This window comes from Mesoplodon mirus (assembly GCF_964341445.2).
Source record: "Mesoplodon mirus genome assembly, chromosome: 15".
Lineage (NCBI taxonomy): Eukaryota > Metazoa > Chordata > Mammalia > Artiodactyla > Ziphiidae > Mesoplodon > Mesoplodon mirus.
Window position 1 is genome coordinate 41,080,178 of NC_138991.1, and position 461,984 is coordinate 41,542,161.

The 461,984-nt window shown below is 42.3% G+C and overlaps 1 protein-coding gene across 1 annotated transcript; it reads right to left on the reverse strand.

Annotated features, from left to right (window-relative positions):
* Positions 1 to 6,433: 6,433 nt before the first annotated feature.
* On the reverse strand, positions 6,434 to 447,435 carry CALN1 (calneuron 1; the record flags this gene model as incomplete). Its single annotated transcript, XM_082645148.1, has 6 exons — positions 6,434 to 6,561; positions 19,493 to 19,649; positions 168,346 to 168,458; positions 233,002 to 233,145; positions 345,875 to 345,995; positions 447,313 to 447,435. 6 exons carry the CDS (start codon positions 447,433 to 447,435, stop codon positions 6,434 to 6,436), a joined length of 786 nt encoding a protein of 261 aa, XP_082501274.1.
* Between the last annotated feature and the right edge of the window lie 14,549 nt (positions 447,436 to 461,984).

The window sequence follows — 461,984 nt, forward strand, 5'->3', positions numbered from 1 at the left end:
GGATCCTGCAGCTGACCTCTCTCTGCCCTTTATCCCTCATGGTGGTTGCATCGCATCTAAAGCAGGTGCCTGTGCTCAGCATCACTCATCAGCCATCTAAGGACCACTGCAGGCGTCTGGTCTCCACAGACTCTTCATCAAATCCCTAACAATCCCCAGAGATTGTGACTGCCTTCTGCAGTGTTACGAATAATTACAAGCCACTCTCCTATATATGGGAACTGCTGTTCCATGGGTCAGAAAAAAAAAAAGAAAGAAATGATCAGAAGTTGTGCTGTTTATTCAGTAACTTCCAGTTAGGCTTTTTCAGATGGGGAAGCAGCATCTTCTCCTGGAATCTGGCTTTGTTTCATCCTACTCAGGCAGGAATTCTGATTCACGGGACCTGTGGTAAGGTGATCCCATGTCCTTCACTGTGACACTGGCTCAGGCAGGACACAAAGCCCATCTTGGATGCTCCCATGAATCAGCAAGTCCGTAGGGAGTAAATAAAACCTCTTGCCTACAAGACACACTCGACAGAAACCGATTTGCATCTTTCATCTATAGACAACGGACACCTAAAGAGATAGCTTATTACAACTGCCTCTTGGGATTTGTGTTTAAAAAAAAAGAAACTGCCAGTCCCTAATGCAATTCACAGGGGACATAGGGACCCTCTCGAAGTGTGGGCATTCACTTTGATTTGTTTCAGACAGAGTCACAAGAGGAGGGCTCTTTTGAGTCATCTGGTTGACCTTTCCCTTTGCTTTAGAGATGAGAAACCTGAGGCTGGGAAGGGGGGTCGCTCAGCATTATCTGGCTGGTGGGTGGCAAAAGCACCTGGGGTCCTGCCTCCTGTGCCCTTCCTGGCCGACAGTGTTGCTTACACGTCCAGGGCTAAGGTCTTCTCCCTTAGCCTCAGTTCAACCGGTCTGAGCCCAGACAGTGCACCCTGGGAAAGGCATTTTGGCCTTGGCAAATGTCAGCAGCCCCAAGGAAAGGCAAGCTACCAGCCACCTCCTGAAGTTCCCAGCACATGTCATTGGGGTCAGGCTGTTGGGCAGCAGCCCCATGGCACTCAAACCCCTGTATGCTCCCAGAGTAGACCAGACGTACAGGGAAAATGTTCAGAGATCAGCCTCAGCGGCCCTTTAAAAACTTTCTTTTTCACTCCCAGGTCCAGGGATGGAGCAACATCACACTTGAATTTTGCAGTCCCTGGAATATTCCTTCCTAATTAAAGACCCCGGGAAAATTCCAGCCTCTGCATCTGTTTCACTTGGACAATAAAGTCTAACAGTGTGAGAAGCACAGGTTTGAAAGCCAACCCATCAGGCTCAAGGAAAAGAGGTGGATGAGGGCTATGCCCAGCATGGTGGGCCCACTCAACGGATTAGCTACCCAAGGCGGAGGCAGGGGTCAGGATGCTTGGCAAGTCTTTCCCAGTTTCAGAGGACTGTCTATGGGGGACTGGCAGAACCTGATTCTTTGTGACTATATTTCAAGCCAACTGAATCAAATTAATTTTGCCTCCAAGACTTTTTGAGCATTGTTATCATGTCTCTTGAGATCTTATAAAGAGGGTCCCAAATCAGTATTCAATAGAAACGATGGCTGTTTCAATGACCATGGACTTGGCAAGGAGCGTAGGATACTAAGAGAAATGCTTGGCTGGTTTGAGTGCCTGACCTTTTCCTTCCAAACCAAGTGTCTATGACAAGGCCACATAATGGAGGACAGTCCCCTGAGTGACTTAGTCAAAGGAAGTAAGAAGTGAAGCTGAACGGTTCTGACATTTAAATTGTCATGGAGACAGAGTGCTTAAAGGCAGCCTGAACCTCCCTCCATTTTGCCATTGCTTTAAATAATTCAAATTGAAAACCCTAGCTGCGGAATAATGTTTCTTTTCTGTTTCTGATGGATTTTTTTTTTCCCCTTCTGGGGGGAGTTGAGGCGGTCTGGGACGACAGCTATGGCAACACCTTTAGGTTATGGAGGCTTAGCCCTGGGAGGATCACAGAAGAGGCCAATCAGAAATCTCTGATCTGAGGTCATTTCAGATAGATGTTCTCCAGGGAAGACGGCTCCGCAGTCCGCCTTGTGACACAACCAGTATATGCCAAAGTCTAGAAGCTTAAGTCTATCTGTATCGTCATGGCATTATAGAAAAGGGGGCCCCTCCTTTTTGCAGTGGGGTTCCAGACCTTTTGTATATCTTAGTGGAATAGAATGAATAACATGATCACTACGGGCTTTTGGAGAAATAGTGCAGTAAAATGACCCAATATGCTTTGAGACCTCCAGCTGGAAGGAGCAGAACTCGGCAGCTTCAGCAGGCATGGAGAGCAAGAGCACAGCAGAACGGGGCTTTACAGTGTGCGACCACACAAGGCCACGCCCGCCCAGCTGAGGAGCCTGGCGGTCACACCTTACTTTTCTGGTCCTGCCCTCATACGGTCCCAGGGAGGCTGCTAGCTATGGGTTAAGAGCAAAACTCTCTTTGATTTATGACCTGAGTCTGGACTGAACCTAGAGAAGGCATTTGGCATAAAAGATACATTTCTCTCCCAGGCGTCCGATATATTGTTTTGTGATTCTGTGGATGGGAGGCTGGGATGGGGGCATGATCATCAAAATGAGCTTGCCATCTTTCATTAGGTTCTTTCGGCTAACTGCAGAGAGGAGACCATTTGTCAGGTGAAAATTGAGACAGGAAGCAGGTATCAAGAAAGAAGACGCGTCGTGCACATCTTGCTCTCTGCAAATAAAACACCTAGAAATGCTGGAAACCACTGGCTTGCTGGAGACCACATGTAAACCTCAGTTCACTTTAGTTCACATTTCTGGCTTGTGGGAGAGCTTCTCAACAGGCAAACAGATGCTTTTAAAGACTGGGACTTAAAATATTTTTTGTCTTCCAGATGGCATTTCTGCCTTTTTGCCCAGATTAAGGGGTCTTTGCTCTGGGCTCTGGGAAGTGGGGAGGGTACCACCCGGCTCACAGGTAGCTCCTGTTCTCCTGAGCAAATGGAAGGACAGGTCCAAACAGAAGAGGCAAAGGCAGAGAAATGACCAGATCCTTTGAGGCTAATTTCTCCCACCAACGGGCTACAGATTCAGGGAGTCAGGCTGCAAGCAGGCAGAACCCAAGTGTTTGTTCTTTAAGGAAATGTTCCCTATTTTTGTGTGCCTTGGCAAACTCTGGGTGGAATGCAAGGGTTGCCATGGCAACATCCTTTTTTTTTTTTTTTAAACACAGATAGGTCATGTGGGACCCACGCACATTCTGGAAGCCACGGTTAATAGTTCCCCTGCTAGGTCTTGTTTGGGGGCTCTGGGAGTGATGAGAGACCGCTTCTTTGGGGGTCAAAGGGTCAGGGTCTGCACCCCTAATTCCCCAAGCAAAGTGCCTCCCTGATCGTCACTCATGTGGTCAGGGGTGGAGGCAAACTCGGTTTGCCAGTCTCTCAGCCACCCCATAATAGACTCTTAAGTCTATTTGCTGGGAGGACAGCATGAGCGTTGGGTTCCTCCTGCTCAGTTCCTGCAAAGGTCACTTCCAGCCAGGGCCACATGGCACACCGTGGACATGGGGGACCAGGACTTCTAGAGTCTTCATCCGTGAGCACAGTAACTCCCGTGGGGAAGGCACTGGCTGGCCTGGGGCCCTGGAGCAGCACTGGTGCGGACAGAGCTTGGGGGTGGGGGGTGGGAAGTCAGCGTTTTCAGCCCAACACCGTTGACAGACCGTCCAGGCCAAGCTGCCAAGCTACAGGATCTCAGTGCCCAGAGTGTCCGGGGTGCCGTTCGCTCGGGGACGTTCCCACACACTCAGCTCCTGGTGCCGTGTGTGAGGCTACCACGGCAGGAGGTTCACTTCTAGCCCATCAAAGAGAATTCTATGGCTTCTTTCTCACCCTCTCTCCCTAGCAACACCCACAAGGGATGCCTTCTCCTGGGTAGGATGGACTCGGTTCCACGGACTCACTGGGAGAGAGGAAAAGGGTCCTCTTTAGGGAGAGGATGCTGAGGACTTGGTGGGGAACAGGCTGCTGGTGTCTCTTCAGGTTGCCGTTTAATGCACACCCTTGCACAGCGGCTAATTTCTCTACCAATGAAGTCTAACCCTCACATCCTTCAAGGTCCCTGTTCCCCAGTAGGAGGCAGGAGAACTTGTAGCCTTTAAAGAAGTACTCATTTTTTTTTGCCCTGAAGTCCAGCATCGCCTGCAGCACTGCCCTCTCACAGGGCGGGTCCTTTAAGAATCATGCCTGGGGTCTCTAACCAATCTACTTGGGGTCTCTCACACCCCTCCCCAGGAGGACATGGCCAAGTCATTCACGGGGTCCCTCCTACCTAAAGAGAGAGAGCAAACTGCTTTGGGCAGAAACTAATGATAAACTTGTCCTGTGTATCCGTATTCTGCATTTGGACCCGTTCTTGTTCTGAAGCCTGGTCCTGAGGGACCGAGGTGAGTCAGGTGAGAGGGGAGAGAGGAGAGATAGACAGATGTGAAGTGTCTAGCGGGGCAGGGCAGGCTAGAGGGACAGGCAGGCCATTGCCTTACTTGGCCTGGATGTGTGGGACCCCAGGCATTTTCACAGAGGGACTTGTAACCCCCCAGGTTCCCGGGAGCTTACACCTGCTCCCTCCTCCATACTACAGCTCAAACCCTAGTTTTACTTGTGCTCATCATGGATATTTGCAGTGGGGAAGTTTCTAGAGTTGCTCCCAGGCTGTTGCCCAAAGTGCTTGCAGAGGTGATTTGGAAGAAGACCCCAAACTGAGACCTTGGATGCTCCAAGTCTGAGAAGATCAGAGGGAGAGAGCAGAGAGAGAGGGGAGGCTTGAGGAGGGATTCATAAACACACACCGCACCCCAAAACCACCCGGCTGCAGCAAGAGAGGAAAGATTCTGGCACCTCCATACTGAACGAAAAGGGAAAAGGGAGAGGGGAATAGCTTGTAGCTTTAAGATGCAATGGAAAGAAAGAAGAGTAAGACAAGTCCCATCACAGAAATAAAGACCTGAGCTTGGAAACGTACAGAGGGAAGAATTACAGCGAAAGGTTACTGGCTAATCAGACTACGCAAGCTTGAATGAATAGCGGCGGTGGATATGGCATCTAGGAAAAGTCAGGAAATCGCAAACTTGAAATGGGGTTGGCTTCAGTTCCCTTCCCCAACAGAAGTATTTTACCTGTCGAGTTGGCTAAGCTTATTAACATCTTTTTGTTTTCTTGTGAAAATGAGTCAGTTGCAGAATCTGACTGCCTGAAGATGTTACATAAGATACAGTGGTTTGATCTTTCCAGCTTTCCGTTTGGGATGGTGTTTCTCTTTCTATCTGGGAAGACAGACTAAGAAAGCAAATTGGAAGATGAGAGAAAGGTGAGATGCACAAGGACCTTAACTTACAGAGGTCTCCCAGCATGGAGATGTGTTTGGACTCTGTTACTCTGGACCACTGGGGCGTGGCTTGCAATACCTCCTCACCACCAGCCTATGTCCCTCCCCATCCCCAAACTACCCACCCCAAAGAGGCAGGGATGTGTGTCGGAGCACAAGCTTCTATCAGCAGTAAAGCAATTAGGGACGATGGATGTCACACATGAAGAAACCCAATATATACGTCTGTCTGTGTGTCTATATGATAGAGATGCCCACGGTTATGCTTCTTTTTTTTGTCTAAATGGCAGCACAGGCGGCAAAGCTGGGAGAAAGGCTCTCTGCAGATTCCAAAATGCTGGTGCGCGATGGGCTCTAGGAACAGAAAGCCAAGTGCCGACGGAACCCGAGAGCTCCCCAACTCTGCCAACAAGAGTCCTGTAGAAAAGGCAGTAGAACAGAAGCGAAGGGGGTGCAACTTGCAGACCGCTGGGCGCTGCACCCCATTCGATGGCTTTCCCCTCATGCCTTGCCGGGGGGCCTCCACTAGGTTGGGGAAGGAAGCCAGGGTAGGACGGGAAGCCCCCACTTCTGCAGCAACTCAGAAGTCAGCTTCTTGGCACTGAGGGTTGCCCTGGGGTGGGGGAGGGAGGGAGTCTCCAGTTGACCCCTGGGTTGAAAGAACAGGGCGCGGAGGTGATTGCGTGTTCTGTCTCTCTCTTGCTGCCTTACACCGCCAACCTGGATGGCCATGGGAATTCCGAGATGAAAATGAAGTTTCTCTTTAGAGTTCCTACAGGCGGTCGAAGCGATCATCCGGAACTCCTGGCTATTTATTGCATTAGGAAACAAGACCATTAAAGCATTGAAGACAGCCCTTTTGTGTACCTGCCAAGGGGATGAAGTGGGTTTGCAACAACACGGGTTGCACTGCAACCTTGGGTTCTTTGCTGGACTGTGCTGCGTCTGCACCGTCCGTATCTGCTTTTTTTTGTGGAGGAAGAGTCTGCCCGCGGGGCAAGCACATGCGCGTGAGCCAGGAACGCAGCTGCTGGGGAGGCCGCTACTCCATGCCACTCCGGAGGATCTGGTTGGCCGCGATCAGCATGACGCTTATGATGAAGGCCATGGCAAAGGCGCAGATGAGGCTCTTCCGGACGCAGGTCTGTCTGTTCTGCTTCTGGGAATGCACTGGAGTGGGGTGTAGGGCAGAGGGTCAGGAGGCAGGGAGGGAAGGCAGGGAGGGAAGAGAGAAATGACACAGTGAGACAGATTGCACTTCTTCCTCAACAAGCCCAGGGACCGGTCCACAGGAAGAAGACTGGTCACATCAAGTGAAGCATGTCTAGGTCAGCTCTCGGAAGAGACTGGGCATCCCTGCTCCTGGCAAAGGGTATGAAGTGGCCAGACTTCAAAAATCATGGCAGATGTGATGTTCAGAGTGAGATCTAGGCTTCCAGATGCAATAGCGCTACAGCGATTTCGGAGCGAGGAAATACATCACATTTTCAGCGTGAGTCTCACCAAAGGCATCATCCAGGCCTGGCCATGTCGTTTCTGCAGAAAGCCAGCCTCCCATGTTTGAGGCAGCTGTTACAGACAGAGCGAGGTTCGGATGCATCCCTACAGGACGGGCTGGAAGCAACTTACCTTTCCCAGGACTGTTCTTGGGTAGCTGCCAGTTGAAATGACTCTAAGGGACTTCTGGCATTATGGCAGATACGCACAGCAGTGGTTCGAGCGCGGGGTCCCTGGGTAAGCTACATCGCAGCACCAAGAACTTATTAAAAAGGCAGATTCTCAGGCCAGCCCCTGCTCCCCGCCGATCTGTTGAATGGGGGACTCTGGCCAGTGATCTCCCGAGTTTAACTAGGTGATCGTGGTGCCTGCTGAAATCTGGGTTGTGGAGACCACGTGAGCTGTGGATAGGACCCACGTGAAGCAAGGGGGTGCAGAATCCTCTCAGGCTTTTCTGAGGCAGGGTGTCCCTGCCCCCAGATCCTGAGGCCCCAAGGGTCTGACCTTGGGTCCTGGGGTGGCGCTGTCTTAATCCTTTTGTTGGGCCAGGTCTTGAGTCACCATTTTTATAAGGCCCACGAGAAACCATTAGTTGGTCTCGATCAGAAGGCGTTAACTAGTGGGTTAGGAATATGGGCCAGAAATAGGGAAATGGAAATAACAAGAAAGGAAAAGCTTTGATGAAAGAACAGACTCTCTCCTCCAGGCATTGCTTCCCATGCCAGAATTTCTTTTCCTTCTCTTTCCTCTTTTTGTCTACACCTCCTTCCCTGTCCGTCCTGGTCCCGCAGTAAGCTTTACACACAGTTTACCACTTAGCTTGTGGAAGAAATCCCTTCCTGGGAGGCTGGCGGGAGGTGACCTACACCAGGGCTACTCGCTGGACCAGCTGCCTCGGCACCATCTGGGAGTCTGATGTCAATGCGAATTCTCCCACCCCATCACAGAATGACTGAATCCAAATCTATGGGGGTGGAGGCCAAGAATGTGTATTTTTAATAAGCTCTGCAGGTGATTAGGGGATCTCTGGGCCCCAGCCCCAGGCTTTTTGGTTCAGTACATCTGGGTGGGGCCCAAGAATCTGATAGAGCTTGAGTTGCTGGGGGCAGGAGGGCTGTGTGCGTGTGTAGGTGTGTGTTAGGGACATCGGGGTGTGGGTACTGCAGAAACCCAAGACCAGGACTGAAGAACATTTTCAGATTACCTTCCATTTTGCAAAGGGGTCCTTCTGCTAGACATTCTACTGTACCTTTGCAAACAACCACCAGCTGAGGGAAAGTGGTTTTTCTTTAGGCCAAATTGAGTGAAAAAAGAAAGAAAAGAAGCGTAATTTCCCTTAAAATTACTCTCGGCTGGAAAGAAGACTGGCAAAAGAAAAAGGTCAAGGTAGGGTCCACATGCCTTTAAAAAAAACTAAAAAAAATGTTCAAGTTCACGTCCCTCTCCCCCTTGACACTGAGTGGCTCCTCTAATGCCCTAGAAATAGCAGGGAAGAAGCAGGAAGTGGGTGATGTTTCCAAAGGCAAAGGAGCTTCCCCTGAGACAAGGCTCAGTGGGGCCTCTACAAATTACATCCACCGGAAAGCTTCTCCAGCAAGCCACACTTCACAGATGCCCAATGCCCCCGGCACAGCTCCTGGCTCCCTCCCCAATACCTGTCGGTTATTTCTGCCTTAGTCTCTTAGGCCTTGTCTTGGTATCTTTAATCCTTCTGGGTCCACTGGGTGGACCCAGTTTTTGGCTCAGTTCTCTACTACTTGCTCATCCTGTCTGGGTCTTAGAATCTTATAAGTTCTTACCTGGAGGAAGAAAATCTCCTTGGTGCGGAGATGTGCCTGCCCCCAGAAGTGGGCAAATGTAAAAAGTTATATCAGCCCTCAGGAAGGAAAAGGGAGGTGGTGTTTGGGAAGGAAAGGACCCAAAGCAGAAAATAAGATGAGGATGTGGAAGCGCGTATCTAACACTTTCCGAGGACTAGCTAATTTATTCCGGGCAGCTCCTCAGTATAAAAATGCTTCTGAAGGCAGACATCTACCTTCCTATCTTGAGGGCTGGCGAAGGCTTAAGGAAAAGAAAAATTGTGTGATTGGGCTGAGGGAGAAATTTTTTGCTGAAGCCCTTCTTTGTGAAGGACACTCAGAAAACAAGGTTACAGGCAACAGGATTATCCCCCAGGAGAGTGGCTGCACCTTTGATCTAAAAATCCTTCAAAGCAGTAGGAGGGGAGAGATAAGGAAGGAGGAAAGGCCTGGGGACCTAATAGTTTGTACGTGAGGTCATGCCAGTCTGGATCCAGACATGAGTACTGTAAGCAGAGTGAAGCTTCCAGCTCTCTCCTGGGTAGTTCTGAAACCCACCATCATTGGAGATTGGAGTCTTTAATTCAGATTCTGTGCAAGGATGAGAATTCTTTTTTATTTTTTTAACTAATTAATTAATTTATTTATGTTTGGCTGCGTTGGGTCTTCATTTCTGCACACAGGCTTTCTTTAGTTGCGATGAGCGGGGGGCTACTCTTCATTGTGGTGTGTGGGCTTCTCATTGAGGTGGCTTCTCTTGTTGCAGAGCACGGGCTCTAGGCACGTGGGCTCAGTAGTTGTGGCGCACGGGCTTAGATGCTCCACGGCATGTGGGATCTTCCTGGACCAGGGCTTGAACCTGTGTCCCCTGCATTGGCTGGCGGATTCTTAACCACTATGCCACCAAGGAAGTCCAGGATGAGAATTCTTTCACATCCAGTTCTGATGTAAGTTGTGTGGCAGAGTGAAGAAGCCAGACACCAATCTGAATCACAATCATCTTATCCCACATTGTAGCTGTGTGAGCTTGGGCAAGCCAAGCTCCCTGGGCCTCAATTTCCCCATCTATAAAATGTGGGTAAATAAGACCTACTTTGTGGTGAGGATTATGAACATAGGAAGGTACTTGAATGTTGTCTGTGCCCCGTGAATGCTAATTCCTATGTGGAAACCTTGAAAAAATTCCCCTTTACTTACTGAGCACCCACCTCAGTGGGCAAGGTACACATATGTGCTTTATAGACGTCCTTGCAGAATTAATAGCGATAGTCCTTTGTGAATTGGGTGTGTGACCCTCATTTGGTAGGTGAGGGCTCTGAAGCTCCGAGAAGTAGAGTCCAAGGTCCTTTGGCAAATGGTGAAGGTGGGATTTGAACCCCTGTCTGAGTCTAATATCCAGGTTCAAAAGTTCTACACAAACTCTCTCCTGATCTTTTGTTTAGCAATAGAAAGTACAGCCAGAGGAAGATCCAAAAGAAATTGTACTTCAAACACTTGGTGTGGTCGACAGTATAACCCAGCACTAATTAATGTGTTTGTTGATAATAATTTAATGCCTGTCTTTGGCTATCATATATTTGCATTGCACTATATTTTTGTGTATTTATTCATTCTCAGTGTCTACACTTGGTTTCCCCAACAAGATGACAGGTCAGCCCAGGATGAACTGTGAGTTGGAGATATGGCTTCTTCTCTTCACTGCCACTTAGGAAGAGCCCTGGGCAAGAGGCTGAATTTCTCTGAGCCTCAGTTTCTCTCTCTGTAAAAGGAGCTAATGATAATTGTTCTGTTAATTTCAAAAATTATTTCAGAGCTTAACGGGCTCATAAAAAATCAAAAACTATTGTGCAACTGTGACTTGCTAGAGAAATGCAAGGGATCCTTCCTGTATCCCCTGAGGGCTGGAGAAAAGATCTGCTGGGTTTTCTCCTGTTTCCTGCAGCCTCTAGCCCCAGGCTGAGACTACAGCAGATGCTCCCAAAACTTTGCTTTGGTCCCTTCCCTCAATTATTCATCCTGAACTGCAGCCAGACTCGCCTTCCTGGAGTAGTGCTTGGTATGCGTCATCACGCCCTGCAATCTCCCTGAAGGCCCCCCCTTGCTGGGGGAAGCAGTTCTATCCAGCTCCTAAGCTCAGCAGGTAGGCAGGACCACAGATCACCTCCTATCCCCTTTGCCCCTCTGTCCCTAGACCACCCGTCCTCCCCTCCCCCAGCAACCTTTGTCTCAGCCAGGCAGCTCTGCTCTCTACCTAAGACTCTGCTGCACGGTTCATACCTTTCCCTCTGTTAAGGGTGTCCACTTACCTTCCCTCTCATTTCTTCCAGGCCTAACCTAAACTTGACTTTCCTATGAGGCTTCTCCTGAACATCTATCGTGCTCTCAAAGCGCCTGATATTTTAATTAAAAAAAAATCTAGCTCTTAATATTTATTTACTTTCAATTGAGAAAGAATCCACATACCATAAAATTCACCTTTTTAGGGTGTACAATTCAGTGGTATTCAGTACATTCCCAAGGGTTGTGAAACCATCACCACCACCTAATTCTAGAAAGTTCTCATCACCCTAAAAAGAAACCCCATACACATTAGAAGTCAATCCTCATCCCCCTCTCTCCCCAGCCCCTGGTAATCATTAATCTACTTTCTGTCTCTATGGATTTGCCTATTCTGGGCATTTCATATACATGGCATCATACACTATGTGACCTTTTGTGTCTGGCTTCTTTCACTTAACATAATCTTTCCCAGGTTCATCCATGCTGTAGCATGTGTGGGCACTTCATTCCTTTTTGTGGCTGAATAATATTCCATTGAATGGATGTACCACCTTCTGTTTATCCATTCACCAACTGATGGACATTTGGGTTGTTTCTACTTTTTTGGCTATTATAAATAATGCTGCTATGAACGTTCATGTACAAGTGTTTGTGTGGACATGTTTTCAGTTCCCTTGGGTACAAATCTAGGAGCCACATTGCTGGGTCATATGGTAACTCTATGTTTAACTTGTCAAGGAACCTATTCCTTTTTGGATCTTATTGAACACTGAAAATGGCAAGAATACATCATGCTATTGGTGATCTTTTCTATGTCTTTATTCCCAGTAGATGTTGATATCTTTCTACATAGTACTTGTCACAGTAGGAGTCCAGAAAGTACATGAGGATGAAATGTGAGTTAGGGGAGGCTGACACAGGAGGATACAGAAGTGAGGTTTCCTGTTTTCTTAAAAGCTCATTAGCGAGTCCGTGCACCAGCAGACTCCTGGCTGCTGTGACAGGACCTGGGTTTGTAAGCTCTAGTGACAGCCTGCTCCTTCCCCTTCTTATTTTGACAGAGATTCACATGGCTCTGCTCGGCAAATGCCAGGCAGTGGCTCTCGAATTTTTTCCCGGAGACAGGAGTCTACACGGATTTTGCCATTGACCAGCTGGGTGAGCCTATGTAGAATGGGTTCATAATCCTTCTGGCTTCAATCTTCAGGGGCACTGGCTCCCAAATAAGGCAAATCAGAATCATAACAATTCTGACTAATTGCCCTAACACAGATGTACGTAAGTGATGTTCCTGGCAGGGAGTTTGGGGCTCAGGAAATGGTAAAACAATATAAAACCCAGCTCAGGTGATTCTAACAATTAGCCAGATCTACTAGGTCTGGGAGCTAGAGTTCTGTGATCCTTCCCGGTCTGACACTTTATGATTATATGAAATTGGATAGTTCCATCACCTAAGGTGGAGTTAATTAAGAGTTTGTGAAAGAGATTTTTCATCAGTGATAACAGAGCGTCCAGGCACCCACGTAAGACCTGAAGTTAGAAGTGGAGGATGTGGTCTCTAAGGGAACAGGTGATGCTTTTGTAGGAGGAAGACAGGCCACCTGTACTTGTGTGGGTATGAGCTGGCCCTTCGTCACCACAAAATCATCTTGGGTTTCCGGATGTCAGACAGCTGTGTCTGGCTTTGAGGGTCCTGCAAGGCTCCCTGGCATGGTGTGGCCAGGTGTTATTTTGGTCTTTCCAGCCATCCTTCCCCTTCGTGTAACAAAATTCATCTTTTGGTTTGGGGATCTGTGCCTCTCCACCTGGTGGAACTCTCAATCCAGGGCCTCACCTTTCCCCTTGTAACAAACCACATTGGCCAGTAGAGTACCCTAAGCTCTTGGCTTGTCCAGAGGTAGGCACACCGGCCAAGCACATTTGGAGCCCCTTCTTGGAATGGAGCTGAATCTCGAGAGAGAGAATCCTGTTGACCTTGGGGAGAGAGGGCCTGCCCAAGAATGATGCCAACAGAGAGGAAAGGACGGAGAGAATGAGAGCAAGGCGGGGCAGGGAGAGAATGTTGCTTGAGCTCTTTGGGTTCAAGTCAACCAAAGCTCATCCCTTTGGCTTCCCCTATTATTTGAGCCAGTGCTTTTTAGTTTAATGGGGTGTGGATTGAGTTTCTCTTACTTGAAGCCAAAAGAGTCTTGACCAATACTCTTGGGAACTCCAACGTTGGCAAGGACTTAACTTTAGGGATGAAATGTGTCAAGAGGATGGTTCAAGCCCTGTAAATTTGGCCCCTGCACCATCTTTCAAAGATGTGGTGTTCCAGCAGTACATACTCTGCAATGTCTCCAGGTAAAAAGTAACAATAAGAAGAGAACTGGGACCAGGGACCAGCTAGTTTTGTTTTTTTGTTTGTTATGATTGCTTACTAATGTGTTAAGCATTGTACTAAATCTTCTCACGTGTTATCCCATTTAATCCTCATAACAACCATATGAGGTAGGTCATGATAAGATTCCCATTTCACAGATGAAAAAATCTTAGGCTCTTAATATTCATTTAAGTGCCTTACTCAAGTGACCTATAGGTGGTGAGGCAGGATTTTAAGCCAGCCCTGTCCAGAGTGCAGAGCTGGAGTTCTTAGCTATCATGTCTATAGCTCTCCAGGTCTCTATCTTATATTTCAGAATTTCTTCACTCCTCACTCATGGCTCCAGAAAACTTTCCTACAGGTTTGCTTTGATAGGTCCCCAACTAGAAGAAGAAAAATCCTTTTTTGTCCGAAGCCCCAACTTTCTTTCAAACTGTCTCCTGTCTCACCACCTGCCATGGACTTCACCTAGGCCTTAACCTCCTACATCTGCCCCAGGAGAACAGGTTTTATTTCAGGAAAGTCACGGCATCAGGTGAGCTGGGAGCAGATGGTGTGGATGACACATCATGCCCTTTTCAGTTGAATGGGCATGAAATGCCCAAGGTGTACGGCCAGGTGGTGAGCCAGGTCTCCCAATCCAGGTGTGCATTTGACATTCCGACAGAAACACTGCAACTTCAGCAGGGATGGCTTGAGTTGGAGCTCTGGGACATGGCTACAAAATTCTTTCTCATCTTCCAAGGAGCCCAGAAATGTTTGAATCTAGATACGACCACTGTTGTCCAATCTTTGCATCATCAGACAAATGAAAAAAATAAGGCTCAGAGAGTTTTAAAATAAGTTCCCATGGTCACACAGCTAGTCTACACAGGGCAGGGAACAGAACCCACATGACTGCACAGGGATGCTTTGGGGGCTACCTGGCCTGGGTCACCCCTCTGACATTTGTTTCTCTTGTCCATCATACTGAATGGTACAGAGTAGCTATGCTGTGTCTTTCACAGAAACTATTTATTCCCCGGTTGATGATTTTTGCTTGATTTCCCTCTCCCGTGCATGTTGTCAGAATGCCTACAAAACCCTGACAGCTGGTATTCCATTTAGGGACAAGACTTGGGGGACGCATCTTGAAAGGGCTCACACACAGATCTTGCCGCATGTCTACTTGACTTCCAAATATAATGTGATTTCACTGGCGACGAAATGGAAAAGGAGTGAGGATGATGAAGAGTCATTCTGTAAAGAGTCTTTGAAACGCCTAAGCTCGGGGAAATGACCCAGGGCCACTAAAGGGGAGCCAGGGCGGGGTTTGGTCAGGTGGACCTAGATTTGAAGCCTTACTCGCAGTTTGACTTTGGACAAATGACTCCATCTTGCTGAGCCTCAGTTTCCTCATCTGTCCCATAGGAACCACAGAACTGATCCCTCAGGCCGTGCCGACAGGTCGGTCTAACGTGTTAACAAATGACCAGCACTTGGCAAGCGTGCCAGACAGCTTTCCCTCATCCCTTTCCTCCTGGACTTAGTATATAACATAATTTATCATAAGAACACTTAATAAGGATCTGGTGACAGGCAAATAGATGATTCAATCCCAAGACCACTAAATTTCATAGATGTCAGTGACTGGAACCAAATAATAAAATGTGAAATTCGTCTCTCAGTGTCACTGAGCTTATGTTCTCCAAAATCAAAACAGCTGGTGAGTACAAGTGGTCCAACCGAAGCAAACCAGCTTAAACCTCTCTTATTTAGCATGGATGGTGATTGGGCATTGTGGGTAGTCACGTAATCTTGTATCTGACCCATTTGATAAGACATTAGTACATCAGGCATAATCTATCTTAGTAAAGGACTTAAAAAAATGTCTGAGGGATTGGAAGGGTCTGGAAGTCCAACTTTTAGTGAAATATTCTCATTGGATTGGGGACACATAGGCTGCCCACCAGTGGGTAATACCAGAGAGCCCCTGAATTGAGTGGGGTTAAGTGACCTCTTGACCAAAGCACCCAGCACATGGGTGACACCTGGTCAAGTGTCTGACTCAAGTTGATGATTTTCCACTTGGAAACCAGGTGTGAATGAAGGAAAAGTCCACTTCAGAATCCTTGCATTAGATTTTTCTAGAGTCTAGTCTCTTCTCTGCCTTCCCAGGGGCTTCTGTAGGTGACTTCTTTTGGTGCTCTAGGAAAGTGGGTTCTATCCATGGTGTGACACCCCAATTCAGGACTTCCTGAAGAAGTCAGGAAAACTTTCCTTACATGTAACTTGGAATTTCATCCTGTTTCATCTTGTCCTTTCCTTGGGAGAAGATGGAAAATGTAATGCTTACCTATGATCACGGAGCCCTACGTACCATAAAGGTTAGGCAGATCAGACTGTGTGAGAGGCTCTGTGTATGTGTGTGTGTTGTCTGTATTGACCTAAAAATCCAATAAATAAAACAAAATCAAGGCAAAATGAAAACTAAAAAGAGGACAAAAAACCCCTCAAACCTCTCCCATCAGGGGTACCACACCCTTTGGACCCCTGGCCTATTTCTCCGTTCTTTATTCTTCCATTCATGTGGAAGGAATAATCAATACTTCCTGACTTAACGGACAGAATCCCAACACCTTTGTGAAAGTATCAGACCCAAGATTTATAAAAGTGAAAAATATACTCATTGACATAAAATGATGCTGATGGCCTTTGGAAGCCCTCCTGTTAATTTCTAACGGACACACACTGCAGCATTTTCAAACCTTTGCCTCACTCCAGAAGCTCCAGCTTTGCTGAACTCAAAGACATCTGACGTGGGCTTCTTCAAATTCTGACTCTGCTACAAAATGCCTGTTTCACTATCTCCTCCTTCTTTGCTCAGAAACCGATGTGCCCTTTCACTTTTTTAAGGCAAAGACTTCTTTGCCTTAAAAATCTTTAGGTGTAATAGGTCCTTACACCTTGATTCCTTCCTCTGACACCAAATAGAGCAGAATTTCCAAGCGCCATGGATCACCCAGCTTTATAGGCGACCTAATCAGCATGGGAACATATTTGCTGCAGCAAAGCTCTCAGAAGAGCAGGAGAGAGCTTCCTGAGTGGGGAGCAGAAAGAGTGGAGGTGGCCTGATGGGGGCTCTGGGGCCTGGGGGAAATGTCCCAGCTCCCGTCCCCGCATCGGTCATTTGGGGTTGCAGAGAAGGTAAAATTTGGAGAGATAAGAGTTCCATTGCTGGGACTTCCTGGGTGGTCCAATGGTGAAGACTCTGCACTTCCACTGCGGGGGTGGGGGGTTTGATCCCTGGTCGGAGAACTAAGGTCCCGCATGCCTCGTGGTGCGTAGCCAAAAAAAAGAAAAAAAAGTTCCATCATTGAAAGAAAGAAAGGCAATCACCTTGTCCCTACAGAGTTAGATGCTGAATTTACCAAGATGTGGGGTGGTGCCAGCTGACAGGTGGGAGGGGGATTCTGAAATGTCAGCAAGACCTTGGCTGAAGTGGCTGGACAGGCGAGGGGGCAGCCTGGGTCAAGGGCGAGAGCAGACAGGAAGGAGTTGATCACTGGGGCGATGGGGCAGCCAAACAGCTGGAGGCCGAGAAGATTTAGGAAGCACAAGCCATGCACCTACGCCATCAGACTTCGGTAGATGCAGGGAGAGGCTCAAACTGCCAGCAGGTCCCTGGACCTAGAGTCTTGAGGCAGGGGGGGAAAGATGGAAGGGAGAAGGCCAAGGTCACCACAAGGTCTCAAATGGACTCTCTCAGTCCTAGGGCACCAGGGTGAATTCTGTGTCTGTGTGTCCATCTCTTCCCAGACTCCTTTGCCCTGAGTAAAATCAAGGAGCCCCTTTCCTGAATCTGGAGAGAGCTGTGAGCATTAAAATACATGCACTGGTGACTTTGGTCATATCCGAGATGGGAAAAATCTTACACCTAAATGCAAACACAATGACGTTGTGTTTGGGGCCAAAAAGAGCTGACGTATTTTAAAAACCCTCTCTGACATGAAAATATGTAAAAGGGATTATGTAATCAAGCTCACGAGGTCATTCAAGAAATCAAGGTGTGAATTACAGATAATATTCCTTTTATTAAATAAGATCATGAATTTTAAAGCACAGCGCCTGGCCCTTATCAATCACCCCCAAACGGTAAGTGTTGCTAATGCTATATGTACTAATCATTAAAGCAGACCCAGGAAGACTTCTATTTGGAAACCCCTAAGTCAGCTATTTATTTTATTAATAGATGAGCTTTTGAGTAATAAAAAGACAGTGCTTAGAGTTCAGACTGTTTCCCAGGGCAGTCTGACCTTTCTGAAAGTACTAAGACTTGTGACATTTCTCTGAATAAAGTATCAATCCATGAACATAGGTTCTTGTGGAAAATGCAGTGCTCAGAAATACTCTTCCTACTCATTTCAAGAGTGTGTCTGACGGCAGGGTGACTAGAGCCCCCAAATACTTCTACTGTTTGAGCACTGAGTCTGTCAGCTAAAATAAAGATGGAACGGAGAAGCCAGTTGCCCAAATTTTAATCCAATCCCTGCCCTCTTCACCTGTCTTCGTCCTCCCAATTCCCCTGCCTGCCCGGCTGCAGATGGAATTGGCTATGACCTTCTCGCCCTTGTGTGGTCCGTGTGGCTCCAACTCCAAACGCAGACATTGATGCTATGGTCCAAGTCCCAAGCAGGGCAGCCAAGGCACCTTCTGGACCACAGCTGGGTTTTGTTTGCTGTACACAGCACTTTTGAAAATTTTCACTGTGAACACCTTTACAAGGAGGCATTGCTGTCAAGTTTACCCCAGTCCCACCATTCCTTATTTCCCTGACTTGAGTTAATTTTGTCACCTCGGGGTATAAGCCACCTCCCGTTTCCTGTAGCAGTTCAGCCCTCACAGGGCCCACGGGCGCCCAGGTCTGGATGTACCACTGTGTCCACCTAGACAAGCTCAGCCCCATGGTGTCTGCCTGTTGTGGGCCTCGGCTGGTTCTAACACAGCAGCTCCAAAACCAAAGAACCAAATTCCATTCTGGTGTCTATGTGACAGCTTACCATCTGTACACATTGGCTTGTTGTAATGTTCAGAAAAAAAGAACCGAAAAAAATAGTAGACCTTTTAAAAAAGTCTCAACCTTAAATAAGTTAAAAATTGCCCGTAGCCTGCTATGCTGTTTTAAGGTAATTAACAAAAAACTTCTGTACATCAGAGCTGTTAAAGCAGCTCTGATTTTCAAAGTTGGAAAGAGGGATTCAATGATTTAACTTCCCTGGAACTCTCTACTGATTAAGGAATAAGGTAGCCTTTTTATTTTTATTTTTTTAGCTTTCCTTCGTGAGTCCAAGAAAAATGACCTCTCACGGGTCTCTTTTTTGGCCCCAGGAGAACCTTATTTTCTTGGTGAAGTTCATGAGAGTTTTTTCATGAGCAGGGCTTTTGTTGGCCAGTGTATTCAGAGAGCACAGAATAGAGGTAATTCATTCATTCCTAAGGATCCTGTGAGAAGTAGGTGTAATTATCCTGATGTTTATAGGTGAGGAAACTCATTCAGAGAAGATACACCCCTTGCCCAAGGTCACACAATTAGCCACTGGACTTGACCCAGGTTTGCAGACAGCTCAAACAGGCTCCTTACATCATCCCACGCAGCCCCCACTAAATAAAGGCCAACACCACAAAGCCACTCATCAAGTCACAGACCTCAGGGTCACTGGAGGAAGGAAGGGTCAATACAGGTCTTGCAAAAAGGCAGAGTTGGGGGAAAAAAATAGAAAAAAAAAAGAAACCTGGGCTTCCCTGGTGGCGCAGTGGTTGAGAGTCCGCCTGCCGATGCAGGGAACACGGGTTCGTGCCCCGGTCCGGGAAGATCCCACATGCCGCGGAGTGGCTGGGCCCGTGAGCCATGGCCGCTGAGCCTGCGCGTCCGGAGCCTGTGCTCCGCAACGGGAGAGGCCACAACAGTGAGAGGCCCGCGTACCGCAAAAAAAAAAAAAAAAAAAAAAAAAAAAGAAACCTACTACTTCTTGGCAAAAATGATCTTTTAACCTCGGCCCTGGATTTGTGGCTTCCGTCCAAGGCCACTTCGGCCCAAGAGACTGTAAACACATTTTTCATACAGAGGATGTGGAAGGGCTGGCCTATCCCAGACGGGGCAGAGAGCAGAAGCAGAGGTACCTACCGCCCTCAAACTCTGTCTGGCAGTTCCCCGAGGTCTCATTCAGGCTCTCTTCCTCGTTGATGATGATGTTCTCAATGTCCTTCATCGTTAAGTGGTCCCGGAAGGCGTGATAGAGGATGTGCTTCAGCTCTTCCAGAGTTATCCTCTGCATGTCGAACTGTGGAGATAAAGAGGAGTGAGAGGGGGACTTCCCTGGTGGCGCAGTGGTTAAGAATCCGCCTGCCAATGCGGGGGACACGGGTTTGAGCCCTGGTCTGGGAAGATCCCACATGCCGTGGAGCAACTAAGCCCGTGAGCCCCCCAACTACTGAGCCTGTGCTCTAGAGCCCACGACCCACAACTACTGAGCCTGCGTGCCACAACTACTGAAGCCCACACGCCTAGAGCCCGTGCTCCGCAACGAGAAGCCACCGCAATGAGAAGCCCGTGCACTGCAACGAAGAGTAGACCCCACTCGCTGCAACTAGAGAAAAGCCAGCGCGCAGCAACGAAGACCCAACGCAGCCAAAAATCAATCAATCAATCAATTTACAAAAAAAAGAGAGGAGTGAGAGGGTCTGGGGCACTTGTGGGTGAGAACTCGGCTTGGGGCATGACTAGCAAGCCCTAAGCCTTCCTACAGAGATTTGTCCCAGCTTTTCAAGACATCAGATGAGCAGTTTTCTGCCACGCTCAGCTCCAAGCACATTTGTGAACTTGCAGGAACTTCTTGGGAATTCAAGGAATGAGATTACCCCCCCAGGAGAGAATCTTGGAGAAAAAGATGCCACCTGCTAGTTTGGTTTCCTACTCATCCAGCCATCTGCTGTCACCCCTCCACACCTCATGTACTTTGGAGTGTGTCACACTTCAGACAATGCATATGTCTCTAGAAAGTTTTATATCTTCCAAGAAGCCAGCATGTATCTTGCTCTAACAAGATAAAATGCACGTTCCAAGCCATGTTTATGAGGAAGAACAGCTGAAAAAAGGTGTAGCGTTTCCACTTATGTTCTTCCGCTGTAAGGGGGAAGATTTACTTTTCCACTCCATTTCTATCAGATTTGGTCATGTCACTTTCTTGGCCAATGAAATGTGAGTAGAACTAACATAGGTCACATCGATTAAAATCTTTAAGAGCCACTGTGTGGTTCTAGCCTGTGTCCTTCTCCTTCTGTCTTACAAAGAGGCTGTTCCTTCTGTTGGGGTCCCAGAATGAGGATAAAGTGGAGAAGATACCCCAAAAAGGAAAAGTAATGGGAGTAACAAATGCCCTTCGTTGTAGCCATAGAGATTTGGTATAACTTGGTTTAAGTCAACAATATAGAAATTAGTACATGAAATGAAAAGCTACCATAACAAAAATTCTAAAAGATGATGTATGGATTGCAGGGCCAGGAAAATAAGAAAACTGTTATTGGAGGCTGGAAAGATAACAACCCATGTTATGCAGTAGCAAAATATTTGGTAAAGTTGTTGCCTGTGATAACTCAGAGGGCAGATACACATTGAATGGATTTGTGGCTTTAGGTAAAAAGTTTGGGACACAGCAGGCTCTGGTTGCAATTGGTTGCTCATCTACAAGAAAGAGATGAGCTCAGAGTGAACTAAATCAGACAGAGAAAGACAAATACCGTATGATCTCACTTACGTGTGTAATCCACAAACCAACGAACCAACTCGTATTCATGGATCCAGAGAACAGATGGGTAGTTCCAGAGGCAGGGGGGTGGGGAGCGGGTGAAATGGGTGAAGGGGGTCAAAAGTTACAAACTTCCAGTTATAAAATAAGTCCTGCAGATGTAATATCCAGCATGGTGACTATAGTTAATAACATTGTCTTGTGTATTTGAAAGTTGCTAAGAGAATAGATCTTAAAAGTTCTCACCCAGAAAAATGTGTAACTATGTGTGGTGATGGATGTTAACTAGACCTCCTGTGGCAGGCATTTCACAGTATACACAAATTTCAAATCATTATCTTATACATAGGAAACTGATATAATGTTATATGTTAATTATACTCAGTTTGAAAAATAAGGTGATGAACTCAGGAAAGAATTGATTGTTTTACAAGCCAGGAATAGAGACAACCCCAAAATTTCTGGTCTTGCAGTGTTGAAAGAAGCAATTGTCTCTCATCTCCTACTAGGAGGAGATAAAATTGAGAAATGCTATAAATCACAATCCAAGCCTGTTAAAACAAATCAAAATGTCCCTTGTTAAAATCTCTGAATATGTTAGGTGGCTCTCCCAGAAAGCTAGTCATTAAGTTTAGAGAGAGGTATGTCTCAAAAATAATTGTGGATATTAGCAGAAACCAACTGGAGTTAAATAGATTTTTAAAAATGACTAACTTTTGGAGAGAGCCAAGAGCAAACAGCCTGGGACTAAAAGACTATGACTGTTCAAAACTTAAAATCATCTTTGGGCTCCCAAGCTCCTATGGGCACAAGCCACTTTGAGGATAAGTTACAGAGGCCCCAAGAAGGGTACATTTTCCAATACCCTTGATAGGGATAGAGTAAGATAATTAAATAGTCAGTTTAGAAATCTCACTAGGGGATTAAGACAGAAAAGGAATTTTAAGGGAGTTTGAGAGACTGTTGTAAGCTAATAACCGCTCAAGAAAAGAATCCAGTAACCTAGCAACAATCTACTCTACCTTGAAAGAAAACCAGGTGCATCCAAGTGCCAGACACACTCAAGCCACAAACCCTGATATTTAAAACACAAGACAATAGATAAGGGATGTGAATCCTGTTACATGAACTCAGAGAGTTAAGAGTCCTTGAAGAGTAGCATTTCTGCATGTGGCCAAGACAGAAATATAGGTGAAAGGGGAAAGAAACTAGGTGAAAGGGGACATTATACCAAAACCTGAGATAAATTACCGTACTGTAGTATATGTTACCATCCTTTTGCTAATATATATATGATCTAAATAGCACCATGACATCTGCCCAAGAATGAGGAAGAGGTGGTCTTCTCTCCTCCCCACTTTTATTATTATTATTATTATTTTTGTGGTATGCGGGCCTCTCACTGTTGTGGCCTCTCCCGTTGCGGAGCACAGGCTCCGTACGCGCAGGCTCAGCGGCCATGGCTCACGGGCCCAGCCGCTCCGCGGCATGTGGGATCTTCCCGGACCGGGGCACGAACCCGCGTCCCCTGCATCGGCAGGCGGACTCTCAACCACTGCGCCACCAGGGAAGCCCTCCCCACTTTTTATTTGATTATAAAAATGTAGCCCTCTTTGTTCTCAGGGCTGTGTTCCCTTGCCAGCCCACTTGTATCTCGCACAAGCATCCTATGCTAATAAACTCACTCTTGGCCTGCTGCTTTGCCTCACTCTGAGTTCTTTCTGTGATGAGACAAAAGAACCTGAGCTTCAGTAAGTCCTGACACCAGGTGAGTGGTTTTAATCAAAAGACAGCCATCATCAAAAAAGCTACAAACAATAAATGCTGGAGAGGGTGTGGAGAAAAGGGAACCCTCTTGCACTGTTGGTGGGAATGTAAATTGATACAGTCACTATGGAGAACAGTATGGAGGTTCCTTAAAAAACTACAAATAGAACTACCATAGGACCCAGCAATCCCACTACTGGGCATATACCCTGAGAAAACCATAATTCAAAAAGAGTCATGTACCCCAATGTTCATTGCAGCACTATTTACAATAGCCAGGACATGGAAGCAACCTAAGTGTCCATCGATAGATGAATGGATAAAGAAGATGTGGCACATATATACAATGGAATATTACCCAGCCATAAAAAGAAACGAAATTGAGTTATTTGTAGTGAGGTGGATGGACCTAGAGTCTGTCCTACAGAATGAAGTAAGTCAGAAAGAGAAAAACAAATACTGTATGCTAACACATATATATGATCTAAAAAAAAAAAAAAAAAAAGGTCATGAAGAACCTAGGGGCAAGACGGGAATAAAGACACAGACTTACTAGAGAATAGACTTAAGGACATGGGGAGGGGGAGGGTAAGCTGGGACAAAGTGAGAGAGTGGTAGTGTATATATGGAAATATATACACTACCAAATGTAAAATAGATGGCTAGTGGGAAGCAGTCGCATAGCACAGGGAGATCAGCTGGGTGCTTTGTGATCAGCTAGAAAGGTGGGATAGGGAGGGTGGGAGGGAGATGCAAGAGGGAGGAGATATGGGGACATATGTATATGTATAACTGATTCACTTTGTTATAAAGCAGAAACTAACACACCATTGTAAAGCAATTATACTCCAATAAAAATGTTAAAAAAAAAAAAAGACAGTGGGTTTGAGACCCCTTCTAGTCAGGGATCGTGGATTCAAGTCCCAGCCTGTGGGTTCGAGTCCCAGTCTGAGCTTTGGCTAGGTTCGAGTCCCATCTGAGAAGGAGTGCAGTTTCACCCTCATCACGTGAGTACAAAGAGAACAAGTGGAAAAGGATGGATCTTCCAGATGGTGATGAAATCATGCAACGACATCAAGCACCATTTCCAGGAAACACAACTAGGGTCTAATCAAGGAACATACCTCACCTCAAGGTCTGTTCAACAGGATTTCAGAATTGCTCTGAGACTTGGACTGCTATGCGTGTTCCATTGCTTGCTTTCTGGATGGGAATATTTTTGGTGGTTAACCTGACCCCGTTCCACTACTAAAAATTGAGTGTGTGTTGGGGGATGGGGTGGATTCAGGGGGGTAATTTGACTTTGCAGTTCATATGTCTCCAGATCAAGAGAAGTCACACCCAGATTTGATGTACATCTTGAGATTCTGGATCTTGTCTTCTGTTGTCATTGGATGGGACTTTTGAGTGCCTCCCTTGGGGAGGGGATGAGTATATTTTGTGGCTAAAGGGAGGGAAATAAATATTTATGAGCAAGAGTGTGGGCTGTAATTGGTTATATTATTTCCAATGATTTCTTTCCCCTTCCTGTGAGAGGATTATATCTCTCTGCCCATTAGCACCAGGCTTTGGCCAGTTGAACGAGGGTGAAAGTGATCTATATGAAAGTGATGGAATTCCAAGGAGAAGTCTCAATGTTATCCATGTGTTCTGCCATTTCTCTTTTACTTCTGCCACAAAAACACACTAAATATGGGCCGTTCCTTCATCCTGGGTCCCAGAGTGAATGCAACATGGAGCTAATCCATGAAAGGCATGTAATTTGAGTGAGAAACAAACCCTGATTATTAGCCACTAAGACTTCGGGATTTCTGCAGTATAACTCACCCAAGACTGAATGCAGAAATCAGTGTTTTAAGTTAGTCTGGATCATGGTGAAAGGAAGTTTGAGACATTTTTCCCCCTGCGTCCTTTGTAAAGCAATTCCTACCTGGCTTTCAATATGCCCCTTGTTCTGACAAATTAAATTGGGTTACTGGAACTTGCTGGAAACCTAAATGACTCAAGTTCAAAGCCATTTATATGAGTAAGAATAATTGAAGGGGGAGTGTGTGTGTATAAAGTGGACTTGTTTTCTGCATCACAGTTTAATTGACTATGAAAGTGAATTCCGAGACACTTAGGGTTGACCCATGACATAATCTCCCTTTAGATTTGATAGGAGATCATGTGGTTATTAGCCTGGATATCGACAGAAGCCTGGCAAAATGCATGGTGAGGGTGATGGACCTCACAGATGGGAAATCTGGGGCCCCTCTGCCATGGTTAGAGACAAAGAATGACAAAATCAAAGAGACTCTGAGAAAATGAGTAACCATTTCCTAAAAGACCAATTTGAAGGACCAGAGTACCTGGAAAAACTCTCACCAGCTGAGAATTTGCTGAAATTCAGATATTAGGTGAAAAGAACTAGTCAGGGGCTGTAAAAAGAGAGGGAAAAATGGAGATTCCAGAAATCTATAGTTTTCCTTTTATTTGGTTCTCTGGGTCATGTTTTAATGTGAGGATATTAATACTTAAGCAAAATCAGTTGAGTAGAATTCCATGTTTTCTGCATTGTCAGAATAGAGTTGTCTTTTACAAGTTTGAAAGAAATCACTATAAAACAATATGGGCACAATGCCAACAAGTATTTCTTCCATGGTGATCAATCCACTGAGCTTTAAAATTTTTCTTGAGTCAATTTTGAAATCACGTCCTTTTTCAGAAAACCAGCCAAAATTTTTCATCACTGTTAGCATGTAACTATGCACAACAGTTCCACAATTTTAAATTTCTCTCAATGCTTCTTCTATCCCATTTGGTATTTTTAACCCTATTTGTTTTTCTTTCTTCTAGGTTTGATTTTTGTTGTTTTATTCTGTTTTTAGTGAATCTTGGTTAAAGATCCACTTTAGCCTGTACAGCTGCTATTTTTAGGAACCTAAGGAGTCTTCCATTATGGTAAAATCTCTGTAGAGTCAATTACACAAATATAGTTATCCTTATTAATTATATTATGTAGTCTTATAATTATCATCTGTATCTTGTATAACCTTATTTTCTGGGGATGACTTGATGTGTCAAAGACCATGAGTAAACACACTGCAGTCTGTGGAAAAGAATTGCATCTCCACAAATTGTTCTTTTAGTCCTAATATTTTTTAAACGAGGCTATCCTTTATAGCAAAAAGATTGATTTCCTAATTCAACAAATGGTTATCGAGGCTGACTCCACACCAGACACTGTGATGGAGACACAAAGGTGAGCGAGATGTTGATTGCTTTCAAAAGACAAGGAAATGAGTGATTTTAATTCAGTGGGATAACTCGCTGTGGTAAGGGCCACGCAGGATGGCTTGGAAACCCCTGGGGAATGTAAAAGCTCACAGGTCCATCAAGCGGCCATATGTTGAGTTCTGCTGAGGACTTGGAGCAGGAGAAGGTGGTCAGGGATGAGATAAGAGCTGTGGGCGGGGTGCTAGTCAATAAAGGCCATGGAGAGGAGCTTGGTTGTTTTTATTGGAGTAGAGTTGCTTTACAATGTCGTGATAGTTTCAGGTGTGCAGCAAAGTGATTCAGTTATATATATCTATATATTCTTTTTCAGGTTCTTTTTCATTATAGGTTATTACAAGATATTGAATATAGTTCCCTGTGCTATGCAGTAGGTCCTTGTTATTTTACATTTAGTAGTGTGCCTCTGTGAATTCCAGACTCCTAATATACCCCTCCCCCTCCTCTTTCCCCTATGGTAACCATAAGTTTGTTTTCTATGTCTGTGAGTCTCTTTCTGTTTTGTAAATAAGTTCATTTGTGTCATTTTCTTTTTTTAAAGATTCCACATATACGTGATATCATACTTGTCTTTCTCTGTCTGACTTGCTTCACTTACTAGGATAATCTCAAGGTCCATCCACAGCTTGGTTGTTTTTTGCTTGTTTGCTTTTACTTTTTTATTGTGGTAGAATATACATAACATATATTTACCATTTTATCCATTTTTAAGGGTCCAGTTCAGTGGTATTAAGTACATTCACATTGTTGTGCAACCATCACCACCAGAGTCTCCAGACCGTTTTTTATTTTCCCCAGCTGAAACTCCTTACCCATTAAACACTCTCTCCCCATCCCCCCCACCCCCACCCCGCCCCCAGGCTCTGGCAGTCACCATTCTACTTTCTGTAAATAGCCAAGTGTGAATCTGACTGCTCTAGGTCCCTCGTGGAGGTGGAACTGTACAGTATTTGTCCTTTTGTGACTGGTTAATTTTGCTTGGGTCATGTCTGCAAGGATCATCAATGTCGGAGTGTTTATTCCTCTTTGAGGCTGAACAATATTCCATCATATGTATACTTTGTTTTTCTATTTATCCATCCCCGAATACTGGTATTGCTTCTGCCTTGTGGCTGTTACTGCTATGAATGTAAGTGTACAAGCATCTGCTCATGTCCCTGTTTTCAGTTTTTTTGGATATATACCTAGAATTGGAATTGCCAAATCAATGGTAATTCTATGCTGAATTTTTTGAGGAATGGAGCTTAGTTTTACCTTTTGGGTAGGATGGGGTGCCATGAAAGGATTTTCAACAAGAACTTACTTCATCGTGATTGAGCCTGAGAAAAATTACCCTTTGCTGGCACAAGCTGCAAGATGACTGGAGGGAAGGCTATTGAAATAACAGGTTTAGAAACTATGGTGGTGTTGAAATAGCCTGCCAGGCCCAAGATGAAGACAATTCTGCCCCAGGGTGTCACGCCAGCAAACCAAAATCTAGATAACTTTCATGTCCCTGTAAACACTCCTCTTGACCAGAAACACCGTATGTCCAGTCGCCCAACTCCCAAATGCCAACCCAACTCCGGGCTTCCTCATGCCAAACGAGGGTGACCTTGTGACCCCAGCCAATCAAATATTTTCTGTTTTTTCTCTTCTTTGTTCTTTATTCTTTATCCTATAAAAGCTTCCTGCCTTCTACCCCATTTTGCAGGTCTCAGAATGGAGCCTGTCCACTTCATGAAACGTTAAATAAAGTTTGCTGATATGACCGCAATTGTCTTTAATCATTTTTTAATTGTGGACTGTGGCGACAGAGAGCATTCACGAGCCATGTAAGAGACAGTTTGACAAGATGACTCGTGTGTGGAGGGTGAAGCTCAGTGAACCAATCAGGATCACACCTGGGTTTTACGCGCAGCCGGATGGGAACAGAGGAAGAAAAGGCTTGGAGAGAAATGTGATGTGAAATTGTGGATGTGTGCATTGGCGGTTCCGGAGGGACAGCCCAACAGAACAGCCCAGGAGGCAGTAGGATGTACAAATATGGGCTAATGACCTGGAAGTCATTTGCATACAGATGATAATAAAAGTCATCAGAAAAGATGGTAACACCTGGGAAGAGTGTATTGAGTATGAAAAAGCCCAGGAAAGGCACTGGGAGGCTATCAAGATAAACGGATGGGCAGCCTCCCTTACAGAATGGGTAAGGTATGTGTGATATTAGGAGTTATAGTAAGTATATATTTTGGTCTTCCGTCCACTGTTCCTGGCTCACATCTCCCCAAACCCTTGGAATTTCTTTAGTGATAAAAGCCATAGAGCATCTTTGTCATATTTGGTTTCTTGTCCTCAGTTCCTGAGATCAGAGCCATAAATGGGTGTCTCATTATTCATAACAAGCCCCTTTCATCCACAACGGAGTTTATGCTAATGAGGTAACTTTGTAAATCCTCTAAAGATGGAGGAGATGGTCACCGGAGGAATCAGTCATGAACAGAGGGTTGGAACTTTCAGTCTCATCCCCTGCTAACCAGGGAGGAGGGAGGGGCTGGAGGTTGAATCCATCACTCATGGCCAATAATTTAATCAACCATGGCTCTGTCGTGAAGCCTCCATAAAAATCCAGAAGGAGGGGGTTTAGAGAGCTTCTAGGTGAGTGAACCAGAATGCATCCATGTGCTGCCATGCCAGGCCCCCACCTCCATGAGGACAGATGCCTCTTTGTTTGGGATCTCACCCTATGTATCTAGCCATTGATTTGTATCCTTTAATAGCCTTGTAATAAATGGGTAATCTAGTAAGTAAACGGATTTCCTGAGCTCTGTGAGCTGCTTTAGCAAATTAATAGAACCCAAGGGGTGGGTGTGGGAACCTCCGATTTACAGGTCAATCAGAAGCACAGGTGAGAAGCTGGACTTGTGATTGTCATCTGAGATGGTGGCGTCGGGGGCAGTCTTGTGAGCTCAAGCCCTTAACTTCTGGGACCTGATATTGTCTCTGGGTAGAGAGTGTCAAAATTGAGTTGAACTGTGGAACACCCAGCTGGTGATGGAGAATTGCTTGGTGGTGTGGGGAAAAAACCCACACATTGGAAATAGGTACAGAATTGTACTGTGCATTGTTATCAATACACACAATCTGTCATTAAAAAATATTTAAGTGCCTTCTATTGGAAAAAACATCTGTTTATACATCAGTATGGCTATGCTTGCTTTCTTTCTGTGTGCATTTTCCATTAAACATCTCTCCTTTGGTTTTTAAACTTTCTGTGTTATATTATACACATGTCTTTTTAAAAAGGTATGTCTCTTGGGAGGGATAAATTAGGATTTGGGGATTAAAATATACACGCTACTATATATAAAATAAATAACCAACAAGGACCTACTGTATAGCACAGAGAACTATACTCAATATCTTGTAATAACCTATAATGGAAAATAATCTAAAAAAGAATATATATATATGATATACACACATTTTATATATATGTATATATACATATATATACTCACACATAACTGAATCACTTTGCTGTACATCTGAAACTAACACAACACTGTAAATCAACTATATTTCAATAAAAGTTTTTTAAAAACTTCAGAAAAAGGTATGCCTCATAAAGAGAATGTACATTTCTTACAAAGAGAATAGAGTTGGATTTTTAAAAAATCTAACGTGAGATTCTTTGCCTTCCAATGGTGGAGTCTAGTTACATTTTCATATATTGTTATAAACATGTTTGGCTGTACTTTTGTTAGTTCATCTCCTGCTTTCTAGCCTTCAGACTTTCCTTATGTTTTCCTTGCCTTTTATCTTTTGAAAAAAGAAAACCCCATAGTTGTCCTAGTTTTGATTATAGTGGTGGATATCTTTCCATTTATCAACTGCATTACTTAAGCCATAATTTCTTATATTATCAAATTCAAGAAATTAAACTGCATTTTCTCATCTTTCCTTACATATGATAAGAAAATTTATAAACCTTCATGTTCTTATCTCTTACCTGACACTTTATAGTCTTTGTAAGTTTAATTTGAGATTTATCATGACACGTTTTCTACTATTTGCATCTTGTTCTAGAACAGTATTTGGCTTCTGCATTTAATTCTGTAACATTTATAACAGCTACTGCTATTTCATTGTATTTAATTGACTTCAATGCTCAGTTCCATTTTTCTATGACTCTCCCAACCCTGAGTACCTGACTTCCATCCAATTATCTGCTACAAAACTTAAAAAAATAGTTTGACAATGAAACATTTGTGAACGTTACATTTTCTGAGTTCTTCTAATCTGATAATACTTCCCCATTCCCCACATCCCATGACAGACAACTTAGTTTGGTAGAAAATTCTAGAATCGCACAAAATTTCCCCTCCAAGCTCCATTGGAACTTCTCCAGTTCCAGTGTTGTTTATTGCGGGGAAGGAGCAAAGAGATTGGATGGTGGCCTAAGTTTTCACTTTGACGATCATTTTTTTTCCTTCCTGGACACTAGTAGGAATATTTCATTATCTGTGAAACTAAAAAAAATGTTTTCCATGCTCTGCTAAACAACATGTTTTCGCATTAATCTTGGCTGGAATTTTGTGAGGGGGCTTTTAGAAAAAATTAATTAATTTATTTATTTTTGGCTGTGTTGGGTCTTCGTTTCTGTGCAAGTGCTTTCTCTAGTTGCGGCAAGCGGGGGCCACTCTTCATCTCGGTGCGCGGGCCTCTCACTGTTGCGGCCTCTCTTGTTGTGAAGCACAGGCTCCAGACGCGCAGGCTCAGTAGTTGTGGCTCACAGGCCTAGTTGCTCTGCGGCATGTGGGATCTTCCCAGACCAGGGCTTGAACCCATGTCCCCTGCATTAGCAGGCAGATTCTCAACCACTGCGCCACCAGGGAAGCCCTGTGAGGGGGCTTTTAATTTTTACACCAATGTCATTTTCTGCCTCCTGTTTCCTGATAATCACTTTGGTTCTTGTCTTTCTCCTGTTCTATCTAATACGTTCCTTTCTCCAGAACACGAATGCTTCTTAGATTTCTATTCTTTGTTTCCAAAGTTTTCATTTTTTCTCTAATAATTTTCATCACTTTGTTTTGTATTTCACATTACTCTTTTTTTTTTTTTTTGGCACTGTTAATTCTGTTCCTACTATCTCTGAGAAGATTTTAATTCTGCAGTGTAATTTTGTTTCCTTCCATAATCTTATTATTTTATATTATTTATTGTATTATGTATTATATGATTATTTTATTTACCCATTCCTTTTGTGTCCCAGTTGGTTATGGTTGCTGCTTATAAAAAAAAAAGATCTAAAAATCTCTTGCATCACTTTTAAAGATTAAAATATTAAAGAACATGAGATAGGCCTCTCCTACAATTCTCACATGATTAACTCCTCCTCTGCATTCTTTTTCTTAGGCTTGTTAAATTGTAATTAATCCAATGTTATAGTTGTTATCGTTTCTGTTTCCGAATACATAAATGAGAAACACGCGACCCAAATGCGCGACTTGCCAAAGGAGAGAGTGGCTAGGATGTTCTTGGGTCCTATTGCCCAGTTGGTTGTGGGGATTTTCGCTGAGCATCAGGCACTGTGCATGTCCATGAGCCGCTTTGTGGATACAGATTATCTCTTGCTCAGGAAGCCTGGTTCTCTTAAAGTGGGAAGATGGCTGTTCATCCTCAATTCATCTAGCCCAGTGATACTAAAGTGTGTTCCCTGGACCAGCAGCACCAGTATCACCCAGAAACTAGCTGGAAATGCAAAATTCCAGCCCCATCCCAGACTTGATGAATCACAGGCTTTGGGGGTGGGTCCTAGGAACCCGTATTTAACAAGCCCTCCAGAGGATTCTGATGTTCAGTCAGGTTTGAACTAAGGCATAGAAAGTTCTAGTCCAGAAAGAAGATCCTTCTCCCAGCACATGGCTGCCCACCATGGTGGCAAAACATCCAGGCCTTCTTGCTGTGCTTTCCAGGAATTATAGTCTCTAAATAGGTGCATACGACCCTTCTGTGATGGGTCATAGAAGTCAGGCAGCTCTGTGGCGCTGACAGAAAATGAAGATCATTTTCTCAAGATCCCCTCTGCTTTTCTCTTCTGGGGAATTGATGTAAACAATGGGGTGGTCAAAGGATTCCCCTGGCCTTTCGGGGGTCCTCTCTCCTAGTTGGACTCAGAGGGAGGAGCATGCAGGATTGGCTGCAAGCTGGACCCCCTAGACCCCCCCTCCCTCCACCAACTCAGGGGGTTCAAATGGGGGCAGCACTGGAGCCTCGGGCTTTCCAGATCTCTTTACCACTGCTCTTCCACTGGGAGTTACTTTTGTCTGTTTATCGGCCTCTGCCAGCAGCTGATGAGGCCTCTGAGGAAATGCACTGCACCTTACACAGTGTTTATACCCAGTCCCTTTACAGAGCCTGGTCCCGGCTGGATGCAGGACATACGTTTGCTGAATGAATAAATGTGACTTCTCCATTTGTTCCAAAGCAAAGACTTTCCTATGCCTTCTCTCCCCACTCAGTGTTCCCCCACCAAATCCATGAGAAGGCCAGGAAGAGCTCCCAGTGCAATGAAACTTCCCATGATCAGATTCCCTATCTTTTCAGTGTGAAAGAGCAGGGAAATTGAATGCATTTCCCTTCTGCGAGAGGAACCTCAGGGGTGCCTGTGTCTCCAGGCAAGTCCTGAATCCTTGATGCGATGAAATGCCCGGCCGCTGTTAGTACGGAGCTCTCTGCTCTCTGAGGCCTTGGCCCCCAGGCCCCGCCCCTGCCTCCTGCCGAGACCTACCCAGCTGGAGGCCGCATCTTCCCCGACCAGCTTTTAGGTGAAACTCATTTCAACTTTCACAGAAGGGATTAGTATGTGGGTATCTTTGGGGCCATTATTTGAAATGACATTGATGACACAGTTGCTTCCTCTTCTGAGAGAAGGATGAGCTGAATAAGCAGTGGGACAAGGCCATGTTTATTCTTTTCTCTGCCCATCATCAAAAGGCATCATGCCACAGAGAAAGAGGGCTTCAGGGAAGGTCAGTGGGTCAGAGCTTCCCAACCAGGGGGTGGAATTGGTTACAGTTTGCCACGGTGGTAACCCCTATACTCTGGGGCATTTGGACAGGATCTTGGGCAGAGTCCCATCCACATGGCTCATCCATTTATCTATCTGGGTGCAGCGTAAAAATATAGCCATCTTCTAAGTGTGCCCTGAGCATCAATGCGGCAAGGTCACGCAAGGTCATTAGAGCTACAGAGCTTCCTGCCTGCGCCTCCCGTTTCATGGTTGGCTCCACACCACGGGCAACACAGCTTCCCCTGTCTAAGAAGGAGACCCTCCCAAAGGGTGTGTCTTGCCATCAGCCTGCCAGTGGTGCCCAGTTATGAAGTGCGGACAACACCAGTGTAACCAGAGAGACTTCTGCAGTCATTCCAGGCTCCAAGATTTTCCCCACACGAAGAATTAAACAGTGAGATTGAAATGCAAGGTGTTAGGAGTCCCCCTCCTCTCCATGAGCAAAGAGGCAGACACACCTGGAGCCTTGGACAAGATGCACAGGTTGGGCAAAGAAATGGGAGGCTGGTAAAGGCACTGAAAAAACAACAGTCGGTGCCAGGCTGGGGTGGCTCCATCTGGACTCGCACAGGTGTCCCTGTCCTTGGGACGGGGGACATGACGACACAGAGGGAGGGAAAGCACCGTGCTCTTCAGTTTCCCAAGGAATCAGTTCAAGTCAGGGACTGGGTCGTAATACGTGGTTCAGCCTCTGCAAATGCCCCCTGGAATGCAGTGGCGACTCAGAAGAAAGATGAAAACCCACAATCACGCCAAAACTGAGATTGAGCACCTATTTACTGCCACAGTCTGGAAGGAATTTTCCACTCCCTGCAAGCCCTATGGAGCAGACATGTGACTCAGAGTCTGTGGCTGACATTGACAAGCTTTGCCCTCTGGAAAAGAGTCTCCACTCTGAATGAAGTCAGGAAGGGGCTAACACCCTCGGCAGGTTCCCCTCCCCAGTCTCTGCTTCTGAAGCAGCTCAGACCCCAGCCCTTCCGGCCAGTGATTCTCCCTCTGTTCCTCTCAAAGGTGCTCGACCACAGGGCAGGTTGGAGGGGACGCTGAAGTGGCCCATTTCCCCCCACTTCTGGCCAGTACCCGATAGACAAGGTGGGCTTTTGCTGCTCCCACCTCTGCTCTCATTTCCATGTGTTTCTGCTCAGCCCACAGGAGGTCGCAGTAGTACTTCCAGCTCCGTATTTCTTATAGGGCGTGCCTCTGAACCTGAGACGACCACATCAGTGATGCTCAGTTGAAGAACTGGTCTCCAAGCCCTGGAGGAAACTACGTACATACTGATACGTTGTAGCCAGAGTCCAGGGTCACGTTGACTATGTGGCTGTTGCCTCATCACAGAGCCCCGCCTCCACGGAAGATGTGTTTGACTACAGCGTGGGTAAGGAGGGGCTGCATTTCAATTGGCAGTGCCTTTCTAGATGAAGATCTGTAATATAGAGAACTTGTCTGGGAGCTGTACCCACTGATGGGTCCTCTGGCTGCAGATCTGAGAAAGGACATCCCCCAGGAATGGACTATTTGGATACCAAGTGCTAAGCATCCAGCTGGCCTGTCTGGTAGCAGGTAGGAGGAAAGGCTAGATGCAGGGCAAGCTTCTTCTGTGCCAGGTCCATCACAGATGTGACCTCATTTAAGCCTCACAGGGGTTAACGCACTGAGGAGGTGGAGTCTACACTACGCCCATGTTACAGATAAAGATGTCAGAGTTCAGAGAGGTTGAATAATGTAGCAGAAGACAAGGAGATATATGATTTTACATGTGGTATGAACTGTCTGTGTGCACAAGTGTGAACCTGTGGGAGCTCCAGCGTTATTTCTACTGCCCTAGAAGTGGGTTTTGTAGTAGGTTGAATAATGGCCCCAAAGATACCCACATACGAATCCCAGGAATTTATAAACCTGTTCCTTTACATGATAAAAGGGACTTTGCAGGTGTGACTAAGTGAAGGGCCTTGAGATGCAGGATTGGGGGGGGTGGGGTGGAGATTACCCTGGATTATCTGGGTGGGCCCTAAATGTCATCACTAGGGTCCTTCTGAGAGGGAGGCAGAGGGAGATTTGGTTAAAGAGGAGAGGCAACATAACGAAGGAAGCAGAGACTGGAGTGATGTTCTTGAAGAAGGAGGAAGGGGCCATGAGCCACGGAATGCAGGCGGTCATCAGAAGCTGGAAATGATGGGAAAACAGAGTCTCCCCGCAGAGGCTCCAGAAAGAACACAGCTGTGCTGACACCTTGATTTCAGCCCAGTGAAACTGATTTCCGACTTCTGATCTCCAGAACTCTAGGAGAATAAATCTATTTTTTGTTTGTTTGTTTGTTTGTTTTTTTGCGGTAGGCAGGCCTCTCATTGTTGTGGCCTCTCCTGTTGCGGAGCACAGGCTCCGGACGCGCAGGCTTAGCGGCCATGGCTCACGGGCCCAGCCTCTCCGCGGCATGTGGGATCCTCCCAGACCGGGGCACAAACCCGTGTCCCCTGCATCGGCAGTTGGACTCTCAACCACTGCGCCACCAGGGAAGCCCAATCTGTATTGTTTTAAACCACAAAGCACATGGTCATTTGTTACAGCAGCAACAAGAATCTAATACAGGTTTACGTTTGGTTTTTGTTTATAAAGTAAAGGCATTTTTGCCAAGAGCTCACTTAGGTCTGGGAAGAAGTCATCTCGTTTTCGCGAGTTTGGACACAGGGTACGTTGTGCTTTGTTGGGCGAGGGTGTCACAGCTACTGGACCACGCAATCTGGGGGCACAGTGTAAACTGTGAACACTTTCTCAAAGAGCTGGTTCCCATGAGATACAGGCAGAGGGTCCCGACAGGGAGCCCACTCTAGCCAACCCCTGGTAGATGTTTGCAGAGTCTGTGGTGCCTCAGGATGATGCAGTGGAAAGATGGGAAACACGCAGGAGAGCATAGGAATCGTATTCATGTCCTCACAGCAACTCTCGAGACTAAAAAGCATACGAAATTCCCCTTTGCACATCTAAAAGGATGTGCTGATGGGCCCATGTGGCTCATTTTATTAATGTGAGAGAGGGTTAAGGTAAGTATGCAAGACAGATCTGACTGAAGGGGAAGGCATAATGAAGAGGCCTCTGTGTGTGTGTGTGTGTGTGTGTGTGTGTCTGTCTGTGTGTGTCATGCACGCATGCATGCGTCCTTAGTAGGAATAAATTGAGAAAAGGTCCATAACCTTGGTTTCTGTGTAGGCACTGTCATGTACAGGCTGCGTGACCCAGTGAAAGCTACTAAACTTCTCTGTTCCTCAGTTTTCCCTATGAAAAATAAAGATAATGTTATTTATGTCACAGGGCTGCAATGTGGATACAGGTCTTTTTATTCTAAAAGGCACAGTTCCTTTCTCTTCATACATTTTCATTCTCCAACCCTTTGTTTTGCTGTGGCTCATACGTGGAAAGTTAAGTGGAACTCGAGTCACCGGGTTAGTTATCACAGACGTAAGGCTCAACTGATGCCCAGATGCCACGTCCAGAGTCGTTTCCTCACACCCTGGTTGGCAACGGTGGCAGTTTCAGAAAATGAGGCTAATCAGCTGAGTTATCTGCACCATCATGAAAATAAATGCAGAAAGGGGTTCAGAATATATGGCCGAGGGGGTTGATGGAAATGTCTTATGTGCAAGGACTCACAATCTAAAACAGGCTCTGCCGCTAACTAAGTGTCCTTAGTCAGGTCACTTAATAGCTTGGACTCTGTTTCCTCATCCATTGAATAGATAATATTAATCATAAAAAGAATAATAAGACTAGTAATAATGAGAGAATAACAATAATAATGGCAAGAAGAATACCTGCCTTATCCACCTCAGAGAGATTTTGTGAGTATCAAATCAAATAAGAAATGTTAAATCTTTTTAATGAAAAAAGCAAGGTAATAGGAATAGAAGGCATAATTTTGATAGCTGTTAATGATGGGATATCCAATCTCATCTCTGTCTTTAGGTTCACAGTATCCACGCCTGCTCCAGGCTGGAGGTTGAAGTTGGCCAACACATAATTCTGTCTGAGAAGAGACTTCAGCTCCTTGGGGCCAGAACACACCCGCTTTTCTTTCTCATTTAAAGAATGTCATTTAGGCTTTTAGGATTCTCCTGACAGCCTCCATCTGGCTTTCAGCAAAGCAATAGGATGAGACATCATTGCATCACTTGTCACACCCAGGAACATTCCTTTCACTACACCCATGACTCTAGACAAGTCATTCTTGGTGAATGTCTTCAGAGAGAGGAAAGCCATTTCTGATGGGATGGGGGTGAGAGGGAGAGCCAAACAGCAACCAGTGCATTGAGGAAAACCCCTATGCATGAAGAGAAACACTTGGCAAATGGAAATACTCAACAAAAGGGGCCTTGAATACATTGCACTGCTAAAGCAAGAAGAGGAATTGAATAAAATCTAGTGACAATTAAGAGACATAAAGAATGGAAAATATGGGATGTAAAGTGGATGAAGAAAAGAAAAGGTGACCAAATAGAGGCTAAAGAACCAGAAGACCCAAATCAAATGGGTCTAGGCTAAATGGAGAGTAGGAACAAAAGGAGTATGTAGAAGTGAGAGAAAAGAATGGCAGTGTAAGGCTGTGTGTCCCTTCCATGTTATAGAAATATGAGCATCATTTGTTAAAAATTAAGAGAACTAAGATACTTTGTTCTGAGATTGAGATGTGTAACCTAGATGGTTTTTTTCTTAGAACCCAAATTAGTTAGAATATACTTGACCCAATTTTGTTTCCCAGAGGAAACCCCACACAGTTCAGAGACCTCCTTTTTCCTCTAGGAAACAACCAGACAGGAGTCCAAGGTTAGGCCCATGGTCCTCTGTTCATCAACCAGATCACAAAGGCAGACTGTGTTAAGCCATTTACCTCTTTGTTTTAGTAATTGGAATACAAATATGGTGTGTGGGAATGTAGGATGGCACTCTGTTTTGTTAACCAGACCACAGACATAACTCTTGGTTAAGCCCCTGGCCTTCTGTTTTAGGAACAGATCACAAATGTAGCAATGTGGTCAAGCTGTACAGTCATGTGGTCAGTAACCAGATTGCCAATATGGCACTTGGGTAAGTCATGCTTCCTTCTGTTTGTTTCACCAGATCACAAATAAGGCATGTGCTTAGGAATTACAACTCTCTGTTTTAGTAACCAGATCATGAGCATGGCACGTGGGTAAGTGGTAGAACTTTCCAACTTGGGAAGCAGACTACAACCTCAGCTTGTGGTTAAGCTGTGGCTTCTCCCTTTTAATAAACAGATCACACTGATGTCAGGTGGCATTGCCTCTCAGACACAAAGTGAGTGCATGGCTAAGCTGTACAGTGCTGCATTTATTGGATTCAGTTATACATCCCAGCCTCATTTTTAAAAATTTTATTTGTTGCCTATGAAAATTTAATTAGTTTAAAAAACCAAACATTTTATAGTAATGAGAAAACTGAGGCCATAAAAGCACTTAAAAAGGCAGATCAAGATCGTGCCCAGGAAGTTAAGGAGTTGAGGCTAAGGATTCTGGCAGAAACACACCAACTGCACCAGATTGGGTGATGTGAGGGCATCAGAGCAGCAATGGGATAGACCAAGGACATTCCATTTGAAGTTCTTTTGCAATTGTGGATCATCACATTGGAGAAGAGATGGGTGTTATAATTTGAATTATTGCAAAGCAAATATTTACCCCTCCCCCCATTTCTACCATTGACTGGAAAATATTCCTGTCCCATTGGTGTTAGTCTTGGTCACATGACTTGCTTTGCCCAATAAGATGGTAGTGGGTGTGGCATGAGCAGAGGTGCTTGGGTATGCCCTCTCATACAATGATTTGTCAATGAGAAAACTCTCCCCAAGTTTCTGCTGCCTGGGCCCAGAATGAACACACATGGGGCAGACCTGAACTCAACTTGCACTAGAAGCAGAGCCTCCCAGCTGAGCCTCAGCTGCCTTGCAGACCCACAAACATCTGTATCAGTGCTTCTTGCTAAGTCATTGCGTTTTGGGGTGACTTGTTGCACAGCATCATTGTGAAACATTAACTGACATGCTTGGAATTTCCAAGGGCAAGAGACACCACATGATAGGAGTAGGAAGCAGCACAAAGGAGAAGGTCATGCAGCTGGACGTGGCTCTGGAATGGAGGTCAAGTCCAACGGAGACAGAGATGGAAAGTTGACCCAGGTTCACTGGCTTTACCCTTCTGGAGAAGCAGCCCCACAGAGATGAACTTCCATTAATGGACTTGCCCATGCTCATGGGTCTCTCAAGAAATGTTGCTGCCTTGCTATTCACAATAGCCAAGACATGGAAACAACCAGGAGATGTGGCACATATATACAACAGAATACTACTCAGCCATAAAAAAGAATGAAATAATACCATTTGCAGCAACATGGATGGAACTAGAGATTATCATACTAAGTGAAGTAAGTCAGAAAGAGAAAGACAAATACCATATGATATCACTTAGATGTGGAATCTAAAATATGACACAAATGAACTTATCTATGAAACAGAAACTGACTCACAGACAGAGAACAAACTTGTGGTTGCCATGGGGGAGAGCGTGGGGGAGGGATGGGTTGGGAGTTTGGGATTAGCACATGCAAAATATGATGTAGGGAATGGATAAATAACAAGGTCCTACTGTATAGTACAGGGAACTATATTCAATATCCTGTGATAAACCCTAATGGAAAAGAATATGAAAAAGAATGTATATATATGTATAACTGAATTACTTTGCTGTACAGCAGAAAGTAACACAACAGTGTAAACCAACTATATACATCAGTAAAATAAAAAAAAGAAATGTTGCTGCCTTACTGAGACTTGTACTATTTTATGGCAAATTCTCTTCCATTATCCATCTTTCTTTATGCAAAGGATGGGAGTATGGGAGGAAATGAACACAGACAAAGTTTGCAACCTGTGAAAAAGACTCAAGACATAAAAACTGCAGGAGAACCAAGCACTTTGGAGACTGAGGAAAACATACTTTTGAAAAATATTTACAGGAAATAAAAGTAAACTTTACCTAGCAATTGCTTTGTGGTTCCCTATAGTATTCATATATACACATACTCATTGATTAGAAGAAAACTGATTAATATAGAAGAAGTAATATTTTAAGAATCTAACAATGCCATAGCAGAAAGGACAAGAGAACCAGTAAAGAGCAAGATTTACAGAAGAGAAAATGGACTCAGTGACTCAGATGGCAAAATAAATATCATTAGCTCTGACTTGCAGAAAGAAGGATTCAGGGATGAAAAACATATAAGAAGAGATGATAAACATGAAGAACGTAAAGTAGAGATATACAGAGAATCATTATTTCTAAAGAAGAGCCAAGAGGAAGCAGAACAGAAGCAAGAACCCAAAAGATAGAATACCAAAAAAAAAAAAAAAAACCCACTTCCTAAACATTTAGTTCTCTGGAACTTTAGGGCTTATTGTTAAGCAGTAATATTTAAAACTGTCAACACTTAGGTATATCTTGATGATGTGTTTGAAATGCAAGAATAAAGAAAAAATTCTGCAAACGTCTTGGCATAAAAAGTGGGTAACGGTAAGAGAACCATGTCCTGTGCAACTCCCAACTCCAGGAGACGGTGGGGAGACGCCACTGAGATTTTAGAGGAAAGGGCTTTTACTTAAGAATTTGACACCTGGTGGGTTTATGCTTCATCTACAAAGACACAAGAACATAAATCAGCTATGCAAGAGCTTAGAAAGCACAAAATCCAACACCAACCTTCCTAAATAATTTATTTAAAATGCACATCAGCCCACTGAGAGATGAATCAAAATAAAGGAGTTCAAGAAGGTAGAATTCATGGTATAAAGGAAGCTTTTCTGAGAACTGAAACCATCCAAATCTAAAATTTAACAAAAGAGATGTATAAACATGATGACAGAATCAAATGCAAATGAGGTGGCTACTTTTTTTTTTTTTTAAGCTTTAAGTATATAGCTTTTTGTACTGTAATTTTTTTTTTTTTTTTTTTGCGGTATGCGGGCCTCTCACTGTTGTGGCCTCTCCCGTTGGCGGAGCACAGGCTCCGGACGCGCAGGCTCAGTGGCCATGGCTCACGGGCCCAGCCGCTCCGCAGCATGTGGGATCTTCCCGGATCGGGGCACGAACCCGTGTCCCCTGCATCAGCAGGCGAACTCTCAACCACTGCACCGCCAGGGAAGCCCTGTACTGTATTTTATACAACAAATTGTTGCACCGTTTCATAAATTTTACCCTGACAAGACCCCATGGGAATCTCACTAAACCATTTGACTAATTTACATTCATATCTTAAATATCATAATAACAGTATTACTAAATGGTTGCCAGTTACAAGTTTCTCTAAAACTTTCACACAGTAATTTTAAATATCACTTTTGTAAAGGACCCAGATTAAGATATTTTTAAAAATACTGAACTCTATTTATTCTCCTAATATCAAATATGAAATCTGTTCTCAGAAAACAATCCAAAATACTAATGAAATATGAAATCACATGATCAATGCACCCTTATTTACAAATATGAAAAGAATTAGAACCTAACAAAATGTCCAAAAGTAAGGAAATGCTGAACTAAATGTTTTATCCATGCAACAGAATATTCCACAGCCATTAAAATTCACTCTTATGACAGTAATCTGGTAACTTGTAAAATATTATGATATAATATTAAGTAAGAAAAGTCAAATTAAAATTAAAACCATGTAAAAATGATGTTTACTATGTAAATTATATAAATGATTAATGGGAATGACTTGGAAGGAATATAACATAATAGGTAAACTATAAACATTGCTGGCAAGATTTTTGATGACAAATTTTCTTTTCCTTAGTTTCCAAATTCTCTGGAAAGTATTTCCATTACTTTCATATTCTGAAAGACTATAATGTTGAAAACAAGGTAGGCCACTACTTTCAGCATACTCAGTGGACAGTGGTGGTTAAGCACAGGGGCTCTGGAGCCAGAAGTTCCTGAGCTGGAGTCCTCATGTGATCTCAGCTTCTACAACAGTAAATTGCGATGATATAAACAAATGCACAGGGTATTTTAGGAATTAAATGAGATACTAACATGCTTAGAACTATGCCTGGGGCACAGTGAGCAGTCAATAAACGTTAGATTTATTGTCATTTTCAATTCCAAAACTTTTGTTTTTTTTTAACACCTGTGATCTAGACCCTGGCAGTATCAAGATAAATTAGACATCCTCAGGGAACTCAGAGCCTATCTATCTACTACCTGGATAAATATAAAAACAAATACTTTTAAAACATGGTAAGTAATAGAGGTGTGTGGTAGGCATTAAGCAAGCATCTAGGAAAGGTACCTCACAGAGAATCAAGAAATTGGTAAGAGTTAAGCAGAGTTATTAGTATTGTTTTAAGTTTTTGTTGAGGTACAATTAACATAAAACTGCACATATATAAAGGACATAATTTGATAAGTTTTGGTATGTTTGCTCCTATGAAAACATTGCCACAATCAAGATAACACATCTGTCACCCCTCCCGTCTTTTGGTAACCCCTTTCTTCTGCCTCTGCCTGCCTCTCTTACCATCCACCATTACCATTCCCTCGCTTTACCACGAACAAGTTGCTCCTGTAGCCATTTATCTGCTTTCTATCATTATACATTAATTTTCAACAATTTTTCATAGACAGACAAAAGAAGCACGTACTATATGATTCTAACTTCTTTCACTGAGTAAAATTATTTTGAGATTCATCTACTGTACATCAATACTTCATTCCTTTTTATTGCCAAATAGTACTCCATGTGTTGATATTATGGTTTCTTTAACCATTCACCTGTTAGAAACTTAGGTTATTTCTAGTTTTTGGAGATCACAAATAAAGCTGTTTTGAACAAAGTTGTTGTGTACAAGTCTTTGTATTGGCATTTGCTTTCATTTCTCTTGGGAAAATACTTAGGAGCGGAATGGCTGGTACATAGAGTAGGTACATGTTTAACATCTTAGGAAACTGCTAAACTGTTTTCCAAAGAGTTTGTACCATTTTAAATATACGTTCAAATCGTTTGTCCACTTTTTAATTGGATGCTTGTTTTCTTAATAAGAGTGAAATTAGCAAAAGAAAGAAATAGATCAATAGAGCATAAGAACTTAGAAATACACTTACACATATATAATCAATAAATTTTTAACAAAGGTGCAAAGGCAATTAAGTGGAGAAAGGATAGTGTTTTCAACAAATGGTGTGGAACAATCAGATATCTAATTTTGATCATACCGAGGTGGCTACTTCTTAAAAGGGAAGACGTAATATGAAAAACCAATAATTTAACTGTAATCAGTTGGATCTAAATCACATACTGCATAAGCAAAGATTTTAAAAAAAGTAGAGGGCTTCCCTGGTGGCAGTGGTTGAGAGTCCGCCTGCCGATGCAGGGGACACGGGTTCGTGCCCCGGTCCGGGAAGATCCCACATGCCGTGGAGCGGCTGGGCCCGTGAGCCATGGCCGCTGAGCCTGCGCTTCCGGAGCCTGTGCTCTGCAACGGGGGAGGCCACAACAGTGAGAGGCCCGCGTACCACAAAAAAAAAAAAAAAAAAAAAAAAAAAGTAGAAACAGGAAGAATAAGGAGGAGGAAAAGAAGTACTATGTACTTTTTAATTTAAATACAGGGCAGAGTTATTTAATTACACTGGTTACTAGATGAATATTAAATGATAGTTTTGGTAATGGGCATATTTGTCATGTTTCTGATTTTAACAAATAACTTTAGAGGCTGTATATAATTGTACTGTTTTTTCCAATTTTGTTCTATAGAAAATAGTTCCAGGAAATGAAGTGTTCTTCAACCGTCCCCCACCCCCCAAAAAATTAAAAAAACTTTCATGGTCAATATGAATGACAAATGTGGCATACGATTTCCCCTACTGGAAATGAAAACTATAATTAGTGTAAATGTTTCTGAGCTGTCTTGTAGTTAAAGAGATCAGTTTAACTTTTTTTAGTGCAGTGTTTGCCAATAATTAACCAGGGAAACCTTTCTGTGGGTAATAACTGTAGCTTACATTGAGGTTGTCCACTAACATCCATCCTGTCCCAGGTGGGCATGTGACCCATTTTTTGACCAAAGACACATGCTATGATGCCTGCTGAGGGTCTTTGGGAAGTATTTTGTCCTTGTTGAGGGACTGAGAGCCACAAAAAGAGATGGCCCTTCTTTAAGCTCTGAGTAGTCGTGTCTAAGTGTGATGTTATCTTGTTACCAGTATGAAAATGACCTTGTTCTGGTACCACAGTTTGTCTATGTTCTCTAATGTCTGGGGCCTCATCTGGAAAGACTCAAAAGCTGGGGTGACTCGACGGTTGGGGTGGAATCATCTGAAGTCTCGTTCACTCACAAGTCTGGCGCCAGGGCTAAGAGGATTCCAGACTAGGATCACCAGTGATAGAGCCTACCCACGACTTCCTCAGGTGGCTTAGCTTCCTCACATCATGGCGGCTGAAAGGTGGTTGGACCTCTTACATGGCAACTCAGGGTTCCAAGTGCATGTTCCAGTACACAAGGCAGCTGTTGGAGGCCTTTGTGGACCTAGTATCAGCAGGCATGGCTGTGTCACTTCCATGGCATTCTACTGGTTAAAACAAGTCACAAGCCCACCCAGATTCAAAAGGCGGGAAGGTGGACCTCTCTATTTATGGCAGGTCTGCCAAGGTCACATCACAGAAGAACATGGAGTACCATGGCCAGATTTGGAGAATACAGTCTGCACAGGTGTCATCATGAATGAGGAGGAAGAGAAGCAAAGCCAGTGACTCAACCAACCCTGAAGCTTGTTCAACTCTGGACTTCTGTTTTCTGTGATAATTCCTAACCCTTTAAGCCAATTTGAATTGCTGTTTTTGCTACTTGCAGGAAAAGCATTCTAACAGAAACAAACAGCTATTAATACCCCACAGAGCCAAGTGTGTGGAGCAAATTATCCAGACAGTGCTTGTGGGCTGGTAAAGAATGCAGGCATTTGAGTAAGACAGACCTGGGATTTAATTGCTGGGTCTTCTTGGGCATTTGCTGAACCTCTCAGGGCCAAGCCTCAGGGTCCTTATCTGTAAAATGGGAATAATAATACTAATAGTGTTGTTGCAAGGATGAAATGAACCAGCATTTGTAAAATGTTTATTGCTGTGCCTGACACAGAGAAAACAACAAATGATAGCCTTCACTGTCACTGTTTTACCATGAAATATATGCCATTTGGGGGAAAAAAACAGGTTTAGGATGTATCCTTTCTATATTTTACTTGGGTATGTGTGTGTGTTTTAGGTATTTATTAATCTTCCTTCTTCTCTGAAAGAGTGCACTTTTGAATGTAAAAAATCATGGACACATCTGTCACAAAATAATAGCCAAGGGATCTTCAATGTCTTAGTGGAGATATTTGGCAAAAACCCAGAAATCCATCCAAACTGAGTTAAGTAATAAACAAGGGCTATTTAGGAAGGATAAGCGGGTGAGGGAGATAAAGAATTATAAGAGAGTACGTGAAGGATACAATTCTCAGGACCCAAAGACAACAATGGCATCCGTGCTCCATAGGATGACTGAAAGCAGGGCATGGGGGCCCCCGGGGAAGGGGCTGCTGTGCCCTGCCCCCAACCTGGGACTCTTAAGACCCTCAACTCTTTCTGCTTCTTTGTGTCCATGGCAGGAATGGGCCTTGCACGACCCTTCAGTGCATGCCAACAAAGACTGAATAAAATCACTGAGGGTCAACTCCAAGAAGACAAACATCCCCCAGCCCATGCTGGTCAAAGGTCCACCCAGGTTCTGGCTGTGACAGGCAGGAGAGATGCATGGCTTAGACCTCACTTGGCGAGACAGGGGTAGGCGGGTACATGGAGTCGCAAGACTGCCTCAGAAGGACAGGATTCACTGGGTGTGACATTTGGAAAATCACAGCTTGAGCACGGGAACTGGGATGATTCAAGAAAGAAATGCCATGTTGCCTTGCTGGGGTTACTTGTGGCTCCTCTGGGGAGTACACACTAGGGACTCGGCACTGTTCTCCAGCTGACTCCGATTCACCCAGGGTCCTTTCCAAATTTCTCCTCTGATGTTGACAGCTGCCATTTTGTGTGGGTTCTAGAGACTCAGATTCCATCTTCAGGGGACTCAATGCTTGTTTCAGAAAATCTGGGGATGAGTCAGAGCTCTCGGTATTTTGCCCCTGTGGCTCAGCTGATTCCTTCCTGGGATGCTGGCAGCATGGTTGGTGGCACAAGAGCAAGACATCCAAGTGTACAGTCAATGCTAAATTAAGCAAACCTCCGTGTAGCCTGGAATCCATCCAGAGAAATGCACTGGTACATTAGCTTCTCTGTTTCCATTTGCAGCCTTTACAGATGCCTGCAAGCTGTGCTTGTTATGGAGTGTTTTGATAACACACTAATACACTTAGCGAGGTAAAAAGAAATAATAGGCCTCTTGGAGCTTTCCTGGGTATGAACCCCATAACTATGAGCACTTCTGTAAGTAATTATCCCAAAGAGCCTACAGGTCTTTCCCTGAGCCCTAGCATTGCCTAACTTCAGAGTTATACCTCCTTGGAATTACAGAGTCCAGCCTTGATTGCCATTTACTTGTGCAGGATTGAGTGGGCTTTCTGGTGTCATAGCCATGGTGTTGGGGAGTAAAAGAATCACACTCCAAATCCTTATCTGTTTTTTGTTTGCTTGTTTGTTTTTGCTTGTGTCAGTGAGTGGTGATGAGAATTCTAGCTCCAAAAAAACTTGGGAGGGAAAGGAAAAAACCCTCAAATTGATTTTGATAAGCCTCTTTTGGGTAGGCTAAGAATGACCTCACTTTTGGAATCATGAGGGAATGTGGCTTCTCTAAATCCAAAGAGTCTTTTACTAACTGACTCCTGTAAAGATTCAGAGAGAACTGGGGAGGGTGATAATCTAAAATCTGAGGACAGGTCTGGTAATGGGAAGAGCCGAACCCTGTTGCCCATCTACATAAAGCCCACAACTTGAGTGACAAGGCCATCCTAGATTTTCACTTTTCCCAGTTCTTAATTACTTGATGTAATTGTAAGGTTTAAATGAGATAACCTTCTGGCTCTATCACTTATATTTTGTGAACATTCATTCCAGTTAACAGTTTTGTAACTAGAAGTACTATGGTATTAAGTGGTTAAGAGTGCATGGCTTCCCTGGTGGCGTAGTGGTTGAGAGTCCGCCTGCCAATGCAGGGGACATGGGTTCGTGCCCCGGTCCGGGAGGATCCCACATGCCGCAGAGTGGCTGGGCCCATGAGCCATGGCCACTGAGCCTGCACATCCGGAGCCTGTGCTCTGCAACGGGAGAGGCCACAGCAGTGAGAGGCCCGCGTACCACAAAAAAAAAAAAAAAAAAAGAGTGCAGACTCCTTGCCATATGATCCAGCAATCTCACTTCTGGGCATATATATCCAGATGAAACTATAATCCAAAAAGATACATGCACCACAATGTTCATAGCAGCACTATTCACAATAGCCAAGACATGGAAGCAACCTAAATGTCCATCAACAGATGAATGGATAAAGAAGATGTGTGTGTGTGTGTGTGTGTACACACACATATATGAAATACATATATATGAAATATATATATTCCACATGATGGATATACATACATATATATATGAAATATACATATTCTACACAATGGAATATTACTCAGCCATAAAAAAGAATGAAATAATCCCATTTGCAGCAACATGGATGGACCTAGAGATTATCATACTAAGTGAAGTAAGTCAGAAAGAGAAAGACAAATACCATATGATATCACTTATATGTGGAATCTAAAATACGACACAAATGAACTTATCTATGAAATAGAAATAGACTCACAGACATAGAGTTGCCAAGGTTGGGGGAGTTGTGTGGGGGAAGGCTGGATTGGGAGTTTGGAATTGGCAGATGCAAACTATTATATAGAAAATGGATAAACAACAAGGTCCTGCTGTAGAGCACAGGGAACTACAATCAATATCCTGTGATAAACCATGATGGAAAAGAATATGAAAAAGAATATATATATATCTGAACCATTTTACTATACAGCAGAAATTAATACAACACTGTAAATCAACTATACTTCAATAAAATAAAATTTTAAAAAAGAGTGCAGACTCTTCAGCCAAAATACCTGGATTCAAATCTCACCTCTATTCTGACTAACCCTGTGACTTAGGGCAAGTTACTTAAGCACCCTGTTCCTTAGCGGTCTCAGGTATAAAATGGGCATAACAATAATAATGCTGTACGATTGTTGTGAGGATTAAGTAAAGTCCCTGACAAGAGTATATAATAAGTAATACAAGTTCTATATTATTTTTATTTATAACAGAGAGCTAAGCTAAGTTCTTCATGGTGAAGCTAAGCCCCCGTGTCCTCATTTGTCAAATGGGGCTAAGATGGAACTGATCCATTACACACACCTCACGGGTTGCTGTGACATGAGGTATGTTGAATGCCTAGCTTTGTAGCAGCAGGCCCTCGATAAATGTTAATTTCTTCCCCCGTGTGTTCCCTTTTCTTCTTGTGCAGTGACTGAAGCCCACATAGCAGGTGGTCTGAGTAGTTCTGCACGGTGTGCTTTATTTTCTAGATTTGTGTATAAGGGAGAAGAAGTGGAGTAAGGGAAGCAGACCAGCCACTAAAATGCAGGTGACTCAGGAACTGATCTCAGCAGCTTTGTAGTCAATGGGATGTCCTGGGCCTTCCGGACTTTGTAGAGATGGACCCTGAAGGTGGGAGAGTAATGTCACGTTTGTACAAGGAGCACAATGTGATACGTCTTTTCTTTCTTCAGAGGGCAGGCTACTACAAGAGGAGGCCTGATTTTCCAGGGGGTGGAAGAGATGTATTTCGGAAGCCTCACACTTGGGATGGAATCCTTTTAGGATGGGATCAACTTCCTGCCCTGTCAGATGTCACTGCCATCACCACACCAGAGATTTGTTCTTCCCAGGGAAATATTGGCAGGCAAGGCCTGTTTCCTTCTTATTTCCTACCTGATTCAAAAACGTGTTGTGGCAGGGTACAACTCAGGTTCTCAGTTTGTGCTTCACTCACCCTGGAAAAAGCTGACTTATAGAGAGCCAGCTTCTCAAGTATAAATCTGGTATCGAGCCTTCAAATATCCATAAGCAGATAGATAACAAATGGGGAAATAATTTAGTCATTTAAACTGGAACAAATTCCCCAAATATCTTCTTGTTATCACTTTGATGAATCAGACTCCAGAGTTATTAGGGGATACATCAAAGTAGCTAATTAAAAGTTTTTAAGATGATGGAAAGGGATTAATATTGAATAGGCTGGAGTGACAGAGGGAACTAAGGCCCTTGATGGGAAGAGCAGGAGAGAAAAACCTGGGTAAACTAAGAGATGATTGTGAATTGGACTCATTGCCCATAAAGATGTCGGAGGAAGGGAAGAAATAGCACCGTATAGTAAATTCTGCCTTAACCGAAGGATCTACAACTTATTGGAAACATTATATGTTACAAACAGGAGAGAACATACTCCCCCATCTGTGCTCTGTAATTGTGTCTTATTAGTTTAGCTTCACACAGCTCCCATCTCCTGATCAAACAAGCTAAGTTTGAAAATCAATGTCAATTGAGCATTTTATACTGGGCATCTATATTGACAGAATGCATTGCTCTTTCCAATCTGGCACACATGCTACCTGCCAGAAAGAAGGGACTGAGGCGGGAAGGCCTGAGTGGGTTCACACTTGTGTTTCTGTTTAGGTGTGGCCTGGTCCTGTGTATTTCAATAACCCACCCCATCTCCACTTTTAGAGGCCGGCATCCAATGTAAAAAAGCTCTTGGAACTTGGTGTTGTCCATGGTCCAAATCCTGGTCTTCCTATACCTTGCCCCCTGCTGCCTGACTTTTGTGTAAGGCTCCTGACTTCCTGCCCTTTCCCCCAGCCCTGAGCCCTAACACAGAGGTTCATCAGTATTGCCGGGAACTTGTTAGAAATGAACATTCTCAGGGCCCAGAGACTCTAGGAAGTGGGGTCCAGCACGAAGAATCTGGGTGATTCTGACACATCACTTCTGGTGCTGACCTGGGTTTCCCTGCTGGGTTGACTGGCACTCTCCTCCTGGGTGTCCCCGGCTTCTGACTACACGTGAGGAGGGCTGGATCTCTAGCACTGAGTGGGGCATTTCGGATATGCCAATAAAAAATCTCCCTGTGAGGTTAGATACACTTCACACTGGTTATATATTTAGGTCAAGGGCTGTGGAGGTTGAAACTCCCCTCACATGGTGTAATGTTTGCAATTCTGATTCTCTTATTTTACAGAGATTAGAGGACCTTTGGGAGATGCCAGGCTGAAGTTAAGGCCAGAACAAGGCCCTGTCCATGGTTATGAAAGTTACAACACTGATCCTTCATGATGAAAGAAGGGCTTTTAGTTGTCTGCTGAACAGGAAAGGCACCAAGCAGTGCTCCTTGGGAAGCTGCATTAATGAGGGTTCTCCAGAGAAACAGAACAGTAGGAGACAGATATTGTATGCATTTGCCACAATTGTGTTTATCCATTCCCTTGATGGACATTTGGTTGTTTCTAGTTTGCAGCTATGATGATTACGGGCGTTATGAACAATCTTGTGTATATCATTTCACGGACTTGGATTTTCACACCTCTTGGGAAAATTCTGGGAGAAGAATGCTTGGGACATAGGGTAAGTGTATGTTTAACTTTATAAGAAATGGCCAAACTGTCTTCCAAAGTGATGGTACCATTTTGCATTGCTACCGATAATGTATGAAAATCCCATCTACTCCACCTCCTTACCAACATTTGGTACCGTCAGTCTTTTAACCTTCGGCCTTTTTTGTGGGCAAGAAGTGGGTAACTCATGGCTGTTTTTTGTTTTTGTTTTTTTTTGCGGTACACGGGCCTCTCACTGTTGTGGCCTCTCCTGTTGCGGAGCACAGGCTCCGGACGCACAGGTTCAGCGGCCATGGCTCACGGGCCCAGCCACTCCGCGGCATGTGGGATCCTCCCGGACCGGGGCACGAACCTGTGTCCCCTGCATCAGCAGGCGGACTCTCAACAACTATGCCACCAGGGAAGCCCTCTCATGGCTGTTTTAAAATTTCTCTGAGATAGACGATGTTGTAATCTTATTTATTGTGCTTGTTGGCCATTTGTATATTTTCTTTTGTGAAGTGATCAAATATTGTGCAGATTCTTTATTGGGTTGTCTGTCTTTGTACTATTGAGCTGTAAGAGTCTATATATACATATATCTGCATATGTATCTTCTCAGATATATGTTTTTTCATATATATATATTATATATATATAATATATGTATATATATTAGGAAAATATTTTTTCCTAATCTGTGACTTACCTTTTCATACCCTTAGTGGTTCTTGTTAAGGAACATAAGTTTTACATTTTGATGAAGTTGAATGATTCAGGTTTCTCATGGTTAGTGATTTTTGTGTTCTGTCCAGAAAACTTCTGCCTATCTCCAGGTTGCAAAGATATTCTCCTATTTCCTCCTTGTCTCTTTAAAGTTCTGGTCTTTTGGGTCTATGAATCACCCTAAATTGATATATGTGTATGTGTGTAGGGTATGAGGTAGAGATCAAGCAGATGGTAGAATTTTAACTTAAATCTGGATCCTAGATTTTTGCTTAAAAAATATCTCCACAAAACGTAGGCTAGAAGAAAACACCCCAAACTCATAACAGTGGTTTCCTCTGAAAAGGCGTGGAGAGGGGAGAGATTGAACGAGCATATAAAAGGGATATCAACTAGATCAGTAATGTGCTATATTTTTAAGAGGAAAGAAAAGGTCAGAAGCAATTATAGCAAGTTGGTGATGTTTTGCACAGTGAGTACATTGGTGTTTGTTGGAAAGGCATGCTCTTTTCCCCATCTAAAATTTTTTCGTATTAAAAAAGTACATTATAATATAGCAGTAAAGAAGTTACTTTGAATGATGAAGATTGGCAGTTTCATGTTAGACAATACAATTAAATGCAGTAGATATTGCCAAATCTCTCACTAAAGATCACAGAAAATTTCAAACTTGGAGAGGCTATGTGGTTGCTTCATTCTTTGTGAATGTCTGTCACACAGGAGGTGCTATCTGTCAAGATACCAAGAGAAACCATTTAATGTGAAGCTAAACATAATTCAATTAAGCAAAGAATCTATGGCTTCTTATAAATATGAATAGTGTGAAACCTCAGAATTCTTTGATACATCTCAACATTATACTGAAATTCAAAACAATGTTGAATTTGTCATGACAAGGGGTATATATATAAAAAGCTGGGTGGTGTTCTGAGGTTCTGTCTAAAGAAATGCTGATGGCCAAAAGTGATTTAGGGTTTAGGACAGAAAGTGATTCTCCATACCAAATGTGGATACAGTTTAAACTCAAACTTTGTGCTAATGAAGAAGAAAGGAGCATATAATTGCATGCATCAGTGGTGTGCCGTGGTCAGTTAAAAATTAGTATGTGCTCCAGTGCAGTGTTTAAAGTGAGGTGTTTGGAATGGCAGAATCAGCATCATCTGAGAGCTCACTACAGATGCAGATCCACAGGTTTCACACCAGAACCACACAATCTCAACAGGTGTAGCCCAGGAATCCATGCTTTATGAAGCTCTCCTGGGAATTCTTTTTTGATCTTGGGAAATTACTGCTCTAGTAGAAATTTGACAATTTATTTTTAGACATACAACACCTGTGATGATTCATTTTCTGTATCAATTTGACTGGGCTAAGGGGTGCCCAGATAGCTGGTCAAAGCTTATTTCTGGGTGTGTCTGTGATGGTGTTTCTGGAAGAGATGAGCATTTGAATTGGTACACTGAGTAAAGAAGCTCACCCTCACCAATGTGGGCATGATCCAACTCGCTACATGCCTTAATAGAACATCATCCATTCTGGCTGAGAGATGCTACCTGGGGCATCTCAAACAATTGATCCCCCTGGAAATCATCAGAGGAGGTCTGCACCCATCCATCCCTTCATTCAAATCTCCAGCCAATTGGATGTCTCACTGACTCGTTTCCCCTCCCCTGTCCTGCTCTCTTTGCTGCGGAGTTGCCCACACTCACTTCATCACACCAGCAGCCCAGGCCTCTGAGGTGTCAGTGGCTGGTCGCCCCAGGTGAGGGCTCTGCAATCCCTCCTGAATTCTAATATAAAGTAAATTGTTTCATTTACTCCTTCCACTAGAGAAGGGTCCAAGGACCGAGCTATCTTTAACCAAGATGTTTGATGAAAATATAAAACAATAATTAGAAAAGGAAAGGGCATACTGAGTAATAGCTGAGTTTCTCATGGTTCAGAAACTCCAAAGACCACAAGGGGTTTACAGGAACATTGCTCATTCTGTATTTCAATTGTCAAGGAAGGAAAGCTAAAGAGTTCCAGGACCCTGGCACATAGAAATCAGGCAGTGATAAAAAGGTTACAGAAGATTTAAACTGAACAAGCTTCCCTGAGCTCAGAGTGCCAGGGTTCCTCTCCTCGGGAACAGTTGCTTCCTTTCTCTATTTACCCCACGACACCCAATCAGCCTACAATCTGTGTGGCCGTGTTTCTATTACTCAATGTTGTCTTTGCAAGCAAGGTCTGTAGGGTGTTCCAATCAGAGGCTCTTATGAATTTTGATTTCTCCTTCAACTTCTAACTCCCAATTTACATCATGACCCTTGGCTATATGAATTTAAGACTAAGTGTTCATTCTATGAATTTAAGACCAAGCGGTGACCCCTGTGTCAAGTGCACTCCAAATTCTTCTGATCTGACTCCTCCTCCCATTCCAATCTTGAAAGTTTCCACGTCAGTGAAGGATACCAAACTAGAAACCAAATAAAAAATTGTCCGTCTTGGTCACGTGGCACTGCCCCGTCAGTGCATTTGGATGGGCACAGGATGATATAACCATTGTTGCTAACTCACCCTCATTGAGCCCATGCTGACACAGACCCGTAGTTATGATGTAACTTGTAAAAAATGGTATGATATTGATCACCAGGTCAACGTTACGTTGCAAGCTTTTAAGGCCACCAACCACTGCTGGGAGAGGCAGTCCAAAGTGAAAAGACAGAGAAGAGGCAGTGGGTGTGTGCCACAGGAAACTTCCAGGGAGTCTTCCATCCATGGCACTTAATCCCTGAGCCATCTTCAGTGCCCCTCTCACTGAAGCCACAGGGAGCATTTGCTAAAGGACATTTACAGGCAGAGGAAGATCCCCCAGAGAACACCATGCGATTGGTATCCCAACAGTATCAAAGGAAAACATCTAGTTCAAGGTAGCCTACATTATTAGATTAACAAGCAATCACAGGTGGATCTTCCAAGGGGACCTTTGGGTCACATATACAGACAGAACAAAGAAAGAAGGGCAGTTAGACAGAATGGACACCCCCTACCCATATCTCCAAGAGGGCTTCTCTTGTTCTTAATGCATGGAGATGCATGGTTAACACTGGATCTGGAACACGACTTTGTATGTAGGAAGCAATTTGGGGTGTGCGTGTGTGTGTGTGTGTGTGTGCGCCTGCTCACGCAAGTACAAGTCAGTCAATAAACATCACTTGTGCTTCTACTTGTGGAAGGCACTAAACTCAGTATATAAAGAAGAGGAACACCTTCCTTTGCCTTCAAGGTGCCCATAATTGCTCTGCCCATTAATTGGAATCAGCGTTCTTCATTTACTTATCTTGTCTTTATAAAATCGCTTTTCTTTTTTTTTTTAACATCTTTATTGGAGTATAATTGCTTTACAATGTTGTGTCAGTTTCTGCTGTACAACAAAGTGAATCAGCTTAAAATTGCTTTTTGAATCCCTTCAGGTATTATTTAACAGTGTCAGATGAAATTCAGATATAGGCCCCATTCTCAGAAGGATTCTGTAGGCTACCAAATCTGTATTCAAGAGTAATGGCCAAGAATGTTGATTGGGTTTTGGGCCTCAAGGACTTCACTGATATGGACCTTTTCAGGTCCCTAATGGCACCAAGGGCAGTTTCCTTAGTAGCTGTCAGGGCTGCTGGTCTATTAGGTGGAAATCCTTGACCATCCAAGAGATCCTAACAGGTAGAAGCAGGGAATGGGGGAGTTTCACCTTGAAGGTGCTGGCATGTGAGATGTGCCTGGTTCCTCAAAGGTTAGCACTTTCTCTATGATGTGGTCATCTGATCTTTCCCCTGACCTTGTAGGGCTAGACAGAGCTCCTGAGCCTAATTCTCAGGATTAACTAGCCTCTCATAATCAGCAAAGGAACCTGCTGTGAGCAGCTTGGGATCTAAGGATTACTCCCCCTTGAACAATCAAGGGTGGGAGGGTGGGACTGGAATAAGATTAGCACATGCTGGAGACTCTACTATATACTGTTAAAGCCCAAGCATCTTGAGCTAGAATTGACAGATAAACCTATTCCAGATTCTAGATCTGTAATTGCCAGATAGGTTCCAGCAATCTCGACAAGCTCACATCTTTGGATACATTATCTTGACTAGTGTCCAAACTCCCAGATTTTGCTCAGTGTTTCTTCTAAGTAAGGAATGATGGTTACCTACAATGGCACTAATCGCTGAGCCATCTATTGGTTCAGTCTATCAAAGAATCTGGCTGTGGTGAGTGCATCAGAGCTGCCCAAGATGAGAACCTACCAGAGCGCAGAAATTCAGGAAGGAGGTTAGGGTGCCCTCCAATCTGATCAAATGAACAGAGAAGAACAAGTCCCCTCCGATGACAAGAATTCAATGTGGATAGAACTTGCCTCAATAGAGCATCTATAAAGAAAGAAGAAAAACTAACTTGATGCCATAGAAAATATACTGTAAAACAAAGGGGTCACTTCTGGGAAGACTCCAGGCAAGAATCTGTCTGTGCAACTAATTGTAAGACTAAGAATTATAATTTAAGAAATCATAGAATCTGCAGCAATCTGCATCTAGATCTCCCCCCTAGTGTTTCATCAAGTCTCTGGAGTTCACATTCCACCCCAGATAATGATTTCTCAATCTACATTTCCAGCTCTCATCTCTCCCTTGGGCTCCATGTACATATATCTAACTGTGAACTCTGTTGGATGTCTAAATAGAACAGGAATCTAAAATTTAGCATGTCCCAAGTCGAGCTCTTCATTTCCACTTCCATGCTCTTTTTGGTCTCAGAAAATGTTACCATCCTCCTCCTAATGACACCCAAATCATATCCCATTGTTCACATAGCACCCAGTTAGCTTTGTTCTTTAGATTCTCTATCGATGTTAGTTTTATTTAAATTTAAATCAGATCTCCCACCCCATGATTATGCTCCTCCAAATAGCTTCTCATTGCAAGCAGAAGAAAATACACTTCTCTCCGTTTGTGGCAAGTAGAATTCTAAGATAACTCCCAATGACCTGCGCCCTTCTATTATTCCCTCCCCTTTAGTGCAGGATATCACTCTTGTGACTAGGTTACTAACCAGTAGACTTTGAGTTAATCAAAGTCAATTAGACTGGGAGGGCCTGACCAAATCAGAGGATCCTTTAAAAGAAGGTGAAGTCAGTGAGACATGCTCCTGCTGGCCTGGCAGAAAGCAAGTGCCCATGCTGTGAAATGACTATGTGGTCCACACGGCAAGGAACTGTGGGCAGCCTCCAGGAGCTGAGAGTGGTCCCTGGCCCACAACTAGTGACAAAACAGGGACATCAATTCTGGAGCCACAAGGAACTGAATTCTGACAACAAAACAGAATGAGCCTGGCTGAGTTGAATTCCATATGAGCACTACAGTGCAGCTGACACCTTGTAAAGCCCTGAGCAGAGGATCCAGCTGAGCCTTGCCCAGACTCCTGAGCAATGGGAACTGGGAGACAATAAATTTGTACTGTTTTAAGACCTTAGTTTGGAGCAATCTATTATGTAGCAATAGAAAATAAATATAGTGTGGTTCTCAAAGCCTTAATCTATCTGGTTCTTCCTTGCCTCTCTGGCTTTGTCTGCTATTATTCTTCCTCCTCAGTCATCATGCAGTTATTAAAACATAATTTCATCACATGGTTAACCTTGGAGGGACAGTTAGAGGGCTTCTGGAGTGTTGAAATATTCCATTTCCTGATCTGGATACTGTTTGGTCAGGTGTTTAATTTATGAAAGTTCATTCAGCTATACATTCAGACTTGTGCTCTTTTATTTATGTCTGAGAGATTCAATATAAAGCTTACTTAAAATTACTTTTTTTAGGACTTCCCTGGTGGCACAGTGGTTAAGAATCCACCTGCCAGTGCAGGGGACATGGGTTTGATCCCTGGTCCGGGAAGACCCCACATGCCGTGGAGCAACTAAGCCCGTGTGCCACAACTACTGAAGACCGCACGCCTACAGCCTGTGCTCTGCAACAAGAGAAGCCACTGCAATGAGAAGATAACGCACTGCAATGAAGAGTATCCCCTGCTCGCCACAACTAGAGAATGCCCGCAGGCAGCAACAAAGACCCGATGCAGCCAAAAATAATAAATAAATAAATAAATAAACACTTCTTTAGATTAATATTTAATGACATGACAAAATGCTCATTTGTAATATTTAAGTGAAAAAAGTCCAAATAAAATCACCAGTTTTGGAAAGAATAGCAAATAAAACTTAAAAGTATATTAATAGTTTTATGAGGAATGCAAAAATTGTTTAATATTAGGAAATTTAAAATTATTTATTACATATATTATATATGTACACGCAATACACATATTATACATGTATTATATATAATATGTGTAACACATGAAATAACACATATTACAGACATTTCTCCCCACGTTTGCTATTTATTTTATGTTAATTAACATAAACATGCTATAGGTTAAAAAATGTGGATAGCTGATAGATTCTGGAAAGAGATTTGATAAAATGCAACATTCAATTCTGATTTTTAAACTTCTTAGCAAGCTAATAATGGAATGAATAGAATCCTTAAAATGACTGGGATTATCTAACTGAAACAACTAGCTAACATCCTATTGAATGTAGGAGCCTAGACATGATTCAGTTAAAATCAGGGATAATACAGGATACATTTTAGCTTCAAAGTAACTTAACATTACTCTAGAATTTCAAGCCAATATAGTGTAGGCATACTATCTACTTCCTCCCTCCCTCCTTTCCTTCCTCCCTTCCTATCCCTCCCTCCTTCCCTCCCTTCCTTCCTTCCTTCCTTCCTGTCCTTCAGCCATCAAAGATCTACAGTATTTAGAGAGCTATGTCTGAGCTGTGAGAGCAAACATAGCCAATGCCAAAGGCAGGCTTACAGGTAACTGAACTATTCTCTGACTCAGCTCTTATTGATTCATGAGGACTATTTATATATTAAAAACAATAAACTTCTGCTTTTATAGGATAGACATTTCCCCCTTTTTGCCATTTACCTTAATTTATGGTATTTTTATATAGAAAAGTTTTAATTTGGTTTCAAAATCTATTACCAATTTTTTGTTTATTTATGCTTTCAAAATATTTATGCTGGGAGGACTCTGGGAAGATGGCAGAGTAGTAAGCACCAGGAATCTGTCTCCCCACCTAGAAAACATTTGCACTGGCAGAATTTGTCTGATGTGGGAACTCTTGATTTGAATGACAAATTATAGTTAATTTCAATTAATTTCAGCTCTTAGTACAGTAGCAGCTACCCATGATCTACCCCAGCCCCAGGGCAGGCAGCTATGCACATGTTCCTGGAGAAGCTGCACATAACTTGCTGGAGCCAGGGTGGGCAGAAAGGGTCTTGTCCTCCAAATATTGGGGATCTGTGCCCTGATCATGGATTTTTGCTTCTCTTCACAGAGGAGCAGACAAAGAGGCAGGCAGCCATTGTTTTTGCACTTAACCCTGTTGTCACAAGGTCCTCTTCCTCTGACTGAAGTAACTTCCAGGGGATTCAAAGGGCCACTGCTCTTCCCTCCCCCCACCTTCATTTTTCTCTTTTCCTCCTTTGGGAGCCAGATATTAAAGAACAGGACATTAAAACTAAACTGCATATACAGGGAAAATTAGAAAGTGACCATACATGCCCAGAGAAAGGTGCAGGCTCAGAAGAGACCTGAGAAAACCCAAGTTTACGCTTCAGGCTAACCCTTGGCACAGAGAGACCCTACAACAATAAAAAAATAAAAAACAATAAGAAAATCAGCAAACTCTGGGGAAGGAGGAGAATGGATTTCTAGAGTTACCACATTATTAGATTCAAATGTTCCAGTTTCAACAAAAAAATCAAAAGGCATGAAAGAAACAGGAAAGTATGGGCCATTCAAAGAAAAAAAGTCAACAGAAATTGCCCCTGGAAATGACCTGATGGCAGATACAGTAGACAAATACTTTAAAGCAACCATCTTAAATGTGCTCAAAGAGCTAAAAAAAGATGTGAAGAAAGTCAAGAAAATGATGCATGAACAAAGTGAGAATATCAATAAAGAGATAGAAAACCTGAAAGGAAACCCCAAAGAAATTCTAAAGATGAAATGTACTATAACTGAAATGAAACATCCACTAGAGGGAGTCAAAGGCAGACTAGAGCAGACAGAAGAAAGATAGTGACCCTGAAGATAGGACAAAGGAAATTATCAAGTCTGAGGAACAGAAAAAAAACATTGAAGAAAAATGAACAGAGCCTAAGGGGCCTGAGGGACATCATCAAATGGACCAACATACACATTGTGGGAGTTCCAGAAGGAGAAGAGAGAGAAAAGGGAACAAAAAATATTTAAAGAAATAATGGCTGAACACTCTCCAAATTTGAAGAAATATATACATATCAAAGAAGCTTAATGAATTCCAGGTAAGATAAACTCCAAGAGACTCATACCAAGACACATTATAATCAAATTCTGAAAGGCAAAGATAAAGAGAGCATCTTGAAAGCAGCAAAAGAGAAGCAAATTATCAAATACAAACGTTCCTCAATAAGATTATCATCAGATTTCTCATCAGAAATTTTGGAGGCCAGAAAGTAGTGGGCTGATATAATTAAAGCACTAAAAGAAAAAAGAACCTGTTGACCAAGAATCCTATATCCTCAGAATACACAACAGCTGAGAGTGTTTGTTACCACTAGACCTGTCCTGCAAGAAATGCTCAAGGGAGTCCTACACAGTAAAATGAAAGGATACTAGACAGTAACTTAAAACTGTATGGAGAAATAAAGATTGCAATAAAAGTAACTGCATGGGTAATTATAAAAGCTGGTATTATTGTAACAGTGGTTGGTAACTGTAGTTTTTAAATTTCTACATGATTTAAGAGATAAATACATTTAAAGACAAAACCTCAATTATTAGTCTAAAAACTAATAGTGTTATTGTAATGTTAGTTTGTAACTCCAAATCCTGCTTTCCACATAATTTAAGATACTAATAAATTTGAAAGAATTATTAGTTTATGTTTTTTGTATACTCAATGTATAGAGATGTAATTCTGTGACATCAACACCTGAAAGGGATGGAGACAGAGCTGTAAAGGAGCAGAGTTTTGCACGTAATTGAAGATACGTTGGCATAAATTCAAATTAGAGTGTTATAAGTTCAGAATAGTAAATGTAATCCTTATGGTAACCACAAAGAAAATAGCTATAGCTATAGAATATGCACAAAAGGAAATGAGAAAGGAATTTAAACATTTTACTATTAAAAATCAATGAAACACAAAAGAAGGGATGGTAAAAGAAGGAAAGGTAATCAGAAAATGACGGAGAAAAGAAGCTACAAGGTATATGGAAAACCAATAGCAGAATGACAGAAGGAAGTCCCTCCTTGTCAGTAATTACTTTAAATGTAAGTGAATTAAGCTGTCCAATAAAAAGACAGAGATAGACAGGATGGATAAAAACACATGATTCACCTTTGTGCTCTCTACAAGAGTCTCACTTAGATCCTATGACACAAATAGATTGAAAGTTAAAGGATGGTAATATTGATAGTAACCAAACAAGAGCAGAACTGGCTATACTAATATCATAAAAATAGAGTTTAAATTTTTAAAGTTTACAAGAGACTTAGAAGGAAATTATATATTAATAAAAGGTTCACTACAGTAAGAAGGGATAAAAATTATTAACATTTATGCAACTAATGATAGACCATCAAAATATATGAAGCAAAAATGGACAGAAAGGGAGAAAGAGACAGTTCTACAATAATAGGTGAAGACTTGAATACCCCACTCACAATTATGGATAAAAGAATCATACAGAAGATAAGTAAGGAAACAGAGGACTCAAACAATACAATAAACCAACTAAATCCAACAGACATATACAGAACATTCCACCCCCAAACAGCAGTATACACATTCTTCTCAAGTGTACATGGAATTTTTCCAGAATAAACCATATATTAAGCCACAAATTAAGTATCGATAGATTTAAAAAGATAGATATCATACAAAGTGTCTTCTCTGGCCACAACAGGATGAAGTTAGAAAACAATAACAACAACAAAAAACTGGGAAATTAAAAAAAGGGCAGAAATTAAGCAACACACACACAAAAAACAATGGGTAACAGAAGAAATCACAAGGGAAATTAGAAAATACTTCAGCAATAAAAGAAAACAAAACCACAACATACCAAAACCTATGGAATAGAGTGAAAGTGGTGCTAAGTGGGTTATTTATAGTTATAAATGTTTACATTGAAAAATAAGGAAGGTCTCAAATCAACAACCTAAGTTTACAACTCAAAGAACTAGAAAAAGAAGAACAAATTAAATCCAAAGCTACCAGAAGGAAGGAAATAATAAAGATTAGAGCAGAGATAAATGAAATAGAGAATAGAAAAACAATAGAGAATATCAATGACACCAAAAGTTGGTTCTTTGAAAAGATCAACAAAATGGACAAATCTTTAGCTAGATGGACTAAGAAAAAAGGGAGAAGACTCAAATTACTAAACTCAGAAGTGAAATTCGGGACATTACTACCAATTCTACAGAAATAAAAAGCATTATAAAGGAGTGCTATGAACAATTGTTCACCCAAAATTTGGATAACCTAGATGGAATGCACAAATTCCTAGAAACCTAACAATTAGAATTAGTCTTAATTTGAGGAATATATACATATATGCATAGAAATAAAACTTTAAATTGGTAGAGTAAAACTGGATTTTTTTCCCTGGAGATTCCTCACCACTTGCACGTTTTTTTTCAGAGTCCACTTCCTCTTGCTCTGCCAGTGGCGAGGGGATGGTGGTGGTACAATCTCCTTTTCCTTTGGAGGGATTACAGCCCCACCTATAGAGCTTCTAGTGCTTACTCCTTAAATACTGGTCAACCTCTGGCCTTGGGTTCTAATACTGTTGTATTTGTCCTTCGGTGTTTCTTCATATAAAACATAAGAGGCATTCAGTAGTTTTTGAATGTGAATTTGAAGTCAAGAGAGAGCAATTCGAGCTACTTTGCCACCATTTTAACCTCGGAATAATTTCACTCTTGTAACATACTGCATATATTTTAATATTTGTATGAGTAGTCCAATTGGTACCCCACTCTTTGAGTTATTACGAGTTATTTGAAGGAGAAAATGTAATCTTGTAATACAGTTGGAAAATGTCATAGAAAAGTAAGTGAGTGAGTCTGATGGCTGCTCTCATAGTGTCTTGGGGATGGGGAGGGACTCAGTTTTGCTGACCAGACCCCTGAGGTTCCCTCATATTGCCAAAACCAGGTCTCCAAACCCAGATGGCCATTGATTAATGAACTGCAGGCAATAGCCAAGGGCAGTAGTTACCTCTGGCGAGGGAAGGTGGGGCAAGGAATGGGCATAGGCTTTACCTGGATCTATAATATTTTATTTCTTAAAAAAATAAAGAGTGCTCTAAAGCAAATATAGCAAAATGTTAACATCCGTTAATCTGAGTTGTTTGCTAATTATTTTTTCATACTTGTCCGTATATTTGAAATGATTCATAATTAAAGATTAATTTTTAAGAAAAAAGGCTAAAAAGAAAGACTATTATTGGCTGCCTTTGAAAAGAAGGATTTTTTCCCCCTCTTTCCTAATTTTCTACATTTTCCAAAAATTTTATATTGAGTCCTTGTTATTTTTATAATTAGGAAAACATAAATTCCAAAAAAATTACTTTTATAATTAAGAAAAACTTAAGTCATGTAACTAATCAACTGAGATAAACAGGAATGTAGTGAGAAGGAACATGGATCAAGAATGATGCTGATAAAATAGCAAATGAAAAAGGAAATGACAAAGCATAAAATGTGGCTAAATCCCATGAAACTGTATTTTACTTATTCTGAATTAATTAGTGGACAATGGGGTTGGACCCTGCACAACCTGTGAGGAAAGACTTTGCTTATTAGTACCAGGTGGCATTCTATTCTTGATTCTTACTATATCCTATAGTCCAACCACACATTTCCTTGAGGCAGGGGATGTGTTTCCTACAAGTTTGGTTTCTCTATCCATTCCAGGGATTTCTGGGCCCTAGACTGGCTGAAAACCCACACCTGTAAAAGAATGATTCAGCACAAAAGGTGAGCAAAATTGCAGGGAGATTCTCAATCTACTTAAGAGAACAAACTCTTTTAATAGCTGTTAGCTCATTAAGTGTTGAAATGTAAATATTGTAGCTAATTAAATACAGCTTTATTTATTCATTTTAGCAAGATCCAGTGGAACTTCAGTTACAGAATAAATTTTTAATGACTAAAAGAGCTTTTCAAAAAACTATGTATTTGCTAACACTGACTGACCTCTTTTTTTAAATCACTGTGAATTATCATAAAGCCTCATTTCCCTGGTATGTATGGCCTGTAGGACTCTCTTCTTATATATATATATATATATATTTTTTTTTTTTTTTTTTTTTTTTTGGCTGTGTTGGGTCTTTGTTGCTACGCGGGCTTTCTCTAGTGGGCTTTCTCTAGTTGCTGCGAGTGCGGGCTACTCTTTGTTGCAGTGCACAGGCTTCTCATTGCAGTGGCTTCTCTTGTTTTGGAGCACAGGCTCTAGGGTGCACCGGCTTCAATAGTTGTGGCTCGTGAGCTCCAGAGCACAGGCTCAGTAGTTGTGGCGCACGGGCTTAGGTGCTCCACGGCATGTGGGATCTTCCTGGACCAAGGATCGAACCCATGTCCCCTGCATTGGCAGGTGGATTCTTAACCACTGTGCCACCAGGGAAGTCCCCTGTAGGACTCTCTTAAACAAAAATGGGGCACTTCCAGTTTGCCCCTTACTCCAGGTCTGCAGTTACATAGCTGAATGTGGCTGGAGAAAAACACCCACCAGGTTGCCTGGACTCACTGGAAATTCACCAGCCCCATCCTCAAGAAAGTCCTTGTTGGAGAGCAATAATATTTCCCTGTCCACGCTCTCCTACTTCCCTAACAACGGATCACACCTTCTCCTCCCCTGCCCTCACTCCCCTTCCTCACACCCATTCCTCCCTCCTTCTCTACTGATGACTTGCACCTTCTACTTTACTAAAAAGCATTAAAGTGCTAGCAGACTAGCACTTTCCCCAGATCCCACCACCCCCTCCCATTCCCTTGTGCCTGCACCAGTACACCTGGCCCTCCCTTCTGTGCCCCTGCCAGGGTACCTTTACTTGTGCGTTGCAGCTCAGCCCCGCTCATTTCTCCACAAGTCTCCCCTCTGTCCCACATCATCAATAATCCTCTCCACTGGATCTTTCCCATCAGCATACAAATGAGCTATTATTTTTCTTATATTACAAGAACAAAAACTAAAACCAAAACCTGTCTTGACCCCATTTCCCTTCCAGCTACCACTCTATTTCTTGTCTTAGCAAAACTCCTCCAAGGAGATGATGATGCTGACGACCTCTCAAGTCTCATCCCCCATTTGCTCAAGGACCCATCCCACCATGCCACCCCAATCTCCTTGTCAAGGTCACTGATGACCTCCACGTTGCTAAATCCAATGGTTCATTTTTTACTTTATCTATCAGTAAGGTGACAATATATTATAATGTCTTGTGATGTGAATATTGAGAATGAAGAGGGACACTATTAATAATTGTGACAGGATAACAGGTGGACTCCGGACTGTGTCCAGCAAATCAGGAAGGAGGTATGATTATCTTTGTCACCTTGAAATCCTTTCTTCTTTTGTTTTCCAGGACACCACATTCCTGGACCCCCTCCTTCTCTACCTCCTTTGCTGGTCCCTCCCTATTGTTCAGACCTCATCATGTTCAAGTGCCCAGGTGGGTTCTTGGAACTCACCTACCCTTGCTTGCTGGGTGACCTCATCCACTCTCATGGCCAAGACACAGGTGATTATCAGAGATGTACCTTCCCTCTGCACTCTGGATTCATGAATCCCATCATCTCCTCCTCTTCTCCACTTTGATGTCTAACAGGCATTCCCATCTTAATAAGCCCTACATTGGACTTGTGATTGTTCTCACCAAGTCTGCTGGTTTCAGTCTTGCACATCTCAGTAAAGGGCAAGTCCATCCTGCCAGTTGCTCAGACCCCAGTCTTTAACTCCGGGTGGCTCAGCCCTGATTCTGCTCCCTTACATCCAGAAAATCCTCTTGTCTCTACTTTCAAAGCACATCCAGAATCTAACCATCTTCCCCCTTCACTGCTTTCATGCTGGTCCAAGTCACCATCATCCTTTATTTAGACCACTGTTAAATCTCCTAACTGGTCCCTGCTTCAGACCTTGTTCTCTTTCAGTCTGTGTGCTGTGCACCGCACAACAGCACGATGGCTCTCCATCCCTCCCCGTGGCAGTAAGGTGGCACTCCTCACCTTAAGTCTCTGACTTCATCCCGCCACCTCCTCCACTCACATGGGACTCCCTCTTGTTCTTGGACCACCCAGGCTTAGCTCCTCCTCAGGGCATTTGTGCTTTCTGTCCCCTCTCCCAGAATGCTCTTCCCTCTGATTTCCCATGATTTGCTCTCCTTTTATGTCCTTCCTCCAATGGCACCATCTTAGAGACATTCTCAGGTCTATTTAAATGACAACTGCCCTGGTTCCCTGCGTGGCCTGTCATCCTGTCCTGCGTTACTGTCCACCAGAATATATTTCATCATATACCATAGTCTAGATCAGCACTGTCCAATAGAACTTCCTGCAATTGGACAATTTTCATTAATTCTATAATTTACTTATACTTTACTGTAGTTTACTTATCTCCCCACTAGTTTGTTCAAAGTTTGACTGCCTATAAATATGATCTTCATGACAATAATATCCATAACTTTCTTGCCCCCTCCACTAGAATGTAAGCTTCATGAGGGCACATCTCTTCTGTGCCCTACACAGAATGGGTATTCAATAAATATTTGCTGAATGAATGATCTTTACCTCAAGTTTATCATTTTAAGTGCCAAAGTTTGTTTTTATTTTAAACATTTTTAGAAATTGTTCTAAGATCTGCTGAGTATGTCCTTTTCTTAATTTAACCAGAATATATGGTTTCCCTGCAATTTCTATGTCACTTTTCTGTACAGAAATCGTGATGCTGCAATAAATTGTGTCCTCAGAGACCATTAATGTCATCCTTTCATTAACTGCACCAGATTGCTGAGTTTTTATAGTCTTTCTACTAAATGACTGTTTATCAGTAAGTTTTTCCTGCTGCTGTCTCTAATATGTGCCTTATTTCTTTTTCAACAGAAATAACTGGAGAAAAAAAGGCTTGAGGGTGCTTCTCTTCTTCCACAGGGTTAAATGCATAAGATTTGTGACTTTTGCTGTGGCTACATTCACAGGCCGTTCCGAGAGGTTGGTTGCCTGCAAAAACAGCTCTCATGAAAATAATATCTATAATAACAAAGAAGTTCATTTCTGGTTCCCTTTGATAGATTGGAAAACAAAAATCAAAGGATTGAAACCTAAGGCCATTGAGTGAGAATTAAGACCCAAGTGTTTTCCTCTAAGTTCAAAGTTCTCTTATTGAATCCAGTTCTTCTCAAAAGTGCAGTTCAATCTGCTAAAAATCACTTGCACCGGCCTCCCCACTAAACCTGCTGGATCTGATCTTGGGGGTGGGACCCAGAAATCTATAGATTTGATGCCTCGCAGACTTTGAAGTCCTCTGTGTTAAGTTTACTTTCTGATTAGAAGCATAAGCTACACTGAGTTTTTATTCTATAGGGGAAAGAACGATACTCTTTTTATGAGCTTGCTACTGATAAACTTGTAACAACTACTCTATAGCAAACCAAATGAGGATTTTAAGTGCTGATATACACGTTCAACTGATCTGCCTGTACTGTACAGTAAATAGAGAGGTGATCAATAGAAAATGTGTTTCAATGACAGATTACAGGTCAGGAAATATTTCTAGATTCTCTCAGCGCCTCCTGGGGAATACAGAGATCCATTTATCAAGAATGAAGACCTAAGAGGATATCGTTGCCGTCAAGACTAATAACAGGGATCTGAAAGGTGATTCTTCCTTGAGATAAACAAGGTCATGTACGGCAGAAGCAAGTGCTTGTGCACTGCAGGTAAGTTCACATTCTCTGACTTGGTTTCCAGAGCAGGTGATGACTTTGTGACTAAAAGCCTCGGTGGATACGTGAACTGGGACTGCCTTGAGTCTGGGTGTTATTTGTGTATAGTCGCCAGTCACTGCAGCCACCAGGTCTGGAGGACGAGAGAACAACTCTCTTTTTCTCTGATTCCTAACAAGAAGAGTTCCTGGCAATGCTTTTGGTTTTTACCATGATTTCTGAGATTGAGTGGTGAAAGGTAAGTCTAGAGGAGATCAGGGTTCATTGGGGAGTCCAAGTAGATAAAGGCTCAGAGTGGGGACCCAAGAGTCAAGTCAAGCAAGGCAGAGCACACATTCAGGAGAGCTGTATGTGTTTGGGGTGGAGTGGAGGGATTGGTAATATGAGGAGGTGGAGGGGATGAAATCAGAGATGTAAGGTGGGGAGTACCATCTTACTGCCACAGGGAGGACATCCCTTTTTGTTTGGAGAGGGATGGAGAGCCATCCTGCCATCGTGCGGTGCACAGACTGAGAGAGGGCAAGGACTGAAGCAGGGACCAGTTAGGAGATTTAACGGTAGTCTAAATAAGGGATGATGGTGACTTGGACCAGCATGGTAGCAATGAGGTGGGAAGATGGTTAGATTCTGGATGTGCTTTGAAAGTAGAGACAGGAGGATTTTCTGGATGTAAGGTGTAAGGGAGTGGGATCAGGGCTAAGCCAACTGGAATTAAGGCTTGGGTCTGAGCAACTAGCAAGGATGGACTTGCCATTTACTGAGGGCACCAGCTGCGTTAGCAGACGTGCAAATGCAAGGAGCAATGCAGGAGTCTGGAGTTCCACCAGAACTGGGACAAACCAACCCAAAGGGTGGGCCATGTCAAAGCCGGCCACCGCGTCTCCGTTTACAGGGAAACCTGGATTCCCAGGCAGGAACTGCAGGCAACAAAGGCTCCGGGTGCAGAGTGGTAAATCATTTGGCGGACTGAGGAAACGTGGTAGAAAGTCAACTGAGGGAGTGCTGGATTGTGGTATAATGAAGCCAGTTACGGAGGGTCAGGGTCACAGGGTACAGTCCCCAAGTACAAGCCAATGGTGGGAGGTCACAGCAGGAAACCAAGCACTGGGACACTGACACTGCGAAGAGAGGAGGAAGAGCATGCCCCACTCCTCTGCTCAGCCACTGAGTGAGTAACTGCCGCCAGGGGCACTTGGAGGATGATCTGGACAATGGGTCAGTAAGGAGCTCCCGTCTTGCTTTGGAAGAAGAGAAAGGGGTGGGCTAAGGGAGCCCACATAGGTTCTCAATACACAGGACAGGCTCAACTTCCAGGAACGCCATAGGTTTCTGTCCCTGGGAGGCTCTGCAGGGAGAATGTGGTCTGTTGGCACTTTCGTCATTCCCTCCTCAGTCCACTGTGGTGAGGACAATGTCATGCCCATGGACCATGGTCAGTAGGAAACGTGCGCCTGACCGTGAGCACAGGCTCAAGGCCAACAGTCAAAAGGAAACCTCCACCCCCATCCCCACAGGAACCTATTTATCAGATGAGAAGTTGGGGCTGTTTGGCCAAGAAACCATACAAATGACTCCCTCTGCTTCATGGTATGTTAATTCTTGGCAGTTATCAAGGAAAAAGAAAAGTCTTTTAATGAAAGAATCCACAACTGAGAGTATGGAGCTAACTTTTCAGAATTCCTTGCAATTCGTATACCAATAACTCTGTGAATAGATATACTGCTCTCTGTTTAGTAAGGGGAAGCATGTGACCTAGAGAGAGGAAACAAGTAACCAAAATGAATCCATATAAAATGTTTAGAAAAACATAGTAAGAATTCCATAAAGTCTAGCCATTTTTACTACCCAAAGCTGCCCAGTTTGCAAGTAGCAGAAGCAAGATCTGGCCCTCTACGCGATTACTGTCCCCAATTATTCTTTTTTATTTGTAGTTTTGCTTAGTTGGGCTGGCCAAAAAGGAAACAGCTCCAAGAGTCAGGTGTCCTTGCCTTTGTGTTTCAGCTTATCAGACTCATGTTGTTTTCCTGCCAGCCTCTTAGCTTCAGATAATTTACCCAAGTAAGCAATTAGAATTCTTTTTTTTTAAAGTAAAATTAATTAGACAGGAAAATTGATTGAGACAGTAATTGTGTTTCATTCTTGCTACAGAAGGACACTCAAAAGAATGAGAACAACACACTAAACAGAAAAAAACCATCGGAACATATCAATAGATGCTGAAAAGACATTTGATAAAAATCAACAGCCATTTCTAATAAAAATCCTGATTAAAATCAGACTATAAGGAAACCACTTCAATGTATTAACCACTTAAATGTATTAATGACCTGCAGAGTCCAATAGTAAATATTATTCTAAGTGTTGAAACTGTAAAGCCATTTCGAATTAAATCAGAAACTAGAGAGGTACATTTGCTTTTACTATTATTTTTCAACACTGCTTTGGAGGTCCTAGTAAATGCAGCACAACAAAATCAAGAAAATATATACACAGGAAAAAAAGAAACATAATCGTCTTTTAGTTGACAATGGCATTGCTGGAAATTACAAACTACTGGAATTAACAAGAGATTTTAATAGAGTGACTATGTATAAGATAAATATTTAGTTATCCTATAGTTTTCTTTCTAGTTTAGAAATGGACACGGGAACAGTAGTTAGCCCAATATAGTTATCTCAAACTGTAATTATTTATGAATAAATTTGACAAGAAAGTCAGGGGACCGTTATGAATAAAAACAATAAAATTTAATTGCTGACAAGTGAAAAGACATTTTATTTTCTCAAATATAAACACTCAGTGTCACAAAAATGCCAATTATCCCAACATTAATATACAATTGACTGTAATTTCCTACTGGAACCACAGGTTAAGAATTTGCCTGCCAATGCAGGGGACATGGGTTCGATCCTTGGTCCATGAAGATCCCACATGCTGCGGAGTAACTAAGCCACTGTGCCACAACTACTGAGCCCACGTGCCACAACTACTGAAGCCTGCGTGCCTAGAGCCCGTGCTCCGCAACAAGAGAAGCCACCGCAATAAGAAGCCCACGCACCGCAATAAAGAGTAGCCCCCTGCTTGCTGCAACTAGAGAAAACCTGCAAGCAGCAACAAAAACCCAATGCAGCCAAAGATAAATAAATAAATACGTTTATAAAAAAAAAAAAACCAGATGGCTGGGCCCCCCCTCAGAGTTTTTGATCCAGTAGGTCTGAGTGGGGCCCAATAATTTGTATTTGTAGCAAGTTCCCAGATGCTGCTGCTGTTGCTGGGTTAGGGAATATTCTTTGAGAACCATTACTGCAACAAGTCAAAGTAATATTAGGAAACTTTGAAATAAAATAAACAAACCAGTAGAATAGACTAGAGAAGCCAGAAACTAGCCTAATACATATGAGTATTTAATAAATGACAAAGGATATCCATGAAGCGTGACTGAGTAAAAGTATCGCTATTATGTATGAAAGTTTGTATAGTGTGGTCTCAAAGAAAATACAATACTGTGTGTGTGTGTATAAATGTATATATTATGTATATACACAGTTAACACGGGTTGAAGGAAATGAAGATGGGAAAGAAGAGGAGGAGTAGGGGGTGCCCAGCCAAAAGGAAAAGAAAAAAAAGGAGCATTAAAAAATTACCACCATATAGGATATTATCACATTAATGCATTTACGTATAGTTACACATGGACACGATTAATGGTGTGTTTATGACTATGGAGTTTGAGCTGTGATCCAAAGACAATAGAAACTACATTCCAAAGTGAGATTCCAGGCACTCCCATTTACCATTCACTCCACAAATAAATACTAAATGGCTATGATGTATGAGGCTCTGATCTAGACAGCAAACAAAATAAAGCCCTCTCTCATGGAGCTCACTTTCTAGTGAATCTGTGCCTTGAAGGATTTATCAAAAAGAAGGTGAAGGAAGCTTGTTACTGGGCCCACATCACAGGGATTGGCACTATTGGGGAGAGGATGTTCAGGGAGAATCGTCCCCCCCTGGAAAGTGGGGGGGACACCTGTCCTTCCTCTCAAGTCTTGAGATGGGTCTCCAGGGGGATTCCTGCAGCTCAGGGGCAGAGTGGACTGAGGTCTGACTTCTGTCCGGGAAATCTAGAAGGCTTGCTAGGTGGCAGAGGACAGTCAAGGGAAGGAAAGGGGGCTGTGTTGGGTATTCTCCACTCCCAGAAGTTTGGAAACATGTAGAGTGATCACATAATTTTTTCATCCAAAATGGGACATTTTCAAGCATGAAAATATTATGTTCAGAAAACAGGCATAAACAGGATGGTCCTGGGCAAACTGAATGTACGGTCCCTGTAGGCACAGGATGAGTTTCTCATGGACCAGATGGGCCATATAAGACAGAGTTGGTATGGGGCTGTCCAGAGGGCCACTGTAAAATAATAGAATACATATACATATACAGATAGATAGATGATAGATAGATAGATAGATAGATAAATATTTGACCTTGGGTCCTGGCACTGAACTCCTGGAACTCGTGTAATTTCCAAAGTGATAAGAACACTAAAAGCATATCTTATTCTAATATTTGGTCTTTGATCCTGGTTCTTGACACAGAGCTCCGAAATCCCTTGGAATGTCCTGTGTGATAGGACTGTCTTTTGTTCTATGAGGTGACTCTTGGTGGGCTCCTGGTTAGCTTCGGAATGGGGGCTGGTCACCAGAAAGACCAAGACATCAAAACTCAATGACATATCAACTCAGAGCTGTTAGGATGACTATTATCAAAAATATAAGAGGGGCTTCCCTGGTGGCGCAGTGGTTGAGAGTCCGCCTGCCATTGCAGGGGACACGGGTTCGTGCCCCGGTCCGGGAAGATCCCACATGCCATGGAGTGGCTAGGCCCGTGAGTCATGGCCACTGAGCCTGCGCTCCGGAGCCTGCATGTCCAGAGCCTGTGCTCTGCAACGGGAGAGGCCACAACAGTGAGAGGCCTGTGTACTGCAAAAAAAAAAAAAAAAAAAAAAAAAAAAAGAGATAACAAGTGTTGGTGAGGATGTGGAGAAAAGAACACTCCCTTGTGCACTACTGGTGGGAATGTTAATTGGTGCACCTACTATAGAAAACAGTATAGAGGTTCCACAAGAAATTAAAAACAGAACTACCACATGATTCATCAATCCCACTTTTGGGTACATATCAGAAGAAAATAAAATCACTATCTTGTAGAGATATCTGTACTTACAAGTTCATTGTGGCATTATTCTCAGTAACCAAGATATGGAAACAACCTAAGTGTCCATCAACTGATGAATGGATAAAGAATATGTGGTATATGTATATAATGGAATATTATTAAGCCCTTAAAAAGAAGGGAATTCTGCCATTTGTGACATCATGGATGAAACTGGAGAGCATTATGCTAAGTGAAATAAGCCAGATAGAGAAAAACAAATACCGTATGGTATCCTTTATATGTGGAATCCAAAAAAAAAAAAGTTGACCTCATAGAAACAGAGAGTAAAATGGTGGTGGCTGAGGGGTGAGGGAGATGGGGAGAGACTGGTAAAAGGGTAAAAACTTTCAGGTACAAGATGAATAAGGCCTGAGAATCTAATGTGTAACATGGTGACTACAGTTGGTAACACTATTATATAATTGAAATTTGCTAAGAGAGTAGAACTTAAGTGTTCTCATACACACACACACACAAAGGTAAATAAGTGAGGTGATGGACGTATTAACACATGGTGAGAATTCTTTCACCATGGGTATATATATCAAATCATGTTTAACTATATTACAATTTTATCAAATATACCCCAATAAAGCTGAACAAATGAAAGTGATGAAGAAAATACTATTAATGAAAAATTTTTAAAAAGACCAAGCCATAATTAGAAGCTTAGAATTTTCAGCCCTTACCCCCATCCTCCAGGAAAGGGAGAGAGGTTGGAAACTGAGTTAATGATCAGTCATGCCTATGTGATGAAACCTCTGTAAAAGCCCCAAAAGTATGGGGTGTAGAGAGCTTCCAGGTCAGTGAACACATCTATGTACTGGGAGGCTGGCAAAACTCCATGGGGACAGAAGCTCCTGTGCACAGGACCCTTCCAAACCTACCCTATGCATATCTTCATCTGGCTGTTCATTTGTATCCCTTAAAATATCCTTTGTAATAAATTGGCAATTTGTAAACTGTTTCCTGACCTATGAGCCACTTTAGCAAATTATTGAACCTGAGGAAGGGGTTGCAGAAACCCTGATTTATAGCTGGTTGATCAGAAGTACAGGTGACAAGCTGAGTCTTGCGATTGGCTTCTAAAATGGGGGCAGTCATGTGGGATGGAGCCCTTAACCTGTGGGATCTAATGCTGTCCCCAGGCAGTTCATGTCAGAATTGCTTGGTGTGGAAAACCTACAATTCTGGTGTCTGAAGTGTGAGTATGAGGGTGAAGGAGAAAATGAAGGTGAGTGAAGGAGAAAGAGGGACAGCCATTGAGAGGGGACAAATGACCTCAGTGCAGAGAAGCTAAAAGTACCACGAATCCCTAGGGGCTGGGAAAGAGGAAAGTGACCAGCTGGGATGTAGATGGGTTTGACCTGACATGGAACCTCCAGGGGAGAGGTCCTAAGCCATGGAGGACAGGGTGCGGAGGAATGGAAGGGATTGTGGCCAGCGCTTTCCTTGTCCACTAAGCACTGGGGAGCCTGTTGGGCTCCCAGGCCTAATTCTCTGCCCTTAGAGCCTCCCTCCTGCCATGCAAAGCCCAAACCCCTCCCCTATACACCCACCAAGGGCCCTACATCTACACTTGGAGACCCCCTCTGAGAGCTCCTCCAACCGCACTGGGCCTAAACCCCACCCACACCCCCTCACCCAGGGCCTTACCTCCAAACTCCGTAACTCCACACTTTGGAGGCCCCCCTTTGGACGTGCTGCCTCTGTGCTGGTCCTAAGCAGAGGCTCCGCCCCATGCATGAAAGTCGCCCCACCCCCAAGGCCTTTTCTGCCTACGTGGGTCCTGAGCCTAGGCCCCGCCCCACACGCAAACATCACTTCCCCAGCCTAGGTCCCACCCCACCCTAAACCCCACCCCTGCCTAAGTTCCACCCTCTCCTAAACTCCACCCCCCATAGTCAAGGCTTTTTTTTTCTTTTCTTTTTCCTCTTTTAGATTGGAATTCTGTTTTACCTTGCTGTTGGTTCATTGTTGTTGATTCATTTATATTTTTATTTTTCTAATCTTTTAGTTTTCTAATTTTATTTTATTCTTTATACTTTTTTATATTTCTGCTCCTTTTGGTTTGTTCTCCCCCACCCTTTTCTTTTCTTTCTTTCTTTTTTCTGTTGTGGTTTTGTTTTACCTTGTTGCAGTTGTTTCAATTATATATTTATTTTTCCTAATATACTTTTTATCTTTCTAATTTTATTTTGTTTTTTATTCTTTGTTATTGTACTGCTCCTTTCTTTCTTTTTCTTTTTTCTTTTCTTTTTTTTTTTTGGCCACACCACGCGGCTTGCAGGATCTTCGTTCCCATGCCAGAGGCAGAGACGGAGCTCCAAGTCCCAACCACTGGACTAACAGAGAACCTCAGACCCCAGGGAATATTAATCAGAGTGAGGCCTCTCAGAGGCCCTCATCTCACTACCAAGACCTGGATCGAACAAACTGCCTGCAAACTCCAGTGCTGGACACCTCAGGCCAAACAACCAGTAAGACAGGAATACAGCCCCACCCATAAAAGAAAAAAAATGTTACAAATGAAGGAGCAAGGTAAAAACCTACAAGACCAAATAAATGAAGATGAAATAGTCAACCTACCTGAAAAAGAATTCAGAGTAATGATAATAAAGATGATCTAAAATCTCAGAAACAGAATGGAGAAACTACAAGAAACATTTAACAAGGATCTACAAGAACTAAAGAGCAAACAAACAGCGATGAACAAGACAATAACTGAAATTAAAAATACTCTAGAAGGAATCAATAGCAGAATAACTGAGGCAGAAGAACGGACAAGTGACCTGGAAGATAAAAATGGTGGAAATAACTGCCAGGGAGAAGAATAAAGAAAAAAGAATGAAAGGGATTGAGAATAGTCTCAGAGACCTCTGGGACAACATTAAACACACAAGAAGAAGAGAAAAAGAAAGTGACTGAGAAAATATTTGAAGAGATTATAGTTGAAAATTTCCCTAACATGGGAAAGGAAATAGTCAATCAAGTCCAGGGAGCACAGAGTCCCATACAGGATAAACCCAAAGAGAAACATGCCGAGACTCAGTAATCAAACTATCAAAACGTAAATACAAAGAAAAAATATTAAAAGCAGCAAGGGAAAAGCAACAAATAACATACAAGGGAATCCCCATAAGGTTAACAGTTGATCTTTCAACAGAAACTCTGCAAGCCAGAAGGGAGTGGCAGGACATATTTAAAGTGATGAAAAGGAAAAAACTACAACAAATATTACTCTATCCAGCAAGGATCTCATTCACATTCGATAGAGAAATCAAAAGCTTACAGACAAGCAAAAGCTACCAGAATTTGGCACCACCAAACCAGCTTTACAACAAATGCTAAAGGAACTTCTCTAAGTGGGAAACACAAGAGAAGAAAAAGACCCACAAAAACAAACCCAAATCAATTAAGAAATTGGTAATAGGAACATACATATCGACAATTGTCTTGAATGTAAATGAATTAAATGCTGCAACCAAAAGACACAGACTGGCTGAATGGATACAAAAACAAGACCTTTATATATGCTGTCTACAAGAAACCCACTTCAGACCTAGGGACACATACAGACTGAAAGTGAGGGGATGGGAAAAGATATTCCATGCAAATAGGAATCACAAGAAAGCTGGGGTAGCAATACTCATATCAGATAAAATAGACTTTAAAATAAAGACTGTTACAAGAGATAAGGAAGGACACTAGATAATGATCAAGGGATCAATCCAAGAAGAAAACATAACAATTACAAATATTTATGCACCCAACATAGGAGCACCTGAATACATAAGGCAAATTCTAACAGCCATAAAAGGAGAAATTGACAGTAACACAATAATAGTAGGGGACTTTAACACCGCACTTACACCAATAGACAGACCATCCAGACAGAAAATAAATAAGGAAACACAAGCTTTAAATGACACAATTGACTAGACAGACTTAACTGATATTTTTAGGACATTCCACCTGAAAGCAGAAGAATACACTTTCTTCTCAAGTGCACATGGAACGTTCTCCAGAATAGATCACATCTTGGGTCACAAATCAAGCTATGGAAAATTTAAGAAAATTGAAATTGTATCAAGCATCTTTTCCGAGCTCAACGCTATGAGATTAGAAATCAATACAGGAAAAAAACAGTGAAAAAACACAAAAACATGGAGGCTAAACAGTGCACCGCTAAATTACCAAGAGATCACTGAAGACATCAAAGAGGAAATCAAAAAATACCTAGAAACAAATGACAACAAAAACACAATGATCCAGAACATATGGGATGCAGCAAAAGCAGTTCTAAGAGGGAAGTTCATAGCAATTCAGGCTCACCTCAAGAAACAAGAAAAATCTCAAATAAACAATCTAACCTTACACCTAAAGGAACTAGAAAAAGATGAACAAAGAAAACCCAAAATTAGTGGAAGGAAAGAAATCATAAAGATCAGAGCAGAAATAAATGAAATTGAAACAAAGAAAACAATAGCAAAGATCAATAAAACTAAAACCTGGTTCTTTGAGACGATAAATAAAACTGATAAACCTTTAGCCAGACTTATCAAGAAAAAAAGGGAGAGGTCTCAAATCAATAAAACTAAAAATGAAAAAGGACAGATTAGAACTGACACTGCAGAAATACAAAGGATCATAAGAGACTACTACAAGCAACTCTATGCCAATAAAATGGTCAGCCTGGAAGAAATGGACAAATTCTAGGAAAAGTACAACCTTCCAAGATTGAACCAGGAAGATTTAGAAAATATAAACAGACCAATCACAGGTAATTAAATTGAAACTGTAATTAAAAATCTTCCAACAAACAAAAGCCCAGGACCAAATGGCTTCACAGGCGAATTCTATCAAACATTTAGAGAATAGTTAACACCTATCTTTCTCAAACTCTTCCAGAAAACTGGCGAGGGAGGAAAACTCCCAAACTCATTCTACGAGAACACCATCACCCTGATACCAAAACCAGACAAAGATATTACAAAAAGAGAAAACTATAGACCAAGATCACTGATGAATATAGATGCAAAAATCCTCAACAAAATACTAGCAAACAGAATCCAATAGCACATTAAAAGGATCATAAACCATGATCAAGTGGGATTTATCCTAGGAATGCAAGGATTCTTCAATATACACAAATCAATCAATGTTATACACGATATTAACAAATTGGAGGATAAAAACCATACGATCATCTCAATAGATGCAGAAAAAGCTTTTGACAAAATTCAACACCAATTTATGATAAAAATCCTCCAGAAAGTAGGCATAGAGGGAACTTACCTCAACAGAGTAAAGGCCATATATGACAAACCCACAGCCAACATCATTCTCAATGGTGAAATACTGAAACCATTTCCTCTAAGATCAGCAGCAAGACAAGGCTGTCCACTCTCACCACTATTATTCAACATAGTTTTGGAAGTTTTAGCCACAGCAATCAGAGAAGAAAGAAATAAAAGGAATCCAAATCAAAAAAGAAGAAGTAAATTGGTCACTGTTTGCAGATGACATGATACTATACATAGAGAATTCTAAAGATGTTACCAGAAAACTACTAGAGCTAATCAACGAAGTTGGTAAAGTAGCAGGATACAAAATCAATGCACAGAAATCTCTTGCATTACTGTACACTAATGATGAACAATCTGAAAGAGAAATCAAGAAACACTCCCATTTACCATTGCAACAAAAAGAATAAAATACCTAGGAATAAACTTACCTAAGGAGACAAAAGACCTGTATGCAGAAAACTATAAGACACTGATGAAAAAAATTAAAGATGATAGAAACAGATGGAGAGATATACCATGTTCTTGGATGGGAAGAATCAACATTGTGAAAATGACTATACTACCCAAAGCAATCTACAGATTCAATGCAATCCCTATCAAACTACCAATGGCATTTTTCATAGAACTAGAACAAAAAATTTCACAATTTGTATGGAAACACAAAAGACCCCGAATAGCCAAAGCAATCTTGAGAAAGAAAAAGGGAGCTGGAGGAATCAGGCTCCCAGAATTCAGACTATAATACAGAGCTACAGTACTCAAGACAGTACGGTACTGGCACACACACAAAAATAAAGATCAATGGAACAGGATAGAAAACCCAGAGATAAACCCATGCACATATGGTCACCTAAATTTTGATAAAGGAGGCAAGAATAATCAATGGAGAATAGACAGCCTCTTCAATGAGTGGTGTGGGGAAAACTGGACAGCTACATGTAAAAGAATGAAATTAGAACACTCCCTAACTCCATACACAAAAATAAGCTCAAAATGGATTAAAGACCTAAATGTAAGGCCAGACACTATCAAACTCTTAGAGGAAAACATAGGCAGAACACTCTATGACATACATCACAGCACAATCCTTTTTGACCCACCTCCTAGAGAAATGGAAATAAAAACAAAAATAAACAAATGGGACCAAATGATATTTAGAACCTTTTGCACAGCAAAGGAAACCATAAACAAGATGAAAAGACAACCCTCAGAACGGGAGAAAATATTTGCAGATGAAGCAACTGACAAAGGATTAATCTTCAAACTATACAAGCAGCTCATGCAGCTCAATATCAAAAAAACCAAACAGCCCAATCCAAAAATGGGCAGAAGATCTAAATAGATATTTCTCCAAAGATATACGGATTGCCAACAAACACATGAAAAGATGCTCAACATCACTAATCATTAGAGAAATGCAAATCAAAACTACAATGAGGTATCACCTCACACCAGTCAGAATGGGCATCATCAAAAAATCTGCAAACAATAAATGCTGGAGAGGGTGTGGAGAAAAGGGAAACCTCTTGCACTGTTGGTGGGAATGTAAATTGATATAGCCACTATGGAGAACAGTATGGAGGTTCCTTAAAAAACTAAAAATAGAACTACCATATGACCCAGCAATCCCACTACTGGGCATATACCCTGAGAAAACCATAATTCAAAAAGAGTCATGTACCACAATGTTCACTTCAGCTCTATTTACAATAGCCAGAACATGGAAGCAACCTAAGTGTCCATCAACAGATGAATGTATAAAGAAGATGTGGCACATATATACAATGGAATATTACCCAGCCATAAAAAGAGATGAAATTGAGTTATTTGTAGTGAGGTGGATGGACCTGGAATCTGTCATACAGAGTGAAGTAAGTCAGAAAGAGAAATAAACACCATATGCTAACATATATGGAATCTAAAAAATAAAAAAAGGTTCTGAAGAACCTAGGGGCAGGACAGGAATAAAGATGCAGACATAGAGAATGGACTTGAGGACACGGGGAGGGGGAAGGGTAAGCTGGGACGAAGTGAGAGAGTGGCATGGACTTATATATACTACTAAATGTAAAATAGATAGCTAGTGGGAAGCAGCCGCATAGCACAGGGAGATCAGCTCGGTGCTTTGTGACCACCTAGAGGGGTGGGATAGGGAGGGTGGGAGGCAGATGCACGAGGGAGGAGATATGAGGATATATGTATATGTTTGGCTGATTCACTTTGTTATAAAGCAGAAACTAATAACACATCACTGTAAAGCAATTATACTCCAATAAAGATGTTTAAAAATAAAAAAAAATAAAAAAAATTTAAAAAAAGAAAAAAGTGAGTTCTGTCTGGGCTGAGTGAGCAAACTCAGGGAATTTCTGAGTTTAACACATAAACTATAAACAAAACAAATAAACAGGGGTGAGATGCGCTGACCTGAAGCAAATAAATTTGCCAAATGTACTATTACAGATCCCTGGCTCTCCATGTCTGTGATTCTATTTTCATCTTTCCCCCTGTTTAGGGAGAAATTCACAGGAGCATTGCAAATGTTGCCATACAGTCTGAAAATCAGGAAGGAACAACAGAAGTAACAAATTCATTTCCATAGTAACAGGCTCTGAACCATCCCAGCTTCCAGAAGAATGAGCCGATTTGATACATTCCAGCAAACCTATCCACAGGAATGGCACAAAGAAGTCAATCTTAGGGTCCAGAGAAATAGCCTGCTCAGAAATTCAGGGTAGATTCCAAGTCCTAACAAACAACCCGACACAATTTTAACACAAATCTAAAAGGAAGTAGCAAGTTTCCTCCCATTTGAAGGGAGTGATTCATCATGTCACTGTGACCCACAAAGCCCTCAGCCCCTGAGGCAAATGTCCCCTTTGAAACTTCATTATTAAATCCAGCTGGGTCCACATGACAACTCAAAGTCATGGCAGCCCAAGTGGCCCGAACTGCCCCGGGAGAGATTTCAGAGCCAGCTCTTCCTTTCAATGTCCAACATTTTCACTACTTCTCCTTCCCCTTAGCAGTCAAGCTCTGTGCTGAAAGGGATCAAGACATAGGTTCATCTGCTCATTCACTCATTCAATAGTTCTTACATGTCTTCTATTTCGAGGGTATGGTATTAAGCACTGAGGATCCAAAAGGACTGAGAACGGGTACTTGTTCTTAAAGAACTCATATGTGGTTTGGTGACATGTCCCTGGGGCAAAGCCACAACAATGTGGAAATGTCAAAACAGGATCAGGGACCTAGGGGAGAGTGTCTACCTCAATCTGAAGTGATGGAGTTGCATCTTACAGGATGCATGAGATTCTGCAAAGGGGAAATTCTTAACAGAGGAAATTCCAAACAGTTTCAAATATGAAGAAGTAACAAGGATGGTGCATATAGGGAACATTGGGGGTTCTGTGTGGTGGGGTGGTTGTATTGAAGGAGAGCTGTGTGAGGTTGGCAAGGCAAATAAGGCTCTGCTCAGGCAGGACCTTGCAACTCTACTCAAATGTGCAGGCTTGCTCCATTAGGGCAAGTGCACTGGGCACACACCACTGATGGCTCTTTGGCCAGCAAGTCCGTGATTATGTCTGTAGTTTAGGAAGTGAGCCCTGGTAGCAAACGTGGAGGCAGGGAGATCAGATTAGGGGGTCTCTAATCTGCAAGAGTCAAAGCAAGAAGTAATGAATGTGTGAACTAGGACAGCAGCAGTCCAGGTAGAGAGGTGGGATGCAGATAAGATATGCTTAGGAATTTAGAAACATCAGAACTGGGTGACAGGCTGGAGATGGAGGATGAGGGAGAAGGAGTACAGAATGACATGGCTTACCTTGAGTGACAGAGTGAATGATGTTACTGATAATCTGTGTGTGAAATGGGTTACATCGGAGGAAGAGTACCTCTGATGGTGGAAGAGGTGAGTGGGCTTGAAGGTCAAACATCCTTCACCACAGAGCAGCCCCCCACTACAAAGAATTATCTGGCCTCCAAATGTCAATAACCTTGAAGTTGAACAACCTTGTTTTAACCTGACGACTACAATCTAGTTACGTTTCTGGGATGTCTGAGGCTATTCTTGGAATTTCAAAAAGGTAATACTGTGAGATGGAACCTTAGGGTTCCCTCTGAGCCTCCTTCATTCTTCTCTTTTTGAGACTCGAGTCCTTGTGGAAATGGAAGGACACACTTGAGGAGAGGCTAAGGAAATAATATCGGGCCAAAGGTCATCTTGGAGGGATTTGTGGATGTTTCCTCTGCCAGTCAGGCTCAGGCTGCCGCCCTTGATACTGCCCAGCTAGATATTATGAAGTCGATAAAACCTCCCAAGATTTATCAGGCTTGGAAAGTTTGGTCTCTTCTATTTTGTCAAGTTGCCCAGGATTCAAAATCCCATAGCTACTGAAACTGGGTCCTGGCACCTAATATCCTATCCAGATTCCCAAGTCCTAATCCTTAGTCATAACCTCTGGTCTTATTGATATAGGGGTTTATTTCTGGACCCCTATCAATAAATCCTCATTTTGCTGATTTCACTGAGTTAAATACTGTAGCTTTATAAAATGTTTTAATATCCTGTTGAAAACATTAATTATTCTTTCCAGCGTCACTCAACCCAAAATTTCTTTTCTTCTTCATATTCTCAAGTTTTTATCCTTCCAGATAGAATTAGAATACATCTGTCATTTCACTAAAAGTTCCATTGGTATTTTGATTCAGACTGCATTAACCTATGCATTAACTTGAGAAAAAACCTCATATCTTTACTATATTTATTTCGCTTTCTGAGAGCTGGATATGCTTCTTTATTTAATCAACTCATTTTAATTCTCAGTAGTTTAATTTATATCATTGCTGTATATTTCTTATTAAGGTTATTCCTCTGTGCTTTAGCTTTTCATTGTTCTTAGGAATGAAATCCTTTTCCATATTTCTGACTCGTTTTTGCTATATAAGAAAAACTGACTTTGTAATATTTATGTTGTATTGGGCTACCTTGATAAATACTAATTTTAATTCTACTATTATTTGTAGTGATTCTCTTGACAATCGGATCACATTTTAATTGTTCCTCTTGTTTTTATTTCACTGAATTGCCTAGAACTTCTAGATGAATGTCAAGTAATTACGACAACCTGATTTTTCATTCAGTCGACTAATGACTTGTTTTCTTTCTGGTTTTGGTGGGAATGCTTCCCGTGCATCATTTTTGGCTGGGTTGATTTCCCCCCTTCCCTGGTGGGTGAAATTTCTGATTTGGTCTCATGGAGACTGAATGCTGATATAAATATTGCACTCATGCCACAAGGGCACCGGAGCTGTCTCTAAGAGCTATGATAGAATAACAAACTAATATGAAGGAGAACAAAATTACCTTGAAAAGAAAGAACCTTAGAGGAAGAATTAGGCCTTTCAGAAGTGCACCCACTGGTTACATCCAGCCAGACAGAGTTCCTGCTTGACTCCAGCTGAGTACAAAGTAACACATAAATAGTTCCACAACATCCTTATCTTAGGTGCTGAACTTGTTGCAGAGATGCTACAAATTTCAATTGTTAATATGCTTGGAACCATGCTGGCCATAAAAATATCTTGATATGCTTATTTCCTCAAAATAATCATCTCAGTAAGCTATCTAAAATAGAAGTAGAATGCCTATATAATGCCTGCTGTGTCTCAGAAGTCAACTGAGTTCTACAAAGGGCACCAATTATTATGAAAATGAAATGACACATACAATGTCTTTCAGTTTCAATAATATATGCTTAATATTTTTTAAACAGTCTGTTCATTTGGAGTCATTGCCCAGACATGAGACAGGATGTGACTTGATTGGTAACGTCACATATCTTTGCAGGACACCGAGCCTCATAGACAGCATGAATACTTAAAAGTCTGGGACTATATAAACTCAACAGTTGAGGGCTGATTTGTCATGAACTATCATCTCTCTTTATTAAGTCAGCATGTCCTGAGAGAATTTGGGTCTCTCTTGCAAGCTCAGCGCTTCCTAATGTTTAATAAAAGATTAGGTTTCCAAGAAATAGCTGAGCTGGTTAAAATGGGATCCGCTTACCAGTTCTGATGCAACAGTTCCCAAACTCTCACTAAAATACTTGTGAAAGAACAAAAAACAATAAACGCTGAAATTAGACCAGAACCTTGAAGGAATTCACAGCTGAAGGCCTGTGGTGATGGATTAACAGCATAAAAGGAGGCCTTGTGTAGGTCCATGAAGCTTCTTTCTCTAGAGTATGAATGGAAGGAGGAAAAGGCTTTGGAAAACCGTCAGCATCTCCCTCAGGCCCTGAGAGCCATAGGCTGCATCAACAACAAAGCTGTTGAGGGTGGGAGGGATATGCGGGTGCTGTTAGCACCTCCCTATCTTCCCTTCTACCTTAATCTTGTTCTCTGTCCATACAGAATCTGCAACTCCCAGATAACACTCTGCTCTAAGTACAGGATTAGTGAGCTTCCTGGAAGGAGGGTTCTCACTTGAAAAGCCCTACATGTGGGCCAAAGTGAAGACTGGAATGTGCTGGAGTAGAGGTTTTCCTGTACTTTACCTTTTCTCTGTTTCAGGGAACCAGGAAATAAGGTCATGAGAAGACCTTATCTCAGTCCAGCAGAACCTTATTGGATGAACACTGGCTAAAAACAGACAAAACACAAATCCCTGGAAATTTGCAAGCAGCTCTGGAATTTAATGCATCCTCCAGACATGGATATATCAGGGTTTTTCTATCAGCACCCAAAGGGTCAGTGAGCAGAACCAAGGATTTGCCACGTGGGCTGTGTGTTGGTAAACACTAGTTCTGCATACATTTCTTCCTGTTCAAGATCCAGAAAAAAATTTAAAACCTTACATCAAACCTATGGAAAGTTACTCTAACCCCAAGTAAAGGGGAGGACTTCCCTGGTGGTGCAGTGGTTAAGAATCCGCCTGCCAGTGCAGGGGACACAGGTTCGAGCCCTGGTCCAGGAAGATCCCACATGCTGCAGAGCAACTAAGCCTGTGTGCCACAACTACTGAGCCCACAAACCACAACTACTCAGCCCATGTGTCACAACTACTGAGGCCCGCATGCCTAAAGCCTGTGCTCCATGACAAGAGAAGCCACCGTGATGAGAAGCCCATGCACTGCAACGAAGAGTAGCCCCTGCTTGCCACAACTAGAGAGAGCCTGCACGTAGCAATGAAGACCCAATGCAGCTAAAAATTTTTTAAAAATTAAAAAAGAAAGTAAAGGGGATATAACTGTGAATACTCAAGGTAAGTATTATATATCTTTGAAATTTATTTCCTAAGGATAGAGAAGGCAGGAAATTCAGCATGTGCTCAATATCAACAGGATACAAGGAGACCCTGCTCTGGGAAATGAAAAGAGAAGCTGGAGAAAGATAACATCATTCCAGGCCTCAAAATATTTCAATACATAGTATTCAAATCCAATGTCCAGCAAACAATCAAAAATAGTGTGGCAAATGAAGACAACATACCATGAGCCAGGGCCAACAGAAACAACAGAGAATAGAAATAGACCTGCTGGGACTTCAATATTGAGATTATAGATACAGATTGTAAAACAATGAGGCTTACATTGTGCATGACGAAATAAACCAAGTTTGACAATTTTGGCAATGAATTGGAAACTATCAAGAAGAACACAGACATTGCAAATTTAATAAAGAAATAAAGGATAGAACTAAAAAATATAATAACCAAACATTTAAAAGTCAAAGGATGGGTTTAAAGAGAAGATTCAACACAGCCAATGAAAGGATTTATGCATTGAAATATAGGTCAGAAGAAATACTCCAGAACGAAGCAGGTAGAGGTAGGAGAGTATAAGAGACATAAAGGATACAGGGAGAAGATCTGGCATAAGACACTTTCAGAGCTGCAGAAGGAGAGGAGGGAATTTGGCAGAGGCAATATGTGAGGACTTAAAGGCTGAGCTATGCAATCCATGGTTTGAAGAAACCCAGCAAAGTCCAAGGAAGACATGTAAAAAAGAAATCCACAACTAGACATGTCATAGCAAAATTTCAAAATGCAAAGACAGAGCAGAACCCCCAAAAGCAGCTAGAGAAAATAATGAGAGACGATCCTCAAAGAAGCGGTAGATAGACTGACAGCTGACAGATTACCCTCACAGAAATAATATTCATTGTCTTCTCAGCAACAACAGAAGCAAGAAGAAGATGGAACAGTACAGTCACATTGAGGAAAGGGAAGGAGCTCTTTGCCTAGAAATTTATTCCAGAAATAAGGGGCATAACTATCAGAAATTAGAAGGCCAAATTATAATTGTTGAACTCTATGGAATCATATATCTATAAAACCTAAAAGACTCAGATTCAATAAGATTAATGAAATTCAGTAAAACCCAGTAGCTTCTCTACAGCCAATATGACAAAGAAAAAAATTCCACTCACCACACACACACACACACACACACACACACACACACACACAAAACTTCCCTCTTCTATTTTCACTCCCAGACCTATGCCCACACAAATACCCTTTATAAAATGTCAAGAAATAATGCTAACAAGAAATATATGGGACTTCTATGGAAAATAGTGAAAATCTCTACTGAAATTTATAAAGGAAAAAGTAAATATTTAGAGAGCCATTTTGTGTTCTTGAATGGCAAGAGCCTATATCTTAAAGGTGCCAGTTCTTAAAGTAATCTAATAAACATGCCAATGATATTTATTTTTGGATTAGAAAAAACATTCTAAACTTGATATGAAAAATAAACATGGAAGAATAATGTGAAAGGACTGAATCTCCAGATATTAAAGCATATAACATAGTTCAGAATAATTGACATGATGTGGTAATGGTGAAATAATCAACATATGTGTCCATGGCCTAGAATATGCCTAGGCATATATAAGGCACATTAGGATATTTGGTTCTCTGGGGAAAAAACTCAAGTGAAATCCTCATTGTGTAAATGAAAGTAAATTCTAGAAGGATTTAAGAATTTAATGTTACCAAATCAAGCTATAAACCATGAAAATTAGGATAGGCAACTAACTCATCACTAAATGGGCAAAGAAGTTTTAATTGCAAAAACGATGGAGTAAATAACAAAATTAAAAAATTCTGGACTGTCAACTTTCAATTTTTAAAACTTTACCATGTCAAAAACTTGAGAAACAACACAAAGGGAAACTTGTAAAATATTCTCCACAGTTGTGACAGACAATTGCTTAACATCCTGAGTCTTGGAGCTTTATTGATTAATAAGTAAAACAGTTGCTCTTATAGATTAATAAGGAAAACAGTTTGGGTCACAGAAAAGAAAATGCAAACAGCTCTGGTTATCTTTTAAAATGGCATATTTAAATGAGAAGCTTTAAAATTGATCAAATTGGCAAAACTTAAAATACATATATATATATACATATGTAGTATTAATATATATTAATGCTGATAGTGTTTAATGCTGTGAAATGGACTCTCAATGGCTATTCTGGGGGCAGTGTACTTGGTGCAACTTCTCCAGCACGTTCCATCAATCATTACTATAAATACTTTATGCTACGGAGTTTAGCAGCAGTTAAGCATAACTTTCCATTTCCCAGGCTTTGGAAAGTGCAGTTCAGATGTAGACAATGTATTTCCAGGAGCAGGAGCCAGCAGGCGGTGAGGGGAAGCTAAGACACTGACCTAAAGGCTTGGAATGTGTGGGGAGCTGTTTATGGGGTTCAGAATTCAGGAAGGAATACAGGAGGTCATGGGAGTTCCAAAGCCCAGGACAGCAGGCACAGGTCACGGTCAGGTTAAGATCAATGGGCATCAAGTTTCAGTTAAGCAAGATGAATAAGCTCTAAAAATCTTATAAGAGTAAGCTGTACAACAATGATCCTGGAGTCAACAATCATGTATTGTACACTTGAAATTTGTTTAAGAGGGTAGGTCTCATGCTAAGTCTTCTTACCACAATAAAATTAAAAACAAAAAACAAAAAATAACCTTGGCCAGGAGCCAGGAAGACCGCACATAATAATGGTGGTTAAAGCTGGATGGAAGAGCTTTGACTCAGCAAATAATACAGTTCAAGAGCTTTAGACCAGGCCCCGTGTCAGTGCTGGGAATCCAATGGTGACAAGATTGATGCAATCTAGCATCAAGGAGCGGACAGTGTAGCCTGGGAGACTGGAAACAAGATAAAAATACCCACCCCCCAAAAAAGTAGGCAAACAGACAAAACAATGCAAGTTTCCATGAGTGTGACGAAGGAAATAAACATGACATTGAGACAGAGTTAGGGTGTGGGCCCTAATTTACAGAGTAAAACAGAAAGGAAGGAAGGGAGACTGGCAGCAGCCCAGGTGACATTTGGGTTGTTCAGGTGGCAAACGGGTGCACAGTGTCTCTTTCTGGGGAAAGAAATGGCTGCATGTACCTCTTTCTTTTTTTTTTTTTTTTTGGAGTATAGTTGATTTACAATGTTGTGTTAGTTTCAGGTGTACAGCAAAGTGATTCAGTTATACATATACATATATTCATTCTTTTTTAGATTCTTTTCTCATATAGGTTATCACAGAATATTGAATAGAGTTCCTTGTGCTATACAGTAGGTCGTTGTTGGTTATCTATCTTATATTTAGTAGTGTATGTGAGTTCATTGCTCCCCCAGCCATGTTTGTTTCCCCTTTGGTAACTAGAAGATTGTTTTCGATATCTGTAAGTCTGTTTCTGTTTTGTACGTAAGTTCGTTTCTTTTCGTTCTTTTTTTTTAAAAATTAGATTCCATGTATGAGTGACCTCATATGATATTTGTCTGACTTACTTCACTTAGTATGATCATCTTTAGGTCCATCCATGTTGCTGCAAATGGTATTATTTCATTCTTTTTTATGGCTGAGTAATATTCCGTTGTATACATGTACCACATTTCCTTTATCCATTCCTCTGTCAATGGACATTTAGGTTGCTTTCATGTCTTGGCTATTGTAAATAGTGTTGCAATCAACATTGGGGTGCATGTATCCTTTCAAATGATGGCTTCCCCCAGAATATGCTGCACGTAATTTTGAGGCCCATGGCTCTGCTCCACTTACTGCCTTCGTGCATCTGGATGGGGAGGTGTCAAGCCTGGTTCGGGTAGTGGAACTGGAGGGCAGGGCCTGGTGTTTCCACCCTGGGCCAGGCCCCGCCGGCTGTGGAGGGGAAGCCGTACTCCGGGTGTGGTTTGTGTGTGTTTCCTCTGGCCTTTGCTGCTTAGGATAAATGAACATTTAAGTGATTGTTCCACTTCATAAAGTATGGTCCAGGGAGGGCACTGTGCAAATTGCTAAATCAATTTATTTATTTCTAAACAGAAATGAGGTTTAAAAAAAACCAGCTAAATTAAGTCTTGATGTGTTTCAGCACAAGGGTCCCCAGAACTATGTATCTTCCTCTCTGTAAAGCCATGCTTACACATTTGTGTGTGACAACCAAAATGACAAATGCAGTGGCGGGGGCGGGTGGATTTGAATGGCAATGTTCTTTTTCTCGCTTGCAAAGGTCAGTGATTCTCCATGCATAAGCTGTGAAGAACACCACACAAGGCATCAACATCAGCAGAATAATGTGGTGGGTAAGAACCTGGTTTGGAGCCAGAAAAAAAGACCTGAACTCTAATTTCAGTTCATCCACTGTGTGGTCTTGGGGCAAAATGCTTAACTTCTGGGCCTCAGTTTCCTCATGTCTAAAGAGCAATTACACTTACTTTACCAGGTCTTGCTGAGAATCAGATGACTTCATAATAACAATAGTAGCTAACCTGTATTAAGCCCTTATTATGTGCCAGGTACAAAGTTTAGCACTCTGTGGATTCTCAGATGCAAATATCCCTGAAAGATGAAAACAATTCAGTTCCTATTTTAGAGCTGGTATATGTAACGTGTAGAGCGCACACAGCTAGCTCTCCCACCAGTCTGTAAGATGACTTGTTGTGCTCATACGTTGTATTCAAAAGCGTTATATCTGATGATATCTTGTCCCCAGAGATAAAAGACTAACAGGAAGTGTATGTGCGTGAGTGCATGTGTGCGTGTAGACAGTGTGAAAAATTACTCTTTTGAATGAGAAATGTTTCCCATAGCAGATTATAGTGGATTTTAGATATAGGCTTTGAACTATTGTCCTAATCATTTTTACTTGGTTCTGTTACCCTTTGGACACATGATTCTTCTTGACTTCTCTGAAGGAAAAGAATCTGCCATTAATTCACACCTGCAATTAATTCAGATTGAATACTGTTTTCTCTCCCTCACTCACTGACTTCCATTGCTCTCAGCCTCCACCCCAAATTATCCCACTTTTGGCCCCTGTCTCCCACAAATTTAAGCTTCCAATGTTGCAAACAGGGACTCTTCTTCTATACTTACACCCTATAATTTTTTTTTAATCACATGGTTTTATTTTGGAATTATCTTTCTTCCAATTTAGACTCAATCACAGAGCATAGGGTTTGGTCAAGGATAACTATTTTCAATGCCAAAGGGAGACAGAACATAAATCAAAAAGTTAACATTGAAAGGTTACTGAGGTCCCTGGAGAAAGACCAAACCTAAAGGTGATCTGGGAAGTTTGGCCGGGGATGGAAGACAAAAATTACCTTGCTTTCATTTTCAAAGTTCTCAGATTTAGGAGAAGAGCAGACATAGTAAAGGACACCATGAAATGCACTGAACAACACATAACTAGCCTGCCTTGACTCAAAACTCTCTCCTGTGTCTGTCTTGGTATCTTGACCACATACTTAAGGAGGTAAGGCAAGCATAGACATGCCTTCCTCATTCAGCACTGTGAAAGGAAATCGAGCCAGTGTCTCCCACAAGTGGTCAACCCAGGCTGCTTGAGCTGACAGTGCCAAGTCACAGGTGTCTATCACCCGTCCCCGTACCCATGAATTTACCGAGTCTTTTGATTCATGATAAATCATGGTAAATCCATACCTATATCAATATATCTCTAGGGATGTCCATTAGGGGATCCAACAACTTCTAGTTGGGTACTTTTATTCTTCTTGTTTCATTTCTGGACATACAACCTTAAGATTATATCATCATAATCTTTTATTTATTTATTTATTTATTGCGGTACGCGGGCCTCTCACTGTTGTGGCCTCTCTCGTTGCGGAGCACAGGCTCCGGACACGCATGCCCAGCAGCTATGGCTCACGGGCCCAGCCGCTCTGTGGCATGTGGGATCTTCCCGGACCGGGGCACGAACCTGTGTCCCCTGCATCGGCAGGCAGACTCTCAACCACTGCGCCACCAGGGAAGCCCCATAATCTTATTTTCTATATGATATTTAGTTTTGAGTTTCCCATTGTGTTAAACCAGCTTTACCTGTCCGACCTAACTGCCTCGAGATGAAATTATGTCTGTAAGGATAGGCATATGTTTCTTAAACAAACACACAATTGACTCCTCCTTTATACTAACACTCGCTGGTTAAAAACACAGACATGCTGGCTGTTCATGGAGGCATTTTTGTGCCTGACATCTTAGGCACATTAGCTTCCTATCCAACAATAATCCTCTAAATCTCGGTATCTCAGATTGATAGGATGAAGTGAGGCAGACACGCATAGGAACAGGATTGGGATGAAATACAGGCTACCCCATCTTTACGTCATGCTGATGGTGCTTCATGTTGCAAGCCAGATTTCTCCTCAAGTTACATGGTGGACTTTTGATATCACTGGGTTCCCTTTATATGAACACTCTGTAGGACACTGTAAGTGGATGCATTGTTTAGGAGAGTCTGGATTATGCTATTGTAACAATGCCAAAGACTGTCAATGACCGTCCCTCAGAGACCTGGGTGACAGAGGTTCCATTAGCTTATGAAGCCTCTGTGTGAACATAAGTTCTGAGGGTTTGCTTTTGTTGGGGAACATGTGCAGAGTCACCCACCAGCTCTTAAATGCTTCCATCCCAGAAGCAAAGCACACTGCTTCTGCTTAAATTTCATTAGCTACATCAAGCCACGTGGCCATGCCTAACTTCCAGGGGACGGGAAATGTATTCCTCCTATGTGCTGAAATTCAAGATCAGGAAATACTGGTGAACACTAGTAATGTCTACACGCAGGACATTTGCTGGTTTTGGCTGTTCAGCATCTACACCTAATGGGCAGGTAATCCACGCTGGACCAACGGTACCCTCCCTCCACAGTATGCAATCCACCAAATGCTTCAGTTGGACAATCCCAAATAATGTTTATTTAGCCTGAAATACCAAAGAATGAGCTGGGTCTGGAGATCAAAGTCTCTCCAGGGAACTTTGAGTGGAGTTCCAAAACAACAGGAAAAAAATGGGCTCATTCATTCTAGCTGCCTTCTTCTGCTAATACTGTCAATTACATTCTGTAATCTACTCCCCTGAAGCTACCCTTGCTTTCTGCCCCTTTCTGCTCAGCCTGTTTCTTTAGCTTTCCTATGAATGTTGAGGGCTACCAATACTTCCCCAATATAAACCTTTTCTGCTTAGTAAGACTAGATTTTTGTTACCTGCACCCAAATTTTCCCAAACAGAAAACAAAAGATGAAGACAAAATGCCCAGCTGATGTGATTTGGGTGCAATACGATACAAAGATGGGTATGTACTGGCTGGGGGATGTGGGGAAGAACATCAAACTTGAAGCCAGGAAAATCGGGTCCCAGTCTCAGCTTTGTCATTCATCTTGCTGTATGAACTCGAGCAAACCCCAAAACTCATCTGTAAAATGAGGGTCTGGGACAAGCTGATCTTCCAAATCCTTCCTGGCTCCAGTGAACCGTGACTGTGTCATTTGGGGATTGCTGAAACAAGCACAAACCCTGTATTCTGGTCCCTGATTGAAACCAAATCCAAGCCCCACACTTCGAAAAATAACTTGTCAACGCCACGCATTTGCTTGGAATCACATTAGCCTAGGAAATCATGGATTGCTTATATTTTACATTTCAAATGCACAGAGATCCTGACATCTGTCTGAGGACACGCCATCCACCCTGGCAATTCACCTCAGCATCAGGGGTGACATTCAACACCAAGTGATCGTGCCCATCGCTCATCTGATTCCTACATATCATGAGCCACGTCCTTTAGTTGTTTGTGGTTTTTAAAAATTTATTTATTTATTTATTTATTTATTTTTGGCTGCGTTGGGTCTTCGTTGCTGCGCAAGGGCTTTCTCTAGTTGCGGTGAGCGGGGGCTGCTCTTTGTTGCGGTACACAGGCTTCTCATTGCGGTGGCTTCTCTTGTTGTGGAGCACGGGCTCTAGGCATGCGGGCTTCAGTAGTTGTGGCACGTGGGCTCAGTAGTTGTGGCTCACGGGCTCTAGAGCACAGGCTCAGTAGTTGTGGCACACGGGCTTAGTTGCTCCGCGGCATGTGGGATCTTCCCTGGCCAGGGCTCGAACCCGTGTCTCCTGCATTGGCAGGCAGATTCTTATCCAGTGCGCCACCAGGGAAGCCCTCCTTTAGTTTTTTGAGATGAGCTGATGGTCCTTCATTTCTACATCAGCTTGGTACCCATCCCCAAGAGGCAGAAGAACCTGGCATTTCCAGAACACTGTGATACATTAATATCAATAAAAGTAATGACTACAAAACCCTCAGTTCTCTGGCTCTAATTAGAAGAACCCCAGGCACTGGGCAGAGAGAAAATCCTAAGTATTTCTCAGCAGGTGGGTGCACAGATGAAAAATGAGATGACTTTTCCTGTGGATAAGTTTCACCTCTGATTAAAATTCTGCCTAGAAGAAAAGGATGATGTACCGAGATATGAGTGACTCACTAAATCAGAGGGGCCTCTCTGTACACATTATTCTTCCTGCTTTTAGCCAAAGTTGATTCTCTCGCCCTCTCAGATTTATAAAAAAAGGATTTTTCAAGATATTCAGCCCTGGTGAAGTAAGAATGAAGTCCAGGCACTACTGGGCAATTGTGATGTCCTGTCTTGCACACACATGGAGGAGGTTCACCAAATCACAGAATACCGTGGTGAGGGGAACCTCGGGGCCATTGGTTCCACAGGTTATGGTCAGAGGCAACCTCTGGTTATGAGCTTCCTTTTTTCCTTTCTGCAAAGCTAAGCTACCTGACTTGAAAGGGCTCAATCTAAAGGCTTGAGCAGTTGAGCAGAAGAGACATTGGTAGCCCAGAGATTCCAGAAGGTCCTCACAAGCCAGGGCCCCTCCTATGAAATCTGAGGCTTTCCGCTGGGCACAAAATCCTGATGGATTTGCCCAGCAAACACTCTCAGTTAACAATCTGAGGGGCTTGTTGCTCTAGGAGTCCAGGTTCTCAAGCGTTTCCAAAAAGCCGGTTTTTAAAATAATTAATTAATTAATTAATTAATTTTTGGCTGCGTTGGATCTTCGTTGCTGTGTGCGGGCTTTCTCTAGTTGTGGCGAGAGGGGACTACTCTTCTTTGCGGTGCGTGGGCTTCTCATTGTGGTGGCTTCTCTTGTTGCAGAGCACAGGCTCTAGGCATGAGGGCTTCAGTAGTTGTGGCACGTGGGCTCAGTAGTTGTGGCTCATGGGCTTAGTTGCTCCGCAGCGGACCAGGGCTCAAACCCGTGTCCCCTGCATTGGCAGGCGGATTCTTAACCACTGCGCCACCAGGGAAGTCCAAAGCCATTTCTCTTTTTTAACACAGTTGCAACTGTTACACCTGTGGTGACTTAAACATAGAGAAACCACCCACGCAAAAGAGGTGCCTGTTTGTGTTTGATGTCAGAAATGTGGCTTGCAACGTTTCCGTCTGTAATGCATGGTAGGGGATTTTGTTAAATGACGTGCTCCCCTCAAGTTCTGGCGATTTCCCAGCTAGAACTCACTCACCAGCAGATGAACTGAGTTACCACTGACCTTGGCAGGAGAGAGCGAGCCCAAGAATTTGGCAGAACGGAAGCCTTGTCTGTGCAACCCGAGAAGCAAGGAGTCTGACTCTGGAAGTAGTAGGTTGGGGGTGGGGATTATCTTCTGGATCCAGGAATCCGGTGTCCAGTGATTCTGTTATGGCCTTCACTCTGGATCTGGCAGCTCTGAGTTGTGTTTTGCAGTGCTCGATTCCAGGACATCACCTTGTAAAAACAATCCGCACATGGGATTCTCGCAAACTCAGCAGTTTCAGCTCAGACGGGCTTGTGGGGCTCAGCCAAGGGTACAATGGAGCCAGAAGCCCTTGGAGTGAGGGCTTGGGGTGCTGAGCTGGTGGCGAGCCAGCACCTATAAAGTGGAGGCTGGGAGCAGCGTCCAGCACAAACATTTGCAGACGATGTATAAAAGAGTGTTTCCCATTACAGGCTGATGCTCAGACCAGCTGTACACCGTGCCCCAGGGCTACCTGTTCACCCGGGTGGTTGCTGCTTCTCACCAGGAGGAAGGAGAGGTGAAGGGATTAAGAAAAAAGAGCAATGGAGGGCTTGTCAGGCGGGGCGTGGAGGCTGGCTTCCATCAGTTCTGAATTCCAGCAATAAGTCACTTAGGGGCACTCTTGTGCCTTGCTAGGCTAAGCCCTAGAGTGACGCTTAGGATTCTGCCATCTAGCTTCTGAAGCTCCTCTAGCGAGAAATTACTCAGAAGATCAGAGGGCCAGGAACGCCCTGGGGCCAATATTTCAGCTGAGGAGATAAACTGCCCATTGCATAGGTCCTAGTTACAGAACTCAGGGCCTGGCTTCTCCTTTTCACGAGAGAGGAGGATAGTGGTACAGAGCCTACAAAAGGTTTTCGGTGCTGGCTGTCGGTTAGATCCTCATCACAGGACTCGGAAGGGGTGAGTCGGGAATCACGTCTGTGGTTTACAGATGGCAGACCAGAAGTGCTGAGCGCACATGCCTGCCCAGATAACAAGCTAGGAAGGAGCAGAATTGGAATTCTTTAATTTGCCACAATATCTACAAAAATAAAGTTTATAAAATGCCTCCAACTCTTACCAAAGCATAATTTTCTCCACATGTACAGTGTGGTAGCCACAGGACATTGGTACAAGACCACTTCTGTGTATTGTTTGAGGCATGATCAGAAAGGGATTAGAGTCTCTGCCACCCTGGGTCTCTGCAGGACAGCTTTCAAAAAGGCCTGGGTTTTCTCCTCTTCGCAACCTTAGCTCTATTGTAGGACCAAATCTCACCCTCTTAGAGGTTCAAGCTCCTCAGAGCAAGGAGAGACCAAGCAAGGATGAACTCTAAGCAACACTTGTACTTCCTCCCTTGGAAATCAGAAAATAAATGAGGCCATCTCAGTGGCACTTCCTGTGGAAGAGAGGTGAACCAATTAGGTTTTTGACAGTTTCTCCCTTTTCATGTCTTCCTCTCAAAATCAACACATCAGACTCTGAAACCAAATGTCAAGGAAGAGGGACACAGTCTGATGGATGTCAAGAAGCTATGAAAAAAGTATAGATAAGAAACACCAATCTAACCAAGAGGTGGAGAAGGGCCCTAAGGCCAAGATACTTCCTCGAGGAGACCATGCTTAGGAATCTCAGGGACATAGCCCTTTGTAGACTCAGCCTTCCAACCCCCAGAAATAGGGGGCACCATTGTCACTGCACATCTGCAGCAACATGTGTCTAGTAGGTAAAAGACACCACCCAAGTTCCACCAATTCTGGAGATGAATTAAAGCCATAGTGAGATAGCGTTTTTCCTCCTCATCCTGCCCTTCCACCCCTACCCCCACCCCCAGCCCGGCAGATCTCAAGATTGGATCCACAGTGAGTTTTTCTGGAAATCAATGCCAAGAGAGGGTTATTTTTATAACATGGGATGTGACATCCATGTGAGTCAAGAGTGGAGGTGGGTTTCAGCCCAAAGGGTTGTGCTCCTTAAGGCTGCCTAGGACAGCAGCATAAGAAAGAGAATCTTGGGTATATACTAGAGGTACAAACATATCTGGCAGCCAATCCAGCATTCTCAGTGCAGGAAAAGAGAGGTAAAATGTAGACTCCTCCGGAGGAGATGGTGAGTCAACTGCAGCCAAGTGGAGGATAGGGTTGAAGCAAATGGGAATTTTTAAGAATCAAGGGAGATGTTAAACACACAGCAGACACAGGGAAGAAAGGCTCAGGGAAACTGAAGTTCTTTCCCTGGGCCATGAGCAGCCTCCTGAAGTGGGAGCACCCTGTTGTCTGAGGACAGCTGGGGTCCTTATCAGACTGTGAGGCCCTCACCTAGGAAGTCAGGGACACCATTTGCCACCTTAGACCCATCAGAGATGGCAAAAATCAACATGTTTCCTCTAGAGATAGTGGACATCACAGCTTAAGGGCGAGAACTGAGCTTGCCTAGAAGGTGCCCCCCTGAGATTTGGAAACCTTGAACCCAGAGCATTAGAAGCACAGCGTTTCACCTTTTCAGGCGCTTTCCCTGGAATCATCTCATGACCCACAGCATGGCTGCAACTATGACGGAGAGCTGGGGACCTTTACAAAACCCCAGGATCTGAAAAATCCAGACTTAGGAGCAAACGTATTTTGGGTTAATTGTACATCTTACAAAAGGATTCTCTTTGATTCCTCATCTAGCTTCAGATTCCTCACCTATAAAATGTGGAAAATAATCTCTGACTTATCTAGAAAATGGGGCTAGCGTAAGAATCAAATTGAATAACACATAGATGAGCGCTTTGCAATGTATGCAGACGTATGTTCCTACCACTATTCTTACCAAGAGTAAAACACCAGAGACGCCTGTGTGTGCTGCCTGGGTGAACTGTTTTCATGAAGACCTGAGAAAGAAATGTCTCTTGCCATCTTTGTCCAACTGAAGACTCCCAAAGTGTGCCAGCCTGCTCCTTATGAAATGGTGTATCTGTGTGAATCAGGGGTGTGAATTAGGGCTTCTCAATATTAAGCTGATCCAAGACTGAAATTGAACAAAGACATTAACATCTCTGAACCTCAAGTTGCTTCATCTGTAAAACGGGAACAGTAACTCAGCCCTTTAGGATTTCTAATGATTAAAGCAGGTGGTGTGTGTAGGCTACTTTCTCACCAGGAGAACTGAGACATGTCAAGGTTTTTGTTCCTTTGTTTGCTTTTGCATACAGGCACCAGAATGGGAAAACCTGGAAGGATAGATGGCCCTAGGCCTGAAATTCTTGAAGAAGGTATTGGGGACAAATACACCCCTTACCTTCCCAAGCAGAAGATGCATGTCCCCAGAAGGGTGAGGGCCAACCTGAACCAGCCTAGACCAAGGACATTGGCTGAGGGTCACCAGGGAGAGCCCCTTCTTGGAGTCCACCAAATGCTCAAATCAGCCCCAACCCCTTGGAATTCCATCCACCTCTTAAGGCCATTCTCAAGTCCTCCCTCCTTTGTTAGCTGTTCCCAGACTTCCTCATTTGGAATTTCCATGGTTTCTCTAATTCTCTCACCTTTTTTGGTCCCACTATATCAATAGCATCCTTATAGCCTGCATAGTTTATTACTTTGTGTGCATCTTGGATCGATCTTCCCTATGAGATTTTGGAGAGCAAGGAGTATGTATTTTTCATCTCTGTGTCCCTTATATTGCTCCATAATGATATCCGCTTTTTGAATGAAATATATTTCAAACTCTCACCTCATCATCCATCTAAAGCCAATCCTATAAATAAGCAATGAGGGCTATCTTTCCCATCATCACATAATGCCTGGATGCTGCAACACTTCGTAACAGACCTCTTGTCTTCAGACTGGCCTTCCCGATTCATCTTCTTTGAATGCCATTTTAATATCTTATTCAAATTTCCTACTCAAAATCTTTTAAAGGCCTCGCACTGCCTACATGAAAAAGTAAAAACTTCAAAGCCTTGAAGGTAAGACTCTCCACCAGCTGGCTCCAGTCCAGCTAGTTAAACTTATTTAACCCATACATTCCCAAACCACTGAGACTGATTGACCCATTCACTTGTTCATTCCCTCATCCATCCATCCAACATGGGTTAAGTGTCTGCTCTGTGCCATCACTGCGTTAGGTGGCAGGGATCTATACATAAAAAGGCATAGTCCTTGATATCAATGCAATTACCATCCAGCGGACTGGCAGAAAGTAACAAGAATATTACAATTCTAAGGATAAGAGATCCTGGCAGTGCAGAAAAGCCAGTGCCCAGGTTGGCCTAAGGGACTCAGGGGAAAGTTAGCAGAAAAGGGACCAAGTCAGAGTGGTTTTCCAAGAAGACCCAGTAAGGTGGGGTAAAGAGAGGGCATCTGATACAGAGAGAAACGAATATGCAAGAAAACCAAGGACATTATGAGAACATGGTATACATTTATAGGTGGGGTTCAGGAAGACCTATTTGGAGCTGAACTCAAACTAAAGGGAATCCTTGAGATGTGTGAAGTGGTATTGATTATCTATGTCAGTATTTCTCAACGTGTGTTCCTGAACCCACTTCTGAGAGGCATCAAGAAGACTGCCATGAGGACAAAAAAAATTTTAAGTATTCTGTGGTCAAAAAATTTTGCAAAGTAAATATATGTTCTCTTCCACTTTGGAAAGTTACAATGTTCATAAGCATAGCAAAGGTTCTGCTAAGCCTTGCAATAAAACAAGCTGTTTATAGTGTCTCAAATTTATTTATCCAAAGAAAAGAACACCACTGTGTATTTGCTGCAGAATGAGATCCAAGGACGGCTAACAGTGTGGAAACACTGGTCTACATGTTTACCCTCATCATGGGTTTCAGGGACAAACACACTTGGTTTTGAATCTTTTCTACATCACTTCCTTACTGTTTGATCTTGGACAAATTACTTAGCATCTTTGATGGACAGTTTCCTCATCTGTAAAGTGGGCCTAAAATATACTTTCTCGGGCTTCCCTGGTGGCACAGTGGTTGAGAGTCTGCCTGCTGATGCAGGGGACACGGGTTCGTGCCCCGGTCCGGGAAGATCCCATATGCCGCAGAGCGGCTAGGCCCGTGAGCCATGGCCACTGAGCCTGCGCGTCTGGAGCCTGTGCTCCGCAATGGGAGAGGCCACAACAGTGAGAGGCCCCTGTACCGCAAAAAAAAAAAAAAAAAAAAAAAAAAAATATATATATATATATATATACACTTTCTCTTTAGGGTGGTTTCATTGAGCACATCTGCCTGACACATAATATGTACTTAAAGACATTCCTTTCATTATCATTGGCTAAAAGTTATGAATCAACTATATTAGCTGAAATAGTTGTAAGAAACCTATGAATTATATAGCTTAATTCTTCCCTCGGAATTCTAGAGACATTTCTTTACAGTGGTTCTCAAATTGTTCTTCTTTACCGATATTCAAACTTAAGTCTAAAAGAATTCCACGAAAGACTGCAATTATAAAAATTGCAATAGAAAGAAGAAAAAATAACCTTAATACACACATTATCAGGAACAGACTGATTTTCTTATGTAAGGTACTGTAATGTTCAGAGTAACCCGATGCTCTATAGTGTTTGAAAAATAAGCTATATAAAATGTAGTCTTGGAAACAGAAATATTTACCATGTTAAGATTAAGATTTCCGTATGTTAGAGTTGGAATCTTAACCAGCAGGTTTTTGGAAGCAGGTGAGGCAGCGCTCTTTCCCATATATGGCCTGGAACACATGCTCTATCCTTGACCTTGAAAACTCTTTCACACTTTGCCTCCCCAGGAAACTCCCACACATCCTTGAAGACTCAGCCCAAGCATCATTTCCTTTGAAAGGAAGTTTCCTTGACTCCCCAGGTTGAAGTAGGCAATATCCCCTTGGCTCCCAGAGCGAGCGTCCTGAGCACTTCCGTTAAACAACGTTTAGTGCTTTCTTACCAAGCGGCTACTATGATTGGGGATCTGAAGATGCAATTGATGGCCAAACAGAGGTGGTTCTGCCCTCCTGGAGCTTACAGCCCGATGGGACAGCAGCCACCCAACGGGTAAACAGATGGGTAAAGTGCTACACATTGACAAAGTGCTATGAAGGAATAAAAAAGATGTAAGAGTCAAGAGGTTCTGTTTTCATGGTTTACCTTGATGCCTCCTCTGCTGGCTGTGAAGTATTTGAGTGTAATATCTGGTTCACATTTGTGTAACTTGGCCCAGTACTGTGCTCACATCTATTGAGCGTGTATTACCTCCTGAATGAATGAGTGACTGCTGAATTCAATGAATCCAGGGTTTGCCTGAGGTGACAACTAATTAGTGACAATTTAGGGTAGTTTAAAGTGGGAGAACACTTGTAAGCCTACAGCCAACCTCAGAACAATTACTTCTGTGTTGTGTTGATACTTGGTTTTATTTGACTCCTTCTCTCAGGCCCTGTAAAAACGCAAACATAATCAATGGCTTCAAATGAGAATGGGCTCAAAGGAAGAATGCATTTTATTTGGGACATGGTGGCTCCCTCCCCACCCCCGCACTTGTGATTAAGACAGGAAGCAAATATATATGATTCATCCAATTAACCTCAAAAGTGTGCCAAGGGAGGTCCAGACAATAGACGCACTCCATTATTCCAAAATCCTTGATTAAACCAATCTCATCTGTAGCCCACACCTTCCTGCCTCCTTGTGATTCTGAGAGGCAGACACTGTGATTACCTAATTTAAATAAAGAGCTCACTCCTTTTTTTTTTTTTTTTCCTGGGTGCCAAGAAGATTTAAAGCAACTACATGGCTCAGGGATAATATCCACATATAATTTTCAGATTCTGTGAAAAATTAGAAAGTGCACATAAGGACATCCTCATCCTTCCTGGAGAGAGGTAGAGAGACACACAAACATTTTTTAAAGCATCACAAAAGACAACACCATCCCCTCCCCCAGGGCTACTTGGTTTGTTTGTGTTTTTTTAACATCTTTATTGGAGTATAATTGCTTTACAATGGTGTGTTCGTTTCTGCTTTATAACAAAGTGAATCAGTTATACATATACATATGTTCCCATATATCTTCCCTCTTGCGTCTCCCTCCTTCCCACCCTCCCTACCCACCCCTCTAGGTGGTCACAAAGCACCGAGCTGATTTCCCTGTGCTATGCGGCTGCTTCCCACTAGCTATCTATTTTACGTTTGGTAGTGTATATATGTCCATGCCACTCTCTCACTTTGTCCCAGCTTACCCTTCCCCCTCCCCATATCCTCAGGTCCATTCTCTAGTAGGTCTGTGTCTTTATTCCCGTCTTGCCCCTAGGTTCTTCATGACATTTTTTTTTTTTTTTTAGATTCCATATATATGTGTTAGCATACGGTATTTCTTTTTCTCTTTCTGACTAACTTCACTCTGTATGACAGACTCTAGGTCCATTCACCTCACTACAAATAACTCAATTTTGTTTCTTTTTATGGCTGAGTAATATTCCATTAGCCACCAATGTCAGCACTATATTTGATGAGTCTGTAACCAGATGCTCTCAGCCTAAGACTGGGATTTCAGGTTTTTTGTTTTTTGTTTTTGCAGTGGCTGGTAGAACTAACCCAACCCTCCTCAGAACCTGCTTTCAGATACAGATTATATTTTCTTGGTAGGAGATATAAAATTAAATAATTTCCAAAATTTTACTATAATATTTAATACATATAAAAGAATGCATGTATATTACTTGTGAAGCTATGAAGCATAACAGACCAAACGCCTGTGAGGCCATTGTCCATCTTAAGAACCACAACATAACCAATACTCTTGACTTTATCTATACGGTCTTCCCAGTCCCATCCTTTTGCATACTAGCTCAGATAAAACAATATTTGAATGCTGGAAATGGTGTGGAGAAAAGGGAACCCTCCTACACTGATGGTGGAAATGTAAACTGGTGCAGCCACTACAGGGAACAGTATGGAGGTTTCCTTAAAAAACTAAAAATAGAACTACCATATGATCCAGCAATCCCACTCCTGGCATATATTCGGAGAAAAATTTAATTTGAAAAGATACATGCACCCCAGTGTTCATAGCAGCACTATGTACAATAGCCAAGACATGGAAACAACCTAAATGTCCATGAACAGATGAATGGATAAATAAGATGTGGTATATATACACAATGGAATATTTCTAGGCCATAAAAAAGAATGAAATATTGCCATTTGTAGCAACATAGATGGACCTAGAGATTATCATACTAAGTGAAGTAAGTCAGAAAGAGAAAGACAAATATATGATATCGCTTATATGTGGAATCTTAAAAAATGATACAAATGAACTTATTTACAAAACAGAAACAGACTCGCAGATATAGAAAAAAAAATAACATGGTTACCAAAGGGGAAGTGGGAGGAGGGATAAATTAGGAGTTTGGCATGAGCAGATATGAACTACTATATATAAAATAGATAAACAACAAGGTCCTACTATATAGCACAGGGAACTATATTAGATATCTCATAATAACCTATAATGGAAAAGAATCTGAAAAAGAATATATATTCTGAATCACTTTGCTGTACACCAGAAATTAACACAACATTGTAAATCAACTATACTTCAATTAAAAATTAAAAAATCACCTGGCAGGGGGAAACAACAATGTTTGAAGGCTGTGTTTCGAATTCCTTGCTTTTAAATGGCTCTGCCTTATTTTGCTTTGTTTCTGTATAAGGTTTCCTTTTTTCTGGCTGCCCTCATGATTTCTCTTTTCCTTGGAATTTCAGCAGTTTGACTGTGATGTACCTAATTTCAAATAATTCAGTGCTACCTCACACAGAGTATAAACCTGAAAACTGCACTCTCCCAATTCTTCCCTCCCATCTTTTATCCTACTGCTGTCATACATCTAACTTTACAAGTGCCACAAACAGGCAAAACCTTACAATTATGTTTGCTTTAAAAGGTTAATAATTTTTAGAGTGATTAAAAAGTAAATTTATATTGCCCGGCACAACTCTTCCTAGAAATCTTCATTTTTATGTGTAGATCCAAATTTCTCTCCTTATCTTACTTGTTCTGCTTTAAGAATGTCCTTTCCATTTCCTATAGTACAGTTTTGCTGGTAATGAATATAAATTCCTTTATGCTGAGAGACATTTTTTTTTTACAACTTTATTGGAGTATAATTGCTTCACAATGGTGTATTAGTTTCTGCTTTATAACAAAGTGAGACAGTTATACATATACATATGTTCCCATATCCCTTCCCTCTTGCATCTCCCTCCTTCCCACCCTCCCTATCCCACCCCTCCAGGAGGTCACAAAGCACCGAGCTGATCTCCCTGTGCTATGCAGCTGCTTCCAGAGTGAAGTAAGTCAGAAAGAGAAAGACAAATACCATATGCGAACACATATATATGGAATTTAAGAAAAAGAAACAATGTCATGAAGAACCTAGGGGTAAAACAGGAATAAAGACACAGACCTACTTGAGAATGGACTTGAGGATATGGGGAGGGGGAAGGGTAAGCTGTGACAAAGCGAGAGAGAGGCATGGACATATATACACTACCGAGAGACGTTTTAAAGTAAATATTCTAAGTCACGGTGCTAGGCTCACAGAGGTATTGATAACTGTGGGCCTTGGAGGAGTCGACGGGTGTCACCTCCAGGGCCAGACAGGTAACATAAGTGGGTGAAATGCGGTGGGTGCAGACCAGTCTGGGCAACAAAGATGGAGGAAGCTAGAAATGCATCTCAGTCCAAAAGTAGCAGCTATGCTCAGCTTCACTGAGGTTGCCATGTGGGAATGTGGGAATGCCAGCCTGCTCTTTCCAGAACAGTTCACTTGAGCTGTTGATATGAAATCGCCCTATTTTATAAAGCAAACGAATAAAATAACAAAACAGAAGTAGACTCTTGGATCTAGAGAACAAAGTAGTGGTTACCAGTGGGCAGAGGGATGGGGGACGGGCAGGAGAGGGGTAGAGGGTTAAGAGATACAAACTACTGTGTATAAACTAAATAGGATACAACGCTATCTTGTACAGCACAGGGAGTATAGCCAATATTTTACAATAACTTTAAGTGGAGTATAATCTATAAAAATATTGAATCCCTATGCTATATACCTACAACTAATATAATATTATACATCAAAGATACTTTGATTAAAAACATGAAAAAGAGATCGCCCTATTTTAAAATGTTGGCAATGAATTAAAAAATTTTACCTTGTATTTGCCAGACAAAACAGGGCTGCAGGTTAGACTTGGCTCATGGACCAGCAGTTTGCAAGCTCTGTCTTAAACACTTTTCATGACAACCCAAAAGAACTTGAATTACCAAAGAAAGATCATATTTGATGAGACTTGTTTTTTCTTCTATCTAATATCTGAAAACATTCTACTGAGAGCACTGAATCCTAACCACTAGACCACCAGGGATGGTAAAAATGTGCTGTGACTGGAATTGACGGACACCCTGGGGAAGGTTGTTAGTACTCATGGGATACATGAAGCTGAGGTCACCGGTGTAGATTTTGTCATCTCTGGGTCTGGGCTTGATGCAAACGCTTGGGAGGTCCAAGACAAAGCAGTGGCAGGGCTTTACTGGAGAATAACTAGACAGAGGCCTGCTAGCATTTGTAACCATCTGGTAAAGAAGTTGTTCCAGTTATTCACAGACCAGAGAGGGTTGCGATGAAGAAAAGAGAGCAGGGGCAGAACAGAAATGATCTATAAGAATGAAAGAGGGCTTCCCTGGTGGCACAGCGGTTGGGAGTCCGCCTGCCGATGCAGGGGACATGGGTTTGTGCCCCGGTCCGGGAAGATCCTACATGCCGTGGAGTGGCTGGGCCCGTGAGCCATGGCTGCTGAGCCTGCGCATCCGGAGCCTGTGCTCCGCAGCGGGAGAGGCCACAACAGTGAGAGGCCTGCGTACCGCAAAAAAAATGAATGAAAGAAAGACAAGGCAGTCATGGCCCCAGTGACAAATGGAGAGGCCTGTCTGCTAGAAGCAAGGCTGTCTGGTCACTGCATCAGCAGGTGGAGAGGAGTGAATGAAGATGTACCCCTCCTGTCACCGCACAGGGCACTGCTTTCCCTTCTCCCTCCTTTAACTGTGAAGATATTCATCTGCCCAGTGGTAAAATGGGACACAAGGCCACAAAATGCAATCTACAGGTGAAAGGTGCATCGGAGGGTTCTGCTCTCCTCTGAAGCCTTTCCTATAACCTCATTTTGACAAGGCAGGCAAGCAGGGGAGTGTTGACTTAACACAGTACAGACTCCCAGGTGTGCTGGGTGAAGTTGTACAAAGAATTGGGAGGTTCTTAAAATAATACCCTGGAAGTTCCTCTCTGCACGACTCAAAACCATGTCAGGCCTCTAATGGCATAGCCTGCTGAGTTAGAAAAAGGCTTCCAGAAACCACAGTTTTAATTTAACAATAAACAGTCTCCCAGGGCCTCTTAGGCATGGCTGCATAAATCTGACTGCTTAAAATTAGAGGGGCACAGAGCTTTGTTTCACTCCACTGGCATTGAACACTGAGCCAGAAGGGTAACTGATACTACCTGAGCACCCCCTGGGTCTTTGGGAACTTCTGGTGGGAGGTCAACATTTACTCAGGGCTCTGGGACACAGAACCCTCCATGTCAGAGGCCAGGGCTGCAAAAAGGTTCCAAGTGGATGTTTGGGTCTTGTCTGCTGAGCTGCTCTTGTTTCCAACATATTCTACCCCATCATCAACCTTCCTGAATACTTTTCTCAACTTTGCTCCCCAATCCCCAGCTCCATTAGGCAGCTCTTTAAATATTTAAATTTTAAATATTTGAAGGTTGTGTTATGTCTTCTTCCTACATGCTATTCTTTGAGAAAAAAAATCCAGGTCCCATTAACCACTACTCAATGCTTCCACCAATCTGGTTTCCCTTTTTTAGAACCACATTTATTTTTATCCATGTCCATATTTATCCGATACAGGTCGATGTAGCACTCAGTGGTCCCTTGGGGGAGTCAGGAAAGGTGCGACATTTTAGGCAACATCTCAGTTGAGGCTTGTAGAATGAGAAAGAGTACAGCAGACAAAGAGTGAGTAATGTTCCCAAGAGATAAAATCAGGGAGTATCATAGGGATGGGGGTTGCATATTTTCCTGGTGCCAAAGGGTTCCCTGTTACCCTCCACCAAGAATGCTGGACCTTCATGCTATATGGATAATTTCCAGACAGATATAAGTAGCTGTCCCTACCCTGCCCAGAAAAAGAGTGTTTGTTGCTTGTTCAGTGCTATATCCTCAGGGCCTGGAAGACAGAAGATTCTCAATAAACATTTGGTAAATAAATGAACAAATGGAGTGAGGTCAGAGATAAGAAGGGCAGGAATCAGGGCAGGGTCATTTATTGGGCTTCCAAGAACTTCTTATCAGGGGGCATGATAACCATAACTTGTGCATCAGGGGGAGGTGGATGGATGAGTATGTGAAGGATGTGAGAGTGAAACCGAGCAGGACCCTGTGGGGCTCCTGGGCATGGAAGCCTTTCTGTGTCCCCCATTCCTTGTTTGCAGGGAACAGACTCCAGCCTCCAAGACCTTCCCTGAGGCCCAGTGGGCAGATTCAAACAGTTGCCAAGCAGGGAAGGGAGGGGATGCAGAGACAAGGGAGGAGCAGCCAAGAAACAACAGTGCAGCCTTGGGGCAGGGTCCTGGTTCCCCCTCAAGGGATGCACATGACAATATCTTTGAGCTGTTTATAGAACTAAAACCTCCAACAAATGGAAGATATCAGCATTCTTCATTCTAGAGAAGACCATCTGAGGCCAGATTAAAGGAACCAGAGAAACTCATCAAGAGATTACCTGAGACCAGATTAAAAGAGTGCAGGTCCTGCACACATCCTAAACCCCACCCTTGAACTACTGCTATAAAACTCCCCACCAGGGACTTCACTGGTGGTGCAGTGGTTAAGAATCTGCCTGCCAATACAGGGGACACAGGTTCGAGCCCTGGTCCGGGAAGATCCCACATGCCACGGATCAATTAAGCCCATGCACCACAACTACTGAGCCTGTGTGTCACAACTACTGAAGCCCGCACACCTAGAGCCCGTGCTCTGCAACAAGAGAAGCCACTGCAATGAGAAGCTTGCGCACTGCAACGAAGACTAGCCGCCACTCGCCGCAACTAGAGAAAGCTCGCGTGTAGCAATGAAGATGCAACACAGCCAAAAAAACAAAACAAAAAAAAACAACTCCTCACCAAATCCTCCCATGTTGGGACACATGGTTTTAGAGGACAGGAGCCCTCTGTGTCCCCCTTTGCCTGGCAAAGCAATAAAGCTATTCTTTTCTACTTCACCCAAAACTCTGTCTCTGAGATTCTCCACCAGTGCACCGAGGCCAAGTTTTCAGCATCAAGAGGAACATGATAAGGATGGAGCTGGCACGCAGATCCATCTACAGTCGAGGGAGACATGGTGCGATGGCGGCGGGGACACAAGGCTTTTAGGAGCAAGAGACAGCCCAACACTTGCACTTGATGCTTTCAGGACGAGTGAATAAATGAATGACTGAATCTTAAGTGGAATGTTGGAAGGAAGCAAAATGATACCAAAAAAAAAGACTTTCAGCAAAGTTCTAATAAAAGAATAAGAGGACAGAGTAAAGGCAGGTATAAATATTAAGCTTCTTGCTACACAGATGATACGCAAAGGCAAGTCAGTCAGGAAGTAACAATATTGTGTAATAGATAGGATTTATTCTGCGCTTACCATGTGCCAGAAGTGGTGCCAGGCCTCTAGCAGTGACCACAGTATTAATACACTTAGTATTTCTAGATGGCAGTTACAGTCGTTATGATAATTCCTCCTATTTTATAGGTTAGGATTGGGGCAGGAGAAGGCAGTAAGTTGCCCAAGTCACATTGCTTGGAAGTAATGGAGCTGGGACTGGGACTCATAGCCAGTGGTCTGGGTCCTCAGTCTGCCATCTCACTCAGTGGGCTGCACACGTCTAGAAAAGAACATGCTGAAATCCAAGGGTGGGGTTCTGGCTGCTGCTAAGGTGGAAATCCAAAACAGGTTGCTGGCTTCCTTCTAGAAACTATCCTGGAGATTTCCCAGGAGCAAGGATTGTATTGGCATCATACCTCCTAAGAGCAGCACTGAATTTAAATTATAGACATATCCTTTGACCCAGCAAATCCACCTCTACAAATGTATCCCTCTGTTATGCTTATACATATATAAATAATAAAAGTACAAGGTTATTGTTTTAAAGGACTTGTAATAACAAAATCCTGGAAATTTTCTCCATCAATAGAAGCTCGATAATGAGATAAAAGGATTGTTGTCTCTAGAGAAAAAATATTGAATCCACATCTCACACTATATGTTAGCATAAATTCCAAATGAATATATATTTAAATGTAAAACATGGAGGGGTGATGGATTTTCTAACTATGACACAAAATCCAGAAGCCATGAAAAAAAGATTTATAAATTTGATTACATAAAACTTTTTAATAAAATCTTTGCTCTGTCTTTAAAAACTTAAAAGCCAACTGACATACCAGAAAAAAAATTGTAGCTCAAATTACATAAAAAGCACTAATTTACTTATTATATTAAAAGTTCCTGTAAATTCATAAGACCATATTTTCACATAGAAGACAGTTTTATATATTTTCAGTAGAAAGATCCAAACTAACAGTTCACAGAAAAGGAAATAACTGGCATTTAAATATATGGATTCCACATATTTTGGTATGCCATATTTTCATTTTCATTCAGTTCAAAATAATTTAAAATTCTATTGTGGTTTCTTTCTGACCCATGGCTTATTTAGGAGAGGATTTTAATTTTCTCTTTTATATATTGCTTTCTAGATTAATTCCATTATGATACGAGAACATACTTTATTATTTCACTTTTGAAATTTGTTGAAACTTGCTTTAAATTCCACCATCTGGTCTTTATTGGTAAATGTTCCTTCCATATGCACTTGAAAACAATGTATAATCTGCAGTTGCTGGATAAAATATTTTTATACTTCAATTAAGTCATTAATTTGTTATTCATGATTCTCAAAGTTCCTATGTCCTCATTGATTAATTGCTTGCTTATTCTACCAGTTACTGAAGAGTATGTTAAAGTTTAGAAATATAACTGTGGATTTGTTTATTGTTCTTTTAGTTGAGTCAGTTTTTATTTTCTGAATTTTGAAACTATGCTATTAGGATGCATATAAATTTAGAACCGCTACATCCTCTTGTTGAATTGGCCCTTTTATCTCTGGTAATGAGTGTCTTAAAAGTCTACTTTGATACTGATATAACTACACCGCTTTTCTTTTGGCTCATGTTTGCTGAGCACATATGTCTATGCCTTTATATTTACAATATTTCTGCATCTTTATATTTAATGTGTGTCAAGCTGCATACTATTGGATTTTGATTATTTTTAATTCTGGAAATCTTTATCATTCATTAGAATATTTAGTCCATTTAATATTAATGTAATTATGAATATATTTGGGCTTAAATATACCTTGTTAATTGCATCCTTGAGTTATAAAAGATGATTTCGAATTAGTATACTCAGCACTTCTGAGAAAATGCAAGGACCTTACAACACGTTAGCCCAATCCATTTCCTTTCTTTTTTGTACTGTATTGCCATGTTTTTAATTATGCATATTTAAAACCCTACAACACATTATTGTTTAAATCACTCAATATTCATTAGTTTTACCCACATACCTATCGCATTTTATTCTTTTGAGTTCCCTTCATTCCTTCCTGAATCATCATATTTCCATCTGGGATCATTTCTTTTTTCCGCCCTGAAGAACTCTCTTTGGTATTTCTTTTAGTTCATATCTGCTAGCCACAAAATATCTCAGTTTTTGTGTGTCTGAAAATGTCTTTATTTCACCTTCATTTCTGAAGGATATTTTTTATGGGTATAGATTTTCACAATAGCATTTTTTTTCTTTCAGCATTTTAAAGTTTCTATTCATTGTCTTCTTACTCTTATCATTTCTATTGAAAAGTCAGCTGTGAGTCATAGTTACTTCTTAATAATATATCTTTTTCTCCCTGGCTGCTTTTAAGATTTTTCTTTGTCTTTAGTTTTCATCAGTTTTACTATACAGACCATCCCTGACTTATGATGGTTCAACTTTGATTTTTTTGACATTATGATGCATTCAGTAGAAACTACTTCAAATTTTGAATTCTGATTCTTTCCCAGGCTAGCAATATGTGGTCAGATACTCTTCATGATGCTAGGCAACAGCAGTGAGCTGCAGCTCCCAGGCAGCCACACGATCATGGGGGTAAAAAACCGGTACACTTACAACCATTCTGTACCCACACAACCATTTTGTTTTTCACTTTCAGTGCAGTATTCAATAAATTACATAAGATATTCAATACTTTATTATAAAATAGGCTTTGTGTTAGATGATTTTGCCCAACTGTAGGCTAATGTAATTGTTTTGAGAACATTTAATGCAGACTAGGCTAAGCTATGATGTTTGGTAGGTTAGGCATATTAAATGCCTTTCCAATTTATGATATTTCAACTTACAATGGGTTTATTGGGATATAACCGCATCATAAGTCAAGTAAGATCTGTAATATACTTAGGTGTGATTTTCTTTGTATTTATCCTGATTAAGGTTCATAGAGTTTCAGAAATCTGTAGCTTGATGTTTTTCATTAATTTTGGAAATTTAGAGTCAGTGGCTCTTCAGATATTCCTTCTGCCTATTCGTTTTCAACTCCCCTTCAGATACTCCAGTATCACATATGTAATAGAATTTTTCATTATGTCTTTCTATATTTTCCATCATTTTTCTCTTGCTTCAGTAAGGAAATTTTCTCTCATTTGTCTTCCAATTCATTTAGCCTATTCTCTGTTGTGTCTGATTTGCTGTTAAACCTACCGAGTTATCAATTTCAGTTACAGTGTTTTGTTGTTTCCAGAATTTCAATTTGAATCTTTCTTTAAAAAAAGACCCCAGCCTCTAGTAAATTTTTCTATCTTCTTATCTACTTCCTTGAACATATTAATCATAGTTATTTAAAAACCATGTCTCATAATTCAGATCTAGCTTACTTTGGGGTCTGTTTCCATGATCTATTTTTTCTACTGATGTTGGTCATTTGACACATTTCTTGCCATGTCCATTTATTTTTGATTCACAGAGGACTTAATTTTATTCTGTCCAGTAGAAAGAGCATGGGCTGATGTCCATCCAGTCAAGGATGAGTTACATGTCTATCTCCAGTCAGTGTTCCCTTACTTCTAGGCCATATCCCTTTCAAGGTCTCATCTGGAAGCCTTAGATGTTCACCAGTGCTCCTCTTTCTTTGCAAGCCCAGAAATCCTATTTGTATCTCCCCAGTTCTGTGAGACTGACACAATCTCTGATTTTAATCTCTGAATGAATAACCTATCCTCTTAAACCCTAAAAACAAAGATACCTTGAACTTGTGTATTTACAGCTTAGAAGTTGGCAAATGCCTTGAGGTGAAATTTCATGCAGTCCTTATTCCTGAGATAATGGCCCTTCAAGTTCATGCTGAATTAGTAGCTCTCAACTCCAATTTTGTATCCTCATCCCAGTGGGAATAATATAAGCTCAAAGCCATTGCTTTCTGTTCCACCTTTATACTTGTTATAGGAAATTCCCTAGAGTTAAAATGCTGCGACAAATATCAGGCTTATGTCTCTGAGTTTTTGGATCCTCAAGTCTTAGTTGCCTTGGTTACTTTCCAATGCCTTCAAACATCTGATTTTTCAGGTTTTTTTTTTTAAATCCAGCTATTATAGTTCTTTGTGATAGAAGTTTAGTCTTATACAAAGTTTCTCCATTATATTCAGAAGCAGATGTCTAGAGGAATTATTTTAAAAACAAGACTCCAAAGTTCAAATAATAAAAGCAAAAGAATCAGTGGATATACAGTAAGTCTCCTACATATGAACCTTCAGTTGTGAACTTTCAAAGATCTGAATGTGTGTTCGCATGTCCAATCACATAAGTTAGTTCACGTGTCTGGCGTACATTGTCACATGTCTGCATCCTCTACAAGTGGTTGTGCTTTTGTGTACTTTACTGTACAGTAATGTATAGAGTACAGTAATATAGTTTCTTTATTTCAAGCCCAGGATGTCCGGAAGCAAGCGTAAAAGCAGCAGTGAGGTAGCTGGTACTACTAAGAAGTGCCAAGAGAGATAAGAGAAAGAAGAAGTAACTGAAGAATCAAAGAGATTCACAACGCAGGAAATGGCAAGGGGATTTTCTTTATTTGAGGAGGCACTGTTAGTTTTTGAGGCACAGACACTGAACGTAGAACGGTACACGAAGGTTGCAGCAGCCGTTCATAATGCAATCCAGTGTTACTGTGTCATCTATAATGAGAAAGAAAGAGCTACTACCCAGATATCACTGGATCATTTTTCAAGATTGTAGATAGAATTGAATCCAGCAAGGAACCAGAACCTGTGTCATTAGCATCAGGTGTGAGAGAAATTGCAGCTTGCCCTCTGTCTACTATTGCTGATGATCCTTCATCTCTACCATCTCCCACCTCCTCTCCCTCCTCCAGTCAGTAACTCTTCTTGCCTGTTAACTTGATACCAGCCCCTGTATGCCAGCTGTTGTACTGTACTACTGTACCTTTCAAGGTACTTTTCTGTAAGATTAAAAATGTTTTCTATTTTTTGTGTTTGTTTGGTTTTTATGTATTATTTGTATGAAAATTATTATAAACCTATTACAGTACAGTACTATATAGCCGACTGTGTTAGTTGGGTACCTAGGTTAACTTTGTTGTACTTACAAACAAACTGGACTTACATGCTCTCGGAATGGAAGTCATTTGTATGTAGGGGACTTACTGTACTTATATCAATACTGGGAACTTATTCAACAAAGAACACCACAAAGTTAACTGGTGGGGGGAAGACTGAGAGGCCACACTTACAATCTCTAAAAGTAACCAACAGTTAGTACCTAGAGCACAGCAAGATAGGAGACCCAGCATTAAAAATGGGCAAAAGTTATGAATAAGCAATTCACATAAAGGTAAAACAAATCGCAAGTTTATGAAGAGACGTTCAATTTCATGAGTGATTAAAGAGAAATGCAAACAAACAACAGTGGTATACCACTTTACAATCATCAAGTTGGTAGAAATCAAAAAGTCAGACAAATGTTATGAGAATTTAGGGAAGAGAGGACCTTCTGTACTGCCGGTGGGAAGGTTGGTACCACCATTCCAGAACTCAATCTGACAGGCAGTATGTACTTTATAACCCAGCATTCCATGTTCCAAATGATATTCCAGGTCTATAAGGGGACATGCATGAGGATATTTATCTCAACAATGTTTGGCAATTAGGGATCAGGAGACATTCTAAGTGTCCACTGCTAAGGAAATTAAAGAGTAAACCAGGACGGATGTGTATGAGGGGATGCTCTGTGACAACCAATGAACCAGAGGTACATTTAGCAATTGTTTAGATCTTTAAAAAATAATGTAGAATGAAAAAAGTAAGATATAGAAGGTGATCTATAGCAGCATAATATTCAAATACACTTTTAAAACATAAATACACAAAACAACACACTGTATTTTAAAATATATAGTAGATACAGTCCTGCAGCATGCTAAGAATCAGGCTCCCTGCATAAGTTGCCTGGGTGAATCCTCCCTCTGCCATGCACTAAATGGGAAAGTTACTTAATACATCTGTGCCTCAGTTTCCTTATCTGTTAAGGGGAAACGACAAAAGAATTTATCTCATAGTGTTGTTGGGAGGATTAAAAAAGATAGAGTATGTAAAAGGTGCTTAGAACAGGGCCCTGGTAAATTCACTTAGAGTTATCAATAATTATTATTAACAAAGATATTGATCAATACTTTTAGGGTGGGTATGTATAGGTAGGATGAAAATGGGGGCGTAAAGATGAAGAAGAAAAAATAATGAAATCAGTCAATGGAGGGGAGGGTCAGAGTCTTTCATGGGCTGTTGGTAATAGTGCGTCCCGAACTGAATAATAATAGTTAACTCAGCTTTCTGAGCCTGAGATCCCCCAAACCTGAAAGAGTCAAATTCAGATCCCGTTCCTGAGTATTAGAGTGTTAGCACCTTCTTCTGTGGAGAAGCTCAGTGGTCTAAACTAAAATCTTACTTATGTGGCATGTCTGTGGATTTGAGCAAAACTTTTGAGTAAATTCATGAATAAGTTTTCTATTGTGGCTGATTGAGTTACTTAAAAAACTAATTTCTGTTTAATTAGTTAACAACTAATTATGAATTAGTCAATTACTTAATAAGTCCCATGATGAGGATCTGCTTGCTACCCTCCCTGTGATCTCTGAACTGTGTTCATGAAGAAACTGGGTAGCAATTTGGTACCTGCTGCTCAGCACCTCTGGAAAAGAGTGGAGAGAAAACACACTAATGGTGTCCCTTAGAGGTGACCACACTGAAATCCAGCAAAGTGAACCAGACACACAAATGGCACAGTTCAGCCCTGAGACAAGGGAGAACACAGTGAGTATGAATGCCAGTGGTACAGACCAGAAGTGCTCCAAGAGTTCAGAGAGGGTAGTAGAGTGATACCCTGGACAGGTTTCTAAAGGATGTATCCACAAAAGGGACTTCTGCTGAGGACAGGCACAGGGTAAAGGCCACTCTGGGGACGGCTCCTGGCAGAAGCCTGAATGCCTTCTTTGTAAGATCCATCAGGCAGCTCAGATACCAAAAGCATTTCTGGAAATAGTAGTCTCCAGGGACATGGTAGACTCTGGGTTCATTTTCTTTTAATTAGATGAATCACATAATAAGAAAAAAGTGCCTCCAAAGGAGGGAAATCAGGGTATCTTCATACATTTCTATTTTTGTCTGTTTCCAAAAACCTTGAGTAACAAAATCCAATTCACATAAAAATAGCGATGATATAAAGGTAGCCTGAATTTATATATTATTTTACATCCCGAGGGCTCCAAGAACTTTTTATACAAACACTTAATTTTCCACACCTGTCTTACTGAGACAAGCGCTGCAAGGCCTTTTCTTCCTGAGATGGAAAATAGGCTTTGAGGCCTGGCGGGTGATACCTGACACACTAAAACCAGGCCTCCTGATTTTGAATCCCATGTGGTGTGTGATGGCAAGGAAACTTCTAGTTTGCAGTAATCTGAAACCTGAGGGAAGTGGCTGCAGTTACAATAAATAATTCCCACTTACTGAGTGTCTATCATGCACTAGCTCTTTGCTGGGAGTTCATTATCTCCGTTCAGGTGATCACACCATGAACAAAAACAATTTTACTGAGAAATCAGAAAGGTGAAACAACTTGTTTAAGTTACAATTTACAATACAGTTACAGTACTTAAAATAAGAACTAGACCAGGAATTTAATCTCAAAGACTCTTACCACACAATTTCCCTGTGTCTGTTTTGGAATTTCTAAAAATATTATTGGACTTAAAAAAATTTTTTTAATTGTACTGGAGCTATTTTTTTTCCTAAAAATCTCCACATAAATTGTGCTACCTTAGAATAGGTATGCAGCTATGATCAGAAAAATCACCAGGTGTCAATAGCCCTTACCCATTCAAATTTACCTCTTTTGGTGACTTTTGGTATTACCAACCTCTTGCTGTTGAAATACTGCTTGTTCTAAGGACCAATATTTAGAGAGACTAAAGCTAGTGCTTCTCAATGATTCTTGGCTGTTTCTAGAACCCACTGCTTCAGCCATATTAATCTAGTCCCCTCTCCATTCCCTCAATACCTCTGCCCATCTTCAGGTTTGGGTGCAAATAACCCCTCTTCCAAGGAAACTTCCAGGCGACCCATGAGAGTTTTGCTTCCTTTCTATTTAAGACTGGTTTAGAAGGAAAACAGAAAGGGGTAGATGTGTGGATGAGTTTAAGACATCTAGTGCCAGGAATTCCCTGGTGGTCCAGTGGTTAGGACTCTGCACTTGCACTGCCAAGGGCAGGGGTTCAATTCCTGGTTGGGGAAATAAGGTCCTGTGAGGCGCGGCTGAAAAAAAAAAAAAAAGAAGACATCTAGTCACAAAGAAAGACACCTGATCTGATGAGAGGAAGGCCAGTGGCATCATGAAAATAGAGATGAAAAAGCTTCATAAGATAGCTGCCTCTCAGAGAAGCTGTGGATGTGCTTTCCTTTTCTCCTTTCCAGGGAGGAAGGCATGAGGGTACCAGACCTTGTTCAGGTGGTAACACGTCTGCCAGACTTGGAGATGATGTGGTGGTGGAGCGTGATGGGAAGGGGCACATTGAGCGAGCACTTAGGGGAGACGGTAGGCATTAGGGTGACTCAGCGATGGGTCTGGGCGAGTTGTGAGTGTCTGCAGAGAAGGGGTTGTTCTGCATGGACTCTGCTCTGGGTGGGGGAAAGGGTGCCTGGTAACCTCCTCTCCCGGCCAGGTAGCAAATGTTCCTCCACGGGGCACATGGCAAATGAAAGGTGACTTGATGGGGCTTCAAAGTGCTCAAGCTCTATGTCACTCGTTATGATACAAAGGAGCCATGACTATCTGGGCAGGAGTAGCAAACACATGCTACTCTGGACTCCATTAGAATTTGTTTCCTCTGCTGCCAGTTTGTCATTATTACAGCGTGACCTGCACTGAAGGACTGGTCATTAATATGATGGACATTCAGAGGAAGTGCACTGTTCCCGCACTGCCTGGGAAGGAAGTTCCTTAGGGATAACTGTTCACACTTGTTTTATCCTGCAGCTTAGACCTGGATGAGTGGCAAGGGATCCCAGATGTTATCTGCTCCATCATTTTACAGACGAGGAAACCAAGGTGGGGCTGGGTGGTGGGTCTAGTCCAAGGTCACACACGGATATGTAGAAGGGTTGAGAATAGGATCTGGCCCCCACTAGCATACTTTTTGATATGCCAGGCTATTTCTTGCTCAAAGAATCTACTCCCTGTGTCCCTCACACCCTGATCCCACAGCCACCAGAGTCAGCCTTTGAAACCATGGATCCAATCAGGACACACTTCTGTTTAAAGTCACAATGGCTTCCCACCAGAGGAAGAATAAAATCCAAATTCCACGTGGTGGCCTGTACATTCCCTCCGATCTGCCCTGCCCACCTGCCCCCGTCACTGTGCTCTAGCCAGACCGGGTGTCTTGCTGTTCTGGGCACATGCCCAGTTGTTCCCACCTTAGGACTTCCTACTTGCTGTGCCTTCTGCACAGAATGCCATTCTCGCTGTTCTTCAGAAAGCTGGCTCCATCCTCACGTTCCTTTCCCAGCCATTCCACCTCCTTGGAGAAGGCTGCCCTGACCAGCCAATCCCAAGTAGCCTCAGTCTCTATCACCCTGCTTTATTTTCACTATAGCACTTATCAGTAAATGATATTTCCTTCTTTATTAACTGTCTCTCCCTCTGTTTCATTCATTGCTGGTGCCTGAAGCCTGCCTGGCACACAGTAGGCTCTTAATAGCTATGGGTTTAAGGACTTTGTTAAAGGATGACTACCGTGGCCTCCCCTAGGACACAGCACACTTTTTTGGACGGCATCCTGGAATTCGATCAAAGAGCTCTAACATCAGGTAGTTTCAGGAAAACACTTGAGGGATGAGGTAAATAACAGAAACAAGCATCCCAGAGAACTCAGAGAGGATTTTGGCTTATTAGAGTGTCTCAAAATATACTCTTTGGACTTGAAGGTATCACATTCCATACTAAGACCACACAGATAATAACCCGAAAAGCCAGCAGCTTTGGCTCTCTTGGCCAAGCTTGTTCTGCTTGGTTCACCCAGCATTTTAAATCAAAGCACTTGACTTTGAATCGCAGTCAAGTGACCTGAACAGTTGTGGATCTTCTTCCTTCTCGGGTTTTTTTCTGTGCTCTAGTTTGTCAAACTGCTTCAGCCTTCTCCTCCCCATCCCTGCCCCAGGAGGCAGACTCAGCCATCAATCACTTGCCCAAACTAACAGATGCAGCTGCTGATTGCAAAGTGAGAACCAGGGCAGGACCACCCCAGAATGGAGTCTGCTTTCTAGGGCATCTTGAAGGGAAACAATTGCTTGCTGAAGCATGAAAAATGAACAGCCTCTCCTTTCCAACAGCTTCCGTCTTGTGTCTCCATCAAGTCACTGATCTGTTGAGTTAGATATGCTGAGTGTAACTGCTAAACTGAAGAAATCGGAGACAACTTGTCAGCACTTTCCTGAACCGTGAAATCCTCATACTCATGCCCTCACATTCCTGGCTCCACCCCTGATGCCTCAACTTCCTCCCAGTGGCCTCCTACGTATAACTGAAATCATTTCTTCCTCTACAACATCTGTACTTGTCATCCCCTGCCCTCCATATACATGAGACCCTCTCAGTCCTTACCTGGACTATTACAGGAGCATGCTTACTGATGCCCCAAGCTCTGGACTGGTCCTCCTTGCACGATCTGCTAGGATTATTCTTTCTGAAACTAAGTTCTCAACATACTCTTGTCAGATCAGCACTGTGGGGTCCCTGCATCCTTCTCACCTTCACATTCAAAATCCATCAGGACGACCTGTCCAGCTTCTATTCATCCCCCAGGTCCTCTCCATAAAGTCTGCTTTGATTCCTCTAGTGGTAGGAAGTGCTTCCCCCTCTAAACTCTCGTAAATGCCTCTGCACTTCTTTTGTGTCTCAGTCCTCCACACTTTCTACCTTGACTTGTTGGTGTCCACGGATTATCTCCACCACTTTGTTCTTCTTTGCGTTCTCCACACAACCGTGTGCCTTGCACTGTTTAAGTAGGTGCTATCAGTACACACATGAGAATGGGTTTATTACTTAAAGGGGTTAAATGATCACTTTAGGCCAATAAAATGGCTGTATCATTGACAGGGGAAAGATGCAATTACTACTTTTTCTCCTTTACACATTATCAAGGTTTTTCTGAAAGGTCTATTTCATTTTTAATATATATTCTTTTCATAGTGCTTTTATCTTTCTAAGGCGTTTTCACATCTGTTATGACATTTCATCTGCATAACAATTCTTCCAAGATGAGTGTAAAAGTGTTTTGAATAATTGTAAATACAGTTTCCTAAGAAGTTAACTATATACTGAGTGTTGTTTATGTGCTAGGCATTGTGCTAGGTATTGGGGATCCAACGGTCAGCAGGGCCTGCAGGCTAATGACAGAGACTGACAAATACAGGAACAATTTCCATATCACATAGTCAGTGCTCTGATGGCGGGGGCATATGTTTCTATAGGGGCACATAGGAGGGACCCCTCTCCCAGACGAATACAACTAGGGACAATCTTGAAAGAGAGGGAGAAGATAGGCTGGCAAGATGGGGTTGGGGTCGGCCGTGCGCAAAAAAAGGGCACAATCCAGACCCAGAGCTAAGAGAGGACCTGGATTTTTCGAACAACTGCAATTAATTCATGATTACTAGAAAAGCGAAGGTGGGATGGGGATAGAGGGTGACTGCTATTATTTTTAGGGCAGTTATTATTACTCACAAATTTACAATGTGGAAACTAAGACTCAAAAAAAAGGTAGTAACTTATAGGATGTAACTTACTGTCTATAAAGAGCTAATGCACACCCCAAATACCTTTGGGAAAGACCCCCATGAAATGCACAGTTCTAATCACAAATTCTGGGTGCAAACCAAGCTTATGCTCACATACCCTTCCTATTATCTCTCGCTTTATACCAGAGTGTTCTTGGATCTTCTGATTTCTGGCACTTATTCTTTCCTAAGAGAGTTATCAAAGGAAATCAGAAGAATTCTAAAAGACTGAGAGTGAAGTCTTTTATATATAAATTTGACTTTGGTCATTAAACTTCTCTTTAAAATGCTTTTAGTGGGTAGTTAGGTTTCAAAAAATGTGTGTAAATGAAGTTTCCTTAATCTTTTTCAATGGCCCCAGAGAAAAAGAATATACAATAATATAAAAACAATATTTTTGGCCTGGTGCTCCATACTTTACAAATAATAATAATAATAAGATAATTATAAAGATAGGTAACATTATTTGGTGCAGCCAGATACGGCTCTAAGTGCTGGGCAGTTAACCACACTACAACCCCAAGAGATGGGTTCTGTTAGCATCGTGCTTTACACTTGAAGAAACAGAGGCACAGAGGAGTAAAATAACTTGCCCGAGGTCATAGGTTATACAACCAGAACGTGTTGGCATCAGTGTTCTGCACCTAGCCACTTTGCTAGGTCTTTTGTGTAGAACAAATAATTGCATAGCTATTATTTTCTGATCTCATCAACTCTGAGAGTTGAGGCAGAGGAGATCTAATAAATACCTCATTTGGGGCATAGTTTGGAAATTAAGGTTCTGAAACTCTGTGGCTTACCCATGGCCACTCATCCCATTCCTTGACCTAGATGACCCCCTCATCAGATAGCTGTCCTGTCTGTTGTAGGTAAGGAGAGATTTGGGCTTCCTCTCCATTTGTAAGAAGAAGGAAATTCTTCCCACAAGGCAGATAACCCAAAGAAGGTGGAAGCAGGAACACCCTGGAATCTTCTTCATTATGATAATGGAATTAATGCCTTACATCTGGGTAGCAATTTTAATGAATTTTCAATGCAATTTTTTATGATGATGTCACCTTCTCACAATGTCCTTGGGAGGTGGCTATGAAAAATGGGCTTTTTCACCTGTTTGGTTAGCCGAGGAAACTGAGACATAGGTTTCATAACCTGATGAATAAGCTTATCTTTCAGCGAGGTAAGACAGACAGACAATAAATTAACAAAAAGCTATTACATTTTATGAAAGAACATGAGACGTGCTGTGGAGAAAACTAAGGCAGGGCAAGGGGGATAAGGAAGGCCAGGGGAGGGGCAGGAGGGAAGGAGGTGCTACTTTAGACAGTGTGGTCAATAAAGACCTCTCGGCTTCTGAAGACAACAAGGGTGCTTAGGTGTTTGCGGGAAGGGTTTTCCAACCAGAGGAAATGGCAAGTGCAAAGGCCCTGAGGCAGGTGCCTGCTTGGTGTGTTTGAAGAGTAGCAAGGAAGCGAGGGTGGCCGCAGCAGATGAGGGTGAGAATAGAAGGAAAGGCAGCAGAGGCACCCCAGGGAGGATTTGGGCTTCTAAACAGACCTTAGAGGGAGCAAAAGAGTGACCTGGTCTGTCTCTCATCGTAACATGATAACTCTGGTTATGCTGGTGAAGTGGGGCAGGCAGGGCCAGAAGTACAAAGATCAGTGAGGAAGCTGTTTGCACTAATCCAGGCAAGAGATGATGGTGATCTGAACCAGGAGGAGAGGGGAGAAGGGGCCAGATTCTGTATTTGTTTTGATAGGACTCGCTGACGGATTGGATGTGGGGTGTGATGACAGAGTGGCAATCACCAAGTGTGGATATCATAGGAGTCTGGAGTTCAGGGGAAACATCTGGATGTATACATTTGGGAGCCTTTAGCATAGACAGGTATCTAAATCCATGGGCATGGGTGGGGTCTACAATGAGATGAGTCCAGGGGCAAGAAGAGTCAGGGCCCTCCAGGGTTTAGCAGCCAGAGGTGAGGAGGACTCAGCAGAGGAGATGAAGAAGGAGCTGACAGAGAGAACGGGAGCATGTGCCATCCTGGAAGCCAAGTGAAGGGGGTGTTGCAAGGAGGAGAGAGATGGGTTTTATTAGCATTTTGCTTTACACTTGAAGAAACAGAAGCACAGAGGAGTAAAATAATTCCCTCAAGGTCACAGGTTATACAACCAGAACGTGTCGGCATTAGCATTCGGCACCTCATCACTTTGCTAGATCGCGCTGGAGCTGCTGGAAGGTCAAAAATATATGGATCAGAATTGACAGCTGGATGGAGGTCATCCGTGACCTTGACTAGAGCTGTTAAGGGAGTGGTAGGAATGGGAATCTGGCTGATGAGAGTGGATTCAGGAGTCAACTCGAGGAGGGAGTTGGTGGCTGTGAGTACAGACTACTGTTCGGAGGGTTCTCCAAGGGGAGAAGAGAAATGAGTTTTAAGTCAGAGGAGGCGGGGGTGTGAACAGAGTTTTTTTGTTTTTGTTTTTGTTTTTGCGGTACGCGTGCATCTCACTGCTGTGGCCTCTCCCGTGGCGGAGCACAGGCTCTGGATGCGCAGGCTCAGCGGCCGTGGCTCACGGGCCCAGCTGCTCCGCGGCATGTGGGATCTTCCTGGACCGGGGCACGAACCCGTGTCCCCTGCATCGGCACGCGGACTCTCAACCACTGCGCCACCAGGAAAGCCCTGTTGTTTTTCAGGATGAGAGTTGTCTTAGGCTGTTTGTATCCTAATGGAATGAACAGTGGAGAGGGAGAAGCTGCTTAACATTATATATACGTTTGTTCTTTTCCTTAATCCTCAAAATGCTCAAGGAGGTAGCCGTGCTTCTTGCTTTATAAGTGAGGACTGTAAATTAGTGAATTCAGAGATGACATAGTAAATGGCACAGCTGGAGTTCAAACGCAGGTCTGTTAGGCTCCAACATGAGTGCTTTTCCTACTGTTCCGTGTGGGACATGGAACAGGCCACATCAGTTTCAGTTTCCTGTGATTCAAAAACGAACTAATTGGGCTTCCCTGGTGGCTCAGTAGTTAAGAATCCACCTGCCACTGCAGGGGAAACGGGTTCGATCCCTGGTCCAGGAAGATCCCAAATGCCGCAGAGCAACTAAGCCTGTGTGCCACAACCACTGAGCCTGCGCTCTAGAGCCTGCAAGCCACAACTAGTGAGCCTGTGTGCCACAACTACTGAGCCCACACGCTCTAGACCCCTTGCTCTGCAACAAGAGAAGCCACTTCAATGAGAGGCCTGTGCACCGCAACGAAGAGTAGCCCCTGCTCATCGCAACTAGAGAAAACCCGTGTGTGGCAATAAAGACCCAACGCAGCCAAAAATAAATACAATAAAATAAATAAATTTATTTAAAAAAAAACACCAGCTAATCAATATCAAGTCAGTATATGGGATGGACCTAAGGGTTTGGGGGATCCAGGCTCAGTGGGCCTGTGATGCCCTGGAACCTGGGGGAGCCACGCAGGCAGGAGACAGATTCTAGCATGACCTGACTAGGATGTACTTAATGCCAAGTGGGAGGATGACCGCCCCCGCGAGGAAGGTCAGAAATATAACATAGTTCAGGATGGCCTGGAGGCTTGAGACTGAAGTCAAGTGTGCAATCTGACAGCTGGGTGGTCCCTGGTGATCCTAGAGCCGGCGGTTTTGCTGAAACCCCCAACCTGGAAAGTGCAGACCGAGCAGTCTGCATCTCTGGCATCTTAGTAGCAGAAAAGAACCCCTTTGGTGATGGCTGGGGGACTGGAGCATGTGTGTGCTGTAGGGGAAGAGTGGCAAGCAAGGCAAAGACTGCAGACATGGGTGTCTGGAAATTTTATGATTCTGTGTTATTTCAATTCAAAGTCTTGATTGAACTTAGCAATGCAGACACAGTGAGCCAGGAGCATTTATATTTTATTTTTTGATAGTCGGGACCTTCATCTCCCTTCACAGGAGCTTTATGAATTGGTGGAGAGTGGGGAAAGTTAAATGAGACACGGAGAGAGACTCTGAAATTAATCATCTTGTTTTTATCTCAGCAGAAGTCATGGTTTGGACGTCTGAGCAATCTAACAGCCACTCAGCTTAGACTGACAATTCTCTTCCATCTTCTGTTAAAGAATTCTGGTTTACTCTTTTGGGGAAGGTTGATAGGAGGTGGGTGGGGCGTGACTCTTTGATTCATGGTTAAACCTAATACTTTTCTTGACCGCAAGACATTTATCATTATTGATTCTGGAAAGATGAAAACATAAAGAAACCTGATATAAAGGCATGAAAAGTAAAACAAAAAGGTTTGAAAAATAAAGACAGTCTTTTGTTGTAGGAAACTCAGGAATGAAATAGCTCACCCTTCAAAAACTCAAACCCCAAAAGACACTGCTCCCCAAACCTGACATTCTCCCCCCACCCCGCTCCCTCCCTGGGCAAAGCCCTCAACCTACTGTCACCCGTACTGATCACAGTCAACCTAGGATGCCTGGCTCAGCTTTACAAATCACAAGTGTCTGATTAAGTAACTTCAGTTCTCAGACACACGAAGGCAATTTCCAGGAGGTGAGTTAGACAGAAATGAGCTGGTTGATACTCTGGATTTTGTTGGTGGTGGTTTTTTGAACAAGGGGGAAAAATGGAGTGTTTTCATTTTAAGACTGGGAAACTTTTCTTTGAATCTAATATGGTAGATTTGATGTGTGGGAAGTTTGCTGAGGTTACGCTGACTGCTGTCTGTATCACTGTCCCCTTGTACAGCCTGCAGAAGTCTGTCTTCTTTCACTGCTATAAAATATTCCAGGGAATGAGTACAGTGTTTTTCTTCACTCTTTTTGATGCATACCTGGCTTGTTTTCAGGTTACAGTTGGGCTAGCACTGCTCTGATTACTGGCATTAATGGGTCTTGGCGCTCTGTGTGTTCTTGGTAAGGTGCCCAATGAGAAATATTCTCAAGTACAGGTACGCATAGCATATGGAGTCAGTGCCAAAGAGTTTTCCACAAACTGTATTCCCCTAGTTGTAGGAAATGTGAGTTTTCACTGCTCTGTGTCCTTGCCAGCGTTTGGTATTGCCATCGTTTTCATTTTAACCATGCAGAAAAGTGTGTAATGGTATCTCATTATGATTTGCTTGATTCATCAATATTTTAATTCAACTTTATTGAGGTATAGTTTACATGTAACAAAAATTACTGATTTTTAACATTCAATGAGTTTTGAGGAATGTGTATACCCATGTGACCACCACCATATCAAAATACACACACACACACACGCACACATATATATGGTTCTAGTTTCTTTTTTTTTTTCTTGGTGTTATGTACAATTCTATAGAACTGATAGAATCATGTTCTAATTTTAAGACAGGATAGATTCATATAACCATCACCAAAATCATTCAGTTCCCTCATGCCCCAAAATAGTTTTGTGTATCCCTTTCAGGTCAAATCTTCTTTTACCCCCAAACCTTGAGAACTCTTCTTTTCAGTCCCTATAATCCTATCTTCTCCAGAGTGTCATATAAATGGAATCATACAGTGTATTTCTTTTGGATACAGGCTTCTTTCACTCAGCATAATCCTTTGAGATCCATTCAAGTTCTTATGTGTATCAATAATTCATTCATTGTTTTATTGTGGAGTTGTAGTCCACGGTATGGAAGTACCACACTTTATCTGTTTACCAGTTGATAGATATGAGGTCATTTCCAGTTTTCAGCAATTATAATAAGAGCTGCTATAAACATTTATGTACAAGTCACACCTATGTGCACATAGGTTTTTAATTCAACTAGGATAAATACTTAGTGGAATTGTTGGGTCATCTGATAACTGTATGTTCAACTTGGCAAGAAAGCGACAAACTATTTTCTAGAGTAGATATACCATTTTTCATACCCATCAGCAATGTATAAGAGTTCCAGTTGCTCGGTATCCTCACCAACACTTTGTATTATTAGGTTTTTTATTGTTTTGTTTGTTTAGTTTAGTTTAGTCAGTCTAATAGGTGTATCTCCTGTGGTTTTACATTTGTATTTCCCTAAAGACTAATGATGCTAAATATCTTTGCCATCCAAATATTTTCTTTGGTGAAGGGTCCGTTCACATCTTTTGCCCATTTTTGCATTGGGCTGTTTGCTTACTTACTGTTGACTTACGAAAGTTCTTCATATATTCAGAATACAAGTCTTTTGGGTGTGTGATACAGATATTTTCTCTTATTCTGTGGTTTGTCCTTTCATCCTTTTAACAGAGCAAGTCTTTTACTTTTGATGAGGTCCAATTGATCTTTTTTTTTCTTTCCTTTATGTGTTGTCCTTTTATTGTCATATCTTTGAACTCTTTGCCTATCCCAAGGTCATGAAGGTCTCTGCCTAACACCAAGGCCACAAGTTCGGACCCACCCCCTGCGGTTCCAACATCTGTTCAGTTGACAAAGTCTCTACAGTGCTATTTAGATCTGTCCTGTGTATATGCCATCTGCCAGCCAGTCTGGAACCCGGGTGATGGTCTACACTATGAATCAGTTCTCAAAGACTTTGGTTCAGGGTCAGATCCATGACTGTGTAACTTGGGGGTGAGCCCAGAAGTTCATACAAGTTCATCAAGTTACTTTTCCAAGGTCCCTCCTCTGTGTGTGCTCAGGGTCTCCTTTCCTGCCCTTCTGGCTAAAAGGTGGAAATTTAGCTTCCACACTCAGTGTTCTATACTTTCCACAACTGGTTCTGGGAGTCATTGGCCAGCAGAGGATAGTGGGGGTAAGGACAGTCCACTGAGAGGACATTAGTGGGCTGGGAGTTGGGCTTCTTGTACTGCTCTCATCCTGGCCCATCTGAATTGAGCTTATTGTTGGTTTGATCTGCTCTTCTCTCAGGAGGACCTTGGCTCTTGGCTTCCTCTAATTCCCTTCCTCATTATAGAGATACAACAAACAACTCAATGATGTCCTTGAGGATAGCTCTCCCATTTGTCAGGGCCTCATTGGTTGGCCTAGAGGAATGTCCAGCTCTGGGGAGAAGGGAAGACCCTTTTGCTTCTTCTCAGAGGGACCTTACTTTCCCATCCATCATAGGAAAGTTCTCTGAATTACATGATAACAACAGAGCCTGGATTCTCCAATCCTATGTCTGTGGTACCCAAGAAAGGACAGAAGACACTGGACAACTTGCTCACACTTTAGAACTGATCACAGTGGCAGTAGTTGCATTATGTAGTTCCTTCCATTAGGCATTGTGTTGGCTTGTCTGTAAGACCCCACAGAAGGGCGGCTCCTTTCCCACCATGGCACCTGACCTATCACTGCCCACCTTGACAGGCTGCATCTCCCACCCAACCTCACAACAAAACTGCCCATAGTGTTTTCCTGATTGAGAGATCAGACCCTCAGGTCACTTTCCTACACATTGCCTGACGTCTCAGATTGGCTTCCCCATGATGGGTGACCTGGAGTGTCCAGCCCACAGATGCCTCTACTTTGGGGTATCTGTTAGTCATAAGAGCTGAGCATAGACTGTTTGATCTACAGCAAGCCACTCTACTGGAAGCTGTGGCATTATCAGACGTTAGGACAAAGAGGGACCTCAATGGTTTGCCCCCGTCCTTTTTAATTATGTCTAGTTGCATCCTCAGAATGTCCACCAAAATGACTAAGGATCTTTTCCCAGAACAAACATGGAGAACTGAGGCATACAAATTTTCCCAATGAGAAGAGACTTGGAGTTTAGGACATCTCTATATACACCAGGTTTTTTACTTTTTACCTTTCCAACTTTGTGGGGAGGGGATAGTTATGTGTAGTGAATACTTGCAGCAAAGGTAAGAGATGACTGCTCCCCCACCCCTATCTCTATCAGCACAGAGGACCATGGTCAAACTCCATGGCTTGTAAGACCAGCATCTATTTCCACTCCTTATTTATTTCCACTCCTTGGCAAACTGAATGTGATGTGTCTTCACAGTTATGTCCCTCTATTTTACCATCAGGGTGCAAACACCTACATCACTATCTGGTCATGATATTAAGATCATTTAGTTTAATCAAATTTTACATAATCGGCAAAGTTACTGTCATTATCTCTGTATTGGATGTGGGTCCAATGAGTCCATACCTAGAACATTTAAGGTACACAAAGATCACTTCCCATTAATTCATTCACAATGTCAGGCACTGTGCTGGATGCTGGGTATACAATGGCAAAGAAGACAGGCAGAGAATCAGAAATGGAGCCTACATTCCCTGGGGACCTCTCCTCTAAACACAGATATTTAAATCTTAATAGGAATTTGCCTTCCAAATATATATATAGATAGAGCACATAGCTGTGCTCAATGATAGCATATGAGATTTATCTGAGGAAAATGTTACCTATATTTCTACCTTGGGAGTCAGCCTCATGGACCAATAATTCCCAGTCTCTTTTCTGCCATACAACGATTAGTAGATTATGTTCACATTTGTACCACATTCCCATGGGTACTGTTAAATGAAATTCTCAAAACTTCTTTCTCTCCTTGTTTTAAAAAAAAGGAATATGAAAATGTATGATGGACATTCTCCATCTGCCATCCCCCCAATCCATTTTCTGCACCTCCCTGTCCTAGGCCCTGGGAAGCTAATCCCTATGGGTTGCATCTCCTACACAACCTTGCTATTTGGCTTCTCATTGGGTTAGGCCAATGGTAGACAATGGAAGGAAATCTGAGGGAGAGGTTGGGGTATTTCTCTTCTATTCACTTTCTAGTAAGACTGTGCTACTCTGGCAGTGGCTACGTCCCTTGGTGACCCCAGTTTCCACTGGGTGGCCCTCTTCCAGTAACCCTTTCCCTTCAGCCCTTGGTGGGATGTGAACATCTTCCAGCTATATTAATCTCACAATATCTTGTTTCTTCCATTTACCTCCCTACACTATGTAAACAGTCTCTTCATTAATGCCTCCTCATTTGTATCTGGGTGCATTCTGTTTCCTCACGAAATTCTGATACAAAATTCAAATGACGGAGAGGGAAATTATTATAGGAATAGCCTGAATCCACTCACGTATGCACAAAAAACTGATATAGTAGGAGCAAATTACTTGTAACAAACCTCACTACCAATACTGGCTCCATGTTGGGGAATGGCTGACCAAGACCCAGTTGTATTTGGTCCCTGTGTGCTTGCTACCAACATTTGGATGGACACTCTGCACTATATAAAGAGTGACTATTTCCCCTCATTTTAACCCTTTACATGGGTGAGATCAGGGACTCAAAAGAGTGAGATTGACGAGGAAGATTTTAAATCCCACTAGAAACTTTTTGTTATCCAATGACCTTTTAAAATTCCATCTTGGCTGCCTTGAGGAAAAGACTTTTCTTCTACATCTTATCTACAAATGGCTGAAAATTTAAAACCAGTTTTATCTATATTATGTCACAGCAATTGTGGGTCTCTTCCTTCCAATGCCTGATCTGTCAGGGATTGCCAGCGGTAGGGGGAAAAAGAAAAAAAAAAAAGACAAACCCTGATGAGGTTAACAAAGTGACAAGGAAAAGTGAAATCAGAAGCAATCAGCAGAGATCTCATCAGTTCAACACTTACTCAAATGTCTAGTAACCTTTAAAGATTCCGGTACAATAAATTTTTCCATGAGGATCTAAGTTTGGCTTTCAAATACTACAATGAGGACAGATCTAGACATAGGTATCCAAGATTTGAACCTGGTATTGAAGTTTGAGAGTATCTTATACCAGGGGAACCTGGAAAGTTGACTCTTCCCAGTGTCGCAAATTGAGGTCGCCTGACCCAAACAGTAAGCTCTACGTAACTTTCTTTTCCCCTTTCTTATTTTCCCTCCTCCCCTCTTCAACTCCAAATCCCACTCCCTTTCTCTCACCCCTTGATCACACACTCTAATGTGTCTAATATGTCTTTATTCATATTCCTTTGTAACAAAAGTTATAATAGATAACACCTGTGGGATACTTATGATGTGTTCTAAATGCTTCACATATATTAACTCATCTAATCTGGATAACAAAACAGTTAGGTACCACCATTTAGCAAATGAGGAAACCAAGGCACAAAGAAATTAAGTAACTCACTTAAGATAAGCCATAAGCAACAGAGCTGGGATTTGGACCCCTGAAGTGTCGCTCCAGAATCCATGATCTTATATCCCCTCTGATACACCGCCTCAAAATACATGTTGTTTTAAGTGCCTCTGTGCTTAACACTATATGAATGTATCATGCTATGAATCTCACTGTGTTTTGTACATGTTGACTAAGACTCCAGTTTTGCGATTCATCCACATGGCTATATAAGTACATCTGGATTGTTGCAAAGTGTTTCATGTTATATGCATGGACTTAACCATTCTGCTAGGGATGGACACCCAGCCTACCTTCAACTCAGTATCTCAAACAGACCATGATCAGCATCCTTCGATATGCTCTGTGTGAGAATGTCTCTAGGAAGAATACCTAGCCTGGGATTTCTGGGCATATGCATACTTAAGTACTTACAGATTGCCCAGGCGATTTTTTAACTGGGTCTGGGAAACATAATTTGATCATCCGTCTATTCATTCATTCATTCATTCATTCATTCATTGTCTACTGTGTGACAGGCATTGAGCAAGGAATGGAGGATAAAAACAAGAAAGATGTGGATTCTAAGCACACTGAGCTTAGCATCTAGTCCTTAAGAACTTAAAAGTGTTTCCATCAAAGAAAGGAAGACAAACACTGTGTGATCTCACAGATACACTGAATCTAAAAAAGAAAACCAAAACTCACAGATATAAAGAACAGATTGGTGGTTGCCAGAGGCAAGGGGTAAGGAGTGGGTGAAATGGGTGAAGATAGTCAAAAGGTACCCCAGAAAAGTGTTCCATCAACTTTGGGGGTGGCCCTATCTAGTTTTACCCGGTCATCATTAATATCATTTTCAAAAGGACAGTTCTTCATTCTGTCGCAAAGTACAGATGTACTCAACTGACTGAACATTTCATTAATGCATGTTTTCCTCTATATAAATCACAAGTCTAGTCTCCTCAGACAATATTCTAAATGAGGTGGACTTCAGGTATGGCTCCTCCAATATTGAGTGATGCAATATTCTATCACCCTAAGGAGAAACCTATAAGGAATAACATGGTTTTATGGACTTGGGTTGACCTCTGAATCAGCACCCTAAAAATGCTACTAGAGTCTAAGTTGGTAGAAATAGTTTCTAAGCATTCAGGGAAAAAGAGAAATGTCCTCTGGCTCATATTTTTCTAAAAGTGTGCTCTTAATTGCTTAGATACTACTTTTGGAAAAATCTCGATCCTTTGTGTGTGCCCTTTCCTCCCGCCTTCTGGAAAGGAAAACTGAAAACCTCTTCCTGTTTGCAGAGAGCATGATTTTTACCATCATGAGTCAGGAGTAGTTTTAACAGACATTGAATTCATTTTAGAAAGAAGGGCTTCCGACCTGCTATTAAAAAATGATAACAACAAACAAACATTAAATGCACTTAAATGGCTTATAGCTAACTTCCTATGAAGCAAATCATCTCGCTCATTTCCTAGAGACACATTTCCAACCACAACCACAGCCAAAAGCCATGCTGCTCAAAGTTCAAAGCTGGGTGTACGGTAATGACCATTTGTGGTATTTCCCAATTGAAAATTATTGCGCCACATTCTGAGACATAAAATGGAACACCAGGATTGCTCCATTGATCTCTACATAATTCTGCAAAGATAACTTGATATTGACAAGCCTAGAAGATCTTTGCTCTTCTGGGGAAAGGAAGGTAGCTTTCTAGTCAAGGTGGTGGGCTTCTTAGAGCTTTCAATTGTTAAGATACGGAGTTCTGCATATAGCCAGCAACAACATACATCTGCTCATACACCAGGGAGTGTAACCTTGAATTCAATATATACAATGGTCAATAGAAACCGAGTTGAGACAATTTCTATTTTTTCGGGTTATCCTGAAGGATATGCAATCCATCCCTTCCCCTGTAAAGGGTCAGATGATAAATATTTTAGGTTTTGTGGGCCATATAGGGTCTGTCCTAACTACTTAACTCTACCGTTATAATGAGAAAGCATCCACAGACAATACAAACTAGTGTGGCTATGTTGTCCTAAAACTTTATTAACAAAACAGGGGGCAGGCTGGACTTGGCCGGTGGGCTATAGTGTGTGGACTTCTGCTTTAGGTCAATGGTTCCTAACAAGTGGGCAGGGGGGCAGGGTAAGTGGTGGTCACTGTCTCCTTTGAAAGTCAGATGAAAATTATACTTCTTCTCAAACCAATGCAAGTGGATTAATTTTATGTGCAACTTTATAAGTTTTAAAATTCCCAAGTCAAGAACCTTTCTCTAGAAACTATAATCTTTCACTGAATTATGTCAGAACAACAGAACAGCAGAGAGCTATGTCCTTGGTTCATCTTCCCCAATAGAAGTTGTTTCTCAGTTATTCTTTGACACAATGTCATTGGCTTTCACTAAGAACTGTTTAGGGAAAAATATCTTTGAAACTCATCCACATGCTTATTCCAATAATGTAATGAGCAAACTATTAAAAAGTAACACAACCCAAATATTAAACCTAAAAGAATAAAATGTATAGAAGAAAACATAGGATGTCTTGAGTTAGGCATAGATTTCTTAGATAGAACACAAACAACACGAATCATAAAAGAAAATAAATGGCAAATTGGACTTCACAAAAATTGGAGACTTCTTCATTTAGAAAGTTAAGTTGTAGGGACTTCCCTGGTGGCAAAGTGGTTAAGAATCTGCCTGCCAATGCAGGGGACACGGGTTTTAGCTCTGGTCTGGGAAGATCTCACATGCCTCGGAGCAACTAAGCCTGTGCACCACAACTACTGAGCCTGTGCTCTAGAGCCCGTGAGCCACAACTACTGAGCCCGTGCACCACAACTACTGAAGCCTGCATGCCTAGAGCCCGTGCTCTGCAACAAGAGAAGCCACCACAATGAGAAACCCACACATCGCAATGAAGGGTAGACCCTGCTCGCCACAACTCAAGAAAGCCCACATGCAGCAACAAAGACCCAACGCAGCCAAAAAATAAATTAATTAATTTTAAAAAATAGAAAGTTAAGTTGTAAAAAATGTCTTTCTTTCTCTTATATTTGTAGTTAAAGAGGGAAAACAAAATTAAATATGCACAGGGAGCTGCAAAAAAAATTGGGGACTTTTTTTTAAAAAGACACTGTTAAGGCAATGAAAACACAAGCCACAATTAGGCATAAAATATGTGCAAAATAAATACTTGTTAAATAAAACCTCTGTGCAGAATATATAAAGAACTTCCCAAATTCAATCATAAGAAAATAATCAATGCAGTAAAAAATGGGTGAAAGATTTGAAGATAAATATCACTAAGAAGATTAAGCAAGTGAAAATCACAATGAGATAACACTATATACCTATATACTATTTACCTAAAATGTAAAAGAAAAATAAGAGCTGAGATATAAAGTGCTGGCAAGGATGTAAGGCAACCGAAACATTCAGACATTTCTGATGGGGATTTAAGATGGTACAGCCACTTTTGAAAATATTTTGGTATTTTTTATAGAGTTAAATATACACTTGATATATGATCCAGCATTCTCACACCAAGGTATTTACTCAACAGAAATGAAAACATATATCCACATAAAGACTTGAACATGAAAATTTATAGAAACTTTATTCATAATCACTCTGCCATGGAATCAGTGTTTGTGTCCCCCCCCAACAAAATCCATATGTTGAAGCCTAACCCCCAAGATGATGGTCTTAGGAGGTGAGGGCTTTGAGAGGTGATTAGGTCATGAGGATGGAGCCCTCACAAATGAGATTAGTGTCCTTATAAAAGAGACCCCAGAGAGCTCCCTGTCTCCTCTGCCATGTGAGGATATACTGAAAAGATGACCATCTATGAGCCAGGTGTCTCATAGGTGTCCTCACCAGACCAAATCTGTTGGTGCCTTGATCTTTTCAGCCTCCAGAGTTGTGAGCAATATGTTCCTATTGTTTATAACCACTTGGTCTATGGTATTTTTGTTACAGCAGCCTGAATGGACTAGACACACTCCAAACTGGAAACAACCCAAACGTCCACTAATTGGTGAAGGGATACACAAACTGGGTGCAAGTTACAATAGGACACTGGGGTCCTGCTAAGCAATCATGGAATACACCACCGATACACACAACAACATGGATGAATCTCGAAAGCATTACACTGAATGAACGAAGCCAGATGAAAAGGTTACATATAGTATGATCCTATTTATATGACATTATAGAAAAGGCAAAACTATAGAAGTGAGATCAGATCAGTAGTTGCAAGGGACCTGGGGGAACTGACAGCAAAGGGGCATGAGGAATTTTGGGGGTGATGGGAGTATTTCATATCTTTATTATGGTGGTTGTAACACGAGTGTATAAGTTCATCAAAACTCATAGAACTGTACATCTTAAATGACATTTTGGAAATTATATCTCAAAATACTCCATCCAGTATCCTTTTCATATAGAGTCATGGAAGAAATGTCTTGATATCAGAAGTGGTTACACCTCTCTTGAGTACTGAGGTTGTTTTTATTTTCTGAAGACTGTGACTCATATACCTGATTAGAATTACCTCTTTGCTTGTGCTTTGAAAGCAGAGAGTCAGGTGTCTGACATGGACTTTAGGTGTTAATCTTACCCTGGCCATCATCTTATTTTTCCTATTTTCATTTGCCTTTTGACCTGAGTTCTCCCTGATAAAGGGTTTTATCTTAATGTGGTCTATGTACTTTTCAGAGACTAAGTATTTTTTAATTAAGGTAGAGTACACATAACAAAATAAATACATGCATACTGGAATATGCAATAAATCATAGCAGTATCTCCTCCTGGCACACATTAATAAAAGTGCATGCCAAAAAATCTTAATTCCATACCATCATGCAGGACCTAACATGTTTTATTCATTTCTGGATGCTCCTCTTTACAAGGACTGAGAATCAAAGATAGCATTATTGCGAAAAAGTAAACAGAGTGGTACGTAGGAAACAGAGGACCAAGAAAGTTTATCTTGGAGAAGAGAAAAGACAGGGCAAATACAAAAGCTGTCTCCAAGTATTTTACAGGTTGTCAGGTAGAAGAGAGGTGAATTAATTCTGACATGTCCTATTGGATTACAAATGAAACCAATGGGTATACACTATACCAGGACCAATTGGGGCTTAATGTAAGAAATATATTTCTTCTTCTCCAATTTTGGAGTATAGTTGATTTACAATGTTGTGTTAGTTTCAGGTGTACAGTAAAGTGATTCAGTCATACATATACATATATCCACTCTTTAAAATTCTTTTCCCATATAGGTCATTATAGAATATTGAGAAGAGTTCCCTATGCTATACAGCAGGTCCTTATTAGTTATCTATTTTATATATAGTAGTGTGTATATGTCAATCCCAATCTCACAATTTATCCCTCTTCCCTCTTTCCCCCCAGTAACCATAAGATTGTTTTCTACATCTGTGACTCTATTTCTGTTTTGTAAATAAGTTCATTTGTACCATTTTTTTAGATTCCATATATAAGCGATATACGATATTTGTTTTTCTCTGTCTTAACCTCACTCAGTATGGCAATCTCTAGGTCCATCCATGTTAAGAAATATATTTCTAATGTAGCACAGCACAGATGCAAGGTATTGTCTGAGGAAAGAGTTTCTGGCAGTGGATATAGCCAAACACAGGTTGGAAAATCACTTGGCTAGGATCTCGTAGAAAGATTCATTTAGACACATGGTTGCTCCCTTGTAATCCCAAGATTCAATAGTTACTTAATCTTATGAGAAAACAGTACCCTTCCAATGTGAAACAAACTTACTTTGACTAAGCAAACACCATTATATTCTTCCTCATCAATTTGTTTTGTTATATTAAGTTGTATCATAATCTCAATATGTCAGGACAAGTAAAAAGGTTGTAGCAAGCAGACGTTCATACAGGCCCTTAAAAAATAAAATACAAAATTATATTTAGAGTTTTACTACTCATATTTGCAAAATACACCCTTTTCTTGGTCAGTCAGCTGCCCTTTTTTGCCCTCTGGAAACAGGCAGGCAATACAGCACTCTCTGAATGACATTTTCAATAAAAAGCTGAGAAAGAGAAGTGCTACTTATTCATGAAAGAGCCCAAGCCAGCATCATCCTGGCATTTTCCCATTTGAGAAAGCCCAGTCTTTGCTAAGCAGTCAGACCTACGATTTAAAACTCACGTCCATCAGTACAAGGGACCGAGGGTTATTGGTTCTGCAAAATTAAGAGCTAATTTCAGGTTGGCCTGAATGCCTAGGTTCCAAGGCAGCGTGGGTTTCCCTAGCATCCCCAAAAGACACAAGTAACTGGTGAGAAACATCCTGAAGGCATTTTAGGTCTAACAACCAAACTAGGAACTGAGCAAAGGAAAGAGTAAAAGCAACTCTGTAGTATGAGTGGGAATTACAGGCACAGCTACAAAAGAAGACCCGTTAAGTGAGTGTGCTTACTGGAAGGCACAGTATAAAAGAGGCCAAAAACAAAGAACCTGGATAGACATGTTTCCAAAGAAGATGTACAAATGACCAAGGGGTATATGAAAAGGTGCTCAACATCACTAATCATCAGGGAAATGCAAATCAAAACCACAATGAGATACCACCTCACACCTGTTAGTGTGGCCATTATCAACAAGAGATAACAAGTGTTGGCGAGGGTGTGGAGAAAAGGGAACCCTTTTCTGTTGGTGGGATTGTAAATTGGTGTAGCCACTATGGAAGACATTAGGGAGGTTCCTCCAAAAATTAAAAATAGAACTTTCTCTAAAAATTAAAAATAGAACTACCATTAAAAAAATCAGTCCCACTTGGGGGCACATATTTCATACACACACAAAATGGAATATTATTCAGCCATAAAAGAAGGAAATCCTGCCATTTGTGACAATATGAATGGACCTTGAGGGTAAGTCAGATAGAAATAAGTCAGATTGAGAAAGACAAAGATGGCATGATCACTAACACAATATTATAAATCAATAATACTCCAATAAAATTCTTTTTAAAAAGATGGTATGGTCTCACTTATATGTGGAATCTAAAAAAGCTGAACTCATAGAAATAGAGAGTAGATTGGTAGTTGCCAGGGGCAGGGGGAAATGGGAAGATGTTGGTCAAAGGGTATAAGCTTCCGCTTATAGGATGAATAAGTTCTGGAGTTCTAATGTATAGTATGACTAAGGTTAACAATACTGTATTATACACTTGAAAATTGCTAAGAGAGTAGATCCTACATGTTATCACAACAACAACAATGTAAGAAAAGGTAACTATGTGAGGTGAAGGAGGTCTTAACTAATCTTAGTGTGGAATCATTTCCCAATATATACGTGTATCGAATTATCACATTTTACACCTTAAATTTACATAGTGTGATATGTCAATTCCATCTCAATAAAGCTGGGGGCAAACAAAGAAGTGGGAAGGGCTCAAAACAATAAACAAATATTTATTGAGTACCTACTATATGCTAAGTATCAAACTAGGTATTTTAGGTACCTTATTCACTTGATCCTCACAACGACTGTAAGAAACAGTATTATACTATTCTCCCCATTGTCCAAGTGAAGAAACAGAGGGTCGGAGTATTTCATCTAACTGTCCAAGTTCAGCCCAACTAAAAAGAGCTGAATACAGGTCTAATACCCACAAATGAATCCAGCAAATGGACACACAATGGCCTCCATATATCTAGACCCTAATATACTGGAATTTTCGTATCCCTTTGAAACCTTCAGCCTTCCAGGGCTACACAGGCCCAAAGCTCAACGATGACATGCAGCTAATTCTGAACTCCCCACAGATGTTTCAATAGCAACCATTTGCATTTTGTTGCATGTTTGGGGAAAAGAAACTTAGTGTGCATCTGATGTCAAAGTTGCTTTGCCTAAAAGATATCAAGTTACGGGGGCCTTTCTGGGGAATCATGATACGGAAGTCTAACCCATTTTTTAAGAATTGTTTTAGTTTATATCTGAAAGGAGAACTTTTTTTATCTCCTCTTATATTTTTGTCTGCTAGGAGAGAGTTCAGTCACCTCCACATAACACAGAAAAAAACACAACCAAAGTGTGATAATTTGGCCAAAGGCGTGTCCACTTCTTCGTTCATATTTTGTCATGAGTGATAAATGGTATCAGACAAAGCTGTCAGATGAGATTTAGAAGGTGTGCCGGGTGGGAGCAATCAATTTTCAATTTAGGGAAGTTAGTGGGTTTTAATGAGCTATTCACCGTTGATTACCATACAGCTTTTGACATCAAGCTTCACTGGCACGTGTGCTTGGCAGTGATTGATAGGCGTTTTAATGCCTCTAATTTGATTCCTGTAAAGCAGTCAAGCATGTGCTGTCTTAGCTGCAATCAGGAGAGGATGGTTTGGAGACCTGCAGCATACGTGGCCAGAGTGTGATCTCCTGTGATCTCCCGTTTGTTCCCCAGATTTTGCAGCTCACAAAAAGGCCAGGTGCCCAGCGCTGAGGACCAGGAGGTGCCCGGCAGGTCACAAACATGCTTACTCTTTGAACCCCTCCCATCATCCCCAAACTGGGTGGTGAGTTCCTTGAGGGTAGACACTGATATGGTTGGTGGTCTCATAGCACCCAGAACAGGTAGGTACTCAACACGTTTCTGAAAAAATAATCCTGTGCTACTTAACAGACACATTTCCTGAGAACTGAATTCTGCTCCAAGGGTTCTCTGTTTCTGATGTTCACACCACAAAAAAAAAAAAAAAGAATAAGCTGGCAGATATGAGTCTGTGAGCCAACAGATAGCAGACTCACTGTGTCATTAGAACAGAAATGTGTCTTCTCTTTGCTCAAGATGTAGGTTTTTTAAGCCAACGATGCACTTATAACTGTAAACCTCCATTAAGAATTTTTAACTGGGCAAATTTAGTACTTATGATAATCTGATGCAAGTAGGGCTTAAGTCTTCCTCTTCATTATCACTGATAAAAAGGCTGCCTGGGCAAACAAATTGGGTAAACAAAATTACACAGCTATGTTTAAGTAACTTGAGAAAAAAGAAAATTGCTAGGGACTTTGGTAGTTTAATTTAGGGTATATGATGTTAATTATCAATGTGTCTCAGAGCTTCCATTTAAAAACACTTTTTAAAGGTAGCAGTTAATTCTAATTACCTTCGACATACAAAAATGTGGGGAAATGCTGTGATAAAACCCCATTTCTTGAAAATGGCTAAGTAATGAGATATCTCTAACGAATTCAGGCTGGCCTTCCCTATGTGGTCTGAAATGATGCAGTGCAAGCAAATATGTAGTCAACAAAATGATCATCTCTATTAATTTGGATCGTCCTTGCAGTTAGGGCTAGGGTTAGGGTTAATGCAGAGCTACCACGCTGCTTGCTTGTCTCCCGGGAAGGAATGAATGGCCAGGTTCTCCCTGGCTTTCGGGCCCTTGCCCCACTGATCTCTTGGGTGTTTTTGTCTGCTACTATACTGACTGATCATTCCACCCCTAGAGGCTCTAGGACAGAATCTGTGGACAACAGTGACAGCTGTGAAACTCGGTGACCTGGATGAGCTAGCAAGAATAAGTTCTAAGGAATGAGCCGTCAGCAGAGATAGCTGTGACTCGGAAAATGTAGGAGCAGATGTTCTTTCCCTGACCCCACTGTTGGTTGGAAGGAACTTTCCCAGCACCAGAGGAGAAGAGCTGGTCACAACCTGGTCCCGGCTCTGCTCACAGCCCTGCAGCCCCCACCTGGACCCGGCAGTGATGCTCAGATTAGCAACTAGGTTGGAAGCCAGCACAGGCTCCAACTGGGCAGCAGCTCTGGCAGCTGGGACAAAGGCTCCTGAGATATTTTGCTCTGTGTTTTCATTAACCTCCTGTCTCAGGGAAGAAGGTCCTGTCCTCCATCCAGGAGCCCATAGCAGGGCTTCACATCTGCTGGGCCTTCCACCGAATCCAATTAGTCCGTGGCTCAACGACCTCTCATCAGAAAGGAGGGTGATGTACGTTCATAAATCTGCTTCTCTGGGCAGACCTACCCAAGACAAGCAGGCCCAGGGAGAGATGCTGCATCTGGGGTACACATTCAGGAGGGAATCTGAGCATGTTCTAGCCTCTTTCCTGCTTTGCTCCCCATCTGACATTTGTGCCTCCGGTCGGCCACACCTCTGTTCTCAGTCATTTGAAAGAATGAAGTGTAAGTGCTAACTCAAAAAGACATTTGCATTCCCACATTCCCTGCAGCAGTAATTACAGTAGCCAAGGCATGGAAGCAACCTAAGTGTCCATCGATGGATGAATGGATAAAGAAGATGTGGCACATATATACACATGTATATACAGACAGCACAGCGAAATACTATTCGGCCATAAAAAAAGACATCTTGCCATTTGCAACAATGTGGATGGATCTTGAGATCATTATGCTAAGTGAAATAAGTCAGACGGAGAAAGACAAATACTGTATGATCTGGCTTATACGTGGGATCTAAAAACAAACAAACAAACAAACAAAAAACCCCAAACTCATAGATACAGAGAACAGATTGGCGATTGCTAGAGGCAGGGGGTGGGGGTGGGTGAAATGGGTGAAGCAGGCCAAAAGGTACAAACTTCCAGTTATAAAATAAATAAGTCCTGGGGATGCAATGTACAGTAGGGTGACTATATTAATAATACTCTATTATGTATTTGAAAGTTGCTAAGAGAGAAGATCTTAAAAATTTTCATCACAAGAAAAAAAAATTGCAACTATGTGTGGTGATGGAAGTTAACTAGACTTACTGTGGTGATTGTTTCACCATATATACTACTATCAAGTCATTATGTTGTTCACCTGAAAGTAATATAATGTTATAATCTGTTACACCTCAATTTTAGAAATACAAAAAAAAAGAATGAAGTTTAAGTCCAATGTCAAAATCAGTACTTATATTCCCTCTCCCATTCATCGCCCCTTGTTGATTTTCCTGACATGATCCACACCCAACATCTACCAGGTGCTTCATGGGAAACTCCTCTGCTCTTGAAAGCTCTGTGCCCTGTGGTCCCTCTTCTATGCCTTGACTTCCACACCCTCTTTCTCCTTCATCTTCTCTTCATATCAGTTCCAGTATGAAACACAGTATTATCAGCTATATTAAGGTGTTTCTATTTGAGATCTCAAGTACACTCTATGCCAGACTTAGGGCTCCATGAGAGATAATTTCCAACGATGCACAACTGATTTAGAGGGTTCTTGAGATAAACCCTTTTTTTTTCTTTTTGGTACTTGGGCCTGGGTCAACCCTTGACTTTGGACAATGATTGCAGTCAAGAACAAAAAAGTGTCATAGGATAGAGGGATGTGAAACATCTGAGGGTAAAGAAAAAGCTGCTCAAGCAGGTCATGCCAATGACTAAAGGGTCATGGACACTGTAGTGTCCCCGAGCAGGGTTGACTGAGAAACCAGAGGAAAAGGCAAATCTGGCAGCTGGATCCTAGACGGCCCTTCCTTCAGAGAGGTAAGTGATGGGGATGGTCTGGGGCCACACACTGCCAGTGCTGAGCTCTGCTCTTTCTCCCAGAGCTGTCCCCTCCCCGAACACAGAAATATCAGGGGATGTTGTCCTCAAGCAACAGTAGCCTCTGCAGATTCCTACATGGAATCTTGCCCAGGTTCACATCAGCTGGGAAAAGAGGGCCAGGTGAGGAACGGCTGAGATGTCCCCAGAGGTGGGAGGGGAACTAGGTCCTGCCTTGGACACTTATCGTATTTGAAAACACGTGTGCTTGTTGAGGTTAGGTTACCTGCTTCCTCCCACCAGATTTTACAGTCAGAGGGGCTGGTGTATGATACTCAGCCTGACAGGCCTGTCCCATGGGAGATGGATACCTGCAGGGGCTTACCTGATACATATATGTGCCATGGTGCTTACAAAAAGCAATGCAAAGAAAAACAAAATCACCCGTCTTCACGTCTACCAGCTCCTGAATCAAAGCCAAGCTGCTACTAAAGATGTGTGCTAAAGCAAAGAACAGGCTCAGGACTGAATTCCCTTCTTAAGTCTGGAAACTTCCCTACCATAAGTGTCTTGGTGGGAATCTGAGCCCACTTCTCAGAATAAATCCTCAAAAAGTCAGCTTCTATACCTAAGGCTTGTTCAACCAGATGCATTCATGCAGGATCTTGAATCCTGAGCCCATGTTGCACAAAATCAGGGACCCTTGAGAGTTCTTTATGGAGCTGGCAGAGGAGAAGCAGTGACCAACACTGAGGGTGGAGATAGCACGAGCTGTGGCTCCTGGGCTGAGCAGCAGGGGGTGTGGAGTCCTCACGGGACCCATTCTTGATGGGCCTTTGCCTCGTCCTACTGCCTATCTTGTTATTGCACATAAAAAGAAACCAGATTCTCCCTGCATTCACTGCCACAGAGCATGGGCAACACTGCAGACCCGCCCTCCATTTCTATGCCTATTGTGCTTTTCCTATACAGCTATTACTATAATGCATTATGCACACAATGGAACCGCAGAGAAGACTTTAGCAAACAGCTACAATTCTGCCTGTGTCTCTCACATTTCTGTACATCTTATGGCACAGGCACTGCTCACCGCTGCTCAGGACTATCTTCCCAAGGATGTTTGTAGAGAACAGCCTTTGAAGATATAATGCCTCCCTCCAAAAGGCAAGTTTAATTATGGTCCAGTATGTTAAGACGGTGTGTCTCTCTAGGACAAAGGCAGGTCGGCTTACTGCCTGTTATAAAAGATTCAGTTTCCTTAAGCTCAGGGGTCCTCACCTATAATTTGATGCAAGTGACGCTAGGCCCTCCTAGTGGGAATTGGGGTTCAGAGAACCAGCTAAAAATGATGGTAACCTGCTATTGCTATTGCTGTCAGCAATGGTCCCTGTCTCTGACCAAGTCTCGTGTCTCCTGCCGGCATTCAGGAAACCATGGCAGGCTCACTTGATAGCTTGCAAGTAGTATCAAATCTCAGATCCATCAGAGTTCTTGACACGACTTTATAAACCTGGCACAGTGCTCTTCCTAATAGGAACACACAAATGAAAAAAGTGCTTCTTACCCTCAGGAAACTCAAAATCCAACAAGAAGGCACCAGTCAAGTTGGCACTAGAAGGACATGCTTTGAGCCCCAGTCCCCACCCCACTCCAATATGAGCAAGGAGAAGGAAAGACATAGTCCTACTGGAGAACAAAGCCATCATTTCCATGGGCCAAACATGGAAAACAAATGTAATGTAGAAAATGGCAGTGATCCTGAGGGCTGCTGGCTTCAGGGGTAGAAACAGACAGAGGTGGGGAGCACCTGTCCTGCTGGGTAAAGAGGTAAAATTGCCCTACGTGAATCGAGGAACCTGAACTTGTCTCACTGCTGAGACCAGACACTGAGACAGGGCTCCCTACACAGGAGAGGAGACCACAAGATTCCAACCACTCCTGGGGCTGAAGCAGTACCAATTCTAGGGAGGCCAGACAAACCTCACACCAGGGCATGAGCCAAGCTGCCCTTGGTGATAATCAGCGCCACCCAAATTCTAGACAACAATTGTCAAGAATAGGAAAGAGGTGGTCATGGTCTAACGTAGGATCCTACAGATGCTAAATAACTCTGAACTTTGTTTGAAATTCTTAAGCATATATTTTGTATGTAAAATAACACAAATACAATTTATACAAGTATACAATGTATAGCTTCCAAGCAGGAAAGAAAAAAGGGGGGAGTAATCTATTCAATAGGTAACAATATCATCTATCCAACGGTAAAGAGAAAACACAAAATAAGGATGGTACAAATGAGTCCAAAAGTGTCTACAGGTCTACAGTCTCAAACACACACACACACACACACACACACAGAGAGAGAGAGAGAGAGAGAGAGAGAGAGAGAGAGGGAGAGAGGGAGAGAGAGAGGAAGTGGGCTAAACTTATGTATTTCACAAAGACTAACTTGTTGGATTTTTAAAAATCCAGCTGTATGCTACTTACAAAAACGAACCTGAGAAAAATTACACAGCAATGGTGAAAATACATAGACTGGAACTACATTAAAAGAGCAGACATTAATACATTAGAATCTAAAAAGTATGGGAGACAGTAAACTGAATCAAAAAAGTAGTAGCTAATCTTCTCAAAAATGTCTATAAATTATTAAGTATGTATGAAAAATTAATCAAAGGAACGATCTCTTGCAGTGAGGTCAAGAAAAACATTACGGCCACCCAGCCAGTGAAGTTATTAGATTCAGGTAAAACAGAACAGGTCCCCCAGGCCTTGTAGAAAGGTCAGAGCTCATTCGGGGGGGGGGGTGCAGGAAAGAGCAAGAACTAACAGGCAGAAGTGTGAAATGGTTGGGATTCTTTCGACCATACAAATAAGGAGGCTGAGAAAATAGTAGGAATACAACCAAGCAGGGTTAAATGTTCTATCAAAGCTGCAAGGTGTGTCATCCATGCTGGGCTACCATGGCGTCGGGAACACTCATCCCATGAAATAAACAGTTATCTGAAGAGATTTAGTGAGTCCCCTTTGAGAATCACAATAGCAAAAGTAGCAAAAAATGGTGTTATAAAGGGGAACACCTTGAGTTATATATAGAAGGGTTAACTGGCCCCCAAGAACTCAGAAGAGCACACAGGTAAGGCAGACCAGTTCCAACATACAGTGATGCTGGCTACACCAGTGTTAAGAAATAAACCTTGGAGTTACCAATCCAGCAGTTACCGAGCCACGCTATCTTGACTGTTTTATTCATTTCATCTAGATTCTTCTACTGGAGAAAAAATGGAAGTTCTCTCTGTCCTGGGGGAAGTGGTGATTTGGCTTGAATTTGTAACAATCCAGGCTTAAATTATTCTCTCTACCTTTGCTAGTACTCAGGAGAACTGAGTCACCTAGAAGTAGGAGTAGAACAATGAGTCAAACAAATAAATCAGAAAAAAGACACACCACAAAATTGAAAATCTGGCAAAGAATATACCTGGGCAAATCACAAAAGAGAAAACCAAAATGGCCAATACGCATAGGGGGAAAATGGTCACCCTCTCCAGTGTTACAGGCAGAACAAACTAAAACAACCAAGAAATACCATTTCACATTCTGCATCTTGGCAAAGATTAAGTTGCCAAGGATGCGGGTAAGTGGGGCCATATGAAGTATGGGTGGAGTTGTAAACTGAAACGAGCTCTTGGAAAACAAGTGGACAATTCTTAACAGAGCTGAAGACGTGTATCCCCAGAACACAGCGATTCTAATTCCAGGTATATGTCCTAGAGAAACTCATGCACAGGTACTTAAGGAGATTTTAATAGCAGCACTACTTTATAATAACAAAAACCTGGAAACAGTCTAAATGACCCAGGGTATGCGATTGACGACCTCACTGATGGTACAATGGACTGCTTTGCAGCATTTAAAATAATCTAGATCTACACACATCAACATGGATAAATCTTAAAAAGCATCTTGCATAAAAACAAAAACCCAGCGAGTTACAATATTATACAACTTAGATGAAACGTTAGGATGAGACCTTGTCCTAGACACACAGAGTGCACGGGAATCTGGCTGAGTAGAGATGAAAGTCTTGATCTTTCTAGGCACCCCCTCCAGTTGATACCTTTCATGTAAAGCAGTAAAAGAAATGATTGTTCACAGACCGTACGTACAAAGTAAAAGTCTAAAAGTATGAATAGAAAAGATAAAAACCAACTTCAGCTTAATGGGCGAAAGGAAGGAACATGAGCCCGTGTCTATAGTATTTAATTTCTTAAGAAATTCTGAAGCAAATATTGCATCACGTTACCATTTGTTCAATATGGGTGATGGGTTATGTAACACCGTGTTTGTTCTATTTGCTCTGTGCTTTTCTGTATCAGCTAAATATCTCATTCTTAAGGGTCTTGTGAACAACAAGTCACAGGCTGCCAGGGTTTTCATCCAGGGGCAGAGTGACTGGGACCAGATGCGTTGTAAAAGGGCAACAGAGGACAGAAAGTTGTGCTTTGGTGATGTCACAAATGGTGCTTACTCAGCATCCTGTTACCATAAGAAATCACTGGTTCAGGCCGATGGTCCACGTGCTGTTACATAAGCAGAGGCTGTGGGGACTGGGGAGCAGGGCCCCAGGGATGGGCAGGCCAACTGTTTCCCCAGTGGGGGCTGAAGGACACAAAGGCTGTATCTCCTGGTGGGGATGCCTAGGGTTTCCCCAGGTTTAGGGATGCAGGCAGGAAGGGAGGGGCTGTCTGGGCAAAGGTGAGCACCAGTGGGAAGGCACATGGAGGCACGAGGACGTGGGGTGTGGCCGGGACTCTGAGTAGTTTTGGAGTCTCCCTGGGGAGGCTTTTGAGGGCATTGCCTGGGGCCCTGGGCTCAAGAGGTGAGCAGGGCAGATGGGCAGGAGTTTGGGAACCCGGACTCTGTCCTGAGGGAGAAGTGGAGGCTTTGGAAGATTTTGAGCAGAGGCATGACCTTGAAGGAGCATCTGTTCAGTCTCTTGCCTGAATTTAGGCAGATAAATGTCTAAATCTTTCCGGACGGCAGGCTTGTCTCTTTTGCAGCATCTCCAAGGACAGAGATTCTGCAGTCTCCATCCTTCACCTTTCACAGTGTTGGTGCAAATATAGCTGGGAGTGGACAAGGTGACCGCTGTAGGACAAGGCAGACCAGGAAGGGAATCAAGTGCAACTCGGGGGGCCAACAGGCACAGGGGTAGTGGGGCAAGGAGGGGTGATGCAGCGATGATGATTGCATCAGGCTCACAGAAAGGGGTGTGTCCAGACGTGGCGGTCTGTAGCAGGAAGGTCTAACGACAATGATGCTGGCGGCCGCCATCAACATCAACATCATCATCATCATCATCACGGCAGCAAACACTGATATCATACTTGCCATGTGTCAGGAAGTGATCTAAGGGCTTCACATGGTTCAGTTAACCCATGTATATCACTATCGCCATTTTCAAGATGAGGAAAATGAAGCAGAGAGGAGGACACGGAGTCTGACTGTGGTCCCACAGCCCATCAGAGGCAGATCCAGAACTCACAAGCAACCTGTGATCCTAACCATTACATTACCCTGACTCTCAAAAAGGAACACTGAGAGAGTCCTGCCTGGCAGAGAAAAGTTGGCAGAGGGGTATCTCAGGAAAGATATTCAGCATCCCATGTCCATGTGGAATGGGTCTCTCAATATGAAGAAGTCCTCACTAGGAGAACGGGGTCCAGGCACAGGACAGTGTCTGGGCCATGAGAGCAGAGCTATCTGCAAGAGGTTTGTCTGGATGCTTGCTGTTTCACTGTGGAGCATTGGGAACAGGAGGGAGGGGACAGAGCTTACAAGCTCCTCAGATGCGGTTTTCATTTGATTCTCAATATCATTGTCACCTGGATATTCCTCTTATAGCTAAGGAAGCAGAGGCTCCAAGTGGTACAGTAACGAGCTTACAGTCACACAGCAAGCAAGAGGCAGATCTGGGAGGAAGACTGTCTGCCTCAAAAGCCCTGGGCTTTTTCCTATTACCGCATACTGCCTTCCTGGGAATTTCTCAAGTCTCCACCAACTGGATATGAGTGCTGGCCCAGTGTCAAACTAAATTTGCTTGCTAATTTCCCCAAAGAATATACACAGAAGTAAATAAAAAGGAAAGGCAGCCAGACCAACTGTGAACTGAAGATAAGACCACAGGCCAAAATCTGGGAGGAATTTCCACTAATGGCCATGGTCCTGGGGATGAATGTGGAAAGAAACAACCAACTACATCATCTGAGCCGCAAGAGGAAAAACAGTCCTGAAAGAGCTGGGAAACCACGCTAAACAACTTCTGTGCTCTGTGACAAATCCCAGGACATTGGGGCAATGTGGATGAGAAAAAAGTGTTAACATAGTACTTTTGAAAAGATAATGAAGAACAAGGGAAAATAAACATTATCCTGATTACAGGGGGAACAATAACTCTGAAAAAATCATTTTTTCTCAAAAAAATGATACTTTAAAATACCTAGAGTCTTCAAAATATCCAAGAGGATGTGGTCACTATGAAAGAGAAATAGGAAGCTATAGGAGAAAAATGCTGAAAGAAAGAAAGAAACAGAAAAGGAAAATAAGGAAAGAAAAAACAAAGAATGTTAAGAAACTCAAAAGCCAAGAGCAAAATTAAAATTACATTGAAGGTGATGCAGGATTAATATGCTAAGGACCAACTTTAGACCTTCTCAGAATTAGGAGGGAAAAGGAATGAAACAGAGAGAAACTGACAAATAAGAAAGAAGGGAACAGAAGTTCAACTTAAGAATTTTATCTGTCGCACAGGAGGAAAACAAAACAATAAGAGAAGAAGCAATAATTTAATAGATAATAATAGAAAACTGTACTGGGTGGAAGAAAGGCCTGAGTTCACATATCAGAAGAGCTGCCTGAGATCCAGGCAAAGTAATAAAAAAGACTCATTCTACCTAATATGATTTTAAATAAATAAATAAGAAAAGTTATAAGCATCAGGCAAAACAAAACAGGTTCTCTATGAGGGATATAATCAAGACATCCTCCAACTTCTTCCCTACAAAGTACAAAACACAGTGGGCAGATACCTAAAAGTATTTCCAGTGATGCATTCTGCCCGCCATTTTACTTAGAGGAAGGTTGTGGCGGGCACCCTTTGTGGTGTACCCAGCAGCCAATTACCTGCCATCTTCCTTTCTTAAAAAAACCTGATTTGATTCAGAACAATGAGTTGAACCCCAAGGGTGGATCATAACAGATCTAAGCTATCACATTCTTCTCTGCCAGGTACCCATCTTCTCAGCCTCCCTTGCAGCTAGCAGTAGGCATGTGATTCTGTTTGGCTGATGAGATTTAAAGGGAAAACCTGCTGGGAGCCTTCTGAGAAAGGTTTCCCTTTGTTTTTAAGAAAGAGAACCATTCTCAGAAAAAGACCTTTTTCTGCCACCTCCATCCCATTCCTAATACAGTTCTGGTGTCCAAAGCTTTAGCAGCTGTCTTGCATCCAGAAGGCAACCTGAATGTAGATGAGCTTTCAACAGGCTGAGAATGAGGAATGGAAGACTGAGGCTCAGAGGCCCGGGATGACATTACTGAGCCTGAGCTCCGTCCTGACAGCCCACTCCAGACTTCTTACTAAATTAGATCTATGTCTACCATTTAATCTAGGGTTAGGTTTCCTCTTACTTATAACTGAAAGTATTAAGCATATGAGTATTAATAGGAAAAGCACAAAAAGGGAGTCCAGGGCTTCCCTGGTGGCTCACTGGTTGAGAATCCGCCTGCTAATGCAGGGGACACGGGTTCGAGCCCTGGTCTGGGAGGATCCCACATGCCGCGGAGCAACTGGGCCCGTGAGCCACAACTACTGAGCCTGCGCATCTGGAGCCTGTGCTCCGCAACGGGAGAGGCCGTGACAGTGAGAGGCCCGCACACCACGATGAAGAGTGGCCCCCGCTCGCCGCAACTGGAGAAAGTCCTCGCACAGAAACGAAGACCCAACAAAGCCAAAAATAAATAAATAAATAAATAAATTTTCTTAAGAAAAGGGAGTCCACTGTCATCATTGCAGCAATAGGCTAAGCAAAATTAAATCAGTTTCTCAAATGAAGGCAGTATCAGAGTTTTCACTAAACTAAAGGACCTTATGAATCTCCAAGAGGTGAACTTGAAATAGGAAGCATTTCTATAATTTGTTTTACCAAGGAACTTGCATTTTCTTTCTAGGAAGCTTCTGGAAAAGCAGAGTTCTATGTAAAATACTATGAAAAATGATTATAGGATATTGAGGTTAACATTTTATGACCCAAGAACTCTATATTCAACCATTTTTCCTTCATGAGCAAAGTTAACAGAGGATATTTTTAAGTCTGCAAAGGGCTTGAAAAACACCTCTCTTAAGTAATCCTCTGATCCCCACTATGAAAAATTACAGACAAAAGTTCTCCAGTCAACTGAGAGATGAATTATAATTAACAATTCAAATATAAGAGTTTTAAAGTATAAAGCAATGACAGTGTAAATAAAAACTGCTTAGAGATAAGCAAAATTAGCTGTTGTAAACGTGGTGACAAAACTAAACACCAAGACCAAAAATATTCTGGAAAAGGGGTATTTAACGATTAAAGGAGCTGATTAGTAATAATTGGACTTTTAGTCCAGGCAACATGGTATAGACCCATTTCTCCCTGCTTCTCCCTGCCAACTGCAACTATAACCTGTGGAAATAACGTAAGAGATAACCAAAGGAGAACTCCCAAAGATGCTAAGAGGAAGGTGAACCAGTCTGGGGCCCAGCACTGGAGGAACAACATGGTGGCAGGACATTTTGCATTCTCCTACCCAATAGAAGAAAGCAATCTATATCTGACATTTCCTGTCCCTGAACCTAGCAACAGAAGGTAGGCTCAGTCCTCCCCCAGACTGCCTGGGAGTCCCTTAGATCACATCAGGCAAGCCCACAAAGGGCCAGGGGGATCTATTGGGAGCCTCACTAACAATAAACAGCCAAGGGAAGTGCTTTCCTTCCCTAGCAGGCTTGAAATTCCCCTCACCTATAGGGATTAACAAGGTAGCCACAGCAAAAAGGACCTTCACCCAAACAAATGGCCGGACCCAGGAAAGCTCTGTCTCCATGGGATGGAAACTCTCCACCCCTGCCCAGAGACTGGGGGGAACAGCAAAATGGATCTCATTGTGGAACCACTGGATCAAATGGATCTCAACAAGCACATGGGATCTCAACAAGGCCTGGGAAGCACTGTTTGTTCCCCAGAGGCAGGGGAGAATCCCACCACGAGACACGCTTGGCTAAGGAAACCACTCCTTTCTTGCCTGAGGGTCTTCTCCCCCAAGGAAAGACACCTGTCATCCTGGCCTAAGGAAATCCTTTCCACCCCTTGAGAAGCATGAGGAGGGACTAATGGGAGCCCCTGCAGAACCAGATAAACTAAGGAGACCAAAATATCACCACAAAGGCTCTGAAATGAAGCTGTCATTGGAACCATGGCACAACAAATGTAAGAGAGGACCTGCATGTTAATCCTAAAGAGGGTGACTGCCTACTAAAATAAAAGATTTAAATAGAATCCAGAATCCATTAACATATTAGGAAAAATGTCCAGGTTATACTAGAAACCTCCCATCACATCCAGGACCAAGAAAATCACAATTTGAATGAGAAAAGACATTCAATGCACGTGAACACTGAGATGAATCAGATGTTGAAATTACCTGACAAGGATTTTAAAGAAAGCATCATAAAAATCCAACAATCAATCACGAGCTCTCTTGAAACAAATGAAAATGAGAAATCTCAACAAGGAAATAGAAGTTATAAAAAAGAACCAAATGAAAATTCCAGAACTGAAAAATACAATTGCAGAAATAAAACAAGTTGTTGGACAGGATAGCAGAGTAGAGAGGACAGAGGTTAGAATCACTGAACTTGAGGATAGATCAACAGAGTTCACTCAATATGAACAAAAGAAAGAAAATAGACTAAATGAAAAAAATAACAACCTCAGGGACCTGTGGGACAATAAAAAGTTCCAACACTCATCTGAGTCCAGGGAGAGGGGTCATAGAGTGGTAGGCAAAGAGTGTTCAAAGAAGTGGCTAAAATTTTCCAAATTTGGTGAAAAACACAAATCTACAAATTCAAGAAGTTGATCATACCTCAAACTGGATGAACCCCAAATAAATCCATTCCAAGACATTTCATAATTAAACTTTGAAAAATTAAAAACTCAGAAAAATTTTGGAAAGCAGCCAGAGAGAAATGATGCATTACCTACAGTGGGAAAACAATTCAAACACAACAGATTGCTCCTCTGAAATCATGGTGACCAGAGGGAAGTGGCATAACATTTTTCAAGTTCTGAGAAAGAAAAAACAAAAAACAAAAAACTATCATCTGCAGTATATAACTGGCAAAATCATCCTTTAGGAATGAGGGGAAATCAAGACATTCTCAGATGAAGAAAAGCTAAAAGAATTTGTCATTATCAAATTTATCCTTAAAAACTGTCTAAAGGAAGTTCTTCAGACTAAAAAAGAAATGATGAAATAAAGAATCTTGGAGAATCAAGAAGGAAGATGGAATAACAGAAAGAATAAAAATATTCTGGGTTCATACAATAGAATATTCTTTTCCTCATGAGTTTTATAAATAATATTGAATGATTGGGACAAAAATTATAATACCATCTGACACTCAAGGCAGTGATATTTAAAAGTGGGAAGGCAAAAGAACCTAAATGCAAGTGCTGTTTTCACACTCCACTCAAAGAGGCAAAATTTTGATACAAGTAGATTGTGAGGACACATATGTATACTGTAATATCCAGAGCAAACACTATGAAAACTATACAAAGAGATACATTCAAAAATACTATAACTAGGGGCTTCCCTGGTGGCTCAGTGGTTGAGAGTCCACCTGCCGATGCAGGGGACACGGGTTTGTGCCCCGGTCTGGGAGGATCCCACATGCCGTGGAGCGGCTGGGCCCATGGGCCATGGCCGCTGGGCCTGGGTGTCCGGGGCCTGTGCTCCGCAACGGGAGAGGCCACAACAGTGAGAGGGCTGCATACTGCCAAAAAAAAAACAAAAACAAAAACAAACAAAAAAAAAACTATAACTAAATCAAGGTGGGATTCTTAAAAATGTTCAAGTAACCTGCAGGAAGATAAGACAAAAAAACAAGAACCAAGAGGAAACAAACAGAAAACAAATAATAGAAGGGCAGACTTACACACTTCAAAAATTAAATAGAAATAGTCAAATTACATCAATCAAAAAACAGGCTGACAGAATAGATAAAAAACACAGCCCAATTGTATGCTGTTTACAAAAAACTTACTACAAATTCAACAACATAGGTAGGATAGAAAAATGTATACCATACAAATATTAATTTTAAGAAGCAGGGGTGGCTATATTAATATCCAGTAGAGTAGACTTAAGAGCAAGAAAAGTAATAGAGGCAAAGAGGATATTACATAATAGTAAAAGGATCAACCCACCAAGAGGATCAGTAAGAGTACATATGATCTTAAATGTGGACCCACCAAAAAAACAGACTCAAAATACACGAAGCCTGTACCTGCCCCCTTCTCACTACCCAGCTGCTCCCACCCTAGTGTAAGCCATCAGCATGTCTCTCCTACTTGTGAAATAACTTCCTGGGTCCCCAGCCCCATTCTTCCCCCCTATATTCCTTCCACACAGCAGTAGTGATGTTTTTTGCATGTAAATTAAAATATACCACTCCATTGCTTAACATACTCCAAGTAGTTCTGCTTCTACATAAAATCACATCCAAACTCCTTGTCTTGATGGGACCTGAGACACAGCGTTCTCCCCTAAGTGTCAATTCACTATTAATAGCAACAAAACCCTCAATTTAAGAATCTGGGAACATGGCTGTCCAAAAGAAAGACTACATTTCCCAACATGCCTTGCTGCTGGGTGTGGCAACATAACCAACTTCTGGTCAAACACGTGACTAACTTCTGGCCAAGGCAACATAAGTAGAAGTGCTGGGTGCAACTTCTTCAAACACTTGTGCTCCCTTTCCCTTCCTTGGCTTTCTGATGGGTGGAACGCAGATATGGACGTAAACCACATGGATAGGGCAACACTCTAGGATTTCAGAACAATGAACCAGATGGCAGAGAACTTGAGAACTTGGTGAGAGTGATTTATATCTGCTTCTATTCTGTTTGCACCACTGTTAGATTGCTCTCAAACACATTCCGCTGAACCTAGATCCCAACGCAGAGCCCATGGTGTCCCACAAGAGCTGATCTCTACCCCAGCATCTCCAACCTCATCTCCAACCACTTGCCCACCAAGCTGGAGTCAAGCTTCTCCCTCCTCAGGGCCCTAGAATTTGCTGTTGCCTCCCGGTGGTGAGCACTTCCCCCACAGCTTGCACAGCTGGACCTTCCTCATGATTTAGGGGTAAGTTCAAACATCACCTCCTCAGAGCAGTCTTCTCTTCACACTCTGTTTAAAGCTGTGTAGTACCTACCCTGACTGCCCTCGATTATATCATCCTATTTTATGTACTTCAAAGAACTTAATATTACCTGAGTTTATCTTATTTATTATTATCTGTTGCTTTAATGTCTATCTCTCCCCTACCCTCTACACTAGAATATAAATTCCATGAGAACAAGAGACTTGTCTCTTGTTCACCACTATATCCACGCAGGCCCATAGAGGCTTTCAATAACACACACACACACACACACACACACACACACACACACACAGAAAATGATAGAAACAGAATTCAGATAGACCTTAATACTATCAATCTAAGACAGATTGAATAGATATAAAATAAACCAGGACATTCAAGATTTTAATTATTACTGGAAAGGGGGCATATATCAATAGTTTTATTTCCTACAAACTGTGAAAGCAGTGTATTCAGTTGTCATGTTTCATTTGCAGAAACTGAACACATACTGAGATGCAGTAAATGAACACAGTAGATAGCATGAAGAAGCGATGACATAAGTGATCTTCTATGACTACAGTGCAATAAAATGATAAATTAATAACAAATGTTTAAACATAGTATGAAGTAATATTATCCCAAATAAATATTGAGTGAAGAAAGATATTAATTATAATTACAGACCATATAATTACAGACCAATGGTAGACACTACATATCAAAATCTCAGGATGGTGATAAAGCTATACTAAGAGGAAAATTCACATCTGAATTCTTTCATGAATAAAAAAAGACAAAAATAGGTGAAATAGTCATTTAATGCAGAAGTTTATAAATAATAACAACAAGAAAATAGGAAAAAGGAAGTGAAGGTCAAAGTTGAAAATACCAGAATAGGAAACAGGAAAAAAAAAAAGAATTGTTAATTAAGTTGAAGAGTACATTTTTTCCAAAAAATCAATAAAATAGACAAATTTCTGGCAAATCAGATTAATAAAAAATGAGAAAAACAAAAATTACAATTAAGAGAGGCTATAACGATGGTAAAATAGTACTTGCAAAGAAAATTTTAAACAATACTATGTACAAGTAAATGCTAATAAATTAAGTAATTTTGAGAAATTGGAAACTTCTTGAAGATAATACAAAATTTCAAAGTAGAGTAACGAATAATTAAAACTTATCGTTAAGAAATACCTCAAGGGCTTCCCTGGTGGCGCAGTGGTTGAGAGCCCGCCTGCCGGTGCAGGGGACACGGGTTCGTGCCCCGGTCCGGGAAGATCCCACATGCCGCATAGCAGCTGGGCCCGTGAGCCATGTCCGCTGAGCCTGCGCGTCCGGAGCCTGTGCTCCGCAACGGGAGAGGCCACAACAGTGAGAGGCCCGCGTACCACAAAAAAAAAAAAAAAAGAAATACCTCAAAAAAACAAAAATATCCCCAAACCAAAACCGAAAACCCTACCACTAGATCAAGGTAGTTTTATGAACTAACCTGCTCAAATTTAAGGTCATAACTAAATTCCATACTGTAGAATTTATTGTAGATCACCAAAAAAGAAAGTTGACAAATTAATTTTATCATGCTAGAATAGCTATGTTTCAAAACCTGACAATGACACTTATAGTTTTGTGCAAACTACAGGCTCCTTTTATTTATGAATACAGATGAAAAAAATCAAAATTGATGGCAAATTGAAGTTTTAACTTACACTAGAAATTTAAATTATATTAAGAAAATGACCTGCCATAACAGCAAATGTAAATTAGGGAATTTAGTAATCATTAAATCATATCAGTAAGTGAAAACAAGAATAATCACATGATCCTCTTATTAGAGATTAATAATTTTACATTTGGTAAAAGCAATCATATATTCACAATTTAAAAAACTATTGGTAAGTAAGATGTCAATTTCCTAATGTCACATTTCACCCTTCTTGTATATTACTAATAAACAGGTTTCAGTCAATACAAATGGAACTAAGATAGACACTGCCAGAAAGGAGGAAACAAAATCACTGCAATTTGTGGACAAAGTCACAGCAGACATAGAGAACCTAAGAAAATCTCTAATTCTGTAATAAGAATTTGCTCATTCTCTCATGAGTGAATTCAGTAAGGAAGCAAGATAAAAGCCAGAATCCCCCAAACTGCTTTCCACTATACTGGCAGAAAGTGGTTAGAAACATGCAATGAAAAAATCCTATTTGCAATAGTAAAAATAGAAATAAAAATAGACAGTGGTACTGCCACAAGCAAGCATGGGGTCTACAGCTCAGTGCACAGCCAAGGGAGGGCCAGGAGCTTGGACCAGATAGAAGAGTTACTGTGGTCACTTCTCCCTGCCACCCTGGTGCATCTGTGAACCTCAGAAACTCGGTCCTGTGGCATCAAGATCATTGGAGCCATGGTCAGAAGGTGTGTCTAGCAAATACTGTATGATATCACTTATGTGTAGAATCTAAATTCGTCAAACTCATAGAAGCAGGCAGTGGTATGGTGGTTGCCAGGGGCTGGGAATAGAGGTGGAGAGGTGATGGTCAAAGGGTACAAAGTTTCAGTTGTAAAAACTAAACAGAAACCTCAATTAAGTAGAGTTGGGAGACCAGAAGGGGGAGCTCTCATGCCCTGTGATGATAGCAGAGCCCAAGAAGACTCATTTCCTGGCAAGAAAAGCCCTGGACCCTTTGTTTACTATAGCCCTCTTACTATAGCCAACTTCCTTTTCCTCTCTATAAAAATGTCTCCTTCCCTTGCCATGGGGGGGTTTGCACGTGGCTCACCATGGTTGCAGACCCTGAATTACAATTCTCTGCTGATCCTCATCCCAAATAAACCCACCTTTGCTGGAGAAATATCTGGCAGTATGTTTATTTCAGGTCAACATAAGAAAAGTTCTGGAGATCTATTATACGGCATAGTGCCTATAGCTAACAATATTGTATACTTAAAATTTGCTGAGAGGGTAGATCTTATGTTAAGTGTTCTTACCACACACAAATAATAACAAAAACAACAATAATAATAAGGTAAGAGAAATCCTCAGGGGGAAATGGATATGTTTATGGCCTTGATGGTAGTGATGATTTCACAGGTGTATAGTTATCCCCAAACTCTTTGAGCTGTGTACATTAAATATGTACAGCTTTTTATATGTCAATCATAACTCAAGAAAATGGTTTTTTTAAAACAGTGCCACCAGGACACCACCCCTGAAGCACAGGAGACCCTTGTCCCCTTCAGAAGCCTGCCTTTGGGTGCCATTTGTGGGTTTTAGAGGATTCATCTGCCTGACCGCAAGAGGTCCCCACGGGCTTCACGCCTGCCTTGTTCCTTTCTCTGCTCCCTCTGAACTTGAATGCAAGCTTCTACCGTTGATAGAATCAGTCCCCATTTAGGTATCTTTTAATGAAAATTTATGCTTTTCTGAGGTCTACAGTATATACATATTACATATAAACCCTGTGTGTTAGATCCTTAAGGGTAAGTAGATTGAATAAAAGAAAATAACTTTACATAAAACTTGGGAAGATTTCATTGGACATAAGAACTAAGTTACTGGTGCCAGGACTTTCCTGATAATATGACCAGTACCTTTTTCCTCTTTTTGGCTTAGGTAACTTGTCAACCCAACCCAGCCACAGACCCATCATGAAATTATTTAGAAATGATATTTAAAATTACTTTCAATTTATTTTTCTGATTATGAAATCAATTCAGACATTCTTCTAAAGGGTAAGTTTTCGGCATACTGAATGGATATAAGGTAACTGATATAGTGGGAGGCTGCAGCCGGCCTCGGGCATCCTGTGGCTTCTACAACAAGGGGCCACCTAGCTGCTTTGGGTGGTGGCTGCCTCTCAGAGGCTTCAGCCTGAATTCCTTTCCTCCTGGCAGCTGGTGGTTGCCATTTTGACTAGATGCTTGTGTACTCTCATGTAAAGTTTGTGCTTTATTTACAGTGGGCAAGTGTATTAGAAAATCCAATCACATTTTTTGCAACTGAAAACAGTTGTTTTACAATGTGATTTTGTTAATTTGAGATTTCGTTAACTTTGCTGAATAATAACAGAATAGATCCTATGGCCAAATTGCAGAAATTTTGGAAAATACATACAAGGACAAAGAAAATTTACATTCACCTTTATTCCAATCCATAATAATTAGTAGCATCAGAATTATTACATTTGCCCACTGGACAGCTACATGTAAAAGAATGAAATTAGAACACTTCCTAACACCATACACAAAAATAAACTCAAAATGGATTAAAGACCTAAATGTAAGGCCAAACACTATAAAACTCTTAGAGGAAAACATAGGCAGAACACTCTATGACATAAATCACAGCAAGATCCTTTTTGACCCACCTCCCAGAGAAATGGAAATAAAAACAAAAATAAACAAATGGGACCTAATGAAACTTAAAAGCTTTTGCACAGCAAAGGAAACCATAAACAAGACAAAAAGACAACCCTCAGAATGGGAGAAAATATTTGCAAACGGAGCAACTGACAAAGGATTAATCTACAAAGTATACAAGCAGCTCATGCAGCTCAATATCAATAAAACAAACAACCCAATCCAAAAATGGGCAGAAGACCTAAATAGACATTTCTCCAAAGAAGATATACAGATTGCCAACAAACACATGAAAGGATGCTCAACATCACTAATCATTAGAGAAATGCAAATCAAAACTACAATGAGATATCATCTCACACCAGTCAGAATGCAAATCAAAACTACAATGAGGTATCACCTCACACCAGTCAGAACGGCCATCATCAAAAAATCTACAGGGCTTCCCTGGTGGCGCAGTGGTTGAGAGTCCGCCTGCCGGTGCGGGGGATGCGGGTTCGTGCCCCCGTCTGGGAGGATCCCACATGCCGCGGAGCGGCTGGGCCCGTGGGCCATGGCCGCTGAGCCTGCGCGACCGGAGCCTGTGCTCTGCAACGGGAGAGGCCACAACAGTGAGAGGCCCGCTTACCGCAAAAAAAAAAAAAAAAAAAAAAATCTACAAACAACAAATGCTGGAGAGGGCGCGGAGAAAAGGGAAACCTCTTGCACTGTTGGTGGGAATGTAAATTGATACAGCCACTATGGAGAACAGTATGGAGGTTCCTCAAAAAACTAAAAATAGAACTACCATATGACCCAGCAATCCCACTACTGGGCATGTACCCTGAGAAATCCATAATTCAAGAAGAGTCATGTACCACAGTGTTCATTGCAGCATTATTTACAGTAGCCAGGACATGGAAGCAACCTAAGTGTCCATCGACAGATGAATGGATAAAGAAGATGTGGCACATATATACAATGGAATATTACTCACCCATAAAAGGAAATGAAATTGAGTTATTTGTAGTGAGGTGGATGGACCTCGAGTCTGTCATACAGAGTGAAGTAAGTCAGAAAGAGAAAAACAAATACCATATGCTAACACATATATATGGAATCTAAAAAAAAAAAAAGGTTCTGAAGGACCTAGGGGCAGGACAGGAATAAAGACGCAGACATAGAGAATGGACTTGAGGACACGGGGAGAGGGAAGGGTAAGCTGGGATAAAGTGAGAGAGTGGCTTTGAGGTATATACAGTACCAAATGTAAAATAGATAGCTAGTGGGAAGCAGCCGCATAGCACAGGGAGATCACCTCGGTGCTTTGTGTCCACCTAGAGGGGTGGGATAGGGAGGGTGGGAAGGAGACGTAAGAGGGAGGGGATATGGGGATATATGTATACGTATAGCTGATTCACTTTGTTATACAGCAGAAACTAATACAACAATGTAAAGCAATTATACTCCAATAAAGATGTTAAAAAGAAAAGAATTATTACATTTTCCCCAGTTTTTGTCTCTGTATGAATATACATGGATATATAATAGATGTAGAACAGCAATGTAATTATACTATAAATTAAATCGCTAGACTATAAAGTGAAAATATTATTTTAAATAATTGTACAATATTCTATCTTTGTAAGTGCATTTTTCTACATCTCTGACTAATTTCATATGCAGAGTCTTAGATGTAGAATTATTTTTAATTATAGGGTTTAACATTGGAAAAGTTGTAGCTAAGTATCACCAAATAGTTTTCAGAAAAGTTTTACCATGTACATTTCTACCAGTAGTATATGAGTTTGCCCATTTTATCTTACTCTTGGCAGTACTATTATCATATGTTTTATTCTTTTCCAACCTGATAGGTGAAAACTGTTATCCAATTACTATTTTAGTTTATATTCCTTAGATTTCTAGTAAGGTTGAAAATTGTTTTAATATGTTTGTTTAAAGTATCAGTTGTCTGTTATTCCTTATCCCATTTTTCTATTGCCATATCTAGAGGTTTTCATATTTTTTAGAAATGCTCTTCACATATGGGGATATATATAGTCCCCATATTATATATAATGTATATATAATATATATATTATATATATTATATTATATTAATATAATAAATATTTGACTAGCTGGGGACCTTAGCCTATTAATTGCTGTATTTTTCCTATTACTTTTTGAAATATTCTTTCAACTTAATAGTTTAACAGTTTTTATTTATGATTCTTCCATTGCTTTAATGCTTAGAAAGGCATTTCCTGCTTAGAAAATTAGTTATATGTTGACATGTAATTCCTCCATCTTTTAAAAACAGTTGAAACATATACTGTTATATAGACTGAAGACCAATGACGCTTATGAATATGGATAAATGAAGGAAAAACCCATATTACCAAGGTCTGAGCAGTAAGCCTGACCAGATGCCCGCCCTGTATGCCAGGATCACTGAAATCTCAGCGGCTCTCAGACTTGAGGGAGCATGAGAGTCACCTGGAGGGCGTATTGAACTCCCGGAAGCCGGCCCCACCCTGGAGTTTCCGGTTCAGTGTTTCTGGGGTGAGGTCCAGGAATTTGCATTTCTAACGAGTCCCAGGTGATGCTGATGCGGCTCAGGAACCACACTTTGAGACCCACTTTGAGACACTAATGTTTTCCACGCTCCATATTTCACAAGCAGTAAAATCGCTTTGGGGATTCAAATGTTCACTGTCAGTCTAACAGGCCTCGTGATGCGCATGGCTGCTGAAAGCTATTTAGCTTCCATGAGATGATTAAGAACAGCAAACTCTGACAGAGTGGCACGTTGACAAAATACTGGGGGGAGGACCATCCTGTTGGTGCCAGATTGGATGTGAGGAGAGACTCTGCCTGCTAGAATGCAAGTTATCCTTCAAAGAACAAAAGTCAAAGTCCTGGAATTTTCTAGGTCTTGGCCCTGTGCAACAAATACCTTATATGAATGAATATGATTTCTTCTGTTTCATTTGCTTTCCCTGCAAATTTTATCCACAGTCGACCTCATGGGACAGGTAATCTACAGTTTCACAGATGAAAACACTGTAGGTATTTAATAAATATTTGACTAGCTGGGGACTATATTTTCTTCCCTTTAATTTTCTTTTTCTGATTATAGAACTAATGCATGCCTGTTGTCAAGCTTTTGAAAAATACAGAAGGATGTGATCACTCATCATCCTATCACATGAAACATCACTGTCAATGTTTTGATATATTTCTTTCCAGTTCTTTTATGCATAACAGATTTGGGATCATACTGTACCCGGAGCTTTGTGTAATGTTTCTTTCCTGTGTTGTGAACATGGAATGTCAAGTATTCTGAACTGAGTCAAGAAATTTACAGATTTTTTTTTTTGATATGGACCATTTTTTAAAAGTCTTTATTGAATCTGTTACAATATTGCTTCTGTTTTATATTTTGGTTTTTTGGCCCTGAGGCATGTGGGATCTTAGCTCCCCAACCAGGGATCGAACCTGCACCCCCTGCATTGGAAGGTGAAGTCTTAACTACTGGACCGCCAGGGAAGTCCCGAGTCAAGAATTTTAAACCGAGCTCCCTGTGCATCTCAGCCATGGCCCTGGAACCAGCGCATGAAATGTCCCAAGCTAAAGCCTGGGACCTGGGCTGGGGAGGATTGGCCTCTGGAACAGAGATCAAGAGTCTAGGACCAAACCAGAAATGGAAACCTGAAAAGACATGAGGCCAGAGTAAGAATTTGGGATGGAGGGACAGCAGCCAAGCATGGAGAGGTACCTGGGGAGCAGCTGCCGGTATTGTATTTCCGCAGCTGTGTCTTATCCCACCAGTGGGGGAGGAATGGACAGCTGGAAAGGATGCTGAGCAGGCCTGTGGGTGAAGTCAGGGTGGCAAGCAGGCCTTGATCTGGACCAAATCTGGGGACGGGTACCCCAGGCACTTTTTTTTTTTTTTGTGGTACGCGGGACTCTCACTGCTATGGCCTCTCCCGTTGCGGAGCACAGGCTCCGGACGCGCAGGCTCAGCAGCCATGGCTCACGGGCCCAGCCGCTCCGCGGCATGTGGGATCTTCCCAGACTGGGGCACGAACCCGTGTGCCCTGCATCGGCAGGTGGACTCTCAACCACTGCGCCACTAGGGAAGCCCTCAGGCACTTTTATGTTAGGATAACTTTCAGTGTCTTGGACATTGCACATAGCTGTGAGATAAACTAGCTATGATAACGACCTGCTTGCATACGGGCAAGCGAAGGGTACTCTGGAGCACAAAGACCAGGCAGCCCTGTGAGTTTCTTAGTTCTTGATCTCCAGCCCCAGATCCGTTCCCATACATCCAGCACCATCCAGTGAACAGATCCATTTGCTTAAATATTAATGTTTCATTTCTTAAGTCAGAAACTCTGAGTCAAGTCTCAATGAATGAAGTTGGATTGTGAATAAGATAAAAATGTGAGTCAAGAAGCCGACACCACTGGCTCCTCTCCTAGCTAAGGGCAGGACTCATCTCTCTCTTCAGAGGGAGAAGAGTTTAATGGAAGTATTGGCTGGACCTAGGATAGATCAGTAGAGCTGCATGATCTCCCGTGATGCTTGTCATTTCCTTTGCCATTGTGTGCTGTCTGCAAGCTCACGGCGGAACCCAGCTAGCACAGCGCTGGAGGTCAAGGAGGAGAAAAGATGAAGGGTTGCCGTGGGGACTCAGGTGAACCTGAGATGCAGATGCTCCACCACCCGGGAGCATTTGTTGCATTAAAGACACATTCTTGGGCACAGGTGGCCTCATGGTGTGTGGTGCGAGTGACTGGCGGAACAAAGTGACTTTGAGGACCCTGTTCCCCTGCGATTGCAATGGACCTGAAGCAATGAGCATGAAAGCCCTCCCCGCCCATCCTGAGCCTGGCCCCCTCAGCCCCTCCGTCCCCTCCTCTCTACCATTAACATATACCAAGTCTTAAGGCTGATTTCAAAAATAATTTCACAAGCCCTGCTCAACTACATCACAGCAGTAACAGCCAACACACAGGACTTTGATGAGTGAAGGGAAAGAAGACAATAAGAATTTCACAAGTTATTATTATTTTCTACATAAGAGAGAGGTTCTGAACTGGCTACCAAGAAAGCTGTGAGCCTCACACCCAGAGGACTGAGTATCCTGGAAGGATGGAGACTCTGAGTCGTAGCCCTCAGACCAGCCTCTTTGGAAAGGAGGCTGCATTAATAGCCAATTACATTCCACCCTCACTGATACCAATTTCTCACAAAGAGCCAGAGGCTCAAAACTTTTGGGATGAGCACCAACCGATAAATAGCTGTCTTTGCAGAATCCCATTTGATTTTATTTTACCCTTGGCACTGTAGGCTAGAATGCCAGGAAGGAGCGAGCACTGAGAGCCGATTTAATTAGCAAGGTGAGCCTAGGGCCTGGTGGGATCACTTCTCAGAACACAGAGAACAGCCAGCCATGGTCACAGTTTTCCTCTAAGGTAGGAAGAAACCAAAGCCTAGGGAAAATGAAAGGCTGTGGCAGCAATGTCGGGGCAGAAGTTGAAGTCCAATTACAGAATCATCCCCCTTTGTGGTAGCCAGTCTCCAAGGTGGTCCCCAATGACCCCTGCCTCCCGGTAATCACTGGGAGGTGGTCCTCTCCCCACTGAATGGGGATGACCTGTGTAACCAATAGGATATTGCAGAAATGATGGAGTTTGACTTCCAGTGCTAGGTCATAAAAGACATGACAGCTTCTGCCTCGTACTCTCTTGACTCATTTGTTTTTCTGGAAGCCAGCTGTCATGTCACGAGGACACTCAAGCAGCACCACGGAGAGGTCCGCGTGGCAAGGACCTGAGGCCTCCTGCCAACGGCCAGCATCACCTTGCCAGCCACATGAGCAAGCACCTGAGAGCACATTCTCCAGCCCGAGTCAAGTCTTCAGATGATCACAGTCCCAACCAGCATTTTGACGGCAACCTCATCAGAGACCCTGAACCAGAACCACCCAGGTAAGCTGCTATTGAATTCCTGACCCACAGAAAGTTAGATAGTAAATACTTACTGTTTTATGTCACTAGCTTTTGGTGTAATATATTATGCAGCAATAGATCACTAATATGGCCTTCCAAGTGTACCATCATGTCTGTTTCCACAGGAAACTGATTTTGTCCCTCACAGGAAGCCTTGTCAGTGTCTCAAATGGATGGTCTTCTCCTTTCTAGAATATCAGTAACTCCTGATATCAAAATCTCCTGCCTGGAATTTCAGAGGCAGAAGGCTGCCTTTCTTCTGCTCCTCTTCTAGACCATCTTAAACCACAGCAGCAAAATAAACACTCACGTGTACACAGATGCACATGCACACATACACCTGTGCACATATAGAGCTTTCTTTTAAACCTGAAAAATCACTCAAGTGCTGGGGATATGAGCTTTTTTTCCAGGAAGGACCAGATGCTCTGGATGTTCTGAGTACAGTTTTCTCACACTGTCACTGAATGGGCAGATGGGGTGGGGGGCAGGCAGCAGAGGAGGCTGACTATCAAGAATGGGTTGATGGTCTTTCTCCTTTGCTAGTCGTCAAAGTCTGAGCTGGGTGAGCAACAGCAGGAGAGGAAGTCACAGACACCAGTCCACAGGGTCCCACATTCATTTAGATATTTCAGAATTGAATTTTCCCCTTTTATTCTCTTTTTCCCATCCCATGTATCATCCTGGGTGAGGGGGAGGGTCTTTGGTAAGGCAAAACCACAGAGACTTCATGAGCATAGCAGCATGTCCCAATGATGCATGAGACAATCAATATATTATAAAAGAAATATTTCCTCATGTAGATGCTCTACTGGGAAGAATCTGGCAGATGTGAGGCCTCCACTTAAGATATAATTAAGTACCTGCAGCTCCTTTCCCTTCAGGATCGGGGCCAGGAAGAATGCTTAGAGCCTGGAAGGGCTTGCAGCATCCTTCTAGGCTAGAGTGGGTCCTGAAGGCAGAGGCAAAGGGTAGAAAGCATTCAGAGGGGGCAATACAGGAGCGCAGGGAAGAAGAGAAACCGAGAAGAGAAGCAACTCCCAGATGTCCAAACAGAGTACATCTGTATGGGCTGCAAGATGCCAGGTGGGAAATAATGTTTCTCTGTCTTGTTAACTATATGCTCACTTTTTTTTTTTTTTGCTGCACCGTGTGGCATGCGGGATTTTAGTTCCCTGACCAGGTATCGAACCCCTGCCCCCTGTATTGGAAGCACGCAGTCTTAACCACTGGATCCCCAGGGAAGTCCCACTACGTGCTCACTTTTGATTTTTTCCAGGAGAGTCTACCCGTCTATCTTTCCACATCAAAAGGTTACCTGAGCGCTGAAATATTCTGATAATGTGGCCAGTAGGGTCAGGGAGGTCCTTCTCTAGGGAGAGTCAGGGCTGATCTCAACCACAGGGAGATGATGATGTTCTCCTGATGGGTATCAGCAGTGTGGAGGTCAGACGCCATGTCTCACTCTCCCCTGCCCTGGATATCCTCCAGGACCAGGTCCTGTCTCTCTGGTCATCTTCAGGTATATGACTTCCCTTGTTGAGCTCATCCTTGACTCTAATTTCACCCACTAGCTCTGATGAATTCCAAATCTGGGTTCCCAGCCCTGGCCTCTCGCCCATGATCCATCCTTGATTTCAGCTGTGCATAGGCTTTCCTTGGTGACTGACCCTCAACGTGTCCAATTTAGAATTCAACTCCACAAAGACGTCTTTTCTCCATGATCGTATTCCTGGCAGTAGTAGCCAGTTGGGAAACTTGGAGTCCGTCATCTCAACCCTTCTTTCCTCAGGCTCTAAATCCACTCTGCCAGTGGGTCCTGAGCTCTTTCCCTTTCAACCGTATCTTCCTCATGGTCAATGACTTTCCTGTGCTCATTGCCTCCACCTTTTTTCAAACTCTCATTGTGACAGGCTGGGGATGCTCTCTTTTCTTTCTTTTCTTACTTAATCCCCCACTTATTTCAAGGTTTGAAGCAAGTACCCCCACTTCCTGAAGCCTTATCTGACCTCTCAAGACGACATGTGTCTCCTTTCTTGAACTTCTATTCATTTTATTTAAAAAAAAGTTATTGAGGGTCTGCTGAGTACATGGGCTAACTGCTGAGGGCACCACAACAATGAAGTCCCTGGCTGCAAGGAGATTACAGTCTAGTAACCATCAAGCCAAATGATTACTCTTTGTTTTCTCTCTTAGTTGTGTTTCCCCAACCAAATTCTTAAATAGCCAGGGCTGTGTCTTAAGCATCTTTTGTAAAACCCATAGTTACTGTTAGACTACAGGGCCAGTAACAAGTTCTTACTAAGTACTTGTTAGTTATATGTAAGATGGGTAGCAGAATAAGACTAGAGATACATGTCAACTGCAATCCTTATCTAGAGATACAGAGAATTATCTTTGGTTAAGGAAAAAAACACATCAAGAAATTAAAGAAACCACACCATGTTTGAATGGTATTTTACATGTTTAAACAATAATTCAATTTAACTTGACAAATTAACTCAATTTTTTTTTCTTTTTTCTTTTTTTTGGCTATGCTGCGCAGCATGCGTGATCACACTTCCCTGACCAGGGATTGAACCCGTGCCCCCTGCAGTGGAAGCACAGAGTCCCAACCACTGGACCACCAGGGGAGTCCCTAATTTTTTAAAATAATTATTGATGAGTCATTCCCCAAATTCCATAGTCACAAAGTAAGAGTCACATTTTAAGACTAAACAACTAATATAGAGAAATGATTTATAGCACAATTAATAATTTGAAGGTATTATTTGGAATTTCCTAAGAGATTTTACAAGATAGAAATAGAAGCAAATTGAGAAGCATCAAATGCAAATTTTTAGATAAAACCATTCTGTCCTATTAAGAGTATTGCTAGAGTCCAAACACACAAGGCAACCATGCCATCCTCCCAGCAAGGATCTGCTGGAACCAGGGACAGAGTAGGCTCAGGTAATACCAATATGTCCTTTCTAAGTGTCCCCAGGAAAAAGTCTTTTGTGAATCAGAAGTGGAGGAATCTCATTTCTCCAAAATGTAAAACTATTTTTGATATAAGGGAAAATAGGGAGATATTTCACTCTTCCAAGCCTTAAATGAGTATAGTTTTAATTCTTTGTTCAGAGGGCCTAGTATGGATCTCAACTTAGATGTCCAGTTCAAGGAATGTATGTCACTCAAGCCCAGAAGGGAGCTTCATGTGCTGAACAGAAGCTGAAGAATTCACAGTCAAATGTTAGTCCCAGACGCGTTTACTGTCAAACTTAATTTTTCAAAAAATTCTTACTCACCTGCCAGAATATGCTGTCTATTGTGTTTCCAAGAAAACCATCACGACCTTCTGAAGACACCAGTTTGGGGCCAAGAATTGTCATGAATTCATCAAAATCCACCTGACCGTCCCCTGGAAGGAGAAGATATAAATACGAGTTGAAAAGTAGCTGAAATTGACCTACTGTACTCAATGAAATAAACATCTCCATGCTTTTCTCCATGGCATGAGCTCAATCAATGAAGAGCTGAAACCATTTCTGAAAATTGGGCTTCATTCTTAAAATACCAAAAGAAATACAAGAAATTGGCAACCGTTAGCACCTCTAATACCACATATTCCTAATCATTTGTCAGTATTTGTGTCTAAATGCCCAACCAACACTTCCCACTTAAATGGCCACAACTTCACACCTGCTGTACATGGACCCCAAATTGACCAGCTGTACAGGAGAGAAATCACATCTTCATCCCTATCTCTTCCTTCATCCTTGTCAATCACACATAAATTTAGTCATCAAGTCTTACTGATTTCACTTCTTAAATATCTGTGGCTGCTGTACCTTTTTTGTTAATACAATTGCTAGTCCATTTCCAAAATGACTGTGGTGGGAAAATGCTTCCAAGAATGAATGTTCCTAGTTATAATTACAATGTTACTAGTAGAATGGCTTTTGCCCTCATACTCTCACCTCCACACTCTTCCAGACAGTTGAGTTTACTTCCCCAAAGCATATGTGACCGTGCTTTTTCCCCCAAAGCATATCTGACCATGCTTTATAAACTTCAAAGGCATCTTTGACCAAAAATAAGGAAACCACCTCAGTATGGTATTCAAGTCCCACTATTCCTTTTGACACACTTTGCTTCTCACCTCTGCACAAAATGCCATGCTCTTTCAGAGTTCCATACCTCTGTACATTCTGTTCCCTCTATCCAGGATGCCCTTCCCCATTTGTCTCCTTGGTGATCTCTAACTTGTTCTATACAATGAAGCTTAAATATCCTGTGCTCTTTTTGTATTTCTCCTGACCCTTCCTCATCTCAATAGACAGAGTTGGGCACTTTCTTCTGTCCCTTCTACTAATTTAGTGTGCATCTATTTAGAACAGATCACCCTCTATCTCAGCCACTAATTTGCACACCTATCTCCCACCTGGATTGTGAGCTCTGCAAGGCCAGGGACCCAGTCTGAAACTTCTTTATATCTGACACCATGGTAGGCGCTCAATATGCACTTAGAGAATGAATGACATCTCTTGCTTGTTTGTTTTTCCTTTGCTCAGTTCAGCATGCATTGGATCTTTCATACTAGAGCTGACACTGACCAAAGGTGAACTTGAGCCAAATTAGACAAAATTAGACCTTCAGAGTATTGTCTGAGCCTCAATGACTCATCAGTGTGGCATTCTGCACCCTTGGGATGGCTCAGGAGGGTGTCTCCACCAAGAGCTCACCACATCTTGGCCCCAGGCAGGGAGGACAGTCCAGGTTTCTGCATACATGTTTGCCAAAGTGCAGACACATAAATCCACTCCTGGAGTGCAATCGCCTTCCAAGAGCCTTCATTGGAAACCTATTTCCAAAAGTCAAGCAGACGTCATCATCAAGACGTCAATAATTCAGAACAGACAGTCCAGGAACAGATCCCAGTGTAGATAAAACTTCCCAGAGGACAGGGGAAGCATGACACATCAGTAGGATGGACTACTGAGAGGAAATTGATGTATCTCTCACCTGTCAGCAAGATGAAAGGATCCAAAATTTCACCTTGGCTGGTCATCATAAGATGGCTAATTCAAGAGACAATGAGTTAGCATCTTGCCTTTCAAATCAGCAAATACTTATAAAAAGAATACTGCTCAGTGTTGGCAGAGATGCAGATAAGAGATGGACTCTCTGACGCATCTCTGGGGATATTCACCCAGATATTGACTAGCAGTATTCAAGATGCTGTAACATTCTGGTTCTTTTGGACCTAACAACTTCACTTTTAAAGAAAAAGACAAAGCAAGGAAATGAACTTAAATGCAGACCAAGATGTTTGCCCAAAGATAAGTCATCCAGTATTTGTGAAAGTGGAAAGTTGGAAGCTGGAGGAAGATGAGAATGGCCCAGTCTTGCTGGCATTCATACTGAGCGAGAACCATGAGGCTCGGACCACCACACTTGTTATATACATGCACTAACCCCCAGCTCACCCCAAGCCACTCCCACTAGTCAAAGCTGGTTCTGGATGGCCAAAAAATTTCAGGCCAGAGGGTGCATTCTCAAGAGAGAGAGCATCACCTTCCGTGAGATGGAAAGTTATGCTTAGGGGACCAAAAATAACTTAGATATTATGGTTTGTGGCCCTTCTAACGTCACAGTGTATAAACAGATATACATACAGTATATCTGTGAAATTATAATAAAATGCCATGGGCTTAGGACAACTAGGGAAACAAGTTTCTTTTTTTTTTTTTTTTTTTTTTGTGGTACGCGGGCCTCTCACTGTTGTGGCCTCTCCCGTTGCGGAGCACAGGCTCTGGACGCGCAGGCTCAGCGGCCATGGCTCACGGGCCCAGCCGCTCCACGGCATGTGGGATCTTCCCGAACTGGGGCACGAACCTGCATCCCCTGCATCGGCAGGCGGACTCTCAACCACTGCGCCACCAGGGAAGCCTCCCCCCCATTTTTAAAAAATATCATTGAGCCAAGGGAGATTCCTGCAGGCCCATAGTTGGAGAAATAATCAGGGTGGGGCCCCCTCACCTATCTCTCTCTCTCTTGGCATCTTCTCAGCTCTGGCTCCTGAGTATGTGTGTACATTGCACATTTTCTGCAGACCTTCAGTACACAAAGACTCCTCCTTTCACATACACAGCTCGACCTCAGACCTGCCAGCAGTACAAGGTTCTATTCAGATTTAGACTAAGGAAAAGCTGCCTTCAGCGGATCCTAGTTTGAAGGACAACTAGGACTGGGAACACCCCACAAGCTATCAATGCTGTTCCCAGAAGTCTGGCCCCCATGTCCCCACCCTCTCCCTGCATCCATTCCAGGAGACCTGAGATGAATACAATCTCAGAGAGCAGTTTCTCCCTAAGTCCCTTGAACAGAAACCAGCCCCAGGCCGAGGCAAGGTCTGGGAAGTCTGATGATGATCTTGACATCTAACATACTGAGCAGTCACCATGCCATGGCATCATTTAAAGAAATCGCCACACCCTAGTTCATTTAAGGCTGCCAGCGGCCCTTTTACAGATGAGAAAACTGAAGCACAGAGAGGTTCAGTCACTTGCAGAAGCTCACACAGGGGAGCAGAGCTGGGATTCCAAACCCAGCAGTCTGCCTGTGCTTTCGCTGTCTCTCAGGAGGCCGGGCGATGTGTGGTCTGTCAGAACACTGTTCCCTCTGATCCCAGCGTTCCCTGGCTGGGGAGTGCAAAGGCTGCCTGGCACACAGAGGCAAACTGAAATCTAAGTTGCTCTTTTGGGTCTCGGGTCAGCTGCTGGAGGTCTTTCTTAAGCATTTAAAAGAATGACGATAAGTAATAGGAAATACTGATTTAACATTTGCGATATGCCAGACACTGAACTCAAGGCCTTACATATATTATTGTTTGATTCTATCCCAACACTATGAATAGGTTCCACCCTTCCACATTTTGCCCTTGAGAAAATTTTGGCAAGAAGAGGTTAAAAGGAACTAGGTCAAGGCTGGGCAGCTAGTAGGCATCAGCAAAGGGATCAGCTTGGAACCCCTGATGCTAACCCCACGTAGCAAAGCCTCCCTCTGTGCCAGAGGCCCCAGCATCATTCCTAGCCCAGGTTCATATCTCTCTTCCAAGTTTGAGAGTTTAATATGCTTTCCTATCTGGGCCTTTGGGAAGAAATTTAGTAGGAATTTGGGAGGATGGCCTTTAGGGGCATTAATGCAAATGACCACTGCCTGAAAGCTATTTGTTCCCCAAACTGCCATTCTGCCTGCAGTGAGGGTCTCAGTAATTCTCCTTGGATGGTCAATACTCTGAGGACCCAGGTCTCTCACATACAACCCTCCAGGCATCCTCTTCCACCAAAGGAATTGGTCTGACGAATGAGGCCTGTGCAGGCCTAGCAGCATGACATGAGGCTGGCTTCTGGATTCACAGTCCCCTAAAAACAAAATGGGTATCTTCCCAGACTCCCCAACCTTTCACAGAATGCAGCGGATTCTGAATGCAAAAACTTTATTTGGTTAAATTGTTTTACGAATCTTGAACAGGCAAGTAAGTGCCGAGTGAAAGAATGAAATTCACGCCTACAGGGCCTCAGTCCCCCTCCACAAGCCTCCAAATACCATGATCCGCTTAGCAAGACACGCGGGAAGCTAACCTGCCCGGGACTGTGCCTGATTGCTTCCCACTGCTATGTAAGTCAGAGTAATGAACTTGAACGAGGGCAGGAAGCCGAGGGAGGGCTAGGACTGCACAACATTCGTTAAGACCAACCAGCTGAAACTTTCACCAAGAGGTAAAATAACAGTAAAAATCACTGCAAAATAAAAGGAAGGAAAGGCATATACAGAAAAAATGATGGGCTCAGAAGGGTAATGAGGAGACAGATTAGGAGGAAGAAGAAATGTCTGCCTGAGACTCCGTTCAAATCAACTGACTCAATTCCAAAAGCATGCCTACAAAGGAGCGGGCGATGTACGGTGGGGGCAAGAAAGAGACGAATAGACACAGGCTTACTTCCAGGAGGTTGCGGTCCGAAACCTGGGACAGAATCAAGTGGGAGCTGGGACTTACCTAGAAGCACCGAGCTAGGGCTGCACCAAGCTGGGAGCAAAGGCTCCAATTAGGAAATTCTCAGTGGCTCAGCAGTGAGCCCTCAAGGGAGGGAAGGTTCTAACGAGCTGAAAGGGGAGATGAGGTGAGCACCCTGAACAACGTGGAGCCCCCAGGAAGGATGGAAGGTGGCTGGAGCAGCAACCACCCTTCCTTCACGCTGGATCGAGTGTTCCTATGGGAAGAGAACAGGACGAGATAAGCACTGCTGGTCCTCGATGCAGAGTCAGTGGAAAGGGTCCAAGTGGGGGGTAAGAGCATCACCCACCACCAACACCATCCAGTGAAATTCTTTTGCCTAATGCTTCAACCTCTCATAAAGTGTTAGGGACTGAACTATGCCTAGATTCATCGGCTGAAGCCCTAACTCCCCCCACCACCACCAAGTGTGACTGTATTTGGAGACAAAGACTTGAAGGAGGTAATTAAGGTTAAATGAGGTCATAAGGGTGGGGCCCTAATCCAATAGGACTGGTGTCCTTATAAGGAGCGGAAGAGACACCAGGAGTGCAAGCACAGAGGAAAGACCATGTGAGGACACAGCGAGAGGGTGGCCATCTGCAAGCCAAAGAGTGAGCTCCCACCAGAAACCAACCCTGTCAGGACCTTAGTCTTGGATTTCCAGCCCCTGGAACTGAGAGGAATACATTTCTGTTGTTTAAGCCACCCAGTCTATGCCATTTTATTACGGCAGCCCGAGCTAACTAACACATCAAGGTAGGGAAGAACAATGGGCTCTTGGGAGACTTGGCGCTTTTTTCACTGTTCCTGTGAGTTAGAGCCTAAAATTGAGACTTATGGGACTTCCTTGGTGGTCCAGTGGTTAAGATTTCACGTTCCCAATGCAGGGGGCATGGGTTGGATCTCTGGTCGGGGAACTAAGATACCACATGCCACATGGCGCATCCAAAAAAACATAATAAAATTTTTTTTAATTTTTTAATAAAAGAAAGTAAAATAGAGACTTAAGAGTGCCATTTTGATATCCTGTTACAGTCTATGTAAGAGGCAGGAGAAAGGCACTGGAAAGGAAGAGTTTGAGAGGAGAACCAAGCCCTAGATAACAGGGGAGACCAAGATTCAGTAAGGGACTGGCAGTTAGCCTCCAGTAGTGTTGAATGCCACAGGGGACCCAGTAGGATGAAGGCTGAGAAAGGGACATTGTAAGGATGATGACTGGACCTGGTGGGGGGGGGGAGCAAAACCAAGCCCTTGTCCCAACAACAGCACCTGAATTTTTACAGAAAAGGGGCTGAGGAGCAGCGCTTTGGTTGGAAGGGGTCTACAGCTCTTCGGGTGGGATACATATTAGAGGGATCACACCCTGGATCACTGGGCTATGTATTGGAGGCATCTCAAGACCCACCCCCAAGTTCAACAGCTCACTAAGAGATTCCCAGGACTCAGCATATAGTCCTACTCACAGCTATGATTTATTACCATGAAAGATTAGAAAGCACAATTATCAAAGAGAAAACGTGACTGGGGTGAAGTCTGGAGGAAACCAGGCACAAGTTTCCAGAATTCTCTCCCAGTGGAGTCAAGAGGACATGCTTGGGCTTCCCTGGTGGCGCAGTGGTTGGGGGTCCGCCTGCCGATGCGGGGGACGCGGGTTCGTGCCCCAGTCTGGGAGGATCCCACGTGCCGCGGAGCGGCTGGGCCCGTGAGCCATGGCCGCTGAGCCTGCGGGTCTGGAGCCTGTGCTCCGCAACGGGAGAGGCCACAGCGGTGAGAAGCCCCGCGTATCGCAAAAAAAAAAAAAAAAAAAAAGAGGACATGCTTAATTCCGCCAGCAATGAGCAGTGGCAACATAGCGAAATCCCATCCAGCAGGAGAGCTCATTAGAGTCCCGTTGTCCAAGGTATTTATTGGGGGCTGGTCAGGTAGGCAATCTGTCCCTGGCATGGACTAAAAGTCAAGACTCCCAGAAGGAAAGCAGGTGCTTAAACCTAAACCATATTGTACGTACGGTTTAGGTACAGTGAGCCACTTGTTTCTTTTAGGAATGACGGGGATGCTCCCCAAACCCAGTCTCCCAGACACCAGCAGAGGGCTAACCTTGCAAGCAGGACTTTCAAAGGATAGCCTGTTGTGTTAACTCTTTTTTTTTTTCTTTTGAAAGATATTTGCCATGTATTTCTTCTTTAGGTCTTTTTTTATTAATTAATTTATTTTTATGTTTATTTTTGGCTGTGTTGGGTCTTCGTTTCTGTGCGAGGGCTTTCTCTAGTTGCGGCAAGCGGGGTCCACTCTTCATCGTGGTGCGCAGGCCTCTCAGTATCGTGGCCTCTCTTGTTGCGGAGCAGAGGCTCCAGACGCACAGGCTCAGTAGTTGTGGCTCACGGGCCTAGTTGCTCTGCAGCATGTGGGATCTTCCCAGACCAGGGCTCGAACCCATGTCCCCTGCATTAGCAGGCAGATTCTCAACCACTGCGCCACCAGGGAAGCCCATTAACTCTTTTCTGAACACACCTCTACCTTCATTCTAAGGTCTTGGGTCATCAAGCCAAGACCACAGAAATCTGGGGAAATCAACATTTACACCTAGAACAGGAAGAGATGCACGGCTTCTCATGGTTCAGAGTCCCTAATAATTGACCTCGCAGTGGCTGGTGACACAAGGGACAGTCTTCCTAGATCCGAGAGGCTTGACTCTGTGCAGCAACCCGGCTTGGCCATTCTTCTGAAAGGACTAGCACAGTCTCTCCAACCTCTGCTTCTGCTCACAGAATTTTACATACATCAAGTCCTCCTAGTTCCTGAACCACCCCATCCTCAACCTGTTGGTCAAAGCATCACCAAGGCCCAGACAACCCCAAGCAGTGCACCTGCCTTCAGCATCCCAGGAAGCCTGTTTCCCATGAGAGCTGAACATTAAGCAGAGTTTTTTTTTTGTTTTTTGTTTTGTTTTTTTTTTTTTTTTTTTTTCTTTTTGCGGTATGCGGGCCTCTCACTGTTGTGGCCTCTCCCGTTGCGGAGCACAGGCTCCGGATGCGCAGGCCCAGCGGCCATGGCTCACGGGCCCAGCCGCTCCGCGGCATATGGGATCCTCCCAGACCGGGGCACGAACCCGTATCCCCTGCATCGGCAGGCGGACTCTCAACCACTGCGCCACCAGGGAGGCCCTAAGCAGAGTTTTTACATCTATTATATAACCCAGAGTAACAGAAAAGATGTTTTTACTTCCACTTTACCCGTGAATGGGAAATAGCAATTGACCACAGTAGAACGAGAAAGTCGAGCAGTAGTGGTGGTGAAGGGGGGTTGGTGGAGGCTGGTGGCACCTCCTAGCACTCACTGCCACTACCCACTCTCACTTCTCCTCCAAAGAGGAGCAGGAGCTAATCAATAGAGCTGGCTCTCAGGAGGTGTGCAAAGATTGTGCTCACAGCTGGGGCTCACACCCTGGTAGTGTTTCTCAACAATGCTATAGGTTCATCCAAGCCTGGTCTGCTCTGAGTAAGCCCAGCCATCCTACCTCCTCTCTTATTTTCTACATGGGGATACAGGCCATGAATAAGGTTGAATACAAAGGAGCACTTTATTTCTTATTCCTACTGCTCTTATGCACACGTCTCCCTCAGGGATCCATGTGGAAGAGAAACTGTCAAGACAAGACAGACCATGCATCTTACTAGCACCAAATCCGCCTTCTACTCCAATAGCTGCAAGGTCATTTCTAAACTTCAGAGAATAGTTTTGACTTAAAAGTTTCTGATCTGAAATACATTAGGGAATAAGTTATGAGAAAATGGATACTGTGACTACAGAATAATCTTGACTTCAGGATTAAGAAGAACAGATACTGAGCACCTTTTCATGGACCTGTTGGCCACCTGGATGTCTTCTTTGGAAAAAAAATCTATTTTGTTCTGTCCATATTTAAATCAGATTGTTCGGGTCTTTTTGGTTAATGAGTTGGATGATGTTGTTTAAGGGTACAGACTTCCAACTAGTGGAGAAATAAGTCCTGGAGATCTAACACACACTAAGTGATTGTAGCCAACAAAACTGTATTATAAACATTAAACTTGCTAAGAGAATAGATCTTAATTGTTCCCAATATTAGAAGAAAATAATTCTGTGACATGATAGAGGTGTTAGCTAACGCTACTCTGATAATCATACTGCAGTATAAATGTATCAAGTAAAAAAAGAATGAAGATAATTTCTAATGTGTCTTCACTCAACTTTCTGTTAAAGAGTCCATGAAACTAGAAAAAGACCAAAAAAATCACAGAAGTTCTAACAGCTGAGGCCACCCATCAATCACTTGAAAAAAACCTGGGGAAATGTTTACCAACCACAGCCTCGGTGAAGCAGATGGAGAAATAAAACTGGTGGTCTGTGCAGGCTGCACTCTTGGCAAAGGAGCTGCAGCACCTGCCAAAAAGTGGTAGGAAGAGGCATGAGCCTCATACCGAGTCCTCCCCAAGCTCAGAGACCCAGACTCTGCAAACCTAGAAACCCAGGCAACCAGGTCCCAAGCGTGTGTGCCTGGGCTGCTAGGAAGTCTGGCACCTTGTCCTCGTCTCTTGTCATCCCTTTTCTCTCCTTCCCTGGCACCTCCCTTTCAACCTCCATTTGTAGCTACAACCCCAGCACATGACAAGAGTGGAAGTTCCAGCACTGGCCAGCATCATGCTGTAGGCTCCAGTCTCCATGCCCTAAGCAGGGCAGAGACAGTAGGAACCCAGAGTGTAATGTGTTGGGAATTATCATTTTTTAATATGATGCTTCTTGATCATGATTCTTTCACCATAATTCTCAGATTTACAGAAGTGGCAAGTGGAAGCAGAATAACAAACTCTGTCCAGTATTCTTTTACTGAATACTTACTAGCCACTAGAAACTGCACAAGGTACTGCACACTTCTACCCCATAACTGGATATTCTGAAACCCAAGTGGGAAAAGAACGTGGTCAGTGACACCCACACATGCTGATGGTTGGCCAATGCTGAGACCCGGGTCTCCACGTTAAGAATTGAAAACTAAGGGAAAAAATTGGGATTAGTCCAGAAGAGAAGAGAAACATTATCCTGAACACCCAAAGGAAAATTTATTCCCCAAAGTCACTCACTATTAGAAAGAGAAGAAAGCTTAAGGAACACCTGTTTGTATTCTCACTATGACAGATGAAAACAGCCCTATGCAAACAAGACGTTGTACAGACATATGAGGTTGAGGTGAAAGGCAAGAGGCCAAGACATGAATGGAACGAAGAGGGACCTGGCTTCAGTGAGGAGAAAATGTGAGGACACCAACAATGCTCTAGCAAAGTCAAGGTCTACTTGGGATCCACTGGCAGAAAACTACACCTTCTAACTCAAGCCAACAAATAGGTACCCAAACCCATTATGTGAGAGCCACTGTGCTAGGTGTGGGGATGCTGAATGAATGTGGAGGACATCAGCACTGTTATCTAGGAAATTAGAGTTCAGCTGGGAAGAGAGAAAAACAAGGCATCACGGGTGTGTGTCGACTATAAAAGGGGAAGTGTTACAAAGGCCAAAAGCAGAGAAATTCGATATGGTCTAGGACAGTAGTCTCCAAGGTGGGAGCAAGGCAAGGGATGCTCAAGAGCACTCACCGTGGTGCCAGAAAAAGTATCACAAGCTCCATACGTATCTTTTTACTTTTTGGTATGTGTTATGAGGTCCAAAATATATTAGTAGAGTAGTGCCTGCACGTAATATGATAAATAAAGAAGGAGGGGAGGGTGCACGAGCTGAGAAGTGCAGAAAAGAGGGGTCACTGTGTACTGGGAAAGCCAAAATCTGCACATTATGAACTTGCTACTTATACACTTCTACTTGGTATACTCCTTTGTCTGTTACTTAAAAGTAGTGTATTAGTATATTAACTTTATGTAGGCAAACATAAGTGCTATTTGGAAAATATAATGTCATAGTATGTGGGGGGAAGGGAGCAATTGCAGTAGCAGTAATAAAAGTAGCCACTGGGGGGCTTCCCTGGTGGCGCAGTGGTTGAGAGTCCGCCTGCTGATGCAGGGGACACGGGTCCGTGCCCCGGTCTGGGAAGATCCCACATACCGCAGAGCAGCTGGACCCGTGAGCCATGGCTGCTGAGCCTGCATGTCTGGAGCCTATGCTCCACAACGGGAGAGGCCACAACAGTGAGAGGCCCGCATACCACAAAAATAAATAAATAAATAAAAGTAGCCATTTCAGCAGCAGCAGAGACAATTATAGGAATAACCTATAGCCCTAAGTTATTCTAAATAAAGACAGAGGGAAATAAGAGAGAAATGAAATGATGAAAGAGAAGATGATAGAGATGAAAGACAGAAATTGGAGAGTTGAATTTCACAAGGGGGAAAAACATGAGAATACTCAAATGTACAATAACAAGAGATTTTCCTGAGCAGAGAGAGAAAGGATTTTGATATACTATCATTCAGTAGCAGATCAGGTGGACAAAAATTAATAACGGTTGCCATTTATTAGGGCAAGCTGCAGGCCAAACACCCTGCTGAGATATTTTTTACCTAAGGGGCCACATTTACTTCTCACAACAACAATGAAAGATAGAGATTGACGTCCCCATTTTACTAAGGCATAGAGGAGGTTCCCTTATTAGGTCACCTGTATAAGATTATGCCATTAATTGTAACAAAATCCAGATTTGAACCCTGGTTGATCTTGACTCTGCATTTGCCCTTTCCTTTTGGCTATGTTGTCTTTAAAGATGATAATTTAAGTAATACAATTGCAATTACTATATCATCAGCCACATACTGAATGCTGTGGCAAACAAAGGCTACACCTATCAAAACATCTGTGAAACATTTATAAATGTAGGATTACATGCAAAATAACAGAGAGAACATCAACTAATTCTCCAGAGCTGAAATGAGCAGGCTACATTCTCCTACTCAAACCCAAAGAAAGTAGGACTTCATAGTAAACACTTAAGCAGAAATCCTTAAACCTCTCTGGAACTGAAAAACACTCTCCTAACCAATGAAGAATACAGTAAGTCCCCTACATACAAACCTTCAAGTTTCAAACTTTCAAAGATGCAAACGTGCATTCACATGTCCAATCACATAAGTTAGTTTGCATGTCTAGCATGCATTGTCACGTGCACGCATCCTCTACAAGTGGTTGTGCTTTTGTGTACTTCACTGTACAGTACTGTATAGAGTACTGTAGTACAGTATCTTTATTTGAAGCTAGCTCTGCAAGAGGACGACTTCACTGAACTCCTTGCTATGCAACACAAGGAGCTTACTAATGAAGACCTGATGGAATTGGAGGCCCAGAGAAAGGACGAAGAGAGAGACAAGAGGAAGAAGAAATAACTGAAGAACTGAAAAGATTCATGATGCAGGAAATGGCAGTGCAATTTTCTTTATTTGAGGAGGCACTGTTAGTTTTTGAGGCACAGGACCCAAACATAGAACGGTACATGAAGGTTGCAGCAGCCGTTCAGAATGCAATCCAGTGCTACCATGTCATCTATGATGAGAAAAAAAGAGCTACTACCCAGACATCACTGGATCGTTTTTCAAGATGGTAGATAGAATTGAATCCAGCAAGGAACCAGAACCTGTACCATCAACGTTAGGCATGAGTGAAATTGAAGCTTGCCCTCCATCTCCTATTGCTGATGATCCTTCATCTCTACCATCTCCCACCTCCTCTCTCTCCTCCAGTCAGTAACTCTTCTTGCTTGTTCACTTGATACCAGCCCCTGTATGCCAGCTGTTGTACTGTACTACTGTACTTTTCAAGGTACTCTACTGTAAGATTAGAAATGTTTTCTTTATTTTTTGTGTTTGTTTGTTTTTTACACATTATTTGTATGAAAATTATTATAAACCAATTACAGTATAGTACTATATAGCTGATTGTGTTAGTTGGGTACCTAGGCTAACTTTGTTGGACTTATGAACAAACTGGACTTATGGACACACTCTTGGGATGGAATTCGTTCATATATAGAGAACTTACTGTACAATTTTGAGGTAATTTTTAAAGAAAATGGCAATAAGAACATTACATATCTCAACTATGTAGGTATTAATCAAAGCTGTCCTCAGAGGTAAATTCAAAGCATTAAAAGTAATTTCATCATTTTAAAATATGGCAGTGGGGGGGAAGGAAAGAAAACATTCAAAGAAACATTTAGAAAAGAAGTTAGACATAAAGATAATAGGGGTAAGGATATAATAAAATTGGGGTAGGGGAAGAATTAATTAATTGGGGAAAAAACAAATAGATATGGTAATTATTGTACTAAAAAGAAAAGAGCCAATTCTTCAAAAAAAAACCTACAAAATATATAAATTACTGGCATATCAAATTTAGAAAGAATCAAAATTACAACAGAGAAAAAATATGTAGCAATGAATACAGAAGAAATAAAAATCATGCAACATTTTTTTGTATAACTTAAAGCTAATATTTTAAAAATTGTTTTGAAACTAGTGCTTTTATTGACAAAGAATAATTTACCAGGTAGAAAAGCAATGGAATGAGATTTAATAAGTAGAAAAGTAATTTTTAATAAAACCTGAAAAGCTTCTCAAATAGGAAAAATCACATCTGAGTTTTTTTGTATTTTTGAAAAAAAGATACTCCTCATGTCATATAAACTATTCCAGGATGAAGAGAAAGAGGAAGTGTCATTAAAACTCTGATAGCAAAATACACAAAAGGAAAACAACTGGCAAACGTCACTAATGGATACAGGCAAAAATCCTAAAGCCTAAGCTGGAAAATCTCATTTAAAATACACTAGGGGACTTCCCTGGAGGTCCAGTGGTTAAGACTTCACCTTCCAATGCAGAGGGTGTGGGTTCGACCCCTGGTCGGGGAGCTAAGATCCCACATGCCTTGTGGCCAAAACACCAAAACATAAAGAAAACAAACAAACCCAGAAGCAATATTGTAACAGATTCAATAAAGACTTTAAAAATGGTCCACATCAAAAAAAAAAAAAAAAAATCTAAAAAAAAAATACACTAAAAGCATAGTGTACCATAGCCAAGTACAGTTTATTCCAGGAGTTGAATACAACTTAATATTAGGAAAAATCAATTAATACATTAAATCAAATCAATAGATAGAATTAAAAAGTGGTGATCTCTATGGATATTGCAGAGAAGCTGAGTTAAATATAATATCCCTTCAGGAGTTTTTAGTACTGGGAAAAGAACAATACTTCCTTAAAATTAAGAGTGATTGATCTTAAGACAAGAACAGATATCCTCATACAGGGAGCAATCCCCATTCAGATAAGCGAGACCCTGGGTGCTTGCTATCATTTTCATTCAGTATTGTTCTCAACGTGCTGGCCAATATTATGATGCGAAATGAAAGTGAGAAATACGACCTCAGAAATGAAGACAAGCTTATCACCATTCAGGGGGCAGTGTGATTGTCTGTCTCGGAAGAACAACAGTAATTCTGCAGAATTTAGTAACAGTGGCTAGGCACCAGACACACATTTAAAAATCAATAGTTTTCTTGTGTGACAGCAATAACCATTTAGAAACTTAACAGAAAATAAGAGCCCAGGGACTTCTGAGCCTGCAGGCAGCAGCAGGATCCCAACCGGCTCTCCCTCCCAGCTTCCTGGCAAGTCCCCTCTGCTGTGGGCACAGGCCCAGGCAGGCAGGGCTCCCAGAGAAGATGGAGCGAAGGTAGAGGGATGGTATAAAGAAGGTAGAGAGGGTCTGCACTGCCCAGGGGCTAGGAGAAAGGGGGCCTGCCTCACCTGGGAGGCTCCTGAAGAAAGGACCTCACCTGTGTACATGAGCAGGATGGAAGGCAGGGTGGTTCCTGACCCACTGACTCCAAGCACTTGGAGAAAAATCTGCTCTGTGGGCTGGGGTCTCCCTGCTTCTGTGTAGGGAAGCCCCTGCAGCCTCAGAGGACAGGCATTTGTTCTCTGCTCAGCCACAAGATGTGAGCTGGGGCCTCCTTCTCCCTGTAGCTTTTTTTTTTTTTTGTAATTTAATTTTTATTTTATATTGGGGTAGAGTTGATTCACAGTGCTGTGTTAGTTTCAGATGTACAGCAAAGAGATTCATTTTTATGTATACATATACCCATTCTTTTCCAGATTCTTTTCCCATCTAGGTTATTACAGAATATTGAGTAGATTTCCCTGTGTTATACTGTAGGTCCTTGTTGATTATCTATTTATATATAGTAGTGTGTATAGTTTAATCCCAAACTCCTAATTTATCCCTTCCCCCGCACCACGTTTCCCATTTGGTAACCATAAGTTTGTTTTCGAAGGCTGTGAGTCTGTTTCTGTTTTGTAATAAGTTCATTTGTATCATTTTTGTTAGATTCCACATATAAATGATATTATAGGATATTTGTCTTTCTCAGTCTGACTTATAATACTCAGCATGATTATCTCTAGGTCTATCCATGTTGCTGCAAATGGCATTATTTCCTTCTTTTATATGGCTGAGTAATATTCCATATATATGTACCACATCTTCTTTATCCATTCCTAGCTTTGCCACTGCCTGAGAGGTCCTGACTTGGCTGCCAAAGGAAGACAGAAAAGCATAGGCAGGCAAAGAAAAGGCAGCTCATTTCAGGGAGTATGGTGACAAAGAGGGGGTGACCAAACTGAGCCTTTAGAGCACTAGGCTCCCAATGAATTACAGCTGGAGGAAGAAGAACTTGACCAGAACTTAAAGGAAAAAGAAAACAGAGAGGAAAGAAATACAAGCTCTCAGTGGAATTAGAGCACAGCAAAGAGTCTCGGGAACTAAAACGCTTGATTTCTAATGACACAAATTCAAAGATGCACTGAAAAAGCGGGTGTTAAGTGTGGAGGGCTGAGGCAGCAGCCTGGCAGGAGAGAAAGGCTCATGGACATGGAGCCTATATCCCTGAGACTTCAGGTAGGAAGGACAGGGATTCCAGATAAAGAATAAAAGAACAGATGGGGGAGAAAAGCTCTTCATGATAGCTAGCTAACATCCATTGAGTTTCTATATGCCAGGCACTGCATTAAAGCATCATGAATTAACTTGTTCACAGCACACCTATAAAGTAGGTCTTTTTATTATTATCTCAGGTCCTAAATCAGCAAGCAGAAACCAGGGGAGGTTGTGCCTGATTCACACTCGTCAGACCTGGCTGGGTGGAGTCTGAATGTGGGGAGCCTGACTCCAGGGACCAGGATTTTAGCCACAAAGCCAGCGATGATTAGTCAGTACGTAGTGATTAAGCAATGAGAAAATGATCCCCATCTAAAAAGGAAAATCTCTAATTTATAACCACAAGGAAAAGACAAAAAAAAACAGGCCTAAATTGAAAATGGTATTTAGGACCCATATGAAGATGCAATTTTATTTATATATGTATAATATATATATGTATACATACACACAGACACACACACACATATATATATATAACTACACAATTTTAGTGAAATATTTTTAAAACCTCTAAGGAAAATGGCAAATAATACCATGCTTCTTGATGGAAAGATTATTGTAAAGATGTTAATTCTTCCCAAATCAATTTATATGTTTAATGCAATTCCAATAAAAATCCTTATGGATTTTTTTTGAAGATTTCCCAATGACTCTTAAGGTCGTTTGGAAAATGAGCAGGCAAGAAAAGCTTTAAAAATGATTAAGAACAGTAATGCTATAACGAATAATAAAATATATTACGAAACTACAATAATGAAAAAAGTACTGAATGGATAGGAAATAAATAAAACAGGACTATTCAGAAGTAAGGTACAGGAAATATAGATAATAAACAGAAACAACTGAATAGAAAATAGGTTTACTTGACAAATGGTGTTGGGAATATAAGTTAAGAATTTGGAAATAAAAATCAATTTTGCTCCTCACTTCCTATTTTAGTCTAAAAGAAATGTAGAGGAAATATACAGGTAAAATGGGGGGAAACTTTTCTAAGCTTCAAATCAATGCAAGAAAAGCAGAAAAGTAAACTTCACATACTTGATAACATACTCCTCATGTTAAAAACATCAGCGACGAAATATTTAGCAATAAACTAGGAAAATTGTACGCAATGAATTTGACAAAAGTGTAATACTGCTCAAATACAAAGGAATTCATTAAAAGACATAAATGCTAAAGGATGCCAATAGATAATTCACAAAGGAAAAACACGATTGTTGAACATGTGGGAATGTTCAACTTCAATAGTATGAAAATAAATGCAAATTAAAGCAATAATAAGATGGCATTTCCCACATCCCCAGTACGCGAAGATTTTATTTCTAAGTGAGAAGACAGTGTGCAGTCTGCCGAGACTCCTCATCCCCATTGATGGGAACAGGCCTTGGCACTGCCTTTCTGGATATTAACTTGGCAATGCCATTTAGATAAAATGTTCCTCTTTAATGTTCTTTTCCTTTGATTCCATAATTTCTTTTCTGGAGTCTGTCCTAAGGAATTAATCAGAAATTTGGATAAATATCTCTGCACCATGTTGCTGACCATGGCATTATTTATACTAATGAAAAATGGAAAAGAATAAAGAATACAAATAGGAAATTAAAAATCAACACCTTACCCAGACATAACATATGAGTCTTTTCTTCTAAGCAAGTAAATAAAATAATTGAAATAATATTTTCCTGTCCTTTCTATGTGACATCCTATTGTGAACATTTCACATGTTATTAAAGATCTTTAAAATGTAATTGGTCATATAACACCTTACAGGGACCCATAGTTTTCTCAATCAATCCCCTATTTTCAGAAAGTCTGAATGTTTCTATAAGAGCATGTAATATGGCTGTAATAAAAGAGTAAGCTATTTCTCTTGTTTAAGCCTTTTAAGGGTCCATATAAAATAGTCCTTTTTTTAAATTTAATTTTCACTTTGTATCAGGGTATAGTTGATTTACAATGTTGTATTAGTTTCAGGTGTACAGCAAAGTGGTTCAGTTATACATATACATATATCCTTTTTTTTTCAGATTCTTTTCCCATATAGGGTTATTACAGAATACTGAGTAGAGTTCCCTATGCTCTACAGTAGGTCCTTGTTGATTATCTATTTTATATATAGTAGTGTGTATATGTTAATCCCAAACTCCTAATTTAAGAACTATTTTATGTATCTGCCATATAAAATAGTTCTTAAGGGTTAACAGTTCTGCTGGACCAAGCATGCAGCTGAATCTTGAGGACTTCCTCTGTGGAACATGTACCACAGCTTTTCAAGCTGTACAGAAGTAAGATGTCCCTTGGTACCAACCCATCTTATATAGAATGTTATACAACCACCACCCAGATCATTTCATGCAAAATTAGAATTGTATAGAAAATTACTCTTCTGGGGCCCCATTGCTATGTGACATATAAAAAAAAATCACAGCACATTAAATATCTCTATATGGTGCACATCTCACCCCAACAAGTCCTTGGATGACAATAAGTTTGACTGTTCTACTTCCAGAAATTATTAGCTTGATTATAATATATAAAGTTTATATATTATAAACTTTATATTAAAAGATTGTAAATATAAAGTAGGAGTAAATATTGTGGGGTGGCTGCTGGAGCTGATGAAGGCTGAAACCACCTGGACTCTTTAGAGCATGCCCACGGGTATTTCCATACCATGTGTCCACACACTGGGCAGATGGCCAAGGGTCCAGGGCTTTGGAAGATGGTGACTTCTGAACTGAAATAGTTGAGGAAATAACTTTACCTAACTCCCTATGAAAATTATGCCTTTGCCCCATGTGGATCACCAGCATTGGTCACCCGGAGAGATGATGCAATACTAAGGGACAGTAATGTGTGAAAGAATCTATGACATTCTGCATTAAATAAACAGGAGTTAAAAATAAACAACTTCTAGAACCGTCTGGCTTTAAAACATGGCCATCAACAGGGGGAAGTATAATCATTTTGACATGTTTCCATTTCATTGAAGATTCAAGGTTTTAAATTTGGACTTAAACCTAGATGTTATGCTTCCTCCTTCCTGGATTGTGACTATCCAATTTCATACACACACACACACACACACACACACACACACACATATATTTTGTGTGTGTGTGTGTGTGTGTGTATGTTACGCGGGCCTCTCACTGTTGTGGCCTCTCCCGTTGTGGAGCACAGGCTCCAGACGCGCAGGCTCAGTGGCCATGGCTCACAGGCCCAGCCGCTCCGCAGCATGTGGGATCTTCCTGGACTGGGGCACGAACCCATGTCCCCTGCATCGGCAGGCAGACTCTCAACCACTGCGCCACCAGGGAAGCCCAATTTCATATATATTTTTAAACTGAAACTTTAGAAGTGTATGAAACAGTTCAAAGAATTCCAGGATATACAAGAAACATGCAGAATTTATTTCTTTTAAGTGATCTCTTAAAAAAATATTTATCAAGGAAAATGAACAAACCACTCTTAGGAATGTCACCCAATGTATGGATTTCAGAATCTTTCTCCATTTATGAATTTCCAAGTTTGACTTCCTAACCTAGGTCAGCAGGGATTACTTCCTCCTGACACCAACCCTGTCTCTTCCTTAGCAACACTACTACAGGAATGGTGTATAAGAGCAACACTCAAGTGAGAATATTAGAGGTGAAGGTTTCTTTAATAACACATGCCAAGGAAATATGGACAGATTGAACCAAAAATCCTGACATCCTTCATACTTAGGGAGCTCTCTAAGTATTCTGCATTGACAGAAACTTCCTGAAAGAAAAATCCAGTAAGTCAGCACTTCAGACTAAACTTAATAGAAACTACATATTTAGAAATTAGTTTGCTTTGAAATCTTATTATAGGCACAATATTTCAAAAAAAATGTTTTGAAATATAATAGATTTCAGACAAGAGCTGTCAGTCACAGACCCAGATGTTCACAGTGTACCAACAGTGAAAGACTCGTGAAAGCTGATATCCCTATTTCTGGTGAGTCCTAGGGCATTCACTCAGTATTTTACAGACCATGACTCTCCATAGCTCAGATTTAGTGACTTCATTTGTGATAGAACACTCAATTAACCACACAGGCTGAAGAAAACTTTTGTGTAAATTTTCCAAGGGTTTCTGGTTATGGGTAGATAGAATGACACATCACCCTATGTCTTGCAATGAATGCAGCTATGAAACTTGGACAGAATGCCTGCAGCAGAGACTTGAAGATTCTGAGAAGTACACAGAGCAGGGGAATTAGGGAAGAAGACCTGAATTTGAAGTACCACCAAACCAGCAAAGAGTTTACTGTAATTTTACTGTGATATTCCCAAGCTAGATGCACTACGTATGGTGTAAAGCCTGGAAGTGGACACTGGTGTGGACAGTGAGAGCTCCAGGAGGCCCTCTAGTGTTGGCTTCAGGGGTGGGAAAGGGGTCTGTCAATACTCAGAAAGGTGGGGGAAATACTTAAGGTTTTTTCATTTCTCCATTTCCTCATGTCCCAATCCACAGTAACCTGTAGGTGCCTAAAAGCTCTGAGGGAAAAGAAACTTTACCTCTGATTATTTTGTTTTCTCTTTCTGTTCTTCCACTGTTTGGACCAAGAGGCTGTGTATGGAAAGTGCACAACAGAATAGGACAAATAAAGACCCAGATTTCTGGCTGTAGGAATAAAAAAAGAAAAGAATTGGAAAGTGTCAGGGAGATCTGGGAGAGTGAAGAGCTTGGCAAAGCTACTCCATAATATTGTTTATGAAATCCTAGGCGCACCCACACGTTGCTCATGCAGCAGACCCTAAACAGCTTACCATAGACTTTGAGCTGAAAAATGGACTGACCACTACTCAGATCCCAGAATGGTCAGTGGGAGATGCACAAGCAGAACAGATCTGAATAGCTCTGCAAAGTCTCTGAAAACTGAAAAGACATTGGAACCACAACCTGAAGAAAGTTGGTCAGAACTAATGGCTTAAACCCAACCAAACCAATTGCCTGCTTAAACAAAAATATCAACATTCTCCATAGGATTTAAAGAAGGCCCAGAGTCTCATAAGATAATATTCAAAATGTCTAAGCATAATGCAAAATTACTCAGTATATGAAGAACAAGGAAAGTTTCTACCTGCATAAGAAAATACAAACAAACAACAGATGCCAATGACACATGTATTGGAATTATCTGAAGAAAGCTTGAACAAAACCATTATAGAAATACTGCAACAACTGAGAGCAAATATTCTTGAGAAAAATGGAAAGTCAGAAATTTTCCACAAAGAAATAGATGATATAAATAAGAACCTAAAGGATATTTTAGAACTGAAAAAAACAACAACAAAACACCTCTATAGATAAGTTCAATAACAAAATGGAAATGATAGAAGAAAGAGTTAATGAACTTGAAGATAGATCAATAAAAATTATGGGTCCTTCTCCTCTCCTGTGATTACTGTCCATTCTATCAGGATCACAAAAGGAGATGAGAAAAGCTACAGAGAAGAAATAACATTTAAGGAAGTAATGACTGAGAACTTCCCAAATTTGTTAATCGAAATAAACCACCAGATTCAAGAAACTCAGTGAATCTCAAACAGGGTAAACTTAAAGAAATATTGGGGTGGCCAAAAAGCTCTTTTGGGTTTTTCCATATACATGCCCAGATACATCATAATCAAATTGCTGATGAGTAAAGACAGAGAAAAAAGTCTAGAAAGCAGCCAGAGAAAAAGGATGCATTACCAATAGGGAAGCAACAATTCAAATGACTCTTGACTTCTCATCACGTAACATGGAGGTCTGCAGAAGTGGAACAGCATATTTAAAATGCTAAGAGAAAAGAACAATCAACCCGGATTTCTACATCCAGTGAAAATATCCTCAGGGATGGAGATAAAACAAATAAATTTTCAGATGAAAAAAAAGCAGAGAAATTCCTTGTCAGCAGACAAAGGAAATTCCTCAGAAAGAAAGAAAACTACATCAGAGGGAAACTTGGAACATTAGGCGTGAAGGAAAGGTAAATCTCTGGGTAAATGAGATAGACTATCCTTCCCCCATTTTGTTCCTTATAAAATGTTTGAGGATTGAAAACAAAAATTACAACATGTCTGATGGAGTTTTCAGTGTAGGTAGATACAATATAAAAACTTCAAGCAAGAAAGACAAAGGAAATGGACTGATTTCTCAGATAATACAAAACTCACCGGGGCTTCCCTGCGCCTTTAAAAGGCACAGTGGTTGAGAGTCCGCCTGCCGATGCAGGGGACACGGGTTCGTGCCCCGGGCCGGGAGGATCCCACGTGCCACGGAGCGGCTAGGCCCGTGGGCCATGGCCGCTGAGCCTGCGCATCCGGAGCCTATGCTCCACAACGGGAGAGGCCACAACAGTGAGAGGCCCAAGTACCGCAAAAAAAAAAAAAAAAAAAAAAAAAAAACCTCACCAAAAATGAATATAATGATGTAACCTGAATAGTCCCATTGAAGTAATTGTGTTCATAATTTAAAACTTTCTGAAAAAGAAACCTTGAGGCCCAGATGGCTGCACTGGCAAATTCTACCAAGCATTTAATGAGAAATAATATCAATTCTACACAATCTCTTCCAGAAAAATAAAACAGGGAGGAACACCTCTCAGCTTATTTTATGAGGCTAACATTACCCTGAAACCAAAAACCAGCCAAGGACATTACAAGGAAAAACAAACAAACAAACAAAAAACCTAGGTCCAATATCTCTCAGGAACTTAGACACAAAGGATTTAGGGGGCATTATCAAGCAGTTCTGTATGTTGAATGTGTTAATGGTTATGTAAATCTACATGTGTTAAAATTCATAGAACTGTACACCCAAAAGAGGTCAATTGTACTCTATGTTAATTTAAATATCATTTTTAAATTAAAAAGAGGAAATCTTTTAAGGCTGTAACTCTCAGACTGCATGAATTGGCAGGCTTTGACATCTGCAAAGCCATGTAGTAATCTTTCAAAATGGTATGATGTGATGCAATGTAAGAAAAGGGAGTTGGTGGTCTCTTGGGAAAGGTTTCCTCTCTTTTAAAAGGGAACATGCCTTGCTTTGGATGCTGCACTATGAAGATATGGTATGTGGCAGCCCATGAGAGGAAGCCAAGAAAACTGGAGAGTTGCTGACTTAAAACTCTGACACCTTGAGTGGCTAAATTAAACAGCCAGAAACTCATCTTACCTCCAGACTCATCGTGAAGGTTAATAAAGCCATATCATTTCACATTCTGGCAGCTGAAAAAGTCTAACTCGTAGAGTAAACCTGAATGTATATTTGAACTACTCTGCACAGCTTTTATTGATGAGCTGGATACATGCTTTCTTGTTCATAGAAAATAAGGGAAAACCATGTTTTTCTCTATAAACATTCTATAAACCGTCAAGGTGCAATTGAATCTTTTACTGAGAAAAGTATTCAAAGCCAATTAAGGTAACAAAACAAATCACTTTTGGCAGACACTTTTGCTGGCCAGACAAATTCTAAACAACCCAATTAGATTGGGTAACTCATCAAGTTAGGTGGGGAAGGGTTTGGGAGCCAGCTCATTTGGATAAGCTTTGATGGTGTAATCCCGTTGAAAACTATATTTTGTAATGATTATGTTATTTTAACGTAGGAAGAGGTGTTTGTAAATCCTGGCATCAAATCTTCTGACTCAAGGTCATTTCCTTCACACTCCTTGATTCAGGACCCCTAGCTGTCCAGTGAGTTACTTGCTCAGGCATTTACGTGATTCCAAACTCACCTCTGAAAAAGAAAAATCCTGACCTTGCTTTTATGAGGTTCTGGGGCTACTACATGCGGGCATGAACAGACATCAGGCTATTACATTTTAATGACCTTTGTCATTTATACATCTGGAATCTAAAAAAAAGGCATGAGCTACCTTTAAATCAGCAACACAACCTATCCTTAAATCTTGGCCAGTGATCTCAACTCTTAACTCCTAGTTCTAAGACGTGTTCCCACTATAATCCAATCATCCGTGGACTGCTGGAAATGTTAGTAGGAATGGCATTCCTTCCTCTACATCAAACTCTGCCTTGCCAGCAGGGGTTTTCACTCATTGACCTTTGTTCTCGTCCTGAGGGACAACCCCAGAAACGGTTTAATCCTTCAGCATGACAGCCCTTCAACTATCAAGTGGCAACCTAAAGTATTTGAAGATAATGCTCATGACCTCCTGGAATCTTCTCTACAAAGCAAGCATGCCCAATTCCATATGATTTATCAGAGAATATGATCTGGAGTCCAGTTGGTATCCTGGTCCTCTCCTCCCATGTGCTATATGGGACCTTAAGGTCAGGAGGCCAGAACTGAACCCCATACTTCATCTGTGGTCCAAACAGCCAGAGGCGAGGCGGATAATGACTTCTCTTGTTGTGGTACAATACCTCTAATTGCACAGCCTGGAAGTACGGTTCCATGGTACCGTTGATCCATGTCCAACACAGTGCCAAGCACCTGCACCTGTGCTGACGGTTGTCCCTCTCTTGTCATGCTTTTCGCCTCCTATGCCTCTATCGCTGGTTGTTTGGAGGCAAGGCAAGACCTTACAATTGTTTCTGCTCAATTGCAGCTTGTTGGATTCAGCCTAATTATTCCAGCCTGTCAAGACCTTTTTGGATCCTAATTCCATCATGCACTGGCTTCAGCAAATCACTGCTAAATTTTTTGAACAAAATAAAGTTGGTGGCAAAGCCCCGTGGCGTGTGGCTGGGAACCTTCCCTTGAGCATAGTTATTCATCCAGTTACAAATCTACCTAATTATAATTTATCATCCAGCCCATCCTTTTCCAGCTTGTCCATTAGTCCTTTTACATATAAAAATTAACTGGCCAAATGTCTTGGTGAAATTCAGATACACTCTGTCTAGGGCAGCCATTTCCCATACTTTTCAGGACCTAAATTTTTTTCAATAAAAGCAAATGCTTCCAGGACCAAGCATCCTTTTCTGCTTATTGCTGTATGAACAAATTCAACCATGCATGAATTGATTGCAGTTGGTGACAATCCGTCTGTGAATTTTAAAAAGGATTCAAACCTTCAACAGAAACAATACTAAAATTATGATGGAATTCTGTGTGTTCTGGCTTCTTCTGCAAAGGCCAGTGGAAGTGTCAGAAGTCAGTAAGGACCAACCTTTGAGAACTCCCTGCTCTAGGACAATGGTTTGTCCTGGGCCGGGGTGGGGAGCGGGGGTCGGGGGAGGAGTCTGACCATATTGTTTGGCCAAAAGTTTTGTTTGGGTTTTCCGTAAGATCGTACAGAAAAACCCAAATGAACTTTTCGGCCAACCCAATACATCGAAACTTTATAAGGACCCCTGAGGATCTTTATGCACATTGTACACCAGTAGTGGAAAGAGACTGGAGCTCTCAGTGTCTGAGGAGCTCAGGTTCAGAGTGATCCAGGCACCTGTTCCAGAAGAGGGTACCCCACCAGACAGAAAGAGTTAGGAAGCATTAGATCCACACCTTTACTGGTCACTATTACAACAGCAATGATAACATGAGCTTACACCTTTGACCACTTATGTGCAGACACTATTCTAAGAAATTTAAACATCCAAATCACTTAATCCACCAACAACGAGGTAGGTACTATTTTTATCTCCCATTTTATAGATAAGAAAGTGAGGCACAAAGCAGTTAAGAGCCCCTGAAGAGGAAACTCCATAAGTACTTACTCCCCCAGTAGGCTGGTCTGAAATAGAAGGTGAGGCTACTTTTATGTTTTGGTTTAGTGATGGGAAGATGAGAAAATAGAGGCAGAAATTCAAGCTGAGTCTGACGTCTACAGAACCAAAATGGGTCCCTCACACCTTCTGCATGGCTCTCCTGCATTTCCAGAACACTCTGGAGAGCAATATTTTGTAGGGAGAAAATTTTAAACTGCATCAGGTATCTCTTTCAAAAAGTATAGGGGAATTGGTCAATAAGCCACTTTGCTAAGGAGGAGTGGGCATGGGCTGCCCAGTGATGTACTAAATGGCCTACCTCTGTCATGTGTCCACGTATCACACTGTGTGGGCCCTGGTCCAGCAAGGGCCAACCTCAGGCCACCTCTGCTGCCTTCCTAGTCTGCATAAAGTGGCCAATACAAACCAGAGGTCAAGGGCCAGGGAAGTTAGCTGATTCCATCACACCTCACAAACTTTGCGGAGTATCTTAAGTTTTCAAAAGTTAATCCCTCCATCTCTCCCTGCGTCTATGTGCATTGTATATTAGCCATTGTTTATACGTCTGGCTCCCCTACTAGATGATGAGTTAAACTAGACTAATTCAGTAATCTCATTATCACCTACCAATTTGTGTCCACACATTCATGCATAAATATCATCCTGAATCAACCTCAAATCATCCGTTTTGGCTAAAAAAGGACAAGGATGGGGAAGAACAGCAATCTCCCTACTTTTAAAAAAGTATACACTTCCATCAGTAGAAGATTTGAAAACATATGTGACATTCATTTATTCATAAATTATATGCATGTACTATTGTCAAATATTAGCAAAGTTCAATATTCTTCTTAATTTTAGATTAAAAATAGATATGAGGAAGTTCTAGTACTTTCTTCCTACACCTTGGTGGATTTTTCCCATACCCCCTAGACTGCATTCACACCACTTTGGATCCCAGTGGTGTAGACCATGATGAACTTGAAGGGATCCTGGATGTAGTCATGGCTTTACATTAATTACTTATTGACCTGGGCTATGTCATTCCTCCTCTTTGCACATCATTTTCCATATTTTTCTATTGGACTAATTTAGCTCACTAAGCTACCTTACTCAAGATGGTAAAAAAAAAAATCTCCAAAAATGTTAAACCATAATGACAATGCAAAACGATACTATTTTTATTATCACGATTTTCATGCTGATGATTGCGGGAAAACTGGAGGGAAAAGACGCATTGAGAACTCTCAGAAGTAGAAGTAGATTGATTCTAAGGTGCAGTAGACTTAAGAACCATTTTTGAGTACGATGAAAATTGCTTCCCCATCAAGGACAGTTTGACTAGTCAACAAGAACAGCAGATGTCAAAGCACGTGGGGAACACAGGTGACCCTGAGGAGTGGCTGAACACCCATGGGTTGAATTACAGACTTCACGAGAACCACGCTGACTGTCAGAACTCTCTGACTGTGGAATGCGTGGCTGTAGAAGGTACTAGGTTCAAGCATGGGCTACTCGGGAAGACATCCATCAAGGATGGGTGGGACATTCGCCTGCAGTAAGTGGCATCTTGTATTAGCTTCCTGTGGCTGCTATAACAAATCATCACACACTTGGTGGCTTAGAACAAGAAAAATGTATTCTTTCACAGTTCTGGAGGCCAGAAACCTAAAATCAGCATTACTGGGTCAAAATCAAGATCATTTCCTCCAGAACCTCTAAGGGAGACATTGCCTCTTCCAGCTTCTTGTGTCTGCTGGTGTTCCTTGGTTTTGTGGCTACATCACTCCCATCTCTGCCTCTGTCTTCATATGGCTTTCTCCTCTGTGTGTGCCAAATCTGTCCTCTGCTTCCCTCTTATAACGATAGATGTGATGGCATTTAGGGTCCATCCTGATCATATAGGATAATCTCCCCAGCTCAAGATTCTTCACTTAATCACATCTGCAAAGACCCTTTTTTTTCTAAATAAGGTAACACTTATAAGTTTCAAGGCTTAGAACCTGCTATCTTTGGGGGTCCAATTTTCAGCCTACTATACTGCTCTCCAGTTCCCCTTACCCTGAGATCCTATGATCGTATAGTTAATGCATATGCAACAGCACAAATAAAGTAAGGTGTTATATGGTTGGCATAATGAATGCAAAAGCAGTCAGGGATGGAGACAGAGCCTGACCTTGGCCTCCTGGGGATGTACAGAAAACCCCATAGGGAGCATCCATTCCGTGAACACAGCATCTGCCCCCAAATCCTGTGGGGCACAGAGGAGAGTCCCAGTGCCTGTCAGTCCCTAGGCAACTCCCCCTGGCCCTGGGCTGTCCTAACCTCTTCTCCCTTCCACCTGATATTTTCTAATTGCTTGAGGAAAAACTCTTGTCACTACAAAGCAAACGGCCTCTCTGTCAAGACCAGTTTGGTCAGCAGATCACAATGACACATATGAAGGGAGAGGGCAGATGAAGGTGAAATGCTGTCAGGAATGCAGAACAGGTACTACATTCTCGTCTTTCTTTCTCCCCCAAAAGTTAGAAGACAACTTGCATTAGGTCATCATTTTCACACTGCTTCTTCAGGATGCTAGGCCAGAATAAGGGAGGTCTGCTCTGGGCTGGAGAATTTGTCTGACTGTCTCAGGCCTCTGAAGCTCCCCCTGGCCCAGCATTCTGCTCTTCATGGAGGCCTCTGGGACTCAGCCAGGCTCCTCACCATTATGGTGACCTCAGACATGGAATATATTCCACCTGCTCCCAATAGATATTTGTGATTCATGAATCCCCTTTACCGCTTTGGAATCCATTTATATCCCCCGCTTCTCTCCTCTTCAAGAGAAAAGAGTTTCCTGAATGTATCATGGGTCTATGAAGTAGGACTTACTTTTTTGTATACAAAAACCTCTCATTCAAGATCGAAGGGACCCCAAAGCACCAGTTTCAAAATCTGATGTATAATCCTGGGTTAACTGTCTACAACTACTATATTATAGATTTTAGCACTTGGTGCAATCGCTCATCGTGAACACTTGATGCCATTTCTTTCCATATCTATTTCAAGATTTCAGAGCAACAGATGGCTTCAGAGCAGCAGAAGCAAGAAGAACTACAATCCTGCAGCCTGTGGAACGAAAACCACAATCACAGAAAGTTAGACAAAATGAAAAGGCAGAGGATTATGTCGCAGATGAAGCAACAGGATAAAACCCCAGAAAAACAACTAAGTGAAGGGAGATAGGCAACCTTCTGGAAAAAGAATTCAGAATAATGACAGTGAAGATGATTCATCATCTTGGAAAAAGAATGGAGGCAAAGATCATGAAGACGCAAGAAATGTTTAACAAAGACCTAGATGAACTAAAGACTATTATAGATTTTAATCGCGTCCCCTCTTACCCTTTGCATCTTCATTCGGAGGGGAATAGACTTTGTCATGTATTTTTGTAAAATACACCCTCACCCCACCCTGATGACTGTTTCTTAAGTCCTGTTGGAGGTTTGATTCAATACTTCTTGTTGTGGAATTAAGCAGAGGTGCTTCCAATCCCAAGGCCCGATTGAACTCACTTGGAAGGTCAAAACAGAATCAGGTGGGGAGTCTTCCATCAGTCCTGATTTCTTCCTAGTTCCCTATGATTGCAAGAACCTACAATTCCTGGCTATAAGTGCGGACATTAAAACTTAGCCTGTGGGCCTCCCTGGTGGCGCAGTGGTTGAGAGTCCGCCTGCCGATGCAGGGGATACGGGTTCGTGCCCCGGTCTGGGAGGATCCCATATGCCGCGGAGCGGCTGGGCCCGTGAGCCATGGCCGCTGGGCCTGCGCATCCGGAGCCTGTGCTCCGCAACGGGAGAGGCCACAACAGTGAGAGGCCCGCATACCGCAAAAAGAAAAAAAAAAAAAAAAAAAAAAAAAAAAAAAAAAAAAAAAAAAAAAAAACTTAGCCTGGGGGGGTGGGGTGGGTATCATAAGAGTGTTTCTCTGGGAACATAAGAGGTGGGATTAGGGTTGCATTTAGTCCCTCTTCCAAAATTTTTTGTGGAGCATCTACTATGTACAAAGGGTCAGATAACTGAGGGAATCAAATGTCAATATGCCAAGCCCCTGAACTTAAGAAGCTGACCTACTGAATGGATAGAGAAAATTTGGTGTGTACATATAAATAGAGGAGTATGATTCAGCCATAAAAAAGGGAAATTTTGCCATTTGCGACCACACAGATGGTATTATGCTAAGTGAAATAGGTCAGACATGTCAAATACTGTATGATCTCACTTATATTTAGAACATAAAAAAACCAAACTCATAGGTACAGAGAAGAGATTGGTGGCTCCCAGAAGTGGGTTGGGGAGGTGGGGATATGGGCAAAATGGGGAGAGGTTGGCAAAAGGTACAAACTTTTTTAAAGACAAATATGTCCTGGGGATGTAAGGTACAGCATGGTAACTATAGTTAACAATACTGTATTGCATATTTGAAAGTTGCTAAAAGAGTAGATCTTAAAAGTTCTCATCACAAGAAAAAAAATGTAACTACATATGGTGATGGATGGTAACTAAACTAATTGTGGTGATCATGTCACAGTGTATATATATATATATATATATATATATATATATATAAAATCATTATGTTGTGCACTGAAAACTAATACAATGTTATGTGTCAATTATAGCTTAATAAAAAATTAATATATAAGAAAAGAAGCTGACCATCCTACTGGGGCATTAAACATGAGTTCAACTTCCACATCAGTCTTTCTCGATGAGACAGGCAAGACCAGACTTTGGTCAGTTAATTGAGAAGGTAAACCAGAAAGATCACATAAAAAATCATGCTATGAGTTCAGGGAAGGAAAATATTACATTTGGACTCATGACAAAAAACATTTCCAGAGAGAAGATGTGGTCCAAACTGGGTCTCAGAGGCAAGGCAGTTCCCTAGTCATATGGAGAGGACCCCTCAGGGCCCACTCGATGACCCTGTGTGGCCAGCTCCCCGCCCTAGAAGGAATTAGCACAGCTGCCCATTTTATGGGAAACCTGGCATCAGATATGGTTCCCTGACAACCTGCTTGCCAAGTCCACAGACATTCATTTATTTTACTAATCAACAAATATTTACAGAATATCTACCATGTGTCAGGCACTGTGCTAGGAGCCACTGTGCTAGGAGTCAGATGTAAATTTGAGTAGATCATGCCTGGGAGAAGGTTAAAGTCTCATGAGATAAGATTGATTAAAAAAAGAAAAAGAAGGATGTAAGGGTTATCAGTTAAATGCTATAAAAATTGAAGGAAGGAGACATTACTTCTAGCCAGGCAGGAAGGAATTAGGGAAGACTTTGTGGAGAAGAAAGTATATGAAGATGTGAACTCACAGAGATGAGAAAAAAAGATGCTTCATCCCCTTCCCCAGAAGAAGATGTAAGTCCTTGAATGATATTTTATCTTCTCCTTGATATCCAATAACTTAAATACTATACCAGAAAATTAACAATACTTAAATACTATGATATTAAATCAATACATCTTATGTTACATGATAAGGAAAGAAGAGAAGAAAGCAAAGGAATTTGTCACATATTTTATACACACACAAATATATTCACAACAAAATAAGGAGAAAATATTTATGACCAATACAGCCCTCATTTCTGTAACTGGTCACATGTTTCATAGCTGGGGGCCTCCTACTACCCATTCTGTATTCTCTTTGCCTTCAGCAAACACTTCAGCTGATTTGGTTCTCTACGTGGTGGGGTGACCTAAACCTTCATTCCTGAAGGATATGGGCCATTAGTAGCCCTGACTGGATTGGGTTGTTACAGTTTTCCATTGACCTTAATCATAGGGCATGGTAATACTACAAGACCTTCAGGGATCTCCTGTATCCCAGACATACTCTTCCTTACCTCCATTGTGAAGAAGTAATCCAATTTTCCTGTGGGTATTCAGGGCTAAACACCCGAGTCAGCACAATAACTCTCTCCTTTGCTGTTGATTCAGAGGCAGGAGGAACCCAAAGTGGCTAAGTGGCCATCTTAACTTCCAGTTCAATAGAATCATTGTTGTATCTCCTGGTGGAAGTACTCTTCCCTTGGTAGCTAAGACCTCCAGGCCAGGAGAGCACACCTCCTCGTGGGTCACACTTTGTACCTCTCCTTTAGGGGCCTGCTGGGCCTTGAGTCTAGTTACAGGTCTAGAAGCAAAGCGGGCAGGTGGCGGTGGTTCCTGAGGAGACTCAGCACTGTCTTACATGACAACTGCCTCAGGGGAGGCCACTGCAGTCTCCTCAGACAAAGCAGGGTGAATCCCCTCAGAGGTGGAGAGGCTGCCCCCACTGTCCCCAGCTTCATCAGGGTCTTCCTAGACATCCCCACTCCAATTTTCAGGATCCCATTCCTTCCCAATCAATGCCTTTACTTCAAAAGTAAATACTCCACGAAGCTAGAAGTTCAATTTGCATTATAATTCAGCCAATGGCAGCTTAAGATTCCGGGGTCTGATTTTCAGCACTCTCAGCCCTGCAGCTATTAGAGATAAGGCTCTCCTTCAGGGCACACATAGAAGCTTCCAGATCATGTATGTGATACCTGAGCTGAGAATTTGAATCCCTGATCCTTTTCTTTCCCTACATTGTCCAGCAATATTAGGAACAACCAGCCAATCTCGTCATATTTTTTAGTTTTCCAAAAATGTTCAAAAGTTTCTTATATGCATCACCCAGATCCTTGCTTCTTAGAAGTGATGGATTAGGAGTATCCAGTGATGGTATTTTGCATAATTTGATTGTCAGATCACACCATGGACTATCAGTGCTCTCTTTACCACTGCAATTAGCATCTTTAAATCTAATCAGATTAGAGGGACAGTTCCAGAAACCCCAGAACCAATTCAGAAAATTTATCTGTAGAATTCTGTTTCCCTAGAACCACTCTCAGTATCTGTATAGTCAGGGTTCTCCAGAGAAAGAGAAGCAATAGGATAGTTATATAGATACTACATATATAAAAGAGATTATTATAAGGAACTGGCTCATGAGATTACGAAGGCTGGGAAGACCCAATATCTGTAGTTGACCAACTGGAGACCCAAGAGAGTGGATGGTGTCATTCCTGTCTGAGTCCAAAGGCCTGAGAACCAGGAGAACCAATGGTGTAGTTTCTGACCAAAAGCCAGCAGGCTCAGGACCCAAGAGGAGCCGATATTTCAGTTCAAGTCTGAAGGCAGGAAAAGACCGATGTTCCAGCTCAAAGAGTCAGGCAGAGGAGTTCTGTCTTACTAGTGAGAGGATCGGCTTTTTTATTCTATTCAGGTCTTCACCTGATTGGATGAGGCCCACCCACACTAGGGAGAGGCATATGCATAACTCAGCCTATTGATTCAAATGTTAATCTCATCCCCAATCACCCTCACATGTACACACCCAGAATAATGTTTGACCAAATATCTGGGCAGCCTGTGGCCCAGTCAAGTTGCCATATAAAAGCTACCATCATAAGTGGGAATAAAAGGCAAGCAGGCTGGGAGGGAAAAAATATGCACTGGAAATATACCACATTTTGGCTCAGTTAAAGCAGTTTCCTTATCTTTAGAGAATTTTGGAGCTTTATTATTTTATTATAGTTTGCAGTCTACCTTTTGAGCCTGTGTGTTATCAATCTATGGTCCACCTTGAAGGGTGATGGCTGCAGAGAAAGAGCTTAGTAAGCCCCAGGGAGGGGGGGAATTAGTGCACGTCCCCCGACACAGGCAGCATCACCCCTGCCTCTCTTGGGTGACCCTGCCCAGGCCCATCCCCATCCCCTGACCAGCTCCATCTCTGCATTAATTCATTCAGATCCCCTGGGACACTGGCAGAGTCTCACTGCCAAGTATGCTCCCCCATCAGAGAGTTTCATCCAGCCCTACGTCCTGAGCTCACCTGCCATGTCCCTGAAGACCCCTGAGCCAGCACTGATGCTTCAAGCCATGGGCAATATGAATTCAACAGAGAAATCTGAGTGCAGGGGACGTTAAGCTCAGCAGAGAAAACAAATGTGAAGACGTAGAGGTGGAAGCGCTCAAGGATCAGAGGGCAGATGTCTCTCCAGGGCACAGGGCACAAGACTTATGGCCAAAAGAGGTTAGCAAGGGCTGGGGTGTCAACAGGGGAGAAAAAAGCCTGGCGTGGACAAGGCCAATTCACTCATTCCATTAATACTTCTTGAGTACCTACGAGATGCCAGGCTCTGTTCTAGGCTAATTAATATATAGTCAAGCTCAGTGAAAATCTTCAGGGATGGGAAGCTTAAGGGGGTTGATGACCTCACTTCTCAATGCATAACTGCAGCAGCATCGGTGCCCACCTTAGCAAAGATGTCGGTTGTGAGCTGTGTCTGTCCATCTGTCACTTGCTTCTCCAGGGTCCCCAGGAAGGGAGCTTCGTGCAGCCACCCCTTGGAGCCTATTCACTATTCCTTGCAAAGCTGGAACCGCCTCCAAATTGGGTGAAAGAGGCTTCAAGGCCACCAGATTGGGCCATAATCTTGGACCAGCCAGAGGCAAGAAAAAGTTTAGAGCCCACCCCGAAAAGTCTCCAGCCCTCTCTCTCTTTCTCACACTCCCCCAATTCCCAAGTCCCTTTTCCCCAAAAGGGGTCTTGCGTTTCCTGGAAAAAAAGTCTATAGCGATGTGTATGTGTGTGTGTTTGTATCCCAGGATCTCACATAGACAGGCATGTGTCCAAGGGTACAAATGACAGGGGTGAAATAAGAGCTCACGCATCGTGCTTGCATTTGACTGTCTTGCACTCAGGGACAGGCAGGGAACAGCCATAGCACTGCAGACTGTTTTCCACCAAAATGCAGCTATTCCTATGTCCACTACCTGGTAATTGTCACCTACAGACGTTGGAAACCTCTAGGCGCCTGCCGGCCTAAAATCACCCTCACCTGTCAAATGCTAGGAGGATAGTACAGGCTTCCAGACAGTTTCCAAAATGAAGTTGTGCTGGGCCCACAGGTCTGTGTCTGGAAGGCACCGTTGCCATGGCAATCCTAGCTAATGAACAGGTATGTAAATGAGGGGAGAATTTATTCATCATTTGCCAGTTGTGCTAAGTGCTTACCCTTTCTGAGACTTGGGAGAGTGAGGGGTGGGATGTTAGAAAAGCATATGTTTCATAAAATTTTGGTGAAATGTTTGTGTTCAGAGCTCCCCATGAGAAATGACTATTTTTGGTAGTACCCTCATAAAATGATTTATCTGCAGCTACCTACTCTGGGAAGAGAACTGGGATCAAACAAAAACACAAGGAATAGGCCACCTGTACTCAGTGCCCCTCAGAGAAAACAGCAGCAAACATTTAAATCACAAGCAGTGAGCCCAAATTTTGGTCCACGTGGGTACTTTGTGTCATAAGTAAGGCTTAAGGGACTCCCAAGTTGTCCCGTCAACAGACTAACAGTGCCTGCCTTCCCTCCCCTGATTCCTAATAAATGTCCTGAAAATCCACAAACACCCCAAAACTGGCAACAGCAACTTATACAAGCAAAATCCAGAGCCCAGATCTGCAGACTGTCAAGTAACCACGCTGTTTGGAAGTGGATCCTCTGGGTAGCAATACTTCAATCCTTGCGACGACTGGGAAAGAAGCAGCCCCTCCTGCCCTGCAAATTAATTCTGTTCCTGTAGGAATCATCATCCATATAATTTTGGGAGACCTCGGGCAATTCACTTAATTCCTCTGTGCTTCTATTTTCTCATATGGAAAATGAGATCAATAAAAGAACCTACTTCATAAGGCTCTTGCCAGGATTAAAGGAATTCAGATGTGTAAACTGAGTATTTCCCCACTGGATGGAAGCTCCATGCAGGCGGGGATGTGGCTTGCTTGTGTCACCCACACATCAGTGCCAAGTGCCTAGAACGCTGTGTGGCACATAGAGGGGGTATGGACAAAGAATGTCACTACCACATCAGTAAACAAAGGATGTTGCGGCCATCAAGCCATCAGCTACTGTAGCCGCCCTGACAGTGTACCCTGTGGGGATTCAGGATGGAGAAAAACAAGATACTGGCCCTAGATAGTTAAGGGGCATATCAAAGGAATGATTTCAATGATCCCAGACTCTTGCAACTTCCCAAACATAGAAAAGCACTAAATTCATTAACTTGAGATGTCTGGTTTTCTTTAACAGTAATCTTTTGATGTTCTGACTATCTGGGGTTTTTTCGTTTGTTTGTTTTGCTTTTGCAAAACTTCCTATATAACCTGGCTCCTCCTTTACCTCTTCAGAAAAGTCACTCAGAGCTTTCTGAGAGGCTATCTCCCAGGCTAAATTCCTCAGCAAGTCCACCAAATAAAACATAATCCTCAATTTTTAGGTTGTGCATGGTTTTTTTGGTCAACTGGGGCTTCATAAGTGTCTAGGGAATAAATGAGTTGACTATTAACTCTGAATGTGAGGGGGAGAAGGTGTGAGCAGGGTACCAGGGGAGTCCCTGGGGTACTGGGCCCTGGGGCCTTCGGCACAGGAGGAGAGATGTCTGCACAGGGGTGAGGAAGTGCCCACAGAACAGGGCACACTGGCTGGAGATGTGCTGAAACAGGGAGGCCATTGGCATGGTGTTTGCTCTGACAGAGAAACAGGACAGAGAACAGGGCAGGGGTACCTGTGTGACACTCTGGATGAGTTCTGGCTAGTCCAGGGATGGGAGGAAGGCTGTGCTCGGCAAATTGGAGACACCATCAGTGTGGGCCGAGGGCAATCCATGTGCCCTCTCTTTTGGCCAATGTGCAGCTCAGGCCTCCTTATCTGTTTCTCATTCGAAGACCAGTGTATGGCAACGGTAGTGTTCTACTTGTAGGGTGTCTGAAAAGATTTCGCTTTAGGGAAAAAAAAAGTTTGTTTTTACTGCAGAAACCACAAGAAATGTTTAAAAAATAATCTACTGCTTGTTCTCAGAAACTCCTAGAAAACATGGGCTCTGAAAGACAAGGCAAAAGAAACTAGAAGGATCGCACTTATGGTTGGAACGTGGAAAGTCACAGAGACCATCCTCCTCACCTATAATAAGAACAAGCAGGATAAATCACAAATTCAAAGTTTCTTTCTTTCTTTTTTAAGCTCTCAGAGAGCTGAGGAATCAAAGAAACTTAAATGAACTAAAGTCCAGGAAGTGATGAACCCTTGCAAGGAAAGAAGCGCCCCTGGCGGCTTTCATTCATGGTTCATGTTGGGTTAAGGAGGAAGCAGCCTAACTTTTAACAGAGTTGCAGGAGCTGCAATGCGGGCTGTTGTGACAGATTTGAATCCCGAGGAGCCCGGCTGCAGAGCACTCGGTCCCCACCACGACTCCATCTCCATCCCCTGGACCTCCGCTGAGTGGCCGCAGCAAGTAGGGTGAAGGCTGGGGTGAGGGGGCAGGTGAGCTAAGAGAAATCCTTCTGAGGCCCCCAGGCTTCATGGAGGATCTGCACCTGCTCTCCAAAGACCAGGAACAGGTAGCAGAACAAAGACAGAGCTCCTGAGAACTCAGAAAACCAGGAGAGCAAAGATAACTCCCCTGTCACGCTACAGAAAACCTGGCAGCTCAGCTCTGCAGCAAAAAAGAGATCTGCAGGATCTCATCAGTGCTCAGATCACAGGCCTTGGCAATTACAAAGTCCTGACACCTCCCTCAAAACCCTTGAAATCTCCAGGAACCAAATCTATTAACTAAAGTTGTAACTAGGGTTTCCCTGGTGGCGCAGTGGTTGAGAGTCCGCCTGCCGATGCAGGGGACACGGGTTCGTGCCCCAGTCCGGGAAGATCCCACATGCCGTGGAGCGGCTAGGCCCGTGAGCCATGGCCGCTGAGCCTGCGCGTCCGGAGCCTGTGCTCCGCAACGGGAGAGGCCACAACAGTGAGAGGCCCGCGTACTGCAAAAAAAAAAAAAAAAAAAAAAAAAAAGTTGTAACTAAGCCCCTGTCCAGCTCAATTAGGTTAGATGGACTGCGACCCTGACACAGGTGTCTGGCACAAGGATGGTCCTGCCATTCTTTGGGGGTACTTTTTTTGTTTATTTCAGTCTTACAGGTTTTTTTTTTTTTACACACAATATCTGGCATTCAGTAAAAATTATGAGAAAAAGCAAGAAAGTGTGACTGATAGTCCAGAGAGGAGAATTCAACAGACACAGACCTAACAGATGGCCTAGGTGTTTTAATTATCAGACTTTATAATGACTATGATAAGTATGTTAGAGAAAATAAGTGAACAAATGGGGAATTTCAGCAGAGACATGGGAATTATGTAAAAGAAACAAATGAAAATGCTAGAAATTAAAAAATAAAATATGGAAATGAAAACTCACTTTTTAAGGACTTAAAAGCAGACTGGACACAGCAAATAAAAGGATCAGTCTATAAAATGTATCTATTGAAACACAGAAAAGAAAAGGGGAATGAAAATAATCAGAACATGGCACTGAAGATCTGGGGAACACTATCAAATGGCCTAACAAGTATGTAATTGGAGTACCAGAAAAAGAAAAGATAGGGAATAAGGAAGAAGAAATATTCCAAAATATAATAGCTGTGGATTTACCAAAATTAATTAAAGAAATCGACCCATAGATCCAAGAAGCTTGACACACATCAAGCATCATGAATGCAGTGAAAACCATACATAAGCATAGCACAAACTGCCAAAAACTCAGAAGAAATCTTAAAAACAGTCAAGGAAGAAGACACACTAGATAATAAAAAATATCTACATTAAAAATAATTGTGGCGGTCTCATCAGAAACAATGGAAGATAATAAAATGATATGTTCAAAGTACCCAAAGGAAAAAAACTGTTAACCTAGAATCTTCCATGTTTTACATATCCTTCAAAAAAGAAGATAAAATAAAGATATTTTCTTCAATCAGATACTTGGATACCAATGCTTATGCCAGCATTATTCACAATAGCCAAATGGTAGAAACAACCCAAGTGTCCATCAACAGATGAATGGGTCAACAAAATGTGCTACAGACAAATAATGGAATATTATTCAGCCATAAAAAGGAATGAAGCTCTGATACATGCTATGCCATGGATGAACCTTAAAAACATTATGCTAAGTCAAATAAACCAACCGCAAGAAGAGAAATATTGTATGGTTCCACATATATGAAATACCTAAAATAGGTAAATTCATAGAGACAGTAGATTAGATTCCCTGGGGTGGGGTTAATGGAATAATGGTGAGTTATTGCTTAATAGTTATAGAGTTTCTGTTTGGGGTGATGGAAAAGTTTTGGAAATAGTGGTGATGGCTGCATAACATCATGAATGTACTTAATGCTGCTGAATTTTACACTTAAAAATGCTTAAAATGGCAAATCTTATGTTATATATATTTAATCACAATAAAAAATTCAGAAATAAAAGGACATTTCCTGTCAGTCAAAACCTAAGATGATTCTTCTCTAGTAGGAGTGCAGTGAAAGAAATGCTAAAGGACTTTTAGGTTGAAAGGAAATGAAACCAGATGAAAGCTCAGATACACGAGAAGGAATAAAGAATCCCAGAAAAGGTGAAATGGTGATAAATACAATATAAAATATGGAGATGTAAAATACATGACAACACTTATATGTTGTAAGATTCTTAGATTGTTCATGAAGTAGCATAAGATTATTCAAAGAAAAATGTGATTAGTTAAAGATGCATTTGTAATCTCTAGAGCAACCACTAAATACATATATACAAAGTAATATAGCTAATAAGGCAGTAAGAGGGATGAAATAGAATACTGAAACACTCTTATTTCACTCAAAAGATGGCAGGAAAGGAGAAAGAGAAGAACACAGAATACATGGTTCTAACAGAAAATGTATATAACAACATAACAGACAAATCCAATCTTATCAATAATTACATAAATTAGACACTAATTTTTAAAAACTTGGCTGACTGGATTAAAAGGAAATCCACTTATTTGAAGCTTCTAATAAACAGGCTTTAAATATAAAGATGGTAATAACTTAGAAGTAAAACAGTTGAAAAAGTAAGCCATACACACACTAAGTAATATAGCTGGTGTGGCTATATTTATATCATACAAAGCTGACTTCAAGACAAAGAGTACTATCAGACATTTCATAACAACAAAAGTATCCATTAATAAAGAAAACATAATTTTAAATGTATGTGCATCTAATAATAGAGCATCAAAATACACATACAAAAAAATTACAGAACTAACGGGAGAAACACACAAGCCCACATAGCTGGAGAATCTAACACCTCTTGACAGTAGTGGTAGAAGAAAAAAAAAGGTTCAAGGAAGATACAGAAGATCTGAACAACACTACCAAGGAGTTTGACCTAATTGACATTTATAGAATACGACACCCAATAGTGCAAAATACACATTCTTTTTAAGTGCATAAGGAAACACATGCTGGGGTGCAAAACAAGACGTGGTAAATTTCAAAGGGTCAAATTCACACAAGGTATGCTTTCTGATGGCAATGATAATCAAACGATAACAGTAAAGATACCTTGATGATATTTAATGATGACAGGAAGATATCTATAAAATCTCCTATTAGTTAGAAAGTAAGCATGATATCTCTAACCAGCTCAGGAGTCAGAGGGGAAAAAAACACACATGAGAGTAATTAGAAAAGACTGCAAACTGAAAATGAAAAAAAATTATGGATTTATGGAATGAGAAACAGGTTGAATGCCTGGAAAAGAGAATGCAGCATTCTTCATGCAGCCTGGAAGAGCAGGCATGGTTTCTTCTGTCACCATTTCCCCTTTTCTCCCAAGATACATCCCACTTGTGCAGCTACACACACACCTGCACTGATCACCACAGGAATGATGGAAAAACAGGTGAGGGGAAAGAGGTGAGGACACTTTCCAAACATTCCAGGATCTGTCTTTTCTGTGTGGCAGCAGAGTGGAGTGGGAAGCCAGAAAGGCTAGAGGTGAAACCCCAGCCCCATTATTTTCTAGGTCTGCGGCGTCTTGGCTGAGGCGTGAACTGACCTGTATCTTGGTTTCCTCATCTGTAAAATGGGTATGTGCTTCTCTCCTTACCATATGAAGTCCTCAATCAATGTTAGTCTACCTGACTTCTCTCTATTCAAACCAGGCCCAATTCTCTGAACACGTAATAAAATTTACTATAATTTTCAAAAAAGGATTTATAGAATATGGCTGAAACTTTAAAGCTTTAAATACTTGTATTAGAAAAGAGAGGTCTAAAATCAGTGATCTAAGCTTCCACTTTAACAAGTGAGAGAAAGAAGAGGAAATTAAGCCTTAGTAACTTGAAGAAAAGAAATAATTAAAAAATAAAAGCAGAAATCAATGAAATGAAAACAATAGAGAAAATTGTCAAAGATAGTTTTTTTAAGTGATCAAGAAAAGTGAAAATCCTTTAACAAGCTTGATAAAGACAAAACACAGTAAAAACAATTAATAATATTAGGAATGAAAGATCCTATGGGATCTTTCTTAATTAGAAAATATTAAGAAAAATTTATGTCAATAAATTTGACAATTTACTAAAATGAACAAATGCCTTGAAATACAAAAGTGACAAAAATTAACGCAAGAAGAAATAGAAAATCTAAATAGCTCCATGATTTTAAAGGAACTGTTTTATAATCAAAAAGCTACTCCTATAGAGAGATGAAGATATAAATGCTAAAGCAAATATAGCATTGTAAAATCAATGTGATGAGTATGTAGGTGCTGCACCTACATACTGCACAAATTCATTCAACATTTCTGCATGATTGAAAATTTTTATAATATAATATTTAAAAATCCTTTTTTTTTTTAATTTTATTTTATTTTTTTGCTTTATAACAAATTTAATCAGTTATACATATACATATGTTTCCATATCCCCTCCCTTTTGCGTCTCCCTCCCACCCTCCCTATCCCACCCCTCCAGGCGGTCACAAAGTACCAAGCTGATCTCCCTGTGCTATGCGGCTGCTTCCCACTAGCTATTTACCTCACGTTTGGTAGTGTATATATGTCCATGCCGCTCTTTCACTTTGTCACAGCTTACCCTTCCCCCTCCCCATATCCTCAAGTCCATTCTCTAGTAGGTCTGTGTCTTTATTCCTGTCTTACCCCTATGTTCTTCATGACATTTTTTTTTCTTAAATTCCATATATATGTGTTAGCATACAGTATTTGTCTTTCTCTTTCTGACTTACTTCACTCTGTATGACAGACTCTAGGTCTATCCACCTCATTACAAATAGCTCAATTTCATTTCTTTTTATGGCTGAGTAATATTCCATTGTATATATGTGCCACATCTTCTTTATCCATTCATCCGATGATGGACACTTAGGTTGTTTCCATCTCCGGGCTATTGTAAATAGGGCTGCTATGAACATTTTGGTACATGTCTCTTTTTGAATTATGGTTTTCTCAGGGTATATGCCCAGTAGTGGGATTGCTGGGTCATATGGTAGTTCTATTTGTAGTTTTTTAAGGAACCTCCATACCGTTCTCCATAGTGGCTGTACCAATTCACATTCCCACCAGCAGTGCAAGAGTGTTCCCTTTTTTCCACACCCTCTCCAGCATTTATTGTTTCTAGATTTTTTGATGATGGCCATTCTGACTGGTGTGAGATGATATCTCATTGTAGTTTTGATTTGCATTTCTCTAATGAGTAAAGATGTTGAGCATCCTTTCATGTGTTTGTTGGCAGTCTGTATATCTTCTGTGGAGAAATGTCTATTTAGGTCTTCTGCCCATTTTTGGATTGGGTTGTTTGTTTTTTTGCTATTGAGCTGCATGAGCTGCTTATAAATTTTGGAGATTAATCCTTTGTCAGTTGCTTCATTGGCAAATATTTTCTCCCATTCTGAGGGTTGTCTTTTGGTCTTGTTTATGATTTCCTTTGCTGTGCAAAAGCTTTTAAGTTTCATTAGGTCCCATGTGTTTATTTTTGTCTTTATTTCCATTTCTCTAGGAGGTGGGTCAAAAAGGATCTTGCTGTGATTTATGTCATAGAGTGTTCTGCCTATGTTTTCCTCTAAGAGTTTGATAGTGTCTGGCCTTACATTTAGGTCTTTAATCCATTTTGAGCTTATTTTTGTGTATGGTGTTAGGGAATGATCTAATCTCATAGTTTTACATGTCCCTATCCAGTTTTCCCAGCACCACTTATTGAAGAGACTGTCCTTTCTCCACTGTACATTCCTGCCTCCTTTATCAAAGATAAGGTGACCATATGTCCGTGGGTTTAACTCTGGGCTTTCTATCCTGTTCCATTGATCTATCTTTCTGTTTTTGTGCCAGTACCATACTGTCTTGATTACTGTAGCTTTGTAGTATAGTCTGAAGTCAGGGAGCCTGATTCCTCCAGCTCCATTTTTCGTTCTCAAGATTGCTTTGGCTATTCGGGGTCTTTTGTGTTTCCATACAAATTGTGAAATTTTTTGTTCTAGTTCTGTGAAAAATGCCAGTGGTAGTTTGATAGGGATTGCATTGAACCTGTAGATTGCTTTGGGTAGTAGAGTCATTTTCACAATGTTGATTCTTCCAATCCAAGAACATGGTACATCTCTCCATCTATTTGTATCATCTTTAATTTCTTTCATCAGTGTCTTATAATTTTCTGCATACAGGTCTTTTGTCTCCTTAGGTAGGTTTATTCCTAGATATTTTATTCTTTTTGTTGCAATGGTAAATGGGAGTGTTTCCTTGATTTCTCTTTCAGATTTTTCATCATCAGTATATAGGAATGCCAGAGATTTCTGTGCATTAATTTTGTATCCTGCAACTTTACCAAATTCATTGATTAACTCTAGTAGTTTTCTGGTAGCATCTTTAGGATTCTCTATGTATAGTATCATGTCATCTGCAAACAGTGACAGCTTTACTTCTTCTTTTCCAATTTGGATTCCTTTTATTTCCTTTTCTTCTCTGATTGCTGTGGCTAAAACTTCCAAAACTAGGTTGAATAAGAGTGGTGAAAGTGGGCAACCTTGTCTAGTTCCTGATCTTAGTGGAAATGGTTTCAGTTTTTCACCATTGAGGACGATGCTGGCTGTGGGTTTGTCATATATGGCCTTTATTATGTTGAGGAAAGTTCCCTCTATGCCTACTTTCTGCAGGGTTTTTATCATAAATGGGTGTTGAATTTTGTCGAAAGCTTTCTCTGCATCTATTGAGATGATCATGTGGTTTTTCTCCTTCAGTTTGTTAATATGGTGTATCACGTTGATTGATTTGCGTATATTGAAGAATCCTTGCATTCCTGGAATAAACCCCACTTGATCATGGTGTATGATCCTTTTAATGTGCTGTTGGATTCTGTTTGCTAGGATTTTGTTGAGGATTTTTGCATCTATGTTCATCAGTGATATTGGCCTGTAGTTTTCTTTCTTTGTGACATCCTTGCCTGGTTTTGGTATCAAGGTGATGGTGGCCTCGTAGAATGAGTTTGGGAGTGTTCCTCCCTCTGCTATATTTTGGAAGAGTTTCAGAAGGACAGGTGTTAGCTCTTCTCTAAATGCTTGATAGAATTCACCTGTGAAGCCATCTGGTCCTGGGCTTTTGTTTGTTGGAAGATTTTTTATCACAGTTTCAATTTCAGTGCTTGTGATTGGTCTGTTCATATTTTCTATTTCTTCCTGATTCAGTCTCGGCAGGTTGTGCATTTCTAAGAATTTGTCCATTTCTTCCAGGTTGTCCATTTTATTGGCATAGAGTTGCTTATAGTAATCTCTCATGATCTTTTTTATTTCTGTAGTGTCAGTTGTTACTTCTCCTTTTTCATTTCTAATTCTATTGATTTGAGTCTTCTCCCTTTTTTTCTTGATGAGTCTGGCTAATGGTTTATCAATTTTGTTTATCTTCTCAAAGAACCAGCTTTTAGTTTTATTGATCTTTGCTATCGTTTCCTTCATTTCTTTTTCATTTATTTCTGATCTGATTTTTATGATTTCTTTCCTTCTGCTAACTTTGGGATGTTTTTGTTCTTCTTTCTCTAATTGCTTTAGGTGCAAGGTTAGGTTGTTTATTCGAGATGTTTCCTGTTTCTTAAGGTGGGATTGTATTGCTATAAACTTCCCTCTTAGCACTGCTTTTGCTGCATCCCATAGGTTTTGGGTCGTCGTGTCTCCATTGTCATTTGTTTCTAGGTATTTTTTAATTTCCTCTTTGATTTCTTCAGTGATCACTTCGTTATTAAGTAGTGTATTGTTTAGCCTCCATGTGTTTGTATTTTTTACAGCTCTTTTCCTGTAATTGATATCTAGTCTCATAGCATTGTGGTCGGAAAAGATACTTGATACAATTTCAATTTTCTTAAATTTACCAAGGCTTGATTTGTGACCCAAGATATGATCTATCCTGGAGAATGTTCCATGAGCACTTGAGAAAAATGTGTATTCTGTTGTTTTTGGATGGAATGTCCTATAAATATCAATTAAGTCCATCTTGTTTAATGTATCATTTAAAGCTTGTGTTTCCTTATTTATTTTCATTTTGGATGATCTGTCCATTGGTGAAAGTGGGGTGTTAAAGTCCCCTACTATGAGTGTGTTACTGTCGATTTCTCCTTTTATGGCTGTTAGTATTTGCCTTATGTATTGAGGTGCTCCTATGTTGGGTGCATAAATATTTACAACTGTTATATCTTCTTCTTGGATCGATCCCTTGATCATTATGTAGTGTCCTTCTTTGTCTCTTCTAGTAGTCCTTATTTTAAAGTCTATTTTGTCTGATATGAGAATTGCTACTCCAGCTTTCTTTTGGTTTCCATTTGCATGGAATATCTTTTTCCATCCCCTTACTTTCAGTCTGTATGTGTCTCTAGGTCTGAAGTGGGTCTCTTGTAGACAGCATATAGATGGGTCTTGTTTTTGTATCCATTCAGCCACTCTGTGTCTTTTGGTGGGAGCATTTAGTCCATTTACATTTAAGGTAATTATCGATATGTATGTTCCTATTCCCATTTTCTTAATTGTTTTGGGTTCATTATTGTAGGTCTTTTACTTCTGTTGTGTTTCTTGCCTAGAGAAGTTCCTTTAGCATTTGTTGTAAAGCTGGTTTGGTGGTGCTGAACTCTCTCAGCTTTTGCTTGTCTGTAAACGTTTTAATTTCTCCATCAAATCTGAATGAGATCCTTGCTGGGTAGAGTAATCTTGGTTGCAGGTTTTTCTCCTTCATCACTTTAAGTATGTCCTGCCACTCCCTTCTGGCTTGTAGAGTTTCTGCTGAGAGATCAGCTGTTATCCTGATGGGGATTCCCTTGTGTGTTATTTGTTGTTTTTGCCTTGCTGCTTTTAATATGATTTCTTTGTGTTTAATTTTTGACAGTTTGATTAATATGTGTCTTGGCGTATTTCTCCTTGGATTTATTCTGTATGGGACTCTCTGTGCCTCCTGGACTTGATTAACTATTTCCTTTCCCATATTAGGGAAGTTTTCAACTATAATCTCTTCAAATATTTTCTCAGTCCCTTTCTTTTTCTCTTCTTCTTCTGGAACCCCTATAATTCGAATGTTGGTGCGTTTAATGTTGTCCCAGAGGTCTCTGAGACTGTCCTCTGTTCTTTTCATTCTTTTTTCTTTATTTTGCTCTGCAGCAGTTATTTCCACTATTTTATCTTCCACCTCACTTATCCGTTCTTCTGCCTCAGTTATTCTGCTATTGATCCCATCTAGAGTATTTTTTATTTCATGTATTGTGTTTTTAATCGATGCTTGATTCATCTTTAGTTCTTCTAGGTCCTTGTTAACTGTTTCTTGCATTTTGTCTATTCTATTTCCAAGATTTTGTATCTGGGAAATAGAATCTTGGATCATCTTTACCATCATTATTCTGAATTCTTTTTCAGGTAGAGTGCCTATTACCTCTTCATTTGTTAGGTCTGGTGGGTTTTTATCTTGCTCCTTCTCCTGCTGTGTGTTTTTCTGTCTTCTCATTTTGCTTATGTTACTGTGTTTGGGGTCTCCTTTTTGCAGGCTGCAGGTTCGTAGTTCCTGTTGTTTTTGGTGTCTGTCCCCAGTGGCTAAGGTTGGTTTAGTGGGTTGTGTAGGCTTCCTGGTGGAGGGGACTAGTGCCTGTGTTCTGGTGGATGAGGCTGGATCTTGTCTTTCTGGTGGGCAGGTCCACGTCTGGTGGTGTGTTTTGGGGTGTCTGTGGACTTTTTATGATTTTAGGCCACCTCTCTGCTAATGGGTGGCGTTGTGTTCCTGTCTTGCTAGTTGTTTGGCTTAGGGTGTCCAGCACTGTAGCCTGCTGGTCGTTGAGTGAAGCTGGGTGCTGGTGTTGAGATGGAGATCTCTGGAAGATTTTCGCCGTTTGATATTATGTGGAACTGGGAGGTCTCTTGTGGACCAGTGTCCTGAAGTTGGCTCTCCCACCTCAGAGGCACAGCACTGACTCCGGGCTCCTCAATTTGGGATGATGTGTTGTCTATTCATGTATTCCACAGATGCAGGGTACATCAAGTTGATTGTGGAGCTTTAATCCGCTGCTTCTGAGGCTGCTGGGAGAGGTTTCCCTTTCTCTTCTTTGTTCTCACAGCTCCTAGGTCTCAGCTTTGGATTTGGCCCCGCCTCTGCGTGTAGGTCGCCAGAGGGCGTCTGTTCTTCGCTCAGATAGGACAGGGTTAAAGGAGCAGCCTCTTCGGGGACTCTGGCTCACTCAGGCCAGGAGGGAGGGAGGGGCACGGAGTGCGGGGCGAGCCTGCAGCGGCAGAGGTCGGCGTGACGTTGCACCAGCCCGAGGCGCGCCGTGCGTTCTCCCAGGGAAGCCGCCCCTGGATCCCGGGACTCCGGCAGTGGCGGGCTGCACAGGCTCCCGGAAGGGCGGTGTGGGCAGTGACCTGCGCTCGCACACAGGCTTCTTGGCGGCGGCAGCAGCAGCCCCAGCGTCCCACGCCTGTCACTGGGCTCCGCGCTTTCAGTCGCGACTCGCGCCCGTCCGTGGAGCCCCTTTAAGCAGCGCTCTTAATCCCCTCTCCTCGCGCACCAGGAAACCAAGAGGGAAGAAAAAGTCTCTTGCCTCTTCGGCAGCTCCAGAGTTTTCCCGGACTCCCTCCCGGCTAGCTGTGGCACATTAGCCCCCTTCAGGCTGAGTTCTCGCCACCAGCCCCAGTCCTCTCCCTGCGCTCTGACCGAAGCCCGAGCCTCAGCTTCCAGCACTGCGTGCCCCGGCGGGCGAGCAGACAAGCCTCTCGGGCTGGTGAGTGCCGCTCGGCACCGATCCTCTGTGCGGGAATCTCTCCGCTTTGCCCTACCCAGGTATGTGGGGAGTTTCTTGCCTTTTGGGAGGTCTGGGGTCTTCTGCCAGCGTTCAGTAGGTGTTCTGTAGGAGTTGTTCCACGTGTAGCTGTATTTCTGGTGTATCCGTGGGGAGGAAGGTGATCTCCGCGTCTTACTCTTCCGCCATCTTACCCGGAACTAAAAATCCTTTTAACAAAGAAAATTCCAGGTCTAGATAGCTTCAAATAAACATTTAAGGAAGAAAAACGCCAAACTCTTTCAGAACATAAAAGAGAAAAAAAAAAGAAAAAAGCTTTCTAACTCATTTTATGGGACAAGCTTAAACCTGACACCTTAACTTGACAGGGAAATTACAAGAAAATTACAGACCAATATGCCTCATAAACATAGATGCAAATATCCTTAACAAAATATCAGCAAATCAAATCCAGCAATATCTGAAAAGGAAAATATATCATGACCTGATCTGGTGTATTCTAGGAATATAAAGTTGGTTTAACATGAAAATATATCAACACAATTCAGTACATCAACAGAATATAAGGAAAAAAATATGATCACTTTGATAGATGCAGTAAAAGCATCTGAAAAAATTCAACACCTGTTCCAGATAAAAATTCTCAGCAATCTAGAATAGAGGGAAGAAACTTTTTCAATCTGAAAAAAGCATCAACAAAAAGCTTAATGGTGAAAGATTTTCCCTAAGATCAAGAAAGAAAAATGTCTCCTCTTATCACTTTAATCAATCCTAGCTGGTATGACAAGGCAAGAAAAGAAATACAAAAGACATAAAACTTAGAAGGGAAGAAGTAAAACTATTTGTCACAAACAATACCTTTGAGTATGTAGAAAATCCCATGGAAGTATTAAAAACTACTAGAACTAGCAAAATATCAGAATAGAAATTCAATTTTAAAAGCAACTGTATTACCAAAAAAAAAAAAAAGCAACTGTATTTCTACATACCAGTAGCAAACAATCTGAAAGCAAAAATTTTAAAACAATATAATTTACAATGGTGTCAATATCAAGGGGGGGAAGGGGGAGTGGGATGACTTAGGAGATTGGGATGGACATATACACACTACTACATATAAAATAGATAACTAATGAGAACCTACTGTATAGCACAGGGAACTCTACACTCAGTGCTCTGTGGTGACCTAAATGGGAAGGAAATCTAAAAAACAGGGGCCATATGTATACATATAAGTGATTCACTTTGCTGTACAGCAGAAACTAATACAACATTGTAAAGCAACTATACTCCAATAAAAATTTAAAAAAAAAAATCAGTACCTAGGAATAAATCTAACAAAAGATGTGCAAGTCATCCAAAATAAAACATAAAATATTGTTGAGAAAAGTTCAATATGATCTAAAGAAATGGAGAGACATACCCTTTTTATAGACTTACTGCTGTTAATATGTCCATTCTATTAAAATTCATCTACAGATTTAATGCAATCGCAATCCAAATCCCAGGTAGTTTTGTTGACAAAACTTACAAGCTGATTTTAAAATCTATGTGGAAATGCAAAGGATCTAGAATAACCATAATAATTTTGGAAAAGATGAACAGTTTCAGGACATACACATCCTGATTTCAAGAGCTGACATAAAACTATAGGAATTAAGACAGTATGTGTTAGTGTACAAAATAGATAGAGCAAATAGGTCAATAGAATAGAAGACAGAATCCAGAAACGGGCTGTCACACTTTTGGTCAATCAATACCCAATCAAGGTTCCAAGTCAATTCAATGATTTGGATAGAAAAGTCTTTTTAACAAATTGTGCTTAAAATAGCCAAAAACTTGTAGTGGGCAAACTGAACCTCAACATCTACCACACTCCATACACAAAAATGAATTTCATATGGATCACAACCTAACTTTAAAAGCTAGAATCATAAATTTTCTAGAAGAAAATGTAGTAAAGTATTTTTATAACATTATTGATGCAAGCAAAATTTTTTAGACAAGAATCACTGAACATGAAAAAAGGTGATATATTGGATTTAATCAAAACTTAAAGTATCTGCTAATCAAAAGACTCTATAAGAAATGAATATATAAACCACAGAGTAGGAAATTTTATTTGTCAAGGAACTAAAGAAAGTTTCTATATTTTATATTAGGGTATGAATTACACTGCCATATATAATTGTCAAAACCCCTCAAACTGAGCACTCAAGAATTATGCATTTTAGGTTATTTGAATTATGAATCAATTAAAAATTAGAAATCAGTTGGTAAAGGCTGAGATGAGAAAGAAGCTGGGTAAAATAAGGAAAGAATACAACAAAACTAAAAAACTACTAGCAGAAGTAAAATTCACAATGTAAACCTTCCCTCTAAAAACTGAACTAATATCACTGATAATCAAGATGGTGATATAATTCTCTGAGAAAATATATATATAAGGAAAATCATCTGGAAATCAAATTAAGGAGAAAGAGATAAAATAAGTATATATATTAGAAATCACAAAGATGATATATTTACAGAATTAAAGGATATCAAAATATAAAGAATGACAAACAAGTATACATTTAGGTTAACACATTTGAAAACCAAAAGAAATGGGTAATTTCCAGGAACAAATAGATAATCAAATTCACTAAAGAAAATGACCATTTGAACAGATTAGTAAACACAATATAAACTAAATACTGTTAAAGAATACTCCCAAACTTTTATGTTTACATGATTTCACAGGAACATGCATTTGAATATTAAGAAATAATTATTTTATAATCCCTTCTGGTGTATAAAAAGATGGAAAAGTCTCCAATACATTTATAAGTTCAGCAAACCCTGATACAAAAACCTGCCAAATGGAAAGAAAAAGCAATGGATCAATTATTTTTCACTGATATAAATGCAAAAACCTAAATAAAAAACCAAAACAATAGCTAGTCAAACACAACAGGATATTGTAAGAGAAACTCATTCTGAAGAATCATCCCTGAACTGTAGGAGTTTTTTAATTTTAGTAAATTCAATTAAATAATACATATGATCAACAGGTAAAATAATAAACACTATATAATTATCTCAATAGATGTCAAAAAGTTACCTAATAGCCATGATTGCTTTAAAAGAAAAAAAGGTAAATCAAGAATACGATATATTAGCTTAACATTATAACTAATATTCATATCAAACAGCAATCAATACCATTTGCAAGTTTAAGTTCAAAATCTGGGGACTTTTCCATTAAAATCAAAAACAAGAAAAAAATGTCTGCAATTATCATTACTATTTGATCTAAAAATTTCTACTCATGGAAATAAGGCAAAAAGGCAAAAAGGAAAAATGAGATGGACCCACATAACACAGACACAGAAACTTCAGGGAGCATTTTTTACAGGGATTCCAGGTATACTGGGATCCCTGTTATAAGAGACACCTACTTGGCTTCCTCTTCGATTTCCTAGGTTGCTGAGTAAGTACCGCCTATAATTCCTTCACACCACCCCTTCTTTGCATGGCGCTAGAAACGGATTTGCCTAATGTCCTGCATCCATCTCTGCTGGAGCCTAGTCTGACCTGACCCTGAGTCAGGTCGCAGGATCTGCATGCTGGATTAGGCAGGCTGGATCTGCCTCTACTGGAAAAGCAAGAGACCTATGAAGAGATGCTATGGTTCAAAAGTGACAACCAGTTGCTCAGAACTTGGCAACTACCTCACTCTCAAACAGATATACCAAAGAATGTTCAAAAAGTATCCAGTGTATTCCTCAACAACACCGAGAAGATGCTGTATCAACCAAATTAGAAAAGTGACAAGAAAAAGATTACAGAGATGAGAAGGCAGTGTCACAGAAATAAAATCCAGTGATCAGTAGACTTTTCACTGGAAAACCTCAAAGTAGAGAAGAACAAAATATATGTGAGAAATGCAGAAGACTGAAGACAAAGAAGGAGAAAGGACAGCTGAGGGGGAGATGCAGAGACCACAGCCCAGGATCTAATCTGCATATAAGGCTGGAAAGAGAGACTGAAATCTGTGGAGCAAGGAGGGTGGAAAACAAAAAGGGTGGAAAAAAATATTTCCTAGGGAAAAAACTTTGGAAAATTGAGAGTGTGACTCATACCGCAAAGAACCCTAACATCAGCGACAACCAAGCACCAACCACCGTTAGCAACACAGAAGTAAACAGGCGGGTGAGATGTTCACACTTCACAGATAATAACCACATCCTAAAAAAATAAGGTTATTCACAAGGAATAAGAAGTAGGTTGGTCATGAGCTTCCTCACAACATGAAAAACCAAAAATCATGGAGTAGCAATCACAGAACTTTAAAAACAAAACGCTGAAACCCAAGAATTCTATACCTAAATCAAGTCATCATCTGTGTATCAAGAGAAGGACATTCTCAGATTTCAAATACTCAGAAGATTTAGGATTGAAGTAAACTTCCTGAAAAAAAAAAAAAAACCAATAACAATGAAATTTTAGAAAGTTTATGCAGGAACAAATGCATACTAATTAAAATAAGAAGCAGAAAATGAGTTAAATATGGCTGGGTATAAGCACTCAAACCAGTTAAATGTACAGGCAAAATAAGTGTTTCAAATATGGTTATAAAACTGATAATATTCTTTAAAATTGAAAATAATAAAAATTGTTTTTAAAAAGAGGGAGGCATATTTATAACAGCCATATATTGAAATTAACAAAGAAGAGAAAAGGGGAAGACAGTTAATTTCTCATCTTCCACAAAAGCAAGTATTATTAATTTGTAGCTGATGTTAGGAGTTAAATTCACAAAAACATTATGGCCATTACTAGAAAAATTGAAAGTAGGATATCTAACTTCCAAACAAGTGAGAGGGTAATACTAAAAAAACAAAACAAAACAAAAGCACCCTTTCTGGGCTTCCCTGGTGGCGCAGTAGTTGGGAGTCTGCCTGCCGATGCAGGAGACGTGGGTTCGTGCCCTGGTCCAGGAGGATCCCACATGCTGCGGGGCGGCTGGGCCCGTGAGCCATGGCCGCTGGGCCTGCACGTCCGGAGCCTGTGCTCCGCAACGGGAGAGGCCACAACAGTGAGAGGCCCGCGTACCGTAAAAAAAAAAAAAAAAAGCACCCTTTCTGTACAACAAAGAAAATCATCAAGATGAAAAGGCAACCTACTGAATGGGAAAATTTATTTTCAAATTATATATCTAATAAGGGGTTAATTTCCAAAATATATAAAGAACTGATAAAAGTCAATAGTGAAAAAAAATCCGATTTAAAAATGGAAAAAGGATCTGCATAGACTGCAGAAGTCTTTCCAAAGAAGACATGCAGATGGGCCAACAGGTACATGAAAAGGTAATCACCAGGGAAATGCAAACTGAAACCATAATGAGATACTACTTCATGCCTGCTAAATGGCTGTTATGAAAAAGACAAGAAATAACAAGTGTGAATGAGGATGTGGAGGAAAGAGAACCCTTGTGCACTGCTGGTGGTGATGCAAACTGGTGCAGCCACTCTGGAAAACAGTATAGAAGTTCCTCAAAAAATTAAAAACAGAGATTCTATATGATCCAGCAATTCCACTTCTGAGTACTTACCTGAAGAAAATGAAAACACTAACTCAAAGAGATACCTGCATCCCCTTGTTCACTGCAGCACTGCTTACAATAGACAAGATACGGAAACAAACTAAGTGTCCACTGATGGATGAATGGATCAAGAGGATGCAGCACACACACACACACACACACACACAGCAATATTATTTAGCCATAAAAAAAGAGGAAAGTCTTGCCATTTGTGACAACATGGATGGAACTTGAGGGTATCAGTGAAATAAGTCAGAGAAAGACAAATACCACATGATCTCATTTGTATACGGAATCTTAAAAAAAAAAAAAGCCAAGCTCAGTAATTCGGAGAACAGATGGGTGGTTGCTAGAGGTAGGGGGTGGAGGGTGGGTGAAATGGGTGAAGGTGGACAAAAGGTACAAACTTCCAATTATAAAATAAATAAGTCATGGGAATGTAATGTACAGCATGGTGACTATAGTTAACAATAATTCTGTATTGCATAATTGAAAGTTGCTAAGAGAATAGATCTTAAAAGTTCTCATCAAGGGGCTTCCCTGGTGGTGCAGTGGTTGAGAGTCCGCCTGCCGATTCAGGTGACACAGGTTCGTGCCCCAGTCTGGGAAGATCTCACATGCTGCGGAGCGGCTAGGCCCGTGAGCCATGGTCGCTGAGCCTGCGCATCCAGAGCCTGTGCTCTGCAACGGGAGAGGCTACAACGGTGAGAGGCCCGTGTACCGCAAAAAGAAGTTCTCATCAAGAGAAAAAAATTATGTAACTATGTAAGGTGACGGATGTTAACTAGGCTTATTGTGTTGATCATTTTGCAAAATAAATAAATATCAAATCATTACGTTGTACACATGAAACTCATAGAAAGTTATATGTCAATTATATTTCAATTTAAAAAACCCACTGTGGGAGTTCCCTGGTGGCCTAGTGGTTAGGATTCCAGGCTTTCACTGCCATGGCCCAGGTCGGATCCCTGGTTGGGGAACTGAGATCCTGCAAGCCAAACGACATGGCCAAAAAAAGAAAATCCGATGTATTAAAAACAAAAAACAAAAAACCCACTGTAGTCAAAAAAGAAGACAAATTAAATACCTTAGGTACACATGGAAACCAGCATAAAGCCAAATAACAGAATTAAGACCCAACTGAAAAATTCTGAAATAAACAATAGGTTAAGCTTGCCCATAAAAAGGCTCTCAGAATACTTAAAAATTAAAACATAGTGGCACAAATTGCTTTATACACCTAACAAAATCACACAGAAAGGGCAGGAGTGCAGTGCACTGTGTTCCTGGAAGAAGCTGAATAATTGTGAATGTTCCCCAATGACCACACATAACAATAAATGTTATGCAAACACAGGCAAAAAGGTTATGTGGTAAAAATCAACAGAAAGCAAAAGCATAACTCAAAAGCGTTTCAAGAACATTTACATTGATAAAAGGTAAAATACAGTATGAGGGCAGACAGTACATTAAAAATTAAAATAAAAACTGTTGGAAGTACACCAAGGAAGCAAGGTAACAGCAGTGGGAGACTTTGACACATCACAGTAATTTATTTCAGATAAAATAACCAAAAATACAGGTGGAAGGGATATAGGTAATATGAAGATAACTTCTATGCATATATAAAAGCCTATACCATAGAGGAAATGCCTTCATAAAAGTTCATCTTATTCTTGCTTGCAAAGAAAATCCTAGCAAATAGCAGGTCATATTTATTTTTCAATGGGCAATAAAAATAGAAAATTTAAATGTAAACTAGAAATTCAGAATCCCAGTGACTTGGAAACTATAAAACACTTCACTTAAAAAATTGTAGGGGAGCAGAGGGAATCAAAAACTATAATAAAATATTATATAGAGAACAATGAAACAAAATATCTATCAAAATTTTGGAGAGATTACTAAAGTCTTCTCAGTGACAAATTTATTGTCCTAGTTGCCTTAATTGTTGAATAATGAGGAATTAAATTAAAATAAGTAATCTACTGAAGTTGCTAGAAATGACAACAAATAAGCAACACATAAACCAAAACAGAAAATCAAAACAAAAACACCTTACAATTAAAACTAAAGGAAATGAAGAATTGATTGCTTCAGCAGTGAAAGAGGCCCTCATCACTCACTGGTTGATTTAGGCAGAGTCACAAACTCCCAGGTCCGTAGGGCCTAAGCTAGTCCATCAAAAGAGAACAGGTAGGCGTAAGACAATAGGGACTGGTGGAGACTGTGGCATTTGCCCTGCCTAGAGAGGAGAGCTACTCAACTCCACCAAATTATTGCAATGAAGGAATGCAGGTCCAAACTTGTCAAATTCTCCCATATTTTAAGAGGGAGAAATGCAGATTTTTAATATGAGATTTTCTGCTTTATAAAATGATGTGTGAGACAACTAAAACATGGCTAAGAGCTGAATTTGGCTGGTAGGCTGCAAGTATGCAACTTCTGATTTAGACTACTTATTTCAGCTTGAATCAGTTTCAATTACTTATATTTTTCCAAAAATCTCCATTTCATGTAGATGTTCAAATGTATTCACATAAAATTGTATCAAGTATTCTTTTTAAAACTCTTCCATATTTTTTCATTTCTAGTTTAGTTTAGTGATAATTCTCTTTAATTCTTAAATAAATATGCTTTATTTGTCAATTTATTGCATTTTTTCCCCCAAAGAATCAGCTCTTGGATCTGTTCATTAAATTGAAAGATTTTTGGTTTTTCATTTTCAAATTTCCAAGCGGGTAGGATTCTTATTCAAAAGTTTGTTATTAATTTCTGGTTTACTGAACTGCAGTCAAAGAATGTGCCTGTAATATTTGTCCTTTGGAATTTAATTAGGTTGTCTTTGTGGCCTAATACACAGTCATGTTTGCTAACATTCCAGAATCACTTTGAAAGAACAGTATTCTCTTTTCAAAGGAACAAAATTTATAATACACACACACACACACACACTCACACACACTCATATACATGCACATTCAATGTCATTCAAATTCTGTTACTTAGTTTTATGTACTTGATCAAGTCTAAAGGAATGTGTAAAATCTCCCATAATAATCATTTTTGCCCCTATTCATAGTATTTCTAGAAATTTTTCCTGAAATAAAATTTTTGCAATGAATGTAACATTCTAATGAAAAAAGAAAAAGCCTAAAATCCATAAGTCATCATTAGTGTTGTTCAAACATTTCCAGTTCATGCCCTTGTGGTCATGGAGTCAGATTCAACATCCCAACAGCCCTTGATATGAGGCACAGCCATGTGACTTGCTCTATCCAATGAGATAAGAAGAGAATCGACAAAAGCTTTAAGAATCACTAAGTGCTTCACTCAGTCTCTTTCCCTTGCCACAGCTATCATGGAAGTGCAGACAGAAGTCTCCCTCTGCCAGGATTCCTGAGTGAGGATGACTAACAGGAAACACCCAACCAACCCCCAATGGACATATAGCCTGGGTGAGACGTTTTACTTTGTAGTATTAAGCCACTGATACTTGAGGGGATTATTTATCACTACAGCATCATTTAGCCTGTCCTTACTGAAACAGACCAAAAAAAAAAAAAAAGACAATCTGTAAAAATGAAAAGAAATAGATAACCAATCAACATATGAAAAATATATCATCTCACTTATGAGTAAAAACTAAGTCCCCGTTTTTCACCAATCATATTAGTAATGATTTGTTAAATAATACTCGATACTGGTCTGGGTGTTCTGAGATGGGCATTTTCATATATTCCTTTTGGTAAATCCTGCCTAAGAGAAATATTATTTATGTATGAAGAATTTCAGCAGGTTCTTACATTTCACATAATACTCTCCCTCCTAGGAATCCAGGATGACGTCTGTTTTCTTGATGACACAGTATATGGTACCAGGAGAAAACAAACTACCCAAGTGGGATTCTGAGATTGGCTTGCTTATCTATGATCTTAAATGAAGTGCTGACCTCCTTGCTAGTGAAAAATGGCAAACTGTTATCTACGGCATGACTGGCATCATAGTTAACTAAATGTCATCTGTGGTTTCTTGGGATAAAATAATTATTGAAGCCAGGTTTTTGAAGACTCATGTAGCTACTATGTTTGACTTTTACAATAGCAATGATGACAACAAGGCTGTTCTAACAAGCTCAGGACTTGAAACTCTCAGCTCAGGTTACAGTCAGACAACCAGAGTGCTTCTAGGGTAGCCCCAGATAATCACTTATTTCTTACAACTTAAGGGAAGACCCCAAATTTAACTGGGTGGTCAAAAGAATTATTAAGTTGAAGTCACAGACTCATCAAGTCTCTTATGTGAAATTTAGGGCACTGGTTGGAAAGAAGTGGGACCTGAGACTTACAGTGGGGACCTCTGCGTGGATTCAGAAAATTGAATGGCCACGTCTCCTTGGTGTCCTCTCTGATACGTCCCTTAGGTCAGACAAGATCAGCTTGAAGAACCTGGTGACCCTGAAGACTGGAAATAAACACAGATGAGGCAGTTGCCTTGAACAGAGATGCCCATTTTCAAGATCTACTTCTACCAAGTTTCACTGCCTCTAAACCCATGACTAGAATCAGATCAGCACATCCCAGGAGAAGTTCCAAGTCTGCTAACAGGAGAAGAAAACAGTCACAAGATGTTGCTAATTTATACCATTGTAAACTGGGGGGAGAGGTGTAGCAATGGGTTCCAGGGTGTTAAAACAAGGGAGACAGAATACAATATTGGCTGAGGATGCTCTTAATGAAATGATCATAAGGACCAGAAATTCTGTTTTTAGTATGCTGGACTGAGTAGCTGGAAGTGGCTTGAACAGTTTGGTCTTTAGCAGAAACTTGGGTCCAATGTGAGCAACTGTCAATACAATTGAGATGGCAGACCCTTCCTGTCAGGAGCTGCCTAGGGTAATAAGAAAGTTGGAGTGGATTTTTCACAAACATCCACTATCACTATATATCCCAAAAGGCCCTAAAGGACACCCCTCGCTAAAGCAACAAGAAATCCAATAGCTCACACATCTTCATTTCACAAACTCTGCTTTAGGGTCAGGCTCGACTCATTCAAGGATAACCTGGAGAGTAGCTGGAGTTTATCATCCAACTAAAGTTGACAGCAGGAGACTATCTGGAATGGTAATTGATAACCAAAACACTCACATATAGGTTTGAAATACCTACGTGACATCATGACTCTGGTATGTGTATGCATGTGTGCCTGTGTCCTGTTAAGTCACTGCTTCAATGCCCCGTGGTCACCCTAAGTGATCTATGTCCACTAAATCACAAAAAGAATAACAACATATCTACAAGATATGTGGTTAAGATCTTAGATTCATAGGGCTCTTGCTAGTAGCATGACATGGGCAAGTAACTTGTAACTTTGATCTTTCATTATTCTCATGTATAAAATGAGGATCATATTAGTACCTATGGCTGTTATGAGGACTAAGTAAGTTAATAAGTAAAGTGCTAGAACAGCAGCTCATGGTGAAGACTCCGATGTGTCAGACGGTACTATCATACTCAAAGTTATTATTGGGAGCATGGCAAGCATTACATAAGTATTAGTTATCATTATTACCCAGCTAAGACTTACCATAGTAAGGTCGAAATACATTCAGCAGTAATTCCCTAACATAGAATGAAATATGAAATAGTTCGATGCCAATCATGCTTATTCACAAATGCAAACAGATGGAGAGAGATTCTCCTGTGATTGACCTTCACCAAAACTTTGGCTTTGTGAATTACTTCCAGCTTTTAAAGTTACAAATCTTTGCCTTGGGTTACTGGCAGGAGATTAGGGAAGGTCTGCAACTGCATGGGAGAGATCCTCAAATGAGGAAACACATTTGGGTTTGCTTCCTGTTTCTGATGGTGTGCCCTAGACTAATACCTCTCAAACTTGACTGTGCACATGAGCCTTGGTAAAATGCAGGCTCTGAATCAGCAGGTCTGGGGTGGGCCTGAGAGTCAGCATTTTAAGCAAGCTCCCAGGTGATGCGATTCTGCAAGTCCCTGGGCCACAGCTGGAGGAGGGAGGAAGCCAAGGCCCCAGCATGTGCGAGCACTGGGAGGGCCTCCTGCTTTTAGGCAGGACTGATTGACCACAGACTGTTCTGCCCCACCCTGGGGTTTTTGACTCTACTGGTCTGTTTGTTTAGCACGTTTCCTTTTTTTTTGATGTGCACTCAAGTTCAGGAACCTGTGCTTAATGCTAAAAAGCCCCAGCTGCTTCCATCAGTTGGTCCCACTTCATGGAGTCTGTGGGTGAGCATCTTCCCTCACATACAGAAAAAAAGTGTATATAGACAATGGAATACTACTCAGCCATAAAAAGGAATGAAGTAACGCCATTTGCAGCAACATGGATGGACCTAGAAATTACCATACTAAGTGAAGTAAGTCAGAGAAAGACAAATATCATATAATGTCACTTACAGGAGGAATCTAAAAAAATGATACAAATGAAATTATTTACAAAACAGAAATAGACTCACAGACTTAGAAAGCTAACTTATGGTTACCAAAGGGGAAAGGAAGGGTAGAGATAAATCAGGAGTTTGGGATTAACATATACATAGTACTATATACAAAGTACATAAGCAACAAGGACCTACTGCATAGCACAGGGAACTATACTCAATATCTGTTATAACCTATAATGGAAAAGAATCCTGAAAAGTGTGTGTGTGTGTGTGTGTGTGTGTGTGTATGTATATATATATATATATATATATATATATATATATATATATATATATATATATATGCATAACTGAATCACATTGCTGTACACCTGAAAATAACATGACCTTGTAAATCAACTGTACTTCTAAATCAATCAATCAATCAATCAATCAATCAAAGAAGTGTGTGTATTTGAGCTCACACAATAGACCTAGGCCAGTTCCAGAGCATCCAAATCAGTGTTTGAATGTGAAGTGGAGGTGAGCTGTACTTTGAATTAAGCTTATACTTTTCTGTCTTCTAGAAGATCACAAATGAAAACAGCAAAGTCATAATTATATGACTAATCAGCAAAGGATCAATACATGTAATGAATGGGTAGGAAAAGAGAGAAGATGCGACACACAGGCTAAAAATGGGGACACTGATAACTTTTTCATGTGACTCTGGCCATAATTTCGTTCTTTGCAGCTAGTGGTTTGCCTCAAAATGAACCGAAAGTGCATCTTGCCAACCATAAAATTAAGCAAATTCACACATAATGGACACCAGATAAATCCTTTTTAAATGGAACTAAGCTGAATCATACTCACCATCCAGACAGTGGTGAACCTTAAAAAAAAAAAAAAAAACCAAAACCGAAAAAAACAAAAAGCCCTACAAACCTGTTGAGAGATAAGAATTCATTTCAAAACCCCCAATTCATTGGAATTTCACGAGATTCTGCATCTCTGAGGGGTAGAAGGAAAATCAAGGATGCAGAGGGCAAGGGCTGCATTTGTTTTGTTCCTTGAGCGAACGAGAGGTGAGGGCAGCTTGGAACAGGAGAGGATTGCGTTAAGAAATGTGAGTGGGACCCATGCAGAGGCCATTGGCTGCTGAAAGCATCTCCTGGTTTGATGGTTTGATGGTTTCAGGAAATTACTTGCAAAGCTGGCTGGATTCACTCCAGATGGCCACAGTGGTGTGGTTTGTGAAACCATTAAAATGTAGAAAAGAGTCAAAAATATCCCTTTGGTCTTGAAGATACCAAGCCCTTATCCTCCAGTGAACAGTACAGGAAGCTCTGAGGGGCCCCAGGAGCTATCATGGGAGCCACAGAGCTGATGGGAGCAGATGGGGGCATGGCAGAGCCCACAGTCTCTTTCTCAACCTGTTTCTAATATAAAAGATTTAAGCTTTGTAGATACTTTCTGGGGGGGGGTGACTATTTGATCAATTCTTCCAAGGACGGTACATAACTGGTACTGTGATGCATTTGAGAGAAATTGATTTCCCAATGCCAGGAGTGCCTTAGGGCACTGGGCTTAAATGCCTCCAGGAGCCTGACGGAGAGGACTGCAGGCTTCCAGAAACTGGGCTGAAGGTGAGATCCTGGCATAAAGCATCCAGGAAAGGTGAATCTTGGTCCCCAACTGGTGTCAGGACAAAAGTCATCTCAGCTGCAGAGGCTGAAAGAACATTTGCAGTCATGGGCCATAAAGCAAGCACTGGGCATGGGGCAGGAGTTTGGGTTTTCTGTTTATCTAACTTGGAGTAGTTTGGCCTAGGCGGTGCACACACACAGCTCATTCCCAGCACTGAAGGCAAATGGGCCACGGCCAGGTGAGCAATTCCAGACCCTACTGCCTGTCTTCCATTCCACCCTCTGGAAAACCAGCTCCACACACACTGGAACTGTCAGGCTCCTGCAGGCTCTGTGTCCAGGAAACCCCACTGAGCTCCTTAATCCAGGGAGGTTACTGTTACATGCAGAGCCGGCAAGGCACCCCACTCCCAAGGAACTACCTAATGAAAGCCTCATGGAGAGACTAAGGTTGCACAGACTCAGGCTAATTTCATCTGGGCCTTGTGCCGAAGCTATGACCTCACTGTCGGGCAAACCAACAGGGACCCCAGAAAGAAAAGATCAGTATGTGGGCCAGACCTGCTTCTAATCACAGCCAGCTGGGATGCAGGGAGGCACCGCCATCTTCCTGCCGCCCCTGGATACCAGGACCAGGATCTGCGGGCCAGGAGGCATGGTCATCTTACAGCAAAGAATCCTAAGTTCTGGCCCAAACACTTGTGTGTGTGTGTGGCATTTCCCCATAAAAACCTCTGCCATTCTACAAGTTTCACGCCAAAGAGAAGCTTAATTAGGTAGGGCCACATCTCTGCAGAGAATCCCCAGTTACAGAAGCTGGGGAGGAAGGATATAATTAGAACCTGACTTTTTTTTTTTTTTTTTAACAGAACAGCTCAAAAAGCCCCATTAAGAGAAGGACACTGAAAAACAGCCAATCCATCCGTATCCAGAACTCAGGACCCCAGAAATTTTACTTACCAGCATCATTTGCAAAACAGGTAAAAACACACACTTCAGCCTCAGCTTGGGCATTTTTTTCCCCTTAGCTCTTTTCACACTTAAGCATTTGGTATGTTGCAAAAGCAGTTCTTTTTGCCTACTCTGCTACATTGTTTGCATTTGTTGTACACTGAATCTTATTTTGAGGAAGCTGTGGGTTCAAACCCTGGTCCGGGAAGACCCCACATGCCACGGAGCAGCTAAGCTTGTGCGCCACAACTACTGAGCCTGCGCTCTAGAGCCTGCGAGCCACAACTACTGAGCCTGCGTGCCTACAGACCGTGCTCTGCAACAGGAGAAGCCACCGCAATGAGAAGCCCGCGCACCGCAACGAAGAGTAGCCCCTGCTCGCCGCAATTAGAGAAAGCCCGAGCACAGCAACAAAGACCCAGTGCAGCCAAAAAAGAAATAAATAAGAAGAAATTTTTTTTAAAAGGTAAATAACAGTGTTTTCACCTGATGGGGTCACCATGAAAAAGGCTGATGACTTGGGCTTCTTTTAAAGGAACTAATAGCAATTCTCTACACGCTTTGCTTGGAAGTTCCACCCTCGGCACTGTTTGCTAAGTATGATGTTGCAAATAGACTGGTGAAACCTGAAGTCTCTTAAACTGTAACCCCTATATGGATATGGATGCCTGAGTCCTGACGGGCCCGTTGAACAGCACCATCAACACGAGATCCCCTGGGGACTCCCAAGTCCTGGTGGAATCAGGGAGGATTTGAAAAAATGTAAAAATTCCCCATGAGCCAGGGTCTGATGAATGAATATACAAAGAACAAGGATGGACTTGGACGAAGACCCTTAAATCTCAGAGGAGTAACTCTCCCACGATAATCCCAGATCATTTTGACTAAACGTTGCTCATTCCATTTGCTTTTAGTCCAGTTGACCATGTTTTATTTTACAAGTTGTGGGAGGAGACTCAAAAGCACAAAAATCTTAATTCTATACACAGAGGTACAGGTTAAGATTTCTATTCTTTTAAGGAAGAAACTCTTTTTTTTTCTTTTTTCTGGAAATGTATCTCTGAAGTGATGATGGGAATTCATGGACGTATACAACATGTGCTTTGCTCCAGGTTGTCATAAATACCTCTACATACAAAGCAAGGTCGAGTCAGGCCTGCAAAGACGCAGTGAGTCACAATCCATCACGGTTGTAAGGACAGGGTTGGCACTCCACGTACAACTGAACACCCCCGATAAAACATCTCTTTCCTGAACCAGCAAATAAATGCCCACAGCTGCACTTGGTGATTGGCACTGGGGTCCATTCGCCATACGGTCACACTTATTATCATCCTGCCAACAAATCCAGCAAGATAACAGGACACAGCCATGTTCTTGCACGTAGTCTGCAGGCCAAGCAAACATCTCCCTACCAGGGTCTTCATCTATCTCTCCCAAAGACATCCTGCCCCCCTCCTCTGTTTCCTTTTACTTGGTCTCTACTTCATGAGTATACCCAAGAGTCCCCAAAGCCCACCACTTTGAACCCTTTACACCTGGAATCAAGCTGCTTTTCAGAGGGGGAGAGTGTGTGTTGAAAACAACAAAATAAGCTCCTTCCTGGACCTTCAGCCAAGGCAGGAAGGTCACAGACAGTTTTAGAGCAGGAAAGAATCTTAAGGATCATCAAATGCAGTCATTTTTCAGAACTGTTTAAATACAGTGAAACCCTTTTCCTCAATGTGATTGTATGTAGAAACACAGTATGTAAGACAGAGAAAAGAAACTGTTATAGCCAAATGATGGAATATGATTTGGCCATAAAAAGCAACGAAGTAGTGATACATGCTACAATATGGATGAACCCTACAAATATTACGCTAAGTGAAAGAAGCCAGTCACAAAGGACTGTGTATTACATGATTCCGTTTATATGAAACAGCCAGAAGAGGTCAGTCCATAGAGACAGAAAGTAGATTAGTGGTTGCCTAGGACTTGGTGGGGGATAGAGGGATTGGGAGCTGATGAATAAGAGGTACAGGGTTTCTTTTTGGATGGTGAAAATGTTCTAAAATTGATTATGCCATTGGTTGCACAAATCTGTGAATACGCTCAAAGCCATTGAATTGTATAAGTTACATGGGTGAATTTCATGGTGTGTGAATTCTTTCTCAACAAAGCTGTTCTGAAAGCAAAACAAAACCCTTCTCAGTACTCCACCAGCCAGGCCCCTTCCTCACCCTGCTCCCTCTAGAGGCCCCAGAACCACTTCTGCAGACCCCTAGAGGTCTACGGAATGTGGTTTGAAAAACCCTGATCTAGTTCAATTTTCCACTCCTCAAAGGTAAACCAAGACATGATTCAAAGTCTTTCGACTCCAAGTGCAAGGGCCTTTAAACCCAAGATCTCCCTGATGAGTCCAGGCTCATCCCGGGGGCGACGCTGCAGGCCCGGGTCTCACCGTCCATGTCCAGGCGCTGCATTATGATGGCCAGCTCCACCTCACTCGGCATGTACCCCAACGAGCGCATGGCCATTCCCAGCTCCTGCTTGGAGATGAAGCCATTGCCGTCTCGGTCCAGAACCCGAAAGGCCTCTCGGATCTCTACAAGGGGAAAGCAAAGAAAGTCCAATGTCACAAGGTGTGGTCTACTGCATTGAAATGATTGCCGATTGTTGGAAACTCCTAACCACTTTACAAATAGTGATGTGTCAAAATCCTTTAATCTGAAAAAAAGGGTGGCCAAAAGAGGAACAAAAGAAAGGAAGAAAAAAAAAGAGGGAGAGAAAAGGAGATGGGAGTCAAGGAAAGGGAGGGAAGGGGGAAAAAAACAGAAGAACAGCTTTGGAAGGAGGAGATAACTGGCCCCGAGCATCTAACACACAGTAGCCGGTAAACAATTAAACGGTGGTCCCAGCTGGGAATTGTGTTAGCCAATGACACTTTCCCAACAAGGGTGAGGATTAGGTTTCAGCGGTGAGAAGACAGCTACTAGCCTGGACTGTCAGGAGGAAAGGAGAATGAGATTCCCCTTTGCAGACTTACATTTCAGCTCCCTGCTGCCGCAGGAGCTGTGCAGAAAGCTTTCTCAACCTCCTAGGAGGACAGGAGTTAAGTACCCTGCTGTTTTTATTTCATTCCTCTAATTTACAGCTGTTTTATGGCTATAAACAACCTCAGATCAATAAGAGTGTCCTAAGAGCCCCAGAGCCATCTTTAATCACATTCTCTGGGGCTGGCAGAGAATTTGACTCTGCCATCAAGCAGGCCACTTCACCCAGCAGGGAAACTCCCATCCTCTTACCCCAACCAGAGTTGCTCTGCTTTCCACCCAGAGTGCCTCCCTCCAGAGCCCCACCTCTGCCGCCACCGCCTATTCATCCTGGGTTGGCTGAGCATTTCCTAACACATCACACCCCTGCGAGGTAGGTCATGGGAATTCGATTGGAGATCACAGTCTGCAGATGAGAGGTACATCAATTGTCTCTGAGCTCCAGACAGCTTTGATTTTTCATCAGTAAACCCAGTGTGAGCCCAGCTACAGCAGCTGCCAGCATTCATCAGGCCATTCAACAAGCAGTGGCTGCCTATACCTAAGGAGCACGGGAGTTAGGACTGCAGAGAAATCTGCCGGACATTGTGGTTCCCCTCCAGAGCCCCTCACTCCAGGTGGGAAGATAAGATCCAAGCAGAAATTTGCAGGAACTCTTCAAACTAATGCAAGACGCTGGCCCTAAACATTTACAGTCATCCCTTGGTATCGGCAGGGCAGCCGGCCCTCGAATTCATGGGTTCAGCATCCATGAAGGGTCAACTGTAGGTACCACTTCTCTAAATATCTGACTATCCTCCCAGCAAGCACATTGAACCCTTACCCGAGCAGGCTTTCCCTTTCCTATTTGTATTAATTTCCTGGGGCTGCTGTAATCAATCACACAAACGTGGTGGCTTAAACAACAGAAAGTTATTCTCTCACAGTCTGGAGGCCAAAAATCTCAAATCAGTATCACTGGGCCAAAATCAAGGTGGGGACAGACCTGTAGTCCTCTAGAGGATCCAAGGAAGATTCTTTTCCTGCCTCTTCCTACAAGCTTACTTCCTTGGCTTGTGGCCGCATCACTCCAATAGCTGCTCTGTGATCACATCACCTTCTCGTCTTCTGTCTGTGCTCTCCCTCTGCCTCCCACTTACAAGGACACTTGTGATTGCATTTAGGGACCACCGTATAATCCAGGATAATCTCCCCATCCCCAGATCCTTAATTTAAAGACATCTGCAAAGACCCTTTTTCCAAGGTGACATTTACAAGCTCCAGGAATGGGAATCTGATACCTTTGGGGGTTGTTTTTCAGCCCTCTGCACTCTACCATCCAGTGCGTCCACCTGAAATACCTTGCCATCCTCTTTACCTGCCCAAGTCATATCGGTCCTCCAAGACCAAGATGAGGGCAGCATTTCACAAAAACACCTTTGCTCACCACAGCCAAGTTCCCTCACTGCCGACTGTTCAGCAGGTCATTTACTCCTCCCAAGTGACACCTCGCACGTGCCAACTAGAAATAGGAAGAAATCATGGTGCAGAAATCACGGCTTCTCAGAGCTGCAAGTTCCTCATACATTTCATTCACTGCGGTATGTTCCCACCTACGCTCTGAAGGAGGCGCTAGACGTTCAGACGATGGGTCTGAACAAATAAGCATCAGATATTAGCAGCAGATTCATTATCGGTACTAATTCAGCACTCTGAACGCGCTACGTGAATAAATGTGTGCTCCGGCAGAGGGAAGCAGCCTGGGAGTCAAGACCCTGGGCTCCCAGCCAGGCATGTTAGCTAATTAGGTCTGCAGCCAAATCCTGAGGCCTCGGTTTGTTCATGTGTAAATGAGCTGGGTTGGCCAAGAGAATCCTTAAGGTCCTTTGAGCCCCTTTCTAAGGATCCATGGACATAGTTAAAGTGTTTAAGAGAAGAACAGGAAGCCTGTGTTCTCTTTCACACCGTATTGATCTGCTGTTCAAACACCCCTCTTTTTTCCATTGATAATATAGAAAACATTTTAGCCCTTTCCAAATTCTGAATTAAGGGGTTTGTCTGCATTTTGAGAATTTTCTCATCAATGCAACATGCCCAAGATTACCTAAAGCAACCATATGGTTTCCTACCAGGTGCCAGGTGGCCCTAAAAGAGCTTAGAGCCACGGCTCAGCTTGAGGTCACCTCACACAGTGCTCAAGGACACTGGGGCAGAGACCACGCCTCACTCAGCCCAAGTCTCTACGCCAAGGGCAGGAGGATACAGAGGGACATCTCCTGAGACGGGAATCAGCCTATAAGGAAGTCCATCTAGCTCTGCCCTGTGACCAGGGCAGGCCTCTCCCTCAGCCTCAATGTCCCCATCTGAAAACTGGGTTGGGTTGGATCTCCTTCCAGCCTCTATGATAGGGTTTTTTTACATCAGGGCTGACACAAACTGTGCAACAGTAGAAAATGTCAGGTGATGACAAGGGCCCTGCCTGGGGTCCCAGAAGAGGCTGGGGTCCCAGGTGGGCCAGCCTGGTGGTCAGCTGCAGGCTGAGCCCTGCCCCTTGTTCTCTGGACCACTTCTCTCATGAGGTACCATCTCCTCTTCCCATTCCTCTGACTCAATCCTGAACTCTCTGGGCTGATGCTATAACTCCGAAGGATGGTCCCCTCTGTTGACAGGGCCTGGCCTCACTCCTGTGGTCCCCTGCATGCCCTAGATCTTACCAGTGAAAGAGCCTGTATCCTTACACTGGCCACTCCAGAGAGGCCTGGTTGGCGATGTTTGAGAACTTGACCTGGAAATGAGGGCCTTGGTGGGTATGCCTCCCAACCCCCACCTTGCTGCCTGGGTTATGCCTAGGGTTGCCTCACCCCTGGGCTACTGGATTTGGTAAATCAGACCTCAGACAGGGGTATCCCCAGAACTGCCCTGCTTGAAGGAACATGCTCCCTCGAGGCCTCAAACACCCATGGTTTACCTGTCTGCAGTCTCCAGGCTGGCCCTGCTCTAGCCCAGGACAGGATGGGGCAGGTACATCTCAGCTCTGAGTTCTGTTTTCTGTGGCCCCCAAGTAAGTGGGACAAAGCCACTGTTCTCTGTTTGCAAAGAATGTCTGCTCCAAGGGGGGCTTCCCTGGCAGTCCAGTGGTTAAGAGTCCACACTTCCAGTGCAGGGGGCGTGGGTTCAATCCCTCCTCGGGGAAATAAGATTCCATATGCCGTGCAGCACGGCCAGAAAAAAAAGCTGGAGCTCTGGGAAAAAAAAAATCAGTAAAATTGATAACTCTTTAAAAAAAAAAAAAGCAACTAGCAGTAAATTATTTTTAAAAAAAAGAATATCTGCTCCTGTGTGTGTGTGGTGTTGGGGGGGAGGGTCTGTGTGTCTGTATCTGCAGAGGCAGACAGAGCTCACTAACTTCGTTTTCTTTCAAGTAGCAGAGAGGAGGGGAAAAAAAGTACAAAACTAGAAATCCATAATGGGAGTCTCTAGAGATTTCATCTTTCCAGGGTAAGGAAAGCCCAGGAAACAGGACGCTTATTAGAAGGAAATGGGTCTTGCAATCTGAGACATGTGATGTGTGCCTCATTTTTTTTAATTTTTTTATTTTTTTTGTGGTACATGGCCCTCCCACTGCTGTGGCCTCTCCCGTTGTGGAGCACAGGCTCCAGACGCGCAGGCCCAGCGGCCATGGCTCACGGGCCCAGCCGCTCCGCGGCATGTGGGATCTTCCCGGACCGGGGCACGAACCCATGTCCCCTGCATCGGCAGGCGGACCCTCAACCACTGCGCCACCAGGGAAGCCCTCATTTTATTTTTAATAGCAGAACAGGGTGTGAGAAATATGCCCATAAAACAGCGGAGACATGGGAGCAGGCCGGATCCCTCTGCCTCTGGCTACAGGCAGCCTGGGCACAGCACAAAGGGGCTCTGGCCACTTTCCACATCCTCAGGAAGTGGAGACCACAGATCAAGTTTTTGGGAACAACTCAGTAATGTGGTGTGCTTTCCACTGGAATGTATCCCCTCTTTAGGCGAAAGTCCCTTGTGCTTTGGAGTTATATAAGCATGCTGTGCTTTCAGTCTTTGATTCAATCTCAGCCTCACGAAGCATGTGCACACCAGGCACCAGCACGGCCAGTTCTGCCCTCTCCAAGGTGACTTCGTGGACCACAGAGGGGCATCCATGATGCTCATGGAGCCTGTCCAACTGTCACTGTGCGGAATATGAAAGGAAACACAGTAAGACACATCTTCTGAAAAAAGGAATCCACTCTCTGCCTGTGGAATCTCCCAGAAGCAAAGTCTACATTCCCACAGGGACTTGGGCCTCTCCTCCCTGGAGTGAGGTTGAGGTCCTGGAGCAAAGCAAGGCCTGGGATAGAAATGATCCTGTTTTAGAGAACAAGAGATGTACTGCTCATTATGCCAGCAAGTCTATTTTCTTGAAAATACCTGCAGCCACCACTGGTACCCCCTGCATCTGGACCCAGTGCCCTCTGAGAACCATGCTTTGGTCCTGTGATGCTCCCTATGTCATAGCCAATTCAGGCAGAGGTGCAGCGATCATACAGAACAGACTCATCAATCAGGCCACCCCAACAGAGTGTGTATCAGATGAAATCCAGACACCAGGCAGAGTCAATATTCATTGGCTAATGTTCTAGCTCTGAAGAATCAGCTGAAATTCACTGTGCTAACTGGCAAACTCAAATTAGTAACGAAGAACAATTTTTCTTATCTCAATCCCTGCTAGCTGTGAAATCTGTTTATTCTCCACAAAAAGGTATGTTTGGGAAGCATGTGGGATTTTAACCACAAAATGTGAGGACTTTATGAGTGAACACGATGCCTTCTGTTGATAAATGCCATTGAGAAAGTGCAAAACTGGAGAGAGATGCAGCTCAGCAAGGCTAGGCCAGGCAATTATTAAATACCAACACAAACGCACCAGAAAATATAAGATACAAGTCTAGAGGTCTTTATTCAGGAGAAATAATAGGACGGGGGCTGAGCTAATGACAAAAGATTTAGAAAAGTTTCCCCCTTCTCTATGAAAGACAAAAAATGAGTATGTAGAGCTGATTAATACAGGCATTCACTCACTGAAGAGTTGCTGTTTATTTATTATATGCCAGATGAGATGCTAAGATAGATAGGTAGCCAAAAAAACTTTCCAGGCTCTGAGAAGTTTACATTCCAGTTGGAGAGACAGAGGGGTGACCAGATATATCCATAACAGAGAACAACAAGCACAATAATACAAGTCTACACAAATCTCATGGAAGTCCTTCCTTAGGACAAAGAGACAGTTCTGTGAAAGGGTTACACTTGGATCTTTCGAATCTTAAGGCCTCGGAGAGAGGGGAAAGGAGGCTGAGTGGAGAAAGTGAACCAAGATGGGCGTGTTGAACGCATTGGCTGCACGGCGGGTGTAGAAACATCGGGAGATGAGGGTGGAGAAGTGTGCTAGGGCAAGATTGAAAGAGACTTCGAAGCCACCTGAGCTTTAACCTGCAGGCCAGGTGTTGGCAAACGATGGTCTGTGGCCAAATCTGGCCCACCACCTTGTGTGTCGATAAAGTTTTATTGGAACAGAGCCACGCCCATTCATTGACAAATGGTTGTCCATTTTCAGCTGCTCTTGGACCACACAATGAGAATTGAGTCAGGGCTTCCCTAGTGGCTCAGGGGTTGAGAGTCCGCCTGCTGATGCAGGGGACACGGGTTCGTGCCCTGGTCTGGGAAGATCCCACATGCCGCGGAGCGGCTGGGCCCGTGAGCCATGGCCGCTGAGCCTGCGCGTCCGGAGCCTGTGCTCCGCAACGGGAGAGGCCACAACAGTGAGAGGCCCGCGTACGGCAAAAAAAAAAAAGAATTGAGTCATTGTGACGGGGACAGTTTGGCTCACCAAGCCGAAAATAGTTATACTTTGGCTTTTTAAAGTTTGTGAACCCCTGCTGTAGGCCACAGGGAGCCCTTAATGGTTTTAAAATTTTAAATAAGAGAGAGAGAGGGAGAGAAAGGATCAGATTGGTTCGTAAACTGAGGGCTCTGGCATCAGGGTGGTGAAGACTAGAGTGACAAGGGATGAGAAGCAGAGCCCTCACCTGGAGACAAAGGGGAGATGAGGGGCCCAGAGCTACCTCCGGAGCTGCTGGGAGGGGGACCAAGGACTTCTGAGCGGTCCAGGGCTCAGGTGTCCCTGGTTTAGGGGAGGGACAATTTGAGGATGATGCTGAGGTTTCTAGTTTGCCGGATGGGGTGAGCAGTGATGATATTAACTAAGAGCCAATTCAGGAAGAAGCACAGGATTTCAGGGAGGGAGGGAGGGGACGTGGTATTTTGGCCACGCGGAGTCCAGGGCTCTGAGAGATACCCAAGCAGTCAGGCCTGGTGAATACATGGAAATACATGACTAGCCTTTGAAGACAGTGATACTGAAAATACGATGAGGATGGAAAATGGGAATAGAATGACCATAATTGCATACAAGATGCTGGTTCAATCCCGGTGTGGGTTTTAGTGTGAATGAGTTCCAAGTTAATTATAATCTATCGGTCTGCAAATACAACTAATTGGTTTTAGTAATCAGGGAACACAGAAGTTAGAGCTCAGACAGCAAGGGAGGTGGGGTCCTGAAGGAGGAGGGAAATCTGCTGGGAGGAGGCAGGGATGCAGCGGGAACTCGGAAGTGTCCTGCATTTAATAGAGCTGTGGCCACACAGATGGGGGCGACGTTGGGGTTACGATGCTGCTTTGTATCATACACTTTCTAACCTGGCTTTTTTCTCTTGGTACATTTTCAAAAGGGTTAAAGGATCCTCACTCCTAGGTTATTTGCTATTTGAGATGTGATTGCATCCATTGCAATAAATGCTCACTAAATGACTGTCCCTTCCCGAGAGCGTAACAGTAGCTGTGATCTACGGTTAGAATCCAGGGTTGAGCAGGGTTCCTGCAGGTTCCCTGGCCCCAGGCTCACCGTGAGCCCCTGTTCACCCTGGGGGCAGGCAAGAGGCAGTGTTGAAAAAACAATTCAAAGGCCCTGTGCTCAAGGCTGGTGGGACAGTGATTCAAGGTTCATACTGTGGAGCTCTGGTGTCACCACGTTCCTGGCCTTTTTCCTTACTTATTGCCTCAAATGATACCTTGAATTCAAAAATAACGCCAACTCCTTCCCTAGCTAGCATTCAGAAAGAAAAGCATGTCAGTAACTTATTAGGTAGAGAAATTACATGGACGAAGTAGCCCAGGTCATGAAAAATAATCATTCTCTCCTAACATAGGGTGGCACCAGGCGGTCATAAAGCCAGGGGCATTTCTAAGGGTTTAGGAGCTAAAACAGAGTTTATCTGTCCCCAACGTGTACACCTCCACAGATGAAGCTGAATTGATTTTAGCATGCCAGGTCCATTAAAGCTAATGGAAAATTCCCCAACAGCAAAAGAACAAAGCAAATGAGAACTGAAACTCACAATGAAAGCCCATCTGGGCCACGGGCACCCAGTGATGGACTGAACGCTCCATAGGGCTGAAAGGAGAACCATTAAAATGATTTGAATATGGATGAGAGTGAGCATCGCTGGAGGGTCTCTCTACTGAAAAACAGGGTGATGAGCAAAGAGAAAGGAAGAGGACATCTATCCAGACTGCAGTTTTCTTTGTCTTGAGAGGCTCCGGACTTGACCTCTGGGATGGGGACAACCCCCTCAAAAGACCAGAGCTAGACCTACAGGGGAATGCTACATTTTTCAGTTTATACATTAATTGATGCTTCTTATAAAAAATGCCCCCAAAATGTATAAAGAAAAAAATTATCTATAATTCACTGGTCAGCAATAACCATTGTTAACATATTAGGGCATTTTATTCCAAACTTTTTTTAAGTACAGATATTCCTAAACCGGGCTCATGCTCTCTCTATAGCTTTATATCTTTTTTTTTTTCATTTAACACACTGTCATTTCAATCTTCCATATTGTTAGCTAGTCTTTAAAACATCATTTTTGATGGCTACATAGTATCCCATTAAATCACGATAGCCAAATTGATGTCACCAAACTCCTAGTGTGGGACATTTAGATCAGTTCTGATTTTAAATAATCACAATGTAAATCTTTGTACATAAATTTTCACGTCTTTTGATGATCATCTCCTTAAGATGATATCTTAGGAACACAAGTATTGGGTCGAAGGGCAGGAGTTTTGTTTACGGTGCTTAATATGTATTGCCAAGTTGTCCTCTACGACCCGTTTCTACTCACATCACTTCTGAGACCAAACGTGTGGGTTTTTTTTCCCACACCAACTAATTCTCCAGCTCTCTGGATGCCAATAAGCTGGTGTCCAGTGACTTAACCCAGTTCTGACACTAACTACTCAGAGTGAGTGCAGACCCCAAAGGGGAAGTCCCACAAAACTGTCCTCACTTCAGACGCCAGCCTCCAGTCTAGGCCACGTGGACTTGTGACCAACCAGCTATAAAGTCAAGGGTTCCCACAACTCCTCTTCAGATTCGATAATTTGCTAGAATAGCTCACAGAGTTCAGGAAAGCTCTTTACTTACATTGACTGGTTTATTATAAAGGGTAGAACTCAGGAACAGCCAAATGGAGGAAATGCATAGAGCCAGGTATGGGGTGGGGTATGGTTTGCACAGAGCTTCCATACTCTTTCTGGGCACCTCCATGTATTCAGCAATCTGGAAGCTCTCCAAACCCCATCATTTAGGGTTTTTAATGGAGGTTCCATTATGTAAGCCTGGTTGTTTGAATCACTGGCTATTGACAACAGAACTCAATCTCCAGCCCCTCTCCTCTCCCTGGAAGTCACTGGATGGGGCTAAAAGTTCCAACCTTCTGATCATGCTTTGGTCTTTCTGGCCACCAGCCCCCATCCTAAAGCTATCTAAGGACCCCAGCCACCAGTCATCTCATTAGCAAACAAAAGACACTCTCATCACTCCAGAGGTTCCTAGGGTTTCAGAAGTTTGGGGCCAGGAACCAGGGAAGAAGACTAACCATATATATTTCTTACACAATATCACACTCTCCAAAAAGGCAGTATCAGTTATCAGTGTCCTCCATTTTGCATCATTTTTATGCACAGAAACCCAATCTCCTCTGAGATGTACCTTTCATCTAGCTATGCTGAAGTTCAAGATCCAGATGATTATAAAGGGAGGCTTCAAGGAAAAGGAGACAATTCAGATATTGCCTGAAAAAGACCTGCAGGGTAATCGCAGGACCCTAAGTGGATCTCACACTCAGCATGGGACCAGGCTCAAACGAGGTGCCCAGGAAACACCCACACTCATGGCTGAGGTGAGGAAACTGAGGCTCAGAGAGGGGAAAGGGGCTCCCCTAACATGGGAAGAGGAGGGATGAGAGGGGAGAGACCCACCCTCCTGAGTCCAAACCAGGACTGCTTCCAGGGCAGGATGCTGGGTAGTTCCTCCTAAGAGGAGATGGACCATCTCCCACAGTCCAGCTGACTAGCCAGCATCCTGGGGACAAACCTGGTGCTTCTCCCCAGAAGGAGTCATTTCTCACATGGCAACAAGCACCTTCTCAGGGAAATAGCCCAAGGCAGAAAACAGGCATCGCACCATTTGGCACATAAGGCAATACTGCATGGATCTGCAAGCAGCAAACTGAGTGGAATTTATCTGTAAGCATGGTAATAATCAATACAATTAATTTTTCATTAAGTCACACTACTCCTAAGCTGAATATCCTGAGATCAGAGAAAAATCAGGTTCTGAGAAAACAAGATCATTTTGTGTATGTAGCACTGATATGGAGGCCAGAAGAGCAAGATCCAAGTTCCAGAAATAAACCAGAAGCAAATTGAATGGAGAGGAGAGGGCCTCTCAGGCATGGCTCACACATACACCCCCCTCCCTGGGGTCTTAGGAATCGTCAAAGCTAAGTTTATCTTTGCATTGTTCAATTTAACTCAACCTTACAAATATTCCTCGGGCACCGACTGTGTGTCAGACACCCTTCTAGGTGCCAGGTCCTAGGAAACCAAGGTATAAGGCAAACAGGACATGGGTTGGGAAGAGGTGGGGCCCACACTGAGCCCCCAGTGGGAAGGGACTGTGGAGGACAGCTTGGTGGCTGGGACTCAGATTTTTTTTCTGGATCTCGCAGAGTATTATTCTAGAAACCAAGTCTTTTCCCTGACCTCTGGAATTTCTCCTGGGCTGAAAAAAAAAAAAGAACTTTCTAACAGAAAACCAACAACTAAATCCAAGAAAACATGAGGGGCTCTTTTTGGTTTTGCTTTTTAATGAGGCAAAAATTATTTTTAAAGGCAACACAGCTTTGGGTTTTTTGTTTGTTTACATTTTATTGGAGTCGAGTTGATTTACAATGTTGTGTTAGTCTCAGGTGTACAGCAAAGTGATTCTGTTATACATATATTTACATATATTCATTCTTCTTCAGATTCTTTTCTCATATAGGTTATCACAGAATACTGAGTAGAGTTCCCTGTGCTATACAGTAGGTCCTTGTTGGTTATCTATCTTATATATAGTAGTGTGTATATGTTCATTCCAAGATCCTGATTTATCCCTCCCTCCCACATTTCCCCTTTGGTAACCACAAGTCTGTTTTCAATATCTGCAAGTCCGTTTCTGTTTTGTAAATAAGTTCATTTGTATCATTTTTTAAATTAGATTCCACATGAGTGATATCATATGATATTTGCCTTTCTCTGTCTGACTTACTTCACTTAGTATGATAATCTCTAGGTCCATCCATGTTGCAATACGGCTTTGTTTTGATTCTGTCAATCCGGGCTTGGGGAGGAGATGCAGGGCAGCCAGTGCACAGGACTCAGGAGGAGCCAGGAGGGAGGCCTGGACTTGGTGGTGACGTTGACTCAGGCCCTACTCTGTGACCCAGATGCTTCTGTTTGCCACTAGGTAAGGGCAACCTCTAGAGAGCCCAGCACCCAGCCCACCCTTTAATGACACATGGAAGAGGGCTAGACAAAGACAGCAAAAGGGCATATCATGGGGCCCTTCAGAGCAAAGTACCTATGGAAATATCACACATTGTTATTAAAATTGATGCTTCATAGCCACTCCCTAGCCAGGGAAAGCCAGGATAGCACACAGCCTTTGAAATTCCAATCCACAGTAAGAAATGCACAGTACATCATGACAGATGCACAATATAGTTATAATGTATATGGGGGAGGTGTATGAGTATATTAGGTTGAACCATATAAAATTGCTTTTGTAGAGATTAAAAAAATGGTCAAATAGTAGCAATTTCTTCTGGCTCCAACTACTATGTAACAGCTAAACCTACTGTGTGCTTAAGTATACCAGGCACTGCTCTGAGTGTTCTTTGTATGTTAGCTCATTTATTCCTGGCAACAACCCACGGAAGGTTGCCCTTCACCTGAGGCCACGTGGTCTAAGTGTCAGGGCAGTGATTTGAATCCAGGCCTGCTGGCCAGAGTGTGCACTCCTCAACTTCACACTCTACCTCTTCAAACACATACTTCCTGAAAAGGACACACCCTTCCCACCTGGGACACACTCTATTTTCTAGTCTATTTCTTTCTCCTTATTTTTTTTTTTCCCTGCACACTCCAATCAGCGAAGTTGATCTCCCTACTCATGCATGGTTCAGGCCCCACTCTTGGAGAAGCTCTGACCTCACCCATGTCTCGGCTTCCCCACTGCAGCCTCTATCTCACTATTACACTCTGGTACACCCCCTTCTTGTTACAACTTCAGACTCTCCCTAGCAGCCTCGCAAGCTCGTCCTAGAATGTCCCAGGCATCTCTCTGTCTCTCCTGAATCAATGCCCTCCTCCATCATGGCGGCTGTCATGGGACCATCTCATTTCCTACTTCTGCACTGAGCGGTTAGCTCTCATTCACTGCCACAAAGCAGCACATGCTACCCAGCTTTGTACCACTGTCTACTTAAACAACCATCTTTCTTGGGTCCCAGAGGGATGTTACATTCTGGAAGGCTAGAGCAAAGTCTTTGTTTTTGGAACCCCCGTAGGCCTACCAATCTTAAGACGTAAGACCTGCCGAGTGACAGATTTAGTCCTTGCAGGTCTAAGACCTCCCAGCTGCACCTCGCCTGCCCCTGCCCTCTGCCCCCTGCCCTCTGCCCCCTGCCCCTTCTGTAACAACCTCAGCCACAGGATGTAAGCAGCTTTTGGCAGGAAAGAGCTCTTTGCAGGAGGTCCCTTTGTCTTACCACTAACTTTAAATCAGTTCGCCCCCTCATCTCCGGGTCCTAGCACACCTTCCAAATCTTTTGATCACACAATACCTTGCCTAACTTGTTGGTTCTTTCTGTAGATCAAAGAAGTAGAAATGAAGAATAAGTAATTAACAGATGACCAGATCTCTTCCCCAGCTTCCCCTTCAGTGATCTCGTGAACAAACTGTGTGAACAAGAAAGCATCCAAAGAAAAATCACAGGAAGTGGACAAGCCCGCACACCATGGGGGATGGCAATGACTCTGACCCCCAGTCTCAATGATTAACTGAAATTATTTCCTTTTTTCCCTTTAAAAGCTTTCATGGCTGAGCAGACTCTAGAGAGATGGTTTCTGGGAGACACTGAGTCCACCTTCTCCCCAGATTTCCAGCATTCTGATTGAAAGCAACTTTCCTTTCTACCGACATTAATCTCTCTCACGAGTATTGATTTTTTGAGCATCAAGCAGCCAGACCTGAGTTCAGTATCAAGATTCGGTAGTGGGCAGAAGCAGGCAGATTCAGTCAGCCACAAGGATTTACCAGTTTTACAGACCAAGCCTAATAGAACAAGAGGACAGTGATGGTCACATGTGTATAGCTTGACTTGTCTGCTCCTAATTCATCCATGTTGTAGTCTCTTAGACCAAAGCATCTCCAGCACCTAAAACAGGGCCCAAAAGACACGCTCAGTCCATGAAATGAAAATTCTCCTAAAATCATCTTCCAAACAATTCATGGCACTGAGACTCAGGGTAAAATGACAAATGGTGGGAGTTGCAGGAATTGGCTGGAATCCACAAAAGAATTCCCCTTCTGTTGCGGAATTTTTCAATTTTAACTCTTGTCAAACCTGTCCTTCTTTTGCTCACAGGCAAGGGCGCACGTAAACATGGCCCAAGTCTTGTTTCTCATAGCCTGGCAAATACAGATGCCCTGGAATTGTTGCCTAGAGAAAGGTTGGTAGTCAGATGAAATTCAAGACAATGTGAGCCCAAGCCCCGCACTGAACTGTGCAGAGGAAAAGACACAGGTTTGGACTGGTTCACAGCCACCTGGGGGAAGCCCACGGAGCGACCCCCTCCTTCAGCTCACCAAATTCCTGCACACCTCCCTGCTGCATTGCTTCCTACTCCACTGTGCCTTCCTGATCATTGATTAAGGGCCTGGATATGAAGAAATTGTTCTCCACTGCAGCTGACATAAATATCCCATTATCAATAGAAAGTAATTTATTTGCTTAAAATTGCCAACTCTCTCATTTTGTTTTAACGTGCTGGTTCTCTATCAAATTAAGTCTGGACCTCTGAAAAGACTATTTGCAAACCTGGCACTGGCTCCAGTTTGAGAAATAAAACTGAAATCAGCTGAGGCAGACTGATCCTGCGCCAGCCCTCCAATATTACAAGGGCAGCTCAGGAAAGGGGGGAAATTGCTTTAGGAATTCTACCCAGACACTTAATCCTAAGACAGTCACAAAAGAATAAGCCAACTATCCCAGAACACACAGGTGCACACACATGCACATACAAATCATTCCAGATTTCTCTTAAAGAAGAGGTGACCTGTCTGGGAGTCAAGGAGAAGCGCTACGTCTGGTCACGTGGATTTTCCGATCATGGAGGCCAACAGTGGGATAAAGGCAACATTTCAATCCATGGAGAAAAAGAAAGATGGCTTCATATAGAGGGCTGTAATAATCAGCTGAGAACTTGGAAAATATTAAGTTACAACTATACATCACACCATCTACCCAAATCTACTTCTGAGAAATTAAAATATAGAGGGAATTAAAACAATAATAATTAGACAACAAAAGAAGTTCTTTCTAAAGAACTGAAGGCCAGGAATTCCCTGGCAGTCCAGTGGTTAGGACTTGGAGCTTTCACTGCCGAGCGCCTGGATTCAATCCCTGGTCAGGGAGCTAAGATCTTGCAAGCCGCTCGGTGCAGCCAAAAAAAACGAAAAAATAAAATAAAAAAAAAGGACTGAAGGCAGATTGATACATAAAAAAGCCAATAACACAAAGAGACAACCTAGAAAGTAAGCCAAGATGAATTGACATATGGTGAACAAAGGGATCATAATTGGTATGTAAAAGGTTTTACTGGAATGCCCCAACAGAACAATGAAAAAAAAACACAAACAGACTTGCCCTAAAAGGAAAAATACAGAGAGTCAAAAATCATATAAAATAGAATTCCACCTCACTATTAATTTTTTCACTTGTGGTACCTTTTACTATTAATTTTCCAGCACAAATGAGTAGAACCATAATACACCATGTTTTATCTATCAGATTCATATCCAGATTTTTATCAATAAGGATTTGTTGGTGTCCACGACGTGCCAGGTACGTTCTAGAAGCTAGAATGTGATAGGGACCACAACAAAGATCCCAGATCCCACGTACTTGGATTCTAAGGGGTGGGGGAGACAGACAGTAAACAATAGGCCTTTCATAAAGTAACTAACACCATGCATAGGAAAGTGATAACAGAGGGGGGGGGGCAGCACTGAGGAACCGGCGGGGGTCGGGCGGTGCAAGGAGCAGGTTCCAGAGTAAACACAGAGGGTGGGTAATTGAGCTGCAGCAAGAAGACGTTTGAGCAAAGACTTGAAAGGGCATAGCCATGGGCTTTCTGGGGAAGACTGTTCCAGACAGAGGGAACAGTCAGGGCTAAATCCCTAGGTGGTCATGTGCCTGGAGTGCTGGAGGGCTGCCAAGGGGGCCAAGTGACAGGGGTGGGGAGAAGGAGGGGGGCATAGTGGAGAGATGAGGGTGTGAAGGCCGATCACGTAAGGCCTTGTAAGGCCACTGTCGGCGCTTTGAATGAGGGGGGAGCCATGGCAGGTTGCTGAGCCAAGGAGTAATGTGGCCTCACTTGTGTGTTAAAAGGATGCCTCTGTCCAAAGAAGACATACAGGTGGCCAACAGGTACTTAAAAAGGGGCTCAACGTCACTAATCATCAGGGACATGCAAATCACAACCACAGCGAGGTATTACCTCACAGCTGTTAGAATGGCTCTTATCAAAACAACAAGAGATAACAAGTGTTGGCGAGAATGTGAAGAAAGGGAACACTTGTGCACTGTTGGCGGGAATGTAAATTGGTGCAGCCACTATGGAACACAGTATGGAGGTTCCTCAAAAAACTTAAAAATTGAACTACCATATGATATAGTAATCCCACTTCTGCGTATATATCCAAAGAGAACAAAATCACTAACTTGAAAAGATATCTGCAACCCCATGTTCACTGCAGCATTAGTCACAATAGCCAAGATATGGAAACAACCTTCCATCCAACGATGGAAGAAAGGATAAAGAAAATGCGGCATGTATATACAATAGACTATAATTCAGCCATATAAAAGGAGTTGAGACAATTGCCAATTGCGATAACGTAGATGGACCTTGAGGGCATTATGCTAAGTGAAATAAGTCAGACAGAGAAAGGCAAATACTGTATGATCTCACTTAGATGTGGAATCTAAAAACAAACAAAACAACCAACCTGAACTCATAGATAAAGAGAACAAATTGTTGGTTGTCAGAGTCAGGTTGGGGTGGGGGGCATGGGTAAAGGTGGTCAAAAGGGACACATTTCTAATTATATAAAAATAACTCATGGGGGTGTAATGTACAGCATGGTGACTATAGTTAATAACACTGAATTGCATATTTGAAAGTCGCTTAGAGAGTAGATCTTAAAAGTGATCATCACAAGGAAGAAAATTTTGTAACTATGGTGACGGATGTTATCTATACTTATTGCGGTGATCATTTCGCAATATACACAAATATCAAATCATTATGTTGTGCATCTGAAACTAATATAATGTTATGTACCAATTATACCTCAATTTTAAAAAAAGAATGCCTCTGGCTTCTGGGCTGATAACAGATTGTGAGGATAACATGGGAGCAGAGTGAAGATGCTGCAGTGGTCCAGGTGAGAGAGCAAGCCAGGAGGGAGAAGTGGTTCTGGATGGATTTGAAGGGTAAGTCTCCAGCAGGATGTCCTGAGAGATGGGGTATGGGATGGGAAAGGAGGGGAACGGGAGGTTTCTGGCTGCAGCAACTGGAAGTTCAGCAAGGCCCATTTGATGGTGTGCCCAGAATTAGCAAGATGAGAATGGTAAAAGCAACTCCGCACCCTGCTGGTGGGAGTGTGAACTGGCTGCCTCTGCAGGGCAACCAAGCAGCAAGTACCAAAAGCCTTAAGAATATGGACCTTGTTTGGACCCTAAATACAGCAAGTCTTAAACGGACATTTTTGAGACACATAATAGAGAAATAAGCTGATTTAAGTTAGCTATACTGATGGTATTTTGGAGGAAATGATATACTGTTTGGGCTTTGCTTTAAAATACTCCAGGAAAAAACGCAGGGGGCAGGGGCGACAGAATAAATACAATTGGTAAAATGTTGAAAAATCACTGAAGCCCAGTGGTGGCTACTCCAGGGCTTACACTAGCCTCTCTGTTTGTCAGTAAGATTGACAATTTCCATAATAGAACTGTTTTAAAGGTGTGTATACCTTTAGACCCAGCAATTCCATTTGTGGAAATTTATTCTAAAAAATGTTTTAGGATACTTATTTGTAAAGATTTATTTACAGAGTTACTTATCACAGCCTTATTTTTAATAATAAAAGTGGGAAACCACAAAAAATAGATGTAATCTGTTTTGTTTTTATTTTTAAAATTTTTATTGGAGTATAGTTGATTTACAATTTTGTGTTAGTTTCAGATGTACAGCAAAGTGAATCAGTTATACATATACATATATCCACTTTTTTTGTTTTAGATTCTTTCCCCATATAAGCCATTACAGAGTATTGAGTAGAGTTCCCTGTGTTATGCAGTAGGCCCTTATTAGTTATCTATATATAGTAGTGTGTATATGTCAGTCCCAATCTTCCAATTTATCTCTCCTCCTGCTTACCCCCTGGTAACCATAAGTTTGTTTTCTACATCTGCAACTCTATTTCTGTTTTGTAGATAAGTTCATTTGTACCCATTTTTTAGATTCCACATAAGCGATATCATATGATATTTGTCTTTCTCTTTCTGACTTACTTCACTCAGTATGACAATCTCTAGGCCCATCCATTTTGCAGCAAATGGCATTATTTCATTCTTTTTTATGGCTGAGTAATATTCCATTGTACCACATCTTCTTTATCCGTTCCTCTGTTGATGGATCTTTAGGCTGCTTCCATGTCGTGGCTATTATGAATAGTGCTGCAATGAACATTAAATACATTGCTTTATGCAATCTAATTTAATAAATGATAATAAGCAATTCAACTGAAAACAGTAGAAAGATCAGAAATTGGTCTGGATATGTACAGAAATTTAGTATATCACAAGAGTGACATCTCAAATAAAGGGAAAAGATGGATTTAATAAATAATTTTGGGACAAGTAAGTAGATATCTGGAAAAAATTTAAAATGAAACTATACTCCACACATTATACCAAAATATATTCCAAAAGAACCAAAGATTAAATATGTAAGATGGAACCATAATTATAAGAGAAAAAAAAATGAGGAAATTTATTTTATAATCTGAATGGATAACGCTATACTTAGTAGGGAACAAACACCAAAAGCCATTAAATGAAAGACTGATAAATTCTAAGTAAAAATTTAAAACTTCCTCATGACAAAAATCACTGTAAACTAAGTCAAAAATCAGAAACAAAGTAAAAATATATGCAAGTTACATTACAAGCGAGGAGCCAATTCCTTCATATTTAAAAAGCTCCTGTATATCAATGAGGAAAAGGCCAGCAAAGCAAAAGAAAGATGCTCAAAGAATATGGGCAAACACTTAGTAGCTCCCAGTAAAGGAATTACAAATGGCTCTTAAAAATATAAAACAATGTTCAACCCAACTCAGAGTAAGAGAAATGCAAATTAAAATATCATTTGTATATTTTCACCTGTGAGGCAAGTAAAGATCAAGAAACGTGATAACACACTGTGTGGATAAAGCTGTAAGGAAGCAGGCCCTCTGAAACTTTGGGGGTAGAAGTGTAAGTTAGTATAATGTCTTTGAAGTGCAAAATGGCAATGTCTATTCTATTAAAAATGCGCACTTTAACTCAACAAACCTCTAGAAAAGTATCCTACAGCTCTAATCACACACATGTGGAATGAAGCATGAACCAGGCTATCAGTCACAGCAGTGATTACATATATATGTTTTAAAAGATCGGCTTTAACAACATTTAGGAATTATTGTTAATTGTGTTAGGTGTGATAATGGTATTTTTTTAAGTCATTTAAAAAATCTATACTAAAATAATTACAGGTGAAATGATAAAATGTCTGGGATTTGCTTTAAAATAATACAAGGAAGAGGAGAGTTGGCAGATGGGGTACAGATAAAACAAGCTTGGTCCCAAGTTAAAGCTGGGTGATGGGCCCACAGGTGTTCATTACACTTGAATTTTCCATGATAAAACATCAAAATTTTAAAAGATCATAATCAACTCAAGTGCCCATAAACAGAAAACGGATTCAATAAATCAGAGTACACCCAAGCAATGGAAGAGTATACAGCCGTAAAAAGAGGAAGAATGCTCTTTAGATCCTGATGTGGAATGACCTGCAAGATGTATTGTGAAATGAAAAAAGCAAGATGCAGAAAGGTGTGCTTCAAATGCTACCATTTGTATAAAAAGAAGAAGGAAAAAAGATGACACAAACTTGCTTGTAAATGTCCAGAATCACTCTCTGGATGAACATACAGGATTCAGGGAACCGTGGTTCCCGTGGGGAAGGGAACTAGCTGGGGAGGAAGGACAGGATAGAGGGACACTTTCACTATATACACTTTTCTTCCTTTTGAAATGTGTACTACTAATGTATATATATTCAAATAAAAAATAAAATGTATGATTATTAAAATATGCACTAAATCATTAATAGTGGTTGTTGCTGAAGGTTAGGGTTATGGGTGATTATTATCCTTTTCCAAACATTCTACAAGGAACACGTATCTCTTAAGTAATTTGGGGGAGAGGCTGAGGTTATATTTGAAAAAGCAAAACCAGCAAACGACTTAATCAAAGAGCTTGTCTCAACCATCAAACAGAAGGTGACCCACGGACTCCCTGATGCCTGGTGCTGCCACTGCCCTCTTCCTTCCCCCACCACCCCGTGCAGTGCTCTGAACATCCACAGGTCATAAGGGACCAGGCTGGGTGAGGACCTGATGCTGGGCGAGATCTGGCTCTGCCCTTAAAGCTCTCATGATGGGGCAGGCAGGGAGAGAGGCAGAAACGCAAACAGGAAATTACAGTGCAGTGTGATAAGTGCTATAAGACCCACAACTTAAGAAAGCTGGGGGGCGGGGGTGGGCGTCATGGGAAGAAACTGATTCTTCAGTGGGGAAAATGCATAAGATCGTTAAAGATGGATGGTAATTGGATTCAAGATTATATGGTGATGATTCAATCTAGTGTCAGTGATGCAACGGCTGACCCCATTTATTAACTGGCCTCCCTTGGTGACTCAGCACTAAAACAGTTCCTAATCATCTACATTAGTTCTCCAGTGCAGAGCTGAGCTAACTCTACTCATCATTCCTCTTCATGCTTTTTCACTTGGACCACGTATCAGAACAACAATCTTGCTCCATTCCCAGACTCCTCCTCTTCTAAGTGAACTCACTATCCTTAATCACTGCTTCTTGAACAGCTGTTATTTCCACTCCACTCATGAAACCCAACACCTGGCCTCATTCTGGTCCTCGGCCTCACCCAACATTCTCCAACTCTGAAACCTTAAGCTCTAACTTTTCACTCTCATACCACGACCTCATAGTTTTCCAAAGGTCACTCTCACGAGGCTGCTCTTCTACCTTTCTAAGACCTTAATTCCTCAGCATTTCTCCAGACTGTCAGCCCGCCACTGTCTTCCTTTCCTGTTCAACCAAATTAGACAAGTTACCTAGAGCCCAATTCAATTCAACCACTCTCTTCCCAATACTCTTACCACCACCTCCTAATTTCCCGCTAGTCCTGTTCTGTGCAACCCAAGCAGCCTCCCCACCTCCATAGCCAGACACAATCCTTTCCCCATTGTCCTATTCAAGATCTTCATCATTCTCCTCAAGCTCCCAATTCCACTTCCTAAAGCCATCCTCAAACTCTCAGTAAATAATGTGGTCCTACAGTTGCTCTTCAGAAAAGAAAGGGGTCATCAGTCCAGGATGGTTTTAATTTTTCACCCCTTTTCCCCTGTAAACTTACCTACTACAAAATACATTATCATTCCCTCTCTTGTTTTAGACAAGAGGTATCCCATTCCATCTGTGTTGGCCTCATCTAATGGGACTCCTCAGAGTCTCTTGACCTCATCCCTTTCCCAAACTTTTGGCCACTTGCTTTGCTGTAGCTGTTGCCACCATGGTGACTCAAGTCAGAGTCCTTTCGGACCATGTGACCCCAGGGCCTGAGGCCAAGGCCAGGGTCTCTCACTCCCCTACAGTTTCTACGTTTGGATAGAGCAATACACAGTGTATGCAATCCAGCCTCCAAGTGGTGGACAAATGGGTTTGATGACACACTCCAGAAGAACAAGTGTATTCACTTCCTGAAAATTCAATTTTAACCAATTAGAAAGAAAAGAAAGGAGAGAGCTAGGAAATAAACCTCCTCTCTATTCCTCTCTCCAATGGACTGTCCCCAAACAGTGTTTCTCTTCAGCTGATCTGGAGTCATCCAGCATAGCTGAGACCTCATGAAAAGATGGTCAACCTAGCAATGCATCCCTTGGTGTTCACTTTCCATCCTTCTTTCTCTCACTACTCTTTTCCCTTTCTTGCTGCCCTGGGTTTGCACCTCCTCAAAGACATTAGCACTTAACCCTTGCCTCAGGCTCTGCCTTCCAGAGCTAACCTGCCATGCAGATTATGAATTCCATTACTTCCTTCTTGTCCAGAGACTTTGAACTTTAGTTATATCCTCACTTCTATACAGAAAAGCCTAGGGAATGATATGAGCAAACCTTTATAATCCCACAACCAAACTGTATCAAATCTTAACACTTTGCCATGTTGGTTTAAATTTTTTAGAAAAAGAAAACGAAGTTAGACATCACAAATACAAGTGAAGTTCTCGTATCTCTCTCCTTGTTCCTATTTCTTCCATGGCCCAGATATAATCACTGTCTTGGTTTTGGTATTTGTCATTCCCATTTATGTTTTCTAAAAATCTTTATTTCTTACAAAATGTTTCAAACATGAGTCCAAAAAAGAGAATAATATAATAAACATGTGTTTACTTAACACAGCCTTATCAGGTCTTTACATTATACCATGTTTACTTCAGAGCTTTTTTAAAAAATAGCTTCATTGAAGTATAATTTACATACAATAGTTTGAAACCCCTCCCTATAGATCACCTCCTTATTTCATTTCTCTCTTTTCAACCCAATGATTTCAGTACTTATTGTCACCTTGGACTTTTTCATCTTTATTCTGAATATATATGCATTTGTGTGTGTTCATATTTGTGTGTGTGTGTGTGTGTGCGCGCATGTTTGTATGTCTGTGGTGGGTATGCATACATAATATCATGGGTACACACACAGATACACATGTTGATTCGTATAACTCTAGTTTATTTTGACTATTGTATAGTATTCCATCTCCAGTTGATTGGCGTATAAGTTGCTGAAATGTTTTTATATGCAAGGTATCCCCACAATGAATATTCTTGCATACTGTGTAGACAGTGCCTCTCTCTTAGCAGCTGCACAGCAAATTACAGGCTGGAGGCCAGGAAATAATTATGCTCAAATATGCTGGACATGCTTCTGCTTTGTGTGCCAACTCTGTTTCTGATAACATTCTGTATCCCTGCCTAATGAATGAAGGGCCTTAGCATGTGGGAGGAATCTCTTCCATGTCGGCCACCAGGAAGGCTGAAGCATTAAGTACATTTGATGGACACTGTGCAATTACTAAAAATAATGTAGATTCTTAGTGACATAGAAAATGTTCATAATTTATTGTCAAATGGAAAAATTTCTAAACTTTATGTGTTATGTGATCATCATATTGAACGGTGAGATTATACCAGAAAGATCCAGGAATCAGCCTGAAGGAGCTATTAGTAACATCAGAATAAACACTGACAGAAAGAGATGATGATCTATTAAATAAAACAGGAATTGATGAGTTAATTCTGATACAAATGAATGAATGAATAAATGTGGATAAGAAAAGGCTCTTGCTTATAGCATAATGCCAATAAGTCTAGAAGCAATGATGGACTTAGAAAAATCATCATTTGGTAACCACCACAATAATAATTGATTCAGGCAAGAATCACTAATGGATACTAAAACCAGTGGGTGAAAGTTTAATGAGGATCATATATATAGTTTCCAAGTATTTCCCCCCCAATACTTATTAATTATGAAGGGGGAAAGAGTCACTTTACAGTGAGAAGCCTGGCAGACTCTATCTTAATTCAGTGATCAAAGTTAATATCACCAGTAATGGGACAAATCATCATTACGTGCCACCTGATCAGTTGCCATGAGAAGGACACATTATCATCACCTCTGTGATATTTCTGCCAAAGCTGCACAACTTAAATCTAACCACAAGGAAACATCAGACAAACCCAACATGAAGGGCATATTACAAAGTAATGGGCTGGGGCTTCCCTGGTGGCGCAGTGGTTGAGAGTCCGCCTGCTGATGCAGGGGACACGGGTTCGTGCCCTGGTCCGGGAAGATCCCACATGCCGCGGAGCGGCTAGGCTCGTGAGCCATGGCCGCTGAGCCTGCGCGTCCGGAGCCTGTGCTCCGCAACGGGAGAGGCCACAACAGTGAGAGGCCCGTGTAATGCAAAAAAAAAAAAAAAAAAAAAGTAATGGGCCTATAACCTTCAAAGATGACCAGGTGGTGAAAGTAAAATAACAAAACAAGACACAAAGCCTGAGGAACCTTTCAAGATTGGAGAAAACTGAAAAGACATCACAGAAAAATGCTAAATATGATCCTGGATTGCATGATTTAGCTATAAAGAGCAGTACTAGCTATAAAGAGCAGTACTAGGATAAGTGGGAAATTTTGAATGGAGACTATCAATTAGGTGATGGTATTATACTATGTTTCCTGATTCTGATGATTATATCGTGGTTATGCAGGAAAGTGAAAAATATGCACAGAGAATTAAAGACTCATTGGGACATCATATCTGCTGCTGACTCTAAAAATTGTATAGATTTGGGAGGGAGAGAGAATGATAAAGTAAATGTATTCAAATGTCATCAATCAGGGAACCTGCGTAAAGGACAAACAGGAGTTCACTGTACTATTCTTGAAATTTTCCTCTTGATTTGAAATTATATAAAATAAAACAGTAAAAAAAAGACTATGTGATGTCAATTGTATTACATCCATATGATAGAATTTGCACACAATCAAAAAGCACATTTACTAAGCAACATAAGAAAGCCTATTTTCTTAAAAAAATTCGGATAAAAACTTATATAAGCAATAATGATTTTAACTGTAAAAACATGCCTAGGGATAAAAAGGGAAGAAATACAACCGAATGTAAAGGTGAATGATTGTGGAATGGCAATATTCCAGATGCTTGCAGGCACTTGGGAGTGGTCGTTATACTTTCCTTTATTTACAAACGTATCCACGTGTCTAATTTTTATGAGAACAAAATGAAATTAAAAACAAAACCAAAAGCCATGAATGAACTGAGGGCTTGAGTACAAACACTCTCCCCCCTTCTGGGGTCCGTTTTTCTGGGACTATCTGAAATCTCAAAGGGGAGACCACAAAACTCAAGGCATCTGTTCTTATACCTGATTCCTCCGGAAACTCTTTTTTTCCCCCCAACTTGTATTCATCAGTTCAGCCGTGAGAAGCCAGCCAGCCACAGACACTGCCGTTCGATGGGCTTGCGAGGCGCATATTTTAGCACAGGCTGACATCTGAGTTAGCTAATCTTCAAAGAGGGCGCCTGCCCTCCCATTCAACAACATAAAAAGCAATTTGTTTAGGGGGAGAAAAGCCATTTCAACATTAAAACTGGTTCACGACAATATGCCTGATAAAAAAGACAGCAGGTAAGGGAACTGTTGGCAACCCCATCTCCCCTCCTGCATCCTCCCCCTTTTACTCATCACCTTTTCTCTTGGATGTGTCACCTGGAATGGAAAATGAAGGTCTCACGATGGAGAAACAAGTTGGGACATTTTTTTAACTCTAGAGCAGTGAATCAGGACTGTTCACACATTCTATTTAAAACAAAAAACAAAAAAAACCCCTACAAAACACTTCATTATTCTGTTCTTTCCCCCTGAACACATTCTAAAGGTTTCAATGTCATTATCCACAATTCAACCTCAAAAATACGCCCTCAACCCTTTGCCTGCTTGGTGACTGTACCTCCACCATGAAGAATAGTGGGGCTAAAGCAGCACATCAAACCAGGTTTGCTTGGCATCAAATTCCTCACTACCACCCACCTACTCATTCATTCAGCAAGTATTTACAGGGCTGCTGTCCAATGCCAGGCCAGAGGCCACTGCGATGGAGAAGGGAATATCCCCCCTGTTTGGTGTGCCAGGCTCTTGCCAATCTGGGCCTCTCCCCACATCTCAGCATCCCCCACCCCACCACACACCAGGTACCTCTTTTGTTTTTTAATTTTTATTTAAAGATGTTTTTTAACATCTTTATTGGAGTATAATTACTTTACAATGGTGTGTTAGTTTTTGCTGTGTAACAAAGTGAATCAGCTATACATGTACATATGTCCCCATGTCTCCTTCCTCTTGCATCTCCCTCCCTCCCACCCTCCCTATCCCACCCCTCTAGGTGGTCACAAAGCACCGAGCTGATCTCCCTGTGCTATGCGGCTGCTTCCCACTAGCTATCTGTTTTACATTTGGTAGTGTATATATATGTCCATGCCACTCTCTCACTTCGTCCCAGCTTCCCCTTTCCCCTCCCCGTGTCCTCAAGTCCATTTTCTGCGTCTGCGTCTTTATTCCTGTCCTGCAAAAAAAATTGGTTCTGAAGAACCTAGGGGCAGATACCGTTTTTTGCTGTATCAGGACCAGACCTTTTTTTTAAGGCCATGGGCTATTTTGCTACTCAGAATACCCTCTTCCCTTTGTCTTCCGCAAATGACGAATACCTATTTAATCTTTAGCATTTATAGCCGAAGTCAGGTTTCCTACCAAGGGCTCCTTGGGAAGGGAGAGGAGAGCTCTGACTCCCCCTGGAATCCTGTGGACGATTCCACCAGAGTAGCTAGGAAGTGCGCTCAGAAGTGCCCCGGGCCACAGCCCCGCCTCACCCCTGTACCTCCTGCAGGGACAGGGACTGCCCACAGGCTTTGCACAGGTGGCAGTACTGGGAGACCTGCTCAGAGGAAATCTTGGTGAGGGCATTTCCCCCTGCCATTTGTCAAAGGAGGTTAGACAAAGCAAGAAGGCCCCTCAGGGGTGACACCCCAGCCCTGCAGGTGGGATGCCATCAGTCTGGGACCAGCCAGCTCTGCCCAGAGAAGGAGCTCAGGGCACTGAAGGCCAACCACCTGCCAGATGGCACTTCTTGACACATGTCCCAGTGAAATATTGTCTCTAATAAACTGTTCCTGTAGCTACTGGTCCTCCATCTGTTTCCCCCACACAGAGAAGCTCAATAACTGTCTGTCAATGGCAGAATAAATGAATGAACGGGGACAGCACTGGGTAGATCTTTAGTGGCGGAAGCTGGCCCTGCACACAGATAATAGGGTGGCCTCGGCAGGGTCCCGGAAGCTGCATGGGGCGTCCCAGGTGGCAGGCTGTTGGAGCTCACGGACTTACAGGACAGGCTAGAATGTTGCTTTGCCTCTCTGCACACACAGACTCCTGGGAGAAGAAGGGAGGGTGTGTCGGGGCCGAGCACCACTGCCCGTCCCAGGGCACTGGGGCCTTGCCCTGCAGCCCTATGGCAGCGGTCGCCAGCTGAGAGGAAGCAGGTAGCACCATTCTGAATCTCCTGACAAGGGAGGGTAGAGGACACCCACCTCCCAGTGGGGATCATGGCAGAGTCACGCTAGAGCAGCCCCAGGGACTGAGCCTGACCTGGCACCATACTGTTCAACTGACCCAAGGCCACAGTCACTGGCTCCAGCCTCTCTGCTTCCTGGGAAGGGCGACAACAATCATTCAGTGGGAATGTCAATTTCCCTGTCAACTTCTCCCTTCCACTAACAGGCCCAGGGAGGGGAGGGCCCAGTGTTAAAGCTTCCTCCAGCTTCTAGGCACTGCAAAAGGGTTACAAGGACAGACAGTACCTACATTTTGTTGAGTAGATCTTCCCGAATCTGTTACCTATGCAAGATGGAGCCCAAGTTCCAATCAGGTTGGGAGGGCCCCAATTATTTGAATAATTAAGTAAAGGGAACTGAGGTACTGAACACTTTTTCTGCTTTAGGGATACACCCAGTTTCTGGGATGGAAGAAGCCAGGCAAGGTCCCCATTCTCATAAAACTTATATTCTAGTGGGTAAGACAGATGACTCACAAACAAGAAGGAAGCTTCAGACAGTGGCAAGGGCTATAAAAAATAGGATAAAACATGCAGTGTGTGGAGGTGACTGGGAGGGTGAGAGGCCCTCCCTGAAGACAAAGCATTAGGGCTGAGACCCAAACAGAAAAAGGAGCCGGCCACGCAGAAAGCTAGTGGGAAAGCAGCCCAGGCAGGGGAGCAGCCAACACAAAGATCCTGAGAGGGTGAGCTGGACACTGAGAGAACAGAGGGAACGTGTGTGGACTGGAGCACAGTGAGTGGGGCTCAGAGTGGCCATGTTCAGGCCTCTCCCTCTATCAGCTGTATGCTCTTGGGCAAGTTACTTCCTTCTCTGTGACTCAGTTTCTTATATTTATAACATGAGAATAATATTAACATCAACCCTGTAGGTTGTAAGGATTCAATGATATAAGACATGTAATGTATGTATGTCAGGCACAGAGTAGATAATAAAATTAGTTGTGATGATGATGATGATGATGGGTAAGAAGAAGATGATGACGAAGAAAATGATGATGATGACAATGATGGGAAAGATGATGATGATGATTATGGGGAAGAAGGAGAAGATGATATGATTATGATGATATGATGATGATATAATTGTGGGGAAGAAGATGATGGCGACAATGATGATGATGACAATGACAGGGAAGGTGATGCTGATAGGTAAGATGATGATGATTCCATGTTATCATCAAGGGTCTCCAATGTTTCTATCACTGAGGCCCTCCCCAGTGACAGAAACATGCTGCACTATCTATCAAGCAGACCCTACTCTCACCCTTGGCCCACACTGCCTTCTGGTCGTTAGCATTTTCCCGGTTGGATTCTCACAAGCTCATCACTGCTTGTAAGACTCTGTATCCATTTGCTAGGGTTGCTATAACAACGTACCACAGACTGGGTGGCTTAAACAAGAGAAGTTTATGGTCTCACAGTTCTGGAAGCTGGAAGTCTGAGATCAAGGCACCAGCAGGGTTGGTTCCTCCTAAGGCCATGAGGGAGAATCTGTCCCCTGCCCCTCTCCCCTAGCTTCCGGTGCTGTGCTGGCAGTCTTTAGGGTTGCTTGGCTTGTGCATCTCTGCCTCCATCTTCACATGAGGATGTGCTTGACTTTGTCCAAATTTCCCCTTTTTATAAGGACACCAGTCATATTGGATTAGGGCCCACCTGAATGTCCTCATTTTAACTTGATTACCTCTGTAATGACCCTATCTCCAAATAAGGTCACATTCTGAGGTACCAGGGAGTTAGGACATCAACATACCTTTTGGGGGGGGACACAATTTGACCCATAACAGACCCACAGCTCACATTTGGAATTCTGCTATCAGCACTGCCTCAAATGTGCAGGTCCCCCATCCAGTGCCACCCCCACTCCCACATCCAATTCTCAGACACATGTTTCAGACCAGCCAGAGAACATGCTGAATATGACTGAAAGACCAGCCAGGTACCTGGACCCGCGTTCCTGCCCAGCAGATATACATTCTTTCCAAATCCAAAGCTGTGATGGGAATGCATCAGCCTCCCTGCCTCCCCTATGGGAGGCCACATGTTCCCCATGAAGAAAAACAGGATGTTCTGCTGATGCCAGGTGACTGTGACTTTAAGACAGTCGCTATCACATTTGCCACCCACCTCTGTAGATGTGATTTCCTATGGGAGTCCCACTGAGCCAAGGTCTTCATGAAGCTGCACCCTGCGTGGTCCAAGAGAGTAACACATGGAAGACAACCTTACAGGGGCACTTCAATCCATCCAATGCCCCATCAACATCCAGTGCATAATGACAGGGTCGGACACAAGCTATCTCCCTGCCAGGAAGCACTCAGGAACCACAGGTGCAGGAGTCCAGAAGCCCAGCCATAGGAACAACTCAGAGAAGTCCATGGTTATGTTCCAGGAAGCAGAAATCTGAGATGCCACCAAGGCAAGCACAGGATTCCTTGAAGGAAGCCTGGTCCTCAGGAAAATTCTGGTCCTCAGACTCAATTGCCTGCCACCAGCCAAGGGAGAGGGACTCGGACAGGTCTGGAGAGTTTGCAAGTTTTTCGTAGGGCTCTGAATGTGATGGAAGCTTTCCCCAGGCTATGGACAAGTTCCCCTAGGCTGTGCATAAGATGACTCAGGTCTTCCAAGCTGAGCAAGGTTATCTGAGGTCACCCTGTGGGGGAGAGGTATAATAAGCATAAACAACTCCCAGTAAGGCACAGTTTGTCCCCAAAACGGCCCTGGTCACTTGGACAAATAAACCCAAATACACAGCTGTTTTCTCAGCGCCTGAAGCTATGTCCCTTCATAGCTGAGTATAAATCAAGACTCCCACCACAAGAGGATAAAAACTCAGGGCTTGCACTAGGCTCCCCAGGCAAGCAGATCGAATCACTTTCCCTACAAATCAGTCTCAGATGGTGACTGTTAAGACTGACACTTCTTGCTTACAGATCGAAATTCGCTTGCAAGAAGTATATTTAAGGATCTGCCTTTAACACCTCTGGGCTGCCGTGGTCTCACCAGCCAGTGTGACACCTACATGTGGGGTCCTCCACCAGGAAATATGCCCACTGTGCCAACAGGAGAGGCCCTGTCTGCACCCTGTCCTTTGGGAACCTCTGGGGTGGGGGTGGGGGTGGCTGGATCTTGGTCAGAAATTGTTTGCCTGCTGACAGTGCTGGCTTTCCAGACAGTGTCAGACAAGAGGCTCTCTCAGGATAGGGAGGACTCTGCGGTCCCCTGGGCCTGTGGCTTCCATCATGGGGCATCATCTCGGCAGATTCTGCTGCTCCAGAGCACTCTGCCTGGTGTCAGTCTGGGAGCCGGTCCTGGCTAACCCAGGCTTTGGTGTCCCGAATCCACTCTCACAGTGTCTGGCTCTCTTGAGATCAGGCTTTCCTGTTTCCTGGGCAGCCTAAACCACTAACAGTTCACATCCCAGCACAGTGCAGTGGACTTAGCCAGAAGTAGCTTTTCTGTGACTTAGACATTAGGATGGAGGTCCCTAGGAATAGGTCCTAGGATGAGATGCCCCTGGAATGGTATTAGAAGCATCCTTTGAACAGTATATATAGCATCAGGCTGGACCAGAGAAAGCTGGGGTAGGAAGATATAAAATGGTTTTAACTCTTAGAAAGACGAAATCATGGATAGGGGACCAGACACAGAGCTTCCTTTACTAAGGAAAGCAGTGGCAGTGGGAGGGGAGGGGAATGCTACCAGCTTGCCTTGGCCAAACAGAACTTCCTTTGTACACCCTAATTCTCAACGCTCTCATACTTTTCTGATGACCAGCCCAGAGGGGTTACACTTGCCCTCAGTGGGATTGCCTAAACAAGTTCAGTGAAAAACCCTCAAACACCCCAAGTTATTCTGTGAAGCCCTGGATGACAGGGCTGGATGACAGCCCTGGATGACAGAAGCACAAGGTAAGTTCACATGGAGATCGGCTTGAGGACACCCATACTGCACTCTGTTATTTGCAAAGGGCACTGTGATCCCAGGAAATGAATGGCCTGAAGAATCTTTGCCCTTTCTGCATGGATATACATAATTGCAGAGGGCCTGTGTTATAGACTGAACTGCACCCCACCCCCCCAGATTCATATGTTAAAGCCCTAACCCCAATGTATTTAGAGATAGGGTCTTTAAGGAGGTAGTTACGACTAAATGAGGTCCTAAGGGTGGGGCCCTAATCCAATAGGACTGGTGTCCCTATAAGAAGAAGAGACACCAGCGTGCTCTCTCTTTCTGTGCTCACACAGAGGACAGGCCAGGACACAGCAAGAAGGTGCCGTCTGCAAGCTAAGAAGAGAGCCCTCACCAGACACCGACACTGCTGGTACCTTGAACGTGGACTTCCAGCCTCCAGAACTGTGAGAAAATACATGTCTGTTCTTTAAGCCACTCAGTCTGTGGTACTGTATTATGGTGGCCCAAGCTGACGAATACAGCCTCACTTTGGGTTCAAAAAATGAATACCCCCCCATTTGGCCAGACACAAACCCTTTGTACTAGGGCTGCTGCAACACCAAGGTAGGGACAATATATCCATTTCCTATTTCTGCTGTAACAAATGATCATAAACTTGGTGGCTTAAAGCAACACAAATTTATTCTCTTACAGTTCTGGAGGTCAGAGGTTTGAAATGAGTCTTCCAGGGCTGAAACCAAGGTACTGGCAAGGGATGGTTCCTTTTGGAGTCTCCAGGGGAGAAGCCTTGCCTTTCCCAGCTTCTAGAGGATACTCACGGCCCCTTCCCTCCACCTTCAAAGTTGGCTATGTGGCATCTTCTTTTTTCTCTGAGCTCCAGCCTCCTTCTTCCAAGGGCCCTTGTGATTACATTGGACCTACCCAGATAATCCAGGAGAACCTCTTAATCACAACTGCAAAGTCCCTTTTGCCATAAGGTAACATATTTATAGGTCCTAGGGTCAGGAGGCGAATACTTTTGGGGAGGCCATTATTCAGCCTACCACAGCAACAGCTGGTCTATAGGCATTTTCTGCGATTCTCCAAAAGAAGCCAAAGCCCAGGGGAGCAGAGGCCTGTGAAGTCACCAGGGTCTAGCAGTGGGTCTCTGTGTTTATTTCCAGGGCAGGGCGTCAGTTTACCGGCCAGTGGTTGATCATTTCCTAGGGAAATCAGGGACAGGGGCACTGTAGGCAAAACAGCGTGGATAGGCAAGAACTGGCTGCTCCTTTAGAGAGGACCCCCATGTGTGGGAGGCCAGGAAGAGCCCCCTGTGTCCTCAGGCTGTGCTGCAGGAGATGCTCCCTAGCAGCATCATGGGCAGTTGGACACAAAGAACCAAGACCCAGGCCACCAAGCTTGGCTAAAGCGACACTGACAGGCCAGGAAGTGCCAGTTCTGCAACCGGAAGCCAGCAGAGAGCCAGCCTGTAGGAAGAGGCCCAAGTGCTTCCCTTTGTGCCATAGTGACGGCCTTCTGGAAAAGGGTTCGGTATAGCTCAGGCCGGGTAAACCAACATATGGAGACAGGCCCACCCCCATACAGACACAGGTGCCCTACCAAGCAGAGTGTCCTCTCTGTGACATGACCCTTCACTCTAACCATCCCTGGTGGGAGTCCTCTGGGCAGTAGTTCCTACTAACGCACCTCAGGATGAGGGAATTAAACATCACGACCCCATCTGGCACAATGACTCTGCCCTTGACGTACAGAGCCTCAGAGCCTCCAAGGCATGGACTTTAAACCACACAGCATTTGATGAGTGCCTAAGTCTGTGTGAGGGGCTGTGCAGGGCGTGAGGGGACCCCAGGATTACTGAGACACAGCCTCTGACCACAGAGGGGGTGATGATCACGGATGAGACAGATATTCACAGGATGCTGATGGGAAAGATAAAATAACACCCTAATTTCCTAATAAACACTGGCAGGATGAACAAACAAATGTACTGAGCCCACCCAGTGGGAGAGCTTGACTGATGATCTGGGGACGAGGTTCAGAGCTAATTCATTTGTTCATTTACCCATTCGGCAAATATTTGTCAAACGCATGGCGTGCCAAGTACTGTACTCGACAAAGATATACAAAGATGAATTAGGCAAGGCTCTTGTCCTCAAGAAACTCCTGATCTAGGGAGATAAACAAGCACCTAAAAAACGTCAATGTGGGTTGATAAAAACAGCGATAAATACATGTAAGAACGTAGTAGATATACAGAAAAGAGAGTGATTGGCTTTGGGGGGTGTCTATATTTTCAATTATTCAATCAGCCACTCATACAACAAATATTTCTTGAGCGCCAACCATATACCAGGCACTCTGCTGGGCACTGGGCATACAGTGGTGACAGGACACACAATCCCTAACCACAAAGAACTTAAGTTTCACTCTATGAAATACCTAGAACTGGCACATTCATGGCGACAGCAAGTAGACTGGCAGTTGCCTAGGACTGGGAGGACTGGAAAAAAAATGGAGAGTAGCTGCTAATAGGTATGCGTATTTGAGGGGAGTGATAAAAATGCTCTAAAGTTGATGGTAATGATGATTGCACAACTCTATGATTGAACTGTACTTTTTAAACAGGTGGATGTTTTGAATGTGAATACTATCTCAATAAAGCGGATTTTTCTTTTAATGATGGTGGTAGAGAAACACAATTAAGCAGTCACAATAGCATGTGATGACTTCTAGGATGGAAAAGTCCAGGGTGCCTCGGGAGATACTTAGGCACTTCCAACAACGTCTAGTGAGAGAAACGTCTGAGAGATTTCCTGGAAAAGGTGGCATTGAAATTGATATTTGTTTCTAGGGAAGGACTTAGTCAAGCAAAGTGAGAAGCTAAAACAGTTCTAGGTGGACAGAGGGAAGCATGGGAGGGAAGAAAGCTCGTGGCGTATCTGAAAAACTGAAGTTCTGGAAAGCTGGAGAAGAGGGGAGATGCAGGGAGGAGTGGGGAGAGGTGAAAACACAGGCACAGACCATTTCACGAAAAACCTTACAGACAATTTCCAGAAGATGTGACCTCATCTCAGAGGCAAAGGGAACCCATTTGAAGGTTTTAAAAGGGGACTGAGGGAATCAGGTGTGCATTTTAGTCATTCAGCCAACAAACATCTAATGATAGTACCTTTGAGGTCGGAGGCCCTAGTCTAGGGCATAAAGCTGGGAACAGAACAAACAAGGTCTCTTCCCTCATGCAGTTTACATAATTATGAGAGATATTGAGAATAAACAAGCAAGCAAAGAAACTAACCAGGTAACTGTACACTTGGAAAGACCCCTCTGGTATCAGGAACAGGAGAGAGTGGATTGAAGTGGAGTAAGACTAGAAACAGAGAGAATGAGTAGGAGGCTCTGGCCATCATCTATGGGAAAGGTGAATGTGTATGTGTCTGACCCTACTGGATGTTTCCCTGAAATAACATTCCCTCTATCTACACCACCCCTCCCATCCCAATCTTCCTCCTGGAGAGCAGAAACTGCCTTCCACTCTACCTGCTAAACATGCCAGAAACTCACTTCTCCTGCCTTCTTTAACTAGAGCATGGACAAGCGACCCAGTGATGACCACTGGGACCTGAGAGTAAGTCTGCAGAGGGACATCTTAGGAAGGTCTTCCTTGTGCATAAAAAGTGACATACAAGCAGCATGTGTCCCTCCTCTTTGCTTGACATGGTTGTGTCTACAAATGATGCTGAGAACTGTCACACTCATCTTGTGACCCCAAGGGGATAACATCGTTGATACATTAAGGGTAGTGGAGTACAAAGTTTGAAAGCACTTGCATCTCGACGATGCTTATAATTCACTAAATTAGCCCTGGAACTGTCCTAACTCTTACTTCTTACTATGTGAGATTTACAGAGAAACAAACACAAAGCCTTGTAGAGATTGAGCTGCTTTTTGTTGGGTATTCTATTTACTGCAACCCAAAACAGTGCAATGCTAGGATGCTGGCAGTGGAAGTTTAAAGAAGTGGGCAGGTGCAAAAAAGTATTTAGAAGGAAGAAAAACAGGGCTTGGTGATTAATTATTAGTAGAGAAACATATGTCCCTGAAGTTTGTGACTCTGACCGCTTGCAAGTAGACTATAATTGGCTGTGTCAGGGAACCCAGGAAGAAGAGCAGATGTGGACAATGTGGAGGTTCCTTTGAGATGTCCAAGTGAAGGCTGAATGAGAATTGGCAGAGAGGCATGGGCAATCAACCCAAATAAGTCCAACAGACCTTCCCCCATCCAGTCATCTGCGTTATAAATTACACAATGACAACAGAATAGAACATGGTTCTTCTGCTGAGCAAGAAATGAGGCCACCATCAAATTATGACCTCCCTCTGAGTTCTCATGAAGGACATGGGGAAAAGAAGGCATAAGTCAAAATCATCAGCATTAAGGAGAACTTTACTTTTTTTCTTTTTTTTTTAACATCTTTATTGGATTATAGTCACTTTACAATGTTGTGTTAGTTTCCGCTGCACAACAAAGTGAATCAACTCTACGTATACATATACCCCCTCCCTCTTGAGCCTGCCTCCTACCTTCCCCATCCCACCCGTCTATGTTGTCACAAAGCACCGAGCTGATCTCCCTGTGCTATACAGCAGCTTCTCACTAGCTATACATGTAGTAGTGTATATATAATGTCAGTGCTGCTCTCTCAATTCGTCCCAGCCTCCCCCTCCCAGCTGGTGTCCACAAGTCCGTTCTCTATTTCTGTGTCTCTATTCCTGCTCTGCCACTAGGTTCATCAGCACCATTTTTCTAGATTCCACATATATGTGTTAATATATGGTATTTGTTTCTCTCTTTCTGACTTACTTCACTCTGTATGACAGACTCTAGGTCCATCCACAATACTACAAATGACTCAAGGAGCACTTTATTTTTATGCAATGCTACAGTTAGCCTTGGATGCTTAGTAGTTGCCCAACATGGACATTTTTGGATCCATTCCAACACTGATAAGTAATAGGATAAATCCATGGATGTAAAGCATTGTTATCACAAGGGGATTTGTCTCACTTCCCTACAGCCTGAGACGCCAAGGACCAGCAGGGGCATGATGCTGATGGCAAATCTCTGACTGGAGAGAGAAAGCAGCATCTCCGCTGGGGCAGCACCAGTGCTAGACTGACCTCACACCCATTCCCACACCCTCCTTCCATACCGCCTCACCACACAGCCAGGAGAAGCAGGATATCCACCTTCCCAGCCTCCTCTCCATGTGGGCTAACCATGAAACCCAGTTGCGGTCGAGGAAATTTAAGGAGATGCTGGCAAGGGGCTTCTGAAACAGGTTTTGCTTTTCTGACAAAAAAGACAGACACATGGCCACTTTCCATCTTCCTTCACCTTGCTTTCTACAAAGTCAAGTCACTATGCCTAGAGCTCATCTTGTGACCAGGAGGAGCCAAGCAGGAAAATGAAAGAAGGACATAAGGTGGGTGGAGGAGAAGGACAGACAGAGGCCTGAATGGTATCATGGATCAGTCGAACCCAAGTTGGTGACTTTTTGCCCCCAGATTTCCCATATAAGGAAAAATGCATCCTATTTGTTCAAGCCACTGGTTTTTGGTTACTTACAGTTTTAAGGCATCCTAAATTAGCTAGAACGGGATACTTGAAATGGTGGCAGGTAACAGACCCTAAACGTGGAATTGGCAGAATGAAGAGGTGGAGTGCTATGCAGAAAAGACTTAACTACCCTGGGTTAAAAAGGTGGTGATCCTTGTAATGTGATGGAGACAAATGTAGGGGCTGAGCCTGTGCTCTATATACCTATATAGATATATATTAGTCAACATAGGGTCAGCTCCTAAATTTGTGTATATGTGTGTATACACATATAGATAACTTATAATGTATCATATATAGTGTATAATGTATTATATACACTGTATATATGCTGTATATTATATATACTATATATGGTATATAGTGTACAGTATATTGTATATACTGTATATGGCATATTATATATAGCATATATAGTATAGAATTATAGTATTTTATGTAGTATATAGTACTTAATTCATATTATATAGTATATGTGTATAGTATTATAGTTAGCATAGCATAGTATATAGTATAGTATATATACAATATTAGAGTACTATAATAGTATTGATATATACATACAAATATAATACTATAATATACTGTAATACTATACAACACTGTATATAATATATAGTATATCATATACTAAATATGCTACATATTACATCTATATAACTAATATATATTATATGTAACATATGTATATACACTATATATACAAATCTAGGAGCTGAACCTGTGTTGACTAATTATATATGTCAACACAGGTTCAGCTTCTATATTTGTAGCTGCCACATTACAAGGATTGTATGTTGTGTATTTTACATATATATACATATATGGAATATATATATATATAAATTTCATATGTTGGTATGTGTTAGTTCCCTTTTGAAGTTTTCATTGAAATTCTATAAGGAAGGGACAAACCTCCACTAGAGGTAGCTGATCTTAAATTTAAAAACTAAAAATATAAAAATAAAATAAATACCCCAAGTAGGATAAATGCAAAAGAAAAAACAAAGAAAAAAAGAAAAATGAAGTAAAGAAAAGATAAATAAAGAGGAAAATCTAGACACATCAAAGCCAGAGAATAAGACACATTACATACAGTGGAACAAAGACAAGAAGTACCATTGACTTCACACTTGAAAAAAGGGGAGGCCATGGAAAAGTGAGGCAAACAGTGAAAATATCCCAGAGAAGGAGAAAGAGAGAGAAAATAAATGAGTAAGCAGATTGCAAGAAGGCAGAGAAGGTAAAATAGACTGTTATGCACTCTATTTGCTTCAATCTCAGGGGTTCATATTAATAATCATAGAAATATCAAACAAAAATAGAAATAGAAGTAATAAATAAATAAGTAAAGGAAATAGGAAAAAAAGGAGGCCAGAAGAAAATGGAGCAGCATTGTTGAGGTTATAAAAGAAAAAAAACCTAAAGAATTTTCAACCAAGAATTCTGTCTTGTGAAACCATCTTTCAAAAATGAAGGCAAATGAAGATATTTTCAAACAAAATAATCTAGAAAAATTTGTCTCCTGCAGCCCTGAAGGGAAATGAGACCAGATGGAAATTCAATCTACAGGAAAAGATGAAGAGCACTAGAAATGGTAACTATATGGGTAAATTTAAAAGATTACTTTTTTCTTCCCTTAATTTTTTAAAAGACCACTGACTAATGAAAATTTTATAAAACTGAATATTGATGGATTTATAACATATGTAATGTATATGCAAAGTACATGACAATGTTACCAGACAGGACAGAGAGCATATAATTTTATATATAAGTATATATGTATATATATTTATATAGTTATAGTTGTACTTATATATTTATATGTGTGTGTAAATTACAGTGTTGTAGACATTTTTAATGAGGTGGAATCATATTAAATATAAGTAAACTGTGATAAAGGATGTATACTGCAACCCTAGGGCAACCACACACACACACACACACACACACACACACACACAAATCAATGCAGTACAGCTAAAAATGTAATAGAGGAATTAAAATTAAGTACCAAAAAATAATTAAGGTAAATGAAGGCAAGAAAGGAGAAACAGATGAAAAGGAGTATATATGGATCAAATAAAAGGCAAATATCAAAAAGGTGTAAATAAAACAAATTATACAATAATTACATTTTATGTAAGTAAATTAAACATTTCAATTAAAAGGGCTATATTCCCTATGCTGTACAATATATCCTGTCGCTTATTAAAAAAAAAAAAAGGCAGAGATTTTCTGACCAGATAAAATGTGAAGACTCAACTATATGCCATCTACAAGATGTGCACTTTAAATAAATGACACAGATAAGAGGAAAGTAAAAGAAAGGGGAAAGATATACCATAAAAATAATAAGGATAAAAAAGTTGGTGTGGGTGTATTAATACCAGAAAAAGCTTATTTTAAGGCAAGGAGTATTACCAGAGATAGAAAAAGACATTTCATAATGCTAAAAAGAATCAATTCATCAAGAAGTCACAACAATCCTAAATTAAATGCATAAATGCATATGTACCTAATAATGAAGTTTCAAAATACATGAAGCAAGAATTAACAGAATTAAAGGAAGAAATAGATAAATCCATAATCATTATTGGTGATTTTTCCATAATCATTATTGGAGATCTTTAACACTCCTCTTTCAGGAACTGATAGGGAAGGAAAGGAAACAAAGGAACACAAGAAAGAAAGGGAGAGAGAAAATCAGCTCAACATTATTAGTCATCATGGTAATGTAAATTAAAATCACAATGGGATATCAATACACACCCACTAGATTGTCTAAAATCAAAAAGACAGACAACATCAAATTTTGATGAGGATGTGAAACAACTGAATCTTTCATAATAGTTGGTGAAGTTGTAAAATGATACAACAACTTTGGAGAACTGTTTGACAAGTTCTTATAAAATCAACTTTATACCAACCCATCAATTCTACCTCAGAATATTTACCTAAGAAGAAGAGAATATATATCCACAAAAAAACAACAAAAAAAATTCCACAAAAATGTTCAAAAAAGTTTTCTTCATAAGAGCCCTAAATGGAAAACAACATAATTGTCCATCATCAGAAGACAGGGTAAACAAATTGCAGTATTCTTGCAATGGAATACCACTCATCCATTTTAAAAAGGTGCACCCAACATCAGAGCAGCTAAATATACAAAGCAAATATGAACAGATCTGAAGGGAGAAATAGAAAGCAATATAGTAATAGTCAAGGACTTCAAAACTCCACATTCAACAATAGATAGATCATCCAGGCAGAAAATCAATATGGAAACATTGTACTTGAACTACATATTGGACTAAGTAGACTTAACAAATAAATACAGAACATTCTATCCAACAGCAGCAAAATACACATTCCTCCCAAGGGCACACAGAACATTCTCCAGGATAGATCATATGTTAGGCCACAAATTTAAGATTAAAATCATATCAGGCATCTTTTCTAACCAGTATGAAACTGTAAATCAGTAAAAGGAGGAACACTGAAAACTTCACAAATATGTGAAGATTAAACAACATACTCCTGAACAACCAATGGGTCAAAGAAGAAATCAAAAGGGAAATGAAAAAATATCTTGAGACAGTGAAGGAAACACAATATACCAAAATGTATAGGATGCAGAAAAAGCAGCACTAGGAGAGATTACTGTGATAAGTGCCTACATTAAGAAAAAAAAAAAAAGATCTCATATAAACAACCCAACTTTACATCTCAAGGAACTAGTAAAAGAAGAAATAACAAACCCAAAATTAGCAGAAGTGGAGAAATAATAAAGACCACAGTAGAAATAAATGAAATAGACTAGAAAGACAGAAAAAGATCAGCAAAACTGAGAGTTTGTGTTTTGAAAAGATAAACAAAATTGACTAAGAAAAAAAAGAGAGAAGAACAAATAAATAATATTAGATACGAAAGAGGAAACATTAAAACTGATACCACAGAAATACAAAGGATCGTAAGAGACTATACTATGAACAGTTATACACCAACAAATTGTATAACCTAGAAGAAAAGGATAAATGCCTAGATACATAGAACCTACCAAAACTGAATTATAAAGAAATAGAAAATCTGAACAGACCAATAATGTGTATGGAAATTGAATCATTAATTAAAAGTCTCCCACAGGGCTTCCCTGGTGGCGCAGCGGTTAAGGGTCCGCCTGCTGATGCAGGGGACATGGGTTCGTGCCCCGGTCCGGGAAGATCCCACATGCCGCGGAGCGGCTGGGCCCGTGAGCCATGGCCGCTGGGCCTGCGCGTCCAGAGCCTGTGCTCCGCAATGGGAGAGACCACAATGGTGAGAGGCCCGCATACTGCAAAAAAAAAAAAAAAAAAAGTCTCCCACAAAAGGAAAGTCCAGGACCAGATGCCTTCACTGGTGAATTAGTATCAGTCCTTTGCACACTTTTCCAAAAACTAAAGGGAACACTTCCAAACTCATTTTACGAGGCCAGTATTACCCTGATACCAAAGCCAGACAAGTGCACTACAAGAAAAGAAAATTACAGGCCAATAGCCCTGATGAACATAGATGTAAAAATCCTTAACAAAATATTAGCAAACTAAGTTCAAAAATATACTAAAAGGATCATACACCATAATAAAGTGAGATTTTCTCCTGGGATGCAAGGATGCTTTAACATACATAAATCAATAAATATAATACACATTAATAGAATGAAAGATAAAACCCATATGATCTTCTTGGCAGATGCCAAAAAAGAATTTGGGAAAATTCAACATTCTTTCATGATATAAAAAAAAACAAACTCTGAACAAATTACATATAGAAGGAATATACCTCAACATGATAGAGGCCACAGCTAACATTATACTCAATGGTGAAAAGATGAAAGTTTTTCCTCTAAGATCTTGACCAAGACAAGGGTGCCCACTCTTACCACTTCTATTCAACATAGTACTGGCAGCCCAAAATACAGCAATTAAGCAAGAAAAAGAAATAAAAGACATCCAAATTGGAAAGGAAAAAATAAAATTACCTCTGTGGATAATATGATTTTATATATAGACAACTCAAAAGATTCCAAAAAAGAAAAAAAACTGTTAGAACTGACAAATGAATTCAGTAAAGTTGCAGGGTACAATATCAACATACAAAAATCAGTTGCGTTTCTATACACTAACAACAAACCATCTGAAAAATAAATTAATAAAACAATACCATTTACAATAGCTTCAAAAAATAAAATACTTAGGAATAAATTTAATGAAGGAGGTGAAAAATCTGTACATTGAGCACTATAAAACACTGATGAAAGAAATTGAAGAAGACATATAAAAATGGAAAATATCCCACGTTCATAGATTGGAATAATTAACATTGTTAAAATGTCCAGACTACAAAAGCAATCTATATAGATTCAATGCAATAACTACCAAAATTCCATGGCATTTTTCAAAGAAGTAGAAAATACAATTCTAAAATTCATATGAAATCACAAAAGACACCAAAAAGCTAAGGCTATCTTGAAAAAGAAGAGCAAAGCTAGAGCAACACTGGAAATCACACTTCCTGATTTCAAACTATGTTACAAAGCTATAATTATCAAAACAGTATGGTATTGGCATAAAAACATACATAGGTTAATGGAACAGAAGAGAGAGCCCAGAAATAAACCCACACATATACAGTCAACTAATTTTTGACGAAAGTGCCACAAATACACAATGGAGAAAGAAGAGTCTCTTCAATAAATGCTACTGGGAAAACTGTATATACACATGCAAAAGAATGAAGTTGAATCCTTATCTTAAATCATACACAAAAATCAACTCAAAATGGATTAAAGACTTAACTGTAAGACCTGAAACTATAAAAAGGTCCTAGAAGAAAACATCGGCAAAGCATTTTCAACATTGGTCTTGGCAATGATTGTTTGGATTTGGCACCAAAAGCACAGGTAACAAAATAAAAAATAAACAGCTAAACTAAACACCAACTAAAAAGTCTCTGCACAGTAAAGGGAACAACCAATGAAATGAAAATGTAACCTAGGAATGGGAGAAAATATTTGCAAACCATGTATTTGATAAGGAGTTAATATCCAAAATATGTAAACCACTCATAAAACTTAACAGCAAACAAACAAACAAACATTTTTCTGAAGAAGACATACAAATGGCCAACAGGTATATGAAAAGATGTTCAACATCAGTAATTATCAGAGAAATGCAAATCAAAACCACAATAAGATATCACCTCACACCTGTTAAAATGCTTATTGTCAAAAAGACAAGAGATAACAATTGTTGATGAGGATGTAGTGAAAACAGAACACTTATACATTTTTTATGAGAATGTAAATTGGTAAATCCATTATGGGAAAGAGTATGGAGGTTCCTCAACAAATTAAAAATAACTACCATATGATCCAGCAATCTCACTTCCAGGCATGTATCAGAAGGAAACGAAATCACTATCTCAAAGAGATATCTGCACTCCCACATTCATTGTAGCATTATTCACAATAGCCAAGATATGGAAACAACCTAAGTGTCCATCAACAGATGAAAAGATAAAGAAGTTGTGGTATACATATACAATAGGATACTATTCAGCCATAAAAAGGAAATTCTGCCTTATCTGACAACATGAATGAAACTGGAAGGCATTAAGTGAAATAAGCCAGAAAGAGAAAGAGAAATACCGTATGATATCACTTTTAAGTGAAATCTAAAAATGTTGAACTCATACAAACAGAGAGTAGAACAGTGGTTGCCCAGGGCTGGGTTTGGGGGAAATGGGGCGATTGTTAGTCAAAGGGTAAAAACTTTCAGTTATAAGATGATTAAGTTCTGAAGATCTAATGTACAGCATGGTGACTGTAGTTAATAATACTGCATTGTATACTTAAAATTTGCTAAGAGAATAGATCTAAAGCATTCTCAACAAAATTTTTTAAAGGTAATTATGTGAGATGAAGGATGTGTTAATTAACTTGATTATGGTAATCATTTCACAGTGTGTATGTATATCAAATCATCATGTTGCACACTTTAAATATGTTACAATTTTGTCAATTATACCTCAATAAATCTGGAAAAAAGAATACAATCCTGGTTGCATCTCATGGACATTATGTTGTATGAATGAAGACAGACACAAAAGAGCACATACTGTAAGATGCCATTTATATGAAGTCCAAATACAGGCAAAACTAATCTACAGTGATAGAAAGCCACAGAGTGTTTGCCTATGTGAGGTGAGGATTGAAGAGGAAGGGGGACTGATAGAACTTTCTGGGGTGTGGAAATGTTTTAATACAAGGGTCAGCAAACTATGACTCTTTGGCCAAATCCAGCCTACCTCCTATTTGTGTAAATAAAGTTTTATTGTAACACAGCCACGCTCACTTGCTTACATATGGTCTATGGCTGCTTTTGCACAACAAGGTAGAGTTGAGTAGGTGAAACAGAGAGTATGGGCCACAAACTGTGAAATATTTGCATCTGGTCCTTTACAGAAAAAAAAGGTTGTTGACCTCTGTTCCAATATGTACATATTCCATGGGATAACACAGTCACACGGGTATATACATTTACATGGAGTGATGGGTTGAATTATGTCCCTCCCAAAATATATACTGAAGTCTTAATGCCTAGTACCTGCAAATGTGACCTTATTTGGAAATAAAGTCACTGCCAATATGCCTGGTGTCCTTATGAGAAGACAGTCATGTGAAGACAGAGAAAAGGAGAGGACCCCGTGATGATGAATGTTGAGATTGGAGTTATGCAGTTGCAGGCCAATGAATGCGAAAGATGGTTGGAAACTACCAGAAGCTAGGAATAAGCAAGGAAGGATTCTCGCCTACAGGCTTCAGACTTCCAGCCTCCAGAACTGTGAGACAATAAACTTCTGTTATTTTAAGCCACCCAGTTTGTGGTACTTTGTTACAGCAGCCCTAGAAAACTAATATATGTGATTACATGGATGTATGTATTTACAACGTTACATGAACATACACACTTACCAGAACTCATCAAATTGTGCACTAAAGAGCTGTGCATTTCACTGTTTCTAATTGGTAGTAAAAAGGGAAAAAAGTCTTTTTAAAAAAGGATAGGGCTTCCCTGGTGGCGCAGTGGTTGAGAGTACGCCTGCCGAGCAGGGGACACGGGATCATGCCCTGGTCTGGGAAGATCCCACATGCCGCGGAGCGGCTGGGCCCGTGAGCCATGGCCACTGAGCCTGAGCGTCCAGACCCTGTGCTCCGCAACGGGAGAGGCCGCAACAATGAGAGGCCCGTGTACCACAAAAAAAAAAAAGGATAAGCAAGGAAGCAGATGCCTTACCAAGATATACGATTGGAGACCCTGGTAGCAAGGAACAGATTTACCATGTTTTCTACCCACTGGAACCTATTGTTTCAAATTTCTTCAAAAACTTAGGTCATAAACTTAGCCCGTAAACTTAGGTCTAAGAAGGCAGAACCCAGAAAGTTATAGGAACATATAAGAATCATCAGATTTTAAAAATGATATCTAAATAAGATCTATAGCTATTGTTTTGCTGCCTGGAAATAAATAGAACTCCAGCCATGGGAGTTGCCTCCTTATAGAAGGTTGAGTGCACACTAGATAAAATCAGGGAAGAAGGGCATGATGCATTGTGTCAGGCAGCCATCATTGTGGTCTATGACAGATCTTTTAGTTGGCTGACCTAGCAGCCATTCCTAACCTCTTTCTCCTTTACTATCCTTTACTAAAGAAACTGAAAAGCTAAGTATTCACTTTCCCATCCTTGTTTGCAGTTAAAGCTGGCCATGTGTTTCAGTTCTGGCCAGAAACCTTAGGAGAAAGCTCCTATTCTCAAACAAAGAGAGTCTCAGTAAGTGAAAGTGTTTTGCCCCTGTCTTTTCCTTGATGCTGCAGATGCATGTGTGATGCCTAGACCGAGGCAGCCATCTTGAGACCATGAAGCACCAAACATGAGAACAAAAAGTAAACATCTATTTATGACAGGGTAGAAAGCTGGAAAGAGCCTGAAGACTTAAGACCATCAGTGTATTGCTGCCATAACCTGCACACCTTCAGATTTCTTATTAAGTAAATAATAATTGTCTTTGTAATTTAAGCCACTGTTCATCAAGATTTCTGTTACTTGCTGTCAAATGCATTCCTAACTGATAAAACTAACAATTCTGTCCCTCCTACTTAAGAGGTCTAGCAAACAAGAGAAAAAAGATAGGAAATAGAGGGGGTGGCAAATGAATTATAAATATACCAATATTCTTCAAAGGCTATGAGTGGATCTAAGTCTACTTGTTGGCATCCTCTAGCATGAAAATATCAAAGTAAAAGTAAAGCAGTTACTAATAAAAGAAGCAGGAAGAGAAAAAAATGGGAATTCTTAACATTTTTGATGGCTTACTAGGTTCTGAGTGATTTATATGCATTGCATTATCAATTCAGATGGGAACACTTGTACCACAATGATGTCAAGAAACAGGACCAGTAAGGATGCTAGAGTCAACCAAGTATCTGGGGCTGCTTCCAAAATTGTGTAGAAAAGAGCACTAGACTGAGAATCAGTAGATGAGCATTCTAGTTTTGACACTATTACTTATGTGCTCTGTGAATTTGGAGAATTACTTAATATCTCTGGGATAACTTTTCTTTCCTTTAAGGTAATTATCCACAGGGTCCATTTAAGATCTAACATTCTAATTTCCAACCTATTTAGTCTGGCTTAAGTAACTTGGCTCAAGTAACTTGGCTAGATTTGTAAGAATTCATAAAATATTTATGAAACAGCGTAGTCATGTCAAGGGAGCTATAGCAATTGATTATCCCAAGCTCCAAGCACTTGGCGTAAATGGTAAAGGCAGGATATAGAAGATAGAATTCTGTCAATAAAGATAATAATTTCCTAAGCTCTCTCAACATGCTAATACAGCAGCCGTGAACTTAAGGAGGAATTATTGTCCAGGTAAGATGTGGTTTTATTTTCACAGCTATATAATCTATGTTAATGGCCAGAAGCCATCCATTTTTATTTGATCTGAGGATACAGTGATGGTTTCTTTAGACAGTAAAATTATTTCTCCCTTGAAGTCAGCATTAATTGACATTTTATCAGCACACACATTTTTTGCAAAAAAAAAAAAAAAAAAAGACAAATAAACAAAGAATGACTTGGATCATGAATTGGGAAGAAGGCCTGAGATGAAACAGTCACATAAGCAATCCACATAGTCAATAATCTTCAGGGCGGAGAAGCAGAAGTTGATTATTTGTGAAGTAGATGGTAAATAAATTGGGGGAAAAAAGTTATTCAAGCTGTAGAAAATTACATGGATTTGTATTTATGTTTAGCATCAGTAGTAAAATTGCATTTTCTAGTGAATCTACAGCTCAGGGCTTTAAGGTATAGATCTTTTAAAATGCACCAAGCAGAATTCCAAGGATTACAAGAAATGTTTTATTTATAATGTTTGCATGAAGCTAGATACTGTGCCCATCTGTCTCTTCCAATATATTTTCAAAACCAGATTTATGGACTATAACTGGAAAAGTAAAAAGGGAGAGTGTTCTGACTTCCTCCCTGTGTAATTCAGTCTATTATATTTTTTCTTTGCTATAAACTTGCCAATATGATTTACCATAGTACCCTTTATTTGTCAGTTTCATAGTAGTATGCTTTGTGTCTTTTTTATGATAAATTCTTCCAGGATGTGGACAGTGATATCTACATCTGATTTATCAACCCCTCCTCTACATTTCCACATACTTGATGTAGTGGGAGAGAAATAATTATTGAATGAAGGACCAGAACTCTAATTACACTGCATCTCCTTCTTATGAAAAGGACTTGAAGGAGAAAAATGCTCCCCCAAAAAGTGAATTTTACCCTCTATGGCCCCTACTGGCCTCTTGTTTATACCCTCACTCTCCCTCTCACTTATTCTTTTGCTGCCATTTAGTTCCACTCTCTTGTCTATTTATGGCCTCGATGACTCTGAAATAAGAAATGAATATAAGAAATATAACATTTCATATTCTTTTAGCAACCATCATCCAGGCTTCGACCACAAAGAGCTCCACTCAAAGCCAACTAGATGAGCGGCAGCAGCAACCACTTGCAAAACAATATTTAAAAGGATTTTTTAAAGTTCATGGCCATTTTTGAGTAATTCAATCAAAGTTTCAAGAATGTCAGGCTGAATGTTAGTCCCAGTGGCATCATCCCTGTCATTCCCCCAGAGAACATTAAGCATCAAGAATGAGGAAGAGGGGCTTCCCTGGTGGCGCAGTGGTTGAGAGTCCTCCTGCCAATGCAGGGGACATGGGTTCGTGCCCCGGTCCGGGAAGATCCCACATGCCACGGAGCGGCTGGGCCCATGAGCCATGGCCGCTGAGCCTGCGCATCCGAAGCCTGTGCTCCACAGTGGGAGAGACCACAACAGTGAGAGGCCCGCGTACCGCAAAAAAAAAAAAAAAAAAAAAAAAAAAGAATGAGGAAGAACCCCAGACACAAGAGTGTATACTGTATAATTCCACATATATAAAACTCTAGAAAATGAAAATGAATCTGAACTGCCAGAATGCAGGTCAGTTAAGGACAGGGAAGAAGGTTTGTAGAGGAAGGAATGGATTTCAAGGGGAATAAGGATGTTTTGGGGTGAGATAGAAATCAAGATAGATGTCTTGATCATGGTGGTAGTTTCATAGGTGTGTACTTTGTCAAAACGCATCAAATTGCACACTTTAAATGAGTGCAGTTTATTCTACGTAAACTATATCTCAATATGTTTTTTTAAAAAAATAAGAATAAACCAGAGCCAATTCAGAATAGGGTGAGGGGACAAGAAAGCAGCCCATCTAAGAAAAAAAGTGAAGATTCTTGGGGAACATAATCACTGCCATCAGCGGTCGGCCATCGAATTCAAGAGTCCGAGCACCAAGGTAACCTGGTGGAATCTGAAGGCGACAAACTTCATCTGCAAATAAAGAACAGCTTCCTAACCCAGAAGAATACTCTAAAAATAAAACTGGCCACGATGTTGAAGAGGGAGTTTCTTGGTACTCAAGATATTCATGGAGAAGCTGGGCCAACTAAGACTTTGTAGAAACATTTTTGGAAAAGCAGAGATGACCTTTAAGGCTTCTTTCAACCTGAAGATTCTAGAATTCTGCAAGACTGGACATTCCCCATTGCTCGTTGTTAGCACAGAAAAGCCCAAAGTTACATCATCTCGCTTTACTGGATGATTTTCCCCAAAGACAATAAAAATGTCAGGATGGAATCGAGGAGGAATTCTCTGCCCTCTCTATTTGGTATCTGACCTCCTTCTTTCTTTTGGTCCAGGAACACTTTCACTGAAGAGAGATGACTTTTGTTTTTGGTCCTTTCCAAAAGCTCATATTATCGTAAATAACTTGTCTGAAGTGAGCACACACAGCGGTGGCTGGGTGGAAACACCGAGTGTCATTTGTGGGAGCAGATTCTCAACGTCAGCCTCATGTAACATGTAACACATCTTCGTCTCCTGCTGAAACAGTGTGTTGGAGGGATGCATGGGTGTTATCCTTAAGCAACATGACAAACTTCAAAAACTGCAAGAACTCATTCATTCATTTATTCATTCAGTCAATGAACCTGTGGGCATTCTAATGCTCCAGGACGCTCTCCTCCCTCCTTTTGACTGTGAGCTGTTCTCATTGTGATTTCAAGTGATGAACCTGACTTAGGAGGATACTCCTAGGAGGAGACACATTTAAGGACATTATATAGAAATAAGACCTCCTGAGCTGCCAGGTGACTTAGGCCTGACCAGAGGGTCAGCGCTAGATTGATAAATAGATCAGGATTTCTGTTGTTAATTTCTGATTGTGCTCGAGAGGTTTGGGGTTCATATCCTCTAAGCCAAACTTTAAATTAAAATGGGACATCTTCTGGAGATCTACCCTAACGCAGGATGAAGAGTCATGCCCCAGAACCCCTGCCACTGAGGCAGTCAAGCTCTGGCTCTGTCTTGTCCCTGTCCTAGCTCTCTCCTTCGTGGATAGGTCAGTGTTCATTTGCACCTTCACCAGGGGCTGAGCAAGGGAGAAAAAAGGAACCCACTCGGAACCAACCGCTTGTTTTCCAGCCAACCACTCTTGCTCAGAAAGGGAAGGCAGCAGCTCCTGTGGTCAGTAGCTTGATCTGAGGATTTTTAATTTCATTGATCTCACTGGCCCCAATTTGAAAGGATAATAGGGAGGTGTGTTTGCATTTAGCTCTTCCAAATAACATCCAGAAAGTGCAATGGAAAAATCCATAAGCTATTCAGAGGGAGAATAAGGTCCAGTGTGTACTGGATGAAGGAACGTGAATCTATGAAGAATAAACAAAAGATTGGAAACAAAGGTAGGGTCAGGCACAGGAGAAAAGACTCCCCTTTCCAGAAAATCCAGACCAGGCCCTGGTCAGCACTGAGAATTATTTTAGCTCTACATTAAAGGGAAATTCTAATAAAGAAAAGGCAATGGAAAGTGTGAGCCCTGTAAAAGGCTGCACTTAATCTTTATGCAAGAGATCAAATTGAGTAACGTCCAACACATACATAATCACTGTGATTAACTAATTTGAAAATGGGTTCTTTTTTTTTAATTTAGGTAGATGACAAATCTACTTAAAGCATCTTTTTAGTATTAATAAACTGTATACTAATAAACATTGAAAATGGGTTCTTTAACATATTCTCATTTTATTTTTCACATGGTGAGTACTTTTTAAGCAGCTCATAGATGTCTATTTCAATTAGAGACTGCAAAATTCTTTTTTGTCAAATTTAGAGTTCATTAAAAAAAAAACAGTAAATTCTGAAATGCTTTTATCCTGTATTTGTTTTGTTTTGTTTTTTTGTGGTACGCGGGCCTCTCACTGCTGTGGCCTCTCCCGTTGCGGAGCACGGGCTCCGGACGCGCAGGCTCAGCGGCCATGGCTCACAGGCCCAGCCACTCTGCGGCATGTGGGATCTTCCCGGACTGGGGCACGAACCCGTGTCCCCTGCATCAGCAGGCGGACTCTCAACCACTGCGCCATCAGGGAAGCCCTATCCTGTATTTTACATAACATTTGTTTGAGAGAATCTGAAGTCCGAGCTTTTCCATATTTTAATGTTTTTTTGGTCTTTACGCTTCATGGCTTACTTTAAAGACTGACTCAAACAATAATGGTTTCCTTTGAAACAGACAAGATGTTAAGTGAAAACTGGTAAATTTTTTGGACTAAAGTTAACAAAGAGTAACATTTAGATATTTTCTCAAGTGCAATAAGTTCTTAGTTGGACTCAGACGTCAGTTGGACTATTAGGTGGAAAAGTTGATCTGAATTAGAGCTTCTTGAAAATAAATTCCTCATTATGACTTTCAAGGGCATTCAATAACGTAAGAAAGTAGATAAGAAAAATATTCTATTTATATATCTAACCAGGACAGCTCTGAAGACTAAATAAATTTCATGGGTAATTAATATCACTTGCATGAAGACTAATATGCCAGAGATTAAAAGTTCTTTTTTAAAGGACATAGAATTTTCTTGAATGTCCCTACACTGACTCAGAGTGGTGGCTGGCCCTTGGTGAACACATCTGCCCCAGAAAATCAAACAGGTGAAGAGGAGTGCTATTAAACACTCTAAGGCAGACCCTAGGTTCCATCAACTGAAACTGGGAAGTTTTTTTCAATGGAGAGTGTTGTCTCATTGTACACTTGTGGATAACTGAACTTACCACCATGGAAATTAAAACTGAAGTGGAAAATAAATATCCTATACGTATATATGCATATATATACGTGTGTACATACATATGTATACTTGCGTATGTACACATACTTTTCAAACGTGCTCAAATTTACAGGCATAATTAAATGAATCTCCACATAACTGTAATCTGGATTCAATAATTTTTAAGATTTTGTCATATTTGCTTTATCTGTTTTCCCCCCTTTATTGCAGAAATATTTTAAAGCACATCTCAGACAAAATGTCATTTTACCCCTACATACTTCAGTGCACACCTATAAAAGAAAAACCAAACTTTTTCTTACATAACCATATACTGCTATCGCACTAACAAAATAAGCAATAATTCCTCAGTATCATCTAATACTCATCCATAATCCCATCTCCCTGATTGTCCCACAAGGTCATTTACATGATCACATCAGCATACGAACAAAATAAAAGGCTCACACATCATCTGTCTTAATCTAGAACCGACCACCCTCTTCCCAGCGTTTAACTTGTTACAGAAACTAGGTCACACGTCCTGTAGACAGTCCGGCTGTAAAATAATAAGAAATATAGATATAGATTGTCTCTGACTCCAGTTCCTGCTAATATTTGGTCTTTGACCCTGTTCCTGACACAGAGCCCCTAAATCTCTTGGAATGTCCTGGATGACAGGAGTATCTTTTGTTCTAATGAAGCCACTCTTGGAAGGCTGCTGGTTGGGGGCTGGTCACCAGGAAGACCAAGCCATGATCAGAAGCTTGAAACTTTCAGCCCCACTCTCCCATTTGCCAGAGAGGGGAGAGGATCTGGAAATTGATCATGCCTACACAATGAAGCCTCCATAAAAATCCCGAAACCTTGCAGGTAGGTGAACACCTCTACATGCCGGGAGGGTAGCGCACCACCCCAACTCCACAGGGACAGAAGCTCCCAAACTTGGGACCCTTCTGGACCTCACCTTATGTACCTCTTCATCTGGCTGATCATCTGTATCCTTATCATATCCTTTATCATACAATAAACAGGTAAAGTTAAGTAAGTGTTTCCCTGAGTTCTACGAGCAGTTCTAGCAAATTACTGAACCCAAGGTAGGGGTCACGGGAGCCCTAACTTACAGTCAGTTGGTCAGAAGTACCAGGGACAAGCTGGGACTTGCTATTGGAGTCTGAAGTAGGAACCATCTTACGGGACTGAGCCCTTAACTTGTGGCATCTGTTGCTAACTCCAGATAGTGTCAGAACTGAAGTGAATTGTAGGACCCCCAGGTGGTGTCAGAGAATCAGTCAATGCGGGAATAAACCCATACTTCCCAAGTCAGAAGTGCTGGGATTGTGGTAATAATGTAAGAGTAAAGGAAAAGAGTGAGTTTTTCCTAGACGCCCACATTCTGGAAGCCTCTGTGGTGTCATTTAGTGTGTTCCTCTGTCCCTCGGGTTTCCTGTAAATGGAAGGTGGCTCTAGAGACTTGATTTAGGTTAATATTCAGTTTTGTTTGTTTATTTTTTTAGAACAGCTGATGCTGTGAGCTTCATGTTGCTTCATACCTGGACCCCGCAGTACCTGGATCTCCCAATTAAAGTGATGATCAGCAGGGTCAGGTGGTGAAGGCCTGTAATTTGCATTAAAATTTCCCCATCAATTTTTCATCTCATGGTTTCTTCCATGATGACTCTTGTTTGATGCCAATATTTCATATATATACATGTGTGTATGTATTTTTATATATTTATATAAACATATACAGGTAGAAACACTGAAAAATATATCTCTATATATATCAATATATCACATATATATCACCTATATATATGTATATATGTGTGTATGTATATATATAAAATCAGGACTTATATTTTTTCCCAATGTGCTTATACCAATTGCATGTATCATTCCTTTTGATACTTACTTCTATTACCCCATTTGGGGCAGCAGAACCCCTTTTTATGGCTCCTTGTTCTCAGGAGGACCCATTAGTCTTTGGACTTAACATACCACCTAGCTCGTAGTAATAAGTTCCATGACTTTTATCTATGATCATATAAAAGCTAAACTTATTTCCACATGAAAATTATCAACAAAGGGGACTTCCCTGGCAGTCCAGTGGTTAAGACTCTGTGCTTCCACTGGGGGCAAAGGTTCAATCCGTGGTCAGGGAACTAAAATCCCGCAAGCCGCATGGCACAGCCCAAAAAAAAAAAAAAAAATTATCAACAAGAACGCAACTATTCAGCTTATTCAATATATCTATGTCACAAGAATTTATTGGAGCCCTACTCTGTCCCAGGCACCATGTAAGGCGGCTGGATGACAAAGACAGATAAAGCATATTCCCTGTTCTTCAGAGCCTTATGGATTAGAGCTAGTGTTTGTGGACAGGGCATGCTGCCCATTTCCACTTCAGAATCAGGTGGGAAGTTTGTCGTGAACTATTTATTGCTCACCATAGATACGAGTAGGGATGTTTGCAAATGGCTTGCTTTTTAAAAAATAAATGAGGGCTTCCCTGGTGGCGCAGTGGTTGAGAGTCTGCCTGCCGATGCAGGGGACGCGGGTTTGTGCCCCAGTCCGGGAAGATCCCACATGCCGCGGAGTGGCTGGGCCCGTGAGCCAAGGCCGCTGAGCCTGCGCGTCCGGAGCCCGTGCTCCACAACGGGAGCGGCCACAACAGTGAGAGGCCCGCGTACCGCAAAAAAAAAAAAAAAAAGAGAGAGAGAGGGAACAGCTTCACTGTCAGCCCTACAATGCCACCTGTCTCAATGCATCTCAATACTCGGAGGACCAGGAGGTGGACACAGCTGGAGCACGGGGCTTTGCACATGGCAGGGCATCCCATACATCTGTATCATTGATCAAGTGTGTCATGGTCTAAAAAAAAAAGAAAATGCTGGTCCAATAAGAGAAATGTATCATCAGATAAACATAATACAATGTGATATGTTCTCACAATGCTGCAGGATTACAGATGAGCATATGATTCAAAACATCTCAGTGAGAAGGGAAACAGGATTTGGGCTTTGAACAATGACTGGAAACCAGTGTTGGTGAAAAGGACAGGGTATTCTAGCAGGGAGATCAGCTTCTGCAAAGGCATAGAGATGTGAGAGTAGTGTGGACACAGCTTAGGTTTCCGAGGCCAGAGACAGAAAGTGTTTGTAAAGGAGCAGAGAAAGGTTAGGTGGGGTCAGGTGGTGAAAGCCCTGAGGACCAGGACAAGGCGTCTGGATGTTATCATTAGGCTGTAGGGAACCATCAGGTTGTTAAGGCAGAGTAATGTGGTCAGATCTACGTTTTAAAAGCATAAATCAAGGGGCAGATGAATAAGAAGAGAGAAAAAGTAAAGAAAAAAGAAGAATTAGAAGCTTACTGTAGTCCTGATGAAAAAGCATGAGGCCTAGAAGTATTGCTGAATTTGCCAGGTAGAAAAAAGGAGGCAGAAATTGAATCAAGAAGCTTTTCAAAGGTGAACCTTAAAAAACTGGGTGACTTGAGAACACGTGAGGAATCAGGGAGAAAGAGACTAGAGGATGACTCTGAGGTCTCTGAGGGTCAACAGGCAGTGGTAGAAATGCAATCCCATTTGCTAACCAGCCAAATCAGAGAGCAAATGGAGTAAGAATTCATATTGAGTGTATTTGTAAATAGACAGATTGCAAAAAAACATCTCAGAGCAATAAACTCATCAGGATTTTCATTTTGAAAATACATGCAGGGCCACTAACACGTACAGCCTCTCCACGTTAAAAATTTAGTGTACTCTTCATAGTAAATTATGAATGTCCACTATGCCATCCCTAGAGTCAAAGAAGAGTCCCAAATTTGAGGTATAGGTTGCTTAGCAACCAGAGTCCCCTTGAGCAGAGAAAAACTGACATTTTTTTCCCCCAGTAAAGTCTTTCACAGATCTCAAACAAGAGCAGAGGGAAATGATCATTAAAAACTGACCTTATGACTTTGGTGCAGTTAAAGAAAAAGGAATTTGCTCAACCAGCAGGGGGCATCCCACCTTCTCCAAGAACCTTTCCAAGAACCTTTCTAAAATTCTCAATACATGTTAGTGCCTATTTCCCATCCTTGACTAATCCCAGCCCACGATAATCTCTTCTCACTGGTACCACCCTGAAGTCACAGCCCTGCACAGTGGTTAACTTTTCAGTGTCTTCTCCAAACAGACTGACATGTCTGAGGCCATAATCTTACATGTCATGTACTCATTGAAGACACAAGCTCTGGAGCCCAGTTTTGAATGTTGGCTCTGGCCCTTACTATCTGCCTGGCCGTGAGCAATTCTTCAATGTCTCTGTGCCTCAGTTTCCTCATCTGTAAAATGGAGATAGTAATAGTACCCTCCCCCACAGGATTGTGAGTATTAAATAAGTTAAAATATTTAAAGTGTTTGACAGAGTTCTGGCACATAGTAAGCATTCAATAACTCTTGGCTGTGATTGGTGTTCTTATTACACGTGTCCTCTGCCATATCTGGAGAGAGAAACACATAGCATTGGTTATACAAACAATAGATGATTTTCTGGTCCTTTCCCCATCGTGTCTTACCCCTTTATTCCACTTTGTAGTAAAATATTCCAAAATACCTCAGAGCTCCAAAGGTACCTCAGGAACTGGGTGAGAATTCTGCAGGTGTGTAGGGGACAAAGCAGTCAGGAGGAACCACCCAAGGCATCGCTTCGTGGGTGTGAGGAATTTGCATCCTTTGGACAATAGGCTCACAGACCCCTTCTCTGGGTCAGCCAGCTCACCCAAAGGGTCCAGGTATAGCATTTCTGCTCTGGGAAAATGTACACCAACACATAAAAGGAGAGACCATTTTCTGCAAATGCTGAAGACTGCCTTAAAGAAGAAAAGGACAGACAAAAAGGAGGACAAGCCTACAACAAATGGGTAGGTGGGGAGAAATCAGAGATTTTTTTCAGGATTGTCTAAGAAGCTTTCCTGGAAAGGCCCCAAGATGAACAGAGGAGGGCACAGAACTCACCTTCTCAAGGCCAGCAAACCAGGTTGTGGTGGGTGGAATTGTGGCCCTCCAAAGATGTCCGCATCCTCTGACTATGTCACCTTACATGGCAAAAGGGAATTTGTGGGTGTGATTTAAGGATCTTGAGGTCGGGGGGATCTTACTGGATTATCTGGGTGGGTCCAATGTAATCACAAGGGTCCTTACTAGGAGGAAGGTGGGAGCGTCTGAGGAGTTGTGAGCAGGGAAGCAGAGTCACAGTGATGTAGGCCAAAGCCGAGGAACGCGGGCAGCCTCAAGAAGCTGGAAAAGGCAAGGAAAGGGATGCTCCACGAAACCCTCCAGAAAGAACTGCAGCCCTGCTGACCCAGTTTAGACGTCTGACTTTCAGCACCAGAGAATAACAACTTTGTGTTGTAGTAAACCACCAAGGTGGTGATCATTGTTATAGCAGCGATAGGAAATAAATACACGAGTGGAAAAAGGGAGGGGCTAGGAGCAAAGTCCACATCTGCCCCGTGAATATGCAAGGAGAAGACAGGAGACAGCAAGAGAGAAGTTGTGGGCAAAGCAATTAGAGCACTATTGGCTAAAGAGTAAGGGGGCGGGGGGAAGGGCACTCAGAAGAAGAGGAAGGTGGAACCAATTTGAGCCTCATGGGATATGGCCAAAGAATGTGATTGCTTTAGTCAATTAGGAGTTGCAAGAGAGTATTATGATGATGATGATGACGATGACGACAATGATGATGATGATGGTGCTTTTTGATGGTGGGGGAAAATTGTGAGACTCTGAAATGGATGAAAAGGATTCCTGGGTGTCTTATCTAACACACTTTTCCAGGTTCTCTCAGCCTTTCATCAACTTTGAGCTATTATATAATCTGTAAGTTTTAGAAAACTATAATAATACAAGTGATTCTTGCCCATAAAGGTGCAGATAAGTAGCAGAGTGGAATGCGATCACTGCCCAGGGGATGGACGATTTTGCATCCATTTGTAAATCCACTTCAGCATTCCTTATTTGCCTGTATATGTCTGGTTCTTGCACTGTTCCTTGGAACAAGGTGTATCATCTTACTGGCTCTCTCGATTGATGACTTAAATGAAATAAAATATTTGACGCATGTTCATTTTATATCTGTATGAGAGTCAGGAGTTCACATTTTCAAAAATGTATCTTGTAATATTTGATTAGCCTAGAACTGTAACGTAGCTAATAAAACCCAAAGGTGTGTATGTCTGTCTCCATTCCACCCGCCCAGGAGCTGACTTTGTGATACCAAACAGTAGTGACACAGGGCCAGGCACCACAAGGGCCAAAACCATGGTACTTTGGCAAAGGACGAGGTTGTCAATGGGCTCCCCTCAGGCAGGGGGCTTGGTACAGCAGGATAATTGCTGCCTCTGGGACCATAACTGAGGGAAGGCTTGATATAGGAACCGGGTAAGCACTGAGGGTCCCCAGTAGCATGCATCGCTCCACAAGTCCTTCATCATCACCCACCACCACACACAGAAGATGTTCCCCCATCCTGGTCCAGGACAGGCAAACAAGCATCTGCTCGCCCAGACTCTCCCTGCCTTCAGGACTGTGGGTCTGGGCAGTGAGAACACTGAACAGACTAAGAAAGGAAGCAGGAAGAACCAACAAGGGGTCCTTAGATACAGTTATATAAAATCAGGGCTAAAAGAAAGAAATTTTCATATAAATTGTCTTCAGAAATGGTGTGGACGTAGTCATGGATGAGAATCTCATGGATTATCACTACAGGAAATGAGTGTCCTCATTAATACCCTAACCTTCGGAGCTGATGTCAAGAAGCCAAGTAGTTATATTATTCCTTCTGTGTCTGAATTTCCAAAATAATATTCATAATATTATGGGGAAAATGGACACTTTTGCTTTACTCCTAGCTTTATGGAAAATGATTTTGTTTCTATCAGATAAAATTTGACTCCTAGTTTCAAATAGGATTTTATTATGTTAGAATGATAAAGCTTTAGTTGGGAATAAATGTTGCACTTTATTAAATCATTTCAATAGGTATTGAGATTCTTTTTCCTCTCTTTCTTAAACTATTAAAAAGATGTACCATGTTAATTATTTCATACTGAATTATTTTTGCATTCCTAAAATGAGCATTCCTATCTTGGGATGCCACACATTGAACGCACATAACCAAATTCTGTCCACTAGTAAATTCTTGTGGACTTTTGTGCTTATATCAGCCTTTTATAAACTGTTCAGCAGGATGTTATTACATGTGCAATGATATTTTTAAAAGGGCCTATTCTCTGGCTTCAGAGATGGTAGGTTAAAACAACATTAGCAGGTCTCTCCTGCATGAATACTCAGAGGCACTAACGGGCCGGCATGCAGCGTGAATCTCAAAAAGGGGGAGAGATCATGCTGTATTTCCCAAACTCATTTGACTAGGGAACTTTTTTCCAGCACATCTATTTCAATTTCCCAGAACAGTGCTCTGACGAACACCTGTTTTCAAACTGCCAGTTAATTAAAGAGCAAGACTTGTGTATTTTCTTTGTTTGTTTCCGAAATTCCTTTACTGAGGTTGGGATTCAGGATCATGTTTGCCTAATAAAATAAATTTAGTAAATGAGTCCATGATTTGGAAGGGCTTTTTCAATATAGGAATCACCTATACCTTGAAAATTTGAAAGAATTCCCCGTGATTCCATCAGATGTCTCATGGGAAAGGGCAGCGTTTTGAGAAGTTTTATAACCTCTTACTCAGCCCTAACTTGCCCTGCCCCAGTCAAGTGTCATACTTTTAGCAGGTTAATTTTTTTTTCAGTTAAAAAATGTGTTCCTTTGTTTAAAGATTAAAACCTGATGAGCATTCAATTGTATGTTCTCACGTTTAAATATGATTCCTCGCCATTGTCTTATACACATTTTCATTTCTAACTTTGTTCAGTCTTTTGCATTTGTTCATGGAACAAAGAACTTGAAGTGATGATTGCAGAGCAGAAGCCAGGCATGAAAAATGGCTAAGTTATTGTTTGGGGGAAACTCATGATCTAGTGTGAGAGACACATAAAAAAATAATTACGATGCCTTGAAAATAGGGATGCAATTCCTTGTAATCAGGCGGGCCATCAGGCTGTGAAGACAACCTTACCATGATCAACAGACTGGAGGAACTGATGTCATCTTCAAAGAGGTCCTAAAAAACCAATAGCAAGTCACATGGCAATTTTTACAGATCAAGCAAGAGAAGAGAGAAAAATGGCATGTGAATTAAGAACTACTGTATAACATGGGGAACTCTACTCAATACTCTGTAATGGCCTATATGGGAAAAGAATCTAAAAAAGAGTGGATATATGTATAACTGATTCACTTTGCTGTACAGCAGAAAGTAACACAACACTGTAAATCAACTACACTCCAATAAAAAATTTAAAAATTAAAAAAAAAGAGAGGAATGGTATCTGGAGAACATGGGGTGGGAGGACGGCAGGAGGTGAGGCTGGTAAAATGAGTTTGAGCCACAAGTTTCAGCCTGTATTAGTTTCCTACCGCTGCTGTAACAAATCACCACAAACCTGATGGCTTAAAACAACACAAGTATATTGTCTTACAGTTCTGGAAGTCAGAAGTCTGAAATGGGTTTTGCTGGGCTGAAATCAAGGTGTCAGCAGGGCTGTGTTCCCTTCAGAGGTTTTCAGGGGGAAGGTTTCCCTGCCTTTCCAGCTTCTAGCACCCACCCACACTCCTTGGCTTGTGGCCTCTTCCTCCACCTTTAAAGCCAGCAGTGTAGCATCTTCTTTCCTCTCTGACCCTCTGCTTCTTTCATCACATTTTCTTCTCTGACTCTGACCCTCCTGCTTCCCTTGTACAAGGAGCCCTGTGATTGCACTGTGAGGTAACATACTCGCAGGCTCTGGGGATTAGGATATGGACATCTTTGGGGGAGGAGGGCATTATGCTCTCAACCACAAGGCCCTCGTGTGCCCTGCCTAGAGTCTGGGTTTGACACTGCAGGCAAGAAGGGGCCATGGGAGATTTTTAAGTAGGAAAGTGACATGATGGGGTCATGATAAAGAACTCTGATGGCAATACAAAAGATAGTCTAGAGTAGGTGCAGACTGGGAAGCATGGAGACTTGCTAAGACACCATACTAAGGCAAAGCAACAACAGCGGGGTTAGTAAGTGGTACCTAATTACTGAAAAAGTACACTGGACAGAACTTGATGATTGACTGGATGAGGAGGGTGATGCCATTAACCAAGATGGAAACTTTCCGAAGTGGAGCAGGTTTGGGCAAAGGGATTCTTCTACCTGGTCCCTTCCCTTCTGTTCCTCCCTCCCCTCCTTCTATCCTCCACAACTACTTGTTTACATTAAAATCAACTCTTCAGTCTAACATACAAGACATTTCATGGTCTGGCCCCTCCCTATGTCTCCCTCCAGCTGTATTTCTCTCCACTCATCCCATTCCAACCCACGACATCAGCCAAGTCAAATCACTTTATGGTTCCTGTTACCCAATATGGCTCACTGTTAGCTGTCTTCATGCAACCATTCATCCTGCCACCACTGCCTGGATTGTCTGTCCAACTGTGACTGTGCACACATACTCATCTGTTGAGGCTTCGTTCCTCTGTGCATTCCTTTACGGCCCTCCCAGTAGAACAACCACTGCCCTCCGCCTTTCCATGAACCAGGTATGGGCTTCCCCTATTTAAATACAGGCACACACTTAGATCCCTAAGTGTCCCGCTGCTGGAAGATAAGCATTCTGAAATCAAGAACAGTATCTTATTAATCACCCCATTCTTGGTGACTAACATAGCATTTTATAGCCTCAAAATTAAATGTTTGGTGAATCAATCAATCAATCGATGAAGAAAGATGAACAATAAAATAAGGGCATTATAAGTTGTAAGAGGTCATATTTGCTCCATCAGGGGATGAATGGATAACCAAAATATGGGCTATCCATACAATGAAATATTATTCAGCGATCAAAAGGAATGGAGTACTGACACATGCTCCAACATGGATGAATCTCAGAAACGTTAGGATAAGTGAAAGATGCCAGTCACAAAGACCACATATTGTATGATTCCATTCATGTGAATTGTTCATAATAAGCAAATCCATACAGACAGAAGGTAGATTAGTTGCTTTGGGCTAGGGGCAGGGGCCATGAGGAGTTGTGGGGAGGAAAGGCTAAGGGGTACAGTGTTTCTTTATGGAGCAATAAAAATGTTGTAAAATTGATCATGCTGACAGATCCACAACTATGTGAACATACTAAAAGCCATTGAATTGTACACTTTAAGTGGGTGAGCTGTGGATTTGTGAATTATATCTCAGTGAAGCTGTTACCAAAAATATATAAAATTTCAAACTAAATATGATTCATTAATGAGAGAAAAAAAAGGACCAGAGAGGCACAGAGAGATAAACCCAACTGATGGTGGATATCCATCCAGGCAGGTGATGATGAACAGCGAAGTGGATAAGAGTTAAAACATACTAAACTCTCTCTGTGTGCCACTTACTAGCTAGGCACCTTATCTGCATTTCTGCCTTTCATTCCCGCGAGTTAGATGTTTTTATTCCTATTTAGAGATGAGAAAACTGGGGTGAAGACAATTCCAGTCATTTGCCCAACAGCACCCAGTTTAAGCCAGAACTTAATTTCAAGCAGACTAGCTCCAAAATCCACACACTTTGATCATTTTGCTTTGTTTATAGAGTTGGTAAGTATGTTGAAGCTTTTTTCCTTTTCATTTTTTGCAAGGGAGTTTAATCTTTTAAAGTTCTTTAGTTGAATTGTTTGTTTTCTTTAATAATGAAAGTACTTACATCTATGAAATTACCTCCGTGTAATTTTTCAGTGAATTTTGGCTATATGTCATTTGTGCTGACCTCATTTTTTATTGTCCAAATAATTTGATTTTTCTATATTTGATTTCCCTTTGTTGGTTTTTCATTTTCAGATGGTAGGTTTGCTTCTTTAGACTGTGTTACATTATTTCCAGAGAATGTGGCTGGTGCAGTTTCTGCACTGAGGGATTTAATACATTTTCTTTGTGATCTAATGTATTATCAAGTTTTGTAAAAACCCCAGGGACTCTAGGAAAGAAGGCCCATTCTCCTCTTTACAGAGGAGGTGCCAAAGCTCCCCTGATACAGTAAATATATTGTATCGTTTACAGACCTTCAAAAAAGAAAACTCCAATTTCTTCTTAAATTATTTTCAAAATAGCAATGGCCTTCTCAATAATACATTCTTAATGCAAGCAACACGCTTAGAAGTTAAAAGGCAAAGAGTGTGTCTGAGTAATTCAAAAGGCCAGGAAGAACCCAGCCATTTGTAATCAGATATTTCAATACTGGCAAAGCTTTGAACATCAGCACAATGAATGGCCATAAAAAGATACAAAACCTTCTTGTAAAAGACTTGGCTTCCTCTGCTTTTTACATAATCAATTTGACATTTGAATTCTGGCCAAGGATCGCAAGTACCTTGCTTTATTTATTACCTGAGATTAGATTTTAAAAATCACTGTTATCAAACCCTACCAGGCTTTTTCCTAAAATAATGTGCAATTTTTCAAGCAAGGGTCACTTTGTCCTGACATCAAAGACTACAGAACAGGATTTCCAAGTATATTATACATAGAAACCATTCCCCTCCCACCACTCCTACCCTCTCCTTTCTTCCCTGCCTGCTACACACCTCTCCCCTTAAAATAACCCACTCCCACCAATTCTGCCTTCCACCAAATGCTACATTTATAGTATGGCACAAACCTAAAAAAGAACAAGGAAGTACACAAAAAATTCATCATCAAAGTTGTGCCAGAGAAGAGCAGAAGGGTCCTTAGGCACCAAATTCGTCATTCCGCACACTGTACAGTCCATACTGAAAGGCAGCTAGATGCCCCAGGACTCCATGTTTGCTTTTATCCACACTGAGCAGATTTTTATCCCTGGGGACAGTCTAAGAGGTGCTACCACCAGAGAAGGGTGTCGTCAAGCCCTCACTAATCCCTACAATGACCTTTGTGCTCTCAAAGGCATCCCCATGGAAGGAAGGACCTTTCTAGAACCATCTGAAGAATAAGGAGTAGGGGCTTACATGGTTGCATCTAATGCCCATTCTCTTAGTTTTCCCATGAAAGGCAAAACCCCAAAAGATGGGAGCTCAGTTCACCCTCAAAAACGAAGCTGATGGTCAAACTACAGCCTAAGTCTAGATGCAATTTCCCCATCCCATCCCCAACTAGATGGCTGGTGTGACAAAAACTACCCAGGTCTGGCTTCATGGTACCCCCAGCACTGCTCATGAAATACAGACAGCCAGCTGGGAAAGTCAGCAGGACGCTTCAGCTGACCTCTACGTGCTAACCCTCCCATCCGCACTCAGTCTTCACAGAACAGAAAACTGGGTTGCCAGTAAATGAATTTCCAGCCATCCAGGGCACTCTGCACCTCAACTTCCCTGCCCCTTCCCCTCCCCCCATATCCCATTGTCTTTCTTCATACATTCTGATGCTCAGATCAATTAACTCAAAAAGAGCCAAATGAAGATGAAATGTGGGGAGTGGAGAGGGTGGCAGTGATGACACATTTCTAGGGCAGCCTGCACGGGGACCTAATAGTGAGGAGCCCGGGTTCTGGAGCCAACTGCCTGGGGTGAGTCCTGGCATCACCCCTACTAGCTGTGCAACCACGGGCAAGTGCCTTAACCTCTCAGGGCCTCGTTCCTGTCTGTGAACTGGAAATCTTGAGTGCCTCCCTCCTATTTTAAAACATGTGAAGTACTCAGAACAGTGCTTGGCCATAGTAAGCACTCAGGTTCTCAGTACTTGATAAAGAGTCTCTCGTATTATCTCATTAATCATCACAAAAATGTTTGATGTGCCATTGTACAGATGAACAGACCAAGGCTCCGAGAACCTATGAAACTAGCCCAAGGCAATGGAGCGAGTAGGGGAAGAGCTGGGACTTGAATTGAGGGCTGACATCAAACCTAGGGGCTTTTGATCCACACACCATGCTACCTCCCTCTGTGGCTCAAGTTCAACACACGGGGACAAAGGAAATACCAAGCTGGGTAGCAGTATACGGTGATGATGGTTGTTTTGCAAATGCAAACTGTGGGTTTAAAGTAAAACAGAACCAGACAGTGGGGACATGACAAGATGTCACCATGTCCAAACAGTAGCTGTATTAGGTGAAAGTTGACTAGACCCGAGACCTAAATTCGGAATGTCGTACATCACACTTGACTGTAGCTTTACAAGGAGAGCTGACTGCCCATCACCCAAGCGGACAGGAGGTGCCGCCCAGAACATTCCACATACCCTGTCAGTTGTCAGGAACTACGTCCAGACAGACCTTGTTTTAAAATAAAGTGTAAAACCTGACAGGGAGGTCTGTAAAACTTTCAGAAATGCATCCCAGAGTCCCAGGGAAAGAGCATGCCCTAAAAGAATTCAAGGACACGTGAACTTCATGAAACAGGAGCAAAAATCTATAGCGAGAGAACAGCCTGAGAGAAAAAGAAAACAAGAGGAGAGGAAAAGGTCTGTGAGTAATACAAGAATTATAAGAAGTCAAAATGCATTTAAATATCTACTCGGAGGTGAGGCAAGACAGATACTGTGGAAAAATCAAATCAGTGATGTTAAGAACACACTTGAGAAATTCTCCAAGAATGTAGAGGAAAAGGATAAAGAAATTAATGAGAATGATAGATATGGGAAACCCAATTTTAAAACTCCAATATAAAAATAATTGCTTTTTCGGAAGAATAGAACAGAACAAAACAACAAACTAAGGAAAAAAGGAATAGAAAACACTTTTTTCTTGACCTTTAGGAAAATCATATTCTATGAAAAGAGATCCTTACATGGACATATCTTGGCAAAATATTTATTAAAATATTGGAAAAATTAGAACCATTCAAAGATCTAAGGGAAAAAATACTTAGAAAGGAACTAAGATCAGAGCGATCCTAGCTCCTCTGCAATAAAAAGTTCTAGAGGGCTTCCCTGGTGGCGCAGTGGTTGGGAGTCCGCCTGCCGATGCAGGGGATGCGGGTTCGTGCCCCGGTCCGGGAAGATCCCACATGCCGCGGAGCGGCTGGGCCCGTGAGCTATGGCCGCTGAGCCTGCGCGTCTGGAGCCTGTGCTCTGCCAACGGGAGAGGCCACAACAGTGAGAGGCCCGCATACCACAAAAAAAAAAAAAAAAAAAAAAAAAATTCTAGAAAACACTGAAACACTACCTAACAGTTGAGGTAAAGGATTAGAGACCCAAGATTTTGAAAAAGCACTTGTGTAGTCTGGCATCTGTGAAGACAGAATCCTTGGTTATTCCTGCTTTGAGAATATATACCACTAATTACCATCTTTTAAAAAATCAATGTAAACTTACAACCCAAAATGAGTAGGTCATGCTTTAATGGAACTGTGGGCTTTCCCTTAATTAATTTAGGCCCCAAACTCCAGCATCCAGGTGGGTTAAGGATTGTGGGGATGTTTCTGGGGACCCTGGGCCAAGCATCCTGCGATGCTTCCCTAAGTGGCTTCCTTTCTCTGTTCACTTCCTGGAACCGAGATCACATCCTGCACCCCACAGTTCAAACCACAGGTTTCCCCACCACTTCAAACAATAGTAGGTGCTTCTCTGTTCCATTCTAATCAACAAAGGCTAAATTATTCATACTGCTGCACATCATATAAGAATGAATACAAACAGCTTTATATCTCCTTTCCCCAAACAAGGCAACAAAAACCGTTCAAAAGGTGTTTTCATCACCAAGCAACTTGAGGTTTGATTTTCAGTTTATTATTTAATAACATTTTTTTGAAATGCAGAAGCAACACATGTGCAATGCCACAAATACAGACAAGCATCCATCCTGATGCCCAAACAGAAACATTGCTAACCTACATGGTATTCATGCATTTCCCATGCATACCTCTCTTCTAAGAGTACTATTTTTCATATTAATGTATTTCACTATCAAGTTTGTAGTCTCCTTTGTTTAAAAAGTATCATATGATTTTTAAAATTCCCAATCAAAAAATATTATTTTGAATGGCTGCACAGCATTCCATGCCATGAATAATGGACTCAGAGTTCAATCCCTTAATCAATCCCTGATCATTGGACATTAAAGGAATTATACTCTACATTATACATTACACTATGCAGTGAAATAACTAAAATTTAGATTCGGAAGCAAACTCTCCTGAGATCAAATCCCTGTTCCACCACTTATTAGCCATGCAACGTTAGGTAAATTAGTTCAACAATCTGTGCCTGTTTCCTCACAAACATAATGGGAATTATAACGATAATTAACTCAGAGTTGTGTGGGTGAAATAAATTAACACATGTAAAGGCTTTAGAACACTCCCTCGAATATGTTAAACAGTATATGTTTAGGTTATTCTTTTTCTAGTTCTTTGCTACAATGTGGAATGAACATCCTTCTATATGTATCTTTAAAAAAAACGCAATTATTTTTGGATAAATTCTTAGAAACGGAATTGCTGGGTCCAGAGGCAAGTCACCTTTAAACTCGTGTACATATTGTCTAATTTCACATCAAAAAGTTGTACAATTTTATAATCCCACCCATAAAAAATGAAAATGCCTATTTTCACACAGCCTTGCCAACACCGGGTATCTACTTTTTCTCCCCTAACTCTGCTAAGATAATGGATAAAATCAACATTTTTTTCCCTTATTTTGCATTTCTACTACCAATAAAGCCGACCATTTTTTTCCTGAAGGTTTATATGTCATTTTGATTTTTTCCTTTTATGCAAAATCTGTTCGTGTTCTTTGCACACATTTTGCTAGGAGTATTTTTCTACTGATTGCCAAAATCTTTTACATATTAGGAATAAAACTTTATATTATATATTGGAAATATTTTACCTCAGTTTGTCATTGGCACTAGCTATTACAAAGATTTGTTTATAATGTTTTGATTTTTCTAATGCATTAAATTTTATAACATCAAATCTACCAAACTTTTCCTTTATAATTAAGACTTTGGGATTATAGTTGGTAAGACATTCCCAAACCCAAGTTTATATGTATTCCACCTACACTGTCATCTCTGACAGTTCTCTGTGGTTTCATATTTTATATTTAACTCTTTATCCAAATCCAATTTATTTTATGCATTAGCATAAGGAAAGAAACTAACAATTTTCTCCCCAAATATTAACAACTTTTCCCACCCATATTCACTGAATCTTTTTCTCACTGATTTCAGACCTTTGCCATATACTAAACATGTAAACTCAAATATACCACTGGCTTCTCCTTTCCATTTTCATGTTCTCCTTATTCTGACACTAGCCCCACTCTTCATTATTATAGTTTTAAAGTGAATTCTAATGTCTGGAAGAGCAAGTGCTCACTCACCATTTTGTTTTTGTTTTTTAAAGGACTTAATTGGCTCTTCTCAGCAATTTATTCTCCAGATGAACTTCAGAATAATTCTGTCACATTCCCCCCACCCCCCGCCCCAAAAAAAAGCCCTGTGGGACTTTTGTTGTCGCTGTTATATTTGAAACACAACAGCTGTCATTCTATTTGTTTTGGATTCTTCTTCAGAAGTATAAATTATCCATATGTTGGATCTTCACTGTCTGTCCTCTGTCTTCATAACCTCTCGGATAACTTATAGTTTCTTGTCCTTGTCCTCTACTTTCTAGGGTTTTTCTGAAACCCACCTTCCTTATCACCAAACAGATTCACTGTAATATTAATTCTGCTCCTCGCGGCTTCTAACACTACATACAGCTTTGCCTCCAAATGACTGGCTTCCTTGTATTCTCTTCAAAAGTTTGCCAAATTCGTTTCATCTTAGGCTGTTGCCTTATCATCTAAGCTTAACTTTCTTATATTTTGTCTCTTAGAGTCTATGGTTTCTTAAGTTTCCTTATGCCTAAAATAGATGCTGACTAAAATTTGTTTTTGAAGAAAAATCTTTTTTTAAATTGCCCTTTCTTTACTTCATGTAGGATATGTTTACCTCCATTCACGTTGCAGATTTGTTTATATGTCCCAAATTGAGGGTTGTTATTCCTGCTTATTCAGCCTTCACTGAGAATAGACTTACTCCTTGATGATATTTTTCTCATCTGGCCACCTGGAAGCTGGGAATCATGTTGAATGACTGAGGTCCCTATATTTTTTTTAATAAGAAATAAACACTAATCATCTACCCAAATGCAGGCATTATCTGTTATTAACACCTCTTAAATTTTTTTTTTTTGGCTGCGCCTTGCAGCATGTGGGATCTTAGTTCCCCAAACAGAGATCGAACCCGCACCCCCTGCATTGGAAGCGCGGAGTCTTTTTTTTTTTTTTTTTTTTTTTTTTTCTGTACACGGGCCTCTCACTGCTGTGGCCTCTCCCGTTGCGGAGCACAGGCTCCGGACACACAGGCTCCGCGGCCATGGCTCGCGGGCCCAGCCGCTCCGCGGCACGTGGGATCTTCCGGGATCGGGGCACGAACCCGTGTCCCCTGCATCGGCAGGCGGACTCTCAACCACTGCGCCACCAGGGAAGCCCGGAAGCGCGGAGTCTTAACCACCGACTGCCAGGGAAGTCCTAACCCCTCTTTATATCATCGTCTGTTGGAAAGTTTTTGAAACAGTTCCTATATCATCTCTATATCAATATGTATGATAAGATACAAATATCAAAACATCACAAAAAATAAAAAGACTCTGGGCTTCCCTGGTGCCACAGTGGTTGAGAGTCCGCCTGCCGATGCAGGGGACACGGGTTTGTGCCCCGGTCTGGGAAGGTCCCACATGCCGCGGAGCGGCTGGGCCCGTGAGCCATGGCTGCTGAGCCTGCGCGTCCGGAGGCTGTGCTCCGCAACAGGAGAGGCCACAACAGTGAGAGGCCCGTGTACAGCAAAAAAAAAAAAAAAAAAAAAAAAAAAACTCTAAGCAACTACTCAAAATGTTGATAAGATCTGAACATTGTACCATGGCTAGCAAGGACTTTCAGGATCCGGCGCCTCTCCGGTTTCTCTTCCTCCACTCTCTCCCACACTCCAACCACCCTGGCTTTCTGTCTTTCAGAGAAGCACAAATATATTCCCACCTTTGAGTTCTGAGTTGAAGAGAATACTTTGCCCTCAGATATTCCCATGGCAATGACTTCTTGCTTTTCAGGTCTCCCTTCAAATGTCCCTCTCCAACCATCCTAACTGCCCCCTTCCCATGTCATTCCTGTCTCACCAGCCTGTTTTATTTTCTTGCTAGCATTTGCCAGTAGCTAAAAACATCTTGCTTAATTGTTATCTTATATGTATACATCCACTGTCAAGAAATATATAAACCTGGTTCATAGCAGCATTATTTACAATTTCCAAGGTATGGAAGCAAACTAAGTGTCCATTAACAGATGAATGAATAAAAAAGATGTGGTACTTATATACAATGGAATACTACTCTGCCATAAAAAGAATGGGATTTTGCCATTTGCAGCAGCACGGATGGACTTGGAGGGCATTACACTAAGTGAAATAAGACAGACAAAGAAAAATACTGTATGATATCACTTATATGTGGAATCTAAAAAAATATAACAAACTAGTGATTAAAACAAATAAACAAAAAAAGCAGACTCACAGATATAGAGAAGAAACCAGTAGTTACCAGTTGGGAGAAGGGTAGGTTATAAAGAGTTTATTAAAATATATGTGTGTGTGTGTGTGTGTGTGTGTGTGTGTATAAAAGCAGGGATTTTCTCTGTCTTTTCATCACTGTAACTCCAGAATCTAGAATAGTTTTGTGTAAATAGCAAACATAAAATAAATATTTGTTGAGTGAGTAATGATTACACATGATAGGTGGGACTCTGGGTTTATTTTTCTCTTCTTATTTTTCTTTACTTTTCATATTTTATAATATATTACTTTTATAATATATTAGTTTTATAGTTTAAAGTGTATTTTAAAACAAAAGTCTATGTAATTTTTAAATGTACAACTGGTTTTTGAAGTTTTCAGCAGCAAATCTTTTTACAAAATCTTTGTGGATTTTTCCAATACATAAAAGAGATAAAAGAAGTATTTTATTATTATCAATGAATTTTAAAGTTCAGATTATAACACTTGCTTCTTATAAAATCAACAAATAAAAGAGTGAGGCTGTTTTAATGAAAACTTAAATTTTAAATTGAACAGTATAGATGAAACTTTCTGTTTAATGACAGTCACAGATGACATTCACTTATTTTAATTTAGCTGTTTGGTATCAACAAAAATCCTGATTCACATAGATAGGTAGTTGCAATGGTAACAGTTTTTAGTAAGTCACTTGTTCTTATGATATTCTTAAATTAAAAAGGGTGTCTAAGAGAAAAGTTATTCTCAAGCTTATACCATCACAAATTACCCAAGCTACACCAATTTTCACACTAGTAGTTTCTAACAAATTTGGTTTATAATGCATCTGATTGTGTGTTATTTTTGTTACAGCTCTAAATAGACTGGAATATATTTAAAATACTAAATGTGAATACAACACTTACACAAACCACTGAACCATGTCCATGGAAGTTGGCAGTTTCATGGAAAATATTTTTTAAACTATGGGGTGATACCTCCTACTGGCAATTGTGTAAAAGTTAATACGCAGAGTCAAAATACTTGAAAAAATCACCAATATATTAACAGTGGTTCTACCTGGGTGCTGAAATCTTTGGAGACATTTATTCCTTCTTTTTGCTTTTCTGTAATTTCCAGGGACTTTTTTTGCATGTATGTGTATTAATTTGTAACAGGAAAAAGCTATTCTTAAAAAAGCTAAGTGCATGTGCAATATGGGTGAATCTCACAAACAAAATGTTGAGCTAAAGAAGTCAGGCACAGGGACTTCCCTGGTGGTGCAGTGGTTAAGAATCTGCCTGCCAATGCAGGGGACACGGGTTCGAGCACTGGTCCAGGAAGATCCCCCATGCTGCGGAGCAACTAAACCCGTGTGCCACAACTACGGAGCCTGTGCTCTAGAGCCCACGAGCCACAACTACTGAAGCCCGCGCACCTAGAGTCCATGCTCCGCAACAAGAGAAGCCACTGCAATGAGAAGCCCGCTCACCGAAACGAAGAGTTAGTCCCCGCTCGCCACAACTAGAGAAAGCCGCGCGCACCAACAAAGACCCAACGCAGCCAAAAATAAGTAAATAAATAATAAAATAAATTAGAAATGAGGGCTGTGGCTACCCTCCTGGAACACTGAGGAGATGGGAAGCATCATCACCTGGACTCTGAAATCCTGGTCATCTACCTACCCTTCCAGCCTTCCCTCCTTCCTTTCCTCTTTCTTTTTTTCTACATATCAGTGGGTTTTTTTAGTATATTCACAGGTATGTGCGTATCCAGTCATCATCACAGTCAACTTTAGAACATTTTCATCACCTCAAAGAGAAACCCCATACCCTTTAGCTATCACCCCCATCTGCAATCCTAAGTAACCACCAATCTACCTTCTATCTCTATAGATATATCTATTCTGGACATTTTGTATAAATGGAATCATACAATATGGGGCCTTTTATGTCTGGATTCTGTCGGTAAGCTTCATGTTTTCCAGGCTCATGTTCTGTTTCCTGAAATAAGCGCTGCTTACCCCACTTTGTGAAAATTCTCTGAGCTGTACACTACGCTTTACATACTTTCTATACATATAGGATACTTCAGTAACAAATTCCAAACAATAAAAATTAAACACAAAGTCCAAAGAGGGAGTTCCAGCAGTGTCCACCTGAGGCTCTCACTTCTGATGATGCTTGCCCTCCCCATCCTCGTCCACCTTCCAGCCCCCCTCTCCACAGGATTCCCCTTTGTCCTACTGAGAAGGACAATGGTTTGCTAATACCCACCCCCTCCCCCTGCCCCTTCTGACCACCCCCCACCTGGGAAGGTCCTCTGTGCATATTGGTAGTTCCTTTTTTTCCTATCCCCAACCAATAAGTCTCCTCTTACGTGTATTCTATGCCTGGGAGTCTGGCTGCATGTGAAGAATAAATTATTTTGCGTTAAGATATTTTGTGCTGTCAGGGTAATCATTCTAAAATGAAAATTTGAGTGTTACACCTCTTAACTAAATCTTTCCAAAGGCTCTCCATTGCCAATGAAATTAACTCAGGATCCCTGCAGCCCAGCCCTCCAGGCTGTCCCTGATCTGCCCCTTTCCCAATATCTCAGACCTCAGTGTTTGCACCTCTTTTCCTGCCCTATCCATGCTCCAGACAAGGGGACCCTTGCTTCCAACAAGGGGAGCCTTGTACGGTTCCCCAAATCAATATGCTGTTCCACACACCTTTACTTTGGCTGAAGCTGTTCCTTCTGCCTAAAATGCCCTGCCTTTCTGTTCCCTTCCCTGTTTGCCTGGTAAACAAACACCTGCCAATTTTTGGTGGCTGGATTAAAACACCTCCTCCTGATTCCCCACAGCAGAGCTGACCAGCTCATCAATGAAGTTCCATTTTGCCTATTTCGTCCCCTACGAAGGCCATGTGGAATAGCATGTCTCTTGTCTCCTGACTTTGGGCAGGCTGACTTAACCCCCCTGAACCTCAGTGTGTACAACAGTAAAATGACGATAATGATAAAAACAACTCAGTGGGTCCTTTCGGGAATTAAATTTGTGAACACACCTAAAGCAAGTGCCTGGTACATCGTAAATGTTCAATGAATTCTAGCTATTATCAAACAACTTCACTGGATGTGCTTGTTCATATTTCCATTCCATGAGCCCCTGAACACTGTCTTATTCATCTACGTTGCCACCGATGATGATATACATCCTGCAATGGCATCGGGCCTGGGTTTGAGTTTATATCCTGCCACCCATGAGCTGGGCCAGTTTCCACATCTCTAAATGGAAAAGTGATGGTGTTGTTAAGAGGATTAAAGGACATGAGGATAACACACACTTGGCACACACTCGAGCCCGCAATAAAGGCACAATAAATTGTTTTATATATCATTTAAGACCTGACTCATAATAGATGTTTGACAAATAGCCTTTGTTCTGGCTCCCAGACACTGGATTGTTTAATATTTCAGAACCTTTTTTTTTTAAATTTTTACACCATAGAGGGGCTCAATCTGCCTGATATGAAAGTGACATGGGAAACTGAGGGCTCTGATGGAGGAGCGCCCTGCCCCCCAGTCACTTCTGCAGCCCCCTCCACCCCACCCGCTGACTACAGCTCTTCCAAAACACCTTCCTCATCTTCAGTGATGCATTGGGGTTAAGATGTCGAAGCCCTGACTTAATATGAACACATTTCTAAAGAGGGTAGCACTTTACCCTGTAAATAGCGACAGCGCAAAACACCTTTCATTGAGGGGAACTTTTGATTGGGGAGCCCCCCAAATACACACTACTATATTTAAAATAGATAACAAGCAAGGACTTAGTGTATAGCACAGGGAACTCTGCTTAATATTCTGTAATAATGTAAATGGGAAAATAATTTGAAAAAAGAAGAGATACATGTATATGTATAACTGGATCACTCTGGGTATACCTGAAACTAACACAACATTGTTAATCAACTATACTCCAATATAAAATAATAAAACTTTTTTTTTAAGTATTCTATAAGAAAAAAAGAATAGAAAAGAGACTCAGCAGGATCACCAGAAAAAGCTCCCCTTGTCAGAACCTCAGGGCCCTCCTTGCTGCCAGACACTTATTTCTCAGAGCATGTGATCAGATGAGGAATTTTTGACCAGAATGAAAATCACTCTCAGGAAAATTGGGCTGTTACGGCAGAAACCATTCAAGCACTAAGACACGTTCTATCCTGCCTCATTACGATCATCGGTAATGCATCTCATGTTCTAATGAAAAGTAACTAAAATCTGTTCACACGTCCTCTTTCTCCATGCTGAGCAAGTTGCCCAGGATGGTTACTCCTGCCTCAGAGTCAGAGGAGGCCAAGTGGCAATCCTTCAAGAGGAAGGAATTTTCTGGATCATTTGCTTTGGGTTTTAACCTGGGTTCCTGAAACAACAAAGCCCGAGGCAAAAGCTTATGGGGCAGAAAAGGCAAATCTAGAGAAGCAGAAAGCAGATTAGTGGTTGCCTGGGGCTTGGAGGGGAACAGGGATGACAGGAAATGGCCCCGGGGACTTTGGGGGGGGTGATGGAAATGTTTTAAAATTAGATTTGGGTGATGGTTGGGCAAAGCTGTGAATTTTATGGTATATAAATTATACTTCAGTCAAGCTATTTAAAAAAAAAAAAAGCTTAAGCGCTAACATTTTATTGGGGGACATAATCCTAGAGAAGCAAGAGAGAAGGGATGGGGGAACAAGGCAGGGAAGGGGGTACAGGAGCTCGGGAAGATGGCATGGCCATGTCTCCTGCTGACATCTTTGTGAAGGTGGTCTGTCCCCGAACTGTGGGTCCCAGGAAGGGAGGGAGAGAAATGCACATGTGCCTGCACTACTAGGCTGCATATGAGCCTAAAGAGGGTCCAGCAGCTTCTAGCACCTCAGGGATGACAGAGACTAAGGGGAGAAACTCGGGGTGCCAGGCAAAGGCACTGTTGGGACATGTGTTGAGTCAGCTGAGGGTCTAGGAGCAGCTGCCACAGGGAGCCCGTGGTCTAGAGCAGCAGGGGAGGTAGAGGGGCTGCTGTTACAATCAGAGAAGCAAGGGCATTGCTAGGGTGGTCCGGCCTCACGTGGCAAGGATCTGGCTGCACAGATCTGGGTGGCGCCTAAGCTGAATCCCATCCACTCTGCAAAGCCTACACCACCAGGTGACATCATATTTACAGGAGTCTGGCCCAAACAGAAACGGCAACCTCTGCTCAGCACCTGTCTCAAACATTCAAGTCAGGGGGTAGAAAAGGCAGCGAAGACCCAGCGGGAATCACTGTTGTCCCATAATCTGAAAGACTTAAAACCAACTTCAAAAGTAGCTACTGCCTTCATATATATGGCAGGCATGGATTCAATGCCAGGATCTTCCTTCAAGAAAGAGTCAGCCTCAGCTCTGGAGCCCTGGCCACACTCTCCCCAGGCAGCCCCAGTCAAGGGGACTTGGGCCTGGCCATTCCTACCCAACATGGGACTCCTTGATGGGCAGTCTTTGCTGCAGAGTTGGCCACTGGTCTGGCCAAGGCTTGGTCATATCTTCATAGCAGCTTGAGTCTCCCCCTGCCCAGTCCTGCTTCCAGCCCCTTCTGTTTGACAGCCATTATTGTTTCCCTCCCCGCAGATAAGCCCTGCACCCTCCATCTCAGCATCTGCTCCCAGGAAGACCCAGCTGACACAACTGATGACCTTAAAAGTCACAGTGATGCCCCCTTTCTATGCATATCCCAAACCTGCAATCAGTCACACTTTCACTTCTAAGGCAAAGGGTTCTTGCCCTGGAGGTCATGAACCCCAAAGAGATACAGTTCATGGGGGACACAGTCTAAGGGGCTGGAGTCTTTTAGTGGAAGGGCCAGACCTTTGGAGGGGGCCTAGAGGTATGTATCAGTTTGCTATGGCTGCTATAACAAAGTGTTACACACTTGGCAGCTTAAAACCACAGAAAAAAATCACTATCTTAGAGTTCAGGAAATCAGAAGTGTGGCAAGGGTCTCACTGAGCTAAAATCAAGGTGTTGGCAGGGCTGAGTTCCTTCTGGAGCCTCTAGGGGAGAGTCTGCTTCTTGACTATTCAAACTGCCAAGGGCTGCCCACATCCCATGGGGCCCTCTCCTATCTTCAAAACCAGTCACTGCTGGTTGAGTCTTTCTCCTCTGTATCACATTGATCCTGATTTTCCTGCCTCCTCCTTTCATTTCTAAGGACCCTTTGATTATGTTGGGCCCACTGGATAATCCAGAATGGTCTCCCTATCTTGGGGGTCAGTTGCCTAGCAACCTTAATTCTATCTGCAATCTTAATTCCCTTGTGCCATGTATAATACACTCACAGGTGCTAGGGATTAGGATGTGGGCATCTTTGGAGGAGCCATTATTTTGCCTATCAGAAAGCACATCCCATGTGGATGGTGTCTTGACCCTTGGGAGGTAGAGAAGCATCAGCCCAGAGAAGGGAAGGCTGGGGTGAGCGGCTCTAACCTTCTTGTCCCTTTCTTTCCCCCTCACCTGTCTTCTCGCTCCTGAGGTCTGACATAAAGTGGGGCTGGGGATATCTTCTTCCTGGTGGGTACTGGGCATAAAAGTCAGGCCAGGTGCCTCTTGGATGCCCAGATAAAGCAGGTGACAGTGTAGCTGTATGGTTCCTTGCCCCCCACACCACCACCTGAGCTCTTTCTCCAAAAAAAGGCACATTTTAAGCATTTTTAAAGCAATGTGTGAATGTGACAAGATGTTACAGGAAATAGTGAGAACACCAGTGAGGACTCAGACAGGTGGCAGGAAATGTTTTTTTGGAGGGTTTGCTTCCCCGCTGATGAAGCTGCAGGCCGGTCCCACCTCCAGGCTCCCTCTAAGGCTGCATCCTCTGTAGGACGTGGGTAAACAGACAAGAGCGTTCCAGGAGAGCGAGCGTGGCACAGCCAGCTTCCTCGGGTGGGAGAGCAGAGCCCCAGGGTGAGCAGCAGAACTACGGAGCCTCGGGGTGGCAGCAGGTCTGGAGCTGGGCATCCTGCTGCTTGTAGTACGACTAACACCAGCCCCAAACATTATTTGAGAAAACAACTCTATAAAGCACTTGTCCACGCCAATAAGCCTCTCTGCCTGGCCCTGACATCACCACTTCTGTGGCAACCAGTGCATTTCAAAGAGCAAAATGTGGGAGACTAAAAAACAGAATCAAAAACTGAAGGCACTAAGTCGTACCAAATGAGTGAACTGGCCAGAAAGCCACATAACAGTTGAGAGGTTGTCAACCACGAAGGTCTGGGGGAAGAAGGGGAGATGTCTAGATCCCTGACCAGGGATCGAACCTGGGCCCCCTGCATTGGGAGCATGGAGTCTTATCCACTGTGCCACCAGAGAAGTCCCTCTACTTCTTAATTACCGTTAGTCACTCGAAGATCTGGCCATGAGCACAGAACATAAAAAATCCCTCTGTAGTGGCAGCCACACAGCCATTCTTTTTTTTTTTTTTTAATTTATTTTTTTTTGGCTGTATTGGGTCTTCGTTGCTGCACGCAGGCTTTCTCTAGTTGCGGTGAGAGGGGGCTACTCTTCACTGTGGCACGCACGCTCAGTAGTTGTGGCTCACGGGCTCTAGAGCACAGGCTCAGTAGTTGTGGTGCACAGGCTTAGTTGCTCCGCAGCATGTGGGATCTTCCCGGACCAGGGATCGAACCCATGTCCCCTGCATTGGCAGGTGGATTCTTAACCACTGCGCCACCAGGGAAGTCCCAAAACAGTCATTCTTAACTGAGTCAAATGCCCTCCACTGAAGAGTCAATTAAATTTCTGAATCAACATAGAAAGCAGAGATGCACCATGCAGTACACCCTGACCCAACTTTCCATTAAAATCCAGAAAGACACACACACACACATATACACATACACACATGCATACTTACACATATAAATACACACATGCACACATATGCACACACATACATGTGCCCCCCCATACATACACACAGGCAACAGAATAGGAAACTACATATATAAGAGAATGTCCTATGTGAATGGAAGAAACTTCCACGGTTACATTGTCAATAAGGTCAATTTGAGAAACAAAATTCTGGAACAGGCAAGAGCTACCTTCTAAACCAGGACGGCAAAGAACACTGGAAAATACTTGGACTAACCCCACACAGAAAAGAAAAATATATTCAACCTCACTAGCAATCAAAGTAAAACCAAAAGACAATATTACTTAAAACTACCAAATCAGGGCTTCCCTGGTGGCACAGTGGTTGAGAGTCCGCCTGCCGATGCAGGGGACACGGGTTCGTGCCCCGGTCCGGGAGGATCCCACATGCCATGGAGCGGCTGGGCCCGTGAGCCATGGCCGCTGAGCCTGCGCGTCCGGAGCCCATGCTCCACAACGGGAGAGGCCACAGCAGTGAGAGGCCCGCGTACCACACACACACAAAAAAAACTACCAAGTCAGCACCAACTTTAAAAACTATAAACACAATGTTGGTGAAAGAGTGAAGAAATGGGGACTTCCATACACGGTCGGTGGGAGTGGAAATTGAGCTGACTTTTCAGAGAAGCAATCTGGCCATACACAAGCGCCCTAAACAACATTATATACGCACCGACCCAGTGTGTTCGCTGGGGTCCAAGTCTGGATTTTAAAAAATGATTACAGGGAATTCCCTGGCTGTGCAGTGGTTAGGACTCTTTGTTTTCACTGCCAAGGGTGCAGGTTCAGTCCCTGGTCGGGGGACTAAGATCCCGCAAGCCACGCAGTCAAATAAATAAACGAATAAAAAATGATCACAAATACAGGCAAAGATTTCTCCTACAGTAGCTCATCATGGCAGTGCTTATGATCAGGGAAAACTGGAAATACAGCTGAATGGCTCACAACAGGGGGAGGACTAAATAAATGATGGTAAAGGTATCTCTCCATTAGCTGGTGTTTTCCCGGGAAGCACTCCCCTTTCAGACCTGCCATTAACCCGTGTCTGCTGCTGTAGGCAGAACTGGACCCGAATCAGCTTCACACCTCCTGCTCAGGGCTGCAGTGAGTCTCACCAACAAAGGGGGTTGATTTTCTGAATCTGAGATGAATTATGTAACCTGGAGCAAAGCATCCACGGGGGGAATGAATTGAGGCAGGGACACAAGGATGCAGGATACTGAACTGGCCAGTCTTATTTAGTTAGGATCTCTACCCCCGCGTTCTTCCCAAAGGCGAAAAAGACTTGATTTCCCTATGAAACTAAACCCAGAAGAAAGGAGAACAATTAAAAATAAGAATGGGGCTTCCCTGGTGGCGCAGTGGTTGGGGGTCCGCCTGCCGATGCGGGGGCGGGGGGGGGTGCGGGAGAGGCCACAGCGGTGAGAGGCCCGCGTACCGCAAAAAAAAAAAATAAAATAGAATAAGAACGGAAGGAGGGGGAAAGAGATAAAAGGGGCAGAAAACGAGTTGCCACCAGACACCAGGGAGTGATTAATTATTACAGTCGGGTACTGAGTTTAGCACTGAGGCTCCTGATAGCAGAACAGGAGACACTTTGTGTAATAGAGTTCCTATTGTCTGATTTAAGAAAAAAAGATAGAATGGTTCCGTTGGAGAGACTCATTATTACCAAGTACTGAAATAAGATGGTGATATTCATGCTTCCTTCACATATAAGCGAGGCTGAGAACTCAAGGGCAAATCTCCCTCTGGCCTCCTTGGACGTGAGCTCTCACACATTCACGCCTTCTCAGTGGTCCTGCATCTCCTCCACTAGACAGTAAGGCTCAGCGGGCAGGAAGGGTCTGGTTCCCTCCTATTACGGAACCTTCTCATTTGTACCCTAAGCCTCCTCCCTAAAAGCATGGCTGAAGCAGGGCTTGCGGGCACGCACTAGGCACCCGATCAATGAAAGTTGGTTCCAGGTTAAAATGGCATCTGGCTGCTGCGTCTGAGACAGCAGCTCTCTATTTCCCACTAGATGCCAAGGAAGAAACAAACAAAAACACCAAAGTCTAACACAGGCACTTCTACAACCTGCAAGGCAGACGGACACACTGAAAAGCAGAGCTGGTGGCACACTCATGCCGGCCAAGATAAAGGGAGCCCCGGCTAATGTGGACCCCACCCCCCCACCTCTCCCTAACGCCCCTCCCCATCGCCCACCCAGCCCGCCGCAGGAGAGCAATGTTAGCGCCTACCCACCAAAAACGTCAGCAAGCCTTTCTGAAAGATGATGCTTCACTACCAAAGTGCAGAACAGAAGAATCATGGAAGGACGTTTCTCTGGGTGGGTACCTGTGCGTGGGCTTTATGGCAATTCCCATGCCCATGCTTCCCCAGAGCCTCTCTGTGTTAGAATCTGGGGCATGCCACCAGACCCATGGATGCGTATCTGCTCCCCAGGTGATTCTGGGGTGCCCAGGGCTCCCCCACCACTTAAGAACCTCAGCTCTACCACACGGGTGCCTGGCTTGGAGGAGCCAGTGCTGATTTCCCACCCACTCCTCAGGACCTCTCTTCACATCACATGGTGAGCAAGGGGACAGGCTGCCCGCTGCCCAGGGTGAGCTACAGGCTCCCGGGAAAGCCGTCAGCACTGGGGCAGAGGCAGCAAAACAGAATGAGGATGGCCGGTTTCCTTGCTGCCGTGTACTTGGTGGGCTGTCGTCAGCCAGAGGGGAGAAGAGATGATCCCTTTCTCAGGGACCAGAGGAGCTGAACTTGATCTGGAATTGAGGCTGGAGCTGGGCACGGCGTTCAACTACCGGGAGAACTATATCCCGAGGAATGACTTCCAAAGCCCTAGAGGAGGAAAAGCACAAAGGAAGCATCACCTATACACCAAAAACGAGAAATGAGCCCACACAGAGAAACTGCTTCTCTGCTCACAAGGAGGATGGGAGGTGATGGCTTTCTTTTTTTTCTGAAGTATAGTTGATTTACAATGTTCTGATAGTTTCAGGTGTACAGCAAAGTGATTCAGTTATACATATTATATATATATATATATATATATATATATATATATATGTATGATTGTATACATATAGAATTTTCCAGATTCTTTTCCATTATACTTTATTACAAGATATTAAATATAGTTCCCTATGCTATACCGTAGGTCCTTGTTGTTTATCTATTTTATATACAGTATTTAGTGTGTATCTGTTAATCCCAAACTCTTAATTTATCCCCTCCCTTTACCCTTTAGTAACCATAAGTGTGTTTTCTATGCCTGAGAGACTATTTCTGTTTTGAAAATAAGCGCATTTTGTGATGGATTTTTTTTTTTTTTTTTTTTTTTTTTTGGCCGTACGCGGGCCTCTCACTGTTGTGGCCTCTCCCGTTGCGGAGCACAGGCTCCGGACACGCAGGCTCAGCGGCCATGGCTCACGGGCCCAGCCGCTCCACGGCATGTGGGATCCTCCCGGACCGGGGCATGAACTCGTGTCCCCTGCATCGGCAGGCGGACTCCCAACCACTGCGCCACCAGGGAAGCCCCCTGTGATGGATTTTTTTGACAGACATTATAGGGGGGAAAGGAAACAACTGTTTTCACCCACTGCTGCTATACATGCTTAGAAATAAAACCTGGTGAACTGAAGGAAGACCCAGTTCTGCTGCTTAGAAAGAGCAGGATAATCTCAGTGCTTTCCCTGAACTTGGTTGTTCATGGAGCCTCTGTGGTTCCAAGCAGGCCCTCACTGAACGAGCTCAGACAGACCCTGATGCCTCCTTCTCATCTCCGGAAGGTTCCATCACTCGTGCCAGCACCAGGGGTGTTAGTGGGCCAGCAGGGCAAACCTCGGGCAGAGCCATCCTCCGGTGCACCCCTGCTTCCTCCCACCACATACTCTGTTCCTCCGCCAACTGACTTTATTCTAAGTGCCCATTCCCAGTCACTGGAATGGGGGTGGGAAATGGCACCCTCCAAAGGGCCTTTTTCAAAGAGTGACCAGGGGATTTCAGCCATGTTTGTGGATCTTCAAAAGCAGCGAACAGACAGTTGAAAGGGGTCATTTTCAGGTTTCTGTGCCCAAGACCAGCAGCTCGACAGGAAGATCAGACAGCACTCAGTCTCTGAAGGCAGACAACTCAGTGTGTATTCTATTTTAAAGCCAAGCCCTCCGTGCTACCTTGATGATTTTGTAGAATTTACAGTGAAAGGGCAGAAAATGTCACACCATCTTGTGTGTTCCCCACTTCTATGTGCTCTTTGCAAGAAAATCAAACTCGGCTGCTTCTGAACTCATGGCAAGCACCCACATGCCTAAGGCGTGCAGTTTAAATTGCACATATTTTCCGCGAGGCAAAAGGGTACCGGAAAAGAAATAGCAGTGGGGATATTGTTCCTGAAGCCAGACTCTTCTGAACCACAATTCCCTCATCTGCAAAAGGAAGATGATGCCACCTACCTCTCAGGGGTGACATGATGGTGTAAGGCACAGACACGCCTGGAACAGAGTCTAGCACATTAGTAGGTCCTGTCCTTTCCCCTCTGGGGCCTCAGTTTCCTCTCCTAATAAATTGCAAGGAAGGGTAGAGAAGGGTGGCATCTATAATAGATGACCCAACTTCAACCCCCTATGTTATTAGCATTCCCCCTCGGATGTGTCATCCAAGGTCAAACTCCACCAACCATGTGTCTTCCAGGCCTACATGGACAGGATGAAAGTTATCATCACCAACTGCACCTTCCCTGGAGACAAGACAGACAGCAGGAAGTCTCTGTACCATTATGAAGATGAGAGAGGAATGCACCAGAACGCTGGGGCAGCTTTCCCTGGGTCACACCGTGGGCGCCAGGCTGCCGGTAAAGACTCCCTGACCCCTGGTCTCATTTCTGCTGAGCCTTCCAATGTCAAATTTCAGCTTCACAGCAAATGGGAACAGTTCAGAACAGGCTTTGGAATACTGAATGCCTGCAATGCCCATCAATGCAGCTTTGCCTTTCCTGGTGGTGGGCACGTCCATCAATGCAACAGCCTAATCAGGGTTGGGCTCATGTCAGGAAGATGTCTGTGGTCCCAGTGGCTATTTTTCTCATTTAATTAGATTGGCCAAAGAGGCAAAGTAGTGTTTCTAAGGGCTAGAAAGCTTTCCCTCCCTCCATGTTCCTGCCCTTTGTGCTCCTAAAATATACATCAGTAACTATTCCTGAGCTTAGTGAATCATATAATAGTTTAAATATCTTGCTTCCCCTCTGGACTGAGATCTTCTCTAATGAAATTTTAGGGGTGATAGATATGTTCTAAAACTGGACTGTGGTAATGTATGCACAACCCGGTAAGTTTACAAAGAGTCATTGATTGATTCATAACCCTAAAACAGGTCAATTTCACAGTATGTAAATTATACCTCAATCAAGCTATTTGTTAAAAACTCTACCATCCATCAGTAGGTGGTCTTGGGCAAATTATCTCGCTGTGCCTCAGTTTCCTCATCTGTAACCTGGGACAATAGTTGATATTATACAATAGTTGTGAGGTGTAAATGAGGTTATGCCTGGAAGGTGCTTAGCCCAGTGCAAGCACTCCACGAGTGTTGGTTGCTATTTTTATTATTTTTTATTATTATTGTCATTTGTCCAGCACAAAAGATATAACTGTGAAAAAGGAAAAAAGTAACACGGAAGAAAGCTTGGGTGCTATCATAAGCAGAAAAATGACTCCCCAAAAGACATTCATGTCCAATCCCCAGAAACTGTGAATGCGTTATCTTACACGGCAAAGAGACTTCTGTAGATGCGATTAAATTAGGGAGCTTGAGATGGGGATATTATCCTGGATTATCTCAGTGGGCACAATGTAATCACAAGGGTTCTTAAAAGACAGAAAAGGGAGGTAGGAGAGTCAGAAGAGAGATTGGAAGATGTTACACTGATGGTTTTAAAGGTGTAGGAAGGGGGCCAGGAGCCAAGGAATGTGGGCAGCCGCTAGAAGCTGGAAAAGGCAGGGAAGCAGATCCTCTCCCAGCATCTCCAGAAGGAACACAGTCTTATCGACACCTTGAATTTAGCCCAGGAAGACCCATTTCGAACTTCTAATTTCCAGAATTTTACGATAATAACTTTGTATTATTTTAAGCCGCTAAGCTTGTGGTACTGGGTTACAGCAGCCATAGGAAACTAATACAGGGACCACGTTGCAGAAAGCCTTGACTTCCAGGGTGAGAGTAGATGTAAGGGGAAGAGTGATAAACTGGAGTTTTGTTTTGTGAGATTAAGTTTTGGCAGCATGTAAGATGCAGTAGAGTAGGAGGCCAGAGGGAGCGGGGTGGCCAGGCGAGGATGCTGTTCTTGTGGAAGAGGACAGTGAACCTGCGAGGAGCAGGGCAGCGGGGGTGGCGGTGGGTGGAGTGTGCAGCGGGGAGAGTGGGTGGATAAACCACACTTGATCTGGTAACTTCCTCAATGCCAGGGCCAGAGGAGACTCAAAGAGGTCAACAAGGCTGGCTCACGGGAGCACGGGGATGCCACCCGCAGGGTTAGGAGAGCTAGCTGCCGCAGGAGGGGCAGAGGTGCCAAGCGGAGGTGGAAACACAGATAAGCCCAGTGGAGGCATCAAGCAGGGAGTTTAAAACGTGGGTCAAAAGCCTAGGAGTGCAGCTGGGACTGAGGATAGCATTTGGGGACAAAAGTGCAGAGGTGAAAGCCAAAAGTGACTGAGGTCATGGAAGCAAGTACCAGCACAGCAGGGCAGAGCCCCGAGGAGACAGCTTGAATAATGGGCACATTTCGGTGTTGGAAGAAGGAGAAGCAGCAAACCAGATGGCAAAGTATAAGCCGGAGGGGGAGAGGGCTTTGAGGTCACCTGTGACTTTCCCGGGGCTAATTCAACACCGTGGTAATGGCAGGAATCAGATTGCAAAGGGAGGGATGGAGCGACAGAGTGAAGGAAGAAGAGACGTATTCTTAAGAAGCTAGATGGAGAGAAGGAGAGGGATTAAATGGTAACTAGGTCAGGGAGCCGAGTGGAAGAAAAACGTTTCTTCTGTCAAGGGCTCCTGAACATACCTTCTCGGGGGAGAGCAAGGGTTGGATGCTAGATTAGGGTTACGGGCGAGGGATGAAGAGTTAATAAGGGTTTGAGGGGAGAGACAGAGGTGGTGTAAACAAAGAGATTTTCCTTTCAAGAGACGTAAGTGAAGAGAGAGAGCATAGGAGTAAAAAGGGATAAAACGATATTTACAAGGAAAAATGTAAAGTTGAGAAGAGCTCACCTTGGACAGCCTTGATCTTTTACGGCAAATAGAGAGAGGTTGTCAGAGCCTTACTGAAAGCAGAGAAAAGCTGAGAGCTCGGCTTTGGATATCAACAAGAGAAAAGAAACAACCCTCGGAGCCCGGCCAAGATTAGACCTTACCTCGGGGCCTCCACCCGGCCAGGTATCTCCCCCCAAAAGTCTAACACACCTGAGGCCAATCCATCACAAATCCTGAACTGTTGTTTCCATTGTTATTTGAAGTCGGTTTATCTAATCTTCCCAGCTTCTTGAGGACAGAGACCATCTCTAATTTAAGTTTGCACACATCCCAGATCCTGGATCTCAGAAGGTGGTCAAGGAGGACCCAGTGATGGGTGGAAAGGAATGGAGGAGAAGCAATAGTCAGGGTTTCCCAACATATTGGTTAAAACTTGCTTTAGGGACTTCCCTGATGGTGCAGTGGTTAAGAATCCACCTTTCAACGCAGGGGACACGGGTTCGATCCCTGGTCCGGAGAGATCCCACATGCCACAGAGCAACTAAGCCCGTGAGCCACAACTACTGGGCCTGCGCTCTAGAGCCCACGAGCCACAACTATTGAGCCGCGTGCCACAACTATTGAAGTCCACGTGCCTAGAACCCGTGGTCCACAACAAGAGAAGCCATGACAATAAAAAGCCCACGCACCACAACAAAAAGTAGCCCCCACTCACCACAACTAGGGAAGGCCTGCGCACAGCAATGAAGACCCAACATAGCCAAAATATATATATATATATATATATATATATATATATATAGTAATAATAATAAAGATGTTAAAAAAATAGTTAAGAATAAAAATTATGTTTAAAAAAAAACGCTGTAAAGAAACACGATTTTAAAAAAAGAAACAATAGATAAAAACATAAAACAGACAAATTGAGGTGACCCTACCTTATAGAATGTCTTTAAATACTGAGCTCCCCTAGGGCATTTTTAAAAGAATCTGCTTTATAGAAATCCACTTGGGAGGCAATTTCTAAAGAAATATCTCCATGGTGTAAAAATTATTTAACACCAGAACAGACAGGCTTGCCAATGAAACCCTTCACAGGCCCACCAGAAAGAGTCCCACACACCGTGCTGTGGAGCAGAGAACAATGTTAAAGCAGCCCTCATGGACTGTACTGTAAGAGGGCTCAGGACTCCACTCGGGGGACCTGGCACATTTCTAAAAGTATGAGAAAGCTCTCCAGTTCCCCGTGACCCTGGACTCCGCCATGACAGCTCTCACACAGTTGTCTTATGTTGTGATTAAATCTGTCAATCAAATCTCTGCCTCATGTCCTCAACTCTCTGCCAGACCGGGCCCGAGCATCAACAAGAAGAAGGCCCGAAGAACAATCTGTAGGCAGCTGGGCCTCTGAGGTGGGCTTTTTCAGGTGCTTGGGGCTGATCTGTGGGTGGCTTGACTTCACTCAAGAGCCATCAGGCCCTTAGCTGATGGAGTTCACCAAAATGCCTAACACAAAGGCAAAAAGGAAAAGGATCTTTCTCTCAAAAAGGAAAGGGATCCCTCTCTCGACCCTCCACGAACCCAAGTTTCTTTGGCCACTCGTGTGGAAATCTATAAGAAAGATGAGACTGCAGACAGCAGGGGAATGGAACTGTTCCACAAAGAGTGCCCAAGAAATGTTACCACGAAAAATGCAAGTGCCTACAATGTCACAGCCCTATCTGCCAGGCGCTGTTGGCCACAAACGCGTAAAGGAAGAGACTTTTGCCCGGATAATGTATGCGCATAATCTAGCATCTTGAAGCCCTCCAAGAGCAGAGGTGGCTTCAGCAAGCTCCAGGTGAGGGCTGGCTGTTTGGAGGCTGTGTGGTTTGACCCTGGGAAGCATTGAAGTTGTGCTCAGGGATAATTTACGCTGGTTCTAAGGGCACATTGAAATGGAGTCTCAATATTTTAACTTTCGTTCTTGGTCTTTTTGATTTTAAGTAGAGCCTTTACTCAGAAAACTAAATTGCTAGGAGGAAGGGGCCTGAGCTGCTGGCAACTATTTAAGAGGGATTCATGGAATAAGGGGTATAGTAGAACAAAAAAAAGATTATAACGGGACAGAAACCCACCATGGTCGAACGACCCTCACTGAAGTAGAAAAGGCTGAGAAGCAAGAGGAAGGAGCCTCAAACCCCCGAACCTCCAATGACAGTTAATCACGGGCGCATCTACACCAGTGTGTGCCTTCACTTCCTCATCTGTCAGGTAAGGTGGGGCAGGCCATGATTTCTAAAGCACTTCTTGGTGTTGCCAGTTCGAATGTTCTATGGTGTTCTGCCATCTCAACTCCTCCTCCAAGTGCAGGGATAACACTTTTCACTTCTGTTGTATCCTGCATGAAATAATCTTGCACAGTAGTAATATCAACATACAAGAAAAATTTAGCACACTACTGTATTTTATAGGAAAATAGCAAAATCTTTCTAAACCCTGAGTATCACGTTTCTGAGATGTTCATTTTCTAAATACCTAAGGTCAGTGGGCTTGTAGGTCAGCTGGCTCAGCAGGCCAATGTAATTCTACAGAAAAACCAAAAGTGTGGCTTGTCAAATGATTCAGCATGCCCAGCCCCTGCCAGTTGGCACTAAATGGGTCCTCAGCGCCAGTGAGGCTCGGAACAGACAGCAGATCCAGCTTAGATCAGCACCATCCCCTTTATGAAAACCAGCAGAACAAGCATCAAAGCGCCTCTCCTGCTGAAAGCAGGCTAGCTTTGGACAATCACAGCCAGGAGAGGTAGGGACAAGCCAAGGGTGACACGACTTGGTGGTTTCTAGTCCAAGTCTGAGCTCTGCCCGAGTCTCACTGCAGCACTGAAATCAAGTTTCAGGTTCAAATGTGAGTGACACTCTCCTACAACCAGCTCATCACTCTCCCCTAAAGTTCTAACTGTCATGACATGTGATGTCTTTACCACTCTCTAGTGAGCTTGGGGGTCACCTGGGGGAGCCTGACAGGATCTCCTGTGGTTACCATTGCTCAAAACACTCAGAGAACCTTCTTCTGAATATCCTTTAAAGCCAGTGTCCAAGGAAGACAAATCAACCTGGTTCCAGTGCCATCACGCAAGCAGTATTGCCAGCTTGGTCGGTCAACTGGTCCCCATGATTTGACTGGAAACAGCCATCAGCTGATGCTGAAACTAAAATCTCAAAAAAGAGAGAGTCATCACCGGTGAGTATATTCTTGAGGATGTCTCAGGGGCTTGTAGTCTGCTTCCAAAAAAGAGATGGGCATATACCCGGAGAAAACCATAATTTGAAAAGATATATGCATCCCAATGTTTGTAGCTGCACTATTTACAATAGCCAGGACATGGAAGCAACCTAAATATCCATCAGCAGAGGAACGGATAAAGAAGATGTTGTACATATATACAATGGAGTATTACTCAGCCATAAAAAAGAATGAAATAATGCCATTTGCAGCAACATGGATGGACCTAGCGATTGTCATACTGAGTGAAGTAAGTCAGACAGAGAAGGACAAATATCATATGATGTCATGTATATGTGGAATCTAAAAAAATGGTACAAATGAGCTTATTTACAAAACAGAAATAGAGTTACAGATGTAGAAAACAGTCTTATGGTTACCACGGGCAATGCGTGAGGGATAAATGGGAGATTGGGATTGACATATACACACCACTGGATATACAATAGATAACTAATAAGGACCTATTGTATAGCACAGGGAGCTCTACTCAATACTCTGTAATGACCTATATGGGAAAAGAATCTACAAAATAGGGGATATATGTATATGTATAACTGATTCACTTTGCTATTCAGCAGAAAGTAACATATTGTGAATCAACTATACTCTAATAAAAATTTTTAAAAAGATAAGTAAACTTGTATGTTTTACTCCTGTTTAAAAAAAAAAATCTAGTCCTTTGGGAACAAGGGTTGCTTTCTTGGAGAAAGAATGACTGATTTGCAGGGCCCTTCATTCCCACTGGACTGAATTATGTTTCAGAGTGTCCTGTGCACATCAGAGGGCATCATGCCTCCAAGTCTTTGCCACTGCTGTTCCCTGTGCCTGGGATGCCTTTCCCCTTGCCTGTTTGCACTGGAAAAACATCTGGTCCCTTAAAACCAGCTCAGTTATCAGACCCTCAAGGAAACCTTCCCTGAATGCTCCCCACCAGCCCCTCTGAAAGAATTTGTTCTCCTTCCTCTGGCCTTGTACGTACACACTTCTACTGCCCCATGGACCATGCTTTAAAATCTGTTATGTTTTGCCATCAGTGCCCACGGTGGCCTCTCTCAAAGGATATGAACAGAGTTAAACTATTTTTTAATGCCTTCAACTCAGACCTAGCATGAACTACACTCTCTAGCACACAGCAGATTCATAGTTAACATCTGTTGAATTTGAATATTTTGGTTTAAGTAGGTCTGCCTGAGAGTCACTCACTTTACTTTATGGTCAGCCTTGCATAATGTATCGTAAGCACCCACCCACTCAACAGTCATTTACTGGGCACCAAATCTGTGTCAGGTAGGAGGCTAGGCGAAGCGGTAGCAGCCTTTCTTAGACGTCTCCATTGTAGATTTTTGGTGTTTTTGTTTTCTTCTGTTTCTGATAATATTAAAAAGTCAAGAAGGTAAGAGGTGCAGTGGTGGCACAGTGGTTAAGAATCCGCCTGACAATGCAGGGGACATGGGTTCGAGCCCTGGTCCAGGAAGATCCCACATGCCACGGAGCAGCTAAGGCCGTGCACCACAACTACTGAGCCTGCGCTCTAGAGCCCACGAGCCACAACTACTGAGCCCGTGCGCCACAACTACTGAGCCTGTGCTCTAGAGCCCACGAGCCACAACTACTGAGCCCGTGCACCACAACTACTGAAGCCTGCATGCCTAGAGCCCATGCACCACAACAAGAGAAGCCACACAATGAGAAGCCTGCAAACCGCAACGAAGAGTAGCCCCTGCTCGCTGCAACTAGAGAAAGCCCGCACGCAGCAACGAAGACCCGATGCAGCCTAAAATAAATAAATAAATACATAAATTTATTTAAAAAAAAAAAAAGAAGGTAAGGGCACCATTTTGTTTTAACCTCGCACAAGGAAGGTTCAAATCTGACACAACACACCTTCATGTTTAAAATGACAGAGACTGCAGCTCAGCCATACCGCTGTTTACAAACAAAGGCACCATATGCTATCCAAAAAGCACAGGCCACTATGATGAAAGGTTATGGAGTTAAAACCTTTTTTGTTAAAACTATTTTTAAGCACATAATTCAGTGGCATTAAGTACATTCACATTGTCGTGCAACCATCAGCACATCCACCTCTTCAACCTTCTCATCTTACAAAAATGAAACTCCACATCCATCAAACATTACCTCCCCCTTCCCCCAGCCCCAGCCCCTGGCAAACACCCCTCTTCTTTCTGTCTATATGAATTTAACTACTCTAGGTGTAGCGTAGAAGTAGAAACACACAGTATTTGTCCTTCTGTGTCTGGTTTATTTCACTTAGCCTAATGTCCTAAAGGTTCATCCATGTTGTAGCGTGTCAGGATTTCCTTCCTTTTTAAGGGTGAATAATATTCCATCGTGTGGATATACACGTTTTGTTTATCCATTCATCTGCTGATGGACATTTGGGTTGTTCTGACCTTTTGGCCACTGTGAATAATGCTATCACGAACATAGCTGTACAAATATATGTTCAAGTCCCTGCTTTCAGTTCTTTTGGATGTATACCCAGAAGGCAAAGGCTGGATCGTAGGTAATTCTATGTTTGGGTTTAAAATCTTAAATGTATTTTTAACCTTCGGGAGTAAGAGGAGCAAATTCGTAATTTTTTTTTTTTTTTTTTTTTTTTTTTTTGCGTTATGCGGGCCTCTCACTGTTGTGGCCTCTCCTGTTGCGGAGCACAGGCTCCGGACGCGCAGGCTCAGCGGCCATGGCTCACAGGCCCAGCCGCTCTGCGGCATGTGGGATCTTCCCGGACCGGGGCACGAACCCGCATCCCCTGCATCGGCAGGCGGACTCTCAACCACTGCGCCACCAGGGAAGCCCCAAATTCGTAATTTTTTACACATTGTTGAGAAAATAAAATTCACCCTAGTGGTGGATCTGGAAATGTCAGGTTTCACTTGTTCGTAAACATTTCAGAGAAATTAAATGATTATACATTCAGAGACTTCTAGAAGTATTGCATAAATACATTTGAAATTTTAAAAAAAAGAAACCTAACTGGCTCTCAGTTATTGCCAGTAAAATGATACCAAGGTTAGCAAGGACACTTGAAATCCATAGACATTCCCAATGGAAATGGAAATATTTCTAGAACATACAACATACTTCTAATCCTTCTCTCTAGCCTTTATTTACTGACCCAAGATCACTATGGGTGACCACTGTCCTGTCTCCGTGTACTGTACATGATCTTCTCAGGAGCTACTGCAGAGTCTTGAATTCTGTCTTACTGAATGGATCCAGGACATTCTAAAGGTTAAATCTCCTTGCTCAGGACTACTGACATAGAAGATGCAAGAGATGGGCTGAACCTTTTTGGAATGCTGAAAGAGAGCCTAAAGTTTCTTTTTTGAAGAAATCTCTGATTTTAGTCATAGAGACCTTGACTTTTCATCACTGCATTCCCAGCGCCTGGCAGGGATACTCAGTAAATCTCCACTGGATTCTAATAACATGGTAGGGTAAAGACCTCTCAAGTCTGATTATATTGAAATTCTGGGAACTGGTTTCAGATTATTTCAATTTAAAGAGATTCAATGAGTCCACAAACATGTATTAAGTCCTTACCACGTGCAAGGCTCTGCTGCAAACTCTACGAGAGATTCAAAAATAAGTGTGTTCCTACCCTCCAGGTTACAATCTAGTAAAGTATTCTAGAGAAATTAAGACATACCAAAAAAAACAATAACAAAATTTGTTATTGTGATATAAGTCAGGTATAAGTCAAGTTACAGCACAGAGAATGAACTCCATCTAGCTGGGGGCAGGTTTTGGAGGTTTTATAGAAGAGGTGGCAATTGAAAGAGAAATAGGTCTGCGAGGATCCCAGAAGATAAAGGATGAGCAGAAAGGGCGGCCTAGACAGAGGAAACATGTTTATAAGCAGCTTGGAGATTGAAAGATGTAGTTTTCCTGTACTATCGATTGACAAAGGGAGGATCCCACATGCCGCAGAGCAACTAAGCCTGTGGGCCACAACTACTGAGCCTGCTCTGTAGAGTCTGCCAGCCACAACTACTGAGCCCACGCACCTAGAGCCCATGCTCTGCAACAAGAGAAGCCACCAGGACCAGGGCTTGAACCTGTGTCCCCTGCATTGGTAGACAGATTCTTAACCACTGTGCCACCAGGGAAGCCCAGAACATTTTTTTATAAAAGACAAATCATGATTATCATGACCCTTTTACAGGTGTGGCAGCTTAGTCCACCAGTAGACATCTGTATTAGTTTCTTATTGCTATTGTAACAAATAACCACAAATTTATTCTCGTATAGTGCTAGAGGTCAGAATTCCTAAAGTCAAGGTGTGAGGAGGGCTGCATTCCTTCTAGAGGTTCTAGGGGGTAATCTTTCTTTTTGCATTTTCCAGCTTCTAGCGACTGCCTGCATTCTTACGTTTGTGGCCCCTTCCTCCATCTTCAAAGCCAACAGCACAGCATCTTCCAATATTTCTCTCTCTCTGCTTCCATCCTCACATCCTTTCTGATTCTGACCCTCCTGCCTCCCTCTTATAAGAACCCTTATGATTACATTGTTCCCACACGGATAATCCAAGATCATTAGTGTAATCATATCTGCAACGTACCATTTGCCATGTAAAGTAACATAGTCACAGGAACCAGGAATAAGGACATGGGCACATTTGGGGGGATATTATTCAACCTACCACAAGACTGGGTAAATTTCAACCTGAAATTTTTTTTTCAAACATATAATCTCAATCACATTTTGAGAATCAGAGTAGACCATCATAGATTACATTTTTGTTGCTGTGAAAGGCATTTTCAAAAGACTATTTTAAGTTTTAGGGTGTTCCAAGATACAAGAGAAAGGTAAAAATTTAAATTTTTTTTAATCAAGAAGATGAAAGGAAAGCTAGGTAAAATAATGAACAATCACATACGCAGTGGTAGATCACAGATTCCTTCATTAAAGAAATATTGGGAAACCACATGGCTTGTGCCAAAAAGCAACTAGGAATCCTATAGTTCCAAGTGACCTGATTAGACAGGGACATGCAGGTTCATCATTCTGCCCAGTGCCTCTCCTGAGTGGGGACGGACTCAGACCACCGCTGCCTGGCTCAGTGTCACTGCAGCTGAAACTCCAATGGACTCGCCAGCCCCGCGACACCAGCTGCGAGCCACGGAGGTGCCATCTTCCTGTACAAAGCACCAGACACAAACCAGCGCACATCCCTTGAAACCATCACCCTAACCCTATAGAGAGGCCACCCAAGCACATCCACCTCCTCTGTCAGGTCTAGAAGTCAAGAGCCTGACCAAGGTTGCACGCTTAATTCCTAGTAGAGGCAGAACCAGCCCAGAGTGTACACCTTCCCCCCAATAGCCATCAACACATCCACAGAAACTTCGACAGTAAATAAACCTTCAATGAGCCTTGCTGGTCCTGTGAAGATCCCTCCTTGGACTCAGACTCTTCTCCACAATTTCCAACAGTCCTCATTCTAAATCTTTCCTCTCCCCTCCAGCTCCATCCCACTCTCTCTGCCACTCCCTCCTCCAATTTAACTACAAAATTCTATCCAAAGGCGCTCAGTTTTCTTTTTCCCTATCCACTGATTCCTCCCCTCAAAAAATGAGCTCATCAGAAAGAGAAAGACAAATACCATATGACATCACTTATATGTGGAATCTAAAATAGGACACAGATGAACTTATTTACGAAACAGAAACAGTCTCACAGGCATAGAGAACAGACTTGTGGTTGCCAAGGGGGATGGGAGGTGGGGAAGGGATGGATTGGGAGTTTGGGGTTAGCAGATGCAAACTATTATATATAGAATGGATAAACAACAAAGTCCTACTGTAGAGCACAGGGAACTATATTCAATATCCTGTAAGAAACCATAATGGAAAAGAATATGAAAAAGAATATAGATAGATGATAGATAGATAGATAGATAGATAACTGAATCATTTTGCCATACAGCAGAAATTGACACAACATTGTAAAACAACTATACTTGAATAAAATAATTTTTTTTTAAAAAAATGAGCTTATCCTCTGAATAAGTATTATGAGAGGCTAACCACCATTAAAGGTTAACAATGGGGGCTTGGGAGTCAGACAGCCAGTGTCTTTGACCTGGCTTGTCCTCACTGGCTTTGTGACCTTGAGGGAGTGACTTAACCTCTCTGTGCTTCAGTGTCCTCACCTGGAAATGAGAATCATAACAGCAAGGCCTTGGCAGAGCAGTGGTGAGAACTGAATGAGAGGGATGCAGGGTGTGCAGTGGGGCTCCGGAGCCTGCACTCTTTTTTTTTTTTCTCTCTCACTATTGTGGCCTCTCCCGTTGCGGAGCACAGGCTCCGGATGCGCAAGCTCAGCAGCCCTGGCTCACGGGCCCAGCCGCTCCGCGGCATGTGGGATCTTCCCGGACCAGGGCACGAACCCGTGTCCCCTGCATCGGCAGGCGGACTCTCAACCACTGCGCCACCAGGGAAGCCCCGGAGCCTGCACTCTTAACCACTCAACACATCGAATTCACAACTTCGGCTTTTATAATATTTCTCATGTAGGCATTAGCTCTACGTAACTGGTACCTCGGTTCTCATAACTTTCTTGTGTGAGGCAAGATGTAATTCTGAGATAATGATCCCCATTTTACTGGGATACAAACAGACTCAGGAAGCCTCTGGGCCTTCTCACGGACGTGCTACCTTTTTTGCCCACTGCAGAATCTTGCTACGAGGTTTTTCTCATCCAGTTTCCTTAGTCTGGCAATGGACAATTTTATAGCTGCCTTCTCTACAAATTTCTGGGTTTGGGGGAAGGAGGGTTGTTTGGGGGTTTTTTGGTTTAGAATTTGCTCAGGACTGGATCAAATTTGGGAAGAACGCAAAGAACATGATTGTGAGAATGGACTGGATTTGTCTCTACCTGGCAACCTGTTAAGGCCATGAAGGTACAATGTGATGTGTGAGTGCCTTTCCCCGGGTCTGCTGTCTGCTGTCCCCACTCATCAGCCTCCCAAGTGACTTCTAGCCACACCAAGCACACACACACTGAGGCACTTTCTCTATGAAGACAAATGTGTTTTGCCGTGAATAGGCAATGCTTTTGAGCCAAAAGACATATTCTAATCAAAAACTATCATCAGAGGCTTGGAGGAAAACATGATCTTTCTACACTTTTATGTGTGTGGGGTGTGTGTGTGTGTGTGTGTGTGTGTGTGTGTGTGTGTGTGTGTGTGTGTGTGTGTAGGGGACAGCCTATTTCTGAGCTCACAGCAGTGACAGGGCCACAAGTCAACCTGAAGCCATTAGCACATACCTTGATGTTTTATCTCACTTAAATATTCTTTAAAGAGAGATATACTGAACAGATGGATAAATTTCAAGATTTAACAACTCATGGGGACATTATTACTGTTGCATTCGATGGCAGCCTTTATCGCCTCTATGCTTCAAGAAAGACATTCCATCTTTTTTTTTTTTTTTTTTGCGGTACGCGGGCCTCTCACTGCTGTGGCCTCTCCCACTGCGGAGCACAGGCTCCGGACGCGCAGGCTCAGCGGCCATGGCTCACGGGCCTAGCCACTCCGTGGCATGTGGGATCTTCCCAGACCGGGGCACGAACCCATGTCACCTGCATCGGCAGGCGGACTCTCAACCACTGCCCCACCAGGGAAGCCCAAGACATTCCATCTTGAAGAGTTCTTGCCTTAATCACTGGCAAACTGGCCCTGGTCACACCTAGACGATGAGGAAATACACCCTGGGCCCTTCAAACCTGGGTATTACCCGAATCTCCAGTACCCCTACCTGGGCAACCTCTCTCCTGCAGCAGAACCAATATGTGTCTGAGGTTCAAAGAAAGGGGAGGAGAAAATGAGAGTTGGATGAGTGAGGAGAGTGACTCTACCGGGTGATGATGATGATTATGATGATGCTGATAATGATGATCATGATGATGATGATGTTGATAATGATGATGATGATGATGAATGACAGAAATAGCCTAGTGTGAGTATGAAATAAATACTCGGTAATCGTGGATCCCTCTCCCCTGCATGCCCAGCCCAATAACATCAGCAAAATGTTGAACTGTAATTCCATACAACCATGACATCATGTCAGAGGTGGAAGGACCCCTGTGGTCTGAGGAGTTCCAGAGGTTCTACGGAAAAGGTTCAGGGTCAAGTCCAGAACCTGGGCTCTCAGCACCCCTCCCCCCTACACACACACACATACACACACACACACACACACACCCCTGAAAAAGATGTAAAGGTGACCAAATTTCAGATTCACATATGAGACTTAGCTTTGTCCTCTCCCTTTAAAACATCCTTCACCCAGGGCTTCCCTGGTGGTGCAGTGGTTGAGAGTCCGCCTGCCGATGCGGGGGACACGGGTTCGTGCCTGGTCCGGGAGGATCCCACATGCCGCGGAGCGGCTGGGCCCGTGAGCCATGGCCACTGAGCCTGCACGTCCGGAGCCTTTGCTCCGCAATGGGAGAGGCCACAACAGTGAGAGGCCCGCGTACCGACAAAAAAAAAAAAAAAAAAAAACATCCTTCACCCTTCCTAATTTTGTTCAACCCACTTTTGAATTGGCTGGATAGAAGAAAGAGAAAAGAAATTCAGAATTTCCCTATAGGCTTACTCCTTCCCCACAGCCTGCCAAGCAAGAATACTAAAAGCCCCTGCCGAGCACACTGCCGTGCACCAGGCATCATGCTACATGCTCTTCCCACGAGGTGGGAACTATATGACACCATTTTATAGATGAGGACATGAAGATGTGTATGTAAAACCTGCCCAAGGGCACAGAGATAATAAATGACAGGTCTAGGATTTGAACCGAGTTCAGGCTAGCACCAGAATCCCTGGAATTCGCCACTGCAGGCAAGAAGTCAAGCTCTTTTTTTTTGCCCACACTTTGTGGCATGTGGGATCTTAGTTCACCAACCAGGGATCGAACCTGTGCCCCCTGCACTGGAAGCACAGAGTCCTAACCACTGGACCGCCAGGGAAGTCCCAAGAAGTCAAGCTCTTTATCCTTGGCCTGATGGTAGCCTGGGTAAATCCTCATTATAGGTGAGTGACCTTTGGAGTAACACAGTCTATGTGTAGGTCTATTTAGCAGAGAAAACTAGAGTGGATTTCTATGATACTCTAAAAAAGAGATTTCTGTGGCCGGGAGCCAGCATAAACTTCTTAGAAAATCTAAGACAGCTGATGAGTTTTAGGCAAGTTTCTCACTTAAAGAGTTTGAAAGAGAGGGGCACCGTCAATCAATAAGGCAAATTAATTGAACACAAATAGGTGACCTATTTTTTAACACAAAGAGTACTTCCTTCTGACAGAGGATTTTCGCTTTTGAGAATATGAAGGATATTATATCCTTCATAGTCCTAGGGGACTAACCGTGGCATATAAAGCACAGTTAAAGGGTCTGAAGAAGCTTAGCTAGAGAAGTGGTCCATCCCAATCCCCCAGTCACCAGTGACCAACTGTGGTCCGTGGAATGCACGGCTGTTGGGCCTTGGGGTTTGGTCTTTGCCCCTCTTTCCTTTAATCCGTCACTTCAATATAATAAAGATTCCAAAATCTTTATCTCCAGGCTAATGAGTCCCAGAATTCAATATTCAAGGGGCCCGTTGACCATCTCTAGTGGGATGACCTTCAGTTCTTTTTTTTAAAATTTTTATTGGAGTATAGTTGATTCACAATGTTGTATTAGTTTCTGCTGTGCAGCAAAGTGAATCGGTTATACATATACATATATCAACTCTTTCTTTTAGAGTCTTTCCCCATATAGGTCATTACACCAGAAATAGATGGTGCCTCTGAAGGGTTCTTAAAGAAAGTAGCATCAAATCATGATCAGTCATGCACTTGAAATGCTCAGAAGTTTTTGCATCCCCAGTATGTGCCAGCTAAGAAATTGCACTTGGTGGTCTGAGAGGAAGCACCAGGGAGGTGCAGGAGACAGTGAATTCTCAGGTGTGGTCCCCGTGACTCCCCTTCCCCACCTGAGCACCAGATGGCAGAGAGACTAAGCTCTATAAAATCTCCTACAAATTGCTTAGAGGCATCAGACCAAGAATTTTAGGACCCATCCTTCCTAAGATGCTTCTAGGCAGAGATGTTAAATTGCCACCCAGATGGTTGAGGTGAGCTATGTATCCTGAGGCTCATTTTACTGGATACCAGCAGAGTAATAACCAGCAAAGCCAACCAGCACCAGGCTAAGAACCAGCCCTATGCCTGCGCATGAAAATGGTAGCACATTCCCTAGGTCAGCATGACTTTAGGTCCTGGGGCCATTTGTTTTAGCAGCTTTACGGGGCGGTGGGGGGGAACTACAGTTTTTTCACTATCACCATAAATCTTAGGGTTACAAACAAACCATTAATACTGAAGGTTAATATCTATAGTTTGGAAGAAACATTAAAACAAAAATAGCCTTGAATCTTAAGCAAATAAGGTTAGGGGAGCCCTGGGAGAGTGAGAAAAAGCCAGCAAAGGGAACACAACAGGAAACAGGGACAGAAGCTACATCCAGCAAAACCTATGGCTGGGCTCTTCCCTTTCCAGAAAGCATCACTATTCCAACACAACCAGTTCAAAGAAGAAGGAATGGTAGACTTCTTTCCAATGTGTTGAACTCAAAGAGCTGATGATGTCCCCTTCTAAAAGGGAGTGGGTTCTGGTCATCTGGCCATGATTTCGGCCTTCCTATCTACCATCACCACCTCTACTCCAACCCATGGAATAAGTCGTGTGAGATATTTTTAAAAAGGAAATTTATGGGCATGTTCATTCCTGATCCTTGGAAGCATCACAGTGAGGAGCCAGAAGCCTGAATTTTCAACCATCCGCAGAAGTTTCACACATCTGGTTCTATCTCTCAGGACAACCCAAGGTTTGGAAGTCAGTGTCACTGGGTCCTTTTCCTCCCCTTTGACAACTTAGACTCTTACTTTCACTCCAATGAGGACAAGATCTTTGCAAGGTAAAGTGCGGAAGTTAAGGTCGGGAAAGATGTCCTTATGGGCTTAGACACAGAGAATCATGGTGGGGTGCCCAAATTCTTCCCCATTGAAAGGTCTTTCCAATTAGGGGCATCCACCTCCTGAAGTGAGCCTGTCCTGACAGGACAACTGCATAGGATACTGACTAGGGTTTTGCTTTTTCCTCTAAGGAGCCAATTTGCCCCAAGGTGGAAGTAATAATCCTCTGTCTCGATGTGTCTTGTCATTATTGTGGTGATCTTCATCATCGTCGTCGTCATAACAACAATAACATCAACAATTACTATTACTACTACTGTCACTATTTATTGGGCACTTACTACATACCATACACAATAGTAACTCACTCTGCATATATTACCTCATATTATCCCTTGGAAGTATATACTGCTATCCACATTTTTTTTTTTTTTTTTTTTTTTTTTTTGCGGTATGCGGGCCTCTCACTGTTGTGGCCTCTCCCGTTGTGGAGCACAGGCTCCGGACACGCAGGCCCACCGGCCACGGCTCACGGGCCCAGCCGCTCCGCGGCATATGGGATCCTCCCGGACCGGGGCACGAACCCGTATCCCCTGCATCGGCAGGCGGACTCCCAACCACTGCGCCACCAGGGAGGCCCACTGCTATCCACATTTTTAACACAAAGAGTACTTCCTTCTGACAGAGGATTTTCGCTTTTGAGAATATGAAGGATATCATATCCTTCATAGTCCTAGGGGACTAACCATGGCATATAAAGCACAGTTAAAGGGTCTGAAGAAGCTTAGCTGGAGAAGTGGTCTAGAGATAGACCTGAGAGATAGAACCAGACGTGCAAAACTTCTGCGGATGGTTGAAAATTCAGGCTTTCTGGTTCCTCACTGTGACGCTTCCAAGGATCAGGAATGAACATGCCCATAAATTTCTTAGCGAGAAAACCAAAACTCATGGAGCATCTGACTCTAAATGCCATGCATCATCAACCATGTTTCACTGCCAGGTACATCATCTCAATTCCACTCTCATTATAGAACGAATAATCGGGAAAAATTAGCTCACTTTGGGACAAACTTCTCTTATCAAAGGACCTGGCATTCATTTATTCAACAAGTATTTCTGAGCAGTCACTATGTGTCTAAACGTTCACTGTGTTTGCTCACAGGGATGAACGTAGTGTAACTGGGTGCTGCCCTCATAATGAAACAAAGCCAGCAAACGTTCATGTCCCCCTGGAGGCATTTTGGGTCTCTGCCATCCAGCCTGCCCTGCTGGCTCTGCCCTTTTCTGCCCCTGCTGAACCTCTTCCTTTCACATTTCAATGGATGAATTTGAAATATAGTCATACATGTATTAGAAAAAGGACAAACTTCCCATGCTTTGAAATAATAGATCCATCACTTCTAATCTTCTACAACAATACTTCCTCCTCAAAAATAGTAAGCAGAAGATTCTTAAAAGTAGCATTATATGTAAGACACTAATTTAAAAATGGGAAAATAGGTTTAAAGGTTGGATTACTTGTCTGTGGTCATACGGCTGCTGATCCAGTGGGTTTGGGTTCAGCTGTGAGTGCCCAGAAAAAACAAAACAGAAGTCAATTTCTCTCTGTTCCACTATCCTCAGGCACCCAGGATCCTTCCAGCTCACCACTCTGCCATCTTTGTCTTCATGGTGTCAGATGAAGACATTCCCACTCCAGTAATAAGAAGGAGGAAAGGATAAAGAAGAGGCAAAGTGCACCGAAGTTGCCCAATGTCACTTTGGCTTACATCTCATTGGCCAGAACTTACTAATATGGCCACACTTAGCTCTTAAGGAGACTGGGAAATGTAGTCTTTATTCTAGCACCCACTTGTCCAGCTAAAGTTTCTTCTACTAAGGAAGAGATGATATTGGAGAAGAGCTAACCAGCCCTGTTGCAACTGCTAAGTAGTATAACTGGAATAGTCCCAGATCTGTGGAACTCCAGAGATCCTACTCTGTCAGGTAGGCTTTAATTCCTATTTTTGTAGCAATGACATTTGGTCCTCTCTTCTTTACTGCATAAAGAAATTGCTAAGTATGACTTTAGAACTTTCTGTAACATTTCATTAGCTTTCATTTCAACAGCTAGAAGCCATCTCCAAGCTAATTTGTATGTTCTTTGGTGGCTTTAAAATACACCTGCTAATGCTTTGATATTCATTCCTTCAAAAATGAAGCCTAATTCCACTTAGCTTAAGTATAAGCTCTATTTAGTGACTCACGTTTAGCGAATGTATGTGGCAGAAGTGACAATATGTGACATCTGAGACAAGATGATAAAATGATCATTCATTCTAGGAAAAGCCAAATCCCATGTCATAAAGTCACTCAAGCAGTCCTAGGGGGAGGCCCTCATGGAAGGAACTGAGGCCTCCAGCCAACAGCCCTGGGAGTGAGTTTGGATAGATTCCCCAGCCACAGTCGAGCCTTCAGATGATTGCAATCCCAGTAAGTGTCTTGACTGCAACCTTTTGAAAGACACTGGGCCAGACCAGCCATCTTTGCCACTCCCAGATTCCTGATCCACGGAAACTGTGAGATAAAAATGTTTTTTTGTTCTAAACTAGTAAGTTTGGGAGTAATTTGTCACACAACAATACAGCAATATAGGTCTCAATGTGAATTCAGTGTTCTTCTGGCTTGAGAATTAGAGAAAGTAGAAATGACCACCTTGATAGAGAAAACCCATATTTTAAATGGCTGTGTCCTAGCTCATCACCTGCTTTTAAATGGTTTGGAGCAGTGTTTGCATGAGATGCTCCGGATGCCACTGTGAAGAGGAAAGACCAGTGAGCCATCCCTGCTAGAACATATTGCTAATATCACATTCCTCAGTAGTCCCAGGAAACAGCTGAACCTGCTGCTGGCCAATTACCACCAGGAGAAACAGCTCAGTATCAATGAAGCCAACATCAAAATGATGAGTTTTGGCAAACTCTCTTCAGTATCCAGATGGATAATGCAGAACAATTTGACTCAACAGGTTAACTTATTCAGTTATTTGGGGAAGCACTGTGGAGCTTAATTACCTTAGCAGATCTATTAGGATGCATTTCTGTTGAAAGCTGAAGGTTCAACAGGAAGAATATCAAGGTTATTTTATGACAGAGATGAATTGCTGGTAACTCCTGTTCCACAAATATCCCAAGTCAAAGGTCATGCTTTATGATGTAGGTCCTTCATATAGGACCTACATGAAGGGAAGGAACTACATGTAGGAAACTTTTAAACCAAGATATCACTTCTTCCTACTATCTCAAGCAGGGTTCTTAGGAGGGGAAACCAGAGAAACATATCCTACAGGGGGTACTTAGCATCGTCCGGTGGGAAGGCTTTTTAAACTACCATCTGCCCTCCTCTTTCTATATCTGGAGTCTAAGATTAGCACCTAGTCCTTCACTGAGAATCACCACCATCAAAAGGCACCATTACTAGGGAAAAAAGGTTTTAAAAAACCTTCAGAAATTAGAGGTTGAGAAAAAGCTGAAAGCCACCAACATCTTTGAAATAACAATACAAAATGATTGTATGTTGGATATTTTTATTATGAGCCAAAGGGCTCCTATTTAAAATACAAATGAGAAGACTATTCTTCCAAAAGGACCCTTGAAGGTTGTCATTGGAATAAGGTATGTTACCTTTTTTGCCCCAACCAATTGGAAGCCTGGAGCTAAATTTAATGCTCATTCACAGTAAATGTATTAGTGTTAGGGACTGTCATATTTTTTTCTTCCTCTTGGTATATGGATTTTTATTTCCTATTTCTATTCTGACAGCCTTTGCAGTTTGTGTTTCTTCTTTTATCATATGATGTCTCCATCACTTTGGGAAGCAGGCAGCATACAAATTACCAACGAAGAAAATGAAAGTAGCAGGGATGGTACTCAGGTTTCCTTCTTGGTCACAGCTATCAAAACACATTTTCAGATCAAGACGACTTAGACAAATGTCCCTTTAAGGAGTGGGCCCTTAGAAGCAGCTACCATCAAAGAAATCCCTCCTTGGCTCTGCTAACAAAGCTTCACAACTCACCACAAAAGACTTGCCCTCTCAAGGCTCAAAGGCAGGTCAAGCATCTAGGAGGAAAGTACCCAGGTAGATAAAAGACCAGGGTTGTAAGGCTAATTCCCAGCTCCAGAGCAGAGCTGTCTATCTGGCACTCCCACTCCTGTTGGATGATGTGGCTCATTGTGTAGGTTTTATCGCCTCCTCTGGAGGAGAGAACTTTGAGCCATCAGCCTTCTCAGATAAGAGTTGAGAGCTTCTCTTCTTGTGACAGTAACGTTTCTGCCTTCTTAAAACCCCACTTGAAAAGCCCGTAGAGGGAAGCATCTCAAAAAAGGATAGTAGGGTGTGCCTCTGAGATTTCTAAATCAACCAGCACAAGTAGAGGAGAAAGAAAAAAGGGTGGGGGGAGACTTCTTGACAAGAAAATATATGATGTACCAGACAAGTGGGGGTGGAAAGGGGCTCTTCAGAGCTCAGAGCACAGGAGGCAGTCCCCTTCCAGCATGAACTCAAGCCCATCACCAGCCTTTTCTGGATTGCTGTGCACCTCTGCTCTCCGTGAGAAACACACTGGGCTCACACAGAGCTTTAAAAATATCTCTCCACCCACTGAAAGGTTGATTAATCAGCCAAGTTCTCACCCAGGTGTCACAGTGGTGGCAGTGATATATATGATAGTGACATGAGGGTGAAGGGAAGGCACAAAGGGTCTTACTTAGCAGGTGGGAGGATTCAGAACATAGAACTTAAAAAGCACGAGCTCTGAAGCCAGGTGGTAGGCTGCAACCCCGTTCCAACACATGCTAGTTAGGCGACCTTGGACAAGGTTATTTAATGTCTCCCTTTTCCACATTTGCAAAAGTGGGGTTAATAATAGTACCTGCATCAGAGCATTATTGAGAGGGTTAAATGAGTTAATTCATCTCATGCACTTTGAACAGTTCCTGGAACATAGTAAGCATTCAATAAACAGCTGTGATGAGGAGGAGGATGACAACAACTGACAATGTTGAAACTTGCAATATGGATAGGTCTTTCCCAGGTAGATAGAACATTCCTGAAAGAAGCAGCTGAAACAAAGGCAGGGAAGCAGGAGAGATTGTGAGGCAGCAGGAAATGATCTAGAAGGCAAGTAGGGAGGTGAAGCAGACAAAATGAAAGGTCCAGGCCACACAGGGCTTCATACGCCCTGACACAGAGATGCGCTACAGCTAACACAGCTATAGGCTATGGAGAGCCACTTCAGAACTATAGGCAGAAGTGAAGTGTTAAAGGGTAAAGTGCTATGATGGTTGAAAATTACTTTTAACTGGTTCAGGTAAAAAACAAATTACTACTAATAAGCTTTTGCTGTGACAAAGTAATGGGTTTGAGAATAACCCTCCCACCGTGTACCTGAACAAAATACATAAAGCAACTGTTTGCGGGCCATAAACAACCGGCAGCACAAGGCTGCAATTGCAGGGCAAGAGGAAATTCACGTGGTAAGCCCCATGTTCACCCTGGCCCTCTGCCCAGGGACAATTTCCCAAGCACAGTTCTTACATTGGGGTAGTGGAAGGGGCTAGAATCTGTGGGGTCAGGCAGCAGAGGGAAGAAAACTATGCAGAGAGGGGGCTTCGGAAACCTGTGTGGGGGTTCCTTATGAATACTTGGCTGAAGGTTGGGCAACCCAAGTGCAAACTGAGATTAAACCAGACTTACCAGGAAGCAGCTGCTATGAGGTTGAGAATGGAAGACAGATGCTAGAATTTAAGCATCCCTAGGGGACGTCTGAAAAACCTCATTAATACCCCAGGCAACCAGACACTAGAAAGACACATCTTAAGAGTAAGGGACACACTCTGAAGGCCTACATAAGACCCACCTGAACAAAACCTAAAACCAAGCCCTGACAAGATCCACAAGGAAGACAGAGTTTGGAGGCCGAGTCCCTGCCAAGCTAGAGGGGCTTGGGAGTCACCTTGGGATTTCCAAAGATCTACCCTAACATAAAATAAAACAAAATTGAACCAACAGAAGTTTAAGGTGGTAGGCTAGTAACTGAACTACCTGTTAGAACAGAAAATCATCCTTCTTCAAAGAAAGCTAACAGAACACAGAGTCGATACAACATAGCATTCAAAATGTTCAGTGTACAGTCAAATATTAACAGGTGTGCAAAGAAACAAGAAAACCTGACTATAATCTAAAAAGACAACAGAAATCAACCTGCAGATGATCTAGAGCCTAGATGTTGGGTTTAATACCTAAAGACTTTAAAGAGCTATTATAGATTTAGGAAAATATGTCCAAAGAATTAAAGAAAAATATCATTTAAATGAGTAAACAGAGTATTTCAGCAGAGAGATGGAAACTATAAAAAAGAACCGAATTAAAATTCTAGAACTGAAAAAATTGTGCGTGTGTGTTGAGAAAAAGGGAGAGAGAGAGAAAGCAAATGCTGTAATGTCAGCAAATTAGACAAAGGGTAAACAGGTATTCACTGTACTTTCCAGGACCTCTATAGATTTTAAAATTTTTTAAAAGGATTAAAGAAATTTTAAATACACTGTTGTTTTGTGTGTGTGTGTGTGTGTGTGTGTGTGCACGTGTTTGTAGGACAAGAAGGGAAAACTGATAACCTAATGAAGTGTGTATTTGAGAAGCATCCTTCCAGTGAAATGGAACTGAACTGATACAAGGCTGATATCCTGGACGAGGCACAAGGAGATCACCTCTTGGTGACTGCAGTTGTCTAGCTGGTGGGAGAACCTGGCCCAAGAAAACAGCCATGTGGTTGGAGGAGAAGGAAGTTGATCTGCAGGGCTTTGCCAATGATATGTGTGGAGTAAGAGAAAAAGAGGAATCAAGGATGACCCCCAAATTACCACCGTGGCTGACTGGGTGTAATGTGACATAATTTCCTGAGAAAAATTCCAGGGGAGGAGCAGTTTGAGAGAGAAAAAGAAAATCTGTCCAGCTTTGGATCACTGGAGTTTAAGGGACTCGTGGGACATCTACACAGGACTATAGGTAGCAGGTCTAGAATTCAGGACGGAGGCAGGGATCAAAGATATCTATCCCGAGGCGATCAGTATGCAGTTGCCCTTGAGGATGACAGCAAAAACCAATCCCGGGGAAAAACAATGCATCAGCACTGGGCAGAAGATGAGGGGAATGTCAAAGAGGTAGAAAAGAGGAAGGAGGAGAGCCAGCTAGTGACATGGATGCCAAGGCAATGACAAACCAAAACCAAGGGTGTGAGCAATGCTGCCAGATGCTGCAGAAAGTCTGGAATAAACACCTGAGAGTCCTCTGGATCAGGCAAACAGGGGGCCATTGAGGAAACTGGTTCTGCAGATGCGGTGTCTCTGGAACAGTCCAGATGGAGGTAGTCAACTACTGAAGTGGTGCTTTTTGTGTTTGAAAGTTGGCGGATTGATACATCCACTCCCAAACTCAAATTAAAATACCCTCCAGAAATGTATGTAGGATAATGTATGCACATCCCCAGAAATATTAATTTTGAGATGTATACACATGTCAGAGCCTGAGGAGAATTTTTGCTAGTTGCCACACCAATGAAACTGGAGAAACACAATTTCCACCCACCCTGGGAACCAGAGAAACACGTACAGAAGGAAGACATTGGCTCATCACCATTGTTTGCCCCGCCAGGGACCCAGAGGCTATGCTGACCAGCAAATCAAGCGGTCGGTCCCTATTTCATAGTAACTGTTCTCCACGGTGATCTATTCCTCAACCCAAACCCACCTCAGCAGCACCTCCTTTCTAAGCTCCTTCAGGGTACATAACTCTCTGAGAGTAATAAGAGCCGTGGGAGGGTGTGTCCCACCCTGGATTATTTGCGGGGGAGAGATGAGAGCCAGAATATGTACCAGAATGTTGGATACTAGCATGGGAAAAGGAAGGAGATCCAAAGAAAAGAAGAATAAAGGAGTTAATTGAATTCTGTGACATAAGGAGCAAACCCAAGAGGAGGGGCCATCAAGATCCCCCCTCAGCCCAGTAGCCATGGACTAGATGAACATCTTCTAGAAACTGAACTCTCCAGCTGGGGCTGAAAAGGGGGAAATTATCCCAGGTCTGGAATAAAGTGAAGATAGAAGGAAGAAGGCTAAAGACTCTTTATAAACCTTGTTTGCTGACAGATCGTGGACCTACAAAGAACTCTCATTGCTGAGTCACAAAGCAGAACAGAAAAAAGCAAAGGGGACCATATAAAAACATCTTCTAGTGGAAAACAAAGGTAGCATCAGCTGGGAGACTTGGAGAAACAGATATTTATTATAAAAAATCTCTGTATATAACTTATCACAAGAAACAGAAGAGATTTTCACAAACTGTGTACAAATTGTTCTCAATAAGACAGAGAGCTGGGAGAGAATAAAAAAATATGGCTCCAGTAAAAGAGGAAGAGGTTGCCATGAGAAGAGCACAGCAGCAACACCAAGGGCTATTTCATAATAGCTACAAACTGGAAACAACTCGAATACCCACTGAGAATATAATGGATAAATAAACTGAGATCTATTTATATGTGATGAAACACTATATGTTAATGAAATGAATGAACTTCAACTACCCTCAAAAACATGGTTGAGCCTCACAAGTATAATGGTGAAGAAAAGAGGTTGGATGCAAAACAATAAATATAATATAACCCCCTTGAGATGAAGGAAAAACACAAACACAATTAAATGATGATAGGTAATTCAGGGCAGTGGTTGTCTTTGAGGAAGAGGTATTAGGAAGGACCTCAGGGGTACTTCAGGGTGCTGGTAACACCTTATTCCTTAACCTGGGTGGTTGCTGCACGTATGTTCATGTTTTATAAGAATTGAACTGTGCAATAATACTTTTCGGTATTATACTTTGACCAAAAAGTTAAGGGGGAGCTACTGAAATAAAATCAAACTACAGAGAAACTGAAACTTTCATCCATAATGAAAATACACTCTAAAGGGAATCAAAAACAAATTTTTTTAAGTGACTGCAAACAACTAAATCAACGAGGTGGTAGACAGACTCAAGAATGAACGTAGAAGTGCAAAACAGAGGAAAATGATGTGAGAAGAGATGCATTTTGTGGAAAACATCGAATGAAGATCTAGCATTAGAATGGCAGGCATTCCTGAAGAAAAAAAACAGAAATAACAACCATCCAAGATGTGACAGCAAACTAACCTAGGCTAAAAGGAAGACCCAAGAAATTAATCTGAGAGGCTGACACTGTTACTGGCAAAAATAACGTGAAATACCCACACTCAGACATTTCACAGCGGCCACAGGGAGCCGTGAGGAGAGCAGCCCCCAACATCACAGCTGCAACAGAAGGGGAGGTTGATTACATCCTAATAGCCCCAAACTGGAAACAACCCAAATATCCATCCTGAATAGAATGGATATGGAAATTGAGGTATATTTATATACAATGGAACACCATACATTAATGAAAATGAGTAAACTTCAGATAGAGGCAAGCTCAGTTTAAGATTAAGACAGCCTCACAAGATTATTCAAAAAATAGCAATGAAAAAACTGTTTTTAAAAAATTATAATTCATGCATCTAATAAAATTCCACATGACCCACTCTGAAAGTACAAGATACTGCTAATAAATTTTGTATGTACATAAACTCCCTGGGTAGATTGTAAAATCCTTGAGCCAGGCAACAAAGATTATACTTCTTTGAATTCCTCCTCCACCCAGAAAGCATTTGGGTAAACATTCCTGTAATGAATGAATGAAAAGGAATGAAAATATGAATGAAGAGGAAGGAAGGAAGGAAGGAAGGAAGGAGAGGAAGGAAGGATCTCAACCAATTCATCATTGCTGACTTTGCTAGTTGGGTGATTTCCAATTCCAGTCTGGCCAATTTGATGCAGCTTTGCATTATTTCCTCATAAGCTTTGTTTAAAGAGAAGAAATAGAAACTTCCCACAGCGAAGGGCAACTGGAGGTGGCCTGCGTGTTGAGTGGCCCCGTCCTCAGAGGGTAACCTCTCATGGACTGGGTGCCCTTGATCCTTACACTGAAGGAAAGGGGCATTCCATCCCCAGTGACAAACACTGACCAGGTGAGGGAACCTGCCCTTGGTGATCCATAAGCAAAAGGCTGCAGCCACACGGGGCGGGGATGGTACCCAACTAACATCTGCACCCAAGGTGGCTGGACCACAAAGGATGTTTCAATATCCACCAGTGTCCAACACATCAACTCCCTGTGCAGCACCACATGTCCCGTGAGGATAAATGAGCGGCCCCGAACAGTAGGATATTAAGGCTTGGCTGACACAAGGCAGCTCCAAGAGAACAGCAAACAAGCACAGTCTCGGAAACCGGCTTCCCCAAGAACCAAGCTGCAGTCCTCTGAACTGATTCAAGCCAGTTGGTTTTCAGACCCTGCCCGCCTGTTCTGCTCTCAGAACACATCTCACAGCCCTGCCTGGAGCTCCAAGATGCTTGTAACAAAGCGTAAGCAGTCATAACTCAGGGTTCACCTTGGCAAAGATAAATAAATAAATAAGTAGAAGGAATCTTCCATTAGAAAATAAATGACCTTTCTCCAGGCTGAGAGCCTGGATTACCCTCCTGAAGGACAAATACAGCATCTTCCCCAGCCGACCTCAGGCCATAAAGTCCAGCTTCACTCAACCAGGGACGCCTGCCCCCCACAACCAGGGCTTCCAGGGCCAAGGCCACCCACCTGGACCTCCAGGGCTGTGAGAATTACCCCCCGCTAGTCTCACCTGCTGAGAAGGCGCCTTTCAGCCCCATTCAGCTGCCTGTGCCTGACAGAAACAACAGGATGGTGAGCTCTACTGCTGGCCCAAGAACAGAGTTCAGCCAGTGCCCAAGTGGAGAAGGGCCGAAATCCAGGCAGTGGATCTCTTGAAAAGCCATGAGCCCTGACAGTGGCCCAGATTTCACAGAGAAAAAAGCCATCACTCTGAGAAGTCTTGGAAAAATCATCTCTTGATTATTCATGGCAAAGCTGGGAAGGAGGAGGAAGAAAAATGGAAAGCCAGGGTATGTGAAAGCCCTAGACGATTTCCAAACTTCACTGGGTTAGGCGTCGCAGCCTCTGCAAGAGTTGCCCAACATATATCCGGAGAAAACCATAATTCAAAAGCATACATGCACCCACCTGTTCACTGCAGCACTATTTACAACGGCCAAGACATGGAAACCACGTAAATGAGCATCGACAGATGAATGGATAAAGAAGATGTAGTATATTTATACAATGGAATATTACTCAGCCTCAAAAAAGAATGAAATAATGCCATTTGCAGCAACATGTATGGGCCTAGGGCTTATCATACTAAGTGAAGTAAGTCAGACAGAGAAAGAGAAATATCATATGATATCGCTTATATGTGGAATCAAAAAAAATGATACAAATGAACTTATATATAAAACAGAAATAGACCCACAGAGAGAAAACAAACTTATGGTTACCAAAGGGGAAAGGGGGTGGGGATAAATTAGGAGTTTGGGGTTAACTTATACACACTACTATATATATAACAGATAAACAACCTACTGTATAGCACAAGGAACTATGCTCAATATTTTGTAATAACTTATAAAGGAAAAGAATCTGAAAAGGAATATATATACATATGTATATGTATAACTGAAACACTTTGCTGTACACCTGAAACTAGCACAACATTGTAAGTCAACGATACTTCAATTTAAAAAGAACAAAAAAGAGTTGCCCGAAACACACAGACTTTCTGCCCAAGTCTCATGGCCTCTGCTCCACAGGGCTCCACACAGGAGGCTCCCAGTCCCCCCTGCTAAGTGATGACTAAAACTGGGGGACCAGTAACCAGCCCCCCTCCCAAATCAATGCACCACTGCCCTGCTCTCCACTAGGTAGGACTCCTCCCCAGGACACAGGAAAGCTTGGGCCTCACCTCACTTTGCCAACACACCCAGCTCAGCCTCGGCCTTGTTTGTGGCCACCAGGATGGGCTCATTTTGGAGGAGGTCAGGGCTCTATTTTCTGCTTCCGTGTCCTTGTCCAAATATCCTCTGGCCACTTGAAGGCCAGGAGATCTGAGGATACTGCTCTCCTCTCTGGCCCCCAGTCTGTCCAGACCACAGTGAGGAGATGCTGCTCCTAGGGAGTCTGGCTCTGCCCACATCACTCCCCTTCCTCTAATATCCTCTGGCCTCTCCTCCAGACCCAGCCCACCAGCCGCTGAGCTCCACTGCTCCATCATGGACATAAACAAGCCTCTACAGGTAGGCTTCAGAGGTACTGCGCACTCGGTTCCAGACCACTGCAATAAAGCAAATAGCACAATAAAGCGAATCACCGAATCTTTTAGTTTCCCAGTGCATATAAAAGTTATGTTTGCATTACGCTGTAGTCTATTAAATGTGTGATAGCATTAGGTCCAAACAAACAATGTACATACCTTAATTTAAAAATATTTTATTGCTAAAAAATGCTAACCAGCATCTGACAATGCAGTGTTGCCCCAAACCTTCAATCCGTAAAAAATGCAGTATCTGTGAAGTGCAATAAAGCGAAGCGTAACAAAACATGGTATGCCTGTCGAGAAGCAAGCAAACAACACGGGTGAGAGCAAGAAAGCTATCCGACAGCCCTGTCCTTCGCCTGCCCCATCTCGTGCCCTTCATGAAGCAAGTCTGTCTTCCCTGGCCCAGAGATGAATCTCCCTGCCTACCATACCCTGTGTAAGAAATGTGCACAAAGAAATCACATTGGTTCAGACCATTACACTCAAGGCAAAGATATGGGCCATCTGGGGTAATTTTAACTTCCCTACTTTAGAAAGTAAATTTAAACTTCTTGTTGTAAAACAATGTCACCAGGAACACAGCATTTCAAAACAAGAAGGGAAACCAATCTGGCGTGGCCTCAGCAGATGCAGTACCTAGGCAAACATCTGGCTGAATCAACCTAATTCTCTATTCTAAAAAACAAAAACAAAAACCTTCTTCCTTGTTTTATTCTTTTTTTTTTAATCAAGGAGTTGATCTCCCCAGGATACAAAGGGGCACTGTCCCAGGATGAATTCAGTCACCATGTCCCCAGGTTCATTCGCATCCCAAAGCCAAGGCTACACTGTTCCAGAGGCACAGAGGCAATCAAAATAATTGCTGGCCATTCCCACCTAGACACAGCCTCCGGATGATTCTGATCTGGGCAGGATTCAAAGCACCATGGCCACAAGTCAAGAGACGGCCATTAACAGGTCTATGACCTCCCCGCAGCTGGGCCCCATGGTGAATGACAAGATGGAAACAGGGCAACACTACTGGAGATCAAGATTCCATCAACTGGAAAATACGTGTCAGGAGTAGAAGCCTGTTTCCCCAGTCAAAGGGTTCCTTTTGGTATCCAAAGGAACCAAAATATTCACCATAGATTTTTCAGGCTACCAGGTCCATCCCACACAAAGAAGTCATTTAAGCAGAAGTGATCTCTGAACTCTTTCCTGCTGCATCATGGTCAGGCTTGGCCACAGCTGACGGCCAGCGTCTTAGATGCACAATGGCCCCAGATGCCTCCCTCGGTGGCTCACCTCCCACGCAAGGCAGGCTCCTTACCGTCAAGCTCCTCCACAGAGATGTTAGCCAGTTGCTCGCTGTCGCTGCCAGCAGACAGAGATCGGTTGAGGTAATTCCCCTTGTACAACAGGCCGGCGGTCACGTGGTGAAAAGGCATCTTCTCCCTGCTCACAAGAGACAGGGGGCAGGGGAAAGAAAGACATCATCATCCATTCCTCCTATCCTTCCCTGAAGGACCACCCTGGTGTTCAGATGGCCAGGAGTATTTTTTAAATAACAAGAACATTGGTAGAGGGAAAGTCACAGAATTCCAGGGTCCCCGCGGCCAGAGCAATTCCAGAAGGATCCCAAGTTCTGTCCCTTCCTTCATTGTACGTCTTACTTCATTTTCCCCATTTAATGAGGAACTTGAGCCATGTGGTCCTGGCAGACTGTGGGATACCCCAGCATCACCCAACTGTCTCTCCATGCAAACAAGGATACTCTCTGCTCCTTTCCCTGGCCTGATAAACCCTTCCTCCATCCTCCTAGGAAAGGACTGCACACCCCAAAATGTGAGGGTGCCCAGTGACCATATGTCTTAGCCGTGACCGTGCGGAAATCTAAGTGTTTCCCTTTTCCCAGGTAAAGCTGGTGCTGCACTTACACTGCATTCAAAGCAGGTCGGAAATGCCAGACTCTGAGTAAACACAGACAACAGTCTGTACCTCTGAGAAGGAGCCCTGTACCTGCCTGCACGAGTGGCTCGTGAGCATAGCCCTCTGAGACACCAATCACACCTGCCCTGCATGAAATGAAAGCAGCTTCCAGCATGCTCACAGGAAATGAAAGCATCCCCTTAGACCAGAAGAACAAACGCTCCAAGCTCCTCATACCAGAGCACCACCCTTGGGACTTTGAAGTTCCCACCAGTGCAAGGCGGGCCAGAGGCTCCAGACTAAGGTGAAAGGGAGGGAAGAGAGACACAGTTAGAAGGATGGGTCTCTCACAGCATGGAGGCTCCTCAAAAAACTAGAGTTGCCATATGATCCAGCAATCTCACTCCTGGGCATATATCCAGACAAAACTCTTAATTCAAAAAGTTACATGTGGGGCTTCCCTGGTGGTGCAGTGGCTGAGAGTCCGCCTGCCGATGCAGGGGACACGGCTTCGTGCCCCGGTCCAGGAGGATCCCACATGCCACGGAGCGGCTGGGCCCGTGGGCCATGGCCACTGAGCCTGCACGTCCGGAGCCTGTGCTCCGCGATGGGAGAGGCCACGGCAGTGAGAGGCCCGCGTATCGCAAAAAAAAAAAAAAAAGTTACATGCACCCCTGTGTTCACAGCAACACTATTTACAATAGCCAAGACATGGAAACAACCTAAATGTCCATCGACAGATGAATGGATAAAGAAGATGTGGTACATATATACAATGGAATACTATTCAGCCATAAAAAAGAATGGAATAATGCCATTTGCAGCAACATGGATGGACCAAGAGATTATCATACTAAGCGAAGTCAGAAAGAGGAAGACAAATATCATATGATATCACTTATATGTGGAATCTAAAATAGAACATAGATGAACTTATCTACAAAACAGAAACAGACTCACAGACATAGAGAACAGACTTGTGGTTGCCAAGGGCGGGGGGCAGGGGAGGGTTGGATTGGGAGTTTGGGATGCAAACTATTATATATTGAACGGATAAAAAACAAGGTCTTCTAGGGGCAGGACAGGAATAAAGACGCAGACATAGAGAATGGACTTGAGGACACAAGGAGGGGGAAGGGTAAGCTGGGACAAAGTGAGAGAGTGGCATGGACATATATACACTACCAAATATAAAATAGATAGCTAGTGGGAAGCAGCCGCATAGCACAGGGAGATCAGCTCGGTGCTTTGTGACCACCTAGAGGGGTGGGATAGGGAGGGTGGGAGGGAGATGCAAGAGGGAGGAGATATGGGGACATATGTATATGTATAGCTGATTCACTTTGTTATAAAGCAGAAACTAACACACCATTGTAAAGCAATTATACTCCAATAAAGATGTTAAAAAAAAAACAAGGTCTTATTTTTTAGCGCAGGGAACTATATTCAAGATCCTGTAAGAAACCATAATGGAAAAGAATATGAAAAAAGAGAGGGAGAAAGTTGGATCTCTCCATAGGGGAAAGAGCAAGCTCTGTTATAGTGAGTGAGCCATGGGGCATGTCCGGTTCTGCTTCTCCATCTGCAAAGAGGGCTAAGAGGATTGAGACGCCTCTGAGCAGAATTAGGGAATTGGCAGGCAGGAGGGGGAGTCAATTCTAGGGTGCGGGTAGGGAACACCCTTATAACAGAGCTCCAGGAAGGTAAACTGGGCAGCACCAGAAGGGGTAATCTCCCTGCCAATGGGGGCATCCAAGCAGAGGCTGAGGGCCTCCCTGACAGGCGTTCTGTGGGAGAGAATCGGCCCCTGTGCTCTCTCCCCACACACGTATCATTCTCCATGTGAGTCCCCCATAGGGTCCCTTTCGGCGCTAAAGTTTGCGTCTGTGCGTTAAGCTAGAGTGGTCCTAGCGGCCCCTCCGGGCACTGCTGAGTAACAAGGTGTAAATTACAGGAAGAAACAGCGACAGAAGGCCAGTCTCTGGGGATGACTGCTCAGGGCTTCAGGGCTCCCAAACCTTGCCATCCCTCAAGCCACACTCATGACAGCAACTGTCCCTGATGAAGGATGTTTGGAGGGGGGCGGGGGCCCCGGTCTTCTTTTCCCTGTGACACCACTGAGTGACAGGCCCAAGAGGACGCCCCTTCCTCTCTCTCCCTCCCAACTAGAGCTCACCTCAGCATACACCTGTATGGGCTGAGAGCTGCTGACTTACAGATCAACCCAAGAGACTCTTAAAAGTTACAGGGGGGCTTCCCTGGTGGCGCAGTGGTTGAGAGTCTGCCTGCCGATGCAGGGGACACGGGCTCGTGCCCCGGTCTGGGAAGATCCCACATGCCGCGGAGCGGCTGGGCCCGTGAGCCATGGCCGCTGAGCCTGCACGTCTGGAGCCCGTGCTCCACAGTGGGAGAGGCCACAACAGTGAGAGGCCCGCGCACCGCAAAAAAAAAAAAAAAAAAAAAAAAAAAAAAAAAAAAAGTTACAGGGCTTGACCAAGAGCAGGATGCCCGTTAGTGAAAGAATCCGATCTAGAACACAAGCCGCCTAAGCTCTCTTTCAACTAAGCAGCCTCAGCTCAGCACCAGCCATTTCAAACTCAAGATGTAGAAAAATGAACTAATTATCTTCCTAAAAAATAGGCCACACTTCCTGATTTCTCTATTTCTATCAAAGGTACTTTTCTCTCATCATAACAACTGGGGCAACTCTCACAAATGTTCTGGGCCCCAAACACTGGGCAGAGGCAACAGCCAGCCACCAGCCTCCAACCCAGTCTTAACTCTTTCCACAGCTAACAAAACATACATACATCCACGGGCCAATTGCAGGTGACAGGGGGGAGTTCCAGAGTACGCACGCCTTTGCCAGTTATAAGGGGTACATCTTCAGCTAACTATTGATATGTCAGAATTTCCCCCTCCTGGCCAAATCTATCCTTATACATAAATAGGCAAGAACCTTTCTTTGGAAGAAGACTTCCATTACCATCTCTTTTCTCAAAGTTTCAGACCAAATTTCAGACCAAACAGGTTTAAAGGTGAGAATCAGATGCACGAGCTAGGACTGCTCTCCCTTGCCTAAGGTCAGTCCTAATTTGGGGCACCATGTGTTGCCATGGTCATTTCAGCCTGGACAGATTCCCATGGTCCAGGGGATGAGACATCAACACTGGCTAAAGCTTCCCTCTCAGCACGGGCCCCGGGACCCCGTAGTCTCACCAGCTGTTATTTTTAACCATCATTTAAATCCTTCCTAAACATGGGGAAATACCCACACCGATCTTCTCTAATTTTGCCACCTGGAGGGAGGCCCCCCTCAGGTCGATACAGGCCCGGAAGGCATTTCTCCCCATTTCACCACTCATCACTCTAGTTTCTCAGCACTTTGTAAATAGCTTCCCATTATCACCTTTAACTTGGTTGCCTGAAGCTTTGGACCGGCCACACACACATTTTTACAGCCGCGGTAACAAGGTTATACTCAAACACGCGTGTCCAAGCCACGTTCAGCCACAGAAAAAACGCTGAGTACTTTGCAGAAAAAACTGGTCACAACTGAGTCCCACTTGAAAGACCAATATAATTGCTTCTGTAAAAAGCAGCTTACAAAATTAGGTACCTATTCAGTTCATTCTCCCAAAATGTTCAAAGTCTAGTGGGAAAGAAAACACGTGCAATTGAACCAGCCATATAGATAAATAAAGTCATGTTTAAAAAAGGGAAGAGCATTATACCAAGTAAGCTAAAAACAGCTGCTGCAATTAAGGACTAAATTTCACTCCAAGCCACCTGGGGAAACCCAAGCTTTAAGATCCTCTCTTTGGCTATGGAAGGGAAATGTACAAGTTCACCAGCAAAGAAAAACACAGTCCTGAGCTAAAACTTAAGAGATGGATCCTTACATGGTGCGCAATGAATATATATATATATATATATATATATTTCTTTTCAACAGCCATTTTACTCATTGAGAAATATTATTTAAGTGACTGTTTACCATGTGAACAATTTTTCTGTATTTTCTGTAAGGCAGTATGGTTTCCTGGCTAAGAATCAGGGCTTTCTGGTCAAAAGCAGTGTTAGATTTAAATCCTAGCTCTGCTCTGATTAGCCATGTAGGTAAATTAATTAACCTCTGTAAGCCTCAGTCTCCTCCTCTGTAAAACTGGGGATTGGATACATACTGAATAGTATTTTTGTAACTATGAAATAAGATAAGGTATGGAAAGCACTTGATTTAGCATCAGGTACGTTCTCAATAAACATCATCAGTAATTCTTTGCTAAGGATTACATGAAGTAGGATGCAGGGCAAAAGAAATTCATGATGTGTTAGGTGGAAGATAAAACACACTGTGTTTTGAAGGAGGGTCAGGAAGGACCTGGCAGAGGGTGAGTTTCAGAGAGGAGCTGGCTGGCACTGCACATTAAGGTGCCAAGGGATCCAGAATGTCAGCAACAGAGCACTGGGGTCCCCAGCGCTGAGCGGTGTCAGCAAGCAGCTGACTGCATCAAGAGGAGGGGGCTATCTGAATGAAAAGCACCAGAGCTGAAAAAGAGTCTATTTCCTGGGTATCACCTGGCATCATGGTCACATCAAGGACAAGATGTCAGCAGGTTAAAAACAAAGGGGTGGGTCCCTGTTTTCAGTGTCGAAGAACTGGTACATTTCTTGGCAAAGTAATAAACCAAAGACAACACTCCCATTTACCATGGCAACAAAAAGAATAAAATATCTAGGAATAAATCTACCTAAGGAGACAAAAGACTAGTATGCAAAAAATTATGACACTGATGAAAGAAATTAAAGATGATACAAATAGATGGAGAGATATACCATGCTCTTGGATTGGAAGAATCAACATTGTGAAAATGACTATACTACCCAAAGCAATCTGCAGATTCAATGCAATCCCTATCAAACTACCAATGACATTTTTCACAGAATAGAACAAAAAATTTCACAATGTCTATGGAAACACAAAAGACCCTGAATAGCCAAAGCAATCTTGAGAAAGAAAAACGGAGCTGGAGGAATCATGCTCCCTGACTTCAGATTATACTACAAAACTACAGTAATCAAGACAGTATGGCACTGGCACAAAAACAGAAATATACATCAATGGAACAGGATAGAAACCCCAGAGATAAACCCACACACATATGGTCACCTTATCTTTGATAAAGGAGGCAAGAATATACAGTGGAGAAAAGACAGCCACTTCAATAAGTGGTGCTGGGAAAACTGGACAGCTACATGTAAAAGAATAAAATTAGAACACTCCCTAACACCATACACAAAAATAAACTCAAAATGGATTAAAAACCTAAATTTAAGGTCAGACACTATCAACCTCTTAGAAGAAAACATAGGCAGAACACTCTATGACATAAATCACAGCAAGATCCTTTTTGACCCACCTCCTAGAGAAAAGGAAATAAAAACAAAAATAAATAAATGGGACCTAATGAAACTTAAAAGCTTTTGTACAGCAAAGGAAACCATAAACAAGAAGAAAAGACAACCCTCAGAATGGGAGAAAATATTTGCAAATGAAGCAACTGACAAAGGATTAATCTCAAAAATTTACAAGCTCATGCAGCTCAATATCAAAAAAAACAAAAAACCCAACCCAAAAATGGGCAGAAGACCTAAATAGACATTTCTCCAAAGAAGATATACAGATGGCTAACAAACACATGAAAGAATGCTCAACATCATTAATCATTAGAGAAATGCAAATCAAAACTACAATGAGATATCATTTCACACTGGTCAGAATGGCCATCATCAAAAAATCTAGAAACAATAAATGCTGGAGAGGGTGTGGATAAAAGGGAACCCTCTTGCACTGTTGGTGGGAATGTAAATTGATACAGCCACTATGGAGAACAGTGTGGAGGTTCCTTAAAAAACTAAAAATAGAACTACCACACGACCCAGCAATCCCACTACTGGGCATATACCCTGAGAAAACCATAATTCAAAAAGAGTCATGTACCACAATGTTCATTGCAGCTCTATTTACAATAGCCAGGACATGGAAGCAACCTAAGTGTCCATCGACAGATGAATGGATAAAGAAGATGTGGCACATATACATAATGGAATATTACTCAGCCATAAAAAGAAACGAAATTGAGTTATTTGTAGTGAGGTGGATGGACCTAGAGTCTGTCATACAGAGTGAAGTAAGTCAGAAAGAGAAAAACAAATACCATATGCTAACATATATATATGGAATCTAAAAAAAAAAAAAAAAAAAGGTCATTTAGAACCTAGGGGTAAGATGGGAATAAAGACACAGACCTACTAGAGAATGGAGTTGCGGATACAGGGAGGGGGAAGGGTAAGCTGGGACAAAGTGAGAGAGTGGCATGGACATATATACAGTACCAAACGTAAAATAGATACCTAGTGGGAAGCAGCCACATAGCACAGGGAGATCAGTTCGGTGCTTTGTGACCACCTAGAGGGGTTGGATAGGGAGAGTGGGAGGAAGGGAGATGCAAGAGGGAGGAGATATGCGGACATATGTATATGTATAGCTGATTCACTTTGTTATAATGCAGAAACTAACACACCATTGTAGAGCAATTATACTCCAATAAAGATGTTAAAAACAAAAACAAAAAACCAAAGAGCCTCACACACTTTGACTTGAGAGATGTCAAGAGATGATGCTCTTCAGAGACAGTTAATTTTGTGTCAACTTGACTGGGTCACAGGGTGCCCAGATATTTGGTTAAACCTTACTCTGGGTGTGTCTGTGAGAGTGTTTTGGGGTGAGATTAACATTTAAACTGGTAGTCTGAGTAAAGAAGATTGCCCTTCCCAAGGTGGCTGGGCCTTATCCAATCTGTTAGAGGCTTGAATAAAACAAAAAGGAAAAGTAAGGGAAAATGTGTTCTTTCCGTCAGTGTGAGCTGGGACGTTGGTCTTCTCCTGCCTTTGGACCTGGACTCCGGCTGGAGCTGACACCAATAGCTCTCCTGGCTTTCCAGCTCGCCAGACTGTAGAAATTCTCAGCCTCCAAAACCGTCTGAGCCAATTCCTTACAATAAATTTCTTTCTATATATATATCCTATTGGTTATGTTTCTCTGGAGAACCCAGACTAACTCTTCCATTTTTTTTCTCAGCAGTGCCGAAGACCCAGGCACATTCCTGTAGGCTGATGTTATTATTCTGGGTAAAGAGTACCCCAGAACATAATTCTGCAGGGCCTCTTAAGCAACACGACTCAGAGTGTAGTGTGTGGACCACTGCCAGCTGAATACTCTCTACTGCTTGTTTGCAACGAGATAGATAAGGACAGGAAGTGAAAGAAAGCATTGAAATTTTTATAGCAATTTGGAGCATTGTCCCAACACCTAAGCATGTGACCAGTTGACTTGATTTTTGTATATCTTTGCTTTTTAAATTTTATTTTTCCACTAATTCGTTCTTTCTGCATTTTACAGAAATCACTCTGCCAAGGACTGGAGCTTTAAACAAAAAACGAAACAAAACAAAAACACTAGTCCTTCCCCACAAATAGTTTAGTTTGAGAAGCACTTCTCTCTAAAGTACTTTAAGTTGCATCAATTTCTGGTAATGGGCTACAGATACAGAGAGAGAGGAAGAAAGACATGTAGAGAAATGTATTTGAACTTGCCTCCGAAATTTTTTCAAAGAACTTAATTTAAGATTTTTTAAAGTCTTAGATGGACTTTGGAAAGGAGGTACAGCAGACCTAGAAAACAAACTTATGGTTACCAAAGGGGAAAGGGGATGGGGAGGGATAAATTAGGAGTATAGGATTAATAGGTACACACTACAATATATAAAATAGATAAATAACTAGGATTCACTATGTAGCACGTGGAAGTATATTCAGTGTCTTGTAATAACCTATAATGGAAAAGAATCTGAATCTGTACACCTGAAACTAACACAATATTGTAAATCAACCATAGTTAAAGAAATAAAAAAAAAAATTTAACCCAAAAAAATACTCTATATACAATGTGTTATTCAAACAGAATTATTATACCACATTGAAAAGTCTAGTGTTAAAAAGTAATATTTGAGGGCTTCCCTGGTGGTGCAGTGGTTGAGAGTCCGCTTGCCGGTGCAGGGGACGCGGGTTCATGCCCTGGTCCGGGAGGATCCCACATGCCGCAGAGCGGCTGGGCCCGTGAGCCATGGCCGCTGAGCCTGCGCGTCCGGAGCCTGTGCTCCACAACGGGAGAGGCCACAACAGTGAGAGGCCCGCGTAGCAAAAAAATTTTTTTTTAAAGTAATATTTGAAGCATTTAAATGTCATAAACATTTCAAATATATATGGAAATAAAACCCCATAATATCCTTTGTTTTAAATTAAAAAAACAAAACAAGAAAGGACGTACAAGATGTCAGCTGAAGTTTGGGCCATCTTCTGAGAGCCTGGAATACATTGCTCGGGTTTCTGTCCTCCATTTAGTGGACTACATGGGGCCGTGTTGACCCTGCATTCTAGAAGTTAAGAGCCTACCCAACCGTGACAGAGCCTTTGCCAAATTCCCCTAAAAATATCCATGAAGGCACACAAAAATAATCATATTCCCAACAGCACCAATGCCAGGGTGTGGAAGAAGCTTCCATTAAGTCGGCACAATTAGGATTAAAATGGAAAATAATCAGTGGTATACCCACACTTTGAATGCAGACTAAATAATAGAGTCAGATAGTAAAGGAATAAGAGGAGATTTTTATCTACCCAAATTCCCTTCTATTTCTGGGACTCTGGAATGACCAACCATGACATCAGACAATCACCCTTCAGACTCGGTTAGAATTGCTTTTTCAAAGCAGCCAGGGTCAAACCCTCACTGCCCTTAGCACCACTGTGAATCAACAATCCCCTTCCTCTAGCTACCCAGGGATCATGCCTCCCAGTCTGCAACATGGCTAGGAATAGAAGGGTCTGAGGCATGGGCCCTGCACGTGAAGATGTGAAATTCATTATGGGCATGAGTGTCAGTACGAACAATGACCTGTGGGGTTTATGGTTTTTCGTGTATTGCTTTTGATTAAGGAAGAACTGCAGGAGACCTCAGATATCCCAGAAATGTATGTCTCCTCCTCAGAGTCCAGGAGTTAAGTTATAGGGACAAGAAGATCCCTACTTACTCCAGCAAAGATGCACTAGATGGATACCAGCTGAGCGTTGGGCTAAGCACTTATAAAACAATTGTGTTCTCTTGTAAAGATCCTGCAGGGGCAGGCCAATTGGCAAGGAGGGTTTGGATAGAGCTCAAATCAGACAGGAATGAGTAAGCAGAAAACACCAACGTGAGGGTCTAAATAAAAATTCTGCATCATCAGAGGAGGAAGCACTTTCAAGAAGAAGTAGAACCAAAAACAGATTGTCAACAATAATATGATACAAGAAAGAAGACAGTTTTACAAAGCTTCTGGTTACATCCTTAAAAATAAGTAAGAAACCAGGGTGTCTATGAAATAAGAATGCAAATTCATAACGACATCTCAGCATATAGTGAGGAGATACCAAGTCAGAAAGCAAAGACAGCTTGCTGGGAGGCAAGCTGATTTGGAAAAGGTTCTGGTCTTTGCAAAGCAAAGGAGAAATCCAAAAACAGTAGTGGAATGAAAATCTACATTACTGGCAACAAAGAGTATTTCAAACAAACGGAAAATTCAGCAAATAATATAATTCACCCATGGACCCACCACCCAGATTGAACATGGGCTAATATTTTTCCTCATTTGCTTTAGATTTTTTTCAAAGAAGTATCTTACATCGAAGCCCTGCCCATCTATGCTATTCCTCCACCTCCTTCACTCAGCTGTGACAACACTATTCTGGAGGTGGAATGTATCTTTCCGGTCCATGATTTTAAATTTTCCTACATTTGGGTGTAACTATATAGAATATATTATAGTATCGCTGTATATATCTTTCAATTTACATTAATAATATCACACTGTACATATGCTTTTGCAATTTGCACATTTCAATCTATATTAGAGTTTAGGGACTTACCCAAATCCATATACACAATTTACTTTTAACTGTGCCATAGTTTTCCATTGTAAAAGCATATTGCAATTCATTTATCCACTATCCAATTGAAAGAAAAGTATTCCGCAAAGAACATCTTCGTGTGTCTCTTTGCATAAATTTAAGAGGAATTTCTCTAGCCTACATACCTATATAAGATATTACAGAATTTTTCCAAAGTGCTCTCCAAAGTGGTTGGGTTAGTTGTCTGTCACTACATAACAAACTACCCTTGAACTTAGTGGCTTAAAACAGCAAATATTTATTATCTCACAGGTTCTGTGGGTCAGGAATCAGGAATTGCTTTGCTGGGTGGTTCTGGCTCAGGAGTTCTCAGAAGGTTGCAGTCAAGACACTGATCAGGGCTACCACCGTCAGAAGGTGTGACTGCAGCTGGAGGATCCACTTCCAAGATGGTGTACTCACATGGCTGTTCACAACATCCTCAGGGGACTCTCCAGAGGGCTGCTCAGGTGTTCTTATGACATGACAGCTGGCTTCCCCTAGCAGGTGATCCAAGACACAGAATGAGGGGCCTTTTATGATTTGGTCTCAGAAATCACACCGTCATCTTTGACACATTCTGTTCATTAAAAGCAAGATGCTAAGGAAAGCCTACACTCATGGAGAGAGAAATTAGGCTCCACCTTTTGAAAGATGGAGTATCAAAGAATTTGTAAACATCTTTTAAAATCATCATCATGGTTGTAGCAACTTACAGACCCACCATTAGCCTATCGGCATGTCTATTTCCCCCGTAGCCTTGCTGACAAGGAGTATGATCAGACTGTCTCATTTGTAATTGGATTTCCTTGATTGCTAGTTTAGGCAGCTTGTTATATGGTTTTTGGCCATCCTAATTTCCCCTCCTACAATTTGCTTTTTACCTTTATCTACTGGGTTGTTTATCATTTTGAGATTGCTTTGTTCTTCCATGCTATTTTTTTCTAATATTTCAACCTTACTTTTAAACCCCTCAATATTAGTCATTATTATTGCAGTTGTTATTGGTGCATGTTACAACCAATGCTTACCTAGACTTTTCTACAAGTTTACTGATTTCTCTGCTCATTGTTTCACTCTTCTGGGTTCAATTCCCTTCTTAATGAAGGGAATGTAGTAATTCTTTCATTAAGGAATTATAAACGGAAAGCTTTTTGGTCGTTGTCCTTAAAAAAAAGTCTTTATTTCAATCTCATTTGAATTATAGTTCAACTTGGTAAAGAATTACAAATTATTTACTGAGTACTTGGAGGATACTTTGTTGCTGATGAGAAATCTACTTGTTCACCTGTTAATACTCATTCTGGACCATTCTAAGTCTATAATTTCAGATATAGGCTCTCTCCCCAACTCGATATTCTCTCTTTCATAAAGACATGTATTAGGTGTATGTTGGACCTCTTCATTCAAGCTCAATACTCTTGACTGGTTCATCCAACATTCATTCATACCCCATCAGATTAAAAAAGCTGAAAAGCTAATAACTTTGTTTTCCAGACTCCATTGCTACTACAGCTCTGTATGAGAATTAGTTCCAAAATTAGAAAGCACTTGCACAAGTTCGAAATGTAGAAGAGAGATTAATACAATGGTATGGTGTGCTGGGTCTCAAAAAACATCTTGATCTGTAGCATTTACCCCTATTTATGGTAGAAATACTCCCACAATGGCCAATTCTGAGCCAACAAGGTGATATCAGTGAACATGGAATTGTGAAGAGATGTGAAGTAGTATACCAGCACACCATTATACAGTATTTTCACCATATACATGTCATAGACTAAATTAACCACAAAATCATAGATAATAATAAAGTATAGTCAAATAATTAGGAAGTGAAGAGTTTTTAGTATTTATTACCTTTGTGATGTAATATAATTTATATCACTGTAAGTTTATACTTCATCTGAGAATTTAAGTTTATATTTCATTTATCATGCATTTAAGAATGGCTATGTTTAATAACTGACTTGTAAAATTCCTGAAAATTTAACAAGTGTCTTTTTTTCCCCCTGCTTTTAATTAATTAAGTTATTTATTTATTTATGGCCGTGTTGGGTCTTGTTGCTGTGCGTGGGCTTTCTTTAGTTGCGGCGAGCGGGGCTACTCTTTGTTGTGGCGTGCGGGCTTCTCATTATGGTGGCTTCTCTGGTTGCAGAGCATGGGCTCCAGGTGCGTGGGCTTCAGTAGTTGTGGCCCGTGGGCTCTAGAGCACAGGGTCAGTGGTTGTGGCACATGGGTTTAGTTGCTCTGCGGCATGTGGGATCTTCCCAGACCAGGGCTTGAACCCATGTCCTCTGCATTGGCAGGCAGATTCCTAACCATTGCACCACCAGGGAAGCCCCAACAAGTGTCTTTCATATGCTGGTATGAGGTGGCTCCAGCATGCCGCTGGATGAAGGTCTTTTTCCTGACCATTTCTGGTTGTTTCTACAGGCAAGAAAAGTCATGGAAACACGATGTTTTCCTGCAACAGTGTTCCGCCATCCACTCTCCAGTTTCCTGGCTGTGAAGAAGTAGTCAAGGTAGTGGCAGAAGAGCAATGGCTTCTGAATCCTTGGATCAAATTCAAGTCCATTTTCCAGCTTTTGGGGGGTCCAGAGGAAGTTTTAGGAACAACAAGCAGATTCCAGTGGCAGTCTCAGTGGTAGTAAATCTCCTGGAGGGTCAATCTGAATTATTCTGGGAGTCATTCTGGAGAGCCATCCAAAATCCAGTCCTTCAGCACTTCAACAATTTTGTAAGCATCAAATTCCCTGTATTAAATCCCTTCCTTCTTAAAATACGCAGTGTGGTAACTGGTCCTTGAACTAAACTTTAACTGACATATTATTGTATTTTCCAAGTTTCTTAAACATTTTTAAACTAATTTTTATTGGAGTATAGCTGCCTTACAATGTTGTGTTAGTTTCTCCTGTGCAGCAAAGTGAATCAGTTGTACGTATACTTATGTCCCCCTTTTTCAGATTTCCTTCCCATATAGGTCACCACAGAGCACTGCAGAGAGTTCCCTGAGCTATATAGTAGGTTCTCATTAGTTATGTATTTTATACATAGTATCAATAGTGTATGTATGTCAATCCCACTCTCCCAATTCATCCCACCCCCCTTTAAACTTGTTTAAAATTTTCATATTTTTATCTGTGTATCTTGTAAGCAATTTCCTCAAAATTATTTTTACATTCACAAATTCTTTTTTCAGTTGTAACTTAACTTACAGTTTAACCTGTCTGCTCAGTTTTCATCTAAATGATGATGTTTTCCATTTCCAGCAGTTTAGTTTCTTTTATAAATCCATCTTTTATTTATCACTGAGTATAAATCTTTCCTTATAATTTTTATTCTCTGACCTTTGCATATTTTCTTTCAGAATCTCATTCTATTATCTCAGTTTCTTAAGGCACTAATCTTCTTTGTGGTACTTCTCTGATTTCTCTAGCAGTGAACAGCTTCCAGGTGTGGTTTCACTCTTTGTGGGCAGGGCCATCTTCAGCAGGTTGCTTTTCCCTTTGGAGCTTCACATGCGCAGAGATCAGTGCCTGAGGCACAGGTGCCATAGGCTTCACCAGTTGGGGACCAGTTTGTCCATTCATTCTTGGCCTGGAAGGCGTGCACCACATGGGTAGTGTAGATAGGGAGTGCACATCCCCGAGGCACAGGTTTGGAGTTCTCATTTGTCAAGGGGGCCTTTTCCTTTGGCAGCCATAGCTCCTGGTACACATAAGCATCTCAGCCACTTTGCTGAGCAGTGGGCAGACTGAGTCTAGTTCCCTCTTATGGGAGGGGCAGCCAAACCAGGGTCTCAGCTCCTGCTTCCTGCCTGCTGTGGACCCAAGACCACACCTTTCCTCCTGGCATGAACATTAAGACTCCCACCTACCAGAGCCATTGGGGGTTTCCCTACCCTGAAGCAGCATCCACCCCTACGCTTTCCTCTCTGGGCTCTGAGTTTCCCCTTCCTTTCTTTCACACTAAGTTATTTTAATGTGTAAAACAGGAAAAGTGTAGTCAGGAAAACAGAGCCTATGTCAACTAATTCAATAAAAAGATGTGCAACAGTGAGCTATCTACCAAGTGGGCAGAAGGGCTGAAAAGCACCCCCCCAACCCCCTGCCGAGAGGCTGGTTAGCAGAGATTAGCAATAGCAGAAAGTTGCTCCTACCCCTACTGTGGAGGGATATATGGTGATGGCAGTATGACCAGGACCTCAAAGGTGGGGTGCCCAGAGGAGCTAGAACCACGGTAGGGGTCGCCCAATAGGATCTGGGACCATGCAGGGAAAAGCTCTGCTCTGCCAAGATGCAGGGCAGGAACCCTTAAGAGGGAGAGGTACCATGGAGACATCTGTCAAAGGCAGGTAGGGGTGGGGAGCCTCGCTCTCTGTCCTCACCTTCTCACCTCCTGTTGGTGCCTCCCTTTGGTCAGGGAATCTGGAAACGTAGTTTGCTTGGACAGACCCTACTCTACAGAGTGGAGCAGGGGGAGAGAGAAGGATAAATCTGTAAGCAAGCAGGCAAAGGACTGGCTGAGCTACAGAGTTAACTTTTTTGTTATATGTTTCTCCAGCATCTCTTCATTTGTTGCAGGAAAATAATCCACATTAGCTTAGTGACCATGCTGACAGAACTAGATATCCTTGTGACATTTCTGAATTTCAAAGATAAGGAAATGTCTTCTGAGCATCCAGGTTAGAAAATACAGGTTACCCACAGAGGAACAAGATGAAACGCAGCTCCCTTCATAACAGCAAGCAGACACAACAGAGACACAATCACTACCCGCTACTGCCTTTAAAGGTCATTTAAAGTAAAATGAGTAGAGAAGTTTACAAATTAAATTATGGGAAAAGACATAAAGGCAAAGGTCAAAGAAAAGAAAGTTCTAACTGCAAAGCAATTTAAAATAAAAAGCACTTAAAGTATAGTGAAGGTGTGTTTTAAAAGGGGAAAATCCCCCAAATATATATATATTAGTCACAAACCTCTATGCATCATATACATATCATTATAAAGCAAAAATAATTTAAACATACTTTTGATTTTAAAAACTGGTGAAGATTTTAAAGACACCCTCTAAGCATTTGGCAAATTACCTGGGCAAAAAACAAAAACAAAGAGGATATGAATGATGTAGACATTTTTCTATGAAGGCCGATTTGATGTGGCTCTGTATATGAGTAAGTGTGTGTGTGTGTGAGTGTGTGTGTGTCCCCACAGCCCCCCAGAGATCACTTTTCAGGTATCTGTGGAACATTTACAAAAATTTATCAAATATAAGACCAAAAAGCAAACTTCAGTAAAGGTCTTCAAAAGCAGGTCTGGGACAGTTGCATATAAACAGAAACAATAATAAAATTCAATATTTTTAAATGCTAAGACATTTTTTTCTAACTTGTTGGGATATAACTGACATACAACATTGTGTAAGTCTAAGCTGTATAAGATGTTGATAGCCTTATATGTTGCAAAAGGATGACCACCATAGCTTTCCCTAACACCTCCAACATGTCCCATAATTACCCTTTCTCCTTTTTTGTGGTGAGATCATTTAAGACCTACTCTCTTAGCAAGTTTCAAGTATATGATACAGTATTATTAGCTAAAATCACCATGCTGTACCTTCGATCTCTAGAACTTATTCATTAAAGTTGAAATTTTTAATATACTCCTAGATCAAAGTTTAAATTAAAATTTAAATTATACGCTCTATTTAAAATTTAAAAAGGGAAATAATTCTTATTAAAAAGCATATGAGGGCCTCCCTGGTGGTGCAGTGGTTGAGAGTCTGCCTGCCAATGCAGGGGACACGGGTTCGTGTTCCAGTCTGGGAAGATCCCACATGCCGCGGAGCGGCTGGGCCCGTGAGCCATGGCCCCTGAGCCTGCACGTCCAGAGCCTGTGCTCCGCAACGGGAGAGACCACAGCAGTGAGAGGCCCGCGTACCGCAAAAAAAAAAAAAAAAAAAGCATATGAGGTATAGCAAAGTACTATTCAGATAAGCTGTGAGGTCTTTAAATGCTCTTACTGTTTTTCAGAGAAAAATATAAACACTAAGTAAGTCTTCAAGGGCTTCCCTGTGTAAAACAGGGCAGGGGACAGGGGTTCGAGCCCTGGTCCAGGAAGATCCCACATGCTGCGGAGCAACTAAGCCTGTGCACCACAACTACTGAACCTGCACTCTGGAGCCCGTGAGCCACAACTACTGAAGCTCACGCACCTACAGCCCAAACTCTGCAACAAGAGAAGCCACCACAATGAGAAGCCCGCGCACCACAACAAAGAGTAGCCCCCGCTCGCTGCAACTAGAGAAAGCCCATGCACAGCAACGATGACCCAACACAGCCATAAATAAATAAATAAATAAATAAATAAATAAGTCTTCAACACGAACGTTTTAGAAAAAGAACAACAAAATAAATTAAGAAAACAGAAAAAATGAAATAATGAGAGAGGGATGACCTAGAAACAGATAAATTAAAAGAGCTGGTTCTCTGAAACAAAAGCAAAAAACCAGACAAATCTCTGACAACTTTATTAAAACCAATAGGGAAAGCACAAATAGACAACAGTATGAAATATGAGAATTCTACATGCAACTCTAGACTAATAAATTTAAAACACTGCTTAAATGAATGCTTGGTTTCTCAAAATACAGAAATTGGATTTTTATTGAAAGCAGTGTGATTTACTATTATTCATGCTTACTGAAAATCTTGACATAACATTTTGTTATACAGTGATTTGAAGATCTGGTTTTACATTGGGTGTATTTCCATACTTGATTAAAACATCTGCCATAACCAAAAATACACCTCAAAAAAATTTACAGATCCAAATGGAAGAAAAATGTCATTGGCAGTGTTTACTAAATCACAATATTCATTCTTCAGTCCATCCCACAAGCATGTCAAGATTTTTGCTGATATTTTGCTGGTAAAGTTTCACCTTCCTGAATTTCAACAGGTGATTTTGCAAACTGATTCAAAGCGGTTGCACTTTCATATTTTTAACAGAAAAACAATCAATTTCTTCATTTGGAAGATTCTTAAGCAGTTAACAAAATTCTGTTTACAGTTTTTTTTAATTAATTAATTTGTTTGTTTTTATTTTTGGCTGTGTTTGGTCTTCCTTGCTGCGTGCGGGCTTTCTCTAGTTGTGGCAAGCTGGGGCTACTCTTCCTTTGGTGCGCAGGCTTCTCATTGGGTGGCTTCTCTTGTTGTGGAGCACGGACTCTAGGCGTGCAGGCTTCAGTAGCTGTGGCTCTTGAGCACAGGCTCAGTAGTTCTGGCTCACAGGCTTAGTTGCTGCGCAGCATGTGGGATCTTCCCAGGCCAGGGCTCAAACCCATGTACCTTGCATTGGCAGACAGATTCTTAACCACTGTGCCACCAGGGAAGCCCCCAGATTTTTAAGTTCACAGATTTGAGTTTGTAGATAGCACAATCACTCAGCGATGTTGGCTGTGGGTGTGTCATATATGGCCTTTATTATGTTGAGGTAAGTTCCCTCTATGACTACTTTCTGGAGGGTTTTTTATCATAAATTGGTGTTGAATTTGTCAAAACCTTTTTCTGCATCTATTGAGACGATCATATGGTTTTTCTTCTTCAATTTGTTAATATGGTGTATCACATTGATTGATTTGCATATATTGAAGAATCCTTGCATTCCTGGAATAAACCCCACTTGATCATGGTGTATGATCCTTTTAATGTGCTGTTGGATTCTGTTTGCTAGTATTTTGTTGAGGATTTTTGCATCTATTTTCACCAGTGATATTGGCCTGTAGTTTTCATTCTTTGTGACATCTTCGTCTGGTTTTGGTATCAGGTTGATGGTGGCCTCGTAGAATGAGTTTGGGAGTGTTCCTCCCTCTGCTATATTTTGGAAGAGTTTGAGAATGATAGGTGTTAACTCTTCTCCAAATGTTTGATAGAATTCACCTGTGAAGCCATCTGGTCCTGGGCTTTTGCTTGTTGAAAGATTTTTAATCACAGTTTCAATTTCAGTGCTTGTGATTGGTCTGTTTATGTTTTCCATTTCTTCCTGGTTCAGTCTCAGAAGGTTGTGCTTTACTAAGAATTTGTCCATTTTATTGGCATATAGTTGCTTGTAGTAATCTCTCATGATCCTTTGTATTTCTGCAGTGTCAGTTGTTACTTCTCCTTTTTCATTTCTAATTCTATTGATTTGAGTCTTCTCCCTTTTTTGCTTGATGAGCCTGGCTAATAGTTTATCAATTTTGTTTATCTTCTCAAAGAACCAGCATTTAGTTTTATTGATCTTTGCTAGCATTTCCTTCATTTCTTTTTCATTTATTTCTGATCTGATCTTTATGATTTCTTTCCTTCTGCTAACTTTGGGGGTTTCTTGTTCTTCTTTCTCTAATTGCTTTAGGCGTAAGGTTAGGTTGTTTATTTGAGACGTTTCTTGTTTCTTGAGGTAGGATTGTATTGCTATAAACTTCCCTCTTAGAACTGCTTTTGCTGCATCCCATAGGTTTTAGGTCATCACGTTTTCATTCTCATTTATTTCTAGGCATTTTTGATTTCCTCTTGGATTTCTACAGTGATCTCTTGGTTATTTAGTAGTGTCAAGCAGCTATGCAGCTCAATATCAAAAAAACAAACAACCCATCCCAAAAATGGGCAGAAGACCTAAATAGACATTTCTCCAAAGAAGATATACAGATTGCCAACAAACACATGAAAGGATGCTCAACATCATTAATCATTAGAGAAATGCAAATCAAAACTACAATGAGATATCATTTCACACAAGTCAGAATGGCCATCATCAAAAAATCTACAAATAATAAATGCTGGAGAGGGTGTGGATAAAAGGGAACCCTCTTGCACTGTTGGTGGGAACGTAAATTGATACAGCCACTATGGAGAACAGTATGGAGGTTCCTCAAAAAACTAAAAATAGAACTACCATATGACCCAGCAATCCCACTACTGGACATATACCCTGAGAAAACCATAATTCAAAAAGAGTCATGTACCACAATGTTCATTGCAGCTCTATTTACAACAGCCAGGACATGGAAGCAACCTAAGTATCCACTGACAGATGAATGGATAAAGAAGATGTGACACATATATACAATGGAATATTATTCAGCCATAAAAAGAAACAATATTGAGTTATTTGTAGTGAGGTGGATGGACCTAGAGACTGTCATACAGAGTGAAGTGAGTCAGATAGAGAAAAACAAATATCGTATGCTAACACATATATGTGGAATCTTAAAAAAAAACAAAAAAACAAAACGTTCTGAAGAACCTAGGGGCAGGACAGGAATAAAGACGCAGACATAGAGAATGGACTTGAGGACACAAGGAGGGGGAAGGGTAAGCTGGGACAAAGTGAGAGAGTGGCATGGACATATATACACTACCAAATGTAAAATAGATAGCTAGTGGGAAGCAGCCGCATAGCACAAGGAGATCAGCTAGGTGTTTTGTGTCCACCTAGAGGGGTGGGATGGGGGGGTGGGAGGGAGATGCAAGAGGGAGGAGATATGGGGATATATGTACATGTATAGCTGATTCACTTTGTTATACAGCAGAAACTAACACATCAGTGTAAAGCAATTATACTCCAATAAAGATATTTTTTTTAAAAAGCAGTTATTTCCTCTATCTTTGTTAAAATGTCATCTTTCAGTATGTGTAGCAGGCAACATCCTGCCATCTCAGAAGAGATCACAGACATGGACCATTTGCCTGTTTATGACAGAAAGTGTGTGACTCTGCTTCCTGTTTGACAACTCTTTGAAGAACTTTGCCCTGATATAAGCTGCACAGTTTCTTGGGGTACAAAAGCCATTGAGAGTCATTTTCCATCTCATTTCAAAGATTAGACCAGGTTTCATTATTCATGAAAGTGAATACAGATCAACATTTTAAGTAGTCTTTTAGAAGTTTTTTAAGTTTTTGCCCGATCTGCTGGCTTGTCAATTTTAACGCATGAAGTGGCTGATGAAGGTCTCCTTTGGGAAGCATAGGAAATGACAACTTGGCCATTGTCTTGTGGTCCTCTTGGGCCTGCATGATCAGTATGATCCAAAAGCTGGGGCTCCTTGGCAGGCATCTTGCTTATTTTCTGGGTGTTAGTCTAGTTAAAATTGACTAATATTACCTGTAAATCCCCCAGCCAGGCACTTGTGTCACAAGTAACTGGTAACAAGTGCATGAGGAAGGTCCTACAGCAATACCTCACTTTATAGGATGCCCACCTTCTTGAACGCATCACACCTGTCACACCAGACCAGCACACATTTGGGCAACTGAGGACTGTCAGTGTCACTCTCTACAATGAATATTAGTGAAGTGTAATTTCTTCCTTCTTCTCTTTTCTCCCTACACCCCAAAAGAACACCTTACACACCCCACTTTGAAAATCACTGCAGAGACATTGCTGTTAAAATCAGGAAAAAGACAAAGTGTCCATTACTTCTACTGTTAAGTAACACTATTTTACAAGTTCTACTTAATGCAGTAAGACATAAAGGAAACCACAAGACTATTTAAAAGGAGTAGACCCAGAAAATATCATATAATCAAAATCTAGAGTGAAATATATATAAAAGTTTAATTCATCTTTTATAGTTAAAGGACATTCAAAGTTGAAATATAGCTAAAGAAATTACAAAGGAAAAGATTGAGAGCCTTGCCATTATAACAATGTAAACTTCTAAACCTTATAAACACCATAAATAAGAGTGAGAAGCAAAGAGGGAGTACAAAAAGGACACAGCAGACAATTCACTAAACTGGAAAGACAACAATAAAACATAAGACAACAATAGTCGAGCTCATAAGTAATCAAGAAATGTAATTTTTATGCTGTTATCTGATTTTTCAGTGTGGGAGGGTTTTATTTGTTTTTAACATGCTACTGAGGTTGTAATGGGACTAGTACTCTGTAGCAGTTAAAACAACAGCTTAGAGAAAACAACTTCGCAATTAGGTATCCATTCCAAACATGGTTGTCACTCTTTGACCCCAAAACTCTATAATCCATCCTGAGAAATGGTCAAAGATTTGTGCACCAAAAAATTGTGTTGCATTGTATTTAAAATGGAAAAACAAAGACAAAAAAAGAAAGGAAGAAAGAAGAAAACAAGACAAAAATCTAAAAGTATAGCAGTCAATAAGCAAAGTACATTGATATCAGTGTATGCTGTGCATCAGTGATGTTCCCTAAATTTTTAATGATGTCAGAGATCTTTAAAACATGCTGTTAACTCTACGAAGTATTTCAAGAAGGAAAACTGAACATATGTCTCTCTCCTAAAATGCCATTAAAATCATGGTATAGAGGAACAAAATGTAATAAAAACATAAAGGCTTTGAATATGGAGGAGAGGGAGACCACTGTCAGTCCAAAAAATTGGCAAATCTCTGGAAGGCAGAATTATTTTGCTCATCTTTTTTGTTTGTTTGGTTTTGGTTTTTTTTGTGGTACGCGGGCGTCTCACTGTTGTGGCCTCTCCCGTTGCGGAGCACAGGCTCTGGACGCGCAGGCTCAGCAGCCATGGCTCATGGGCCCAGCCGCTCCGCGGCATGTGGGATCTTCCCGGACCAGGGAACGAACCCGTGTCCCCTGCATTGGCAGGCGGACTCTCAACCACTGCGCCACCAGGGAAGCCCTATTTTGCTCATCTTGATGGATGAAGTTAAGCAGAGTGAGGCAGGGCTGAAGGTGTGACAAGGGAAGGCCACTGTGGAGACAGGAGTGGTGGGATGCCACAGAGCACCCCGAGGTGACTGGTACAAAGAACTGGATGGAGATGGGGTGGATCCGGAGGGACTCATTAAAGCCTTTTACTTGGAACAGTGAGCTGGGTCTCCCACCCAGAGAACAAGCTCTTTTAAAAGGAGCAATGTGCCTGAGGGTTGGTGCGGGTGCCCCGGGGTGAGACCCTCCTCCTCTGGCATTTTCATGGGGGCAACGTGTTCACCCCTTCCCAGTCTTGAACCTTAAAATGAATCTTTCTCATCAACACGGTCCATGCTCTGAAGGTTTGCTGCCATTCCTGTCGTTTGGGGGGGAGGCTGGTGTTCAGAAGAAACCTGACTCTTGACACATTTCATTCAGACATGTCAGAAATGCCAATGGTCAAACAAGGATTGCCAGAGACTTCAAGGAAATCAGTATCAGAGACTTCCCTGGTGGCGCAGTGGTTAAGAATCCTCCTGCCAATGCAGGGGTCACAGGTTCGAACCCTGGTCTGGGAAGATCTCACATGCCATGGAGCAACTAAGCCCATGCACCACAACTACTGAGCCTGGGTGCCACAACTACTGAAGCCCACATGCCTAGAGCCCGTGCTCCACAATAAGAGAAACCACCGCAATAAGAAGCCGGCACACTGCAACGAAGAGTAGCCCCTGCTCGCCACAACTAGAGAAAGCCCACATGCAGCAATGAAGACCCAACGCAGCCAAAAATAAAATAAATCAATTAATCAATTTTTATAAAAAAAGAAAATCAGCATCACCAAAGGGCAGGACAAAAAAAGGTGACCCCAGAAACAATGAGGAAGATTCTGGAAAGAGTAGTCAAGTTGAAAGAATGTTCACATAACACTTCAGGGAGATCTGAAAGGCTGCCACGAAAAATGTGCAGTCTGAGATCAAGAATTCAGGGAAGTGAAAATTTTGATTGGAGAAAAAATCAGAAGCACTAGAGCGAGAAGTCATGGAAAGCACAGAAAATATAGCAAAATAGAAATAAAAAAATTAATTAATAAACAGTAAGGATTAACACAGAAGGGCCACATCCACTTAAGAAGCATTTCAGAATGAGAGAACACAGAGGGAAGGAAGTCAGAAGAAAAACTTCAAGAGCTGATGATATGAACCTTCAGACTGAAAAGGCCTGTCAAATAGCCAGAACTTCATCCATCACCTAAAACCTCATAACGTTTCAGAACACAAGCATAAAGAAAGCACTCTCAAGTCTCTAACAGAGAGAACAGACAACTTTCTAATGAATGACAATCATACTGGCATTAGGTGCACATTGGCATCATCAGATACTAGGTGACAATGGAACAAGCCCTTTAGCCTCACAGGAAAAATTAATTGACAAATCCAATCAAGATAGGGGCTTAGAAAGTTTCTCATCCATAGACACTTCCTAACAGAATCACTGAAAAAATTATTTCAGCAAAACACAGAAGGAATCCAAGAAATTACAGAACTTGGGATCCAATTGGTGGGTGAAATCTATGGATGAGGTGCAATCCCAGAGGACCACTGTGGGAGCAAATAAGACACAGAGTCCCGAGGGCAGGGAGAAAAGGGACTCGCAGCAGCCAACAGCAGTGGAAGCTGGATCATCTGCTGGAAAAGAAGGAGAGGCCAAATGTCCATAGCAAATGTCAAATACAAAAAGATACATGCACTTCAATGTTCACAGCAGCGGTATTTACAATAGGCAAGATATGGAAGCAACCTAACTGTTCATCAACAGATGAATGGATAAAGAAGACGTGGTATATTTACACAATGGAATACTACTCAGCCATAAAAAAGAATGAAATTTGGCCATTTGCAACAACATGGATGACCTAGAGATTATTATGCTCAGTGAAATAAGTCAGACAGAGAAAGACAAATACGGTATGTTATCACTTATATGCAGAATCTAAAAAATAAACGAATGTATATAAGAAAAAAGAAACAGACATACAGATACAGAGAATGAGTGGTTACCAGTGGGGAGAGGGAAGGGGGGGCAAAATAGGGGTAGGGGATTAAGAGATACAAACTACTACATACAAAATAGATAATCAACAAGGATATATTGTACAACACAGGGAAATATAGCCATTGCTTTGTAATAACTTTAAATGGAGTATAATCTATAAAAATATTGAATCACTGTGTTACACATCTGAAACCAATATAATGTTGTAAATCAACTATATTTCAATTAAAATACTATTTATATTAGCAATATAAAACAGAACTTCTAAAAAAGTTATTAAAAAATGTCAAAAACAAGTAAAGTGGGCTTCCCCCACTCCTTCACTCTTCCTTCCAAGTTACGATTTGTTTGGGTCTTTTTTTTTTTTTTTTTTTTGGCGCTACGCGGGCCTCTCACTGCTGTGGCCTCTCCCGTTGCGGAGCACAGGCTCCGGACGCGCAGGTTCAGCGGCCATGGCTCACAGGCCCAGCCGCTCCGCGGCATGTGGGATCTTCCCGGACTGGGGCACGAACCCGTGTCCCCTGCATCAGCAGGCGGACTCTCAACCACTGCGCCACCAGGGGAGCCCTGTTTGGGTCTTTTTTTATACATTTCTCCTACAAATGGCACAGGGTTAATGATGCAATGTTTGTTTCTGCAGGGAATAATATTTACATAATCACAGTATTATAAACACTGTTTTGTTTTTGAACCTGAAATCAATAGACGAATCATGGAAGTTTCGATTCTAGACAGAGAACAGAGTGTGTTTGACCCCATGATGGTCTAGTGATAAAAGTGGTTAAAAAAGGAAAAAGAGGGCTTCCCTGGTGGCGCAGTGGTTAAGAATCCACCTGCAAATTCAGGGGACACTGGTTCGAGCCCTTGTCCGGGAAGATCCCACATGCCGCAGAGCAACTAAGCCCGTGTGCCACAACTGCTGAAGCCTGTGCTCTAGAGCCCGCAAGCCACAACTACTAAAGCCCCCACGCCACAACTACTGAAACCTGTGTGCCACAACTACTGAAGCCCATGCACCTAAAGCCCATGCTCCACAACAAGCCACTGCAATGAGAAGCCCATGCACCACAACGAAGAGTAGCCCTGCTCACCGCAAGTAGAGAAAGCCCACGTGCAGCAACAAAGGCCCAACGGCAGCCAAAAATAAATAAATAAATAAATTTATTTTTAAAAAAAGGATAAAGGATTATGGGGTGTGAAGTACCTTGTCTTTCATGGTGGGAGATCAAAAGGTACTGCTTAAAATGAATGAAGCAATAAAGATTTAAATAGATGAGCTAAAGCAATAAACCTATTTAATTTAAAGACTTAAAAATAAAAGTCACTGGAAGGTGAAAGGGAGGAGTGCTGTAAGGCAGCAGGAATCTATCGTTCATAAGAGAAGGTGGAGAGATTCCATTTAAGGTGGAGAATCAAAAACACAGAAGCACTTCATTTAGAGTGATTTCACCCACCACAGGCACTCACGATGACAAATGATTAAAAATAGTTGCCTCTGACATGTAAAGTTTGGCTGGTGGGGACTCTTTACATTTCATTTGTACCCACTTCTATTGTTTTTTTATTACCCTATTCTTCTATTACTTTTATAAGGTCAAGCCATAAAATTATATGGAGAGCACAATCACAACTATATAGATATAATTATTATACCTAGTCTCATATATATATATATATATATATATATATATATATATATGTGATATATATTGATATACCTAGTCACAGAAAAAGTTATTGGAAGGAAATCTACCAAAATGTAAATACTAGTCCCTGCTGAGTGATGGATTTACTGTCATTGTATTCTTATTTGTTTGAACTTTCCACACTCTGTACCATGGGTCTATTGCATTTTTATAGCTGGAAAGAAACTAACAGCATTTTACAAACTACAGAATCTGCCTGGAATTTCCTCCACGTGGGGGTAGGGCCCCAGGGAGCCTGAAGGCAGAACCAAGGCTGCTTCAAGGCCAGGACTCAAATGGCCCACAGCCGTCAAGTGCGAGCACACGATGTGGCTGCAGCCCGGACCTTGGAGGAGAGAGCCTTGACCAGAGAACATAAAGGGCTGGAGTCGAGAACAGGCTGTGTCAACCAGAACGGAAGTGCATCTCCTAAACCCGTCTTGATTTTGAACGGCACCGTCTCTCCGTGAATTTCCAAGGATCGAGAGCTGGCTGGTGATTAGATGAATGCACCTGGTGGAAGGAACTGTCCACCAGTGTCACAGGTTTGCTGAAGCTCGCCTGCCAACAGAGATGCTTCTGGAAGATGATTTTGAGTTGTTCTTTCTGAAAGTAATTACACAAAAAGTTCAGCTGCTTTTTAAGGCTCCCCCTGAAGGCTATTATAATCTTTTTTAATTAATAAGTTGAATATAAAAGGATTTAATTTGAATATGTTTTGTGTCTCTTCTTCTGCAATCCTCATGTAAAGATGTTCTGCTACCTCTTCTAGACACGTCTGGCTGCTCGGGCATCTGTATCAAACTGAGAGCCCTAGTAACCTTTCTGCAAAGGTGGGAGTGCCTGTTGGCTGAGTTGGGAGCCCTCCACCCAAGACAGTGGGAAGCAAGAGATTGTTGGATCTGCGGAAAATAGCTATACACGGTCCCCAATATTGACTGTAGAGAGTTCTTCAGAATGGCTCTTCCAATTCTTTACTAGCTGCCATAACACAATTTTGTAGACTGGGTGGCTTAAACAACAGAAATTTGTTTTCTCACAGTTACGGAAGTTAGTAGTCCAAGGTCAAGGTGCCAGCATTGGTTTCTGGTGAGAGCTCTCCTCCTGATTTTTAGACAGCTGCTTTCTGTGTCCCCACGTGGTGGGAAGAGAGAGAGAGCAAGCAAACTGTGGGGTCTCTTCTTATAAGGACACTAATCCCATCACGAAGACCCCACCCTCATGACCTCATCTAAACCTAATTATCTTCCAAAGGCCCCACCTCCAATTACCACCCCCACTGGGGGTTAGGGGTTCAACATATAAATTTTGGAAGGGACACAATTCTGTCCATAGAGACTAACCAAGTTGGGAGCAAACATAGTTGAAGATGGACAAGACCAAGCAGAAGTCTAAAAGTCTGCCACTTCCTGTTATTTTTTTAAACTTGAATTAGCCCTGTTTTACCCAGAAGAGGCTATAAGAGATTGACAGAGAAAGGTACAGGACCCCTGGAGATTTAGCCTCATTTGGGCCAATTTACATGAAAAGCATGTAAATTAGATTCATTCAATCCATCATTCGAATGGAAAGTGGCCTGAAATTTACTTATTGTTTTGGAGTTGACAGCATAAGAATATTTGGAAATAAGGCTATAGCGCTGAGGACAAGGACTTATTTTTTCTGAGATTTCATTCTGCCTTAAAACTGGGGGTATGCTTGAGGATGGGGGGGTGGGGGTTTGAAGCAGAACTAGCCACAAGGGAGGTCACATTCATCCATTCAGCTGTTCAAGCAGCATGGACTTAGGTCATCTAGAATGCTGTGATCCAGGATGGTGTTACAGCAGAGGCACTGCCCAGGTCCTCAAGATCAAGGACTATCTGAGCCACACAATTGCTTGAGAGCTGGGCACTTGGAAAAGAGTGAGGCTCAGAAGCAAGCATCCTGGCTGAGCCTGTGGTCCAGGTGGTGGCAGGAGGCTAACCCTGGGCACAGGCCTCTCACCTGCAGGCTAGACACTGGGGCCCTGAAGGCAGCAGTGCCCAAGATAGTGGATGGCCCCAGGAATGTCACAAACAGGACACAAGGTCACCCCAGCAGCCGGGCAGAGGACAGCGAAGGCAGGGTGGCAGTCACCTCAGGAACTTCTGCTGGCAAGAGGAGGGTCCCTGCTGATGGGAGACGCCAAATGCAGAGACCAAAAATGAACACAACCCAAGACGCTTAGTTCATCGGGAGGACATCCCGTGAGCCCTCTTGGTCATGATCCAACCTTCACAAGGACCCTGTGGTAGAGAGGAATCTGCTGAAAGAAATGAGAAGCTATTCTATGCTCAAGAGACATAAAAACCAAATATCATCAACAACAGCAAAAATCCACAAAGTACAACCAGACTCTGAGCTCTTCAGACACAATGTTGTCCCAGCATCGAGCCCAGTGTCAGACATACAAGGAGTACTCAAAATGTCTATTGGATGCACGCATGCATGAATACATGAATAAATGAATGAATGATATGAAGAAGCTTGTCCTTCAGAGAACCACCATGACAGAGAGGAAATAAGATGATCCATCCCCTGGAGTTACTATGCTTCCATAGTAAACCTGGAACAAAACACATCCCTGGGGCCAGTAGGGGCAGAAAAGTAAAACTCAGGACCAAGAACTCTCATGGAGCCGTAACGATGCTAGAAGTTTCTCTGGGTACCATGCCCAGCTGGCCTGAAAATACCAAAGGAAGATTTCTCAGAATAGGTCAGGCATGAAACTAGTGACTCTTTTTAGAGGGCTTACTGTGTGATAGGCAATTCCAATTAAGCAATGTTAAGTAACATCTCGGTTATACTTTGTGAGGCTGGATTAATATTATCCCCATTTTACAGATGAGGAAAATGAAGCACGCGCAAATTTTAAAACGGCTCCAGAAAGTGCAGAGCAAGTCAGTGGTAGAGCAGGAACTCAATCCCGAGTGGGCTGGCTCCAGAGCCCACACTTAAGGACAAACCTCCCCAGCTGCCTCCCAAGACAGGGACCTAGAGGCCAGTTCCAGTGAGAGAATGTGCAGAGCTCATCCTGGGATGGACCGAGAGCATCAGTGAAGGCATTCATTTAGCCTAGAAATGTGTATTCATCTTTCTGACGCCGTAATATGAGGGAGGGCCTCTGTTCTTTGAAACATACACACTAGTCTGTCTACAAAGAAATACACTGGAGGCCAGTGTGAGACTCAAAAGGCCCAAGCAATTCAGGAATGGAACCCTCTCCTCTGACAAAGGGTCCCAGCCAAGGTCATGTGGACTGGAAACACAAACCTATCGGCTGTAAAAGGCAGTACAGAAAACATGGCGGAGGGAAGCATTCACATCGGTTAACAAATGGGGACTCATGGAACTCGGTGGTGGCGGCCATCGCGGAGGAAAGGAAGCCACCTTTAAGAGCCCTTGGCTGAGGGCATCCGAGGGAAGCTGATGGATCAGGAGTGGCAGGCAGCGAAGGGCACCAAGCGGCAAAACAAACACGAGGGCAAGGTCCCCTACTGTTTGCTGTCTTCTTCTGTCCTCCAGCCAGCCAGGAAAAGCAACGCTGGATCGCTTCCCACACTGTTCTCCAAGAGGTACAAAAGCCAACCTAATTTAGTCATCTTCTCCTCACTCTCTCCTGAAATGACCTTACTCACCAGGGCCAGGAAGATGGTCCAAGTTTAAATGAGGATGTGCTTTGCCTGTGCCTCCTTCTTTAAGGCTGCCCGGGGGGCAGCGGGGTTCAGCCCGGAGGCTGAAGAAAGAAGCAGATTCCGGTTAAGGTGCCAACACCTCCAAAGGGACACCTGCCAGCCCTCTCCCACCTGAGTGCCCTGCCTGAGTCTCCCATCGTGCCCCATGTACCACCCCTTCAGGTCATCAGCCTCTGCTATTGGTGGCCCTTCCTAATTCCAACTCAAGGACTTGCTCAGGGAGGAGGCCTTTCCCAACCCTTAGGCCTCTAAACACTCACAAAGAAGCAGCATCGCCGACTGACGTTCAAGCCAATCAGACCCCTGACCCAGTCCTGGCTCTGCCACGTTCTAGCAGTAAAACCCTAGGCAACGCAACCCTTCTGAGGCATAGCTTCCCCATCCATGAAATGGGAGTCACAAGGTATCTACCTCATTGAGCAGTGATAAGTATTGCCTGGGATTCTCCAGAAAATACTTAGGGTAGAGCCTGGCACATGGTAAGCAACACATCCAGCTCCTGGCACTCAGGATCCTATTAGCCACAGCAATGGTCTCAATCTGGCAGTGCTCACTAACATCAGTGGGCAAGGAAGGTCCAGGCGGGGAAGGGAGGGAAGAGCAAAGAGAATGTGACCTCAGTGGCTATGATGCTGATATCCCCCAGTGCCACCTTAGACCTCGGGGAGTTCCAGACCTCAGTCAGCAACTGGAGTGGCAGTGGGGAAATCTGATGCATCTGATGACATCGGCGTTGAAACACACCAGGAACAGTGTGACGTTTTAGAAGTGGCTAACAAGGAAAATGAAGATGGTCTATTATGAAAGGATCAAAAATCATGGGATGGAGATATATATAGATATATAGATATATATAGATATATAGATATATAGATTTTTTTTTTAAAGAGGAGTAAGGTGATCTGTAAAGGTTCAGATGCCATAGCCAGGCCCACACTTTAAAGAAAAATAGGGATGATTCAAGGGAACAGGAAAGATGCGCAGGAAAGTGGTGAGAAAACAGGGAAGGAGCAAACCAAAGATGACAGAAGGCACCTGCCACAAGGAAGCCATTTCCAGCCATGTAAGATCCACTCACGCCTGGAACATTCAGCTGACCCCTCACAGCATTGCCAAGGGCCGCCTGCCCAGACTACAAGAAGTCTGGTTCCAGTGAGTCACTCCTCTATGTTGTGGTGTTTTTGCTTTGGAACCCAGGTTATACGCACAAACTGTGGTCCCCATGACTGACAGCACTGTGCCACTTTGAACTTGAGGGGAGAGAATACTGGGTTACAGGTAAGCCACACACACCAAGAAATTCCATTCCAGGGCTTTTTGGGGTTTTTTTGCAACATAACTTTTTTGAAATATAACTTTGGAAAAGATGCCTCAGGTTTAGAAAATTCAGGAAGGACAAGTGAGTCAAAGGAAAAAAATGATAACTGCAGCTTTTTTAAAAAACATGGTTTTGACAAGTTGAAAGCTCTGGGACATCTGGATAAATAGCGACCATAAAACATCATAATTATTTTCCCATTAAAAAAATTGATAATTTAAAAATATAAGAAACAATAAGGGGAAATTTTCCCTATCAAAGATTTTTAAAGTTACTATAATTAAACCAGGAAAATTAATAGATGCTACAGTGGAGGAGAACCAACAGATTAGGCATGAGCCCAAATGAGTATGATAATTTGGTACATAACAAAACCAGCATTTCTAAATTATTCAATTTAGAATTCAATAAATTCTTCAATTCAGTATTGGAAAAACTGACAACAATTTGGAAAAAAATAAAGTTAGATCCCTATATCATAGCATAGCCAAAATTAAATATCAGACGGATTTAAAAATTTAATGATAAAAATATATATTAGATTACTGGTAAACACCGTCAAATCAATCTTACTCATTTATCACCTTTCGGTCCCCAAATGCTGCTCAATTAAAAATGAAGGATGGGAGGCAGGGGAGCTATTCCTTTGTAAGCCACAAGGACAAAGGGAAGTGGCTGGAAAGGTCTCAGAGGAGATGTGAAAGGCAGACGGCAGAAGGAGTTACCACCTTCGCAGAGTGAAGGGTAACAGGAATTCTGTGCCTGTCAAGGGTCTACACTAGGAAGAAGCCAGCCAGTCAGCACCAGAACCCTGTGAGGGGAACACTGGCCATTGCCGGTGCCTCGGGGGCCCAGGTCATGGGCAGACAGAAGAGCCCTGTCCCCAGGGTTTCTGTGCCCTGTGTCCTGAGAGCCAACGGGCCAGCCTCGGCAAACATGAATGAGAGGGCACCCCAGGCCCAGCGCAGGGCTGGGATGCGGTGCCCGCTGCCCACAAGGATGTAGGGGTCAGTCTGTGCACAGGACTAGGGGGCCGCGACCTGATGGCAGAATTCCTGCACCCAAGCTCCTTGGACCCCTGCTTCACAGAGCACCTCCCCAGGATGGCAAGGGACTGCCATGCCACTTTTTAAAAATTTTTTATTGGAGTATAGTTGATTTACAACGTTGTGTTAGTTTCTGCTGTACAGCAAAGTGAATCAGTTATACATATACATATATCCATTATTTTGTAGATTCTTTTCCCATATAGTTCATTACAGAGTATTGAGTGGAGTTCCCTGTGCTATACAGTAGGTCCTTATTAGTTATCTATTTTATATATAGGAGTGTGTATATGTCAATCCCAACCTTCCAGTTTATCCCTCCCCCCCTTCCCCCCAGTAACCATAAGTTTGTTTTAAAAATGGTACATATGAGGGCTTCCCTGGTGGCGCAGTGGTTGAGAGTCTGCCTGCCGATGCAGGGGACACGGGTTCGTGCCCCGGTCTGCGAGGATTCCACATGCTGCAGAGCAGCTAGGCTCGTGAGCCATGGCTGCTGAGCCTGCACGTCCGGAGCCTGTGCTCCACAACGGGAGAGGCCACAACAGTGAGAGGCCCGCGTAGAGCAAAAAAAAAAAAAAAAAAAAGGTACATATGAACTTATTTACAAAACAGAAATACAGTCACAGATGCCATGCCACTTGGTGTAAGAAGCCATTGAATACTACTCAACTTATAAGCTCTGTGCAATATACTACATTAATATATTTTTTTAATTTAGAAGGAAAATGTTAAATTTAGAGGTAAATATTTATGTACTCTTGGGGGTGAGGAAGCATTTTCTAAGCATGATTCCAGAACTTAAATATTTAAAAGGGGATGATAAAAATTTGCTTAAAACGTTAAAAAAAAAGTAAGTTAAAAATAATATAAAAGAAATAAAAAGATAAACAGCAAACCTGGAAATTTTTGCAACATAGAATAAACACAGGTTACTATTCTTCTTATTAGAGTTCTTACAAATCATTTTTACAAAAGAACCCCTCAACAGAAACAGACATAAAATGTCAATAGATCAATGGAACAGGATAGAAAGCCCAGAGATAAACCCATGCACATATGGTCACCTTATTTTTGATAAAGGAGGCAAGAATATACAATGGAGAAAAGACAGCCTCTTCAATAAGTGGTGCTGGGAAAACTGGACAGCTACATGTAAAAGAAAGAAATTGGAACACTCCAAACACCATACACAAAAATAAACTCAACATGGATTAAAGACCTAAATGTAAGGTCAGACACTATAAAACTCTTAGAGGAAAACACAGGCAGAACACTCTATGATGTAAAGCACAGCAAGATCCTTTTTGACCCACCTCCTAGAGAAATGGAAATAAAACCAAAAATAAACAAATGGGACCTAATGAAACGTAAAAGCTTTTGCACAGGGCTTCCCTGGTGGCGCAGTGGTTGAGAGTCTGCCTGCCGATGCAGGGGACACGGGTTCGTGCCCCGATCCCGGAAGATCCCACATGCCGCGGAGCGGCTGGGCCCGCGAGCCATGGCCGCGGAGCCTGTGTGTCCGGAGCCTGTGCTCCGCAACGGGAGAGGCCACAGCAGTGAGAGGCCCGCGTACAGCAAAAAAAAAAAAAAAAAAAAAAAAAGCTTTTGCACAGGAAAGGAAACCATAAACAAGAGGAAAACACAACCCTCAGAATGGGAGAAAATATTTGCAAATGAAGCAACTGACAAAGGATTAATCTCCAAATTTTACAAGCAGCTCATGCAGCTCAATATCAAAAAAACAAAAGACACATTCCAAAAATGGGCAGAAGACCTAAATAGACATTTCTCCAAACAAGATATACAGATTGCCAACAAATACATGAAAGGATGCTCAACATCACTAATCATTAGAGAAATGCAAATCAAATCTACAATGAGGTATCACCTCACACCAGTCAGAATGGCCATCTTCAAAAAAATCTACAAACAATAAATGCAGGAGAGGGTGTGGAGAAAAGGGAGCCCTCTTGCACTGTTGGTGGGAACGTAAGTTGATACAGCCACTATGGAGAACAGTATGGAGGTTTCTCAAAAAACTAAAAATAGAACTACCATACCACCCAGCAATCCCACTACTGGGCATATACCCTGAGGAAACCATAATTCAAAGAGTCAGGTACCACAGTGTTCATTGCAGCTCTATTTACAATAGCCAGGACATGGAAGCAACCTAAGTGTCCATTGACAGATGAATGGATAAAGAAGATGTGACACATATATACAATGGAATATTACTCAGCCATAAAAAGAAACGAAATTGAGTTATTTGTAGTGAGGTGGATGGACCTGGAATCTGTCATACAGAGTGAAGTAAGTCAGAAAGAGAAAAATAAATACAGTACACTAACACATATATATGGAATCTAAAAAAAAAAAAGTTCTGAAGAACCTAGGGGCAGGACAGGAATAGAGACACAGACATAGAGAATGGACTTGAGGACACGGGGAGGGGGAAGGGTAAGCTGGGACAAAGTGAGAGAGTGGCATGGACATATATACACTACCAAATGTAAAATAGATAGCTAGTGGGAAGCAGCTGCATAGCACAGGGAGATCAGCTCGGTGCTTTGTGACCACCTAGAGGGGTGGGATAGGGAGGGTGGGAGGGAGATGCAAGAGGGGATATGGGGATATATGTATATGTATAGCTGATTCACTATGTTGTAAAGCAGGAACTAACACACCATTGTAAAGCAATTATACTCCAATAAAGATGTTAAATATATATATATATGTATATATATATATATATATCAATAGATAACTCACAAAAGGAAAAATCAAACAGCCAATAAGTACATGAAAAAAAATGTGCATGTTTGTTTATGATCCGAGAAATCCAGGATAAAACAATAATGCAAAATCATCTGGCTACTGAATTTCAAAAAAGAGTTAATGCCCATAGCGGATGGTGAGGACATATGGAAATAAGCCATCTGGAATGAGTCATCCCACATTATAAGAAGTGGGAACGGGAAAATCTTTAGGAGAGGTCCCCAAATCCTTGACCTGATCATTCCACTTCTAAGAATTTATCCTTAGAAAAACAACACAGGTCAAAAATAACACACAGCACACCTGTTTGTGGAATAGAATACATGCATTAAAAATGATGAGGTGCGGGCTTCCCTGGTGGCGCAGTGGTTGAGAGTCCACCTGCCGATGCAGGGGACGCGGGTTCGTGCCCTGGGCCGGGAAGATCCCACATGCTGCAGAGCGGCTGGGCCCGTGATCCATGGCCGCTGAGCCTGCGCGTCCGGAGCCTGTGCTCCGCAACGGGAGAGGCCACAACAGTGAGAGGCCCGCGTACCACAAAAAAAAAAAAAAAAAAAAAAAAAAAATGATGAGGTGGGAACACATACAACAACCCGGAGAGACATCCACAATATAGTCAGTTAAAAAGCAGCTTGCACAAGAGTATTCATATCACAACCCCTTCAAATAAATAGAGGAATATTTTGTAAACACACATAAAACACCCACATGTACAAACACAAATTCTGGGAGATTTTATCCTCAAGCTGTGATCCCCGAGTTACCTCTGGATTCACAGGATTAAGAGTAAATTTTATTGTCTTCTCTTTGCTTATTCTCCAAAGGTTGACCACACATCTTCTACTTCTGTACTTAAAGCAACACTTTAATACAAGAAGGCCAAGACCAGAATGTCAGGAGTTTTCTCCTTCAGAGAGCCCCGAGGGGTTGGTGAGTCTGAGCACCCATCATGCTACAGGGGATTTTATTCCCAAATATTTCTAAACGAAGCCTGAATGTATCTAAACTGGGCAATTTGGTGCTACAACTGTTCCCACGACTCTGCTCGCTCTGCCTGGTTGGCTCCAGCAGGGGACCAATGACAGCTGGCATCTGGCAGGACAGGATAGCTGGACAACAAATGCTGGAGACAGAGAGTGACCATAAGGTGAGCCCTCGTGGCCCCCAGACAGTCCTGGTCTAGGAAATGTCCCCCAGATACAGCCAGGAGCTCTGAGCCAGAGGAAAGGAAGGGGCGAGAGGTGTGTACATTTCTTCCAGCCCCTCCAGGGGAAAGGACTTAATGACCCTCCAAGACGCACCACTGGCCACCAGTCCTGGCGAACGCGGGAACCCAAAGACTTTCTTGAGAAGAGTGAAACGTAGAGATTCGTGCGTGCATTGGAAAGGTAGAAAAAGGACTGTTAAACCACCACACCCTTTCAGAAAAATATTTGACTCTGTGCAGTAGATCAAACCCTATTTCCCAGTGATTTGCATTATAATATGATCTGCTTGCCGTTACTTCTAACTGTGCTTCCTCTCGCTGTTCACAGGGATGGTTTTCCCTGCCTCTGTCAATTACCTAATGATCTGGAAACCTCACTCAAATTCAGGACAGGACTTCCTTTTTTTTTTTTTTGCGGTACGCGGGCCTCTCACTGTTGTGGCCTCTCCTGTTGCGGAGCACAGGCTCCGGATGCGCAGGCTCAGCGGCCATGGCTCACGGGCCCAGCCGCTCCGCGGCATGTGGGATCTTTCCGGACCGGGGCACGAACCCATGTCCCCTGCATCGGCAGGCTGACTCTCAACCACTGCGCCACCAGGGAAGCCCAGGACTTTCTTTTTTAAGAGGACCCTACAGTGAATTATTTGATTTCAATGCAAATAATGACTCCCTTATTTGTCTGTTCAGATTTACTTCAAAGGTCCCTTTAAGAAACACTTTAATTTTCCTTTGTTTCCTCTCCTACCTCTTCTCCAGGGAATTCAAGGACCGGAAAGAAGGGGTTCATTTAATTCATTTCCTCTCCTCCTCTACAGCCCCCTCCCCAGTGCGAGAAGTGTACACTACAGCAAATCATCACAGAGCAAGTGATGGAGACAAAGGTTACCTGCAGTGAGAACCATCTTGCCAACCAACACAGGTCTGTTCTTCCTATGTCGATGTCCAAGTCTTAAGACCACAGAGGGCCAAACGCACAGCTAGATCCCCACAGCACTGCCCTCTAACTAAAATTAAGAAACATCTCCAAACATGTCTTATGGGCAAAGCACCGTGCCAAGAACAGTGGAGAAAAACACACACGTGTGCACAAACACACATCTACATATGCACACACGCCACCAAGCCCCTCCCCTCAAAGACGTAACTGCAGGTTAATTTGTAGAGGACCTATTTCCTCATTGGAAGAAGGCAGACACCTTCTAAAATCCCTTTATTTTTACTTTTCCTGTACTCTGAAATTCTAAATACGATACCTAGCCCAAGCCAAGAAGCATTACAGTAAATGTCGAGGTAACAAACACATTTGTGTAATAAAAATTACACAAACACAGAAGAAGGAGAAATTAAATCCATCGTGGGGATCAAGGAACACTCCACCGGGAAAGTCAGATTTAACTGCCTTTAAATGTCAAGGGGCTTCTAGGCTGCAGAAGCAGCAGGAGCAAAGGCACAGGAGTGTGTGGTCTGGCGGAACGTGAAGGCGGCAGTGGTCAATGGCCAAGGAGGCCAAATGAAAGTCACTAAGGCGTTGGAATTTCAACCTCAGTGAGATGCAACTGGAAGGGTCTGGAAGTGTCCACAGTGGCATTTCTCACCTTGCATTTCCAGTGGATGGACCTGGAGGGGCAGGGTCACGTCCAGGCCAGAATAACAGCTGTGCCAGTGGGATCGGAATGTCGGTGCCCAACAACAGAAATGACACACCCATCAATCACCGGTGGGTGGGGAGAGAGGGCCAGAGATGACAACAAGCGTCTTATTCTGAGCGTCTGCCGGGCTGGGGGTCTCGGGCCAGGCAGGAGAACGCGCTGTGTATTGCACAGGAAATGGTCCATTCTCTTTGGGCCACGTTGAGTTTGGAGTGCCTGTGGGATAATTTACATCTCACGTCTGATAAGATGTGATGTTACAAGAGCTAGTTAAAGCGTGAAGGGAAGGAAGATTGTTCCAAGAGAGAAACTTGAGAGAGCACGAAAGGAAAGGGGCCAAGAAATGGACTTTGGGAATAGCAGCATTTGAGGGGTGGTAAAGGGAAACGTGGAGATGGAAAAGTGTTATGGACTGAATAGTGTCTCCCCAAAAATTCATATGTTGACGTCCTAACCTCCGAATGCACCTTAGAATGTGACCATATTTGGAGATAGGATTTAAAGAGGTAATTAAGTTAAAATGAGATCATCAGAGTGGGTCCTAGTCCAATATGACTGGTGTCCTTATAAGAAAGAAGAAATTGGACACAGACACAGACAAGGGAAGACCACATGAAGACAGAGAGAAGGCAGCCATCAGCAAGCCAAGGAAAGAGGCCTGGAACAGATCCTTCCCTCGGCCTCTGAAACCAACCCTGCTTGACACCTTGATCTTGGACTCCAGCCTCCAGAACTGTGAGAAAATAAATTTCTGTTCCTTAATCCACCCAGTCTGTGGTGCTTTGTTACGGCAGCCCTAGCAGACTAATATAAAAAGCTAAGAGGTGAGGGACTTCCCTGGTGGTGCAGTGGATAAGGCTCCACACTCCCAATGCAGGGGGCCTGGGTTTGATCCCTGGTCAGGGAACTAGATCCCACATGCATGTCACAACTAAGGAGCTGGCAAGCTGCAACTATGGAGCTGGTGAGCCACAAGTAAGGAGCCTGCGAGCTGCAACTAAGACCCAGTGCAACCAAATAAATAAATATTAAAAAAAAAAAAAAAAGCTTAGAGGTGAGAATAAAGCCAGGAGAGTTCATTCAGGGGGGAGTTACCTGAGGAAAGGGCGGTCAATGGTGTCAAATGTTGCCAAGTATGAGAAGTGAGTCCAGGGCTTCCCTGGTGGAGCAGTGGTTGAGAGTCCACCTGCCGATGCAGGGGGCGCGGGTTCGTGCCCTGGTCCGGGAAGATCCCACGTGCCGCAGAGCGGCTGGGCACGTGAGCCATGGCCGCTGAGCCTGCACGTCCAGAGCCTGTGCTCCGCAACGGGAGAGACCACAACAGTGAGAGGCCCGCGTACCGCAAAAAGAAAAAAAAAAAAAAAAGGAGTCCACATCGTTGGATTTTAAAAATGAGGATATCAGTGACCTTTCAAAAAGCAAGTTTACAATATATTAAGTATATCAGACTTACTATAGTAGGGGCCCAACAGTAGGGCCGGACAGCAGCCAAGGGTTAATGGACAAGACAAGAATAAGGTCAAAAAGTGAGAGTGGCAGGGGCAGAGACTGCTTTTTAGAAGCTTTGCGCTAAAGAGAGGGAGTGAAATAGGATGGCAGCCTGGGGATGCAGCGAGATCAAGCACAGTTTTACACTGATGAGTTAAAGGAAGGAAAATTTGAGATTTGAGCCAAGGAGAAATGGAAACTGATTAGAATGCATGTGGGGGAGGGGAGGAGGACATTAAAAGGAGAAGAGACTCAGGAATACGGCCATTGTATTTCTGGTCAAGAAACCATCCAGAATTTAATACAAGGATTTGTAAAAAGAATTTAAGACCCAGCTGTTGTTGAACGACCTACATTTTTAATGGAATCAATTTAGCCGACTGAGAACTTAAAAAAATGAATGGTTGGTTTTATTCAAGGTCAAGAGTTGCAAAGTGAATATAGCAATAGATGCTATAGGAAGGTCCACGGGTATGGGGAATTCAGAGTAGAATTCGTGGTCCAGGGCTCTAGGCTAGGCATGCCAATGGTCTCTAAAGAGACAGAATCACTGTAGGCTGAAAGTCAGAAAGAGGCAGCCAATAGGCATCCTGAAGTGGGGGTCAGCAAACTACGACCATGGGCTGAAATCCAGTCCACCCTCTGTTTTTGTAAATAAAGTTTAATCGCAACACAACTACACGCATTCATTTACATCTTGTCCATGGTTATTACTTTCCAGCTACTACAGCAGAACTGAGTCATTGCAACAGGGACCAGAGGACCTTCAAAGCCCAAAATATATACTTTATGTCCCTTTACAGAAAAAGTTTGCCAGCCCCTAAGGAACAGAGGTGAAAATCAGGCAGCAACACCAGACAAACAGGAAGAGAGGGAGAGCCAAGACCAGGCCAAGCTGATGACCAAGGCAGTGGGCATGGGCTGGGGACAATGAAGCATCAGGTGGCCCCAAGTCCACAGCCAAGGGCAGAGCAATCATGGCACAACTCAAGCAAGGACTAGACCCAGGAGATCCAGGCCAGAAAACAGGCCTGAAGTGAGGGAGAACCCAGGGGTTCCATCTGTTTGCCAGGGGCAGAACCCCCACTAGAGGCTCATGTTAGGGGAATATGATCAACCGATATGAACAATCCAGCAAGAGTGAGTCACAGACTCAAGGCCCAGTCCTCACCCTTGAGTTCAACGGGAGGCTGAAGGCCAGAACTGAGTCCACACATGGCCAACACAGCAAGGTGTAAAGTCTGAAAGTCAAACGGGACACAGGTATCTGATACTACCGTACACACAGTTGCCCTAAATGACACTCCAACCCTACCAACTGGAGTTTAGTTTATGAACTAGGGTTTGCCCAGAGGTAGGCCCATCAACAGACACATCTACAGAGATCTAGAAAAGCAAAGACTGGGGAAATAGGGCCAGGCCAATGCCATCAGGACCCACTCCAGCAGTGTGAAGAAGCAGGCCTCCACTCAAAGGTCAAAGGGTGCTCCAGGAGGGGAATGGCAGAGTCGGGGTCTGGGTGACAATGTCCTGTGGAAGTTCTCTGCAGCCCCTGGCATGTCCTGGGCAATCAGAATTACAGAGCCAGCACAGCCTGGTTAAGCTGGCAGTACAGCTTAAGGGCATAGTTTTTAGAGTCAAGCTTCACTACTCATTAGCTGTGTGACTTGCAGTAAAGTACTTAACCTCTCTCTGGTTTGGTGTCCTCATCCATACAGATGGAGACAACAGCAGTGTCTATTTCATTAAATCCTTGTTGAAAGGATTTAACGAGTTAACCCATGTAAAGTACTCAGGAAGGACGACTTATATAACCATTAGCTATAACTATACTGCCTCAGTCTTTATACTAACTTTCACATGCCCCTAAGAAGTCTTCTCCCACTCTGTTTAAAGATCTGACCTTTAGGAGTTCCCTGGTGGCCTAGTGGTTAGGATTCTAGGCTTTCACTGCTATGGCCTGGGTTCAGTCCCCGGCTGGGGAACTGAGATCCTGCAAGCAGCATGGTGCAGCCAAAAAAAAAAAAAAGAAAAAGAAAGAAAAAAATATATATATGACCTTCTAGGGCAAAATAAAACACCCTAAGAAAGCAATGTCCATTTCAGCCCCTGGGTTTCACGCCCACTGTCTTTATCTCAAGTTAATTTAAGAAGCATAAAGAGAAGGGCAGGAAAACGTCCCTGTCAACACTGACATGCTGAAACAGGTGCCTGGAGTTGAAAAAGCGGAAAAAAAGGATCCAACAAAATATAATTTATTAGTCATCACCTGCTGAACATGTCACGGCTAGGTGATAAATGCCAAGAACATCAATTATGAACTATTCTTACAGCAGGTTTAACACAATCCACCATGACATCCAGAAACCTATATGTCGAGAATGTTCCTTCTTTGTTTGGACGACAGGAGGAAAATATTTGGGGTGGAAATGGTAAATGTAATTATTTAGCATGAAGTAGGATGCACAGCCTGCGTGTGCATCCCGCCTGGGACCAGGCTACTGAATATCTGTCAAGGTGTCAACTCCAACCACAGAAGCAAACAACTTGGTCACACTTCTGTGTCCTTACCTAAATTTGGAAGGAGGGGATGGCGAATCACAGGTATCACTGGTAGTGAGGTTTCTGGATTCACAGGTGTTTGAACGTAACTATATCCACGGTCTTTCTGCATGTCTGTGTCTTGTGATTCCCTTGCCCCAGGAGCAGCTCGGGGGTGTCTTCTCTCCAGGATTCATCCTCCCGCGTCCCTCCTCCTGGTCTCGCATCCACAGCAGCCCCGGCCTGATGATCTGTGACTCTGGACAAATCTCTCTGAGTCTTGGCATCCCCCTCTCCAAAACTGAGTGGTTTAGACTAGATAATTCCTAACGTCCCTTCCAGCTCTCTGAGCCTTTCTGACTCTATAAATGCTGACCAGGGACGGGACAATGTGCTGGATCCAGATAGACAAATAATGCAAGTGTTTTGTAATCACGATACCAACTTTTGGGCTCTAACACTAGACCAATAAGGTTTAAATGTTCAGAGATGAACTTTTAATGAATTGCTCTATTCTTCTTTATAAGAATACAAAGTGAGGGGAGGAAGGATCCGGGCCCCCTGTTCTCCAACCCTGCCTTGAATGAACCAAAGAGGCCGTACTCTCATGAAAAGGCGATGATTCCAGAAGCCATCTGTGTGAAGCTAAGTCAGTCAAGAACAGGATTCTTCTTAACTAGGCCCTACCCTCCAGCAGCACGTGGAGCTGGTGAAAAATGCAGGTGCACTCAGCCTGCTCCAGGGAATCAGAATTTGCATTTGAACAAGATCCCCTGGCAATCTTCAGGCATTTTCCTTTGAGAAAAGCGGTCCTAAAGCATTGGTTCTCAAAGCTGGCTGCACAGTGGAATCACCTGGTGGTGGTGGGGGGGGGGGCTTTGTCCATCCTCCCCCCACCAATGATTCAGATTTCACTGGTCTGGGATGTGATGGGGCACTGGGACTTTTTTTAAGGCTGCCCAGGGAATTCTAATGTGCAGCAAAGTCTGAGAAGCACTGAACTAAATTCTCAGGTTCAGGTTCTAAAACTCAAATCCAGAGCCAACTAACCTCCCTCTAGAAAGATCTGTATCACCTTTCCCAAGGCCACAGCAGGGTCACCCACTAGCTGGAGTGCTAGTTGATGATGGGTCATCATCCCCCATCCTCCAAGGTCCTGCAGGACGTGGCCACTCCGGGGAAAGCTACCTGGCAGCACTGGTGCTCTCTCTCTCTCTCTCTCTCTCTCTCTCTCTCTCTCTGTTTCTTTCTGTGTCTCTTATGGCAAACGCGGTGCTTCAGATCACAGGAAAGAACATGCTTCTACAGTAGCACCTTCCATGCAGGGATCTATCTCCAAGCACATGGAACCCTCGGGCCAGCAGCTGGAACTCAGGCAGCCAGAAGACTCTAGTGCAAATCCTCCTGGGCTTCAGTCCCTTCTGGTGTGCAAGATTCCGAATCAGCCTGCATCATTCCTAACAACTTAAGGCTAAGATCTCTGAGTGACGACCCACTGACAGTAACCACCAGCATCTATGTTTCCTTCAATTGTGATTCCTCCCTGTTACCTACTGCCCTTTGAGGGCCCCATGGATTCTGTGCTTCTGGGTTTTTGAAAGCACTTCTCTCCTTAGGTGTGAGAAGCTGAGACTTTGGTGTTTATGTAAAGACAGCATAGGAGCCAAGCTGGGAGTTAGCAGTTCTTGAATCTACCAGGGCTCCCAGGTCGGTTAGTATTGGTGCAGCAAACTTGAGGGTTGAGTCTTGGAGTGCAAAGAGAACCACCATCCTCAGCTGAGGGCAGATGATCTGTCCTGGACCAGTTACTGCCAAGTGACTCAGGAAGGGAAGGGATTGGGGCAACCCACCAAACAGACTTGAAAACGTCATCCCCGTGGGGAACTCTTGGCAGCCCTACATTCATGAGTTTGCCCAAACAAAAAGTGATTTAACTGAAGTGATTTCGCAAAGTCCCACCTGATCTTTATTGCAGAAAGCCTGCTTGTCTTTGGGAGGCAAGGGAAGGTGGAGATTTTACCTAGTGAGTTAACATGCCTCTGGAAGGGAGACTATGGTGTGGTGGGTCCCATCCAACACGGGCTAACCTGGGCCCCTGAGCTGCTTCTTCATTTCTTCATCTGTAAAATGGGGGAAATACTAATAATCAGAGAGTGGATGACACGTAGTAAGTACGATGCAAGTTTGCTATTATTACTTGTCACTTCCCACCGGATCCGGGATATGTGTTTATGTGTCTGTGCATAAAATGAATCATCCACCATAGACCAGAGGAAATAACAGAGCAACTGGTTTTAAGAACAAGTAGTAGGGTGCTGGAGGCTGAAATGCTCCATCAATGTGCAGTACAGATGTTTTAGGTTTTCTTACCAGGCTATAAAAATGTTTACACAGTAATTAGGCCTGTTATCAGTACACAGATTACACTTTACAGAATGAATGAACAGCACAAAAACCCTCCCATTTTTCATCAGGTTCAGCATGCTTTCCTAATTCTCGGGTTTACCAAAATAAATTCATTTTTCTAACAACACAGAGCCGGTTCGGAGTGTAGGGAAGAGGCGCTGGGGTGGGGAAAGTGACTGCGTAACGGAGCGCACGTCATTTGCTCTCTCTGGTCCTTCTTTATCCCCATCTGTAAACTGAGATAACCAAGGTCCCTGCTCTCTCATAAACTCCATGGTTCTATTACTTTACAAGCATTCTCTTCTAAGCACGTCTTCACTCTTCTCTTCCCCTAAGAAAAGATGTGTTTAATTAAAATACTGATGGGAAAGGTAGTAATTCTGCTGAATCGCATAATGAGTCTCCCATCCAACACGCTAGCACGGAGTTGGCATCAGTACATTCCTGACACTGCAATCCCCAAAGCCAGTCTGCATGGTGAGACCACACAGGACAGCGTTTCCCAAACACATCAATAGCTCTAAGTAACACTTAATGGAATGCTTTGCTTTTCCCGTTTTCAAATATTCCGTGGTAATAAATATGTCACCAAAATAATGAACCAAGCTCCCTGACTTGCACTTCTAAGTTTTCATATGAGCTAACTTGTGTTAATGAAAAAGTAGAAGTGATTTGTAATCATGAACCCAACTTTGGGGCTCTAACACTAGAGCAATATTGTTTAAATGCTCGGAGATGAACTTTTAATGCATATGTAATTGCTCTATTCTTTATAAGTATAAACCATGCTTTCAGTGAACACTCTGAATACTAAAAAAGGCAAGATACCCTTTCTCCTAGCTAAGTTATGTGTTCAACTTTCCTAATGATTTTGTTTCAAGGGGAGAAAGGTCATCAAGGTTTCAAGCTCTAGAGGAAGGAATTTGGGAGAGTCACTTGGAGATAGGGTGACCTGTTACAGCAATGTTCCAAAACCCTTCAACAAAATATAGATATAGGTATTTGAAATGCAAAGGAAGAAAATCTAACAATCTATGTACGGAAACGTGAATGGTCTGGGGAATGAGAGTGCAGAGGGGTGCTTTCATTTTTTTATGTAACATCTCTGTACGGCTTTAATTTCTTTTAAAAAGAAGAATGTTGAAAAAAAAAAAAAAAGAAAAATTTAAAGGGGCTTCCCAGGTGGCACAGTGGTTGAGAGTCTGCCTGCCGATGCAGGGGACACAGGTCTGGGAAGATCCCAAATGCCGCGGAGCGGCTGGGCCCGTGAGCCATGGCCGCTGGGGCTGTGCGTCCGGAGCCTGTGCTCCGCAACGGGAGAGGCCACAGCAGTGAGAGCCCGCGTACCGCAAAAAAAAAAAAAAAAAAAAAAAAAAAGAACGTTGGCTTTCATAATGAAAAATATTTTTTAAGCATAAAAAAAGAGCCACCCATTGGACAGCTGGTGCAAAATAAGCATCCTAATTTCTGCCCCAACCAGGACCATGGGTTTTTGACATTAAAATTTCCAGAAATAAAATGGTAGGGAAAAAGTGTTTGGTCGATATAGTCTCACAACATCCCATTCATTCAAGACATTAGTGGTCATCGGCATCTACATTTTAAAACAATTTGTTTCTGATTATAAAATACATTTGAGTTCATTTAAAAAAAACAAAACAAATATCATTCATAATGCCAACTCCTTGGGACAACAATGTTAACGTTTTTAGTCCACTTCTTTCTATTATTCTTCTGTACTAAGTTTTTAAACAAAACTGAAATCATACTAGAAATGTGGTTTTGTCCATACCCATATTTAATTGGTACATTAGAAACCACTAAATTAAGGTCACCAAAGCATTTTCTCTCCATCTGTTACTCTTAAACACTACATTTCATTTTATACTCTAATGAATAAAGACTCACTTTGTTGCACCAAGGGAGTGCACACAGAATGCACAGCTGCCAGGGTGATCTTTTAAAAACATAAATTAAATCATGTCACTTTGCCATTTAACACCCTCCTGGTGCTCCCATCAAACAGTATCAAGCCCAAACTCTACAGGGTGACCTCTGAGGCCCCTCAGGAACTAGCCCCTGCTTCTCGGTACACATCTCCTGCCACACTAGCCTCCTTCCTGTTCCTCTAAAGCACCCTGTGGTTCCTACCTCAGCACCTTTGCACTGGCTGCTGCCACTGCCTGGAAGTTCTTCCCCAGATCTTCCCCCTATTTACCCAGCTTAAATATGGCTCTTCGGTGAGAACTTTCTTGACCACCCAATCTGAAGTGGCCCCTGTGTCTGTCTCCATGATATCATCTAATTTTATTTTCCATTTTTATTTTTTTGTTGTGTCTTACATCACTAGAATATGAGAGTACCACTTCTGTCTATTCACCATTGTCCCCAGTACCCACACCAAATGCTCAACAAATATTGGTTGAATGAATGAACATGTTTTCAAAGTACCCAGATTTGTGGGGCATGAGCTCAAGTAACCTACTTAAACAGGCCTTATTCTCAGCAGCACAGACCCTTAATGAGACTTTTTAAAATAGGCCGTCACCTTCTCCTGTGGCCTGGTAACGGAGAGCGGCCCACAGCCCTGCCGGCGGGAAAACAAGTGGGTTATTTAGTCTGGGCCAGACTTTCATTTTGTTTATCCACCCCGTTACCTAAACCAGAAACTCTGTGGTGACACACTATACCCTTCCCTTCTCTTACTCCTACTCAGTCGATCAGTAAGTCCCAGCAACTACCCCTCCTGTGGAGGACATGCCCAAGTCTTCTAGCAGGATCATTCCAACTTCCTTTTTCAGAAAAACTACCTCTCCCCATTCGGATGAACTTTCAGGAAACTGTTCCTGATATGAAGACCCAAAGCTATGCCAGTTAGACATTTCCTCTGAGCATTCTGAATGTAGCAGAATAATAAAAATAATAATAATAATATGATGATGATGATGGAGGAAAAGGCTGGAGATCATTTACTTCCATAGCATCACCTGAGAGAAACCAAAAGACTACTCCAGCCACCAAGATCCCCTCAACTGCCTAATTCCCAGCTGCTCCAAGCCTGGTTCTTCGGGCATGCCCTCAGCCCTGTGAATTCCCATCAGTACTTCTACAGCATTCTTCTTGTTTGCTTTAGTTGCTAGCCCAAGTCAGTTTCTGTTGTTTGCAACCCAGGAACCCTAACTGAGAATTCTCCTAAATGTTTGCTCGGTCCATCTCTTCTCCATACTCCCCACCAGCACCTCAGCTCCAGCCGCCTCACTGGTATCATGCCTCTGGTCTCCTCAATGCCAAATCCATTCTCCACGAGGGCCCCAACCTGACTTACCTAAAACTCAGGTCTGACCATGCCACCTGCCCCCTGGTCCTGACCAAAACCTTCCTTCTACCATTCCAGCCTCTTCTCTTGCCATTCCCTGCCTCACCCTTGAAGCTCCAGGAGCTCCAAACTACCAGCTGCTTCCTCACATTTTCCATATGTTTTCTTATCTCTCACCCGACTTCCTCTGCACTGGGATCCCCAAGTAAGGCTGGCCACTTCATAACCATCCTTCAAGCTCTGCTCAGACTTCACTGCCATGCTAGGCTGGCTGCCTTGCGTCTCTGCTCGCAAATGTGCACGCCTCACACATGGTCTGCCTTCCCCACTAATCTGTGAATTTTTTGATGGCAGCCGCCGTGTCATAGTCATCTGTCTATCCATACCACATAATAGGCACTGAATACATTTTTGTTAGATGTTAAATGATTAAAACCACAATTCACTCGGAAAGCCCCAGGTTGGATGCAACAACTGTGCTTTCATTTTCCTCCTTTCTAACCACACGCAGAATTACCCTCCAGTGGAGCAACCGAGGGATCAGCCAACGCCCTGCCCATCTTGAGGGATGGTTTCATCGCTTGAGAGTCAGGACGCACGCGGTTTTAACAAGCATCGGGAGCTGTTGCTGGTTGTGCTGCCTAATGGTTCGCCATCGCAAGAGGACGTTTCAGATGCTCTGATTACATCAGGTTAAGCCTCGAAGGAAGGGCAAAGATGCCACCCACCCCATACCAGTGCGGGCGCAGATAGGGAACATGCAAACAAACAAAGACACAGCAGCCTGTAATCAAGCCAATCTGGCCTCGAGCCTCACGTGGCTCCAGTGTGGGCACACGTGGAGGGCAGGGCCTCCTCCCCTGACCCACTGCACAAGGCAGAGCTCCTCCCGTGCCTGAGTTTCCTCGTCAGGAGTGAGGAATGAGATGCTGCCCTAGATACACTCAGCAAACACAGAGGGGGCACCCGCCATGGGTCTGACCCTAGACAAGGCACCGAAGGTCAAAGGTTACTTAACTGCTCTTCAGATCATACGCAGCAGTGTGGAAAGATCCCTGGACTTCCAATCAGGAACCCCAGCCTCTTAGAATGAAACCATAACCCTGCCTCTTACCAACAAGCTACGTGGCCTCAGGAAAGTTAACCACCCTCGGCATCAGTTTCCAAGTAAGAAAAAATGGGAGTTCCATGAGCTCCAACGTGTAAAGTGTCTGGCATCAAGAAGGGTCCCAGAAATCCGAATTAAGAGGGTCTGCAAAGACCTTAAATGTCCAAAGTTCTCGCTGAGCCACCAGAATTCCTCTCAGTATAAGAACTAGCGCCCCCTTCTGCCACCCACTGAGCACTGCAGAGGCTGTCAGCGCTGGAGTGGGCTGGCAAAGCCAGCAAGACCGCGGACGCCGCGCCAGGACCAAGTACCAGCCGTCAGATACCTCTCCCGGGCTGTTGACCCAGGAGCACACTGTCCCTCCCAAAGCCACTTACTATGGAAAATAAATTTCTAGATTGCAGCCGAGCCCTGCCCAATACTTGGGCGCTTATCAGAGGCTTCCCACTGCGGAGATAACTGTTAAACTCAGCCAAGCAGCTGTCACACGCGCACCCTCACCGCGCCCCCGAACCCCAATCACCCTTCAGCGAGGAAAGGGAGCCGTGGGTCTCCATCAAGTCCCGCCCATCGTGCGTTCTCCTCGGAACCAGCTGAATGAAATGATTTTCTTCCTACAAAGCCCTTATGCTGCACCCTCCCTGAAGGCCTGATTACTGGCAATAAATAGTTACAGTCCGAGGTCAGAGAAAGGTGATCTCTATGAACAATTCTAAGCGGATTTAGCGCTCCTCCAATAAAATATCCGAGGGATTGGGTTTCCAGAGAGTTTTGTTTTCATTACTCCACTTGGATACTGCCAGTAACCAACATCAGTGTTGAAGACCAGCTTCTCAGTAAACATAGCTGTTTTTCAGGCAGCTACTGCCATGAAAAACCCACATGTCTGCAGTGAGCTCAGAAAGGGGGGGCCGCTCGGCTAGGCCTCCACCAGAGCCGGCTGCGGGGTGAACATGGCCCGGGGGCATCCATCGGGCATTCGTGGGGGCCAGCTGCCTAAGGAACCAGCAAAGCTCTGCGGCTCCTGGAGCCCAGGAATGGATCCTTAGCCGGGGTGTCCCAATAGAGCAGCAAGCACAGGAGAGGTCCGAGTTGCCCTCCAGACTTCAGAGCCTCATAGAAACACATAGCAAAGAAAATAGGGACTCCACCAACACCTCCTTCTTCAGCCCCCAAAGATGAAATAAAATCCACCAACAAGCCAAGGAGGAGAGCTGGAATCAGGCTGGGATGAAAACCGTGTCCTGCTCCAGCCCCAAGACAATGTCACACCAATGGCTTTAAAACCCTTTCCAAAGCTCTGATGCCTAAATTGAAAGAGTTTATCTTTTGGACTGAAAGTCAGCCGTTAAGGAAGCAGAACGTGGAAATCCTAAGAGTTATGAGTTTTCACATTTGCACAAATGGGCTGTGTGTCTGTACACACAGAGGGCAAAAATCTACCCATTCTTCCCAGAGAAGGGCACCTCAACTCTATCCCCGAGGCTGCTCTTATCCACTCTAGAATGTAGTTACTATTACCGCTAATCAGACTTCAGTGGACACAGACACACACGGCCGACACTGGGCTGCTCTTCTCCGAGCCCAGCAAAGTGTCCTATTCTGCCAAAAATCAAGCTCAGGGCCTGGGGATGGCGCCCCAGTCTTGGCACCTCAGGAACTGCAGGCACCGTTCCCCGGGGCAAAGGGCTTCAACACCAAGGGCAAGGAAGGCGCTTGCCCCACACACTGGTCCGCAAAGGAAAAAGAGCAGAGGGAAATGATGCTGGGCGTGGGGGCAGAGGGCACACGTGGCTGGCGCCTCGATGCTAAAAAGTGGCCCTCCGTCCACTCTCAGCAGCCCCACCCCGTCGGGTGAGGCGTCCTCCGCTCTCCCTGGTCCCGACGCCGGCCCCAGAACTACCTGCTGCTGCCTAGGCGCCCTCAGGCCAAGTCTGAGGAAGTTCACTCCCCGTCGCGCCAGTCCGGGGAGGCTGGGGCACCCGGTAAACCCAGACTGCCCGGCAGAGTCGGCGCCCGCCTCTACCCGAGAGCGGGACTCTGGGAGCTGCTGGTGACCCGGGGTCCAGCTGAGTGACAGCCAGGTCCCGGGCTGGGCTGCCGGAGGCCTCCGGGTGATCCCGCGCTCCCCAGGGCCCGCGGACGCCGGGCGGGTGGCAGCGAGGAGCGTGCGCCCCGGAGGGCGAGCAGCCCGCGCCTGGGCTGGAGACGGAGAGAATCCTCCCCCGATCGCCATGACTCCCGGCTTCCCGGATACCTGGAAGCCGCCCCGCTCTCCCACCTGGGCTGCGGTGTAGCTCCCCTCCCTTCCACCGCCCCGGCGCCCGCGGCCGGGGGCGCGCAGACTAGCGGCCACCGGCGCGGGGGACTCGGGGAGCGGCTCCCAGCCTGCAGCCCGCACAGTTCCGGGACACCCGGGTGGGACACCCGCGGCCCTGCCCCGGCCCCACGCCTTGGAGCTGGCGGCCAGCAGCCACCCCCAGGGAGGGCAAGGCAGCTCGGACAACCCCCAGCCCGCCCGGTGCCCTCTGCCAGCGCCAACAGGTATGGGAGGCGTTGTCGCCCGCCCACTCCGGGGCCAGGGGCCCGCGACAGCCGCGGGTTTGGGGTACGGTGCAGAGGGGCGAGGACGGAGGGGAGAGGAGAGGGCGGGAGCGAGCGGGCGGCGGCACTCACCTCTGGCTGGGCCGGGGCCGGCCGCGCGGGCCCGCCGCCCCGAAGCCCGGGTTCCGAGGCGCCTCCGCGCGCGCCGGGGGCTTCTTCCGAGGCCCGCAGGGAGGGGGCGGCGCGGGGGGAGGCGCCGGCGGGCAGCGCTCAGCCTCACGCTCACACCCCCGGCCGGCCGCCGCGGCCCCGCGCCGGCATCCTCGCTGCCGCCGGCTCCCACGGCGCCCCGGGCCGCTCCCCAAGCGCGCGCCGGGGCCGGCGCGAGCCCCTTTTCGGCTCGGAGCGCGATGTGGGCGCGCTCCTCCTGTCCTTGTCCTCGGCTCCCGTCTGGGGACGCTGCCCCGCACCCCCGGCTCGGCGCGCTCCTCTACCCCTCCCGCTCTCGCTGGCCGTGCAGAGCCCCGGCGCGCGGGCTCAGCCCATGTGCGCGGCTGCCTCGCTGAGCCCCGGAGCCCAGTGGCCGAGGCCCCGCCGGAGTTGCGCGCCCTAGAAACTCCATGCAGCTCCGGCCTCCTCCCCGGCTCCTCCCCGGTGGGCCCCCCGGGGCCTTGAAACCGCCAGCGGCGCCGTCCCCGCCCTGCCTTCGCCCGCGTCAGGAGCCGGGGTTCGGGGCGCGCCTCGCCTCAGGGGGTCTGGGAGACACCACCCCCACCCCTCCGCCTTGCCAATGGCTCCCTCGGTTTCCAGGCAGCGCAACCTGAGGAACGCCTCGGCGCGCGCGCACTCACACTCGCGCATACACACACACACACACACACACACACACACACACACGCACGCACGCACTGCACACACAGGCACACGCGCGGGGGGCGAACTGGAGCTTGGCAGACGGTCCTCCTTCCTTCCTCCCCAAAGAAGCTGCCCACGTTAACTCCGGCAAACTGCTGTTCCTCGGTATTGGACAACTTACCCAAGCGCCCCCCACCTTAACTACTTCATCCCCAGGGCCAGGATCACACCTGCATCCGCGCCCGGGGGGAGGGCGGGCTCCGAGTTGAGGTGCGGGCGGCCAAAACCGGGGGAGGAGGAGGGTTCGAGGTGCTCACCCCAGCACCACCTAGGGAGGCACTTCTGCGGCGATCGCCCACCGACCTCTGATCCCTCTCCCCAGGGCCTGAGAACACGTGGTTTGGCCCCCCACTTCCCTTTTCAAGGTCACAGAATGGATTTGACGAGGGGGAGAGGGTGCTTGGACACAGGTGTGAGCTAGGCATCTCAAAGACCGTCTGCAACCTGCCCTGGCACTGCCCCCTGCCAAGTCCATACCCAGACAGACCCCTTTCCTCCTCTGCCCCGTGCCTCAAGGGCAACCCGTTAGCTTAGAACCTCCAGTCACCTTTTCTGGTCCCCACCTGTCTACCTCTCATGTGCCCAGAAGTTGACAGAATACACAGTGCTACCAAGCTTTGTGTCGTCAAAAAAAAAAAAGGAAAAGAAAGAAAAGAAAAATCAGAACACCAAGATGCATCTCTGTCTGTCCCATAGACAGAATCAGGCACCTACCAGTCCCTTTCTGCTCCTCCCAGGGGTGCGCCACAGGAGAAGGAACCCACCTGGCTGGAGCAGGTTACTCTTTCCTCACAGCACTCTCTTTTCCAGGGTCCCTAGTTTCTTGCCCCCTCTAGGTGGCAGAAAGACTGTGCCACCAGCTGAGAGTCTTCCAATGCCCAGAATCAAAGAAAAGATATATATAAAAATTCTCACACCAATTAGGAGCCAAGCAGGCAATACTGCCATAAGCCTCTGGTCCAAACAACTCAGCAATCACCTCTATTCCTGCTGGGGCAGCTGCCAAGAGAACGTGGGCATTGGTGCTGCCAGCCAGTGGCACAAGTTAATCAGGGTCCCCTCCTTCTCTGCACCTCCTGGTTTGCAGCCTGGGCGTGGTTCCTCTGAGCCCTCATAGCACTCATTGCTGGTACCATACCTTTGACATTTAGTATTTGCTACCTTGTATTCTTACTATCTTTTCTTGTACCTGCCTTACTTCCAAAATTATCTTCTTAAGCCATTGACTGAATCTTACCTACCTAGTTCAGAGATGTATCAATACAGAGAAGGCACTTCCAAGAGTTTCCCTGAAGGGTCATGGGCAGATGAACTAAAAGAGTGGATAGAGTCTCAGAATGATCTTTCCCACCGATCTTTTAGTTTGGATAAAAGCTGAATCTTCTAGTAATCTGTTGCCTCTGTAGCAGTTGTTCTGTCGTTTTCTGGATGGCAACCAAGTCACCAAAGTCCCTTAAGCAAGTCTATATACACACATGGAGTTCCTGGTAGAAAGTAGATTTAACCATTTAACCAGAGCAGGACACATCTGTCCGATCTCTGCCCTCACTGCCTGTGTGAATTTGGGCAAACTGTTGGTTCTCTCTAAATCTCACTGTCCTCATCTGTCAATGGGGATAATTAGAGTATCTACTCCATAAGGTTGTCATAAACATTAAATGTGATAACCTGAAATAGCAGTTCACTCAGTTAACTCAGCTCCAGGCATAGTAAGTGTTCAACAAATGCTGGCTATTGTCATTATTCATGAGTAGTTAGCACATGTCAAAGACATTACCTTGAGGGAAAAAAATCAAGGATCTCAATGGACATCAAGAACTAGGAAGCCAGGTGGCAGACTTTGGTGAGCACACTAAATACAGTTTCCTGGTCCTCGCCAACTATGACCATTTTGAGACTTCCAGGTTAAGAGGGTTGCAGGTTCTCAGGCCCTGGTACCCTTGCTCCAACTTTTATTTATTTGTTCAATATATATTTATTAAGGGTCAAAATGTGTCAGCTCCTTCCTGTTAAATTGCCAAAGAAAATCTTGTAGCAAATATCAGAATGGAAGCTAAAACCAACATGGAACAAAATGGGTTCCATGCATTTGTACCTTGATTTGGCATAAGTACTCTCTCCAACCCAGAATAATACAGCCCTCCAGGAAACAGCTGGGAGTAATCATTAACTTTGTTCTATCACCTACCTCTAGCTTTGGGACTCAGAGTTATACAAATCAGACACCTGGACAATTGCTACCTTACCAAGTGGTAAACATTTTCTAATATGGTCAAAGTCATTGCCACCTCTACCTCAGCCCTTCCCCTGCCTTTCCTTCTTTTGTTTTACCTGAAAAAGCAGTTCTACATAATAACTACAATAACTACATCTACTTCAACTGCCCAAGACAGTCAAGGGTAGAGGGGGATGAAGGGGTCTGTTGCATTCTGAAGAGAAATAGGCAGAAAAAGAACAAATCATTTGGGTACGTGCTGGAGGGTAACATTTTTCATGTATCCTATCAAAATGCGGACAATGGAATACATTGGCTTCTTTACAACGCACATTCTCTGCTTTGTGGCAGGAGGTTTTAGAGTGGTTTGTTAGGCAGCAACAGATAACCAGAACAAAATTCAGTATCTGGAAGTAGATTGGTGCTGTAACAAACACTTAAAACGTTGGCTTTGGGATTGGACAACGAGCAGAAGTGTCTCATAAGTCTGTTAGTGAAAGCTGCAATGGCCTCAGGAAGACTCTTGGAAATGACTTGAAGGACACCGAGAAAACTGTTCCTGGCAGCTGGGAAAGAGAGTACCTGAGCCATGTACTGGTGGGTCAGTTAGCAAAACAGCTGCCTGTAGTAATGTGACACAGATGAGAAGGCTACCTAATGAACTCATGGATCTGACTAGAAGAGTTCCAAGTAGAGCACAGAAGGAGCCAGGTGGGTTTTTCTAGATGCCTATGATAAAAGACAAGCAGAGATGAATTAAAGCAGAAATCATTCCATTTTTCTGAGTAGAATTTAGAGGAAATAGAAAGAACCAGGACTTGCTGTGTTCAAGAGGAGAACTGTTGCTCATTCTGACATCTCCAGGCAAAAACATTCAAATCCAGGGCAGTAAAATGTGGTCTCCAGATAAAGATTAAGTTAGGGATGGTGCAGTCAAATCCTTTGTTAAGACCTCACACATATTTAAGGGCAGGCCTAAAAGAGCTTTCAAGAATCTTAGAGACATCATCCCTCAGCAGCCTCACCAGGGGCTGAAAATAGAGAAGGGCCTATTCTTTTTTTTTTTTTTTTTGCGGTATGCGGGCCTCTCACTGTTGTGGCCTCTCCCGTTGCGGAGCACAGGCTCCGGACGCGCAGGTTCAGTGGCCATGGCTCACGGGCCCAGCCACTCTGCAGCATGTGGGACCTTCCCGGACCAGGGCACGAACCCGTGTCCCCTGCATTGGTAGGCAGACTCTCAACTGCTGCGCCACCAGGGAAGCCCCATAGAGAAGGGCCTATTCTTAAAGAGGTGTGTAAGTGTAGTTTTTCTCTAATGGATGGATTCTAGTTTAACTCACAGGAAGCCCTCAATATTTTTAAAGAAAACATACCAGTTTGGGGCTGAAAGGGACAGAGACAGTATAAAAGGAAAGGAGGCCTTTGGATCCCTGACCGTCCGTGGACAATAAACATGCTGCAAACAGGAGTTATTTCTTTTGAGAGAGGGAGAATGGCTGATAGAGGAACCAAAAGCCCAAAAGATGAGGCCAAGAGCTGTGAAGAATCATTCCCAAGAAGCAGGACTGGGCCTTAGTTAAGGAACTGATGATACATTCCCAGCTGGATTTCAGAATTGCTATGAACCAGTGTGACTGCTATAGGAAACACCACCCACACCCTCCCTTATTGAATGGGGTGTCTGTTGCAGTTACTATATCTCTGCCTCACAGGTGTGTGGAGGGTATTTAGTGAAGAGGAAGGAGGAGCTCACAGATCTTCAGATTGAGAAGAACCTCCCCTGAGCCTGCTTTAGATGAACTGATCCACGACCTCAAGCCTTAACCTGCTGCCACAAGGAGATGAGACTTTTGGAACTTTTGGATGTGTCTGGGTATGTTTCATGTTAGAAGAATGTAAATAATGCTTGACTGAAGGTGAATTTTTTACTGTGTTGCATTAAATATGGCTGGACATTCTTTAATATTCCTGTCATCAAGTTGGGATCTACATCGCTCTTCCCTTGAATCTGGACAGGATATGTTACTTCTTTAATCGAATAAAGAAGTTATTTTGTTCCAGTTTCCAGGCTTAGGACTTAAACTGGAAGCTTTTATTTCCTGTCTCTTGGAACACTCTCTTAGAGCCCTAAGTCACCATGTAAGAAGTCCAATTACCCAGAGTCGGCCATGCTGCAAGGCAGCCCAAGCTAGCTGTGTGGAGGATAGGAGGTAGCAAGTTAATAAAGGAGAAATGGAGAGGGGGAGGAAGAGGGAAAGATAGAGATAGATATCTAGCCAGTCCCCAGCTATTCTAGACCCTGCTGTAAGAGTCTTCCCAGCTGAGGACCCAGATATTATAGGGCAGAGAGACACCATCCACACTGTACCCTGTCTGAATTTCTGACCCACAGACTAAAAGGGGTAGTAATACATTGATGTTTTAAGCCATTTAATTTTGGGGTGATTTGTTATGCAGCAGTAGATAACCAGAAAAACTTGCTAACTTGGAAGGATTTCCAAACTATATTGTAAAGTGAAAAAAGCAAATTGCAAAATAACATGCATGATACCATTTTTGAAAAAGAAAACTTTGTACATAGTGTCCATAAATATCAGGTTGGCCAAAAAGTTCACTCAGATTTTTCTGTAAGATGTTACATAATATTATTGGAATGCTATCTGTTACCTAACTCTGGAGAATCAGTATTAAGGAGACTTCTACTTTTTAGATATATATTATATGAATGTTCTACAACAAATATTTTTAATATTGGCTTAATTTTTTTAATGAGAAAAATACCCTGTATTTTTTTTCAAAGCAATAAACATTAGTATATACCTATGAAAAGAATAACACACTCTCTGCCTTTAAAAAAACAAAGGGTTTACTCTGTGACTGAATTATTAATGAAAAGAGACTATATTGACACATATGCTGATAATTCTTTTGATTTCTAGGATAAGAAAATTTAAGTTATCAACAAAACAAAAACAAGTTATCAACCAAGGGAAAAAAAGAGCTTCAAGAGTGTATGTAACACTAGATCACAGATGAAAAATGAAACAATAGAGAGAGGGTAATTGGTATCACCCAGGGCTTATACATTCATTTAAGTTGTTAACATGTATGAAAGTAAGAGAAAAATATTTTCCAAATGAAACAGGTAAGAAAATAAATGGCTTTTTCACATATTCTGGAAAAAATACTCAAAGACTTGTATTAGCCAATTTAAAAAATGGAATCAAAGTTAAGAGCTTGAGAATGGGGCCAAGAACCCAGAGAGAAGGAAAGGGCATTGGTGTGAACCTGACATTTTCTGCTGCCTTTGCTTTTGAAACATTAGCTGATTTCCAAGTAACATTGGACCAAAAGGCCAAAAAGATAATAATATCTCAGAGATTTTGAGAATACCACAGGCTTAGAGAGAACATAATCAGGTTGCTGTGCTACCAAGACAGTCAGGACCTGAGGGACTAAAACCCAAGGAAAGACAACCTCAGAAAAGTGAATGTATTATTCTGCTCCACTTTCCTCCTAAAGGCATTTGGCTCATTTTAAACTGCACAGAGTGAAAGTCAAAGAAAAGAAATCAAGCAGCAGCTAAGTGGCTACAAAATGAAGAATACTCAGGAATCTCACAATGCCAGCAGAACAAAAATTGGAGTTTAGAAACTTCCAAGAAGGAAGGGCACAAATACACACCCTAAGGTTCTAGCTGAGGCTCCTGAAAGACTATATGCATTAAGATGAATAGAAAACCAGAAGCTTTCAGAGAATCAAATCCATCTTCAAATTACCTCAATTATTGATTAGTAAAAGGTGATCTACATCTATCCTAACTGCCTGCCAGATGAAAATTGAAATCTGAGGGGAGAGAACAACATATAGAACCACAACAATGTTTCAAATATAATATCTGGCATTTAATAAAAAATTGCCAAACATGCCAGGGGACAAGGCCAAATTGAGAAAAATCAAGAGAAAACAAACAGACAGTAAAAACATAGGTGATCCACATACTGGAGTTATATAAAACAAACATTAAAACGACTGTGATAAATGTTCAAGAAAATGAATGATAAGATGAAGAAATTTACCAGAGAAGAACTAGAATTTATTTTTAAAAACAGAATAAAATAGTAATTCTAGAATAACAACAAAAAAATGTATTCAGTAGGTCTTCTTAAAGCAGAACCAACACAGCAAAAGAGATCAGTGAACTGTTAATTAGGTCAGGAGACAATATCTTACTGAAGTATCTTTCCTCTCTTCAGAGGAAAGAATGAAAAATAGCGAAAAGAGCTTGAGAGATACGTAGAACATCATGAACAGTCAAACATGTAATTGAAGTCTGAAAAAAAAAGGGGGGAGAGACAGGATGTGGTAGATGCAATCTTGGCTGAGAATTTTCCAAAAACTGATTAAGCTACAGATTCAGGAAGTCCTAATAACTCCAAGCAGGATAGGTACAAAGAAAGGCACACATAGGCAATCATAATTACATTTCTAAAAACCAATGACAAAATAGTAAACGAAGCCAGTCCCTTCCACCTTTGCACACACACATGCACACACACACACACATGCAAACACTGTACTTTCAAAGGAACAACAGATGACTTCTCAACAGAAATGATAAAAGTTAGTATAACTTACAATCATCAGTATAAATTTGATGTGCTAAAAGAAATAACTGTTCATCTAAAATTCTGAATGCAGTAAAAATATTTATTAAAAAGAAAGCTGAGGAATTTTTGCTTCTGAGCTACTACCAGACTTGCCCCCCACTGTTAACAACTAGAAAACTATATATAAAAATATATAAATCAGCTGTTTTCAATAAATTGACAATAGCCAGTGAAGGACTGTAATCCATATGAGAACAGAAATAAATGAGATGAAAAACAGAGCTGGACGAATCAGACTCCCTGACTTCAGACTATACTACAAAGCTACAGTAATCAAGACAATATGGTACTGGTGCAAAAACAGAAATACAGATCAATGGAACAGGATAGAAAGCCCAGGGATAAACCCACGCACCTATGGTCAACTAATCTATGACAAAGAAGGCAAGGATATACAATGGAGAAAAGACAATCTCTTCAATAGTGGTGCTGGGAAAACTGGACAGCTACATAAAAAAATGAAATTAGAACACTCCCTAACACCATACACAAAAAGAAACTCAAAATGTATTAGAGACCTAAATGTAAGACCGGACACTATAAAACTCTTAGAGGAAAACATAGGAAGAAAACTCTTTGACATAAATCACAGCAAGATCCTTTTTGACCCACCTCCCAGAGTAATGGAAATCAAAACAAAAATAAACAAATGGGACCTAATGAAACTTAAAAGCTTTTGCACAGCAAAGGAAACTATAAATGAGACGAAAAGACAACCCTCAGAATGGGAGAAAATCTTTGCAAACAAATCAATGGACAAAGGATTAATCTCCAAAATGCATAAACAGCTCATGCAGCTCAATATTAAAAAAATAAACAACCCAATCCGAAAATGGGCAGAAGACCTAAGTAGACATTTCTCCAAAGAAGACATACAGATGGCCAAGAGGCACATGAAAAGCTGCTCAACATCACTATTCATTAGAGAAATGCAAATCAAAACTACAATGAGGTATCACCTCACACCAGTCAGAATGGGCATCATCAGAAAATCTACAAACAACAAATGCTGGAGAGGGTGTGGAGAAAAGGGAATGCTCTTGCACTGTTGGTGGGAATGTAAATTGATACAGGCACTATGGAGAACAGTATGGAGGTTCCTTAAAAAACTAAAAATAGAATTACTATATGCTCCAGCAATCCCACTACTGGGCATATACCCAGAGAAAACCATAATTCAAAAAGATACATACACCCCAATGTTCACTGCAGCACTATTTACAATAGCCAGGTCATGGAAGCAACCTAAATGCCCATCGACAGACGAATGGATAAAGAAGATGTGGTATATGTATACAATAGAATATTACTCAGCCATAAAAAGGAATGAAATTGGGTCATTTGTACAGACGTGGATGGACCTAGAGACTGTTACACAGAGTGAAGTACGTCAGAAAGAGAAAAACAAATATCGTATATTAACGCATATATGTGGAATCTAGAAAAATGGTACAGATGAACCGGTTTGCAAGGCAGAAATAGAGACACAGATGTAGAGAACAAACAGGGGGAAAGTGAGGGTGAGGTGGTGGTGGGATGAATTGGGAGATTGGGATTGACATATATACACTGATATGTATAAAATTGATAACTAATAAGAAACTGCTGTATCAAAAATAAATTAATTAAATTTTAAAAGAAAAGAAGAAAGAAATGATATGAGCCCTACTCTCTGCCTGGATTCTGCCCAGCTCTCTGCCTGGATTCATTTTCTGCACACTGTAAAGGGAAAAGAAACCAAAGCACAGCACAGGGGTCTCACTGAGTTGAGGAAACAGAGATCACACTTCATGGTGGCTTAGATAGCTGGAATTTGTCAGGTAGAAAACTGGAGAGAGAAGACTATGCAACAAATAGCTGAGAAAATCTTCATAGGGATTCCTTTGAGTTCCTGGTTGATAACTAAGATGTACAGTCACAGAATAAAATTCCACGAGGTCAGGCAAAGAACAGCTGGTAGAGAGCTGTAAGCTGAACAATTCCTAGGGTAAGAAAGAACTGGAAGACATTTAAGTTCTGATGAGCCTGAGTGGACAAAATACCTGGGATTCCAGTAGAGACCCCAGGTAGATTGTACCTTAGAAGTAGGACTGAACTAGCATTAGAATAGAAGTTATTCTAGTACTACAACCAAGCTTAAAAAAAAAACCATCAAATGGATCAAGCTAATTCTCAAGTAATTTATTTGCCTAACAAACTTCAAAACTCTTTAAGAACAACAACAAAATCCGGAAATTCTAGTGTAACATTCACATAATCCATAGACAAAGAAGCAGAAATAACAGGAATAATGGAATTAGCTAATGGGGGCTTTCATATAGCTATTATAAATATGTTCAAGGATTTAAAGGAAAATATAAACACTATAAATAAAGGAGTGGAAATTATTTTGAGAGCAAATAAAATTCTGGAGCTGAAAAATATAGTATTTAGTATTAAGAAGTTGCCTGATGGACTTAACATAAGATTAGATGCTGTAGAAAAAAAAGACAAGTGAGCTTTCAGACATAGCAATAGAAACAGAAACACACAGAGAAGAATGCTTGAAAAAAATAGAGCTCAGTGAACTGTGAGACAATATCAAGCAATATTGATAACATATGTTCAATTTCAATACCTTAAGTCTGTATGTGTGGTGAGAAAGTTAGGCAGAAAAAAATTTTTTGAATAACTAATGGCTAAAACTTTTCAAATTTGATAAAAGCTATAAATACACAGATCCAAGTGGCTTAATGTACTCCTAATAGGAAGAACACAAGGAAAACCACTCCAATGTACACCATAATTAAGCTGCTGAAAACCAGTGGCAAAGAGAAAATCTTAAAGCATCCAGGAAAAAAGGGCCCATTCTATCAGGAGAACAGAGGTAAGAATCAACTAATTTCTTTTCACAAATAATGCAAGCCAGAAGACAATGAAACAGCATCTAAAGTACTGAAAAAGAAAACAAAAACAAACAAAAATATCTAGAATCCTCTATCCAGCACTCTACTCAATACTCTGCAATGGCCTATATGTGAAAAGAATCTAAAAAAGAGTGGATATATGTATATGTATAACTGATTCACTTTGCTATACACCTGAAACTAACACAACATTGTAAATCAACTATACTCCAATAAAATTAAAAAATAAAAATAATAAAATATAATATCACATTTCCAAATTCAAAATTAAAAAAAGAAGCCATAGAATTCTCTATCCAGCAAAAATATTCTCCAAATTTGAAGATGAAATAGTTTTTCAGGTAAACAAAAAGTAAAAGAGTTTATAGCTATCAGGCTGAAGTAAAATGATAACCATTAGAAACTCAAGAATGAGGACAGCTGGACATGGTAAATATCGAAGTAAATATAAACAATATGGTTTTCTCAGTTTTAAGTTTCTCTAAAAGATAATTGACTGTTTAAAGCAAAAATAATACCTATGTACAGAATTTATAATAAATGTATAAATCAAATGTGTATGACAATAACAGCACAAAGGATGGGAAGGAAGAAATGGAAGTATACTGTTATAAGATACATTGTCCATGAAGCAGTATAATATTATTTGATATTAGACTGCTATATGTTGAAGTTCCATATAGTAAACCCTGGAGCACAAAGAGATAGCAAACAATCTCCAATAGAGGAGATTAAATGGGGTATTTGAAAAATAATTAATGCTAAAGAAGGCATGAAAAGAGGAAAAAGTAGAGATGGAACAGAGAAAATGAACAGCAGAATAATAAATTGATACCTAAATATATTGTTAATTACATTTAATTTAAAGAGTCTGCTGCGATGACATGATACTATACATAGAGAATCCTAAAGATGCTACCAGAAAACTACTAGAGCTAATCAATGAATTTGGTAAAGTTGCAGGATACAAAATTAATGCACAGAAATCTCTGGCATTCCTATATACTAGTGATGAAAAATCTGAAAGTGAAATCAAGGAAACACTCCCATTTACCATTGCAACAAAAAGAATAAAATATCTAGGAATAAACCTACCTAAGGAGACAAAAGACCTGTATGCAGAAAATTATAAGACACTGATGAAAGAAATTAAAGATGATACAAATAGATGGAGAGATGTACCATGTTCTTGGATTGGAAGAATCAACATCGTGAAAATGACTCTACTACCCAAAGCAATCTACAGATTCAATGCAATCCCTATCAAACTACCACTGGCATTTTTCACAGAACTAGAACAAAAAATTTCACAATTTGTATGGAAACACAAAAGACCCCGAATAGCCAAAGCAATCTTGAGAACGAAAAATGGAGCTGGAGGAATCAGGCTCCCTGACTTCAGACTATACTACAAAGCTACAGTAATCAAGACAGTATGGTACTGGCACAAAAACAGAAAGATAGATCAATGGAACAGGATAGAAAGCCCAGAGATAAACCCACGGACATATGGTCACCTTATCTTTGATAAAGGAGGCAGGAATGTACAATGGAGAAAGGACAGTCTCTTCAATAAGTGGTGCTGGGAAAACTGGATAGGGACATGTAAAAGTATGAGATTAGATCACTCCCTAACACCATACACAAAAATAAGCTCAAAATGGATTAAAGACCTAAATGTAAGGCCAGACACTATCAAACTCTTAGAGGAAAACATAGGCAGAACACTCTATGACATACATCACAGCAAGATCCTTTTTGACCCACCTCCTAGAGAAATGGAAATAAAGACAAAAATAAACACATGGGACCTAATGAAACTTAAAAGCTTTTGCACAGCAAAGGAAACCATAAACAAGACCAAAAGACAACCCTCAGAATGGGAGAAAATATTTGCAAATGAAGCAACTGACAAAGGATTAATCTCCAAAATTTATAAGCAGCTCATGCAGCTCAATAGCAAAAAAACAAACAACCCAGTCCAAAAATGGGCAGAAGACCTAAACAGACATTTCTCCACAGAAGATATACAGACTGCCAACAAACACATGAAAGGATGCTCAACATCTTTACTCATTAGAGAAATGCAAATCAAAACTACAATGAGATATCATCTCACACCAGTCAGAATGGCCATCATCAAAAAATCTAGAAACAATAAATGCTGGAGAGGGTGTGGAGAAAAGGGAACACTCTTGCACTGCTGGTGGGAATGTGAATTGGTACAGCCGCTATGGAGAACGGTATGGAGGTTCCTTAAAAAACTACAAATAGAACTACCATATGACCCAGCAATCCCACTACTGGGCATATACCCTGAGAAAACCATAATTCAAAAAGAGACATGTACCAAAATGTTCATAGCAGCCCTATTTACAATAGCCCGGAGATGGAAACAACCTAAGTGTCCATCATCGGATGAATGGATAAAGAAGATGTGGCACATATATACAATGGAATATTACTCAGCCATAAAAAGAAATGAAATTGAGCTATTTGTAATGAGGTGGATAGACCTAGAGTCTGTCATACAGAGTGAAGTAAGTCAGAAAGAGAAAGACAAATACTGTATGCTGACACATATATATGGAATTTAAGAAAAAAAAATGTCATGAAGAACATAGGGGTAAGACAGGAATAAAAACACAGACCTACTAGAGAATGGACTTGAGGATATGGGGAGGGGGAAGGGTAAGCTGTGACAAAGTGAAAGAGCGGCATGGACATATATACACTACCAAACGTAAGGTAGATAGTTAGTGGGAAGCAGCCGCATAGCACAGGGAGATCAGCTTGGTGCTTTGTGACCGCCTGGAGGGGTGGGATAGGGAGGGTGGGAGGGAGACGCAAAAGGGAGGGGATAGGGAAACATATGTATATGTATAACTGATTAAATTTGTTATAAAGCAAAAAATAAAAAAATAAATAAATAAAAAGAATAAATTGCAAAAAAAAATAAAAAATAAAAATAAAAAATAAAATAAATAAATAAAGAGTCTGCTGCTACAATTAAAGGGCAGAAAACATCAGCCTGGATAAAAATACAGTAAGATTCAACTATAGACTATTGACAAGATACACTCTTTAAATATACAAACACAGATAGGTTAAAAGTACAAGGATAGGGCTTCCCTGGTGGCATAGTGGTTGAGAGTCCGCCTGCCGATGCAGGGGACACGGGTTCGTCCCCCCGTCCGGGAAGATCCCACATGCCGCGGAGAGGCTGGGCCCGTGAGCCATGGCTGCTGAGCCTGCGCGTCTGGAGCCTGTGCTCCACAACGGGAAGGACCACAACAGTGAGAGGCCCGTATACCGAAAAAAAAAAAAAAAAAAAAGTACAAGGATAGAAAAATATATATCATGAGAATATTAATCATGAGACTTCTGGAACAGCTATATTAATATTGGACAAGATGTATTGCCAGACATAAATAGCATTAATTCATAATGATAAAGAGCCAATTCATTAAGAAAATATAGTAATCCAAAATGTACCCATAACAAAGCTTTTAAAATACATGAAGCACAATACATGAAGAAAACAACAAATCCACAAACATAGTGGGAGACTATAACACACCTCCCTCAGCGTGGATAAAACATGTAAAGATATAGAAGACTTATCAAACACTAGCAAATAACTTGACCAAATTGAATTTATAAAGCACTGCATTAGCAACTGTGGTATACACAATCTTTTCAGGTATACATGGAATGTTCATAAAAGACCATATGTTGGGCTTCAGGAGGATTCTCAATAAATTCCAAAATATTGAGATCATACAGAAAACATTCTCTGACCACAATGGAAATAAAAAATTAGAAATCAATAAAATACTTAGAACATGCTCATATATTTTATAAGTAAAACACAGTTTTACATAATGCACAAGCCAAAGAATAAAAAGAAAATAAGTTAAAAACAATTTTAGACTGAATGAAATGAAAATGCAATGTGTTAAAATTTGTGGAATGCAGCTAGAACAGTGCTTAGAGGGAAAATTATAGCTTAAAATGTTTATTTTAGAAAAAGATGAAAGGTTTAAAACCAATATTCTAAGATTCCACTCTCAGAACTAGAAAAAGAGCAAATTAAACCCCAAGAAGATAGAAGGAAGGAAATAATAAAAATAACAGAAATCAATAAAATAGAAAATGTACCAATAATAGAGAAAATGTCAATGGAATTGGTAAATCTCTAATCTGATTTTAAAATCTGGAGAAAATACAAATTACCAAGATCAGGCCTAATGGAAGGGACTTCACTATAGATCCTAAAGACATTAAAAATAACAACGGACTATTATAAATAACTTTATTCCAAAAAACTTGACAACTTAGACAAAATAGAAAAATTCCTTGAAAAATACAAATTAACAGATCCAAGAAGAGATAGAAAATATGAATAGTTTCATATCTTTTAAAGAAATTTAATTCATAATTAATAACCTCTTCCTTCCAAACACAAAAGCAAATCCCTTCATGCCCAGATGACTTCTCTGTTGAATCCTAACACAAATTTAATAAAGAACAAATACCAATCTTATAAAAATCTTTCATAAAATACAGTAACACATCTCAAGTCATTTTATGAGGTCAATATTACCCCATTACCAAAATCAGACAAAGGCTTTACAAGAAAATAAAATAAATATAAATGCAAAAGCTTTAACAGTATAGTAGCAAATGGAACCCAGCAATGTATAAAATGGATAATACATCCTTTGGCAAAGTGGAGTTTTTCCCAGGCCGGCAAAGTTGGTTTAAATTTTAAAAAAATTAATCAGCGTAATTTATCATATTCAAAGAAGAAAAATCATGACCATCTTAATGCATGCATAAAGAGCATATGACAAAGCTCAACACCCATGCACAATTTAAAATTCTCAGAAAAGTTGGAATAGAAGGGAATTTCCTCAATTTGATAAAGGGCATTACAAAAAATGGACAGCAACCATCATATCAAATAGTCAAAGATTGAATGCTGTCCCTGTAAAACCAGGAACAAGACTTCTATTGAAAATTTGTTGGGGTCTCCAGCCAGTGAAGTAAGTCAATTAAAATAAATAAAGTGCATACAAATTGGTAAGAAAAAAGTAAAACTGTTTTACTCAAAGTCAATATGATTGTATATGTAGAGAATCTTAAGGAATCTACCAGAAAAAGCTTTTAGAACTAAATAAGTGACTTTAGCAAGGTCACAGAATATAAGATCAATACCACAAATAAGCAACTGGAAAATGAAATTGGAAAAATAGCACCATTCACAATAGTATCAAAAACATGAAATATTAGGGATACGTTTAACAAAATAAGTCCAAGATCTGTATGCTAAAAACTACAAAACCCTGCTGAGAGAAATTTTAAAAGATCAAAAATAAATTACAAGATACAACATGTTCATGATTTAGAGTTTTGACATTTTTAAGATGTTAATTTTCCCCCAAATTGATCTTTAGGTTCAACATAATCCAAGTCAAAATGCCAGAAAGCTTTTCCTCAGAATGTGACAAGCTGGTTCTAAAATTTATATATAAATGCAAAGGACATATAATAGCCAAAACAATTTTTAAAAAGAAGAAAGTTGGAAAGGACTACCTGATTTTAAGACTAACTATAAAGCTAATTAAGAGAGTGTGGTTTTGGCAAAAGAATAGATGTATAGACCCAAGGAAATAATATTATAGACCAGGAATAGATCTACAGGTATGTGATCAATTGACTTTCGACAAAATTGCCAAGTGAATTCAATGGGGGAAATGCTAGTCTTTTCATCAAATTCTGCTGGAATTTATTCATGTAGAAATAAATGAACTTTGATACTTACCTTATCCCATACACAAAAAATAACTCAAAATTAGATCACAGACCTAAATAATAAATGCTAAAGCCACAGAACCTTTAAAAGAAAACATGGGAGAAAAATCTTTGCAACTTGGAGAAGGCAGAAATTTCTTAAATAGGACACAAAAAGCACAAATTATAAAAGGAAAATATTGATAGTTTTACTTCATCAAAATTAAAATCTTTTACTCTTCAGAAGACACCTTTGAAAAAATGGAAAAAGCCACAAATAGGAAAAATTGGGAATTCCCTGGCAGTCCAGTGGTTAGGAGTCGGCACTTTCACTGCCATGGCCTGGGTTCAATCCCTGGTCAGGGAACTAAGATCCCTCAAGCCGTGCAGTGTGACCAAAAAAAAAAAAAGGCCACAGATTATTTATCATTTCAAAAACAAAAGCCACAGATCGGGAAAAATTATGTATATATAATTTATATTTATATATTATATATAATTTATATTTATATATTATATATATAATGCTATATATCTGGCAAAGAACTTTAATTAAGACTATATCAAGAAATCTTGCAACTCAATAAAATGAAAATAAACAACTCAGTTGTTAAATGGGCAAATGACAGAACAATACTTCACAAGATAGAGGAATGGCTAATCACACAGGAAAGCATGCTGAACATTGTTAGTCATCAGGGAATGCAAATTAAAACCACAGTGGAATACTACTACACAACCAGTAGAATGGATAAATTTTAAACACCTGACAGTACCAAGTGTTGCCAAAAATATGGAGCAACTAGAACTCTCATACAATGTTGTTGGGAATGTAAATAATCAAACAATTTTGAAAAACTATCAGTTCCTTATAAAGTTAAATCACAGTTACACTGACTCAGCAATTTCAGTTGTAGGTAATTTTCTTAGAGAAATAAAGTCCACACTATGACTTTTACGTGGATGTTCATAGCAGCCTTATTCATAACAGTCCCAAACTGGAAATAATCCAAATGTTCATCAATAGATGAATGGATAAACAAATTCTGGTATATGCATACGATGAGATACTGCTCAGTAATTAAAAGGAAAAAAACTAGATACCCACCACATCATGGCTGAATCTTAAAAATGTTATTCTGAGTGAAAGAAGCCAGACACAGAAGAGTACATACTCCATTATTTCATTCTCATGAAATTCTAGAACAGGCAAAATAAATCTATAGTGACAGAAAGTAATTCAGTGGATGCCTGGGGTAGAGACTGGGAGGAGGATTGACTGCAAAGGGACACCAAGGAATTTTTTAGGATTGATGGAAATGCTTATGTCTTGATTGATGTTTATACAAATGTTTGTACATTTGTCAAAACTCATCAAACTGTACACTTAAAATGAATGCATGTTATTGTGTATAAATTGTCCTCAATGAACTTAATTTTAAAAGAAAAAAAGGTGAAGCCTTAAAAATATTATGATTTAAAAAATTTGTGAAGTAAATACATTTTTAGACACTCAGGTAGAGAATTTTTCACCAACACCCATCCTAAAAGAAATGGTAGAGTCAGTTGTCCAGGCAGAAGAAATATGATTCCAGATAGAAGAATGGAAACAGGAGAATAAAGAGCTTGGTTATGATAAATAGGTGGTAATTCTAAATAGCAATTATTATATTTTAATCTTATAATAATACATCTTAATAACAATGTTTGGTAGGTTGTTAAGTATATGAAGAAATAAAATCTACGACAACAATTGTACAAAAGGTAGGAGTGGGGAGAATGGAGTTAAAAGTGTTCTCAGGTTCTTCCATCATATTGAAGTGATAAATGTACTCGTGTAGGATATATACCAGTGGGTCAAGGATACACATTGCAATCTCTAGGATAATCGCTAAAAGAATGTATAGTTAGTAAGGGGGAAATGGAATAATAAAAAGCACTTGATTAATACCACAAAAGAGAAAAGGGGAACACAGAAAATATGAGATAAATAGAAAGTAAATGGATTGTTGATTGAAATCCAAATAAATCAGGAATCGCATTCAATATTATCAGACTAAATATATTCTAACCTCCAGCCAAAGGTTGTTAGATTAGCTATAAGTAGATTAGATGTAGATTTTGCTCATAATAAACACACATTAAATAGAAGGCTGCAGGATTTTTAAACATGAAGGGATGGTATATGCAACACTACCTGAAAAAAAGTTGGGACAGGTGTGCTAATATCAAACGGAGCAAATTTTAAGGCAGGAAGAGACTTAGGGCCTTTCTGTGGGTAAGAAGGAATCCAGGATGCAGGATGCATGCCATGAAGGTGGTAGGTGTGTTTAGTAGGTAGCAGTCAACATTATCTTTACATAAATCTTTTGTTGACTTTGCCACTGATGACAGATGGAGAGGAATCAATAAACTGCATTTTTCTTCTCTCTCTGGCTGAAATTTTTTTAAATGCTGGGGTCAGGAAGACAGGGATCAAAATGTCAGCCTCCGTATGCTGAATGCAGAATTAGGTAATTTACCACCTGGCCATTCACAGGAGGTGATGGGCCAATGCAAGCTCAAGGCCAGCCATGCTCTTTTCAGACAGGAAGAGCCCATAAGGGAGAGAACAAGACGCTGAGCTATCAGTTTTTTCTTCCTCCAAACTTACCAATTAGAGATGTGAGTGAGGAAGCAGAGCTACACTAACTGATATCACGCCACGTGGAAACATGGAATCCAAGAAAAGATTTCCTACCACTTACTTTTCATTCGGTATTCCTATAAACTTGTTTATTTCTCTACACTTCTACCAATATTGGGTGCTATGAATACTTTAAAATTTTACCGATTGATTGGGCTAAAAATATTATCTCGTTATGGAGAAATTTTTCAACTACAGTTGTTGCCTGGGCCTCATTTTTGTAAGGTTCAGATTCGGTTGGTTTGGCATGACACATTTAAAACATTTTAAAACATTCAAAAATCTCATTCCTGACAATCATGTTATACAGCTAAGATTGAGAAAGCTCTGACATTTTATTGTGGGAGGGATGAATTGGTGGCAGCTAATGTTCTTCTCTACCTTGGATGTTCTGCTTTGATTAGAAACGCTCTATTTCCAATCGAATTCCTCCCTTTCCCAATCAGAAAGCTGGGATACATGAAAATTGGTGGTGCCTGGACACAGAAGCCCCCCCCTCCCAACTCCCTAGCCTCTCAGCTATAGCTGATCTGAGGTGAAGGGGGAGCCTGGCTCCTTCTGGGCCCACCCACCTCTCCATATGTCTGCTCTAGCTTGGGGTGGGGAATGCTATCAGGGAGGTTGTTAGGCCGACAGCACTGTGCTGGTTCTCTAGCTCAGGAAACTTGGTCAACCCCCAGCATCCTATTTCATTTTGGTTCCAGTTGTGCTGTGTCTGGCAACTATTCCTCAGCATTTTAGGAATAGGATGAGCTTGTCCCAAAGTTTCAGCTTAGTTTTCGTTTTAGTTGGTAATGCCTTTGTTGATTTTGTAAGTTTCAAGGAAGAAGCTTTAAAAATGTCTACTTTCGCTGCCATGTTTCCTGGAAGTCCCTCCTTCCTCCCCTGAATTAAAAAAGAAAAAAAAGCTCAGAAGTATTTACATTGAAAAGCAATGAATGCTTGCTCCAGGCTTTCTCACCCACCCTGAGGCAACTATGTTTAAACAGATCTGTTTCAACATGTACAGACTAAATAATAGGTTCAGGCTTTTTCCTTAACTTACAGATTTTATATATTTTGATTCTTTTATATTTTGATTTATGGTTGTTTTTAGATATGCGATTATTTACTGTATCAGCTGGATTGGGCTAGGCTATGTATCTAATTCTATCAATTTTGCTTTATATATTTTCAGCATATGTTATTAGGTGTATCCAATCCATCTCTAAGTCTTCTCAAATGGTTCAAAATTCCAAAGTAAAGACAAATATTCAGGAAAACATCTCCCTTCGACCTGCCTTCCAGATACTCTGCTCTCCTCCCATCAAGCAAGCACTATTATTACCTTCTCGTGTGTCCTGCCAGAGATATTGTACAGATACATGCTGCTTCTTTATACAAACGGTACCACACTGTATAGATTGCTTTGCACCCTTCTGTTTCTCTTGGCAGGATACTGTTTTTCGGTAAAATTTACATCTAGTGAGGTGCTTGGATCTTAGGTGTGCCCATTTGATGACTTTTGATAAATGATACACCTATGTGACCATCTTAAAATCAAGATTCAAGTATTTCCATCACCCAGAGTCATGTTAGTTTCATACCATACACATTTCTTAGTTTGTTACCTTGTCTCCATAGCCAATAGAATACTCTATCCAAGTTGCCATCCTCTCTCTACCAGCTTATCCGGTGGCCAAGGGATGGGGCTCCCAGCATCACACTCCAGCAGAGTGGTTTTCTCAAAGGCTCATCTGGTCTGGGCACCACTCCATCTATAAAATACACTTCTGTGACTTTTCTTTGCTCTCTGGACAAAGATCCAAATTCCTCCATGGACAGTGACCCCACCCCACCCACCCTGCCCATGGCCTGGTTCCATGACCTCTCTGTGCTCATCTGATATCATTTTTTACTGTGTATTCATTCTGCCTTTCCACACTGCTGGCCGTCATTTAGTTCTACCTGCGTGCCAGGCTCCCGCCCATCTCTCAGATGTTCCCCTGTGTTCTTTTGTCTTCAGGACCCTGCTTGTGCAGCCCCATCTTCACAGAACTAATGGTACTTATCCTCCGGATCTCAGCCTAGTCATCACCTCCTCAGGGCAGCATTCGTTTCCTGTTGACTGCCCTGACCAGCTCATAACTCTCTGTTAAAAAGCTCCCCGTTACAGAACTAATTGCAGCTGAAAGTTTACATTAATTTATGTGATCATTTGATTAATGTCTGTTTCCCCCATTTGAAGGTAAGTTCCATGGGTACAGGGACTATATTTATGTTCAACATTGCATCTCCAGGGACTAGCACAGTTGGCACTCTATAAATTCTAATTGAAACATAAATTAACACATTCAGCATATTTTGCAGCCATTGAAAAAATTGAAACAGATCCGTAACTCCTTATTGATTCCAAAAACATTTTCTAAAAGGGAGGGAAGGAGGGACAGTTCTTTTTGCAGAGGAATGCCAACTAATAAATATAAAAGGAATAATAGAGGGCTTCCCTGGTGCCACAGTGGTTGGGAATCCGCCTGCCAATGCAGGGGACATGGGTTCGAACCCTGGTCCGGGAAGATCCCACCTGCCACGGAGCAACTAGGCTCATGCGCCACAACTACTGAGCCTGCGCTCTAGAGCCCGTGAGCCACAACTACTGAGCCTGCATGCCACGACTACTGAGCCCACGCGCCTAGAGCCTGTGCTCCACAACAAGAGAAGCCACCGCAATGAAAAGCCTGCACACCACAATGAAGAGTAGCCCCCGTTCACCACAACTAGACAAAGCCCACGCACAGCAACGAAGACCCAATGCTGCCAAAAATACAAACAAACAAACAAAAAGGAATAATAGAAATTTAAGTCACCACTTCACAACCACTGCAGTAATGATTGACATAGGCAAGAATTATCAATCTATCTGTTTATGTACAGCTCTCCAGCTAAGAATGGTTTCACATTTCACATTTTTAAATGGTTGGGGTAGGATTTCCTTGGTGGCGCAGTGGTTAAGAATCCACCTGCCAATGCAGGGGACACGGGTTCGAGCCCTGGTCTGGGAACATCCCACATGCCACAGAGCAACTAAGCCCAAGTGCCACAACTACTAAACTTGCACTCTTGAGCCCACAAGCCACAACTACTGAGCCCATGTGCCACAACTACTGAAGCCCACACACCTAGAGCCAGTGCTCCGCAACAACAGAAGCCACCGCAATGAGAAGCCCACGCACCACAACAAAGAGTAGTCCCCGCTCACCACAATTAGAGAAAGCCCACACGCAGTAACGAAGACTCAGTGCAGCTAAAAATAAATTTAAAAATAAATGGTTGGGGGAGAAAAGAATATGTGACAGAGATCTTATGCAGTCTGCAAAACCTAAAATATGTACGATCTAGCCCTTTACAGAAAAGTTTGCCTACCTCTGCATTAGATGGAAGCTAGAGAACAGAATATGGAGAAATCTGGCAGGCGTGGCTTTATCTAAATTTTAAATTTAGCAGAACAAATAGTGGGGCATACTGGCATGTAGGTCTTAACGTGATACACTGATAGAATAACATCACATATGTAGTATTCTTGCCAAAAATGCATAACCTGATTCCAAACACGAGGAAACATCATACAAACTCAAACTGAAGGAGCTTCTGCTAAACAACTGATCTCAACTCTGCAAAAATGTCAATGCCACAGAATACATAAAAAGAGGCTAGGAAACTGTTCTGGATTAAATATCTGACAACTACATGTAATGTGTAATTATGATTGCATCTTAGATTTAAAACAAACAAACAACTGTAAAGGACATGATGGCAATTATGGCAACAATCAGGGAAATTTTATGTTGGTCTGTATTTACTGTATCAATGTTAAATTTCTTGAGTATGATCATTATATTGCGGTCATGTAAAGGAATGTAGTTGTTCTTAAGAAATATATGCTGAATATTTAGGGGTGAAGTCTGTCATGATGTCTTCAATTTATTCTCATCTAATTTTCAAAAGGTTCAGGGGACAGAGAATGAGAGAGAGAGAAAGAATGAGCGGGGATGATGTGAAAGGGTAGAAGGGTTTTTTTAAAAACTATTTTTGCAATTTTTCTCTAGGTTTAACATTTATGAAATAAAAATTAGATAAAGAATGAAAACATCATACATGCTTATATAAGCCTAAAAAATGGGTTTAATAAAAACCACTCTGGCGGCATTGGTTGTCAGTCACCTCTGGGGGGTAGAATGGGGTGGAATTTGAATGAGGGATAACTACTATCGCATTCCTTATTCTATTTCCTTCTGCCTTGTTGGCATTTGCTACAATGAGAATGTATTTCTTAATATTTTGTACTTTAAAAAGCTTACTTTTTGTCATTTAAAAAAATGTCCATTGATTATTCATGTACAAATCAGGATTAAACATTAATGATTAAGCATCTCTCCAAGTATGTCCAATCCCTCTCACCCCACTTCTGGAGCCCCTGGATTTCCCAGACCCGACAACCAGGCTCAGCAAGAAGCTTCTAGAACCTTGGTCCCTTAGGGCTGGATGCTAAGTATTTGAATATCACTTCCCATAAAATCCATTAATATGTAGAATGAATATTAAATAAAGATTCCACCTATCTAGAGGTTAACTTGTAGATGTTTTTAAAAAGTTTACCATGATATCATACACTGTATGTACCACACATACATGATAACACAGTTTATCAGGTTATCATACACTGGACTCAGGAAGAGTTAACTGAAGGGGGGAAGGAGAAGGAAGAGAAATAAGGGGAAGAGTTGGGAGAAAATAACCCGATTCCTTATTTTTCAGAGGAAAGGTTCAAATAGGACCTGTTTCATTTCAAACTGTTTAATTGAAAAACATGTTTAAGCATGTAAATTAAAGTTATAAATTAGTGGAACTAAATATCCATATAACATACATTCCAAAGCACCAAAGAGAAAAATAGATTTTTTTAAATATATTTATTTGGCTGTGTTGGGTATTCGTTGCTTTGCACGGGCTTCAGTAGTTGTGGCGCACGGGCTCAGTTGCTCCACGGCATATGGGATCTTCCCGGACCAGGGATCGAACCTATATCCCCTGCACTGGCAGGCGGATTCTTAACCACTGTGCCCCAGGGAAGTCCAAAAAAAGATTTTTAATTGTATGACATATAATCAAAATGTGACGTTATTCTTCTCTTATCAGATCGACAGGAGTTAAAAATATAGAGAAAATCCACTATGAGTGAAGAAATAGGAAAAATGTTCCCTTAGTCAATGTTGGTGAGATTGTAAATTGTACCTGTTTTCAAGACGGAAACTGGACAATGTGAATCAAAATTTAAATGTACATGGGCATAATCTTGGATGCAGAATTTCAGTTCTAAGCATTTATCCTGAAGTGATAATCAGTCTATTGAATAAATATGTTTCTAAGGATATGAAATACTGCATATTATTGAAAATTGAAAGCAAAGTAGAAGCCCATCAATAAACAACTAAATGATTAAAGCCTGGTACATCCACATAATGAATAATATTAACTGACATGGAAAGACGCATTTGACTTATTGTTCAATGATTAATGCAAGTTACAAAATAGTTTGCCTAGTATGATACCATTTATTCAAAGTTATATACATTTTAATTGCATGTATAGGACCCAGCAATTTCTTTCATAAGTATATAACCAATAAAAAAGGCATACATTTGCTCGTAAAAACATACACTCAAATATTTATAGCAGCACTATTCATAATAGCCCCAAACTAGAAGCCACCCAGATGCCTACCAACCATAAAATGGATAAATAAATTATGATATATTCATACAATGGAGTGAGAATGAACCTCCACTGTGAATGAACTACAACCCCTAAAACGTTATGGATGAACCTCACAAATACAACATTGAGTGAAAGCAGACTGATAAAGCTGAATACGTGCTCATGATTACATTTAAATAAAATTTTGAATCTGGCAAAAGTAATCTATGCCATTAGAAGTCAAGACAGTAGTCATCCTTGGGTTGGTAGGGAGTGGGTACTGACTGGGAATGGATACAAAGATGCCTTCTGGAATGCGTCAAGGTTCTGTTAACTGACTGAGTCCTGGTTATGTGGGTGTGTTCAGTTTGTGGTAATCTGTACACTTATGATTTGTGTACTTTTCTGGACACACACACAGACACATACACACACACAAACACACACAAAGGGTATACACACACAGAAAGATGTCAGGAAGGATGCTGGCAGAAATGTCAATAGTGGTCTTATCTGGAGAGGGAGTTTAGCATTATTTGGCTTCCTTCTGTATAATCTGTCTGTATCAATAGATTTATATACAAAAAAATACAACTTAACTGAAGGAATGAAAATAAATTTACTGAACATTCACCTCAAGAAGTCAGAAAAGTAAACAATCAAAATGGGAAAAAGGTTGAATGCAGTAATCAAGAAAAGAGCTAAAAAACAATCAGAAAATATGGAGGTAGCCTGGAAGTGCTTGATACACTTGCTTTCAAATGACCACTAATGAACTTATGATTTTACAGAAAAAGACAAAGTGGAAAATAGCATTTTAACCATAAACCAAAGAATTAGGGAGATTTCTCCTGATTTCACCATCACAGAGAATGAGTTGAAAACTCATTTTAAAAACAGGCTTATTGAGATATAATTTACGTATAATAAACTGCATATAAAGTGTACAATTTGATAAGTGTTTAATGCATGTATATGCCTGTGAAACAATCACCACAATCAGGATGACAAATATATCCACTGCCCCCCAGTTTCCTCATATCCCTTTGTAATCCCTTCCTTCCTCTTACTTCACCTTTTCCCCTCACCCACAGGAGCCGTTACAGTTTCTATTTTCTAGAATTTATAGAAACAGAATTGTACTATATGCACTTTTGTTATCTGGCTTCTTTACTGTAGTATAATTATTTTTAAAATCATCCGTAATTTTGTATGTAACAATAGTTTGCTGAGTAGCATTATACTGTATGAATAGGTCGCAATTTGTTAATCCACTAACCTATTTTTTTAACATCTTTATTACAGTATAATTGCTTTACAGTGGTGTGTTAGTTTCTGCTTTATAACAAAGTGAATCAGTTATACATATACATATGTCTCCATATCTCTTCCCTCTTGCGTCTCCCTCCCTCCCACCCTCCCTATCCCACCCCTCTAGGTGGTCACAAAGCACCTAGCTGATCTCCCTGTGCTATGCAGCTGCTTCCCACTAGCTATCTATTTTACATTTTGGTAGTGTATATATATCCATGCCACTCTCTCACTTTGTCACAGCTTACCCTTCCTCCTCCCCATATCCTCAAGTCCATTCTCTAGTAGGTCTGCATCTTTATTCCACTAACCTACTGATGGACATTTAAGTTGCTTCCAGTTTTGACTATTACAAATAAGGCTGCAATGAGCGGTCATGTTTAAGTCTTTGCATGAACATATGCTTTCATTTCTGGTGGTTAAATATCTAGAAGTGGCATGGCAGATCATATGACAGATGTATAAAGAATGCAAAAAATAATGTATTAAGATGTATGTTTAACTGTTTAAAAAAACTGTCAGGGCCTCCCTGGTGGCGCAGTGGTTGAGAGTCCGCCTGCCGATGCAGGGGATACGGGTTCGTGCCCCGGTCTGGGAGGATCCCATATGCCGCGGAGCGGCTGGGCCCGTGAGCCATGGCCGCTGGGCCTGCGCATCCGGAGCCTGTGCTCCGCAACGGGAGAGGCCACAGCAGTGAGAGGCCCGCATACCGCAAAAAAAAAAGAAAAAAAAAAAAAAAAAAAAAACTGTCAAATTGTTACACAAAGTGGTTCTACCATTTTACATTCCCACCAGCAATGTATGAGTGTTCCAGCAGTTCGGTTTTCTCACCATCACTTGGTATAGTCAGTCATTGTAATTTTAGAAATTTTAATAGGTGTGTAATGGCACCTCATCATATTTTTGATTTGCGTTTCCCTAACGATTGATGATGTTGAATATCTTCTCAGGGGCTTATTTGCCATCTGTATATCTTCTTTGGCGAATTATCTGTTTATATCTTTTACCCACTTTTATATTGGGTTGTTTTTTATTGAAATTGGAGAGTTCTTTATATGTTTTATTATATATAAATTTATTTACTTTTATTTATTTATTTTTGGCTGTTTTGGGTCTTTGTTGCTGCGCGCGGGCTTTCTCTAGTTGTGGCGAGCAGGGGTTACTCTTCATTGTGGTGTGCGGGCTTCTCATTGCGGTGGCTTCTCTTGTTGCGGAGCATGGGCTCTGGGCACACGGGTTTCAGTAGTTGTGGCACACGGGCTCGGTAGTTGTGGCTCGCGGGCTCTAGAGCGCAGGAGAAAGCTCTTTATATATTTTGGATACAAGTCTTTTATAAGATGTGATTTACAAATATTTTCACTGAGTCTGTGGCTTGTCTTTTCATTCTCTTAACAGTATCTTCCAAAGAGAAAGTTCTTAACTTTGATGAAGTCTAGTTTATTGATTTGTGCTTTTATGGATCTTTCTTTTGGGGTCATATTTTTTAAATATTTGCCTAATCCAAGGTCACAAAGTTTTTCTCCTATGTTTCCTTCTAGAAGTTTTATAATTTTTTTCTTAAATTTAGGTCTATTATTCATTATGAGTTAAGTTGCATATATAGTGAGATGTAGGGATTGAAGAATATATGTATATATGTATTTATCACATATGGGTATCCAGGTGTTTCAACAGGTTTTGTTGACAAAACTATGCTTTCTCCATTGAACTGCCTTTGCACTTTTCTTGAAAAATCAATTGACCAGGCTTCCACTTCTGAGTAAGATGAAGTAAACATACTGCACCTATATCTTCCACTGAAGGCAGCCTAAAATCAGAGCAGAATTCATGGAGCACCTATTTGAGGACTCTGAAAATAACTCCTAACAGGCAGATTGAGGAAGAACATGAAAACTCAAAGGACCACCAAATGATGGTGAGTTTATCCTTTCTTTCTTCTGGTATTTACAGGCTTGAATTCAGTGCAGTCTGAAACTTGAAAGTGAGCATTAGCATGACAGAGGGGGCTCCAGGAGATGCCTCAAGTTCTGGGTGGATGAATAGGAAAGTGGTTTCCAAACACACAAACACAGAATGGAATTTCCCCATCATTCTTTACTTTTTCTCTGTGCTTTTGTGCCTCAGCCCCCAAACAATCCTTGGAAGCAGAAGTAGCAGTGGCAATGAGAGCTGGTTGGAGCCTAAAACTTTGAGGAAGGAGAACCATCCTCTATGATCAGATAAAATGTGGTCCCAAAAGCACAGCAAGAATCTCCATTTCTTCTTGTCTCCCTCTGTCCTCCCTTGGCTTGTCCCGGACATAAGTGCAGTTGCACAAAGGGTACAGTAGATTGGGGTAACTAAAGTTGCAGCTTTCTAGCTAGAGGACCAAATTAGAGGGTATCAGAGAAGTAAAAACTGCTGAAAACATCATGGGTAGAAAAAAGTTGCTAAAGTGGTTACTTCGAATTTTTTATGAACTTTGGAACTCAATTCCACATGAGTAGATTGATTTGACCTTAACAAGCACACAGAGACTTTGAGAACTGAATAATGATTAGATAATAGCCCAGGTGCCGAACTAGTCATTGGTATCACACACCAGTGTGACAGATCTGAATAGCAATGCAAAGGCTTTGAAAACTTAACTGCAACTGAAACTACAACCAACATAAAATTGGTCAGAACTTGAGGCCTGAATCCAACCAGGCTGATTGCCTGCTAAAACACACCAAAAAATCAACATTATCCATAGTGTTTAAAGAAGACCCTGAATCACATAACACAGTATTCTAGATGCCCAGTATACAATCCTAAATTCTCAAAACACAAAGAACCAAGAAAATCTAAACTTGCTTGGAATAAAATAACCAACAAATGTCAATGCCAAAAGGACACAGACATTGGAATTCTGACAGGTATTTTAAAGCAGCTATCATAAAATTCAAGTAAAGGTGAAAACTTTTGAAAAGAGTGAAAAGAGAGAAAGCCTCAGCAAAGAAATAGAAGACATACAGAATAACAAAATGGAAATTTCAGAACTTAAAAATACAGTAACCAAAATGAAAACACACTTGATGAGCGCCACATGAGATGATAAAGGAAGGAGCCAGAAAACTTGAAGATAGACCCACAGAAATCATGCAATCTGAACAACACAGAAAAAAAAAGTTTGAAAAAAAGTGAACAGAGCCTAATAGACCTATGGGACAATGCCAAAAGGTATAATACTATTCACGTTACCAGAGTCCTAAAGGAGAAGAAAAAGAATGTGGTACAGAAAAAGTAAAGATATGATGGCCGAAAACTTCCCAAATTTGGCAAAAGATATGAACCTACAGATCCAAGAAGCTCAGGTAACTACAACAGGGTAAATCCAAAGAAATTATGTCAAACACACCATCGATTGATGAAACTAAGACAAAAAAATTTTTGAAATCAGACAGATGAAAATGGTCCACTGCTTGTAGGAGAACAATGTGAATCACATAACTGTGGATTCCTCATGAGAAGTCATGAAGATCAGAAGGAAATGGAACAATACTTTTAAAGTGCTGAAAGAAAAGAACTGCTGACCAAGATTTCTGTATACAGTAAAAATATCCTTCAAGAATGAAGGTGACATAAAGACATTCTCAGATGCAGGAAAACGAAGAGAATTTCTTGCCAGCATACCTGCTCTAAAAGAAGTTCTTCAGACAGAAAGTAAGTGATACAAAGGAAACTTGGAACATTGGGAATGAAGGGAAAGAAACATAAAGGTAAATATCAGAGTTAATGTAACAGACTATATTCTTCCTCTGTTGAAATATGCTTAATGGATGAAAGTAACAATTATAACACTATCTGAGGGGGTTTCCAATGTATGTAGAAGTAATATATAAGACAACCACTACATAAAAGAAGAGAATAAGGGGCCTACATGGTGGTAAGATTTCTACTTTCCATTTGAAGTGATAAAATAGGGAGTGATATCAGTGAAAACGACGGAGTAGGGAACTCTACAATTCTGCCTTTACAAAAAAGTAATGAAAAAAACTGGCCAAAAAAGAGAGAGAGAGAATTCACTATTTTGGAAGTCTGCAAACTAGCCAAAAGCTTGCAGAAACCAGGAACCACTTACTCAAGAAAAATGGGTGAATCTTGGTAAGAACAATGAGCTTTGTGGTGTGTTAACTTACCCTAGTCCCTGTCTCCCAGATCAGTAGTAGCCTTGAAAATGGCACTCCACATCTTCAGTTCTGGTACCAGAGATAGCAGAATGGATCTCACTCACAAATAATTTAATTATTTTGCTTTATTTTGTACCTGTCTGGTGCCTCAAAAGACTTGACTTTATCTCATCTAACTTGGAACTTGTTCAGTTCTAAAGCCACTGCCCAGGGGTCATTAGTTGAAAACATTTTCAGGCAAATGTTTTAGCCACTGCTGTGTTAAACCAGTGGATAAGAGTTGGGGTAAACAATAGATTAACCAAAAAGTTTGGGAGGAAAACCTGGGAAACTGGATGTTTCGGGGGAAAAGGACTTGGAAAAGCTCTTATATATTCCTGGGATTTAGAAGGCAACATGCATTCCCAGGGTTGTGAGCATGCTCAGGAAAGACCTGAGTACTTTCCTGAAAGTACTCACCTCTGGCTGATCTTTAGGCTCTATTCAAGCAGAAAGTGAAGACTGAGGCTGAGTCATTAACTTCCTGACTGAATGTTAAAGGCATACCCCAACTGAGCCCCTCTGCAAAGACTGGGAAATTTGTTGGCTCCAAGAATTTAAGGAAATCTCTGTCCATCATTGGCTGACTACTAAGTTAACAGAAAAGAGACTTCTGTGGCCACCCATGACAAAGACTTTACAAACGTAGTTCAGAGAAGTCACTAAACAAACAAAAACTAACAACTAAAACAAGTAGCAACAACAAGTTCTGGGGAGAGGAAGGGGATCTAAATTCCAAAATTTTCCCATTATAATAGTCAAAATGTCTAGTATTTAAGAAAAAATATAAGACATGCAAAGAAACCAGAAAGTATTGCTCATATGGTCCTCAGAGAAAAAGACAATCAATAGAAACTATCCTTGAGGGAGCTGACATGTTGGACTCACTAGACAGACTTTAAATTAGCTATTTTAAAACTGTTTAAAGAGCTAAAGGAAAATATATCTAAAGAACTAAAGAACAGTACTCTCCAAACTGACCTACAGATTTAATGAAATCTATATCAAAATTTCCACTGACATTTTACAAAAATGGACAAGCTTATCCTAAAATTCATATGGAATTTCAAGGGACCCTGAATATCCAGTCTTGAAAAAGAGAACAAAGTTTGAGGACTCACAGTTCCTGATTGCAAAACTTATTACAAAGCTATAGTTATTAACACAGTGTGGTACTGGCATAAGGATAAAAATATATATCAATGGAATAGAATTGAGAGTCCAAAAAAATAAAACCCATATGTTTATGATCAATTGATTTTTGACAAGGTGCCAAGATCATTCACTGGGGAAAAAACAGTCTTTTCAACAAGTGATGTGGGGACAACTGGATATCCATAACGCAAAAGGACAAATTTGAACACCTACTTCACACCATATATAAAAATAAACTCAAAGTGTATCAAAGTCACAAATGAAAGAGCTAAAACTATAAAATTCTTAGAAGGAAATATAGGTATAAATCTTCATGACCTTGGCTTAGGCAACAGCTTCTTAAATATGATACAGAGATCACAAGCAGTGAAAGAATAAACAGATAAATTGGACTTCATTTAAATTAGAAACTTCTGTGAATCAAAGGACACTATCAAGAAAAGACAACCCACAGAATGGGAGAAAATATTTACAAATTAAATATCTGATAATGGTATAATATCTAGAATATAAAGAACTCTTTCAACTCAATAACAAAAAGACAACACATTTTAAAATGAGCAAAGGATTTAAATAGCTATTTCTTCAAAGAAGATTTACAAATGATCAGTAGATATACAGAAAGATGCTCAACATCATTAGTCATTAGAGAAATGCAAATCAAAACCAAAATGAGATCAAAATCCACTAGGATGGCAATAACAAAAAATATTTTAATAATAATAGTGAAATTAATAAATGTTGGCAAGGATGTGGAGACATTGTAACTCTTGTGCATTCCTGGTGGAGATGTAAAATGATATCATGACTTTGGGAAACAGTCTGGCAATTCTTCAAAAAGTTAACATAGAGCTACCATTCAACCTAGTAATTCCACTCCTGGGATATACAAAAAGAACTGAAAACATATGTTCACACAAAAACTTATACATGAATGTTCTTAGCAGCATTATTCATAATAGCTAAAAACTGGAAACACCCCAAATGTCCATCAATTGATGAATAAACAAAATATAGTGTATCCATACAATGGAATATTACTCAGCCAAATAAAAGAATGAAGCACTGACACATGTTACAGCATGGCTGAACCTGAACACATTATGCTAAGTGAGAGAAATCAGACACAAAAGGCCACTTATGGCATAATTCCATTTATAAGAAATGTCCAGAATAGACAAATCCATAGAGACAAAGTGTAGATTAGTGGTTGCCACAGGATGGGGAGAAGAGGGAAACATGAGGTATGGGATTTCTGTTTGGGTTGGTGGAAATGTTCCAGAATTAGTTAGCTGTAATAGCTGTACAACACTATGAATATACTATCAACCACTGAGGTATATACTTTAAAATGTTGAATATTATGCTATTCTATGATAGTTATGTCAATAAAACAATTTTTAATAAACAAATTTTAAAAATACGGATTCTAATTAGATTGTGAAAAGTTCATTATGTATATTGTGATTCCTAAAGCAAAAGTAGAAATATTATGCAAAGAGATATAGTAAAAAATAATGGATAAATTAAGATGAAATACTAAATGAACAAATAACCCAAAAGAAGGAAGGAGTGGGGAATAGAAGAATGAAAACAGAGTATATAAACACTAAGAAACAATAAAATTATAGACATAAATCCAAATATATTAATAATTACATTAAATATAAAGGGTCTAAGTACAATGAAAAGACAGAGATTGCCAGAATGGATAAAGATTATGACTGAACTATATGCTACCTATAAGAAACTAATTTCATATGTAATGATATAAATGCAAATACTAATCAAGAGAAAGTTAAAGTTGCAATATTAATATCAGACAAAGTAGACACCTGAGCAAAAAAATTACCATGCAGAAGTAGAAGCTTAGATTTGAGACCTTAGGTTTGAGACCTTTCTTCTTGTCTAGTATGGATATTTGGTGCTATAAATTTTTCTTTAAGTACTGGTATAGCTACATACCACATATATTTTCATTCAGTTCAACATACTTTTGGTTTCTCTTTTGAGTTCTTTGACTCATAGGTAATGTATGTAGAAGTACATATTTATCTCCCAAATACTTTGGGGATTTTCTAAATATCTGCCTGCTATTGATTTGTAATTTAACTTCATGATGATATTTGAACATATCTTCTGTGACTTGAATTCTTTTAAGTTATTTATTTATTTATAGCCCACAGTATGATACATCTTGGTAAGTGTTCCATATTTACATAAAAAGAATGTGTATTCTGCTGCTGTTGGAAGGAGTATTCTATAAACTCTAATTACATGAAGTTGAATGGTAGTGTTATTCAACTCACGTCTGTGACAGTGTTAAGATATCCAACCATAAATGTAGATATGTCTATTTCTCCTTAAAGTCATATCAGTTTTTACTCCAGCATTTTAAAGCTCTGCTATGTCTGAGGTCCTCCTCCCTGCACTGAGGCCTGGAAACCCTTCAGGCAGTAATTTGGGGCAATCATAGCACTCACTTTGTTTCCTGTTTCTTAGGCCTCCCTATTTTTCATTGCCCTATTATAATACCTTGAAAACCATTGCTTCATCTACTTATCTAGTTTCTGTTGTTGTTGTTGTTACTGTTTCAGATGAAGGCTATCAGATGACACTGTAATATGTAGGAAGGGAAATGTTGTCTTAAAGGCTCAGGGAAAGAGCCTGTTCTTGAAGATGCCGTCTTAAGAAACAGAAGTAAATTTTAGAAACCATGTCCTCAGAGTCATCATAAGGATAAAGAAGGCATGAACTTCGTGAGATGGGGACACAGAGAGAGCAAATCAAGGTGAACGCAAAGAGGCAAGCAGGAAAAGTAGGAAAAAGGAAAGAAATATCTGGCAGAATGCAAGTCCTCATCAGAGGCAATAAAGAGTAGATGTTTCATTGGAAAACAAATCAAAGCTTTGATGTGGGAGAAAAATTAGAAAAGCCCTCTCAGAATGCAGAAGGAAAGAACAAAGATATTAATATGTTGAAAGAAAAATGTATTATGTATGTAGGGCAAAGAAATGGAGATGCAACCTAATGGAGAATTATAGGTGGTCCCAAGAATTAAACCAAAACTATAGAAAAGCAGTTATAATTTAAAAAAAAGAAAAAATTTTGAATTGATTAAAAAATAAGGATGAAGATCAAAGTAGATCACATGTTGCTGGCAAAATTAATGAGAAGAAACTCACACATAGAGATGTGCTGTTAAAATTTTTTAAATTCAAGGATGGGGGCGGGGGGGGGTCACTGGAATGTATAGGCAATACACAACACAACACAACACAACACAAAAAACCCCCCGAGCCTCTCGGAAGGACTCTAAGTTGAATCAATACTGTACATGTTGGTGACAAGCCCTCTAGCTGATTGAAGTCCATGGGCATGGTCCAGTCATGTCCCAGCATTGGCCACATCCACAAGGATCAGCAATAGAAACTTTCCTATCAGGCACCAGAGGTTCACAGGAGAGGAGGTATCACCTTGATGATGAAAGATGATGAAAATAGAAATATGTCAATCGTCAGGTGCACAGGCATGTGAGAAACACCTCTGGAGACTTTGGGGAGTTTAGGTTCCTCAAAAGTGAGGGGCAGGCAGTCAGAAAAGTGACTACTTGGTGACTGTTCTCATCACTGCTTTTAAAACTCAGGTCTATTTTTGGTTAGAATGTGAGCCCTGGAGAGCAGGACCTATGTGATACTGTCTCCACTTTTGTCCCCTGTAGCTGGCACAGAAGGTCCTTGTGGCACGTCTTAGTATTCACACCTCCTGCGGGTTGTTCTGGGAAGGGGTGGAGGTAGTCTTTATACTGAGGAGAAAAGTCCTATATAAACATTGAGTCCTGCCCAGTCTAGAGAAACAGTGGTGAATTCATAGCTAATTTCCAATCCATAGTGTAGCTAAGGGTGGGAATATAGAGCATGTTGACCCTGTTGTAACATGATCATCACATAATCCTCATTTCTTGTGCATAATTTCATCCCTGAGAATGACTTAGAGAAAGAAGGAGGCAAAATGCTTTCTCCATTATGGGCAGGGGACATTTTGCAGATTATGTTACCCTTAATAAAATAGTTTTCTTGTTTTATATGGACTTATCCTGAACTATCTCTGGGAATTATTGATTGTCCTTGTGGGGTGAGTATTTGCAAATGTGTGCATGCATGCATATTCCCTCCTAGGAGACCAGAAGATCACAAGGAGAATGAAAGTATATGTTGATTTCAACAAATAGAGCTGGAACAATTGGAGATCCCTATGCAAAAAAATAAAATAAAATAAATGAACGTAGACACAGAAATTACACCTTTCATAAAAATTAATTCAAATGGATCATAGGCCTAAATGCAAAATGCGAAACTATAAAATTTCTAGGAGAAAATCTAGATGATCTTGTGTTTGGTAATGAGCTTTCAGGTAAAACACCAAAAGCATGATCCATGAAAGAAAAACTTGGTAAGTTGAATTTTATTAAGATCAAAATTTTCTGCTCTGCAAAAGACACTGTTAAGAGAATGAAAAGACAAAACAACGAATTGCGAAAAAGTATCTGAAAAACATGTACCTGATAAAGGACTTATAGACAAAATATACAAAGAAATCTTGAAACTCAACAATAAAAAAAGCAAACAACCCAATGAAATATATGGGGAAAAGATCTGAACAGACACCTCACCAAAGGAAATATACAGATGGCGAATAAGCATATGAAAAGATGCTCCAAATCATATGTCATCAGGAAATGCAAATTAAAACAACAATGAGATAACACTACACGCCTATCAGAATGGCTAAAACCGAAAACAAAAATGGCAATACCAATTGCTATCAAAAATATGAAGCAAAAGGAATTTTCTTCCTTGCTGGTATAATACAAATATGGTACAGCCACCTTGGAAGACAGTTGGGAAATTTCTTACGAAGCTAAGCATAATCTTAGCATACCATACAGCAATCATGCTCCTAGGTATTTAGCCAACTAATTTGAAACCTTATGTCCACAAAAAATCTGCATGCTGTTTTATAGCATTATATTTACTTGTAAATATATTTATATGTACAAATGTAAATATATAATATATAGATTTATAGCAGCTTTATTCATAATCACCAAAGCATCAGAAGCAACCAAGATGCCCTTCAATAGGTGAATAAACTGTGGTGCATCTATAAAATGGAATCTTATTCAGCAATAAAAAGAAATGAGATACCAAGCCACAAAAAGACATAGATGGATCTTAAATGGATATTTGTAAATGAAAGGAGCAAATCTAAAAAAGGTTACATACTGTATGGTTCCAATTATTTGGCATTCTGGACAGGCAAAACTGTAGAGATAGAAAAGATCAGTGGTTGCAGAGGTTCAGAAATCAAGGAGGAAGACTGACTAGGTGAAGCTTAGGGTATTTTTAGGGCAGCAAAACTATTCTGTATGATACTGTCATTGTGGATACATGACAATATGCACTTGTCAAAATCACTTCAGCACAAAGAGTGAACCTTAATGTATGCAACGTTAAGAAATCAGGAGGTCAGTAGATATCCAGGATGGAATGCAGAATGTGACAAATCAATTTGTATTACACATGTATGAAGCAACCTCACTGAAGGGAGGAGTGCTGACATAAGTAACTTTGGAAATGAGTGGAATTTGGAAAACTAAAGGCAAAGGTGCTATAAAGTATGTTAGTTGATAAAGTTGTTTCCCACAGGTGTACATGTTAACAGTTCTGATACTGCTATATATGTTAGCACAGTTAAACAATTAAGTAAATGGATGGTGGATGATAGGAGCTAGATTTCTTTCTGTTGGAGTGGGAGTTTACAGGTAAGAAAGGGGAGGCTGGTAGAAGGATCCATGTGGTAATGGAGTAGCGTCGGAGACATCAGTATAGAGCTATATTTAGCTTGATATAGCTACAGATGTTACATATAGCAATATGTATAGATATGTGTATATACATAGGTTAATACCTACATATATTTTTTTCTTGCTCTGTTAGCTGAGAGGGCCTAGAAGCAACAACGCTTCAGTAGCAACAAGCATGCCTAGGGCTCAGATCTTGGTTTCTAACACCATTCTCTAATAAAAGAAACCAGGCCAGGAAACTGGGTCAGGAAATACACAAGATGAGCCTGGAGCATCCTGTAGTGTAAGGAAGTAAGAAAGTGTTCAAAACACAGGAGCCAAGAGCTCCCAGTGGCTAAGGCTACAACCATTTGAGCAACAAAAGAAAGTTGTATTGCATCTTTACCTAAAATATGACATAAATACCCAGGAGTCCATACTAAATAAATGCATGATTGCATAAATAAATAAATGGGGAAAAAGAGACAAAATCTCCTGTACAGAATAATTCCAAATAATTAATGTAGATACTCTGCCTTCATGGAGATGGAGCATAACTCCTCATTTCTTGTGTAGCCTGTGTATGGCAATTTCCTTCCAAAGAGTACAGAATGGAAAAGGGAAAAATTAGTAACTTTGGAGTGAAGAATCCTGACAAACACACCTCAGCCAGGTGATCAGGGTCAATATCAACATTGATTAGACATGTTGATATTATGCACCCTTGGTATGATGTGATGAAAATGGCACTTGACTTTTGTCGTCTTCCTCCCCAATCCCATAACCCCAGCCTAATCATGAGAAAAGCAGCAGACAAATCCCAATTGAGGGACATTCATTTTTTTTAGATTAATTTGTGTTTTTATTTGCCAGTATAATTTAACTACAGTGGCCTGCAAACTTTTTGATCTAAAAAGTACATTTTACATCACAATCCAACAAACACACACACATACGTAATATGTATACTTATATAAAAATGAAACAAAAGTTTTGCCAAAAACGTCTACCCTGAGTGTTCTTTTTTTTTTTAAGACTTTTTTTTAAAACCAAGGATGAACTGCACTGACACATCATAAGCACCAAAGTCCCCAGTTCATCTTAGGGTTCACTTTAATGAAGTGAATAGTATTGTACGTTCTATGGATTTGGACAAAAGTATAATCATTATAACATCATACAAAGTATTTTCGTTGCTCATAAAAACTTCTGTACTCTTGAGTATTCATCTCCCCTCTCCCCACAAACTCCTAGCAACCATTGATCTTTTTATTGTCCCAACTGAAGAACATTCTACAAAATACCTGACCAATACCCCTCAAAACTATCAAAGTCGTCAAAAACAAGAAAAGCCTGAGAAACTGTCACAGCCAAGAGGAGCCCGAAGAGACGTGACAACTAAATGTAATGTCATATCCTGGATGAGATCCCGGAACAGAGAAAGGACATGAGATAAAACCTAAGGAAACGTGAACAAAGTATGGACCTTAGTTATAATACTGTATCAATATTGATTCATTAATTGTAACACACATACCATATTTGTGTGAAATGCGAATGGGAGGAACCTGAGTGTTAGGTATATGGGAACTCAATTATCGTCTCAATTTTTCTGTAAATCTAAAAGTGTTCCCCCAAAATAAAATTTATTTTTAAAAAAACATGTAGTCTCTCATATTGTCTCCCATAGGTGATGTGTCTTGTCACACAGTCAGAGGTATCCTGATGGCCTCCAAACCTGAAGTTTAGAACTGGCGGATTGGGGGTCCTTCTTGTAGTTGGTGCAATGCTCCCAGGAGTCCTGGTATCTGCCCTTCCTGTTTGGCCTCCTCTCAGCTCTATGTGGCTGACATCTCTGGGTCTCTGCTTTACCCTCCATCCAAGTCTGGCCCAGGAGTCTACACCCATCCTCTGTTCTGGGGACACCTTGGCGTTGCCTCTGTGGCAGACCAGCCGCCTCTTCATTCAGTGTCTCTGCCCCACAGCTACCCTGTTCCACTCTCCACACACTGAACCAGACCAGAGGTGACGTCTTGGGGCAGGTGCCCTATGTGGTGGGCTCCCAAGGTCCCCATGGAGGGCTGAGACCAGAGCCTCTGTCCTTAGTGCTGACCTCATGCAGCCCCTGGGCGCCGAGAGGGAGATGGAAGCAGCACATCCCTTAGCTCTCCTGCCTCTTTCTCATTTCTCCTCCTCCCTCCAACCTCTAACCAGAAAATAAAAAGTTTCCTTTACTTCTCCTGTGTCATCTGCTCCTTCTTCCCGGCTCCAGCCTCACCGTTAAGCCTGAAAGGTGGTCAGAGACACCTTCTTTACACTAGGAGAGGAATCCAAAGGTCTGAGTCTTCCCGATGAACTTTAACCTTGCAAGATTTCTCTGCCCGTGAAGTCTGGCTTGGAAGCCCATTGCCTCCCCAAGAAATCAAACACCTTTCATCCTGCCCTGGGGTAAGAAGGCTCTTGACTTAGCCTCAGCCTTCATATTAACATGCACCCGTGTAATATTTGCCACAATGTTATTCTTTTTTTTTTTTTTTTTTTTTTTTTTTTTGCGGTACGCGGGCCTCTCACTGTTGTGGCCTCTCCCACTGCGGAGCACAGGCTCCGGATGCGCAGGCTCAGCGGCCGTGGCTCACGGGCCCAGCTGCTCCACAGCATGTGGGATCTTCCCGGACCGGGGTGCCAACCCGTGTCCCCTGCATCGGCAGGCGGACTCTCAACCACTGCGCCACCAGGGAAGCCCACCGCTAATGTTTTCCTATCACGTTACAGTTGTCAGAATTATCTCCCCATGTTGTTTATACTTACGACTACAGTATTTCAAAATTATGATTGCTATTACACCCGCTGTCAGATCTTATTATTTAATGCACCAACAAGGAAGCGCAAGTATTATTACATCACACATTTGTTTTGTCTAATAATTGTGACACTGTACTTAAAAATAATTGATTTCCTATACTGTTCCCTCGATTATTCTATTTCATGCTTTTAAAAACATAATTCACAGGCTTCACCAGACTGCCAAAGGGATGCACGCACGAAAAGCCCCTCTAAATATCCTTTTATTTTTTCCAACTCTAAGAAGATTTCTTTGTAGATGGTAATTTTTCCCTACATTGAAATTATTTTTTCTGACTCTATGAAGATTTCTTTGTAGATGGTAAATTTTCCCTACTCTGGTTATTCCCAAGCCTTCAGTGAAATCTGTGATTTATATCCATCTGCTGTGTGATGATGGCCCGGTGGGGAATTGAGAGAAGGCAAAGGAAATCGCACCCTCGCACCAGCACCACCCCTCCAAGGGCTGATGACTTGGTAGCTGCTGCTTACTGAGAAAACACGGAGGCCCGAGAGTCCCAGGCGTGGACCGGAAGGGAAGCAGCAATGGGGCTGAGATGGTGCTAAGCCCTTAGATGGGGGCAGGTAACCAGAATCAGCTACAGGTGGATTGACTCATGTACATACTGAAGGCCCACTTGTTTCCCCCAAATATAATATGAGGAGGTGACCCTGCTAAGGGAATGAGACAGATATTCGGCCAACAGCAGCACAGTGGTACCAGCTACTCCTTTTCTTTAAGTAAGTCCCATCAAAGCTCTGTGTGACCAGGGCCCGATTAATTACGCTCTGAGTGACCCCTAGAGTTGTGGAATGGACCACTTGTATCATGACATGGGCTGGCCACTCTCTCTCCTGGAACATATTTTATCGATTTCCCTGAAATCCTGTCCTGGTTAATGTCTCTGCCCGTGGGGCGAAACTTCCTCTATTTGCCAACGTGGCTCTTTCTGCCCTGTCCTTTCTCCTTCTGGAGTCTGGCACACACCAGGTTAGGATAATTTAAAGACAGACAAATGCTTTTCTAACATAATAATGTTCTGAGTTATCCACAGGATTGTGGGTATCTTGACTCCCCGCCACCCAGATTCTTATTCTTGCAGGCCACCCGGCAGGAATCCAGAAGATGCTGAAAGAGGTACATCACTGGGACCAGGTAGCATAACGATCCAGGGTCCATGAAGGAAAACTGTGGGCATTTTACAATGTGGTCCCCAAATTGAATCTCCTCGCCACTGTTATGTGCTCTCTATGCCTCTACCCCCTGAATCTAGGAGGATCTGGACTGCTTTGACTGCCAGAATATGCCAGAAGGGATGCTTACAAGGCCAAGTCATAAAAGGCCAACCAGGCCCCAGCTGGTGCTCTTGGAAGACTCATCCCTAGAATCTTGTCTTAGAAGCCAGAGGCCATGCTGGGAGAAGGACAAGCCATGTGGAGAAGTCATATGTAGGTGCTCCCAGCTAAGCTGCTCCTTCAGCCAGCCCAGCTCAGGCACCAAACCTATGAGTCACCAAATGATTCCAGCCCCTGGCCATCGAGTCTTTCCAATAGAGGCACCGGACATCACAGAGCAGAGATAAGCCATCCCCACTGAACTCCTGACCCAGAGATTCCAAGAGCATAAGATGTTTTTTGGTTTATGGCATTGAGTTTGGGGTGGTTTATTGCAAAGCAGTAGTAGCTGGACTAAGAAGAACCAAGAGGTCCAGGGGGAAAAGGTTCCTGCAAATGGCCACATGTGGACCATGGGTAGAGAGCTGGATGTGGCTCCGGTGGGAGAGACTGGGGAAGGGACATCTGGTGGGACAGGCCTGCGGGGCCTCTGTGTCCCTCCAGTCCCCTTTGAGCTCTACGATGGGGAGGACTGACTGAACCCTGAGGGAAAGTGCTGTTTTCTACAGTCTTCTGCTGATAGCAAGTCTGTCAGGGCATGGATTTCACTGTCTCCCCCCTCCCCCTGCCCCACTTTCCAGATAGGAGCAAAATGCTCAAATTAAAATTTGATACAAACACAGGGAGTATGCTACATGAATTTGGTCTGGCCCAGGTATTCTCAATTTTTCCATAAAAGGGCTTCTGATGATAGAGAATGATGGGGTCATAGCCCAAAACATCCCACTGCAAGCAAGGACCCAGTTTTGAAGCCCAAGATTTTTGTCTTAAAAACTAGTATCTTGCACCAGAACATACCAAGCTTTGTTTTAATATTAAGCTGTCTTAGATTACCTGCCATGAGGTGAAAAGTACATCGCATGAACGTGTACCCTGTTTATCCTACGATGCCGGACATGCTCTGGTCCATTGCTGCATCCCCCATACAAATGCCAGGAAGATAGGCATATAGCATCCTAATATCCAAAGCTCTTCCAAAGAAATCAGGTTCCTAGGGGCCAACTGGGTTACTGACCATGGAGCACTTTTAGAGGAATACTTATTAATAACAATATTAACCATCAATTTGTGGCATGTTTCACATAAAATAATAAAATAATGCCATTTGCAGCAACATGGATGGACCTAGATACGATCATACTAGGTGAAGTAAACCAGACAAAGACAAATAACATATGCTATCACTTATATGTGGAATCTTTTTTTAAAAAAGGATACAAATGAACTTATTTACAGAACAGAAACAGACTCACAGACTTTGAAAACAAACTTATGGTTACTAAAGGGGAAACGTGAGGCGGGAGGGATAAATTAGGAGTTTGGGATTAACATATACAACTGTATATAAAATAGATAATCAGCAAGGACCTACTGTACAACACAGGGAACTCTACTCAATATTCTGCATTAACCCATAATATTATGGGAAAAGAATCTGAAAAAGAACGGATATATGTATATGTATAACTGAATCACTTAGCTGTATACCTGAAACTAACACAACATTGTAAATCAACTATACTCCAATATAAAATAGAAATTAAATTTTTTAAAAATGTGGTATGTTTTCTTAGAAGAATCATGCAGGAAATAATGGATCCTGGCTGAAAGCAGGATTTTGAAGAGACTTGAGTTAGAGAATCTCCAGGAGGGTGCAAGAGTGATCAGAATTTCTCAGCTAAGATCATTTGTAACATTTTCTATGGAGTCCAGAATTTACAATTTGGCTGTGCGTGTAGAATTTTTTCTTCGTGGAGACTGTGTTCTTGATCCCATGCCCCCTGGCTTCCTAAGAGACACTGCTCCATTAATTATCACCTTCAAGCCCTTCTCCTCTCTTGCCTCCTTCCCCTCCACTCCAGTGTCCCCTGTCCTCAGAAGCCCTTCCCTTAGGTAAATTGGTTCCTAATTCTGGAGAGCAATTTGGCAAATCTAGCAAAAGGAAAAAGAAAAGTGTATACTTTCTGACCCAGAAATTTCACTTCTAGAAAATTTATATTTAGATATACTTGCACAAGTTCATAAGGACAAATAGATAGAGATGCTCATTGCAGCACTGCTTGTGAGACCCAAAACAGAGCAGCCTAAACAGCCATCAAGAGGGGACTGGTGAAATCAATCAGAGTACAACAGAAAAGGATGTTGGTAATAAATTGTTGAGTGAAAAAAGTCTTGCAGGGTAATATGACCACATCAGTGAGAACAAACTGTGAATATTTAGGTGGATATAGGTTTATTTATTCTAGGTGTACTGCACAACTTCATGGGGGTGACAGTCACATTGTATTCTTGTTTTATAATTGAATGGTGTGCCCTGGAGCTGTACAACTGCCTGGTGTGTGTGTGTGTGACATGTTCCAAGGCACACCCTGTGCATGAATTTATCCTAACACATAAACTCTATGGTGAGTATTTAATCCATCTTTTCCATGAGCCTATAAACTGTAAGAGGAAAGGGATTATTTATCTCTGAATTCCCAACACGCAGCACAAATCCTGGCACACCAATTAATGGTGTTTGGTTGAACACGGGTGCTAGCATTCCCTGGGCCCAGGGTATATCAGTTATGTATCATTTGCATAGAACTAGGCGTGTCTTAGGGAGAGGAAATAAACACTTAGCAGGTGATTTCTTGGCTTTTACACACACACATACACACATATTTACTCATACCCAGTGTTCCAGGCTCAAAGTGTGTTTGGAAAAGCTGAGCTAAGCCAAGATAAACCATTTTCTTTGCTGTACGACATCGCTAAGATTTTAATATGCATTGATATTCTCTAACAGGTAGATATAGTATGGAGCATCACCTGAATTATACCAACCATGAAGCAATTTTAGAGGAATATTTATTAACATTGATGTTCTGAGGATCATCACTTTGGAACATGTTGTATTAGAAGAATCACAAAGGAAGTAAATAGGTCCTGAAAAGAAGATTTCCAAGAGATAGGGTCAATCTCCAGGAGAATGAAGGAGTGATTAAAAGTTTCTTAGCTAAGATCATTTGAAATTCAAGTTGGACGGCTGGAACTGATAGAGAAAGGGAAAGGGAAAAGAGTTGGCCATCATAACAAGAGAGGGCACAGTACACTCGCTGATGTGACATTGTTTCAGCAGAGACCCTCCCAATTCTTCTGGGGACCTGCTGGGCTGTTGGTGAAGGTCCCAGGGAGAAGGAAATTGGGGTCAGCAGATTTCCAAGTCCTAGTTGAAAATCTCCTGGTTTAGTAGGTAGAGCCCACAAACGTATAGATTTTGTAAACTCACCAGATAAATTTTGATGATGAGCTAAATTTTGAACTGCTCACTCCTTGGCATTGGTCCTCCTGCTCTAACACTATCCCTTGTTCCAGCCAGAACAGGATCGGTGGACTGATGGGGGCAGAGGCCAGATCACAGCAAGTGAAGGCTGAGAAGTAAATGAAAGGTGGAGAAAGAGAAAAAGTGTAGGCAATTTTTTCAAGAAGTTTGAAGAACATTTTTTTTAAAGTTCTTATCAGTCTTTTTTTTTTAAAGTTAAGTGACATCAGAACGAATGTTTATGCTTAGGGGAAGAAGAAAGAGGCTGAAGAATAACCGAGGAGGTACAATTGATGGAATAAGGTCCCTGTAGAGAGGGTGGCAGGGAACAGATGCCTGGGCACAGGTGGCAGGTGGTCCTTGACCTGGTGAAAGGCGTCCTCCTCCACCATGATGGGCAGGGAGGGGCAAAGATGAACTTGGATGCAGAAAAGGTGAGAGACAGGTGCTCAGGAAGTTGAGAAGTTTCCTCCTGGGGCCTTTGTTTTATTTGGGAATGAGCAAGTAGCATCATTCTTAGATGAGTCGGTAGTGGGTGAAAGTCATGGTGGAACATGGGGAGGAGACCTGGTCGCTAGAAGAACCTCTGAGTCCCACTGAAGACCAGCTGGAGTTGAAGGCTATGAGTATCACCTACCCATGTCCCATATCCATGTAAGATTTTCTCTCAGTATGCTCTACATCCTGAAATAGGAATAACAGTGGTAAACACCATCAAGGAGGTTGTTAAAGAGGGGAGTATTGCAGTGTGAGTTCTGTGAGTTGAATCTGAAGGAACATGAGGTGGAAATGTTGCCTTGTCATCCACACAGTTTTAGTTTCCTCACGTGACATCAGGACTCTGGGCAGATGTGAGACAGAACAAGCACTAAGATATTCAAGGAGCACGGGAGTGATTGGAAGGAAAACAGGTAATGACAACAAGGAGAGGTCAGAGGTGAGATTTTTACACAACTTTCTAGGAACCATGCTATGAAGGTCGACCAATAGTCTCTCCAAGTGAAAGGTCTCACTGTTCATCTCAGGGGCCCTGAAGTACCTCCCCATTCTCCCAAACACACACAAATCTTGCTCCAACCAGAATGGGTCTTCTCTTTTTTTTTTGCCTTACATACTGGGATTCCCCAGAAGACATATTTTGGAAGGGTTTTGTGAGAAAACAAAACAAAACAAAACTGAACATCACTGATGAGACCCAACCCTTGCATTCAACCCGAGAAAGAACCCGAGGCTCCCAGTGAGTTGACGGAGATGCCCACTGCTGCTTCCTTCTACAGAACCATATGGTGTGTGCTCTCTCTGAGGATGTAGCCCGCAGAGCTAATGCTCGGTGATGAAACATCCTCATTAGGGCTGGTGACATGAATGCTGCTGGGGTCCAGCAGAGCTGGGCATTGTGGGGAGGGAGAAGCAGTGGCCGTGGTGGGGCCATGGAATCCCCTGGACACCTGTTAGGGACACGAGGAGGAGAAATTAAGATGGGCAGATCAGTGGGGGGACTCTGGTTGATGATTCCAACCTAACTAGGGAAGGCAACTTAGTAACCAGGCAATAAAACTTGAGTTCATTCTGCCTCTCACTGCTCAGGACCTTAAATCATGGAGGAGTTTATGGGTCCTGTTTATGGAGAAACTCTCTTTATAAGCTATTCAGAGCAGGGGTGGGAGGGAGTAATAGGGAGAGAAAAATTCCCTTTGAATTACCATTGCTTTCAGAGTCAGCAATTTAATGAGTCATGCATTCTAAATCCTTGCTTTGTCTACACGTTTTCATGTCAAAATACTAAAAAACACTTTGTTTGGAACATGGGCTATTTTTAGCTCAGGTATCAATAGTGCACATCCATTTCTCCCCATATTAGAAAAGCTTCCTTTGGGCTGGGTTGGAGCAGCACCATGGTAGTGGGGTTGTTTACTAGCTGTGGTTTGCTGAAGCTACCTGGGTATCTCTCTATCCTTGGTGACTCTCTTCCAGTTGGTTTCCTGGGCCTACTGACCATTCATGAGTCGGCTCCAGACCTGGTCAAAGAGCTCCAGGTCTCAGAGTCTGGACAAAACGGGAAGGGCATCCTTTCAAGCCTCCAGCCCAAGGAGTCAGCACCATGGTGGGCCCGAGAGAAGCAGGGCTCCACTGCTATGGGCTCTTGCAAGACTCTTCAGAGTAGAAGAGAAGGAAGGTCCCCAGCTACAGGCCATCTCCAGATCCATCAAGAGAAAGCCTGGCCACACCTTGGCAAAGACATAGGAATAGACATTCTGGGAAATTCTGTAATCTTCCAGACTGACAGGCAGGAGAATGGGCTGGGAGGAGGCTAGAGGGTCCTACCTCTCCAGTCCCTGCCTCTGCATGAGGTCTCTCTCCACAGGCCACTGCGGTGCCCCCAGCCAGCTTTATCTACCTCACTGCTTTTGTCCCACCCGTGATAGTTCACTCCTCTGCATCTCCTGGGGACCACCATCTTCGAAAGGCTCCAACTTAGAGTGTGAATAACAAGCACCTTACCTGCACCTCGTGAGCAGCTGACCACCTTCAAGAATGGAATACGAAACCAATATCTGAAGGAACTGGGGTGAGGAGCTGCCCCACTTCTCATTGTCTCTCCACCGTTTCCACCCACATATTTATAGCAGAAGCAACCATGTTCATACTCTCTGCCCTCATCCCCTGGTCACTTGATTTGATCAGGAGTGGGCAGCTATGAACCTGTTCCCCAGGGATTTTGGAATTAGGACCATATTAATTCCCAGTGGAGGCTGATTGCCAAATTGGCAGCAACTTGTTAGCGATAATTTTTATTATATATGGACAGAGAAACCAGACAGACATAGACAGGCAGAAAGAAACAGCTTTCTTGGGTTTTTCACTTCCCTGAGGCTTTGGATTTTCTGACATACCTTCTCCCGCCCTCCACCAGTGCCTGGGATCTTGTGTTACGATGTTAGATGTTTCTCTTTTCACTTAGGAGACTTCTACTGGACTTCTGTTACTAGGAACCAAATTGGTACCAAGAGATGGGAAAATGATCTGGGGCAGGAAGATGGGACACGTGCAGGAGACTCCTCCTGACTTTATAATTTTGCCCACCCTGCTCATACCAGACACAACCACCTGGACCCAGAGTGTTTCAGGACTGAGGCCCCTGATGCTCTGTAAACTAGTCCCAGTACTCAACACCCGTGTTTTATCTGAAGGAGGCTCCCAGCCAAGGAACCGGAGGACAGGGATGCAACCTTCTCTATTCTGCGAGACTTCACTGATGGAAAGTTACACAAAACATGTTCCAGATGGGCTCTTTTCCCTTTCCCCTCCACATCCAAGCCCTGGTGCAGAGACTGTGACCATGGAACTTCATTCCTTGGCCCCATCTCACCCCTCCTCCTTTTAGCTGTCTCTCTCTGTGCACTGCACAAAGAAATCTTTGAGAAATGTGTGTGTCTGCCCCCAAGGAAGGAGTAAGCAAAAGTGTTATGTCTGTTGGTGTGTGGGTATGACTGTGAATGTGTGATGAGAACAAGCCAGGAGCCTAGAGACCCTCAGCCCTGGGGTCCAAGAGGAGTTCATGTTCTCCCCCACGGAGAAGCTGATGGCTTGGGAGAAGCAGATTCATTCCTCCTGGGCTACTGCTGTCCCCAGAAATGAGGGAAACTAAACTGTCTAACTCATGCTCATCACAGTTCTGGCCCCAAAACTCTAAATCTCAAAGTCACAGGAACAAATAGGGAAATATTTTTAATGTGGGAGTATGTTGAGTAAAAAAGTGTTTCTGACTCCATTGGACTTCTTTTTCTGTTTGCTGCATGATATCTTCTCACCCACTAAGGTGGGCAACTCTCCTTAACCTCTGTAGCATCAGCCACACCTGTCATTTGCCACAGACCCCACAGGACATGCAGAACCATTTCTCTGCCCCAGTCCTTCCCTCCTTCCCTCCCAGGGCAAGTGCCCAGGATGCTATCACTTATTCCAGACTGAGAATAAACCAAACAGGGATTTCATCCTTGGGCTGGACCATGCCTCCGGCTGGGGCTCCTCTCCGGGCTGGGGAGGCCCAGTCCAGGTCGTCCTCTGACCCCTGACCAGCTTTCCTGAGCAGAACCTCCCTCTGAGGCTGCCTTCAGCATATGTCATTTCAGCTTCACGTTGCCCTCTTCCAGACCTTCCCTCAGAGTCGATGAGAATGGCTCACCCTGCAGGTCAGCACACCCTTGGCCAAAGGTCCCATCAGCTCCCACCTTGATTTCCCAAACAATGAGTTGTATTGGAGAAGGTTATGGATAGAGTCTTACAGCATCCTGTGCTGGTCCCTGCTGTACAGCCCCCAGCTCTGGAGAGAAATTGCTGAAGGTCAGGAGCTCTAGTCATCAGAAATATATCCACTTCCTTCATTCCCCCATAAGCCTAACCCTGAACCCACAGTCCCCACCATAAACACTTGTGGCCCCCACTAGGAGCTGGTGACAGAGAGGGCTGGGGATCCCATTCCAAACAGCCTTGGGGAGACCACTGCAGAACATACCCATTTAAAGGACTCACCCAGACCAAATCCTTGATGTCAGCTTCACACAGATCAAAATTTCTTTCTATACAAAACTACCCAGAGTTGAAATTCCTCTTGAGTTTTTACAGCCATGAATGTCTCCAAGGAAAAGAAAGAGAGTAGGATCAAACCCATAGAAGCCTGTGACTTAGAACACATACAACCCCTCCCCCTGAGCTGACCTTCTCACCCATAATCGGGGGAGAGGCAGGGGAGTCCAATGGCCGGGAACAAGTTTTTGGATTCAGAGACATGGGTAGGAGTCCTGGGCTGACCTTTGCCTGTTTGATCTGGCCTATGTGACATTGTTTACTGGTTGTCTAACTGTTCTCCCATAAAAAATGGGGTTAATAACACACATATGGGGTTATTGTGAGGATTAATTGAAATTATCTATGCAGAGCTCCTGCTTCTATGCCACCACAGAGTACACACACTATAAACGGCATCTGTTGCTTTTTTTTTCTAACAACCCCCTCCAACCTAATCAGTCCCTAATAGAGTCAGCTTTCAAACCCATCCCCTTGCCGCTGCACGCATCTCAGATAAAATCAATGGATAGCTGTCAGGCTCAAGACAGATCGTCAAATCTCTGGCCCAGCTGGGACGTGCATCCCCTTGGGACCCCTCTCGAGTGTCCTGTCCCCAGACACTCGGCACAAAGGTTTCCAGCCCCCACGCCACCCCCTACCTGTGGGCTGAACACAATCAAGTCCTGAGCAAACATTCAAGAAAGCTCGTTCCTCCGGGGGTTTGGGGGAGAAGACTTGCCAAGTGGGGAAGTCGGGGGCCCGGGTCCTCAGCGGCTCCTCTCCCCCTCCGGGGGCTCCTCTGCCCCCCTTTTCCTCATTCTCAGGCTTCCCCTCTCCAGGTTGCTCAGGCAGCCGCATCGGGGGTCCAGGGCGATGTTCTCAGAGAGATTTGTGAGTGCACCAAGGGAACGTCAGCAGACACGCTGAGATTCTGCAAGGAGTTGACAGAAACTTACTGCCTGCACAGCGCTGGTGGTTATCTACTCAGAGTCAGTTGCCTCAATAACTCACACCTTCCCTTCCGCATTTAAACAGGACAATCGTGGAAACACAATCCTGGCACAAGAAATATAATTGCGGTTGTGACAGATGTTTAGTTATTAATAAGGCCTCGATGTCACTAGAGGGTATTACACAACAAGCCAATAATGTGCCTTTGGAACCGACCTTCATATTTGCAGGTTCTTTTCCACTCCCGCTCCTGTGGGCTTTGCTGTGGTGTAAGCTATGTGCCAGTGTGCTTGCAACCTGCAAGAAAGCCCAGCGCCTTGCCAGCAGAATTTGTTTCCTTGCCGTTGACACCAACAGAGCCACAGAAAAAAAGTGTATGTGGTGGCCGGGGTTGCGGGGGGCGGCGGGAGCAGAGAAGTTAGCACAGCCATCTAGTGGAGAGGACTCTTGCCAAAGCTCTTAAGCTTGTGACGCTGCTTGCCATCCCAGGGCAACGTCATCCTAACTTCCTTAGACAAAGCAAAGAGCATCCCAGACTACATGGTCCTTTACCAACTCCAGTCCAGACTTGCTTCCCACATGTATGGAGCCTCTGGGTGGGCTTGATGTCACCGAGTGGTGACTTCCTCTCTCTCCCCACCCCTGACATCGGGTCAACCTCCATTGTCCTTTACAACTCTGCTTAGGGTAAGGCACCTGGCTGGCTTAAGGCACCCCTCATCTGTGCCTACCTCTCCTGTCATCCATGGCCTCTCTCTCTCTCTCTCCCCCCAACACTGCACTGAGAAAAGCTCCAGGCAGGGAATCATTCAGATGCATTTGTGTCACCTGGGCCCAGGCAGGGATGACCTGAGAATAAGCAGTGATCAATAAAACACTTAATGAACTAACATTTACTTGATGTTGGTTTCTCTTTGGTTTCATACTGAAGTTTAAAAAAATAATAATAAAATTAAGAATCTCCAGAGATGTGAAGTACAGAGAAGTTAACTGGAAGAATCCTGGTGATGGACTGAACGAGCCCTGGACACTGTGGATCAAGCCCTTGCCTGAGAAAGCTGGCCCGTGGGAAGGTCTGCACATGGCAGTGGGCAGTGGCCTCTCCCAGCAACATCCATCCCCATCTTCCATCCCTCACAGCTCAGCCCCTGCACCTCACATCCTGGGAAAATCCTCCCTTGCAGCCTCCTGATTCTGACCAGAGGTACATTTCCATGCCTGGGAAGTGTCCTCCTGGAGAAGCCAGCCCATAGGAGATGAGGCTCAGAAAATGGTCCTAGGAAGCATGAAGCCTTGGAGAGGTGTGTGCAAATGTGATCATGGTTGTAAATCTGTACATGTGGTAGGCACTGAGTGTCAGCCCCACCCCAGGTCAAAGGGGACAGGCTCAGCCCTATGCCTAACATGTGTCAGTTAGTAGAATGAATGAATGAGAGACACACAAACTGTCTGTGTGCTTTATACCTTCCACCTTGAGCAGAAATCCCCATCATCTAGGTCAGGGCTGGGCCAGATGGTGTCTGGGTGCTCCTGATCTGTAGGATCTCTGGTTCTATGAGGTTTGAGGCACAGAGTTGGGTCCTCCCCGAAAAGAGGGCTTCTATCTCCTGTGATTGGGCTGGAACCTCCCAAAGGTTGGAACCACAGGGATACCGTATAGAGAGAAAGCTTCCCAAAGCCAGAAGCCTTGTCTCACCAAACGGGAGTGTAACACATCCACACACTAGCACTTGTCTGCAGACTCACCTCCCCCAGCGCTACTTGTCTTCAGGCGCAAACACGCTCACACACACACACACACACACACACCACACACACACACACACACCCCAGCATGTCACACACACTCTCCAGACCAGTCTTCAGACACTCACAGCCTGTGTGTGATCTCAATCCAAAATTCAGCCCCTAACCTCGAACACACACACAAGAAGGACTCACCCCACAGCCACACAGCTGCACACACCACCCCCGTCAACATGAGCACCCATACACACCCTCACACACACACACACACAACTCACACATTCACACACACTACAGCACCCGCTTACCCACACGTGCTGCACACACACCTATACTCTTTGAGTCTCTAGTTACCATGTTAAGTTTAAAAGGAAAAACAAGTTTCCTGTGCCATTATACTAGAAATGAAAAAGAAAAGTGACATTTTATTTTCAGATATGCTTTTAGTTGCCATGACAGTCCCAGCACCGCGAAAGCTGTGATTGGTGGCAAATGCAGATTTCTAAAGAGAGTAATTAGCTCCCTATATACACGAACTTCCAAATACACCGAGTGCCCTCCCTTGTCAGTTCCCTCCAGCCAGAGTGGACACCAGGGCAGGAACAGCCCGCAGTGCTAGTCTGGCTGCCAAGATGGCAGGTGATAGGACCTGCCAGGAGCTCTCAGCAAGGATGTGCAAGATGATGGTCACAGTGGCTTCAGAACCCAATCCCCTTAATTACTTGGAACTTGCTCATAGCTCACCAGGAGCATGGCACTGGAGGTGGCAGCTCCCCGTAGGAACAATTGTTCCTGCTGTTCAGCTGGCCTCTGGTGCCCTTCACTGTGGCATTCGTGATGTGCCAGAGAAATGCAAAGCCAGGGGCTGGTCCCTCAGCCAAAAAGGGAGTGGGCTCCTCCATCCAGAAGCCATCTCACCAGAATGCTCCTCTCCAGGTCACGACTGGCCTGACACACGATGGCGGAAGACAAGCTGCCTTCCACAAGCTGGGACTGACCGCCCATGGCCAACTAATGAGCCACCCTAAGTTGGCATCTGGATAGAAGATGGACCTGCATCTCCCCATTTTGCTAGGAGCTTCTCAAAGACTGAGCCATGGCACATGCACCTCCCAAGTCGCCAATGGCCTACAGTAAATACCTACAGGAATTACTCTTTGTCCCCAAATTAACTGGTTACCTCATTTCCTGATGAGATTCCTAAGGGCAATTAATTTCCAGAATTTCTCCTCTGAGTCTATCTGACAGTTGTCTTTATTGTCATCATCTGAAAGATTGGCCAGGAGCTGGTTTTTGAGCCCAAGTCTTGAAGTTAGAACTTTGGGCTAATTCCTGGACCCATATGTGTGTTCTCTACAGCTTTTCATTTCAGGAAATGACCCACCCACTTCCTTTAGCACCTAAAATGTTCCCTGAGCACCGGCCAACCAGTGTGAGACACTCTGGGCTACCCAAAATGTGATGCTACCTTGGTTCTGCCCTCAAGGTACTCCACTGGCCCTATCACTTTTACCAACCCATAATATGCAGATATTGGGGTAGTGATGGACGCAGTTAAGAACGTGGCTAATTGAATCAGACCATGCAGTGCAAAGTGGTTCTGCCACTTATGGGCTGTGTGATCTAAACTCTCTGTGCTTCCGTTTCCTCACCTGCAAAATGGGCCTGATAATAATAGCACTTACTTTGTACGTGTAATATAAAGTGTTTGGCAAAGAGTAAGTACCACATGCACTAGCTATCATTATTCATAAATTTATTTATTTTTGGCTGCATTGGGTCTTTGTTGCTACATGCAGGCTTTCTCTAGTTGCAGTGAGGGGAGGCTACTCTTTGCTGCGGTGCACGGGCTTTTCATTGCGATACCTTCTCTTGTTGTGGAGTACGGGCTCTAGGCATATGGGCTTCAGTAGTTGTGGCACGTGGGCTCAGTAGTTGTGGTTCGCGGGCTCTAGAGCGCAGGCTCAGTAGTTGTGGTGCACGGGCTTAATTGCTCCGCGGCATGTGGGATCTTCCCAGACCAGAGATCGAACCTGTGCCCCTTGCATTGGCAGGCGGATTCCTAACCACTGGGCCACCGGGGAAGCTCCTAGCTATCGTTATTCATTCCTACCTTTTGCACCTAACAGGCAGTGGCTGAGCACTCACTCTGCTCAGATGGTGCTGGGCTGACCCCAGAGTGAAATGCGGGGAGGGGCAGAAGTGAATCCACCATAGATACAGCCCCACAGAGCTCAGAATCAAGCTGCAGACACAGACACAAATACACAGACCAAAGGAGGCTGCTCCTGCTCTTTCAGTTTGAAGAGTCAGTTTGTCACACCATTGTAAAGCGATTATACTCCAATAAAAATAAATAAATAAATAAATAAAATAAAATAAAATAAAATAATAAAAAAAAAGAGTCAGTTTGTCCCTGAGGGTATTTTGGGAGGGGAAGGTTTTGATTCTCCTCTTCAGTGTCACCAAATATGTTCTTAAACGGATCCCATGCCTGCCTCTGAGGAAGGAGGGCATATGGATATAGTCTGGGAGAACTGGTCAACCTCGACATTCCACCATCTGTGGCTCTGAGCATCCAGTTGGGTGCATGGGTCACAGGCAAACTCAGTCCTTCACAGATTTTGGTCCCTTTTGGCGTATCTAAAATTACAGTCACTGTGGGAGCAGGGGATGGATGAAAATCTAATGTTTATGAACAGAGTGTATGAGCCTGCATTGTTTATTGGCATGAATAATTCATAAATACAGGCTAGATGGTTCTATTTCGTTTCTGGAAAACCTAAGAAACAGTGCTTCCCAAGCTGATACTCTAAGACCTAGTTCAAACGTTCACCAGGAAACGCCCTGTCCATTCTGATCACACTGGGCATCAGGTTAGAGGCTTTTGTGTCTTGTGTCCCCTGAAACATTTGACGATTCTTGACAGCCACATTATAATTATAATTGTTTCCTCTGTAATGCTTGATAAGGGTTTTGCATGTGAGTTTTTTCTCTCAAAACCCTCCACACATGTCATCAGATTCGATCCACAAATAAAATTTATTTTTGTTACAACTGAATATAATCCTGTTTTTTTGTTCATCACTTTTTAAAAACTTGTTATTGGGGTTTTTTTAGCATCTTTCAAGTATATAATACATTATTATTACCTAATGCTGATTATTATTACCTAATTATTATTACCTAATGCTAATACATTATTATTACCTAATGCTGTACATTAGGTACATTAGGTCTCCAGAAGTTATTTACCTTATAACTGAAAGTTTATACCCTGTGGTCAACATCTTCCCTTTGCCCCCACCCCTCAGCTCCCGCTAACTACCATTCTACTCTGTTACCATGAGTTCAACTTTTTTTTTTTTAGATTCCATATGTAAGTGAGATCATGCAGTATTTGTTATTCTGGATCTGTCTTATTTCACTTAGCATAATGTCTTCCACGTTCATCCATGTTGTTGCAAATAACAGTATTTCCTTCTTTTATATGGCCAATTAATATTCCATTGTATGTATACACCACATTTTCTTTATCTACTCATCTGTTGATGGACACAGGTTGTTTCCGTATCTTGGTTACTGTGTATAATGCTGCAATGAACACGAGAGTGAAGCTATCTCTTTAAGGTAACGATTTATTTCCTTTGGCTATATAGCCAGAAGTGAGATTGCTGGATCTTATAGTAGTTCTATTTTAATTTTTTGAGAAACCTCCATACTGTTTTCCACAGTTGTACCAATTTACGTTCTCACCAACAGTGCCCAAGGGTTTCCGTTAATATAATTCTGTTTGAAGGTACCTTCTGGACAAAGGGTTGAGTGGAGTAGGTCATGCCACGTGGGATTTAGCGAGGAACTTGCTGAGAGCAAGAAGCCAGAGGCATAGTGTAGTGAGGTCCGGCCAGCCCCCAAACTAAGTCCTGCCTTCACTGGAACATGTGAGCACTGGAGCTCCTTCTATAGAGGAGACGTGCTCAACGTGATGATGAACAAAAAGGTCTGACCACTGTGCTGGTGGCTCTGAGACACTGTCATCCTGGGAGGTAATTGTTCACCAGCCTCTTAAGTATTTTAATCCTAAGGAGTATTCAAAACACAAATAAAAGATTAAAAATAACCTGCTGGTCTAGCATATAGGAAATGTTCATTGAGTTCTTGAAAAATGCAAAAGCACATGTTAACTGCTCCCTTCAATGTGACATAAAAACGAAATGTCATTTTCTCCCTGTTTTGTCCAAAACCAGCTTGATATCATGAAAATAAAATGTATACCCAGGTAAATCCAATATTCTAAGCCCAAGCCGGAAAACTAGAACTAGTCCCTCAAAAGCACCCGCAACACAATTCTGTGAGTGCTACATCTCAGGAGCCCTAATGTCACTTCACGTACTGGCTTAGACTCACATGAGCAAAACATCCTAAATGCTATTTCCTCAAAATGAAAACCAAGAACTGTAAATAGATCAGAGCAATTAAAGTTGAAAGCCACAATAAAATAGGAAACAGTGGATATTTCCTTAACATAAACACACACATCCACATCAGTTCAAAAGGCAGCATCCATGGGACCTCCCTGGTAATGCAGTGGTTAAGAATCCGCCTGCCAATGCAGGGGACATGGGTTCGAGCCCTGGTCCAGGATGATGCCACATGCCGCGGAGCAACTAAGCCCGTGCACCACTACTAATAAGCTTGCGCTCTAGAGCCCGCGAGCCACAACAAATGAGCCCGCGTGCCACAACTACTGAAGCCCGCGCGCCTAGAGCCCGTGCTCTGCAACAAGAGAAGCCACAGCAGTGAGAAGCCCGTGCACCACAACAAAGAGTAGCCCCACTCTCCTCAACTAGAGAAAGCCCGCGTGTAGCAACGAAGACCCAACGCAGCCAAAAATAAAAAAAAAAATTTTTAAAGGGCAGCATCCAGTCTCTTACTTATGAAGAAATGCCAGAGACATAATTGTTAAAATCAGGAAAAAGTCACTGTCACCATGACCATTCACTGCACTGTTCACTGCCTTCTCTACTAGAAACTCTGTATCGTAGGCATTAACCAACATGATTAGACAAGCAATTAGAGACATAAGATTGCAAAGGAAGAAACAAAACAAAACGAATCTCTCCCTGAAGATATGATCATCTATCTGGAAAACCCAAAAGAATTCATGAAAAATCTATTACAAATAACGTACTGGCACCAGAATAGACACATAGATCAAAGGAACAGAATAGAGAGCCCAGAAATGAACCCACATTTATATGGGCAATTAATCTACAAAAAGGAGGCAAGAATATATAAAACGGGGAAAAGAAGCCCTCTTCAAAAAATGGTGCTGGGAAAACTGGACATCTACATGCAAATGAATCAAATTGGACTACCCTTTCACACCAGGCACAAAAATAAATTCAAAATGGATTAAAGACTTAAATGTATGATCTGAAACCGTGAAACTTCTAAAAGAAAACATAGGCAGTAAGCCCATTAACATTGGTCTTACTAATTTTTTTTTTTTGGATATGTCTCTTCAGGCAGGGAAACAAAAGCAAAAATAAACAAATGGGACCACTTCAAATTAAAAAGCTTTTGCAGGGGAATTCCCTGGTGGTCCAGTGGTTAGGACTCCACACTTTCACTGGTGAGGGCCCAGATTCAAGCCCTGGTTGGGGAACTAAGACCCCACAAGCTGCGCAGCAGGGCCAAAAAAAAGAAAAACAATAAAAAATAAATTAAAAAAAATTTTAAATAAAAAAATAAAAAGTTTTGCGCACTGAAGGAAACTATCAACACAATGAATAGGCCACCTACTGAATGGGAGAACAATATTTGCAAATGATATATCTGATAAGTGATTAATATCCAAAATATACAAAGAACTCATACAACTCAACATCAAAAAAAAAGCCACACACACACACACACACACACACACACAATCCAATTTTAAAATGGGCAAAAGATCTGAATGACATTTTCCAAAGAAGACATACAGATGGCCAACAGGCACATGAAAAGATGTTCAACATCACTGATCATCAGCGAAATGCAAATCAAAACCACAATGAGCTACCACCTCACACCTATTGGCTATTATCAAAAAGACAACAAATAACAGTTGCTGGTGAGGATGTGGGAACCCTCGTGCACTGTTGGTGGGAATGTAAATCGGTGCAGCCACTATGGAGAAAAGTACGGAGATTCCTCAAAAAATAAAAAATAGAACTACCATATGATCCAGCAATTCTGCTCCAGGGTATTTATGCAAAGAAAACAAAAACACTACTGCAAAAAGATATATGCACCTCTGTACTCATTGCAGCATTTTTTTTTACCATAGCCAAGATATGGAAGCAACCTAAATGCCCATCAAAAGGTGAATGGATAAAGAAGAGGTGGTGTATATATACAATGGATTATTACTCAACCATTAAAAAAGAATGAAATCTTGCCATTTGTGGTAACATGGATGGACCTAAAGGGTATTATGCTAAGTGAAATAAGTCAGACAAAGACAAGTGTATGATTTCACTTATAAGTGGAATCTAAAAAAAAACAAAACAAATGAACAAACATAACAAAACAGAAACAATCATAGATACAGAGAACAAACAGGTAGTTGTCTGAGGGGAGAGGGGTGAGGGAACGAAAGAAGTAAGTGAGGGATATTAAGGGGTATAAACTTCCAGTTGCAAAATAAATGAGTTACACATATTAAATGGACATTGTGGGGAATATAGTCAATAACTATGTAATATCTTTACATGGTGACAGATGACACCTAGAGTTATCATGGTGATCATTTAAAAATGTATAGAAATATCGAATCACTATCTTGTGTAACAAAACTAAAATACTGCTATAGATCAACTATACTTCAAAAACAAAAACAAACAAACAAACTCATAGAAAGAGAGATCAGATTTTTGGTTACCAGAGGCAGGGATTGCGGGGAGTGGGAATTAGATGAAGGCAGTCAAAAGGTACAAATTCCAGTTGTAAGATAAATAAGTACTAGGGATGTAATGTACAATGTGATAAATATAATGAACACTGTTGTATGTTACATATGAAGCTTATTAAGAGAGTAAATCCTAACAGTTCTTATCACAGGGGAAAACGTTCTATTTCTTTAATTTTGTATCTATGTGAGATGATGGATGTTCACTAAACTTGTGATAATCTTTCATGATGTATGTAAGTCAAATCATTATGCTGTGCAGCTTATATAGTGCAGTATGTCAATTATACTTCAATAAAACTGGAAGAAAAAAATTTTTAAGAAAAATTAAAACCAATTACAAATAATAAGAGAATTTAGTAAACTTGGGGGGTGTAAAATTAACACACAGAACTTATTAGACTTCATATATAGATACAATACTGAGTTAGAAGAAACAATATGTTTAGCAGAACATATTTACAATGGCAAAAACAATTAAATAAACTAGAATTTTTACATATTTTAAAATTATATCAAAAGGAGAAGTAAAGCAATTCCTAAAAACAGGAAATAAAATAAAACATGCAAACACAACTGTATTTCAGGTTAATGGCTTAACTACGGAGGGGAGAATTTTTTTCAAATTACTTTAACATATAATATTTTGACTCTGAATTCCAAGTGAGGGCTTCCCTGGTGGTGCAGTGGTTGACAGTCCGTCTGCCGATGCAGGGGACACGGAAAGTGCCCCGGTCCGGGAAGATCCCACATGCCGCGGAGTGGCTAGGCCCGTGAGCCCTGGCCGCTGAGCCTGCGCGTCCAGAGCCTGTGCTCCGCAACGGGAGAGACCACAACAGTGAGAGGCCCGCATACCGCAAAAAAAAAAAAAAAAAAGAATAAATAAATAAATTCCAAGTGAGACAGATCCTAAGTACAAAACAAACAAACAAAACCCAGGGAAAGTATATATAAGTTAATGTCCTTAGGAATCAAGATTTTCTGTTTTAGAGAAAAGAAACATAAATATAAAATTTTAAAGTGAAATAGGGACTTCCCTGGTGGTCCAGTGGCTTAGACGCTGTGCTCCCAATGCAGGGGGCCCGGGTTCGATCCCTGGTCAGGGAACTAGATCCCGCATGCCGCAACAAAAGACCCCACAAGCCGCAAAGAAGATCCCGCATGCTGCAACTAAGACCCGGTGCAGCTAAATAAATAAACAAAAAAATAAATATTTAAAAAAAAATAATAATAAATAAAGTGAAATTAAAACCCTGAAATCTAATTTGAATAAGAATATTAGTATGAATTCAGGATTAATTTTTCTCTTTCAAGATAACGTGTCCCAGTTTTGCCTCTGTGAAGACTTCAAAGTAATAAAACTCAGTAGCAATGAGCATCACTAGCATTCAAACTGTGATCTCTAAATACCATTTCTAGCTGTAAGTAATCAGCTCCAAGGGAGGAAATGTAAAAGTCCGCCTGGGACTTCTTATCAGGCCTGAATGCAAGTAAGCTCCCAGTGATGTCAAGTGACAGAGGAACAAATTTGAAGAAATGTCCAACGGCCAGATATGGGGAAATTCGTTAATCTGAAAATTGATATGAATGTTAACTGCTAAGGCAACAACTAATTATTATTTTTTAAAATGACAAATGAAAGAATCGAGCAATTACTCTGCCTTTTTCTATACAGACTGCATTATAAGGTAACCAAACATTTGATGAGACAAAGTTCTTCTTTAGCGAGGAATCATGACTAATAAATTAAGATGGAATGATAGAATGAGAACATACCATTTTACCACCTCAAATGAAATAACAGCTCTAGGTAATGATCATCAATGGCTACTAAAATCATTAGGTTTAAGGCTGATAGCGAACTTGATGATGGATGAATCAGCCTGACAGAACCACAACCTTAATTAGCATCAACAAAGTGGGACAACCAGACAAAGTGCCTTCTGATGAGAGGCAAGAGGAAGCACATGGCATGACTTAAAAGAGTTCTTTATATAAAGACTAGAATATGAATCTAATCAAACCCTCAGTTATAAATATAAGGTCCCAAGAGCATAGAGAAATATGTTAAACAACACGTGAGAATAGAGGAAGCCAAAACCAGAATGTGGGAAATTTACAGGGAAATTACACCATTTCTAACAACAAATTAATGGTATAGAAAGAAAAGGAGGTCAACTATTATGGATTAAAAAATACTTGAGAGAACTATCAACCAACTGTGATGTGCGGACCCTATGAATAAACTACATAATTGAGGCAACAGGGAAAATAGACACGGAGATGATACTGAAGAATTATTGTTAATTCTGTTGGGAGTGACAATAGTATTTTAGTCGTAGTAAATAAAAGGCATCTTTGTCTGTTAGAGATACATAATGAAGTATTTACATGTGAAATTACATGTTAGAAGAAGAAAAGTAAAACAAGATTGAAAGAACATCAGTAATTACTGAAGTATGTGTTTGGATACATTAGTTTCATTATACGTGCCTCTCTTACTTTTGTGTATATTTGAAAATTTCCATAGTAAGAAGTTTTTTAAACGGTTGGAAACAGAGCTTGGTGAATCTGGATCTTGGCACGGTATCTTGTGTATTAAGGGCAACGAAACATACTCTGGACACATAAGGGCAGTTTGGCATTCAAGTGGGGCTGACATTTAACAGCATTTGCTAACATGAGCAGTTATGGAGATGGGGAAGCCAGGTTAGAAACCAGAGCACAAGACAGGGGTCTCTTCATAGCTTTCCTGGGCTGAGTAAGATGGCATCAGAGGGTTTCTGCCATCTTTGCTATGATTACTGCTAGGCCTGTCCCTACAGGTATGCTCAGAGCTTGGCATCAGTAGACACCTAGTAAATGTTTGTTGAATGAATGTCAGATGTTATCAAGTCAACCATCTATAGGCTGTGCTGTGATGCATTTTAAACAATCCACCCCTGCTCACCGTTATCCCTCTCACACTAACCTATGACGATGGCTCTAATTTGCACAATCATAGACGCTCCTTCAGTCGCTGGCGTTGTCATAGCGATTGTTCTCAAATGTGGGATCTCTACACAGTGAAAGGTTCCTAACTGGTTATAAGGTAAATGGCCAGTAAGTTGTTACTAATAATGGTAAAACAATTAAGAGAAGTATGTTGTTAGTCTCACTTCCTAGTACGAGGATATTAACATAACCAGAGAGTCTCGCATGGAATGGCACAAAACGGGGGGGACACCTACTCCCTCTTCAAAGGCCCTGGGAGGCTCTCACTCCTACGCGAGGTCCAAGCGCAATAGGCAGAACGTCCCCTTCTCCCAGGCCAGCAGACCCAGTGGGACTTGGTGTTCAGTGATTCCACCAGCCCCAGCCCTTCGAGTCACTCGGCTGGGACCCCATGCTGTCCCCCACCTTAATCTCACCCAGGCCCTCGATGACTTGGCACCACATCCATCCTCTGATCCAAGGACATGGGACCTGAAGGGCTTCGGAGTCAGATGGAGCCCTGCTTGCCGTGTGGGCACAGACCCAGGCTCAGGTTTCCCTTTAGGCAGGCCCCCTTTGTCCTGACCCCCTCATCATCACCACCAACTGACACCATCTATCATCAGTTCCAAGACTGATTATTTCATGGTTTAAAAGCTCTGAAATCAAGGTGCCTTTTACAATCACTGGCATCTTAAACTGGACAAAACATCTAGTAACAGTTACACAAGTTGAGTGCTTGCTCAAGTATGCCAGGCATACTTCGAGGAGCTTTTCATGAATTTATTCATTTAGCCTGCATGATAACCCGATGAGGCAGGTGCTAAGATTAATACTGTCCCCATTTCAGAGATGAAAAAACTGAGGTCCAGAGGTGGTGAGTGGCAGAAGGGCAAGCTGTGTTCCCAAACACCACTCCTCACCTGAGCTCCCACTCCCAGCCCTCGGGGGGCCACCAGAGCATCCTGGCAGGGTCCTTCTGGCCACCAGCAGCTTCTCTCTTTTTTTTTCTTTTTTTCTGGCCGTACCTCTTGTGGCTTGCGGGATCTTAGTTCCCCAACCAGGGACTGGACATGCGGCCCTGCAGTGAAAGTACCGAGTCCTAACCACTGGACCAGCAGGGAATTTCCAGCTTCTCTCTTTACCTAGTGTTCTGTACAAATGTTGTCACTTCCTACACGTGCCATCGGCAAACACAGCACACACCGCCTCTCAAGCATGCCAAGAACTTCGGGGGTGCTACCTTTGCGTTCGGGCGCTCAGCGTTCTGTCATGAACTCTGGTGTGGGCCCTGGTCCCCTGTCTCCTCCACCCTGTTCCCCTCACTAGGATGAGGCCCTGCCCCCAGGGTACCCAGGCTCCCAGCTGGAATCGGGTTGCAGTGAAGCTTCATTGTCTGCAGATAATGAAAGATACTCAGATGAGTCCCAGATATGGGCTCAGGGTGCTGCCCGCCTCCTGGACCCCACCTGGCGCAGCTGGGCCCCAGCTGTCATCTGCAGCGTAGCTGAGCCTGCCACGCCCTTTCGTTCCAGTGCCCCTCCCCCAGGGCCAGACACTGGATGAGGCAACCCCCAGCCCCTGTCCCCCGACCTTGCCCCACTGAACCTGCTTCAGTAAAATCAGACTGGAGCATCAAACATACCCCACATTCCAAATGAAACCCCAGGCCTTGGTCAAAGTCCTTTGTCCCCAGCCCCAAGAAAGGTTTCCATAACCAGTCAACCATAGGAGCGAGGAATCCCCAGTGCCCCCAGCTCTCCCTGGAGGATACCTCTCCCCACCCCGCAAAAAGAAGCTTCCAGATGATGGAGGCTACAGCCCAGGCCTGGCTTTCCCTGTAGGACCACAGTCATCCACCCGCCTCGTGGCCACAGCTGGCCCTGCTGCTGCCGGCTTCCTGAGAATGTTCCCTGCAGGCCATGCAGGCTGCACGCGGACCCCACTGAGAGCAGAGCAGTCTCACCTTCAGACATGGGGGCCGCCTCAGGCATGGGCAGGTGTCAGTATCTGCTTTTTCACTGCTGGGCATCCCGGCAGAGTTTACAGAGGCAGATTCCTGTAAACACACACACACACGTGCGCGCACACACGCACACACACACTCCCCCTTCCTTCTGCTTCCAGGACGTCTCTGCTGTCTCTAAGCCTTTCTGCTTTTAAGAGTCCCCTGTTAAAATTAAAATACTCCTGAGAGCAATGAAGCTTTGGCAGCTAATAACTTACTTATCAGCTAATACATCTTCTCATCGCCCTCACCAGGTGGGGAGCAATGGGGTAGGAGGCTGATTCACAGGCTGGAGTCAAACTGTGTAAGGATCTGAGACCAGGGAGTTCAGCTGGAGGCCCCGGACAGCTCGTGTCGGGATTGGGGCCGGATCAGTCATTTTGTGTGTCCACCCAGGGCTGGGTCCTTAACAAGGGCTTAAAATTATGTGCTAAAATCCAACACACAACCAGGGAAAGGGACCAATCCAGTCACCCCCACAACCCCAGTTCACAGCTGGGGAGACTAAAACTCAGAGAGGTCAATCCACTTCCAAAGGTTACACAGCTTCTCTCACAGGCCAGAGGGCTGTGATGCAAGCCCAAGGGCTCTTGCGTTGGGTGGTAGAAAGACACTCACACCACCCTCCCAGAACCCCCCACTGCTCTCACCTTCACCCCAATATGGGAGCACAGAACTTTCCAGAGATGTGACAGAAGAGCAGAGTTTAGAAATGTCCAATGTAAACTGCCAACACGCGGCCCAGGGGACATACGCTGTCTGCCCCCAGCTTTC